This window comes from Phaethon aethereus (genome assembly GCF_964289735.1).
Source record: "Phaethon aethereus genome assembly, chromosome: 7".
NCBI classification, from domain to species: Eukaryota; Metazoa; Chordata; class Aves; order Phaethontiformes; family Phaethontidae; genus Phaethon; species Phaethon aethereus.
Window position 1 is genome coordinate 2,334,629 of NC_138583.1, and position 530,430 is coordinate 2,865,058.

General features: G+C 41.8%; 1 protein-coding gene across 4 annotated transcripts; it reads right to left on the reverse strand.

The window, feature by feature from the left end:
* Positions 1-106,975: 106,975 nt before the first annotated feature.
* PCDH15 (protocadherin related 15) lies at positions 106,976-487,101 on the reverse strand (the record flags this gene model as incomplete). 4 transcript variants are annotated; one of them, XM_082002565.1, is made up of 36 exons in its annotated part: positions 485,312-487,101; positions 453,213-453,278; positions 384,005-384,165; positions 379,592-379,747; positions 369,326-369,445; positions 363,777-363,887; positions 360,373-360,543; positions 333,927-334,035; positions 328,442-328,554; positions 308,943-309,149; positions 295,980-296,114; positions 294,956-295,105; positions 285,119-285,312; positions 277,682-277,814; positions 271,400-271,479; positions 265,152-265,245; positions 248,935-249,063; positions 233,636-233,941; positions 232,259-232,483; positions 215,538-215,654; positions 201,197-201,337; positions 198,742-198,854; positions 184,541-184,650; positions 183,625-183,765; positions 171,984-172,111; positions 155,640-155,855; positions 151,448-151,536; positions 139,405-139,581; positions 132,240-132,458; positions 128,316-128,426; positions 117,219-117,240; positions 115,625-115,663; positions 114,271-114,344; positions 113,288-113,420; positions 111,016-112,509; positions 106,976-107,840 (listed from the first exon to the last, which is right to left on the reverse strand). In XM_082002565.1, exons 1-36 carry the CDS (start codon positions 485,400-485,402, stop codon positions 107,286-107,288), a joined length of 6,630 nt encoding a protein of 2,209 aa, XP_081858691.1. In that variant the 5' UTR covers positions 485,403-487,101. The 4 variants fall into 4 exon arrangements, with proteins under 4 accessions (XP_081858691.1, XP_081858693.1, XP_081858694.1 ...); XM_082002567.1 differs by lacking the exon at positions 111,016-112,509 and adding an exon at positions 453,992-454,006; XM_082002566.1 differs by lacking the exon at positions 106,976-107,840 and adding an exon at positions 453,992-454,006 and having other exon boundaries at positions 110,923-112,509.
* Between the last annotated feature and the right edge of the window lie 43,329 nt (positions 487,102-530,430).

Below are 530,430 nucleotides of genomic sequence, written 5' to 3' on the forward strand. Positions count from 1 at the left end.
CTCATTAAAACATAAGCTCTCTCCCCTCGCTTCCAAACTAATCTCTTGCTCAGAGTGGTTCCCCGGGACCGTAACGAGCTTCTCTGAAATGTCTACCAGTTCTTCTGGATGGAGCTGGTGGGGTTTGGGGAAGCGTCCCTACCCTCGCCCGTGCCCGGCTGCCTGGCAGGCTCCACCGGGTCGACCTGGTGGTCAAGACCTGGGAGTGAAGTGGTGGGTCCACGCTCTCAATTCGCAAGCGGTCCCCGACCTTCTGGGACACCTCAATTTCAAAGACAGGACCCATCCCCTGAAGGACCAGGCGAGCACACAGCACCATTGCTAAAACCCTGGTCGAAGCTGTAAGACTTCACCTGGTTCCTGCTCCTCAATTTTCAAATCACCTTTTAGGACTTTTGGCACCCAATAGGTGTGCAAGGTCTGGGGGGTTGTTGTCCCTCCCCCCTGCCTTGTGCTTCTTGCAACCAGTCTGGAAATAAATTGGCTAAGATTGGGCTCATTGTGATTGTCCCAAAGCAAAGAAAAGTCATGTCTCCCGGTGTTGCAAAGCACATTTCTCAGAGGGTCATCCTCCCACCTCCATCCTTGCAGAAGCCAGCTATTACCACGGACCAATAACTATCTTGGCACACATACATACATACATATATATGGATTTCCTATACTTTTTTTAGACCATATCTGTTTGTACACACTCAATATATGAGATCAAGGAGAGAAAAAAAAAAAAAAACCAAAACACAAACCAAACCAAACACAGCCCTTCATGCTTTGTTTTCTCCCACAATCGTTAAGTGTTAAACCAACATCTGGATGCTCTATAAATGTGTTATTTAAGGAGAGAGAGTTCCCCAGAAGTGTTTATTTGCAATGTCTTCGTCCCTGTGGCAGAGTGGCTTTTTGACGTGAGGCTCATTGGCAGCTCATTGCATTGAAGTGACTCTTTTGTAGTCTCGGTGTCTGTACAATTGCCAGAGCCAGAAGATTACCACATTAAAAATACACGTCAGTCTCATTAAGGAGCGGTGTCTAGCAACATCCGGCGGGGAGCTCGCTGGTGGAAGCCTTGATTTAAAAGCAGGATTCACTCGCTGAGACGGGGAGGGAGTTTGTGGGATCACTAGCACCGTTATCCCTCTCCCTTTTTGTTCAGTGAGGAGGGAGGGATGCGTAAGGCATCTTCTACTCTGCCGCTTGCTCTGGACCTCGGGCTCTGGCACAACTCGTTCAGCACAGGCCCCCTTCTCCTGCGAGGTGACGGGGGGCGAAACGCCGTGGCTGCTCCGAAAGCAGTCAGCACGCTGCAGATTCTGGCTTCAGTCCCTTTGTCACGTTGAAAAAGTAACCGTGGTGGCATCTGTTTGGGGAGAGATGGGGAGCTGGGTACCACCATGCCTCACCACATTCATGACACCGAAGGGGGTGGATGTGGGGTGAAGCGGTGTAGGGCATGGCCCCGCAGGAGGGATGCAGGCAGGTTTTAGCTGCTTATGTCCAGTAAGAGGATATGGAAAAACCTGTGGAGTAGCTCTGGTTGGTTGCTAGTACTTGTCAGACCCCTCCCGGCATGGACATAATTCCCATGGCAGCCCTGAACGGTCTTGAAGGACCCCAAGCCGAAGGCTGACATAGGCTCCAGCTGAGAAACTACAGAAGTTGTAATCAAAGGGCAGAAAGAGCAGCCTGTCCTTCCACATCCTCCTCCACTTCACCATCTTACGGAGAAGGAGAAGAGTAATGATGTGCTCCACAAACCTGGGAAATGGCTTTGGGGTGCCAAAAGCATGGACAGAGTGTAGAGGTGAAGCATCAGCGACTTGCGAGGCAGTAATTCTCTCAGACATCATACAAAACAAATCAACAAGCTGAAGAAAATAGTGTAAATGCGTTGTACTTCTCCAGGCATGCTGGAGCAATATCGGACTTCAAGGAAGGGCAGGACAGACTACTGGGAAAAAAGGAAATGAGTTGCGTGGAAGAAACCAAACCAAACCCAATCACATTGCTGTGAACACGATTCCAGCTTGAATTTTACGTGTAACTTGAAATATATGGTTATATTTTCAAATACAGAGTTTAAAACTAATTGAAAACATGTCAGCTTCAATAAACTGAAGCTGGGTGGCAAGGGAAAATATGACATGCTGGATGGAAACACTGCTGTAAAGCGTGGCTGTTTACAGGATATGAGATGCCGCCGTCCTTGGTTGGTGACATTTTGCTGAAAACCCTACAGGGGAAGGAAGCAAGGTGATTAGCAAACTGCAAAGCTGAATAAAAGAGTTTTAAAATAATCTCAAGTGTCCTGTTTCCCCCAGCACTCAGATTTTGCATGTTGTGTGCTGTGTGCCAGGACGGGGCGAGGGCTGCTCCAGGCTTGTGGTGTTGCAGGAAGATCTACTCTCTGCCGTTCGCTGCCGCCAATACAAGAGGAGGAAACAGCTTTCAGGAAAAGGTGCCGTTTGTACAATAAGCGTGGTTTGTCCTGTAAATAACAACAACAACCACAATAACAACAACAACAACCACCACCCTTCCTTAATTAGCTTTAGGCCAAGGCAAGAAGTTGCACAGCGTCAGGGCTCATGCAAAGCATGCTTTTAATTATCTCCTGGGCAGACCATCTCCACGCTCTGAAGAGAAATTAAGAAAGGAAGGAATTTTGTGCAATTGGATTTTGTTTGTTTTCTCCCCCCCTCCAACATATGGGAAAGCACATCATTTTGCAATACCATTATCATATATTATAAAGCGGTCTAGCTATAACCAGATGTGCTGCAGGGAAAGGGTTTCTGTCATCTTCTTTTCTCCCTTGGCATTGACTCTAGAGGGAACCTGAGGAAGTCAGCCTCGGAGAGCAAATGCCGGCCTTTCTGAGTACCCATCACTCTCTCCCGACGGGCCACCTTCATAAAGCAACTTTCCCACAGCCTTTCAAGGGTGTTTGGTATGACCACACTCACCACGGATTGCGTTAGCTGTGCCGGATGCAGTGCCCAAAGTGTAGAGTTTATATAACAACTGTTGAGTATCTGAGCACACAAATATCCCATCTCAAGGGCTCCAGATGCAAAAGCTTTGCTTCTTTTTCTTCTTTTCTATTCCCAGTAGTGCCTTTGAAAAGCATTTGACTGTGAAGAGAGTCATACTAAGTTGTCAACAGATGGAGTTCCAGCCATAGATTTGGTGGCACTCTTTGCAGGTTTAATATGATTTTAACCTGGTTAAATCTGCCCAGTTCTCACAGGAGCAAAATGCTGTCCTTTCCGCTGAGAAAGCTGGAAGCTGGTGAGCTGAAAGCTGCCGATTTGATCAACGTCTTTCTTCTCTTGTGAGAATTAAGCAAAAGCAAATGAGAATTAATAGTATGCTTCTGCTTCTCCACTTTTTTGTTGTTTATAAATGCAATGCCATGTAAGTTGTGTTTGTGCAATTCTGAAAGGAAAGCCCTCGGCAAAATTTAGCAAAAGCATATTTTTTTTTAAATGGGAGACATTACTTTCCTTCAGGATTTCTAACCATCTCTAACAATCCCATTTAAGTACAGGAAGGAGAATTTCATTCTCCTAATGACTTACCGCTAAATATTGCTAGCATAGTTAGCTATCCAAACCCCCTGGATATCCCGGCATTTAATAAAACTGCATCCAGCTGTAGATGGAAAATCAGTCTGCTCTCCACCTCTCCTACAAAGTCATCTGATAAATTTTCTGATGTGCTCCCCATTTTGCTTTCCTACTCAACATTTCAACAGGATAATATGTGTATGTCAAAACTGCAGTAAATTACTTGGAAAAAATAATGCATTCCCCTGCTCTAGGTGTGATACCCCTATTGAATTCCTGAAAGCAGCATGTTTCTTTTTTCTCCTGGAAATAGCGATGAAAAAAAAAAAAAAATTCAACTCGGGCCACTGCTTTGCCTTTATTACTTGGTGATAAAAGAAGTCAATGAGCCTTTGCCTGTGGAATATTTATTTCACTGCTGCAAGGAATAACTTGCCAAAAAATGGAGTCACGTATATTAAACTTCTCCTCTGCTCATTCATGTTGACTGTTGTATCACACTTATTTTCCCTCAGCATTCCACAAAGATGTGAGCTGTCATTCTGCCAATTTACTCCCCAAACTGGCAAGTTACACTAATTCATGGCTGTTTGCACTCAGAAGGAGAAAGCTGGAGGGATAGAAGAAAAGTCCTCCAGGTGGTCCCTGATCCTCTGTCCTTTAGTGCTGCGGCATCAGTGAAACAGTCCCACATCTCTGAAGACCCTTTCTCTTACGCGCATCCTATATACCGTTTTGCATCACGGGCATAAGGGGTTTCAAGTGCTGGGATTTTCCAGCTCAGCAATCATCAAATGGCTTAAGTGGGGGACAACAAAATCCAACTACAGGTAACAGTTTAAAAAACACATAATTTGTGCGAGGGGACAAAACACACAATGCTGGCTTTTTTTGCTCTGATTTGTTTTCCATTACCTATCATGATTAAACAGTTATTGAGGTATACATTTTCTTAACGTTAACACTGGAACAAAGTTTTAAGCATCCACGGTCCACCATGCTTTGGAAAGAATTTGAAAGCAAACAGCTTTTTGGTAAAGTTACATCTGTATGCATGATGAGTGGTTTAAAAAACTATTGAAAGACTGGCCCAGCCCTTGTACCTCTTTGGGGCACCATTCCTTGAACTTCATGGCTTTGTTCCAGCAATTAATTTATTCTGAATTGTATCTTTGATCAAGTTTTAAATGAAGACCACAGATTAGCTGCTGCCAAAGTCTCAGACCTCTTCCACCTGCAGGTCTCCACTGCTGGGTCTCTTGTCCAGTGAACGTGTAGTGACTTTGTGAGGACGTTAAAAAGAGCACGTTTAAATAGCGAGGCCTGGGCTAGACTTCCACAGTGACAGTCAACATGTTTTCAAACAACCCAAAAGCAGCCTCTCATTTCTTCCAAACCATCGATTCAGCTCCTCCTAGTCAGACCTGTAGGAAAATCGGTCTGTGATTAACAAAAGTTTCCAGTCCTTTTTAATATTCTCCCAGTGAAATAAAGGGAGAAATAAAACTCTGTTGACTTCCACCAATGAATCTGCAGAATATCAAAAAGTGTATCACTGTACCATGTAAAAGCAAGAAAGCCTACGGGCAAAATGCCTGCTGAAGAGGGCACACCACATCCAGCTTGCAGCTGCGCCTACAAAAGCACGCAGCGGTTGCGTGCGCAGCGCAACGGCCCCCGTGCACCAAGCTGCGAGGCTCCCGGCCGAAAGTCTGATTTTATTCTCTCTTGCACCAAGTGTGACTGCACCGCCGTCAAGGAGGCAGTAACTTTATAGTTCTAACTATTTGCAGTGCCGTTAGTTTTCTATTGGCTTGGTTCATGGCTTGCTGGATTTTACAGGTGTACGGCTAAGGTGGTCATTTCCTTAAGCCTGAGCTAGCTGTTTATAGCACTAAACTTAAACTCCGTTCCCAAGGGGCTTCTAGGATTTTCACGCTTTCGGAGCCTGCAAACTCAGCCAAATCTCTGTCAACAGACCAACGCTCAGACAGCATTTCTTCTGGATTTCTTTTGAAACGTCATAGCTAATGGAGGGTACCAAAAGTTTCCACGGATTCTCTCTCTCACATATTCAGCAAATATTCATCTTTCTAATACCCTCCCCAGACCTCGGGCTGCCCCATTCAAAGAGCCCCTTCACACAGTCCTGGAGCTCAAGTTAGAGGTGGGCAAACTTTGCGGTGTTTGAGGTTTTGTGAATTTGGCGAAGTCTGTTTCAGGTTCACGGAGTTTGCTTGCTAATTTAGGGTAGAAAAGTGTATTTCACCACCATTTCAAATCATATTGTTTTCGTCCAAGGTACACAGATTACAAAAAAACAAACATATTTTTCTACCTCGGGGAGAGCAGAACACCTCTCAAAGTGCACAGCAGCACAAACAGGCGCTCTATTTATTGACCTATGTATATATAGTTCCCCCCCACACTTTCTAAAGTGCATGTTTTTCACTTCACCTGTTCCCTAGGTTTTTTCCTTACTTCCCCCCCCACCTTGTTTTTCAGAATTTAAGTGAAACATAAAGTGAACCGCATTTTGATTGCAGGGACTAGATAAAACTGAGAAAACTGTAGCTATGGTGCATCCACTATCCTAGTTTCATCCCCCAAATATTCCAATTAAATTAAATGAAGATGAGCTCAAGTGCCTGGGAGTTGCATCTCACAAAGAAAAATGGAGAAGAACAAGTATGCATGATAAGCCTTTAGGGGATATATTTTTTACACAACGTATCCACCAAAAAAGTAAAGCGTCTCAGGTTCCCTTGGTAGAGTCAGGGCTGCCTCAGTTAACCTCATGGTTTTTCCTTCAAGTATTTCTCCTGGATTGAGAGCCTGCACCACAAGCCCCGAAGGCAACCGGAGTGACTCTAAAACCTATCCCCAGTCACACCACCAGCGGCACTCGTATTCAGAGTCAACCATTAATCAAGGTAAATGTCACATGCCTTTTTTTTCTTCTTAGAAAATTATCAGTCATTTCAGGATCTGGAAGGCATCAGGACCAGTCCAAGGACCAGGATATTTTTTCACTTTAATTTGATGGTGGAGATGGTCCCACCCTGCACCACTGCCGGGGAGCCGGCACCCCAAGGGGGCTGGGGAGACACGCACCCACTTACCTACGGGCCGTCCTAAGAGTTGCCAGGATTGACATGTTTATTTGCATGTTTGCAATCAAAGGATTTGCCACATTTTTTCAGAAGGGAAACTACTCCAGTGGAAGTGGTGTGAGACGGGGGGATGATTCACAGCTTTATTTAGGCGCCGTTGTTTTCACAGTCAGCTCTGCAAGCAATATATCATCTCCTGGCTTAGATGGGGCTACGTTCTCCTCTCGCATGAAGCGTCTCCATTTGCCTCGCTTCATGTTTTGCCTGCCAAACCCCAGCGTGTCGATGGGAGCAGAAAGTAATTAAGCCAGAGGGTTGGAGCATTGCGTTCGTTTTCCTCTTCAAGCCAATTTGTCTTTCTGAACTGACCAGTTACATCATGCGCTGTGATCTCAGTGCTGATAGGAGCTCAAGTTGCTTGCAGAAACCTGTGCCCTTTCTTCAGAAGATAATAAGTACCAGACCTCCGAGCGCCTGCTTAAAAGAGGACAAAAAAGCTGCTGTCTGCTCCCCCGTCCCCTTGGGTGCCTCTGCGGTCATTGGAGAGCAGATGGACCGCGTGCAGCGGTCCGTGCCGCACGATGGCACACGCTGTGTCGAGAGACGCGACATCATGGCGGTTCCTGAAAGGCTGAAATCTCTGATAGAGCAAGGCACTGCCGCCCGAGGGGTAAGGGGAAAACAAGCAAATGCCTCAAATTTGCCATTTGGGTGATTAGTTAAACTAAAAGTGCAGCTATAACCTCTTTAATCATTTTAATTTCTGCTTTAGTGGGTATGGATATAACGAGCTTACACCTAAGCCTTACCAGCACTTTACCTAATGGCTCACGTTCCCATTGATTTCAGCGCTGGCTCTGCAGGTGCAGAGCAAAGAGCTGCTGTTGAAGGAGATGGAGGGGCAATGCTTGCCAGGCAAGATTATGGCTTGTCCTTGGAGCTGGCATCAGGTAGGAAAGTCCTTTTGGAACAAAAAAAGTGAAGCATTAAAAAAAATGTGAAAATGTGGGTGAACACTCCCATTATTCTGGCTTTTTCAATTGCCATAAATTGTTTTGATAAACTCAAAACCACATTTTGGATGGAAAGAAAAGGTTCTGAGCACAATACTTCTTTTTTTTAAGGTTTATAATGATGCTTTCACCAATATTCTACCATCCCAGCTTTTCTGAATGTTTTCGATTGAGCCACACTCTCTGAAAGCACAGAACGTTCTTTTTCCCATGTTCAAACCGAGCGGATTGGGCTACAGCTGTGAAGGAAAGGCAGGCCAAGGAATAATGTATTGTAGAAAACATGATGAGCCTACTGCTTGCAGACAATGTGACGAGCCTGTTGCTTAATGCCTCCACACCTCTCCCTGCATGCTGCCTCGCAGCCTACTGAGCCCTTCTCGTCTGCATGCAGCAGAGGGAAGGAGTTTGGCCTGTGGACATGACGTCTTCCCTAAGCCAGCCTTCAGGTGTACTGATAAAACATCAGTGGTGTCCTTGTACTGTTCTTTCAGACCATTGGGGAATGTTTACAAGTATCTAAAACCACATATATTCCTAGTTCCACACCTGCAGGAAAATGGAATTATCACTGTAGAGTTTCATAGAACCCATTTTAGCTTTGCGGTAAGAAAATGTGTTTTCTCCTTATAGAAATGCGCTGTGTATCTTCGACTATTACAGAAAAATTTCTCAGTAGAAAGAGATGAAAGGTTCGGTAAGTCTTTCTCACCTATTCTTAAACATAAACCTGAATTTTCTGCTATTTTCCATCAGTAACTTTCTTCTCCAGTGATTCCCTTACATCTGTGTTGGGAAACGGGGCCCTATCAACAGGACACTCTTTTGCCATTTCCCAAAAACTATGTTTCTGAAAATAGACAAGTTGTGGCTTTCCAGTGATGCCTCTTTGGACAGCAGCATTTAGTCAGACGAGAGTCGGTACTGTGGTAAATGTGTGCTGGAGAAGACGGGAAGAAGATGCCCTGCAGTTGAAGGCACACGAAATGCAAACCGACTTTAACGGGGATAAAACCAGACATTGATTTTGCTGCTCCAGTACAATTTGAACTATGTCTTATAATCCAGGGCTCCCTCTCCCGCAGCTATAATTACCTGAGTGGTGGTTCATTAATATCTCTGCCTGATACATGATGCAAGTAACGTTAATTACAGCTTGAGACCTCATCCTGTATCATTAGCAGGAGCTTTTGCATTTAATGCTGAGAATGATTCGAGTGAAGAATTGCTTTCTATGACCTGTCATAAATAAGGGACCATTATAATCAAAACCCCAGCCTTGATTTATACAGGCTGTTTGCTCAAGCTGCCAGGATTGAGCTTCTTAATACCTATTGTTGCCAAAGGATTTTTGTGGAAGTTGATCTAGTTTAATCAAAGACTTGCTGCTTCTAATAAGCTTTAGAAAGGCAGCAAGAAACAAAAACAATCCTGTCTGAATGGATTTCTCCTACTCTTCATGTTTTCTCCAGTCTTGGATTATTAATTGCTATGACTGTGATATGCTTTGATTTATTTAAATCAAAGCATGCTTCTTTGGCTTCGGTTGCTCTCAGTTTAACTTTAAATAGACATTGATACAAGACGTAGTGATATAAAGAACATCTGTTTTTGATAAATGACATCCGGAGATGCATGGGACTACTGAATGCAGAAACTCCCAAAATAGCTGCAGGTTACTTTTTGCATCATACTACGCACATTTATTTTGCTTACAATACCAATAGCAAAACAAAAGAATTTATGAAAATTTCCACATAAGCACCTGACATTGTAAGACACATAAAAGGTCTCTTATAAAAGTTTATTAAACAAAGACTGGAAGGCTGAGTCTCACACATATGAAGACCCCAGATACTACTCTGACCCTGCAAAGGACATTAAGGTACACATAATTATGGCTATATTGAAAAGGAACGTTAATTGCTGATACTTCCTCCTCAACTGGCTACAGTGAAATGCAAATTCCAAACCCACAAAGTTACCTAAAATACACTTAAAAATTGCTCTCTTCTTTAAGCAGGAATCCTGGGAAGTAGTTTTCTTCACTGTCTCTGCAGCCCTGGTGCAGCTCTAGAGGTAGGACATGTTCCCCGTAACATCTGCTAAACATAGCAAACTGGGCTGCTCTGAGTAACTGGGAGGACACATTTTTTATCTTTAAATATCAAAGAATGGCACCCTACTATTAAAATGGCTACAGACCGAGACAGAGGGCTCATGACCAGGTATCTCGCACACTTCAGTGATTCCTCACGTGTTATAGTCTGCCTTTGGCTTCTCCAACACACACCGGAGCGCTGCACTGGTAAAGCTAAGCCAAAAGAGGCTCAGGATATTTTGTCAGTTCCAGAGCTATGTCCACGTTTCTTGGGGTGTGAACTGTGACTCACAGTGGGATGTAGGATTTGCTAATGATATTGGAGTGGCGTCTGGGCTAAATGTGGTCTCATGGCCATACAACTGTGGCTTTGGCTCCACCTTTAACAATATTTTTCTCATATTTGTATGTTGCAAAATGCTAACCAGACACACAAAACTTTGGTGAAATAAAGATGAAAAAGATATATTTGATACACCTGATGTTCCTCTCAACTCTGTCAGTTATTGCCTTTGCTTTATACCAAGCAACTGGCTTAGAGGAAAATTTATCAAACAGCCTAAATGGTCAGCTTTTCCTTGATTTTAGAAGTCTGAGTACAAAGGGTGAAGTCATGAGAGGTTATTGGCATGGAATTTCTAATCTATTGCATTATTGCCTTGTTTCAGGGTCTCCTGGGTACCGTGGCTAGTCACCATGGATAACGTAACTCAAATACCTTCCTGCTGTCAAAGGCAGAGGAGAAATGCAGAAAGTGGGACACTTTGCAGAAGCACTCCCATATGGTGCTGGTCAAAAATGAATTTTTTTGCTAAACAGAAACAACTTCTCTAATCTGCAGGCCACAATCAATAAATGATAAGGATCCCAGCAGCAGGACAGGAAAGTCTCCTGAGATAACTCTGGCAGTTCACAAAGGCAAAGGCCATAAGAAGAATTAAAACGTGCCATAGGGTTCACTGCCCATCACCCGATCCTCTCTGAAGTCACGGAGCCTCAGTATAATCAGTTGACCAGATCATCTCCTGGAGAGCTATTCTCGTTTTGATGAAGGCATTGGTTTCTCTGCAAATTGTTTAGTCTCTGAACTAATTAGCCTGCTTTATGAAGTTAATGCTATAAGCAAGAGGAGCTAAATTAAGAGCTGGACAAGATAGAAAGAGTTTTGCTGAAACCCACGGCAATACATCATCTTCTTCCAGGTCTGAATGTGGTTTGTAATTTGCAGATAAGGTCTAGTCCAAAAAATACTGCTCGGCTGAGACACACGGATTAAAGAGGCAGAGAATTTGTCTTAACATGAGGCCCTGGGATGCAGAGAAGTACAGTACCCATGGTTTGCCAATACCCAAGATCTGCTGCTTAACTTAAACAGCTGTCAGCCGTCCTTGGTACAGAGCTGTGATCTTGACCAGGCTGTGATCTATTCCCTGTCATCCCGTGTCTGGAGTCTCCTCTCCGATACTGGAGCAACTTCAGAAGCACACCTGAGGACCTGAATTAAAAATGCGATTAATAAAGAAAAGGGAATCAGATAGTGAAAACACAGAATAATGTATTTCTGCTCAGATATTTTTACAGCATCTTTAACAGCATTACAAATGTAGATGACTACACTGTATAAGCACTTGAGCGCTTTTACCTACCCATACTCTAAACAAATTCAGCATCACTGGCTTAGTGCAAGATTTCATCATTTAAGAACAGACAAGGGACTGGAGTGCTTTATTGATTCTGTCCAGCTTACAGCACGTTCTCAAGTATTTGATACCTGTTGTTGTCACATAAAAATGTTTCAGGACATGAAAATGTGTCAAAAGTGTCAGGTCACGTGACATTACATATGTTTGGCCAGGAACGGTGCAAGGAGTAGGTTTTGTACTTTCAAATCATTTTTAAAAAGCCATCCCATGCAATTATTTTAGAAAATAAAGAGGGATGGATCCATCTTTATTGAAGAGTGATTGAAAGGGCTGCCAAGGTGAGGGACTCGGAAAAGGGTGCTGCAAAGGTGATGAGAACAGTGTTGGGTTATGGTCACAGTGGATGGATTGTGGTGGGATTGTCCTGAGACAAGGAGGCTTCAGGTCAGTAGGAAACACCATCTGTAAGACTCTGAAGCCCAGGAATTGCCCAGCAGAGGTGGAGGACTGCAGTCTTTGAGAACAGGCTGAGCTTGTGTGGGGGCAGCTCTAGATGGGGTAACTTTCTTGGGTACCGTGTAGCTTTATAAGTCTGGGACAGACAACATCCACCGACCTTGGGCAAAGGAGGGAGGATTCTCATCATCCTCCTTGTTGGGGGGAACAAAATCCCTCCCTGGCTTTGAAGACGTGCCTGTGATTGTGGCTACTCACACATTTTTCTAGACGTACATATTCAAGGGGTTTTATCCAAGCACAGATACTGAATCCCAAAGACTAAGACTAGCTTATCTCAAACCTTTCAACCCATTCCCATTATTTCATTGTTCAGAAGTATTTATAAGTCTGGGTACAGAGTCACACCAGCAAAAGCTTAAGTGAAATCACTTAAGACTCTTCCTGCAAATGGTAAAAGGAGGTTATATCCTGTGAACTCTGGCTTATTTCCTTTGCTAGGGGATTGTTTGGGTAGGTAAGGATTGTTCAGGAAAACCAAACTAGCTAAGTCCATGCTTACTTAAATGCTTTGCTCAGTCAGAGACTTAATGGACTCAACAGCCCTAATGCTATTTAACCCTTAGTATACTAAAACTAAGGTCGTGAACTGCACCAGCCAGGGATAAGATAGTGGCAGCAAATGACCGGATGTCACCACCTGCTGGGCTGAGGCCCCAAGAAATGGGCCACAGTCTGGATGAGTAACTTCTAACTGGGTTTGTGTGGCAGTCCCACAGATCATTAATTATCTGTGCAGTAGTCACCGAAGGGCACGCTCTGAATCAGAAACTGATGCTACCAATTTGCTTAGAGAGCTGGGAGATGCACTTTAAAAATACATTGCAATGCAACGCTATCCCTTTCCAAAAGATTTGCAGTTTTAAGTGGTCCTGAGAGTTTTATGTCTGATTCTGAACTAAGCTGTGAGGCGGTCCCATCACAGCCTCCTTGTGAAAGCACTCGCTGTCAGTGGTCTTCTCTCACCATCACCATGAGCTGTTTCTCTGTCAGTGCTTGGCTACCCCAATGCTCAACATTGCAACAGTATAATATTTAGGTACCTGGGTTCTGGTGTAGGGCTGCAATGAACCCATATATGCATTTTACCAAAATGTTAGGGCATGAAAATCTTTCCAACAGTAGCTGTAACCCAGGACTACTTCTGCTATTCTGGTGCACTCTTCAGCCCTGCTCCAGCATGCTTCTGAAGCCAGAAAATGTTTTATTCTTTTCAAGAGGAGGGAGAAAAGGAGGAAGAGATGGTGAAATTGCCTATACCTGTAAGTGGTGATGAGCAAAAAAGTGCCCATTGCAATCTGCTTAGGCAAAAAAGGCACCTTAACCTGTTTCCCCAGACCCGAGGAGGATGTTTGTCCATCAGGAGGACCACCTTGTCCAGTGGTCATCTTTTAAGGTGAAGCAGAGCTCAGGAGAGCATTTTCTGCCCACTGTAGTTGTTAGATGTCTCTGAGTACAGCACTGGACAGTTGCAGTTTAACCCTGGCTGTCAGCTAAGGCCCACACAGCTGCTCCCCTCCAGTGGGATGGGGGAGAAAATCAGAAAGGTGAAAGTAAGAAAAAACATGTGTTGAGATTAAGACAGTTTAATAGGTAAAGCAAAAGCTGTGTGTGCAAGCAAAGCAAAAGAAGGAATTCATGAACTACTTCCTACTGACATGTGTAGCTACCCCTGCAAAATGTCCATAAAATGTCCATTGAATTCATTTACTCCATGACTTTGGTGTTCTGGTGGTTACTCAGGACACGAGGGGTGGTGTGTTATGTGGTGTTATTGGGCACCAAAGCCAGCTCAGGCTGGGCCACTGCTGTATTTGCACAACTTCTTGTGACACTGGTTCCTCCACTGGTTCAAGTGGTTCCTGCTATAGTGCTTCCTATATGCCATGCAACTCTGATCATGAGTTACAACAATGTAATGCCATATCCACTGCAATTTCCACTCTTTGTCCCTTTGGACAAGGCCATAGGGTTTAACACAGCAATGAATTCCTCCCCTTGCCCCTGCTCCAGTATGGGCCTATCCATGGGCCACATTCCCTTTGGCGTGTAAGCACGGGCTTATCCATGGGCCACAGCCCCTTCAGGGAGTACCTGCTAATGTACGGACTTACCCAGACGTCACGTTCTCTGTGACTTGGGTTCACACCGGAGTTCCAGCCTGTCTAGTACAGCAGCACAGGAACACCAGCAATGTCCTGGCCCTGGTGCACGACCATTGCTGTTAAGAAAATGTTCTCAGGCACAGTAGAAACAAATGATAAGCAGCACAGCAAAACATGAAAGTAGCTACTAACAAGCACTGGACTAATATACAGTAAGGCAAGCAAGCCCCCTGGCAAGCGCAGGAACCTGCTGATTGGTAGCTAAACAGCTATCGATCAATCACAGCTATACATTTGATCTAGCACACTCCAATCAAATCTGTTGCTATATCTCAAACCTTTAAGCCTCACCATGGGTGCCAGAAAGACTGTTGTGGGTTAACCCTGGCTGGCAGCTAAGCTCCACATAGCCACTCACTCACTCCCTGCTCCAGTGGGATGGGGAGAGAATCAGATGGGTAAAGGTGAGAAAATGGGTTGAGATAAAGACAGTTTAATAGGTAAAGCAAAAGCTGCACGTGCAAGCAAAGCAAAATAAGGAATTCATTCACTGTTTCTATTGGCAGGGAGTTGTTTAGCCATTTCTAGAAAAGCAGGGCTCCATCATGCCTACTAGTTACTTGGGAAGACAAATGTCATAACTCTGAACTCCCCCCTGCCTCCTTTTCCCCAACTGTAATTGCTGATCCCAACATCATATGGTATGGAATATCCCTTTTCACCAGTTTGAGGCAGCTGTCCCAGCTGTGGCCCCTCTCAACTTCTTGTGCACTGCTCCCCGCCAGCCTACCTGCTGGCAGGGCAGCGTGAGATACGGAGGTGTTGATGCTGTGTAAGAACTGCTCAGCAACCACTGAAACAGTACGTTATCAACAGTGTTTTGGTCATAAATCCAAAATATAGCACCATATCACTGGCTATGAAGAACATTAACTCCTTCCCAGCAAAAAACAGTAAAATCACCTTCTGTGATGAAATGAATAGCTTGGTAGAAAAGAGTAGCGGATATTGTCCACCTTGACTTCAGTTAGGCTTTCAACACTATCTATCTCCCATAAGATCATCACAGAGAAGCTGTGAAAAAACATGGCCTGGATGAGCAGACAGTGGGGTGCATGGAAAACTGGCTGAATGTCTAGACCTGGAGGGTGGTGAACAGTGGCATGAAGCCTAGTTGGGGGCCAGTAATGAGTGGTGTACCCCACTGGTCAATACTCGGTAAAATCCTGTTTAACATCTTCACTGATGATCTGGATGATGGGGCAGAGTGTACCCTCTGCAAATTTGCTGATGACACCAAACTGGGAGGAGCGGCCGATACGCCAGAGAGTGGTGCTGCCATCCAGAGGGACCTCGACAGGCTGGAGAAATACACCCTTGTGGCAAAGGCCAATGGTATCCTGGCTGCACAAGGAGGAGTGTTGCTAGCAGGTTGGGGAAGGTGATCCTTCCTTGTACTCAGCACTGGTTAGGCCACACCCGCAGTACTGGATCCAGTTCTGAGCTCCTCAGTACAAGAAAGATACGGAACTACTGGAAAGAGTCCAGCAAAAGGCCACAAAGAAGACAAAGGGACTGGAGCATGTCTCCGATAAGGAAAGGCTGAGAGAGCTGGGACTGTTCAGCTGGGATCAGGGGGAATCAGGGGGATCTTATCACTGCAGATAAATACCTGAAGGGAGGGTGCAAAGAGGATGGAGCCAGGCTCTTCTCAGTGGTGCTCAGTGACAGGACAACAGGCAATGGGCACAAATTGAACCACAGGGAGGTTCCTCCTGAACATCAGGAAACCCTGTTTTACTGTGAGGGTGACCAAACACTGGCACAGGGCACCCAGGGAGATTGTGGTGTCTCCATCCTTGGATATATCCAAAAGCTTTCTGGATGTGGTCCTGGGCAACCTGTTCTAGGTGGCCCTGCTTGAGCAGGGGAGTAAGGCAAAGTGATTTCCAGATTGCTGAATTTGTGGGTGATGACAAAATATGCAGAGAAACTGAGGTGCTGGAGGGCAGGGCAGACATTCAGCAGGACCACAGCATGCTGCAGGAATGGGCCAGTGGGAGCTCCATGAACCTCACCAAAAAAATAGCAAAGTTTTACCCCAGGGAGGACCAGTTCCATGCACCACCAAAGGCTGGGAGTGACTGGCTGGGGAGCAGCTCTGCTAAGGATCTTAGTGTGTTCCTGGACAAGGATTTGGCCCTGCTTTGAGTCTACATTTGGACCTAAATTTTCCTATGAGTCTATGACCTCATGCAGTTTTAGCATGTATTCTACAAACCGTATTCTGAGTTCGTAATACAGTAGTAGATGATACATACTATAGACAAGTAATACAGTAAAGGACTAAAAATAGTCCTCACTATATAATGTTGAGCTGCTACTTGCTAAAGGAACTTTACAAGTCTCTAATGGCATAACATGCTTAATTCAGATTTACCTTGGTTTTGGCCAAGCTTTATGACCATACACAGTGTGACAGTGCTTATTTGCTAGCTTGGGCTAATTTCCCTTTTTTCCCCCTCCAGAGCTCTTCTTCCAGAGCATAGCTCTACGCAGCCCAATATCTAAGCCACAAACATGGAACTATAATAGATTTCTTCCCTAAGATAAACAGAAGAAAAGGGCAGCTGTCTTAAAGTAGAAGACACTAAAACATGTCATTCCAGGACGTGTGGGCACCATCCATGAGGGAGTCGGGGGAGAAGCAACTGGGTGATTAGTGGTTAGGAGCACCTGATCTGCAGGGTCACCAGTGCACAGGGAATAGTCACTGATTTCAGTGAAAAAGACAGACCTGTGAAATATATTTTCAGTATTACTGGGGGGAAAAATGAAAAAGCCAGTCTGGTTTTGCATGTGAGCGAGATAGATAGATTTGTTTTCTACAAGCTCAGTTCTAACTGAGGCTTTTACTCCACAGTCCTCTGCTCGGCAGCATTCCCACCACAGACACAGGCTGTGAAGGGTGGGAACTGACTGGAGCGACGAAAACTCTGTGAATTGCAGTGAAATTGCAAATTTACTTTTCACCCCCACTATTTAATAATTTCATCAATTATTTATTAATAATTAATAATCATTATTAATCTCACTATTAACTGGTGACTGCAGTGCGATTAACAGGTGATTCTTCAACATACTGTGCCTGATACATTATATTTGAACACGTCACATCTAATGATTATTTAGTAGCTCATCACAGCGGGATGACAGCACCTCCTGAAAAGCTCATAATTTCACTTTTCCATGTAACAACCCTATGACTTGGGCTGAGATTGTGTCCAGCTCAACTCACTAGTGAGTTTGCTTTGGTCAGTGTAAGGGTGGGGAGAGCTGCTCCCTTCCTTTGGTGACTGTGGAGAAAGGCTGAAGACGGGAACGCAATCAAATACAGCTGACCCAAACTGCCCAAAGGGATATGTCATACTGTACAACACTGTGCTCAGCAGTAAATGCTGGGATCACACCTCCCTCGTCTCCTCCGGGGCTGAGGTGGTTGGCTTTTTTGTACATGTTCTGGCACATCCTAACATAGTTTGATTCTGTTATCACCCAAACACCAACTAAAGTAACCACTCCTGCAGTCAAAAAGAAACACTGGATGCTGTGTTCGACAGGTCTGTGGCATCGACTATTAGGAGAGGAGGAGGAAAATCACCCAAGGGGTGGAAACTACCCAGTCCCTAACCCTGTGTGAAGTTGGAGTTATGCATAAAGATTACAGCCACCAGCCAGGGGAGCATGTTGTTGCCTGGTTCCTCCGATGCAGTGACAGTGGGGCCAGCAGTCAGGAATTAGAGGGTATGGAAGCCCGGCTTGCTGCAATCCCTTGCTAGGCATGGGGAGTTGACAAAGAAATTGCAAAACAGGCAACAAGCCACAGCCTCTGGAGGCAGCTCCTGTCAAATGTGAAGACAAGATATCCCCTCAAAGATGACCTTGTGAATTACTGAGGGAAGTAGACCATCATGAAGAAAAGTATCCAATAACTGAGAGAATTAGTGGTGCCAGAAGTCATCTACAGAGACCTGGATGACCAGCAGATCTCCAAAGATCTAGCTGACAGCCAGTATACATGGACCATGTGGATGAGGTTGGTCTGCAATGCACCAGCGTCATATTCCAACACCCTGGCAATGATGGACTGGCCAGACTTCGACACACTAACTGTGGGGAGACTGCCCCACTTGCTCTGACATTTTGAAAAGACTCCCTCTCCTTCCTTGTCCCCACAGGGCACTGTCTTGGCTGTCAGAGTGCCCCATGGAGACAGCCTGCTTCAGTTCCTGGGCACCTGCTGGTTCCTCTTGTGTGACCAAGAAGGGAAGTGGCCAAACACATCTGTATTTCTGGAGTGACATGGGCATCCCAATAGATGTCTGTGTTGGAAGCTGAGGTGAGCGCAACAGAGGACAAGAGGCAGAAGCATCCTATTGTGACCAGCCCAGAGACCCCATGTGTTCTTGGCCTAGACTACCTCACGCCAAGTGGGTACTTCAAGGACACAAAAGGGTACTGGTGAGGCTTTGGTGTAGCCGCCGTTGGATACAGAGAAGATGAAGCAGCTGCCTACCTTGCCCAGCCTCTCAGAGGATCCCTCTGTTGTGGAGTTCCTGCATGTTGAAGAACATCATGTGCCAATTGCTACCATGACAGAGCACCACAAAAACTGAGACTCCCTGGTTCCCATCCATGAGCTAATTCATTGACTCGAGAGCCGAGGACCAATCAGCAAGTGACTACCTGCTGGCTGGAAATACGTAAACCATACCACCGCCCGAAACATCATCCTAGGCCTTGAAAGGCAAGTCCTGTGGTGACACAGTACCCCAGAAAGAATTGAGGTGGATGATGCGTCTCGTTTCCAAAATAACCTCAGAGACTCCAGGGCCAAGAAACACAGCACTGATTGGGTGTATCACATCCCCTGGAAGTATCAGAGGATACTGAGATGTACAGCTAATGTGGGACCTAAGCACGATGCAAATGGTATGGGATAAGGAGTAGAGACTGTATTGGGTCAGAATGGGATGGGGTGATGACAATTTTTTTCACAGCAGCCCCTATGCTTTGCATTTGTGGCTAAAACAGTGTTGGTAACACAACAGTGTTTTGGCTACTGCTGAGTAGGGCTTTCACAGTGTCAAGACGTTCTCTCTCCTGCCACTCTGAAGTCAGTAGGCTGGGTGTGGGCAAGATCTAGGGAGGGGACATAGCTGGGACAGCTGACCCAAACTGACCAAAGGGATATCCCATACCATATGACATTGTACTGAGCAGTAGAAACTCATGGAAAGAAGGAGAAAGGAGGTGGGACACATTCATGGTTTATCGTATTTGTCTTCCCAAGCAATCACTACTACTTGCTTCCCAGCAAGTGGCTGAAAATCCACCTGCTGATGGGGAAGAGTGAATGAATTCCTCTTCTTGTTTTTCTTGCATGCATAGCTTTTGCTTTTCTTACTAAACTGTCATTATCTTGATCCATGAGTCTCTTCCCCTTCCATTTTCCTCCCCACACCCTGGGAGAGGGGAGCGAGTGAATGGTAGGGTTGTGTGTGGTTGCTGGCTGAGGTCAATCCACCACCCACTGATCTGCATCCGGACCGTGACTTGCCTGTGCCTGGCCTCAGCCCGTCCCCACAGAGGAGCCCGATGTCCCTGGGCTGGGGCTGCCCCTGACCACGCTGTCCCCGTTGGCCCTACTTCAGTGAGTGTCTGGGTTGGGTCAAAGGTTGGAATAGGGATGAGGAGTCTCCAGGCACAAGTAAGACCAGGCGGAGAAATGACAACTGCTTCAGTTACCACACATCAGCTCTGTTCAATATGTTTAGTTGCACAGATCCGTCTGCTTAGCCGTAAATATTTGGGGTAAGGCATCTGTGTTCACTCAATCTATATAATACCCAGCAGCGTTCAGTGACGGAGCTGCTGCCCAAAGCTGTATAGTTGTTAAACAAAACTACGGCAGCTGTATTTCCAACGTGAAAATTCACTTACGGCACTGCTAGAACAAAATAGGCTGAGATGGGTGGACCTTCACAGAGAGAGTATTTTGCTTTTACCTTTTTTTTGATCTTTCTCTTGATTTCCTTTTAGCATGACATCTTTCTAGGAGCTATTTTTTCTCCTACTAAACTTTAAGGCTCTGGTCTATCACTCTGACCAGGTGTCAAGCAGGTGCTCTTCAACTTCACAACAGGTTTGCAGTCGTGACACACTAGAGCTCAATCTTAGTACAGTATATATAGCCTATATAAATACATACAGTTCACAGACAAGGAAATTCAGGAAAAAGGTGGGGTCTAGCACCTGCGTCTGTATTGATTAGCCTAAGGCATTGTGTATTATCAGTCAAGCAAGTGTCTGAAAGATGCTAAGCAAGCTGAGAGAGTTTGACAGCTTCTGTAGCCTCATCTGCTCTTTTCAAGATGACATGAAAGCCATGTGATGGAAGGCGGATCTATGGCAGAGAAGACAGGCATGCGTGTAAGTAAGTCAACTCTGTCTACCCTTTGTTCTCAGCAATGCTGGCCTCAACAGCTTAGAGGTGCAACGTGTGCACAGGCATCATAAAATTGAGTCACCTCTTCAGCCTGTGATGCAAACCCAAGGTCACAGAGCCATTGACGTGAAGCTCTTGTTTGGCTGTACCTTTATTAAAAGACATTTAAAAACATATTTTTGCTTATCTCATGGCATCATCCATCTGGGACAAGTATTAGGATCCAGCAGACGTCAGGTGAATTTGACAGCTGGTGGGTGGATCATGAGACTCTTAAGTTTGTCTTAGTAGTGGTTCATGTTGCTCCCCAGCAGCTGCAGATAAAATATTGGCTGGGATGATGTGCAGGGAACGAATGAGGACGCTAGTGCCCCACCACGACTGCTCAGGAGCCTTACCCAGCAGCCAGGGAAAGGAAAGTGCACTAACAGGGGACCCAGTGTTTGAAATGGAAGAAGTTTTCCTAGACTGACTTCACAAGGACCACCACCACAGCGGCTTTTATGCTGGGCAGGCAGACAGATGCACAAGCAAATGAGTATCTAAGGGTAAAACAAGGGCCACCAAAGACAGGGTGCAGGCAAAGGAGCGCAGGAGACGACAGAGTTTTGCCCAGGAAAGGCAGGCAAGGGAAGAGGGCTGGCTCCTTCAGGTGCATAATGCTGGGAGCGTGGGGCCTGTGTGATCAGTGGGGGTGGCTGTGGCTATAGGCCAGGTGAGCGTGTGGGACTTTGCAAGGGGCAGCTGAATTTGCTGATCATTTAATCAGGGAGTGGAGGCTGGAGGCTGTGTCATGTGATGCCTTAATCCTGCCAAGAGACTGGGACTTTCTCCAACCCAGGAGAGAATAAAAGGGTGGTATCTCTGTAACCTGGGTCTCTTTGTATCAGTTTGCATTGAGGGGTTGTACTGGTGAGTATCTACACCTTGTAGGAAAGCAGGTGGGCTTCAGGTCAGCCCTATTTGTTCCCATGCACTTGCTTATGGGTTTGTTTCAGTCAAAGCCAGATCTTGTTTTGTTGCTAGTGTAATAAGGCTAGAGTGAGGGTCACCTCAAAGGGACATCTAAATTAATCTGAACCTTTAAAAATCAACAAATAATCAGAGCTTAGAACAGACATATCAGTCCAGCAATAGACTGAGAAGCCCCTGGGCTCTTACAGAGAGCTCAGTGTGGGTAGTCACCAGCTGAGGCTTGGGTGCCCCCTTCTCTGGGCCCTGAAGATGGGATTGCTTGCTTGGGACCAGGATGCTTGGGCAGCTGCAGACCAGTTGGTCTTTAAGCTCCCTTGCTGTGGCCTTGGTGGCTGATGTGGGGCAGTCGTGGCTCTGCATGGCCCCTGCTATGCTGAGAAGGGGGAGTCTGGGGCTAGGAGGTGGCTGTGCTGGTGAGGAGGGGGGGAACTATGGTTCTTCCTTGAAAGCAGCATCCTCCTCCTATACTGTAGGGACCTTTGGGGTCAGGATGGGGCACAAATGATGCAGGAGGGCCGGTGGTTGGCCCCAGGAGAGCCAGTGAGCGGGTGGTAATGGCTGCCAAAACAAGTGGACTGACACAGCAGAGGGTCGGGGGAGCCGTGGACCTCGTGGATACTGATGGCATGGTGGGGAGCAGGGATATGCTGGTGGCTCAGTGCTGGCTGCCAGGCAGGCACCCCGTGGCTGGCACTATCCCTCAATTGCTGTCTGTCCCTGCCATGAGGCCCCTGCAGGCACTGGACCTCAGTGCTTGGCTGAGGAGAGCTGAGAGCCCTTGGGGTAGGGGGACTCCGCATGGGGCAGGGCTGCACTGTAACTGCCCCAGGACTGGGTGCTGGCACTGGGGATGGCTGTGGAGGAGTATGTTGGTGAGAAGCCAGGGAAAAGCTGGCAGGCTCAGGGCAACTCCTCTTCTGGGCTGTCGAGGAAGATGTGGCTGATGTTCAGCATGCCCCAGAAAGTCCCGGGTAGGCAGGAGCAGCACAACTGCAATACACAGGGATGGCAAATCAGACTGCCTGCAGTGCCAGGGGAGTAGGACATGCAGCACTCAGGGAAGGGGTGAAGGCAGACCTTGCTGGTGCAAGGGACTTGACAGATAAGATGGGGGAACTGCAATATCTGGTGTGAGATGATAGCCCTTGGTACAGTGGGGCTCTTGCACCTGGTGGGGGGAGGATAATGAGTGGAAGAAGTTGTTGTCAGGCTGCTGAGTCTCTCCGGGAGTGCTAGTGCTCTCCCCTGTGTGGAAGAATGCGTGGCCACGGGTCTGAAGGGTACAAGGAGGCCTACAAGCAAAATGGAAGCTGCTTAGAATTTACTGTGTTACAAGCTCATGCAAAGCCTGTGCTGCAACTCAAGAAAAGTGTTCTGAGAAGGCCCTGTATGGTTTAGGAAGGAAGCAAAGGAAATGCTATAAGGAAAGCTCAGCATTCAACAATGGGAAGCAGAACAGGCACGTCCAAGTGGGGCAGGCCAGGTGCTAGCAAAACATGGGGAGGCCTGAAACAACTTGCAGACCACCTTGGAAAGGGTGATCAAGCTGGTAGTAAACACTCTTGCATTCCTCAAAAGCAGAAAGGCAGCCTGGGAATCAGTAGGACCACTCAGTGACGAAGGTGTCAAAGGGGCACTTGGGGATAATAAGGCTGTGCCAGACAAAACAGTAACTGCATCACTCTCTCCTCCTGGACGCACCAGAGACATTACGGGTGTGCTCTGCAGCAGAGACTGGTCAGAGGAACAGGGTGGGTTCGAGTTACACTAGACAGATGTGATTAAACCCCAAAATTGAATGGCATCACTTGCAAGCCCTGGAGGAATTTAGCTGTAAGACTCCTAGCCAGGGTGTGTAACCTGTTACTGCAAACTGCTGCTGTGCGAGGCAGCTAGAGGGAAGGGCTGAGTGGGTTCCCTGAAGCTGTGGCATAAAGCCAGTCCTATCATCTGAGCAGTTCTGGGTAGTCAAATGCTTTGCTGACAGTGAGAAACTCCATGAAGATCTCACCCCAGAGTGAAAGGAGGTAGAGGAGTGTCAGTGTTAGCTAAACAGAAGCAATGTATTTACGGACAAAACAAACCAGAGCCTACTTGCCTAATGCTGAGCTCTGAACTGGCAGTTACAGTCAGAAAACATCCCAGAGTTAACACTGATGGCTTTCAGAAACCACAGCTCAATTTACAGTGCCAGCCAGATGACAAACTTCTGGGACTTGCTGCCAGTGGATGCAGCACCAGTAGGTTCAAAAAGGGCGAGATGAATTTGTGATTGAGTGCATCTCCCCAGATACTGTGGATGGACTTAGCAGTGAGGCTCATGTGCTTGCCATAAAGAAGATATCCAGTGACAGCACCCTGATGGGCTGCTGATGTGAGCACAGCATTTTCTTATGTCTCAAATGGCACTCCTAAAGGCTCCCTCAGCTTTAATGAGGAAATCAGCAAAGTGTAGTGTTCTTGAGCACAGTTACCCCGTACCTTGTCAGGTTAAAGCAAAGCTCTGTCTGGATTAGTAGTAATTTCCAACAGCAGTTGACAGCAGACACTTTTATTTGTGTTTGGCAAACTCCTTTCAGTAAGTTTATGCATGACAAGTGTGATATCTGAACTCTGATTTGGGAACCCTGCTGTACTTGTGATGAGTTGCTGGGAGTGTGCCATCTTAGATCACTTACTTAGAGCTACATATTGCACTGGGAGCCTGCGAAAGCACAAGACAACTCAATGGAACTGAACGCAGATGATCTGCGTACAGTGAAATACAAGTTATTGCATAAACTGATCCTGCTAGATGGTTTCTGCAGATGCTAATCAAACCATATAAATCCAATTCTGCTATTACAAGAGCTGTATCACTGTATAAAGAATTAATTTCAAATGCATTAGCAGGCTTAGAGAAGGGTGCCTGTATAGGCATGTAGAAATCCATGAGCAGCACTGGTTTCAGTTTTTCTCTAAAAATGAGAAGCGTTGTCATAACCACTTTGTTCCCTGGGATGTGACCTTTATAGTGACATTAAATCAGTTAATTTTTTTCTTCTTCTACCAGTGAAAAGATAAACTAGGTAACACTCCTTATCAAACATGGGCAGTTTCCTTCTGTGTTGTAAGTTACCAGAGTTCTGGAGAAAGGCTTCCTTCTTAAATCCTCTAGTTTTTTGCTTATTCATAATATGTGCATAATAACATGACAACCATAATGGGGCATGGCAGTTTAGCATACAGCAACATTTAAGTCCATTATCAGCTACTTGGTTATATTAAATAATAAAAATGAATGGCAGCTATAATACCTATAATTGCTATAACTGCTGTGAATTAGCTCATGAACTATAATTATCAATTCTTAGGACAGCCTTGAGGAACACAGAAATAAAATGTGCAACATAGGAAATACTTGAACATGTCTCAGCAGTTCCTTGCAGATGTTATGGAATCTATATGTTTCTTTAATGCTAATTTGCATAAACATAACAAATATTTTCTTCCATATGAAAAAGCTCCTTGGGCTTCACCTGAGCCAGATTTCATCTTGTTTCTTGTGTAAGCTATATTCAGTGGAGACTACAATATATACAAGGATATCATTATATAAACTTTCACTTGCTGTTTTTGGTGATTGAGCTGACATTTCACGGTACAAGTGTTGCGCACGTACAAAAGCCATGTCTTCCCTCCGTACTGGTGCCCCCGCACACTAGCTGTGATGGTGTGGCGTAGCACGCGGGCTGATGCGCTGCCGGTCCCCCGGCCTACATGTAGTAAAGTACTCTGCAGGGCTGCTGAACTAGTTACGGCTCATTTTGCACTGGTACATTGCCCTGAATATCTGTGGAGTTGCAATGAACCCATCCTCCTTTGATTATCTTTGGGTCCACTTCTAAACAAGACTTCTGATGACACCTTTAATCTAGGTGACATTTAGGGACATATTGATGCTCTCCAGTGATAATGTCTCTGAAATGTCATGCTATTTTCATTGTTTAAAGTAGCTTAACTTTCACAATAAATTGAACTACAAATTGTAGAGCAGATGTAGCAAGGAAAGGGAGGGTGATGTCTGATCAATACAAGTACAAAAAACCTCTCAATCTTCCTCTCTGCTTTCACACATCATTGCTAAACTTTATCCTTCTTGTAATATACTTTTTTTGTGATAAGCCCCCAAACTAAATGGAGGGAAAGATTTTTTCAGGATTATTGCAATAAGAATGGACTGCTGGACAAGACATGCATCACTCACTTGCAGGATCCAAACCCTTTAAAAGGACAAAGTTGCATACAACAGCAGTATCAATTTCTTATTGTACATGGTTCTTAAGCATGTACGGTACAAGATACAGCCTAGGGCTTGGAGGATGTTCTAACTTGCAACAAACAAGTGAGGAATAATATAGAAAACATGCTAGTATCGGAGTCAAACTATCATGCAATGCTCTGCATGCTTGTGTATATATAAACAGAGGAGCAAGTCACTCACTCTGAGTAAAGTTTCTCAAACTTTACAGCTTTAGATTTCTATGCTTACAAACAAATACTAAGTAAAAATCAAACAGTTGGCACAGGAAGAATCTGTGCTTTTACTTAGTAGCTGAAAAACAGTGTATCATGCTGTCGAATCAACAAAATACGTTAACACCTCAAATACAAGTAAGGACTGATTTCTGCTTCCATTTGCATCAGGAGCAAAGTTTCTTCCAGCTTCAATGGAAGTGACATTGGTTGCTCAATCTTTAAATCACACCCAGGCAGTATGGCTGTTTCTTGCTTACTTTCTGGTGCTGGCATCATTGGCAACGGAAGCAACTTGAGAGCAGCCATATACCAATTCTTTCAGTGCCGCATGTAGTGGTAGTCAAAAAGTCCTCCAAAAGGCAATGAGCAGAGCTGCCAGAAAAAAAAAAAAATTATAGGAGTGGGAGGATGTGTGTTCTTTGTTTTATCAGATGAGGGGGGCAAGGGGGAACTTGCTTTCTAGACTAGTTGACCTGCAAGACATATAGTACTGGGTCAAATGTATTGGGTCTGTAAGGAATAAACATGCTGGTTTTTGCAGCGAGCAGGAGGGCTGGCCAGCGAGGGCAGCTGGACGGCAGGCAGGCACTTGGCATCTCTGGTGGCAGAAGGTGTGCTGTGCCCTTGCTGCAGCCCTGTCTGGAGCACTGAGGCCACCCTTCACCATCTGTGTCCTCTACCAACAACAGCCTATGTGAACAGCACCTTCCTCACTGCCCAGGCTAAATAACAGTCCAGTCTCTACTACTGTACAAAATTCCTGTGGTATTGATGGGGCAAAAATCTTGGCTACAAGTTATGTTTTTTGCAGTCTCTCTCTATAGCATTTTTCCTTCCCAAGGCTGCTTTTCTACTCCAGAACCCCAGTGCTGTTAGGGTGAGAGACACGATGTTGGGGAGAGCAAGGGAGGATTTATCCGAGTGACACTTGAGATTCTGCATATGGAAATGAATGTTAGAGAAGGAGATTAGATCTGTGAAATAGCATGACTTTCCTAGGCTGCTATTGTTAGTGCCTTCTTTTCTTGTAGCCTGCGGTGCAGACTTAGCGAGCAATTGGAAAGACTGACTGGCAGTGAGAATCGTAGGGATGAGAGGAGAAGGAGACAAGGAGCACTTAATGCTCCAACCCTCCTCCCCACCTCCAAGTTAATTCAGTGTGGGCTTTTCTTGATCAAAGTTGCTACCCCACAATATATTGTAATTTATGTGTGTTGGAGGCATACAATAATGCTGAGCTAATGTGGTTTTGTACTTAAGTAAACATGTTTTCAGAGTTACTAATGCATGACAGAAAGTGCTGGGTCGAAGTCTCTCCTGAATTAGCAGAAGAAAGAAAACCAGCTATACAAAAGGAGCAATGCGTCTCACTGAGTAATGTATCAGAAAGTCCGCAAATCAGTGTCTTAGTCTTTGATAAGAAACTATTTTTTGTAATTATGGGGCTGAGGACCAGGCATCCCATTATACCTGGGCTCTTCTACAGAGCACACAGCTACTGCCTTTGAAATGTCTAGCCTGTTTCTTAGAGCAGTAAAAGACATACTCCATCTCAAGTTAAGGATTGTAACACACAAACATCCCAAAGGGGTTTTCAGTGAGGAAAGAGCACATCAAGAAGCTTACCTTAGCTGACCATGAAAGAATAAACAGTGACATGTGCTGTCATGGGTAGGATGTAAATTAAATGCTACTACTTATTTCTCTATCTATCTAGTGGAGTCTCGGCATTTTTAAAATCTGACTATGCAACTGACTAATAGATCATTAAACTAAAAAGACATGTTATTTCTCAGTTTAAAAAATGTTTTTATAAGATTTCTTTGGAGACCTATTTGGGTAGGGGAGTTTATCTACTTACATGGCAACACAGACACAGAATCCAAGCCCTTATCACCGGTGGTGCTTTCCTACCATTCCCTTAAAATGAGACACTGAACTATAATAATGATTTTGTTTGATGTATTTTTAATGTATGTTCTAAAGGATCTCGTCTGATAAACTATCATGAGAAACGGACCTTCCACAGCATTTCCTAATACAGCACATGGTTTTGATCTATAAAGTAAACCACAATAAGAAAACCACGTGTTAACAGCGTGGGAACACCAAGAAGAGAGACCTTTCTTACTGTGTTTTGAACATGATGAGATTTCTAGATAGTTTTGCACCACTGACGTCTCTTTCATCAGTGAGACAGATCCCAGAGCTTGGTCAGAATAACAAAAGCAACTTGAACCAGGAAAATTAGAAAATGGAGGTGGGTGGGTGTGTGTATGTGGTGAACTGAGACAAGCTGGTAAACTTTACAGATATTTCATAGGTTTATGTGAGAGGATACTGCCATGATGGAGCTGTTTGAAACTGAAATGCATATGTATCCCACAAATCTCAGAGCAGAAACCCAAGTGGCAGGAGCTCTACTTCCACAGAGTTATGACAAACACTGGATTACATTAAGGATCCAGATATCCAGATGCTGACAGAAATGCTCACTACAGACAGTACCCACAATACCTAAATGAAGCACTGCTCTCTTGGTCTTGAGTAATGCTGTGATCCTGCCAGCACTTACCCCTGCAAGCATCTTTACTGGTGCCAAGGGAACTCGGAGAACGAGAACACTCAAGTGAGTTTCCTGCAGGAAGGTGGACTCTTAATAATGAAAATAAATACCTGGGAGGGCAGGAGATGACAGAGTGCTCTGTGACCGCTTGGGTGGCACAGAGAAGAGGAAAGGGGATCTGTAATCTGCTGTCTCATGCCACAAAAGCAGGGCAGCGTCACACAGAACCGGGAGACAGCAAGTTCAAAACAAGCCAAGGAGATGCTCTGTCATACAGCATTCTATTAAACTAGCACCGCATGCATACAAAAGCATTAGACTGTTTCACATAAAAGTCCCAGTGCAAAAATAACATTGCTGGCTTAAATTGTCTGTCAACCTCCAAACCACCGGGGAAAAGGGAACAGTATTTTGGAGAACTATTTCTGTATGCTCAATCTGATTTTATACTCTTCCCTAGGCACCCACTGCTGAAGGCAGGAGCAATGGACTTGACAGGCCTGTTTTCATCTTGCCTCCTAAATGTAATTGTGAAAACAAGTTATAGCTCAAAATTTGCAGATAGGGAAGAAAGGGGTGTAAAGAAATATATAGCAGGGGATGGCCAAGATAGAGTCAGCCAGCGCTTCCTCCTCAACCGCACTCCTGATGCCAGTGGTGACAGGTGACACACAATCACTCTTGTGACAACATAAAACTTCACAGCCATAGAAAAGGTAAAAGTACTTCCTAAATACACATAGAGAAAATAAAATCAAGTTATGCGAGTAGGCGGACCACAATATTTCCCACTGCTATTGAAGTGAATGAGTTCAAGTTTCCCTACAGCAAATAGAAGTATCTCAATATAAGCACAGGCTTACGTTTATTAAGGCACTTAACAGCTCTTGTGCACACACCTAGTTTTACTTGCACTGAGAAGTGGGTTTAAATCATTTTCCTGAGTTGGGACTTTACTGCATTGATAGTCAGCTATGCAACTGGAGAAAAGAGGAGTAAAACCTAAAATAGATGCATGCGCACACAAAAATGCAGAAAGAGCGTTTCTTTTTATGTCTGTCTGCTAAGCTTAGTGGGCTTTCTTGGCTAAGTCTGAGCTAAATATTACTGAAAATAGCATAGTACTGTAGTTATTTCAAAGCACTGTCTGTATTTGTTCTGTGCACTGGGTGGGCAGGAAGCTTCATTTCATAAATCACTTTCAACGAGACAGTAGGCTATAAAAAGGGAGGGTTTTTTTTCCCTTTAGTGTTTTTAGTTCTGAAAGTTCTGAAGTAGCACAGCCTACATACTGGGAAAAGTTCAAAAAATGCTTCTCACTGCTCCGCAGACCTTCTCTCACACACAAGAGACCCGGGGAGATGCGGGCCAGGCACCCCTATGCTTTGCAGGTCACCTGGGTCACGCTGCTTGGACTGGCCTAAAACATTTGTCAGCAAAACTGCTAAAGCATCTTCTCATTCCCAGCCCCATACAAAGCCCTCCGCAAGCAGTTTCACAGCACACTGCCAGTCTTGGGAATAACTGCCCGGCAAAGAAAATGGGTTAGTTTTGGGGGGAGTCTCCTGGTACTCTTCTGAGTACAGTCAGGCAGGGATGTGCTACAGGATGGAGCAGTAGGAGGAAAGGTGGGAGGAAGAGGGGACGAGTAAGCAGGTAGAAGAGCCTACTTAATCCAGTGATTCTGCTTAGAAGATACTTGTACCAACTTTGTTAGATTGAGATTTACACTCAAAAAGGAGCCAACTGCAGATTAGGTTGCTCCCTGTGGTAGTTATTAGGAACAACAAGATAGGAGAGAGAATAGAGATACAGGGAGTCCTCTGCCCTCAGCAAGGAAAAAGCTGTTGTCTGCTTCAACTCACTGAATCATGACTTTTCCCACTTACGTTACAAAAAATGGAGTTCTGCACACCAGTACTTAAAATGTGTCCTGTGATTTTGGCACTGGCTGGACCTGGGCTTCTAAAATACTACAGACGAGTAAATGTTACTGGGTGAGTGTTTTTTGTTTGGGTTGGTTGTTTCCCTCCAGTGTCAGTGAAACTTGCACAAACAGGGTTTAGGAAGCATGGGAAGTTCACACCTGCTAATTGTTATGCACTGAACATAATACAGGAACAGTTATACTGAGACAGCCCCCCTGAATCATCTGTTTCAGACTGTGCCTGGTACTGAAGGCCTGAATAAAACAGAACCAGCAATTTTAGCACCAGTCCGGTGCTGGGCTGCCCTCCCAGCTTTTGGCTCTCCACAGCTCAGCAGCTTCCTCAGAGAACAGTTGCACGCAAGTGGCTTGCAAACATGCTCCTTTGTAGACTAGCTCACATCTTCCACGTTTGCAATGAGCCCCTGTGCCAGGTCAGCTTGATCCACTGTCTGATGTGGGAGAGCCACTGCAGCCCTACTCGGCGTTCGAAGTCGCTAGCCTTGGAAACGCTTTTCTCAGCTACAGCGTATTGTCACAGCTTCTGTCTCTGCTCTTGTACTTCTGAGATGAAAATGGGTACAAAGGCTATACTCTGATCAGGGTTAACCTAATTTTTTCTTTTTTTTTGATAAAAGAACAGATTGTTCTGGTTTTGGTAGAAAAAAGTGTGCAAAGGGCTCTGGGAAAAATAGCAGCAAAGTAATGATTTGTTTTAAAAGCAGGAGTCACCATTCTTTTTACGTTACCAACCCAGCCTGTGAAAGCGTAAAATACGGTTTCTTAAAATAGTTGAAAATACTCCTCCAGCAGGAAGCAACCTGATGGTCTGAATACATATGCAGAGTGTTAGTTACGATAATACCCATATATGAAAAGGAAAACTAATTAAAATTTGTATCTGAGGCTATGTCCAATCTACTTTGTGAATAACATGTAGCATTGCCTTTTAAAACCGCTGCAAGGTTGAAAGATTTGTTTAATTCCAAGTACCAATTTTTAGCACAGTTTTAGACGGGAATTTTGGAACTGGTAAGCAAGACAATCCAAAATATTGTCTGCGGAAAAACATGTCTCTCCTGCACTTGAATTTGCAGGCAGCCATTTGTATATACCATTTGGGGGACATCGGAACAGAAGCAGTAGCCAAACATTTGACCTAAATTCTTTTCAGTTGTGCTGATGCAAGTATGCATTCTGCTGTTGCCAGTTGACACTACTCCAGCATGTAAGATAACTTGCAGAGAGTGTACGATGGTGGGGTTCGTGGCAGATTACGGCCCTTCAAGTTCAGATTAGTGCTCCACACTATGCATCAGAGGACCAATTCTTAAAAAAACAACTCCAACCAATACTAGCAACTCCAAAGCTTTTCCTAATGCATGGTGGTACTCCCTTGACCCGAGCCAGCATTTCACTGGTTCTCCACTGTGGTTCAGCTTTCACTCTGTTGTATTAATTGATATTGCCTTAGAAGAGAACATCAAATGCTGGGAAGGCACCTTTTATAGGCGGATTAAATCTTTTAATTTTCCATGGTAATTATTAAGATGAATCATTAAACTAAGGCTGCCAGCTGCGCTCTGTTAGACTGCAGTCTCCCATGTTCAACATTCTCTAGCTGCTTTTAGCTTGGCAAGTTTGTCATTGGATTTCCATGAATTTGCTGAGTGTTGAAGTTTGCTCTTAAATTCTCTTGCAATCATGCAAACCACACAATGAGACTAACCATTGTAATTTGATTTACAGAAAATGAAAATGGAAACTATCTGGAAACTAGTGCTAGTGGTGCTATATTGGCTAAGTTCATTGTGGCTCATTTTGTATCACTTTGATCGGAAATAAAATAAAATCTTTGAAAATTAAAGCCAGAAAAAGTTTGCCCCAAACCAAGACTCTGAAATGTAAAAGTATTGATTCAAGCCGAGTGATAAATGGCAGATGTTCTCTGTTTTCCACAACGGTGTAAACAGTTAGTTCAAGAGTGTTGTTGCTATTGTTACATATTCAAAGCTGAAATTTGCTATCTCTCTCTCTCAAACTTCAAAAAAAGAGAGCTCTGCATGTCAAACAACAACATTTCAGCTCTTCTATCTTTTAGACATGGATTTCAGGCCCCAAAGGAATTATCTGTAGGACTGTAGATAAATAATACGTTGCATAGTAAGTGTATGCCATAATCACAGAATCACTAAGGTTGGAAAGGACCTTCGAGATCATCAAGTCCAACCGTTAACCCAAGGCCACCATGCCCCCTAAACCATGTCCTGAAGTGCCACATCCACACGTTTTTTCAATACTTGATGAGTGGGGTGTATAGCTATTTTTTCACTTCGCTACTCTCCCCAAGATGCTAGAATAATGGATTTGCATTCTGAACTTCCATGCATCTGAAAAGTCAGACACCCATTGTACCCCACAAAGCGGATATGCTACACTGTATTCTGTTTGAACTCAGGTTGGCTGTAACCCTCCTCTTAAAACCACTGCTACCTGAAAAATGTTGCGGTCTAGAAAACCTACATGTTTTATCTTTGACAAGTTACATGGTGAGAATAGCACAAACCCTAATAAAGGCTTTTAAAACAGTACCAGTGAAAGATGTCTGCTGAGCCAGTCTCGCAAGGCACATCAATCTGAGATGGTGTTTCTCAAATGTTCTCGAGCAGCAGCTTTTGCTGGCCAAATTACCTGCATTGAAAAAATAAAAAAGTAAGTCAAGGAGCTGATGCTAAGATGTAAATCCCCCTTCCAGCTCACCAGCAGCAATAGTACCTGTAACACCTGTACTTTTAGTAAAAGAGTCTCTAGGTCAGGAATGCTGTTGAGAGCTACTGCAGTGCATCCCATGTTCAGGGAGAAAGATGCTGTTGGGGCTTAGTCCGGGCACCCGTTAGAGACATCAACTGAAGCTGGAAGACTGCAGACAGATTCAAGCCAAGCAAGTAAAGAAACTTGGTGCATGGTGACTGGGAATTAGGCCAAAGTCTTGCAAAGAACTAGTGTGTGAGGTGAAGCTGGGGACCCCAGCTGAAGGATGCTGTGGGATGGCAGGACAAGGTGCCAGGAGAGATCGGCTCTGAACACTGAAGCGTGCGGCATAGGCAAGTTTGACCCAGGAAACGTGATTTGAGTCCCTCAACAGGATAAAACATCTTCTGGCAGGGAAAGGTCAAGAAGATTACAGCTTCTCTTGCATGTTCTCTGTCCAGGAAGGCCGTAAGGAAGCCATCTTCTTTTTTACGAGGAACTATGAAATGATGCTACGGAAGCAATTTAAGGAGCGAAGTTCCTGGCATGTGGCTTCAGGAAAAACACCACCTCTCCTATGCAGACTCCAAAGGAATTGTGTTTACAAGCTGTGTGCTGAGCTCCCCTCTGGCTTAGCTGGGTGGAAGATGATAACCAGTCTGAGCACACAGTAAAAGGAGATGCAATGTGTTACAGTATGCAGCTTGTTTTAGGCAAGATTGATTAGATGAGGCAGGCAGAAAGGTGACGTGGCTGGCTGGAGTGGCTTGGTCATCTTTAGATCTGTATTTTACAGCTAGTTTTTCCAGTACCTTAGAATTTTTTGAAGTCTTTCTATGCCTGATATAATTTTTCCATAGAAAATGCTCAGGACCTAAAAAGGTAAAAGAAAGGGCCTCTTAAATCATCTACATAATTCATTCTCTAAATGCAGGACTGGTCTATAAACCTGCACCTTTCAAGTCTATTGACAATTTTCCTTCTTTTAGAGCCTGCCCAGCCACCATCCTGCTCTTGATGCTTAGCCCAGCATTTCATACATCTCAGGAAGACCTATGCACCCCAGAAAACTTCCATTTTAATTTCAATCCAGTCTAAGTTACTGAATAGCTAGCTATAATTTAACAAATAATACCTATCTCCCTAAAAAGATGACATCCTCTAGGCATCCCTAATCACCCACATATTCCTAACAAAAGGATCCTAGTTCAAGATACATATTTACATGTTAACACACGTCTCTGCTGTCAAAACCACCTCGGGGACTTGGGGCTTACTTCTAACTAACTTCTAGTGGCACTTGGGAGCCAAATCCTTCAGACAGCTTAAGGAAAAAAAAAAACCTCCATCTTCCTAAGTGTCCACTCCCTTTTTTTAATTTTTACTGAACTAAATGACCAACAAGCTTTAATGTGTTTCACAACTTAGCTTGGTCACACTGTTCATTTTCCGATGAGCTAGAGGATCTCCATTTCTTTCTTCCGTGGCGTAGCAGTATTTTAAGTAGAGCTAAGTGCTCATTAGGATGACTACATGATAAACCTAGCTGCCTGCTTACATTCTCTCATGATACAAAACAACACAGTAGCAACCCATCTATCTGTTGCATTTCCTGCTAAAACACATGGAGCCGTTTTGGAAAGAGTTAAAGTGAACTTTAAAGTTGCTGGTACTCCTGGAAGCTGCTCATTCTGCTCTGGGCTACAACAGCTTATGAAAGGAGGACGACAGAGACCAGAGCAGAAAAGAAAGGAAAAGGACAGGGAGGTGATGGAGAGATGGAAGAGCTGTGAGGCAACACATTCAGTAAACTGTTTCCTTCTGCGACTTGCTGGAAGGTATAATCAGTCATCTGCTGCTCGTTTTTGTGTGTATGGTGTGTGTGTTTTTTTAACTTCCATTGCAATCCCCAAAGACTACCCTCCTGGTTTTACTTTTTTTGGTGGTGAATAGTGTATGTTTGTGTAAGGGGTGTCAGGGGACTGAAATTGTGATACCAACTAGCAATTTGGGTGTGTGGGTGAAAATTAACTGTTGTAGTTGGTTATTTTATGGGCCCAAAATATGGCTGTTAAAAACCCCAACATTCACCATATGAGCTTTCTGTATCCAGACCGTAAAATGTCTGGGATACATAGACGGGATCCAAGCCGACTTCCTGCCATGAAATTGTGCTTCACTAATGATCACTCCAGCCTGTTTTCTAAACTTGGAGACCTCTTGTTTTCCCCAGAGGATATTATATTGTTTGTCTTTGGGGAAAAAAGTGTTTGTGTGCTACAATTATGAAGTTTATAGAACTTAAAAATTCACCTGAAATGGGACTACTACTTTACACACAGTTCAGCTTGGGTACAAAAAAGAAAAAAACCTACATTTGAAAGCTGCGAGAAAGTACAAAGGTAAGGGATCATTTAAAAAGCTAGTTGTCTATCAAAAACTATACTGAAGCTCAGTACTGGGTTCTCTCTTCTCCTCTCCACTGCCCCCACTTACTTACCTTCTCAAGTGCAGCATTTCCCTAGCATCCCCAAACACTGCTTTTCTAATCACGTTCTTAAATAAAATATATGCTATTTTTTTATATTAGAACAGGCTTTGATACTACTCTGAACTGTTCAGTGAGCACCTGTAGAGAGGCTTCTGAAAGTGTCTCCACTGTCTGATGATGCCTTGCAATACGAAGATCCCAGTTCAAAGTACTCATTCTATACGTAAAAAGACTTTAAAAAAAAAAAAAATTGAACTGAGATGTGATGGAAAGAACATGCACTTACAAAAGTTCTCTGAGAAAGGGGTTTTTATGTTTCATCATCACCCTGGTTAGGACTATTTTCTCTGAGCTGCCTTTGAAGAAAAAGGGTCATTTTTAGGTGCATATGCCCGGGTGACTGTGGAAGGATAATAAAGATGGACTTGAAAGAGGGCAGATTAGCTTCATCGTCAGGGAAATACACAGGTACCCCAAAGATGTCGTTATCAGTGGCTTAGGTGCTACCTAAAAGCTAAACAATCTATTAATCCTTTTGATTAATCTGAATATTTTTCTAGAAGGAGAAGTAAATATGATCATGTTTGGACTTCAGCTCAGTGAGGCTTTTGAGGATCAAAGCTGGGAGATTTGAATGGAAAGGCAGTGTGATTAGTGTCACACATGCCTGTGACCTACTGAAGATTGCAATGCAGAGCAGTAAGCACGGGTGACAGCAGCCATAGTGCCTGAACTGCAGAAAGGAAAAAACTCTTCTTAATCCTGCTCACATATTCGAATGTCACTATTTGAATCACATTGGCTCGCATGTGGGAGTGTGACTGTCAGCCTCACACATGAGGCTCTGTAAAACACAGTCCTGTTTAAGATAGTTCCCTGCTTCCCGGGGCACATACGCTTGAGGAATAAAAATGTTTATGAGCAACAGATAACTCAGAGGCAGTTTAGATGGGATTTTTAACTTGGTCACTCCCTCTACTGGAGGCTTTTTGTCTAGGTCTTATTCAGATGGTGATCTATTACCAATTCGTTAATCAATCCTCATAGTTCGGTTGGGTTTTTTTCGTAATTTCTTTTAAAAACACAAACAAAACTGCATTTAACTGTTGGGGGTTTTTTGTAGCTTCCAGAGTGCAAGCTGTGCAGGGCTGGCAGAGCTGTATGTGCAATGAAACACACAGCGTAATTGCCATGCAGCCTGTCCTGACTCTGCCCTAATACATACAGTCACACAGCGAGGCAGTGAAAGATGGTCCATGCGAGTTGAGTTAAGAGAAGCTTAAGGACATGCTTTCTCTAGACGAGTCTTTAAAACAGCACCTCATTTTTAGCTTCCCCATGTCTGCTTTGCGGCCACACACTGTCAGGATGCTACTCCAGTTTACTAAGGGGGTTTTTAAAGCTAGCTCACTCCCACATCCTTTAAGTATTGTTTCATAAGAACCTGAAAATTGAGAAAAGGGCATTGCAGGATACATCCCAATAGGTTTTAGCTTAAGGAGCAGAGGTGAGGGGATCACTATGAATTTCAGTAACCTATTCAACTTTCATTGCATCAACCCAGCAGATTAAGAGTACTGCTTTGAAGGCTTTACAGAGCATGCATAATATTTAGTTTGGAGACGGCTCTGTGTAAAAGCTAAAAGCCTAGGCAAACGGTAAGCAAATGTAATTCCAGCATATTTTGCTGAGGAAGATTAATAAAGCGCAGCAGTAACGAAAAGCTCAATGAATGGTCAAGGCGTACCTTAGCAAATATAACCAATTCCTAGCTTCACTCAACATAATCTCAGCAGCAGTGCAAGATTGAGGCAAGAATCTTCTTCTGCCTTAATCTGCTATTAAAATGGAAAGACTGGGGTAATTCATGAAAGGTTTTGATAGAAAATGATTTATTTCCATTAATTCAAATCCTTGCCGATAGCAGAACTACTCAATCAAAACATAGCATTTCTGCTGTTGTGAGGTATTTCAATTTTTGTTTCTTTGGTGGCTCTCACTACAACACTAACCAGCTCAGAAATTGCACGTCTCGAGCACCACAAGCTTTTCTTAGCTAGGTTTGGTTAAGCAAGGACTGTGTTTAAGCTGGGGGACAGCCTCTGTTTAACATGGGCATGCATTCCAAACTCTCTTGTTTTCAGATTGCTGGTGGAAATTTTAATCTCTCCTGTCTGGGTTTTCTTCTGAGCTGCCTGTTACTGTTCTTACTACAACATGGAGCAGTTTTCAGGTGGCTGGTGAAAGTCTCTTCTTTTTCCCTCTGCCTCGCTCCATTCCTTCTACTGCTATGCTGCCACTCACTCTTTGGTCTGGTGGCGTCATTACCTGGGAGAGGTATTACCAAAAGCCTGGGTCATCTAATCAGACAGCGACTTGCTCAGGCTCTGAGAGTGAAGAGACCTTCTCTTGGTGAAGACACCCTGGGATCAACCACTCAGCTCAGTCCATCTTGACTTTAGCATCATTTTGGAATGCCACCCTCTTGGAGGGATGAAGGTCTTGCATTAAATCAGCCCTTTATCTCCCCAGATGTGAAACTGAATGCAGATAGGCTGAAGTTTGACTGATTCAAGTAAAAAAACCTAGGCTTTGTTGTTCAATAACACCAGGGGCTGCTACAGAAACCTGTAATCTGTGAAGTTTACACTGTGTGTCACGAGCTTACATCTTGCCTGGGTCAGAGGACACTGCAAATATTAGAGTTTCGCAGAAGAAATAGGGGATGCTCACAAGCTCTGCATTTCTATTTAATGCAGCGTGTAACCTGGTGTAGAAAATCTGGGAAGAAAAGGTAAATCTGTGCCTGGCTATGCTCCCACTACCTTTGGCTGAGAAAAATCTCAGAAATCAGAGGAGTATAGCATAAGTGTTTCTGATCAACTAAGCAAGAACTACTAGACATCTGAAGTTAAAATGCAAACTCTCGAGCTGAACATTGAGGTGTTCACAATGTCATAAAGAGAGGGCTAGGGAAAAGAAAGACTGAAAATGTTGAAAAATAGGAAACTTTAGGACAGCACTGTTATTTTAAGTCACGTCTAGCAAAAAGGTGACGGTATTGTTAAAAGCTGTTGAATTGCTACTTTTGATTGTAGCATCCAATAACCCAAAAGTTCCAAAACTTTCTGAGAAAAAATTGGAACCTGCTCAATCCTTCTTGATAGCCATGGGAAACTGCATCCCTGGCATGCTGTCCTTGAAGATGTTTGCTTATATATAGCTACAAGAGTAGGTGGTTAAAGGTGATTGATCAGCGTAAGATTTTCCCATTACACCATGATTCCCGCGACATCCCAGCCAAATAACCTTCTGATGAATCAGTGTGAAAAATCATGAGGTCAAGTCCAGGCCTGCTGTGCAGGTGGAGTCCTGCCGCATGCTGACATTAAGCAAGAATTTGGCTACTTAACAGGCTGGTTTGTTGCATATTTAGTAGCTGCAAAACATACACAAGTTTTATGTTATGACACTTGAAAACACCACCTGTACTATTTCATGCTGCTGACTACTATAGCTTTAGAAAAAGTCATGCAAGCTTTGGATGAACAGAAGAAAAGCCCTGAGTAAAACATGACACAAGGCATAGGTGCATCGGCCTGCCTCAAAATGATGTGCTAAGTCAGAAAGACAAACGGCAGTAGGTGATAACCTCACGTAGCTGTCAGTCAAATTGACCAAGGTAATCCACAGAAGTGTCATTTGTATTCTTCAAATTTCTCTCTGGAGTCAAAAGTTGATTCCTCTACCAACAAGGGTGTCAAATGCTGCACACTGTTTCACTGCCCAGGCTGAAGAACATTACTTGACAGCACGCGGTGTGTTCAAACATAATTCCCCCTTCCTTGTCCCTGAAATCACAGTGGTCTTACGTACGAAGTAAAGCAGCAATCCATGGGCTCTGCCACGTAAACAAAAGCTCAAGAGAAGATTTCAAGGCTCCCATATAATGAAAATATAATTTCCTAAGACGCTTCTGTCTCCTGGTTATCTGCATTTATGCATTTTATCTGCATCCATGCTACAACCCCCCGCCCCGCCGCAGCATCCAGATCAGCCACAGACATGAAGTTCAGCTAACATAGGAGCCAATATTGCCAATCAATTACATGCAGCCTTTCAACTTCCAAAAAGTTACAGAATAAAGACATTTCAGGGCTGGGTTTTTGTTTGCCTCCTTGCCCCCACCCCCCCCCAATTGTTGAGAACCCCAAACAGAAAAAGTGGCAAAGAGGAGTTGTGAACTATCAGGCCTAAACCTGTCTGTAAATCCTAGTAAAATGAATTATGTAGACTTTTTATTTCCACCCCCCCAGTGAAATGAAGTCTCCAGGCTGCTGTGGATTTTCATATGTACTTCCTCAATTATAAGAGTTTTCAGGCTCCCTCATCTGTTCCCAGCTACATCCTGTAATTTCCAGCGCTGGTTGCTGCACTCTAAATCTGGTCAGCACAACTTACATGTACTTATCAGTGACTCATCCACATATTTGAAGATCTTAAGAATGAATCACATCTACATGTTTGCTGAATTCCTTCTGCTGCCTGTGAAGGAAGCCTCGCACTGACGGACTGTAGAACAGAGCTCAAGACAAGAGAGACTTTGATGTCTAGGGACTTTATACGAGTGTGCGCTCTCTGAAGAGAGGATTTAAATCAGTTTATTAAATCATGCTGACTTTGCTGTCAAGCTTAGGCAACGACACCTTAACAAAACGCATCCTTCCATTTTTCGGGCAGTTACCGAACATGAGGTATAATTAAAATGTTTGGGTTTGAATCTGGCATTTAAAATATGTTGTTGCTGCTGCTAGAATAGCTCTCTGTCAAATCACATCAGAGGAGGAAGTGTCACTCAGCACAACAGGCCACAGTCTGCACATATAAATTGTCTCAAATCTTCCCTTTCAAATGTCAGCTGACAAATCAAAACGAGAATAGGCTATGCAGCATAAATACCAGTTATACATTAAAGACTTAACACAGGGCTCCTGTCTACTAACGTCTGAGAGCTCCAAATGCAGAGAAACCACACAGAGTTAATGATAATTGATATCATATGGTCTTTATCAAAGCTTCCTCAAGAAAAGCAGCTTAAGGGAAAATCCGTAAATGTGTGTCTTGACCACAGTCTACCAATCTTCTTCCGCATTGGAGCCTTTAACTAATTTGTTATTTTAATTACTGAGGCACAGGAAAGTTTGCAAGAGTGATAATTGCATATTCTTTGATTGCTGATCATTACATCAAGTGGTCTTTATGAATTAAAAATAAACCTCGAGTGTAATATGTGAACCTGGGAAATCGGTCTGTGACTAAATCTGGATGTATAAGCCTACTACTCCCGACTGACAGCACAAGCCAAAAAAAGCTACAGCAAAGTTCCAAAAACCTGAAATTGCCGTGACAGACAGTTAGCTAACTGCAGCCTATGAAAACTTGGGATTCAAAGTGGGTCAGGCAAGATCAATGAGACTCCAGGCTCTCGTTTGAGAGCAGGGTTTAGAGGCTTGTTAGGTAACTTCTAATGTGCCACATACTTATATCTTTAATTGGAGGGGGTAGTATAGCCTACTGCACCGTTCTGAACTAGCGCCAGAGGAATTACCAGAAGGTCAAACGGAAGAGAGAAGCAGGGGGAGGAGGAAGTGGTAATTGAAGAGACAAGAGATGATTGTGAAAGTACTTGGAGGAGTCTGTGTGTCTGGCAAGATGCAACGGGCCAAGCTACAAACAGGAGGCAAGGCACTTACTGGAACAACCTCTTTCTTCACTTCCCTCCCAGCCTAGAGCACTGCCATCGCTAACTGTCCCCAGCGGCTGCCGAAGCAACAAAGCGCAGTAGTGGCTAATTAACTGCAGTATCTATCCCGGTGTAACAACAGAAGTATTGGCCATACATACACTCACGCAGCTATCAAACGTGCAACTACAGATGCCTCTGTTGAAACACCTTCGTTTTCCAGAGATTAACTAAAATAAGATGACAACAAAAACACGTAGTCAATAGTTGAATGGCCTTCCTTCTGTTCTGGATCAGTTTACAGTAGGTCTTCTCTGTCCTTTCTATTCTTTATAAAAGGGAATATCTTACAAAAGTCTGCATTTTTCTGCAATAAAACTTGGTCAGAGCTTACCTAGGAAACAGGCCAGGCCTTCAGTCATCTGCATAGCTTTTCACACCCATGAAAAACTAAACGCAGCTTGAAAGATAAATTCAGAGGAAATGTTCCAAGCAAACTGAAAAACTGACCTACTTTTTTTTTTTTTTTTTAAATATTCTATCAAGCAGGTAAGGTGACAAGTGGTCCTGGATGGCACTACGGACGTAACAGAGGACTCTGGAGCAGAACCCGAAACATATATTGGAAAGAGGGACTGGGAGTGCATGAATGGGGCCTCGTGTCACAGACAACTCAAAGTGCAAAAACCTCAAAGGCTAAACTAGATTGCCCTAGAAAACAAGGGCAAAAGAAGAATTTGAGCAGTAACATTACAGATGGAAGTATCTGAGGCACAGAGGTGGCAAGATAGCCCAAGAGACGTCAAGAGAGAAAACGGCAGCGTTTACAATGCTGTAGGATGACACAAGAAACTGCAATCAAAATAAAAGAAATCAAGAGCCTGATGATTACAGTTCACCAGAGCAAAGAATAATAAATCCAGAGCAGCACGGATCAAGGAAGCAGTCTGAATAAGGAGAAGCCACATGACTGAACACACGTGACACATGACTGAATCAGTTACGTGGAGAGACAGAGTCAGGTACTGATGGTGGCTTATGAAGATGCTGTTTTTATTTCAGATACTGAATATCCAGTCTGCCCGACTGGGAACAAAGTGTTTGCCTAAGAGGAAATCTGGCATGTTCTCACCATACTTTTACAGCAACCTTTATTATGCACTTATTGGATTTCAAAGGATTCCCTTGCAGATTAAATGGACTCAGTATTTTCAGCAGTTCTGCTAAACATTGTTTACTAGTGTTACCTTATACCTGAAAAAGGTTCTTTATAACCCCCCAAGACATATTTCTAAATTATCATAACCTCCAGACTGTGTAGTTAAAATACTTAATCTACTCTTGAGAATTTCTCCTTAGATCTCCATGCACTGCCTTGTTCTTATATATGTACACACACACTTCTGAAGAAGCTATTCTGACATGCAATAGGAAATTTGAGATGCAAAAGCTATATAGGGAGAGACAATACAGAGGTCCTTATGCAGCAAACCAAAATTTGATTTGCAACATTTAGTTTTTTGGAAATTTCAAGAAAATAGCAACAGCATTCTGGCTCGAACCCCTATACTGTTAGGACCCCCCCAAGCCCCCAGATAAGGAAGATGAAATACATAAGCAAAAAAAGCGTTCGTTACTTGAACTTTTTTGATAGGTGCTTTAAGAGCAATTTCAGTTTTCAAAAAGAACATACATTTATAATTAATATATCATCTGGTTTTAATGAGGATTTTTTTTGGTGTAACGTGTACCTTCAATACAGCTACAATATATCTTTATAACGCACACCATTTGCCAAGACAGACATCACAATCATAAGGAAAGTATCTTAAAGTGCTTGTGTAGTATTGTAAAATGCAAAGCCACAACAGTATATCATTATAATTCAAATTTAAAGGAAAGAAAATTCAATATTAAGTACTTTCTTCTGCAACTGCTCCAAGACCGACTCATTGATATTCTGCTGCGTAAAAGTATAGACAGTATTTCAGCTAATGGGTTTTTAAAGTATGCACTGAACCTTAAAAAAAAAAAAAATTTACAGACATGCTAGCTTTTTGCTTGTGATCCATTCCACTCTGCAGTGCCATCACTCACAGGCAAAAGATTTTGGCAGACTAAGACCAAACTTGGAGATCTTGATCAGAACTTGGAAACCTGGTTACAAAGGGAAAAGCAAAAAAAACCCCATAATTATACTGGCATGGAACAGTTGGTCTGCAGTCACCTTTTGCGACACTCCTTATTTCCTATAATTTTATTATATCCTCCTGAGTGTTTTTCTAGGTTGATGAGTCCTCCTACTTAGTCACTGCTCATACAGAAATCACGCCAGACCTCTGATGATCCCATCAGTCTTCTCTGGGCTTCTTCCAGTTGCCCACCTCCTTTTGGGAATGAGGGGACCAGAACCGTACAGACTGCTCTGCACCGACCTACAACAGATTCTTAGCGTTACGGTCATCTCTGCTCCCAACATTCGATTTCCTCCTTTGACTGCTACTGCACTCAGGCAGTATCTTCATGGCACTATTAGTTATAACTGAGGCGGAAGCAGTCCACTTTTAGAGCTGTAAGTGTAAAGATGAGAGCACTTCCCCCACCCTCTCGTGTACCACCGTTTTTGCTGCTTTTTATGTCTTGTCACACAAGTCATTTAGTCTCAATGTCCATTTGCAGCTCGCTGTAGTTGGTCCTCAACCGTATTCCTCTGAAAAGCTTGGTATCATCAACAAACTTTGTCACTGTATGGTTCTCCCACTCAGTTCTCCGTACATTGAACATTGAGCAAATCCTTGCACAACCTGCTGGTGATCTCTTTCCTTTCTGAAGGCTAGCTACTTACTCTGCTCAATTTTCCCTGTCTTTTAACTAATTACTCACCACATAAATACCTCCCCTCTCATCCTACAGTGCCTTTAATTGCTAAACATTTTTTCAAAATTGGTATTAACTGGGAGTCGGGACACACATAGCAATGGGGTTCCCCCAAAGGACTCAAAAAATGTGAGACCTAACTTGCCTTCGCAGACACCCCACCGGCTCCTCCCAGATACGTGATGGTTATCAAAGCATACGCTAAATCTGGTCTAGAGGACAGTCCCTCTGCCCAGTTCTTATGTCAGGCTTCCCTGCCTGTGGTTCCCTGTAGCACCAGTTTCCCTATTCTCAAGATTAGGTGCCCTTACATCAAGTCTTTGGCATTGACAGAAAGACAAAGCTACTTTTAAATGGCCATTTTGTAAACAATGTAGTTCCCCTTTTGAATTTGAGTGTGACAACAACAGGTAAGGGGATATTTGCTGCACGTACAAAAAAACCCGAATTAAGCTACATTATACTTGCTTGCTGGGTGGTTTGGTACTCCCCTGATATCATTCAAGGTTTCTAATACTGGAAAGGCTTCAAAATTTTGTGAGCAATTCCATTCTTCTCCTCACTCTCCTACTCTGCTGCTATTTGTGGGTCTCCAATAGGATGGAGTCCTTTTCTTGCTGGCCCCAGGACTTGCGCAAAACTGTAAGTATTATCTTTTCCCTTCCTTTCTTGCTATTTAAAGGCACCATTTTTCTTCTTCCTTCATCCTCCCTCCCCTCCTCCCCGCTGGCAATTTGTTAAAGATCCTGGTTAGACCTTTGTTGTTTTACTGTGGAACAGCCTATCAATACCATCTGTTGATAACAGGACACAGGGGCTGGAAGTATTTTGGTTTGGTATTTTTGATGTTCAAGTTGAGCCTCATCAGCTCCTGGCAAACAAAGATCTGGATGTTGGCTTCACATCTTGTCTATACACAGCCCAGAAGTCTACTGGAGGGAGACTATGCGACTGCTTCTCCCGAATCCATTCAAATCTGTTGCTCTCAACAGCTGGTGGAGAGATTTCTTAGGGCCTCACAATTTCATGCTGGGTCCAAATAACTCTTTCAAATGTAATGGTGGGTAATAATCCAAGTAGTGTTAAGGGAGCCAAACAGTACTCACACCCAATGGAAGAACTGTTTCAGACATAGTTTAAGTGCAAACTGACTTGCCCTGACTATATTTGAATGGTTAACCTTATTCAACATACTAACAAAATGATCTCAGCAGAGAGATGAGGAAGTCTGCTGATGACACTCAGCAATTTAAGATAATAAGGGCTAATAAGAATTGTTAAAGGACCACATGAGACTGAAAAGCTGGGCAATAAAATGTTAGATCAAGTTCCACATTGACACATAGAGTTTTTTTTCCCTTATGTATTGTTTTACAACTGCCTACCCGTAAGTACTGAGAGCTGAGCTGACTATTACCAAATCTTGATGTTATAGTCAAAGAAGTCCACAAAAACACCAGCTCAGCATTCATTAGAGGCCCAAGAGCAATTCAAATGTTAGGAAGTATTATGAAGGAAACAGCAAATGAAACCAAGAATACCATTATGCTGACAAATCCATGGTTTACCCACAACACGAACACGCTGGTCTCTTAGACAGGAAAAGACAGTGTAGACTGAGATTCTTCAGTTTGGAAAAGAAACTCTGCCAGTCATCCTGCAAGAGCCCATTGAGAGCACTACAACAAGAGGAAGCTGTGCTTGAAACCGTCTGGTAGGAAGCAAATCTGGAACATGAGCGTTCATCCGAGCTACAGTAAAACACGCACCATTATGCGTTGGTTTAAACCAGCTAACACTTCCATGTTTGGGTTTGGGTTTTTTAAACATGCTGCATAGTTGCTTCGCGACTTTGGTCATACTTGTTCTTTAGCAGAAACAGAGGAAGACCGGTTCATGATCCTCACACAACTGGTTTCTTTCTCTTTAGCTTCTATTGTGCAATGTAGGAATTCTTCTCCATTGTAATTCTCTGGCAGGACAAGCCAGACTCGGATGCCCTGAACCTTGGCAGAGCAAGAGGCAAGAAATGTGGAGGTAAGATGGGGACCACCTCAATCTCTCTTAATAAAAGTTTCTTACAGTTTGCAGAAGAAAACACAGAGCAGACTACATTTTATATCAGCCCTCAGCTTTTCCTCATTTCTTTGGCTTTAAATAGCTCTGCCACCTGCCTGCTTGTCTAAGACGGCCTGTCTCAGGAGGCAATCTCAGACCATCCCAGCCTGCTCTACATGAGTGGGCCCACTGCAGATCACAAGCTTTACTTCGGCCACTGAATGTCCGCAGCCCGTAATCTTTGCAGGGGCAGACACACCTAACCATGGGCCTGCTGGTTTAGGAGGCTGTACAAACTTAGCAGTGAAGAGAGCCCTCCAAAGGCAGAGGTTGATCACCCTGGCACTGCCAGCACAGCATAGAGAGGGCTTCACAAAGAGGCAGAATTTAAGCATGAGCATTCTCCAAGTGTTTCAAGCTTTTTCATCAGTAGTTGGCATGGCTCTACGTTCCTCTCCAACCGAACCACTAGTCACATGCAAAGCATGCTTCTGATGTTCCACAGTGGGTGTCCATAAAGACTTTTTGCCTGTGTTACCACAATCTTGTTTACCTCATCCTTAAATGAATTTGGTTATGTGAGCCTGCTAAGGGAGGTCTGAGTCTGAGGACTCTGTATTTGCACCATTCTAAATGAATGTTCTAAATGGACCTGATTTAAATTGATATTCAATGGAAGAAGTTAATCATTAATAATATCGCTACATCTAAAATCGAACACAGACTGATAGGCTCCCTATTTCAATAAGCTTATGCCATCATGAGATGGCAAACAGGGCTGTAAGTGGGTGTAAATGTAAGTTAAAAGAGAAAAGTAAATTATACGGTTCAGTTTATGTACCTAACTGGGGCAAAACTGAAATGCTTTTCATGCTGTCTAGCCTGCTCGGTGGAGGTGAACACCCTCATCCCTCATTTAAAACTATCTCTTGATACGACATATAATGGGATCCTAACACAAAAGAGGATCAGCTGAACATATAGTTCCCCCCTCCCTGTATTCCTGCAGATTAAGAAACAGACTGAAATCCTGATGACCTACTACCATAATCAAAGAGCAAACATTTTCCCAATATCTCCCACTGTTTTCCGCAAGGGACATGTGCTCTCTGTCACAGATAGGATAAACTTAGTGGGCTGCATGCCAAGCGCATGCAGCAAGATAAAGAATTAGCTCAGGCATAGCCAGCACTTGAATCTCCAAAGGTGTTTAAATTGAAACAATATGTAGCAGGAATCAGATTTTCTTAACAGTATTTAAAAAACCCACAAAAAACCAAAACTCAACCAAACCAAAACCCCACAGCAAAGGCATCATGTTTGATTTTTATCCTGCTGCCCCTCACAAAACTGCCATAAAAGTTCAGTCTTCCCCCTCCCCCAAGCCATTTTATATTGAACTAAATGAATGTGAATGAACTCCTGCTTCTTGTTTGTACCCAAATACTGATACGACATCGTTTCTGGAAAGAAACAGTCCCATCCGTCTTTTACATTAAATTGATTAATTGTTTTTCCATTTGTATTCTTTGTGATGTTCCTCCAAACACTCCACAAATTATCTAGCCCTTAGAAAGCCAGAAGTTGTTTGGCTCTTTTCCCCCCCTTCTCTTTAAACTTGAATGCAGCTTGAGAGACTTAAGATCTCACATTAGTTTTAACTGCTTCACTGTAGACCCGCTGGCACCATTGACAAAAAGGGAGGGCTCCTACACGCCACGAAGATGCGCTCATTTCAGTAGCCAACAAAGAGCCAAAGGCGACCCCTGTTATTAGTGCTAGTGAGACTAGATTTACCATATTATTAATCATTAAAGTCTGACTCAAAATTCAGACTGGCTTGTACTTACTCCATGGGTCAAGGAGCTTTACCAGAGCTCATTAACTGCGCTGGGCTACTCATTTACTCCGTCTGCAACAATCATTTTCCAAATGCATGAGGGAAAAAAATGAAATACAGGTGATTTTTCTGTTTGAGGGGTGTTTGCTGCTTGATCTCAACAAATAGAAGCAGCAGGAGTATTTTGCTTGTCAAGAGGACAGTAATTCTTCAAATACCTCCAAAGAGATAATGAGTGGCAGCGTAATGCTTTTGATCTGTCATAATTATAAAATAAAAGAGAACGGATGCAAAGCTCATGTGCCATGGGAAGGTCACTCACTTTTAAACATCTCGGATTCCCTCTGTGGCTAATATCAGCATGTCCCAAACGCAGGCTATTTTTAGGCACAATGGTGGGTCCGTTATACATCCTGTCCCCATAAAATGAGTGCCTTACTGGTGATTCTCCTGTAGGGCAGCTAATAAGTAGGTAGGAAAATGACGTCTCTGTACTTTTGACTTGCATGCTGTTGCAGGGAAGGACAGCAGGAACGTCTCCTCTCTGGCGTCAAACAGTCCCCCTGCAGCATACATGCAATTTAAATTATTACAAGGCAATGTTACAAGTATGAACCCTGGCACAAAATAAAGTAATTACATTTAATTAGGCAGCCAAAAAAGCGATGGCCTGAGACTCACTGCCTTAGATGTAGCCTTTTGTTGACTTAACACAGGACAGGTAATGAATGAAACTTCAAAGTGTAAGCAACTAAATTGCTACTTAATTAGTGGAGGCCTAGTCAAAAACACAGCAAAACAAAAAAACAAACCCTCAATTTTCTTTTGTCAAAGGAATTCAGACAAAGATCCCACGTCTCAGAGAGGCCCTGAAATTAAGGATTATTCTATTAAGTACGCGTTTGTGTTCAAAAGCAAGTTTCTGTTTTTGTTAATGCAGAGCTCCTGAAAGGTGCTAGATTGGCAGCCCTGGAGCCTGACATCTCCCAAAAGGGAACTCAGTGCGAACAAGTTACTAGCTCACAAATCTCACGTGCCTGCTAAGCATCAAGTAGAGATATTTAATGCTTTGAGTACTCTGATCTGCTGGTACACCCGCACCAAGCAACCTACCACAGTGAGACAGCTTTCCGAAGTCAGAAATGATGGAACATACAGAAAAAGGAAAGTAGGTATCATAACACCAGATTTTATGTACAACCTCTCTCATTTTTGCTATCTCATATCCAGGATTGCATAGTTTGCCAGAGCCCTCTCTGGTAGCCTCTTATGCTTCTGTAAGCATCCTGCTGCTTTATCGCACAATTAAACATGAAAAACAAAAGTGGGTCTGAATAGCATAATAAGTTACACTCGTCTGTCATCTCTGGGCCAGCATTTTATTCTAATTTCAATCAAAGATGAAAACAAGCTATTTAATGTTCTCATCCCACTCCTCACACACATTAGACTCCAAGTTTCCACTCCTGTGAGGTGCTCAGAATGGATTGGCAGGAGCCTCAGCAGCTGATGGAGCCTTTATTTCACCTGGCTGCCTACAACTGTGTATTTACTGGTGAGAACAGCTGGAAGGTAAAATAACACCTATCATAAAGATTTCTACCCTGCTCAGGTTTTCCCTCTCAGTTCTCTTCAGTGCAACAGACCCATCAGGCCCTGACAATGTTGCCCATTTTTAACTCCGCTTCCCACTCCCACTTGCCTGTCACTCACACCTTTTCATTTTATTTCTCCCCTCATGCTCATCTTTCCCTCCTGCTTGTTGTTCATCTCTCTAGAGCCAGTCTTTTCATCCCCATCCGACAGGCTTGTTTCTCACTCGCCACTGCAGACTTCGTGGCTGAGATTAGAAGCAGCACAGGAGAAGGGGGGTGGTAATCAAAATATAAAACTACATCCTCCTAAATCCTTTATTTCAGGAGTTTTAGAGGACTAAAACAGTACCTTTTTTTTTTTTTTTTGAGGAGGAGAGGAGCTGAGTTGTTGCATCATGTCATGTCCATGCCCCCATCAAACAACAAAAACTACAAACAAACAAAAAAACAAGGGCAAAGTTTTCTCATTACCTGTCTGATTCCACACCTCAAAACTCTGGGACCTGCTAGTTCTGGAGCAGTAGCTCCATATCCAGGAATTATTAAACACCAGCTTGTCCCATTTGCATGCCAGCACTTGCTTTTATTTTGTGGGGCATGATGATACTGCTCTGATGTACTAAAACTATTCACTCTTTAAGCGAGCAGATACATTTGCCTCAGTGCAAGCTACGCTTTCTATCTACAGATGGAACACACTCAGAAAACCTCGGCACTTGCATTTTTGTGCCCTGTTTTTCACAATGTTTCATACAGCTGCACATGTAGCAAAATTCAGGTGGTTCTGATCAATCCCTTCAGTGAACTGAGAGAGGTGGTTTCCACACAGTTGAATTTTGGTAGCGCATATTTTTTTAGGGGGTGTTTTCCTTCTCACCTGTCCGCTGGATGAAACACAGGGTTTTTTCTTCCCTGTTTTTCCCCTTTCTTGGCCTAAGATATGAAAACAACCAGCATATCAGCCCATATTCTTTGCAATTACTTGTCAGCAGCAGCATGCTGCTGGGCAGAACACATCACAAAATATGGGGCCTCATATATTGACTTTTTGAGATTTTATCCAGACAAGGAAACTATTTTCTCAACAGCCTGTGTAGCTCTGGAGTCTGAATCGTGTTTTGAAAAGTGACTTAGAGGCTCAGGGCAAGAACCAGATTTCTTACTTCAAAGCTCAAGTGCCTGTGTTAGCTGGGCTTGCTGGAGAGCAGTATGGCAAACACACAAGTTCTATGGGTGCACAATTGCTGTACAGAGTGGCTTGTGATGATGCAGGTCACCCACCTCCCTGGTCACAGCAGGCAGCTCCCACTGAGATGCTACTGCGGTCCAAAAAACCCAGTGGCATCCCCACCTGCATCATTTTACCAATATCATTCCCTTGTCACAATCTGACAGCTCTCAGGCGAAGACAGGCAGGGCAGCCCTGTCTACTCTCCAATCAGCAATATAGGAGGCTACAGCAAACAGCCTGACAACTAGCACCCAGAAAGCAGGATCTGACCTTCAGTTCCCCGTAGGTGATGGGATGTACCACAGCAGTTCCTGCTTGCAAGTGACAGGAAAGCAAAAAGTCTTAGAACCAGAGAACTAGAACTGCTAGTGACTCAGAAGTGTGTGTCCCATCATGTGCAACAGCCACCATGGGTGCCCCAAACAATACTCAGTGGCTCCCTGATGACAACAGCCAGTGAGGACTCAAGCCTACAAGTGACTTCAACCTTCACATCTATAATCCCGAGCCCATGCTTTACTAATTAAACTCCAGTATTAAGGGAGTTGCTGATCAATCCTCTGGCAGCTCTGCTCAAACTAGAGAGCTTTGCTTTCTTTAGCCATAGTCATTAGAGAATTGTGGGCTCTGATTCCCGCTATGTCCAATGTGCAACCTCAGAACAAGCACCCAAAAGCACCTGGGGTGGGGCAGAGCTCAGATCCACTCCGTTCCCCACAGCCAGCTTTAAACGGCTCCCCATGTTATCTCCGCTGGCTGTATTGGGCACCAAGACCTCACGCTTTGCCACCTAAAACCATCCCGCTGATGCTGGAGGCTTAATTCTGAACGTACAAAGCTTTCAACATGCCAAGAGTGGGTATTTCATCACTGAGTTTGGGGTCCTGCAAACAAAGTCCAATCAGAAAGATTTGGACATATTTAGAAAAAAGACCTCCTCACCGCCTCCACCTGAAATGTAGCTGCTTCATCAAGAAGCGCAGTGTGCTGGACGTGAGCTATGCAAGCTGGGATGAAGTTCCAGGAAAGATTTACTCGATTCATTGGTTCAAGCAGAGACACCAAAGGAAAGTGCACACTGCAAGACCTCGCAGATAATACGACGCGATTACAGGAACCCTCAAGTCGAGTTGGCACAGTTCTCTTTATTGTGCGAATCAAACTTAGACAGAAGAAATACTTCCAGCTAAGTATGAGGGTCTTGTCCATATTCAACTCTCAGCTGCCCAGCTAACCTCTTTCACTTTATTATTTATGCGAGTTCAATGATTTGCCAAGTTTTCAGTTATTTGACTGAAATATCTTGCACTATCTCCCCAATACCAACCACACCAATTGCTTTTGCTTTAGGCTGTATACAGTGTGCTACTGTCCCCCTCTCCACTCTTTCCTACACTAATATCCCTTGAGACAACAGCATTTTTGTCCAAAACCACATCACGCACACATCCACCGGTTTGCCTTTATACTGGAGAGAAAAACTTTTGAAGGAGGCACCTCCTTCCTTTTCCACCTCTCACCAAAACACAGAACAAGGACACTACCTTCGCAGGTGTGATGTAAAGATCAAAACCATGCACTTGACAGTCATGTGTGGTTTTCAGTAGACAGCGCAGCAGCACTGAATGTGCTCTACAGAAGTATAAAACTTGTATCTAGAGAAAGCAATACTGTGTGTTCAGTGGCCTTTTTCCTCATCACTAAGCACAGCACTATGGAGTACGCTAGACTTACAGCTTTATCTATTTAGTATATGCTTTTACCAATAAAAGCAGCAGTTCTGTGATAATTCAAGTGTTTCACTGAAATCAACAGGACTATCTTGTAGTCCTCTGCACTGTTCCTTTTTAGGACAGTGTCGGAAAAAGACCCAAGTGTAAAATAGAGAGAGGGGAAGGGAAGAAAAGAAGAAATTTAACAGAATTTCACCAACTTTTGGAACAGATAAGCAAGCACCAGAGGGACACTAAAAGGAAGCATGGGCCAGCTGAAATTTTATTTAAATTAGATTCCTCATGTCTTTCAACAATACACAGAAATTATTCCTTTAATTATTTAAGATAGACTGTGAAGTGTTATTTGAATGCAAATGGAGGGAGAGTGCGGGTACATTTCTGCTGCTACCAATCTGTGTTCACTGAGGAGCATTTTGCTTGCAAAAAGAAATAAAAGGTTGGAGAGGTCCAGTCCTTTTTCCCCCGGAGTCACTGGGATAGCAATAAAAATACATCTGCTTGGACAGTGCACACTAAGGCACAGGAAGAGTTGTGACATGTTAGAAATTAAGAAAAATTCAGAGAATGCAACAAAGAATATTTTTGATGACTTCTGCTTTTTAGTATCTAGCCATCTCGAGGAAATCAGTACGTCACCACCTCACTGCCTTTCCAATGGCATGCAGCCATAGGCTCTTCTCTAAGTTGTTGACTGATTGCATTTGCTATCACATTTACAAATAATTACAGACCAGCTGCCTAGCTATACCATTGTTTTGTCTAAAAATAGACTGAAATATTAATGGTAGCATATATCTTTAGTGAAAGAAATCATACACCCATAAATCAGAAATTCTCTTTCAAATCCATTAATAACCCTCTCCCAAGTCTGTGCGTAAAACTATAGAAGCATTTAACATATCTTATCTCTTCAGGCTACTGTTAGATCAAAATATTCCTGATGGTGTACCCATTATATTTCTATCAACTTTCTTGATAAAAAGTTTGTTTTGCAAGGCAATAACTCTCTAGAGCTAAATATATACAAATGTCAAGGTCCCAGGCTGGTGTCCCGAAGATGCAGAGAGTTTGGAGAGGTCCATAATGTCCCAGAATAGTCATCGTATCTCATTAGTGGCAGATGTATCTGAAGCCCTTTCAGCAGAACCAGTCCTGAGCTTTCCAACAACATGGGACAAAACTGACTTTTGCTGCTTTGGGGAGGAAGGCTCAGGGACATCCTTTCTGCCCGGGGAAGGGCAGTGGTGGGATAGAAATTTGAGAGAGGCCTGAAGAAACAGACACCCTTCATTATAGGACTTCCATGGCCCTAGCGCAGAGCCATTAGATTCCTTTCATATTAACTAATTTTCTCCTCCCGCAGTCAGCCCCTGTGGTTGTGACATCTTACCTGCTCGGAGGCATCTATCAGATTAAAGGAAATAGAGATGTTATTGCTCCTCGCTGAATAACCTGAAAAACACTAATCCCAAGACAAGACACAACAAACCCCCCCATTCGTGCTTCCCAGTTTCTGCTTCCTCCTCTCCCCAGGGCATTCATTATGCAGAGAAACCTCACCCCTACAGAAGTCCAGCCTTTTCTCCATAGTTCATAGCTCATTTTCTGAACAACAGCGATTTTACAACTCAGTTTCCCTTTTCCTAACCTTGCTCAGGCTGCTCATCATTTTCCATTTCTTGCTCAAGGCTTTCTGGCATCTATCTCACCTTTCCATGCAGCTCGCACTTTGATACCAGCCATATCAGCCTTGTGACCCTCTTCTCCCCTCCCAGAGGTGCCACTGCACATTACTTCTTCCCTATCAAGAAGCCAGTGGCCAGGCTCACTTTCACAGATTTCTGCTAATCCACTGCCTCAGGTGGTTTACTCTGACAGCCTCCCACCATCAGCTTCTCTTCCCGGTACACACAGAGCATTAAAAAAAAAGACTGCATGTGCACAAAAATCATTAAAGATACAGCAGTTTTGTGAATAGGACATAGCATGCACAGGTCATTTACAAGCCAAATCTTAAAAATACATAGGACAAATCAAAAGCTGTCTTCCTTTTGTAGTACCACGCCTTTGGCTTAAAAGCAGCTATGACTCGTGAGAAAAATATTCTAATATAACTGAACTTGTGGTTCCTGAAGGCCATCATAAACACAGTTATTCTAGAGCACACCAAGGTATTTCATTCACTGTCCCATAAATTTCATTATTAAGTTGAGCAATTATATGTACATTTTTACCAGCATTCATCTGTATGCATGCACACTCCCAGCAGTTAAGGCAGTAAAAGTTTCCACCTTGATGTTTGTAGATATTTTGATGAAAGCTTCTAACTTGCTTTATTTTTTATTCTTTAACAGAGGTAATAATGTTGTTGGTCTTAGCTATTTATAAAAGCATTAGAAGATGGGGAAAACTAATACTATTCTTTGAGTGCCACCATTATAAATGGGCATACAGATACAGTGTCTTATTTAATCACACATGGCACAGCTAGAGGAAAAAACAACTGGTTTTGGTGTTTACTGAAAGTGTCTGGGGGGAAATCCCATTTAATAAACTTCTGAGAAGAATGCATAAAATGGGACTGTCAGCAAGAGGTGGTTTCTGGACAGTATGTAAGCACTCCAGGGTGACAACAACAATCAGGTTTTGGTCCTTCATAGTATCCTCACACACCTCTGACATTGAGCCTTGTTGGTACAGTTGAAGTGAAGCATTTTGCATGTCAAAGAGTAGAGATGTGGCCCTTCTTATCATGTCTTTATGAACATTGTACAGCATGGGAGATTATAAGAAAATTGCATTCTTTCAAAAACTTTCATCAGTGTTGCCTTTTGTGGCTTTTTCAGGACTGTAACTGCCTCCTCACACACAGTTTATTAATTGCACCCTTAGGAGGTCCAAGGTGGCAGCCAGGCAAGGAATCGCCTGCAAGCCCCACTAGCCTTTGCTTTGCTTTTACCCAATCTGCACGCAGGCCAGAGGAACACCTAGCCTCACAGGAACGCTTAACTTCCAACAGAGCCTGACAATTGTAAACCGAGGAATTACTCAGATACTAATATAATAGGCACAGTATAAAACTCCAGGGGAAAAACCCCCAACAAGAAGGAACAGAAAAGGAATAGAAGCAGAAGTTTGCCTAGAAATAATGTATTCCTTTTGTATGGTAAGTTTTGCGGTATGTCAGGGTTAAAACGAAGGCTCCTTTCTGAGAGAACAAAGCTTTGCAATCCTATATGCAGCTTTAACGAACAGACCTGCAATTAAGCTAGGGTTATTTCAGTTGATCGAAATTTACTGCTCAGCACTTCAGGGTGGCAGTAAGAGAACCGCTTTGCTCATGTTCATTACAGCATTATAAAGAATGATTTTGTTTTCTACTACAAGATTTTTGCATGGCAAGAAGAGGTTCACAGCCAGGAAAGAGTTCAACTGCGTAAACAGCAACACCAGTTACAGCCTACACATTAATACACAAACAAAAACTAATTCCTTTCATGACTGTCAGCAAGACTTGTGCTTTGGAGAGAAGAAAGGCTTTGATCACGTCAAGGACAGGAGCACCCCGCCTTGAAACACCTCAAGGAGACATCCTGTCACCACCACAGAGCCATTACAGTGTCTGCCTCTCATCTGCCAATACATCCATGCTGCTGAAGTGGATCAATGCCATCAGAGATGGATCCCTATCTAGGAGGAGAAAAAAGATTTTCTGAGAGGCTGTCTTAAATAAAAATTAAAATAATGCTGTATCAGAGAAGTCTCTGCCAGAGAGCAGTATCCTGTATTGCACAACACCCTTCCTGTATGGTAAGAACCAGCTTAAACCTCCATCTGGAGTAACCAGACTCATCCATTCCTGGGTACTTGGAGAAGGGCTAGACAGAGGAGACACACAACAACCATCTTCAAACTGATAAAAAGCCACTGCAGGCCACAAGGAAACAGATCACCCATTCTCTGGAGCTGCACTGGATAGGGTAAGAAGTAACAGGTTAAGAGAGGATTTAAGAGAGGTAAATAGGGGGAGCGTGTCCAGGAAGCTTTCAAGTCTTCTGCAACCGAGATGATGCAAGAATCTCACAGGAATGGCTTAGCTGCGATCTTTCTTGGCTTTGGGCAAGGGGCTGGACTTACTGACCACTGGAGGTCTTTCTCAGGTCTCTTTCTTCTCTAATACTACATGCCCAGTGTTTAAAATTTCCCAGAACACAGGGAAATACCTATGATCACACAGAGTCATACCCCAAACAGAGGCTGTTATGTGGGACAGTGTCCTTGGCACACAAGGGAGACTTCAGCACTCAAGGCATCTCTGCCCCAGGGGCAGGGTTTGATTCTGCTTCCGCAGCAGCAGAATGTGTCCTGGAGGACACAGAGCAGGCAAGGAGAGGGCACTGGGGCTAAAAGCACGAGGGAGGAGGAAAGCCCCCTTACCATCACTTGCTCTCCTCTTCGAGGCCCACACCAACAGGCCTCCACAAGTCCCCAACCTACTCCTTCTACAAAGACTTTCTTCCCCCACTCCAATCCCTCTAGGATGAAGGGATGGGGCAGAAAGATGAGACCAGAGTCCTCTTCCTGCTCAAATTGTAAAAGATAAAGGACAGTACTGGGAGGAAAAGGCAGCAGAGGTCTTCAGCAGAATGGCATTCTCCTGCTGCTGCCCCTAAGATAGGAGGCAGCGGCTGCTGCGGGGAAGGCAGCAGGCCCTGCCTCCCCTCACACCTGAGCTCTTGCTCTACAGGTTGGATGGACGGTCTTGTGCAGGGATAGCCCAGGCAATAGCATCTCCCGCTGTGCCCTGTGCTCTAGAGGGGACAGCCTCGCCTCAGGCTTGGGTTTGCAAGCCCAGGGTGTTTGCAGTCAGCTTCTTTCTTGCGGGCTGCGAACAGGAGAGCTGGGGGGCGTGTTGTCAGAAGGTACATAACAGCAGATACCTTTCACTCCGCACTTGCTGACATTTTAGTGGATTCATACGACTACTACATTTTCAAGACAATTTATGACCTTGGTTTGAAAGACCTGAGAATGAGAAGGACAAATGTACAGAATTACAGGTAACCCTGAGCTATTTTTCCCTCCTGACGCTCCACTGCCCAGCTTTAGATGTGCAGCATGTGAGCAGTCAGGCACATGCATTAGGAGCTCTCCTTCTGATACTGTGATGCTTCGGTTTAACTCTCCCCCTTCTGAGTATTTCTACATACGTACAAAATATACAGACTCTCTTGTTGAAGTACTGAATCCTTTTGCGGATTAGCAAAGCCAACACTATGTCAGGGATGAGCAGATGTTTCCAAAATGATCTGGGCACTTGCCAGGAGAGGTGCAGACAGGGAGGGCACAGTCAAAGAAGCAGGGAGGTGGGGTGAGCAGCTTCCATAACAGAAGTACTGAGCAAGGGATGCTGTGAAGTTATGCTAAAAATACATCATCACAGAAGAACGTGCCCCCAGCTATGCCACATCCAGCTATGACTCTGTGGAGGTTATTCTTTGATTCTTCAGTCCACTGTAACGCTGGCTGTTTAACCTTCCTTTACTTCCTCCTAATCCAAATTTCTGAATGTGGCATACATCACAAAGGGATGGTTGCTTGGAAAGCAAGAACATGGGAGCAGATGTTTTCAGTGAATCAGTCCTCCTTCAAAGCCAGCCCAAAGGCATCTTAGCATAGGCCTGTACAAGCAGGAGGGAAGGATTAGCAGCTCAGCCTACCCTCAGAGCAGCCAGCTCATCTCTTCAACTGTAGGCGAACGTCACAGTTTACCTCGCTACCCTTCCTTGCTAAAGCCAACTCTGAGCCCGCTATCAAAAATTAACATTTTCTCTTTGCAAAGAATACAAAAGCATACGTAGCTCTGAAGTGCAGCCAAAGTCAGGATAGCTAGGAAGGAGCACACCGTAGGGGTATAGAGAAGCGTGGAGGTAAGAGGGTGCAGACAGACAGCCTAACATTCCCATGTAATTACTGATTACTTCCTTCTTCTAAAGCAGGCTGCAGTGAACATGCAGCAAGGCACCTCTGAGGAATGATTTCAGAAGGTGTTTTCCCAAGCTGCTTGTTCTAATCACACAAGTGTCCTTCCAATCACACTTGCTACAGTGAAGTTTGTTCTGAATCACTGACAGTTCTAACATGTTACCACATTGCACTTTCGGGAAGAAATACACCACTGCCAGAATGACCACTATTTACAGCTGTCATAACAGAACCAAGGTACTTTAATATTCTTATTGCACCGTCAAAGCACCAAGTTAGAGCATTCCTCTAAAAGCAAAAAACTGCATAAGGTCTCAAAAAGGTACAGGAGAAAACCAAGCAGTTAAGTGGAAAGCCAGACATCACAAACTCTTCTGCATTGCAGACAGGGTATGGCAATCACTTAAATACAATCCATGATGTCAGAACAACGGACTCGAAGAGACAAAGATAAAGAGGAGAGCGAGGTTTTTCAAGCTACAACACCCAGAATAGCTCCTGTTCTCCAGCATAAAATTTAGAGGGGGGCGAAAAGTTTAGTCTTTGTAGACCAAAGGCAATGAGCTCTCTGCTGCAAATCAGGGCACTCCTTTTTAATTTAATTTAATATTAGAATTAATTAATTGTTTCCTATCAAGCATTTCTGTGGATTATGCGGTTTCATAGGCTTAAAAGACCAGATTTGTTAAATTCTGAGTATTTCATAGCTGTCGTTGCACAGCTGGCCTACAGCTGTGAGCAAGCGTATTTTGAAGTAATTAGTCTGAAACACACCTGGGATTTGCCAACTGGAATGCAAAATAGTTGTTATTGAGAAAGATTTAGCTGTACTTTCCCACTCTTAACTTTGGCTTAAAAACTTACGCACACGCATCTGTTCTTTGAAATATCTATAGTTTTATGGCCACTTAATATTCCTGTTAAGAGACAGCTTACCATTGCTACAATAACAATGCAAATACACAAAATGCTGGTGGCATACCATGGGAAAGGGACCTTGCTTCATATTGACCAGAAACAGCCAAGCGAATAGCCCCCACTGAGATAAGACTTAACCAGACCGCCACACTATTATCCTACACAATTATCAATCAAACAGAAAAGGTGATCAGTCGTGTCAAAGAGCACTCCTGAGATCTACCAAAACAGACAGCCTGTCTCAGTTGGTCACAGGGGCATTAAAACCCTTGTAGAAACCAGTGCGTGTCAGCTGGCATGGCCTTCTTGGCCAAATGATAGCAATGGAAAGCAACGATAACAAAGAAACCAAACACCTGTTAACATCTATGGGGTTTTCTCCCCTGTATAGACATAGCTACAGAAACTTATGAAGTGTAGATTTGGCTTTTGCAAGACAGCATTGTGCTCGCATACGCTCACATTAAATATTCATTTTGACTTATCTTACCTGAGTCTAAAAAGCCACACTGGGGAAACATTAAGAACCAAAATGCTAAGGTCAAAATTCATCCTCTTCAGCCAGTATTTTCATACTGTGAGCCAGCACTCTCTGCAGTGCACAGTATTTGGTGCTTGCTGCTTCCATCCATTTTAACAGCATCCTTCATACCCAGCAATTTTTACCTAATCCTTTCCTCCTGCTCTCCTCATCAGGTAAGGGGTGGCCTTCCAGATTGAAGACAGGTGTTCTTACCCGACTCCCAGTCATTTGGGCAACCCAGGTGACTAATTATTGCTCATACAAGTCCACCAATACACACAGAACAGGGATACCTGAGTACCCGTAACTAACATCCACAGGCCACTGGTCAGAACTAGGCTGCCCTTGATAGAGAGGTGCTGGAGCTGCCTCCAGCTCTAACAAAATGGTGTCAGGGGCTGAGATGCAGCACTATGTACCCATGGGGGTATTTCAAGGGCCTGCTCGGACTTACCAGCAGAGTCTCAGCAGCTACGCCCACTCGGAGCAGCGCCAATGCCGCACTCCCAGGTCCAGGAGCACCAACAGCCCCAGCTCAGGCTCCACAGGGCCAGCACTGCAATCCAGGCTCCAAACAGCATCGTCACTGCAGGCAGGAAGTGAGGGAACTTTACGATACTTCTTCCTTCACTTACCATCTTACAGTGCAGGTGAAATGTTTTGCTGCTACAGGGATCTGAATGGGACTGACATTTTCATCCTGCAGACACTTCATTGTTACAGTCTCAGCTGGCCTACCCCGTCCTCTCAGACTAAAGGTCATGGTTAGAGCAGCCTGCCACCCTTCCTGATGGGACCTCAGAGCAGTGACTGCATCCAAGATGTGATCAGTCACATTCCGAGTGCTGTGTAGCTTGTGCGCTACAAGCTGGGTACAGCCCTCACAGAGCTAAGGTTCAGTCTTGCTGTCATAGCTTGTAGCAGTTTTATACCATAGAGTATGCAGTCCAGCCAGAAGACATGACCTCCTCCCTGGCAGATGGGACCACATCAGTGTTTTAGCTTCAGTGACATCTGGATGAGACTGAAGGCTCTCACTTGCTCTGTGTCCCAAAGTCCAGGCTAACAACAGTGTGCTCTCAGCGTTTGACTAAAGTATCTAACTGATACCCACCCAAACCAGAACAGACTGGGAAAATCCCAGGGGACCTCAGAGCCTCTTGCTACTTTCATGCACACCACAGCAATGGGCAGGAGGTTATGCATTCCCAGGGAGGATCTGGAACCTATGGTGGAGCTGCTCTTACCTTTAGTAAAAAGTACTTGTGCAACACCATTTTTTAGGCACCAAGAGGAACAAAACAGCCCCGGCCAGCCCAGGCGCCGAGCTAGAGACTAGGAACCGCAGGCATGCGCAAGCCATAAAAGGAGCACAGAAATGCAACCGAGGGGATATTGGTCAGCAAGGTAAATTGCTTCGCAGTGCCTGCCAAACCACTTGTTTTGCTGTTCGCATATTACATCAACAGCATTCATCACCTCTGCCAGCTTTACAGAAACACCTCAATTTTCTTTTCCCAGACTTCATTGATTTTTCTTCTCTTTCTCTCTCTCTGACTTACACGCTTTGCCTCATATTCAAACGACAAGGATAAATTATTACGTAGGATCTTCATGCACATCTTTAGACATCATGGCAACAGAGACACTATTGACAGTCTTAGTGATGGATGCGGCTAAACTTGAATTAGCTTCTAAACAGAAGAGCACACAGAAATCTTATCTGAGAAGCTGCAGCACCTCTGGAAATAATGAACTGATCCCACACAGCAGAAGTGGGTTAAGTTTCTTGTTTTCTTAGAAGCATTAATATTTCGGCCTTCCTGCCTGAAACATTTGGAAACCCTCATTAAACCTTGTTGGACAAACCAGGCTCCACAATGTCTGTTTGGAAATCCAACTCTTTCAGCACAGGAAAAATGGCACATGGGGCAGAAATGTAAAATCTACTTCAAAGGGAGCAAGTGACTTTTTCATCACCACCCCCCTTCCAAATTGAATCAGCAAGCACATGATGCACCATGATTTTCTTGCTAAAACAAGGACCAAGCCATGGCACCAATTAACAGCCCTGAAGAAGCAGCAGAGAGCATTCGTGCTAAGTTTACATCAGAGTCTGGTACAGCACCTAAGAAAGATGTAGCTTCAAGGCCTGCAGTTTAAACAAGATTTGGTGAAAGGACATGTCATAGTTTACAAGGGTTGGCAGAACACAGTAGTGGGTCAGTCCACCTTAATAATGATCCTTATTCAGAACAGCAAGCATTTTTGGCTTCATCACTGCACCATAACAGCCTCAGAGACACTTCTCAAAGGCTGATGTCTCACTATGATATATCACTGAGCATTAAAGTGGTGATTTATACTAAATTGGATCATCAAACCACTGAGTTTTTACTATGGCAGCTGGTAAGTATAAACATACACACCTCTGGATCCTATTTCAACCACAGGATCCTAAGCAGCTATTGAAACCTACAGTTCATCTGACGAATGGGGAGGGGAGAAATACCAGATTGGAGATTTATATATTACAGTGGGTCATCAGAACCAGGAAAACAGCTTCTTCGTAACAGGAGACCCGTTGCCATTGGTAACTGGTACTTGCATTTCACCCGCCGAAACAGCTGCCTCTTTGGCTCACCACTGCTCTCTATGGAAAGCAAAACACCAGTGTGCAGAGTAAAACCTCAAAGATTTTTTTTCTCCCCATCAGTATCTGAGCCAAGCATACAGCAAACACATTGCTTTTCTCTCAGCTCCTCTCCGTGTGCTATGCAGGAGGCACCCACAAGGCTGGCCATACTGGGCCTGGTGAGGTCTGTGTACCTTGCTCAGTACCTTGCCTCTGCTTCTTCCAGAAGAGGAAACAGCGAACCTCCATACAGCAGCACAGCAGCATCCACTGGGGTATTACTGTAGTGAAGGAAAAGTTCTGCCTCGTGATAAGCACAAGCTGTATAAACACACACATACTTTGGTCACACTCCTGTCAGCTCTATCAGCTCTCCTGCATGCCACGCATTGTCCAAACACTGCTTGAGTGAGGACTGATTTCTTACAGGATATGGCTTCCACAAGTTAAGTAAGGTCCCTGGGTGCATGCAGAAAGCACTGAGGCCCATCTCATGTGTCTACAGCGACCAAACAACTGGTTCTTTCTGATACAGTGCTTTGATAAGTTTCTTCATGTAATAGGTTTTTATAACAAACTTCCCAAGTGAAGCAATGGGATGCTTTATCTGTCATTTCATTTTCTGGGATCTCAGTCCTATACAATGGACTAAGCCTATGCAAAGAAAGCTTTGCAGTTTCTCTCCTCATTCTTTGCTGAACTGTTCTCACAAAACCCTGACATGACCATGGTAATGCTTCCCAAATCACCAGCAACTGAGCCCTGGTTCAGGAAAAGCCCCCCTCTACATTACAAGTTTACATGTCTTAGATTGTCTGCCTTCAAGATCATGCCCAATGAACTCTGCGTTAACCTTTGCTGTGGGTGACACTAGCTAGAAATCTGAGCAGAATTTCTATTCAGAAGATGCCAAAGAGAGAATAGAAGGGGCATGTGAATCCCACCTAATTTCTGGGACCTGGTTTTAGCTTCTTCACAGATTCAGATATCTGAGCTGGTTGCATTTACCTTATGTTTTTCAAGGCTGCTTTGGACCAAAGTTGTGGGGTTTTTTTGTTTGTTTGTTTGTTTGTTTGTTTTTTTAAAGGAATGAGAAAGCAAGCAAAACAACCTTCTGGAGAGCAACACAGATTTGAGAGACCTGTGAACAAACCTTGGAGTCCTATTTATTCTTCCTGCAGCAGGTCATCTCTATCTTGAGGGACCATTGACCTACATTAATGTCTACAGAAGACTAATTAAGAGGAAATTAAGATTGCATGTAAAAAGGATCCCATTTAAAAATAATTCAGTGTCAAATCCAGCCATCAACTCGTAGGAAGAATTAATTTGCAAAAAGGTGACGTTTGCTTTGTGTTATAACAGCAAGATCACAGTTCATGTTTTCTACCAGAAAAGTACAGTTCTATTGCTTCGCTTCCAGTAAGTTAATGATAGACTGACAGGGTGTTTGGTTGGGGTTTTTTTGTTTGTTTCAGCGATGCAAAAGCACCTTATTGCATAACTTTCCAGTAAGGGTAAAGGGACATTGCTGAAGACCAGTCTGAATAGCTGTGAAGACCACCAATTCACCCAGCCTCACTGCTCCTCTCTTGTAGTTGGTAAGCTAACTGCAGACATCCAGTCCGACAAGATGTCAGTATTTTTGCTGGGGCATGGTTGCAAGCACTATATCAGACAAGTCTCCAACATCTCTTCCTGGAAAAGCCTTGTTGTTAAGAGCTGTAATGTCATGTATGATGTTCTAACCACATCCTGCTATTATGATTTTACAAAGAATATGCAGTTGGAGACAAATGGACAAAATACATTCTTGCTGAGAATACGACCTAAAAGAACCTCAGTATCTCAGCATTAGACAAAATAGGTAGGTGTTAATGACTGCATTTTATCAAAGTTAGTGTTTAATACCATGTCAAGTATTTACATGAAAGATGACCAGTAGTTACCTATATGTGTTTTCAGAGGCTGACTACTCATCTCGTACCATAAAACTATTTTTATAAAGTTTATTAAAATTTATATTATTTTTCTTGCCAGCTAAGACAGTTGAATGACTTGAATAGAGTTACAGTTTTAGCTTCCCATTTTATAAAAGCTGGACTACACCAGTCAAAAAGCCTCATTGCTGCCTTTGAATAGTAGTGCAACAGAGTGCTACAGCAAATTACTTCATTGCACTACTGACTATCAAGATCAAATTTAATCTCAGAATAAGTAAAGTACACAATTCAAGTCAGGCAACGTAACAGCCCTGCTTCTTGCCTGTTTTCTTTTTTTTCCTGTGCTCCTTCAACTGCTATCGTTTTCTCTAAGAAAACATAGTATTTATTTATGAAAATATTGTAATATTGTCTTCACAGATAATCTTTTAAAATGTTTCTGCAGGCTGTTTGCAAGCAGAACAAATACACTTCTATTAAAATATCCAACTATCACAATTCTAGCCTATAATCTGGTCCTTTATGAGTTCTTAATTTTTATTTGTTATGCTTACAATAAGGGCCTTCCTAAATTTGCCATTCTCCTTGTGCTTCACGTATCAAGGACAAGCAGCATGCAGGCATTTTTTGAAACTTTTAAACAAGAAATATGTGGCTAAATCACCAATAAAGCATGAACTTCTGCATGTGGTGAAAGTAAGCAACTGGTTGTCCAAGTAGCTTTTTAACCAGAAATGAACACAACAGTCAGCCTAGAATAATCAACTTAAACATATAAACCTACTTATCAGCTAGAAAACTCCCCAAATCCAACTTAAACACTAGTATTACCAGCTGGGTGACAGTCAAATAGCTGAAGACTTCCTTGTCTCTGTCTAGTCTCTACAGCTGCGTGGTCAGACAAACCACTGCAGAAGCAATTCAGAGGTGTGGGCACAAAACCAAAGAAAATGGGAGGCTAAACCTTACCTCTCATTTCATTGTAAATGAAAATAATCTCAGTAGTTCTGCAAAGGAGAGCCTCATGGCTGAGAAACTTTACACTGGAGTTCAGAATCATGGAAACTCATTAGGCAGCAATCCTTTAAAGCGCACAGGTATTATGTCCTGATCCGAAGTAAATGAAGAAAAATCATCCATTGAAAATATGAAGACAGTGAAGAGGTAACATTGCAGATACTGACTCAGATGAGTTTGCAGAGATGGCAGACTCCAGCAACCAAGGTTCCTAACCTCTATACAGAAAAATAAGAAGACACAGTTGATGCTTAAAGTCTTGCATCCATGAACATGAGGTCTGCTCCTGCAGCCCTCCAGCTCACAATTATGTGCCAGTCATAGCCAGAAGCTTGACTTCCAGTGCTCAGTTTTGCACTTTTCAAGATGGTACTTCTGTATATCCTTGCAATATTTCTTCAACCCTCTCAGCTACATACTACCTGCTCCAAATCATCATGCCACACTTATTTGGCATCCCAGATACCCGATTTACTCAGCCTAACCACTTGGCTGTGGTCACAGCTTTTTAATCACTACAAGGTTGACCTGTTTCAAAATGCTCTTGAAATTTCCATCCTGCCATTTAACAGGACATGAATCCATGTGTTAGCCGCACAGCAATTTGGACAGCATGTTCTGGACCCAAACTACAATTAGTCCTCTTAAAAGCAGGTTTGTGGCTGTACGCAGCTATTGTTTTTGTTACCGAAGCTAGCTTGCGTACCTCTATGTATGCTTTACGCTGTCCAGCCATATCCAGTGTATGCACAGTATCCTGGGAAAGAAAGGGGGAATTTGTTGCGAGTCAAAGTGAGGACCAAGACCAAGGCACTGCTATTGCAGTGACTTGTGGTGGTGTGTTATTTCTCAGTGTAAAACAGCTGCATCAGGGACTTCCATGCACACACGTGTTGCTGTTAACCTCATTGAGACTGTTTGTGTAAGTGAAGTCTCATTAACATCAGGGTAGGCTCCAGCATCTGGCCACAAGAAAATCAATTAGTTGCCTACCAAGTTATCTAGCAGAAAACAAAGGCAGACTTCCAATGTTCAAACGAAATTGGTTTGTAAAAGAAATGGGCTACAAGTTCATGCATTTGGTGCCAAGTCTACTCTATGTTCACCAGGTTTGCTATCGGTTACAAGGAATAGAGGAAACAGAGGTTTGGCTTTCTAACAAAGAAACATCCTTTGGGACCTAAAGAAAAAAAAAAAAAAACATTTCCTGTCTGCCAGTTAAACGGAGAATACAGAGCTGGTCTTGAGAAATCTATATCCTTTCTCTAGGAAAAAAATGACACTGCTATACTTACTCTTCCTTGAAATATTACATCTTTCTGTATTCAATTTCCATAGTTTCTGATGGTAGACAGCTCTGTTGAAATTACTGTAATTGAAAACAACACGAAAGGAAACAGAGAAGAATTACATGAAAGTGGTACCGTCAATCAAAAGCATTTCAGCAGCTGCAAGCACCTCAGAGATGTTTAAGCCTCGTGGAACCCTTGTGAGTTAGATGCATCGAGACTGATTTTTCTTTACAATAGGGGAACTACCCAAGACAAAGAGCAATTGCAACAAAGAAATGAGCTGAACGTACTCCTACAGCCATTGAATTCTAAGATTTTATTCCTTCCTCTTCCCTGTCAGCAGAATGGAAATTCAATGGAAATTCACTTTTGCCATGGCCAAAGTCTTGGCTCCAGACAAGCTGCTGATATGACTGTCATGATTTAAACAGGTGTCGATTTCACTGCATGTCGCCCTTCCCTATTGTCCGATTCCTCTCACACGTACTGGCCAGTAGGATTTTTGGTGAAAGCGGAAAGGGATCCCAATGCCTGTTTTGGTAAAAACAAGTGTGAATTTTGGCCCTGGTTTCAATGGAGGAGAGATTAGTCCCAAGCTTTGAGATGCACCAGAAATGTAGCCATGGTGGCTATTTAAAAACTTTTATTGCTAAGCATATCCTGCATTATCCAGATTCATTGGGATACATCATCTTTTTCCAAAGGATGTTTCATCCATAGGCAGGTTGTGGGCTTGAGACATTCAGATGACCAAGATGATCAGCAATGCCCTCAGAGCAGCCAGCTGCACAGTTGTATCCACAGCATGTGTGCACGATGCATGCCCAGCACTGACCAGCCATACAACATCTGCTGCCCACGTGTTGCACAGATGGCCTGTGCCTGCAGAGCAAACCCAGGGCACTCAGGATGCATCAGCTCTGGGTGCCAACTCCTGCACATGGGAAGGCCCAGCTGTGCAGCACATGGGCAGAACAGCCAGATCATCCCAAGGCACCCTGGAGCCAGCCCTGACCCTGACCAACTGCTGTGCAGAGTTTCTGCGTGTGTGCGCATCTCTCTGCCTAGGGGATGTCAGACAAACGTTGCAGAACTACCTCTGCTTATGACAAAAAATAGCAGGAGAACAGCATATTCTTTAGGTTCTTCCTTGAAAACCCACTAATGGCCATTGCTGGGGAGGAGACATTGGGCTGGAAAGACCTGTGCCAAACTTTGTAGCTTTCCACCTTACGAACACCAATGCAGAATCAAACTTCTTTCCGATTTGTGTTTTTATTCTTCCAATTAAACTGAAGGAATTAAATTAGTTTTTTAAATAAACTTGTATTGGCAAAGTTAGGTTTCTGTAAGGTATCTTTGTGTATTTCACATAGAAAATATTAACAGAAAGCTATTTTGTATTCCACAGAAAATTGTTTCTAAGCAGAATTATGCAGGCAACTTCAATGACATTTTGCTTAATCATACATAAGCCTGAAGTGATAAAAGTAAGCCAGATCAAGGCCGGCTGGGCAAGCGCTGGTAGAAACATGCCAAACACTGTGATCAGAAGCTTACCCAAGCAGGTCCGCAGGAATTCATTCCAGACTGATTAAAAACCATGGAGACTGAAGTAGGAGAATTAGTAAAAACCAAAGAAAGCAGAAGCCAGTGGTGATCAGCTCTCTGCCAAGAAGCAGAGACAGGCTCCCTGTGTATGCAGTGCCTGGAAAGGTGGGACTGGAGGTTATGAGCAAGGAAACAAACTGCAGACCACCTGAGGGGATCCTGCAACAGCAGCCCCAGTCTCACTGCTGTTGGTAAGGTAGTGGGCCTGAGGCAATGGGCCCAAGATCCAAAATCAACAGTTATGACCTAGCAAACACACTCACAACATACTCCCATGTTTAAATCAGAATCAGTTCTATCATTCTTCAGCAGTTACGGTTTTTGTACCTCAAAACAACCAATGCATTTGGCTGCTTGGTGGTAACCACTAGGCACGCTGCAGTATATGTGGAAAGGTAGTCACAAACAGCATGGAAAAGAGGATGAATAGTAACTCACACAGTCTAGCAATTATGTTATTATAGTTACTAAAGAGAAGAGCAGATTGTGAAGAACTGCAGGAGAACCTACAGGACTGAGTAACAGAGTTAAAATGACAGATCAGCTTTGATGTAAAGTGATGTAGGTGGAAAACCAGCCCTAACTTCACAGTTACAATGACGGGGAACACCCTGCCTATTTCGATTCCAGAGCAACATATTAGGGTTAGGCAGGATATCTAATGAACTCACCAGCTCAGTGCATAGTCATCAAGACTCAGAAATCGTTCAGCATTCTTAAAAAAGCAAACAGAGAACATAGTTATGCTGCTGTCTAAATCCATGTTTTGTCGAGAGCTCGGATAATTTTTGCAGTTCTTGTCCTTCTCATCCATCCTCAGCCAGACTGGCCGATACTGGAAAAAAGTTCAAGGAGGCACAACAAGAATGGCCAGTGGTTTGAACAAGCCAATTCCTTCATACTAAGAATGACTGCGTAAACAAGGACTCTCACATCTAGGAATGATACAGGAGAGCAACAGATACCTGTAAAATCATGGCAAGGAGAAGCTAAACAGGGGCCAGCTACTCCTTGCCTCTTCCTGCGCAAGACTTGGAGGGGTTATCAAATGACACTAGCAGGTTCAAGAACACACACGAGAATGTATTCTTCTCACACAATAGTTAGTTAAACCATGTAATTCCTTGCCACAAGACGTCCTGGATGCACACAGTTCACATGTAGTTAGGGGGGAGATGCACGCAAACTTTGAAGAAAAGTTCACTGAGCTTCTTAGCGTTCAAAAACTATATGGGGCTTAGGACGTTCCTTGAGTTGAAAATGACTGGAAGCTGGGAGAGTACATTTTTTTCTCAGTACTGTCCTTGTTATATTATGTTCTTACAAAACAAACACCATGAGAACACAAAACCTGTATGTGAGAACCTGCATCCATGACACATAATTGAAGTTATTTCTTTGTAGAGCACTTATATGTCACTGCAAGTTCTAAGCCCTTCCACGGGTAACCGCCCCAAAACACGCTTTTAATTAATGCCACAAAATCTTGAAACTCTGTACTGGAAACACTATTTTTCTTTTGCCCTCCTCAGGGACCACCAAAATTAAACGACTATTTTTGTCCTTTCACCTAGAAAGTTATTTTACATGAGATCACAGCATATTTCCAGCCACTACATAATTAGTTCAGAATTTAAGACATTATATCAGAAAAAAACCCTATGTCTTTTAATAGATTTGAGTCCTCTAGCTTGTATATTGAAGGTGTTGTATGAGCAAAAGACCTCTCAGCATAAATCATGAATTAAGCTGCTATTCTGGAATATTACACCAAAATAGGAAGGTGGGCCGATTTCAAAGTGCCACTGTTTGGCAAGAAAATGACATTGCAATATAATTTTACATTGTCTGAAGGTATTAAACTGCTTCCGCAAGTCAAATTTATGAGATTTACTAAAATAATAATTGAATCACTCTTGGGGCTGGACTGCTTTGCCATATTTAAGCTGCTCATGGAATTGGACCTAGCAAGGTCCCACTTCTTTCTTTACCAGGGTCCCTTTTTGATTCTAATACTGGTAAGTAAACTCAGCCTATTAAAAGTTTTAAAAGTTTTCCACAGCTTCACAGAAGATCATGTGTTGCAAAACCCAGCACCACCAAAAATCCCAAGTCTACCGCCAGAAAATACAGGAGCCTCACAGGTTCTGTTACTAACTAGTACACATATATCAAGGGCAACCTAATAATTGCCATGGGGGCAATCTGTTTCATCATCCAGGCTGCTGCTGAAGATATTGAATAACATCAGCCTCAGAATCAATCCCTGGGGTACTTCACTCTTAACCAGCTGCTAGCTGGACATCTGGCCCTTCAAGCCTGGCAGCTCAGGCAACTTTCAGGCCATCTGGCTGGCTGTTCTTCGTGCCCATACCTTCCGCAGCTTCCAAACGAGAATGCTGTGATAGATCCTCTCAAAAGCCTTTCTAAACATCAATGTAGTTTGTGTCTGTTGCTCTTCCCTCAACCATATATCCAGTCATTTCACCAGAGAAGGCAATGCAGCTGCTCAAGAAAAATTCGCTCTCGACAAACGCATCCTTGATTATCCTCTTGCTCTTAAAATATTTGGAAATGGAATCCAAGAGGATCTGCTTTTCTAGGGACTGATATAAGGCTGAGCAACCTAACAGGTTGTTGTTACTGCACTACTGGCTGCCTCACCTTCGCAAACACACAGAGGTCTATGCTCCTGTGAACTGTATTACTCTAACGGGGAGGCAGCTTTTAAAAACATCCAGTTCTCATTTTGTTAACACAGCTAACTCTCTGCTGCATGGAAAGTAACAGGAAACCATTGCTGAGAACGTTACCCAGAGAATCTGTTGGAACGTCACACTTTTATTTATACGGTTTGAAGTAGTTTATGGATTATGTATTTTCAGCCCCAAGTGCAAAAACTAGTTGCTTGTGAAGTAGTCACATTGCCGACTTCTAGCCCATTCCCTGACCCACGTTCTGTTCTGTTGTCCACAGAGAAGCCAACCTACTGTATTAGTATGGGCTCCCATTTTTACCTTAGCAACAGCACATACCACTGGAAATGCACATTTCCTCAAATGGGAAATGATGGCATAGCCCACTGCGACATCAGACTTCTGAAGGAACCTCTGTGTAGATTTGACTGGATGCGTAAGTGAGGTTTTTACTGTGTTGCAAGAAAGCCTCAAAGTTGAAGGATTTGTAGGAAAGAGACTTGCATGTGTTCAGGTTGTGTATTTCCATTGCTTTCATGCTCCTGTTTTTCCTCTAGCATGAAGGAGTCAAGGTTTCTAAGACGAGCCTACACGTATCACACCCTGTATCACGGGATGAGAACATGGACTACAGCTCAGCTTTAACAAAGACAAGTGGCGGCGGAAGAGGGTTTCATGAGAGATCTATTAGGAGCCTGTCACCCATTTGGCTTTGGGCTGCCCTGGAGATGCACATCTAGAAGTGTGTTTTGCAGCTGATAAGCAATTTTGATTAATGTTAACTAAGGCCATTTACATAGTGGAAAACATGTAACATTTGCCGTCTTCACAGAAAAAAAGAAAGCATTTGCATTCCAACATCTGATTGTAGACCAGACAGCTAGAATATTAGTGTATTATTTACACATTGAAGTTTATGTGCCTGTTCCTTGCAGAGTTGTTTGATAAATCTAGGTGCTTTATTAATAACAATGCAAGCAGCCCTCATGTTAATCTTGGAAAATGAGCTATTCAGATATATGGAGATTAATTTCTACATAATTACATACAGAGGACAGATGCCAAGGACTTTGTTGGCTTATGTACAGCTATATCCTTCTAAGATGAGGGGAAATCTGAGACAACTCCTGAGGGAATGAGATGATGCAAAAGATGCACCAATTATGAGCCACTTAACTGGAAGTACCTCAACATGAAAGACTTATGTCAAGGACTGCAGGAGGCATTTCACCTCACCCAGTGATTCATATGAATGCTCCATGCAGTGTGGACCTCTGCGCCAATAAGCCCACCCCGCTTATTAATCCAGCTCCAGCTTGTCCAACCACTCAGCTGCTTCCAAGTAACTAAATTTGGCAAGACTTGGGCTAATGGTTTGGGGTTCTTTTTCATTTTTCATAGAAAGAAGAGGGGAGGGATTTTTTCCTTCTCATTACAAATATCCAGTTCAGTTCCTTTTTCATAGCTCTCCCTATAAATCATATTGATTCAGGGTAGAGGAAAGATTTCCATTCAGATATTGAAGCATTTAATTAGGTGAGACATTTAAGTTAGCAATATTGCCCAACTAAAACTGCAGTGGTATAGTCTTGAGAAGAGGCATTTCCTATCATCTCCTCCGGTCTCTGCTAGAACCTAAAATAGTACACCCAAAAGTTTAATTTTGCTGTGGTTATAACACTCTGGGCTGGCCAGTTTGATTTCTGTTGGAGGCCATGTGGTGGACATACTTCATAGTAATGTTCTGTATTTATCAGGAAAAAGAACAGTAATAGTTTAAAAACAAAATCACATAGATAAAAACACAGCTCAAGATCTATGGCAAAAATGAAGCATAGTCTTGTCTTTTCAGCAATAGCTACCTTTTTTTTCCCCCTCTCCTCCCCCCCCCCCCCCCCGCCTTAGATTTAACAGACTTTATAGACTTTAGACTCCTATAGACTGATCTCTGGTCCTGCAGGTAGCGTCTGTGGCTTGTAGCAGCTCAAAGACAGAAAGATTTGTGCTGGCACTAACCCTCACATAAAACAACTAGCCCAAGGAAAAAAAATAGCTTAGTATAAAAATACATCAATTTGTAAAGCTGCTGCAACAAATGCTGAGGTAATTAAATTTATTTTGCTCAAAGTTTTTTTTTTACATGGGAAAGCTTATGGTTTGCCATTAATACTTCTGCCTTTCATATACATTTTACTTAGGAAATAGCACAATATACATTTACTTTATTTCTTGCTTCCCCATATGCCAAATCAAGAGAATTTCTAACTCCTCTATGCTTGACACCGAAGACAAAAGTGACAGGGTTAAGCATTAGGGTTTGGGCTGAATCCTTTTCTTTCAAGAGGAAGTGACTGAATAATTGCTTGCTTCTTATTCAAAAAAAAAAAAAAAGGAAAAAAGAGAGAAAGGAAAGGTTTTGTTGTGTTCTATTCTACCTCTGATTGATATTTAAGATCTTAGAAGTCTTGAGAACTTGAAATTTTCTACAATTTAGGATCACGTCAGATTTGGCAGCTGTGCTCTTGTTCTGAATTTGCTTTGCCAGCTCGCAGAAGATTTTTGCCGCCTGTAAAACACCTCCTCCTAACCCAGCTACTTCACTCTTCAACATAGGCCACAAGATCAAAGTATGAGGAACAAAGGGAACAATTTTGTTACAACTTCATGGTAAACCTAATTTGCAGTAAAGCTGCAAAAAGCAATAAAGAGCTGTACACTTGGTTTCTGCACCAGGCACAGCTCAGGAGATGCAAGAATATTCCGTCATGTGTGCATGACCACACCAGAGCAACATGGGGCTGATAGAGCTGTAAAGCGGCAGAGCACCTTTCTAGCAAGCCTCGTGCCGGATTTCAGTACACAAGCTAGACTTCGATACTTGGGTGTTTGCACTTCTGGACTCCTAATCTCCAGCCACTACTGACAGAATGAAACTCAGGACGGAAGAACAAAAGATCCCTAATCTACCTAATTCCAGGTTTTTGCTCAGGGTCAGCCACAGGAGCAGACAGGTCTCAAGTCAGCCCCAATAATGCAGCTCCTGCAGTCAGTTCATATATTGACATGTTAAGGAAAGGTGGAAGAAGATTTACCGCATTTTTGGGACCTGCTATTCCACTAGAAAAACAAGTTACAGGTGAGGCTGTGGCTTGCAGGTGTACTAGACATACAGGACCTGGACTATGAGGAAACTGGATAAAATTGAAAGAAAATGGAAAAAAACCCCATGTACTTATTAAAATGACTAGACAATGGGAAGGCAGAGTGCATATGACAGGTGCTGGAGGTTGCTTTTCTTCAGCAGCCAATACATGGTCAGGATATCTGCTCCTGCCATCACCTCAGTTGCTCACAGTACCACTCTAGTGACCTCCTTCTGCCAATAACATACAAAACCCAACCCCAAACCAAATCATTCGCATGAACACCATGGCAGAAAATATTCCTGGGCCATTAAAGAAGAAGGGGAACAGCCATCAATAATACACCCTCAAGTCTAAGTCCAGGATCAGCAGACAACCCCTCATGCTGTTCAGGCTTATACAAGGCCTGCCAGAGATGCTGCATCTTTCTGCCATGATTGAGCCCTTCTATATACACACATTCCTATCTATTCTGCAATAAAAGAGCTCTCTTATTACAACATAATCTTTCTGTCAAGGATTTGTGAATAACATTTATATTTTACAGCACTTGGTCTGTGAAGGATTATGGGGAAGGCACTTTATACCTACCTGTTATTTTACCGACAAAGTACTTTGGACAAAATAAGTATTCAGAACAAGGTGCTTTTATTAACAAACAGGCTTGTCATGGGTTTTGATATTATTAACAAACAGGCTTGTCATGGGTTTTGATACATTTCCACAGTCCCCATACTACTCTGCATCAGACACACATATAAACAACAGGACTGTAGTCCTTTGCATGGAAAAAATTATTGGGAGGGTTTTGTTTTCAGATATCATCTAAATGCCATTAACAATGAACATTTGTAATACGCGTTCTAGGACACAACGTTTCAGCAAAAGCTCTATTCTGTAAAGGTCCACTTTCATTCCCTAGCTTTACAGGGGATTTTTCAGCACCTTGTACTTGTGGTTTCCTACAGGACATGAGGCCAAAATCCATATGAATTCAATTACCTGGGGGAAAAAATACGCTATCGTTCCAGTAGTCCATTGGTTACTATGTCATTGCTATTATGGAAGGGAAATGTGGAACTAAACACACCACACACCACTTATGACCATGTCTCTACAAGGGAATATTGACCAAGGTTCAGAAGCAAAATGAAGGTCACTCCCGTCAACAGTTAAGGAAGATGGCATATCAAAGAGCAAATGTGTCTCAGTTAGAAAAATCTCAAGTTAAAAGGAAATCTATTCACTTTTCTAATCTGTTCAACAGCACAGTAAACATCAAGAGAACAGTTAGGCACATATTTAACTGATGTTGTATTATGTCCTACTGCTTGCAATACTGTTCTGAGTCAATAGTATATTCATTCTGTTTACAGGTAACATGCTAATCCTGTGGTATCTTAGTGTCCTGGGCATGCTGGCAGACCAGGCACTGCAATAATGCAACTGGTAACTTTTAGAGCACTTCTTTTAAATGCTTAAAACATAGGTGGAAAAGAACAAAGTGCTGTCATATATACAACATTTAGAACAACACTGGTTTACTAGAGCAGGACTGTTCTTTGGTTCCTAGTATTTGTGATACTTTGTCTTACCAACAGCAAACATGCTGACACACAGAGCATAAAAAAAAACATTGAAGGAACAGCCCTAAAACACAGGAAAAATTTGCTTAAATAAGAAGTGACTTCTCACTCAAAGAAATTTCTTATGTGTGTGTATTATAGTCGCATCATGATATATACTACTAACTGGGTTATTTTACCCATACGTCTCTCGTTCATTGTTGATTCACCATTCCCTCCCCTTCTACATTTATGTCACATTGAAGCTTGGGTCATTATCATGAGAAATCTCCTATTTGGTCATATCGCTGTACAGAGGGATGTTGCCATAACTTGCAATTATTTGAAAATAGAATGAAATTTTTGCCAAGATGGTAAAATAGGAAAAGCCACTTCAAAGACCTTTTAAAAAACTCATTCTGTTGAATCTAGGACCACAAGCTGCACAGTGAAGGAACTGAGGTCACTCCATGCTCCATATATACTCCATACATTAAACCCCAAAAATAAACCCTAAAGTTAATGCCCTCAGGTGCCTTAGGCCTTTTCTCTCACTCGGCACCTCTGAAAATTATCCTCAGCTTCCAGTCTACCGTGGTGGTGCACTGTCTGCCTGAAAAACAATTTCAGCACCCTCCTCCATCCCCAGCAGCAGAAAAATGAAGAAATTCGGTATTTTACTGCAGAAACTACCAAAGCACGTGTATTTCATGAGCTCCCTCTACTGACTTTTTCTGGAAACACCACTATGGTTAAAACGGAGCTTTTGAAGAAACTTAGCCAGACCGTATAGGCTCATTCCTCTTTCACTAGTCTTTTAAAGAAATACGCTTTACAGAAAAAAAAAGACCATTTTTAAAAGCAAACTGAAATTATTTTCAATGCCTGGCACTATACTGGGAAAGAAAGAATTCCAGACCAAACCCCGGCTACCACCACTGTTGTGTCAAGCACGAGTCCATACTTAAAGCAGGTTTACCAAAAAAGTTCCCCAAAACCAGTAGTGAGATGGTTTCTAGGAGAAACCTAGGAGAGAGATTCACACAGTGGAAGGTTCACTACAGACAATTAAGAGCAGCTGATCCTAGATTAAGTTTTACACATCAGCAACTTGATTCTGAATTCCTGTTACTTTCCTTTTCTCGAACACATTTTTCCTTGGCTTCTACAAGTCAGCTTGTGGGCTCATGTAACTCAATGATACACTTATCCTGCCCTAATTTCTCACATAGCCTTCAAACTTCTTTTCCTGGGGGAAGGAGGAGTTTGTTCTGAGCAAACTAGCATGAGAATTAGACATGAAACTTCAAGCTATGGATTTACTCAGGACACAAAGCTTTACCCACTAGTCTTCATAGATATGCTAGCTTTATGTCCAGACTCCAAAAATAGTCTTAACACATACAAATTTGGATATAAACCTCAACACAGTCCGAATCACAGTTAATATCACAGTGTTTTGGAGAACAATTTTATTCTCTTCTTTCTGCTTAATTTCTTCTCGGGCTTTAAATTTACTAGGTGACTTTAAGCCTACCTATCACCTCAGTTTTAGCGAAGATGTCAACATTTCACACGAGAGACATGTACAATAACAAGTCCTAGTGCAAGAAAGGCTCTTAAGGGGTAGTATTTTCACAAGAAAACACCGAAGGTTTAGAAAAGCATCATTCCTTCATATTAAAAAGTTGCTTATGTGCATTTTATAGAGGTGATACCTGAGACCATGAGTCTACACATGATATTCCCAACTCCACACCAAGAAACTTAACAGCTGCATTCAAATCACTGTCAATCCAACTCTCATTGCAGAATTTAATTTTTCTTAAAAGCTAATATACTGCTTAGGTTATCCTGGTATCCAGGTCTGAATGAACAAAATCCCCCAAATTTCCAAAATACAGTATACAATTACAGTAGAATGCAGCAGCCATTATTTGTAATAATTTTCATGATGTTGTGGGTTAACTGACATTTCCAAGGCATGTCCTCTGGGACCCCTGCCTTTTCTGACCTGGCTAATTCCAGTTTACATTCCTTGGATCTGCTGCTGAATTTGAGTGCTGCTGGACTTGACTCCTGGCCCCAAAGTGTACTTTCTCCAGGCTTCTACTCCGTAGTGGGAATTTTGTGTCTGTTTTCGAGAGCCAGAAGTTATCGGCATACCAGCTTGCCTACACAACAGACAAATGTCTTGACACCCACAATATCTGGGCTGTAATAAAGAAATCAGAGAGCTCACAGTAAGCGTTTCTAGTGATGTTACCAAAGCAGGCCACACGAACTACATCACACTAATATCTATTTTGTAGAGGGATATTACACATAACAAGCAATTCAAAAAGTGTGCTTTTACCTAGTACAGCATGAATCCATAGAGCAATAACAGCACATAGATTGCCGCTTTATCTTGCATTCAATATATGCAGTAACAGGGAGCCATCTTTATTTACAGAGAACTGCAACATCTAAAAGCGTGGCCTTTCCTACCCTTTTGGCTCTGTATAGAATTGAAATTTTGTGACCCCACAGTTTTAGTTTCACCACATTAAGTCTCAGTACAAAAAGCTGCAACATGCAGCCTTTTCGACCTTTCAGTAGATTCCACTTGAAGACTGGCAACAGCTTTTGCAAACCATAACTTTCCATACGTAAGCCACAAGCCAGAAACTGTTCTCAGCTCTAACAGTATATGGCAAAGCAAACCTCGTGATTCAGTAATGTGGAGTGTTGTCCAATAACAGAAGCACAATGCAAATTACGATTACTTAAACCCAACTGTGTGTGTCTTACTAAGTACTTTCACCTGATGTACAGGCTTTCTGCCATGTTTTGGGGGCTGAATTGCAGTATAGACAGGGTGTCTGGTCTTGCATCCTGAGCTCTTTCCGTGCCCTCTTTATAACCTTCAGCACGGCAGTACAACCCAATCTGAACTCAGCATTGACGCCAATATCATGCAAATAGTTGTCAGCCAAGGATCTGCCCGTTTTTATGTCTATTAATGTAACTTTCAAAACATAGCAAGATCTCTACTTGTAGCCTGTATCTGATTTCACTCAGATTAAGCCAATATTCCAAACATAGCTCTTTTACAATAGTCAGAAATGTCCAGAAGAACTCATACTTAAATCAAGATTCAGAACAAAACCACTACCAACAAAAAAATCTGCTACTTACATGCCCTTGTATGCCAGCATCCAACCACCTGCACATCAATAACCTTACTACCATCCTTTAGTACAACTTTTCCCGCTACATCGTCAAACGAGGAGATGAAATTGCAGCACCAACAACTCCAGAAACAAAACCCCATGCTCTCTGACCTTCATGAAGGAGGTGAATAAAAATCAATAGCATTTCTGGCTGCTACCAGCTCTCACTCTAAAGTCTTCCCCACGGAAGTTTGCGATTCCCTGGTAGCATTCGGCTGCAGCCTTGGTGCCCCGCAGTTCTAGACTATGTGGAGGAACATCACTGTATGTCCCCAGCCCTCCTTGCAAGCAGCAGCACAGTGGTCAAATTCTTGGTACTCTTAGACACAGAGGGACATCATTTTTATTTGCCTCATGCTTGTTAGCGCTGACTAAGAACTGATGTTTGCTGGGGCCCAATAATGCTAAAAATCTGTATGTATAGGGGAACATAATCAATAGTAAGACAGGTGGGATAGAACAATAAATAAAACAAGTTTTACTCAGTTATCTTTCAGGTGACTCTTCCCTCCATCTCCCCATAAATCCAAGCATTTCCAGACTGACTTTCCTCAATCCAACTGTCTGTCCATAAAGCTGAAGCTGCAGGAGCATGCATAGACATTTTCAGCCAACACATGGCTCCCCTGCCTCGTAAGCAATTTGGAAATTGCAAAGACATCCAAAACTGGAATCAAAACGATCTCTTCTTACACAACTACACTGACCAGCACTGAACGTGCATGGAATATATTTCCAGGACTAAACAGCTTGCCACTTACTTAAGCGTCCAACAGCATAAACCTGACAGAGTTTTGCAAGCAAATTTCCATAACCCCTCCCCTAACCAAGCCCTCCTAGCAACAGGCTGACTCTGTTACTGTATTTAAATAAGGTGGCCAGGCTCAGGATAAGCTATCTAACCTTGGAAAAACGATTCACCTGTGCAGAGCTGGAAGACTCTGCAGATGACATTAATTTTACAAATTAATTCACCCTTGAGTACGTAGGAACAGAGGCAGAAGTAATGGGTGCTGCAGGTTAAATATGTCACTGCACAGACTCTTGTCCAGCCAGACCCAAGCTTTAAGACTGCATTGCCAGTTATTATTTCAACATTTTATCACTTTAGCTGCGCAGACTGGCACTTCGGGGGGGAAAAAAGGGTTACACCTGCATTAGCTCCCTATGGAGTAGGGAAGGGACCATTTAGGCACAACTGTGCGTCTCTCAAGCCAGGTTATGCCCAGAGAAACACGAGGCCTAACGCGCTATCCCCACAGCTGCCTCAGCGGGCCTAGCTTTCCCCAAACACCGCCCGCGACCCGAGCCGCCTCCCGCGGGCACCGCCCGCCGGTGTTCCCGCACCCAGCCTGCCTCGCACAGCCCGCTCACGGCGCCTGCCGCTGCCCCCGCTTCGCCTCAGCGGGCCGGCCCGACCCCGCGCCCTCCCCACGCGGCCCCGCGCGCGCTCGGCCCAACGGTCGCCCGCCGTTGCCTGGCAACGCTCGCGCGCCTCGCCCTCGTGCGCTTAACGCCCTCCGTTCCTGCCCGTCGTCAGTGTTCGGTGTCTCAGCCCCAAAAGGTGCGACAACAGCGATATCTGTCACCGCACTCGGGCCACGGACAAAGGCGTGAGGCGCAGCCGAGCCCGGCTAACGGCAGCTTGGAACGTCCGAGGACTCACGGCTCTGCGAGCGACGCGGTAAGGGGGGTGAAAAAGCTGTCCCATCCAAGTGTTGGCTGTACTGGCTCTCGGCTGCATCCGGGTGCCCCATTTTGGGGCGGAACTGAGGCAAAGAGGTGTAAGAGATGCACGCGGCCTTCTTTTCAAGCTAAAGAGATGCTAAAGTTGTCAGGCAGCTGGTAGCAAAACCCAGCAGTTGGTGAGGAAAATGCTCGGCGGGGGGTGGGGCGGGGGAGAGTATTTTCCCTCTCAAAATATGCCAGCTGTGGCACTGAAACAGCCCCCAAAAGCATGTCCTTCAGAGAAAAAGGTGTGAGGAAAAACTCCCAATACCCATTCGGTTACTCAACACCATTGCCTTTGCCCAGCCATTTCTTGGGAAATGAGAGGTAAAGAGGCAGAAGTAACTTAAAAAAAAATTTTTTTCCCCTTTAATCCAAGTTTTAGAGCCTCTCAGAAAGCAGCCCTCCATGGTCCCCCACAGGCTGCACCTCAGCGCAAACCGTTTTCACGTGCCCTGGCACCAGAAACAAATTGAATCTCTGCAGAGGGGGGGTGGGAAAGGGCTGTTGAAGCCTCTAGTCATTTTTCCAAACACTTTCCTACTACCCACCTTGGCATTGGTATGGTTTTATCCCATGCAAGTTGTTCCTCTTTGGTTTTTGCTAGTGTTTACAGACCTAAGTGACAGGACTGTTCAAGTTTTCCCTCACTTCTTTAATTTTCACTCTGCCTTTAACAGATTTATTCTAGTTCCCTCACACATGACATGGAAACAAGCTGTCTATCACTCAGGCCAGTTCAGCAGCATTTGAGGCACTCAGATATAGGCCATTCTGCAAAAACTTAATTACAACTGGTTCATTAAATCTGGCACAAAATACACTCTTTAAACAGATTAAATTTATTCAATACACTCCTGCAATCTATTTAGCCCTTGCTAAACCCTTTCTTCCCCCATCAGTGAAATCATTGTACTTTATAAATTATCAATTCCATCTAAGAAATGGCAAATTTACCTCATTTCTGATTTAAATAACTTCACAGGGGAACTGATGGAGTGACTATCTTCTGGGAATAAAAAGCAATTCTGAATTGTGTTAGCTCCTTGAAAATTTATTTTCAATGCTAATTTACTAGTTGGTTTGTATCATTTATACCTGTTATTCCATTCTTTTAATGGTATAAAGTATAACACAATCCCTTAGTTTATTGTAGGATTAGCTGCAATTTCAAAATAACCAAATCATGCCTTATATAAATTAGCACCAAAACTGAGAAGCGCTGGAGAAATAACCACCAATGAAATACAGTTAGACCACTGAATATCTTTGATGATTCCCTATAAAAATGACTTAAAATTCTGCCTCATCCGTTCCCTGCAGAGCAAACCAACATGCTGCCAGCCTGCACCTCTGGTAATGAAAGATGAATTCAGGAAAGTTCTCCTAAAACCAGTTATGAAGAAAGTTCAGACACAATTTTGCACCACACGTGCAAGAATACAATTAATAAAATCAAACCCATGGTTTCATGCCACAACAGAGGCCCTAGAAAGGGGGAAAAACATTTGTCTTCTCCCTCATACTCAAGATCTAGGTAGATTTCCAGATCGTAACAGCTGCCTTGCAGTGCCTTATGTTATCTGGAGTTAACTCTTTTAAAGGACTTTTTAAACAATTTGGATCAACACCCATTATGATCAAGCCAGGTAAAGGGCTTGTTATTGCCAGGTAAATAGGCAGAAAGGGGTGTTAGCCCAGGATTAAATAACATTATTTTATCTTAAGGCTGTGAATTTAATTCTAACTGTAGAATGGGGAACCACCTCTCTGGGAACCTTTAACCACCCTCAAGAGGCCTAAAACATTGCACTTGATCAAGGGCTGACTACATTTACAACACTGATAAGGAGCTGCAGTTATCAGCGAGTAGTTGCCACATTTTGCCTAAGATCAAGACTTATTCTCACTTTTGCGAAGGTCCTGTGAAAAGGGCGCCTCTGTACAAATGAGTAAGCCTGACGCTATTTCCCTGGCAGCAGAAACAGTGAATGCTGTCGTGCGAGAATGTGCTGCACCACCACACAGTTTGAGGCTGGACGCTTTATACCGTTCACAGCCCAGACATGTAGCTGATTTCATTTTATGGCGAGGCAGGTTCTTCTGAGCAAACCTGGACAGTAGGTTTCCTACAGAGCCCCGCTGACACTGGAAATAAACAGGATTATTTCCAGTGCAATTGGACCTGTGGGTTAGGATCACTGACTGAAAGCAGCTCCTATCTGCCCTGGGATTCCTGTGCACTCATGGGGTTTCTTCTCTGCTCCTCATCCACCGCGAAGCTACAAGGGGAGGTATCTTCTCCTTTATGCATTGCCTAGTTAGGATCCTCTGTCAGGTCTCCGATCCTGTTTTTTCCATATGTATGCTGCCCCGGAAAACAGCACCAAACAATTTAGCATCAGTATTTCTAACTCTGTATACTTTTCAATATACTTTTTACCACGAATGTACACGTTAATCAGCATAATTATGATGCAGTGCAGTTATACTCATTAACGTGTACATTTGTGGTAAAAAGCATACAGAAAAGTGTACCGAGGCTCCATATTTCATAGAAAATGTTAGTTTCAGTGCTGCCAACCCTCATTATTTTGTTGGGACCAGGGCAACGAGGTAATAACAAGGGTGTTAGGTTTTCACTGTTCTTTAAAAAACAAAAAGTAAACATCAGCCGTGTGAGCAGAGAGAAAAAAAAATAAACCCCAGTGTCACTGCAACCTTGAAGCATCCCAAACAGGCTATTGATAACCTATGATCTACAGTTCCTGCTGCTGGCAATGCTTTTGTTTTTCTGTGTCTACATGAATACCTGGAGGAGCTTTAGAGGAAATCTGCCCAGATCACCTCTGAGGTTTGAAGGGCAGAGAAGAATGTGGCTCACCAGGGCTGGCTGCTGCACGACTGCAGTCACCAACATCAGAGGCTGACTCTCATTTGAACTGTACCGTTCGCTTTCCTAAACAGCCTAGTCTCAATTTGATACCACACAATATGCTCTTTCCTGTGACTTTAATTAAGCGCTGCAAATGATTTCGCAGTCCCACTACTGAAAGTTAATTTTATTGATTAAATTATTGACCCCATCAGAATAGATTTCATATTTGCTTCGCAAGAATTATTTTTCACAAAATGCCCTTGATTGGTGTTAATTACGTTGTCTTAAATCTTTCACTGTTGCATCTGGCCGTATCTTTCCAATATCCAGCCTCAGACTCATTGTCAAGCCAACCAGCCTATATTGGCCTGTTCACCGTTTTAAATACTAATTTTTCTTTGCTCCTCCAAAACTTCTCCAACATGATGAAATTTAACAGAAATCAGTTCTAGTGATTTAAATTTCCTTTAAATTTGCAGGCAACTTTAAAACTGTAGGAAATACAGTTTAAATCTGTCACCTCTTTAAAATACTTTCTCCAAATAATACCAATATCTTCCTCCCAAAAACCTATTTATTGATGAAATTTTCCATGTAAAAAATGAATGGGTGCATTTACAGTCTATGAAGATGCTATATAAAAAGGGAAAACTAAAAAATATGTAGCCAGACTAGCTAATAACAGCACTGTAGCCAAGAGGCAAGAACAGGTCAGATTATATGGTAAACATTTACAGTGTAAACAAAATTCTGTTTGTATAGCTCCCAGTTCTATATATAACTTTTGAATTCCCATGTTAAGTGTAAGAAATGCCCTTAAGAAAGAAAATACAGTATAATTCATTGGCAGCAGAGAGTCCATTTGGAAGATTTGGGGCTGGTCTGTAATTCCTTGAAGTCAATAGAAAAGGTTCCACTGAATAAACATTGAAACATCATCCAAGATCTTGGAAAAAATAGCGAGATTTAGAGATAAAGCCTACTTACCTTTTCTGAGACTCTATATTTCCAAAACAAATGTCTAATTTCAAATGAACTGTAAAAACAAAATATTTAGACTTGGGCACATAGGCAATGTACTATGTCAGAATTTTGTTTTTTTGCTGTGGTGGAAGGACTAGAAAGCTGGCAGCATAACACAGGAAGCTCATTTCAGGAAGGAAAAGTCAATTATGTGAAAACACGAGGAACTCATTCCTGAAAAGTGTATTTTTTAAATACCTGGCAACATGAGGCCTCCGTGCGTGTACTTGCTTACTTTTGCAAAAGGCAGCTCGGCTCAGCAGCAGAGCCCCACCGAGCTGGGTCCCCTGTGGGCCGACAGCACGGCTGCACACACTGGAGCCAGCCAGGGAGACATGCAGTTGCCCTTCTTGAGGCAATAAACCCCTGAGCTTGACACTGGGGTCTGGTAACGGCCAAGCTTTTCCAGCTTTTCTTGCGAAATGTCATTGCTGTCTTACGGAACTGTCAGGGAAGAAAGTATACGGCAATCAGGAGAAGGTCCGTTCAACATTCGTATGGCAGACAAGGGAATTAACCAAGAGGCTGACAGGTGCTCTGCAGTGTGTACCTACAGCAAACCTTCACGTTACACTGAGCTCATGCAGGCTAAACTGGCTTATAAAAACTGTCTCTCTGTAGCCCATCAAGAGAGAACCAGAGAGCAGTGAGCTCTCAGTGCCAGGACCCACTTGCGCAAGTACAAACAGTCCACCCTCACCTACAGAGCTGCTTTGGCCTTCTAAACTGAGGTCACCTGCAGTAAGGAAGATTCCTTCATTGTGGGGGGATTTGATGAATCTTCAATCCCCCCTCTTGCTGGGCGCTAACTCCATGCTATCCCTTTTCTCACTTCCAGCACTTAGTAATGTGGCTGAGAGGGGCTTTCCCAGTAAGCACCAGCTGATAGCTCCAGCTGTAAGTGCTCCAGAGCTGATTTGCTGCAAGGGAAGAGAAAGAAGACAGAGGCTACACATACTACTGGAAAAAACAAGTGATTGCAAGGAGAATGCTCAAAAATTTCTCCAGGATAAAGCCTGAGAGAGGCAAATGAGTCTTCTGTGCTGGGCTGACCTGGGGAGGGGGACAATGTTTTTAAGTTTTACCTAAATCCAAACTGTGGGGTAATATAAATACATGTGTCTGTATATGCATCTATATATGAACATATATATGTACATTTATACGTGTGTGTGTGTACATGTGTAAAAAACCACAAGGGCGGATTGACATTTTGATCCTTTTTCCACCGAAAGCAACACATTGCAAAGTATGCAACGTTTCCAAGCAAATTTCTTTACTATGACATTGTTGCCCATAGGGACTCGACCATGCAAATGATCTGTAGATTTCTAACAGATAAAAGGCTTTCCCCCCCCTGTTTTTTTTCCTAAAATATTAATTTCTGGATTTACAGCTACGTGGTTCAGTTAAGAAAGAAAATGAAGGATGAAGCAGCACACGTCCAAGAAAAGGCTTGAAGGAGGATTATGGAAACAATGTGCTGAAAGGAAATTATATTGTAATTTCACTCGTCCACTGCAGAATTAGGTATTCAGTTTTCAAGGTATGGCTTTCCTTCGTTTCTCTGACACCGGAAGTGTTCAAAACATAACCATCCCTGGAAATTATAGCTGTGCTGTCCTCATACACACATTTCACCTACCCACCTTGGCAAGTTCTTTTATGTAAATCACTGTCACCTTATTTTTCAACCTTGATTTCACTAGTGAATAAAGTATTCCTTTTTAAATAAGAGGGGACGAAATGTCTCAAGTAACTCAGTTCCTTTGCAGACCTTGGTGCTGGAGTCTGTTTTCCTTCTCTCTGGACATCATTGCCATCTAGTGTGATGATATTGTGACTGCACTATTTTAGGTACAGAAAAAAGGGTAGAAATGCGGTTATTAGTTACACGGTAAGTCAGTAAAGATGCTGACAGCATCGACTGAAAGTACAGTATTGAAACATGAGAGCTAAAATTACAATGGCGCTTAACTGCAGCAGTTATCAGAGAACCATTTCAAAAGCCAGGCAAGTAAAACAGTTGATTTTGCAACCCAGTGTAGAAGACAGCTTTTAACTATGTGACTGAGTTACCGTACTTTTGACCTGCTACATTCAGCTTCTAATTCTGAACGTTAAGTTCATTCCTTTAGGACTGTTTTTACCTTTTGGGGTTTTTTTGTTTATGTTTAAAAGGCCAAAGTTTATGCTCGGTAGGTAAAAAATGTAAAAAAATCCCTAGGGAAAAAGAAGACAAGCATTTGCAAAGATGCAATGGTTCACTTAAAATGAAAAAGGAAAATATGTATTCTTTAAAGACAATTAATGCAACACATCACTTTTTGATAAGATATAGCCTTTACGATACAAACCCAAATTATTATTTGCATGTCAAGATGAATTTTGGAGCATCAGTTCTGAAGATTCTTTGTCAAATTTTCTGGAACAGTATTACAGTATGGAAAGGAAAAGCATCTAGAAATCCAGATGTATTCACCCCATTCTCCAACTTTTGGCTGGGTTTCATTTTGGCTAAGTTGTGTATTGGTCAGTGCTACCTACAGGCCACAGAAGGCCTCTTTCCTGCCTGCAGTAGGCAGCAGCATCAGTCAGGAAGCTCATTAGACACTTTATTTTGCCCTTATTATCCCATCCTGACTGCCACACACAGATGTGCTAGGATGGCTGCGAATTTCTGGAGGGCATGCCGGCACTGAGGGCAGGCAGACCTCATGCATGACCATCTGCACCTGACCAAGGAGAGAGGCACTCTTCATGGGAACTTGGTGAGATCAGAAGACGGGGTCTGAAATTTTCCTCTGTTGTCTCACAGTAAAGACCTCACTCATCAGGGTATAAAATGAGATAGCAAATACTTTCACCTAATCAGCAGCATATAGAAAAAGGGGAGATAATCCCCCAAAATTGGCCTATTTATATTCTTGCTCGTAACCAGACAAGGAGAAAAATTGTTTCGTCACGTTTTTGAGATGCTGCAAGTGTTTTCAGTGCATGAGAGAAGACTAGCTTGGTTTCCTATGCACTGGTACGTAGTTAACAGAAGAAATTGGTGCTATGATGAGTCCACCACGATGCGTGAGAACAATTACAGCTGATCAGGTAACTTCAGTTCTGAAGCTGAATCTTCAGCTTTGCAGCCCACCTGCTTCTTTTAACACAAGGTTTTTCAGTTTGGCTTGTCCTCCAAAATTATTTTAAGCGGGGGCATATATTTTGGGGTTTATATTAGGATGAAACTTTGCTGCACAAACTTTTCTTTGCTGATGTCTCTTACAAAAGCATTAGTTAGCAATAGGAAGAATTGTAGGAAGGACAACTGTGTAGGAACATTCACCCCCTCGGAGTCTCTTGCTGCTGCATTGCTAAGGCTTGCTGGAAGAAAATGTGACTTTGCTATGGCTTGAATATAAATAAATAGATAAATAAGTAACTTAAAAAACCGAACCTAAAGAAAAGCTCACAACTTCGTCCGTTTACAAAGCATGTGGTGTTAAATAACTGTCCCCGCACCTCATGTGTGTGACTTGAAGCCTAGGGGACAATCTGTTTGATGTTGGCAAGTTTTGCAACCGCCTGAAAAGTAATTTGTTTTGAGCTGCCCTATATTGAGTGGCTTCTCTTGAGATTTATTTGTATTCAAATAGCACCAGCAAAGGCACCGCATTTCAGAAATCAGGTCATGTTACAATGTGACCCAAAGGACTGTGGTGGCCCAGAGGAATGAGGTGGAGAAACAGGCAGCAGCTGGGAGTTGTCAGAGCCCAACTCATTGAGCATAAACGCAGATTGCTTTTCTTACGGCCTGCAAAGTGGGGATGTGCTACGTTGAAGGCAGCCAAGGGACCATGGCATGGATAAATCTAAATATTTCCTACCGTAACTAAAGTGTTGTGACAGTTTTGATGTGCAAACTCAAAAAAGGGTAGTCACAGGCATAGCGTTAGGAACAAAGTGCAACATACCCCTTTCAGCGTGTAACATAGCATATACATTTCTTCCATTACTATGTTCGAAGTCTTATTACTCCTGGCAAATAAGAAATGTAACTTGTTGGGAAATACTGTAGAAACTGGGGTTTTCTACAGAAACAAGCAGGCAAAGCGGTTTGAATCTGCTATGTATACACATGGAAATTTTTGCAAGGCTCTGGATAGGATGAATTTTACACTCTGATCTCCTGGTGGACTAGCCTGGAGACTCAAGAGTTAAGTAAGTGCAAGCAACTAAAATATATCTGAGCATGCAGCTGCAGATCTCATAAAGCTTTTATGGATGCCTGTGTCAGTCCCAAGTGGATTGCTTTGACACATCACGGATATACTTGTTTGCACCATTTTTTATACGCTGACTTTGCAAAAGAAAAAGTTGCTTTATTTATTTGTACATCATTGTAATGTTTAAAAAATGACCCTTTAGCTTTCTAGTAAAAATGAGAAACTTGTTGAACTTACGGCAGGGAAAAGGAAATGAGAGGAACAGCCCCAGAACAATGCAAAAACAAGAACAGGACACTGCTTGTTTTTAATAAGCCCACTCATTTGACCATCTGACCACTCCTTTTATGGAGAAAAAATGAGTTTTTTCCCATGAATGCTTTTGTGACTGTTCAAAAATAGTCTTCAGTTTTGTCTTGTAAGTCACTTACTTATAAATATCTATTCCAGAATGCAAATCTTTACCAAAAAACCCTCCTCGGAAAAAAGTGTTTTAACTTCTACCACTTTTTCGCTTTTCTTTTGTCATAATTGTGTTAATGTTAATCTGATTATTAAAAAAATAAACACCACCCCAAAATAGTTTTCTAAATATAAATCCAGCAACGCAAGCCCTAGAGATTGCCTGGGGTGGTTATTCCATAGATCTAGGGCTCTCTTCCTTGTTTTTAAGAGGACTTGAGGTTCTTGCCTGCTTTCCTACTGTCCTGTGCTGACATCTTCTGGGCCCTACTCAGACTGCACATTCAGCGACAGTGATGGAGGACAGCTCAGAAACCCTCCAGTTTCTGGCCATTAAAACTGGACCAAAAAACCTCACTCTTCTGTTTTCCCACAAGGATTATTATCCTCAGAGCTTTCTTGGCTGGCCAAAACCCCACCCAACAAACAAATGCCCACCCTGTTCCCAAGAAGTCACTTGCTTTACTGTTTTTATTCTGCACAATTATTAAGCTGTAGCAAAGGAGGGCTCAGAATTAGGGTCTGCAGTGTAAGTCAGTCACCCCCCAGCTTCCCAATACAATGCATCTTGAACCTTGCTGCTTTTTCCAAAGGCTACTTCAACTTCCAAAATTGGCTATATCCCAAATAAAGCCATTTTTTCAGGCAGAACAGGAATGCCCTCGCTATGCATTTTCATTGTGGAGCTGATTTGCGGGGGAATCTAAGACAATTATCCCGAGCTTTGGTCTGTACAGTTCTTTCAGGAAGTATGGAGGTCTTCTACTCCCAACGTCTTCACAACATACCTGAGAGCTGGTCTGACCAAGAGCTTAATGCCCCTGTCTCACCTGGTGTGGTGGTTTCATCTAAGGGTTTGCTTGGTCCTCACACGGACATGTGTTACAGCTGAATGTTGAACAACTGCTCCTCAGAACGAACAAACAGATTTGCCCCAAGACACATTAGCACCCTACCTAGGGAGGCGGATAGACAACAACTCTGCAGATGACCTCAGGACAGCCCCACAGGTCCCCCAGCTCCTCCCCGAATGCCTAAATGACTCTAGAAAAATTGCAGTTCTCCTCCCTCACCTTGAAAAACACTGCCCTCATAGTGTCACAGACTCCTCACAGGAGGCTGGGCCCTTCCAATTGTTACACATAGCCTGAAACAGCCACCTGATGGGGTCCTGGGCTGCCTTTGGGCTCAGCCTCTGGGCATGTGCCCCAAGACAAAGCTTTCTGCCCATACAAAGCGGTACTAAGGGAACTTTGCCAAAAGCCAAGGAAGCTGTTTACTGAGGCTACCTGCCTCCAGGGTCAAGCGGTTGCAGAGTAGGAGGTTTTGCAATATAATTTCAGAGTTTAGACCTCTTATTTCCACCATTTTAGTTTACCTGCATCTTTTTGAAAACAGGTGTCTCTGTGTCAGATGAGCTGATCAGTACCTATTCACCCAGCCCTCATCTGTGGTAGCCTCATGGATAATGAGCTGGAACAATGCAAACACAGAGGTGAGGAGTGCAGTGTATTTAACAAGTTAACACACACAACTCTTTCAGCACCTTCTCATTCAAGTAAATAAACCTGTAACATGGCAAATAGACTTGACGGTACATAGAAATGTCAACAATAATTTAAAAAGTAGTTCTAAGTGCTGCTGGCTTGAATACAAGTCTTGTCACACAAAAATGATGTGATGTAACCAAATGACAAATTAGTTGTTTCCTGGAGAAGGGAGCATTAGCACAGATAGTGCGGTATTCAGTTCTGTCACAGGGCACTCGTTTTATCCCTTTTCCCCCATATCAAGCCAAATAGCATGGGCTGTAAGAAAGGCTGTTGGTCACCTGGAGACTGTATCATCATGTGTGTCCTTGCACAGAGAAAAGGAGAGACCGAGCTGCTGCTCTGCACTGACCTGCAGCAAATACAGGGTGGTGGAAACAGGTGAAAAAGGCCCCATCCATTTTGCACCTCAGATCTGGCAATCAGTCAAATGTGCGCACCACCCCCCCACCCCCCCCCCCGCTTCAGTGCAGGCATACTTAAAATTATAAGCTTTCTATAGCATCACAGACAACTGTCTGGTGTCTCATCTCTGTCTCCCCCCTCCTCCCCCTTCTAAACCCTTTTGCCAGTTTTGCATCCAAGCAGATGTAAAATTTTCTGCACTCTGCAGATAAATGAACAAAGCCTTTGGCTGGTTTCTGAGTGCAACCCAACAACTACTTTTTTTTGGGTGGGTTGGTTGGTTTGTTTGTTTGTTTTGGGGTTTTGTTTTTTTTTTTTAAACAGGAGGTTGACAAGATGGACAAAGCAAGAAATACTAGTTATGGCACTCAAATCAGGGAGCCAGATAGGAGAAAGTTACGGCATTATTATATGCCCAACCCGAGCCATTCCATGAAAGGACTTTTACCCATAAAGGGGAAAACATTACTTGTTATAGACCTCCCTGTTTTAGCTGGCCAAGGCAAGCCATGTCTGATGCCCTCCCTGTTCCCACAGGAGATTAGGCTGGGCATCCATATGCTCTCCAGGGCCCCTGGGCACAACCTAGAAATCATCCAAACTGCATCTTTCTCCAGGTCGTCAGAGCACATCAGACAGAACATCCTCCCCACCCCATCCCAAGTGATAAGTTGTCCTTGGTCCCTGGTGAAGGGAGCGACCAGGGACCCTTATAAGAGTAAGGCGGAGGGGGAAGCCTCACAAACATGTTTGATGAGTTTGTAGGGTAAAGAGTTTATAGCCCTTAAATACTTCCAGAGGGTCTGTGTGGCCGACCCTTGGAGTGGGGTGGCTGACTATCCTCAGTTTAATAGAAAGGGCATCCTACTTAAAAGCCCAGAATTCTTTGGCCTCATTTTTTTGTTTTCTCCTACCCTGCAGGAAACAGCTACAGTCAAACTAGACTTTACCCAGAAATACTGCTGTATCAAAGTTGCAGGATATTGAGTCTCTAAGCTATGAATTCTTCCTTCACTATGCAGAGATAAGAAATGGACACAGGAACAGCATCTGCTGCAACTGGAAAAAAGAAGGAGGAAAAAAAGAAAAAAGAAAAAAAAAAAAGAATATGGTGTGAGCCCTCAAAGGAGAGGGGAAATTCTTCTCATCAACAGGTAAGATAGATAGCCTAAACACTAATACAGTCTTAAAAACATGCTACAAAAACTACAGTTCCTTCTCCTTACTGTCTGGAGCTGAATGCAATCTCTGGAGCTGAATGCAGTCACGCTTCTGCGGGGGACAGAGTGACCTACCAGAGCCAGAACCAGACGTATTGCCAAAAAAATCACCGTGTGCTCAAGAAAGCCCTCTGCTTTGCGAGGGAGATGGAGCAGCCCACAAAGTACAACTGCCCTGAACAGCTCATTAGTGGGTAAAGTTATTAACACACCCACAGTGGAAGAATAAAGCAGAAAACACATTATAAGATGAACAACATCCACATGATAATTCGCAGCTTCATGAGCCATCCCACACAGCGCTCAGACTTTTGTACACTTCAATAAAAACAACTTTGAATACATTAGAGAGGAGAAGGAAAGTGGCAGTGGCCAGAAGAAGAGATGTTGCATCTTTTCCCAAAAAACCAAGGGGTGAGTTCAGTGCTGACAGCCACAGTGAATAGTTCTGACCTTTTCTAGGACCAGTGGGATTTCTGCAAGCACGGACCCACTGAATTGTTTCCTCTCCTCCACTTCAGCTTTTCAGACTTGAGGAAAATCCTGCAAAATGCCACCTTCTCAACTTTCTCACCCTCCGCACTCACCCCTCCAGTGCTATGTTTTGCAGAAGCTGTGATGAACCCCCCTGTTGACAAGCTGTGAATAAGTGGAAGAAAATCAGTCTCAATGTATTTATTTTCTAGTATTCTAATACCAGTTGCAAAACTCCCCAAGAAGAAGTCAGGGCACACTTTGATTTGTTAATGCTTCTGATCTAATAGAGACCTATACATTTAACATGCAGACCAGAGGGGAAAATTGGACCAGATAAAATCAGTCCTGCCTGTTGCTTTTATGGCATATACCACAAGGGGGACTCTTCTACAACTTTATAGTTGTAGATAATAATTTCAAAGAGGAGGGGAAGGATGAATAAATCAGTTCTGTAGATGAATGTGCAAGAGACCATTTTAGGCTTTAAGTTTTTAAGCCTGCAGGAGCTGTTAATCTGCAAAATTTATTAACAGGTATCAGTTTATGTTTGTGTCCAGCTGCTGTTCTGGCTCCTTGCAGCTCCTGGTTTTATACTGCATGTTGTACATTGCAGCTACCCTTTATTAACAGAGGGGAATTTAAGGGACTTTTTTGATCCACTAGGTAGAAACTACAAACAAAAAACCTGACCACTCATAGAAACTTCTGATTATATTCCAGGGCTGGGAGAACCCGCTGGGCTGCGGGGGCGGTGCACGCAGTGCAGGAGAAGTCAGACGACGGCATAGGTGGAGCGTGGAGAGAAGTCATGAGACAGGTATGGGTGCGGGCTGTGGGTTGGGGTTTGGGCAGCAGAGCAGGAGAAGAGTGCCGAGAGGGAGGGAAGAGGTGTGCGGCCCAGTGCTGATCAGCTTGAGCCATCCAGGGAGTCATGCCTGCCTTAGAGTAACGCATCATAAACTGCCAGAAGAGCAAAAGCACGTTTTAAGGTTTCTGCTAGTATGCACATATTTAACTGTGGTTTGCTGTACTTCTTACTAATACTCACCTACCATGAAAGCTTGGTATTGCATAGCTGCATACATCACTTTCTACCGCAGATACAGCACACATTGTAAGGTTTAGCAGCATTTAGAGTTCACTTAAGATGATACACAGAAAATCAAGATTTAAGAACACAAGCTCTGTTCCCTTTAACTTTTAGAAGTGAATATAACGGGATCAATAAATATCACCCTGAATTGTCTGTACGGTGCCTTTCTTAGCTAAAATGCAAAAGAAACCTTGAGTATCTATCTCACTGAAACTCCGTTATTGTGAAACTACATTTAGTGTGAGGCTGTAGGTTTATGGTGAAAGTCACAGAAGATAGCGACTAAAATGAAACTGAGAAATAACTGCCTGTTCAAACAAATTTGTAGGTGACCTCGCAATTGCTTTAAAAGCTTCCCCAAAGAATAGATGTTATCATTCTAATTAGAACTTAATTTTAGTGGGAAAAAACTTGTATTACACAGCTGCCATAATTCTCATTATAAGTGAGCAAATAATTGTTCTTACTCAACTTACTAAATTCCTATTCTATCTTCAAAAAACAGAAGTGAAAGGTTTTTAAGTCTATGGTGAAGGATGGAGCTTGAAATGTTCTGCTAGTCACAGTGTTGCAGTGACGAGCACATTCACATCTCCTGGCAGATATAGATAGGCAATGATGACTGGCTCTTTAATGGTTTTTAAGATCTCAGCTGTGTATGACAGTAGGAAGAGAAAGTAACTTGCACCATGATGGAGGAAAGTATTTGGATTTCTCTCATCTGTCCCTCTGCCACCCACACAGTCACATCAGGCATCCCAAGGCCACCAGGACACCCCCAGCGGTCATGGGAAGAGCTGGGTGTGTCCTGGCTGGCCATCTGCTTGTGGCCAACCGAATGGGTAACGGGTGAATTCTGATCTTCCTCTGGGGGCCCAGAAGCATTAATTTGCTTCTCACTTTCCTGTACCCAGCTGTCAATTTTCCTGGAGCTTGTGGAAACCTAATTAATTTGGAGACTGCAAACCCTCCTTCAAATTTGGACTAAATTGGTCACTTGGTTCAGAAATTATTCAGAGCAGGAAGGACAGGTGGGTGGACACTGCAGTCACGTAAGTGTTGTTTCCCTAGGAAATCAAACGGAAAACAAAAGAGTAACAAGAACATTAGAAAAAAAGAGGTCTTCAAATCTTAGGAGAGCTAATTAGTACCTCACAACTGTTGGAGGACTAATTGTTGATGGACTAATTTTGACCAGGCATCTGGGAAAGTACTGGTTATACATGCACATTGCTGTAGTCATGCTGCAGTGTAGAGGGGGAGCACTTCCCACAAGATACAGGCATGACTACAGATAATAGGGCTTGCTCTTTGACAAATATAAAGAGCCCAGTCAAATCTGTAAAATACCCAATCACTGAGGAAAAAAAACCTTGAATTCCTGAAAGTAAGGGCAATCAGCAGCAGCTACTTGAAATACTTGGCCAGACTTCAGATGCCTGTGCCACGTCACAAAACCCAAAGCTTTTTAATGTAATCTGGCAAGTTTAAGGTCAGTGGAAAGCTGATGTGTAACGCAGAAGGCACCACAGAACCGCGTCTTAGAAGTGATGAAACAGGAAGTCAGTAGAAAAGATACTACAACCTAACTCTGAAGGTTTTTATGGGAGGAAATAAGAACGGGTTTGGGCACTGAAGGAGAAGCAACAGTAGTGATCGTGATACAAGAGTGTTTTTTCAGTCTGCCTTTGGAATTTAAAGTTAAGGAGAAGAGCTACTGTAAGAAATCTTTTTGTTCGGTTGGTTTTGGAGATTTCTATGATCCTATAAAATCAAAACTAACTCTCCTTTCTCTGAATTCAGCTAGAAAGGTTCTGGAAACGTGTTGTTGACTGTAAAACTTAAAAACTTTCTTTCCTATACTTTTTTCAAAAGATAAATCTGCAACATTTATTATAACATAGAGTAGGAAAGAGAACGAATCCACTCCGTCTGGTTTCCAAATCATTAAATTCACAGGCTACAACTAGCATTGTTAACGTAATAGTCTGTATGAGTAGGGTCATCAGCAGAATACTTGCTCAGGCTGAACTTTTAGCAAGAGTATGGTGCTTAAAAAGGAAAAAAAAAAAAAATCAAACTACATTATAGCGTATGTATTTTTACAAGAAATTCATTAGCCTACGTAAGCAAAGTCACTTGCAGGAGCACATGAGGCTTTTGCTTCCAATCTCGACAACTTTTGTTGCCTCAGTTTTTCCCGACTTGGTTTGAGGATTGTATTTTCCTCTTCAGTTCGGCCACACAGAGCTGTATTCAGCTGTTAATGAGACCTACCCAACACTGCCTACCTGACCAGACCTTTTATTTTATCATTTATGTATAAGTATAACCTTTCCTAGAAAGATGGAGAGGGATTAAAGACCAGCTAAACTCACACATTACTGCTGGACTGCTAGGAACGTCTCATGCGTATTGCATTGTTCAAATATAAGTCAATGCTACTGTCAATGCAACAACACAGAATACCTCTCCACTAAATGCTATTTCACTCCATATTATGGAATATATTGAAAAAAAACCCCACACACAAACCAACAAACCCAAAGCAAACAAAACCAAAGAAACCAGTAGTTGTGGATAGTCAAATGCCACAATGATACTAAAGTACTCCAGAGCAACCTCGCAGAACTGAATGAGTGGGCAAAAAAAGGGAGGTAGGTGACTTTCAGCAGAGATAAATGCAAGGAAATGCATACAGGGAAAGATTATCTAAACACTACCTGCAAGATGCTGAACCCTGAACTGATAAGGACAACTATAGGTGGAGCTCCTGGAGTCATCACTGACAGTTCTCAGAAATCAGGGCACAGCCCAACATGTATCAGTAACCAAAAATAGTCAAAATAATTGGGCATCATCAGACAGGTCATGGCAGAGATGGCATTTTGCTACTTCATATTTGCATGAAACAAGAAAGAAGCTAGGAAAAGACAAGCACTCCTTCCATGCAAATCCTGCTGCAGAAGTTGCTTGCAAAAAAACAGAAAACTGCCTTGGATGGTGAACCTTCCTTGTAAAGACACCTTTCACTGAAAAGGCAGCTTGTTTATCTAACGTGTGCTGTAGCCAGGCTGCTTTACTAGCACTAACCAATATTTCTGTGTCCCAGTTCTGGCATTCAACACAGATGATCTGCTTTTAAATCTACCTTTGTAGAAGCAGCACTGAATCAATGCCCAGAAACCAACCTGCCAAAAGGGAAATGTGGAAACAGGAGTGGGACCTACAGCGGGGAATCAAGTCTAAGGAGTTACATTTTTACGCTTAAAGGGAATATGGCCTTAAGCCCTGAATTCTGCAATACAGAACTAATATGGCTCAAGCTAGCTATGCATGAAAAAGACCAGATGTGAATAGCTTCCACAAGGAGCTTACTATAAAAAAAGCACTTCAAACCAAGTCCCATGTTACAGTGTTTCTTGCAGTTATTTCAGTGCATTCATAAAGATAGTCTCCTTTTATAAATCCACGTAGCATTTTGCTGCTTGAATAAAAGGAAGGGTCCATACTCCAGTAGTTATAAACCTTTTAATTTATTATTAAAGCTTGTAAAATTTGTATCAGTAATAAGAGCTGAGGCCACATTCTCATATGAAATGACCTCACAGAAGTCCCCTTTGCTAAGGCTATGAAAGAATTGGTTTGTCCCTGGGTGGTCTGTTGTTCTGTGCTTTCTTCAGGACACCCACTCCCTCATTTTTTAAATGCAACTAGAAACCCACATTTCAGCAGCAACAACAAGCATTGGAGGAATATTTTTGATTAGTCCCTAAAACATCCCTCTTTGTGGAGGACACAGTCCTGTAACACGCTTGCCATCAGATGGAATTCATGTTACTGCAGTGCAGAGGGGTTTCCGATATGGAGGCATGGTCATCATGCGTGTCCGCTGAGCATCCTTTGATTTTAACACCAGTCATCCTCAGAAACTGCAGTGCCACAGCAGCTACTGCATTTCAAAGACTTTATCATTTTAACAGCCTGCCCCTAATTGACTCAGCCAGAAAAGATCAAGTCTGAAGTATTGGTGATGTTTTCTTGTTAACCTCCAATAGCTAAATACTGCTTAAGCCAGCCTTTCATTTTCCTATACATCCATACATAGGTGTATAATGCAAACAATGCAGCTCAACAGCTATAAGAGATCTCTTGGATGTTGGACAAAAAAAAGAAAGAAAAATGAGCAGTTAGCAAGAGGCAAGAGAAGGTGGGTATGATGTTTGGAGAAGAAGATATGAAGGATGGGAATTGAAGGTGCCAAGGTCCTGGTAACCTATACCCCCTCTGCAAAAGGAATCACTACATTCCCAGTGATCTGTAGCGAAACCAAGACTAAGGCTCAGCAGGCAAGTTGTACTTGGGCACTTAACCTAGCTAGATGCCTGCAACAAGCTTGGCCCTTAACTGCTATAGTATACCACCAGAACACAATCCCAGCACATGCTAAACACATTCAGTGCAAGTTTATGTAATTCTTGGAGATGTTTGATTTTAATCAGCAAATGAACACCCTTTTTTTTTGGCCAAAGCAGGAATCTTTCTCAAGGAGGACTTAAGGTTGACACTATCCTTTCAGAGCCTATCATCTGCAACGTTATGTGACTAACCTACCCCAGGCCTTAAATATCAAGACCATAGTCCTTCCGCCCTTTTTAAAAAAAAAAAAATTCGCAAGCAGTCTACAGATCATCAAAAGAAGGTCTAAAATTTGGAAAAGGTACACCTGTCCAGCTGTAGCAGCCACAGTTTTGCACTTAACTTGTGCTCAGAGTATTGCCAACAGCGGGGTGGTGTACTTACATACCAGGAAAGTCCCTGCTCTTAAGTGGCCCTTAGGAGGACTGTAGTTCCAGCTGCTGTCTTGTATGATTTATTAGATTTTATTGACCCAAACTTGTAACAATAGAGTGCATTTTATTTCTCATGCAACATGTCAGGTGAATGGATGCTGGGAAGGAAGCACAAGAAATCAAGGTGACATGCTGCAGTAGCAGCAGATGGGGTGTTTCATTGTACTTGCAACCTGTTACCTTGTTTTTAAACCTCAGAAGCTTTCCTGTCTGTTTTTTTAATACTTTTTCCCTTTAGTTACTACATCTTCATTAGTTTGAGGATATGGAGGTCATCAGGAAGGCTGGAAAGCTGCATCATAAACAGAGCAGCTGCTGAAATCAATGTGACTTTTCTGCTTGCCTTTGTGGAGACTACAGCTGAGCACTTTGCCTCCTGCTAACCCAAACTCATTTGGCACAAGCAGCTTTTTAGCTGTGTTACCTTCACAGGGGCACAAGAAACGTGCTCCAGCTTCAATGGGAGCGATGCCTCACACCTGTGTGCACAGGGCAGCACGCAGGCAGCTCTGGGTCTCTGTTCCAGTCACGGCCACAGCATGTATCCAGCAAGTGGCACCAGGAGGGAGAGGTGCTGCACTGCCACGGAGTGCTTGCTGCTGCAGCGTCATCCTGGTGTGCACTCCAGTACTGCAGCAGCCACACTGGCCCTGATTTGTGAGCTGCCAGTGTCTGGCGGTCACGGTATTGCATAGTGATAATGAGTGCTGCACGTTTCATCATTTCGCTTTCTCCCTCTTCCTGGCCCCTTTAAGATATATTCAATTTTTTAATCAGAATTTCCATCTTTCATTTACAGTAGTCTCTCATTAGCCATTAGCTTATTTTAACAGGAAGATCTATTTCATCTAATAGTCTGTGTCATAGCTATACATTTATAGATGGAGACAGATGATGGACCGGTGGGTGCACGTGTGTGTACAGATACACACGCGTACGTGCGCAAAGAGAGCCAGTCCCCTCCAAGCAAACAAGGGCATGGCTATTCTGTAAGTCCAGAAAAAAAGGGACTGTAATTTGTCATCTTGGCAGGATAATTAAGCCGGGCACCACAACGCCCAGCATGGCTGTACTCTGGCACTCGTGCTAGACAGGGCCTCTCTCCATGCACTGTGCAGAGTGCCGTGTCTCCCGCCCTTGCTCACCTTTTATAAGGAAGTGAAGGAGCCAGTGGCTGAGCCAAGCGTGGCTTCCGAACGTGAGATCTGGGAGCATCGCTTCTGTTCCTTTCCTGTGCTTCTGATTCACTTGGCCTTAACAATCCTATCCACAACCAGTGTTCCACATAGTGAAGGTCTTTCAAGGTGCCTACAGGCCACTTTGTGCCCTGATGTCTACTCTGAATTCACATCCTCATACTTCATTTATTTATGCATATTGAGAGTGCAACTATGCAGATTTTTCATTCTGCAAGGGAGAAACATGTATCAGTAAATTAAACTAATGGGAGAGACAAATATTTACTATTCTTACTTGGCTCAATGATGGTATTAAGTTTTGTAGTTTACTGCATTCTTATACTTCATGTTCCTCATTTAAACAGTGGTGATTAATCAGCATTCACCATTTTGTTTACGCCCTCTTCCTAGGACTAGCATACTGTGGTAGCTTTTTGTAACACTAAATCACGGCAGACCCTGCTTAATATTTTATATATTTAAAAATCGCACTTTCCTTTTTTTCATTAAAACAGCCTCTTACCAGCATTTCTGAGATAACAAGTTAGAATAAAATAGCTTTTTGTGAATGCTGTTAGAGAGATGCCGTCTAGGTGTAATTTCTAAAGTGTAATACATTAAAAAATAATAAACTTTCTACCTGTGAAAAATTAATCAGATTAAATAATGACCTTAATGCAATTTCCCTTGATGACCTTAATTGAGGAAATAAGAAATTCTAGATACTAAAAATAATCATGGCAAAGTAGAGTTTCTCTAAACTCTCCTGTTGGCCTTCAACACAGGCATTGAGGAGAATCTAAAGCATTACCTTGGTGACTAGCAGCTAAACCACAGCAGTGCTGAACACGGGAGTTTTGCCATGTTTTCTCACAAAAACCAGTGACCCACTGTTAAATTGCAGCGGGGTGTGGCTGGGAACCACTAATTATATCCCATAGCATATAACTTGCCAGTAGCTCCACAGGAACAGCTTAGTCTGCCAAACGGGAGCATGTTACACAACACAGTGCTTCTGAGAGGTTAGGCTTGACTCTCACACCAGTGAAAGACCACCAGCTCCATCCCACATGACTGGTGGCAAATTACTGTGCTGCAGGGAGCACTTCTATGAGCCATCTGGCTGTTGAGTGCTAACTCTTACAAGACCACTGCCCTCCGAAATGGAAGCTTACCTCATTTATATGCCTCAAAAGCAAATAGATAATCGATGGGCAGCCAGGGAGATGATGCACGTGCATACTGCAAATCTAACTGCTGAGGAGAACCAACGATGGATTTCACCAATGAGCCCTTAACTGTCTGCCTCCGCAACACTGTCGTAAAACACGGCTTTGTGGTGTTCTCAATATAAAGGCTTATGTTCTCCCTAAACTCTTGAAACAAAACTAAACCTCCCTCCAGCATAACACAACATTCAGTTCTGCACCAAAGCTGCCCTTCTGTGTAAGCATCCTGTCCCTGGCTACCCGAAAATCTCCCAAAAAGCCTCTGACTGGACTTCTGTAGCATGCATAGGGGTGCCAGGAACCCCTCCCCTGGGAACAGGCACTCTGCAAAGTTTCTGATAACTGCTGCAATGAGGTAAGCCCCATACCTGCCCTCACCTTTGACTTTGCCAGGTACCATGTCCACAGTCTTCTGGGAGTAGAGAATGAAATCTTGAGTAGTATGCACTAAAAAAGGCTAATTTTACCTTTGTTGCCTTAAAAAGGCAGTGATGTTTTCTATCTTTAAGCATTTCAGCAGAGCTTGGAGGGTGAAGAGAAGGATTTTTAACAGCTTGACACAGGATCTTGTCCTTGCTCTTTCAAGAACTGCAAAAGAGCCACTTCTGTGGTACACACACTGTCCCTTCCCCAAACACACTTGAATACAGCGCAACCAACTTACCAGCTGTTATCCACTCCAAGCAAGGTCAGCCTGCCCAGAGGTAGAGTCTCAGTGGGACCTCCTGAAAGCCAATTACCAGTTAAAACCTAGCATGGCAACTCCAAGGGCCTCTACGCTTCTGCCCACAGCACCTTGGTGGATTTGCTGCCCAAGCAGCTCTACGTGGTTCCCCAGCTCTCTGTGGAAGCTGCTGCTCCTTGCCAGGTTAATTAAGCCTCCTCGTGCAAGAACCACTTACTACTTCCATGTAGCCCTCTCCACACAACCGGGATCGGAAGCTTGCATCCCCTTCTGCTGACTTCCAGCACGGGCTCCCCATGCTTGCTCACCCCATGCTGGCTGTTTAGACAGAGACAAGTGGCAGCAATTCCTGAATGCCACGGCCACCTATATGTTTGTATGGCATCCATATAGGGACAGGCAAGCACTCCTCGGAATGCTGCAACTCATTCTGGGTATGACGGCAGCATCGCGGATGGCTGTTGCTTAACAACATGAAAACAGTTTGCAGGGTTGGCGTTGCTTGCTAAAGGAACAGTATAATTTTACCGTGTATTGGTGAAGAGCAACAATCAGTGCCAGAAAGAGGAACTGCGCTCCAGCCATCCAGGCTGGTGGCACCCTGAAAGCTTCGGTTTTGTTACGCTATGAGTGAATTACCCGCTTCTGCTCATGTTGTTGCTACACTAGTGATCCAGGTCTGTGCTACAGCTTTATCATTTGATCAGGTGGGCTTAGTGCTCCTAGTTCGAACAGTGAAATTACTGAAACTTTCTTCTTCCAGTAACAAAGAAAAAAGGTAATATTCCTCAGTACTCATCTAATGGGCTTTTGAGAACTAGTTGCCTTCAAAATTCATTTGATAAACTGCACCGTTCTTTGGGCTTATCAAACCTTGTGGTTTATCAATACTTTGTAATGGATGCAAGTCCTTCTCAGGCTGTAACAATGAGACAAGTCAATGGTAATTTAAAGTTACCATTTCTGCATGCAGCATTTGAAAGGGCAGCAAGCAAGCGTGTGCTAAGCAGGGGAAAGCTGCTGCCCTTTTTATTTCTGGCTAGCTGTGTGTCTTTGCACAGCCAAGAACTAGGGCTTGATGAGAAAGCATTCAAATGTATACCCCCATTTGCAGCACAATTATAAATCTTACAAGGCAAGATGCATTTATCACCGTCCACCGGCTTTAAAATATACCTACTTGTAAAGCTTTGAGTTACAACTGACATTTGCTAAAGGCAAACATGTAAAAAGGAGAAGCCACTTCCCAACCACGGAGATCATCACACGTAAGCAACCTGGGGATGTCCACCACAAGAAGCCAGAAGCACCGTGGCTGTGACCCATCAGAGACTTTTAAATAATCAAGCTGTATTCCCTTAGGAGTGCGTGGCACCTTCCAGACAGCACTTTCGTGTTTGTGACTGGCCCAAAATACCGCGCTCCCGCTACCCGTTTTTCCACCATGTAAGCTGAAATTTGTGTCAGAGAGTGCTGCTGTTCTCCCATTCCTAAAAATGCAGTTTTTTTCCCCTATCTCTTTTCCATTTTGCTGACCGTGCAAGTTTTCCAGCCACATAACCAGATTCTGGAAGGATTCAACCCGGCATGGTGGGATGCTGCGTGACTGCGCCGTGACATCACTCCGCCATCAGAAAGCACACCAAGACAGACACGCACACACCACCCACGACGACCACGCTGTCCTTTCCCCAACACCAGCTCAGGCAAAATCCTGGGTGCAAAGACTACCTACCATTAATGCGTAAATATTTTAAACTTCCTAACAGGTCCCCAGTAGATCTGCAGGCTTGCTCATAGGACTATATACTTAAACAAAGGAGAAAACAAAAAAAGGTTTCTATTTTTCTCCTGACATTCCTTGCTCTGCCTCACAGCGGGTATTCCACTGCCCTTCTACAGCCATGCAGCTGGTCATTTGCACCTTGCTTGCACTGAAAATGCAGCAGATGCCATACTAAACCACAAAACTATCAGTGCCTGCTTGGAGGAGTGTACAAATTAAATCAATGTCAGGAGCAATGATTATCCCCTTGATCGGTCAGCCAGTGAGCAGTTCTGCCACCCAGAGGAAAATGCTCGTGCCTTGTATCAGCTTTACAGATTTCAGTGGTTAAGTAGCTGTAAATTATATCCCAAGACTCAGATATGTTATTCTACTTACTGTATCCACCAAAGCCATGCTAATACTTCACTTCCCAAAGGAAAAGTGACCTCTTTTTTACTGTATCAGACTGTATCCTGTTATTGCTGTTGGTTCTGGCACCCACTGCCTGCTCACAGTCTAAAATCTGTATTAATTTGCAGTATGGCATCCTCAGAAAACAAAGATTCAAATTCTGTATTGATTTACAGTATTATATCCACAGAAAATAAAAAAGAAAAAAAGTAACCCCCCCCATCTTCTGCACCTTTGAAAGATTTCATGAAGCCCTCTCTTTGCCAACAGTATTCAAAATTCTGAAAGTCACTACAAGTTTAGCTGAAATCGAGCTAAGTTTACATAAACCCCACCCATTGCTGAAAAAGTGACATTTCTTATGCTCTTTGCATTGAGGCAGCACAAAGGAGACAGCATGGACAGGTATTGCCTTTGGTAAGCATGCCCAGCTCTACTGACCACCAGTGTTAGGCCTGACAGTCCTTCACAGAGCTGGAGCTAAAGCTGGTATAGCTGTGAGTCTCCAGAAAAAGAATCAACTTTTTTTTCCCCCCTTAGAAAACTGAGAGAAACTGGGAGAAAATGTTTCTCAAAAAAGCGTGTGATCTTATCAAAGTATTTAGTAAGAACCGAACTGACAGATCTTGCAATAAAAATGATGTAGTGAAATAACAACAGTATCTTGAACAGGATTAAAAAATAACATTTTACTAGTTATTTCAAATAATAGATTTTTTCTTCCATCATTCTCATTTATATGTTCAGACTCTAGCTAAACTCCAAACAGCTAGTGTTTGTTAGGTACCAAGTGCAAATACGCCAAGATAAAAGAGTTAGGAGAAAGAAATACCTGGTCTTTTTTTTTTTTTTCCCCTTGCCTGGCAGGCTACATTGCATCTCTCATACCTAAAAACAAGTACCGTCTCTCAAAATATTTGGTCAGAAACCTCAGCTTGAAAAGGAGGTATTTGATAGAAATGTCACATTTACATCAGCGTAACATGCAAACAGCTTCTGAAGACAAACATGAAGAGGAATCTTGTGGAGGAGAACCTGTGCAAGGGGAAAACAAACGCAATCACAGTAGCAGAAGTCCATTTACTGCCAGAGCAAAACCAACAGCGGTTGTCATCCGGTAGTGTGGTGAAACTTCAACTATAGCAATGGGGAAAGAATGATGATGCCAGTCATTTCCTTACTAATTGCACGCCTTTATCTGTTGACTATTCCTATCTTTCGAGAGGTATCCAGATTGTTCTCACAACTAGTTTGATCTTATCCTGAAAAAGAAGTTTGCGTAATACAACAGGACACTTTTCTCATGTGAATATATATCTTTTTTTTTTTCTTTCCTATATCACATTGGAGAAGAACACCGTGCTCTGTATTGCTAATGTCTTTTAGGTATTGGTGACTATGAACAGTGGCAATTCTCAGCTCCTTATTCCAGTTGTAACACAACACACGCACTACTTTGAGGTACAAACAAATTATAAGCAGGTGCCAAAATTTACGTAGTGTGTTTTGCAAGTAATGCTTACTTAAAAAGTTTTTGAAATAATTCTGTGTGTGCGTTCTGACACCCTTTGCCCTTCACAGATCCGTTTATGCATATTAGCCTCGTAAAATATTCCCTTTTTATGCTCTTCACCATCATCCATTTGTCTTTTCAGCAGGTTTATGTTCAACACTATTGGAATGGAATAGCGATTGTACCGTTTAACCCAACAGCTAGCTGGGCTTGAAAATATATTCATCCCCTTCCTATAATTACTCTTTAATTCCTATTTCTGCTACACAGACTCGTGTATCATCCTGGTTTATTTTGGAGGAACATGGCCATAGGATGACAATTATTGATGGAGCATAAAAGAACTAAAGACCGTATAAAGAAGACGACAGAACTGATGTGGGAAGAGATGAAAAGATGAAAAATGGACTAGAGAAGAAAATTGGAATGAGCTAATTTACAAAAGAAAATGAACAAACTGCGGCCAGGTAACTCCAAATAAGATTAATTGCTACACATTTCCTGCCTCTTTGCAACTTTTATCTTATTTAATCTTCTATTCCACTTTTCCATGTAGCAGTGCTATACTCATAAACTCCGATTCCACTCTTCCGTAAGTTTGCTAGCTGGGTGTTGAGTGAGATCCTCCGTTCGCATTAACTGGTACATCACTATCGACCTTTGGTATTGTTACTCAAATTTAAGCCAGCCGAGGATTTGCTCCATTGACTTTCATGGATTTATTTTTAATTCATTACTCTGAGTTCAGAATAAAGAGCTCTGGATATAAATCTTGAACATAAATAGACAATTTCCAAATCTAAACAGTATAGCCACAAGTACCATACAGAAAAACAAGCTAGGCATGTATAGAAGTGTCTGAAAAGTTAACCAAATGTTGCTGTGCATTTATTAGTAGTTTACTGTTTATTAAACAATAAATCAAGATCCCGAAAACCTGATTAATTTAAATGAAGTATTGTTTAGTGAAATGGGAGCCTGTCAAAATAGTTGTTGGGGAGGACAATTAATTGGTACAAATGTGAGTGCAAATTTTGTTTTTAAACTTTAAAGCGTGTCGTTTGTAGTATACAACGTATGTGCACAATACAAATTTCATACATTTTCCTCAGTGACAATAAAAAGCGCAGTTTATTATAAACTGAAGTAAAAATTAAAATAAAAAATAAAATAAAATCACAGTTTTGTCATTGGTATGTGAAGGTTGTTCCAAGGGCCCATCCAGAGCTCCTCTTCATCTGACTGTGTGTGTTCACTGTGCGACTCCAAGGGCTCTTTGACATCCTCGTTATCAAGAACCGACTCTTGCTCTTCTGTGCTTTTCATTTTGGAGCCTCCTGGCTTCGTTACTATATTTTCGGCCCCTATAGTAGAGGAAGCAAATGAGACACTGCAAGGTCTTGTGTTCATTTTATCACTAGAAGACGGTCCCTTTGACAACGTGTTCAGTGGGACATTCTCCTCATGTGTCACTGCAAGCTTGTCCAGTTTCTTGAATTGTTTCCCCAGCCTCACTGGAGATGTGACTTTTAAATTATTACCAAGGCAAATGCGACGGGTTCTGACAACAGAGCCATTCTGTGCAATGTAGATGTTACCGTTGATGTTGTGTTGAATATTCGGGTTACTAATACGATTCCTCTGGCTGGAATCGGGAGCGCTGTCTTCTCCAGTGGAGCTGGTCTCATACTCTGGGTCGACTATCAGCTTGATCCTTTTCTTTCTGGCCCACTGTTTGACAATAAATAGAAATGTCGTTAAATCTCAGCACTATTTCTTACATTTTCCTGCCCTTTTTTCTACTTGTTATTTCTCGTCTTTTATCTAGACACCCATATGAATTTTTATTAACTTGGTCTTTTGTATCCTTCCTCTTAGGGTGTACACAGATATTTCTTAATTGTTTTGATTACCACTGTGTGCCCTGTCATATATACCCAATGCTTGAACAGGCAAACAATTCTTTGTACTAAGAAGTTGTAAGACAGATAAATTCCTTTTAGTTCATGAACTCGCAAAATGTGAGTCAGATGAGAGTGTATAAAACCTGTGATGTTTTTCTTCAGGTTTGGAACATAGTGACAAATTTGTTTTGTTTTGGGTTTTTTGGGGTTTTTTTTGTTTGGTTTTGGGTTTATTTGTTTTTGTTTTTTTCTAAAGAGTCACTCAGCTGTGCTCCTGTTAAGTCAAAGTGCACTTTCTTTGGTGAATCCTGAGAATGGAGACGTTACTTTCTGAAAGGAAACTTCTGTAAATCACGATATTGATAAGCCAATATTTTGACAAAGCAATGTCTCAGTCTGTCTAGCAAAGAGAGCTGAAAAACAACTAGAATAATAACCCCTTCTAACAAGAACAGGAAGGCACTGATAATGAAGCCATTGTGTAAGTGATACCTTCTCAGAAATTACTGTACTAATGGGTAAATGCTAGGAAGGCCTGAGGAGTTTTCTTCCAGAGTATTACTACATAGTAAATTCAGTGCAGAAATGGCGTTGAGCACGTCTGGTTTATATGTGCAACGCATCAAGCAGACAAAGATCTCGAGACCTACACAAGGGAAATTCTCAGGCACGACGCTGGCAAAATTGGCTGGTTAAAAAAAAAAAAAAAAAGCGCTTGAGATAAGGCTTTGTGCCAATTCCAATCTAGTGGAATCAATGGAGATGCTTTGCTATTAAATGGAAGATGGTGGAGAAATGAAACTTCGGATTTTTATATAATTTGTATTTTTTAAAGAGCTAATGTGAACAATTTCCATGTTGCTGTGACTTTGTACTAACAGTGATTACACAAAGCCCATTACTTATTTTAATTTATAATTGATCTTTTTAAAATAAATGCCTCCTTGCAGTACACTGAAACAAGCTACTATCATTCTTGAATTAATAATGAAAACGCCGTTAGTTCACTAAGGAAGCAGATACCATCACAATTAACTCCCACTGCAATACATACACATGCATGCAAGAAAAAACAGTTTTTAGAGAAAGAAAATCATGCAAGGTGCAAGCAGGTGATGATTACTCTCAAGCTTTTGAAAAGTTACACTTTGTACAAATTACTTAGATGTCTATTCTTTTCTTCCTGATAAAGACATACAATTTTCTTCACATAGATATATTCAGATGACTGAAAGGACTGACTAGTTTAAATGGGATTGACATTAAAACACTGTGTACAGCCACAACTTTGTGCTATATGGCAATACAAAATGTAGGCAAGCAATCATAAATCTAGTGTGCATTTCAACCGGAATTAAAGACAGTAGTTGAAAAGTTAGTATCACGCTTTGCAGCTCAACACCAATTGTCCTGTCAGTGTAACTCCACAGCAGGTTCAAGTATCTTAGAAATTCAAGCATTTTTCTCTCCCCATCTCACAGAGACTTCCTGGCAGAGCTTCGCTGCGTACGCCAGAATTTGTACTAGCTTTAAGGTACTCACTCACAAGACTAATCCAATACTGGCTCAAAGCTTTAATTTTATGTAGGCTGCTTATTACTTATCTGGATAAACCTAGTGGTTGAGCAACAGTTCTGTGGCTTTTGATACACAGTAAATAAAGCACAGATACAGATTGCATACTCTGTGTGCAGGCAGCACGGGTAAGAGCTCCATGAGGAGGTACGTCGTGTCACGCAGAGGTTGCTTCTTATAGCAAAGCACAAAGGCCACTTGTGCTGTCAATAACAGAAGTCCTTCCTAGGCAATCATGCTCATTCTGAGCAGAACTGTGCTAATGAAAGTGCTACAAGGTATCTCTACTGAATGACATCAGATATTACAGGTTGCTGAATTTTAAAAGGCAGATACGAAAACATAGAACATAGGTGATGGTTACCTTCAGCAATACTCTGCTGTTACGCATCTCAAACTTATAAACAGATGTTTGTAAAAAAATTAATAAAATCACTGTACTGCTAGGTGGGAAGGGCAGACGCTGGAAAATGTAATCCGCTTCCTTTTCTGACCAAGCTCACTTCGTACACCTACCCCTGCATCCCTGTCGTGTACATCACTGGTACGCGAAACCCAAGTCCCATGAATCACAAACATTTTAATCCCAGCTCTGCCAGTAATACTCTGCGGTTTTGGGAGTGTTGCTTTGCTGTAATTTCAGCTGTCCTCCCTGCAAACAGGGCTAACGTTTGCAGCAGAGAGCTCCTTTGAAGATTAGCAAATATCGTACGGTGGGGGAACATAAGGTAAAACCATGTATGACTTCTCAGTCTTTTCATCCTCATCATCATGCCTGTTCTTCACTGAATTCCATGTTTTGCCCTCTTGCCTTCCTCCAGTGTTCCATTTTGTGACAGACATAACCTGCATGTGTTGCGTTTTGTGACAGACATAACCTGCATGAACATAGGGCCCTTAACAGGTTGTGCCATGAGGTTCGTCCAGCTATCGATACCAGCTAATGCAAAATGCAGTGTTACTTTGCTTCACAATATGCATAATGCAAAAAGGATTAAATCTTAAGTTTCAACACAATACCTCTTTAACTACATTATTGAAACCAGCAGAGAAAAAGTAGTAGTCCTTCCTGTCATTGCACAATGAAAATTAATCTTTCTATATTCACCACTAAGTATACCTGAGTAGTCTCTCAGAGGAATTACATTAGTTTGGTTTTCTACAGTTTTATCTTTAAGACAGCACATAGGGTTCAAATGCTGAAGCAATAAGCTTTGACATTTCCTTTTTGGCTGTCTCTAGTCAAATGCATATTGCTTAGGAAAGACCACACAGAAGACACAGCAAACAAGATCACTCTTTACTGCAAAACGTCCACCTACTGTCGCTCCTTCTTAAAAGGACGTAGAATCACCCGTAGTTTCTGACTCAGTAACGGCAGTATCCAGGGTCTCATCTGACTGAGACTGACTGTTTTCCTGGGACACATTCTTTCTTATTTTCTTTCTTTTCATGTTGGTGTCAGAACTTTGATTCTCTGTATCAGGGGAAGTAGTAGTTTTACCAGAAGCGGTGCTAGCTGTGCTTTTTGTCCCTTCAGTACCTTTGGAAGTAACACTGATTTCACTTCCTAGGCAAGAAGATTCATTCTTACTGATAGTTTCCTCCCTGTCACTAGCATCTGTATCAACCTCTTCTGTGCTTTCATCCACGCTATCCTCACCACTAATAGGTGATTTTCCTCTCTTGTCTTCTTCAGTAGCAGCAGTTTTTGCATTGGCAGATGTTTCAGAAACTGCTTTGTTTGAGTTATCTGCTGTCTCATCGGGGCTTGCGCTGACTCGCTCCACATCTGGTCGCTCATCTTCTTCTGACACCTCTTCTATCGTGTCTTCTATTTCAAGGCTGGCAGAGGTGGTTTTGCTCTTATAGCTGGATCCTGAAGTTTTCCTGTAGCTCGTGTCCCTGTCACTACCTGATGCATTAGAGCTAATATTTGATTTCTGGCTGGATCGCCTCGCTCTGCCATGAGAGCTACCTCCCCTACTTGTTATACTGGACCTTTCAGTGCTTCTTCTACTGCTGGACTCACTAGTCCCCGATTTGCTGTATGAACTTTGCGTAGATGAGCTCTTTGACAGGCTACCATCTTCATTACTGTCAGAGTTTTCCTCATCATCGTCCTCTTCAGACGAGTCCTCCTCTGATTCACTGCTAGAGCTGGATCCAGAGTCATCATCAGAATCCCCAAAATCGTGCCCAGTTTCTTCATCTGAGTCCACAGTACTTTCAGTGGCTTCATCTTGGTCCAGAGTTACTTTCAAGTAGTCTTTATCTTCTGACTCCGAGCCCGAGCTACTACTCTTCACAGATGATTCATCTGAAGTGTATTTTCTTCTCTTCTTCTTCTTCTCATAATCACTATCCTCATGTTCACTCTCTGCTGTGATACTTATTGAAACTCCTGATTTTGCTTCATCTCTTTCATAGTCTTCCTCTCCTTTTCCTCTTGCATGCACTGAATCTTTGCTAATAGGCTCTTGAAATTTTCTGGAGACACTAATGCGTTTTAACACATGATTTAGTTTTCTCATCGAAGGTCTGTCATCTGTCGGTTTCTGGAAGTAACTTCCCCTGATAATCATGCTTTTCTCACCGTCCACTTGGCGAGCTGACATCAACTTGGCATAACTGGAATCTTTCCTACCAGCCTTCACTTTCTGCAGAATCATTGGGAATATCTTTGCCTTCTTCCACGGAGAATGAGCAGACTCAGTTCTTCCTACCGGTTTGTGAGAACTGACTGCTACGCGACTTAAATGCATCACTGCTTTTAGTTTCCTTTTTCCCTGGCTGGGCCTATATGCTCTTCCAGAACCATGTCTTAGGTCCATCCCACCACCTAAAGGTCTACCTTCTACTTGAGCCCCTGCTCTCTGGCTTATACCTCTGCTTGAAGGACCTCTGCCTTGACTCATCCCCTGCAAATCATGAAAATGGAACTTGATTACAATTTGGAAGGTAGTTATTGTGAAAACTTGTACCCTAAAATAACTCAGTAGGAACAAATGGAACATTTTTTCCCAGCATCAAAACTAACCTACCTGTTTTAGAATAGCTTTTGACCAAAGTTGTGGGGAAAGTTCTACTTGTAGAATAGGTTGCAAGTGCACAACTACCTTACTCTGCAACAAGGGAAAATACTGGCTCAGAAATGTTATCTCTTCTCATTTAATTAAAACCCATGTGATGGATTAAGAGTCTAGTATTTCTGAAAATCAGATTTAAAAAAACCAAACATTTATGTCAACTTTCTTCTGGCTACCACTGACATTTTAAAATTTCTTTACAATCAGCTGTGAACTTTAGGATAAATCAGCTTAGGTGACTGCTTTTCGCAGTGGAAAACCACCAGTTATAGGCTGAATATTAGTAATAACCCATTTGGTTAACAATATAAAATGGAATTACCAAAGGCTATGTGGATTTTTCATTGAGCTAGAAATCTACACTGAGGGAGAAATAAATGTGGCTATTAAAAGAAACTTTGCAATTCCTTTTTATTTCTAGAAGAAGGGGAAGAGGTGCTGACAAACTTCACCGGTCATCAGAAGGGCAAACAATGATTAGCATTGGAAGAGCTGCTTATTCGCTCTATACAGAACACAATACTCTAATCAATTACAGAGGACATTTGACAGGGTTTAATGGTCCTTCATCTTGTTGCAGAGACAGAATTAACACATCAGAGAGGCTTACCTCTTCTGCTGTCGATCCATGCGGACTATAGTAGTAGCCACCGTCATTCTCCACCACAACTTCCCCATACTCATCGTACATCCCTGAAGGAGACAGCAATCGGCGGCGACTCCCATACTGAGGCAGTTCATACCTGGCAAAAACACCATCGTCCCCTCATAACATGCACCAACGTGTTCACGTGTCTCTCCATACATAGCAACAAATGCACATGCTTACATCCCGAGAGGACAAGAGTTTCTTTGCTCTCTTTTCTCTCTACTTTTGAGAAGCTTACTATGCTTTTTTCCTTAGCGTCAACACAATCCAAACCCTCTTCCCATTGCAACTGGCTGTACAACTAGAGGGCGACCCGAATTGCGAAGTCTCTGGGATCAGTCAAGAACCCCCCAAGTGCACTGACCTTCTTTCCAGGTACCAGATTTTTTGGGGGATCTTTTTTTATAATTACGAAATGAAAGAGCAGGTTCCCTGGGATCAGTTCTGGAGAATCCCTGTGAGCTTCTAAGAATAATTGCTTGTAAGCAATAATCCCTGAAGTGCTTGCAGACAGATGGGCATTATCAGAACAAGGCAGGATGATGTTTTTCTAGGGACAAGGCCAGATGCTAGTTGGGAACTGTGAGCAGAAAGCATCAGTCACTGAACTCGGGCTGGTGAGCCACAAAAGGGGAGGAGATGGTGAAAATTAATTTCCAAGACAGCAGAACTATGCAAGTAAAAAAGTGAATATAAAAACAGAATGATAGATGAGGAATACACTCTGCAAGCATAATAACTGGATTCCTAAAGAAGCAGGAATTATACAACTCCCCCTTAACTTTTAAAAAGAGTTTTGTTGTTAGTGTGCACCTTTGTGGACACAAAGATTAAAGTAATCCTGAGGTTCAGCAAAGTCTCCAGATTAGATGCTGTAATAATAAACATCACCAACCTGGAAAAGCAGCATTTTCAGAAAATATATAAGAAAACCGAAAATATACCCATGCTCATAACTGTAGTAATCTTGCCCATAGTATTCCTGCCCTGGATCAATTCCAGACTCCATACTTAACTCCTGTCAAAAGAGAAACACTGACTGAATGCAAACAGTTACACACAGTAATAACTGATGAAAGAGGTGCAAAGAACGGTATCTTAAAGTGCAAACAAGCAAAATAAAAAAGGATAATAATTGGAGAAACATTGACAACTGTTAAGAACCACAATGAGAAGCCAACAGGGGCTTTAAATGACCCCTTCCCTGGTTGTACTCCCTGGGAGTGACCCTTCTAAGTCAGCTAAACGCAGACACTGTTCTGGCGTGGCACACTGTCTCACTTATCCTGTACAAAAACCTCATTCAGTAAACTGGACTCACAGCAAATACGCTGTCACTTCTTGCGCCTCTTCTCAAAGGAAAAAGCTGTGTTGAAAGATTAGGGCTATTTTACTTACAGTGTTTGTCAGGTCTCTTTTTTTTTTTTTTTTTAAAATGTTTCCTGAACCATCAACAATCTTGCGCAGCATTGGACTCAGCTAAGTACTTGTCTGTATCCTACAAAAGCACCAGCGTGTCCTTAAGCTCCTTTCACGCACTGTTTGGTATAGGCCTGCTCTGTGGAATACCTCTAAACTGCTGTATCGACACAGAACACCAGGGATTGGGTTTTGGCAAGGGACTGCATGTTGTCTCTCTCTCACAGCTTCCTAGGGGTTTTTTCTCCTGTACAATGAATTTAAAGTTGTGTCAGAGCATCTCATTGTAATTCCTTATAATGACTACAGAAACGATCACCGTTCTGTACCACAAATACAATATCATCAATAGCAACCTCTCACAAAAGCTACATTTGCTCTACTGCTTATTCTGCAAACGATATTGGGTCTGAAGGATGTGAAATAGAAAGTACTGAGTTTATAATCCAGAGCGGCCTTTGCACTTCGCAGCAGCGTGCTAATGCTTTCATTACCTTGGCAGGCCAACCGCTTTGTTCATGTTTAGGTACAATAATCAATTATCAGTTGACTGACATCTGAAAAAACAGACTGCGGTTGGACAGCGAGGAAATTACTCTGTCTCTGAGTCTGGACACGAAACTAGGAAAGCTTTCAGTCCCTGTGATGAGGTCCACGGGAGCAACTAAAAGATGCTCAAGGGGAAAATACCACAACATAGTAAATTTAAAGTATTTAATTACAGCAACGTAAATAGGGTAACAATGCCAGGACTCTTCTTTTCATCTAATACAGCCAGGTGGAAAAATATTACCAAAGACAGACAAGTTTTTATTAGGAAATTATGTAACAGCCATTCAAAAAGTTATAGAATAATTAAGAAATGCAAAATAGTGGTACCTCTGGTCTGAGAAGAGAAGGTCTCAGCAACTGCTGTTGCTACAAAAGAAAATTAGAAAGGGGTTAATTAGGCAGCAACAATTAAAGTGCAGGTCATTTGTGTTTGAGTTAAGATTGGAAAGAAAACCTAAAAACACAGGTCCTTCAGAGCCTGTTGTACGGCAGCCACCTGGATACTTCCATACTCAGTGGGAAGTAGAACACTGCTAAACACCTGATGTAGTAAAATCCCTTTACAGTCCACTATTTATTTTGCCTAATATAAAATGAAATTCCCAGTTTATGTGGTCACTCTCTAAATTATTTAACTCAAGAACTTCTGTCAGAGCCCAAGAGAACTGTTGCGTTGTGTATGTTGGAGACAGCAGAGAGACGATGGCAGACATAAAATTATCCGCAACAGGTAGAAAGCAAATCTGTGGGAATCTGCAGTAAAGTCTGTGATCCAACTGTTAAAAACCTGAAGTGATTCGATTTCTTCTACTGCAGTACCATCACTTTAATTCTCTATCTATATTTATGTACTTCTGTGGCTTTTAACCGAGTACTTCCCAACATAAATACACTTTAATTCACAATACCAATAAGACACTGAAGGATTATCTCACTTGTTTTCTCCACAGCTTATGTGTGATTTCTTTCTGTATGTGGCATGCAGTCAGAAAAGCATGCTGACGTGAGGGAAGAGACCCCAGGAGGCTGCACGGAGAGGAACGACGGGACCATATGGCTCCTCGCAGGTGTGTCACAGCTAAACATGGGTCATTTTTGGTACTCATGTTGTTAATTACTCCGCAGCTCCAGTTTTCTGCAAATGACAGACTGGTGCACTTCACTTGGTGTTTTGTAAATTAGGATCAGGTTTAATCAAGAAAATCAGAACCATTTGTCCCCACACTCCTCCCAAAACTTGGTGGCACTGTTTCAGCCAAGTTTCTTGGCCAAAACCAAACCCTGAGAGATGAGGAAGCTCTGTATCTGAATTAAGACACAAGTCAGCTCTGCAAAGTGAGAAAAAAATCACAGTATAACAACAGAAAGCTTGCAATTTGTAAAACACTACAGAATAAGGAGCAGTAAGCTCCAGATGCACACCTTAAGATTAGCAAAACTGATCCCGCTCTCGGCAGTAAATATCAGCCTTTATGATAGAAAAGTATTTTGGAGGACTTTCGATTGCTGGATGAGTTCGTTCATATTTCTGAAGGAAACGCTCCATGTTATCCATTGCTGGAGAAAAAAGATGCTGCAAGAACAGCAGACTACACCAAGTTGCAGAGGTCTGTGTAGCCCAGTACCAGGCCCATGATGGAGGGCAGTGGCAGACAATGAGGTGTGCCATCAGAAAACACGAAAGTGTGCAGGGGAACTGGTTTTGGGAGACTGTTGAGCAGCAGTCTCCTAGGCTGGAGGTTACGTCTGTGCCGTGACAGTTGCTAGCGCCCAGTAAATCTATGCCTCGTCAGCTTTTTGAACCACTTTACATTTCTGGCCTCCAAAACACCCAGTAGCAATGAGTTTCACAACATAGGCTGTATGGGTAAAGTATGCTGATGTAATTCATATTTTAAACATAACTGGGGAACAGCCTTACCTCTTGCTGTGCATATCCTCGCCTAGAAGTCAGAAAAAGAAAAAAAAAAATTAGTATACTTCTCTGAGACTATATAAAGATGCATATTGCCATTCTTTCTGGAGAGAGGTGAAAAGATAATGTGATTAGAAATATTACTAGCAAGAAAAGAAATGCATATCTACAAACCAAAATGTTTTTCTTTAGATTTGCTCTGCACACGCGAATTATTGCATGAGAAAGGCTAGTGAATCTTTGGTATCTTTTCTTGCTTTAAGATTGCAAATGAATGAGAAGAAATCCCCAATCCCCAACAGCCAGAGAGCCAGTGCACCCAGTGGAAGACAGCGAAGGGAAGGGCTGAATGCTCTGTTTGGTTTTCCTTGCGCTCCCGTAAGAGGGGGCCGGCCCGGACACCTTCTCTGTTTGTCTCAGAGACCGTCTACAAATCTGACTGCACGCATCTGCTTACGCAGTGAAACAGTTTCTCTTCTACTTCTGGACTTTCTGTATCCACTCGGGACTTGCTAGAAGTTGGCCTGGAGGTTCTATTACTAATTTCTTCTTGTAACAACATTATTATTAAAATTACACATTTCCTAACATTTCCTCTGCAGGGTGGGGAGGAGTTGAATTATTTTTGCTACCTATGATTATTTTGCCACAGGCTTTGTACTTTTGATCTGATTGGAAATTTTTTGTTGTTCTTTTAATTCATTTTCTTGGAGCCATTCATATGCATGACAAATGCACTTATGTGTATCAAGTTCCCTATTTTCACACTTTGTGCCAGAAAATTAAAATGGTTTAGACAAAACTAGGGAACAGCAGTTTAGGTCTTAGCATTATTATTAAGGATAAGCCTGCATTTTTTTAATTTCTTTTTTTAAGGAGGAAAGGGTAAATGCTCAAAATTATGTTGAGCTTAACCTAGTACACAGACAGCAGTCTAGGGAAATTCTTTAATTACATTTGAGTAAATAATAAAGAACAGAGTAGAAGTCCTTTTAAGTCTTTAATATCACCATCTGTAAAGTTTTCTATGAATGTTCAACACATGGAGTTGATTATCAGCATTAAATTAATGCTCTTGCCCATATAATACAAAACTAATGAACAACTGAAATGAAGCTTTGTCATCAAAAGATGCTCTGTGACTTTTCAAAGCCCACTTAAGGAACACTGTATTTAGTCTCCCTATTGTCTACAACAATCTTCACATAAAGCCGGTCTTTTGTTGCACAGAGGATAAGTAAGCCTATTAATCTTAATTGCTCTCGAGTAATCACTATATTGCAGATTAAAAGCATAATATAAGTAATTCTCATTCAATTTGGAATTCAACTTTCTTAAAAATAGCACCATGCTGTGCTTTGAGAGATGCTTACACTTCCCTCATAGTTTTGTGTGGCCATGATTCGAAGGAAAAAAAAGCCCCCAAAAGATGAAAAATACCCATTCACTCAATACAGCACAAGGATCTATTCTGACAAAAAGGCAAAGGTCAAAAAAATACCATTTGTTTCCCAGAAGGAATTAAAGCTCTCCACTGAGGGAGGAATTGCTTCTGGATAAACGTTATCAGCCAGACTTCACTGCAGTCAGTCAGAGAGAAATCTTCAATGCAAAATGGGAAGCAAGGACATAGTGCCTGTGATGATGTAGGATAACGTGACAGCTAGTATAACACTGCTGGTACTCAATGTGAAAGATAAAACAAGAATGAATTTACATGTACAACATGTGCCAACCTTCCACAGGTCTCTATTGCTAACATAGGTTAAAGGAACTGTGATTGGCCTAAAGCAACAATTTTCCCAATTACTGGCATCCCAGCAGGCATTTGCTATTTTGTAATTTATATCTGTTTTCATATTAAAAACAAAAGCACCACAAACCCCAAATACTACAGATACTCTTCAGAAGAGGCAACTGCCTATCAATTTGCCCTGACTCTTACAATGGAGGTTTCCTGCAGTTCATAGCTGGAACTGAGGAGAAAGAATCTGGAAGGGAGACGAGTAATGATACACTACAGCTCAATTTCAGCTTTGCAAACGGGTTTGCAAAGAAGTGCTCTCTGCTGAGAGCAGCAGCCTCTGCTCCTGCTCAGAACTCAGCCCAGTCCAGCTGATGATGAGAGGATGAGAGATATATGCAGGGTGACACCTGACCCTACTGAACCAAATCGGACAACTGAAGAGGGGTCAGTAAGCTTATACAGGCTCAACTTCTTACGAACTACTATATTGGTTACAATATGTCGCAGTGTTGCAGAACTGCAGCAGCATCCAGACATCTCAAGGGGCCAGAACTTCCTTGGGTTAGGTTAAAAGTACATCCTATTGGTAGGGTGTCTTTCCTACTAATGGAACGATTTTTTTTTTTATACAAAGGCTATTCAAAAAACCAGCAGGAGAACAAAGGTTGCATTAGTTCCAGAGAAAATGAAACTACGTTTTGTAAACTTGTCAACTTAATAAAGGTTTCCAGAATGGGAAAGTAGATGTTCCTCATTAGTGAAGAGGTCATTACCATGACCCCCCCAGACCCTTCCGAGACTGATGAAACTAAATATTTAAAAAGGAACGCCTGTGATGCCCATTCTTTCTGCTTAAGGAATGCCACGAATAATGGTAGCTGAACAAAACCTTTGGAGTTTATGCTGTGAATTACTAAAGACCTGCAGCTTTGCTGTGTCACACTAGGCATTGCAAAATTAGGTCATATTTGTCTAATATTTCACTAGTGATGTAACGAACGTCACAGAAGCATCTCTTACGGGTCTACAAGCTCTATAGTGGGATTTGGGTACTTAAACTCAAATGTCTGTCTTAGGCTTGGCCCACTCTGAACATGCTGAGCGCGGTAATTTTTCATGCTCATCTCTGCACACTTTCTACTGTCCCACTGCCTCCATACCTGGACCATCGCAGACACACAGAAGCAAGTACAGATGTAAGCCATCTTCCGATTCTGGCTCTCAAATCTTCAAAGTTTCTCTACCTAATAGCTGCTGAACTTCGACAATTTGCTGCTGGTGCTGCAGTAGTGGCACTCTTGCAGAATTTAGCATCATTGGCAGGTATTCTACATACGTGCATCTTGTACATTAGATAGATTCTGTTACAGCAAAAATGTGATGATCGATAATCATTCCCCTCACACATCTAGCTACTCTACATGTCTTGGAACTACAGTCTAGCCCAACAAGAGTTTTAAGCAAAGAAAAATTCTAATGTATCAGTGAAACTTATGCGATGAATTTCATGGAGTTTGGCTCTGGGACAAAGAACAAGAAGCTACTTTCAAGCAGTTTCTGACTGAAGCAGCCATACATGTCCTAACTGCAGATTTTTAAAAAAAAAAAAAGAGGAAAAAGCCAAGCACCATGGAAATGTTGCATATCTCTAGACAGTGTGATAAATAATGAATTACCTTTTTGCTCAGAATTGTCATATTAGACACAGATATTTTGAATTTTGGCAAAGGACTTGCAAGGAAACTTGCAAGCTGAACAAACTAACGTCTGTTTAAATGCTAAAACTGCTTTTACTTACCATTTTTTTCAAAGGACAGGCTAATTTGCTATAATAGACATATTTCATGTAAAGGTCTGATTCAGTTGACTGCAAGCAAGCCAGTAAGTAAATCCGTATTATGTGGATTTTTACAAATACTTGAAAAATCTTCACTTGGTGACACCTAGTCAGAGTGACTTTATTACAGTTTAAGATAAGCGAGATGTTTCAGCTGTAAAGCTCATGGCAAACTAGCATGAAAGTTAGAGAGATGCCAACGACATGCACATGCAAAAATGAAAAACAAACAAATGCTTTGTACATTAAAGACATTTACAAAATAAAAACTTTTAACATGCAGTTGCAATATAAAAAAAATGCAATGGAAGGCAGAATGTAGGTAACAGGAGGGAAGACAGCCAGGTTTACTGACAAATGAAGACAAAACCCTTCTTCTGACTTGAGGTGCAAACGTGAGCTGAAAGAAAGCACGCCAGCGTAGCAGAGCGCTGCGTCATCTCCCACCGAATACGAAGATGCATTATGGCAATAACTCTGGCTCACTATTGCTCAGCCCGCTTGCTACCAGTACTTGCTTTCTTTGACATCCATTATTTGACAGTAAGATTCCTCCCAGGTGGTACATTTTATGGGCAAAGCAAGAGATTCCAATTACAGCTGCAGAAAAATCACTCTGCTTACTGGTATTACCTACAGTGAAGGCTGCTTAACAGAAAGCAGTATCGAGCCCTCTGCCGTCTGTGACCGATCCTTGGGTAAAAACGGACAGTTTTTCCCAGGATTTTTTGGTAAACAGGCTAAGAACCAGCATCATAGAACAGTAAGATGTAGCTCTGAGAAAACAAGTTGTAGAATTATTATACATTACAAATTTCCAAGTGAACAGGAAAGACAATGTCTCTAAATTTGGGATTAGGACTGAATACGTAGTGATACACAGCAGAGAAAAGGAAAAAGTCTCAATTTCTGGAGAGTCTGAGGCAGATACCGTGTGCTGCATTAGAGTCATCTCTCTCAAAATGTGACATGCAGAAAACATCCAACCGTAAACATTACAGCGCTGTCGACTGAGAGGGGAAGCGTTTCTCAAGCTCCTCCACAACACAGCTCAAGTTGCCATTCTGCTGGTTGTGCTCAGCCACAGCTTCTGGAGTTGGCAGCTCTGGTGTAGCGACTGGTTTGAACTTAGAAACGTGCTTGGGCAGAACATGGTTTTTGTCTATTTGGCTGTACATGTTGGCCACAGACTTTTCGATCGCCGCTAAATTCTGAATGTTTTTAAGAATACCTTTCAGCTCCCTGTGGGGAGGAGGCTCTGGCACTGTGGCCGGTGGTGGTACAGCTGGCTGTTTGGCAGGGGATTTTGAATGCTTGGCAGGGGAGGGGTGCTGGGTGCTAAGAGGAGATGAAGAAGAAGGAAGAGAAACTGTGGGTGGAGGCGGAGGATGCGGTGGCAACAGAGGAGGGGATGGAGGTGGTGGTGGCAGTGGAGGTGGCAGCAGTGGAGGTGGGGGTGGGGGAATTTTAGGCGGATCTGGAATGCTTTCTGTAACGTCTTTGGTCCGAGGAGCTAGAAAACTTTGGCAAACTGATTTCTTTATCCTAAAAGACGGAGGAGTTGGTTTGCGAGTTGGTGGAGGAGAAAGTTCTTCAGGATAGTCGTGGTGAGTGATGATTACAGAGGGGACCACGGAGGCCTCAGGTTCAACTCCTTCAGCACAAGGTGTTGGAGAGGGCAGAGGAGAACAGCGAAGGCATGGAGAAGCAACCACACTTTTGGGACACTGCTCTAGCACGTTCTCTCCTTCTTGGAAACGGATGCTGTGTGTTGGCGATCGGATGGATTTCACATCAGGAGATTTCACTTGCTTCATTTCCTGCAAAGCCTGCTGCTCAAACTGTCTTGCCTTCTCTTTTACAGTTAACTTGGGGCCACTTATTTTTTGAAATAGCGGACTGCTAAGATCAACACTGCTACGCTGATTTTCAGTTCCTTCATTCTCTGCTTTGAGTCTCTCCTGTTGCCACTGAATGGGGTCCATGATAACTGGCCTACTCAGAGAACCAGGTGCGTGTCTCCTAGGAACGTGAGTTGGTACTGTCCACGCACGGTGACTGCCTCCCAAAGAGGCATCTCTCAAGAGTAGTCTTGAAGGAGAAAGAATATCAAGAGTATCATTTCTTTTCCGTAGAAACCCAGCAGCAGCGGGACTTTGAGTGACACCTTCCACGTATAAGGGGTTTTGAGTAGTTAATGGGTTCTCATCAGATAATAAAGTAATGTTACTTGAAGATTTGGGGAGATTATTGTTCAATGATCCATTGATATTAGATTGCTTGTGAGCCTCAATAGCACGGGAAGCAAAGCTGCTTATAACTCTCTGACGGTCTCCTTCTTCTAAGACTGACTTTTTTCCCCTGCTTTGTTGGAAATGGTAGAGAAGAAAAAGACTTGAAAGAAAAGAAGATAATCACATGTGAGGAAACATGCATGGACATAGATACTTATGAGAGAGCAAAAAAGAACGTATGATATGAATCAGAGCCATTAAACTACTTCTAGCAAACTACTACTATCCAACAGAAAGATCACATTTACTACTGGGCAAGACATTTACTTTGACATCTTCTTTAAGGGAGAAGGGCTTGAGAAGGAAGAAAAATTAAAAGAGTTTTCAGCTACTCAGCAAGTTCAAAAAGAAGTTAACCTCTTCTTAAAAAAAACCTTTAGATTTGAAAAGTATCAGTCAGTCAATACTGTACCCTGTCTTCCCAGTGACACAAAACATCAATGCTATGTAGTTATTCGATACAATTCCTCTGTGAGATAATATGGACTCATGGTATATATACTGTTTGTATGTATAGTTGTGTCTCCATAATTCAAATCACAGTGGCACTGTGCCGTACTGCACACAGCCACCACAGAATATTCACAAGGATTTTTAAGTTAAACCTATTCTGTAATAATTGCGCATCAAAACTCTGCTATTCTATAAAACGCACGTATGATTAGGCAGTCTTTAAACGCCCCTGCAGGGCCTTTTAAGGACTGGCCATAGGTCGGTCACACACAAAATTAGAATTGTGGTTGGAGCTGACAGTGAGCCTGAAACTGTGGCCCCAGGAGGAGGCAGTGGTGCACGCGGGCACACCTGAAGCGTAGACCTGTAGGGTCTTTGCGAGGTGGCCAACGGGAGCCGAAGCCAGTCAGCTGAGATGCATGTGAGACCCAGGCCATTCTCCCGATGCCAATTCTCACCACGCTGGGCATTTTTTCTTGCATTTACGCTACACATATTGACACAGAAGTATCAATATGTGGATGAATTTCATCTCTGCTCCGCCTTAAACCAAATGAAAAACCCATGCAGTTGGATTACATTGAATTTCCGCACCAAAAGTAGGAGGTGCCACCATTTTCTGGAATTCATCTAGCACCTCTGAGCACCTCATTAACCTACCTTCCTCAAATATTTTTAATACCACAAACTTCTGAGCGCATTTTAAGATAAGCGTATTTTAAAATTGATACCCCCAAACTGCCTGCTAGAAAAGTGTGCTCTTAGAGCCTGATTTTAAATAATGCTCACCTGAGGCTGAAAATAGATGTATTTCTCACCAACCTGTGACAAATTTAAGACACTGGCCAATGTCAGAGCTAAAAACAAACCCCTTATCCTTTCGAAGAGCAGATTACCCTCGTCAGCAATGAGACTGAATCAAGATGCCTTTCCATGGCTACCGTATAGAAATTTGTTGTAATTAAACAAACGTGCTATCTATCATGGGGCTGAAAAAAAAAACCCAAACCAAACAACAACCCAAAACAAAAAAAGTCTTAAAAAGGACACCTACTCTAAAAACCTCTCTGAAACATTAAATGTATCTGTAAGGCTATGATGAGAACATGATGGCATAAGGGAACATTATGGTAGAAACGGGGTATAAAGATTGAATTCCACTTTTGTACAATTTACTTATAACTTCAATACCTCTGCCTAATGCTGGTACTCCACATTCTGAATGCCGTCCTTAACACCTTCCCATTTTCTGCAGTTAAGCAACTGCAGCTAAAGTATAGGATGAATAACAATGACTTCTACACACACACACAAATCAAAATACCATATAAAACTATTTTTAGCAGCTTAAAGCTGTCCAATGTTTTCACCAAACCTTCCGAGTTAAAAATTCTAAGTCTTAACTCTACAAAAATTTGAGTCATATTCTTTAGAATTTAGATCAAAAAGGGTTAGGCAGGCTTTATTAACAAAGGAATAGGGGAAAAATTACATTTTCCCTGATTATGTGCATGTTGGAAGACGAAGTTTTAGACCTCCTGGTCAGATTGTTCCATTTTTTTTGGTGTTGCTTTTTCATATCTTAGAAAATATTACCAAATCTAAATGAATGGAAATTTAACCTCTGGTGGTTAAATATTCCCTAGCAAAACTGGAAGAGAAATTTAAATAACTAGATACTGGATAGGAGTTAATTAAGAGATATTAAATCTCCTCTAAGTTATTTAATATGTAAAAGTCCCCCGAAGGCCTGCATTTACTAATGAAACACATTTGCTTCTTAACTTTTGTTTCATGTTTTCACTGGGAGATGAGCCGCACAGAGAAACTACGGCTTCCTAATGGCCACAGGGACCCGAGAAGACCGACGACAGTACAGGGATCACGCTCCCATTTGCAGAGTCACGAAGGGTCGTACCAGTGAATACACCCTCCCCAAGCACTGTGGTTCTCCAAAAAACAGTATGTGTAAGGCTCGCCTTTGGGCAGAATGTAACTGTATGAAAAAATAATTGACTTTGCACTAATAATAAAGTAATTCTTCATTCTAAAGCAGCGTACTTTGAGGTTGGTCAAGCACCCCCAATCTGTTTAGAGGCGAGAGAAATAAATGATTCTGAACTTGAAAGAAACCCTCCAGTAGAAGGCCCATGCAAGATGACATAACCTTTCTGCTACTGGAACAGATTATTTCAAAAGCTTCTCAGTTCCTTCCTTGCTGCACATGACACCTCTCAAGGGTGAGGTTATCCTGCGACCTTTTTCTGTTTAGGTATCTTAACCAATGAGAAACATCAGCTCACCAGTTTGAAGTACATTTCTGTAAAGCAAAAGAAGTGTACGTGCCTTGGAAGGCATTGTAAATAGCAGACAAGAAAGATTTTGCTTGCATCCAATGGTGAGATTACCATCAAGTGCATGAACCGAAAGCAAACCTCTGTGCATGCACTCAGTCTTGGTTTTGTTGGGTTTTTTTAAGACTACTTTAGAAATAATACCATTCAAGTTCAGCAATCATACTTCATCTCTACTTCCAAGAAAAGGATAAAGAAGCACAGAAGTATTGAAACTTCATAGTAAATGTCTTTCCTGTACTTGATCAATGGACAAATAAAATATGAGTTTCAGATTGCAAGGTTTAATGGGGATTACTGAAAGGAGAATTAACTAGCGTTTCTACTAGCTACAAATATTAAGACAATGAAGTGAGATTACTTACTGATGCCTATGTATCCAAAGACAGAGAAAAATGAAAATTATGAGACAAGGCAGATTTAAAACTAAAGAGCTTAGTTCCATTTCATTTGCTATAAACATCAAATTAACAAAACAAGACACAAGGCAGCACCGCAAATGAAAGATGACTGTCTTAGGACAACTACAGACAGGAAATATTGTACTAAAATTCTAACTAAAATGACAAATGTTAACAAAGGGTATTTCCCAAATAATAATTTCCTAAGGTATACCAGTGCCTTGAAATCAAATATTTGATAGAAAAAAAAAGATTACTTGACATTATTTTTATTGAAGCATGTTATTTTCTTTAAAATCCTAAGGACTTTATTTTATCTTCTAAAGACTTTTACTACTTTATGTTTAATAGTTCCTGAGCATGATAGGTATGAGTATATCTTAGCTGCATGCAAACACATCCATGAGGAAAATATTCCAGATATGGCATCTCTTTTGGTGCAATGAAAACTGTTTTTAGTCAAAATGAACACAAATCTAAGCCTCAAAGTCAATACTGCAAATCTGTAAATTTGCACCTGTATGTTGCAGTACTAAAACATAAAAAGAATATCTTTGCAGGTAAAAACTCAGCACGACGAGGCTTGTTCTGGGCTTAGCATAAGGTATTCATCGGTACCAAACACAGATTCATTCATTGGGATATCCACTTCCCACAGGTAAATCAGCTTTGTAACCCTGCCACTAAAATTAGTAGAAGTGAATCATTAATTTCAGTAGAAATTTAGCTAAATGCAAAAGAAATGGGAATGTCATCCAGCAGGGCACCTCACTGTACGTGTACGTGTACAGAAGTGATCTCGTGGGGTTCACAAGCAGGAGTACTCACATTCAAAAACACGATTATATGCTACTGTCGAACTTACGTTTTTCCTCCCTTCCTGCCCAAGCAGTAACACTTCACAAAGGCAAAAGGCCTGGGAGGAAATTCAGCAGTTCGGAGAAGCTACTCTTGCTTCCAGTATGGCTCCTCTATTTACACAGAAAAGCTCAAGCTCTGGAATTATTTCAAAGGCAGAGACTTCACTCATGGCCAAGAGTTAAAGCGGCAGTGACACGCTCTGTCATGCCTCCTTAACATTTTATAAACTCAATCACAGCATCTGGAAAATTTCACCTTTCTGAGCAAAACAAATAGCGATTGAAAATAGAGCAGAAGTTGGGCAACCCTCAACAACGCCAGCAGCTCGCTCTCTACCTGCCTCCAGACATATTATTAATGCTATGCTCCCCTATACTTGCTTTGAAAATATAAACACAGATGAGTGCGGCAAGCTTATCTCCGCCCCCCCAGCATGACACAAATTATAATTGGCTGTTCTCCACTGTAATATTTTCATACTGAGAATTAAATTGTCGTTGGAGTCCATAAACTTCAGATTTACAGAAGCATGAAAAGGTAGGCACCTTTGCAATATTATTATTTTATGAGCATGTAATAGGTAAAAAATACATTCATTGAACTGCCAGTGGTTTCTCTATTTTGATAGTTCCTTTATTTTTAATTTCAATGTTCAAACAGTTCCAAATTCAGAACAAAACCCCCCACTTAACCCAATGGAATATTTCTTACTACAGCAAATGGGGACTTTTGGGGCAGCAATTTCATTGGATGCGTTTAGTCAGCAGCCTTGAAAAACATGGCATGCTGGCCTGGATTTGCAAAGGCACTAAAGGAGCCCAGTCCTGGCTCACCCTGGTAGCAATGGCCTGCTATAGGCTCTTGCTCTAGAAAAGAACATCTGGTTATACCTGCTTTTTGCCACCTTAAAAACCTGTTAAACATCCCCCCCATGCGCTACAAGAAATCCCCATTAGCAGGTTAAATTGTTTTTTCTCTCCTTACAGAGTTGCCCTATTTATTTTCTGGATGTCTGAGAACCCCAGCCCGCTGCGGGAAGACCCCTTCACGAAGAAAAGCCTTTTTGACAATAGACTGCATGAAGCGATCTCCCTGGAAAGTGAATCATGGCTTCAGTCACTAACACGTTTATCGATGTATCACAAGGAATACTTACATGGTGCTGTCGCCAAGCTCTTCATAGAGGTTATTGGCAGCGGTGCTTGCTGGTTTGCCTGCTGGTAAAGCCATCTGGATTCTCGCAGTCTTTGCGCATTCAGCCTGTCGCCTTTGGTAAGCCACGTAGGGAAGGAGAAGTACTCATTAGAAACACTCTATACCCTAATATAACCCAAGATAGAAACTTTTCTATGTTTTTTCCTGCAGTTTTCAAAAACATCCCTGTGTTTTGTCTTCAAAGAAAAGTAATAATGCAATAATCTTTTCCTGGCTTTTTCAGCTCCCACCTCCCTTGGTGGAATCCCAGAGCTCCCCCTGGACAGAAACCTCCCGGCCAGCAGCATGTCACTGACGCAGCAGGTACTTCCCAGGAAATACCGTACGTGCTAGCTTTGACACTGCTCTCGTTAGGGGGTTTACCTGTCCTGGCTGCCCAAGACTAACAGTGGAGCTTTTTGATTAAGTGCTTCACTCAAGTGCCAAGAAACTGTAATTTTAAACACAAAAAAAGGCTCTGGCAAAGTTTAAGTTATCACTTACAACTCCTTTCTCATTAGTGTTGGCTGGGAAATTTCTGTCTCCATGAACAGTTTTCCCCAAAAAATTACTTTTTTAATGGGTGAATTCACAATGAACCAGATTTCTGTTTTCTGTCTAGAAAACAAAGTCTGTGGTCCCTCATGTGCGTAACTGGGGGAGCGCCACTGAGGTGATACTACTGCTCTACCTCGCTTTAGTTTTGAGGGTGGTGGATACCTGATCGTTCCTGGGGAAGTCCCTCTATGCACTCTAGCGTAACATGCTCCTGCTTGCTTGAGAAATACCACACCATATTTACTTTGTTCTCTGCAGGAAATGGGCAATTATGGTCCTGAACCGTAGTATCTTTAACGCGTGCTAGCATGCAATGAAACACGCCGAGTAGCCTTAGAAGTAACTTTTAACCTCGCCATACAAGGTGTTCAGGAGCCAGCTGGAGTATAGGAAGTAACTCTTATTGAGCGTCTACTACCCCTTCTTCTTAAAAAGAAAGACTGGTAGGCTGTCAGTATTCCTAGACAAGTTGTCACAAACAAAGCTGAAAATAAGTACTTACTCTTTGAATCTGTTTTGTTATGCAAAAAAAGGTAAAGAAATAAAAAGAAAGGTTAAATGAATTCCACTTGCAACAATTGTCCTAAACAGTGAACCGAACAGGAGTAATAAACTAGATGCTACTTAATTATTCCACACATAAAATTACAGAATTAATGACATGTTTAAAGAATCATAATTTCCAGAGCTGAACAGGGTTTAGCTGCTATTTGTGATACTCTTGAAACAATTTTGCTGTCAGCAATGAATTACAGCAGGGAAAACTGCTTTGGGCTTACAGAAAACAACTCCCTGCCACCCACAAACACACACAGAGAAAAGAGTAAAGCATGAAAACATGACTATACCTTATGATATTTCTTTAGCAGGTGGACTACCAGGGATGCACTTTTGTAGCTGTTTTCTCTTTTTAACATGTTTCAATAAGGCTATAGAAAACAGCTTCGATAGCGAAGGTGTGTGATTTTTGGTTGCTATTTAGAAGATACTGACCTTTTATGATTAATAAATAATACATTAGTTACAGTTACCTTATGGTGTTGTACTGGAGAGTGTATTTCAAATACACTGTTTAATAGAAAAGAATAATGATAGTTTCTGGCTTGTTTGCCAGTCATAAATGCAGACACTGAGCTTTGCACTTTAACAGTGATAATTTTACAAAATTAATTGAGTTTTCTTTTCAGTAACTATTATTTTTACAAAGTTTAGTAAGCTGATCACTGTTCTGGAAAGCATGGAAAAATGAAGCTACTGCACATAAAAGTCTTAACAGTGAGAAAACCTTAACATTTCCATTATATGTGCTGCGAGTATGACAGTTACATTTATCCCTCTATAACCTCTACACTCAGTGGCAGACTGGAGGACCTACTTTGCCAGAGTGTTATCAGAAGAAATACCAAAACTCCTTTTGAAAAGGAGAAAAAAGGCTGCAATGTAAAAATGAACCATAAGGCTCAGGATAGCTTTTGGTGTTGATACTAACACCAAAATTACTTTTATTTTCTTTGGCACTCTTCAGTGACACATTTTTCATAAAAATACAGTTCATTCACATTGGTCTGCTATAAATCCAACTCCAAGTCATACTTCTAGACAACGAAAGTGGGATTTTTTGATGAAATGAAGTTAGGCAGATTCCTGAAAGCTCTTAAAGGAGATTGATAATCTCTTTATAATCTAACAGATTTCAAGGAAAAATAGTGCTATCAGATTTCTTAAAGAAACAGGCAATTCAGATAACAACAACCTAATCGTAGGCTGAACTGGTTCAGTAGTGTTTCACTAGAAGCGAATTTTATACAGCATTTTGGGAGAAGTAAAGCAGCTTTGAGATGCACTGCCATCCCAATGGCACAGCAGTCTGTCAAGCTCTTTCAAACAAAAGCACTTCTTTCCTTTGACCCAAATTGCTTGCAGAAACTGGGATGTAAATATAATCCAAAGAACGTGCAGTAACCATCAAGAAACTGCTATATGTGATTCTGTGATCTTCGGCTGTTTTTCTGGTGTCGCTAAAGAAAGTGCTCTCAGGCAGGCTGCTGTTTTTTCGCGTAGGATACGCTTTTTAAATGATGACTAACATAGCGCTTTGCTAACTCCTAACTGCAGTGCAGAATAATACACAGTTGAAACCTCACCTGGCGTATTGTACCACATCTATTGCAGCATTCAGGTTGTAATTGCTTTACTGCAATACATGTATATCAGCTCTTCCATGCCCTCTCTTCCCACAGACTGATGCAACACTGCAGCAGTCGTCCACGGAGGCACTTTATTGCCCTCAACACAACGAAGGGAGCAGATGCCAATGCATTTTTTGTAGAGACAAAACAAAAAAAAAACCCCAAACCAACCAACCAAACAATCCAGCAGGGCTCTGGGAACAACTTCCTACATGGTCCTGCGGAGCAGAGGTGTCCCATGATGAGGGCGTATTACATTCCAGCTAGTTCACTGATTTTAAAATGGAGATAGAAAGATACGGAACTACAGACCGATATATACAGAAGTTGAATACAGCCATTTCCTGGGGAAGATGCACAGACTTATTTGTATTTTGATTTTCTAATGATTGGGAATTCTTTGAGTGCCTGGAGCATGCATGTGGAATTAGAATCTTTCATGAGAAGAACTTAAAGAATAAATGTACAGCCTTTAAGTCCAAATGCATTGATTTTAAATATGAGTGGACCTGAAAAGGCTTAGTTGAGAGGAACTTGTTAGTGATGTTGATCCTTTAATTAGTCTATTAGCCCAATTACTTAAACCTCTTGAGTCTATGAGAGGTGAGTGGAAATATCAAGAAGGCACTCTCTGGTGTATGCTGCTTTAGATAGCCCTAAAATGGCACAAAATCAATTCTTCATGAAACATTTGCAATTAAGAAGCATACACTTCAGGACTTCAACAAAGAAAGTCGAGTCCTCTTATTTTGCCCCAACTACACAATTTGCTTTTTGATTCATTTATTGAAACAGCACCTTTTTCCTCTTTTTTTTTTTTTTTGGCGTGGAATACAGCTCTGAATCTATGCTTGCGTTTCAAACATCTGGCTTGTGATCTTGTGTTTTGGCACGTATTCTGAAACAGTTACTGCAACCACAACTTTAGAAAGTATAGCAAGATGCACTTCCCGTGCATTTTCTCTTTTCACGCACAGCCCACATCAGGCATTGACCAGCTCTTCTGCTCAGGGGGAAACTAACAATATTTCCCTGTATAATAATTTCCCTGCAATGAAGGGTAATTTTCAAGAAATTGCTAAGAAATGTAGCATCCCTATTACAATGTTGCTACCACAAAAAGGAGGAGGAGCACTTACTGTCTGTAGCTGACCATAACTATTAAAATAGCTGGCATACAGCAAAGGATGATTATGACGGCCAGAGCAAGTAACGCGCCTTCCGTGTAGCCGACGGCTTGCGCCTGCTTCTTGACGTTTGCTACCACGTCTGGGGTGCGGATCTCCAGGATGCGTCCCCCCTGCCCCAGGTACGGCTGAAACTCTTTATTGATATCCAGCAGTTTGCCATCCAGGAACCTTCAATGTCACAGAAGAAAACAATTACAGCTAAGTTCATTAACTGTGTTTGAATTACTGCATAGCTGGGTTAATAACTGCGGTTTGATAAAGCATATACCTCTTCTTTAAGTGCTTAAAAGTGTTAGTAATTCCCTGCAATCCCCGTGTCTGTAATAATGCCAATGTACTTAATACCAGAACACAGTTTAAATGCTGAAAAGGAGAGGTGAGCTGAAAATTATCCTAAGTTCTAGGGCCAAAAAGTTCTCCATGCCACTGAGAGCAGCATGGCAAACAGCTTGCTTTGCGTTTTTTCCTTCAGTGGTCCGTTGCAGAGCATTAGCTAATCCTCCTGCACACAACCCTGAAGACCGCTCTGGCCTGAAGATCAACTTGATGCTACTCTAAGCAGGTAATTTTCAGGGGACTTTCCTCAGCTTCTTAGGGAGGTTCTTTGGCTGGAAGTACAGCCTACAGTTTGTTCCCTTTTGACTTCCCTTTCAATATTACAAAGGAAAGGGATTTGGGAAAACTACGCTTTTGTTAATCCCCGCCCCCTTCCCCCCAGCTGCATCAATTCTGAACCTCGTTCCCAGATCTACTCTGTCTAGTTAGCCTCCATGTCTCTGCTATTAGACTGTAGTGCTGGTACTACGTATTGAATTATTTGAGTAAAACTTTCCCCTCATAGCGCAGCTGTTTCATGGCAAGAGGAAAACACAGAGGGACAATGACTGGATGAACTCATGTCCGGTGGGAGTGAACATCACAGTAGCTGAAGGATGTGCCCTCTCAGCCTTTGGCACAGTGCTGAGGGAGTTATGCACTGGCTTCAGGCTATCTGATGGTATCCTCTCCATCACGGCAATTTTTGGGTGGAATCTGTAGCAACATTCCTGAGAGGTGCAGGAGAATTGTAATGACGAAAACAATAACATTTTAGAAAATGCTACATCATCTGTACTGGTTTCCTTAACATCAAATTGGAGTCCACAAAAGATGACAGATGGAGATTACTGTAAACTGCCTCCTCTTATTCTTCTATTGAGAAGATGCAGGCCATTTCTTCTGGAGTTTCACACCTCTTCTAAAAGAAAAAGCATTAAATGCTTATAATAAACTGTAACTTAAACTTCTCCAAACACTGCCAGGTGCCAGAACAATCTTGACTAACCTTACTAATTACAGGATCAATAGGCTATCTGCACAGCTATCAGAAAAAACACTGGCTTCAAGTAGGCCTACAAGGCACACTGTTAAGACAGAGTTAGGTCCTAGGCAAAACTAGGGTATTGGGTAAGCAGGAACGACGTGCTGCTCTCACTGCTTGCAACCTCTAATAACGTCCATCTTCTGTTTGTGCATCACCTATGAGAGGGACTTGGAACAAAATAGTTACCAAGCAAAGGACTGGAAAGGTCTCTGAAAAAGCAAATGCAGTGGAAGAGGCTCAGTATCTGATCTGATAATTAGCAGTTTAAAGACAGCTAGCCAAATGTAAATCCTAATCAAATGACCTCATTTCCCGTATGACAGAAAATTTTCTATTGGGTGGCTTTTTGATAGCAAACAGTATTTTTGTTAAAGAAATTTACCTTGGGAGTTTCTAAAAATATTTTGGCCAAAGCTTTATTTGAAAACATATATTGGCCAAGGCTTTAACTTCCAAAGGAAAATAAAAGTTCTTGGGTCACTTTCGAAGTGAGGATTGACCGTCTCACCGGCTGCCAGGTAGGAGGCTCCAGCTATAAAGATCACAGTAGGAGGCACCCATTAGGATGGAGGAGGATCCTGCTGGCTCTTAGCTGTAGCAGAACGCTAGACCCTTACATGTACACTGGCTCGCTTGGAGAAAGACAGTCAAGTGAAAAACACCGAGATAAAAAAATACTAAAAAAATAACAGCTAAGAAAATATTCTGAAAGGATTTCTGCATATAAACTCTGAATGGCTAAAGAGACCTGAAATAGCTCTTATTTCCTTAGTCTGACCCTGAGACAGAAATTACGCTCCTAGAAGACTATTTCCTAAAGGGTGTTAATTTCTTACAATTGATTTCCTCTCAGATTTATTCACTGATAAACCCTCATAGCATTGTTTGTTCCTGGTTGTTCTGGAACTTTGAGGACAATGCCCTGTGCTCTGTGTATTAGCCGGATCTCCTAACATGCAGAACAACTCATCTCCTAACATGCAGAACAACTCATCCCGAATGATGAAGTGGTGCTGGTTTCATGATACTAACTTCAAAGGTGACCAGTGGTTGCTCACTCACAGACACACACGCCCTCGCCCCCCTAAAAAGCAACCCAAGGCCTTTTGAAGAATAATTTCCCTTTTTATTGGCATGCTCTGCTGATGTTCACACCTAATTCCTTGATTTCTTCCGCAAGGCATTTCTCTGTATTTGGGCAAAAATCCCTCTTCACAGCTTAAAGGACCTGCAATGAGGGTTCACAAGACATAAATTGAGTTTAAAGGGAGCTCCAATTTTTTTGTTGTACGCTAGATGTCACTGGTGCACATTACACGTCCTTGGAGTTGGCAAAAGCTTTCAAGTAAGATGGCATTAAATCTCTGGATGATTTTAACAATCTCTCAGTTAAACTTCTGTTAGCATTTTCTTGACAAACCCTATTTTAACAGGTTCTTAACTCTGCCGTGCACATTCACTCCATGATGAAACACGACACATTGTGCAAAAGATTCAGACAGGGTAAGCATTTTATTTTTAATGGTGGACATTTTCCACTTAATATATGCAGGAGAAATTTTCTGGATTCAACTGTTTTTTATGCTCCAATAAATCAAACCCTCTTTCATAGAAAAGATAAAAAAGGAAGCTGATCATTTCAGTCTGTAAAATTATCCAAGTGGCCCCAAAGCCTTTTAGGAGTTTGTGGTAGAGGGAGGAAATAACAAAGCACAGTTACTATTCAGACCCTTTTTTTGGTGTAACCAGACAGATTCCTGATTAGTAAGAATGTCAGGTAATCAGTCATAACAGTCTTAAGGGAAAGTATGAATCTCTCGTTGCGTATCAGTCTTATGAAGTACAGGAGAGGGAAAAATCAGCATGTCTTGAGAGATGCATAGGTTTTCCCCAGCTGGCAGTGACAGACACAGCTGCTAAGTCCATGACTTCTAAATCACATCTTTGTTTTCCAGCCAAACATTTTGCTTGAATGCAAGTCTGTGGGATTGGGCTACTCGTTTGGGACTTCTGGATGCGAGGCAGCCCATTCAGAACAGGCCTGGTAGCGAGCATGGCACAGCCTGTGCATGCGCTGTTGTTGCTCACATCGGCATTAATCCAGCACATCCAGAGCACGCTGCACCTCCTTGTATCCCTTCACTGCATAAATGACTGTTGGAGATGACCTGACGCACTGGAGCGATCTTTCCCAGCGGGGGTTATGGGAGCCTCAAACATTAGCTTTGCTTTAGCGGGGTTTACATCTTGTAGGGATGCAGCTCTGTAGCTGGTCACGGGCGTGACTTTGCTCGGCTGCTGATGGCCATTGGCTGTCCTGACTATCCTCTCCTCCCAGCTCCGGCACAAAGCCAAGCACCTTTGGGACCCCACACCACCCTGACTCGTGCCGGGCTGCCAGCACCAGGATGAGTCACCAGTGATATTTGCCTGTGTCCCAGGAGCGCTCCAGCTGCGAAGGGGAACGGGTCGCTCTGCTCCACTCTGTCCTCAACTCACCCCCACATTCCTTGAAAGACCTGTACAGGGAATTGTTTTCTAACAGGGACAGGTTTAACATAAACTCTGTTAAAGTCAGGGCCTCCACTACGTTTTATAAGCAGAAACACAGCAGGGTGTTCCCAGAAAGCCCAGTCAAGAAATGCCACAGATATCTTGCAATAGACAATAATTTTGTAAGTTGTATTAAAATCGCAAATGGCAGAACTAATGTGCTAAATCTGTGCTATTGGTACAGTTCTTTCCTCTCTATACATCGTGAAATTTTTGAACACTTGGAAAATACCTTGGCCAAATTAAATTCCTTATTGCTAAATAAATTTTTAAAACAGTGGGCTCCACCTCTTGCTGACTTTCCAACCTTTCTCCCATCATAACCAGTTTCTTAAATGATCCTTTCTCCTACTGTTCTCTCTTCTGCTAGGATCTGGAGCAGACTCCTGGCTGGCAGAAGGATGGTTGTGACTCTTGGCAATCTCTTCCCAGTGGGGGGACACCAGTTGCTACTGTGTCCCGTGACTGGGGCAGGAAGAACACTGAGCCATCCCGCTAAAGATCAAAACTCCAGAAAAGATTGTCACAGAAGGAATTTCTTTTTAGATTTGGGTAAGCACCCGAGCTGAGCCAAATCTCTTGAGGTTCATCCACTTGCTAGCGAAAACTTGTTAACTTCAGATGTTAAGCTACAAAACTCTCACTTCATTTTTCTCCTTACTTTAGTCAGCTGACACTCACCTCTACCCTAAAGCCGGGAAAGCATTCCCCAGGATTCTGCCGATTTAAATATTTTAAAGTTTTTGAAGAGAGAAAAGAGGGGAAAAAAAGGAGGGGGGAAAAAAAAAAAAAGAAAAGATGAGTATGCAGGCATATGGAGCATTTTAATGAGGTTGCTTCTAAGCTGACACCCCGTACGTTTGCAGACCAGGCAAATGAATAACCATCCCTTCACATTTGAAAAACTGCTTTTTAACCTATCTTAACTCTATTCTATTCTGTGTATTTCACTGGACACACAAACATCCCTAAGACGACATTCCTGTATTTCCAAAGGGCACCAAAATGAAGACGGACGCATTTTCTGACCACAGAGAAAGTCTGCCTCAGAAAAAGATTCTTTTTATGGATTTGAAAGAGCTAACTGCCTCCCTCCATGCATGGATACCAGCTCACTTTCATATACTAATAATGACAGATTTGCAGAGAGCTTTTTTTTTGCAGAGAGACACTTTGGAGTCAGGAGTAAAAGGCTGTCAGAATTTTCAGCTGCCATCAAGGTCATATAAATGTTCTCAATCTGGGCAGCACCAAATAATGTGCTTTTGACCTTGAGCATTTCTAATGGGATTCCACTTGGGCCGTACTCTCAGCTGGCTACAACTGGAAGAAAACACAGACCCCAATGAATTTACAGACTGTAAAAGCGGAAAAGTAATGATAAAGAGGGATCAGTAGGTAGGCTGGATGTAAGGCAGTAAGATACATTTTATTGAGACTAGTTTTGGGAGTGGGTTGGGGTACAACAGCCACTTAGAGGAGCACTGCAAGCAGATTTACTGACACTTTTCCTTAGAGAGAAAGGAAAATGGTTACCTATCAGGGATTCCTGCTGGCTTCCTGCCAGGCTTCCTTAACTTCCACAACTTCCACTTCCACTCTTGAATAAAATTGCGAACAAAATCACAGAGAACCCCATTCTGGGAAGAATCAGCAGCTCTGGCAGTGGACAAGTGAACACAAATTCCCAGGGCATCACCGAGACCTAAAAAGACTGTATGACCATGGAGATACCCACAAACAAAAAATGGCCACCAGAAGGAAGGAGGCTGTATTGCTACCGCTCTGAAAGCTCCCACTGCTAAACTGCATCTGATTTTTACATTTCTAGCTCCGAAAGTGATGCTGGAAGGCTGGAGAGGGTTCAGAGAAACCTGTAAGTGATTAAAAGAACTAAAACATAGCCCAGAGTGCATAGGTCAAGGAACTTAAGAAAAAAAATTAAGATGATGATGTGATCATAAGCCTAGACCTCGGTGGGAACCAGAAATTAAAAGCAGCAGTTGGGTGCTTCAGTCTAGCACCCAAAGTTACAATAAAACTCTACGACTGAATCTAGCCAAATTAAAAAAAGGCCTAATTTTTGACAGTAAAAATAATTCCCCTGCAATAACACCACAAAGGTTGTAGTTGACTGGATTTTCTTGAGCAGTTGCTTTGCTGAAAGACACGCTCAAAGCAGAATTCATTTTGGGAGTTCCTATGGTCATTATTATAACTAGGTCAGACTGATCACAGTGATCTTTTCCAACCTATAAACTCTGAATATATGCAGAGGTTTAGTATGCTATAGTTAATCTGTACTAAATTAACAGCTAGGGAGAACAAGCCCTTTTTCAATCACACTCCAGCGAGATGGCTCCACCGATATCCCACCGGAGCTCTGCTAGGTGCAAAAGCCCAGGCAGAGCGGCACCCTATCAGCCCGCTCTGCGGCAGTGACCAGAGCTGGTCCACTCGCTGGCAACATGCTGTGAATATCATCAGTCAGTAAGAAACCATCTCTTATGTGGGCTAATGTGGAAGTCCATTGAAAAGGCCAAACAACATCAAATTATGAATAGAAGAGGCCTGTCTACTGCTGTTCACCACCTCCTCTAGCAGCTGGTGGGACGGGCCCACGCAGATCTGTCGCTCAGCCCACTGGGCACCTGGGACGACTACGGATTTCCTGCCTGTAGATGTACGCCTGGGCCATGTTCTGATGTCTATGCTTCAGACTAGGTGCACAACACCTCTCTTCCTTCCCCTTCCCTTCCTTCTTCTGTTTCCACAAAAAAGAAAAGAGAAAGAGACATGCTCCAAATGGAAACTGCAGAAAGCCTGGAGGTCAATGACTGGCACGCCAAAGCCCTTGCTTGGAGGACACAGAGAAGTTTTGGTACATAGAAAGTAAATTTCTTCAGAGGCATTTAAACTGGAAGCTCCTCCACCAGGTGGACCAAATGTATTGCAAGCTCTCATGGCAACAATGTCTAAATCACAGGTACTGAGGCCACCCAGCTCAAGGGAATGGACTGAACCTAGTAAAGTTGTAAACTCCCAAGTTGCACATAGGAATCGTGTAGGGGCATGGGCCAACTGCTTCAATAGATTTTTCTGTTCCTGGTGTGTTGAACCACTTGCTAACAGAGACAGATCAACAGACTTCAGAACAGTCCGCAGAAATATCGGAAGAGCAACAAATAATATACTTACTTAAAAAGTTCATTCCTCATTATAGCTCTATTTGTTTGCGGGTCGATTGCGTAGACCATGAGGTCAGACTTGGTGTAATCCTCTTCAGAGTACCCATCCCCAAACCTCCGCGCACCGATAGATTCCACCACAACCGTCGCACCGGGAATCTGATCTTGGACATAGCGTTCCAAAATCCTACGGATGAGATGGAGCCAGAAAGCTGCAGTGATTTATTTGTTCTGATCAAGATTGACAACAGCCCAAATGAGATACTAGTTGACAAAAACCACAGGCCTAGAAGGACGGTAACCTTCAGAGCACTTTTAAAAAAATCTCTGCTCCAATACAACCTCTTAAATGCTGAACTCTTGGGACAAGCTTAGCAGTGTTAGGAGAGGTCACCAGAAATAGTGTCCTTAAGTCTAGCTCTTTGTATTTATGACATCAGTTGAGTTTTAAATGGCTCATGGGAAACACCATCTATATTTCACAAAAAGAACCCTGTCACCCCTTTATTAAGCTATATGATTTCAGAACTCTTCGATTCCAGCCTTACACAGGGTGCATACAATAAATTTTCACCCACAGAAACAACTACTTCAGCCATTTTTGGTGGGATATCTCATTTGGCCCTCCAATATAGCACAACATGTCAGGTGCCAGAACACCTGCTACTCCAAAAGGCATGAGCAAGTTTTACAGCCATCAGAGAGTTGGAGTATCGAGCTGACACATTTACCACAGGAAAAAAATAAAATAAACCGCAGACGTTCTACAGGCAGAAGAAAGATAGGTCGATGGAATTCAGCGGCAGCTATGCCCGAGATAACAAGGGCATAACAACAATAAACCAAAACAAATCTGTTCTTTTTCCAAAGAGAAGGATTCATTACAAGCCGCCAGAGCAGAGAATGGCACATGCTGCAGATATGTATATAAATCGCATGTGTCGATACATGACATAAAACGCAATTCTGGGGAATTAAAATTTATTAGAGAAGATGACATTTACTGATCATTTTATTAATTCTTGTCACGTGACCCATTTTCTTTATTACTGAATATTCATTAATTTAAAAAAAAAAAATTTTTTTGACAACCGACTGTCCGCAGACATCTTAGTATGTACTTTTGGAAGCCTTTGTTCTAAATTCAAAATCTCATATTTTCCTACAGTTTTCCATGCAGAACTGTTTATGGGAGAAGTGCTAACGTGTGAAGCTATTTGTAAAATATTCAAAAAGACAAAGGGAGGATGTCTTTTTGCAGAATGTCCCTCCAAACAAAGAAAAAGTACTCGTGCCTGTGCCAGGTTGAAATGCCTTCAGCGTGCCTGCAGAAGCACAGAACCGATAGGAAAAGGACCTGAAAAGTTTCTGCACAGATAGCAAGCACACTCGTACCTCTGATACGGAGAGTTTACGGGAAGTTATAAGCATAACTTACTACTGCTCTAATAAACTGCTCTAGAAAGGACAATACCTTAATAAAGTTTTAAAAAAAATTTATTCTTTTGCTTCCTCCTTGTCTGATCTGCTACTCCAGTGGGCCCCATGAAATTTGCTGTGTGCCTGTAGCAGACTGCTGCTCTGTATTGGCTGCACTGTGCACCCAACATTTAGAAGCGTTGCAGCGCAGCTGGATGACCTTCAAATTCTGTTTGCCACAGGGAGAAGTGGTACTCCCAGCAAGACCATAGCTGGGGCTGGCAGCCAAGATGGTAGAGACCCCAACTCTGGCAAGAATGGATGGAGCCAGAAGGAAAATGGAAAGCTGCTTAGAGAGTGCCGTCAGAAGAGCTTTAACCACGGCTGTTAGGCAGCGACAGAATATGTCTCGGAGAAAACAGGAGGAGCGTCTTTGCACAACAGACTTGCTAACGGCATGATGCGGTTTCCAGACTGGGACTGAGAAGGGTTCAGTTAAAGCCCACAGAGAGTTTTATAAACAAAGGCATAAAAGCAAATATCATCAATACTGGATACAAGGGCAAAGCAGCATGGAGAAACAAGCGAGAAGCTGGAAGTCTAAACACTTCATCAGAACCATGAGTTACGGGAAAACACCAGATTTTCTGAGCTAATTGATGTGATTGGAATATCGAATCAAAAAGCAACAGCTGAGTTAGGAGGCAAAAGCAAGGGAACGAGAGGGAACATGCTGCCTGATATATCAAGGATGCACTAGGGTGTGGACAAAGACAAGTCTCTCAAAACAGGACATCAATGACTTCTTAAAGTCAGTTGTTGTTTTGAACAAAATCCTTTGCTGTTGCTGAGGTTACATTTTGCTGTTGTTTTTTTCCTGACGCAAGATTTCCAAAGAAAGAGCAGTAATGCTGTCAAAGCAGTATCACTGTCTCATAATTTTTCAAGACCACTGACTCCACATTTATCCATCCAGTTTCTCTGCTCTTTGTGTGAAAGAAAACAGAAGCTTTTCTATAAGATTTTGAAAAATCCAGGTCTGTCAGACCCAGGTCCTAGCTTAGCAGTGAATATATACCCTTAGTGCAGAGCCATTTTTATAGGGAAAACAAAAATAGTAGATTGTCTGACACATTGCTACTTGACTAGCGTCCTCTAAACAAGCACTCCTGTTGTTCGCAGATACAGTAAACTCTACTCATCTCTGCTTCTGGCACGCGCTTCTCTGGCAGCTAGGGTGATAACCTGTCACAGGCACCTCAGCAACAATAATTCTCCCAGGCAAAACTTGACAGAACGGATCTGGGTTATGCAGATTACTATAACACCCCCCCCCCCCAATATTACGCGAATGTGAGTGACTAAAAGAAACCGTAACTGTCTTCAGAGCGGCGTTTTGCACAAGGATTCAGACAGACCAAGTATGTAAAAGATTCACCTGCCTCATTAGTATACAATCATCTTCTGTTGCTGCAGGGGGGGACGCTTTTGTTTCCTCGCACAGAACCCGAGGCAGAAACGCCCTGTAAGGTTGGAAGGCTGTAATGTAGGGTCGCTTTTAGCAGAACTGGTAACAACATTCCCTTTTCTCAGAAATTCCTGGCATGGCTTCTGCTGGAATTCATTGCCTTTGAGAATATCTTTGTCTAAAACTTGATTAAAATTGAAGAACAAATAGCATACTACTTTCTGACTATGAGAAATCAGAACATTGTAGCCGCTGGCTTTAACTGACATTGCAAGAAACACCACAGAGCATAGGGGAATGACAGTAATATTTCATCTGAAACACACAAATTGCATGTTTAGGTTGAAATACATAATAAAAATGCACTGAAGACCAAAAAGTAGCAATTAAAGAATGCACTGAAAAATAGGGCAGTTCCCCATAGAGTTATTTTTAAAGTCACTCAGCTGAACTCGTGATGCTGAAAACACTGTGGTGTTTTGAAACTCTACTGAAAGTGGCCACCTACTTGTACTACTCACAAGAGCCAATTTTTTAAATGCATACTTTAAGTAACGACAGCATCTGCAGTTCTGCTGCATTTATTGGCAAAAGTTAGCTTAAAATTAGTCTATCACTTGTTAATGCAAGGAGGGTTAATTACCATCCTCCCAACAGTGGTGTGGTGAGAGGCAGAACCAGCAACAGGCGACCAGACTTTCCTACTGCTCTAACCCCATGTAGCTCTGCAGACGTAACGAGCAGAAATGCCTCCCAGCGCAGCTTCATTGCCATCGCTTTCCCACTTCCCATCAGCGACACCAGTGAAATGAAATGAAGGACAAGAGGATTTTCACTGTCACTGAGGTCATAATGTGGCCCTGATATACGCTAAAAACTCAGAGGTGATTTTTCTTCACCTTAGATGCAAAAGAAATGGAAAGGCAAAAAAAAATACAGGTATGTTGGTTTGTTGAGCTGTCGCTCAGCTGGTGGCATTCTGCTTCCCAGAGCACTTCTGAAACCAGCAGACCAAAACCCACCATCTGGGATAAGGCACCACACTTCTGGGCCGCACTCGGCGCTACGTCCGTGAGCTGATACGCACCCCTGAGGCATCATGCCGCACGGCAGGGCTGAGGGTGCTGCACCCCCTTACAGGCCGAGAAGACCCTGCTGGGCACAGGCCTAAATTAAGGGGCATGCCCTGGCATCGCAGCATCGTGCTGCTTCTTCCCCACAGCTGCAGGCAACCGGCATGCCAGATGCACGCCCCAGCATGGGAGAGATCCTGCTACTGGGAAAGGTGCAAAGGACCACTCGGAAGCTTCTTTGGAAACTAATGTGAAAGTCCATACGAGTGAGAGAACTCGCCTCAAAATACGAGCTATGGAAGCAGCTGCATGGGAGCCCAGCAGCAACGGCAACTCAACTAGACTAGCGGTCATCGCGTAAGACTTGGTAAGTCAGCAGCAAGGTTTAATGACCCTCTGTTGTCCCTGGCGGAGATGCACGACATGGCCTGAAAGAGCACCACAATGTTCCAATAGTTTTATACCCTCAAGCCGAACTGCTACGTTGCGTGCATATCCTCTGAACCAGCACACAAACAAAAGAAACAACTCGATTTGCAGAACATTTTAGATGCTCACCAGTACCTGGATTTAATTACTGCACAATTTTCTTAGCAGGAAATTCTATGGGGAAAAAAATGTTTTGATTCTCTAGTAATTCGATAGCCTGCTGTGTTTCTGAAGCACATAAAAATATTTTAAGAAAAAAAAAAAAAAAAAAAAATCCATACTTTCTTTCAGGACTCTGAAATAACTGGTAGCATAGACTTGGAGCTACAGGTGTTGAAGACTAGATATCCTGCATAACTTTTGGCCCCTCCACTGAAAATCCTAGGTCCCCAAAATAACGTAGTAATAATAATGAATTTACATTCTAGGTATTTGAAAATGTAAGCAAATTTCACAACAAGGCATCCAGCTCTGCCAGTACACATCAATACAGACTTTTCAGATGTTTCATTTAACCCGAGTACATGCTCTCAAATTTTGCTCAACTTCAGCCGAATTCTGGCTGTGTTGCGTTTTTGCAAGGTTAATAATTGACAACTGAACTGCTGGATTTTCAACTGTACTTTCACAAATAGGTAAGGACCAATTCCGGCCCTTCCTGTGCACTTAGCGATAGCTTTGGGGGCGATGCATTTGGGCTGCAGCTGCCTGCTCCCAGATGCCTTATTACAACATACGTACAGCACAAGGAAGGTTAATGCTATTTTTGTGGCCTCTGGAGAGGCGCCGAGCTGCTTTGGAGCTGCCAGCACAACTCAAGAAACTCTTCCTCGTCAGCTAAGTCTGCCTGCTTTGTGCTGTAATGTAGAATAAAAAAGCCAGAAGTGGAGTCTAGTTCAAGCCTACGACCATTCCTTCTTTATAAAATAGCCTTTTGACAGAGGTTATTTCTCCTTTTATGTCACACACAAGGCATGTATCTAGCAAGAAGGAGCACCACGGAGCCCATTTACTCTGCATATAATAGCATCTAAATTATTTAGAAAACAACCCAGAGACAATGTGGTTATACATACTTACCCTAATCCTATAAAAGCATATTGGGATTGCACACCATAAAGGAAATTTGCTTTCTTACATATTGCTAAAGTTTCTTTTCTTCTTTTTGTGCTCATCATGTCCAATCCTGTCCTCCAGAAAACCTACACGCACTCCCAACTTTTTATTTCAGTATCATTTTTCCCCGTCGTAGAAGGAACATTACGCTACACTCACCCAAAGAGTAATGGACAGAGACATCTTGACTTTGACCCAGAAGACTATCTTCAGATCTCAGCACAAAAGGGTTTTTACTGCCATAGTAAGCAATTTCAGAATAAAGCAGAAGTTTACGGCTTTATCTGAGAAGCCACACACTGCATTATTGTCCTTCAGAGAAAATACATTAGCAGAACAACATTCGGTATTATTGAGAGGAGGGGGGAGGAGGAGATCGCTGAACCAGTGCTTCCCAGCTGGCAGTGGAAGTAGCCAGTGGAAAAGCTGGAGCTGAAAAAGCTTTGGTGTCTATTACCTAACTTAATAAAGGTAGTCTAATGTTATTAATCATCCTGATTACGGCAGAGGGAGGCTAAGACCAGCTAAGAAAGGGAATGGGCTCTGTTAAATACTGTGCAAAGCGAGAACTACAGGACATGCATTCTCCAAGCAAAGCCAAATGTAAGGTGGATATGAAATACGATGCGGCCAGTTGGTGGGAAATGTCCCTCTAATCTCATTCTTATTTATTTGCTAATCTTGCAATTGAATTTAGAATGAAACAACGCAGTGCTAAGAAGTGAAAGGGAAAGAGGCAGAGGGGAAGTGGACTGAAGGGCCAGGGGCAAAAGGGACCCATGTAACAGTGTCAGAGAGCACCGAGGCAAAGAACAAGGCAGCTACAGCAGTACCTGTGGCTAACGAACATTTAACAACGGGGAGGAAAGTAAGGGCTAGCTGTGGAGAGTGCTTAATGGCACGTTCAGTGCCACCACCCCAGTCACCTGTAATTAAGCTTAATTCAGTAATTACATGGCAGAAAATCATAAAGCAAGCAACGGAATGGTACTTCTGCTATGGGAGAACTAACGAGTCTTGAGTGATCTACGTACTGCAGCTACGTCCAGCAGAAGAGACACGCTCATTTTCATTCATTTTCATTTTCATTCATGGACTGAGGAGAGGAAAAAAGTACTGATGCACTAAGGTTGAATATTTTAATACAGTCAAGAGTGCTTTCAGAGGCACTGCATTTCCAAACAAGCACCTCTAAGGCAGCCCATCCGAGGGGGAGTTGTGTCTGGCTTTACTGAAGGTACCAGGAACGCTGGAAACCCAGTGACGTGCCTCATAACATCCGATTTCATTATACACAGCCATACACATTCCAGAGGCACCCACTCATCCTCTCAACTACCGAACGTACCGACATTCTAACAAAAACGAAAGCGGGAACTAAGAAATAAAATACAACAATATACACAAGTGCCACGTAAAGCACTCATGTCAGCTGTCCCTTTTCAATGCCACCGACTGGCTTCTGCACCCGAGATTAGAAAACACCATTTGCTATACTGTCAATGGCAAAACACAACTGAAGGGAAATCATCCATGCTCTGAAACATTTCTCTAAAAAGAGGACTCTGAGTTCCAGCTCCTGCATATAAAATATATTATCTCCTATACTATGATTATATATAAAAATACATATGATGTACAATGTGCATGTTATGTATGATATATAATTTATAGCAATATATATTGCTATAGTATATATGATGACATTTCTTTTAAGCCGACCACAGTCTCTATGCAGCAAAGCGGAGCAGTCACTCCTTTGAGAAACGATGGCAGTCAACTTTATATATGCAAACTATTAAGTTAGCAGGCTGAACGTTTGTATTCCGAGACATTCGCTTGGTACATCTCCAAGGTTCAGCACTTGATTTAACATTTGGATTTTCTGCTAAAAAAACTGCCTGGTCACTTCTGCATTGCATTCGAGGTTTGAGTGCAGAATTTCTTTAATTATAGAACTGCTCCTTTCTTTTATAAGCCTTAAGGTATTAAAGGATTGCAGACTACACAATCCAAAATACATATGAAGAGAAGTTCCCTGGAATTATCACAAGTGCTATTTCCAGTAATTTTGTCTTGAAAAGAAGGGAAATAATCTCTATTAAGATACACACAATACACATGAACATCCCCAAGACAGATATAGTTGCTACCCAGGAACATCTGCACCTGGATTCCGCTTCCAGAGGAGGGTCTGGCCGGGAGGCTGCACGCACCTAAATTCCTCAGCCCAGGAAAGCAAAAAAAGCTAGAGCAATGCAGAGAGAAGGCAGGCTCAAAAGCCCACGACGCACACCTAGTCAAAATATTAAAAAAGGAAATCACCACCAAGACCACACTGAAAATACAGGAGACTACAGAAAATTCTTGATGTGGGGAGTCAAGATTTCAGTGTTTAAAAATTTATACTTATTACATAATTTATTATTAAATAATAAAGCAATTTCCTAGTGTTGTATCTATGCACATTTAGTAGCAGTATGAGGTCATTCCATCAGACCCGCTCTTCCCATGAAAGATTCCTACACCACCACTAAGAGATTTTCTTTCTACGGACGGAAAAGAAACTCCGTCCTTTCCAGGCTCGCTCTTCGCTACAGGGAGGAAAGAAGAACATGGGACACCTCATATGATTTTTGAAAGCGAGGAGACAATCCTCATATCATAATTCAACAAATGCAGAGCAGTTCAAGTGCAGCTAAATGTGTTTTCTTTAATCACCTGATCGGCTCAGAAAGCACACACAATGCAGAAAAGGTTAATATTAACATTGAAAATAATGCCCAAATGGTTTTGGCTAGCTTTGTTCAGGAAAACAAAGAGTTCCCTGAGCATATTACCTCAATTTTGTAGGGTTTAAAACTGCCTTTTCAAGAGGACTGCCTATGGAGTATTTCATCGAAGCGCTCATTTTGAGCCACTCCATTATTCCGCTTCAGAGAAAATGACTTGCCATCTATAGAAGCGTGTTCAAAGGAATTTAATTCACAAGACATTTCTATTATCCATGGGATGAAACACAGGTCTCTCGTGGTAATGTGGAGTATCTGATTTTAGCTAGAGGTGTGAGCTGCAGTCACGTGAGAAGCAAAGAACTAGGTGCTCTGAGCATGACGTTGGCTAGCTGAAATGCTGCTCCTTGCCCAACAAGTAAGCACTCACAAGCACTGCCATATTTAAAGAACACTGTTGTCTGCCGTCACCAAGCTTTCTGAAGGAGAGGAACACACACTGAATTTTCCCTAGGCCTCACTCCATTTTCTCTGTCATCTTCTGTAGCAGACATAAATGGACCTATCAGAACAGACATAATTAAAGTGGGTGAGAGAAATGGCAAATCTGACGTTGATATGCAGTCCAGAGGATATGAAAAGCTTGTGGATGAAATTAAAGCAGCTGGACGAAACCCGAGGTGCTTACTGAACGACTGCAAAGGAACACGACACTAGCAGAAACGTCAGCTGAAGACATGCCCGTTGTATCCCTCAAAAAGCCCAAACGCCTAAGCCAAGTAGATAGCGAAATTTTAAGCCTTTTCTCCTGCGGTATGCTTCTTTTATTGGGACCATTAACCAACAGGCATCTCAGGGCTATGCTGAGTAAGCCCTTTCAGTGGGAAAGAACTGAATTATATATTTCTTAATACTTAATATCCACTCTCTAGTGAAAATTACAGGCAGCTGGGGAGAATCTGTCATAACTTGTTCTCCAGAGTTGTTTAAATCGCTATTTATTTTATTGTGAAAAATCACTGTGATTTCAAAAATGGCCCAACTACCCACTTCCTCGACATTCCCCATCACCGAGTATTGCAATTGGTGGTTAAATGTTGTATTTTCACAGATTAATATTTACTATCACTCCAGTGCCAAAAAAAGAGTAGAAAGAGCCGCATAACGTCTGCAGTGACTAATGTAGTTAATGATATAGTCTTTCTATCTGTTAATGAATTATACAAAGTGTTCTAATTTTATAAATTAGTGCATTATTCAAAGTGGCTCAGAAACCTCTTAGGGCAAAAATACTTCAGCCTGAAAAGGTCTCCAAATTACTTGGTTTCCCTTTGCCTGTGGTTATATCTTTCATACAGTGCATGAAAATTCACAAATTCCTATTATTTTAATGTCCTGCATGACTTACTAGAGCCTTTATAAAAACAGGGAGATAGCATTCCTTAAAACTTTAGGAAGAAAACACAAGAAATTTGAAGATGGCAATGAAATAAATACATTTCTAGGTGAATCAGAAAAGGACAAATATGTAAAATTTATTTCTGAGACTTTTACTCTCTGCAAATATATTCAATAAAGGATGTGACAATTTTAAAACAAGCTAATGCAATCTCTCCTTGGAAAGGTTGTCCTTGAAAGCCTATCCTTAGAAGTCAAATTCTTACGCTATACTCACTTTGCTGGCCTCAGGGTGTTCGTGAAGGTAAAAGTCTTCCCAAGCTCATTGTGAGAATTCAAAACCTGGCCATGTTTTTTTATTTCTATGCTCATTCAAAAGCTTCATTCGCTGTGAAACATTTACACATCTGTCAGAGGCTTCTATGCACAAGGGCCAGAACCGCGCAAAACAAGTTTTAAAAGACTCCAACCTGTCAGAAAAAAGAGTTTTTCTGGAGCACGGAGACCGAGGAACATGGCTCTGGGCCGTTTGCCAAGACTGCGGCAGGATATGCCAGCTATTCCTCTGGGCTCCCGAGGAGTGAGGGTATGGTTACAGTACAATCTATTGCTGAGGCCCTGAACGCTGCTGAGACCTGCTGGGAGCTGGGAACAAGCTGCTCCAGCGTTTGCAGAAGGGGATTTTTGCAGGGACGGTGAAAGCGCGAGACGCTATCTGCTCTTACTGTTCTTGCCATGCCACGCGCCGCAGCAGTCACGCTCGCAGTCCCACAACACGTGTGGCACGCGGTTGGCACTCTTCATTCAAGCCAGGCTTGTTCCACCCTGTTTTCAAACCCCTTTCTGCAAGAGCCCGTCTGTATTTTGCTGGTGGCTCCTTTGGCTCCAGGACAATCCAAAACCAGGAGGATCTCAAACACAGCCTAAGTCCAATTTAAGATGAGATCTACACCATGTCACATAGAAACACATGGTACAGAACACGTGTTCGTCTTCTCCACTGAAGAAAACAGAAGCTGAAGAAGGCTACATGTTACTGGGTGAAGAAAAGTTTGCACAGTCCAGCATGCTGAGGTGAACTTGAAGGCTTAGCAACGCAGAAGTAAACTTTCCTATTACTGTCACTAAAAGATATATTCTTCTTCGCCTCTCCAGCCAACACCAACACCTGACACTTTTGGAAAGCTAGATATTAAGTGTGAAGCAAGCAGACTCCTCTATTATTCTTAGCCCTAGGAAATGGCGTCCCTGCGAATACCGACTATTGCCTGAACAACTTTAATTAACGTTTCTGACATTAGAATCTATCAGAGCTAACTTACGCGCGGCTCAAAACGGAGAGAGAAAAGGGGAGCATGTCCTAAATCTCCAAAAGCAAATCCGTCGATATTTTTCCCTAGCCCAGTGAAGACATGAGCCATTTAAAGACAACACACTTCTGTTTCAATGAGTGATTATATCATCAACCCTAATGTATTTTGGCTGCCGTGGAGAAGTAAAGGTATGACAACAGTCAGGACAGAACAGAGCCGCTGAAATCTGAGAACTGCCATTCATCGCTGACTGAAGTGACAGAAGAGTACAAAGATTGTTTTTAAACTATTTCCTATAGTATTCCCATATTGTCTAATTCATGGTTATATGCCCAATGACACAAAATATCGAAAATTGCCTTTGTCTTACAAAAAGAAGCTAAAAGTGAAAACCTGACTCCTGGAAGCTGATGATGTTGTGGTATATGAGCGCTATTAAAACATATTTTATCAATAAGATTTTAACTGGCTTCTAGTATGATAAAATACTTCACTTTTATTGCAAAGCATTAATGTTTCCAATTACGCGTCCCCTCATCACAACATTTTATACCTGCGAGGCCTGAATAATGACACCCTGTTACCAATTTTTTTGCCATTAAAGTTTTATGTAGTGATGTTAGTGGTATTAATTGTACCAGTATAAATTTTCTAAATTCTGCTTTCCCTTACAGCTACATCACCCAAATAAAATCATAGTGAAGCAATACAGCTCACTGAGACACACTGCCTCAACCTTTTGGAGAGGCACTTTATTCGTTTTAGACCCCGGATTTTGACAGATGCAGGTTCTGCGCTCAGTGTTTGGAGGCTCCGCTATGGTCTGTATCAGGGGCAGCTCTGAACCTAGCTTGAGCCTGCAAAGTGGGCAAATGCGCAAGCAAAGAAGTGCTGTACCTCTGCCTTCTCCAGAGGAAGGGCAAAATGTGGATTTGGGGGGCTGTCACTCAGGCAGTTGCGCTCCCCGTCAAAACACCCGCTTGCTCATTTTCAAGTCTTTTGACAAAAAAGTAGATAATGGCATAAAGGGAGCACTCCCTTTAGCTGAATCTAAACACAAAACCAGTGAATTAACTGATATTTGTAGAGTAAATAAATTTATTACCTTATGAGTTGATCTTTGTTTTGTTCCACAAGGGTGGGAGGAACATTAGAGACGATGACTTGCATATCCAACTGATTGACCACAGACACCTGGAAACAAGAGAGTGACATTCAGTTGGCAGTCCCATGCGTCACATCCTCCCTATACAAAAAGAACGGGATAATTACTTCCCTGCCTTCATAGCCATGCCCTGATGTATGGATTTATCTTCTTTTTAATTCCAAGTAAGAGAGCTGGGAAATCTTGCTTTGCTCGGCAGCCAAAACCAATAAACAGCAGGCAAAGATTTAACTAGAACCGTAATTGCAGGACTGCATCACCATTACACATTTTTAAGGGAGGGACTACGAAACCTGTTCTTCGTAGTTTAGACTTTACTTACAGATTCATGGATCTCCCACGTGCCATATTCAAAATCACTTAAGAGCAGAAAATCCAACCTTGGAAATATGCAGTTTGCACCAAAGTAAATGCAAATACCAGATTAATTCAACTAAATCAATGACACTTTGTTTGAAAATCACAAAGGAAATCGTTCATCTATTTTGAAGTCATCAGTGTTAAAGTTATTTTAATTTCCAATGTTTTTTGGCTTCTCCTTCTATATGGCATAACTGGTGCATAACCGTATGCATTTGACAATTGCACTTTTACTTAAAAGGACAGGACATGAAAAATGCCTCATTAATACACTCAATACTTGTGTGCTTTGTTTAGAAAAAAAAAAACCTACAAAAAACAAACCCCAGGATTCCAGAAAAGAACCACCTGACCTCAGAACAAATCTCTCACATTAGCATTTTCTACTACCACAGCAACACAACTCTTCTGTTTCTCAGCCACAGGTTGGGTGGTCAGTGTGCAGAAGGGACTACACGCATGCATCAGATTCAGCAGAACTGGCAAACTCTGTTTCGCATCTCCTGATCTAGTCTCTTCGAGCTATTTTTATCTCAAGAAAAGGCTGCCTTCCAGTAAAATGATTGCACGCTTTTTCCTCCCTTTTAAATATTTCTGCATTTTGTGATAGTTCTCTTGACCCGCACACCCAACCTCCCCTATAGGTTGTGAAAGGAACAGTTACTTCCCATGCTGGTGGAGAAAATAAAACATTTCTTAAAACGTGACTCTTGTCCATATAGGCATGACAGCAAATGTTCTACTCCAGACCTATACTCCCTATAGAGGGTTCTGGAGGTAAATTTGGAAAAGTAGGACAACGTTAAACCCAGGAAATTTAAAAATCAAAGTTAGCTGATTCAGTTCTAAAAGAAAAAAAACCAACCCCTGATTTTCAAAAGAGAAGTCTGAGCCCTGTAAGCACTTCAGCAGACAAGCCATAATATACTTTCACATCAAACGCTGATTCACCACCTTTGAAGCTTAATTCAACTTTAAATATTTAAATGTTCTTGAAATGTCATCAGCTGCACTGATCAGCACGTACAGACTTCTGTGTAAGAAAAACAGAATTATTATGAACTCACAATAAATTTTAGACTAAGATCATTGAAGGGAACTCTTAAGGCAATGAACAGTTTAATAGAATTAACTACACCAGCCAATTGAAGCAACCACTGTGCACCTACGTACCGAGTATTGCATAAATGCAACACTTAAAAAAAGGAATAGTTCTTTTGATATTCAAGGAATCACAGTTACGACTACTGTTCATATACAAAAGTATAAACAAACACACATTCATGACCAGCTATAATAAAACAAGGGTGTTGAGCAAAAATCAAGAAACAGTTAAGGTTTCCACAGTAACATTAACTTGCTTGCTATGCAAGGCTTTGTAAAGGCTTTCAGTTTTCAATTATTAAAAATAGCATTAAGTTGAGGAACTAAGTCCAATTTAACTACATCGTAAGAAAAGCTGTGGGGAGAAACTGTTCCCTTCCACTCGAGGAGAGACGGAAGCATGCTGGGAGCAGAGGTGGAAGGTGTGGGAAAGCAAAGGCACTTCCTGAGGCACCACTGTCACCGCTCTCTAGAAGCTTTTTGGGGTACAGTCACCAGGGATCATCTGACCCACCGTTCCCTAGAAAGCTTTTGCTACTTCCAGTCTACTGAGCAGAAATACAGCCAGGTCCTATGATGCTAAATAGCAGGCACCAGCCTAAATTACAGGGCGGGAAGTCAGCATGTTCAGAAGTCTCATGTCCGTAAGTATCTGAAGAATACGTTGCAGAGAACTAGGAAAGTTCCAGGTTGAGTTAAATAAGCAGCACAACAAACTGGAAGTTTTCAGCAGAGGCAGGGAAAACATATAATTGTTGATAACCACTAGCCCGTGAGCGATATCCCCTTGATCCCATGCTTCATTCACGAGGCACATTCCAATTTTTAAATCAAGCAAGGCAGAGCCCACACTCGGTCTCGATCATTATACGGCATCAATGGATTCCTGGGAGTAGCTTATGCTGGGAGCTGAATGAGGAAGGGGCCTTGGGACCCCCCAAGCCCCAACAAACATTTGATGGTATCATAGTGAATATTCACTATCCACACTTACTTAGTACCTTTTAAGTGCTTACTTGCAGCGAACATATTTTAAAATGTAATTTCTTATTTCTTTCTTTTGCCTCAGAGAGGCTAAAAAGGGAAATTCCCTCAGATGGAACCAAACTGCAGATCCACAGATGTCACATGGACTGTCCCCTACATCTTCCCCCACACCACGCTCTTTTGCACGCCAGTAATTAAATTCATTTCCCTTGTCTCTGTGCACATCTTGAGCTTGTACTGGAAGGAATTAACACCTCCCAATCTGAGCACCTGACGCCGCAGTGAGAGCAGGATCAATTCTGTTCAAATCATGAAGCCCAGGAACAGCTTAGTCTAGTTAGAAAGGATCTTCACGTACGGATCATGCTCAGTGCAAACCCAAACCTTCATGGTGGGATGGCGTCAGTCTGTAATTGTATCTACAGCCGCCCTAAGCTTTCACGCCTTGCTCAAAAACACTGTACCAGAATGCTCATCGCTCACTCAGACAACCTAAAGATGCCTCTATAAATTAATGAGACATACTTCACTTTCTAATTTTAATGTCGATACCTTCTGGCTATATTTTAATATACTATTACAGCATAAATTGCATGAGAATGCCCTATCAGTTTGGGAGGTCAAGCGTGAGGACATCATACATTATGTTTATTTGCCGAATTCCTGCATAACTCAATATACCAAGTATTATGGCTATCATCTGTATCATTTGACAGTGTTCCCATGAACTAGATAATGCACTTCATCCCCACGACATTATGCTAATATTAATCCAATCCATCAAGTTATATGGGCTTTAAAGAAATTTAGCTTTGATGGTTTCTGTGACTGGACTAAGTCAGCGTCCTTTACTCAGCACAAAAACATGAGTTCAAGGCCTAAAGCTGGTGCCATTTTTGACACGTTGCTTCCCCGAAAACTTAGTGTCTCAGCCCAAAACTATTCCTCGCGTCTCCCTTACAGACACGAGCAACTAAGCCATGGCAGCCTTGGCTCTCCCCAGTAAGTCAACTGACTTCTAGCTTCCAGAGACTGTTTGCTCAGCTATTTGCCTGCACTGCAAGCCAGACACACCAGATCTAACCCCGACCCAGAAGCTACGCACTCACGTTAATACAGAGTACAGCCCGAGTTAGCAACCTTTCAGTATTAATGGGGGTTTAACGCCATGCTAACCCCGCTTCACCGCTTTGGTACGGGAGCTGCACCTTCCTGGCTTAGCGAATAGGTGGAGACGACCTGTAAATGCTTGTGTCCGACCACGCAGATGTGACCTGCTTTATACTTGTAATGCACAAAACCAGCACTTTTTTTGCTGCCACCTGAGCCCAGAAGACCCAGAACATAAGTTAGGTCCACGTTTAATGAAAACGATTAGAATCTAAATTGAACCATTAACAACGGCTCATTGAATAAGTAAAATACTGACCATCATGTCTAGAGTGGCAACTGAGATCAGTATCTCTGCCATGAAACATGAACACGTTTCAGATGTTCATAAATGGTTTTGGTTAAATAAAAAAAAAAAAACAAAAAAAGGCAGCTTTATTTCAGTGACTTAAAAAGATTAAGTACACATAGTTTATGGCCTTCCTATAGGTCTGCCTGGAATTAAACTTTACGTAGTGTGTGAATTTCCTCAGGAGTTATTCCATAAAGATAATGCCTGGCTCATACTTACAAGTACTTCTGCTTTGCTGCTCAGTCCTTTTCCATAATTGTCAGTTGCAATGACCTGAAACTTGAAATAGGATCTTCTCATGTTTTTGAACAGCATAGCAGTTTTTATTAGCCCTGTGTAAGCTTCAATCACAAAACCTTCTTTACCATCCTTGATTGGTGGAATGATGAGTCTGTACTGCATGGCACTGTAATTCCCAGTGTCTTTATCATCAGCCTAATAGGAAAAAGAAAACAAGCAAAGGCAAATAAAGTAAATATGCATGCAAAGAATCATTAACCTTGTCCTTTATAAATAAAGTTGCATATTGGTCCAGCCCATTCTTCCGCTCTGACATTTAAAACATTAGATCCCGGAGAGCAGATATTGCTATTACTTTAAATGGTTCATTTAACTTTGCTGCATACAGTTTTGCTTTTCCAGCAATTTCTTTCTCCTGTGTTGGCACTACTGCTCCAGAAAAAAAAAGGGAAAAAGAAAAAAAGAGAAGAAAAATACAAATGGACTTTACAAGTCTGCAACAAACTGAACAGGTAAGAACAGCTTAATTCTGAGAAACCTCCACTGCTAAATTCTTGTTGACAAATATTAAATACCAAAGAAAAAAAACTCCAGCAACGCATTCACAAACTTACACAACAAGAATGTCCTCCTCCTTCTTAGCGACATTCTGCACCCTCATTGATTGAGCACGCCTATTTTTGGAGTAATTATTAATGAAAAAATGGGAAAAAAAAAAAAAAAAAAAAGGACTGAGTGGCATTCCTGCAATGCTGCACAACGGACCTGATGTCCAGAGGCCGGGTAGGACACATGGCTGCCCTGGCGTGCTCCCACTGCTGAACTGCCGCAGAAGCAGGACGCAGCCCTGCTGTCCGTCAGGCAGCCCCGGGAGCTGTTATTTCACCTCCCTGTGCCCGACAACCCCGCATGGCCCCGTTCCGGCCTCTCCAGACCTACTCCTTCGTACAAACCATGCTCCTGTTCAAAAGGCAGTGCCCGCAGTCAGGCGGGAGTGTTTCTGAGGACCTTTAGAATGCTTTCACGTGCTGCGTCTAGGAAGGGGTCAGCAAGATGGTAGCTAATTACCACCTGTACGTTTGCCCACTCATTAGGCTTGGGCACTGCCTCAGCATCTGGGACACTTCGGCATCTATTAGCAGGCTTTTATCGAAATATTGGCACAACTTCTTAAGCCTGTGGCTTCACCTCATGTTGGAGAAAAAACACCCTTAACTTCAAAAAGGTGCAGGTCTGTGTAAAATCCATACTTTGCTATGACTTAAAACCAGTAAGGGTAACCACACTCTGGTCACGGTTTAATGGCAGTGTGAAGGCTTGTTTAGCATGATATGCCACTGCCATCTAAAAAAGCATTATCAGTGCAAGGTCGTTAAGCCTTCAATAGACGGCTGTTAATCATCATTAATTGTTTCCTCACCAGCAGTGAACGAGTTCTGTAAGGTGGAAACTTTTACTAACTCCTGTTTTGTCTTCATTTCCTGATAATTTTCAGGGAATACCAGTGAGGAGACACAGCAAGCGAGTCCACGCAGCACAGGGATTGCACTGGGCACCATCAAGAGATACCCGTGCCAGACAAATGATCCAGGTACTCAAAACTGGACATTCCTTCCATGCTACTCCGGCTGCTATAAGACCAGATGGAACAGATAGAACTATACAGCGCTTAAGAAATAATATCTGGGCCGGGTTAGCTAGAGGTAGCAAATGAGTTTCACATAGCACACCAATGTGCCCAAAAGATGAGCTCCCTCAATGACCCTGGCTGACACTCATCATGGAGATGGAATTGTTTAAAATGGTCCTTTGTAAATGTTTTGTTTTCCTCTAAATTGACAAAGCTTTATCTGGCTTGGCTGCGAAAAGCGTAAATAGAAAATGTGTTAAAGTGCTTTTGTTCTCTAGTTCTGTAGCTTTTTGTAAGGCTTTTAAAATCAAGATTACTGCCTCTTGGGTGATCTCAAACCCCTTTATTAGCATTTTTAGGAAAGATGGGGCACGTTAAAAGCTTTCTGGAATTCACCCCTTTCCATCCATCAGTAAAGGTAAAGCTATCGGTGAGCTTTTCCAGAGCACTCCTGCTACCCAACTGGCGTGGGTAACTACAGCCCCAAAACATCACGGAGCCAGCAGACAGGAGCTTGACAGGTGGATTTTCAGGACTAGGCTCATTTTTGACTTTCCTTTTGACAAGTAAATTGCTGAAGGAACAAATAAATCTGAAGGCATGCTACACGGCACAGGGAAGCGGCTGTACCTAAAAATCAGGTTGATACGCAAGTGCCAGCAGTCATCGCTATTTGAGAGACAAATGTCAGTGCTCAGCACCGCGCTCAAGTCAGCCCTTTTAAGAAGTGCATAAATGCCTGAATTACGGAACAGGTTACATTCATTGCTCCAGCAACCGCAGCGACTTCAGTGACCTTACCGGACTCTTACTCCCACCGCGGTTTCATCTGAGGTATTCTCAAATTAGTGCGTTGTGGTGGGTTGATCTTGGCCAGCCGCCCGAGGCCCACCCAGCTGCTCTCACCCCCCTCCTCAACACGGCAGGGGAGAAAATAAGACAAAAAAGCTCACAGCTTGAGGTGAGACAGGGAGCTTACTTATCAATCGCTGTCACAGGCAAAACAAGTGATTTTTTTGTTTTTGAGGAAAAAAACTTGAGGAAAATTGATTTCATTTACTGCCATATGAAACAGATTTGGATGATAAGAAACAAAGACAAAAATTAAAACATCGCCTCAGCTGCGCCTGGCCATGGGGCTGTTGGAACCACTTGTGCCCGGCCCACCCAGGACAGCACCAGCCTCACCTCAGAGACCCCTCAGCCCCTGCCTGGGCACATCTGAAAATCAAGTATTTCACTTCAAGTACCTGTTCTTAACCAAATGCAAAGGAAATCTTAAAATTACAACTAAACGATTCCACCTGATTACTATTACTACTGAAATTACTCTCACTAAAGAAACATTTAAAGCTGGCATGATAACAGAAATAAAACATCCTTGAAAATATGCAAACTGTAGGTTAGAGCAGCATTCAAAGTAGCTTCTCTCGGTGCTTTTCAGATGAATTTTGCCTATGTGTTCTAGGAGAGCTTTACATCCTCCATGTACTCAAAAAAGAGATCAGGAAGCCTCTGCCTGTAGTAGCAGGGGATAACATCTGGTGCCACCCATCCAGAAGACCACCTACACATTGCTCGAGAGACTAAAAGGAAACCTCTTCGGAAATGATTTCATGGTGATGCAGAGCAGGTAACTTTTAAAAATAATCGCTGCTTTGCCTCATACCTCACAAATCACTGTGTACGTGCATCTAAGAGCAGGCAAGTGCAGGCTGTACAACATAGCCCAGTTTAAAGCCATGAACAACATACAAGAGATCTATGTCGGCAAAAGCCACTGGCTTATCCAGACTCAGCTTTGCACGTTGGTAAATGGAGCTGGGGGAAAAACCCCACGCCCCGTAACCCCAACACAGCATGTGTTTTGGCACAAGGCACGTAGGCACAGGTAGCAGAGCACTATCTGATCTGGCTCCTTTGGGGTCTTCACCGTAGCGAGGATTTACAGCGACTGCCCGGCTAACTGCCAAAGGTTCCCTGGAGGTGCCCTGCGAGACGAGCACTGCAGCCGTTCGATAAAAAGCCAATTTCTTTGTTAAAATGGATTCATTAGACTTGTTCAGCTGGGCCATAAGCCTATCATTTTTTTAATATTAAGAAATTTTATTTCAATAGAAAGATACGACTTTTAATAGTAAGTTTATTTCAGTAACAACAGACATCAATCTCACCTTCAGTATTTCACACTTGTATCTGTGTGCAACTAAGGACAAACAAAATTTGGATCCAAATTTGGGTATCAATATTGCAGGCACAGACATTAAACAGAGTCAGCCTTTCTGAACAATCGTCGCCCTAGTGTAGTTGCTTAGACGTAACGGTACAATAAGTCTTGACGTTGAGTTTAATGCAAGAAACTCCAGTGGAAGAGGCATTTTGAAATTTTAAGCATGCAGCCTCTAAAATCCTGCCATTCAGATGCCCAAAGCTAGTTAATTTTCAGAACTTTTGAGAACTCGGTGGCACTCCAGAGAAATCAGTGGCCTCGATATCATTACAGTTCAGGCTATTTCCATCCCAGAAACCATCTACACGCGGATGAGCAAAGCCAGGTGCAAAACAGCCTGAGGAACTCGGAAAAATCATCAGATTTCAATTCAAGTATTTTACCTTTGTCGTCTCTATTTCCCCCCTTTTCACCACTATTTATGCTTTGATCAAACCTAACGACACAGTGCAACGTTCAGCTTTGCAGGACCGCCAGAGAGAGCTTGTGAGCTGCTGACATTAATGTAGCAACTTCTTTAATACAGAGTAAGGATGTTTGCTATTTTTTGTAATTTGTCCTGAAGGTAAATATTTTTGACACTTCATTAGGGAGAGATATATGACATCTCAAGAGTTGCGTTATGACTGTCAAAGAAGAGAAAGAGCTATACTTAATCTTAATATTACAGCAGTATATCTTCCTTTTGTCATGTGCAAGAAATACAGATGTCTCCTAAATTTTGCTATGATTGAGTACTGATGAATATGTAGGATTTAGGCATTGCCAGGCCAAATTCACCCCCCTGCAGCTGAGCGTAAGCGCGCCCACACGAATGGAGTTTCGTTGGCATCACCGGGCGCTGCCTCCAGCCCTCACCCATCCTCTCGCCCGGTGGAAGAGGTGCAGCTGCTGGGGTGCTCCCTAACCCCACCACAAAAGCACATTACACCAGCCAGGTATCAGCTGAAACATGCTGCTCGAGGCCCTAACATTGAGGATATTTACCACAAAGTCATTCCCAGTTACTTTTTATAACTTTATTGGCCGCTATCTCTCTTGGAGCAAAAAGACCAGTACGCCACGCGTTCTTGGTGACTACATCTCCTGTACACGGACTGCCAGCACGACTCGCAGCAAGTCATTGGAAACGTTAAAATTCCTGGCACTGCAGAGGCAGCAGAGACGGATGCTGTCGGCGCCGGGTTCGCTCTCCGATAAGCGATGTCTAATTCAGCCCAGCACTGCGGCAGCAGCAACGGGATCAAGGGTACAGCTGCTTTGCTGCCGACAAAAAGTGCTTTTAACACATCGGTTGCCTTAAAACAGAAAGGGAGCAGCAGGGTACTTTGGTTTTCAGCTTTAGGAGGACTGAGAGGGAATAGAGAGTTATCTCCACTATGGAAATATATAGGACTTACTAGAGCTGAGTCAGGCTGCATGTCTGGAAGGCAAGAGATGAAAATATATGAGCTGAAAACTAGGAGTGACAGAGATCCCTTGAGTGGTGCCTCTGTAGCCAGTTACGGTTTGTCCTAGCGTACGCATTTTTTCTGGTGTAACTAACACAAGACGTGGGTCGCATTTGAGCGCTTCACCCAGCAGTTGTCCCTGGAGGCCATCCAACTATCCCACAGCTAACAATTTGGTGGAAAGAGGTCTGTACAGGACGGTAACTTTGAGGAGCAGACGCCAGGAGAGGCAAAGCTGCAGAACTCTGAGGCAGTTCTGTGGCAACAGGAAGCTGATGAGCTTGAGTTCAAAAGTGCTAGAGGTGGGTAACGGCGTAAAAGAGCACAGTAGTGAAGAAATATGGCGGGAGGGGTAGAGAAAAAAAAAAAAAGAGGAAAACTGCAATAGCTACAACAAACTTCCTGGCTTAAGTGTCGGTAAATCACAAAGTAAAACTGCCTCTAAAACAGTAGAATGGCAGATGTGGCTTCAGAACTGAAAATATTCAACAATCTGTAAATTCCTACCGGCAAAAATGGTCTTGTTCTCAAAGCTATTTTATGTGCCAGCAACTGATTGGAAACAGTTGAACCTGCCATCTGCTTAGTGGTACTAAGCTAGGAAGAAGAAAAAAACCCAACAGCCCAGTCCCATTTATTTTACATGCCCTGGTAGCAACCTCAGGCTCATGATTAAGGGTGACCCTGCTAGGGAGACTGGAAAACATTTAAAATCAACAATTGCATTTAACTAGTTTGAATTTAGCTCACGCCGAGAATGATAAAAACTGTAATCGTCTGATGATTATGCAATAGCTTCAGGGGCTACGGTTAATGAAGATTTCGATGTTCATCCCAAACAAGCCACCAAACATGTGAGCCCACCGGCAAGTTTGGTGACAGTACCAGTGTTATCGCCACATGGCATTGCTTTTACAAGTCTCTCCGGGTGAGGGCATAAGTGCCCCGCCGCAACGCTGTGGCTGTGCAGCCACGTAGTTGCGCCTCACACTGCGATATTCCCTGCGGAAATGTGCAGATTTGAGAAATGTCAAATAATCACCTTTCATAAGGGCTGCATGGAGCCAAAGATTAATTAACACAGGTTTTAAATGCTTCGTTTGTTAGGTACGACAACGAAGGGGAAAAGAAGGGACTCTGCTAGGCATATTGCTGATCATTGCCCACCCACACCGAGTAAACCCCAGCTCCATGGAAACTTCTAAGAAATACAGGTAGTAAGAAAAAAAAGTGAATGAGAACTGTTCAATTTTTCCTCCAATGGTGTCAAAAAACCTGAGCTCTGGAAACACGGATCAATTTTGATAGGCTGTCTCATGGGAAAAAATGTTGAATAAGAGGTGTTTCCAAACTTGTATTTTGAAAAAAAATTAGGAACGTTGTTTTTCTAGCATTTTCCTGCTATGCCAATAGTGGTTAGCGCTCGATACAGCAGTTTACATGTATGGGCTGCGAGGGAATGCAGACCACGCTGCTGATCCTCCACGGGATGGGCATGATCCGGCACTGCGAATGCTCCAGGGGAACGCAGGAGGTATGCCTGCAGGAGGTACTTTGGAAGGCTTGTGCAGGACTCACAGAAACAACATAGTAATTGGCATAAACTAATACTACATTTGAAAAAAATCACAAAGGGTAGTAGTTTTCCTGAACGCTGCCAAAGGAAAACAACAGTACTGTTTTTAATAGTGAAAAGTAAAAAACTTAGCAAGCCAGCGTATGATTCTAGAGTTACGTTCTTTGAAAGACATTATCTGTGTGGTTGGAGTCACTGTAGTATCATTCGTAGCAAGGCAAGCAGCTTCCTGTCAGAGGCCAGATGTTACAGCAGATGTGCATGTTTGAGGGTGTGCTGCTGTCACTGCAGATAGGCTTCAAAGTAGATTTTTACTTCTGCCAAGTATGTTTTCTCCCTCTGGATTACTCTCTGTGATTCATCAATCACATTTTAACTAATAAAAGGTTGTGAATGGCAAAGCAGTTCATTTTTACAAGGAAGACGCTCTCCTGTGTACATGCAAAAGCAAAATTAGGGAAGGGGAAACTTTGTGTTTCACAGCAGAAAGCTGCCTCAAGGTGCCGAGGGTTGAATCTCACTCTTACAGAACTTGCCACTGTGAAGATCTACCTGTCACCCCAAGGAAGAAGGAAATACCAAGAGAAACCTAGCAGTTTAGGCGTGAATAGAAAATAACTGGAGATTTAACATGGATAAATGCATCTGGGCAAAAAAGTAACCCCAGTATTGTCTCTATATGTAACACATAATCATACCCAGGAATTTTAAACCTTTATTCTACCAGTCGCTTTAGTTCAGCATGCAACTGCTAAAGAGAGACTGCTTTCAAGGATTATGGCTAAGTAAAGAGTAATCCCTGTTGCCCTGTGTGTCATTAGGGTAAAGACCTGCAGCAGAAAATGGCTTTATTTTGCTGCTCTGTATATTAAGATATTCCAACAGTAACAAAGGATGAGGTTCCATTATGAAGCCTATCAGGAAGGAGCACAAAACACAGACAAGGTCTGAAGTGAAAATGTGATCAACCATATTGTAAGAATCAAGTTTCCTTCAGGTTGTAACTGCATTTCAGACTCCACTGGCTCCTATTAGCATCGTCAAACCCCTGCGCTGGCTTCATATTAGAGCCACTTCTATCAAATACAGGTCAGCCACTTCCAGAGACTTTGATTCACTGGCATTGATTTTGGGAAGCTTCCTTTTCTGCAAACATTTTCAGTTAGAAACCCCCCCTTTATAAACTTAGGAGTAATTCAGAAAAAAGCCTCTCGCTTTCTTTACTAGAATTAGCATCTCTGGTATTTCCTCATTTAAATGCACTTTAACAAATAAAACTAGAGTGATTAATGCTGTAACAGAAAATGTTCAAAAAGAAAGGGCTAATAACACACCATTATAGTGAAAAGTCAATTCCCGCTAGTAATTTCCCTAAGGATTGTGTTGATTTTGGTTTTGCTTTTATACAGCAGATTCAAAATACTGTGTATGTGGCTAAAGAAAGTCTGGTTCTAATTCCGAGGGGAAAAGCAGGAGTTATATGAAAATACCAGTGGCAAAGCAAAATAACTAAGTCTAATATAATGAAATGCAAAGCAAATCTCAAACCGCAAAATTAATAAATTAGTAGTTGTATTACATCTGTTTTTAATTAACATATTCATAAGAAAAAGCACGAAAAGGCCCTTAATCATGGAAATGGGCTCTTATATACGTTGAAAATTCTGGGGAAAAAAGGAGAATTGCAGAAAAGGGAAGAGAACATACAACGCCAGTCCCCATGAGGACTGCCCGACACCTGGAACCTTTTCTTGAGCACCACCAGAACCGTAACTAAAGCGATTATCCAGCCTGCTGTTCCAGCCGTCCCACCGCCACGGGTGCAGCACAAGGGCTGCAGAGTGAAAGGGAAACCCAAATACCAGCAACCGAGAGGTCCTGCAGCTGTCCTACCACCATGGCTTCCGACCACCCTCTGGTCTTGCACCAAACCACCAACCTGGACTCGAAAGATCTCATCTGTGCGTTGTTTATCTTTGCAGGCTTTGGGGGAAATGGGTAGGCTTAAGAAGACGGCTGTATGAAATTGCCTGTAGATTTGAGACGTGATAATCAGCCTCAGCTATCATTTCAAGAGAAATGATATTTAACACAGCTCCACGTTTCCTGCTGAGCTATTAGCTATATAAACATGGTCTTTAAGATGCAAGGACTAAAGCCTTGGTTAAAAGGTTCCATTTGAATAAATATATTCCTTTTATTTTTTGCTTAGAGACATTAGTACTTATCAGCTTTCAGAGGACACTAGCCTTAGAACAGTCATATTCGTACAGAATAATTCATATAGCGTATCATTAACCAACTTAATTCTAATTAAAAGTGACTTTTTAATAATGAGCTGTGGCATTCTTCTGAGCTCAAGCTTCCTTTTTATCTACTTACAGTAGATCTTTCTAAAAGTCTAGAGCGAGACAACACATTACCCTATTCTAAAAGGATTTTATATTCTAATGAATATACTTAAAAGAGCGGTTGCTGCTGCCAGCAAAACTGCTGCACCTTACAGAGCTCGGAGAAGCAATCTACAGTATTTGCCTTAGTCATATATGTAACTGTTTTGATGACGAGAGAAGTGTTTATCCAGTATTTTATTGGCCTATTTGACTCTAAATTCAGTTTGTGCATAAGATTATGTACTCAGTACAAGTTTTCTTCTCTCCCTGCCTTTTTTTTGGTGTGCTTGGCCCATGGCAGTTAGATTATTTCTTGCTCCCAGTGCTACTCACTAGGCTGCGTGGCATAACTAGTGCCAAGACTGGGGTGCCTTACAAAATATTTTTCAAGAGGGGAAGAGCTGTGCCTTGCAGGGAGGGGTGAAACTTTGTTCAAGCCACTGAGTACAGAATGATTTAAGAAACTGAAGTTAAACATACAAACGTTAAGCAGTATATTTGTGATTAATTTCTGCAAAACCAATTTACATTAAATTGCCATGTTAAAACTTAATGACTACAGCAAATCATTAAGTACTGTTAAAGAGGAACTAATTGTGTTTTGTTGTTGGGTTTTTTTTATTTGAAAGCTGTAGGTTTTGCGTAGGGCAATAAAGCTTGTCGCCTTACTTTTATATAAATTACACTCATCAAAAATGAGTCGTTCTTATGTGCCAGTAACATTGTACGAAGAAAGAGAATAGGTGGTTGAGAACCTCAACTTATTAAATGCCAAAATGAGACAGACCCGGAGACCTGCCTACAGCTTAGGGGCGAGTCAGCAGGACACCGACTGCCCAGGGCAAAGCCCGAGCAGAACCCGCCCTGCACTCACCTCCACAGGCCCTTCGGCCGGGCGATGCCGCTGCGCGTCTCGGTGGGATAAGGCTCGCCCGGCGGCGAGGGTCTGGGCATAACCGCAGCTGGCAGTGCCACCCTGCCACATCAGCGCCTCTGGGTATTAACACGCTGCCGTTCTGACACGTCAGACTATTTTTCCTCTTGAACGACTGCAAAACTAGATACATTTTTAAAAACTTAAAATATTGTTAACCTCTTGCTTAGCGTGACCCGTACACTCTCTAAAATACAGACACAGTGCATTTCAATCCAGATTATAAAATAATCTGTGAACTTGCTTAGTATCTATGCTGGTAAACACCTGTAATTTAGTACTTCCTAGCGAACATGTCTCAGCTCATCTTTTCCATTTCCTATTTCATAAAAAGGAAAAATTCTGTTAGCTTCGACTGCCACTAAACGATAACTGCTGGGAAGTGCCTGCCACTGTGATTATTATGCTTAACTGATTTAATTACAGCAACGGCAAATAACAGCAAGCATACCCCGTAAACCACACCTAAGTGCAGGAGCCATATCAATACCTAAATACCAGCCATTCCGGTTACTGACACTAACCCACCCACCCATTGATCTTTTCCCACGGTTTTCCACCAGACAGCAACGGGACAAAGCAAACCTGTTGCACAGGCCTGCTCCAACCTCTGGGCAGACCACAGGAGCTGGGTTGAAGCACCATGTTAGGGCTCCGTGAAGACCGGCCCACTAGTAAAGCTGCCCCAGAGCTCGGGCGGACCGAGCTCTCCATCGGGGCAGCCACGCTAGCGCGATCTCCCTCCCGGCCCCTGGTGCTCCGCTCAGGAACCTGTCACAAATGGCAGCAAGCCGAAACGGAAGATGCCTGAACATAATGAAGAACTGTGTGGCGTCCATTTAAACCCTCTGCTAAAGCCACAAACAGCTTTGACCTGGAGCTTTTAGGAGAAAGGAGAAGTTTCAAGATGAGTCTTGGTTTTCTGTCACAATACTTTCCTCAAAAATAGATGCATGGATGAATGGTAACAGAAACCCAACCACTATCTGGCACTTGGGCTTAACATGAAATTCCAGACCCTCATCTTTCGATCTAAAGGCGATGTAAAGTAGACACAATTACCCCGATGATGAGTTGTTACCTCAAGTACTATGTAGTTAACCTCCCCACCCCTTGCTTTCATACACCATCAACGACCAGCTTCTTGCAATAAAACTGACCCTTCTTTTCAACCAACGCCATCTCCTTCTGCCACTCCAGAAAAAGGCATTTCTTGCTGTCGGAGCCAGTGTTGGTGTTTCCAAAATTAGGGCTTCCAGAAGCAGCATCCTGCACCAGCCTGCCAGAAGGGCCTCGTCAGGGAATTTTTATTATACCCATTGAGGCAAATTAAACACACATTTGTGCTTAAAATGTAAAAATGTAATGAATGAATGTGATTTATTTTCTCTGACAGTCTGCTAAAATATGGTTAACTAGTAAATTATACTATAAAAGTTGTGTTATACAAAACTTTTTGCTACTATAGGGAGGCAATCAAATAAGAGTGCCAAATGGTTGCCTGCCCTTCATGCTTCCATCACTTGGGCAATTAGGTCATCTCAAAAAGGAGAACTTTGCTGTATTTTATCACTTTCACATAAGAAAGTAAATGTAGGTGCTCACAACGCCAATTATCTTCATTCATGACTTAAATATCCCTTTCCATGATCTATACCATCTTTATGGTACGTAACAGTTACACAAGTGATGAGAGAGTCTTGTGAAACGTATCACCATTACCTTCAGTTGCGTTTTTATGATAGAAAAGCCGAAGATGGATCCTATCTCAGCTCTGATCGAGTGCTGTTGTTTTCCTTCTGATTCTCTCTTCGCTGAATTGGGTTGTCCTCATTGCTCTTCTAATACACCCTACTGTTTTACACGCTTCAGTTCCTCCTCTCCCCTCTGCAATTTCTTAAGCACCCCACCTCACTTAGAGAACCAAACCTCAACAACCGCCTCTACGTATTGACAGGGACAGTAAATGCCTGGTACAAAACAACGATATGACTTACACTAGCCCCGTCCGCAGGCACAGGACCTGGCATAGGTCATTAGGAGCATGGATATTCGCGTGAAGGGATACAAAAATAAGGGCCTTGGAGAGTGAAGGGTAGGAGCTGGTATTAAACATACACACAAACACACAATGACTGACAAAGAAAAGGTGGGCTGGGAATTTTCAACTGACTTGACTATTCAAATCATCTACTACTAATAGAAGTCTTTGACTTCCAAGTTTTTAGGAAAAATCTGTCACACATAGATAAAAATCAAGTGGAAAAACCAAAGCAGCTAGGTCTTGGTCAACAAAGTCCCTGCTGTATCTCTAGAATGCCTAATTTTGTTTAATACAAGGAAAACACTGGCTCAATTCAGAGCCCATTCTTTTTTTGGTAACAACACTCTTACAATTTAAAATAAACACCTTCCCTTTCCCTCAGGATAATGGAATGTACATAAAAAAACAATTTAAAAGATAATGACACTTCTACACATTTAGTACCTATTTATTGCTGGTATCTCCTTGAAGTACAGGGGAAAAATTGGCAAGTTTGGGTCCTAGTGTGCAGGAAGTGTTGCATACTTTTCTACAACGGTGACTAGATGGCATTGCTGTGACAAACAATATGACACTATTCATAATTATATAATGCCCGTTCACTATGAGTCCCCCCCCCCCAATTATTTCAGCCACCTATAATATGCAGTTTTAGATCATTCAGCTGTAAAAATTTTTTCTGCTAGTCAATACCATGTTCAAGGATCACCAAAGTTGTTGTCAGTGACAGGGAGAATGAGAATATCCTGAGAATATCAGTTTCTTTTCAAAATTACTCAGACGCCATTAAAAAATTTACCAACTATTAATGAATGCAGAAGATGAAAGCAGATACATTTAAAACTCCTACCAAGGAGTTTTTTATTAGAATAAACATTTGAGTAATAATAAAAATATATATTCTAATAATTTTATTAGAATAAAAATTTGAACAGTTTCTCCAGTGCAAGCTATGTGTGTACTTATTAATGTTCTTAAAAATTTCAACTTGGAAAACTACTTATTTAGTTCTACTCACTTGAACTCTTTAAGAAAATACATTAATTTGATTAATTCTTCTTAATGCTAATTGGAATGGGTATTGTATTTAACTAACAGGGCAATTAAGTTTTTTTCTAAAGGACAGAAAATAAGCTAACTAGCACCAACTGCTGAAAATGCTTGCTGCTAGAACAATACATTACTGCCTGATCTTCTGTGACAAGCCCTTCTTAACTGTTTCTAACTTTACTTGAACTAAGCACACAGTCACGTTTGATGCCATCCACTAGTAACAACTTCTGTCTTACACCTTGTTCTACTTTGCCTGTCAGCAAGGTAAAAAGGGGGAATTCTGTCCTGTGTTTTAACAGAAGCAGGGTAGAGACAAAAAATTGTAATGGCTTTTTCCGTGATCCTCTTCTGTCCTCTGGTCGCCTTTCTTGAGTCAAATGTTTCTAGAGGGTAGAAAAAGATTCCCCTCCTCATCCCCAACGTCCCTTATCTCTGAGCCTGCTCTTTTTCACACGCTTCTTAGCCCCTTGACTGACACACACACGAACATCCGTGCCTAGGAAATCAGGAACGGCTCTCTAAAAACCAGGTAGAATTTCACAGCCTGTTCAAATTTGGTCTGCTAACTCAAAACGTAATTTTACGTTTGTGTCTATTGTTTCATTTACTTTCACAGACATAACACTCCTTCATCTAAGTAACTTTGCTATTCACTATTCCTTATCTACTCCAGTATCTTTGTGCAGTTCTGTATCTCCAGCATTTCTAAAGTTCATGGGTTTGACACCATTTTCTGTTTCCTATTTTTGAGTATGCTAGGGCTTCAGTTTAGGTTCATAGCCAGAAGCAGTAACTGGCAAAATGTCCGGAAAAAGAGACATTAACAAAAAGATTACCCCTACCTTCAAAACTCTGCTCAATTATGGTCTCAGGGCACCCTAAAAGCAACACTGCCACAATTTCTTTAATTTCTGCATCTACAATCTCCTTTTCATTGAATCAAGCAGACACATGGTTATGTATCACTATCTATTTTGTACGGAGTAGAAATCTGGTGTACCTTAAAACTTCAACACAGAAGATGGAGGAAAAGAAATTTATAAAAGGAAATTTTGCAATTCATTCTCTGATTGTACTGTTTCCAACACACGGTGGTGCTTTATTACTCACTTTGTAATTTCTTTATTCGCATGCAAGTAAATCTTTAAAGTAAACACAGGCATTGCGCTTGCTAGATGACTTTTTTTTTGCTTCATTTGCAAAGTCTGAACTCAGTCTTCGGAGTTGATAAAGCAGCAGAAAACAAACATGCCTTTTGAACAAGCATTCTGGGCTAATCGCTCTTTCCAATTACCAGTGTGTGTCTTTATTCACCTCTAGTCAGAATTCCTCCCTACGCCTTCCCTTTCATTCAGGATTGCTACTTCTTTTAACCACTCAGTGTTCTCCTCGTAACGCTATGAGAGAAGTTGCACTGACTTTGATCTGCCAAGTGATCTTACCTGGCTCCCCAAATTACCCTGTAGGTTGGGCACAGGTCTTTCCATCAGGCAACCTTTCATGCTGCCCGCTGAGCAGCATCCTTTGCTACGCCAGGAACGCGCTTGGGGCAAAGCGGCATTAAGGCTCCTTCACAGACCGTCCCAGGGCAGTGGGTAACGTGAAATTCCGGACCAGCCCCGCTCAGTAGGTCCGTCCCTACCTGCTGTGGGCTCAAACACACTCTGCCTGCAGACGAAGCTGGGAAGAAGTGGCGTAGGGCAGATTTATACATTACCATGTTCTCTTTCCAAGTTATCTTCAGTAAATTCCCCGCTGTTCACTGGGATTGGTGTAGGCGTTTCTAGAAAGACCAACTGGGATACTCTGGGGACAAAAAACTGCCTATGATAAACACCGTATAAAAAACCCCCAAAACCAAATACTCTGGACTAGCGCACAAAGTAAACAAATTTCATCTGCAGAGGCCTCTATCCAACAGCCAATGCTTAACAATTTCCCACTTTTCTGCCATTTCTGGGCTTCCTTTGGGAAGGACTGCCATGAAACCAAAAAGCAACGGACAACTTTAATAAGCTCTGATATTTCTATTTCATTTCTGGTGCTCTAAAGACATCACGAGGTCAAAGTAGAACTCTTAGCAGGTCATATTTCCGTGCCCTTTCATGCATAAGCTAGAATCAGCAACTTCAAAGCTATTCCACTAACGCTTAAGGTGAAAAAGATGCAGGAGGCCTGCTGAGGTAACAAAATAAAGGCAGAGGAAACAAGATGACTTGGAAAGTCCTGGCAACTCAAGCTGTCTCTAGCACAAAAGATTGCATCACAAAGCATCTTGTAGAAAACAAATAGCTTTTAGTCTAAACTATTTCTCTGTCTGACGCTAATTACATTCTATATTTTACACTTCCTTGAATTTTCTCTTAAAAAACCCAAACAAAAACCCAAACCCACAACACCGAACTACGGATAGACAATTTTCCTCACAGATTGCGTCACAGTGCACAGACCTGAAATTGCTTTGCTGACGTGAGACGGAAACTGTTCTTTCCTTTTTAAAGCATAAACATGCTGCTGCCAAAGAAGGAGTCAGAAGAACTTAAGGTAAAAACTAGTGTTAAGCATAAAAGAATTCTCTAAATATTAACTTATCTAAAATGATAGCTACAAATCTTGAAATGAAAAATGAGCAGACAAATTCAATAGAAATAAAACCTGTGAAACTCTTCTAAGCTCAAAAACAACCTCGTGTCAGTAATGGCTGGAATACTGGGCCGATGCTTGTCAATCATACATACACAAATGGAAACCACTGCACATACCCATACTCAAGCACTGATTTCATAAGAAGAATTACCCATTCTGTACTCACTATACTTGATTATAAACCAAAATAAAATGGAAATTACTGACAGTGTCTGAGGAGTTCGAGCAGTTTTAGGAGAGAGACATAACCTCCTGTGAAAAATCATGAGAGGTTACATAACACGTAACCTCCTGTGAAAAATCAAACAGTGAGTAAATACTTTCCTACTGCAAGCGAATGCTATTTAAAATAAATTTCAGTCTTACCTTAACCTTAAGCACAGAAGAAAACATTTTGGCATCTTCAGACACTCCGCCAATGTACATTTTTTTGGTGAAGACAGGCACATGGTCATTTTCATCCTTCACTTCAATAAATACCTTGGCTGTATTACCTAAGAGAAGGAATGAAAAGTCTACATAGAGCATTTGGCCAGAATTCTTTAAACACCTATTGCAGTTCAAATGTTTAGAGCCCAAATAGATCACGTAAAATAAATGTGCATGGATAGCACTGTAAAAATACATACATTAGAAATAATAGCACATTTGGTATGGAAAGTATGAACTTGAAGGACGTAAAGAGATTTCATGTATTTTTTGTTTTGTACTCTACCTTTATAGTTTCTGCATTTGCCATTTTTTCTGAATGAATCTTGAGCTGAAAGTTGTACCTTTACAGAAAATGATTCCCATTATCTGTACACCTGCACTTTGCTATTAGGGCTATCTGAATTTGCCCGTAAGCAAAAAGACGCCACGGCTTTCTTTAGAAAGCATGTTATTTGGGGAAAATATAAGAAAAGACCTGTAAGTAATTTTTCAAATAAATAGAAAAGCACATGTAAGAATACTGTACTTTAGTAACACGGATTTTGGTCACATTAAATTCTCACAAGTGTTATAAAAAGATAATGAACAGGTGATGTATATTAGGAGTTATGTTTCAAGCAGCAGCTTGTTTTTTCCACTTCACGTGCAGCTTGCTTTATGTATTTTAATTACTACTAGCTCCCATGCAAATGCCCAACAGGTGATTCTGCCATGGTGTCTCTAAACTCACACATGTTCATACAACAGTGCTGGCAGAAACATCCCTTGGATAACAACATGATACTTTACATTGCAGGTCAATGCAGCGTTTTCTATACCTGCTTGAGTCATAAAGCACAAACATCTGACGGGTTTGACCATTCGTGTGCTAAGCAACCTCAACATTTAACAAATTTACCGTGTTAACTGAGCGCGTGCCTAAGTCTGTCTTCATCACAAACCTGGCCCATGGGAACTCGAGAAGTATTACTTCCCCCCTAGAGGTTCAACACATCTTCAAGCAAAATACTGCCATTAATTTGTGTTTTATTAAACAGTTACTGATCCACCCCACTGAACAATAAACATCTTTCTCCTTCTGCAAGGAAAAAGCATCTAGCAAAAATTATGGACCTAGTGCAAAAAAGATTCAACTGCGCAGTAATCTATACCAACATCTGTTTGCCTCTTTCAGAATTGTATAATGCAGAAAGATTGCTGGAAATGATGATATCCAGTTCATTAAAACCGCATTTTCAAGTGATAAATTGCCTCATTTCAGAGTTGGTTTTCCCAACTTGTTTCAGTGCCAAGGTAATTTAAATGTTGCACAGGTGCCATGCTGATCTGAGTTAGCTTCAAAACAGTATCTCATTTAAAAAGAGCTTAGTAGCTTTATCTTTAGGGGACAAAAAAAATTAAAACCCAGACTGTTTCTTAGATTGCCGAAGTCACCAAAGGTATTCTGTCTATCTGATGGTCCAAGTGATGGGAAACAAACGAGGACTTCATAAATGTAACTGAAATCTGAGAAAAACATTTAAAATGCCATCCAATGCATTAGTACAGAGAGAAGGAAAAAAGAGAAAGGAAAGAAAAAAGAGAAATTACATTTCCTCAGAGGAATAATAAATTATTCACCTTCTACACTGATCTGTGCAGAGACGTTAAACAACTTGTAGGTGCTACTACCTCATGGAAAAATTACTTCATGACAAGCTCTCTTTTTATGGACATGAAAAAAAAAGCCACAATCCAGCATCTGAATGTGTGTAACATGGACATAATGGTCTATTTGTAATCATCTCTAGTTTGCTTATGTTCATTTTAAAAGAACGCTTCTTACCTTGACTACATTATTTATTACAGCGAAGGAACATTTCAGTCAAAGAGGTATTGTGAGGTCCTAATGAATAGTCAAATCTCTCTCCTGTTAAACTGGATCCTTAATGTTTCTCGCTGCAATACTAAGTTAAGAGTTAGAAACTGCAGCCCTGTTGAGAAAAATGAGATTCCCAGGAAGGCTGTTTCACTGCAGCTATACCCTTTAGGGAAGAAGGCAATTGGAGCAGGATTACAGGCAATGTGTCTAAGTGACCTTGCCCTGCTGAGCTAATAAACAGTTCTATCAATGGCTGGCACCAGTTTACTGCTGCAGGGAAGATCCTAATTGCATCACGTTCAGTGCTGGTAGGGCTAGGCATTTGCTAACCTGCACTAGCTCCCTCTAATGCGAATCAAACATTATTTGCATAGCGCTTGCTATCTTCACCGTTTCAAAGCCAGTTTTGGTGAGGTGGCTTAGCCTCGTGCAAATTTGCTCAAAAGCATTTGTTTCATTCGCTGGTAGTCCTCTGAGCTGCCAAAATGCTGATTTGTTTAGCAATGGTTGAATGCTCTGAAAATGAGAAATTAAAGTTATTGCATTAAGAACAAAGCAAATTAAATATCCTGCATATATACAGACTACCATTAGCACCATTAACGTTAAGTTACGTTAAGCATATACCTTCATTTTATCTTAGTGCCTGATTTTTGTATACAGCTTGTATCTCATTCGTTCTGGCAGGCAGAGGGGAAGGCGGCATCTGTGAACTCCCCACTACCGCGTGCTTTTTGTTTCTCACACGGGATAAGCCTTGAAGAAGCGCGCATTAAAACCCCTCATCGGAAACCGTGCCACGCGTGTGAAGGCTGCGCCAGACCCTTTGCCGTGGGGATTTTCCCAGCCGCTCTGCTCGACTCGGTCAGATACGCCCTGCACGCAGGGCTGTGGTGCCGGAGACACGGGGTACGGCGCTCCGACGTCCACCTCCAGTGCCCTGCCTGATTGAAACGGCCACCCAACCCGAGCGTGCTCTCACGGAGTCTGGTTACAGCATTAGACTCTTTTTTCCTTCATCTTCCAAATATTTAGTGCTTCTTCTGAATACTGCTCGCATGTGGCTCTTAGCCCTCTTTTCTGGTACCTGAAGGGAGGCAACAGCATCCCCTATACAACGTGCCCTGTTAGTTACTGGTACTCTTGCAGGGCACTGAACACTGAAAGACACCGATATTTACGCTCACCTTCCAGAGGGGAAATTTTGTATCCCCATGTATGTAAAACCTTGCTTCTCTGATATTCTAGATCTGGAATTTTCATGGATTCCAGGAGCTGAAGCCAGAATTTACCGGTACTTCTTGTGAGACCTCATGAAATCAACGTATAATTCTTATTACTGTGACTGAGCTACCTAAATAGCTGGCCAGGTGAAAGAAGAAAGGATCTTTCCCTGGACAAAGCGGCACAGGACTGCCAAGGCGGACGAAAAGAGCAGAGAAGAAAATCGAGTGCTACAACTGCCTTACTTCAGCCGTGAGGGAACTGCTTCTCTGCACGCAAAGGATGCAGATAATATTTGATAAGCGAACAGCTTCTTTAGTTTTGCTGCACATTTTTATGGCTAAGACATGTTTATTGGCTGGATTTTTCACACCAATTAGTTCAACAGCCATGAAGGCCAGGTCAGCCTCCCAGACAATGCACTGCAAGGGAAATTTCTGTACCACAATCTCCTGCAAGGTTTCCTGTGCCATACTTGCCTCCTCTCTTCCAGACTCCTCTGAGACGAGCTGCAGCATACAAAGTATACAGGACTGCAGCTGCTTGTAAGTCATCTTCAGCTTGTAAGAGCCAAACGTATTGCATCACTGCTCCAGGTAAATAATTGCTCCCAAGACTAGAAGACAAGGCATTTGGATCCTTCGACTCCTGTGGCTTGCTTAAGGAAAGTGAAAATATCCTGAAAGCTGCTCTAAAGGAAACCTGAGGATCCTCCGAAAGACATAAAACTAGTAGATCATGAATGACTAACATAGAAAACAAAAGCAACAACAAAAACTCCAAGGAGCTGGTCAGAACCAGTGTGTACGAGCATTTCCAGAAATTTTTCCCAAACAGGCTTGTTGAAAACTCTCTTCCAGTATCACTGCTTATCTAAGTAGTGCTACTAATGGGCCCGATCCATGGGAGCCCGCAGTTTCTCACCAGACTGCAGAAATTAAGCCGAACTAAAGCAATGCTTTTTGAACACTGGGACAGTGTCAACTATGCCTCGAGTGTTACCAGATTGGTTTTACGTTATGCTTTCACCAGTGATACTGCACTTGTCTTCTACAATACGCCCAACGAGCCATTGATAGAGCTGCTCTTCATGCATTGGTAATTTTAACATAAAAAACCCCACACCTATCTTAAGCAGCTCGGTAACAGCAGATTCTTGTCTTTTAAAAGTTCATTTTAATCCAGTTGGGAATGACAATTGTAATTCCACCGGCTTCAATAGCACTTTGCTTTACTGCTACCTTACAAGCCTGTCGGGCAGACTTCGTGCTTTGGCAGGTAAACTGAACTGCAGCTGCGCTCAATCTCGTCTTACTAAATTTGGCAGAACCAAATAGCAATCAACACCAAATATTTTTTCAGTTGCATTTTGATCTAAATCACCATGTGCTCATAAGGCCTAAAGAAGCTCATATGCCACAGCTGATCAAGAATAGTGCAAAAAGGAAGCTTCGACGAGACATAAACAGCAACGTATTTGGAACAGCGCTGATCCAAGGTCCGATTTAAATAAATACAAAAAATCTTTTTATACCAAATAATGAATTGAAAGGGAACTCACATTTTATGCAGTCTCTCTAAAATACATTGCTTTGTTGCCCAAAGGAATTTGAAGTTTGTCCCAGTGGTTTTCAGGGAAACTACCCCAGAGCCGTATGGCAGAGGCGGCAGATTCGCAGCTCTAGGCTCTGCAGCGGATTTTGTCCATCTGTCACGTCTCCCGGATTCAGGGACTGGCATGGCAGCCAACTTACAAAACACCGTCAGCACAAACTTTTGCGACATGTTTGAAACTAAAAACGTAAGGCTACTTGAAAAGTCAATAATCCAGGGACACAGAATTAATTTTAGTATTTAACTTAGTAAAACTATCGTTCCCAACTAGTATGGAGCAGTTGCACAATTTTGGTTGCAAAATTAGTTTTATCCCTTTTTGCTTTATGATTCCCAAAGGTTTATTTTGTGCTTAGAAAACGAAAACCATTACAGGAGAGAGAGAGCTGTTCTCCTTTTTCCCTCCAACACCCACAGAACAGACCTGCCTCACAGCTGGGATTACAGCAGCAACCTGACAACAGAAATGACCCTCCCCAGGGCAGCGCCTCTGCATCCGTCTGCGGAATCGGTATGCACCACTTCTTGCTTGGAGCTGTGCCAAAGGGGAAAAAGGGTGCTAACCGGATGAATAAAAGGTGTAAATAATAAATTGAAAGGTGCGTGTTTGCTTAAAAATCTTTCCATACCAAAATACAAAACATCTCTACCATGATCGCATATTCGCACCCGGCAATGGATGTAATATTTAGCACACCTGACTGAAACGAAAGAATGCAGAAAGTGTGTTTCCCTCCCAGCTGGTCTAACACCTTGCCTCTTGCTTGTTGAATTCCACTTCTAAGTTGATTTTTAATAAAAATTCATGCTACTTTGAATTCTGCAGCACCCGTAAGAGTTTGGAGGGATATCTTGTTTTAGCACTCACCCGTGCCAGCCCGTGTGCAGACACCAAGAGGGCACTTGCAGTTTCCACAAAGGAAATCTATTTATCAAGACGGTGCAAGCACAACTGCAAAAGATAATAAATTGTTTCCTGTGCTTTTCGTTTCTTTTTGAGACCTCTTTAAAGAGAGCAAAACCACCACGTGGTTCTGGCATTATTCTTGCACCTCTAGGAATGCGAGATACGTGCTTGCTGCTCTTCCTTTCCCTACTCTTTAACTGGAGCCAATCAAGTCAGCAAGAGTGCAAGCGAAAACCAGAAAGAGGTGTGGGAGACATGACAGTGGGATTATGAGTGACGCCAGAAGTTTCGTAATGAAGGTGCAGGTGACAAGATCAGGGATGTAGGGGAGAGTTCCACTGCATTTACAAGTCTGTGACACAAGAAACTGCCCTTTTCACACCTGCCACGAGAACATGACTGACTTGGGAGGCAGAGATGCCTCACAGTCAGTCTTAGAGACAATCAAAACAAGACAAAATCTACAGCAGAGCAACCTGCAGTCAAAAATATTCCCTCTGGCCTCCCTCTCAACAACTGATTGAGCAAGAAGCTGTTAACACAGGTAACTTCTAATCAAGACAAACCTTTCACGCGGCAGAGTGCCAACTGGTAACACCTTCACCTGTAAGGTTTAATTTTTGAACAATCTGTTTGCATCCATGTCCGTTTGCAGACAGACACCGAAGAGCCTAGAGGCTACCTTGCTGAGCAGCCACGGCGGACAGGCGAAGCTACGCACAGACGGCAACGGTAAGTCAAGATAAGACAGCAAACAACAACTGCCGTCGGCAGCAGTTCAGTGGGCGAGGGCGCGGTGGCAGGCTGAAAGGGTCATACGCATGGAGTTGGGGAATGAAAAGGTGCGCTCTTCTCAGATCCTGGAAACCGCCAACGCTGAAAAACAGGAGACTGACTCCTCTACTTCTGTACTCGGAGGAATTTGGAGGGCCCTTATGTCCGTGGTGTTCAAAAGCAAACATATTCTGGCTCTCTTGTAAATACACCCTTCTCTGCTGATCGAAGTGGGAAGCCCTGGTGTCTGCCACCACAGCACGCGTTTCATCTGTCTGGCACAGGGACCATGTGGCCACTAACGCTTTGATTCTTAAAACTGGGACCACGTTTACTTCGGTGGTAAACCCTGCTCTTCTCCCCTTCTTGTCTATACCGCTCCACTGTTCTTTCTCACTGTATTTAGGCAGCACTTTCTCTTCGCTGCTCCCACGGGTTCCCGTAAAGCCCTCTGCTTCCTCCTGCCCCTTCCTTCCTTGCCACAGGGTTATTGCTCTGATTGCATTTTCTTAGGTATCAAACTGCAAGACAGCGAGCTGCTGATGAAAACTTTGTGAAGAGCTGACAGCGTTCAAACAAGGTAAAAGATGATGTTTTTCCTGTTCTTGTGCAAGAAATACTTCTGGTTTAGTAAAAGATTAACTGTACTGATACGTTCCCTTCAGCTCACTAATTCACTCCTTTCTGGGAGGAAGGAGCTGCTCGCTCAGTGACAGATTACAGAGCAGCACCTTCCAATTGCAGAACACATCCTGCCACACACAAGTTTGTGATATATATCAGTTTTTCTTGGTTTTTTTTTACCTTATCCATTGAAGGAGAACTGAAAGCTGCTATTTGGAAGCTGATAATCACAATCCTAATTTGACCTACAGTATACCACTAGACTATGTTCTATTGTGATAGACAATTTAAGAAGCAAAAAGCAGGCAGAAAAAAACCCAGGCTGCTAAATTTAACGGAATTGGAGAAATCTATTAATACCAAAAGTTTTTCAGGGCTCAGCATCACCAGTTGCTGATACCTCAAGCCAGAATTCCAACCTTTTAAATTCACTATCGTCAGAAAACCTAACTCTTCTTTCACTCAAATGAAGTAAAAATGCACTGCAATTTCATATTATCAAGTTTCAGTTTAAGTAACTCACTCACAGAGTTCGATTCCGCTGCAAGTAAGAGTTTGATTTTGCATGATTTAACATCATACTTTAAAAACCCAGTTTAAGTCACCAATTTTATGTTCTCATACTCCAAAGAACATCTCAATTTACTTTCTCTCATTTATTTATTCAGTTATTAGCACGCTATCAGTTGGCACTATCACCGAATGCTAAGCTCAGTTACACTTAATGCAGTATGATCCACTTTTCCACTGCACAGATGAAAACTCAAACTCCTACTTCTATGTAATTATCTTCTATGATACCATCCAGTTAAAAACAATCTGGTACCTAGCGTCTGCATTTTGTTAAATTCAGCACTGTTCTGTGGCTGAGCAGTTCGTCAGTGCTGTGTTATCTAGCTCCAGAAGGGCTCATCATTGCAGCTCCACAGTAGGTCATCAATTTGCTGCCAACAAATTCTAGAACGGTTCACCGATTCAGTGGTATCTAACACCGGAACTGGCAGCAATTCATTGCCATTGAATGTCAGAGCGGTGTATTAATTCAGTGTCACATAATTCTAGAGAAGTGCATTCAAAGTCACCTATCTCCAAAGTGGTTCATCATTTCAATGTCATCAAAGTCCACAGTGGTGCATTAATTCCGTCTCATCTCCTTCCACTGTAGTTCATCAATTCAGTGCCCTGAAACTCTGAAGGAGTATTTAACCTGGTTAAAACTCATCAAGAAAGAAAAAGGTGCTGAGAAAATGGAAAGACACACAGCATACAAATGTAGGAATCAAACCTAGAGGTCAAGGAATCTCCATTACAAAGACATAAGTGATTTTGTTAGCCAGATACTTGTAAAGTATTTTAAAAATATACATCTACCAAACTCTTCAGCTATCCATCCAGCACATGCTGTATACGCCTCGATTTCCAAACACATACAGCAAGTGCATGTCTTCATTTAAACTGGACCAAATTCAAACTCCAGTCACTATCAAGTATCTCTGAATAAAATAATTCCGCTATCACTTTTTTAAAACGGCTGCCCAGTCGGCAGAACTGCTCTAGTGCAGACTATGAGGTGGAAGAGGGATACAGAGGCCACTGCTTCCCTGACCGCTGAAGTCTGCCCAAAGACCTCTGCTGGGACCTGCTGACTCCCTCGTCTGTCACCCGTGTCGAAGAAAGATTTGAAAAAAGCTGTACACAAGCCTTATGTCCTCACTGTGTATGGCCTGGCCGCATTTTACAGATTACAACCTTAACTGGACCTCTCCAAGACACAAAGAAATGCAGTCAGCTGGCACTAGCTCTCTCTTTCTCTCCCTCTCCAGATACATCATTGATGGTGGCTGTAACAGCACGCAGAACCTTACATTGCTGTTAATACAATTCCATTTCCGACCACTGAATAATCCCTGCGTGTGACACCACAAACACGCTCAATTCTTTCTTAAGGAAGAAGAAATATCCATGACAAAACATGCTCAGTTTCCAAAAATCTGCTGCTGATTACGTGGGTAGTGCTGCAAAGCCTGATGAATGTATTTTCACTACCACGCCCTGTACAATGTCTCAGGCTATAGTCTACCACCCCTTTTTAAGGCATGTTCCCAAATACTTAAGTCCATTACGCCTAATATCTTTAAGAACTTCAAAAATCTGTAAAAAAAATTTCATAAAGTACCAATTTCAGTATCGCATGCAGGTTCTACAGTAGTATGTATATATACAGTAGTGTGTATATATACACACACATACAAAAGAAACAGACTTGTACCTTGTTTAAATTACTATCCTGAAAAATCTCTAATCTACATACAATACTCTTCAGCATATGCACCAAACTGGCAGGGAAATAAATCAGAGATGGGTTTTGTAATATTCATGGCTATCATTGTATCCATCAGAATAATAAGTAGAAGAGTAATTATAGAAAAAGGACAGCAGAATCAGCCCAGTTAGTTAAGTGTGGCCCTTCCTTTGTAACCCTCAGACTATTAACTCTGTGGATCACAACCTGCATGGTGGGAAAGACTCTGTCTGTCATGGAACAACTTCGTCACCTTTGGCAATAAAGGGATGGCACTTCGGCTCTCTGTCTGCCAACACGCCAGCCAAAGAGCCCAGAGTAACTAGCAAAAGCAAAAAAGCTGACACAGATCACTTCTCCCTGCAGCGAGGGAAAAAAAGGGATCACACTGTGCTCCGAGTGCTAATTTCCCAGTGTTCCCCGTGCCTGGACAGAGGCACAATGAATTAGCTCTTACTCAGGGCAGGTGGAAAGGTGACAGTCTAACATTAGTGACAGATGAATGACCAGTGGGTGTTTCTTTACCCCTGGCTTGCCATGCAGACCTCCTTGGGAACAGAGATCAAAACAAAGTCCGTGGCGGCACAATCCCTACAGCACCATACTGCCAGTAATGCTTTAAAAGATGCAGCTGAGCTACAATTGCTCATTATATCACTGGGGGCTTCCAAAAATTGTAAGAAGGTTTTATTATGTACACACTTTGATTAAGTGCCCAAATCTCACTGATGTTTAGGAACAGTCTGGTACTAGCATTTTGTTTATGGTATCTCCCCCTGCTCATCTCCCTTGATTGACAAGAAACTGAATAATGGCTATCCGCATAAAACAGAAGTCTGAAGTAAATTTGAACACCATTTGTATTTCATGGTTTCAAACTACCAACGCGACGTCCCTTTTTGAACAAATTTTACACACACATAGTAAGCAGCAGGTACCCAAAGCCTGGCCTCCAAGGGGTCCCTCAGCTCACACGAGGGCAGACATTTATAAGTGAAAGAGGCTGAAGTTTTTCGCTCAACGTGTTCATTCATCGGGCTGTTTTTGGTCAAGATGAGCCTGCTTTTTTACAGTGCTGAAGATCTGCTCTGTGATTAACACTGGTGGAATTGCAGAGGAGAAAAATGTTCCAGCCACCTGCGACAGATCTGGCCTACAGCTCATACTGCAACAACTGTGACTGCCCAACAAGTAACTCGAAAGAATCTTACATTCAATTTGAAATGAAAAAAGGTAGTATTTTCATAGCCTTTAAACAAATGTACAATTCCTCACTGCCCTTTTCTCAGTGCAACAGTCCACCGCCCTGGGCTTACTTGCATTGCATCCATGATGCTCCCTAGCCACAGCAGGGAAAAACAGACTCACAGAGACCAAAAGTACAGGGAAAAAAAATTGAGACAACAAACACAGTCTGTGTAAAAACGTGTACTAAAACACTTTTTGGTACAAGATTTGTTTGTTTTGGCAAGGGCCCAGCTGTGTCTTAAACAGGAAGTTGTATAGGATGGGACAGGACACTAAGTGAGCCAGATGCTGGAAAGCCAGACTTGCCAGACCTTTTCCTTACAGGGAGGATAATACAAACCATAAAAGTGAAAAAGCACACCCTCACCATGAGACAGAGCCAAAGCAAATCCGTTTGTAAATGAACTCCTTCCTGCCTAGAGATGCTGCAAACAACCTTCTTGTCTTTGTCACAGCAGGTCCTTGCCTCCAGTTTGCTCTCAGTCAGGGTTGCAATGAACTCCTCGCAGACCCTCAGGCGTGCTGAAGGAGTCTTTTTCTCCCTGTCACCCTCGCTGTGTATCTGTTCCTCATTCCTCTCGGGAGCATCCCAACATTCGCTGCGATGTCACCAGCCCAGCAGGAAAGGAAGTCTGTATTTGGGCTGTGCAACGTGTTTTCAGAAAAGTAACTGTGACATTCCATCACAAAAAGCTCCAATTACAGTGGAAATGTTCGATTCGTGCCATCAACACTCTGATTATATATAAACATGACTTTTGTTGGTATCGGTGAGACCTACAAATGTGTAACATCGACATGATTTGTGAGGATTTAGCTCAAGACTGATCAGCTCCACGTATGCAAGGCAAGCATAGCGATCCACAAATGCACTCTCTGCTGCTCACATACCATCACCAGCATTGTATTTCTGGTCACAAAACGAGGTCGCTAGCTAGACTGCAGTTACCAATATCCTAAAAAAATAACAGTACATATGTATATTAAAGAGAGATTGAAACCTAAGGATTTTTAAACTTACTTTTGGAAGGGACACGCAGGTTGGATCGTACCACTTGTAAGGAGTCTGCTTGGACTCGAAGCTCGTAACTTTTCACGCTTTCATAATCCAGAGACTTTTTAACTGAGATCACGCCTGTTCTGTTGTTAATAGCAAACACATCTGAAATCCAGCAAAAACAGAAGTAACGACGATGCACAAACACTCTGTTTTAATGCTTAAATGCTTCTACTTTGGTGGATGACATTATTCTCTTACACTGCCTTCAGAAATTGGTTCCCATCCCTCCCTCAAGGCCTCTAAAATCCCATGTAACTCCTCCTTGAGGCTGCCTTCAGAGGAGCACAGCGGCTGAATCTGACCAGGTACTGGAATAACCAACTTGAGGACATGCTGGCAAGAGCTGACAAGACAAAGAACCCACTCTCACAGAGGAGGATGGGATGGGCAACATTTCCCCAAACAATTCAGCATAATTTTGCTTAGAGATTTCAAGGTGAATCATAGCGAGTATCCGATAAGGACACAAATGTAGGAACGACGTTTTGTTTAAATACAGGCTCTAACCTAATACTTGTGGCTATAGCATGGCAAAATCTATAATGTCTTAAAACGGACTTCTAAGCAAGAAGTACAAGGTGATCAAAGCTATATTTATATCCTTATTTCAGTATGCCATGGATTCACAGCATGTGGCACCAATGTGAATTTTCACACGAGTGCGAATGTCATTGTGTTTTAATTTTGATTGTAATTCTGCTAACTAATCTGATCTTTCGCTGATTTCTAAAGGCTTGATAATGGCGGTCCCTCCTGCTTGTACAGATCAGGTGGGATTTCACTTCAGCATCTTTATTTCTAATCACTGTTTCTTGAAGACTTCTGATGCACGCACTAGGCTCAGCATAACCACTAAGACCAAAATATTAGTACTTACCCTCTTCATTTCCTGAAACAATTGAATATACAATTGTCTGGTTCAAGGCGGCCGCCGTAACAACTGTGACCACAGTTCCTTTTGGTGCACTTTCACTCAGCGGCGGGGGTCTGCAGAATTGAACAGAAGTATTTCTGTTATCTTCCAATTGCCTGAAAGCACATTACTGAAACTCATTCCTCAGGTTAGTAGTTTCATCCATCTATTAGGCTGCCAAAGCAAGATGATCTGTTATTACAGAAAGACATATTAAAATGCAAAACCCCCTAATTAGTCTAACTGACAAGAGGTGACAATATAAAAAGATAACGGTTCTTTGATATGAGAAACGGAAAAGCAGGGAATAATGAGTAGAAAATAACAGAAACGCAAGAACCACCAGAGACTGATAAACTGCAACTAAAATTTAGAACATAATAGATCGTTTATAATACTCACCTCCGCTAAGAGCACTCAGTAATCTATCAGAAACGCAAGCAGGAAAACTGATTCATGGGTAAACCTCTATCATTTAAACAGTGAGCACTTCAAAGCCACCTCCACAGGAATTTCTACTCTTCAGAAAGATCCAAAAACTTTCCTGCCAACCCATTTTGGTACTAAAAGCCAAGATGCTTTTCAGGAAATCAACTGCGACCCGACTACACATACACATCTTTTAAGCATTCGGTAAATGCTTCTGAATCGCAGAGCACCAATTCATGTAAAGAACAAAACAAACATTACACCACTAACAAATCGGAATCTCATGTTCTTCATACCCTACAAGCGCTGAAAACCGAGCATCTTGTATTCAGCATAGGTTCCTCATGTATAAAGAATGAGCTTCCTCCTGAAATGCAACAAAGAATTATTTCACTCTTTCCTATTGTTCAAACGCTATCTCCTTGGAAAATGTGAGGAGTAACATTTCGAGATGCTGTTTCTCAAGGAAACAGTAACTACTTCAGAATTAACAAAGACTCTGTGCTAATGTATTTAAAACCTCAATCTAAACAATTTCAACACGGAGAAGTGAGACTCTTGAGCTACTCAAACCAAATGTTCAGATTTTCATCAGAGCAAGTAAAGGGTGAATTCATGCTTAAAACTATTCATGCTAGTGAACAAATAAATTTGAAAGGAAATGTTTGCACTCATCCCTAAATGCAGCTGCATCTTTATTAAAGATTATCCAGATATTTACTGTTTAAAAAAATTACACTCATTCGGTATATAACAAACTGAAAGACAGATAAGGATATGTTGAGACAGGCTCCTAAACCAGGAGTAGACTTTAAGGAGTATTTCAGTTGCGCACTGATCTTCAAAATTCTAGACAGAATCTACACCTGCGTTTGTTTCAGAGAATATTTTATGATTTTCCTCTTTCATCCTCTATGACTCTCCTCTTTCATCCTCTATGTATTTTTCAGATATTCTACCCCACACCATGTTTTCCCATTCCAAGCGCAGAAAGCTAGAACCCCGGGTTGCAATCCTATTGAACCCAAACCGTTGCCAACACGCACCAAGAGACCAACAATCTCCCCTTGATCTGTGTCTTACAAACATTTTCTTTGGAATGAATATTTGTTTGAACACCCTAGAAAAAGTTCTAGATAATGACACTGAATATACAGAACGAAGTTAAAAAATTTCAGCGGGTGAATTATTAATTATTGTTTAAAAACAAACAAAAAAAAGAGACCTGGGTAGTTTGGGTGACGATGCCTGTTACACGACCTCTCGCCCTGGAGATGGTGTGCTTGTCTTCCTGTTTTGCGGCTTTCTGCAGCAACCACCTTCTGCCTACTTGAACGTTGCTCAGAAGTTCACCTACACTTCTGCCTCTTCCCTCAAGTTGCTATTCAGGCTGCCTTCACCCCGATCCTAGATTCTCTGACTACTCCCTTACTTTGCCCTAGGGGTTATACTTCTCATGCTCTTCCCGAGTTCTTGTGCTCAGCTTAATCCAATTCATGGCACTGTGGTGCTGGCTTGAATGCTCAAGCTCCAGGTTACACCACCTGTAAAAAAGATGCCAAAGGCAAACCGTATCCATGGCCCATCGGGCAAAGATGCACTCTTCCTTCCCTTCTTGTAGCATCGTCCGTTGCTTTAGTTACTTGTTTTGCAATTTAAAATAATATTTTATTTAATATTTTTAAAAATATTTATAAAATAAAATTTTACTTGGTTCCTGTGGCAGGCCCAGTCTGCCTGAAACTAAAACACTGTATCTCACTTAGCTTGGTGAGGTATCAGTTCTTCTGAGCATCCTTAGCCCTTCCCACTGTTCAAATAATGGGGCGAAAATACTGTTCCAGGCTGAGCCACACTGGATCATGCACTAGTGACTGCACTGAAATGCTGACCTCCCGATTTTTTTGCAGAAAAAGATGATGGTAAGCTCACTTTTACTCAAACACACATGCACAGAGCAGATCACTCTGGCTCCCACCCTTCTGCCTCAAGCGTGCTATCAGCAGTAGAAATAAAATTCATTATTGCGACCTGATTTATTAAGCTGCAAAACTAGCGCTATAAAATGCTTATTAATGTGCATTTTACAAATGCCAAGGTTAATGCTGGAGATGGGAAAAAAAGTCTGTCAAATCTGCAAGCATTTCAAGCTGTAGCTCTTTTGATGAGGTCAGAGATGCAGGCCAGCAAGGAAAATAAAGATCCTTTTTACGTTGCATTATGTATTGCTTTGTTTTGTTTTTCTCCTGAAGGCACATAATTTGAACAAAAAACCTCATGCCTGCGTATACGCAAAACGCACATGTCACCTGAAGCACACTTTCGGTATAGTCTTTTAATGGCAATGGCCTCGTAACGTCCCCTCTGACACAGCTGAATTCAACGAATTGATAAATCAGTATCAATTAGCAAGCGGCTTTTGTGTTTGCTAGGAGGGGCTATAGAGGGAGCGGGCAGACAACCGCCACAGTAATTGTATTGATTTCCTTCCCCTGATTTAACTAAGGTGATCAGGTTCAGCGTGAGCAATGCATCAGCTGAATTAAAACATACAGCTGGTCTCTTAAGATCACTTTGCTGAGTTGTAGAGAAGTGAGCGGGCAAAAGACAAAGGTATTCAGCTGACGACACACTGTTCTTTATCCTGTGCTACAAGCTCTAATAAGCTTTCTTTAGGAATAAGTTCATTATTTTCCAATTTTGGGATGATTAAGATGTACAACAGTGGGCTTTTTGGGGTAAGTGGTAGACATACTATTTGAGGCCATTTTAGGGGACAGGCAAGGGCATTTTTATGCAATAGTTTTGCATTACTGGATGATAAAGGCCGGTTACTTTTGTGAGACGACGTGACACAAGCAAAGCAGTCCCAGCCACCCAGAGGCGGCTTAGAAAACGACAGCGTAGTGCCAGGGAAGGGTACTGCTGGGACTTCAACCCACAATTCGGATTCAGAGCGTCTGAAGGTATTTTTGTCTGACAACGTTTGCGACACCTTACCGAGCCTCCGAGGGCAGCTGCCAGTACAGTCACTACCCTGCCAGCCACAGGCTCCGACCGCACCCGCAGGACGTTTCTGCCACCGTCACCTGCGTGGGACTGGCACGCCACTGCCTTCCAGTCCAGCGCTGACTTATCTGAAAATACTTTAAATGAAATGCTTACTTTCGGAGCTTCTGAAGAAAATACCTTGTCAAATACGTGATTCCTAATATTCCCCCCCAATACTGGCACGCATGGGTACGCACATACGTACCGCCACCGAATGTGAGAAAGCCCCCTGCATTAACGTGATGATCCACTTGCACCCCATAAATATTAGGGTGAAATGGAATAAAGAGCCATTAACACGCGCTTTAGCCAGCTCAGCTGCAACTCAGGCTACCCATAATCTTAATCTTTCCCTCCGAACGCTGTCCTTTGCACAAGCACCTTTTTGACCACAGCAAAATAAATGTATTTCTATACCAATGTTTTGTTCATTCACATGGTGTCTTTCTGTAACCGTCACAGCGATGTGCAATTGAAGTTGGTTGGTGTTCAACGCTTTCACAGAAGTCGTAAATGGTATCTTGTTAGGATTCAGGATGGGATGGATACCAGGAGGGACCCCATCACCGCAGCACAGCAGAAACCCAGGAGGATCCCCAGGCTCTGCGTGACACCACCCAACCTGCCCAAACCTTTCCTGAAAAGCCGTGTGGGAAAAGAGGGCACGAAGGCAGCAAAGTGTAAAAAAGGAGAAGCCTCAATCGCTTTGTGCCATGCTGAGATAAGATTGGGATCTGATGGCCTCGGATTTGGGAAGAACAAAGTAATTTAAAATTGACAAAATAGATGTTCGGTAATGAGCCTTCTGTCCTGCTCTTCTGATTTAGGTATACCTGAACAAGTTTAAGAGTTGCCTGTATTTCTTTGAGGCCTCTATTGCATTGCTTACTGCTTCAGCATGAATCTGTGCCAAAAATTGCATTTGCCCCTCACAAAAAAAAGCAAACCCAAACTAGAAGAACAACAGCATTAATATAAAGTCATTATTTATATACAAAACCACTGAAAAAGGAAACAAATTGTAAAAGAATAGCAACTTTTAGTTAGCCATATCTCAATTCCCCATATCTTGATCAGAGGGGGAAATATATGCCAAATACATTGCAGGGCATAACTATCTTTAATGTCCAAAGTAAAATTTTAACTTTTCCCGTCTTCTTTTCTGCTACTTTTTTCCGTTTGCTAAACACATTGGACTCTCATTCGCTTTTCAAATGCCTGATATCCAATATGCTTTAAATTCATCATGAAACTTTTCTATCTCCAAAAGCATGAACAGGAGATTTAATCAAAAATTAAATTTAAAACCAGCAAACCCAATAATAAATTGGAAAATTGGTTTAGTACTGAAGTTTAATAATGTGATGTATATGTACTTCGTATTAGACACTTCAGTTGACTTTATTTTGTGGGTTATATTTTAGTTCATAAGCATACCTCTGAACTTAAATAGTTCTTTCTTTTTGCTTAATTACATTGCTAAGATTCTTGGCTCAATTTGATTAACATGCCATTTGGACCTCTCCTGGTAAAATCGTCTCCCTGCCTTCCCTCACATTACAGCTTTATAAAGTGTTTTGGCCTTAGCTACATTTAACTCTCAGGAGCATTTTTCCTGAAGTTATTACACCCTCTTCTACCTGAAACATGTTTCTGAGCAGCGCACCCATTCCTGCGCAGACTCTTTTCATCCAGCTCCTGGTGGGAAGTAAGTCCATTTGGCTTTTTGTCTGTCTGATGCTTTGCATTAAAGAGAAGCTATGTCAGCCATTAAAAACAACTGAATTTATGTATTTTTCTAGACTAAAGTCACGTGTAGACACAGCACTAGTGTCTAAAACGAGGTGAGCTAACAGTGAAGTTATATGATAACTAAAATGGCTAATAACAGCTCTACAAAGAGAAACACTTAAACTGATCTGGCTATTCAGCTGAGTTCTAAAAATTGTGAAAGAAATATACAAGTTTCTAACTCGTGTAGTGAAACAAAAAGTAAAGAAACAAGAAAGCAAGAAGTAAACATCATGACAGCAGCTCTTTTAAGCCTTTCACCAACCCATTGAGACTCTCTTGGCTTCCTGTCCTTGCTTAGAAAAAGAAGGACCTGGCCACAATTTTAGAACAAGAATTGATCCATTTCTCAAATTTTCACTTTCCAGTATGTGCACCTGTAACAATGTGAACAATTTCCCAGAGACAGTGATTTTTTTTTTTTTTTTCTGGAAAAGAGTATTTTCTTCTTAATTAGATGTATTTTTCAAGCAGTTTATCTTCAAAATGTCCTGAAAAGGATCAAGTATTCCTTACTGTACTTAATATCCTCACTTTCTGTCTCAATTCTCAAATCGGTTCAGGACATTCTGACCTTTTCATCGTATTTATCTCTAATACAGATGAGAAGGGAGTCTGGACATTGTTACAGTGAACCCCTGTCATAACCTATTATTTTTTAAACCAAATGTCTAATTTTGTTCCCGTGAACTATCTGTCATCAGGCATAATGCGTTTGTGTTATCCCACCAATCTTCCTAAATTAAAACTAAGGACATGAAGACATGAAAATTTCTGTCAGGACTACTATAGAAGCAAAAAAAGGAAAAAAAAAAATCCCATCAAGCACAATGTGGGACACACTCACATATTTGAATTGGTCAGACAGAAGGGTACCGATAGAATCAACTCTAAGACCAAGGATAACGCCGTGGCTTTGCGCTCTCATAGTACACCGCCAAAAGCCGATAGGGTTTAATACTAGAGGTGTGTATTATTTCTATTCCACATTCACATTCCCGGAGGGATTTAGTTCTACCTTTCATTAAACTGCAACACAGCATTGAAAGCTCTGATCCTCATCCTCACCAAGCACAGCAAGGCAGATTCCCTGCACGGACCTGGGCCCTGTGCTTACCTCTTCTGGCATAACCAGGTAACATGCAGCCAGATTCATTTCACCATAACATTTCATTAAAAAAAAAACAACCATAAAATTAGAGTTTCCTTTTCATTTGGTAAAAAAGTAGAAGATTTTAATAAAATGCAATGTAGCACTACTTAAACAAGGAAAACTGGAAAAAAAGGGTGATCCTTCTACACCGTGATCATCTGTTAACTTACTCGCCAATTTTTCAATGGCAAACCATGCTTCAGTATCTGCCGTAGAAATAATTTAAATTCATAACTTTTATAACCACAGTGTGCTTTCTTATTTTTTATTACAAAAAAATAAGTATCAGGAGAACACTGTCATGAAACATTGACTCCAAAGGCAAAATCACACATATTTTCCTCAAGCCAAGCTGTCACTGACATGTGTGGCAAATTAAACATGCACGCTGGACCCTATGCATCATTCCTCTAGTGACAGTTTGAGGAAAATGACTATCTCGGGCCCCCGAAATGCTGCGTCAAAGACGTTGCCAGTATTATTAAAGGTATGTCACTCTTTTTCATGTCTTTCATTCATAAAATGTAGATTCCATTATGGAAAGGGGGGCGAAGCAGCGGTAAGACCTGGGGAAAGAATGACTCTAAATCTACCATCATTAAACAAAATACTTTTGAGGGACAAAACTAAAACCCTGTGCACTCGTGTTACAAGAAGGGAGAAATGACCCTCTAACTGAGTGCTGAGCACTACTTAAAATGGCAGTGAGCTCTAATAGGAAGGAAAAACGAAAACGTAAGTAAACAGAGGCTTAAAGAAATACAGGTCATGAACAGTCTGATGAAAAACCAACTTCTAAGGCAGCAGCTTATATCCTGCTACTTCAGCACACGGTGTCATTTGGAAAGCATCTTGATTCCTTGAATAATGTCATTTTACTTACAGGAAACAAGCTATGACATCTCAAATTACTTCTCAAAGCAACATGTCAGAGACAAATAAGTACATCAGTAAGAAAAGAGCTTTGGAAACCTCGCTGTTGCCTACAATCCAAGAAATGTTCCCTTCCCCTCCAAATCCCTGGCGTACCTGGTTTGGGGTTTTTCCCATCCTGCTCTTGGTTTGAACAACGGGCATTCTCAGCTGCTGTCCTCATTTCTGAAGAGAACTTATCACTCCTGATTTTTTAAGACATGTATAGATTAACCTGTTTCCCTCCTGCAGTAACTCTTTTCTCTTAATAGTTATATTTTTCTCTCATGCGTTGTGAAGGAGTATGACTGAATTAGTAGGATACTCATGATAAGAAAAGCACAGTTGCTTCTACGAGACCTCAGATGTTGACAATATTGTGGATGCTGTTCTGTGCCAAACAGCACTTTTTTGAAGGCGGCACCAAATTAGAGAGACTTCAAACATCAAATGCTACCCATACCCTCAACGCCTCTGTGCAGGATTCCTCATTCCCTATTTCACAGTGAGAATTAACTGACTGAACAGCAGTAAACCAGGGAACTGGGAAAAGCCTCTTGGAATAACACTTCCAACTGACTCCAGATATGCCTCCATAATTTTGTTTTGTGAAATCCTATGACACATAGCTATTTGCTTAGATGATATCTGCCTACAGTATTGATGGATTTAATTAAGTGGAAAACATTAGATTGTATCTTCTACTGAGCGAGAGGTCCACATGTCGCAAAATCTCACTTTTTAACCAGAACATATTTTCACAGTAGAGTGTCATTGCTAGTACCGAAATAAAATGCCACACTGCATTTACAACACATAATAACCTCGAATTTGCAAACTTCACGTATTTCCTCATAAACTGGAACCAAACTTCAGATTACCAGATGACTGGACACATCTTTTCAAACAGGTTGGGGACCTATAATGCAATACTAACAGAAGCTAAAAGTTTGCATTATTTTCCTTTTTCTGCTATGGAATGGCAACACCTGTTTAATGTGCCCACAAGCAACAATTAGGAACCAAGGACGCTGCTTCTGGTTAACATTTCATTTCCTGCTACAGCAGCACATTGCTATTAGCAATGACCTTCTAGTTGCAGAGGATGTGGTATTTATTAATTAACAAAACAAGAAAAAGATCCCAAGTCCTGTTGAACTTTTTACTTTTTTAAAAATGAGAACGTACTCATAAAGAGGGCAGGCTTGCTAAAAAAAAAAAAACCAAAAAAACTCTTTATATTCATCTGAGGTTCACTTCACATCTGGTCTTCACTGTTCCATAGCGCTACTAATTATGTTCTGTTAATTAAGAAATGAAAGTGCTGCCATTACCTGTTTGGAAGAAATGGAAACTTCTGCATCAATTACTTGCTCTGGAGTTCAATCAAGAGGTGATCTGGGTGGAGCCGTCAGGACAAGAGAAATAATAACCTGGGAAAGGAGCACTCAAAACAGCCAATTTGATTTTCCCAGGCAAGTGATTTATTGCCAGAGACGTCGCTGTTTGTTTCGCCAGCACTAAGCAGAATGAGATCTAAGTCAGCATTAAAAACCTTAATAAACTGTGCAGCCACAGCCTGTTTTGAGCAGCGATGCAGAGTGTCTCACGTGCCGTGTGCCAGCATCCCTTCCTTCACCACCTTGCTGTGCCCAGCACCCCCAGGCCCTCGCAGCGGGTGGAAGTGGCAGCTCCGCACGCTGCTGACAACCGCCCCACGCGTCAGGTTTGGCGCTTGTGCCCCCCTCTGCTGACAAGTGCTTTGGACAACCAGCAAAATCCGACCGACTGCCAACCACCCCGAAGGGAGAAGCAGCAGCGTCCTTCCCTGGCAGCAAAAGGTCAAGTGGGCTCAGAGGTGGACTAGCCATCTGCAATTAAACGTCTGCATGTTATAGGACTTTGATTCTTTTTGATTTTTGCCTCTCCCCACTTTGCATTTTTGTGGAACACGCACATGCTCGGTTCGGAAAACCCTTTATTTAGCTGGCACTGGTGCTGTCGGCTCTCTCAAAGTCGTATCTAATATCCATGACAAGGACAGACAAGGATCCAAGTAGAGAAGGATCCACACTGCGCATGCAGTTAAACTCTGCGGCTTCAGAACGAAGATCCAGGCCAGGAGCGCAGGAGTACCTGCAGTACCAGCTCGAGTGTGGGGAAGGCAGTTAGGCTGGCACCCAAGGACGTGCTGGAGAGAGCTGTGGGAGTTGCAGTGTACTGGTGTTCCCAGAAGATGGCCTTGTGCAAGGAGGACTAGGCATGGATCACCTGGCCCTTATTAACTATGCTAATGGCCTGCAAGCCCCTGGGGTGGCATCTTCACAAGCTGCTGGACCAGATCATGCAGACCTGCAGGCTGACGCTGCTCTGCTTCTAACGGGGTGTGACTGCGTGGAGGAGGAACGTCCTAAAGCGCGCTGCACCCAGGCTGCTGTGATGCTTGGCCTGGACCGGCTAGTTCCCACCAGAAGAGTTGACTGGTTGCAGCAGATGTCTTTCCAATGTTTCTTAGCAATTGTTATTAGGAAGGAACTATATTTTAGTACTCACTTGTCATAAAGCAACTGCTCCATGTTGTATCTTACAGTTCTCAGAGCTCTTAACTTTCCGTGGCTGTTTTATATGTATAGCGCAGCAGCGTTTAGAAGTCTCCGGTTTAATTTACAATTCAAAACAAGAAGGTTGGGGAAAAAAGAGACTAATTAATTTGCCCCAAATTATGGAATAAGTCAGGAGGAGAGCCAGTGAATAAAATGCAAATCTCTGACTCTCATCTCCTTGACCGCTGCCTCCTGTGGAAGTCGCTTTAACACATGGATAATAATCAATCAAAGCCTCGCTCAGTATGAACAGGGCTCCAAGCAGAGACCCTCCTGCGCTGGGGTACTTTCTGACAGAGCAGAGAGCTGCCAGACCAACAGCTCAAGGCAGAGTTGCACTTTTTTCTCCCTATCTGCCTAACGCGGCTATGCCTTTTTGATCATGCCATCTGGTCCCCTCTCTATTTTTTGTATTTATTTCTGATTTGTAATACATGCTGCAACTGCACAGGCAGCTTTATTCTGTAAAACTGTTCAACTGTGACCTTTTTCTAAATACACAGAAACAAAGTTTGTAAAACAGCTAGAAAAAAATGCTGGAATCATCTAGATTATGATAATTATGCAAGCAAAGATCAATACAAATCCACTCTAAAGCCACTAATTCTCAATCCTTCAGAAATTCTAGTATCCACATCCAACACTCTATCGTTCTGAAAGCAGCACCATTACCCCGTGCTGACATTTACCCTAAAGATACACTATGTCAACTGAAACATAAGGTTATATGAAACCTGCCAGTTTCAGCTTGCATCACTGTCAAGAAACCAAACACGAAGTGCAAGCTGGCAGACCGTGACAACCCCTGAAAACCTTAGGAATCAAAAGTAGTCCTGCTCCAAAATGTTTGAGAGAGTCAGAGCTGAATCAGAAAGTTACGGCGTTGTTTTCATTTAGTTTCTGACATTGGAGAAAATGAGTAACTGCCTCTGCTGCCCCAAAAAGATTTTAAGAAGTTTTTTACAATGGTGGGCATCAAAGAATTTACCAAGAATGGAGTAGCGCTATTTCTTCAGAAAGAAAAACTAGGCTATTCAGCTTATCCTGAGGAGTTCGCAAGGAGGAGAGGGTAACACAGGTTATTCAGTTGTCATATAAGGGTATTAGGGGATACGAGCTGTGTCAGACTTTAAGCTTTCTTCATTGTAGTGAAATAAAGTTGCCATCTCCTGGGATAAAACTGGAGCCCGAGGTGGCCTCATGAAGTGTGAGCTCAGCTCATTTTTCAGAAGGCAATGCAAACTCTGCCTGTGCTCCTAAAGCTTAAAGATTCTTCTCACAATCCTGCAAACAAAGACGCTGTGTTGGTTAACGTGAGAACTGCAAAAATACCTCTTCTACATTGCAGAGGTAGACCACACCGTGCTCTGAGTGCTCCGGAGGCTGGACTTGCGCTGGATTTGGTCTGAGCAGTCTAGCACTATGGCTGCACTGAAGCCTCTCCCAAAACAACGGGCATCCCAGACCATGTCACACTGCTACGGCATCACATTTGTCAACAGATAAGATTCAAGGGCAAGCTCCTTAAAGGTGAAGGTTATTTGGAATAAAGTTCACAGAATCATTAAGGTTGGAAAAGACCTTTAAGATGATCAAGTCCAACCAATCAACCCAACACCACCATGCCCACTAAACCATGCCCAGTGCCACATCCACACTTTTTTTGAACACCTCCAGGGATGGTGATTCCACCACTTCCCTGGGCAGCCTGTTCCAGTGTTTGACAACCTTTTTGGTGAAGAAATTTCTCCTAATATCTAGCCTAACCTCCCCCTGGCACAACTTGAGGCCATTTCCTCTTGTCCTATCTTTGGTTACTTGGGAGAAGAGACCAACACCCACCTCACCACAACCCCCTTTCAGGTAGCTGTAGAGAGCGATGAGGGCTCCCCTCAGCCTCCTCTTCTCCAGACTGAACACCCCCAGTTCCCTCAGCTGCTCCTCACAAGACTTGTGCTCCAGCCCCCTCACCAGCTCCGTTGCCCTTCTCTGGACACGCTCCAGCACCTCAACATCCTTCTTCGAGTGAGGGGCCCAACACTGAACACAGCATTCGAGGTGCGGCCTCACCAGTGCCCAGTACAGGGGCACAATCCCTGCCCTGCTCCTGCTGACCACACTAGTGCTGATACAGGCCAGGACGCTGTTGGCCTTCTTGGCCACCTGGGCACACTGCCGGCTCGTGTTCAGCCGGCTGTCGACCAGCACCCCCAGGTCCCTTTCCGCCGGGCAACTCTCCAGCCACTCCTCCCCAAGCCTGTAGCGTTGCATGGGGTTGTTGTGGCCGAAGTGCAGGACCCGGCTCTTGGCCTTATTAAGCCTCGTACAGTTGACCTCTGCCCATCGATCCGGCCTGTTCAGATCCCTCTGCAGAGCCCTCCTAACCCAAGTTATAACAGAAAAGGGAAACCAAGTGCATTACTAAGTATGCCCCTAGCAGTGAAGATTCTCTTTAGCAGCTCCAGCCCCCTGTCTGGCTCCTGAGGCTAGGTAAATTAGCTTCTGTAATTTACCCAAAATGTGGAGTATCTTGCAAAGGTCTCATCCTATCATTTTTTCACATCCTCCTGTTAAACAGAGCTACACTTTTTTTTCCCCCTCATAGCTACGCATATAGGACCTGTTAACTGTTTTCTTGAAAATAGTAACACAGAAGGTTAAGTGTATTACAGAAAGGCTTTCAATACTATTCAGAAATTGGATGCACTGACATGATATATGAAATTACAGTTACAAATGGAAACATTTTTATTTAAAGGACTACCTTTTGGTACATTACCTAAATTACACTTCATACATTTGCAAATATGTAATAAAATATCGGGAGTAGCAAGAATAATCTCTCTCAAGAAAAATCCTTCAGCGAAGGATTAGCATTAAATGCAAAGTTTATAATTTTGCACTGTTCCCTCAGATTTCATATTTGTTTCAAGATTAAATACAAAATTATTAAAGGGTTGGCAGTATTTTGCTATTTTTCATTTATTTATGGTATTGCTTCAAAATGCTAATAGTCTAATCATGAGGAAAAATAGAATGCCCATAATGAATTTTTGTCTAAACTCCTTAAAATAGCTGAGCAAGCAACCCTCTCATTAGGGTCTACTGAAGCCAATAATATTACATTCAATTTCTGTTCTCACATTTCCTCCAGCACTTTGTTTTGAAAATATATGTACAAAACCCACTATCTTCTGATACAGATTATGTCACTACATTGGAATCAAGAGCACATATTGCAGCAAGGCTCTAACTTCTTGATATGGGGAGGCTGGCTGCATTGATCCTATCACTTCCTATTATTATACAGATGTCAAAATGTTTATGAACACGTTCTCTGTAACAAAATTTAAACTAGTCAGCCTGTGCACCACCTTTTTTTAAATTTAAGAAAATGGGGTTGATTTTGTTAAATTGTCAGAGGGAAAACTTTATCAAATCGTGACTCTGTAGTAATAATAACTATCATCTGGACTTCCCGTATCAAAGAGGTCAAGTCTGAATTCTCTCGTGTCCGACATGAATGGTGTACAGGATCCAACCATACTCAAACGGACTGAAGGAAACTTAACCTAGAGCCCTGGTGATCCCAGCTACAATTTCAATGCACAAGGTTTTTTGTTTATCCACACGACTGACATTTTCAACAGCTTCTGAGAGGATAATTTCAAACACACCTCTTCTCACTGTCATTGTTAGCTACAGCCCAGATCTCTTCAGTTGGAGACAACCTGTTAAGAGGGTAAAATTGCACCACTATCTGATACGGTTAGGGAATGGCTGGCTGCCAAGTAACTTGTAGCTAAGAGAAAGAAGCAACTCTAAAGTATTTTGCCACCCTCACTTTTTCAAATGGGAGTGCTGCAAAGAAGTCTTGCATGTAACTTCACATAGTTGTGCTTCTGGTAGACTTGAGCACTGACTGCTCTCTCCACAGAGCAGCATCCAATTCTATCTCCTAAGGAAGAGTTAACATCAGCAAATATGTTATCAGCTCTAAGTACTGAAGGCTTTTGGTGCTTTGGTCTGAGCCTTATTTTTGTGTCTTATTTCCTTCCATGAGCCAAAGTGAACAGGAGAAGGTACAACATTTGAGGTATATGTAGGTGAAACACTTCCATGTTGACAACAGAGTATTTTCGTAGCCCACGTTATCTCAGAGTAGCATTCAAACTAGAACTTTTTAACTTAAAAAACAACAGTTGTAATGTGAATAAATGCTTTACCTGTATTCATCCTGCGTAAAACGCGGAATTACCGAAGGCTGCAGTACAGCTATTTCTACGGTGGTGGTGTTGAACTTCACAGGATCCCCATTGTCATACGCAATGACCACTAGCTATGAGTAATAGAGAAAATCACTTTCAGTATAGGCAAGAATGTTTTTTATGTTGACTTGCAACAACACTTCTTGTATTTTCAGGGTCAATACTTCTTGTATTTTCAGGGTCTAATAAGTTGGACTAGATTTCTTTCGCTGCAAATCATACATTGTATAAGAACAAAACACAGAGGAAAATGGTGACAGCCATCCACAACTTGAACCATCTGCTAGAAAATTTACAGAAACACAGTAAACTGGAATTCAAATACAACAGTTTTCTACCAATACCTTTCCAAAACACATTGCCAGCTTCAAGTACATTTTTCAGGAGATTCCCTTCACGTCTAATCACAGACTGTCCTTACTCAGAGTTCCAGAAACAATTTCAACTTCTTTAACAGTATAGTTCAATTCTACATTTACACAGTGCAATAATTTTTATTGAAAAAAACCTACCTGTAACTCCCAATAAAACAAACAGAAGAAGTACCGGGTAAGAATTCTGCGTCGCTATCATTTATATTTAAAACTGAGGTCTGATATCAAAACAAAAAAAATTAACATTACCTCCCCTCCAAAAAAATCCTCTTAGAAAAGAGATCTTCTGTATGCTAAAACATGGACGAGACCCAAAGACCTTCTCCGAATGTGGCCTATTATAAATCTTTTGCTTATCTGATCTTTACTCATGTCTGTCTGTTTATTTAATCTGTGTTTGTCTGCCGGGACAAAAAAATTCACCTGCTTTCAGCTTGCAAATGAAGGTAAGCTATCTGCTAGCAAAAGGATGAGAGACCAGCCCACTGAAGATGGAGCAGTGGACTGTTTTCCAGTTTCCCCTCTCTCTAACTTTGTCCTTATTTCAAGAGCTTGCTAGATGGAGCAGGTCAGCACCTCATACTAGCAAACGGTTTTCAATTCCTTTCTGTGAGTCCGAGCTATTCTTAGAATATGTCAGTGAAGAGACAACTTAAAACAAAAGGAAGCATTTTTCCAGCCAATACATTAAGGAAACTCACCAGTGCAAGATTATCATAATTGCAAAAACTATGAGTATGTTAAAAATTGACTAGAAAAATTCACAGAAGGTGATAGGCAGATACAAGCCCAATGGTCTATATGCAAATACCAACTCAAAGTCCCCCATCACTGATTTCTGGAGTCTTTTCTGTGCTTTTTCCCTATATACCCATAATTTCTCAAAAGCAATACTCTGCTAAGTTTACCACTGGTCTGCCCGAATATAAAGCAGTTTTCATACAGAAATGTAGCTCCATGTCCACGTGCACATCACCTGCATGTTATGTCTCACAGCTTCAGAAAATAGGCACGCAAAATAATACCGAGAAGTAAAAATAAAAAGTGCAACAACAAAAAAAGCTGCACTCGATATTAACCAAGATAATTCTCTTTTCCTTTCAGTTTTACTATGTTAGTTAAAAACTGAAAACAACTCAAATTACTGCTGTCCTCGGTTCCTAAAACAGTGACAGCATTTCAACACTACCCAAGCTCATGGTAGCACTTGACAGGACTCTCAGAAGTGGAAAACAGTGAAGTGGATGATTTTATTTCTTTAAAATGGAAAGTAGGTGAATAAACCTCTCTTTAATCCTCATTTCATAAATAAATAACTGAAAGGCAAAAAAGAAACAAAACACACCATAATGACCACACAAAAGGTTGGTAGTTTCCAAGCAGTGAAATTATATGTAAGCCCCAAATATTCTGACACCTTTTTTTTCCCCCTTCTCTATTTTGCTTACTGACACATTTTAATTTTCATTTTCAACTACCCCCTCAAATACCCATGGATTTAAGAAGGGAGATCTGTCCCAATGATTTTGATTAAAATCCTAACTTATTCCACGCTAACTATGCTCGAGACTCTTCAGGAACAATAGCAACACAATGGTAATAAGTGTCCTTAAAGCCAACGTTTTTACATTATAGCACTTGTGAACAGAAGTCCCGAATTATCTAGCCGGGTAGTAACTTCCTCCACAAGGTATCTTGTCATTCTTACAAAGTTCTCATAAAATTGCTATGCTGACAGCCCTGTCGAAAACAAAGAAATCAGCAAGGTAATTTTTAAAAACTGAGGTTTCCTTCAGCTGCCTCGCCGTTTCTTCTGCCCTTGTAACAGTAGCAATCATCCACCCAAGATGTTTCTGAAATCAAAAAGGCACAAAATATGTGCCAGGAAGAAATTAAGGAAGTAAAGAAACAAACAGAATAAAAATTTCACATCTTTCTACGCAATATAAAGCGACACCGAGAAACAAGAGGGTAAAAGGAATTCCATCAAACGCAGGTAATATTTTTTACTGACAATATACAGCTATAGGACTTCATACCTTAAACACTGTACTTGGCTCTTCGTTTAGGTTTACTCGGGTTACTACACGTCCTGAGTTTTCGTCCACGTCAAAAATGCTGGCGCTGTAAGGAAACTGGACAACATCTACTTTGTATCGGACTCGACTTGCTGGCGTGCCCTGTAAGGCAAAAACAAAGCAACTTGCATATCTTTGTATTTTTACACGTCATGAAGTTAGTAAAGGATTAAAACGCCAGCATTGGTAAACAGACCATCACTAACAAAACTTGCAGTTTGCCTTCCTCAGTACTGGGTTTGTTACTGAGCACTCCCCTTGCCCCCCCCCAGAGTATCTTACAGTGATATCTGAGAGGTCCAGTAAGAAAAATGACCAGACATTTGGAAAGATTTCATTAAAAAGAGCTAAAAAACCTCCCTACATGAATACAGACAGAAGCAGTTGTCTGGTTTATAACTACTGCAATTTTTAAATAACAGAAAGTGGACACGGCAAAGGTTGCTTAACATACCTTTCAACAACATTTTAATGTATTACAAAAACTCCTTTCAAGTTCAAGACGCTTCTAATACTCTAAACCGCCAACATTTATTCCGCTCGTCCTAAAAGTTACAGCGTCTTGTTGGTGAAGATAGGAAGATATATGTTATATTATTTTCTGAAAGATCAGGCTATAGTTCTGAACACAGGACAGTACGTGACATCCACCCACTTCTCCTTTAGAGAGAACACAATGAAAACAGCACCGTGTTGCCTGGACCCAAAGCGGCTGTTTTGCATCCGAGTCAAACAGCAGCATCTGAAGGCTTTGCTTTTCATGAGAGTCGGGTGACAAAAGACTAGTACGTTTCAAAATCCTCATCCCCACGAAGTAAAACACAGAGATTACAGGGCCTGCAGCACTTCCAAACATATTCCACCACACGCTCGTCCTGTGCCTGAGCAGTTCTGGCACAACCCCCTAAAAGCTCACATCCACGCCTCCCCGACTGAAGAGGCGAGCCCGCCCCGCGCTGCGGGGCCGAGACGGTCACACGCGCCGGTGTGAAGCGACCGGGCGCCTGTGGCCCGCCCCACCCGTAACAGAGGGCTGCTGCCTTGCAATGCCACCTACTGCTTGACGTCAGAGCCGGCGCGAGGCACGGCGTCAGAAAACAAATGGAGAATACGTCTGTGTCAGTGGTAACCGTTTTGCGAACGGATTTTAATTAGCCCTGTAATGGACCCTCCCACGGTTCAAACCCTGTTTCAATGACAAGGAACAAGCACAGAGAGCCCATGCGTGTGTCACAAACTGCGGGCATATGCACCCAAGGATACCAAGTTAAAAGGGAAATCAGAAGAGGCATTGCCAGAGGGTAGAACAGATGAATTTTTCAGATCAGTAACTCAGCATTTTCTAATAGAAGGCTATTTACCCGATTGAACTGTTTTAACACTAACTGCCTAAAATAACATTTATATTGAAGAATTAAGTTTCTTGAAGGATCCGTTATATTCCAACGATGCCATTCCAGCAGTCACCCTCCAGGGACCTTCAGAGGACATATATTAACACCCTGCCTGTAAGCACAGCCCAAGGCAGCTGCTCCCCCGTCAGAGAGATGGGAGGGCTTGCGCTGGCTTGTGTGGTCTACCCAGTCCCCAAAAGCAAAATGGGTGGCAATGCTTGCCCCTGGGATCTCCACAGTCCTGGAGATCTGCCGCAGTCCCGTGCTGCAGTCCCGTGCAGCACCCCAGGCTCCATTCCAACAGCCACTTTCCCACGTGCGCCTGGAGGAGCGACTCCGGTAGCGGCGGGATGGTTCCCGGCGCCCACCTCGCTTCAAAGCGGCAGACGCTTCTGGCAGGGATCGCCCAGCCTCTGTCCGGATGAGATGAACTGCACCGTCTACTGGTTACAGAGGATGTCTGAGAGACGTTAAATTTTAACGGGTCACTTCCGCTCTCAGACAGTGCCCCTCCAATAGCATTGACAGTGACGCTTCGAAAACGAAGATTAAAAGGTGACGTAGCAGCAGGCGACTAAAGCAGTGGAGCCAGTATGAACATAAGCTGTGTACTAAAGAACTGTGAGGAAAAGAGGGATCAAAGAAGGGGTTTAAAGCAAGGAAAGGTGTTTTTTTGCACGTTGATGTCCGAATAACTATTTTTTAGCAGACCAAAGTCTATGTTACCAGACACTTGGGACATTTCACAGAATTCAAACTATTTGCTAAACATATTTAGGAGTAGATTCAGAGAAGCACTTAGAAACTCAGGTCCTATCATTGGTATGACTTCAATTTCTTAATGCCTCCGAGTCTAGACCTCAGATTCGGTTTTGACCTTTACATTGTACTTAGACAGACAAAATATGAGCGCCCACTGTTTCATTAATAGCGAATTGGTAATTTTCATCTGTATTCAGTAATGTGGTATAAAGCAGCTTTGCTGTTATTGAGAATATATTCAATGTACCATGTCACCTACTAACTACACGGAAACAGGGAATTTACTTTTGTAAACAGCAATAGAAACAGCTGCAAAAGTGGTTTAGGCTCACTAAATCATATGAACATTTTATTGATACAACAAAAGTGCACTGAAATGCTCAGTCAAAATACACAGTGTAAGCTAAAAGCTTTACTGGAATGGATTTCGCACAGCTATTTTGTATCATGCTAATACATGCATGCTGCAAAGCCTTATAACATGGAATCAGATTTTGCCATGTTAACTCCTGATGAGTAGTAGGACTATTTAATGAATAAAGCATACGTCAATGTGAGAAAGCGACCCTTCAGCAAAGAATATTTGTTTGAATTAAAAAATACGGGTAGCTTATAAGAATTTAATTGGTGGTATTAATTTTACAGCTGTTAAAAGAACAAGAATACTTAAGTCTAATGCTAACAGAATTAACAGAGGACAAGGCAGCCAAGGCCACCTCAGCCTTCCTCCCCATAAGACCTTGCACGTAAAGAGAAGTGAGACGGGGCTGGATGCAACCAAGACATTCACAGACTTCCTGGGGAGACTTGCACAGCTGCTCCTCCGGATGATTTTAGCTGCAGCAGTGATGAGGCCATTGCCTCTCTGAGCCCGCCACGGAAATCCAGCCCAGGAAGGGTTTCTTAGCCAGTACACCGCTCCAGCGCCGCCGGCCAGCCAGCACCTTTACTAATTAAGAATTGGGTCTGCCAGGTGTGTTTTGGTGTTTAGTTAAGCAACGTATGAAAGACCATAGTCACAAGTACTTTACGGGAGGATGTACACTGAAGAGTACAAATCCTTGAAAACATGAGAAATTTCAAAGATCATAGCATAACAGAGGTGATTATACAACATTTCCCCTGGCATTTTCTGATTAAGTCATTTTTCTTCAACATTATAATTAAGAGGAAATTACCTGCTGAAATCCATTCTGGTTTCAGAGTAATGGTCCTCACATTTGCTTGGAAGACTAAAAGCTATCATCATCATTAAACCTGTACACACTAGGTAATTTGTTATTAAATAAACAAAAATCTCATCAGGTTATTGTTCCTGATACGACTATCAAGTACACTTATCTTCTGTCATTTCTGAAAATAACAAAACAGGGACTTATTTTTTATTTACTGTATTTTGGCACCAATGTAATCAGAAAAAACTCCAGAGAGATTTCCCAGGGAAATCTACTTAGAAGCAAGTTTTAATTTTCTCAGATATTAATCATCTTTCGCCTCTGTTCTAAATTAATTTAGATGCATTCCTATGTCTACAGCAAAACTCAAATATAGCAGATGATATTCTCAGATAAATCATGGAGCAAGAACCATACTTGGCAGGAACCATGTTCATTCTCTCAAACCAAAGTTTTCCTGAGAGCTCAAGACTCTCATGAAACTTGGATCTAAAGCTCATCCGGCTTCAATTATTTCTTTTATTGCTGCATAATTCCTTAAGTTTCCTTTTGCTTTGGGGAAACAACATGCATTTGTGACACAGCTGACAGGTAGGAAAACGTCCCCAACATTTGATTATCAGGCTGCACACAGAGGCCCTGGGCGAAGAGGCCGTCGAGGCTGCACATGTGAACCATCGAGATAACTCTCAACTAGGCACAGATAGGTTGCAGAGAAATTGTAATGCAATAAAGCCAGGAAAAATGGTGAGAAGTGTAAGACAACAATAACTTCCATGTGTTTTCATGTATATTTCTGAAAGCAATTCAAAAGGAAGCAAGGACTCATTACTCCCCCAATCCAAATGGGTAACAGAGGTGTAAAACCAGAATGATCTGGCCCAAGAAAGAGCGGAAAAAAAATGCATTTCACTTTCATTCGCAGGCTACTTGTGAAGATCCCAGATACGCATCTGGTAAATGACCTGGATTTTACCCCTAAGTACAGAATAGTGGCATAACGAATACAGACTTATTTACCAAGACCTTTTGTACTCAATGCCACTTTCTGAAGTCAGAAAACGTCTGAGGGCATTATAGCTAAAACGTGAAACTGGTAAGGAGTTTAATAAATTATTTCCATCTGTAGATTTCAATGCAAATCTGAATGATTTCACTAAGGCAAATTTTGTAGAGTTAATTCTATGAAAAAAAATTGGAAAGTGATGCTAAACCCAAAATGTACAGGTGGCTGCACATGTTCTTTGTAACATGCTCGAAGTAACGTAAGCATTACTACCTGAAAGGGGGTTGTGGCGACGAGGGCGCTGGTCTCTTCTCCCAACTAGCTAGTGATAGGACGAGAGGAAATGGCCTCAAGTTGTGCCAGGGGAGGTTTACATTGGATATTAGGAAAAATTTCTTCACCGAGAGAGTGGTCAAGCATTGGCACAGGCTGCCCAGGGAGGTGGTGGAGTCGCTATCACTTGAAGTGTTCAGAAAAAGTGTGGATGTGGCGCTTCGGGGCATGGTTTAGGGGACATGGTGGCGTTGGGTTAATGGTTGGACTTGATGATCTTGAAGGTCCTTTCCAATCTTAGTGATTCTGTGATTAAAGACAGGGCAGACCACAGAGTAGGCAAATTATTTTGGTGGGTCTTATACCAGCTATGGGTTATGAATAGCACACTCATGTGTAGACACCCTAAATTCACTTACATAAATTCTAAAATTTGAAGGATTTTTTTTTTTTTTAGTATGTAACTCAACAGAGGACCTGAAATTCTGAATCACAACATCTGGAAATTCTGAATTATTAACTGTAACAAACTGAAGACAAAAAGAACATGACCTTTTAAAGCCATGATATAAAATTACCTTAAGAACTCATTGAATTTGCATCATGTTTCCCTTATACAAATCTCCAGCAGACACTATGAAATCCAACAATAATAGTTTTAAAAAGACCAAGCCCTGGACTGATTGCAAATGCTTTTATCTCCAATTAAGTATCTGTGAAACCTCTAATTAAATATCTGTTAGCATCTTACTTTTAGCGGGTGCCTGCACAACAATAAGGACAATTACTCTCAATTTGACAATAGGGCTCCACTGAACAAAAACCTTACAAGGTGTTAAGACTGGATAAACCATTAAATTGGATGTTCTGGAGCTCTGGAAGCTGGCTGCTCATTAAAATCAGTGTTCTGCATCTGCTTCTACTGACATTTCAAATCAACAAAATCAGAACATGCAGGGGAATCACCCACAGAAGAAATATATCAGCTTTTACAGCGATAAACCATACCAAAAAAGGCATATACAGGAAAAGCAAACACCTCAAGTTATATCAATTCTGGGAATATTCACCTTCTGATAAAGAAAGCAAGCAAACTAAGCATCTATCAAATAGGTCATGTTGCTCTCATTTCAAAATATTTGGAGAGTTAAGAGCTTTGAGAACATAGTCATAATCATCTGGCATCTTTCATCACCATGCCACTTCAATCAAGCGTAAACTGTTCACAATGAAGAAAACTCTTCTTCTCTCCAAGGATGATGTCAGGTGTCCTTGAGTAACTTAGCTACGTTGTACAGCTATCTGTACAGACCTGCTGAAGCCGATCACAGGTAGCCCCTTTGCCAAGCAAAAAACCAGCCACCATTCAAATCCTTCCACATGCAGTTGTCTCATTCAAAGTACAGATTCGTAAACTTTGGTACCTAAAAGCAAATGAACCAGGTTTAAAGCTCTTTGTTGTCATCAAAACCTTCCCAGTCTTGAGACTAATCAAGTTTGATCTCTGAAGTTCAAAGGCAAACCATCGCTCTGCTGTGCTTTGGGTTTGATCATTCCACAGAGACACGAGAGTCATTTTGCTTTCCTTTCTCTTGCTCCTGAAGTGACTGTCCCTGTCATTTCAGTTCAGACTATACATTTGTTTGTGTAGGAAACAGAGCTACCGTGCCTTTTTTCTGTGACTGTGTTACAATACGAGTTAGCATTTAGTTTAAGTCAAACCAAAACCCAAGACAGAGAAAGGAAGAGCAGCAAGTGGGAGACAATTTAAAAGCAGTTTCAGCTGTGTCTCCGTGCAGCTGCTGAGTGCAGAAGCAGTGCCTCACCCAGATGGCCCAAGTGGTGCCTAGACACTGGTTCCATGCACTTTCACTTGTCACTTTTGAACCGTTTTAAGAAGCTCTGCTTTTGGGCAGGCCACTTGGAATTACAGAATCATTTACGTTGGAAAAGACCTTTAAGACCATCGCGTCCAACCACTAACCCAACACTGCCAAGCCCACCACTAAACCATGTCCCTAGGCACCACATCTACACAGCTTTTAAAGACCAGACCTGATCACGGCATTGTCCTGTATGTGCCACGTGATGGCACTGAAGACGAACCGCTCCATAACCTTCCCCGGCACCGAGGTCTGACTGACAGGCCTGTAGTTCCCCAGATCCTCCTTCGGGCCCTTCTTGCAGATGGGCGCCACATTTGCTAACCTCCAGTCAACTGGGACCTTCCCAGTTAGCCAGGACTGCCGATAAATGATTATCATTCTTTGAGAGCTAAGCTCTCAAATGGAGTACTGAGAGGGGAAATACTATAAACAATCCTGAGGACCCTCTCAGCATCTTATCCGACGCCGAATTGAGGGATTTAAGCATTTGTACCAACCCTGATACAGGCTTCAGATTTCAGCTACAAAGGATCACCTACTTGCCCAAAGAGTAGATGGCAATAGATGCTGGCTAGGGATACTGAAGACTATTCTGGTAAAATCCAGAAGCATCAGTGAGAAAGTCAGACACTGACTTTGTCCAGGCTTTGGGGGCTCCAGGTATCTCTCCCTGTAAAGACCTGGAAAACAATCTGAGAAAAACCAAAGCTGCATACATTTGTGTTAGCTAAAACGAAGCAGCACTTAAAAATAAGTATTTTTCTATAGGATATTATCACATCTACTTTAGTTGCCAGAAGCATTTCTTTCGCACTGCCATCAGAGATGCGGCGTTTCTGTCGTTTCCCAGCTACACAAAAGCCTTGCAAAGTTATGCACCTAACACAGGATACCTGCTTGCACCTTTCACCACTGTTGACTTTGTCTTTTGGGCAGGTCACTGTCTGCAGCATGAAAGAGTTGGTGGAGAAACTGAACTCAAATAAGGTCAATGGAGTTCTCCCAAGAAACAAAGCAAGGAGTTTAACAGTGGAAAAAAACTGGGTTTCTCACTTAGATTTATCGTATTTCTGTCCGGGATTACTCAGACAGCCGTTTACACTGTGTAGACAGCAAGTCAAACCCATTTGGGACTCACTGAAGCAACTTCGGCAACACAAATACAGCGAAGGCTGTTGGAGTGACTCTCCACACCTGGTGCTGAGGAAGTCCAAGCACATTTTGGAGGCACAGATTCACTGTGTGGGGCTGCAGGCTTGCCCTGAATATAATGCTTAACCATGATGTCCAACAGCCTCAACTAATCCACTCCTGGATGTGAAGAAACCCCAGATAAATAGACAAAAGTCCTTAAGCTCCAGCTGCACAACACTTCTGGAAAGAAAACTCGAGATGATGTGTGAGGGAGACCCTCAACACGTAACTGTCTCTGCTGTTTGCTACTTACTCAGTGCAGCCTCCTAATGCAGTGTTACCACCCTTTTAGTTCAGCTTGCACAGTGGCTGTGATGCCTCAGCCATCTGCTTCTTCACAACTACCCCACAAACAAACTTTTCTTAACTGGCCTAAATGCTACCTCCCTCTTTTCTTTCAGATCTCTACACAACAAAACACTTTGAATTTGTGAGTACTTATACCTTAAAGGGATTATTCAAATGCTAAACAGAACGCATGCTCAACCCTCTCAACAATTTCAATTGCAATGTTTGTAAAACTGAAGATTTTGATTTTAGTAAGGCATACCAGTTACTTAAAGAGAACTGAAGATGTACTCAAGCTTGTCCTTGGCAGCCATATAACCATGGTTCTGTTCTATTACCATAATTCCCTCCATCCACCTTGGCCTGTTTTTCTTGCTTTCTGCTTAGTATTTTCTTACCCTTTACATGTCGTGTGTCTGGAATTAGATGTAAGCTCTTCTGGGAAAGGCAGGGTGAGCAACTACAGGAGCTACTAAGTAATTTGAAAAGTCAGATACCATATAACCATTTTTAAACTGTAGAAAAATATACTATGTATTGTTCCAATAAACCACAGGACAATACATCGATTTACCATATTCCATGAAACATATATAAACCAAAATTGCCATATTTCAATTACCAAAATGGTATTGCAAATTACAAGTCTTTTTAACAAATGTAAAAGTAACTTCTGAAGCATAACTTACATTCTCAGTCACCGCAAAAAAAGTGAATTCAGAAAGGATAAGGAGAAGGAAAAACTGGTAAGAAATTTAAATTGACATTTGCTCAAGAGAGCCCTTCAATTCCTGCTCTGGCCTTTAGTGAAAAGCACCAGCTTCTACGTTTTAATTGACGTTTCACTAAGGACCTGAAGGAATAACTATGAGAGATCTCTTCTGCCTTCAGGCCAAGACTTTTTGACCACTTTGAAATCCACAGGTCAAAATAAAAACATAACGAAATACCTACTTGGGAGCATTTGAATCTAGCACAGGTAATTTTTGTTTTGAATTAGTAACTGTTAACAGTAACCAGAAATCCATGGGTTTGTGCAACTAAACCAATCCTATTATTAACAGCTGCATTCTAATGACAATTTAATGTTTTGGGCATCGAGTTTGTACAGTTCCATTAAGAAAATTCCACATCTTCATCCTGACTCTGCCATTCATTCGTTCACACGTGTACACATTCATACATGTAAAATATACTGAGTTGCAAATAATTTACTGCATGGAGATTTGATGGGGGGAGTTTTTGAAATAAAACCAACATGATAACCTTTAATCTACATCTCCAATAACTTAATCAAACAGCACTTCATTTAAGAGCAAAAGCACACTCCTTGTGACTGTTTTTGGAAACGTGTTAGTCACTCATGGCACTTCCATATCTATGTGCTGTAAGTTTCTAAATCACTTAGGAAATACACTGCTAGTGTAAATCAGAAAACTCTACGCCACCAGTCTCTTCCAACCTCTCATCTTTCACCTATGTTACTTCTTGTACCCTCACTGACCATTTCATGTTTGCGTTTGTATTTGTGACTTGTCCTTTGGAAGTCAAAAGCCACAGATAAAACCATGATCTTGCCTCAGGAACATCACTGAATGAGCACTTCCACAGTCAAAAAGTAACACAGTAGGCAAAACACCTGCATAGCTTGCTACAGATGAGGATTTCTTAAGGTTGATTTCAGTGGCATGAAATTTTTTTCTACCATTTACATGCCCATCACTGCTGCTGTGGGACTGAAACAGGAAAGCAACACCACAACAGCCCCAGTCCAGCAGCTCAAAGGAGGAATGGGATGAGGATGGTGCCTACGGGGTGAAATGGAGAGCCAAACTCCACTGACACCATTCAACACCTCCTTCCTTCCTTCCCCAAGCCCACTCTTCTGCTGCAGAAAATTCAAATTTGCCTTATCTGCAAGAGAAATGACATGCAGGTGCTGAGCATTTCAATTTGGATTCTCATACCATTCATATTAATTTGACAATGCAAAGTTGGGATTTGCTGAAGACAGTGGGCAGTCTCTGAAGAGCTGATTAGATCTGAGAAGCTTTTATTGCAGATGATGAAAAAAATCTAGCTTGACTTTTATTCTGGACTGAGTTTGAAGTTGACAGGGGAATAGTTTGCCTAACTTGTAAAACAACAACAGAAAAATTCAGGCTTGCTTGCACACTTCACATTAGTTAGGCTCTTATTAGACCTGACCTGATAATCAGGCATATTTTAAAGCCACAATTATTTTCTTAATCAATATATACTTCTTTTCCTGAACTGATAAAATAGATGTATTAGTACTGTGCAAATAAGATTCCACCAGGTTAAAAAAAACAAAACGAACAACTAAAATATTGACGATGATAACGAAGAATATTCTTTTCCTTAAGGCAAGTTTAGAGGAGGGTACTCTTGCTGACCAGTGTATTTTTTAAAAAACATTTCTGGTGAATTTGTGTTGAATACTTTGTGACACCACATGTCAAAGCCAGCTCCAAATAAATACAGATTTGCCAGTAGCACAAAACATCTAAACAGGTTGGCTCAGTCGGAAAAAGAAACAAAGCCATTTATGCCTGATAGCAAAGTAAAAACTATCAGCCATTAGTTTGAAATAAATTACCAACTTTCAAAAGCTGTTTTAAAAGCTTTCCTCCATAGTTGGCTAACTTTTATGGCTACTGTATTCATTAAATGCCTACGGGTAGCTTCATTTTTAAGTCTTCATAAAAATCAAAGAAATGCAATGGTTGATTTCGAAGAACATTATCTTAACATTACCGTCCTATGCATTGATGCCCGTTATAATGGTAAACAGCATCCCACATTCAGTGACTTTGATCTCCCTCTCCTGCATGTGCATCGATTTCTCCACAGAAGTAGAAGTGATGCCCACATCTTTCAAATATAAAACACTCAAAACCATGTAAAAGAAATCTATGTAAACACATGAGGAAATCACAAGAAAGGAAACTGAGACATAAGCACTTCAGTCAGGTTTTCATTCTGCTCCTCATACCACCTAAGGATGGCCGTTATTACCCACTGTACAAGATGCACACAAGCGTATCCATGTCCAGTTTCTACATTTATCTGTTAGAAAAGGAGAGTGTTCAGAAGGGTTTAGGTTTTTTTAAATGAAAAAGTGAAATAGCTTTGCATTAGGAAATGCCAATTCCACAGGACTAAGAATTGTTACTAACAGACATTAATCAGTTTCTCAACTATTTTGTTTCTCCCAGTATCTCAGTGGTATCTAAGAGATGTTAAACCCAGAGATTATAAAATAGAACTTATATCAGAATGGGCAAATACTTTATTGAGACCAAAATATCTTGTTGTAGGGCAACAAATACTAAATATAAATATTAGCTGCACAAAAAACAAATTAAAGTGATTCTCTAGCACCAATGAATAATTACTTTTTTTCTATCCTCACTAACCCCTTTCTGTCAAATTTAGATGGACTAGAAATTCGTCTCCTTGCCCAGTTTCATTGATCCTTAACACCCTTTTCTGCAGACTTTTCTCAAAGGTCAGTATGATAAACCTGCTAGGAGCAAATACATACTGGTGCAAGGGGCAGAGACAGGTCCATAGGACTGTGACTAATGAACTTAGTATTTTAGATTACTATTGTGGCAATCAAAAAATTGCACAGTTTCAGCAGTCATGCACAGCCAGTTCTCCCCGCTCTCCACTGGCAGATCACTCTGAAGCGATTACACTTGTGATATGAGCAGAGTGCTTCCTTTTGAATTATTTTCTGCTACCTGCTGAGGATGAGAGCTCTCAAAAGGAAATGGTGTTTCCTACCTCCCTGGTTCCCAAGACATTCCTAAGCAGAGCAACAGAGAATCTTCTCCAGCTAAGCAGCATCCATTGAACTCCCTGAAATGCTGAATGCAATTCAGATGCCTTTATGTGAAGGCAAGGTTTACTTAATTTGGTGGTAGTACTACAGTAGCACAGCGTTTTATTCAGGAAGAAATGCTAGCAAAATGAGATAATACCTTTGTGCACTATATAGTGTAAACATAACCCTTTCAGGCTTCTAATGCCACCTGGAAACTTTGCCCACTTTGATCTCCATTTCCATTCTGTAACCGCCAGGTTATTGTGCCTAACATACAGAAGAGTAAGACATGCATGAAACCTGACAGTAAAAGTCATTCACAGAGTAGAACCAAACAGCATTAAATCCATTTCAAAATTGTTTTCCAGCAAGTAAGTATGAGATCTGAGCAATCAAGCCTACCTTCCCCTGCAAATCACCATTTTAAACAGTGACTAAGACGATGGTGGAAACCTAGGCCTGGTGTGCCCCAGTGAACAGTGAAGGAGGTCAGACAAAAAGCACTAGACTTCCACAGAGCAAAAAGGCAATGGGAGCAAGAGTGTAGGCAAGCCACAAAACTATGAACACTTACAAAGCCCTCTGAAGGACTCTAGCATGGAATTGTACATTTTAGGCTTCTACAGTGCTACTAGAGATACGTCCCTTTGCTTAGGCATAACGGTTCAAGTCCAGAAAAGGACCAGGTGATGTGGGTACAAGTCTGGCTAACCTTGCACGTCCCTGATCTACACCTGCGCTGCAGCTTGTTGCCTTACTAGCGACTTCCTGGCTTGGAAGGCTTCCACACACCTGTGGATGTGCCTCAAGTTTGTCAGGTACTCTGGCCAGTCTCCGTCCTGGTAGTTAAGGTACATTGAAATAGAGCCAAAAGTTTGAGTCCTTCAGTCAGTGGAGGGAAGGCAGCCTAGGTCTCTATCATCCCATGGAAAGGCTTTTCCTAGCAAGATTAATCTAACAAGATGCAAAAGGAGGAGAGCAGACACTACCACTAAATCATCTTTCCCTTGCTGCATGCTAAAAGCCATGAGTACACAAAGGTGTGTCTTTGAAGGAGAGTGTAGGTACCTGACACGAAGAGAACGGTCCTATGCATTTTTAAAAGTATCTCTAAAGCAAGACACCCGAAATTCCCACTTGCCTCTACTGATCAGTCTAATGCGTACATGTGCTGACTATTCTGCTTTTAATTAAGCAGATTTGCGATTAACATGTTGGCTGGTTGGGGCCCTATTCTCATGTGCCTGTGCTCTATGTAAGGAGCTTAACATGCACCTCGGGCTCCATTCTGCAAGCAGAGCACTCAAAATCAGGCACCAATGTCTCTTAATACTCCCCTTCAAATTGTCCAAGACCAGCCATTACAGCACACCTCTCTCCATTTCTTTTGTTTACTGCTCAAATAACGTCTATGTCCTCTGCTGCTACGTTCCTTAAATACTCTGTAGCACTAGTAAGTCATAACTACTGCTATTCATTACCTACCTGATGATATTACTGTCCTTCACGTGCTTTAAACAATAGCCCAGACCTTCAGCTGTTATAAACTACCTTAAATGCCTCCAAGTTCAGTCATACCCCACTGATACGTATGATCTGTAGGGAATTTACTTAACTTTGTGTGTTAGGACATTTTACAAGGGGATAGCAGGTCTGTCCTCACAGAAACACTGCTTTAGCATTTCTGTCCTTGGGTGGTAAATAAATTACTATGTACCATATTTAGCTAAGCTACAGTTGATTTGTGTCAAAGCACTGCCATCAGCTTTTAATGTGCAGGGCACATTCTCTCTGAACTCTTCTCCCCGAGGATTATTCTCCTTAATATGCCAAACACTAACAATTAAAAATTAAACCTGTCTGGCAGAACATCTTTGGCCTTTATTGTCCTCAGTGTATCATCTGGTTACCAATGTTCATCAACTTCTGATTACAAAAATTGCTATTACTCTTCAGAATAGTTAACAAGTCAAAAATATGTGCCCAGTTCTGTCAATCAAGTGCTTCACCAGGGAACAGCAATAAAAGCCAGTGGCAGAAATAAACTTTATCCCCAAAACAAGTGCACTTGCTTCAAATACTGCACATCCAGTAAGGCCGGCTGGTGAGCTGTACAGTTCCCCATGACCCTGTGATGTCTCAGACTGGAAATGCAGAATGACTGCAAAATCAAGATCTTACAGAGTTGTGTTTTGTTTCCTCCTTAAGCTGCAGAACCGTACCACAGACAGGCACGGCTTCCCTTTCTGACAATTCCTCTTATTCATTGATTTGTCATCTTCAGGAACAATCACTGTAAATGCAGTCTCTGTCCAGAAGGACAAAGGACAGGCTGGCATAAAAAATGTACGAGTTACTGCTCTGTGAAACTCATAATAATCACCTTTGTTGTTGAGAGAGTTAGGTCACTTACGAGGGTTAAAGATTTTTCCCTCTTGGGTGCAGAGTATTAATAGAACCTTTTTGCTTACCGGAGGATCTTGATCCTCAGCTGAAACGGTAGTGATAACGGTGCCCTTGACTGCATCAGGAGCAACCATTCCCCTGTAGAGCTTTTTGCTAAAGACTGGAGAGTAATCATTCATATCCTGCAAAACATAATTAAGAGTTTAGTTCTGAAGTTCAAATAAAATTATAGACGCATTCACAATTAGTTTTCTCAAACTCTGCCCCATCATTCCTTCCTCATTAGGAAGCCTATTTGCCATTCACAGTCTCTCTCAGCTCTCAGTTCCATTACCACTGCACAAAACTACCACACAAAGGGAAGGTGCCAAAGTTTCAAGGCAAAAAAAACCAACCAAACCCTCATGTGAGACAGATCAACAGAACAAAGCTCTGCAGAAAAACACACATTCTCACAAGTAAACAAAGCAGAGATTTCCATGACACCTGCTTTTCAAGCAGTGGGCCACAACACAGTTTTGCTAATTTTCTAAAATGAATGAGCTGCTGTTGCTTAACAGTGTTTGCTACCTCTAATATGCAATCAATGAAGGGAAAAAATAATATCAGATTAGTATCAACACCTCATGGGAGCACAGGATGGCATTCTTCGGGCTGATGTGTACGTTGTCAAAAAGAAGCTTCAAAGGCTTGATTTAAGCCCAGTTGCACTGATGTAGTAGTGTGTGCATACACGTCTGTATACTTTCACACCTATATATGCGTGCGCAGCTATACGTGTAATATATACCTTCACGGGTACCCCCTTGTGTGAAAGATGCAACTTCACCCAAACGGCAGGCTGTATGGGACTGCGCAAGCTGACACTAAGGCAGATGCAGCAGCCAGATGCATGTGGCTCTCGGTGACATGTTGCCCCACGCATCAGGAGCCGCGAACGTTTAGAAACTCAACCAGCATCACAGGTTATTAAAAGGTCATTCATTTGGACTGTCATAAATTGTCAGAAAATAATGTTTTGTCAAAGTTCTCTCACATAAAGTTCCAGAAAATTTATCTGTATGTTCCTTTAAAAAAATTAAACGCACGTCTCTATATCACAATCTTTGTTCTATTAATAAAACTCATTTTCACGTTTTTCTGTAGACACACCTTCCTAGCTTGAATTCCATTGAGAAAAGATTTATTCATTCTTGCATACTGCTCTTTCCGTTGTTTTGCACAGATGGATAATGTAGATTAAATTTTCTGGGTTTTTTTTCCAAAACAAATGAGAAACATCATATACCTTCAGCACACAAGAGTGACTTCACTGATCCACAAATGGAGAGCACACTTTTTCTCCCTTAAAGCAGAATGTGTGTCTGAGCTCTGGGTGTCTGAGCTCTGGGGGAATACAGGTGCCCTCCATCTTTTAGGTTTCCCACGAAAACATGGCTACTCAACATTTATACGATGATGTTGTCGCAGCTCTTCATGGTCTGGCTAGCACACTGTATTACATAATCATTTAAAACATTCATCCATACCTCACCAGAGGAAACAACAATATAATAAACTTATATATATAAAAAGACTGTTACATGTCCATATAGTAAATGTCTGAATAATTAATGTGTCGTGTTCTGCTGAAAGCTCTGCAATTCGAGTCTTCAAGGCACTGGAAATACTTTTTCTCTGATTTTCAGATTTTGAGAGAGACAACTAGATCATCAAAACCCGACTATTAGGCAATGCAAACTAGAAGAGCGTTCAAATGAAAACATTTTGGGAAAACATTCAAATTCAAGGAGATTAGTATTTTTGTATGGAATTACAGGCATTGATTCTTATCATTTCAATTTCTTGACTGTTTGCAAGAAAATAATTTACTTCATCTGAGAATTTAATAGCCAGGAGTATTTTACACAAACAATCTTGTTTCTCATGATTCAAAGTGACATTGTGCTTGTAAAATAAGCTAGCCCTTTCCCATTTTGCTCCGAGAAACTCCATTCCAGAGCAATATATTGCTGTGGCAAAGAAACCAACATCATACAGTGATCTCGCACTGTAAGACTCCATTCACAGTCATTCTACCTCAAAGAAAAGATGGGGAATTACTTTATTTGAAGCAGACACAAAGTAGCTATGAGTACAGAAATCCTAGGCATTTAGGGATGGACTATTAAAAACAATCTGCAGTATGATAGCACAAATGTGATACAACTCTACATGCATAGCCCTTACAGCTGTGTAAATCGGGAACTGTTTTGGTTCGTATACCCTGAAGGCTCTCCAGTGGGATACAACCTTTTACAAACTGCACACACACAGAGAAGACACCTTCTGTCCTATGAAGTCTCCCTCTGGGGTAACCACCCAATACTACACTTAAAATAACTTTTTTCTTGCAGCTTCTACTTCCCACGATCTGGATGCTTAGGTTCACATCACAAAGCAAGCGAAGCTTCTGGAATAACCCAGCCTTCTGTCTGTATTTATTCATTTATTTTGAATCCATCTCTGTGCACCTGCAAATCCACAGCCATATCTGGTCTTTTTTCTTCGGTGTAGCAGCAAGAGATCACACTGTGCCCTTTGCTCACTGGGGGTTGGGGAGAATCGCTGTGTGATGTTCTTATCTGTTGCATACCTTTACGTGACCTTAGCGCCTGAAAATCTGTGACTTAAGGTACTGGAAAGCGTAATCCTATTTAAAGATGATACACTACATCCTCTGCTATAGAAAAAGACTAAGTCATCCTACTTAACACACCTATTTTTCAAGATACATGGATCAGTACCAAATACACAGGAATACACAGCAAAGCATGAAGTAGGACAGAAAGCCTTCTGCCTCTCTAATTTATCTTTTCTCTAAGACAAGCTTTATGCACAATTGTGCCTCATAAACCTTAGCCGAGCCGACTGAATAGGCACCAAATGTCTCAGTCATAACTAAATGGAACAGCCCCACGTGCTTTTCTTCCTGGCTCATCTCTTCCTGAATCCTAAAGCAGCCACTAATTTTTTATAGCAGAGTTCAAGTTTAAATATTTCCACTTTTAGCAAAATAAAAGTTCCCATAAGAATCACCGCAGGTCTTCTCATTATGCAGCTGCAGTAAGCGCACCTCGGAGAGAGCAAGGCTGTCATCACAGACAGGTGATCAAGTCTCATACACTCATCGCAAACGTCTACAATGAATAACTGCTAGAAGCAGAATGGGGATTTTTGCAGGCAGAAGGTTTACATGCAAAACATGCAGATGACATGGAAATGAGCTTTTTTGGTTGAAATTACTCTTCTGGGCAATTCCCAATAGAGTAAGTGGAGATTTTCACAGAATCACAGAATCATTAAGGTTGGAAAAGACCTCCAAGGTCATCAAGTCCAACCACCAACCCAACACCACCATGCCCACTAAACCATGTCCCAAAGTGCCACGTCTACACATTGTTTGAACACCTCCAGGGATGGTGACTCCACCACCTCCCTGGGCAGCCTGTTCCAATACTTGACCACCCTCAGTAGTTTTTCATAATCTCCAGTCTAAACCTCCCCTGGCACAACTTGAGGCCATTTCCTCTCATCCTATTGCTGGTGACTTGGGAGAAGAGACCAACACCCACCTCGCCACAACCCCCTTTCAGGCAGTTATAGAGAGCGATTTTGTTAGAGATGTGTTGGAGAAATTAATATATTATTACCTCCTTCAACCAGTACAATTTCTCTTTACATATTATAGGCAATTAAAGATACCAAAGAAGTCACAAAAAGAAATTATTGATTTTCTGGCAAAAAGCACTACCACCAGCATGGAATACAGTCTAGATCTGATTCTGCTAGAGCAGAGAAAGAAAGCACACACTATTTTCTGTGAATAGCTCAAGAGATCATGGGCATGATCCGCTCCATCCAACCCCCAAAACCTGTGCCCCTGTAAGTGAAGGTCTCCAGTTCAATTTTCTTCACTGAAGTGGACTTAACAGTGAGTAGCATTCAGCGTTCCCCAGCAGATGCAGAGAAACACTTTCCAGGTTTCCATCACAGAGGGACTTTGAGCAAAGAGATAACATTTAGAGAAAGTACTGGGCTTCTGTCATTACTGGGGGCCAAAGACACAGACAGACATGTTTTTGCAGACCTAAATAATTGAAGATTACTCCATGCCTGATGGCTTCTGCTCAAAACACCCCTAAACAGGACTTTACATAGAAATGGATGCAGGACATGAGTGCAAGCCCTAACCACAGGTTAGGAACAGGGTGGTAACCTTCCACAAAGTGGCCTTAAGAAGCAGTGGAATCACCTCTTAAAACCAGGTCATAATCCTACGTGTGCTTTTGTGGCCAAACTGCAGCGTTTTACAATGGTTCACAGTTCATTGCTTCAGTCACATAAATCCAGGCTGCTATTAACTATCAGACACACAGAAAAATATGTAAATGGAAAGTATAGGTAATGAATTCTCTATATATCTCACTTTAAAATACCTGGGCTCTGGGTTTTGACAGTAAGGTAATAGCAGCCACATATTTATACAGAAATACAAAACAGCCTTTTTGTCACTGCTCATCTAGCTGCAGATTTATTGTCTTTTTATACACCTTTGTTTATAAAACAGAGTGAAAGTCAAAGCATAAAAACCCCAAAGCTTTATCCCTATCGTAGATGCTCTTTATCTAGCACTTTTGTTTGGTTTTGTTTCACATTGCTCACACTGTGCAGCACATAAAAGCAGAACAGGGCGCATCCTTATGTCTCTCCCTTGCACAAAGATTAAGAATCAAGCCTGAAGAAAGCACCATATGGAAGAGATGCTCGAATATTTTTGCTCTTGAGAATCCAAATTAGTACCTTCAAAAGCAATGAAGACTTATTAAGAGATTGCTTGATGCCAACTGGTTTGTTAACTCCGATGTCATCCTTTGCATGTGAATGATCGCACTTCCTGACCAACTTCCTTACCCTCTGAACAAGACACATCTCATTCACAAGATTTAAAGGGTTGTTATTTAGCAAAAGGTTTATAGGAAACAAATATTGACCTGTCTGCAAAAACTATGAAAATGCTGAACAAAAATGCTGGTGAACTAAGATAGTCTTCTTAGGAATGCCAATGAGGAGAAACAAAGCATGGGGGAGGAAAGGCATTAAGGAGCAAATCAATATGTAATTTAAAAATCATTAAGACAGTCACTAGCTGTAATGTACTAATACTAAACTAGGTGCTCCTAGACAGGTGGTGACTGCCGACGTGGGAGGGCAATACACAACTACAGCAGAAGAAAAATACCTGCAGTACAGTGTTCCCAGCATAACATTACCTTGTAAACTTGAATGGACTTCAGAGACATTAATATATTTTTGATTCATGGAGACACCAAGAGACCTTAAATGCTTGTACTTCACTAAGTTAAGAATATAAGCATTTAACATCTGGATGAAATAAAACGCCTTTCCTACTCCTTCACTGATGTGGGAAACACGCAAATTGGATTCAAATGTCTGCCTTCTTCCTTGCACCATCACTGCCCCTTAACTTCATCCGAAGTGCACACAGCTCAGGGTGTCCTGCGTGTGCAGCGCAGCACGGACAGCACAGATCCGCGTACCCGCAGGTAGCGAGCAGGGGCTACCCCAGCTCAGCCACTGCGGCAGCCCCTGGATGCTGGAGTCACCAGGATTTACAACAGCCTTTCTCACAAACTGGAGCAGTCTCAGCGTTCCTCTCTGACTTCGCAGCGGATCCTGCACACCCGCCTCCCAAAGGATCGCGAGCGCGTATGAAAATGAAATCCCACGCTTCAAAAACATAACCTGAGCAGTGACGCCTTTCAGGACATTTGGAAAATCCTGCCGGAAGGAAGGAGCTGGATACACCAGGATTACAGCTCCTTTCTGCTGTTTGCTGAGAGCAAGGCAGTTGTGAGGAGCTCAGGATGTGGCCCCTTCTCACTCCAGCGAACTACAGCTGCAGCTCATGACTGTTACCATGTTCCCATTACTACAATGCAACATTACAACGCGTGACAGCTTTGTCTGATTTGAGTATTACCACTAGCTTAAAGGCTTTCTACAGAATAATAGATTTTGTTGAAAATGTGCTTTGGTAGAAATCTTCTTTTGTAAGAGAAAAATAAAGAGTAAAAACTCTAGTTAATTTTTCATCAGCTATCTCCATACAAACACAAGCAACTCCAGATGACACTCCAACATATTTGATATGTATATGTTTCCATGCATATACATATATTTATGCACACATATCTATATCTACCTCAGGCATAATAATTTGTGCAAATGCCCTTTTATCCTCCAAAGGGAACCCTGCTACTACACCGCAAAACCCGCTGCCTTTAGCCCGCAGGGCACTAGAGGGCAGCCCTACCAAGGGGGAGTGAAGCCTCTCCTCCGCCCAACACCCATAAGCATCGACATGTTTTACCCTCTCCCGATTGCCTTCTGGTGAAAACAGGATTATACTTTTTCCACATCTAGCTGCCTAGGTTTTGGATCTTTTGGAGCTTATAAAAATCAGTCTGATTTTTTAATACCTGGTTTTTGTAGTATGTGACCTAATTATAATCAAGTATTGATTATTTATTAAAACAGCTGCAATTCCATCATAGCAAAATCTAATTACTAATCTGCTGAACAGTTCCAGAGGGACAAAGTCCTGTCAAAGAACACCGAAATCAGAGTCTGTTGATTTATCTGGACCACTAAGAGAACCGCCCCGTGCAGAAGATTTTCACCATTATCAACAGAGTAGGTGTGTAGCGGTGCTTACCTGGGGAGCCTGCATTACAAATACAATCTTGCATGAAGCTTCCTTTTCTTCTTGCCTATCTCCTGAACTGCTAAGCAAAAAGCATCTTACCATAAAGATTCTAAAAGTCTACGAGGAAATCTTTTACTCTGCTATTTCTGACCTGTTGGCAAAATCATTCATTTAAGTTTGCTAGCTTCTTAAATATTGCATTTCCTTGGTTAGCAAATAGTTTCATAGAGTGTTTGTAGGTACATCCATGTGTTTTTACTACCACTTCAGAACTGCGCTCTTTGATTATACCTGCTGGTACCAAGGTTTCTTGTTCACCGTCTCTAAGTGGAGGTCAACATTCCCTCGCTATAAAAAACAGCGTGACGGAACAGCATCTGAGCTAATAAATGCATATTAGGCATTTACAGCTCCTTTTGCAGTCTGTCAGCTTTTATCACAAGTGAAATAAATAGGGGGGAAAAAAGTATTGTAAAAGTGATTCCTCCTTCCAGTAACGTTAAATGTACATAATATAATCCCACAAAAGGAGAAAATAAAAAGGTTTAGTTCAAAGCATAGCATATGTCACACACTGAAATTTTCAAACCATCCCAATCTTTTTCTACAACTACAGATACGTATCTGTAATTTTCTGCTGTCATTTTGTTTTGAACATCTGCCACTTAAGTCTATGTGCACATTACCAGAGCTGGTGGCTTCTCATCTGAGCTGCCTCCAAGTGTTCAATAATCCCCTGCTGTCTGGGGACTTCCAAGGGCACATTTAATATTCCTCTACTATGTCTGCGCAACTCTCTTCTACAGAAAGGAAAGCGGTGTTTTGGTATCACTGTACTTGAAAATCATTATTCCGTGTGCATTCTTTAACCATAGAAAGATGTCACTCAATGCCTTATTTAAAAAAACCAAACCACCAAGGTATTTTATTACTAAGCCAAATGAAAAATCCCTACAGGCCACAAGATACTGCGGCCCTAAGGGCACCCACAGCCCGGCCCCACCTAGGCCCCCCCAACACCCTGCCCCTGGGCCCAGGACCCCGTTTCAGCCCAGTGGGGACCCTCGGTCCTGCTCCAGTGATGCCGCAGGATACGAGGCTCCAGCCCTGCTTCTGGCCCCATCCCCTTTTGCTCCTGGCCGACCTGGGCAGACCCCAGACGGGGTTTCATGCCCTCGCCACCCCTGGGGCTGTTGACGGGGCCTGTCAGCCTGGCTCTGTCCCCACAGGGACTGCGCCCAGGCCGGGAGGGCACTGCCCACACCGGGTCACGCTTGCACCCGGCTCATCCCTCCGCGTGGAGCAGCCTCGCTCACGCCGATCGCTCACAACGATTTTCCATTTCTTCATCTGTTACCTACCAGTTAATGAAAAACACAGGAAAGCGGGAAGTGAACCCTCTGTAACAAGGACCCACAGATCTTTGACCTCTGCCACAAGGCCTCACCTTGCACTTTAACAAAACATTTTTTGGGCCCAAGTGAGCGGGTGCTTTCATTTTGATGCAGCTATGCTTTGCAGCGGGGTCCTGAAGCTCCGCTTAGCTTTAAAGGGAACGCCAAGTGCAGGTTATGACTCTGCAGAAACCTCTCCAGCATGGTGCTCACTGACGTTTGCACTGATGAGATTTTTTCTACTGTCATTACACTTCAGCTACAACATCTCTAAGTGCCGTACTTTCTTACCATCCGTTCCTCTGGCCCATGCTAACCGGTAACAGCCATCTAGTGCCCTCCATTTTTTCTGCAACTTCTCCATTTCTGCAAATCCTCATTTGAATATATTTCTATTATTAAGCTCAGTAAGTTTCCAAAGCCTTTCAATACGATGCTCATCAACCTTATTCAGAACAGTACAAATGTACAAATTTAATATTAAAATGCAAATTTCATAAGCTTTCCTGTCATAGTGATCTTAAATTACATGATAGTATAAAAATAAGTTTTAAAGCTCTTCTGAAACAAGGTCTCTGGATTTGGAGTCACAGATTCAGCACTGAAACATCTGAAAATTTGAGCTGTGACTTCAGAAAACCCATTCTCTCACAGGTGAGTTTATTTTTCTGAAAGAAAACCAAAATGTTATTCAACTATAATCCCTTAACTCGAAGATTTTCTTTTCCTCTTCCCTTAAATGTCTACCATGCCATGTACACATCTACAGCAACATATAACCACAGATCTTTACTTTGAGCCAAGAGTTGATTGAGAGGGAGATAGATATTCATGCACATGTGTAAGCCGTACCTATTCTTTCACTAAGCAAACATGTATGCAAGCCAAGAGGATACAACATTATTCTCCAGGCCTTAATAACCATTAACAATCCCCTAAAGGACTACTGTAGGCAGTTAATAAACTATCTAGAACTGGGACAATAACCAGGCTCTCAAGATTTCAAGCAAGATCTCATCCTTCAGCTAAAAGACTGGTATTACTAACTTAAATAAGTGATAATTCTTCGGAGTGGTTCACAGCAACAGAGCATTACACATCCAGGTATATCCAGCCTTTCAAATTGATTGCAAAGGGATTAGAAATGAGTAACTGTACAATGGCTTGAAATCACTGAGGTAAAATAATTCTTTTAAGATGTTCTCAATTTTGTTTCCTCTGTAATTCGTACTTTCATTTCATCAGTCAGTTTCTGTAAGTTATAAGAAGAAGGTGAGCACAGAACAATTTATACTTCCTAGTGTACAAAAGTAATGGGAAAAAAAAATCTACTTATCACTCCTCTTACTGTTTCTTAGCTTTAAAACTGTTTCTTTTACAAATGCAATAACAAGGTAGTTTTATTATCAATAATCATATATGTGATGTAAAACTACTGTGATTATTTCCACTTCAAATGCCATATGTAAAAGAGTGCCTTCAAAGTTTTGACTTGTGAAAAATGCAGCTTTCTGGGGGCGGGGTGTGTGTGTGTGAACTAATCACATGCCATAATACAGAAATATCTAATTTCACCAGATGCTGGAGTATCAAGAACTTGAAGTCCCTTCCCATTCTTTATGTAATCACTTGGCCTCTTATAATAAACCACATATCACCCTTAAAGGTATTCTCCTTCAAGGTTCATGCATCTCACCAATACATCCATCCCCCAAGACATGTACCTACGTTTGCAAGCAAACCTTTATTTGTGATCCTACATTTTGATGTGATAAGGTATCATTTTCATTTTATATTTACATTAAGTCCACTGACGTGAGCCACTACTTGAAAACTACTCCCAGCCGTGCCACAAGTATTTGAAATATCTTTTAGATTTACGTATCAACCACAGCGACTAATTTAGAAGGACTGAGGTTAGAGAATCAATCAATGTTGAGTAACTCTGAGCAAGTTCAAAATCTTTGTGATGATGCTGAAAAGATAATATGACAAACTGTATGAAGTGGCACTTTGAATTTTGTCTTTAATTGGGTGCAGTGCTTCTTTACACAGGGTTCTTTGAAGCTATACAAAACACAGGTTGTTAACACAGTATAACTGCCTCTTTTTCATATTTAGTGCTCAGCAAGCCCTAAAGTAGCTCATAATATAAATTAAGGGATAATAGTCATAGTGGAATATATGAGGTAATAAATGACTAGCAGATGATTGAACAGATAAGTTGAGACTGAAAAAAAAATCTGTTTACTGGCACCATAGTCCAACTCCATGCCTGTTATTCCATTAGTGCCACTACAAAAGAGATAAATAAGCAGTTACATTTTGGAGGCAATACAACTCATTTTTTTAACCTTTGTATAAGTTATGTACTGCTGCTGTGCTGGACCGCCCTGTTATTCTTTAAAGGGGAAATGGTTTTCATCACATTTTAAAAGGAAGGATTAACTTCATGGATTGTAAATTTATCGAAAAAAAGTAACTTAATTTTTATTTCAGAAATATTAGAAATTGACGACATGTGTTACTGATTCACTACTGTATTTTATCATCCATGTATTTACATGTACATTACCTGTATAATTCCTGGCAGAAAATTTTCATTATTACTGTAATTAAATCTCACCATAACATGAAATCCGACCATAACGAAGCGATGATGTATTACTGCTCATCTGCTCATTAGAAACAAGACTTGAGTGAATTTCTAGTAAATACCTGCAGGAAAAGAAAGCAGTGGCAGCTACCCATACGCATGGTTATTTAAACAACTGGTGAAGCAGGGTTTGAACCAAAATGCCCCCGTCCCCCTTCCCTAATGACAACCTGTGGATCCTTTTTCTCCCATTGTCTCCTAGTAATAATTTAAGCATTTTATAGAGACCAAAGCCACTCGCAGCAGTACAGTAAATGTGCTCTGTGAGAGGAGAGGGTCCTGCTACAACATTTTATGCCACTGTCTCAAATGCTGGGTTCCTTCATACTTTCTCCAACACACCTGTATTTTCTTCGCTGTACTGTTGGCTCTGATTGGTTTGAGAGGGTGGTTCACCCCCAAACATGCAGCTTCTTCTAACCTTCTCACTCTATCTAGAAAAGCCAACAAATTATATTTTTCCTTGTTCTGATTCAAAGTTTAGGTTGTCAGAGGAACCAAGGGAGCATTCTTGTCTATGCAGGTTGGAGTTCTGCACTGCTATGGCATTGTTACAACCAAGATCATGCCATTTGCTTCCAACTTGAGTATGAAAGACCTCAAGAACAGTCATGTTGATGGAAGGACCATGCAGAGCAACCGTGTCAGAGATAATGATTTAACTGTTACATATTTTTGCATTGTTGGCTTGTTTCTTTTATGCAAAGTTCCCTATGAAGGGAAGACGTAGCATAATGATTATGAAAGATTCAAATGCACCCCCAAAATAAGTACCAATCAATGCACATGATGCATCATCTAAAGCATCCTATGCTGACTTCTAACGTCTCAATGGCATACTTCTCTTGAAAAAAATCGAGTGTTGCAGTTCATGTACTCTCCGAGGATAGCATTACGTTCATTAATGTTTATGGGTAAAGTCAGTTTTTGCTAAATCTGGAAATTCATTGTATAATGTTTAGCACAGTCCACTGGGATTAAAGCATGGTGGAAATTATATGAAATATTTGGTAGGCAGTCTTGTAATACAGCATTGCTAGGAACGTACAGGTCTGTTTCAGCCAGAGCTAATGGCTTCATTACACTACTTGAAAAACTGAAAACACATTCGAGAACACAGAAGGAGGAGAAAAAGCAGTTATAAAAAACAAAAAAGAGACGTAAAGTAATGCAAAAATAATGCTAATAATAAGGGGAGGTCACAGCATAAAATATGCAAGTACCTTATAGGCCCCATGATACAGAAATTCTCATAATACGTATTTAGGAACACATTACTCGTTTAACAGCAATATAAACTAGAAAAAAGTTAGTTCTGTTTCTGTTAAGAAGCTCTATTACCATAGTAATTGTTTCCAAATGCTAAACCTAATAATAAGCACACCATTTGAACAGTAATGATTTCACTTCTTCTAATACTGGGGAACGTTTATATTGCGAGGGGATGCTTGTGCAAACTGCAATATGCACTACAGGCACTCTTCGCAAACAATTCAGCTATCAAGACACCGAGCGAAGGCAACTCTCTGCCATTCTTGTGGTGAGGGAAATTATGCCTTGACAGTGGCAAACCGCTGAAAAATAGCACGCAAATTGTTCCTTGGAGTTGCTAATCTTTTTATCCCTTAAACTCTGTTTTCAAGACTGATAAAATTTGCTATGTCTAACCTGTATAATTATATACACATATAAAAAAAGAGATATAAAATAAAAAGTTATGTGTTCTTGATTACAGATCAGTTTACAATCACCGATTATTCTGGATGAACACTTGTGCAATCTCCCATGCCATCCCAAGTCAAGGTGACTCATTACTGCTTTCAGGTTAAGGTGAAAAGTTATGAAAGCAGAGAGAGGAATCTGAGAACTGGGGAAAAAAGAAAAATCTCAGTCTGAGGTGGTTTGCATCTTTCCGGCAAGAAGAAATCAATGCCCCTTATCCTACTCCTCCTCAGTAATACTAGAAAGGATGCAACAATTTACTAATTTACCTTGGACTTTCTTTGAAGAAAGAGTCAAGACACCCACACAACGTAAAGGGCCGTTTGGCTGCAGCAGTGGCCAATAATGTATTTCAGTACTGACACGCAGGTAACAGATTATTTTTTCTGCAGTGAGTATTCTGCTATGCAATCTGTGTTTTGATCAAGTTCAGGGAAGGTTCATACAAACTATTTGTAACTTGTTATGCCAAAGGCTGAAAGCCAGTCTAAAGAAAGTCCCTGTGTGTATCTCCACCTCCCCCAAGCCACAAAGACCAGTGTGATTATGGGTATACTGCACTGCTGCTCATTCAGTTTTATATCACATAAATGATAGATGAAAGCATCAGATGCTGTCCGTAGTCAGTTAACAGAATCCTATTACACAGTAAAAATTACAATGCTTTTGGTTAAGAGCTGGACTGTGAAAAATGACAAACGTTAACAGGGCAGCACAAGCCCAAAAGGACTTGGAGACCTGTGTAATACAAATAACGCTCTGAGGTTGTAGAGACTGAATCCCTAATGGTTACATCAATTCCCTGCTTGGACCCTCTATTGCCTTAATGCTTGCTTCTGGTTTTCTCTAGTTCAGTTTTGTTTTACTAAAGACTGCCATCAGCTCCTCTGTTACATTAGGGCCTACAGGGTACCTGCACTTGGTTTATTTCCTATGTGGAGTCACCAACACTGTATTAAAATAATTACACAAATACCATCTTCTACGTAAAGTAAAAGCACATTTACTGCTAAGAAGAATCAGACACATCCAGTTCCTGGTCCCAGAGCAGGAGCAAAAGACAGGCTGAAAGGGAACAACTCCTCCAGAGCCACGCAGAAGCAGCCTGTCTATCCCTGAACACAGGCTCTGGTTTGGCAGATGGTCTGGCGAAAATCGTGAGTTTCAGAACCCCTTCAATTCCCGGTGCAGACATCTTCATTGGTCAGCAAACCATTACAAATGACTCCAACGAAACAGTGAACGTGCTCATTAGGAGTTATCTACTTAGCTATGCCCTAAAGCAGCAGCTCAGACCGTGGTTAAGATTGCAGAGGAATAAAAGCCTGGACTGGAATCGGGCAATACGCTGCGCGTGAGGCTCTAGACAGCTACGTAACACATGTCATTTACACCATCATGCATTCAAGACCTAGGGCTGGATTCAGTGCCCTGTAAACACCCCCACTGAGCTGCTGGACAGAAATCGGTTCCCTCAGCCACCTTACCAGGATGTGCTGACCTTGGCCCTGTACAAGGCATACACCACCTCTATCACAGAATCATAGAACAGTTTGGGTTGGAAGGGACCTTTAAAGACCATCTGGTCTGACACCCCCCCACACACTGAGCAGGGGCATCTTCAGCTACATCAGGTTGCTCAGGCCCCGCTAAAATGTCTGCCCCTATCTTTCCTGTAGGCCCCCTTTCAGTACTGGGAGGCTGCAGTAAGGTCTCCCCAGAGCCTTCTCTCCTCCAGGCTGAACATCCCCAGCTCTCTCAGCGCGTCCCTGAAGGGAACTTCAGTGCCTTGCCCCCTCTGTGTAGATCAGGACTTTTCACCCCCAAAGGCACACCAGCTCTCCCCCTTCAGAACAAGGGGAAACATGAATCTTCTCCATTAAGAACAAACCCAAACTGCATTGCAATGCACTTTATTACTTCTGTATTTCCTTTCGCAACCAAGGCCTGCTCTTCTCCTTGTTCTCAATTGGCTTCCAAGACTCTCTACCCCTCTCCTGCTGCCCTGTCTCTTGACCTGACCGTTCAAGGCGTCCTCTTGTGGATCCTTCTCATCTCACACAGGGGTAGAACAAGGCTCTGATAGCAGTCTCCACCTCCACGCCCCCTTAAATTTTCTGTCCGCAAAGTTCATCTATGAGCTCAAATGAAAACATTCTATTTCAGACATCTCTTGTGACCAAGGTTTTAAATTTCTACCATGTGACATTAAGTGACATCTGTCCAACAAAATGAAACATTAAAAATGTTTTTTCCACAAGCCCTCCTCCATTCTCCCAACTGCTACTCAAAGACTACTGTGCCACCTGTCACTCAAGGCTGGAACCTAAGCATGATCTTAATCTCAACAATATATATAATACTTAATTATGTTCATTGATCTGTTGTAAAAGTCAGCCTGCCACCAAGTACGACACTTAATAATTTCTTCCATTTATTTTCTTTCTCATTTAAAATACAAGCTGCTTGTCCTCACTTTCAGGCCCTGTTCTGTCCCCAGCCTAAGACCTTTTACTGCAGAAATTGCTACTCCTGGCTCCAGCCCAGTATTCCAGCCTCTCACGTACTGCCTTTCCAAACAAGTATCATCAGTGCTCCCTTTTTGTTGCTCATGTGTGGGACGACTTTCCAGGAAAGCAAGAAACCTGTTTTTTGATCCTACTAACCCCCTTCTGAAGCTCCCTATTCCCACATCACCTCCTTTGACAGTACACTACCTGCTGTTACACTAAGGCCACCAAGTTAAACTGTATTGCTTCTCTGTACCCCGTCATTAAAGAACACAATACAAATGCACACTCACACAGCTGGGTCAGCCCTATGATGCAAACTACAGCTCTTCTCTGAATACAGCCCTATTTGAAAACAAGTACCTTTAAAAAACCCAACAAAAATCCCCAAACCCAAACACTTAAACTCTTTCAAAATTTCACTGTTCTGGAAAAGAGTTTCTTTTTAAAAAAAAAACAACCCAGGTTTGAGCAACTTCCTCCTTGAAAGTACAACATCAAAGGCTCAGGGAATGACGTCAAAAGCTACGTTTTCTTTGACTGACTTGGAAACTGCTGGGGAAGAGCGCAGACTATTAGGAAACAGGTAACCTGCATCTCAGTCTGAGAAATTTTGCAGAGACGGATAGCTTATTGTAGAAATCGTCTTATGTTGTCATCAAAGCTAATAATCAGAGACATTTACTGTCCCTAAAATAATTCTGAGCTCAGTAGAGACTGGTAAACAGAATTACTCAAAATCATGTGGCAGTTCATAGCATCTGCAGATACACAGTAAGCTGAACCCGAGACTGATTCATATATGCTAAATACTTTCCGCAGACTTACATTTAAAACGAAGTTGCCAGATATGAAGTTCACATTTGTGAGCTATGCTTTTGTTCCTGCTACAATTTTTGCTTCGTAGCTAAAATACAAGTAATTAAACTCTCTTCTCTCCCACAGCTCATGGCTCTCCACTGACAAAGTCAACAAAAATGAAGCAACTGCTGCAAAGGACTCAACTGACTGGCTCCAGAACTGCACCTTTGTAAATGCAAGGAAGCATGATTTAGAGCATCTAAAATATCCTCTCCTCTTGGACATGTGTACATCAACCAAATTAAGATGGGTAAGTGCTAATGTTTCAGCTACAAATGCTTTTCATTTGTGGATCATTACCAAACAGAGTATCATTATCTCCATATTACTGGTGAGATAACTGAAACCTGAGGTGACGCTGTAACTCACTGCATAAGACCGTTAAACAAGCCTGCTTCTTTGCAGCTCTGTATTTGCAAGCAGCACAATCTGAAATATAGGATGTGGTGTGCCACATCAGCACTCAATACACCCGAATGGTTCATAAAATTACAATTTATGAGAGCTTTAACTGAAACGTGATGGTGTCATTTTTGCAAACAATTCCATTAGGTACTTATTTCAACCTTTCAGGGATTCTAAAGGACTAAACATCTCGATATATGTCAGGCAGTCTTGTACTTCATAAATCTGCGATCCAAGATTTAACTATGTAATTGCATATAGTAAAGTAATTATAGCTGTTATAAAGTGTATCTTTAACCGAATGAGTTGCTGTCAGAAAAAGGCAGTAGCTTCCTACAAGTGAGAAAGCAGGAAAGCAGACATACTGCTAGCATGCTCTGGTGTTTCAGCAGGACACTTGTAAGGGCTGATGAAGTATTTCGTGACAAATAGGAGAGGATGCTATTGACTGACAAGTTAGTCCTCTTACCTTTACTCTCACTGTGACAGTAGCAAGACCAGGAGGCATAGTGCCCTTACTATCAAAGGCTTCCACAAGAAAGGTGAAGGTTGCTTCTGCGTCAGAGAATGATTCATAATCCAAGGACTTCAAAAGCGATAACTCGCCTGTATACTTGTTCAGTGCAAAATACTGTAGCGCTTCCTGTGTCCGTATTCGATAGTTAACATCAGAACCAAGATCAACATCCTTCGCCTAGAACATGCCATACAGGGAGGGAAAAAAAAAAAATACTTCAAACAAAAACAATTTTCACAAAAAATCCCTACTAAAGAATATAAAAAAGCAAACTACTGCAAAAAACTTTAGTTTCATTATATTATTCTTATAGTATTGGATGTACTTAATACTATTGCACAAACACGAGGAGACAAATCCGCTTAAGGTTATAAAAACCCAAAGATACCTGCCACAGGAGACGAGCACAGTATTCTGGGCAAAAGTCACTGGAAGCTCAGCCTGTTCTTGTTCGCTTCCTGGGCAGCTGCTATGGGCCACTGCCAGGGAGAGGATGCTGAGCTAAGCATACGTTTGATCTCACCCGCGTATGGCAACATGGATGTTTTTGTTTCATACCAGTATTTAGACAAAGAATATTAATTTCCCTCAGGACAAGGAGTATTATGAGATTGCTTTAGCTGTAATTTGACATTAGATTTATCTGCAATCAGGTTCAGAGAAAACCATTCTTGCTGAAATTGTCTCAGGACAGATTCTAGTTATTAAAGGATGCTGACCAAAACTTCAGGAGGATACACAGACTGCTTGTGCAAAGCGACTCTCAGCTGTCTTTAGAGATCTAGCTCATCCTCAAACAATTAACTCTCACTTGTCTGAGTAACTTTTATAGTCAGTGGACAGAAAACAACACCTACAGGTGTTAATTTCACTTTACTCCAGCTATCCTAGATGATGATCTTGGTACTGGATGATTTGCTTCTGGAAGCAACTATTTATCTCCGTGAGGTTAGACATCTAGGTTTGACTCAAATGTCTGAATCAGTTGACATAAAGCTCTCTTGCTACTAATGTAAACAGGTAAAAACAAGATGATGAGCTTTCAAGAACAAATCAAAAGCATTCTAAGTGTGTAAAACAATATCCCAAGAAATGACAACAGCAGTGTGGGTTTTGTCATTTCTTTGTTTTTTTAATAGCTCTTATTTCTAAAGGAACCTCAGCATCAAGGTATTTTTATGTACCTGTCATGCATTTTTCAGTGTCATAACTTCCCCCACACCAGTTTGCAATCTTTTACTGCCATCTCACTGACAAGTTCATGAAGAACATGCTTAGTATTGCGGAACATTTACAAAACACTGTCTTCGCTCCATAATGCTTTCTTACCTCTATTTGCAGGAAGACAGTCCCTGGTGGTAGATTTTCTGGCACGCAGACAGTGTAGGAAGCATTAGTAAAAACAGGGCTGTTGTCATCAATATCCAGCACCTTGATCGCTAAAGTTAGTGTTGAATGGCGGGGGTCCACAGCTCCATCTGTTGCTTCAACAATAAGTTCGTAATAGTCCCGTACTTCTCTGTTCAGTTTAACTGCTGTATAAATGCTACCATTTGACGTGATTCGGAAAAGATTGTTGAAGTTTGCCAAACTGTAATGAACTTGACCATTAACACCAGCATCTGGGTCAGTAGCCTAAAGAAACAGAAAAAAGAATGATGTTTTAATGCACATTTTAAATACAAGGAGTAACAAGGTAAGCTAGGGTGATATTCTACAGGGCTTGTGTGGCTACTCAGCATTTCTTGCTTACAGCAGCTTGCCTCTCTCTGGTATTTTGCTGAAGACAAAATATCACACAGAAACAATTCTCTTAATTTGCAGTGACAGAAGGTAGGTTTACTGGATCCCAATTGGACTTTGAGAGAAAATACACATTCACTTGTTCAGCCTTGGATAACGGGGCACGTAAGCAGAAGGCAAACTAGATGCTTTTAAAGTCAACCCCTCAGGTACTTCTAATGCTGAAGTATCTTCAGCGTTAGGTGGTGTCTGAGGGGAATTTTTATTTTACACTGTGTCGTGGTTAGCCCCAGCTGGTAACTAAGCACCACGCAGCCGTTCACTCACTCCCCCTCCCGCAGTGGGACGGGGGAGAGAAATCTTGTGGGTTGAGATAAACACAGTTTAATAGGACAGAAAGAGAGAAAGAAAGAACAAGAATAATACCAACAACGGAATGTACAAGAACAAGTGAGGCCCAATACAGCAGTTGCTCACCACCCCATGATCGACAGCCCATCCCTGAGCAGCGATTTCCGCCCCCCCGGCCAACTCCAGTTTATGTACTGGGCATGACGTCGGATGGTAGGGAATATCTCTTTGGCCAGTCTGGGTCAGCTGTCCCGGCTGTGTCCCCTCCCAGCTCCCCGTGCACCCCCAGCCTGCTCGCTGGCAGGCCAGCACGAGAAGCTGGACTGTCCTTGACTGCTCAGCAACAACCCAAAACATCAGCACGTTATCAACAGTTTCTCATCCCAAATCCAAAACACAGTCTCACACTAGCTTCTGTGAAGAAAACCATCTCTATCCTGGCTGAAACCAGGACACACTGTTTGATTTAGGTGTTTCATTGCTGCTCAAATCCTTACAGAGTACATGCTTAGATGAAAGACAGATGCAGTCAGCAAATAGCTAGAATGGAGACATTAGTCAGAAATTTTCATTTCACTTAACATGTTTGTCACATTCAGAGATTTTTTCATCATTGCTCTCTGAAAAACTACTTAACTTTCTATAGGTTGTTTATCGTGCTCTTCAAAACCAAATGTTATCACATTTCATCCTTATTCTGCACTCACAAGAGGCAGATAATTGCATTAGAAAACTGTTGAGATTTTGTTCAGTTCGTATCTTTGTTCTCACAAACTAAACTAAATCTTAAATTTCAGTACCAGCCAAATAATTTTTACTATTACGTAACTGCCCTTATAGGGATGGACAAACCTCCTACGTTTTCCCTAGAGCTACCAGGCCCTCAACACAGTCTGAATGCTGACCTCTTATTTTTTCTCCTCTTAATTAAATTATGGCTTGACAAACAACGTTATGTACATTAAACAAAGGGCATTCTGTAAACAAGGTATTTTCATTTATTTGACTTTATAAATGAGGCTACAGGCACCTGGGAAGATCGTAAGAGATTTTCATGTTTTGTCATCAGAACAACTGTCAGGAAGTTTCCATGAATGTTTAATTCCAGTGAAGGTATTCATCGTAAGGCTTTGTAATGAAAACATTTATCTTCCTAGAAATCAATTAAAAGTTAATTAAAATTGTTAATAAGAAAAATTTCACTGTGCTTTTCCCTGTGCTACAGCAATGCGCTAAGCAGTAATGGCTACAACTTCATAATGACCTGGTATGTCTATGGATAACACATCCTTTTCATTGACATCTTTCAATGTATGGTTGATTTCCTTGGTTTACGATCAATTCTATTTCCTCCATAGTAGTAACTGATTTGGGGGAGAAGGACCTAGCTGACATACTGGAAAACCATCAGAAAGCTACTCAAGGAGAAACGTTTAAAGTATACACTAACAGACACTTAGCCCTACTAAAGAAAAGCAAAGTATAGGGAATGCAGAGTAAGTTGCAGAGCTTCTGGGTAAGACACTAACAGCAAGATTCACCTTCATAAGACTTAATCTCCAACATGTGCATGAGGTCAGTCCTCATATTTAGCCTCTAATTTAAGACAAAGCCATATTATAGCAATTAAACTGATACTAAACACCCAGACTTAAAAACCAAACACCGCCGCCCCACTCTCTAAGAGTAATCTGAAATACTACTACCCTTGGAAACTATGAGAATAAACCAGGCAACACTTCTATTTAAGATTAATTTGGAAGTACATTTTTGAATAGACAAACTTATTTTTTAGGAAAGTAAATTAAAATTACTTTCAAATATATGGCAGGCTTTGCAATTTGGTTCCTAAGAACATGACTATGTATGCTGTAAACTCATTTGTGTACATCCTTGGGCATAAACATCTTTTCCACATTCTGCAGGACTGATTTGTTTACGCACTGAGTAGCAGGCAAATCATCACTATTAAATCCAATTAAAATAATTGTTATAGTACCACCGTAACCCTGGTGAGAAGTCAGCCAGCGACAAGTGAAGACAAACATTAGCTCTGTGCATTTTTACATATCTTAGTCCTGTGCTTCCACAGCACAGAGCAAATTCAAATTTCGGAAGAATGCTCTGACTGAATCCTCAAACAGAAGTTCGCTGCACTTTGTCCACTAAAATTTCTATCATATGGACTCTCTGATTATCTATTAGATTAAAAAAAGTCAGCTTTTCTCCAAGCTTCCTGCTTTATCTGTGGTGTTACACCAGTGATGACTACTGCCTATTTACAAAGCCACCATCCCATTGCTTGGGCAGCGCTTTGTGTTCCCCATCTTTAGAATCACAGAATCATTAAGGCTGGAAAAGACCTCCAAGATCATCAAGTCCAACCGTCAACCCAACACCACCATGCCCACTAAACCATGTCCCGAAGTGCCACGTCTACACGTTTTTTGAACACCTCCAGAGATGGCGACTCCACCACCTCCCTGGGCAGCCTGTTCCAATGCTTGACCACTCTCTCCGTAAAGAAATTTTTGCGAATCTCCAATCTAAACCTCCCCCTGGCACAACTTGAGGCCATTTCCTCTCGTCATATCGCTGGTTACTTGGGAGAAGAGACCAACCCCCACGTCACCACAACCCCCTTTCAGGTAGCTGTAGAGAGCGATGAGGGCTCCCCTCAGCCTCCTCTTCTCCAGACTGAACACCCCCAGTTCCCTCAGCCGCTCCTCACAGGACTTGTGCTCCAGACCCCTCACCAGCTCCGTGGCCCTTCTCTGGACACACTCCAGCACCTCAGCGTCCTTCTTGTAGTGAGGGGCCCAACACTGAACACAGGATTCGAGGTGCGGCCTCACCAGTGCCCAGTACAGGGGCACGAACACTGCCCTGCTCCTGCTGGCCACACTATTCCTGATACAGGCCAGGACGCTGTTGGCCGCCTTGGCCACCTGGGCACACTGCCGGCTCATGTCCAGGTGGCTGTCGACCAGCTCCCCCAGGTCCTTTTCCACTGGGCAGCTCTCCAGCCACTCCTCCCCAAGCCTGTATGTAGCACTGCGTGGGGTTGTTGTGACCCAAGTGCCGGACCCGGCATTGAGTCTTGTTGAATCTCATACACCAACCAGCTCCCTTGTCTGTCCTCAGCTATAACAATGAGATACAAATCACAGATATTATTTTTCTCTGGGCTACATCAACATTCTTAACAATTTCTTCTATTAGGTAAGGTCCGTTAGGAGTAAAAAAGATCAAGGCAAACGCTGAGCACAAAATTGGCCAGATTTCTTTCTATTCCCCATAGTGCTGTCTCTGTCTCACCGTAACTTCAAATCCCTACACATCTGATCTTGCGTGTATGCGTAGGATACATGCAAAACACATTTTTCTCCCCCTACGATAAGCCAAAGCCGTCAAAGTTGAGGGCAGCATAAGTGATAATCCATATTTATAGAGACGATCACTCACTCCTCCCCCGCCACAGTGGGATGTCAAGACCAGACAACAGAAGAAAGAACCTACTCGTTTCTGCCTTGTTTTCCTGCTGGAAGATTTTTTTTTTTTGGTCACATCCACCCCTAACCCAAGTCCTCCTTCCCCTCATCCCTACGGTCGTGAAAGGGAAGAAAAGCATCAGTTTGAGCTCCTGCAGAGGCAGAGCCAGGTAACAAGCAAGAGAGCGAAGGAGCCCGAGACATTCTCAACCTTCACACAAGCTCTACTGCAACGCCCGAGTTCCTATCCATGGTATTACCCCAAAATCTGCCAACACATTCTGGTGTTTGATCGCTTGCAATCACATGCAACACAGAGTTGGAAAATTTGGAGAGGAAACTAAGCTGATTTTGCTACTCTGGGTAAAAGAAAAATTGATCCCTCTACGTGCTTGCAGGTTTTCCACTTTCTTATTCAAACTGGTTCAAGCAGCCTGTTAGGCAGATTTACTACACCAGCGTTACACAACTGAAGAGTTCATAAATTCCCTTAAGTCACAGTGGCCTAACCAAAAGGGATCTTGTCAGGATAGAGGAGCCTGCCTTACATACATCTAAGGTAATTTATTTCCTTTAAACCAAGAGCATCTGCAGGAGAATAAATGAGACTTAAAAAAAGAAAAAAAACAAAACAATCCCTTGCTGACTGGCCCCTCTTGCCAATGCTGCAAGAGATGCAGAAAGATGAGATGCACTTTCCTACCTCTCCCATCTCATTATGTTTATTCAGAATTAGGAAGAGCATATTTCTAGCGGTAACTACTGCTGTTATTCCAGTAATTCCTCAGATCTACATGACTAGTGTCTCACAAGGATAAGTTATTAAGTACTCCATGATAAAACAAACCTGGAAACCTAGGAATATGAATAATTACTTTATTTCCTGGAAAATACATCCCACCTTTACTGGAGATAATCTACATAGTCTACCATAATCTATGAGGTGATGGGCTTTATCTCTTGTTGTAAGTTTAGATTTGTGTTGCCAACATTACTAACAAAGCCTCATGAATATAAACCAACAGTGTTCCAGAGTAACAAATTATCCTCCTTCATTTCCAACAGCTTGAAAATACAATTCTGGCAGATTTGAATTACCAAACTATCTCTTGAAGGATCATTAACTCTGAAATATAATGACAAGAGCTTAAATGTCAACAATATTAATTATATCATTATCTTTCTTTTCAAAAGAAATCTCCTATTAATATCCACAACTCTTGCTCACAAGGGGTAACAACAGGATTTAAGCAGGTTAATTGACGGTTTATGCTTGCACTGCTGGGGCTGGAAAAGAGCAGAATAAGGCAGTGTGTTGTTATTTGTATTTGTCTATAAAGCAGAAGCAAACATGACAGGTATCCCCTCATTAAAGCTGCAAGTTGAAACACTTCTCAGGGGCCACTTTGCCACTAATCCAACTTCCTGCAGACTAAATTTTCCTTCAGGTCTTCTCCAGGGACAGAAGTTCCCCATGAACCTTACCCATCCCAACAAAAGCTCCCGATCTCCAAAGGCCTCTCCGCTATTCCAGCAAACACTGCAGCTCGAGGCAGGGATGGAAATTGTGCTGGAGGATACAAAGGATGCTGCTGGTGGGAGCCGAGTTATTGTTTTCATGGATGATAACATGATATTTTATTATTATGGGTTGAAAAGATTCCGAAGCCCCTCAATTGTGTCAAATTGCAAATCAAGTGTAGGTGGCAGTGATAAATTGGATTTTGTACTTGTTTTTCAGGATTAACATCTCCTAGATGCAGTAAGAGGCCACAGATATTTGAAATGTTTCTGACCTCTTGGTGTTTATCTCAAAGTATTTTGAGGAGGGAAAAATCAGTCATCCATAAAAGTTTGGAATTTTTCTTCTTCCCTATATTTCAGAAGGGCTTTTCCTCTCTTTCATGTCTTTTTGCCTGCTTCTATAGAGCCTTTCATCTCCCTATTTCATTCATCACACGTGCTAAGCAAAGGAAAAGATTTCTGTCAGCTGGACTCAAAATAATGTCAAAAGAAGTAAGGAAACAAGGAAATACCCTGGTCCTTTTCCCACATCCTTTTCTCTTGCTTCATGCAGTTAAATTAATAAATCATGCTCCTAAACATCCACAGCATCGCTGTATGCCCATTACAGGTAGCTGCAATACTCCCTTGCAGCCCAAAAACCTACAAGAGTTCATTTCTGCAGAACTTCCGACAAACCTGACATTCAAATTACATTATTTATATAAAAGAAAAAAAAAAACTTTTACAGACTTGAGGATTAGAGAACTGCAGGTTTTGTACAAGTTTCAGATAAAAAAATTATATAGTGCTTTTATTCTGTGTTTATGCTCAACTGACAGAAGGCTTTTTAACTTACTTGATTCTGCTATATAATTTCTGACATGCCACAAAACTTAACGTTACACTGCAAGAAGAGACAGAGGCTTAGTTACAATGTGTGATAAACCTTAAATGTTCTGAATTATTGGGCTGCAAAAAAATGACCTGATGAAGAAAGATGATATAAAGAATATACAATAAAATTGGACACTGTAATATCAGGGGGCAAATTCAGTAATCTATCACTGGCTGGGGCTGTCCAATTGGGTGTAGCTAGTCTAAAAAAATTGGAGTGGCAAAAATGAAAGCCAGAGGCAGCAACCTCAAATTTTGTCTACCTTGAAATTTCAAGGGAACTCCTACTTGTTTAAGAGAACAAACTAATGCCCTGCACACACGTGATTTTGAAAATCACTACAGGTTTTGTGTATATCCTCCACGAACTTTTTTAAAAAAAAAGTATCTTATTGAACTACCAAGTTGTACCAGCTTATCATTTTTCTCCTAATTACACTTAGAGTAATTTGTTAGGGTAAAGGTAGCACATGGAATATTTTCAAATACTGACATATTTTAGCTGTTATACAAGCTGGGACAACCTTTCATAATTACTTTCATAGTCAATGCTAATTCCAGTGCATCTGGAGGGTTAGTTCAGAAACCAATTAAATGTGACTTTAAATAAAACCACACAGTAAGAACAGTTAAATGCTACAAGCAAATATAAATTAAAATAAATGAAAATTGGAAAGCTCATGGCTACAAAAATAGGATACAATGAACTGGTGAACTTCCTACAAAAGTTAATCACATTGTAACACGTAAAAATAGACAAGCTTTCTTTAATCTGGCATGCAACCAAATCCTAAATTATGAGACTTGCACTGCCTGTTTTTACTTGAAAGATGATTAGAAATTTTGCTTTTATGATGAGTATGTTCTTTGGCAGTGACATGATCAAGCAATTCAGAGATTAAACTGATGAGTATACATAATAGCAAAAAATAAACCCCAAAGCTTTCTAAATCACAGATGAAATATATTTATATTGTTTAAAATCTCCACATATAGCTGGGCTCCCAAACATTTCTCTAATACATTAACCCTTTTTAAAGTTATTTTTGTCATTTCCCTAGACTGCTGGCTCTCCTCATAAGCCCACCTAATTAGCGAACATTAGGATTAGAATCTGAGCTGGAACGTAACAGCCAACATTTGGCTTTGAAACTACTTATCTCACTGGTCAGACTCTTAAAATGCTCTCGGTTGTGTTCTGTTGTCTTCTCCTGTTCACAGAAGAATACTTAAAGGAAATTAGTTTTCTTATATTAACTACAGATACCAAGGCCACAACATCTGAATATTAGAAAAAGGCTAGACACCTGACATGTATCACAAGAAAACTCCCCAACTTCTCCTACTGGGCAGTCTTCAAAAAAAGAATCACTAATCCAGACACTGTTCAAGTCACAGAACAGCATCTATAATGAGAGGCTGCAGTCAAAAGTTAGTAGGCCCAATATAAAACATTCTCATTTGTAAGCTCCAGAAAACCGTAATTTCTTATCCCAGTGACACAAATCTGAACAAGCCAAATCTAAACAAACAGAATCAGCCATCAAAATACTAAATGGGCTTGGATTAGAGACATGAAACCACGGATCCAGGAGATCTAGTATGGCATCAGGCTGAAAAAGATGAAAGGGCTTAAAACCAGACTGGGATGCAAGGTGCCAGGCAGACAAAACCAAGAATGTCTTCCATTCGAAAGTCCCCGGACTCTCAGTGATCAACTGCCACGAAAGGGAAAGCGGTCAAAATGCTTCTCCAGTAACAAGTATCAAAATTCCGACTGCATTAAAGCACAAATGTTATTACTCCGAAGACAAACATTTACATTAATGCACAAATATAAGATCGGAAACAGGAAAGACAAGAGCATGGCTTTTGAAATCCATTTAGTTTAAAAAGTCACTTCATCTACCACGTTATGAGTGGCAAGGAGCTTTCTAAACCATTTGATCTGTGTCTTAAGCTCACCTAAGTTCAATAAAGCACTGTAAAGCTGAGGGAGTGTGGCTGCAGCTGCATGCTGCGAAATACCCTCCAGGAATTATACAACGCTTTAGGGGTGTCAGCAGAAAGAAGCTAATCCTGCATGGTCTAAGATGGGAAAAAAATGGCACAAATCTACGATTGCATCTGTATCTTCTCACGCCGCAGGTTTGGACTTGAAACCGTGACATCTATCTTCTTTTAACAGGCTAAAGAAATTTGTTTGTTACAAACAGGTGAAAATCCAACTAGAAGCACATGGGATGAGGACGTCGACTTCAGCTACGGCTGTCATTTCAGTTCTTCTCACAGTCTAAGTAGAGACGCAGCCTTTAATAACTATTATGACAGCTAATTATAAAATCTAAGAGACTAAGACTCTAATACTAACGGGAAAGAAAGAAAAAATTAAGTTAAAAAAATATAGTGAGCACTATTCATAGAAGTTATAATTTTCTGCATTTGTCATTCTTCTTACATATCCCCTTCCAGGTCTGAAAGAAGATAGTCTCCAAGGCTTATCATTTTGAGGAAAGCAAGGAGCATATCATTTAGCTTAAACCAAAAGCAAATCCCAACACCTCTTCTGTAAACAGCTTTAAGCAACGTTCAAGCCAAGCTGATGCGAGCATGCCCTGTCATGCACACGCAAAAGATTAAGGGCAGGCTCCATGGACGCAGTGATTCAGAGAAGCTACAATTCTTCCACCTTCATCAGGTATTAGGGGCTGACAAAACTTGATACGGGCTGGGCAAGAAGCTAGAAGTACTTGCAACAGGACTTGAGCACGTCCATGCCCTGCTGGCAACGCTCTCCCCTCTGCACGTCTTGTCTGACGTGAAATTGTGGAAGTCTTTACGTCACCAGCATCCCTATGAGCATCTGAAGGGAGACTGTGCTGAAAGCCTTGCTAAAGGCCTCTCTCACCTACCATGTAGACAACTTTCTTAATAAGCATGCAAGAAAATGATACCACAAAGGTCGTATCAAAAAGACCTTGTGATGATCCAATCAGTTGTAAGAAACTACACGGACGTTAAAGAAATGAGCACAAACAGGAGCTCAAGAGTAAGGGTTTATGAGCTATTTTGCACTGGAAAGCTGCACCTCATTCCCCCCGCCATGTACACAGTGCCAGTCATAGCACTAAACGGTAACACATATATTGGTGATAGATGCACACATTGCAACCAAATACAGAAGTCTAAATTCCCTCTAGTTGTGGTCCATCTGCCATGTTATGATTCTCTGGTTTTAGATTCTGATCAATTTTTCATCTATTCTAAAATCCTAGCCACTCATGTTGTTCTTACATATATTAGATGAATTTGAAAAACATTGTTAGGTAATGTATTAGGCAGTGAGCAGCAGTCATGGGCTCTGAGAATTTGAGATTTACTTCAGAGGCCGTGATTTCACTCCTCCCCAAAGGGTTAATTCCCTTCCCTCATAGACTGTCCTCTCCTGCCAATAAAGCTCCCTTTTTTCTGGTCATGTCCTTTCTCCTCCACCTCTAAGTTTCCTACAAGTTGTCTAAAGGTACAGGAGACCTGAGAATTTCATTTTAGAAGCTTGTATTTTTAATACAGGTAAGGTGTAATCTACCATGCAGGCTGTGGGAAATCATATCGTGTTCTATGAGTCTTCATGAAAAACACATGACCATGGTGATTTAGGTAACGGGAGATTCCTTTCTAGACTTTTTACAACAAGATCTTGTAATATAATACCTCAAAAGCATTTGAGGTGGTTTTCCTGCATACTTCTGTATACACAGAATCATGTAGTTGTAAGGCATCTCCAGTGGTCATTTAGTTCAACACAATAAGCCTTACTGACATCTATGAAATTTAAACTGGGCTTTAAATCATGAGACTTGCAGGGTTTACCACCTTATGAATTTAAATAAAAGCTTTTAAGAATTCACTGTTAGTCACAGACAGAAAGCTCTGTTAGGAAACTGGCATCATAATGACATTTTGTTAGCCTTCAAAAGTGACTGTTTGCTTCTTTACACAACACCTTTAAAACACTTCTATACCATCAAAATGTCTAGAAACAGTAGACTGGTGCCATATAGGCTGTCTCTGTCTCACTTGTCTTACAGTTTTGCCTTGCTTTGTTCTGTAGTGAACAGATGCTGTTGGATATATACCACAGGTATGAATTTACATCTATTACATAAATAGAAAAGCAAAATATTTCCACTGTACAGTACAATCAAAGAAAGTCCTCCAATCACTTTTCCAACAGGTAGAATAGCTACAGCCTAAAGAGCAACTTTCTTCCTTCAAGCATTTCTTATTTTAAAGAAGCAGCAGATGACAGAAGTATTACACACACTGTTTGCAAATTGCTTTCATTATTGGAACTTATTTATACTGTCTCCATTTTAGGGAAGACCTGAACATCTGATAGGGGTCGGCTTGTCCACTGCCATGTAATTCTTTATCCACATTTTCCTTCTCATTTCCTTTCACGTCCCTATCTCTCCTTGATACCAACATGTTCATGTTGGAGATGTTCATGTTCACAGTGCAGATCAGTGACACAAAAATACGCCTACAATAAACAAGCGATGTACGTGTGTGAAAGAATCTGGGTAAATATAAAAACCAGATGAATAAAAACTTCAGCCGAGTGATTTCCTTTCCAGGCCCCACCAGGTCAACAGTTTCTTATTTAACCACAGACTGCGTTTTTAAAGTCTGTAACAAACTACTCGGGCCTGTCTTTCGCTGAACAAGAATGCGCATCTGTGTGCGGATTTTGCAGTCGATACATCGATCCCCACCTAGATTTCATTCCACTTTTTTTTACCTCCTAGGCACCTGGTATTGATACACTGTACAATGCAAGACATTCAGATGCCCTATCTTCAGCAGGACCTCGGCTGTTTTAGACTGCAGTAGACAATGAGGTGCCTGAATTTCATTGTCAAGTTTCGCGTTTGAAGCTTTTGGTTTCCTCCTGGTCCTTTGTAAAGTATTTCATTCAGCATTTCTCCTCCCATCTTGCTGGGGGACCCCCGTGATCAGACATGAAAGAACAGCAGGGAATCTAATGCACCTCTGACTGCCCCAATTTAGACAACACTGTGTAGAATAAAAGGGATTTGAAATACATCTGCTACACTTTCAGCCTTATCCTTTCTAGCTTTTGTTCTTTTAATCTTCAGTATGCTCCTCAAATCCCCACAGGCAGCACTCCTATGCCGGTGCCTTCAGGAACTCCAGCTGGCAGACAAAGAGCCATCGGAGTGGCGGCGAGTGAGCGCACTCAGAGTGCAAATACTGCAAATACCCATACCAAGCCCTCCCCTCTTCGGCAGAAAATCTTCCATTGCCCTTGTTCTGCGCCTCCTTGGGAAACAAATTCCCAAACGCAACCTAAGCCCTTATGGGAATCCCTTTTCAAGGCCAGCTTTCCCAAAGTAGAGCACAGAAATCTCTTGTCTGTGGCAGGAGTTATTCATGGGAGTGTCTGACTAACTGTTTCATACCCCGAGTTGCTTATAACCTTGCCTGTGTTAGGGGAGAGGGAACAAAAGGAGGGTGTGAATGTGATTCATCACATGTGTTCCGCAGAGATGAGCAGACAAGAGACATGAAGTTTTGCAGTCTCAGGAGAGGAAAGAATGAGAAAGCCCATACAGAAAGTCAAGAATGGGAAAAACATTTCAACAGCTGTTCACATTATCTAGACTATATCTAACATTTTAATATAGGTACTGATAAAATTCGTTACAGCTTTACCTTTCTACTTATTGACTTCATAGAATATATCCCCAGACTTACCAGTATTACTATCATGTCAACTGGCAATTGTAAAAAAAAAAAAATTGTATATTAAAAAATAATAATAGTAGCTGCTGCTAATAATCAAACCATGTAAGAATTGATTTTGGTGGATCTTGCACAAATAAAACAACGGATTTCAATATAAAATACAGTCAAATCGGAAGCCGATTAGAAACAAAATAAATTCGGTTGGGAGGGACCCTCTGGGGGTTTGGTCACTCCTTCAGCAGCCAGGTCATTGCTTATGTTTTATTGCCTTAAGCAGCCCACAACTTCCTCTGCTGCTGCTGCTGCTTCCCCCGCAGACTGACACTGGGCTCAGGTGATCCTGATACCAAACCTCACCAGTAAAAACCCTGAGGCATCTAAATAGCTGTGCACCTTTTCCATACCCTTGGTCACTAAATCCTCTGCCTCAGTGAGCAGCAGGGCCTGTACCTTCTTGGGTCTTAAGATAAAAATCTCTTGCTATATTCTTCCCCATGCAAAACGGGCAGCCAACATTCAAGCAGGAAAGGGACACCACAAAACCCGTTTGTTTATTTTTTTCCCAGTCGTCTAGATCACTGCTTACTCTGGTGGCTTTCGGGTTTCTGTTTGCAATGAATATAGTAAAAGACATTCTGAAAAGCAGGTTTGCCAGTCAGCGGCTTAATTCTTGGTAGTGAAAACACGTGACACAATAAGGACTACCTTCTTTTACCAGGCTATTTTCATCTAAAACAGGCCTTTTATATTTTAACCACATTACAGCTGCTGTACAAAATGTATTCCCAAAGAAAACTCTCCCATACCTACAGTGGTTCTAATGTACTGTGAAACACACCACCACAACAAAAGCTATTTCAGTTTTTAAAGAAGAATAGACTCAAACAACGTAGCTACACCTAAATGCTCATCGTCCTTATTTCAATAATCTCACTGAAGCCAGAAAAAATTCCAAATGCCCAGATCATACTTTGCTATACTATCTATTTGTGTTGTCAGTATGAAACATTAGAAACTACGTACGTTATTACGTACGTTATTTGTGCTATAAAGAGAAAGCTTTTTCCATCCAGAGGCTGGGAATTAGGACTGGTGATAAACATGACAATAAATGATATAACCAGTTTCTGTCATTCCACAACTACGAATAAGCTATCAGAAGACTTCATTAAATATTTTCATTTCAACACAACTTAGAAATAATACTAATTTATAAGATAGAGAGGCTCTGTTGCAATAACTTCTTTTATTTTATAGGTCTATCCAAGCTAAAAATCAACCCAATCTAGTGTTCGAGAAGCTTATTGCACCTTGAAGGCACCCAGCAAAACACAAAATGGATTTTAAAGATATTTGGTACTGATGTGAAATATCATGTCTGTACACTTCAGGATGCAAAATGAAAAATGACCACATAAGATGAACACAATGACAAAAACCAAAGCAGTAACTTACCTATCTACGGAAACCGTTTTAATTGCAGGGATCCTAATGTCTATATGTACACAGGTTTGAAACAGCCTTTGACATTGCTAATATTTCAGTCTAGCATAGTAAAATTGAGCTTTAGGAAAACCGTAGATCTTCATCAATGCTGACAAAAGTTACTTCCACGTGAAAATTGCACCTGAGCTTGGGCAGCTTCAGAGCAGTACCCGCCTTTAATGATACCAGCTTGTACTGCAAGCGGAACATAGACATACATAGAACCACTTCAGTATAACTGCAATTGAAACTGTACTGAAGTAGCCTACAAAACCTAAAATATAACTTGAATGAAATCAAACTCCGTGAGTAAGTAATGAAATCAGAAGGAAACGCAAACCTATCCCAAAGAAGCACTTCTTTTTCCAGTTTATAACTACCAGAAAACAACTGAAGTTCCTTCAAAAAGAACATAAAGTTAAGAAGAAAGATGACAGACAAGGAACACTGATAGACACCTTACTGAATAACAGGAATTTGGAAAGAAACATGGCCATTATGGTTATATGCTACCCAATATGGTTCCCATGCTACCCAAAATGTCCTATTCTTTCTGAAGGTACTGCTAACACAGCAGTTAAGGAACTCCCATTTTCTATTGATACGGTTGCTACCAGAAAGGCAGATTTTTCGCCTAAATTCCTGAAAAAAACTTGCTTTCAAATTCATCTTTTACCTACAGCTCACACTGCATCCAACCTTTGTGCTAACCCATCACTGAAGGAAATATGAAACATTACATTCAACTACTAGTTAAAAAAAAAAAACAAACCTCATACTTCCTTCTTTCACCTGACGTTAGGGAACACTGACTTTGCATTCGGTAGTCCAGAAGACCCATATACCTTAAAAACATTTACACAGCTTCAAATCACTCAACCATACCCCAAGCACAATCTATTTTTATGACAGGTAATCAATTACTTCAGTCAACAGTTTAACTGTTTTTCCCCTTAGTGGCCTTAAAATATTTCTGATTGTGTGACAATTTTATATACATACGCATGACTTGTTCAGTATGTTAGAAAAACATTTTAAAAGAAATCAGTAACAGTATAAAAATGGGACGATAATGTAACATCGTAAATCTGTTATCAGCAAGCTTTTACTGTGGTGCCTGTCTTCAAAACCAGTTTTTGAATGTGTTATTTTTAAATGAAAAAGCCTTTTCAGCTATTAAACATAGAGAGAAGGAAATCAATTCTGTTTTTTGAAGTCCAAAAGGTGACTTTGTTAACGTAAATGTATCTGACAATAGCCTGCATTTAAACCTAGGCCATTTTGATGTGAGTTTGTCTAAGGTACAATTACTTTTGTGCTCTTTCTGAATAGTCTGGACAGTTTGGGTAATAAAATAAACAGTTTCACTCTGCACACTTAATAACTTACCCTTACTTGACCAACATAAGCATTGGCTTCCTCTTCCTGTACAGATAGGTTTTTAGGTAGAAACATATCAAAAACTGGTCCGTTGTCATTTACATCCGTCACCACTATATTAACAGTAGCAGTTGAGGTCTAGAGAGAAAGATATCATGATTAACAAATTACCTTTATTTTACAATTACACAGATGACAACTGGTCAGCAACCTTACTGCTATGTATCAGACCCCTCCAGTACAGAATCACAGTTAAATAATCGATTTTTTTCACATGCTTTTGTGAAACAGGAAGCATTATTAAAGAATTTATTTTTACATTCCTTTTCTTGTAAGACAAAACAGGCTCGTGCCTGAATAATGTATTAGAGATGCAGGAAAGACATCAGATCTCTTTTTTCTTATATGGTGTTTTAAGGATTTAAGGGTCTTTCATTCTGAGTGGGGGAAAAAAGCTAGAAAGATCAAAATTTGCCAGAACGATAACTTTGGAAAGAAATTACTCATTTTACTAATCAAAATACGCTACTGCGATGATTAGCTCAGATGATTAGTCAGCCTCTTAGCTGGCACAGTCACGCTACCACAGCTCCATGGCAAGCTCAGCTGGCCTTAGCTCAGAGATCTCTGTATCATCCTTCACCCACATCACGCCTGACGTGCTATTAAGCACTAGCGCATCAACTTTAACATACAGAGAAGCGCCTAGAGGGAACAGCATAATTGACTATATATAACACACAGAAAATGTCAACAAACCACGTCTGTGCTCCCTACTGAAATTTTCTACCCAAATCAAAGCAATCGGGGAGTGAAATACTTTGTTTGCAGATCTTCACAGCTTGAGTCAGATCCCTTTTCGCTGGTCCTATATACCGCGTGTTTCAGGCACAAAACACCACATTACTGTATTAAATACTTTATTGTATTTTAAATCAATTCAACAAATGCTAACAGAGATACTTGCACTCCATAAATTCAAATCCAGCATAGCAGCAAGTACCATTGCAAACTGGAGCTTCAGGTTTATTACAGCGTAAGATCGTAATGGAAACAGATACATCAGCTAACACTAGCTACTTCCCGCAGTTAGTTATTTCAGAATATGCCTAAGCATTGGCATCTCTGCACTGATGCTGTGGGGCAGCAGTGGATAGGGCAGGCTAACCTGGTATTGTGCCATTAATCTGTGAAGACTTCCTTCTGTGTTTTATTTAGTTCACATGCAAAGAAAATACAATTATCTGATTATATAAATACATCCTGTTAGACAAGTAGACTAAGGAGGATGGATGCTAGAAAGAAACACGTGTGAAGTTTAACACCGATGACTTATTGCTGCAGATTGCTAACGCTGGCTGTCCAGGCTCTGTTTTGTACCATTCCCCCAGTGACAAGAGTATTTGTAACGATGTCTATGCTGCCGCCATTACCACTGTGGAGTATAAAATCAAACACAGTGTATTAAATCAGCTTGCCTGTGCTGTATCTAGATGCCTTCTGATACCAAGCTACTCTGCATCAAGCTACATGGGGGGAAATCTATCCAACACTACAGTCACACCAATTACATGGTGCAGATGCGACTCCTGAAAAAGTCCTTTGCTTTAGGCGCAAGACTAACCAACCCATTAGAAAGTGGCACCTCACAGGTTTCATAAAGAAACCCGTAACCATCCTCCCTTAAAACACAGTAACAAAAAAATTCTGAATGTAAACCCGCATCTCCGTATGCCTTTTCCAAAACATCTTCCGGTGCAGTACCTCCCACGCTACCAACCTCAAGCAGTTTTACACCCTCATAGGTCCCTGTCGTAACTGCCCAAAATAAACGCAGAATATCGTCTAATTTTCATTAAGGGGTGAGCTCCCTGTATCTGCCGCATGGGAAAAGCACTTGCAAAGGACAACTCATGTCCTTAAAAGCTACTCGCTATCTTAATAGTATTTGGTCATGCTTTCATTGCTGTGTCTCCAGTTCAATCTGATAACTTACTCTCTGCAGGAGAGATCCTGTAACAGGTCAATCTCCTTCCCCTTCCAAATCCTGCGACTTGGCAAGTGGCCCAGTTGCCGGTGCTGGAGTCAGCTGCCTCTTTTCACAGCTGTAACTCCGGCTGGTGCGTTTGCGCAGCGTCCCACGTACTCACTGGGGTGCTACCTGTGCCAGCAGGCTTCGGCAGAATCCCTCTTCACACCAGCACGGCAGAGAGCAGACCCCAAACACACACAAGTGGCATAAAGAACACCCCTGCACAATATAGCTCTTGCAGGGTAGAGAGTTGTTCTACAGTTTTTGTATGGAGGCAAATGCAGAAAACACATCTGTTCCACAATAAGCACCATACAGTAACTAACAGTACTTCAAAAGTAAAGAATACAGAATATTTTGAAACAAAAAGATGCTTTCAGGCTATCTTCTTATATTTGCTTATGCTCAGTTATTTGCTAATTGTTTCTGAAACTGCCATTCCCACATTTAATTTATATGAGGAAAATGTACTTTACAATTTATGCATCATTGTCAACACCAAACACACTCCAGAACGTTTGCTCTGATGTGCAACACGCACTGAATGTAAATCAATCTTCTGAAGCTAACTTGATTCCGCAGAATACAGGGTAATAAAAACTCTTAGATTTAATAAACTGAGAGAAATATGGCATAAAAAACATTGGCTTAAGACAGGCAGTACTTCTTATTTTGAAAATATTTCTCTTCCATTCAAGAGAATTTTAGTGAGATGTGTCTTATAATCTGCGGCATGTTTGCTTCTGATGACGCTAAATCAATCCCCAGCAGCTCTTGGAAGAGCCGCCAAAACACGCCTTTGCATCTGCAGAATTCCGAATCAAGTGCTGAAAGCAAAACTACTGTTGTGAACTACTTACATGCCTAACTTCTGTACGGCAGTGCACACCAGTGAGGAGGGACTCACGTGCTTATTTTAGATAAACATAGCAACACGTTGGGAGGAACTCTTATGAGCACTGCTTCTAAATGGCAGCGTTTTTCTAAACCCAAGCAACTCTCTGCTCTGGAGGCGTGCTATTAACGTGACCCTGCAGAAATACTTTTCTGTCTTGAACAAAAAAGGGAACTTTTCTTCCCTTCAAGCCTTCTCGAAACCCAATCATTATCGTATTATTAGAAATACAGAGCTTACTGAAATACTGGAATAAGTCTAGAAGGGGTCATTTGAAGAAGTACCAAAGGAGACTCAGGTTTGACCTAAGAGGGGACAGTGGAGGCAGCAGGGCAGGCTGAGCTCTGCTTAATACAATCTGGATTTGAAGATGAACTTTAAGCTCCTTTTTAACATCTTCATCACTGATGTAGAGGAGGTACCGAAGCACGCTCTCCTCAAGCCTGCAGCCGACACCAAACCGAGGGGTTTGGGCTGCCATGCCCAAGGATCTCGGCCAGCTGAGAAATGGGCCAACAGGAAGCCTAGGGAATTCAGCACGGACAAACGGCCAGTCCTGCCCCCGGGAAGGACAAGCCCCTCGCAGGGGCCGGGGCCAGGGCCTGCCTCGGCGGGAGCCGCTCTGCGGGAAAGGCCCGTGCCCGTGGGCAGGCAGCGAGGGGAGCGGGAGCAGCTGCGTGCCCCGGCAGCAGCTCAGCGGCTGTATGCACAGGGGACCAGCCCGGAGATCCAAGGAGGGGATCATCCCCTCCACCCAGGCCTCTGAGGACCACACTGACATACTTGGATAGTGTCAGGAGAGAAAATGAGTGTGAACCGAAACAAGAGAGGTTGGGACTGGACGTAAGCAATAGCTTCTCCCCATGAGGACAAAAATGAGAGCATTTCAGCATGATGAAGCACAAGTGTTTTCTATACATTGTGCTCCAGCTTGTCTTCACGCTGCAGACAGGTACTGGGAACTTACTCTCAGCACTCCCTGGATAAGAACATGAAGAAACAAGTTTTTGATGCCTTTTCGTCATTAGATAGATATTACCTGAAAAAAAGCAATAAATCAACTACCAGCCTGAGTCGCGCATATGAAGAGCGAAAACTTTCTTGAGTTATTTTATGGGTTATTCTGTAATGTAATGTAGGAGTTGTCATTGGTGCTGAGGGATTCCAGGTCAGACTAAATCCTCAGACTAACAAGAACTGGAAAAATTGAAGAGATTTTCCTTAGCTTAGTTTTGCAATTAAAAAAAAAAAAAAAAAGAGTTGAGGGATTTTATAAGAAGGGAGAAAGGGAGGTAGGAGAAGAAACATTTGGAATTGTTTCTCAACTCTTCTGTTATCTAAGAATTTTAGTATTTTCCAAATTGATGGCAATACTTTTACTCACCTTAAGAATCCTATGTTACCTGCCAGCCAACACGGCCACAGATGATAGTGCTCCACTTGTTACAGAGTCTCAAGTCATACTTAAAGTTTCACTTATAAACTAAAAAAGCAGTATTTTTTCAGAGGAATAATATTTTATTGAGATGCCAAACAGGAAAATTACTTTATAAAATTAAGTTTTCTGTTCTTCCTAAGCTTCCAAGGGTACTAAATTAAGATCCTGTAATAAGACCAACACTTTAAATATATCCTCATTTTTATATTAGTCCCAATTTAGCAAACTATCAAAAGTGGATGCACTCAGGGGCAGGAGCACCAAGAAGAGCATTCATAACAATCTCCAGGTTAGCAGCAATGCCCCTGTGTTCTCTTCCTTTAAATCAGTAACAACAAACTCTAAAATTGAGAAAGAATATCCCACCGATGGAGCAACGCCAACCATTTACATGAAGTGGTAGTTAGTTGGCTACCTTTATTTCTTCGAGATGCATAGAGCAGCACTTCTGCCATTAACGTCAGAAACTGCTTATAATCAAAGATTTAAATAAAATCAACATTTTTATATCCCCATTAGATGGCTCCAAAGATTTGCTTAAGCTCTCTGCAAGCCACAGCTTAAGACCGATGTGCTGTTCTGAAATAGCCTTTATTAGACAACTAAGAATAAATTACAGTGGCTTATTCAGAACTGCAGCATGGAGCAGTGTTGGTAACATCATGATCATTCGTCCTGTGGATAATGTAAAAAGTCACCAGCAACACTAAAACCACATTGACTAAATAATCGTTGCTTGGAAGTTATGTTCAGGGCTAGCCATAACCTCTTTCCAGTCTGTCACTGGAACAGAAAATAAGAAAGTGAGTAGACTGTGGGTCACACCCTTTCTTACAGCAGCCAAGTAACTACCTCACAAGATCACTAAGGTTGGAAAGGACCTTCCAAGATCATCAAGTCCAACCATTAATCCAGCGCCACCATGTCCCCTAAACCATGTCCTGAAGCGCCACATGCACACGTTTTTTGAACACTTCCAGAGATGGCGACTCCACCACCTCCCTGGGCAGCCTGTGCCAATGCTTGACCACCCTCTCGGTAAAGAAATTTTTGGCACACTAGTCAACAGGCAAGAAGGACCACAGGGAGTGAATGCATGCTCTGAGGATAAAAAGTGCCCTGCGGAGGGGATGAAAGTAAACACACTGAGAAATGCTCGCTATATTTTGCACAAAGCCCAGTTTCTTGTACCGTGAGAGAAGCCTCTAATTTCCTATTACCATTTTCAACTGCAGGTAGCAGTGGCTGCCTGAAATCATGCCTACTGTCACAGAAACCGCACTTGTCATTACCTTCAATTCTTCCGCCGAGGAAACCTCCAGCACACAGACAGACAGGTGGTGATGCTTTTAACTCTGTCACAACTCATCACACCAAAATTTTTAAGTCAGTAATGACGAGCACGAGGAGCTATAAGAGCAATTCTCACCTTTGACCACCAAAGCAGCAAAAGTTGTATTTACTACTTAATTATACTTAAATTTATATATAAAATCACAATATATAATACTATATATTATATAATATACAGTATGTAATTATAATATATAATTATATCAAAATTATAATAATTTTTATATATTTAAGTATTTATTTATAGAAATACTTGAATTTAATATAATATTAATTCCGATTGGGTGCCCGTTTACTTCTGCAAAGCCAGCTCTCCTGTCTTGTTGGGGGTGGGGGGAAGATAGCTGTACTGCATATCTCGTAGCCTCAAGAGTTAAAAAAAAAAAAATTTCAATTCTCTTCGTTCATCAGTTCTCACACTTCAAGTGCTGTAACATATATCTGGAACCTGTGTCCCAGCTTCCTACAACGTTACTGTCCTCTGTGTTTGGCTCTAGTCTTGTACCACTGCAAGGTGACCTGAGTGTGACAGACTAAAATTAAGGCAACGCTTAGAACTATCAGCAGCAAAAAGCAAGCTTTTCCTTGCAAAGCCTGGGGAAAACAAATACAAGAAAAAGATGATGTTTGAAGAAAAGATATTTGAAGAAAATCAGTTGCAGATAGAATCTTTTAATTCTCCCACTTGATTGTATACATACTATTTTGTTCGTTACACACTCCAGAATGAAAGCAAATAGTATCAGGAATTTGTTAAGTAATTATGAAAAGTTGCAGTGTTTTGTAGAAAACCCTGCAAGAGACAGTAAAATAGCACTCTCTCATGAAACAGAGCTGCTGTTTTGCTAAAGCTCTTGACAGATGTTTAATTACCACTAAAAATCTTTAAACAAACTTGGGTGGTTCCACAAAGTAATGAGAGAGAGACCTAATTCACAATGGGTTTTGTGTATCAACTGAATGGACACTCCTCATGCAAATACCAAGGTAGTACAGTAAGGATGCCTAAAAAACTGCCTTGGCTGGTTTAAAACTAGGCATTTCTACAAAAGATTTGTCAAGTATGGTTCGGAAAGGTGTGCTGAAGTTATTACTGGAAATTCACACAAGGAAAAAAGTAGTACAGCCTCATATCAGGCATTTCCTATTTATTACTGAAGCAAAAAACTGTGTTTGCTTCTCTCTTATAATAAACATGAGTCAAAAAAAAAGATCAAGAGCTGCAATTTATAGCCTTCTTAGGGCCACTAAAATAGTTCTTACGTATATAATTCTCCCCTAAGCAATAAATGTAACGTTTACATCGCCTCCACAAATATGTTTTGTCCTAAGTATGCTAGGCCCTGATAAATGTTAGGGACGACAAACTTGAAGGAAATTTCACTTGTGCCTTATTTTATTTGTACCCTGCCATTTAAATTGAAGTTGGGAATAGATGAGAGCATTCTATGCCTTGGAGAGGAAACATTCTTAGCTCCGATGTCAAGCAAGCTCATTAATTTAGACAAACTCTAAGACAAACGCTATCATCTCTAGATATAACTAGTTTGCAAATAGTAAGATCTGAGGGAAAGCCCAAGGCCTTATTTCACCGAAAAAGAAACTGTAAATAATGCTTCTGATCTACATATCGGGACTTATCTATATTCAGAAAACTACACTTAAATTATGATATCCAATATATTGCTATTCTTTACCAAACAGGGGAAACAGCTGCTCAGATCTTAAGATACTGGGAGTGGTAAGTACCAGAATAAAATATACATGAACTGTGTAACAGGTAAATTGCCATGCTGTCCAAGTTCAGTGCTCCAGGAGAGTGACAGCCCCAAGAGGGATGTTGCTAACGGAAATCTAATAATGCCCGGTAACGGAGGATGACAATGAAGTGCCCGAGTCAGAAAAAGCGATGGATAAATACGCGCAACTGGTTATGGCCTTGTTCACTGACCTTTTTGAATGCACAGAAGCTGCACAACCACCACAAACAACGTCCACTGGGCCATGGGGAAGGGGGAGCATGTTATTCTTTTCTGGTCTGTTCCTATCAGCAAGGCTGCAAGCCTCAGGTATTTTCAGACCTTGTTTCCTTCCAGTGTAGGGCATGAGAACTTTAAAAGCGGTATCTACCAACCCTCTACACCTCTCCAAGTTATAAAGAAGAAATGGCCAGCTGGACTGCAAAGAAATTTAGGAGGGAAAAGAGGCTGAGGCGGAGGGAAAGACAAGGCTGGAGCTTGTCAATAATTACACTAATGAAAAAAAGATCACAAAAAGCCTGTGCAGAAGATGAAGAGAAAAGTTGTCAAACACACAAAAAACCACAAATCCCCAAAGGGTTTCCCCAAAGGAAACCTCCCAAAATTAAAACCTGACACATCCAAAGAGACGATACAAAAGATTAGAACGTCAGCAAGAAAGGAAGAAAAAAATCATGTACATTTGAGAAATGGCCTTGACAAACGCACGGGACTTGATGGGATAGGTCTCCGCCGATACGCCAGTCACCGGCCAGGTAACAGCCAGGACGCCAGCCCTGCGAGTCTGTTTGTGGAAGAGTATCGATCTGCTGTCCGAGCAGCTGAAAAGTATCTCAAGATCACAGAAGTGAAACATTACTGTTTCTACGAGATGAACCGGCAGTAGCTGCTAGCTTATATCCCAAGCTGTAGAGCTGAGGCTAAACCACCCAAAATCAGAGCACGCTGTGTGCTACACATCACCCAGCGCTGTTGGAGGCTAACGTACAAAGTAGGCTACATTTGTCATGCAGCCCGGCAGAGACAAAGCTGTGGAAAAATGGGTCTGCATCTAAACCAGAAGTTCAGGATTCAGTAATTTCATTACAAAGGGATAAAGCTGTGGCATCTCTACCAATGCCCTTATATCATGAACCAAACCTGAGAACTTCAAAACAGGTGAGGAACGGGGGCTGCCCTAGCCTTCAGTTGTTCTCCTCCCTTTCCTGCATGGGTTAGCTGTTTACTTGGAACTGGAGACTCCATGGCTGTAAGAACAGAGGTTTCTGCTAACCTACAAGGCCTGCCTGAAACACAGGCTCAGCTACAGAGGAGTCCAGGGCAAGGAGCTTTCAGAGGCATGTCTCCTCTTCAGCGCTCTAGCTTTGCACATACAGCGCTGCCTGAAAAAGTCAGCCCCACTCGGGTTTTCCAGCCTAAGCAGAATTCACATACATGGTATTTACTGTCATGACTGTGGTATTACCACATCTACGCAGCAGGAGTAACGCATACCCCGCATTTCTGTTGTTGTGAACTCTGCCGCAAGATCTATTTTAACATAGTCCTACTTGAACTTATTTATTTTGGCATACAAAATGCTTCAATAGTCCTTGGTGCAGAACTGTCTCTCACCTTAAAATAATTGAAGTCATTTTTCAAAATGGAATTGCAATCTGCTCAAAATCTTTGATTGAAAGCTGTATCCAATCTATTTCTTTATGAGGATTACTTAAATCATCCCTTCCCTGTCAGCATTTGAAATCAATGCCCTTACGGGGAATATTATCCATGCAATGCAAGCAAAGAAGTTTCACAAACACTGGAAGTTTGGGAAGTCTCCTAAAGCTCGCCCTAATAAAAGAGCTGATGCACGGAGAAAAGCTTTCTCTCACGGAAGACGAAATCTGGCCGGACAAATTCTTCTCGTGCAAACTGAAATTTACAGATCAGCTGAAATTTTTAAGGCTTTCTCAAACGAAGTACATAACTTGTCAGGAAAATAAGTAACAGGCAGTGTTTCTCTTCAGTTACGGTTTGTATTGCTGAAAAGAGGAGGAGTTCTTTAGAGGAGGCAGTAAAAAATCATTTATCTGTTGCTTTTCATATATTGAAGAACTATTCCTTCCCACTAGACCAAAAAATCAAAATGAATGTGCTACATTAAGGTAGTACTAAAGTTCCACAGTATGAACAGATTCCATTGATTATATTTTTTTTGGCAATCTTGTTTTACTGATTACAAAAAGGTCAGTTAAGCAGAAGCCTTTTTCAAGACAAGCCTTTTCGTACACCAAATCTCTGTTCAGTGAGTACTTACTGAAAGAGGCATGCATGCTTTATTCTTGATAGATAATGGAACTGATATGGAGCAGATACAGGTAATATTTACAGGAATAACAGAAAATTTACTGTAATTAATTACTTGTCTGGATGTTATTCAAGTAGTAAATCTTTGTCTAAGATTTACTACTGTTTGCTCCAAGGAATGTAATTAATTCAAGTGTCATGGGAGATAGATGCTCTAAATTATTAATGAACTTCTAAGATGACTGAAATACCCAAGTCTGACTTACATGATGAAACACAATGCACTAAATAAGGCTACTTAGGGTTCACTCAGTGGCTGAATACCCTCTTGAAACATCGGTCTGCTCTAACCAAGAACGAGACGGTAAGGAGGAATACGGCACGGTGTCTGTGCCTACACAAAGCACGCACCGGCCTGCCTCAAGGCCCCTGGGACAGAGGGACTATTAGGCTGCCCTGCTCCAACACGTCTTCGTCTAGGATCAAGAATACAACGGTACTTATTCTACTTTCATTTACAGCCTGTGGCAATTCTTTAGCGAGATCATAAGGTCAGCAAGCACTAGTTTTCAACTGTTGGTCCTTCTGAGGGCACTGTTGTGGCAGGCAGACTACCATGACCATGTACAAACACCATACTTCTGCATACTGTAGTCAGGAATACGGTTTTCAGAGTTTCTAAATTCTAAGCCCCACTGGTTTAAGCTCCTGTACCGAGTACCGTGCAAACCCATGAATGTTTTAGCCACACATAATAAAGGTTAAACATTGCAGTATCTCACTTTTATGCATCAGACATCAGAGTGGAATTTGGAATCCAGTGCTGGGTACCCAGAACCACATCCAGAAAGTACAAAAAAACCCAACCTTAATAGGTCTTCAAAAATGACAATTCAATCCCTGCATTTGGCACCCAGCTGCTCTGGGTCAGCCCAGACCACCAAGAAAACAGTTCTCTCTCAGGTGTCTTTCTGAGGGTCGCCTGATGGTGCCTCTGTCTCCTCAGGAAACATGGCCCCAAAGCTAAAATTATTCCCATTTGTTCATGAGGCGTTCAGTGCAGAAGAAATGGGCACAGTCTGAGATTAACAGGCAAGATCTTGGATTCAAGGCTTTTAGAGAAACCCTCCCAGAGCTAGGTCGCCTCTGATCTTTCCTATCCAGCGAACCTCTGAACAGCAGGACTTCAAAAGAGCAGATGGACAACAGCTATTTCTGGACTTACAAAGTAGTTCAGTGGCCTGGTGGTTAAGACACGCTCTGGGAAAACAAGTTAAGTAAATGCTGAGTCTTCTAAGACATACAAGAGAATGTTAATATCCAACAGTATTTTTCTAGGTACCACAAAGTGAGTGTGACAAGGGACATTGATGTTGTCGCTCTCCTCCAGCCCGATTAAAGAGCTGTAGCTGCCTGGGAAGTTGAGACCACCACCTGGATGGCTGGCAATTTTTAACCTAACTGCTAACTCCCAAAGGGCTTTGTAAACTAGGCACTGAGCTGCTCTGTTTTGCCAAGACTCGGGTGGAAACACATTTCTGAAGGGCTGGGTGAATATTTTCAGGACTAGACCTTTGTGTTTGGAGGTTTGAATTCTGCTTAAATCACACAAAACACAGTAACACAATACAACGGAGCTTCCTGGTTTATCTATATAAATGAACTGACAGACGCACAAGTTGCGCAAGCCAAAAATAAATAGCACAGAAGGCCTTTTCTTTCTTCTAACAAAAGTCATGCATATTTATTTCTAACTTCTCTCTCTGAAATGCAAAGACACGAATTCTTGCCTTGAAACCCCATCCAAACATACCACAATTTATGATAACAACCTGAGCTTATATAGTTTTTTATTTGCACATCATTCTTCTGCCCATCTACAACAAAGTCTCATTACTAGGGAAATAAAAATATTTTCCTGACTACTCAATTAAAGCATACTTAATTGTTTGTTGTGTCATATTGTTAACAGTGATGGGTGGTAGGTCATGTTATTCCAAGGTCAGAGAAAAACCACAAGCCCGTTAATGCTCCAGGTTATAAATCAGAATTAAATCACAACAATAAATTGGGAAGCACAGTTGAGCATTTTAAACAATCAAGAGCATTATAAGGCATGCAAAAGTGATGAAACAGTGTCAGCCAGGCCACACCGCTAAATGGAAAGCTGCATTGCTTGGTGAAGGCAGAAGTAGGTCTGTATTAATTTTGATGGAATAAGCATTCCTCAAAAGTCAAAAGGTGTCAACACGACTGTCACCACACAACATTAGGCAGTTAAATAAGCCTTGGGGCTTAAGATACAGAAACCTCAGCTACTCAGTGCCACAGCAACATTGTTAAAAGTCTCTTAGGACCTTTATTAATGACAAAGGAGGAGGAGCAGACGAGAAAAAAGCCATTAAACCACCACAAATTTAAGGTGTGCAGGACCACAGACTTTTTAAATGCAAAAATATATTCAACAGACCTGATTGACAACGATGGGGAACAGCTAGTTTCGTTTAGAGAACATCGGGGATAAAAAGGAGGTCTGATACCATATTGTACGCTGTGCGTTAGTCCAATACCCCATGGCCTTTACGGCAGAGTGGAGGCGGGGGCCAGTTTCAGCCCTAGAAGATCAGGAATCCAGCAACCTGCGGGCTTTGAGAGGTAATGGTGTGCTGACCTCCAAACTCCTGGAGATACCAGAAGTGGAAAGAAAGATCCATTTTGGCATGTCTCCAAAGAAGACCCTGTCAGGACTGGAGATGGCAACCAGCATGTGAACTGGACCAGTGTTAAAGGCAGGAAAGACTATGAACCTTTCTGGCCCTTTCTTTCTGTCTCCTTCAGGTGAGTCGACCCCAGAGACTGCTGACTCCACCTTCAAATGCAGGCTTCACCCACTTAACAAGCCTTACTTACCTCTATGGAGAAAAACATTCTCAGTTTGATGAGAACAATGTTGAACAGACGAGAGCATCGTCACCTTGAGACAGACAACTTTTAAAGCAGTGTGCAATGAGTTTCCCATGCAACCCGAATTATCCTGTGATCCTATGACTGTTGTTCATAAAACCTAACTACAAAAACGTGCAAATGCCAAATTTTCATGTTGTAACTGAAGAGGAAAGTTATAGTTAAAAAAACCAACATCAACAAAAACCCAACAAACCCAGAAGACACTAATAAGGTCTCTTCCCTTTAAAGTCCTTTCAAATTTTAAAGAACGAGCAAATACAGAAAAGGTTGTATAGAAAACAAAAGCTTACTCTAAGTATATTTGACACTAATGGGTAGTTTGAAACAGCCCACCGTTGGATGGGAGGAAATCAGTTTTTATATGTTACAAGCTAAAACATTTTAATGTAATTTAAATTAAGTTGCACCTGTCTGTGGAATTAACTTTGTGATTTTAGGGAAATTGAAACAAGTTCTTCAATCAGATAACCGGTTTGCTTGTAGGCACTAACAGAATTGTTCAAAAAAGAAAACCTTGACGACAAGCAGTAGGTGAATTAGTTTGGGAAGCAGCAGTTTTGTAATTGCGGGAATGATTTTTTTCCTAAAGAGACATCATTGCTTTCTGATATAAACTAGTTAAAAAGAAAAGGTCCTCCATGAAACTTCACTGACTTGTTGAAACAAGCACTCATGTCCTTAGAACAGTTTGCCATGTTACCGGCTGGCAACTTTCAGTGAGTCCCAGAGCTAGGGAGAGCCTGTCAAATAGCAGAGAGTAAGTTCAAAAGAGCTGCAAATCAAAGAAATAGTGCAAAGACACAAGAAAGCCTTGCAAATTAGTCAGAACCACTGCTTCCTGCCATGGAGATTTAACGGGCTGAGCTGCCCTGTTTCATCTATTAGTTTGAAAAATAATAGTCTCATTTGTGACACTGGCAATCCCAGCCAACTCCTAACCCTTTCGTTTCACGTACCGTCACCAGACGCGTAGGGTGCAAGAGCACTCAAGTCAATTTGTCAAGTGAGCCATACTGCTGGACAATTTTAAGCAGCAAGGTGCCACACCACTGGCAGGAAGTATCCTAACAGAAGAAAACAGCTACGGCCAGGTAAGAGAGAGTGGTGAAGACCCCAAACCCAGCAGCAGTAGGGAGAACACACACAAGCTAGAAAGCGTGACCTCATTTTACTGCACGAATAATTAATACGCACACCTGCGGATACAAAACTCCAGGAAAAAACCATACGGTATTGGGAGAGGAAAGCAGATAACGAGATAGCAGGGGAGTGTGTTTTTCAGTGTGTCATTGTTATAGCAACAACAACGTAACACCACCATCCATCAAGAGCATTCACGACCAAAGAGTCAAGTGGCCTGCTGCTGTTTTGCTTATCTTTCTGCTTGTCAAGTGACTGCTGTACTAGTAGAAACTGTTATGCTTATTGCAAAATGATGAGTTTTATGCCAGCATTGGGATATCCATCACAAACACCTTTCACTGATGTTACAATGGTTCTTTGGGCTCTAATTACTTGGTTTCCTTGTGCATACTCTTATATTTTCCCTAAAACAGAAAAACCCACTACACTAAAAAAATCCTTGAAATTTGCATTTCTTTCCAAATACTTCTGAGAATGCTACTGCTCTTATTTGTATTACTGCATCTCGAGGAACCTCTAGCCCTGTCTTCACTGGGCTAGGGAATACCTGAAGAATAAAAGGACAATCCATTCCCCCAACAGCATGGCTGCTACTTGCTCCAGCCTGGCTGCTGAGCTGCTCACAGACTGAAGTACCAATGGCTTCTGCTGCAACAGGTAGTCCACTCTACATCGGCATAGTTCACCGGCAATACTAATGAAGCTCTCCACAATTTTGTTTTGGTGGTTTTGAAGCTCAACTGTATAGTTGAGCTTCAAAAGCCATATCTCACCTTATGTACAGCTGTTTTATCTTAAGTAGCAATGCCACAATTAACTGGATTTCTATTAAAAAAGCAACCATTATCTTCCTCATGTTAAAATGGATCAGATGTCCAGTTCAGTTCCAAGACAAAGAAAATGAATCTCTAGAGGAATGGAAGAGGAAGTATCTTTTCAGTAGCTTCTATGCCCTGATAGTATTTCAGTAGCATAGCACAGTCTGAAACAGAATGCAAGTCTCTTATTTAAATCTTCAGATTTCACAGCTAGAAGTGAAGAGATGAAAATAATTGAACCCACAGCTACCAAGAATGGAGAGTAGTTCACAAGTAACAAAATTACAAATATTAAGATGAGTTACTGAAGATAACCGTAATCAGATTTTTAATGGAAAAGGTATAGGCTCTGTTATAGTTACTCCATATTGCCACAGAACTGTATAAAGGCTCTAGAACTTGCTCAATACTTTTGGTGAGAAAAAAAATTCTGAGTAATTACTGAGCAGTAAGGCAAACCTTATAAGCTGAAGAAGCTAAAATAGGGAAAAGAGCATGCCACAGAAATAATACATAAGATTTTCTTCTGCTGCGGTGAAGACAGGGTGAGCAAGGATGCAAGTTACTGAGCTTGCACGACCGCTCCTTAGTACACTGCCTAAGATTTCTCTGTTTCAGTCTCAAAGCTGAACACGGCCTCCTAGAATAGCCCAGATAACGTGGACATAATATTTTAGATCTGCCCTTACACACTGTAATTTTTCAGGCCAGATACATACAGACTTGTCCTCCATGGCACAAGTCCACAGCAGAACTGCTGCACTCCCACGTACCGTAAATCTCCCGTGTCAGGATTGCTGCAAACTTTTAGAAAAACTAATTCCATTGCCTCTGCTTGGTAAATAAACATATATCCTTAAATAGCCCTCCATTTTTTAATATGGAAATTGAAAATCACAATTTTGTTATACTACAGACAAATGTGAGCAGTAGTTTGTTGGTTTGATTGCAGAGTCACTGCATGCCTGATCAATGCAAGCACAGAAGACTTAGAAATAACTCCTGATAAAAAAAGTTTTCTTTTTTAAGAGAAGTGGCATGGGCACTTTCCCAGATTTTTCCTGAGACCTTAAAGAAAAGAAAATTGAACCTGGACACTGCTTTCATCTGTCAGTTCTGAAAAAAGTTCAGTGCATTTGACTAGATAAAGTACAAATGTAATACAGCTGCCCGCATAACTGATCTTTAAGAGAAGGTAAGGAAGAAGACTGGTTATTTAACAGCATGGAGAAGAAATAGTAAGAAGATGCACAAGTCTGAATAAGGCAAAACCTTGGCTGCATTGGTTCTTGCTGAAAAGTAACGAAAATGCACAAGTAGGCAGCAAAGTCACTTTGTTTCAAGATCCAAGGACATTATCCCAGCAATACATGGGCTTTATCTACACAAACCTTTCTGAGATCAAGGAAAATTGTTGCAGATTACGGATATTTGATCAAGACCCACATAAAAGCTACTACAGTTAGAATACTTCAAGTGCCTAAATACACACCATAACAGCCCATTTTCGTAACTTTCACAGGAAACTCACCCCATCTGGTCTGCCATCCGAGGCTGTAACAATCAGAATATAGCGATCAGTGCTTTCTCTGTCCAAGGGCTTTCCTAAGGCTAGCAGTCCAGAACTAGTAATAAAACAAAAACATAAAATGTTATGACAACAGTTTTAAGGTGTCTACAAGCACTTTTGTTCCACTACTTTGCATTACACAGATGTTTCCCTTTAAGCAAGTTAATAAGCTTTGAGGCTTTATTACAACTGAAAGCATGTTTTGCATAGGTAAAAGCTAACAAAAACGATGACCGATTTCTAATGCTTTCTGCTCCGATAGGTGTATAATTTAGGACTAAAGTAACAGCCTAGCGATCTACAAGATTATACAAAAGATGGACCCACACTGAACACAGGACCCTGATTTCTTAGAAAGCTGCACTGCTATAATAAATGAGAAGAGAGAATCACAGGCAGTCTACTAATCACAGAGGAGTCCTGGTATCCCTGACAGGATTGCAGCAGTAATCTCTGGGAAGACAACATGCACTGTCTCATAGCATGAGTCCCCTCAGAGTTTTACAGGGGAAGGCTACTACCTTGCATGTTGTGTTACTGCAGTAAAAGTGCTGCAATGAGCTAATGCCCTGTTTCAGTGCAAGCACAGATACATCATATTCCCTAGTAATAAAATATTAACATAGGCACAAATGTTGTGGAAAACAAATTGGGATATTGGGATTATTGATGCTCACTTAAGAAAGACGACAAATAAAGGGCTACTTGGAAGCCACAGACACACACAAAAAAAAAAAAAAATTTACAAAAATGTTATTTGAAAGCGTTGCAAATTCCTGTAACTGCTGACAAATAAAACAACCTAGATTTTGCCTCTAGGATGATCTCATTCCCTCGTGCAGAAGCCTAGAAGGCACCTGGAGCTGTGCTGTAGCAACACAGAGACAAGATCCCACCAGGTACTCATTACTTTTCTATTAGGAAGCATCAGAAAAGCACTGTTGAGTTGACAATCCCGTCTCAGCAAGCTAAACTCTGCTTAACTGAACTGGCAAAAGCGATATTTTCGTGACCAGCCCTAAAGATCTGCTTTTCATTTACAGGTTTTTGGTGACTACTGGAACATAGCCCAATACGTAACAAATTGAGATCTCAAATGCCGTCCAATGCACAGGCTATTTAATACATTTGTACCAGTAAACATGGACACAGCATGATATTTATCTCTTGTTGCATGGCTAAGCAGCTTCTCCCATGAAACTCCTCCAGAAGCATCACGGTCGGCTTCTAACGTTTTAAGGAAAGTGTAACAGCATGTGATTTTGCAGTGCAAAATGCACAGGGGCTGTGATCTTGGCACACTGTGACATTTGTCAGGCACAAACATAAACTTCACTGTCTGAGTTTATATTTTATGTTCATAACCTAAGAACGGACACAGCTATTTGCTCAGAAGAAGGTCTTATTAAAAAAAACAACCAAAGCCACAGCCAACGCAAACCAAACCGAAACATTCCACCAAACCATAAGGTCTCGTTAGCTGTACTTCTTCACAACACTTGGGTGTATATAATCTGTATTTAATGATGTTTTTTCCCTTTGAGGTAAAAAATTTCTGCAGAGTTTCTGCTGTAACTTCTTACTCTCAGAGAAGACCTCAACAAACTGGTTCGAGGCCAAGACCTTTTCCAACATTGTTTTCAGCAGAGACAAATACCAACACTTACTGGCAAGCCGTTTCTTCAAATAAATACCACAGAAATAGGTGGAAACAGTGAGTGGGAGCATAACTCTCCCCTAGGATGGAAAGGTTGGTAGGTAAAATAATATCCAAGCTCAGTAATCAAAGAAGAGAGTATTTCAGGAGATGCTACGTTCAGTCTGCCTCATTGCTACATAACTAAAACATAGGCACGTGTCACGCTTTGCTTCCTCAAAAAAGGAAAAGCTAGCAACATCATGGTACCTAACAGGCTTCCTGGAGGTTGGTAAAACCCAATGGGACACACCAATACTGTCTGCAGCTTTGTAGCCCAGTAAATATGGGTTACGCCAAGCTACAACGGGGCCTCAGGTCCTGCCATGCTTCTTTGCATGGACTTGCCTTGGCCTGCTCAGAGGTTGGTTTTAGCTTTAAACAGCAATTACCTAATTAGCAGGTACCTAATACTGGTGGTGGCGTAGCTTTTGCTTACTCTTCTACAATTGTGTGGCGTGATGCCTATTTTTACATATATGTTTTTGTAACCAATGGGCAGCGATAACGCGGTTATTGTTTCTGTAACTACGTACGGAGCGGTACAGGCATGGCCTGAGGGGTGAAAGTTCAGGCACAGGTTGACACCAGAGCCCCTGGGCTACAAACACCTCTCCAGTGGCCTGCTACTGATAAAGAAACACAAGCTTAGGAGGTGCCCAAAATCAATCTGGGGTCATGAAGAGCACAACAAACGAGTATCTACATCGGTAAAAGACACCACATGCAGTGAAAGTTCAGATGCAAGACAGACTTGCACACAGATGGGGGTAAAAAAAGCAAGGCATGGTACAGAGCCTGTCAACAAACATAAAAATAACTCGAAATGGCTCCTAGAGGCAGGAGGAGGAAACTGGCAGCATCATGCTCCTAGTCCCAGAGCAGGGCTTCAGATGCTGAAGACTCAGCATAGACCCTGGCTCCAGAGGAAATTAATGCCCCGAGGGCCCAAACGGAAAGTGGAAGGGTAAAGCGTAACACCAGAGTAAAGGACAGACCTTAGAAAGTCTGTGTGTTTGTACCTATATATTTTAATATATAGTAATAGATATAGTAATATAAATAAATAAAATTTAATATAAAATACTTTATATGTTTTAATATTAAAATAATATATAATATAATTATAAGAGATTCTATAAATTATATCGATATTAATATATTACTATTAGTTATTAAAATATATTTATATTATATAAATATGTTTATATACACAGTTATATAAATAAATAAATGTAGCTCTATGTATAGCTATATATCATTAAAATACAATGTGTTGTGAAGAAGTACGGCTAATATCATTAAAATCTATACATACATATGATTATAAAAATATAAATGTTAAAATTACATATATCCATACATTAGATTATACTTTTTATATTTACATATATACGCATCCTATAACATATATATACATGCAATTTTCGCTATTTGCATTAGTGTCATGATAGCTGGTCTACTAATAATTGCTTGATTGAAGACTTTAATTAGACTAACAGTTAATTCTTAGCTTTGCATACGTACATGGCACAGAAGGCGGCAATCAGTGTAAAAGGGGTGGGGTTTCCAGCAACCTGTCCTCTAATTTGTGTGCGACAAATTAATAACACTGCGCATCTCATTTTAGCTCCCAGTCTCATGTACTGTCTTCTGCCAAGGAATATTCAGCTGAGCTCAACTGCTATTATTGTTATATTACTAAAGACCATTTAACTTTTAAACTAAACTTTATATAAATTATAAATAGCAGATTTTGAAACAGTAGTGACAGTACTGAGGAAGACATTCACTCCCTTTGAGGGGTGCAGGAAAGTCAGATCTATTATTAACTGACACCAAATGCTAAACCATGCTCTGTATGTTAACACTTCTCCGATTTCCAGGCGTTTCTGCAAATCAGCTAGCTACCATAATAGAGCATAAATATTTTTCAGCATTTGTTAAAGACACTGCAATAAAATATGCACATAAGAATTTCCTAGGGAAGGAACAGTGAATAAAACATAAAACACTTAGGTGCTAAAGTATTAATTCACACACACACAAAAAAGTGGAACTAAGAATAAAATATTGACAACAAATACCACTTTACTAACACTGACCCTTAGCTGCACGTATTCATTTAAATTTCTCCAATACTTTTGCGCTGTCATACTGCCTTTTTTATCTCCTCCTCCCTACCGCTGGAACAATTGCAATCTATGGTCGCCATTTCAATAGATGAACACCATTCAAGGGACAGGCTAATTTATAAAAACTCCTGTGTTTTACTCAAGGATTCACATATACTCACATTCATTTAATACCCAAGCTTTTAGTCGTCACTTTCCCTGGGGAACATAAGGAGGTACGGAATTACTACAGATGGTGCACAGGTTGTATTGCCAAAGAAGAAAGAACAAAACCATCTCACAGTCCTCAGGCTGAGGATAAAAGAGATCTGGTAGGCAGACGTGAAAGTGGCAATATTCAGTGCTCATGCCACCAGTTAGGGAATTACACAGGGATTAACTGACATGCTCCAGGATGCAAGAAAAGAATCCAGATGAGAAAAAGGAAGAGAGAGAATCATGTTCGTTCTCTCTGCCTCAGCCTTAAAGTATCTAAAAATATATTTATGTAACATTTAGATAAATTCCTGTAGCCTTAATATGCCACTCGCATCAACTATATGCTTTGTTTAATAGTAATCCTACTTTAATCTCCTATCAAGACATTTCAGCATCTAGAGAAAACGTGCAAAAAGCTTAAGAGAACTTTGCACAAACAATTTCCGAGAAAACAGAGGCAAGGAGAGCAGGAGGAGAAAACACTTCAAAGAGCTCTCCTTTTTACCAAGAGGCAACAGATCAAAACGGCAAACGCACGCCTGAGTTTGTGCTGAAACCCGCAATGTGCTGTGACGCTCAGACACACGTCGGTGGGGTTGGTAGGTTGGGGGGGACGTACCCTGGGAGGTGACACCTGCAGACTGCTGTGACACTGCCCGTGGACACGCAGGGGTGTGCTGTGCCCGTGGCCTTCAGAGAGCACGCCCACGATGTCTTGCTTGTTTTCAGACTGAATGCACAGCTGTGACTTCTCACGTCAGCTTTAACAGCTTGACTGCTGGGTACCACCACACTGTTTAAGTCCAAAGCTGGGCAACACAGGAGCTGCCTAGGATCCAACTTCTAGAATACTCTCATGCCACGGGTTTGGCAGGCCCGAAGTTGACCCGAATTTGTATACATCTTTTAAGTCTCCCTGGTATGGAGAACTATTGGGATTTTTATGGCGCGATGGGAACAGCACTGTGATAAGCACAAGCTGTACAAAACAACTACCCACTGAGTGACTCCCCTGCTTCGGAGCACCTCTCCTGTAGCCAGGCACGCTCATTATTCAGGTCCTGAAGGTCACCGAGTAGGTGACCGACTTTCTCTCTGTTGAGGGGAGGAATGCTAGCATCGCTTGTGGGGAAAACCCTTCAAACGGGCGCTGTGCTGGAGCTCCGACTGCTCGCGCTGCCTCCGAGCTGAGGAACAAAGCACACCTTCCCTGACTCGCACTGAGAACGCCAGCCCTAGGCAAGGAATAAACCAGCAGCCCAACACTACTTCCTGCTCTTGCCACCTCAGCGAAACAGCCTCCTCTCTCTAAGCTGTCCCCTTCCTTGCCTGACAAGTCTCTATTATCAGAAGGCCCATCAACCCTGGCGGATAACAGCACCAGCATCTCTTGGGGTCTTCAAGGCTTATTTCAGGTTGTTTCGCAAGTGATTTGATTCTCTGTATACGGGAGATTTATCACAGCAAGTAACCTAGAGCTTACTCAGAACATACAGACCTGTTTCAGTACAGTCTCTCTCTCACACCGAATTAGAACAATTTTTTGCAACTATACCCGCACCATGAACAAAGAAGCCGCTAGCTACTTTTGTCCCATCCTCTACCATGGGAGGTCAGCTCACCACCCTCCCTTCTTCCTGCAAAGAAAAAAGATACTTTGGAATGTAAATAGCAGCTGCTTGGGTAAAATAAAGAAGGGAGCGATGGGACAGGCACAGACCTACCTGGAGGTTATTAATTCCTTAAGGTATCCTTTCTTCCTAACTCTATTTAAGTTGGTATTAAATTTAAGGAAAAGAGATTTTAAAACAAAACAATGCTCAAAAGACTTTCCACTACAGACTAAAATGCTTGAAGGCAGGAAACTAAAGCAAAAATTGTCCCTGTCATTATTCAAGGGCTGACAAGTATAAGGTTTTTAATTAATCCCTGGTCACTCTTTTAAATAGAATGTTTCCACCTCAGTGAGTTTTACCTACTAAAGTGTTTAAAATAAATAAATAGTCCCCTGTGAAAAATTGCAGAGTGCAGTATCATTCACAGAGCTCTCATTAACGTCTAAAAGCCAATCTACGGAACAACTTAATATGTCTGATCACAAGTCTTTTCTTTTGCTCTGAGCCCACATATTCACTTGACTGAAAAGTTACAAGTCTATTTTCTAGGGGTTTTCCACTTACCTTTCAGACAGATTAAAAACTTGTTGAGGATCTCCATTCTGAATGAGGTATCTTATAGGGTCACCCTCTCTATCAGAAGCCTTTAGGAAAAAAGAGGATAAAATGAAGTCAGTGACAAAGCTTTCTTTTCTTTCCTTCAATTATACACTGGAAAATTAACCCCTGAGGTTCTATTAAAGATATCTACAGGAATGACGCTATTCTCTCTATTTCTAAGGCAACAGTGGTAATTACAGATGGGCTACTTAAAATGAAGCCGTAGCACATCAGAATTCTTATTCTCCAGAGAAACGACAATATCCTGAATACGGACTTTCAAATTACTACCACACACAAACACACGGTATCGCAGGTATGAAATTCAGGCTTTATTCAATTACTTTTATTTTCGTGCAGCTACAGACTGATTAGACTAAACATTTTGTTTCCTTTGTTCCTATTCTTTATTTCCACTTCTTATCCAGATTCTTCTTTCTGTTAGTTTACCAGAATCTCAATCCTTTTCCCGATGCTCCACTGAGCACTGTACACATTGCAGCACTCACTCTCCACCGTAATTTGCTTTTGGGGGGATGAAGACCAGGATGAGACCTTCAAGAAGGACTATTAACAGCACCAAAACAACTATTTTCCACCTACTAGATGACAAAACAGCTTTTCAGCAGTTGAGTAAACTACTTTTGAAGTTAGGCTTTGGCTAATCTATTTCCAAAAAATGACCATGTAATTGTTACTTTTTTTGTCAAGTGGAGACACGCCTTTTCCCCAAAAAGACTATCGGGTGCTCTTCAGTGAAATACTGTTTGCTGAACTGTCTCACAGTTAAAACCATTTAGCATTCAAAATCAAAAGTGATTAAGCATGTTATCGCAGGAAAAACAAGAAAAACACTGGTATGAGAACTGCAAGGTGGCCAACCAACAAGTTCAAAGAGGGCAGATAGGGTTTAATAGGAGACAGGTCAAAATTAAAAAGAAGGTAAGGAGAGAGTATGTTTGTGTTTCTCACCTTTCAACAACCACCCTTTCTCTTATCTATTTTCTGTAAGCATTTGCTCTAGATCACAGTCGAGGACTGTGTATCTTTGAGCTGACCATCTAAAAAGCGTTTCTTAAGGGGAAAAAAAAAATTAAAAACAAGGGAAAAACCAACACACACACACACATCCACCCCCCAACATGAAGAACAGACGCACAAACTATTCCAGTGTGCAGGCAGAACAGGGAATCTAGTAAGAAACTTGCCTTAATCAAAGGAAGCATAGAGAAAATAGCGGCTAAGTCAGATGAAGGGGATCCATATAAAGAAAAAGCAAGCACAACTATACCGGGACAAAGTCAGAAAAACTCGAGGCAAAACTGTACTAAACCGAGAAAAGAATACAAAGGGTTACAAAGAGATGTTTAACTTGCAGAGGAAACTTGAGAAGCATGGTGCCTTGCCACAGTACAAACGCAGAAGGGACGATGTTGAGATGGTGAAAGAGCTAACACTTCGGGCGTTTCAGCTGTAATCAAGCAGCTAACAAAATTAAGTGTGGCAACAAAGGGGTAAAATCTCAGAAGAGGATAGGGAAAGAATAAGGCAGAGAATACGTACGTAAATAGAGCATCTTTAAATCATCTGCTGAAATTAAAGCCTGATGAAATTCATCCTAGTGTATAAAAACATGGGCTGAAGCAATCTCAAAGCCATTAGCAGTTTTCTTTTGAAAACTCACAGAGGACAAACGTGCTGAAGGGCAAACACAACATACATCTTTCACAGAGGAATGCGCCAGGATATCACAGACCAGGTAGAGCTCAATTCCCAGAAAACCACAAATAATCAAATTATTTGTAAGTACCTGCGATGACAATATGGAAATGGATAACACAAAGCTAAATTTCTCAAGAACAAAGTATGTCGAAGCAATCTAATCTTCTTTTACAACAGGTCTTATAGTAGGGATAAAGCTGTGGATGTAATAATGCATCTTAGCTACAGTAAGGCTTTTCGTACTGCCTTACGTGACATTTTCACAAACAAGTTCAGACAACGTGGTCTCCAAATGGAAGATGGGGTTAAGCAAGAATAAAACTGGGCATAAGATGGGTATTGACTAGGTACTTTAAAGGTGTGTGTATTTGTTCCAGTACCAACCCATGTTTTCATTAACAGTATCACAGTGACAGAAGAGAAAATTTGTTTCTGAAATCCATGGATGGCACCGAGTGACAGGAGGTACCAGCACGTTCAGGGTGGAATTCAGATGTTCTTATGCTGGAGATATGAACCGTCAGTAAAGACGAGTGGAAAATTGTTAACCGAGAACATAAAGTTATACAAATACTGGATGCAGAACATCTGACCAGTTGGCATCTCTGAGGACTATCGTAGATCCTAAATCACCAGAATCTATCTTTTGCGGACCTTTGCATGCTTTTTACCTTACCTCCACAGGATCCTGTCCTCACTTAACATTAAGCGTATCTTAGAGGCTTGTTCAACGTCTACATTCATCCATAACAAGTCAGGAGACTTTCAAAAAGACAGAAAATGAAAGGCTCGTTCTAGTTCATCTCATTTTCTCCTTACGTCCAAAGAAAGCGTACCTTTCAATCAGCACACTTTAAAAAACAGGGGCAAAACTTTATCGTTTTAAAAAACTTCTGTTTTCTTTAAAGCCAAAGAACAGCAAGTTATTATGTACCTAAGAAAAATACTGAAGACTTGCACATGAGCAAAGCGCAATCTATACCTACTGTTTTCCAGATCAATTGCACACAGTGACTTCATAAATTGTACACAACGATGTCACGTTGCTTCCTTGTTCAGCACATAACTGGACCGTGATAACGGTCCTATTTGTTTTGCAGACTCCCAGAAAAATTACACTATTTGCATATTTTAATTAATAATGGCTGGCAGAACATGAAGCAATAAACGCCTCCCAGGCATGCAATAAACTCTGAGGTTTATTTACAAATTCATACTGTGGAGATCATTTAATATTGCATTACTTAATCTCAAATGTTGTTAATTAAAAGTCACAATCAATTGTGTACATTATAAAATAAATAGTAGTGTAAGAAAAAATGTAACTTCCCATCATCAGCATGAAAAATTTTAACGGAAAAGGAGAAAGTAAATTTTATTTTTAGAACATGTATTTTAAAGTCTAATAGGCAAATTTATAACAGCTGCATTTGCATTGTTATTGACACTGACGTTTTGAAGTTCTTCAGATTTGCTAACTCAGGAATATTTAAAATAACTTGCTCGCGCCCTCCCAGTTCTTGTAATCCCCATGCCGCATGTGACACTGACAAAATACTGTTAAAAGAAAGTCATAAAAGAATAACCCTCTCTCTTAACCCTACTGCACCAACCAAAACACACCCTAAGTCCAAAACATTTAATGTATTGATAAGGCTATTCATGAAAGAAAAAGTCAGGTGTGAAAATTTACACAGGAAAACGCCTGTTAAATATTTGAGGTCTGGTAACATTCCATATTACCTATGGAACACAGGCAATACCTTAAGCTATTAAAATGCCACAAAAAACCACGATAACTAATTGGTAACTTTCTGTTTGCCCAGAAAAGACAGGACAAGATTTCATAAGCTTAAATACTCAGTTTATGAATGTTTAAAATGTCCTGGCCAATTTTTCACAGGGAATAAAAAAAGACGAAGACATAAATACACTCCATATAACAGAAGTCCTTTAATAGAGATGGGCGTATTAATGTGGAATGAGGCAGTTGAACTTGCACTATAAAGACAATGCATCTGCATCTCAGGTCCAGGACCACCAGCCCTACAAGAGATACCATCTTTGACAAATCCCCAAGAAATGAAGCCACACGTATTTGTGATTTAACAATTAAGTATTTTTCATAAATAGCAATTGTCTAGCTGAATTTAAGTCACGTATAGCATATGGGTAATGCGAAATAAATCTACACCGCAGTAACAATAAGTAGAAGACATTTTCTATGCATTTCCAAAGCTCTTAAAACGAACTGATGCATTTCACTCTTTCCCAAACACAGTAACTGGTCATTTCTGGGGATCTTGGGCCTGTAGCGAGAGAACACCCACTGCTGTATCACCAAAACGCTCCCCAGCGCCCTGGCTAGGAGGGGAGCTGCTCGCATGACCATTTTGCATCTCCCCTGCCTGGCACAGGGTCTTTCTCCCACATTTACTCAACATAGCTTCCCAAGGATCATTTGAAAAGGAAAACAAAATCTAGGTTAAGCGTTTGGGGTTTAGGAAACGGCAGACAGATTATTCCAACAACGAAGCTCGCTTTCTAACCACATTTAAATAGTGTAAAATCCTTAAATACTAAAACCTGCTAAGAGTTTTTCTGCCACCAAAGATGACCCAGGCTTCCAGCCATGTATTCCAGCACCTGTCAAGCAAACACACATGTTTCTGTTTCTTAGCATGCTCCTGGCTCCCATGACTCTCTGGGGTTCCCAAAACCAAGCATCTCCCCACCAGTGAGGAGAAGGCTCCTGAACAGCACGGCTCTTCAATTCTGATCTCACTGCAGGCATTAAAGACATGCCAGAAGTTAATTTTCAGCACTGAGCTAAATGAGTCATCCTCCCTCAGTGCAGGTGACTACATCAGCTTAACCATCCATCATAATCTTAATCTTTCATCAGCCAACGATTTTAATAGAATTTACCCATTCACCTGCGTCAGTGACTCAATTAGAGTTCCTTTATTTCACACACTTTGGTTTGGATTATTTTCTTTCTGTGCATTTACCGTACGTGCAAAACACACAGAGCCACACACTTCACCTGATACAAACTGACCCAATTCCACTGAGTTCAGCAGACTTCATTCAATAGAGCTACACTGAATTAAAGCAGATAAGGCTATTGCTCTCCACGGTTTCTGTTTGGCTCAGATATCTCCAGTTTTCATCCTCTGAATGCTTTTATACAAAGCCTGAATAATGCTATAATGTTGACAGGAACCATGCCCAGCAGAGCATGCTGTACTGAGTTTATTGCTCTAGACTTGAGGCCATAATTATTTCATAATAATTTTAAGTTCCTGATCCACCCAAAAAATCTGAAGAGTTGTAATTTATCTACCTATTTTGCACAACTGGCTTTCAAGCCATGTGGACAGAGCACAATGCCACAAAAGCTTAGAGAACAGCGAATAAGCTAGGAGAAAGCTGATATACTAACCATGCAGCAGCACGAGCCTGCAACCTGTGGCAATGCAGCATTATTTATAAGCAATTCTGGACTAATGCCCCTTCACTGCTTCCACTTGCACAGCTGTACTGGGTGGTCAGTTAGTATAGGGACCTCTGCTCTTTGTTAGCCTGTTAACAGCAATTGTTACATACACCAAGGGGAGTAAATATCTTCAGAAGCTGTGCAAAAACGACAGGCTAAAGAAGGCCGAGTCCCAAAAATCTTGCTGAAATTCCATGTGAATTAGGTGTGGAAGGTCCTAAGGTCCTCTGATTTGTTGGCAAACTTACATATATAGATTTTAACATAGGAAATCACAAGCCTTTCAAGTTTTGAGCCATTCATAGAATTGTTTTAGGGACTGGAACATCTCTCGTATGAGGAAAGGCTGGAAGACCTGGGACTGTTTAGCCTGGAGAAGAGAAGGCCGAGAGGGGACCTTACCAATGTCTATCAATATCTGCAGGGTGGCTGTCAGGAGGATGGAGCCAGTCTCTCTTCAGTAGTGCCCAGTGACAGGACGAGGGGCAATGGGCACAAACTGCAGCACGGGAAGTTCCACTTCAACGTGAGGAAAAACTTCTTTACTGTGAGGGTGACGGAGCACTGCAACAGGCCGCCCAGAGAGGCTGTGGAGTCTCCTCCCCTGGAGACCTTCCACACCCGACTGGACACGTTCCTGTGCAACCTGCCCTGGATGACCCTGCCTTGGCAGGGGGGGTTGGACCAGATGATCTTCAGAGGTCCCTTCCAACCCCTACCATTCTGTGATTCCGCGATTCTTTTCTCATATACCTCAGTCCCATATGCAGCCTATAGTAAACTTTAGCACATTTCACAGAAAAAAAAAAAAGTTACAGAAATATCCAAGCAAGCACTCTTCCTATATGGTCCACATATTTTAGGAACCATTTCCTATATAGCCCATGTAGGGGCTATTTATTACAATAAAATAATTTTCAGTCCCAATAAGCCATCCTTTCCCCCTGTATGCAAGGACTGGGTTCTGCATGGCACGGGCACAAACAGAAGGAATGTGGTAAAGGCTTACAGGGAAGCATCTGTACCTGCAGGTTTAACAAAATGGCTCCAATTCTCATGGCCTCGCTGACTTCAAGGCTATACATCAGCTGGGGAAAGCGGGGTGGGCTCTGGTTGTTGGGTGGAAGGACCTCAATGTAAACAGTAGTAATAGAGCTCCTGCAATGCAAGGGAAAAAAAAAATCAAAGGCAGTCAAAATCAGTAAAGCAACAAACATAAGGCAACCAACAATGTCTATTTTGTACACTGTGTGTTCTCCAGCTCGAACAACCTCCCCTTGCTCCTTTAAAAGCTTTGGGACATATTTTTTTCATTCTGCATCAAAAATAAAGCTGGCTGCCACATTAATGGATGAAAAGCTAAATAATATCTTTAAAAGTAGCCTAAGCATTCTTCGAAAAGCAAAGCAGTAAGATATCAGTGCACACTCTATGTACAAAGACAAGTCCTAAGCCCTGGGCAATGCTGTGTCCTCTAGAAGAAGATGACAAATTCTGAGACGGTACCTGGTCCTGCCATGTGCAGTATCCACCCCTGGAGCGTCCCTGCTGCCGTTCGGTTTCCTACCTTTCTTTGGAAGAGATGGAACAGAAAGTGTTGACAGAAAGGATAATGCTGGGAGAAGACTGATGTACACAAGTCTATAATAGGCTGCATCAATACTGTGGTTCACACACAAATAAACCGAAGCGCACTTCAGACTAGTGAGCCACAGCAATACAGGAGATGAGAAAACCCACCAAGAAAACCTGGCAAAGCCTTCAACTGCACTGAACCCCTAACCCGAATATAGTGCAAACAGCATTCCAGTTTGCAAGTTGAAGGCTCTTCTGGGAACACCGACACTCACTACAGACCCTGCAAAGACCCTGCTGTACACACACTTGCTAGTCAACTGCTCTGAACTGAGAAAGGGAGCCAAAAGTCTCCCTGAAGTTGAAAGAGAGATTTAAAATCTGGCTTAAAGGGACCCTTCTCTTGCATCTTCACTCAGTTATCCCATCTGCCTTCTCTCCTGCAGGTCAGAACAGTACCCCTAGCCCAGAACAAAATCCCGAGGAGAGCTGCGTATTTCCTTCGCATAAGCCCTTTGACAAAGTTGGGGAATCTCAGGCATTAGGGCTGCAGGAAAGAAACCGCTTCAGTTCAAAGGGATTTGTCCCATACTTGATCCCAATTTTTTGGGGGTGGGGGGTGGGGCAGGAGGGGCAGGAGGAGCAGGGGGATGGGGGGGAGAGGAAAACATGAATCCAGGATGAGCTGCTTCTGCATGGCTAGCAAACTCAAGAGCATTTTTAGAGACTCCTAACAGACATTACCAGGTATCTTAGAGTTGAAACAACTTCTGTGTTAACTGATAGAGTTCCATTAAATACCAAAATGACATGTCACTCATCGACACTTTTAATTAGCTGTACAGGATTCTGACCACGCACAGTCACCGCTGTGTTACAGATGCTTTCCACCACCCGTTGCCAGGAGGTTTTATACTCCACACCACTGATGGGAGCTGGGCAGACCATCGCAGCAACGCCAGGACAGATGGCTACGTTTTAGGGCCTGTGTCACGCAGCACGTTGACCATGCTAACGAACCAGGAACGCCCCGTCCAGAAAGACTGATCCCACCCGTAGGTGGGAGCTCCATCCCTGGGGGCACATGCAGCCCGTGCCCCACAGACCCCGAGGAAGGGATTAAACCCAGCCGGGTGCGTCCCACCTTTCACAGCTCAGCCTCACGTTCTGGCCAGCTCAGAGCACATACCGAGAGCTGCTTCGCTGCTGCCTGCCCCGAATCGGAGACAGACACGCTCGTCAGCTGTATTGCACGGGGTGCCCGTGCCCAGGGGCAGCTGCGGGGCTGAGGGGTCTCTGTGAGGAGTGGCCGGTTCTGGCCTTTTCGGGCAGCCCCACTGCCCGAAGTCACAGCTCACTGCTCAGTCACAGCTGAGCCCCTCAGCCCCGACAGTGGTGACTCTGGGGAAATGGATTTCAGAAAGGGGAAAAACACCCAACGGGAGAAGAATGAGGAAAAAAAAGTGTGAGGAACAGCCCTGTGAGCACTGAGGAGGAGGAGAGGTGCTCCAGGCGCCAGAGCAGAGGCTCCCTTGCAGCCTGTGGGGAGACCTCCGTGGGGCAGGGAAAGGTGGGGGGGGAAGGAGCAGCAGAGAGGGGCCGTGAGGGACTGACCGTAACCTCCATTCCCCATCCCCTGTGCCGCTCCCAGGAGTTGGGAACAAAGAAATGAAGTTGAGCCCGGGGAAAAAGGGGAGTGGTTTAGTTTTTGTCTTTATTTCGCACCGTCTGAACCCATTTTAATTGGCAATAAGTTAATTTAACTTTCCCCAGGTCGAGTCTGTTGTGCCTGTGATGGTAACTATAGGTGACCTCCCTGTCTTCATCTCGACCCACAAGCTTTCTCACCTTATTTTCTCCTTCTCCCCTGTGCTGTTGAGGAGGGAGAGAGCAGCTGGGAGGGTATCTAGCCACTGGCCAAGGTCAACCCACCACCTATATACATAAAAAATATATGCAAGTTGACTCTACCGAGCCTTAAATGTCCAACTGCTCCACCGCTAGCCATGTCACGACAGCCTGGCAAACATCCATCTGTGCCCCAAAACCCTGGCTACCAGCTAGTCCAGGGCAATCCTGAGCTTCCCACAGATAGCGATGCTGCAGACACTGCCTTGCCACAGCCGTGTCCCTCTGGAGCAAGTGCCGGATTCGTGTCCATCTACAAATACAGGAGATGAGGATCCTACTGCTTTGAACATCATAGCCAGGTCCTTACTTGATTTAATACAACTTTAAACAAGTGCATAACTCGCACTGAAATGCATCGGTGAATGATAAAGCCTTCCCACTTATCATATCCTTGGGCATTTAAGAAGCTGAATTTGCAGATTACTGACTCAACGGGTATAAACAAACCCAGTGTAATCAGGAAAAGATGGACAATTACAACTCAAGTTGATCATTCAGTGTGGATTACCTCCTTATAAACTACAGTCAGTTTCCTGCTTTCTTGTCTGTTCTACAATACTCCCCCATATCCCACCAATCTTTCTGAATTGATATTCCACACTTACGTTGTTGGGAGTAAAAAAAAAAAAAATACCATCACCACATGCTTAACAACAGAGACAATGAATTAGCAGACAAAATACCACTTCTGCAGTGGGGCTGCATATTTTCTCAGTATAGCTGCTGTCTCTGTATGATATACTCATCCAAATAGTTGCAGTTTAGTGTGCATTTTTCTTCTGCTGCTGAGCATTTAATAAAAATATATTGTTCTGTATCATTTTTTTCATGATCCTGCTACATCTTAATAATACTCAAGCTGATTTATTGTCTATCAAGCTATAAAGAAAAACGGTTTCTGTTCACCACAATAGTAAGCAAATTTCCTTCAAATCTTTAAGATAAGATCACAAAAGTAAAGCACTAGCAGTCTGCAAACTAAAAGCACAATAATATTAAACAACTACTTTTATTCATTTCCAGTCGATTTTGGATTAGAGCTTTGCAGTTGCTAGCCATTCATTTTGTGTGCTATATACAGCCTATTTAAGTGGCTGGTGAAATCTGCTTTGGCCTGGGAAAGGAAAGGAGCCAGAGCTGAGCCCTCCAACAACAGCAGCTGGTGTTTTAACACTGCAGGGACAGGTGAATATGCTGAGAACAGAACAGAGCTCAGGAACTGAGTCACAGAACAGTTTGGGTTGGAAGGGACCTTTAAAGGCCATCTAGTCCAACCCCCCTGCAGTGAGCAGGGACATCCCCAACTACAGCAGGGTGCTCAGAGCCCCGTCCAGCCTGACCTGGGATGTTCCCAGGGATGGGGCATCGACCACCTCCCTGGGCAACCTGGGACAAGGTTTCACCACCCTCATGGTGAAACATTTCTTCCTTCTATCTAGTCTAAATCTCCACTCTTATTAGTTTAAAACCGTTACCCCTTGTCCTATCACTACAGTCCCTGCTAAAAAGTCCATCCCCATCTTTCTTATCAGCCCCTCTCAGCCCTGGCAGCTGCAGGAAGGTCTCCCCAGAGCCTTCTCTGCTCCAGGCTGAACCCCCCCAGCTCTCCCAGCCTGTCCTCCCAGCAGAGCTGTTCCAGCCCTCGGAGCGTTGCTGGGGCCTCCTCTGGCCCTGCTCCAGCAGGTCCGTGTCTCTCCTGTGCCGAGGGCTCCGGAGCTGGACGCAGCACTGCAGGGGGGTCTCCCCGGAGCGGGGCAGAGGGGCAGAACCTCCCCCTCGCCCCGCTGGCCACGCGGCTTTGGGGGCAGCCCAGGACACGGGTGGCTTCTGGGCTGCGAGCGCACGTTGCCCGTTCATGTCCAGCTTTTCACCCACCAGGACCCACAAGTCCTTCTCCATGGGGCTGCTCTCCATCCCTTCACCCCCAGCCTGTGCTGATACCGGGGGTTGCCTTGAGCCAGGGGCTGGACCCTGCACTTGGCCTTGTTGAACCTCATGAGGTTCACATGGGCCCATTCCTCGAGCTTATCCAGGTCCCTGTGGGTGCTAATAGTGCTCCACAAACTCAGAGTCATGGAAATAGGGCTTTTACACTACTCCAGGTAAATGGTAATGCAAGGAAAGCACGGTCAACAAGCCACTGAGATTGCATCCCTGTCTCTGCTTTAATTTTATGTGCTCTCCAGATACAACTATACTATATAATGTATAATTAATATTTTTCTATTAATAAATGTGGACCAATACATCTTTGGCCAAACAATCTCTGCATATGCAAGTCAAAGAGAAAGCGTACTTTTCCACTATGTGGAATAATCATCTCATGATCAGGTAGTTTCTAGATTGGACTTGATCTGGCAGAGTGCTGTTACCACTAAGTGACACATTTCCACCACAGAGGAATCTGAGGTCAGCGGTGAAAAGGCTAAGGTCTGAAATGAACTTGTTTGGTTTTACAAATGTTGTTCTCATTTTTTTCAGCAATAAGAACTGCTAATCACTATATGTTTAACTATAACTTCAGTTCTAAAAAATTACACTTCATCTTTAAACTTTAATACTTCATATAAACTTAAATATACCTTAAGTACGTCAGTGTACTTAAACATACCTCAATAACTTACATTAATAATGCCTGCTATATCTAGAAACTTTAATACTAAAAAAAAAAAAAAATCTTATTTTATGTGTTGTACTATGCAAAAAAGCTACACAGAATGCATTCCAATTTAAATTTGTGCTCACAAAGGCTACTGAGCTACAGTTCCTGAGTCACGTTTAGTAGTTTGGTCTTGCTTTGTGCATAAGCAAGGCGACAGTTGAAACCCAGCCAGTTCACACATGGCTACAGTTAGCCTGGTATGTCCTGCAGCAGAATCCAGATTTGGGAAAAAATGCTTAATATTCAAAATTACATCAAATTCCTTTATTTATTTATTTATTTTACAGGGCATGCACCTTCCAGCCTGCACAGATATGTAACGGGTGGCGAGACCCAGGCCATTCCTAGGAGTCTCAAACGCTGGTTACTGCCTCCACCGAGGCAACGCAAACCACTTAACACAATGCGACAACTTTGCATTAGAAGGAGCAAGAAGTTTATACAACCCCGATCGCGAGACGCTAACCACCTGCAGCCAGAAGGAACAAACCAAGGCGATGCAAAAGGACAGTTTTAAGGAGCTCTGAGCTGTAGCTCACATGAGCTCTCCCTGGCTTTTCTCTGTGGTTGCTTCAGGCACCACCAGCTCATTTCTGGTTTTCCAGTCTTACAGAAGGCAGCAAAATCTTTTTAGCTGAACATACCTTACCAGACAGTTAAGAGTTGTCCGCGTTCTTTCTCCACGGCAGCCATGGAAGGTGCAGTGGCCCTCCCCCTGATTTTTTTAAAGCTTCGCAGGCACAGAAAAAACACCTCTGGGCCCCAAATACACCTCAGGCCAAGGGCCAGGCTGGCCCCAGGGAGACCCACCCCAACCATGGGAATACTGCCTCGATGGAGTGGTTTTCTGAGCACACATTAAAAGCTATGAAGCAAATTACATGCTGTAATTCCATAAAATGGGAGACACGCAGAAATGACAAGGAAGGACACCTTTTCCACTTTTGAAGACTATTACAATAAAGACATTTTCAGAGGAGGAAGCACATGGCTCCCTACGTACATCGTCACAAGCATATATTTTTAGACAGTATAAAGATTTATCAAATATAAAAGGAGCTGATGGCAATCAAAGCTGTATTGTAGGGGCTACTGTTGCTGGGGCCATGCCGCTGGATTCTGAAGCGGCATTATTGATTTTTGTCCTCCACTTTAAAATTATGCTAGTACCACACAAAAGTAAGTGTGTAATATTCCACAATCTTCTCAGCACTACTAACGGCCTACTATCAGCCACCCTAAGAGAGGGCTTATCAAGCAAGTAACAGAGGGAAGAGAAGAAAATTCAACCAGAAGACCTTGTGTTACCAGACACTAGTTTTATGAACAGTCTAACAATCTGAATACTTCGGTGATTGGAAAACGTAATTATAAAATACGTGCAGAACAGTATGAGTTGCTTTCTTGGAGACACGATAGAAGCAGCAGGTCCTAAAGAAAAGCCGATGACTGAAATCCCACATTTGTGTTGTCTTTCCTTCTTACACTCCCCATTTGAGGAAAAGAGAAAAAGTTGTGGAAGATCTAAATGCTGGAGGCTACTGTTCCTCTCTGTCATCCTCTTTGGACAACGAGGTGGTCACAGTAGCAATACATGACACCAGGCCCAAAACATGAAAGCCATTTTTATGTACCCCCAAAACCTTCATGAAATGATGACTTTTGTGCACAATTGTCATATGCGGAACACAAACTCAGACGAAGCAGGTAACTTTTATTTTTTTTGAACATGAGAGCATCCTATTCTAATCATACTAAATTTGCAGGCTGCTCTTCTTTATCAGCTGGTGGAGAACAGAAATAATTCTGCTGGTAAGAATTTAGGTCTTAGTGGGGGCACTGCTGTGTCCACAGCACGCCAAGTCTGGGTGACCTTGCACACCCTATACCTGGAGAGAAGGTCTCCAGCTCAGCCACCAGACTGTTTCTGATCCCTTCTGCACCACAGCGAGCTGCGTTCTGAAGCAAAAGCACGTCCCTACTCACTTGCTTTCCTCCTTACATCCCTTCAGTTTCTTGTAGCAAATGGGCATGGCACAATGACAGCACAACATGCGTACTTTTTAAAAATCGACCATTACAAGCAAATGAAATAATGAAAACTGTGTACTGTATGAAAAGTATAAATAAGGAACGAAAAGTGAAAGCATTACACTGATTTCCAATGCAACACTTTTCCAAAATGAGATCTTTACACCATGCAGAACACATTGAATCTATTCTGGTGCAGAGTTATAGACGTAAGGGTGTGGCAGACTTCTTACGCGCCGCTAAGCACTGATTAAAACGTTAGTTTCATTATAAGATGAATTACCTTCTCTGCGCAGGAGGAGCACTATCAGATGCTTTGACAGTGAGAGCATAGGATCGCCCCACTGACAATACAGCTCCTGGAGCAATGGTGATAAGGCCTGTTCGGTCATTGATGATGAAGTCTCCCTGATCCCCAGCCAAAATTTCATATACTATCTGTCCATTGGGTCCCTCGTCCGCATCTACAGCGGTGAGCTGCAATTCAAAACCAGAATGTCAGCATGGTTCAGTGTTGTAGTTTAGTAGTTTTTAATAAGGCAACTCAGTAGTAGGGGTAGAGGAAGCAGAGATGAGGGAAAACTTGGAACACCTGTAACATATGCCATAATTTCTAATTACTGTACAACAAGGATACAATTTAACTGAAGGACAATAGGCGTGAAAACATCATGAAGCAGAGAAAAACTGCTTACCTAAGATTGCAAGCAAATTATTTTAAGATACGAATTAAGAAAACTAATTAAGACCAAGTTTACTCTCTGTGGATTGGGATTTATAACATTTCCTATAAAAGGCGGAGTGGGGAGATACTTATTGTGTCGCAAATCTCACAAGAGAATTTAATTGCTGAAAGTTCCCATCCCTCTCTACACTCTTCAGAGTGACAGCCTTGTTACTGCCAGAAATTCTAATACCCAGGTCTTGCATTACAAGTCCTTGTGTGTGAACCTGAAGAACAACGTTTATATCCCTCACGTGCGCACGTACTGCAGAGGAAGCCGAGTGGAAGGGAAATGGCAGCTGTCCTCATATGGATATGCACGTAGGAAACGCAGCCACGCACATCACAGCCACGCAAGGCCCGTTTCACCAGGCAACACACCACCTACCTGAAAGGCTGTGCTTGTGGGGGTGATCTGAGCGCCGCGCGCTGAACGCAACTGAGAACGTCCTGCTGTACTTTGTTGCCTCTACACCACCTCTCTGCTGGGACTGTGATTACTCTTGCACGTAGCGTTTCTTCTATATAATCGTGCAATTTTGGTTCTCAGCATGAGAAAAATCTAAGGCCTAATATTTTAGACCCAAATTATAATGATGAATGTAATGAAATGACGGGGTTCTTATCTTGCCCCTAGGAAAGGCAATGGGTTTATCCCACTTCTGTAGCTTGCCATGCTCAATCAAACATTTACACACATGCCCAGAAAATACAGCTCAGTAATCATATTTGTTCGCTTTTAGCCAATATGAAGTACCAATGACTCTGACTACTGTGCCATAAAGCAAAGAACTAGAAATTGGAGATTTCAAATGAGACGCCTGCCTTAACACCGTCAGGAATAATGCATCCCCGCCTCAGTCACGCCAACTGACAGCCCCGTGTCCTAGCTAAGCCCTTTCGCTGGTCCTCTGCCCTTACGCATCTATAGAATAACACGTTATTCTATGTACGACGTGCAACCACTCAGCAAGCTGCTCACAGTGCCTATCGCTTGACCTGTATCACGACGATTAAAATTGCACCTTAAGTACCACCATATTCAGAAAACAAAAAGGAGCACAGCGTTCCGTTACATTTAGGGTTAAATCACCAAAGTACCACCCAATTACGCCAGTACCTCTGGACTTGCTTAGGTGAATGTCTTCTTCCCAGAGGGGTTATTTTGCTGATACACACATTGGTTCCTCACTTAGGTCTTAATTTTGTATGGCTATATGTTACCTCAAACAGCGCACGGGATGACATAAAGCGGTGTGAGCAGGACTTGAACATCTAGGAGGCCAGAGCCGCGGCAGGCGGTGGCAGCGCTGCCTGTGCGCCCAGCTGCCCAGTACCGACAGCGGCGGAGCGGAAATGACAGGGAACGATGGCACAACGGGCTCCTGCAGCTCAAGGTGGCAAATGGCAAGGGGCACCAGAGGTACAGTGGCAGAGATCCCACCCTGGGATGTACAAAGCAATAAGAAATCCCAGCCTCAGAAATTATTCCCTGCAGGGTTCCTAAAGTGAGGATTTAAAAAAAAAAAAGAAAGAATAGACATGTAGCTTCTTGAAAGGTCTCTGCTGGCCTATCTGCTTTGGCTTTCTTGACACAAACACTCATGCCAGTGGGCAGCATTGCACGTAGGACTGCAAGTCTGGGACCTCAGGGTAACACAGGATGACACAAAACCTCAGTGATGACTGTGGAGCCAACGGCAGGATCAACACGTTATCTCAGCCAGAGCCAGCCAACACAGCAGGCTAAAGGTCTGCCTGCCAGACACTCTGTTCTCACCTCTGTGACACTCTCAAAGTTGACAGCATCGCAGACATGTAGAGGAACTCATTGAAGTCTCTGCTACGTTAGGATATAATGTAATCTATTAATCAATATAGCATCACACTCGACCTCCAGCAGGTCACACAGCCTTTCAGAGCACTAACTACAACTTTCAATCCACCTTTGCCCAAGGATAACTAAAGAACTGGAAGAGCAGAAACCAAGCCTTGGAATTAGAACAAGATGGCAGATGGAGAATAAAACCCAAAGCTGTAACATTCAAGTTAATCACATTTTTATACAACATTAAGCACCAAGGGGACTATGTGAAAAACTCTAGCTGCTTTATAGGATGATCTTGATTCTTTATACACATAGGCTCGGTGAAATACAAAATGACACGTAAAAGGTCAAAAACTTGCTCAAAACCAAGAACTAAACCCACAATGGCTTAAACAGAATAAACTAACTGAATTGCTAGAAGTGATTTAGACGTACTGACAAAAGTGGGGTTTACCTTCTTTGTTAGGAGCGCAAGCTCTTACTGCTGTTAGGGACTCAGCTACTTTATGGAGGGCCAAACATTTTTAACATGGAATAGGGTGTACACAGTATTCATCAACCGAAAAGCGTCTTAGATATGTTACATTTCTCCTGAAGTAACCAGTGTTCTGCTGCGTTCACACACAGCACAGTGATCCAAAGCAAATTTCCAACACAGAAGTATTTAACTTTATCTAAACTGATTTTATCTGAATTCCTTTGCCAAAGATGCTTCCCTCCAACAATGCAAAGTGATCGCTGTAGCACGCGAATGAGCAAATCTAAATTCATCCTCCTACAGTACTTTGAGACATAGTGTATACTGAACACAGGATAAACACTTGAAATACCTCAAAAAATCATGAAACAGAGATCATTTCCTCTCAGAAGTTAAAAAACCAAATTAATATCCATGTGTTCTTTTTTCAGAACGTATCTATCTCATTCTATATTTTCTTTGGAAATTCTGGAAAAGTCATCCTACGAAGACTGCACTTCTGGAACATGCTTTGCATTCAACCCATATGATGTCTTGATATATCAATATATTAACTTGCAATAGTCAGCCTCAACACACCAAAACTCAGCTTATGAAACAGACTTTCTGCACCCTCCTAGGGCTTAGAGCTTAAACCCCTCTCAAACTCAAGTTTCTTTAATCACTTGTTCTATAGTTTCTTTGCACAACTGGGTGTGTTCATTAACCTCGCAAAGAGTAACTATCGAACAGAGTGAAATAGTTAAGAAAAGTGCTGTAATAACCTCTCCTACTGAACTTCAAAAGTAACACACACAAAAAGATAAATAAAAGCTTTATGCAAAATACAAGGTCCTAAGTATTTAACGACAGGATCTGGAACAAGGCCAGTTTTTGCTGTGACAACATGAAAAAGGAAATTAATTGACTACACAAGTATACAGATTAATAAGGTTAATTAAAGTTACAAATACTGAATGCTTGAAAAGATAAGTGATTTGAATAACATTTTGGGGGCAAAAACAGGAATCAAAAGCAGAATTAAGTAGAATTACAGTTTAACAGCTGCCATAATATATTATTCTATAAATTCTATCTCCAGCTGTCCCAGACCGATAGAGCTTCATAGTTAACAAGATTTTAAAAACACGGTCTGAAATGTGCAGGAAAAAGTATAAAACAAGATTTATCTTACTTTCCTAAGAAACTTTTTGCATCCAGCAGTATCGGCTTCATTACATCAACATGTAACATATTGACAGTTTTGTAAAACAGGTGCATATTCTGCTGCAGCAAGAAGTGGTTGTCTTGGAAGGAAAAGAAGAGGCACAATGGTGGCCTTACAGCTGACATACTCCTTGTCACTATATAAGCTCTGTTCAGACTCGCTTTACACTTGGAGAAAATCGGGCTTTGACATTTGACCTGCAACCTTCCTGCAGCAACATTTTTAGTGACCTTGCCCCGGACGGCCAAAATGACTACCAACCTTTCCAGCAGCCCTACGTTTTTCAACAAATTAAACGCTCAGCAAAGTTGGCCTGACATGTGCCGACCTGAAGGTGAATCCTGCAGAAACCGGGAGTTACGCTGGTTCACCTCCCAACGGCCGTCCTTGAAATGAGCATTCCAGTGAAGCGAGTGGAAGGCTCCAGAGCCACTTTCTGTAGACATTTATGTTGTATAACAGTGTCAAGGAAACAATACAGTTGCCCTCCAGAGCAGCATGCCAGTGAAAAACACTGGGCCGCCAGAACTCAGATGGCAACTACACACCCTCCTCGTCCTTCCAGGGCTCAGCAGTACAACTCAGCCGTAAGCTGCACTAGCATAAGCAGTAATGAGCTTCTGTGTGTCAGGGGCGAACAGGAATTGTGACGGAGATATTCCTAAACTCGAACTAACAAAGTGTAACACGAACATAGAGTAGGTCAAAATACTTTTGCAGTATCTTCCTTCAGACGTTTTGTTAAGTCTCTATCCGTTATATTTTTACTTGAGTATATAAGTGCGCTTACTGAGAAGTGCACGCATAACCCAGTTTTGTTTTCTGCTTCTGCTAATAATGTTTACTTTGTAGTTGGAAATTAATATGCTGATGGACTGAAGGCAGAGTGTTGCAAATAACCACATAAATGAAACCTTAAGTGTGGTTTGGAGATTACTTTTACAAAGATCTCCTCTAAATTGTCCTGTAGCTTTATAGCAAGATGCACGTTTAAGAGCTGTAAACCGTGAGCGTATGCCAAGCTGCAAATACCCAAACACATCTCTAGTACATTATCTAATATGTGGCCGCATGCAAGGATGGCTCGAGTCACACGTGCGTATGTGCAGGGAATGAAAAGAAACTGTTTAGAAGAGACAAAGTGATTCAGCACTGAGAAGCCGCATTCGAGGTAACGGCAAAACAGTCACAGAGGAGGCATTTATTTCACAGTTCTAAATAAAATTTGTCCCCGTGTACAACTGAAACTACTGTTACTGCTCGAGACTAATTCTACTGTGAGCAAGAGGTAAGTGAGAGAAACTTTACTGCCTGCAGTTTTACCACGTTTTACCCTTTTGCTTTCATTTCTGACCTTCATCACAACAGATGTTTATGCCGCGACGTGTGAAGTTAAGTGCTCTGCGTAACCAGGATCTGGGGGAGGAACTCCAAATTAACTGGTGATCTTAGGCAGAATTGTTTCAGATCACACAAGGTGAACAGGTAATGCTCTAATCCCCTGCATAGCTTATTTTCCATTTTCAATCACAGAGGTATTTAATTGTTCTTATAAGAGAGACCTTGAACACGGGTCATACCTCTGCAACAGGATATTAGGGAGAAATTAAGATACACAGATAAATTAAAATAGGTTTTTTTGGTTTCATCAATTTAAAACCAAGTAAGAACAGCATATACTTCTCAAGGTCGATTCAGGAGTTTTTCTGAAAAGAGAACATACAGAGTATCTCTTCACGGGCCAAGGATGTCTCTGACCTTCAGGAAAATTTACACAAAGATTTAGGCAGATAATGTTTTTTGTCATTCTCTGTCCCTTCTCAGCTCTCCTTTTCTTGCTCAATATTCTCTATGCCCTGCATAGTTTATGCTGTATATAGAAATGAGAGATGTCTAAAGAAATGGAAAGGATTTAAATCACTTATGTGAAATATTATCGCATTACGGCTGCATGCTCCAATCGTCTATGTGTAACTAGTTTAAATATCTGAATCACAGGAAGAAAGTACTAATAGAGAAGTGAAAAACAGGACAGCAAATTTATAATAATATAAAAGAGATGGAATTAAGTACTTTAATAGGTTTATTATTAATCAGTCTTTCTATTACTATTTACCACATATTTCAATGACGGATTTCTCAATCCGCTATTGTCTCTCTAAGGGAGCACAACAAAATATCTATCAAAGCAGAGGGAAAATTCAGCTAAGAAATACTCAAGCTGAAAGGGCCAGAATATACAGACATTTAAGCATGGCTGAGAAAATATCCTCCTCAGTCCGGGCCTCAAACAATCTTGCAAGTACTCAGAGTAAACAACCGAAATAAAAACTTGCCAAACCAATTCTGTTTTCAACACCCCAACGGTACTGCCACAGCCCCTGCCCAAGGAGTCAGGGAGCAGAGATGTCATGCTCCGCTCTGTATCCTCAGAAAGCGGAGGGAGGCCGTTCCTGTAAAGGGGACAAGCTCCTCCATTATGGTACTCACTGACTTTCTGAAAAATGCACGCGCAGCCATGCAAAGCTGCACTGAACAGCTACAACTGGAAGGAAAAAGGCAGATTACCCGCCACCACCAGGCTCCCAGATGAAACCAATGCAACTCAGTAGCACACAAATTTGTTTCCACTGTTTTGCCCATTTCTCTTAAAGGCAACAGGGAAAGGAAGGAAATGCTTTGCTCTAACTGCCGGGGGGGGGCTGGGGGGAAATCAGAAAAATAAAATTGAACTTCACTTGTAATGAATTTATTTTCCTGCTATTTGTGGTTATTTTCAAGCAGAGCCTAAGGATTTTTTAATTTACTTTTTTTTTAAGAGTGTAGCAGAGAGAAAACACAATCTAAACTATTAACTAATATGTTTGGTTTGTTTGTGGGTTTTTTTTCAGGAGTAAAATCAAAACAATTTCCCACAAAATGGAACAACAGCCAAGTACAAACTGGGGTTATTTGTACATTTTCATGCACTCAGGTTAAAAAAAAAAAAAAAAAAAAAAAAAAGAATTTAATGTCTTATTACCCTCCGGATAATAAAAGCAAAGTGGCAAGTGCATGAGAGCACTTACACTGCCATACCAGAAACTGGCATTTTTGTAGAAAGATGACATGCATCATAAAGAAATACTTTCCTGATCATCTCTGAAAAGAAGTCTGAGCAGAGAGTTAAGTGCAAGCCAGTGCTTATGTGTAAATGATTATGAATTATACAGATTCACTGAGGTCAGTGTTCTTTTTCTAACCTACCTTCTCTGATTAGAGAAAGTGGTTTTTACAGACTAATCATACCTGACCTTGGGTCATTTTCCTCTGGGAACTATCACAGCTGATCGTCGTCTCACAGCAGAGAATCTCAAAAGATTCTTAAATCAGGGATGAGAGAGGGTTACAACAGGAGTTTGTTCAGCATACAGAGAACAAGCTAAGTATATCATAAAAATCCCTATATTAGCAGTAAAAAAATGAAGAAAAAAAGAGAGAAGCCTGTTTTCTACTTGAGAAGGTATTTATGAAGCAGAACCAACCAGTGATCAGGCAGCACATACCCACCTTCCTGGGCTAAGGAAACCCATGGGTACTTGTGGCACCACAGACTTGGTGGCTACTCATGACTCCATGAGACAAATCCCATTTCTCACACGCCTGTAACACTGAATGAAAGACTCGGTGCCTGAAGCCTGGGCGGAATAACAAGGTTGAGCAACTTCCCAAATACCCCAGCAGCCTGAAATCATTATTACTGCCATTATCACAGTATGCAGAAATCTTAAGATGGCTCTCAGCTTTTTTAATGTCAGTTTGTTTATAAACGCAGATCATCTGTTAAGGTGAGATTAGTTGAAAAATAACCCCTCTCCCAAAACAGCCAGAATTATCTACCCTCTATCTCTGACCACCTTATAAACTCACATAGTCTGAAAGTAACCACGTGTTGACCTTGCAGACAGAAGTGGAAAAACCTCACTCTCAGAACTCTTACTTTTCCAAAATAATTTCAGTTTTTAGCAAAAGCAAATTTAAAGCCTGACTTCCCCACTACTCATTTCCAACTTCACAATGTCATTCTAGAAGGGACCTCTTTCAGATCTGCTTCAGCCATTAGCTAAGTTCAAATGATCTGCACAATATTTATATCTACTTTTCTTCTCACTATTTCTGCCCTTACACTTTTTCATCCTTGCAATGTTTCTACACTGCATAATTTCTTTGATCTGATTGATGCTTTTTATACAAGCACACAGCGTCAGAGGGGGAAGGCAAAGAGTAACTGCTGCGGTGGGCAGTGGAGGAGCAGGAACACAATTGCCGCTCGGACTGAACCGGTTCACGCAGAAGTAACGCGTGTCTTTGCTAAGCTAATTCTGGTGGCACAGGCTAGCTCAGAGGGCCTTGCAGAGCTGTCCTCTTGCTTTTTCCCAGAAGAAACGATTTACCAAGGAATTTGTACTCCGGCTCTTTGCACGCCTCCAGGGTCAGAACAGCACGTTCCCTTGGAACACATAAGTACTTCAGCGTTACCGCTGTTTTAGAAAAGCGCAGTAGCTGCTCTACTTCGTCCCAGGCATCACGAAGACAACTCAGGCAGCTCAGAGCATCCTCAAGGCCAACCTTGGATACTGAAACCGTTCTTTTCACACATGCGGCAGGCTCATTTAGCAACGCTTTCTGCCTCATGTTTCCTGACACAGGCACATTTAAAGGAAAAACCATTCAGACGCTCAGATACTTTAAAACCACAGCACACTGCGTTGCCTGATGCCCTGCACAACAAAGGCCATGTCATAACCCAATGGCCTTTCTTTTTGGAAGACGATTTCTTTTTGGGCTAGAATGCGTATGCTTTAGGAAAAAAAAAAAGCTGATTAAAACTTTTTCAGCACTGTATGTATCTCTGTACCATAAATATCAAGTGAATATATTGTACATATTTATACGTGGCAATAGGACTTTATGAGATGTTGCAAATACAGCTCCTGAGCTCTACCTGTCATTCAGGACAACAGTATTTGGACTCTTCCCCACACCCAGCCTTCAATTATGTTTAAAACTTTTATCTTTCCCTCAAATCTTGCTGAAAATGAACACTAATGAAGATCCAAAGGGCATATGCCAAAACGGACACTGAACTCGCTCCTAATACTGTTAAATCACTGCTCCCTTCAAATGCTTAATTGCTGATTATATTTCAGAAAATTCTATTACTTAAGTCAGTTGATTAATTTTCTCCCCTGCCCCATCCTTGAACACCGACCTCCACTAACAGCTTTTTGTCTTCTCACCCATCTACACAGGAAGCACTCAGGAGCATGGCTGAGAACTTTGAAGAATTATCACCCAAAAAAGCCTTTTCCATTAACTTCAGTGCAACCAGGATTCACCTCCAGTTTGCACTGAAACATAAATCAGTGCCGGCAAACTTTAATTAAAACTGCTTCCCTCTCTGGGCTTGCGTTCAACACGTTTTTCACTGCTCATTTGCTCTACAAACAAATGATGCTAGGCTTCTGTAAAAACCAAAAGGTTTTATGACATGGTAAAACACTTCTGTTTATATTCTACTAACTGTTTACCTGTTCTCCCAAAATATTTCATTCCAATATCCCGCTAGTACAGGAGAATATTTTTTTTTTCTTTTGAGATTTTTCAGATGAAGAGGTTTTGTAAAACTTCAGATGAAACAGCTGAACCACAGCTATACATCTAAGACATGCCTACCATTTAGTATTAGCAACTTTTAAATAGCTATACAACTAGTGAAGTAGACGGAGATACACAATCTTTATTTTCTAGCTGTTTTCAGTACATTTCCAATTTCTATTAACAAGACCACCTACTGCTAACGAAGAGTGAGTTAAAAAAGCTAATAAAAAGATCTGAAATTACCTTTATAACGCCTTCCCCAGGCCTCATATCTGTATAAATCTTGACATTGTATGATATGTTGGAGAAGGTTGGGGAATTATCATTTGCATCAATCACCAGGATATTGACTGTCACTGGGGCACTCTCCTGTACACCATCAGAAGCTGTCATCTTCAGGAAGGGGTGTGGGGAAGCAGAACAGGAACATATTTTAACGGTGTGTTCTTAATACAATTCCAACTATGAGAAAATACAGTATGACAACTAAAAATCAGCATTTAATTTTTGTCTGCACTTACAATTACAGGAGGCTTCAGCTGAGCTTGAGCCTGCAGTGTGCAAGAGTCAGGGCAAAAGCAAAATGAAACAATGCCTTTAAAACATGCTGTGTCAGATTAGCAGGAGAAATGAGAGGGAATAACTGTTCCCCAGGGTTGGGGCCAGTCCCAGGCCCGGATCTGAGCTGAAGTCCATGCCTGGAAGGGCAGAGCCTGTCCCCAGCTGTGCTGAACACTCTCAAGGAGCAAGGCCTGGCCACAGCTCACAAACCTGTCTGACACTGCAAGTCTCACCTGGGCACGGCCACCCAGAGGAGCCGCTATACATATGTTTAACCTCAAAGACAGCATTTTAAGGTGGGACTTAAAAAGCTAGAGGCCTTCTTACTCCATAAAAGAAATCTGAGCTCTCTCAAATGCTAGACAGACAGAAAATATGGTGGCATTGATCGGGAACCCCGGCAGAGGTACACGGTTTGCAAATTGCTTTAGGGCTGTTAAGATGTTTACTCACAGACTGGGAAATGCCTGGAGATGATGCTGGTAGGGAGATCTAAAATGTTGCTATTGAACCAAACATACATTTTTGGAAGAGCACGCTACCCCAATTATCAGCTCTCCCCCCGCCCCGGTATTGCTGCTGCTCATCCTTCACTGTTTTTCTTCTCCTGTGCCATTTTAATGATCTACAACGCTGTTAAAACTGATGATTTTTCAACACTTACTCGGAACAATGCCTGATGTGCCTTCAAGTGCATTTAGCTTACCGAGAAGGTGTAAAGTTGCTGGACTTCTCTGTCGACAGGCTGCAGCAGGGTGAGGTAGCGGGTGATGCCACTCTGAGTCACCGTGAAAAACGTATTGTAATCGTTCAGAAAGAGATGGAGCTGGGGATCCTTGGTCTTTAAATAAGATCAGAAAAAGAGCATTTTATTATAAATTATAAAAGATATAAACAATAAATAATATAAAAATAAAAGAATATAAAATATTATAAATTATAAAAGATAATCATATGTGTTGAAGCATATCACTAAATAGACGCTGTTCAGAGGCTCTCTTTATGTCTTGAAAAGAATCAGAATATATCGATGCAGAATTATGAATCTCAGTTGATCAGGTGAAAAACGGCTCCATGTACAACTGGGCGAGCACTGGGAGTGGAGCTCCAGTTCTAACGCTGCGTGCAGAACCAGGGGACAGCGTAAAGACAGGGCAGCGTCTCATCAGAGATCCCGAGCAAGCAGTCAGGAGCTCATTCTTCCACTTCCACCCTCTCCTAGCATGGTTGTCAGATGACAAGAGGATGGGGGAAAAGAATGAAATGTTCCCTGGGGAAAAGACTGAAGTCAATTTTGGGACAAATGGAATCTCAGCTAACAGAAAGATGGAGTAATGTTTCTGCCACGAACAAAATCAGAAATGATTATTGTATTTGCAGGGAATAGAACAGATTAATTAAGGTCCAGAACCTCAAGCTAGTTCCTTCCAGTGCAAACTTACCAGATGGATACAAAGCTGCAAAATGGACTTCCTACCCTTAGTCCTTACCCTGCAGTCTGGTGGATGTTGAAATGACAGAAACGCGAATCGTGACCAGGACGAAATATCTCAACATCTTTCCCCACCTCTTTAGAGATGCTATTGAGTTATTAAAATGATCAGACTGCAAGGGTCACTCTGTATTACAGTTACATTTTAAAATAAATTACATTACCTTTTACTGCCTACAGTATTCCAACAAACATTTCTGTGTCCTTGTATGAAATCTGGTTACTTCAACCTGATTTAATGTGCTACTCTCGGTCGTTAGTTATTTACTTTATTTCTGTTACATGAGGTGAGATTAGAAAGGAGGGATGCAAATGTGAGGGGGCAAAACACAAAAGACCGGCAGACGAGTCCTACAAAAACTGTTCTGAAATGCCCCAAATAACGTGGAGATAAGGCATCAGAGGATTAGTACCGTGAACAAAACAGAACAGAAAATCCCAGTGGCTGCACAAGGCATAACTTGAAATTATTTTTTACTGGCTACTTTCCAACATAATTCTACAGGACCTGCCCCATACAGAGTAGGACATGCAACAGTCAGAAAGAGCTGAACTCAATAAACTGTCCAAAAAGTAGCATGATGCTCCTCTTCCCTGAACATTTTCTCAAACTGAATCCAAAATGCTTCTAGAAGGTTAATGCCTACTCTGTCATTATTGTCATTCCTATGGAATTAGAAAAAGAAAACGGACCACTGGGAAGTTCACCAATCCCTACAGCATAGCAGGAATGAACACTTGAGCTAACTCAAACATGCACTAAGTGTCATAATGAACAACTACAAAGACAGATCAGTACACCAGAAGGAGAAAAAGAAACTTATTTTAGCAATCCAAAATACTCTAAAGCACATGTTTTGGAAGGCTAAGATTATGCTATTTAAATGAGGAACCATTTCAGTTGCTGAAAGCTACGTGAAAGAAATATCAAAGTGTTCCAAATGAGTGGTTTCCTACTGCCTAAAGCTTTGCTGCAACTATGCCAGCTTTCAGTAAAATTATAATTCCTTTTATAGCTAGAAATGCAAACGGAAATCTCTTTTTTCCATGGAAAATTACAGAAGATAATTGCCAATAATTGTTCACTCTGTAGACACTACAAAGTGGGTCAAAAATTTAATTTACAAAAACCCTGGTTAGTTGTTACAGTTCTTGCTGGTCATGCCGTTTTGAACAATAATAAACAGTACTTTTTTCCTAATTTGTTCTTGAGAAAAACCAATGATGGAGATCCCATATGCTCCCGAAGTAATCTATCCTATTCCTTTGCTATTCTGGTATTAGAAATTTTATCCTAATGCCTAAGTTAAACCACCTTTCCTGCGATCAATGCCTATTTCTACTACCTTCCATGCGTGTCAGACCTACAAAGCAATTTATTTCCTTAATCTTGGTGGTGTTACGCTTTCACATTTTTATCACATTTTATTCTGAAAGAAAGCCTGCTTGACTTAACTGTGAACTTTTTATGCGGCAGATACTGTGAGAGAACACAATTGTGGGAAACAATCCATCTATGTTGCCAACGCTATTGCTGATACTTAAGTTTTTTTAACTGTTACTTTTTTGGGGGGACTGGACTTAAGCATTGTGATTTCTGACTACATTACTGGGTCACATAGACTAGCCTGTCTCCGTGAAATTTTTACTGTATAATTTTAGAATCACAGAACAGTTTGGATTGGAAGGGACCTTTACAGGCCATCTAGTCCAACCCCCCTGCAGTGAGCAGGGACATCCCCAACTACAGCAGGGTGCTCAGAGCCCCGTCCAGCCTGACCTGGGGTGTTCCCAGGGATGAGGCATCGACCACCTCCCTGGGCAACCTGGGCCAGGGTTTCACCACCCTCATGGTGAAACATTTCTTCCTTCTATCTAGTCTAAATCTCCACTCTTTTAGTTTAAAACCGTTACCCCTTATCGCAACAGGCCCTGCTAAAAAGTCTGTCCCCATCTTTCTTATCAGCCCCTCTCAGCCCTGGCAGCTGCAGGAAGGTCTCCCCAGAGCCTTCTCTGCTCCAGGCTGAACCCCCCCAGCTCTCCCAGCCTGTCCTCCCAGCAGAGCTGTTCCAGCCCTCGGAGCGTTGCTGGGGCCTCCTCTGGCCCTGCTCCAGCAGGTAGAAAAGTATCAGAAGTAGAAAAAGTAGAAAACTATCAGAATCCACACAAAAGAGTATACACGCAACCTGCAAGGACCATTTCAAACCAGACATGGTTTACATACTTCAAATTGACAAGTAGGTACGTTTTAAATAAAATAAAAAAGCACCAAATTTTTTGTAATACTTGGGGTTTCTATAAACACATCTAACTATGTAATGAACATAAAGCAATCACAACGTAACCACAGTACAACTTTATGCCCTAAATGACTTTGGTCCCATGTGTTTAAGGGGCTCTTTGCAGGTTTCACAAAACAAGTGACAGACCCAGTCTCAAATTAACACCGACAGGGCAAACAGCAAAAAGTGGAGGAAGACAGGGAAATCAATGAATCAATCACACAGTTCAAACACAAAGTAGTTTTGCAAACATAACGCCCGATACCTACGGGAATGGCACCTGGTGCAAGCTACAAAGAAAAACATGTGATACAAAATGAATATGAGTAAGGAAACACAAAGCTGATACTGATAGACATCATAAAAGCAGTACATTTGGGGAAAAAATACAACAAAACGAGACACAGAAACTGCTCCGGTGCTCTCTTAACAAACAAAATCTGGGTTTGAATTTGTTCTGCTTGAAAATTTCTGGAGAACTTCTTGAAAGTTTGAAAGCCTGTGCGGATGTTAACGTGTTAATGTTACATTTCTGCTGCTCCCGTCCTCCCAGCACAAGGGCTTACAAGCTCTTCCTGAAGCAAACAGTTTTCTACAGTTTACTAAGATTATACCAAAATGACATGTTGTTGTCATAAACTAGCAGACAAGGACACATCCTCTACATGTTTCACCACCCCCAAGGACTTTTTAGAGGGAATATATTTGGCTGTTAAATTCTCCAGGGGAGCCAGAACAAGCATCAAGAACATCAGAACTGCTTAAGCTTCCTGATTGCTAGCGCAGGCTTGTCTCCAAAAAGCTGTAGTGATAACAAAGACAATTTAATGACACGTCTTGGTTTTTCAACATTATTCATGAGGAGGACAATCAGCACCAGAACGCCCATGGAAGAAGAGATGTTTTCAGCATTTGTCCTCCTCGTTTCTGGGTAAAAGCGGAAAGTCTTTTCCACTCATGTCTTTCATTAAAAAAAAAATCTGAGATTCACAGTCAGCAGAGGAGAAGCAAGTGACATTCTCAGTCCCACCAACAAGGAGTTGGCAATAGGGCTGTGTTGGCACTGGCCTCACTGCCTCTCTCTAACTCGTGCGAGATGAGTTCTGCATGGCCTGATGAGATGGTCCTCCAGGTTCACAATAGCTCGGATGGAACAGACAAGGCAGACACAGCATCTGGAGTGAATTGCCTGCATCTTTAATGTTGCCATTAGATACCAGAAAAATAACCTGAAGCACAGCCTCCTGAGAAGTCTTCATGATGGCTTTCACGATAAAACCACTTAGATCAACAGAACCCAAGGAAAAAAACCAAATCAAAGCCTAAATTCTGAGCGACTGAAAAACATGGGGAGGTGAACCAGTCTGAGATGACTTTGCCCAGGACATTTCTGTCTTTAAAATGAGTTCATTTAAATATTATTTAATTGTACAATTTAAAATAATAATAAAACTCTGCACCATTTACATAATCTCCACCTTGGTGGAAAAGAAGTCAAAAGACTAATGAGAGAACCAAGGTGGATGCTGAGTAGTGCTTTAATTCTGAATCCTTTCAAATCGCCACCAAAACCTCCCCAGTCCCTGCACGAAGCAAGGACTGAGGCAGAAGCACGACTATGAAGTCAGACACTTCATAGTGCTGCAACACTTCTTAGGCTTTTTTCAGTCAAGGTGCGAAGGGCCATGCCCCTCCCTGAATGAAAAGCCGACAGAAAAGTTTTGAAAAAAATCATCTTCTGTTCCTTCTACAAATGAGCCACTCCCAGGGGAGGGCAAGAAACAAACGTCAGCACCTTCAGCGCTTCTGCTAATTAGCAATAGCATTTGTTTAAACAGGGCAGATATACAAAAAAGAAATTCCGTGGGGATTCCAAGGAACTCAATGAGAGAAAGAATAGCTTCAGAAGGCAGAAAATATTAGCTATTCATCTGACACAAATAAAGGGAGAAATACAATGCTACAGTAGCGATTCAGTGTTAAGATTTTTATTTTTCCTTCTTAAGTGGAAAGATTCAGAAAAGAATGAAAATTGTATTTATAAATCCTGAAGAAAAGAAGCAGACTTTTGGCCCTCCTTTTCCCTTTTGTTTGTTTTAATAATGATATTACTGGGCTGTTATATTTGGGAAGAATATTTCCTGAATCATTATTTTGCAATGTGGCTATTAGAGTGCCACAGAAGTGCTATACAGGGAGAGCTGTATTATGAGATCTCTCCTCTCAAGAGAATACTGGCTGCAAAACATGTTCAAACAATAACAGCAAAAGATATAAGCAATAAGGAAAACATTAGATAAAACCACTTCAGTATTTAAAATGCTTCAGTACTCCTGGATAAGAAAAATCATTATTTTGCCTTATCTGGATATATCTCATTGAAAATCCATAACGTGCATTTGTAGTTACATTTAAAAGTTATTTTACCCATAATTTGCTCTGTCCTCTCAGGTTGCTACCGAGCTGCCTTTATGTAAAATAATCATTCTTTACAATTTCCCACAAGTTCTCTGGAAACAGGGATGTTGTGCAACCATCTACTTAGTTTGACTTCAACTTTGTACACAACGGAAGCATAAAACAAGAAACTGGTCTGGCAGAAAAGGATCTGCAGAGAAGCCTACGGTAATAACTGACCTGCATCATATTCCACTGCCCAGGGATGCTGCACTGGGCTATAGCAGCCGCAGAAGCACCAGGGTTACTGCACAGGTCCTTTTCGGAACGTGCGCTGGGATGTGTTAAATCCTTTCAAACACACACTGGCACACCTTATAAACGTGACGTCCATTTTGTGTTCTGGCGAGCAATGCACAAATTACCTTACACGTCCAGTTTATTCGTCAGGACACTGCATGTGGCATCAGTAAACACCTCGGTAGTCGAGCAGTACGTAATGGGTATGAATGCTGATCAGCTTCCTTCAGCTCCAAGGTTAAACCCTGAGGTTTATGTGTGTGTCTCTTTTTAAGAGAGATTCAGTAAGATTTGGTTACAAGGCAGTAAGGCGGTTACTGTGTAGCTGTTTCACCAACCTTAACCACCAGAGCAGAATAAATTAGTACTCTCCCATGGAAGCAAAAGAGTAAGGAAGCAAGTAGCTCAGGAAGCCTTATGTAAACAGCAACCAGATCACACTGTTTAAATTCCTCATCTCAGCTTCGGTTTACTCAGGTCTTAAGGTACTCATGTGGCTTAATTTAATGTATGCCATTTAAACAGACCACTTAATTATATCACTTGGCAGTGCTGCTCCAGTTAAAGGTCTGTTTGCAGTGTCACATCTATAAATTAATTTTTGGAAGATTTATAGCAGGACCCTATTATAATTCCCACAGAGTTTAAAATTAGAACGTGTTTTGTTTCTTCCTTAAGATACAGAGTTACGATGACTACTTTCTTCATGCATTTATCTGAGGACACAGAGTTATTTTAATATGAAATATAATCTCAACTGATTTGTCAATTAGAAGACTGAATACATTATGTTTAGCCAGTGTCACTATCGGAACCTAACAGGCACAAGCACGTAGATCTATGTCAGCTTCTCATCAGCAATCCCTACCTTACTAAATACATTAATCTACTAAGATACAATGAAGCCATCAGAACATTAAGACCTGCAGAAATTAATAAGCATTACCTGTGCTTACTAACTCACCCTGAGCTGCCATCTAGTCCCAGCAAAAAGGTACCTGTTGTTTTAGCTTATTTGGCTGGCTTTGTATGAGTTTCATGCAACTGCTGCACTCCCAGCCTCAGTCTGCTGGAAGTCTCGCACCCACAACAGCTTACAAGCACTGGATGAACCACCGATACCCGTATTAACACATAGGCAGCTAAATCTGCTTCTCTCCTCCCTCACATCTCTGTTACACCTACATCATTTCACGGAATTGGAAAGAGCTGTGTTGGCGTGAGCCAGGGCATGCCAAAGGAATTGGGAATTACAGAGAGCATTTCTACCCGACGACGAGGATGATCGTCGTCTCTGCGTTGTCCTGAGATAAGTCTACAGCATGCTGGAAAGAGAAACAACACATCCCTTCTGGCAGATCTGATGGATCAGACCTGGTTGGCCTTAAGCATCAACAAAACATGCAAGAGGGAAGACAGATACAGTCATGGAATCTGGCACCAGGTGCCTGGAGCAGCTCAAGTTGCCGGGACAGAGCAAGCCTTCCCTCCCCCTGTACCTCCCAGGCTTGGTCACGAGCACTCATGGCCGCGCCGCTGGCCCTTATGCTCCCATGCCTAAGGGAAGTGGCCTTGCGGTGACACAGCCATCCCAGCAGCAAGGGAAGGACAGAACATGAGGGCCACTGACCAGGCTGCAGCACAGCCCATCTCCTCAGCACATGGCACTACATCCCCCCAGGGCCAGAGATGTTCATTATTTTGTCCTCACTTTGTAGAGAGTGGTGTGGTGTGTCAAAACTAAGTCTTTATGCCACATCATTTCCCAGTCTAGAAATCCCTGGCAGTTAGTCATCATGCAACATTGAAATATTGAACTTTTTCAATAAGAAACAAAAATCATTCACTGGAAAACTTCCGGCTCTGTCAGAATGATTCTGTGTCACGTGACTGAACTAGATTTTTCACTAACTTAACCAAACTCCTGCTATTCATTATGCAATAAAAATAACAAAAACATGATGTAAAATAACCGAGTGTTAAGTTCACTAGGAAATAATTCTGGGTCCTTGAATGGTCATTTCCGATGGATATGAAAATTTCAGGTCTACTTGTACTGACAGTCAGAAATATTTAACAACTTCTAATTAGCTGCCTAACACCGCTTGTGTTCAAGAATGATAAACTTGTTTTTCGTCGTCTTTGGACGCAGATTTTTTTAGCTTATGTTAGTGCTCACAATTGAAGTATGTGCTGCAGACTGGAAAGATTTTTTTAGTATTAGTGACACAATTCAAAGTACAAATATTAGGGCCACATCTCCATTGTGAAATTTCTAGTGCAGACAAACACAAGTATATTAGTGAACCGCCCTATGCAATATTCAAATACCAAGGTAACTTCATGGGAACATGCTGGTGTACTACAGCACTGGAATAAAATGGGGATCTCTATGGTCAAACTACTTGTGATGAATTTCAAAGCACCGTCCAAAACTCGAGGTATTGAACTTGTACTCATAAAATCACTAACAGAAAGCACTTTCAGCGGAGAACATAAATTCCAGGATTACATTACAAACTTCCTAAAGTAGTTTATTAAAGGAACAAATTACTTTTCCACGCAGAAGTTTTTGAAATTAAGGATTTGCAGTTTGTGAGTGTATGAATATCATGTGCTATACTAACTACCTGGTAGTTACACACTTCACTCAAAGACTCAGCTCAAATTCAGGATTTAACAGTTCAAAGTAATCTTAATTTTCAGTCTCATATATGATCTAATACGTAATTACATCAAAGAACCTAGTATTATGAAATCTGCCTTTGACATCTCGCGGGTAGAGTTGTGCAACTGCCAGGGAAAGGTTAATCAGATCACTACTAACTACAACCTGAAAAACCTCTGGAAGTTAATGAAATCCAATGTCTTTCTGTCATTCCAACTAGGAAATTGGAGAGAGTCCCCAAAAAAACACCAGCATGGAAAACTGCCACGTAAATTTAAGCATCTGAACTAGGACACTGAATTGTCTTTAATTAAAACAGCTGGCTTGAATTATTTCAAATAATTGAAATAGAAGACAGTCCTTGGGAAACAGTCCGGAAGGGCAAAGGGGTTCAGGAAGGTTGGACATTCTTCAAGAAGTAAATCTTAAAGGTGCAAGAGCAGGCAGTCCTCATGTGCAGAAAGACAAGCTGGCAGGGAAGACGACCAGCCTGGCTGAACAGGGAGCTTTTGCTGGGACTCAGGGAAAAGAGAAGAGTTTATCACCGCTGGAAGAAAGGGAAGGCAACTCAAGAAGAGTACAAGCATCTCGTTAGGTCAACCAGGGACAAAATTAGAAAGGCAAAAGCCCAGCTTGAACTCAATCTGGCCATGGTCATAAGGGACAACAAAAAATGTTTTTACAAGTATATTAACAACAAAAAGAGAGGCAAGGAAAATCTCCCTTCCTTACTGGATGTGGGGGGGAACACTGTCACCAACGATGCGGAAAAGGCTGAGGAACTTAATGCCTTCTTTGCCTCAGTCTTTAATAGCCAGTCCAGGTATCCACAGGGTATTCAGCCCCCTGAGCTGGAAGATGGGGATGGAGAGCACAATAACCCCCCCATAACCCAGGAGGAAGCAGTTAAGGACCTGTTAAGCCACCTGGACACCCACAAGTCTATGGGGCCTGATGGGATCCACCCGAGAGTGCTGGCAGAGGAGCTTGCCAAACCACTCTCCATCATTTCTCAGCAGTCCTGGTTAACAGGGGAGGTCCCAGACGACTGGAGGCTTGCCAATGTGACACCCATCTACAAGAAAGGCCGGAAGAAGGATCTCGGGAACTACAGGCCTGTCAGCCTGACCGGGGAAGATTACGGAGAGGTTCCTCTCAAGGGCCCTCACGAGGCATATGCAGGACAACCAAGGGATCAGGCCCAGCCAGCACAGGTTCATGAAGGACAGGCCCTGCTTGACCAACCTGATCTCCTTCTATGACCAGGTGACCCGCCTAGTGGATGAGGGAAAGACTGTGGACGTGGTCTACCTGGACTGTAGTAAAGCCTTTGACAGCGTCTCCCACAGCATTCTCCTGGAGAAACTGGCGGCTCGTGGCTTGGACGGGTTTACTCTTCGCTGGGTGAGGAACTGGCTGGATGGCCGAGCCCAGAGAGTTGTGGTGAACAGCGTTAAATGCAGCTGGCGGCCGATCACAAGCGGTGTTCCCCAGGGCTCGGTTCTGGGGCCGGTCTTGTTCAGTACGTTTATAGATGATCTGGATGAGGGGATCGAGTGCTCCCTCAGTAAGTTTGCAGATGACACCAAGCTGGGTGGGAGTGTTGATCTGCTGGAGGGTAGGGAGGGCTCTGCAGAGGGATCTGGACAGGCTGGATCGATGGGCAGAGGCCAACTGTATGAGGTTTAATAAGGCCAAGTGCCAGGTCCTGCACTTCGGCCACAACAACCCCACGCAACGCTACAGGCTTGGGGACGAGTGGCTGGAGAGCAGCCCAGCGGAAAGGGACCTGGGGGTGCTGGTTGGCAGCCGGCTGAACACGAGCCGGCAGTGTGCCCAGGTGGCCAAGAAGGCCAACAGCGTCCTGGCCTGTATCAGCACTAGTATGGCCAGCAGTAGTAGGGAAGTGATCGTGCCCCTGTACTTGGCACTGGTGAGGCCGCACCTTGAATCCTGTGTTCAGTGTTGGGCCCCTCACTACAAGAAGGATGCTGAGGTGCTGGAGCGTGTCCAGAGAAGGGCAACGGAGCTGGTGAGGGGTCTGGAGCACAAGTCTGATGAGGAGCGGCTGAGGGAACTGGGGGTGTTCAGTCTGGAGAAGAGGAGGCTGAGGGGAGCCCTCATCGCTCTCTACAGCTACCTGAAAGGGGGTTGTGGCGACGAGGGTGTTGGCCTCTTCTCCCAAGTAACTAGCGATAGGACAAGAGGAAATGGCCTCAAGTTGTGCCACGGGAGGTTTAGATTGGATATTAGGAAAAATTTCTTCACTGAGAGGGTAGTCAGGCATTGGAACAGGCTGCCCAGGGAGGTGGTGGAGTCACCATCTCTGGAAGTGTTCAAAAAACGTGTGGATGTGGCGCTTCAGGACATGGTTAGGCGACATGGTGGCGCTGGATTAATGGTGGACTTGATGATCTTGAAGGTCCTTTCCAACCTAGTGATTCTGTGACATGGTTTAGTGGGCATGTTGGCGTTGGGTTGATGGTTGGACTTGATGATCTTAAAGGTCTTTTCCAATCTTAATGATTCTGTCATTTCAAGCACAACTGATTCATTCTCTCTCTCCCCAGCTGTGCTGCATGACTTCTTTTAACACTGTGGACTTCATATGCACAGTAGGATTTTCCTAGGTCACTGCAGCTACAAAGCCTCGAGGGCAAATATCTCAGACCCTGGAACATCAGTGGACCTGTAGATAAACAGCAACACACTGTGGATTGGCAGTGACAATTTTGTTCTATTTTTGGCCGTCCATCACCCAAACTGGCAGCGTAGCTACCCAGGCAGAAATGGTTGACAAATTCTCCAGCTTGCCAAAAAGTCTTTTCTGAGTTTCAGACCATACTTATTTAATGTGCAAGTCTGTCAGTCTCACAGGCAGACTTGCTGGGTTTCAGTCTTCAGGTAATTAATAGCCTCTCTTTCCATTTTTGTGAAGTTGATACGCAATCATGCATGTTGCAAGGTAGGCATAAACAGTGCCCTAAAATTCCAGGTTTCTGTAACAAACAGATATGCACCAAGGCATATTTGAACCATAGGGTTTTACCAGTACTTTCATGAAGGTGTGGATAAAACAAAACAGACTGCAATTTACTTAGGCTAAAAAAAAAAACAAAACCCTAAAAACATGTCCATATTTTTTGGTTTAATACACATAAGGGTCACAGAAATAAAAGCAGCTTGAAAAGCACTTAAAACTGTGGACACTAACTCATACGATTAGAGTTCTGTTGTGTTTGGGCACACATGACAGGAAGAGATTTTACACAACACACACAGACAATGTATTATAAATATAAACACATACCTGATGTCTGCATCCCTTTCTTATTCCTACATTAATAAACCTACAAGATCCCATTAATGTGACTGAGCAAGAAAATGGCTTTACTTCTAACAAAAGCAGTGCCGAACAAGAGTACTTCACAAGTAATACACATCATCAGCAAAGCCTGCTGACTGCCACATGCGCTTATTCCGTAGCTTTTATCCAGCCCCTAAGAAAGCCAGATCCACCAGCCATTTCCACTTTCCTTCCAGCTGTTTTTTATGAATGCCCGTAAATTGGCTGAGATATCTGAAGGGATAGAAAGGAGATATTCTACATGGGTTTAGGCTTTAAAATAGCTGCTTAGGATGATAAATCACTCTCACGCAGACAGTGGTGTGGAAAGCATCTTTCAGCGACAACAGCATCTCACGTTTCTCAAAAATAGTGAATTTGCCTATGTCAAAAGTGAAACTTTTAAAAATGAAAGATTGTTTTTCTAACAATAAAGAACAACTTTATTAAAGAGTTTTGGCATATGCTGTAAATATTACTACAAAACTTATGCCTACAACTTAGCTTTCCTTATGTATCTGAAAGTAACAAGAGAACAGAAGAGGAGAAACAAAAAAGAACAAAGGGGACAACTGGAGAGAGAACAGTAATTAGAGGGAAAAAAGTTATCAAAAAACACATAACAGCAACAGCCTTGGTAAGAGCAGAAGAAACATTAGCCCTCGAGGCATCACATTATTACTACTTGGTTACTATTCTTTTGAAGACGTTAAATTTTTACTGAGTAACGTTAGTATCAAAATCCGTGCAGAGCAAAGAATGGACGGAACTTTCAGACTCCTGCCCTCCTATTTCTCCTCTTCCTGGTTTGTTCAAACTACTACTTCCTTCCACTTCGAGCTTCTCTTTCCCATTTCCCCACTCTGTGCTGCAGATTCATCCTTCTCTCAAAATGCATTTTAAGCATTCATTGTCTCTAAGAGAACACGATCTTAATGAGAGCTGAGTAAAATTCAGATTAGTTTTTCAGTTCAGATGCACTTTCAAATCTGTTTTGAATTCTGAAAATTCAGAACGAAAACAATAAAAGAAACCATAACAACCACATTTTAAGATTCTTTTATTTATTTACCAAAACAGTTTTTGTCTCGATTAAAAAAAAAAAAAGGAAAAAAAAGAAAGAGCTCTGAAAACAATAAAAATGTAAACACAAGTATGACGCTATAAAAGACCGAGAAACGTACCTCCTCTACATCGTTGTCCAACACTACGATTTGTAGTGGAGAAGTCAGATTGTGGTTATCAGAGACGGTCGTTCCCACTGGGGAGGATTCGAGGATGAAGCCCTCATATGTAGATCTTGTGAAATAAGGCTTCTGATTGTTCTCATCAAGGACTTCAATATGCAGATTGGCAAAGGCAGGAAGCGGATGGCCATTGTCTTGTTCAGCCTAAGGAAAATATCTCATTTGTAAAAGGCTCTCAGCCAAGTAAAACTACAAAGTTCCTAACTGTTGTTGGCTTGCATTTAAGAATTACAATTCAGTTACAAAAATAAGTAACAACATTATGTATCACCCCATTATGAAACGTAGCATCAGGAGAAAAAGAAATACCAAACAAAAATTAGCTATGATACAAGAGCAAAAAGACTTTCAGTCACAATAACCTTCTAAACAGCCACAATGAAACTCAATGCTATACAGCACACATGTAAACACAGTTCCTTACACCATCAGTATTGAGAGTTTTGGAAAAATCTTTGAAGGATGAAAGAAAATGGGAAACTGATTGTACAACAGAACTTACACCTACACCAGCAGCAAGAGAGTTAAAACCAAAAGACCATCGCAGTACACACAGATATACTTGCTACAGATTACTGGAAGAATGTATTGTTCTGGATATGACCCTTTCTCCCTCTGCCCCCAAACCCACCTGTCTAGTGTTAAATTAGTGGACTTGAGTTTTGGTTTTGCCTAGTTTTGAATGTCAAGCAAAAGTCTTTACTTCAGTTAATAACCCCCACTTTTCAATGGCAACGCCTCACCTACCAAGGTTTACTCACCGATACAGTTTCAACTGATTTATTCTATTTATTTTCAAACTTCCTAAATGTAGAAGAACTAATTTCCCATTCCACTGTGCTAATCCAATATAAATGTATTGTGTTGCTTTCTATTTTGTTTTTTGGGTTTGGTTTTTTTTTTTAATTTACTACCTGTGACTAATTAAAAGTAAATTAAAGAAAGGAAGTAGAAGACAACAAGTAATTCATTCTTTTATTTGTGAAGAGCAAACCAGTTTTAATTATAGCCCTCCACATGTCCCTGTAGCAAGGCAACAGTAGGGTACTGCAAGACAGTCTCATATTCCTATGGCTTCACTGGGACCCTGGGATAGATCCCTACAGTTTCTGCTTTTCTAATGCAACCTGCCTACTTGTGGGACTGCAATTAAAACTCACTTTTAATCAGTTTTGCAGACTAGTGCTATCACTTTACATTGAAGCTGGTCTGACCAATACAAAGAATAAAATGCAATATCCGTAGAGAAAAGTATCTAGTCTCTGATCCTTACAGTACAGAGTTACATGTTAAAAAAAACCCAGCCCTAATATTTATAAGAGCAGAAAGACAAATATAAGCTCTTCCTCTCTTTGAAAAGATTTATCTGAAAGCTGGAAGGGAGAACAAATTGTTCATTTCCTTACAAGGGCTCTTCCAGAGTTGTTCTAAGCCACTGGAAAATACAAGTAACTGCTCTTTTTCCTTTTGACCTTCACACATAACGATAGGTCCAACAAAGCAAATGAAGAACTAGAGAAGAAATTAGTAAAATGCTAGTTACAAATATTCACTTTCAAACAACATCTTTTTAAAATAAATATTTTTCTCTAAAAGCCACTTCTTTTTTCTTGTTTGATACAAAGAATTTCATATCAAATATGAGAAATTGATTTGTTTTCATGTTACGTAAACATATTCCCAGAAGCAATGCTCGGCTAGGAGCAGTTCTTGTACCTTTGATGCATACCCTTCATAATTCTCAAAAAATATACACCACCTGTAACATTGTCAATTTTTGCTGCATTTCCTATTCCTTAACTTTTTTTGGGGGGTGGGGGGGTGGTTATTTTTATTGGTTTGTTTTGGGTTTTTTTGTGGGGGGTGTTGTGTGTTTTTTTTAAGAGACAAATTTATATCTAAGTTCTTCCAGATGTTCAGTGCAGCTAGTGAAAACAATTTTTCCTCATAGTGGCCTGCTAAACCTTTGCTTGGACTTACTGGCCACGGGCTGAGTACCTCTGCTTCCTAACACATATTTTGTAGCACAAAGAATAACCAATTTACATTTCTTTGAGAAAGAAAGCCACAAAGCATTCTGGTTCTAGTCGCCAAAAGAACATGTTTTGCTGTCAAAGGAGTAAGTGATCCTTCAATTCAACCGAAGGATATTATCTTAATTTAAATGGACTCCACAGTTCTTCAGTGGAAAGAGCAATCTGCAGTGAAGCTGGCTAGATGGTTTCGGTTGAAGATATACCATCATAAGGAGGAGCTAATAAAGCGAAAAAGAACAAGCATGCAATGAAGCCTTCATCGCAGCGACACACATGGCGATGAAGACTTTAGACCTTCACATTGTTATGAATACTACCTATGAGAACAGCCGGTACCTTCACACTACCCCCAAGATACACAAAGAAAGAAGCACAGAATTACACTCTGGCAACTACTGTTTTGGTTAAGTAGTTAAGTGCACCTAAGGAAAAAAAAAAGGATAACATAATGTGAAATGTGTTAATTAATGTTAGCTACATTTATTACGTAATCTGTTGCTTGAGCAGTTTAAATGCAGCATTGACCACTTACATGCAGTTTGCAGAATGCTTATATTTGTAGTGGCCAACACGTAATTTTATCCTTATGGAAGATGCCATGAAACCAGTCTCGCCAGAGTATTTGTACAAGGAGCAAAGAGCAACTGATGGGTTACCAACTTGAAGAAATGTTCTATACAGAAACAACGTGAAGTTCACTTATTCTAAGGGTCAGGCAAAACAGTTCCCCAAAAGGAGAAATGAAAGCAATGTGATAGACTTCCCTGAATCTTCAGGAAAGTAAACAATAATATGGAGTTTTCTTTCCTGTCAAGCTAGCAGGGATCCATTTGGTGTGATAAACCAACCTTTGACAAGAGAAAAACCTCCAGATGGACACTGATGCTTAGGCAAGACTCTTTGGTGCTTCCATGGCACCATCTCTACTTCCTGTGCTCATTGCCACTGGAGGAGGGCAAAGAACAGGAGAGCTGGACAGACCCATGGTGGGGATGCCCGGACAGTCTGAGGGACTACAGCTGCTGAGGATGCTGTGGGCAAAGAAGACTTGGCAGGTTATTGGTGTTATTCAGAGCTGGAAGCACCATTCTTCTCCATCCCACGTGCCCCAGGTTCACAGTGTCAACCTCCCTGAGGTTATACCCAAATATATACTCAAAGAGGTAGAGTCTTGTCTTGGCAAAACACAGTCACCTTTGCTTAAACTCAGGGTTCCTATTTCCCCACAGATTCGCAGAATGCAACTTTGGCACCGCACCCTTGTGTAACGCTTCAGGAATACTTAGTCCAGAAAATCTATCATAAGATGCATGAAAACTAAACAGTCCAAGACTATGGCTAAACCACAACACTGCCATACAGAAGATACATTTTTCTCTTTCCAGCTTTGATCCTGTTTTACCTCACCAGTGCCTTGCTTCTACTCTTGCATCCTCTCCAGCCACCGTCCGAAAGCAATGCGGCAGGTCCCTGCCTCTCTATTTCAGCTGTTATTTTTAAGCAGTGTTAATTCACAGCTTTGACCTCCTGGAAAGCTGGCCGTCAACTCTTCCAGCCCAGCTAAAACTTATCTCAGCACCATCCCTTCCATCACGCATTCAGCACCCACCCACAAAGACAGAAGCAGCATTGTGTAAATACTACCCTGTCTGTTCCCAGGCTCTGCCCATTACACTTCAAAGGTTTTGCTCAGCATCCAGTGAAGGCAATGGGGACCTATGTCAAATTCAAATTATCTTAATTCGAAACATTCAGTTCAAGATGCTTTAAATAGGATTTATGTCAGACTTTGCCAACTACGGCTACCATAATGCTGGGGTCAACAAATAATGGGACATCCGATCACTTTTGCATACAGGAAACTGTTGCCTACAGTGCAGTAACAGATTTGGCTGCATCAATAGATTCTCAAAAAACCTGGTTGCTACCATGGAAGGCAGCACAATTTTACTTTCACATCCTTAAGGTTACAGTAAGATACTATTACATTTGCATCTGTCAGCCCTACAATGAAATACCCTGGCTTCCTTTTCTGTTCTTTACAACTTCAGTACTCATACAGGCATCTTAACTCCACGTAGCTGGTAAAGAGGAAAGGCTATAAGGCAGTTCCACAAGAATAACTTCAGAGTACAAAGCTGAGTGTAGGTGAAACACAGGGACCTAAATCCAAAGCTGTAGCTCTCAGTCTCCCTGCTCAGCTGCTCCGTAGCACCGACCGAGTCTGGATTCCAGGATGCCCGTTTTCTTCATGTAAGGCCTTTCAGCATGTTTCTGCACATGTAGAGACGTGCTCCTCTGGGCAAAGCAACCTTTATCCCTCACCCAGGCCTGATGTGACTCCAGAGAAGTCCTGGAGTATATTTCTTTATGATACTTCTTCCCCTGTAACTATATTTCTTTATGATACTCTGTTTTATGATAAGAATTGCAAGGTACATACCTGCAAGCACCATCAGCTGGTGCATTTAAGGCAGTAGTAGCACCAGTAAAGGGCATGTTTCATGCCCGCTCTTCACAGGCAGTTCGAGCGTCAGTAAAAGAGAAAACCAGGCTTCCTTCTCTCCATGCTCCAATCCCAACAAGAGGGTGAGCAAGTAGCGGGCTGAGGGAGAAGTGGCACATGGGGATAAACATGAACTTGATGCATTTTAACAACAGCTGGGACATGAGTAACATTCTTCTCCTTCAGGTAACAGGCTACACGTACGCGCGGTGCGGGAGACTAGAAGTGGGACCTGCCAATCTACAAGAAGGCCTCAGAGAATTAGGGAAAGCAAAGGCGGGTGGATGTTTCCGCCGGAGGCAGCAGTTCCCCCCGGCTTGGACAAGAGCGCGGTGCTGATGAATAGTGCCGCAGGTGGCTGCCCAGCGTGAACCAGCCCTGGTAAACTGCAGGAGGGGTCTGAGCAAAGGGGCTCACACTGCAAGCAGATTTCTTTGTTAGCTATTTGACAACGCCCTTTCACATCGTCTGCAACTGTAGTGGCAACGAACCTGAGAAGAAACTGCGGAGAGCTTTTAAGTATTTCAACAGCAGCTATGATGAAGATGAGTTACTGGTTCACCCCCCTGCCCCCCCAAAAGATCTCATCTGGTCAAGATGACAAGATAACATTGGCCCATCACTAGCACTTGGACAGAACTGACATTGCTCAGAAGGGACAAGGTTTCTGTAGGGTGGAGGGGAGAAGTGAATGAATTTTACATGAAATCATGTTGGAATGAAATTTTGGATAAGTTATCTTGAAATATCTCCCCTAAAGACCATTATACAGCAGATGGACTTATACAGGCTTGCATTTAATTTATCCTTCTGGCTGAACCGATGTCTACATTGAATAGCTATTTGAGAAAATACAGAAATGCTCCTGGGAGCTGACTGGGATCTCATCTTTGCAGCTTTAAATATTTCCCCACAAGGATTATTCCTTCCTTGGTGGAAGAAGCTTCCTCAACTCAAGCTTCAAGGAACTCAGGTTCAGAAATCTTTCTTCTTCCTTTTGCATGCAACCTTTTATCAGGCCTGAAAGTCTCTAAAATTAGCTCCTGAAAATGCCCACTCTAGCACGTGTACACACATGCGATCTTCAGATCCAAGAAAAAATACCACACTGGCAAAAGGGAATACGAGCCTATTGTAAGCAGCAAGCACTAAATATTCCCATATTCCTTTGCTGTTCTGTGTTTTTCTTGATTTGCTGGTTCAAAAGCATGTTTCTGACAATTTTTAGAATTCATATACTGTCTTTCTGATCCAGTTAAAATAGACATGCTGTATTTGCCACAATGATGAAACAACTGGAAATAGTGCCTAAAATAACAACAGAACTTATCATAGACCTCCTGACCCAAAAAAATGAAGGTAGGTTATCACAATGTAGTAAATAATGGGACCAATAATGTCCTAAACCTAAAAAAAGTGTAAAACTCAGAGAATATATACTACTGGTGAAAATAGTCCAGTTTTACAGCAGTATCAGCCCTGAGAATTTTTCTTCGAACCCATGCAACCAATCTGCCCATTAAAATGCACTTTTTTATGCATGACTTGACCAAAGAGTCTGCTGAAATTAGTGCCATCAGTCTTTTCTTCTTTGCAACCAAAGTTTTTCCAATTGCAGTTAGGTCTTAGAGCAATTTGCTCTGTGCTATCACAATCCTTTTAATTCCCTGAGCAACTCAATACTTCTATTCAACAAAACAGATTTTAGACATGGTTCTTCTTGTGCTTCTGTAGCCTAAGCCTGTTATACCTAAATCAATCAGGTTAGCTTCTGGATATTGTTTCTTTAAAAATGTGATCAAATCATTACTTTTTCCCTGCAGGACACAGTATGCGAAATGCTCAAGTCACAACAATGTACCTAAGCTTCCTTTTGTTATCACTCATGAAATATCCAGAAGTAGATGAAAAATGTTAAATGTAACTTTGACTTTTTATTATATGGCTAGACTAATTTTTTAGTAACATTCAAAAATCACGGCGTACTTGGAAACAATTACATAAAATAATGCTGTCTTTTATTTCTTCCAATCCCATGATAATGATATCTATAGCCCAACACACAACTATTTAGCTTGAGATAAAATATCTGCACCATCATGCATACATAGACACCACGCAAAGCAAAAAAAACCCTGCCACTGCATCCTAGATATTTAAATCTTCGCGTACAGCAAACAAAAAATAGAATGCTACCTGAAGAAGATTCACAATCTATCTAAAAATTGATCTTTGACTTTTCTGAAAGGTAAATGAGCATATTCTTTTGCTATTGGAAGTTAATGTGGGGTTTAGAATTGATGCATCCATTTAAGCATGCTGTAAGACGAACTACACTAAGCTTTACCGCCAGAAAATATCAACCTAAGCAAAACAGAGAGAACCCCTAGTAGGCTACTACAGACTTCCTCACAGAGACCAAAGAGAGCGCCACTGCCTGCCTGACTACCATCTCTGTGCAAACTGTACGTTATGTCATTTTTTTCAGTCTGGTTACCTTTTCATAATCAACCTAGCGAGAAGCACGTATGTCACAAATTCAGTTGCCGTAACAGCTTCCTGTCTTGCACTCATCTCCTTTCCAAAGGCCACCAAAATCCCCTGTGCTTCCCCTGCCATTGATTATACTGCAACATTTCAGGAGACACAGTAAAAGTAGTAAGGAGAAGCCTCTGGCAAACACAGTTGATAGCTCCCTGAAGGAGATGTACTGGAGAACTGCTGGCAGGTCACTTCCCTTTTTCTATTTAATATAAGAACAAGGAAAGAGCCCAGGAACTTCAGACACTCAAACTTAAAACTTGACTTCAAGCTGCGAAGAAGATGGAAACATTATATAGTATTTAAACCAATGTAATTAAAAAAGGAGCAGTCAGCACAGATACAGAGAAGGAAGGTCAAGTCTGACAAAATTGCTTCTTTTAAGTGCGTAACTGAATTGGGAGATAAAGGTGAAACTAGGGACATAATTTATCTAGATTTAGGGTAAGCTTTAGGATTGTGTATCACACACTGGATTAATTTACAAGGTCAGAAAGTACAGCGTAAGGGAAGAACTACTGAAATGGATTAAAAATTGGCTTAAGGACAAGAAGCACAGGGTATCTTTAGAACATGGAAGAAATTTGACTTTACTGTCAGTGGAGCTTGTGATGTGGCAGTGAAATGAAATTGGCACGTAATGTGTCTAGACACTACGCTTAAAAAAAACCAACAAACCCAAAACATACAGTTCTTTCTTCATGTATCAAGGGTAAGTGACCTCGGTATCAATTAGGCTTATGATGCAGCAGTGCAGTGAGCAGTAATACTTACAACTGCCCACCTTTCCAAATAATGACATTCTTTCTTCTTCCCTTCAGTTAAAGAAAATGCCAGCTATGAAGTCATTATGCTAAGTTTTAAGTGATAGATGTTTTAAGTTTTAAAGGAAAAAAAAGTCTGTTTACTGCAGAAAGAAAATGCAGCTATTTCTGTAAATAGAAGACATTACAGAACTTATCATTTATGGGTTTTAATGTTTTTGTTGCTCTGTGAGTGATGACACCCAATTTAGGGTCAATCTTAACTCCCAATCACTGGTCTTTCTAGCGGCTAACTGTGACAATGCTCTAAGGCAAGGAAAAACATTTACCATGCTGAGACTCTGCTGAACACAGAAAAAACTTGCTATTTTCAATATGCATGTGATAACTTTAGAGAAAGATTGCTATGAAGAAAAACTTTATTGATGTATAGGGAAGCATTTGGTTTTCCTGCACCCTTTTTTTTTCCCCCGTCTCCTTAGTCACAAACACAAGATCCACCTCTGCATTCAGATTTTCAATTCTACATCAACTCACATCACTGTATTAAACAAGATAGAAAAAAAGGCCACCTGAAAGAGAACAGAAATTTCCAGACTATTTGGACTACATAGGCTTTTGTGACAGTGATAAACCAAGAGAAGTATTTGAATACTGAGTTCACATAAGGGATGAACATATGAAAAGACAATTTAAAAAGCATTTATTGTACCTAATACCTACAGGAGATGCACAGCAGTTCGACCAAACTAATGATTTTAAAGATTTCATCATTGTCAGGAAGTGGACTGAGCAACTATTTAATGAAAATCCATTTCTTCCACTCTTTTCCTAATCTGTCACCATGAGTATGAAAATACTCTCATTTTTTCAGTTCACGTTCTATTTTGAGGCAGAGCAATCACTCTGTTTCCCATGATAGTTGATACATCTCTACTGTGTGCAGGAACATCTGAGGAGACTATCTTCAGCTGCATTTCAAGAGACATACACAAAAACAATGCAGTTCCCGGACAAAGATGATAGATTTTTGGAAAACCGTACCTGTCATGTGGGCTATATTTTATTTCCCACTATGCGCTCAGAAGAATTTGAAAAAAACCAGCAGTATTCAGGAAGATGAGCTTTTTAACATATAGGTTACTTTCTAGAGGCCTATTCGATAGCGATCACTGTGAATTTTTCTTAAAGTTCGCAAAAGCTGCAGCCCAGACACGTACTTCAAACCACTAAGTCCTTATCACGTTGATTAAACAGAATAAACGGGGCATTACTCTTCGTGCTGAAATCCTACTGACCACCTGTATACGGAGGGGTTAAAAGATGGGATTTTGGTCCGTGGTTGGACACTGAGTGAGAAGTAGATAGCAGAGAAAACCGCAGCAGAGGGGTTAAAAGACGGACTTTCGGTCCGTGAGAACACTGCAGTTAGCACAGTGAGAGAACAGATAGCTGGGTGAGAAAGCAGGTAACAGGCTGGGTGAGAGAAACCAGGTGGTTGCCCACAGAGATAAGAAAGTTGAACAATAGTAGGGGAGGACGTGGAGGGTGGAATCCTTGCAATATCTTGCTATTGGCTTAAGCATGATTGATAATATGTGGTGTGTACAGAGCCTACGAACCAACAGACGGGATGGCTATGGTGTGTGCAGTGCGCCTGACCAGCGGGCGCGTACGCCATAGGCTCCTTATGCTGAGAGTCAGCAAGAGGCGTGTTTCGGCACTCACTGGTCATGTGTGTCGAAACCTGCTCCTCTGCAAATGTATAAATACCAGGATTTCCCAAAGAGCAGGGGGACCGGTATGCGGCGAGGCCACCGTTGCCTCCGTGGGGACGCCCACGTAAAGCTGGCACCTACCGACTGCTGGGCTGAGCGTGCGGTGCAGGATGACACAAGAATGTATGGGTGGGCCATCTTCCTCTCAGTCCTCAGGTCGGTAAGACAATTGCTTTGCAAGATACCCTTAGTGTAACACATGCTTGTAGGTAATAAACGCTTACTGCTTTTCCCCTTGTAGTCTGTGTATATGTGTCTACCCTTCCCGGGAATCCTTGAAACCACACTAAGACACCACCATATCAAAATTTAGAAGAGCAAAGAAGAGTAGGAACAAATCCTCTTAAATGCAGGGAAATACATTCTTTGAGATATGCTGGAAAAGAAGAAAATTAGAGCTACCCTGAACAAAGATAACAAATAAAGGTCAATAGATGCATGGAGCCAAGAGATCAAAACAGGATGACAGGAGTTGGAGGCTGACATTATTACAAAAACCTACCAAACACTGCAAATAGGAAGTTACTGAAATGGTGAAAAGAAGTCAGATAATTCAGGACTTAAAATTTAAGTCTCAAAAAACATGGACTTCAGACAATTTCTGTAACAGTGGTCCAGGAATTTTCAGTCTAGTGAGCCTCAACTGATGCACATCTTCTCATTGCCTGCTAGTACTGTGTTTTTCTGAAACTCATAGCAAAAGAGCATCCTAAGAAGAATTGTACTAGATCAGACCAATAATCCGTCCAGTGCAAAATCACGGTTGCAGCTGCAGCCAAAGACAGAAGACTGGAGAAGATAGTGAGCAGCTCAGACTTCCCTGGATTTCTCTTTATATCAATAGATTTTTTCTTTCACCAGCCAGTCCTGCCTCCCTTTGAGCCTCAACTTTCAGCCCCACACTGCTGCCTGTCAAAGCAGGCAAACTTAATCTTATTTTGTCTGTTTTAAACTTGCCACCGGCTTGTTTCATTTGATAACTCCTAGCTCTTGCATCACAGGAGACAGTGAACTATTGATTCCTCTTCGCTCTCAGAACTGTGACGCTATATTTTATGGGTGTCTATCATATCTTCTTCCTTCCTCACCTGATACGAGCCTGCTTCAGTTCTGCGCTCTCCTTTTTGTGATAAAAGACCAGAGCTGTGCACTGTGGTCAAGACACATGTGCAGCCTCGATCTGTATAAAACCACAGTGATTTTTTTTCTCTGCTCTGTTCTCTATTTTTCATAATGATTTCTAATGTTCAATTTGCCTTTTTTTTTTTGACAGCCACAGATCACTGAGCCGACCCTTCACACTCAGTTATCTGTTACAATGCCACAACCTCATTCCCAAATCAAGCCAGAACCCATCATTTTGTGTTTAAGACTAGGATGATCTTTTCTGACTTGTTTCACCTTATTTTTAAGCTATGCCTAATTCTACCAGCCATTTTATCACCGACTCCTTTGGTATTGCAAAATCCTTCTGCAATTCTACAGTCAATCCTCATATTCAATACAAGAATGGGGGTGGGGTGTGGGGGTGGAGCAAATGGCTAATCAACCTGGCAAGGAGATGAGAACCAACACCCAAGTGAGGAAGCGGTGGACCCAGGCTGGCTAGGGTGGTATGAGAAGGAGGGACCCCATAATCCTTAAAGAGGGCTGAAAGGGGCACCACCTTCATATGCACATAGATCAGGGAATGCCAACAGGACAGCATTGTAGGTAAAGCTCTCATAGCCCTTCTGGGAAGTCAGCATGACCATATGCCCCCCCACAAGCGTCTGTACAATAATGCCCATAGCACAGGAGCAGACCTTGGCCTAACTCGGGGATCTGCTTGGCAGGATCCCATTGGATATGGTCTTGGAGAGAAGCAGGGTATAGGAGCACTGGTTGACTTTCAGAAATCACCTTCTCCAGATCCAAACATGGTCTATCTTGACAAAAAGGAAATCAAGGGCAGCTGGCAGCAGGCCTGTGTGGACAGGCAAGGAGCTCCTGAGAAAACTCAAAACAGAAAAAGGAAACCTGCAAGAATTGGCACCAGGGACAGGGGACGCAGGAGGACTATAGGAACACTGTCTGAGCATGCAGTTTGGGGTTAACGTGTAGGTTTAGAAAAGCCAAAGCCCACCTGGAACTGAATGGCAATAAGAAAAGCTTCTACAGGTTCCACAGCAACAAATGGAAGACTAGGGAAAATGCAGGCCTGCTGCTGAGTGGGACAGGGGACATGAAAAAGGCTGCCATACTCAATGTCATCATCTTTTCAGACTCTCCAGATAAGACCTGCCTTCAGTAATCTCCATCCCCAAGACCCACAGAAAAGGCTGGAGCAAGGAAGACAGAGGAGGGTCAGGCTAAGGATATATGTGATCAAACTGGATGTACATGAATCCAGGAGACCTGATGGGATGCACTCACACACGCTGAGGGAGCTGGCCGATGTCACTGTAAGACCCCTCTCTACCACATTTGAAAGGCTCGTGGCAATTGAGAAGTTCCTGAGGTCTAGAAGAAAGCAAATGTAATTTCTGTCTTCAAGAAAGGCAAGAAGGAAGATCCAGGGAATTACAGACCAGTCAACCTCACCTCAATGCTCACAAAGGTCATGGTGGAGCAAATAATTCTGGGAAGCATTTCCAAACACATGAAGGACAAGGAGGAGGTTGGGAGTCGTCAGTGTGGGTTTGTGCAAGGTAATTCATGCTCGACCACCCTGACAGGCCTCTACAATGAGATGAATGGCTTGGTGGGTATGAGGAGAGCAGTAGATATTATTTATCTTGACATGAATAATGCTTTTGACACTATCTCTATGATCGCTGGTATCTGGATACCGGAGAACCAATCGGTGAAGTATTGACAAGATGGACAATGAGGTGGATTGGAAACTGAGTTGGGCGCACCAGGTTCTGATCCCACAGCACGAAGCCCAGCTGAAGGCCAGTTAATAGAGGCCTACCCAGGGGTTGATAGTGGTGCCACCACTGTTTAACAACCTTATTAATGATCCAGTTGATGGGACCAAGTGCACCCTTAGCAAGTTTGCAGGTGATACAAACCTGGGAGAAGTGGATGATTTACCAGATGGGTGTGCTGCCATTCACAGGGACCTTGACAGGCTGCAGAAATGGGCAGATGGAGTCTCATGAAGTTCAAAAAAAGGGAAATGTCAAGTCCTGCACCTGGGGAGAGATAACCCCAGGCACTACGACACGTTAGGAGCCAACCAACTTGAAAGCAGCTTTCCAGGGCAGGACACAGCGGTCCTGGTGGATGAATTGAGCAAAATGCCCTTGCAATAAACCTGTTCTGCATTAGGAAAAGCATTGCCAGTGGGTCAAGTGCCACTTAGCACTGGTGAGACATCTAGAGTGCTGGGATCAGGTGGGGTGTGAGGCGGGGAGGGGGAATGCAAGTTACTGCATTTAAACATAAGAAGAAACTCTTTTAATCCAAGAGTAGTGAAACACTGGACCAGGCTGCCCAGAGAGGCTGTGGTTTCCAGTCTTGGAGATACTCAACACCCACCCCATCCCCAACCTGAGCAGGAGGGTTAGACTGGACAATCTCCAGGGATGTCTGCCAAATCTCAGCAATTTTATGATTGTGTAATAGCTCAGAATCATAATAAGCTTCTTTATTTCAGCATTTCAACCTTTGAGATCATGCCCAACTTTCTTAAAAAGCAAAGGGCCCCAGCCCAGTGCTGTGTTTGATGACCTACCTGTTTTTTAAAACTGATCATTTAGCCTTGCCCTCTGCACCTGCTCGTGGCTGGCAAAGCATCCTCACTGAGTCTCCCTGTCCTTCCACTCTGAACAGAAAACAGTCTTTGTTCAATGAATAGACCATACAAAACATGGCATATATACACTTGACTTTCTCGCCTTCAAAGTGCACATTTGTCTACAGTTTGGTCCTGAGACTGTGGCTGAAGCTATGCCTTCTTTTCATGTAATGCAGTAAGCTTTCATCAGCCTCGAGATCAATGAAGCTCCCAACAGGAACACAGAAACCAATTAACCTCCAGAGTGAGCTGTAGGAGAGCATCGCTTTCTGTCACTTCCGCCGAGATCCGTATCAGGGAAAATCACGCACATTGCAAAGGGCTTAATTATACTGCAACGGCCAATACACATACTGGGAGGATCTCTTTGATCCAAATCACCTCCTCCAGAAAGTAAAAGCGGCCTTTCCAGCTCCCAGGCAGTTTCTTGGGATGAGTGGGGCAACAGGCACACAAATTCATGCCATGCCAGTACCACAACAGTATTCATGTAATCAAATGCATGCACCAGTGGAAAGTACTTTATATTGTAGCCAAGCTTCCCGCACAATCTTCATTCATTAATATGGAATTTGGTCCCGCTGATACTCAGGCTCAGTCTCTACATGCGCACTCAAAGCAAGTACAACTGATTCACTCAAACCTCCTGTGCCTAGCCACAGCCTATACAAATGCCACAGCCAGTTTGGCAGGGGAAAGCCTTCCAAAAATTGGAAATCACACTCCATTCAAAGATTCAAGCCCAAAGAGTAAACAGAGTAGCTATTACTGCTGAAAAGTTCAGTATACTTCTTGCAAAACAGGACCCCTAACCACTTTTCTTGTAACACTGGAAATTCAAACAGTCTGTTCAACTCTGACACACGGTGTTGACCTTCGGTTACCACTGAGACACGAAGGAAACGCAATCCCACTATAGAGTCGTTTCTATGGTATTATCGGTCATGAGGTTAATGCCAGTCTGACTGAAACACCATCTGAGAATAACAGATTTTTGAGATAGGTACATAAGATATAGGAAATACTCTGTAAGGATATTCATCAAAATATTCTGCACAGCTGTGGCATGGCGTTGAAGCACGCTTCTGTTACCAACACTGTTGGGAAGACACCAAAAAAACCCAAGCAACTGTGACACAAAGTAAGTCTTTTTGTAAGTGCCTATTCCCCAAGAGCCACAAAATTCTCAGATCCAAGAAGAGTCTTACTAAAAAGTCAGGCTATAAACGTTATTTGAAGCTGGGAAACTTATCCCCCCACCCCCACCCTGGGTTTTTTAAATCTAATTGGAGTTTTTATTGAGATGTCCAATTTACATGAATCCTTCCCAATTTTCCAATGGCACAAATACAGTCAAATAAAACAGACAATGGTTTAAGAATTAACCATACAGGTTGTATGAAAACCTACTCTAAAACTACATTATTAATTTAATTTCCCCAGTATACAGGTGGGGAACTACTTCCTTTACTCTGTATTACTATTTGTATTTTTAGTAGGACCACCTTGGGTCTTAACAGAGTTGACAAAATTTCTGTCATCATAGTAAATAACATGGCTATTTGTTTATTTAGAGAAGTATCACTCTTTGCTTTACAAGACACTGAAATAGTCTAAGAAGTCATGATAGTTCTAATTATTTCATAACGCAAACACTCCTTATGATTTGCTAGTGACAACTCCTCCCCCAAATCTCCACATACGCATTCTTTGGGCCAGACTGACAACCCTTGTGGTAGCTCCTCAGCCTACTCTGAAAACCACGTGAGTCCCCATGAACTAAATTACCACTCGGCACTGAGTAATTTTATCAAAATCTGGTCTCTTACAGGTGTGGTAAATTCCCCCACAGTGTAGCATTTTCATTTATTAGTATTTCGTTGGCTGTGTAAGCACATCTAGCCTTCAACAGTCCATCCACTTTGTAAATTGATTTTAATAGGACTGTCAGGTTAGATTTTGTCTGATTGATAAATAACTGATGTTCAAATAGATAAGGATCAAAGTGCATCAATTTGATTAATTTTCCTATTTGTTTCATGATATGCACGCTTCAAAAAAAACCAACAATCCTGCCCCCCCCCCCCCGCCCTTTTTAGAGCTAGTAACAAGAACAGTCTCATGTCTACAGTGCAATGGTCATGTTTTTTCCAGAAAGGTGATCAAAGCTGCTACCATTTCCTTCAACCACCTATATCCCCTTCTACAAGCAAAGAGGTATCAAAGGTGTGAAGTTAACTCTATTGTGGACTAAACTGATTACATGCCTTCCTGTTACAAATCATTCTCCTCCAGGAGAGAGACAGGTACCGTAGTGACAAATGATAAGGAAATGGAGTTTTAATATGTTTATTATTTTATTGAGAATCTCGGCAGGTGTTTCAGCAAGGCAGCCGATCAAAGATGTAATTATTTTTAGCCTTTGATGTTGCTGAAGGTATGCTCCCTCTCACTGTAGCTTTGGTTTGATTTCTCTAGCACCTACCTTCCGTAAAGCAGGAGTGTCTGCTCCAGAGAAGACTGTTCTCTCTCCAAATTGCTCTCCAAAAAGACATGCAAGTCCCTACCTTTACGGACATAAATGTTCAAATGACACACATGTATTAATAAATAAAACTTACTCCAAAAGCAGTAATTGATTTCAAAAAAGGAATTAGTAGTATGGGATGTGTTTTTGCATCTCGGGAACAATCTTTTGTAACAGAAGCAACAGTAAGTGAAGGGAAAGAAACACAATTCGTAATGTTCACAGCCTTACACATTTTGGGTCCCATACATGATATATTTTTAGTTACAGTATTAACAACACTGCAAAGCCCTTTCAGTTCAAAGGCTCTAAATCCACACACTTATTGTGACAGCCTTGCAGTTGCCACGTGGAAATTTCAATGGGACGCACACCAAGAACCCCCATGTTCTTTTGTAAAAGCCCCTGCTGCTTTGCAGGGAATGGAAGCAATAGGAGCTTCCCCAGGAGGGCCAACGAATTTGCCTCCCTGCTTATTATCAAATATCTTCTGGAGATAGCAGGGAGGCTGAAAACCAGCATTTCTTATTAAGAAGTTTAGCTTTTTCAATTGTTTTCCTATTTGAGAATTCAACATTTATCAGCAATGCAGTTCTAATGCCACAGATGAGCACACCAATTTCCTGTCTAACTTACTTTATGCATTCTAATATTCATGTATTGACTTAACCATCTTTTCCATTTCACTGTTTTCCATAATATTTTGGCAGAAAAAAAATTGATCCCTTGATAGCAGAGGGAATATCTTAGCAAGTCCTATAAAAATAGTGTTTTTTCTGTTTAAAGGGAAACATCACACACTGCACCCCTCCAGATAAAACAGGATCCGATTCAACAACTTCAACACAGTGAAAAATGCAAACTTGAGAATGTGCAAAAGAAAAATCTGAAGATTTGATCTGGCCTAAGACATTATACCAGTTCAAAAGGTCCCTGAACAACACAGCATTAAAACTTTTATTATTCTAGCAGGTGGCATATTATCATTCTTACAGACTGATAATTTTCCTTATTATCCCCTTGACTGCACATATAACACAGCAATATGAACCTAATAATGCCGATAAACATTTCCATTAACAACAGAGCTTGCTATTTAGGCACACAGAATGTGGTAACAGAGTAGCATAATTGATTTTTTAAATTGATGTATTGTGCTACTGCATATAGTTGCTGAATTTTGACAAGAACAACAACAACAAAACCAAAGTGCTACAGGGCTTTAACCCTAACTCCTTAGCATATTTATTTAGACATTAACCCACCTACATTTCTTCATCTGTCCCAGGGACAGCAAAACCCCACAACAGGAAGTAAGCTAGGAAATAGATGATTATCAAAGAATCCAATCACAAATTGTTTCACTCTAAGCATATACAAGCTTTATACTTTGATGCACACACAATCAACTGAGGTAGGAAATCAACACAAGTATTTAAAAAGGTGCCAAGTTATTAAAAATTCCTACAAAAGCTGCAGTTTTGTTTCATCTTCTGTCATACTATACTCGCAACTCTATTCCTCAGAAGAGGCAGAAAGGACCTGTATATTAATAAATTTGTTACCATCCTCCCAGAGAAACTGCTGCCCTCTCCGAAATGCACACAGGGAGCCTGCAAATCTGTCTCTGACTCTTGCTTAATAAATGCTCAGAGTTAGTACAAAAGAGAATTCCTACAAGTTACACAGGTACTAGCCACAGTCAGCTTTTGCATGGCCATGCACAGGCACAGCTGGAGACCTAGGTCGCTCTGTCACACCAGATTTGTAGACATTCCTTCATCCCCCCTTATTTCAAGAGCAGAAGTGTGTATCAGCGCTCCTCCCTCTCCCAAATGATTGTAAGACGGAGTTCTGCTTCTGCTCTGAAGAAAACCAAACCAAACCAAAAACCCACCACACACCACAAAACCCTACTCAGCTTTTTCCTGAGGAATGACAGCAAGCATTGGTCTGACTGGTCTGACTGCATGACAGGCCAAAAGCATCAAGGCTGGGAGCTAGCAAAACTACGGCACATGATTTCCAAGGCCGGTACAGAAGGAGCTGCTCTTGCCAAGGGGACAGCCTGCTGCCAGTGCTACCCAAAAAATTTGGGGGTGTCGTAGAGGCAAATAAATAATTCTTACTATATGAGTGCAACCCTTGTATTTAGAAATAGATTAAATAATAAATAGATTAAATAATGGCATCCCTGTGTTAAAAAACTCTACAGTTTGGAAAGCCCACTCTTTATTCTATATAAAATACACTGGTAAATACAGAAGTGATCTACTACTTTAAAATAGACCACTGTTGATTCATTTGATTGTTGATTTCATTTGCTCATCTGCTTACCAATACAGCGAATACAACACACACAATTTTCTGTGTCATTAGACAACAGCTTTAGACTGTCTCCAAAAGAACCAAATGTAATTCTGCTCTGTTCTCATCAGAGACCGTCTTTACTGAACTGACTTCTGCAGTCTGTTCGCGCAAACTTCACCTGCAGCAAAACTTACGGCTTTGTACAATTTTGCTCAAAGCATAATTAACAGCTTGCTACATGTAGTAAGTTTAGCAATTAAATATTGCTATCATCACCTCCTAGTCTTTTCCTCTTAATCCTCAAATTGGCAAGGAAAGTAGCAAATGCTGAAAATATTTTATACTTGCAAAACTGGGACTCAGTAACCAGATGAAGATACTTTTTTAGATCTGTAAAGCCACACTTTTCACAACGAACTGGTATGTGCTTTGATCACTTGGCTAAGTTAAGAACTGCAGACTGTTACCAAGTCGGACTGTAAAATTAAGGACAAAGCAGTATGTACAAAAGAGGAAGGAAACCAACTCTCCTCATCAATGGCAGGATTTGAAAAGACCAATCCCACAGAAGTGGTTTATGCTTTTCCCAGCAATGGGAGCTGAATGAGATCAGCACCGGTTATGTTCAGAAGCTTCCTTTTTACTCAGTAGCAGAGCTCTGGAATGAGCTTCCTTTTTTTCCCCACTCATTTCTTTAAAAAAAAAAACCACCAAAAAAAACCCCACCCAAAAAACCAAAAAAACTCAAACACAGTATCACCATCCCAATTGCTACAAGATAGGGCGATGATCTTTTGTTCTCCTTGCACCCAATATTTAGTACTCAGTCAATCATTTGGATCAATATGATTCTGTAGCATGGGCTGTGAACTGGAAAAAACATGAAACATAGAACAGATGCATCCTCAGGACAACTGAGGTCGTAAAAAGCAAATGCACAAGTGGTTTGTTCTTAGTTTGTTCACACCATATCAACATAAAATGAAATGTTAGAACTCTACCACAATTCATTCCCTTTTCAAAAATGCTTCACCCTTTTCTTCCCCATGATTGTGCTAAATGCCTGACAGCCTAAAAAAAAAAAAAAAAGGCAAGACAGACAAGCAAGCCCACCCCACATTTTCTCTAGAGTTTTCTGTTACTAAGTAGTTTTCAAAAGCGTATGGAAACACGAATTCAGACAAAATTACCTTAATAACCAAGTCAAACTTCTGGTGCAAATCCCTGTTTATGGGCTTTAGGAGTGTGAGTACAGCTGTTGTGAGATTCATATGGAAATAGTGTGGATAATCCTCAGGAGTACCTGTAAAAAAAGACATTGAGTTTTGAACAAATGCTGTTTCCGAAAGATTTAGTTAAACAATATATTTATTTTACTCATTAATCATTAAAAGGAACATAAACTAATCCTGCTATTACAAGGATAAAATACTGCATCATGTGTACATGGAGCTTAATGATACTACTAACACTACGTGTTTAATAATATCATTATTTCCTTACTTGCCCTAACCACGAAGATTCTTCTTGACCGGGAATCCCTAAGTACCTTACAACAACAGGAGCCCAAACACACCAGCAGCTGGTGGAAATTCTGCTTCTCAGCTTCCAGGAGATATTTATAAATCTAATCAGGTAAGTGGACATACAGAGAAATGAGCTTTCACTGCAAATCAGCTTCCACCTCTATCCACCACGTTCCTGAAACCCAACTTGCTAAACGCGTACAACCGTGATTTTCTCTCTCCAGCTTTGAAGCGCGTTTTCCCTGAGGTCTAGCTGGACATACCCTGACACAAGACACAAAGCAAAGAACACTGTGAACCGCTTTTGAGTGTGCATATTTAAACAAAGAAAATACACAATGACATGATGTGACAAAAGATGTTACCACTAAGTTCACGATAGCCATGTTATTGCTCACAGAAAATGCCCTGCCATTTGCAATTTAAAATGCACATTTTAAAAACCTTAGGTCTTGTAGCCCTCTGTTGCACCTATGGGCAAGCTCTTTAATGCATTATTAACAACATATATGTAAATAACAACAACAGATGCATTATTTTAGAAATCTTTTTAGGAAAAGTTTCTCATCAGGGAGGAAGCACCAGGTGAAACCTCACTTCTGTTCTAACAGCATTCCATTATCAGCAGTAAATAGCGTCTTCATGGCTGTGACTTTCCAGGATACTCTCCAGCCCCGTTAAGACAGAAGCAGTCAGAGCCTCAACAGATTTGCGCACCCATGGAGATGCAGCTATGCAAAGAATGGAGACAGCCATGACCTTGCTGTGCCTGGCTCCTAGGCTGGCCAGCGAGGCAGTTGCAGCCCAAAAACACCCATGGTACCGTGCTCAAGCCAAAAGGCTCTAGGAGCATAGCCTGGCACAGGAGGAGGTAAGAATTGTGTTTTTGAGCCACAAGATTCTCAAAGAAAGTATACAAAAAAAGTGCCATTAATTGCCAGGGCAGGATGAAGCAAGGAGCATATAGGATACTGTTCAGCAACAGTCTGTTGCCTATCAGGGAAGAGAGTCTATACTTCTTTTTTTTTTTTTCCTAAAAGACAAAGAGATGTCCTCTCCTAATTTGCATGGCAGAAACCTGTGTCTGCCTACACCAGTCTGTGTCTCATCTCTGTTTGTTTGGTTTGACTGTCTGACTTCCCCTGAGCCAGCCTGACTCTCGGCTGGGGAAGTGTGAGAGCCCGAATCTGAACGCAGCAGGGCTCAGAATGCCACAGTGTTTACAAACAGCATGAACTCTGGTATATCATAGCTTATTGATATTACTAAAAATATCTGAAGAAACCAAAATCCAGATTATGCATCTAAGATCTCAAGTCCTTTTAAGCCTAGGAATAGTCTTGTGTAGCAGCTGAGAGGCAGAAAGGACTCCTGGCGGATGGTATAAATGCCCCAGTAAGTCCTCTGAGCTTACGAGCTACGGTATCTTAAAGCAGCCACAAGAGCAGGACTACTATTGCTGTGCCAAATCCTCAATACAGTGTAACAGGGAGTAAGATTCAACACAAAGAGAGACCACTTTTCTGAAAAATGATGCTACTATTTGTTCACCTTACAAGTGGAATGATTAGAAACTGCTTTTAGAAAAAGTCAGTAGCTATTCCGGGAGACAGATTACTGTCCAAACTCACATGCAATATTTTAATTTGCAACTCATCATATGACAACCATTTGCTATACTGTGTGTATATTGTGTACATATTCTGTATCTCTGTATATATGTATGCCATACACCCAGATAGCAGTAACCAGAAGAATTTTTTCTGTTACACCACCAACATAAATGCAGCGTTTCTAGCTCCAAGTCCTCCCCCTCCTTCCCCCTTTTGAATTTCAACTCCTAATTAACTGATCTAATTTTTTAAGAGCACTAGGTATCCAGCAGGAGCTCCAAGCTTTTGGCAGATAACAGATAGCTGTAGTCTTAGGAGGCTGCACATCACAAGGGCTGATGCTGAAGCTAAGAAAAAACAAGAAATGAAGGATTAAATGCAAAAACACTGAGAAACTAGAAAACAAGAGGTTCCCTGAAGGAGAACAAATACATACGGGAGGATGGAGTGGGCTGTAAGAGGCACAAAGTGATCTACAGCAGGGAAGATGAAGTTAATACCATGTAAGGATGCCAGGAAATTAAAAACCAAAAACAAACAAACAAAACCAAACCCCAAACAAACCAACCCACAAAAAACAAACCACACACGCCCAACCCTGACACCCCCCCTTCCTCCCCCCCCAAGAAAAAAACATGTAAAGGAGGAAAAGACAGCACGGAGGATGATCACGAACATAAAGATTGGAGTCTAATAGAGCTGGAATGCCTGCATCCTAACTGATGATTGCCTGCTCAGCTGCTGTCTACCACAAGAAGAGTCCAAACTTCAGGATACCTCAAATTCTGAAAGTAAAGTTTTCCAGGAACAGAGATACCTGCTGCTGCATATGCAAAAATACCTGTATTTTCACACAGCACAGCAGCCCTCAGTCCATACTGTTACCTGATCTGCTTCCAGAAAGAAGAGATTTCCTACTGCAACTGTGACCATGTATCTTCAAAATATGTTGTCTGCATATACAGACAAGCACTACTGGCCAGAGAACTGTTCACAACACCTTTGCGCTGCTGGTTTTTCAGGAGTCCCACCCGCAGACAGATGTAACACAGGAAAAGCAGGGATGTCTGAAGCTCTATGGATGAGCTCTGAGTCTCCTGCCTCCAGAAATTCATCTGGTCTGGGTGTTTGGAGAGGTCTAAGGTATCAAAAAGGTGGTGGGCCAGCACACACCGGTGGGTTCATAAGGACTACGAGCACCCTTCAGAAAGAAGGGCAGCACACAGTTTCTTTTCCCTACTTCAGCAGATGGAGGTGAGGTTGCACCATCTGCACCAAACATGAGCGCTCAGGGCTCAAAAGACTTCTGGTTACACTCTTTTGGCCCAGGCAACAAACAGAAGCAGCAAGCTGACAGCCTAGGAGGGAACATGATCTCTTCTACCTTGATGATCTTATAGCAGAGGGGAATGTCCCCCAGGTGAAGAGCACTCTTAGTTTGCTCTTCTTGGAGCCAGAGGAGGGCTTCTGCCTGCCAGGCAAATACATCAGTGAGCTCACAGGACTGGAGAGAAACCCCTGAAAACGTTGTTGTGGGTTTTTTGGCTCTTCATTTCAGTATCAAACAAATAGAACACTTCATTGTCCAAAATTGGTAGCAGAAATCTGAGAAACAGTTCCATATTCGTTCATATTCGGTACGTAGCTTATTCTGTCATTCTATGGGCACAGCTCAGACCTTCTGGTATTTACAAAAAGACATATCCAAAGATATGAAGAACAACTACATTTAGATCTAAAGCAAGGGAAAAATTCATATGATGAGAAATATCTGCAAAGCCTCTTTCCTGGGAGACTAATATTTTCTGAGGTAAAGGCTAAAATATAAATAGCACTGCATACCAGCAAAGATAAAAACAGACCTAAAATTGAAAAGGAAATTCTTTTGAAGACCATGGGGGGGAAAAAAAAAAATAAAGAGAGTTATATAGAGATATAGCCTTTCCATTGAAAAATCCCCAAAACTGCCAAAACCAATCCAAATTACTATAATACATCTCCTGAATTATTTCTTCGAGGTCAAAACAATCAATCAAATATCAAAAATATCACAGATTAGTGTAACACAATTTTTAATAAGTTCATTCCTGAAGAGCTTTGCAAGTTATGCCAAGAACTTAAAGAAAAGTTGGACTAAATGTTGCGCTAGGGCATAACTGTAAATAGCAGAATTTATAATTAAGCCAAGTGAATTTATAAATAAACCAAGTCCATTTTCAAACACAAAACCAGCTAGTATATTTACTGCACAAGTATTTACAAATTTCATTACAAAACAGTTTTGATGGAAGAGGACTGGGCTGCCAGATGTGAATCCAGTTACAGCCTGAAGGAATCTAGCTTGATTCATGGCTATCCAAACCACATTTGATTACTTTTCTTAGAGGACGCTGAGGCTGATCTCCCATGGCCATGTCCCTTGCCATGGTCCTGGGAATAGAGCCCTGGAAATGCCTCAAGACCAGACTGTTGGCACCAAGCAGGTTCAGGCTCTGGCATTTTGCACACAGAGCTCAGGACTTGCACATTCAGTACGATGGTACGGTAGCGATTCACTTGTACTCTCTTAAGATGGTTCTTAAAATAACAGACATATCAAACTTACCATCCTTCCCCTTTCACAGCAGAACTATCATATACATAAGCAGCATGTTTTTTGTTTTTATGACAAGCAAAATGATGCAATTTGCTCATTAATATCTCTACTTCCACCTCTCCACAGGCGAGAAAACCATGTAGCTGCAGTATAACACAGCAAATAGGAAAAAGATGCAATTCCACAAAACACAGAATTTTCTACTGCCATGCTAGTCACTGGGCACAGAAGTCACTACACCCGTCTCTGTGCTTTGGGAAGAGCAGGGCAGGGAGAGGACTGCAACTGCAAACCACTGCCTCAGGCCTTGCCATTATGAAATCATACAAGCTAAGCAGTGGGAAACAAATCCCAAACACAGGAAAGTAGCAGGGAAAAAACAACAACACAGCAGAATATAAGACACCCCCCAGCAAAGTGGCTATTCTCTGAACTCTTTCTAGAACTGCCTTCCCCTCTGGCCAGAAAACAGCAGTGTCACCTAAATGCTAAATTATAAGGGAAAGCATGCAAGCTGACCGACAGCCACATTAAAGAGGGATACAGTAGGACCCTTTAAATTGCTCTGTGCCAGAAGACTTTTGGAAGGAAACGTGTTCTAACTGCCTGTTTTGAGCATCTTCTACTGCACCTTTGCACCTGCGAATGAAAAATGCATTGCAGCACAGCTATGAGCACAGACAAGTGTATCTCCTTTTGCTTGCTGAGTTGCTACATTGGCTAAACCAGACAATTCTGAATCTAACCTGAATAAATAATGCAGCCATCTGAAATAAGCTTCTGAATTGCAATTAAACGTGAATAGGTAGGACAATCTCAAACACCCCACTAACCACAATTTGAATTTTTATTAGGTTTCTATTCTCCCAGTCAATCTCTTTCTGGTTGGTCATAACAAAGTGACTGATTGTGAGTGATAGCAAGAGTAGCAGACACAAACCAACTAGGATGGAATAGAGGATGCCCGGTCGATCAGAAGGAGGCTGGATGTTTCGGTCCTGATCTATGGCTTGTATGGGTGGAGTGACACTGATGGGATTCACACGTGCCTGAAATGAAAAATCAGACAGATTTGAAACAGAAAAATTAGAAAGCCAGGAGGCAGGTCTTTAGGTTTAACACAAAAACATCCCACTGAAAAGGGTATTTGCTGAAATTGCAGGAGAAAAAGTACTGATATTTAACAATAGTTACAGCCCATGTCCCTTTTGAAAGCAAAATTAGGTAGGCAACATATATATTGCTAGAGCAATCGCCTTTCTTTTAGATACATTTCAAACTATTATAGTAGCTTCATGGAAAGGAAGCTCACAAACGTTCAAGCAAATGCCTGATTATGCTACTATAAATAGTCCCTGGAACCAGACATTTCAGACATCATCATAGGAGTGAAATACAGCAAATGCTTTAAAAAAGGAAATAAAAACAAAGTGAATTTGAGAATCATTAGGAGCAAGAGTGGCTGTGATATACAAATATATACTGCAAAAGAAATTCAAGCCAAGGTACAGACGTTTCAAGGGTAGGTACATTTGAAAAGTCTGGATGGACATTGCAGTAATTCACACCATTATTCAGAAGTGGAGTGATCTCGCATGCCGAACATGGGAACAGCAAGCCAGAAAAAGCATTCGCAGGCTTTCGTCTTGTTCAGTATTTGTATGCCCAATTCTTTACCTACCAACTTATGAGCATTCCTGGACCTACTAGTAGCACTGAGCCTTCACTGTTGCTTTGAATATTTTCTAACGTTTTCCTATGTGGTAACACCAGAGCTGCCATTCCCAACTCTAAAAGAACAGTTTCAGTAACCTTGGCTGCTTAATCAACTAGAAATGTAGCTACTCTGTGAATGCATGTGCACCAGTCTTTTCCCTTCCCTTGGTGCTTTTATTTGTGTGGCCAGAACATTTAACAACCTCTATGAAAAACCAGGCGCCTTTTTTCCACATATGACTACTTCTGGCAGCCTTTGCTTTGGAAAGCTCTAACATTCCGTGTTCTGCAAGAGGGAACTTCAAATTTAGCATAGCAATGGGAATGAGACAACTCCACACTTGGCCAAATTTTGGCACAGCCTTTAGAAATCCCCCTGCTGAGATCTGGAAGAAATCTGCAAGAGCTTCAGCGATGCCTGTCAACAAATCTAGCAGGAAGAGAGGTGAGCCAGGAGAGCACAGCAAGAACGGACACGAGGCAGTTTGCAAGAGGGGAGAATTAATATCTGCTCCCATAGTTTTGGATATGTAGCCACACATATCATCTGCAATTACGCAAGCTATTCTGCCTGTGGTTTGTCCACCCAGAAGTCATTTCCTACAGGTTACGGAGATCTGATGGTGCTTTTCTAGGCTCATGAGCCAGGGCTTGCAGCCATGCGTGGTCACACAGCTCTCAGCTTTGGGTGCAGAGCATCTGCCTACAAACACGGGCCTGGTACCTCCTTGCTCTGCCTCTCTGCTCATGGCTTTTTCCATAGTTCTCAACGAGCGGGCACAGTCCTTTGTCACACGCCTGTTCCCACGTTTGACTCTTTAAAAAATTAAATTCTTAAAAGTGTAATGAGGAAGACGAGCTCAAAATAGGCATATAGAGAAAGAGAAGAAGATATATTTGACATATGTTTGAATTTTTAAAAAGCTTTAGGACTGCATAAAAGTTACATGCTGAAAGATAAGGTTATGCATAAAACTGGCCAAGACTAAAATGCTATTTTTAAATTTACAGATCAACTGAAGCACTCTCAGACAAATCTACTTTATAATTAAAAACACACCCAACAACAAAAACAGTCTCATTTGCTAAGGCTGGCTAAGTTTTAAACTCACCATTACAATATTGCAGGCCAAGCTGAAACATCCGAATCTGTGCTACAGTAACAGCAATGGATCTAGCCTTCTAAATAACGAGCTGTCAGCTGCACCCGATCGTTCAAACTAGACTAAAATAATAACTGTTGGATATAAAACTCAGATAGCAAGGACATGCAGTCTACTTTCCAATTCAAGGAGAAGCTCGAGAGGAGCATTTAGAAAAACTAAAAAAACTGTATTTGAAATTAAACAGGTTCTACTAGGGACTGGAACATCTCTCGTATGAGGAAAGGCTGGGAGACCTGGGGCTGTTTAGCCTGGAGAAGAGAAGGCTGAGAGGGGACCTTACCAATGTCTATCAATATCTGCAGGGTGGCTGCCAGGAGGATGGAGCCAGTCTCTCTTCAGTAGTGCCCAGTGACAGGACGAGGGGCAATGGGCACAAACTGCAGCACGGGAAGTTCTACCTCAACGTGAGGAAAAACTTCTTTACTGTGAGGGTGACGGAGCACTGGAACAGGCCGCCCAGAGAGGCTGTGGAGTCTCCTCCCCTGGAGACCTTCCACACCCGACTGGACACGTTCCTGTGCAACCTGCCCTGGGTGACCCTGTCTTGGCAGGAGGGTTGGACCAGATGATCTTCAGAGGTCCCTTCCAACCCCTACCATTCTGTGATTCTGTCATACTTGAACAACAGAGATTTTAACCCACACTGCCACTATTACACTGACTCGTCAGAACCAAAGCTATCAGTTGAACAGAAGCAAGTTGCTAAGAAAGCTAAGAAGTGTACTTCTTACACAGAGGTATAAGAAAACTAAGAATGAAAGGTGGAACAAAAATTTAATGGATTTCATCCAAGTTGTTTTTCTGAGTACTGTATACACCCTGAAATGGGCTGCTCATAAACTAGAAGATATCATGCAACAAGATCAATCGCAATCTACTTAAATGTTTAGTGATAATTTAAAGCTGTTTTGAATTAAATAGGCCGATGTGCCTTGAAGCAAAGCTAAAGGTACTTTCATATTGTTTTAATAATCCGTAGATAATGCAAGTATCTTTTTCAGTGAAACTTAAATTAGAACTATGAAAACATAACTGCACAAAGAAGCGGCCATTAAGTATGTTAATGAATTTGTAAAGCACATGTAGGATCGTTTCAGAAGGTGTACATATACTTCTTATGAAAAATAATTATTTTAAAAAATTTATAGTCAAAACACACTTTGATCAATAGCAGTAATAACTATGATTATTACGTAGGGATTTTTCTTTCTTTCCTGAGCACTTTAAAATTCCCAAGGCACGAACAGGCGCTCACAACACCCTCAGCTCCCGTTGACGTCGTGCTGCTTGACAGCAAAGCCGCTGGGGCTCACGGGGCCCGAGGCAGCTCCCCGGAGCCCATCTCGCTGGGACGGGGCTCCAGGCCTGCTCCCAAAACTCTTCTGCGTATCCCAGTTAGCAGTTGTTGCTAGAGCCCGGCAGACCACAAAGATACAACACCCACCGCCGTCCTCACCAGGAAGTTCGGTGGAAAGGTGAAGCTTTGCTCAGCCCTTTGCGAGGGAGGACACAGTCACATACCGAGGGAAGGTGGCTCCTGCCTTAAGCAGAAGAGGTAGAGCCTCCTCGAAGCTGGGCAAACGTTACAAAACGGGGTCCGTAACAGCCACCTTTGTGTATTAGATCCAACATACTTGCAAAAGACAAAAAACCCCCTACCACTGTCGTTCTCAGCCTCAAGAGAGAGCTCCATAAGATGGAAGCTCATTAAAAGGAAGGGAAAACACATTACTGAAAGAGTGAAATGTTTGCAGGGCCCACCACTGCTTAAGGACACTCAGTTGGAGGCAAAGAAAAAGCACATGGGGTTTTTACTGAGACAGGCTTGAGCAAGGGCAAGGCAAATCAGCACAGCTATGCAGCAGTGCAGGGAAGGTTCCTCAGAATAAATAGAGGGCCTTCAAAAAACAGCCACTTCCAAGTGCAGAACGTAAAAGGGTTCAGCAAGCTCTGGCAGAGCAAGTGATTAAAAAACAAACAAACAAACAAACAAGGAGATCCTGTCAGTTCTAGGGTAAAATATATGGTAATAAATAACATCCCCATTAGGGAAGAGATGTCTCAGTTACTGGTTTTGGTATGAATAGACTTCCAGGTGCTTCAACATAGCAGAATATACTATCAGGCAGGCAAAAAAAAAAAACACCCCAAACCGAACTCAAACCCCAATTTGCAAACGTTATCAAAAGTACTAATAGATTTTAAAAAATAAATCCTTCTTCAAACAGAACTGTGACAGGAAGCCTGCCAGGGAGTCTGCAGTGCCAAGAGATGATCAAAGGCAGGTGGAGGGGGGAAATTACAAAAAGGCTTGGAGCAAATAAAGTAGTAGCACAAAACCTGTTTGTTTGTTTGTTTTTTTCCCCCTCCCTTCTTTTGTGTTCACCATGAAAGGACTTTGATGGGTTCCCATGCCAGCACCTTCTCCATGTGGGATTCCTAGCAGGTCCCGCAAAAAAGAGTGAATCGTATGAACTTACTGTGCCATGTAATTTCCTGCTTAAAAGTGCTTCGGTACCTGAGGAACAGCAGGTGGCAAACATGATACCAAAATTAAAAGGGTCCCAGGATGACTCACGGGAATACCACCATGAAGCATGAGGCTCGTACCAGGAAAAATTAGCAGATGATGTAACAGTCTGCGCAAACACATAAGTATATACAAGACACCCGGGAAAGTTCGGTTTTCCGCAAAGGGAAATTCAGCCTCTCAAACTTACTGTGGTTCCCTGCAGGAATCACCAGCACATGGATACCACAGAACCATCTGATACAGCACATGTAGGCTTCCAGCCAGCTTCTACAAGCTCCCTTACAAAATACTCTTAAGGAAACTTGTCCTCGACAGATCTGTGTATCCAGAAACAGAGACATGAGGCAGAGCAGGAGTAAGCTTTCAGTTCCCATAGGGAGAGAGGGGAGATCCATGGGTATCTGTGCTAGTACCAGAGCCGCTCGGCTCACTCCTACATGACCTCAGAAACACAGGGGAGAGCACAGTAAGAAGAATTCTAGATTATGCTCAATTATTCAGAGTACAGAGGATGAGGGTCACCTGCAGAAGACTGCCGTTTTAAGCAGCGAAGGCCGCATACTAAGTTAAGCATGTCAAGGTTTTTCATGTTTTCCTTGTACATACTCGGTTCTTTTACAAAGAATTGCCAACCGAGACTCTCAGAGAAATCTTCGCAGCTATGTTTGGGAGGGCAATGAGTCAAAATGATCCTCCTTTTCAATCTAATCAAACAAGACTTGATTACTTGGGCGCTGTGAAGGCAGAGCACTGGGAATCTTTCCCTCAGCTCCTTTCAACAGAAAGATCTCTCGTAATTCATTACAAAATGATCAGGGAATATGAAAATATTTATTCACAAATGTCATAAAACAGTGCCATTTGCCTACCCCCGTCACCAACCAATACACACTTCAAAAGGCAGCACCATCGAGTTTCTGTCATGGGAAAGATGACAGAAATTACCAGAAGTTACTGTTATAAAAAGGGCTAGAAAAGAAAAGAAGAAAGAAAAAAAAAAAACCACAACAGCAAATATTAATTCAAATGCTTTTTCTTAATTCATTTAGTGTAGCTGGAAAAAGCTTGTATTAATTTGCTATGTGCTTTTTATGTCTTGCTGTTTTGACCTGCGTGGTTAGCCAAAATTTGGCTGCAAATTGTTTCTGTTCAGAAGAGAAACCGATAATGGAGCCAGGCCTGTTTTAAACAATCCTGTTTATTCAGTAGAAAGGCAAAAGCCACATTTCCCTGGAGAGGAGAGAAACTGAGAAACAGTACTCCTGCTTACATCTTTGAACATACTACAACCACAAACCTCCTTTTGCTTTTATTCAGGAACTGACTACCAGCCACCACATCAGAGCCTGTCTCTATACCCATGCTGTATCACACACAGTGCTATGCTGAATTCCAGTTGCCATATGCTTGTTCAAGGCACTGATTCTATCAAGTACTAAGCATTAAATGAGAAAAAAAAAAAAAAAGCCCTAACTGGTGTTTGCTATGAGTTACAAGTTTAGAGAATCTTTTTTTAAATTTTTTTTTAAAGACAGGGGACCATAATAATTGTTGCAGAGCTGATACTGAGGATAGGTCTGCTTTAAAAATAAAAAGATTTTCTATCTTTTCCATGGTCTACCTGAGATGCAAACCTAAATCTGCCAATCATATCTGTTTATGGAGAACTTCTCCCTCTAAGGAAGATGAGAAGGAAGAGGGAGGAAATGCAACAATTTTAGAGTTAGAAAAACAACATAATTTTCTGCACAGAGTTGTTTTGGAGTTGGGTTTTTTTTTTGCTTATTATCACAAAAATGATTGTGTTCCAAGAAACTGAAACACCATAGCCTTACTGAACTAGGTCACTGCCTGTTTTTGAGCAGGTAACTTATTAATAAGAACTATCTTGTACATGATGTAAGATAACAGACCATGAACCAGCCACAAACCAGTTCACAAACTGGGGTGATGCTGCTTTGATGATTCACAACCACTTCAGCTCTCACTTGCCTGCCCCAAGATGCTCCTCTGGGAGCCAGTGGTCCGGGACGCTACTCAGGCAGAAGCAAGTATTACCAACCGCTGTAAAAGATAAAAGTGTATGAAGAGTTCCCAAACCTTTGTTGAGATTCACCAAGGTGAGCTTCTCACCCATAGCGCTCCTACATCTGTTAGCCTGCACGAATTCCACAAACAGAAGGGACAAAAACTACATCTTTAGAATTTATTATTGTATTCAAACACGGGGAGACATTTTCTACCCACTATTTCACATGGAAGACTAACAAAGACTACTAAAGAAAAAAAAAAAGGGAGGAACATCATGAAAATATGCATTACTCCAGGTTGACCAAAATAATATACTGCACGGTCCCTTGAGCAACAATCCACAAAAAAAGGCATGTTCACTTGCATTAATATTTCTATCTGCCAGTTTGCGGTGGCATTTCTTAGGCAGACACACAGTTAACTGACCTTTACCCAATATATCCATTACTAACATGGCTGTGAAAACCTGTCCTAAATCACAGTCTTAACAAATGAACTCGTATTCTTTTATTAAGTCATAGTAAACCCTGTGTTACCTATTCAACTGTCCTAGGAGCTCTAAGGCACTCGTATACATATGTACGATCTGTTCCACGGAGGTACGCAGACCATTTATCAGATGATTAATGCTGAGCAGTTAAGCGTTTTCTGTAAAGAGTTCAACAAATTGTCTAATATTAAAAAATATGAAATGTCTCCCCAGGCATTCTTCTCTGAGAACATAAGAACATACATGCGATTGTGAAAAGACAATACCTAATTCCTCAATACTAGCTTATTCTAATTTTTTCAGATTCAGCAGATTATAATAGTCATTAATTTGCCAGGGCAAATACTTATTTGTAAGTATTCAAATAAGTATTTTGATCTATCAAATAAGTATTTTGATCTGCACCAGCTCAACTGACAGCACTGCAACAGAGATTGCTTCCAACACTAGAAGACTGATGACATGATGCCACTCAATTGGCAACAGATTATAAAAAGTCATCCTTTGCCCGACATTTCCAAGGACTTCTCCCTTCTTCTTCTTCTCAGTCTTCACATTTAGTAAGCGTCACAGTGGCGACCCTCTCCCACCCCCCCTCCCCACTGGCACCCCCATCAATAACTGCGTCAAACCCAGCTGCCTTGCCTACCCTCTCATCTTCCCAGCTGCCAGCAATCCCTGCTTCCCTGACGCCGCTTCCAGACCATCCATCACCCCACAACATCTTGTGCGGCCTTCGTGTCAAGTGGCACGCACTGGCACCCCCAAGGAACACCACTACTTTTATTGACTGGTAGCTATAAAAAACAGAAAAATGGAGGCTGGGGACTTGTACGCCCGAGAACTCCCCTCCTTCCCCAAGCTGTGGGCCTGAGTCCGGACAGTCATCCAGATTTCTAGCCAAGGACGCAAGGAACTGAATTCTGTACCGATTAAGTGGCTCAATGATATTCAGGGAAATAAGACCAGAGTTCCCCGCCCTCTGTTGTCAGGTTAAAATATATAAAAAGAGTTTGGCCAACTGGATTAAATCACTGAAACACAGAGGCTATTTCTCGTGTTTGACAATTTATAGTCTCTACTGCTTTGAGCAAAACTGAGAAAGATGCACATAATGCTTTGCAACATCCAAATAGTATAATCATAGAGATGCAGCATGCTTTCTTCTTCCACATATTTGTGTGTGTATATCATGTTGTTTTCTATGAAGTGTTGAGAATTAGAGAGTATTTCAGAATTATAACTTTTACTGACAACACGAAATATTCCAAAAGAAAACAACGCATTGCATTTAACTATCAGTTTTTCTCATGTTTCTCTCACAGTATAAAGCAATATAGATAAATGTATTTTACCCGAACGGGGTGGTCAGTATTAATGCAATTAGTTAACACGAGACATTTCATGCTAGCGTATTAAACCCTGAAAAGTATTATTTTTTCAGCTTTCCCAGTTGGGAAGCTGTAACTGTGCGCAATGGACCTCCAATTAAGCCTGCAGGCCTTCAACGCACATCGCACTCATAACTTAGCTGATGAATTTACCGAAGACAACAGCAGAACTCTCACCTCTATGCAAACAAGGGTGAGAAGCTTTTTACCGGAGAGAAAATATTAGTAAAGCAACATACATTACCCCGTGCTGACATCCAGAACCCCTTCAAAGGGAGCCCTACAATATTAAACCAACAAAGTTTTTGACGAATTGATGAATCATTATGGTTACACGGGTTCTCCTTGTGCTCTCTTGAGAAGGACATGAGGTTAGAATACAAGCTGTAAGTCAGAAATCAGCTAAGTTATATCCATGCTGTGCGGAAATGCATGCGCTATTGCCAACACACAGTACTAAAACAGCAGGAAGAACTGCAAAATCATTCCAACAGCGTTACTTGCTGCTGCTTCAGATGCTTTGCCAGTACAACAAGGGCTGTGACAAAACACCAATGAACGCAAATCCATCATAAACCACTCACATGTCAGTAAAATGCAAAAAATATTTCAACGGAGTTAACCAACCACAAGTGAAGTAAAACCAAAAACCAAGAAACACCCTAGAAAAGTACCTTCAGCTGAAGATGCTACCAAAAACTTGTCATTAGCTAGACTGAACACGTCATGTCAAATGTATTTGCAGGATCTCGCTATTCTTCCTCTCTTCTTGCCTTCCTCTTGATAGCTACAAGTGCCTACAGACACTCCCTTTGATCAGTGAGCAAACACAGGGAGAGGCAGTGCCTCTGTCTGCAGAATCCTGTCTGCAGAATTTCCTGTGCTACTCTTTGAAGCCTGATGCGACACAAAGATGTACAGGAATACAAGGTGAATGGGATTTTCTGACCCTCCTCTTAGACACAATACAGAACGCCAAACTTTTGGGCTAAGATGTCAACTGAAAGCCAATTCAAAGAGAGAGGAAGAAAACCCCAAACACAGATTTAACATACACCGGGAAGCTGAAAGAGAATAGAGATTCAATCCTCTGCAGAAAATTGTTCTGATCAAATTGTCACAGGAGCTAGATTGGTTTATATAGCAAAAATTCTGTGCCTCAAAACTGCTCCCCGAGAAAGGACAAACCTACATGAGGAAAGCAACACCATCAAAATCTATGTTGCTCAACCCTAGAGATTTGCCATCGATTTACCTAATCTATACTTCTTGTTTGCAACACTGTATGTAGATGCACATGGTCCATGTAACACAGGTCCATGCTCTGTTAAAACAATACTTCTTACCACCAGATGATGTTGCAGAGCCCAACCATACCGTGCGAGACGTCCACACTTGATATGAAAATGAAGTCTATGCAGCATTGAGCAGCATTCCTGGAGATTAGCTTTGCTGTGTAGCACTTGGGTGAAAGAGCATTTTTATCAATACCACTAGTAAAACAGGAACCATGTTGTAATTGTCCACCCAGGGGGATCTAACTATTAACAGCAGAGAGTGAAACTAGTATTATGAAATCATTGTTAAAAACTGTTCCATTCAAACATACATATATGTAGAAAGTAATAATAATGGAGATTGATCTGAAAGTTTAAAACAGATCTAACTATTCTATTTATTTATTTTTAAGAAGTTCACCTTCATTTCTAAAAGCCACTGATAAAAAGCAATAGCGGATAATTTATGCAGTTGACACGCATGAACTAACCTCTCATGTCTTCTCTGGGCACACAAAAAGTGTTCTACTAACTGACAGGAAAAAATAAGATACAAGATTGATTGTTAATAAGGGACCTACTTTCTAAATTCAGCACCGTAATTGTCAAATAGCTTTTAGCACCTAATTTGGTTGTTCAATAGAATGCATGGTTGCTGTGTTCTTAGCTTGCTGTTGCGTCCAATGTTTATGCAGTTTACTAAACAGAAAACTGTAAAATTCAAATATCCTGACGGATCACATTGTTAACAGAGTAAGCTGTCAAAAAACACAATTCCTTTCATTTATTTGTAAAAACAAGCCACGTTTGAGGGGAAAAAAATATTTTGAAAGAGCAGCAAGATAGCATAATGAATCAGAGCAAAGAGGAAAATAGAGACTATTTTTATCAATGATGTCTTCCAGGAACAGCAGGTCCAAAAAAGAATTCAATTTCATCAGGATCTGATCACAGTGCTTACTAAATTGCTTTTTCTGTATCTGACATGCTGTATAAAGAAATGCCTCCAACAGAGTATCTGTGCTGGAGACTAAATGAAATGCATTATGGGCCTCCGGCCTTGGCATGCCAGTATAATCTCCTATGCAATTCAGGCAAAATTCAATCTGGAGGTTCTACTTGTTCCAATGTGATGACTGTGGTTAAAGAAAAACAAATATTTTACTTTTTTGCATACAAACTATGAAGTCTATTTCCTTGATTATCTTTCAAATTCTTGATGGTATGTTTCTTACTATCATTCAGAAGAAGGCAAGAGAACGCTTGCAGAAAAGCAAGTTGTAAAACCCAAGACCAACCCAAGCACCTACTTCTGCTTGACATAGATTCAGAAAAAATAGAAAATATTTAAAGACCAGTGTAACGCTACCGTAATGACTTAAAGATTTTTTTTTTAATTTCTAAAAGTAATTTCATTACAATACAAAAATCTGTGAAGTATTAACCCTATTTTGTTTTCTTTTAAATGCATATTTCTCTCAGAGGGGAAAAAGGAATACAGTTGTCAACTTGTGTCAACAGATGCTAATTTCAGCTGAGTTTGCAAACACTTAATCTTACTTGTTACTGTGAAGAAGAGCCTGACAGCTTCTCTATGGCTTTAGAAAAATTAGCCACAATAATAATATAAAAGAAAAGCCACAAGAAGTTATGATCAAAGGTATGATCAAAAGCAGGGCATAGCCTGAGTACATCCAGACTCCGGCTTGGAAAGTACCTTTCAGCCCAAAAATCACAACAAAGAAATATGCAGAAGGTCTATAAAACTGTGTATTACAGAGGACGTGCATAGGAACAACTGCTCGCTGCCTCTTGCAAACCAGCCGCTTGGGAACATCTAAACAAATTACCTGGTAGCAGGCTCAAAATGCACAGAATAACAAGGACCTTCACCCAAGTCCAGTCATGCTACGGTGCTCCTTGCTACAGGCACCATAGGTGCTAAAAGTTTACCTCGGCTCAAAAAATCAGATAGGTTCACAGAACAAAAAATTCTCTCTAGCACCAATTTTTTAAGACAGCACTTCTAATTGTGACACGGGAAAACCCTTTGGGGAAGTATAACCAGTATCACTGGTTGGACCTTTCTTATATTAACCTGTATGAAACTAGAGAAAAAAAAAGATCCCAGAACAAAACAGTAATTTATTTAAAATTTGAAAAAAGGAAACAGAGATTAATAGGTATTTCACCCAGATCCATTGTCTCTTGACTGAATCATTTTACACACAGATTTTATTAAGACGATTTTGTTGTTCTGTTAGTATCTTCCTTCAGGGAACTTCTCTTTGGTAGAGCCATTTTCTCACCTGGAGGAACAAGCAAGGTCAAAAGTCTGAAAGAGGAGGACATTTTGGAAGTACTGAATCTTCAGCCGAGCAGCGTTCCCATTGGTCAGGCTGATACAGGAGTTTAACATTTGGGGTTAGCAAAATACAACTAGAGACCACCATTCTTGGCTTCAAAAGATACATTTGCATTTTCTTTACTTTTTTTTTTTTTTTTTTTTTTTTTTTTTTTTTTTTTTGGTACTTGCAACTAAATGGGCACTTCCCTAGTTCAGACATGGGAACGTCCGCTGTAACTACCTAACACCCGACTTTTTCAAACTGTACCCACCACCACTGTCCTTTTCCCATTGAAGTTTGTCACCCTGTCCAGAGATAACTGTAGGTAGAGATTTTGTGCCTAGGGCTAGCTACAAATTCTATGTCACCATTATTATAATCACTTTATTACACTGCTTTAATGGTAACATTAACAGTGGCATTAATATCATTTTTAGATTGAAGGTTATAGGATAAAAAGATTTCTGAGGCGTTTCCTGGTTTTCCTTTTTTGGATGCTTTAATTTCCAACAAATTTGTGCAGTTCTGCAGATGTATCATATGTGTGCACATAAACACAACACCTGCAATGCTCACATACTTCATCCATAAGCTCATCCTCACACCTTTTTACGGTATAGTGAAGTTTTACATTTAATTTTCTCAAATCCCAATACTCTTCCAGAGCAAAAAGCAGGGATTATTTACAAAGCAAACTCCCACCTATCTAGCCACAGGAGCTGCTTTAAATTTGAGCGCTGCTGTAGCTATTGATGCAGAGCCAAATGTGGACTAACCACGTTTTCTTGTTTCAGAAGAGGGCGTTCCAGCTCACCGTGAATTTCCTCATGCTCCAGAGGAAAGACTGCTAGGATTTAAGCAAGCTTTTCTACAGAAGCACTATCAATAGTACAGAGCAGAGGCAAACGTAAACGTACTGGTGATGGTGGGCTGCCCCCTCCCTCCCCTACGCTGCATCGTGCGAGCCCACGGCTGGAGGCAAGGGAATGCTCTTTGATGTGGCACAACACATTCTCTCCGGGTTCCTCACATTTCAGACAGTGGGTCAGGGCACTGGGGAAAAACTGAGCTGCTGGGCTGGGATAGCAAGGCTCCTCTGGCTGCTCCCTCCCTGGTGTGATCCCGACATGGATGGCACAGCTGGGAAGGCTGCTGGCCCCTCAAGGGCAAACAGTGCCATGGGAATACAACAACAACAACAACTAGAACAAGGGCACATCTGTACCAGAGACTGCAGTGGACCAAGGAAACTCCCAAGTTAGCCTTAAAAGACCAGGGACAACTGAAAAAACAGGCAGAGCAGCCCAAGGTGAGCTCTGAGCTGCCATACCTACACTGCTATCAAGACCCGTACCATGAATGCCAAGCCTGGCGAGGAAGCCTGCGCCGAATCATGTACCCCCGGGTGTGTAGTATCACACAGTTGCTGACCAGCAGGGATCCTGCCCCATTTCTGCAAGAGGCCACAAGACTTTGCGGTGATCAAAAAGGAAGCAGCACTCAGAGTGCCTCCCACAGCCTCCGAGGGTTAACGCTTGCACCCCAGAGAAGAAACTCCCTCTGCTACTTGTCTCCCGTCACCTGCAAGCGTACTTGCACATATCTGCAAAGCCGTCACTGATGAATCGCTATTTGATTAACCGAAATACTAATGTAATCTGCAGCCTCTGCATTGTGACAATAAGCTGAAAAGAGAAGTCTTTCTTCCTGACCCTGAATGAAGGGCTAGTTTATAGTTTAACAGGATAGCCTAGCTACTGAAACGATAATTATCTCTACAAGGATCAGTGTTATGACATAGATGAGAATTTTTCTGAAGTGAAGTTTACTGATAAAGCATCACTGCAAAAGTATTTTGTCTAAATGTCAACACTTAAAACCTTTAAATGTTTCTAAATGACATTTAAGGATCAAACAAATTAATACATATGCTTCCTCTTTGACAATAGCTCCATTTCACGCCATAACAAACACAGTTTTATGAAAGAGAAAACAGAAGTACAGATTGTGAAAGTGGCTTTTTTGTCATAGCAAACATCCAAGACAACAATTAAATCACACCAGCAGTTGATTGTATATTCAAGATACAGACCGGAGCTCAGAATGGGACAGAGATGGTACTTTCTCAGGCACTCTTTCCTCTCCTGAAGCTTTAGTTTTTGAGGAGAGAAAGCCTCAATCGGTTCATATCTGAAATCCCTTGATGGCATCACAGACAGGAAGACAATTTAAAATCCCAGGTTGTGGGATATCTCACAAAAGGGAGAAGTCACAGATTTCCATTGTCCTCATGTAATTATTTTTTGTAAACTGTGTGATCTCACACATATGCTAAAGTCGTCTTTGTTATGAGGCAGGTGGGTTTTTTTTCTTCTTCTTTTCACAGTCTTTAAAGTGAAAACTGGAGAATGAACAAAGAATACAATAGGATGAAATAGCAAGATCCTTTCAACTGAGACTGGGCTGTCTAGCAGTTTTTGTACCTCATTAATGGAACAGATTTTTGGCATTGGTTCTGCCACAGAACAAAAAGGTGGTTTACGCTAGTGAACCTGTACTACTGCACGCATCAAACTCACCCAGGAACCCTGGATCTCTCAAACACTCATGTATTTGGTTTATGTGGCTGATGTGCCAGACCAAAGTCTGAATCAAAGCAGAACTTCTTTATTCCTGAAAAGAAATGACTTCTAATTACAGCTCCACAGTTACTTCTTCCAAGCAAAATCAGGAGCCTTTTTCTTCTGAGCTTCTGACAAAGCTGTAAGAATTGAACATTTTCCTATTAGTGTTCCCAGTAAGTTACTAACCATGATGATAAATATCAGGCAATTAATGGAACATTTCCACACTAGGAAAAAAGAAGAAAATTATGTGCATGATAAAATCAGTCATTTTTACCAGTTTATTCCCCCCTTACTCTTGATAATTAAGGGAATCAGATTTGAGATTAGCTCTTTAAAATCTGACTTTACAGCTTGATAAATACCTAGAAAATGGGCCTGTTTTCACCATCAGCCAAATATCCAGCCCAGACTGGGTCTCTGGTGAAGTATCAGAGTTCCTGCTCCTCCTGTGCCAGCAGGGGAGCCCCATAGCCACTGTGTATCACGGGTCACTCTAACCCAGTCCTAGCAATAAACAAAATGTGTTTCTCTCAGCCCAAACACGACTTCAAAGATGATCCACAATGACATTTCTCTTTTCATATTTCATTTTTCACTACATGTTGTCCAAAACTTCTCCGTTTTCAGTCAAGTTTGATCCTTTCCCTTAAGACCTCCACTTGTGCATGTTACAAAAGATTAGTATTAGTGAAAACCTAAAGCACGTAAATCATGTTCAACCAATTCTCTTTCCACATTATAAAAAAACTCCATGTGTCTTCCTGTTCTATCTTTCCATGAAATTCACTATTCTCCCCCCTTTTCCAGTATGTACCAAACACTTGAGACAAGATGTCAACCACAGTAATCCCACATTTAAAGCAACCTTCCTGTACTCAGAGCAAACTCTGACACATCACTTTATTTCCACCCACAGACTATTTCTGAATCGCAACCTGGTTAAAAATCACCAGCAGGCAAGTATCTTTCACACTATATTCACTTACTCTGCAGCCTTGCTATGATATTCTCAACCAGAAACAGTGTTTTCAGTAACTGAAACAGCTGGTTTCTTTAACCATTCATTACATTTTGTAAGTTAAAAGCACAGTTTTGTTTGTTCTTGAAGTGAAAAGCAGCCAACTTCTCCTCTATCTGAAATACATCTATATTTAAAATCACAAGCTAATCTTAGATACTGAATGGTGAGTGACTCTCCTCCCTGATCAATATATCAAGCAAGTGAAGTGCTTCCCTGCCTGCTAAGAGAGATTATAGAAAACAATTTTCAGGTTCCTGCAGTCACATATTAAAGTTACTGACAACCTTACTGACAATTCTTTTTAATTAGCCAGAGCATCTTGGTATACTCCCAAATACATAAAAATTAATTACCTGTAACATCATAGCTTTGTAATTTTAACCTTTTCATGCTTCACTACTTTTCAGTGACATTTCCTTGAATAAAAAGGCTCTACTTATCAAGAGACTGCATATGGGAGACAGACAATCAATCACAAAAACAGAAAGATAGGGAATATTCATAACAGAAGTCTTAAAACACCTTTTATGACTCATTATCATGCACTAGCAGGTAATCAATAGCTTATCAAAGCTGTCCATTTTGTCTTTGCTGAGTCATTTCCATAGAGTTAATTCAAAATCGCTGGTATCAAGTTACAAAAATGCCTATGCTAGCAAAATCTACTGTGCATGCTACTGCTTGTTTAACATTGTCCATTACCTTGAACTTACTATCAAGCTGGTAACCTCTGTATAGCTGCAATTAGAGTGAAAAGAGTGAAGAAAAGAACAAATGAAAAGTTGATCCATAAACTTAAGGTTTATGGAAACTGCACCCAAGAGAGGATTTTATCATTGCTTTTGAATTGCTTTCTGACTTCCAAAGCAATTCAAGATTGCCCATCAGTTCATCCTGCATCTATGCTTAAATTTAATTATAAAGAATTGCTACCTGCTGCTCAACTATACTGCAAACTTATCCATAACGATTTGCCTTTTTCAATTAAAAAAATACACCTGCATACGCATCATGCAAATCAATCTTCATCTTCCCTCTCCTAATCCAAGTTTCAGGTTTTACCTAAATAGCTAATGAAAAATTAATACCTGAAAAATGAGTCAATTTGCTCATCTTTCAGCCAGTGGCAAAGGGACTATTCAAAGCCTCAGACACTAGAGATTCTTTCCGAATTTACTGAACAAGCAACGCATAGATACAGCCCCAATTTTTAAAGCATTTCTCGGGTTAGTTCTTGTAGCATGGCTGAAGTGACACCAGTGGCCTGTCTACCAAGGAATCTTTGCCTAATAAACACAGAGGAACTCATTCATCTTACAGGTCAACAGTTGATAGCACCTGCTATCTTTCACCAAAGATTTTAGTCTAATTAACACCAATTGCCAGGCTTTTCCAAATAAATATTTGTGCTGGTTTTGGCTGGAGGAGAGTTCATTTTCTTCCTAGTAGCTGGTATGGGGCCATGTTTTGGATTTGTGCTGAAAGCAGCGTTGATAACACAGGGTCATGTTCGTTTTTGCTGAGCAGCGCTCAGTCAAGGCCTTTTCTGTCCCTCACCCCACCAGCGAGGAGCCGGGGGGGCACAAGAAGCTGGGAGGGGACACGGCCGGGACAGCTGACCCCCACTGCCCAAAGGGACATCCCGTCCCATACGGCGTCATGCTCAGCACATAAAGCTGGGGGAAGAAGGAGGAAGGGGAGGGACAACGACATTCGGGTGATGGCATTTGTCTTCTCAAGCCACTGTTACACACGACGGAGCCCGTCTTTCCTGGAGATGGCTGAACCCCCGCCTGCCCATGGGGAGCGGTGAATGGATTCCTTGTTTTGCTTTGCTTGTGTGCGTGGCTTCTGCTTTCCCTATTAAACTGTCTTTATCTCAACCCACGAGTTTTCTCACTTTCACTCTTCTGATTCTCTCCCTATCCCACTGGAGGGGAGTGAGTGAGTGGCCGTGTGGGGCTTTGTTGCCGGCTGGGGTTAAACCACAACAATATTCTAAGGCATATTATACAAACAAAAAAGGTACATAAACCTTTAGTAGCAAGTAACAATTTTCCAGTGCTATTTTGTCTCACAAACAGAAGCATTTGTGAAAAGGTAAAATGATTATAGCATACAGAAAGCTGGACAACACATTCATATATAAAACCAAAGAGTTAAGAGCCTAGACTATAAGTGTACGAGAGGTCTGATTTTCTGTGCTCTGGAGCTATTATGTTCATTAGAAAATGGCTGCAGGAACGGTAAATGAAAGTTTTTACCTTTAATCATTTGTTGTATAGAAACTGTTAGAAGGTGATCTTCTCAGCTAAACATTTATTTAAAATCAAAGCGTGCTTATGCTTATTTCTCTTTCCTATCAAGCCCTGAAACATGAGATACAAAGAACGCGTACGGTTGTTATTGGTAGACTTAAGAGAGATCCTCAGGCGACATGAAGGTAGTAGAAGTCAAAGATGAACACAGCACAGTTGATAATAAATTTGCTGCATTCCCATGTATTGATTACTGAGAAATGCAGTAATGGGAATTCACAGCTAAGATCAGTTTCTAACATAGGAAGAAACAGATGGAGAGGAAAAAAAACCCAAAAAACTTCTACGCAAGAAAGAGACAGAGCATATCTACCGGGCTAGGCAGCAAGACGTGTCTCTAAACAGCCAAGCTACTTGGCTAGAGCGCCTCGGCATACCTCCAATTTCAGCCTAAGTCTCCATGCCAGGTACCACTGCAGAGCTGGACATTGCCTATTCAAAATGCAAAGTCACTTCTTTCCTTACCAAAAATATTTGTATAAAGAGAAACATGCAGTTCTCCCAATGATGAAAGCTTTATTTTCTTGGGAAGCCGCAAACCCAAGCCACACTTTAAACATTCAATTATGGCAGCGGACATAATTGTGCTCAATCATGGTCTAATTGCAGGATGAAGTGTAAATACCATCCCTTACAAGAGCATTTAGCATCAGTCCCAAAAATTGGATAGCATCTATTTTGCTGAGAAAGGACTAATTAGAAACAAATTATATCTCAAATAATTTCCTGATGCTTGATGCAACTAAATCACAAGCGCAGTTCATAAGACTATACAGGCAGAGTAAGCCAAAGACAGGCAAACCTCTTCTACCACATTTCAATAAAAGATGCCAAAACTTAGTAAAAACAAGGCAAATGAAAAAAAGGCATATTGAAATACAAACGCTGCAGAAACTAACAACTTCCTAAATTAGCCATGAATATCTGCAGTGCTGAATGTACCGTATGTAACCAGGAAAAATTTATTTGCCAATAGAAATTGGCAATCTAACTCAATTTTTTTAGCTTTACGCAGTTTGACTGTTAGTAGGGGTAAACTCACCCCCATGCACATTTAACTTTAAGCAGACTTGGTTACAAGAAAAGGCAAGAAAGAAATCACCTCCATCAGGGGTAAGCATTCCTGCCTTTCTGTGAAATTGTATCCTTCAGGTAAAAAAAGGCACCTTCCTTACACATTGTAAGGTTTTTATTACAGTTGATTTAACCACAAGTGTTTATTTGAGCTCAGACTACATTTTTGATTTGCCAAATTCTGAAGACTGTGAATTTCAGTGCCACAAAAATCTTACAAAAAGCTCAGGCTGATCTAGCAAGTTACTCTCAAACCTCAAGGAAGGTTATTTGCTCTTAGTTTGCATAGTACCTACCCATACAAAATGTCTTCTGTGGGCAGGTATTTCCTGCAGCAAAAAGTAGGAATTGAAAAAATAATAAAAACAAAACCTAAACCCCCCCCCAAAAACAAACAAAAAACCCCAAACCAGAACATTTGATGAACTTTATTCTTTGACTAATGGCTGTCGCTGTAACTAAGATGGCGAGATGTTGTTTCTGAAAGTTTCAAATACTTTTCAGTAGAGAGTTAGCCAAGTTTCATTAACCTGGGATTTGTTTATTTGTTTTGCAGCAAGATTTATATTAACATGTCTGTAAGAAAATTTCTGGGAGGTTTTCTGTTTGGAGGGAATTACCATTAGTACAGTCAGATAGGAAGGAACTGAAATGAAATTACTTTAGAAAGAATTTTTAAGTGGTTGTCAAGCCCAGAGGTACTGAAAAAACAGCACATCCTCTGCAATGTTAATTAGCTATCAATATTAAGCATAGAACCGATTTGTACAGAGACGATTAAAGCTGGTTACTTGCAGAAGTGTCCTGTGTTCCCAACACCAGCCCCCCCACTGACTTCAGCACTCCACCAAACTCCCTTTTTCTTCACCGCTGCAAGAAAACTAGCTTGTCCTGTACTGCTGTAACCTTAGTTCCCTCCTACGGCATCTCCACTTCTCACACCCAAAGAATACCCCGTCTGCCTCCATATCCCATGGTCTCCCTACTGCAATAGGCCAAGGTGCCCAAAAGATCGTGATGGTGCCACCCAGGTTCCGTTCCCAATTCCCTGAACAATAAATGCAAGTAGCTGCCCAACAGCGATGCACCAGGGAAGGCAGTGTGAAGGTTATTTTATTGCAGCCGTTATAGTATGTCACTGTATGATGCTGAACTAGAACGCTGCAAGGGAATGGGAAACAGCTTGGAGAAAAACTATTGTGATTGCCCCTAGAGCTTCAGCAAGAAACAAAGATAAACGGCAAGTTTTAAAAAGCAGCTGTCATTTCTGACATAACTATCAGTCTGATGCAAAAACACATTTTTCACTGCTAACTGAGAACTTTTCAAGCAATTCTGAATTCCAAGTAAGAAGTACTTTCTGCCAAGATATAGTGAGGAATTGATGAAGTTATTGTATTGCCACAATGCTTAATATTATGATGGTTTATTATGCTTTGCATATATAAAATTCAATGAACTTTTTTGTCCCTTGCATGAAGTATTCAAAAAGTTCCGTTTTCTTCCCTTGAATCCAAACTAGTCTAACTAAAGAGTGATTCTTGCTCACAAAAGCTTGAGGGTTTCTAAGGGCACTTCTGGCTCTTTAGTGTCATTTTTTACCCCCCTCAACCACACTGTTCTTTGGAGAATTTTAGCTGTCATCTAGCAGTCCTCTGCTCAGACCCACCTCCTTGAGTCTCTGCTCAACAGGGCAGCTAAGCCTGCGGACTTTGCAAGTTCCCTGCTGACACAGCTCCTAAGGAAACTGAGGATAATTAGTACCAGAATACATTCCATGTAGAAAGATACATCAGTGGTGCATCAATAAGCAACGTCTCATAATGCAGCCAGGTGCAGCTTGAATCAGTACAAAGAAAGCCTCATAGGTGTCATGGAGTACGTAAGTGTTCATGTGGACTAATAATTACTCTGTGGAAGCTGATAATGAATCTGTTTGTTGCAAAACTAGCCCAGCAACTGATTAAATAAACCCAATCTAGATTTTACTCCTAATTGGCTTTTCTTCTTTGCATGATGATGGAAAAAAATTAATATAGAAATGGACAAAATCTTCACGGAGTGATCATAACAGGAACAGACTGAGGAGGAAAAAGGGAGGAGAAATTATCCTTCCAATGTTGTAAAACATTCATGAGGTTGTATTGTTTTTTATGAACTGCACATCCTGATAATAAATGCTAATTTACTGAAGTCTTCCTGAGACAACGGGGGAAAAAAAATACTTACAGATTCGGTCAGACAGAGAAACACTAAGGTAAATAAACTATGTAAAACCAACAAAAAACCCAATCAACCAAACAACAAACCACACAGGTTTTCTTGGAAAGTGAAATTTATCTGACAACAGTACACTCATTTCCAGAGAGAAAGTAGGATGGCTATAACTAGGCAACACACACGGAGGTATACGGAGCAATTAGCAGACACAGGAGGTTCATACATGCAACCTTTCCATCCAGCAAAGACATTGTTTTGCCTTTCGTTATAAGGCAATATATTTGGCTTGTGGAACTTGAATTTTTGAAAGGTTTTTGCTAGCGCATTTTAAGACAGCGCTGAAGCTGTACTTTGCATTCCCCTAAAGGAAATGAAGGGATTTGCACATGTATTAAGAGACAGAACTTCAAACAATGACTTTGAATACTGTCTTATTGTGGACTTTGGTGTCTTTTTTGCAAGATAATAATTTTTGCAATGATTATTTGAATACACAAAACTCAGTAGAAGTATTTCTTTTCCCTCCTGGTCTGGGAACTTGTAAAGCAGTTTACTCCATCACTGTCATGGGCACTGAATCAGACTCAACAGGTAGCACTTAACAAGCAAATTACTGCCCGGGAAAGCAATACATAATTTAAGGTGTGGGTTACAGGCTGTTAGTTTAGCTCTGTGTCCAGGCTTCAGCTGTGGTGAGGCACTTTAGCCTCCACTTACTACAGGATTAAGCATTCGAAATAGCTTACGTGCTATAAAAACACCCCAAGTTTGTTTACTCCAAACTGTGAGTTTCTGACTCTTCTACAATGGTGCAAAAGCACCTCACAGACATTTGGTATCAGTGACACTGATGTTTATATGACCTTAGCTGTGATCCTAGACCTACTAAGGCCATCATAGGTATTAATCACAGTAGCTCGTTGCTGGTACTGCATAAGTGACACTCACAAAACTAAGTAACCACTGGTGAAGAATGTCACACCTTGTGGCAAAGCTCGGATAGTTGCAAGCAGCCCCTGGCTGACCGAGAAGGTACTATGGTAACATTTCATTCTATATGCACACCCAGAGAGTACCATCGCGTAACCTTGGACTCTGCTTGGAAGAATCTGCAGCTTTGCGGGAATTTACGCCATCTGTGCAAATGGCAGAAATGCAAAACAGGTTTTTACAAGTGTACAGAACAGTAATTATACAGCACTCTGCTCAGCCTGGAGCAGATTTAATAATATTATTAATACTGCTGTGAGTCAGACCAACTCTCAGAAAGCATAGTGTAAACCTTGATGTTGTTCTTCAGGAAAATAAATTGCTTCTCTGGTAACAAAGAGTTCCATTAATTTTTCTGGCCTCTTCTCTCTCTGCCAGCCAAAGACCATAACCAAAACTCATGCTGTATGGATTCTTCATTGTCAATCAACCGAACTGCTTTACAGCATCTAACGGAAAGAAGCTTGGAAAGGAAATACTATTTTTACCTCAGTAAATTTGTGGATGGAGGATTTGTAAATAGGAGTAAATTTGAGGATTACTTACTAAAGATAAGTAATAGTGCAAGAATGAACAAAAATATTATTCTTACCAGTTGTCCTGGTTTCAGTCAGGATAGAGTTAATTTTCTTCCTAGAAGCTAGTGTGAGGCTGTATTTTGGATTTGGGATGAGAAAATGTTAATAACATGCTGATGTTTTGAGTTGTTACTAAGCAGTCAAGGACTGTCCAACTTTTCATGTGGGCCTGCCAGCAAGAAGGCTGGGGGTGCACGGGGAGCCGGGAGGGGACACAGCCGGGACAGCTGACCCAGACTGGCCAAAGAAATATTCCATACCATACAGCGTCATGCTCCGTATATAAAGCTGGGGTGAAAAAGAAGGAAGGGGTGGAGGGACATTTGGAGTGATGGCGTCTGTCCTCCCAAGAAACCATTACACGTGATGGAGCCCTGCTTCCCTGGAGATAGCTGAACCCCTGCCTGCCCATGGGGAGTGGTGAATGAATTTCTTGGTTTCCTCTGCTTGCGTGCGTGGCTTTTGCTCTACCTATTAGATTGTCTTTATCTCAAACCATGAGTTTCCTCACTTTTACTCTCCTGATTCTCTCCCCTGTCCCACTGTGGGAGAGTGAGCGAGTGGCTGCGTGGTGCTTAGTTGCTGGCTGGGCTTAAACCATGACACCAGTTACATTAAATTCTTTATTTTAGGGGTCAGCTGAGCAGGGATCTTGCCCTGTAAAGCAGGACTTCTTTTTCAAGCTACTGCTTCTGAATAATTCATACTTCAACACTCTTTGTTCTATATTCATTAATATTCCTTCTCATGTGCACTGAAAAATTAAAAAGCAAATTAAAAAAAATGACAATGTTGGACTGAAAATAGTCCTTTAGCCTATGCAGTGGCTACAATTAAAAAAACTTCAGCAAACAGCATTCTGTTCTACTTGCTACGTGCTCTGGAAGATTCAACACCTACAGTGCAGTAAAGTTTAATCTTTTAAAAAAATCAACTGGTGCAAGAAACTTCAGATAAATCGTTCTGAGCAATATATTGGTTACTATCAGCTTCTATATAACCTGACATCACAGTTACAGTCTTACAGCCTTACGGACACAGATGGGTCTCGTCCATATGGTGCAATGCAATGGTTTCACATCATGCAAAAAACCTCAACCTGTCTTTGAACGAGGTCCTCTGCCCAGGCTGCTTTGCCAGGTCGGAGCATCGCACGGGCCTGCTGTTGGCCCCTGGCTAGTCCAGACAGCTCAGGCTTCTCTGCACTTTACTGTACTGCAGGACAAACGTAATACGTATGTTTACTAGCTGCGTCTTTTTAGATACCATCCGTATCTTCTAAACGAAGTATAATTTACAAGTAAGTATTTGAGGCATCAAGGTAAAACTTTCAGTTCAAACATCCTTCTTCCACATCCAGTTTTTCAAAACTGCTGTAGCGCTACAAATAGATAAACAGCAAATAGTTGGTAGTTTATCAACAGAACCGCTTTCTCATTTCATAGATCAGATTCCTCAAGGTGCAGTTTGACGCAAAAAAAGCCAAAAAGCAAACAAAAAAAGCCGACACCTGAACAGATTATAGCTTATGAAGTTAAATGAATACATTCTGCAACTTAGCATCTAAATCACTAGTCAGATTTTTCCTAGCCAAGACACTCTCCTTGGCAGACACTACTTTGTCTTCCAGTGCAGCGTACGCACCTGACGACCAAGGGCAGGAACGGAGACAGGCCTGAATTTCTTTCATCTGTGAGAGCTGTTATCAGGAAAGTTGTATGATTTGCATTAGACCTTAAGATAACCAGATAAAAAACAAGGTAATGACCAAACACTCGTTATTAATAATTTCTGCCTCACCTGCCTCTGTACAGGGAACTCTATCAGATCTGTGCATATAAACATACTCAGCTGGAGTAATGTGTGGTTGCCCGGTTTTCTTAAAATAACAATTAGCCCAAACCAAATTAATGTAAAATTTTAAGTAAAAGCATTTATTCACAAAGTCCAAAATAGACAACACAGTTACAACAAAGGGTTACAACCCTTACAACAAAGGGTTATCAAATACCAAGGTCTAGAAGGGAGGGGGTGGGGGGGAGTGGGGGCCGCGAACCAACACACCCACCCCCAACCCAACAGAGATATGTGTAAATCAGTATAACAAAGTTAAATATGGAACATCTCTCCCCTTTCACAACTGATTTGCTGCTGCTACACGGTGAACATCAAAGGCTCCAATTTTGCCACACCTTACACATCAGGCTGTAAGACCCAATCTTCTCCCAGAAGTTTGCAAGGGGTTTGCAAGGCATGGACTAATACCACCTCCCTGAAACTTGTTCTAGCCCTCCCTTATCCAGAAGGCACACTAATCACACAGCTTGAATTACAATAAGCCCTGCCTTATGCCTCCTTGAGGCTGTACTGGTTATTAAACCAGAGCTTGTACTGTTAACCTGTGCAGAAGCAATTGATCAACAGCTGTATATTAGACACAATTTCAGCTGGTCCTAAAAGAGATAAAACAACTGTAAGAGAGTTGATACTTGCCAAGACTATCATCGAAACAACCAAGCAGGGTGGTGACAGTGCTTGTGACCCCGCTCAAGCATATTTGCAGCAGGACCCTGAGGCCAGACAAAGCAGGAAACTGTAACATGTGGGTTGGCAAAAGACTACGAGGCACAGGACGGCAAGGCGAGTAAGGCAGAGAATAGCAAGAACCTCCACACTTACAGCCTCAACCTCCCCCATCTCCTGGTCGGAGGAAGCAGGACAGACAGCATGTCCTGCAATGAACAAAGGGAGTCATGATCTTAATGTCGATACTCAACATTAACTTAATGTCATCTTCATGTCAATGTCAATCAGGTGGGGTAGTACCTAGTGATTCATTTGGTTCTTCCTTTTTATATTCTTAAATACATGAATCAAAGGTCATATATCAATATCCATTAAGAAATTCATTTTTCTGTTTCACCCACCACAGAGATGCACGTCGCTATTATACCAAGCAGCAGTTCTCCTGTAAGGAAAGGGAGTTGGCACCATCTTTCATGAAGAAATGATAAAGCTCTCAGCTCTCTCTGAATGCGATTCATTGTGCACGCTCCAGTGTGACATGAGCCTTACGCTGACCTTTATCCCTACCTTAACTGATGTATTAACCGATATACTTGGAACAAGCATTTACATGAGAAAAAACACACATTGCTCTTTAGTCCCTGACTGAAGCCAGGTAATAGCAACACACAGTCTTTTCAGGGACTAATGACTAATGCTTCCTCTTCCAAAAAATCTTTCTCCTAAGGTCTGCAACAATCCTGAACGGAATAACATGTTAACCCCTTCTCAAAAGTGCTGCTTGAGGCTATTTCCAGAGCAAAACATGGACAGATCAGGAAAAGCAATTCCACAATTTACTAAATTTCAGCGAGACTTAGCCCTTGTAGTGAATGAACAGTTTGCCTCTGTATCAAAGCTAGAATTTCACCATCTATTCCTACATGTATCTTACCTTGTTTTTCTTTTAACACATAAAACGTGGCATAAAGCATACGTGGCGTTTCTAATTACAGTTTTCAATTGTGTCCATAGAAAATGATGACAGTTGCTTGAAAAACAAACATATAAAACCCGCAAAAAAAAATCAAGAGGACTTACAGGATCAGTCAGTTCTGGCAAGCTTGCTTGGTAGGTGAGAGGTCTACAGTCACGAGTATTATTCACCAAGACACAAGGAAGGAACATTGGTCCCAAATCATCCCCATCGAGCACATCTACTGTCAGGGTGGTTGTACTTGTCCTTCGCTCATTCAGATTTTGGGCTCGGTCCTGTGGAGCAAATGAGTTCTATTTGGTGAGACTTTCTGAATACAGAATCTACAGAAAAGTTTAAAGCTAAAGCTAAGGGCAACACATATAAGCACTGTAATTATTCAGATTCTAGGAAAGAGCTAATTACAGAAACTCCAGCCTCAGAGCTCCAGCCTTTAATTTCATAAAGGCTCAGAAATACACTTAAGAGGTAAAAGTTTAGCTCTGGAATTAAGATATACTGCGTGACATCTATCACTCAGAAATAATACAGTTCTGAGAAATTAATTTTCAGGAAATGTGTGAAATGAAGATCCATGTCTTGTTAAGTCTATAAAAATGCAGCATATTTGTGCAAGATAAATAGTCCCTCGTGCCTGACTTATAATCCAAACTACACTCTTACGCTGCCTTGTGTAGCTCTATCAAATCCTCTCTGTAAGGAAAAGGACTTTCACGTATAGAAATGAAAAGTATAAGAGTCCCTGGACTGTAATACTCAATCCACCTCTGCGTGCCACAACTTAAGGAAGATTTAGCACTTCCCTTCCCACCTCCCCCGTCCCTGGCAAAAAAACCAAAATCAAACAGCCCCAGGACCGCAAAGACATTGATCTAGGATCTCCAAACTGTATTGCACATGGGAGGCGGGTTTGGCTAGAAAATGAGTTACACTGCTTGTGTTTTAAAGGTTGAGAAGAACACTTCTGTCCACAATAAAGCAGCTACAATGCTGCATGCCAGGAAAGTCTCCATGCTGCATGACAGCTTCTTTTCAATGCAGGGTGATTTGGTTTTGGGGTTTGGTTTTTTTTTTTAAATCTTTGGATACACAAGACACCATTGAGCATTCCAACTTCTTTATTGTTTGCTTTTTTCTTTTCCAGATGGTACAAAATAAAACTACACTTTCCTGAATTCTGGGAACCACCCAGATTCTTTTTAATCACTGAATAACGCACACACTAGCAACAGTTCACCTTTTCTTTCTTCTTTTTCTATCATAGTGAAGAAATAGCATCACTATCCAATGGGGTTTTTTTAAAGTAAAAAATATTTCCATTTTCAGGGAGGAAGTGCTGTGATAGCTTTTCTTTACAAAAACAAAATCTTGTGGAGGAACTATGGGCCATTAGCTAAGTCTTGCCCTCCTACCCTAGGATAACATTGACCGAAAAGAAAAAAAGCAATTTTTTAAAGTATTTCTGCTGTTTAATATCATCTGTATAAGAGGAATAGGTCATCGCTCTAAATCAGATTGGATAAATATTTTTTTTTTCTATTTTGCAGTCCACTCATTTCTTGGATCTGCCTTCCATTTACAGTTACTAAATATGGGAATTTCAGAATTCAACTTTCTTCATGGTCAATGGTGAAAAACAATACAAGCTACAAGGAACAGCCTTCAGCATCAACTAAACTTTTGTACATTCCCCCAACATGCAGATGTGGCGCTTCAGGACATGGTTTAGCGGGCGTGGTGGTGCTGGGTTCATGGTTGGACTTGATGATCTTAGAGGTCTTTTCCAACCTTAATGATTCTGTGAATACGTGCCTTTGAGTCATACTGGATCAAAGCAGATACAGGGTAATTAATTTCACATAGTACTGCCAGGATGCAAGAACAATAAATGATCACTGCTAATGTAATCAGCGGAACAGAAGTATGATTGCATAAGTACGTACAATAGAGAGAATTAAATGCAGCCTGCAATATTTTGTAAAATTAAAAACAAAAAATAAAAGGATGCATAATGTAAACTCCTAGAAAAGCCGGGCTGTAGGGCTTAATTAGAGTCTTTCTTTGAGATCTAGTTTCTCATCTGTGAGCCCTGAAAATTTCTGTGAGCTCAGCTACGTTTGAGAAAACACTTGGCCTCGCAAGACATTTCAGTCACGCAAGCTGTCCCGTTACATATACGCATGATACAGAAGCTATCGGCACAGCTCTAGTCCCAAACCCAGCACCACGAAGGGGAATGACTGACTGTGTAGGGTCGTATATTGAAAGGCATGAAAAAATTAATAGGAGATTGCTTTGTAGTACTGCCAGCGTACATCCCAAGCTGTGCCTTCACCAGTTGCTCCTACAGAGTGACAGGCTTCCCCCTTCACGCGAGGTGTTCGCACTGCCGCACGCCATGCCTTTCTCTTGAAAAACATGACCTGCTCAACTACCCCAGTTACTTTTCTAGGAACGCGGTGTCTCATGAAACTCCCAGCTCTGACATCAAAGGAAAAGAGCTGTGAATACGCAGTGGTGATCTGCGGAATAAATTATTGATAAAACAAGCTGAATCGGTTCTGAGCATTCCCACATTCCTGTTCAACAGATCAGCAAGTTACGTTACCCAGGTAACATGACCGGTTCGAACAGCCATAACACATCTTTAGATATATCCAAGTGCAAAAAGCATCGAAACACCCCCAGAGCCTATCTTCTATTGAGGGAATGCCAAACGTGCCACAAAATACATAGAAAAGTGGAGTGTAAAACGTATCGCACAATGTATCTACAGTTCTGTATCAGAAAGATGACAGTAATATAAAATGCGTGAATTCAGGAGCAAGCTACCCAAGGTTGCTTCAGAGCATTCTCATTTTCCTACAAATGAAGCACTATCACAACAGTAGACAACAGAGGAAAAGTTTTAATTTCCAGTATTATGAGAAAGACAAAAAGGGAAATAAGCTTTCACAGCCCTCAAGGACACCAAAAACTTCTCTGATGACAGACGTATTAGATGGAGTTTAAACATGACTTGTCTTTTCAGTATGCATTATCCACTACCAGCCACTTTGTAAAATTCTCTATATACGCTTGCCATATGACTTGAAAGAAAAATCATCTCTTTGTAGTAAAATGCATTTCGAACCTGAAGAATACAACTAAACTGTATCCATTAAACTCATCTGAGATCAAATTAGCATCGCTAGATTTGATAGAAAATGAATGCTTAGTGACACTAAAATGCACTTTTCTGCATGGGCTGCACATCAAATTTGCAATTTGTTCCTTGTGACAAAAAGGTTGCCTTGTTGCACACACTGAGCAAGCTTTTCTAACCAGTAGTAATATGTCTAAGCTTTCAAGGACCTAGGTAAATCTTAAATAAGACCTTCAGGAGAAGAGAATTATCAGACCTGGTATTTCAGTGAGACTTTTCCTCTCCTTTGAAAAATTTAAATCTGAAAACTAAAACTCCACCTAAATCAGCAGCGTAAATGGCCATTAAGAGATCCATACTTACATTTGCTTGAATAATGACAAAATAACGAGTCTTTTCTTCATAATTTAGTCTTTCCCGTAGAACTACTGCTCCGGACAAAGTGAGAGGAATATCAAAGGTCCTGTTGGAAGTCTGCAAAAGTTAGAACAGTAGAATCAAATTGACCATGCTTCAAAGTTAAAACATGTTTCAGGCCATGACGAGATGACTGACTGGATGGCATACCAAAATTGCATATGCTTCCCAGATCATGGATTTTAAAGCTTTCTGTGCTTTCTCCCCACCCAATTTCTCCATCAGAACCCCCACAATAAATAATCTGTACCTAACAGAACTCTCTCTGATTCTTTGCATATACATTATTACTTCCAATCACCAACTGAAGTCTAAGTATCCTGTTTCTTGCAGATTTGCCATGCTGAATTTGCAGTGGCATGTTCAGAAAAGCTTTCCCTATTTGTCAGCTGAGAACTCAGGTCTTCAGTTTCTACAGTTCGGTTTGCCTTCATCTATTTTTTCTCTCACTATTGTAGAAAGCATCAAGTATTAAAGATTAATTAAATCCACACCAGTGTACTTATATTTTCTTTACACTGGCTGTCATGAGGGCAATGAAGTAGTAAACACGCAGAGAACATCAACACTACACACTGAGGTGCCTGTTCACAGTGGCAGTTATGCACATGTTCATACACTAGTAAATTCAGATTTTAGGTAAATCAGGTGAAATTCCATTTGTCCTGCAGATTTGCTTAAACAGACTCAGACGGCAAAGGTGTGGCATCGAATGGTAGGAGGGTACCGCTGGGTTGCACACACCTTTAAAGGATTCACTTTGACTAATGATCCATTTTGGGAGGGGGATTACAGGCACAGACCCAGGTCTCAGATGTGAGATTTGGTCCTAGTATCAAATTAATCACATTAAAAAAAAAATAAAAAAATCTTCTCACGCTTCAATCTATGTACAATATAGTTAACATTCCAGTAGGTTGAACGTGTAATAGCAATACAACATTCAAAAATCTCTCCACAGAAAAACGCTGCAGAGGTACAGAGTGCTGGTCTTTCCTCAGATAACATAACAAGGCATTTTCTTTCTCCAGAAGTTGAAACATCTGCTTATGTTGTGGTTTGTTTTTCAGCAAATAAGTGATAATAATTGTTAAATTCTCCACGTTGCAGGTATTTGCGGTGTGCAGAAAAACAGGATTGGAAAGTACATCACAGACTCTGCTAAATAACTGGAGACACTGTTTGCTTATGTCTTGAGTATGGCACTCATCTTTTTGGACAAAAAAAAAAGGTAGTTCCCACAGGGAAAAGAATATCAATTGCAGTATTTATACTGAGGTGAAACAGGAAACTAGAACAGACTCTTACTGTTGGATGAAGGCAGAACCAAGCAGGGTTGGGTTCACGGCTTTTGTCCCCCCCTTTCTCTTAATGGTATTTGCACAAACAAGCAAGCAGGCTGTGAACTACGCAACTAATGGGTAACATCTTTGACTGCTCTACAAGATGATGCCGTGGGTGCGCGCATGCGCACATACGTGTGCCACTTCTAATTCACAAGGAAGATTCTCCTCACTGCTTCAGCCCATTTAGCTGTGATTTAAAAGGCCAGAACCAGCTGGAAAAAACTCTTGCAGTTGAGAATCAGCCAAAGCACTCTCAAAAGAACTGTCTTTTCCTTGGCAGATCTTGGCATGAGGATGCACTTAAGTGGAACTGTACAATCTAAACTGCTAGAAAAAGAATCAGCACAATTTCAGCAAAAAACTAACTTCTTCCCAAACTGCTTATATCTGGAGTCCCCTCCTGCTCCAACACAACACAGCACAGCACCGCAATCCTTCAGCGGTGATGTAAAGCTTAACTTCCAGACATAAGTTTGTGCCACAGCTCCTGGAGGCCTCAGATCAACCCTGTGATCCCTCTGCAAACCCCATTTATTTCTGCTGCAACCCAAACTGTAACGCTCCAAGGCAATTAAAAGATGTGCACAGCACCACCATATTTCAATTGCATTTCCATCCGACACTGAAATGAGCCAGCATACACCGGACGTCAGGAATATCAAGTCATTCCTTTGTCAACTGGCTACTCCAAGAGAACAAAACTGGTTCTCCTCTTAGTTCATGTAACAACGTGCATGACAACAAAATGCTTTTGTACAGCAGCCTTCATAATGTAGAACATTCACTGTCCCGTAGTCTTGAATACTGGCCAGCAACTTCAAAATGGGAAAAATCACCAGAATAACAATTCAATTTACTCCCCAAAGCGTTGGTACGTGAAAAATCAGTATAGCAAAAGCATTCTGCATATTCCCTAACTCCAGACAAATGGGAAATGTTTAATTTTGAATCCTCACCAAACACCATGCAATGAATCTCAGTAAAATTAGTTAGTAAGGAGGGCGTCCAGAACTTGTTTTGAGGACGCATTTGTCTTAATAACCTTCAGGTATAAAACAGAGCCCTCAGAGATCTAAACATCCACTCTGCATTAGAAGACAGAATCTTTTTGGCAAGTTAATTGACTTGATACTTAGCTTTTAACAGCTAAGAGAAGTTTTATAGCATTCCTTCACGTGATAGCTACAGCCCAGCCTTATGTCAAGTATGATTCACATTCATCTTTCTATTTGGTTTTATATATCTTCCCAATTAAACAACAAAAAAATTGAATTTCCAGAGTAACACCTCTTGTTTTTACATGGGTTTTTTCAAATGCCTAAATTACTCTCCAATGAAACCTATGAGCTATAATCAGTCCTTTTTCTAAGGCAGAAGACCATGTCATTGGTGCCAAACACTGCGGGCATCTGCATCACACAACACAGTGGGATTCCAGAAGTAGAAAAGTAGGGAGATTTCGCGCTAAACTGTACACATCATTTTTGAGTCTGGTACAATTGTTTCCCAAGTTAAGGAAGAAAATCCACTTGTCGCAGTTATTATGCAGTAACTTTCTGGGAAGTTGACAGCTGAGACAAAGCAGCTTACAATGACAAGAAGTCATCTCTGTCAAGCACACGCACAAAACACACCACTAGGTAAAGCAATGTTATGCACATAAAGGCCATCTACAGATTAAAGAATCGGATTAAATAAATCTGGAATACAAAAATAGTAAGGCAAAGATGCAATAAAGCAACTAGCTACTCCAAAGAAGTTGTTCACACCAGGGAAATCCCTTGCTGTTCTTCACAGCCACTGGGAGACCAAGAACAACTAAGTTTCACTGAGAAAGAGAAGAAAAGAAAGTTTTACAAAATGTTTTTTAACTCTTCCTGTGGCAAAACACCAGACCAAACCACTTAGGCATGCTATCATGTCCTTCCATTGTGCTGAGACGAACCTCTCTGTTGAATTTGAGGCTAAAGCAGTTGTGGAAGATGCTTTTATTTAGAGTGATTTCCCAGGATCCCTTTGAGCAATATAATGCTATGACTTAATAGTAAAATAAACACAAAGCAGCTCTTACATTTCACTGTGGTGCAATATAGTTTAACAGAAATAATATTTTAAGAAGTTTGAATTTTTTATTTGTTTTCAGTATACCAACATATTCAATGTATGCTAAAATGTTCAATTTTTCAAAACACTTTCAATTTTCTAAAGTTATCCGGAAGAAGTATTTTCTCTGTGCTGACATCTTTCATCGTCTTTGGTGAAACAGAAGACGTTATTTGAGCTGGTTTTGTTAAGTACTCTAAGTTAAGGGTACAAAAAAACAGTGGAGAGAAAAATTCAAAGCCTGGGTTTTTTTTTTTTTTGCGAATTTGGAACTGCTTGTCTGTTCCTGTCACTCCTTCCTGCCTTCTGTTTAGTTTTCAAGTATTTGTGGTAGCAGAACAGCATTTATTTATAACGCTTCCGTTATGCAGTTAGAAGATATCAGCATAACATTTTAGTACTCACTATTTCCATAGAAATTCCTTGCCTTTTTTAAGAAGTTTAGGAGAGAAACTCTTCAGTCATACATACTGCCAGCACAAAAAACAGCCCAGAATGTAACATGATGAACCCACACATCATGCACTAGTAATTTTACTCATTTAAGTAGTCTCACTGAAGTGTCATAACTCAAGAGACCGCTCAAGTCTGTGCAATTTAATCTCTAAAGAATGACTGCAAATGTTTAAAAAATTAAATCATTCCAAATATACATAACATATAAAGGCAGAAAATCCCCGACCTTCCAAAAAGCTAACCTCATAATTCCACTTAAAGACGTTGCCTCTCTGCAAAACAATGCTCCTCAAAAAAGATTGTGGCTTAAGGTGCTGCAAAGTCTCTCAGGAAACCATCTCTGTCCTAAAAATATGTAGCTCTAGTAAGTACATCTTATGCCTCAGCACGTAGCTATGCAAAAATGAACAATTACCCCAGTGAAAAGTAAAAAAGTAGGGCCTTGTATCATTAGTTCACACTGATTTCTTCCTTGATACTGTCACTATTCTACAAAATTGTACCTCCTAAAAAGTATAAGCCCTAAGTATAATTCAGTAGATACTTAAACTCTCATTGACTTAAATGGAAACAGGACCGAAGTCTTTATGAGGTGTACAGCTTAAATGGTGCAAACTGAATCAGAACTTGTGTGCCTACGCTTTTAATTAAACTGAAAATCAGATTGCTCTATTCCCACAAAACTATTTCTGCTCAAATTCCCCTTAAGTAGGGAGTTTCAGTAAGAGATTTTTTGTTTCCCCCCACTTGAACATCTATGTCATCTTTGGGATGAATACATAATCAGGTTACCCTGCTTAACAAATTACCACACCAGCTGATCCACAGTAACTGTGCTCTTAACCCATGGCAAAAGAGCTTAGTTCAAAAAAAGGATTGCTAAAATTACTTTGAATTTGCTACGAAAACGTGGATGAGCACTTCACACAAATCGCCCATGTGCAAAACCTTGTTATAATAGAGAAATTCACACCCTAAAAGAAAAGAAAAAAATCCCGAAAAAGAAAATCTGACCCTGAAGAGAATTTATTTTAATACTTTTAAGTTTTTTGTCTCTAAAACTATGTGTTTGCAAAGATAATACGTAGGGATCAGTAGTAGTTTATTTTAACAATATATATCCCTGTTTTTAAAATGGCGATCTTTATATGAGTGGCTCCATGAGAAAAGTCAGAATGTCCCTTGGGAAAGTAACTTGGCCTTGCCTATGAATACTTCTTAGCCATGAATCTATTAGGTATAAATGTGTAGGAGTAAATACAACTACCTATCATGGACTGAAAAGGCATGCCAAAAGCAAGATGAAGTGTGCAAACAACGCTGGAGAAGACAGGAGATTATTAACGACTGACACTGAAGTAATCCAGCTGCTAACAGCATGGCAATGGAAGGGAAGGTAAACTCAGCTGTGTTTACAGGGCAAGCAAGGCTCATAGGCAGAGAGGATACTCTACGTCATGAAGGAAAGCATTTTTTAATCAACTCCAATAGCAACCTCTTGTTCATTTGCTGCTTCAAGGGGGGGGTGGGGGGGGGTGATATACGCACGCCTCCCTGGAAAAAAAAAGCAAGCTAAATGCATTTATTTACCTTGTCATTAGGATTGTACTGGATGACATATTCTATCTGGCCGTTCGGACCATCATCAATGTCAGTAGCACCATTGTTTCCAGAAAATCCTGTAAAGATGGTTGTTCCAACTGGAGTTAACTGCAAGAACAGAGACAGACAGATAACCATTAAAACCTCAGGGTATACAGGAAACAAAGAACTCTGTGCAAAGTTTTTTGGTTCGCCCCCCCCCCGCCCCATAGCTCTGGTCTATAATGCAAGGTTGATGTTCTCTCCTCCACTTTGCTTGGCCTGGAACCTCACGTATGAGCAACTACTTAGACACAACGTGCTCAGACTCTACTTTAACTGATACCACGTGTGACAGAGAGAGGGAAACCAATTTCCATTTTTATCCCACAGATCAACTGCACCAGGACAGAACCCCATTTGTTTAAAAAAAACCAAACAAAACCCTACATTTAAAAAGTCTTAAAATGGAAAGAATTAATGAAATAAATATAAATAATTAAAACAAAAAACCAAACCACTTTTTCCAACTCGGGAAGGAAAATAAAGATGAGCTGCAAAAGTAAATACAACTTATTTAACACTGTCTTCATGACAACGTGAATAGCGCCAGATAAATATTATTACATGCAAATACAGGCGCCCAGAGAGCTTTATGGCTTTAAACAAATGCAAGAATGACATTGTGTCTCCAATATTTTGTTGGCAGTGATTGAATACCCATAAAATTATATTTTGAAAATGAATCAATTTATCATTATCCTAGCATAGATAAATAGCATGAAATCAAGACTCATTGAGACCAAGGACAGAAGTCCAACTGATTTCTTGGGAGTCATCATTTCTGAATTTTAATATTCAGAAAACTTTGAGAGTAATCAACCCAAAAGGGAAAAACAAACTGACAAACACTTCTGGATTCAACACAGACATTGCTCCTAGCCATGCTTCCTGCTGCTACTCTCATCACACCCAAATTTTTGGCCCTTTAATTCACAGAGCCTCACTGACCCCTCTTTCTTTCCTCCAAATTTTGCATTAAGTTGTTGCACATCTTTAAACCTGTAGGGTGTAAATAGGTTTGAAATGCTGTGAGAAGGTGGCAAAGGACAAAGACTCATTCAAGCATTTGTTGCAAATGTGGATGCTATTTCATTTTCGTATTTTGTACTTCATACCATAAAGGAAATGATTAACTGGCCTTTTCCTCCTATAGTCATAATTCCTGGTCTTGTTTTATTTATAAAGCTGCTAATTACTTGAAGAGTTTAATGGCTGACAGTTCTCAGAAATATTTTTCAGGGCTGAGAATACTGAATCTTTAAAAGGAAAGACACCAATTCAAAGCCTTTTTAATGATAAAATGGCTGGGGCTTAATTCACAATACTTAATGCCACGATAACAAAGTACGTTTGTGTTTTGCTACAAACTTGACTTGCTTACTACTGGTACAGATAGTAGCGGTGTCACATGCGGGTACAAGGAAGTTGACTGTTCCCTCCTGCCTACTAATTGCGAGATAATTACCCCACAGAGGGTGTCTGCCTTGTAGCTCTGGTACAGCACCAGCCTTTCAAGAATTCAGGGGAGCAAACATCTGAGAAAAATGAGCCTTGCCTGACAGTATGCCATCAGAGTCAACCGTCATAAAGCAACGACGATAACTTACTGGTTAACGACAGAGTGCATGTGTAGGGGAGAAGGGGCTTTCTCACGTTTTTGTAAGGGGACAGAAGACCAAAGCAACCTGGAAACCCACCTGGAAAATTTACAGGAGGGTTTGTAGTTTCCCCACACCCACCCAGGTGCCCTCACAGCCCCCTCCTCAACAGCACAGGGGAGGAAAATCAGGTGAACATGCTCGAGGGCCGAGACAGGGAGACCACTTACCCCTTCCCCTCCCGGGCAGAACACTCAACTAGGAGAAAATTAACGTACTACCAATTAAAAACACATTTGGATGGTGACAAACGAAGACAAACCAGCAACTTCCCCTATCCCACCCTTTTCCTCAAGGATCAGCTTCACTCCTGACTCCTCCTCACAACATTTTCCTCATCCCTCACTGCCGCACAGCATCTTCCCCTTTCTCAGCTCCGCTTCCCTGAGGCGCCGTGGGCGTGGCTGGGCTGTGCCCTGTGCTGGGGCCCTTGGAACCGGCCGGAACCGGCCAGAACCGGCCCAGGGCAGCCCCGGACTCTCCTCACAGATACCCCTCAGCCCCCCCTGCCAGGCACAGGCACCCAGTACAACACCGAATAAAAGCGTTTAACCAATTAATCATTGGTTAAATGATACAGTCTTGTTAGCGGAAAGAGCAAGGCCCCGCGCCAGCTTGTCAGGGGTCGGCACATGCTGGAAACCTCCCACACTTCTGGTGTCCAAACAGAAGCAAGCCGCAGTGCGCCCAGACGAAGCGGCGAGGAGCAGCTTTGAAGACGCCATGTGTGTAGCAGGCTGGGAAGCGGGGCGCAGAACACGCTGTCGAACACCAGGCTCCTCACCCAAGGCGCTCCGTTAGCCCACCGGCACGTTCCTCAGCGCTCGCTGCAAAGCAGCGCCCCCCACGCAGCACCTGCGGGCGGCTGTCACGCCAGCAGGCTCTCGGGAGAGAGGTTACCGCTGGAAATCAAACGACAGACCTCTCTCAAAAAAATCCCGTCAACAAGAGAACAGCTCACGAGCACAGACACACCCGAGGAGGTGTTTGTGCTGCTCCCGCCAGCTGGACGCTGTAACGCCGGGTCCTGCAAAGGGAGAGGCAGAGCTCCAGTGCAACGTCCCAGCCGATGAGACTGCCCTAACCGGGAACCGCCGCGGCCGCCAAGAGGCTGGACCTGCACAAGTGCAGACGCGGCACTTCGGGACATGGTTTACCGGGCATGGCAGTGTTGGGTTGACGGTTGGACTCTGCGATCTCGGAGGTCTTTTCCAACCTTAAAGAATCATAGAATCAAAGTGCTCACAGCTGAAGGATGCCGAGAGCTGCGTTGCTTTCAGAAGCACGTGAACGCTTGGCTTCCATTGAATTCAGCCAGCAGCTCTGCTTGGCAATAGTTATTTGCTCTGTTTCATGGAGAGCAGCTGTATGGGGTCCTGACAGGGTGCTGATAAATGACGAGTAACATAAAAAGGCTCCAGCACTCTAAAGCACATCATTAAGCGTTAACAAAGGAGACAGTTGTAAAAATGAAATAGCAGTAAATGCCAGAATTACAACTGCATGCTCTTACAGTAAAAGTCAAAAGCTAAAGTCTTGGATTTAGCGTACTACATCCAAAATAACTGGCTGCAGATGTGCAGACCTTGATGAACCTAATACACAGGTTTCCATTTTATCTACATTTTCTTTTATGCAATACAAATGATATTAGAAAGGACGCTGAAAAAAAGTCCCCCACCACTTTCTGAAAGTTAGGAAAAAATTAACTCAATTCACTCAACTTTCCAGCCTGCCCGAGATCTCACATCAGAGATTACTGCAGCCTTTGGAAAAATTCAGATGAGCTCTTAACCAAATGTCTCAAACTCCACTTCTAATCATTTGAGAGAAGCGCTCGGCTTTCAGAGCCACACAATATTTTTACGCCGAGATCTCAACATTGCGATGGTTTACCATTAGCCAGCAATATCACTTTTACCCACAATTTGTGAAGTTCTTCTAACAGATTGCTGTCAACATTGACTTTATTGTTGGAACAATAAGGATGAACTCAGTTCACCTTATAAAATATGACTACATATATATAGTGTTTGTATACACATATATATAGTGTTCTCTATCAACATAAATAATCCCACTGTTCTTGTTCAAATAAGAATTACTTATTATGTGAACAGCCCGTGAAGGACTGCACTCCTACAAAGACAGACCAGTAGCATGAGAATGAAAGGCATGTTTTTCTAGTGAATATTATGGAGGTATCTAAGACTCGTATCCAAAAGCTAAAAGAGGAGGCGGAAAGGCTGGGTTGGATCTCACACGGATATAAAATGGGTATGCCATTTCAATACACGGCATGTGCAAGCAGAACAAACCGGTTAATCAGATGTTTGGCACTGGTGAAAAGCAGAACATCAAGATGCTTTTGTATTATACGCTATACAATATACCTGAATTCTCAAAGCAGTGCTCAAATTCATTCTTTAGTAGATGCACATGCTCTCTGGACAGTAAAGACTTATCTAGAGCTCAGACCACCCCCCACCATTGCTATGTCAACCTATAGCAGAGAGATTCTGCACAGCACCCATTTTCCACAGTTTCCAATGCAGTTCATTCTCTGAAAAATCTTCTACCACGAAGTCTTCTGGGAGATGGGGGAGCTGGAAAGATGTCTACAGAGGGGTTTCCGGCCCCTTTGCTTTGCTGCCTTTCAGAAGGACCCAAAAATGGCTCCAGAAAGTGCTGCTTGAACTATCTCTACAGCTCCACTGGTCTCCTTCCCATTTGACATGCCTGCTTCACTTGGAGAGGAGTTTTGTTTCTCCATATTAAACTTTAGTACCTCCTACAGAAAGGGCCTGAAGTTCTGTAGTCACCTGTAGTAAACTGTTTGACCACGCTGAGTGTCTTACCTTACGCGAGATAAAATGTTAGTAATTGTAAAGAAAAAAAAATGGTATCAGTGTTAGTGACAGTGTGAGGATAATAATCTCTGTGGGAATTCAATGTGGTGAAAAAGAACCACGACGACAAGAAACAAGTAAGGGTTCAAAACAACACAATTAAACAAATAAAGAGGAAATGCACACAAATAAATCTTCTTCTTCCACAGTCAACAGCTGTAATGCTTAAAAATTTCCTTCAACATGATTTATGCCTGTTAGAAGTCTAGATGCAGACAGGAACATTCAACACTTCCATAAAACATTTTGAAAATAAATTTTCCTATTATTGCCTATTTACAAAGTTAAAAATGAATAATTTTTCACAGTGGCCCCAAGCAGCAAAGCAAAGTAAGAGTTACAGTTAATCATTCTGACCTAATATTCTTTTGATGATGCCTACCTGCAGAGATTAATTATTTCAATACCACATGGAAAAAGATATGAATAATTACACCAGAAGAAGTGATAATTCAGCACAAGTTATAATTCTCAACAGCCCAAAGCCAATGTTTTAAGACGACTGAAGTTAAAGCAGCACACTCATTTTGCAAAGGTTTCCCATTTCTGCCAACTTAAGGCGGAACCCCTCCCCCGTATCTAAAACCCAAAAAACAAACCAACTCTAAAATTTTCATTTACAAGCAGCTGTAAGGCTATGTATGTTCAATAAAGTAATACTGACTTCAAACAGTATTCTAGTAACTCTACTACCATTTCCAAACAAGACCTGCTATTAAATGCTCCTGAGCTTACCAACACCTCCATACGACTCGGGTAAGGCTCATGTGAAAAAATAACAGAAGAAAGTCAGTCTTATAAAACCCAGACAATGCAGAATTAGACTTGTATTTAGCTGAGAGAAAATTTAAGATAAGTTGTGTTTAACACAAAACACAGACAAGCACAACTGCGCCTCAGCAGTACAAGATTTTAGTTTCCAGCCCCTGTATTAGGTTATACGCATGTAAAATCCTTGTGGCAATACTACAGATTTGCCTGTAGAGCGTTAACTGAGTTGCATGATTTTCTGAATTTCAACTTAACTATAGAACTTTGTTTTAATATACTGCAATAACTCGTATCTTTAAGTCACTAATATGCATGGTCAAATTTAGCCTCAGGCTAATGTCATTTTGTCAGGATTTTTTTCTAAATGAATAACGATGTGACATTTTCATATAAATAAAAAAATATGACACACAAAGGAAATAACCCTGCAGAGTATTTCTAATTATCATGAAAATGCTAACATCAACCTTAGCACATTTTTACTTTTATGAGGAGATTCATAATGCTGTGGATAGCAGCTGGATTTGCTTTTGGCTGAGACACTCACGTTCTCTGTCTTGAAAAAGCATTAGAAAGGGAAAAGGGAAACTTGCTCCTAAATGGTAGCAGCCTTCTAAAGGGCTTCTGCACTTGTGCTGCACTAAGGTCTCGGTGATGCCGGAGCCTGCTACGGATTGAGACAGCGGTCCCAGCCTTGCAAGCACAGATACCCAAGCAGCAAGGGAGAAAGAAGGAGGAAAAAAAAAAAAAAAAAAGGACAAAAATACAGACAAAACCCCAAAACCACACACTCTTTACAGGGCACTGGGCCACCTGCGACATGAAGAGCCCATTTCTGCCCTAGTGCTCGCTCAGACTCTGTGGTGTGCTATGCACTGCAGCAGCAGCCCAAGAGTGATGATCAGCTTAGTTACTCCACATGTCGGAACAGCACTACTCAAGAGTTGTCTGAATTACGCCCATCCACAAGAAGGGCCGGAAGGAGGATCCTGGGAATTACAGGCCTGTCAGCCTGACCTCTGTACCAGGAAAGATTATGGAGAGGTTCCTTTCGATGGCCCTCACGGGGCATGTGCAGGACAACCAAGAGATCAGGCCCAGCCAGCATGGGTTCATGACAGGCAGGTCCTGCTTGACCAACCTGATCTCCTTCTACAACCAGGTGACCTGCCTAGTGGATGAGGGAAAGGCTGTGGATGTTGTCTACCTGGATTTTAGTAAGGCCAACAGCGTCCTGGCCTGTATCAGCACTAGTGTGGCCAGCAGGAGCAGGGCAGTGATCGTGTCCCTGTACGCGGCACTGGTGAGGCCGCACCTTGAATCCTGTGTTCAGTGTTGGGCCCCTCACTCCAAGAAGGACGTTGAGGTGCTGGAGCGTGTCCAGAGAAGGGCAAGGAAGCTGGTGAGGGGTCTGGAGCACAAGTCTGATGAGGAGCGGCTGAGGGAACTGGGGTTGTTCAGTCTGGAGAAGAGGAGGCTGAGGGGAGCCCTCATCGCTCTCTACAACTACCTGAAAGGGGGTTGTGGTGAGGTGGGGGTTGGTCTCTTCTCCCAAGTAACCAGCGATAGAATGAGAGAAAATGGCCTCAAGTTGATCCCGGGGAGGTAGGAAAAATTTCTTTATGGAGAGAGTGGTCAAGCATTGGAACAGGCTGCCCAGGGAGGTGGTGGAGTCACCATCCCTGGAGGTGTTCAAAAAACGTGTGGATGTGGCACCTGGGGACGTGGTTTAGTGGGCATGGTGGTGTTGGGTTGATGGTTGGACTTGATGATCTTGGAGGTCTTTTCCAACCTTAGTGATTCTGTGATTCTCTTAAATACATTTTATAACCCAGACAATTATAAGCAGTCAATAGTTTAATTCCAATCTCACTTTCTTGACAATAGCTTATGCACAAAATGCCAGTTAATCTTAAGGAGACGGCTATTTTGTGTCCGCATTAGCCCGCTGCTATGACTATTGAGGACCAGAGAGACTGGAGACTATTTATACATATACATGCAAGCGTGCACATAAACATGTATGTGCACACATACACATGTAGGGCATTTCCTTTGCTCGTTCCTCCTCCCACCCCCCCCACCCCCAACCAAGCAGGGTGGGTTTTTTCCTATTAACCAGTTAGCTATTTCATTTATAAATGCTCATATAATAACACTTTGCATAAAGAGCACATAGTTATTTTAGGGAAACATTCCATTTTACACTTTATCCTAAGAAGCTAAAACTTAAAACCAATTTTTAACTGTAACTTAATACAAACACCAGCACTGCCCGTCAAAGCTAAGCCATCAAATCAAACAGACTTTGCTCCAAAAACAAAACAAAACAAAAAGATTATTGCAATTTTTGCCCAGGATTTCCTTACAGTAGACGTATACAGGAAGCATGATGCCTTTGGGAGAGAGTACACCTACAAAGCGCAAACACTGTCAAGCTGGTTAGCACAGGAGTTGTAAATCCAACGCTTACTGTGTACGTGCAGCTGGATTAAGTATTACGTGTGGAAAGTCCACCTAATGTTTTGCGCGAGGACCAGTGACCAGAGCACGGTTATAAAGCCACGGCGCGTGTGTTCTTCACCCCACGTAGGACAGCCAGAGGGAGGCACGGCAGCTGGCAGGAGAAACTGCCAAGTACAACCCTGTAAAGCGCCTGAACAAAGTCCTCAAATGGACACCGATGAAATTTCTTGGCTAGAAAAACCAGGAGGTATTTGTGATGCTCACGTGTACAGTAGCTGCAAATCATAAAATCTACTTGTCCGTTGATTTGCTTTATATAACTTATGTACGAGATATTTTGGTACTTTTTAGTTTACAAGCAAACTGAAGCCAGAAGACCAGAGGCAATCAAAAACCTAACCACAAAACCCTCATACCAGTGCATTCCTTAAGTTAAATTCACTAGAGGCAGTGCCAATTACTAGCAGAATAAACTATCATTAAAAAACGCAATCACTCACTAAAACCTTTGAGAGAGTCAGATGCTTTGTGAACCTTTTTTTGGTTAATTAATGAGACCATTAACCCACTGGGTACTGCTGAAGGGCACAAGTGGTGCCATGTCAGAAGCTGTAAGTCTAACAGTGACAAAATGAAACAAAGCAGCTAATTAAATCAGGACTGGAACTGGTGGAAAGAGCAACATTGCATCTTGCCCAATAGTAATGCAAATAAATGACTGCACATACTTGCAACATCGCTAGATTTCTTAAAATAAGTGATTTTAAATGGTGCATTTTTCACTCAGTCTTTTGGACTTCTTTCTAATTATGGAAAATCCTTGCTTCCCTAATATTACAGCACTGACATACTACCTGCTTTCAGCTTTACTGCAATAATTATGCAGGTCTTGGAAGTCATCTGGGACCAGCATCACAGCCTCTACAGGCGCTTGAGACTATGTTTACGCTGCCTTTACTCAGGACCAAAAGCACTTCTGCAACAGGTCTGCAAAAACATAGGAATTACAATTACCAAGTAAAGGCCAACTTGAAAACAATTTGAAGGCATAAGGAGGACTTTGCTGGTGCTCATACAGATGGTATTTTGTGACCTGCAAGTTCTGGTCATAAGAAACGTCGGCAGATGGGATGGCTGAAAATTCGTCTGCAGAGAAACGACATCAATGTAAAAGTCGTCGCCAGTCAAGAGACCAGTAAGTTTGAACAACCTGTATATCCTTATCTCAACGTCAGCTCTCGACTCAAAAATAACGCGTGGGCTTTGGGTTTTCTCCTCCATACTTCTGGCTTAATTAGGCCTAAACTCATCAACCGACTCTCCCATTCCTCTCCTGGGACCTAAGAGATCTCCTGCACATCACTGCACGCTTGGTCCCTTGCGCAATGTAGCGATGGTAACGATATGCAGATGCACTGAAAGGCTGAATCTCCCAAACACACAAAACACGACAGTTTTTCTGGAGCAGCAGATCAATTCTACTAAAATCAAACAACATGAAAGCAGTCACGCTCCTTCACAGAAAAAATCCACCCAAAACCAAACCCCAACAGGGACGCAACGCACACTACATATTCAACCGCTTTGTTTTCTTAAATGCAACTATAACTCTTCTAACCTTTACCTGCAGAAGACTGACCCATCTTTCCATTCTCCTCTTAGTTTCAAGTCCGGACATTTCCACTTCTGCATGTAACATCCCACTTCCACTTCTCATCACTAAAGCCCCAGGATACTAACTTACTGAAAACACAGATCCTTTGTACTGCTTATTCGCAGATTATTCAACGCCTAGCAAAAATAAAAAACTTAACTGTAAAGTGAAATGAAGTTGTATCAGCTCAAGAAAGAAATCAAATTTTTCCTTCAAATAATATGGAGAAGTCCAGCCCACAGCTCTCTATTTCATAAAAAGATCAAGCAAAAGAACTCCTTTCACAGACATAGTTTAATAAAGAGAAACAAAAAACCAAAACTGCACTTTGCCAAGCTTCAATATTGGTAATAAAACCTTTTGAACTATTTGTTTTTCAGAAATACATTTTTTTTTACTTCCAGGTTTCTTGACACGACTGCATAATGCAGTAAAACATTTTGTAAATTTAACAGACTTCAGTGCTTCACTCACTGAGACATAGCTTTAGATTCCAGTGTCTTCTGCCATACTACAAGCATCCTGATGAGAAGCGTGCTTGTCATCTTACTCAGTAAGAAAAAAAACGAAGAACAGCTTACATGCTAAAAGCTCAGGTATACTGTCTATGCTGCATTTTTCCAAAGCGACACAAAGGGAGGAGAGTTCCAGACAGCTGAATTTACAGGGTTTTCAAACGAGAAGTGAAAGAACTGAAACGTGACATTTAGCAACGATACCACACAAAAGAGAAAAAAAGGTAAGCGGTTCTGACCTCATTTACTGCCACATAGTACCGCTGCTGCTGGAACCGAGGCGAGTTATCGTTCCTGTCTCTCACCACAATCCGTACTTCATGGTTGATAACGGTGCCAACCTTTTTGTTAACACACTGGACTTGCACCACAATGGACTGAATAGACATCGGTGGCTGTAAGTGAAAATACATTTTTGTAATACATACTCAAAATCTGAACTAACAGTTAAATTTCCCGCTGATGTTAATACGGCTCAGGTTCACTGATAGCCCATCAGCCTGCATGTGCTGTGTTTAATGCTCTATGTCTGGATTAAAAAGCTTCTCTGAGAGCGTCCTGGCTACAACTCATGCTGGCAATATTTCACGTAGACTTACATGTCTCAAAGCTGTATTTTGCAGCCCGAGCTTTGCCAGCTGTATGTGCTAACACAGAAATAAAAATCCCCAGCACGATTAGCCCTTCACGCTTCCCTTGAGAACAACAACAAGAAAAAAAGCACATCTTTTGAACATCATCTGATTATTAAAAGATACCTAGAAAACATGAAACATTTTAACGTTTGGTTTATTAATGTTGGAATTGAAAGGTCAAGTCAAAAATAAATTCAGTATGCTATCGCTTACATTTACCAAGGAATTTAGAAACAACTTGGTTACCTTCAAGTGTAGACAATCCAAAGTCCTGTTGTTTTTACTCCAGTGAACATCATAATATTCAAATAAAATAACTCCCAAACTTGATGAACGGGTAAAGACATTCAAGCTGGAAAGGCTATTGCTACTTACCTGAGTTAATAAAACAATTCTAAGAAGAACAAAGGAAGAGGCACCTTTGGTTGAAATGGGACTTCAGAAAGACTGCTACGGAAATACAGCATTCCTGCACGACTTCTATTCACAACGTTCCTACCACGGCAAGTGCTGGTTTGCATAGCTGAAGCAACAGTCGGGCACGTGTAAACTACTGACAGCAAGTCCATTTTGATTTTGTATCTAACACTCAGCAGAGAGCGAGCAAGTATGGGAAGGGACAAAATGAAAACATTCTATAGTCATTAACCTCAAAGTCTTCAAGAGAATAAACAACTAAAAATGTAGCATAAAGATGCCTGTGCCATACTATTCTATACAGTGAATGCAAACAGGTTTTTGTACTGAAATTCTGAGACTTACAATGCTACCATAATTATATATCTAAGTAATTATGCTTTCACTCATTCTGAATGCTACAGTTTCTTCAATTCATGATTGATTTTTTTCCACTTCTGCTATAATGGATTTTAGAACCATATGGCTTTCTTTACCCTTCAGACTTTGGCACTGGCCAGTTTTTAGAGAGTCAGCGTGCTTGGGGAAAGAAGGGAGCTTTACGGTGGTGTGGAGGTGTTACAGGAAATACCTGTTCTTTTTTTTACATTTACCCTCAACTTTCTCTGTGATGAAATACAGCATGAGCTTTTAACTACAAGTCCATTCTCTTTGCTGTAAAAACCTGCAGCCAGCTATGATGTGGTTCTACTTTTACCCGTGGAACTTCTAACACAGGTAGGAACATACCAAGTATCATCTGTAACTTAACTTAAGCCTCTAACACATCATAATCTCCATTTATTTTTCAAGCTGGCATTCTTTACAAAAGATCCAAGAATTTTTAGGCCACCTTTAATCAACTTGAAACGCCACTGAGTTTATCTGGATATATTAGCAATGCCCAAGAAAAACAGAATTAGTTGTAACAATACCTGCGTAAATACATGATATTCTGGATTTGGTCTTTTTCACAAGAACATTTGAAAAAAAAGTTTGTTGCGTTTGGTAAAACATGACAAGAGCACAGGACCAATGTTATTTTCAGACACATACAATTTTTGCTGGGTCAGTGCTCGGATTTAAAAAAAGCCTTTAAACAAACAGTCAGCAGTCTAGGCATTTATAGACAATAAACATAAATACATAATGGCACAGTGTAACAAACTGATTATGATGCTGGGGACAAATTATCCCAACAGCTTTTAGCAGTTCCTTCCACCTTCAGTTCTGGTTTACCGCTGCTCATCCTTCCCAAGTACTTAAAGGTTTGGAAGAAAAGTCTGGAATTTTCTTTTATCTGATTTTGTTTGGAAAACATACTGTCATTCTTTTTAAAATCAATCAGTGGCATCTAATAAGATTTTCCTTCAAGAAAAGTAATAAAAAAGAACAGGATCAGGCTAACTGAATCAGCAGGGAGTTGACAAGCGGGCACATCGGAGAGAAAAATGGGAAGAATATCCAAATATATTGAATGCAATCATACATGCACCATTTGTGAATCAGAGAGTACAATTTCTGCTCCACAATAAAAAAATTGAATTTTAAGGTTCAACTTAATAAAACCCCAAATTCTATTGGTACTACTAGGTTTCACATGGTTTTAACTTGAAAGATGAGAAAAATAGTTTACTTTTTTGTTTGAAAAGAAAAAAAGGAACTGCACACACTCTTGAATGTATTTGCATTTTAGGGGGTTTGTACAGCTCTGGTTCTGAAGGCTGGAAAGAGCCTTTAAGTAAGAGCCATATTAATCAAGTCCCTGACATAAATTTCACATTTTGACTCCGTCAGTGGGGGTTTTGTGGGTTGCTTTCATTTTCTTTGGCTTGTGAGTTAGAGCAATTCATTGAGACCACGCCAGACAGCTACAGTGGGGCTCACACCCAAAATCTCAATTACCTTAAATCTCAGATTTGCTTTTCCTATCCCGGTAAACATAAACAAACACAAATGAGTAATTCTACCCAGCACTACATTACTAGGGATAAGAAGTGTTACAGTTCATAGCAAAAAATAAGGAAATAACCCCTTCAGTACCAATGTAAAAACACCAATATTACCTATATATAATTAAGAAAATGTATCCCCTCCACTTGTTTCCTCACGACTTCAGTCTACTTCTTGCAAAGAACGTCACTGTAAAGTGTCCGTATGTATTCATAATAACGTAAGATATTTGTGAGTTTAGTTAGACTGTTACTAACACTGGAAATCAAATAATTTGACACGGTTGCTTTGGTAAAGCATCTAGTTAGATTCAGGTAAAGCAGCTCAGGTGAATGACCCTGTAGATAGAAAAGTATCACCAAAATGGGAATGGAAAAACAGAATTAGCACTAAGTAACAGGACACAATTTTGTTTCCTAATGCCATATGGATATGCAGACTCGTGTGGGCTGAAGAATTGACCCTATGTTTCCTAGGGTGGCTCTTAAGCCTCACCTCCTGGTAGGGGCTCTTCCTTTTTGCTCTGACTTCAAATGAAACTGAAAAGGCAAACATATTCCAGCACCTGCTTGTCTCCTCAAAGGGCAGTTTGCTGCTTGGCACTTGAGGGAATGCTGAGTCTTTGCCGACGCACAGAGCACTCTTTTGCCACCGCGTCCCTTCTGCCATGTTTTGTGCTGCATACCCTTTTGCTTCACACATGAGAAGAGTTTGTGAGTTTAAATTAAATTAAGAATGGCTGAATTCAATTAGCTCTTTTACACTAAAAATGGAAATGAAGAAAAATTCACATGTTGTTTCTGGTACTTCTGAATATAGTTCAGAACACATGGAGAAGACAATCAATCAATCAAGCTAATACAAAACAAACTTTCATGCACTCCAAGGAGAACTCCTGATCTTTAAAGCACTCCTTCCATGATGCTTACGGTCACTTTTGAGTCAATTTTCCTTTCGGATTCTGATGAACTGCAGCAATGCTGTAACGCTGTGAGAACATATCTCTATTGTAGAAGTGTTTCTCTTCAATGAAATTAGCACAGATGAGAACACTATTTTGTGCTTTTAATCTTTCTTTTTATAAAAATCTAACTTAACCTGACAATATTTCTTTAATGCTGTTAGGAACGAGCATACCACACGACTTTTATGCTGCCTTGAAAAAAGAATCTAAATGAACACATTCTCAGTTGAACACGTCAGGCTTCGTAAGAGAACTGCAATATTCACAATTCCTTTGCTCTCTCTCACATCTTGTAAGTCAACTCAAACGACCAGACCAGGCTTTTAATACATGTTACGGGACATGAGGTAAGCAGCGCTTCTTCCAGACAAAAGCAGCAAACCAGAATATGTTTTTAATTCAGTAAACAAGTCAAGTTTGGCTCATTATCTATTTCTGCCAACCCAAACAACTATTTGTTCGGTCTTTATTGTTGTGTTCACCCACATATGATAATTGTACACGTGGTCAAGTTTCTGCGAGCTCCAAATAAGTCCCAGTAAAGAATCAAATTAACTCTGTTCACAGCCATCTGGGGCCAAAATATAGACGCAGCGATTATATTCTAGCAGCTCTTGGTTTACGGTCTTTCTGTGAGCATACACGGATTTACAAATTAATGTCTATGAGGAGAAAAGAAAACAAACGGCAAACCCCAAACTTACGTCTCTGTCCAGAATTCGGCCAGTGCTATTTAGGTATAACATCTGGCTGATAGGATCGAGGATCACCCAGTAATCTACGTTGTCCTTTAAGGAGAGTTCAATGGTGGGGTCCGGCCCTCCTGCTGTCCCTTTGATCAGCATATTGTCAACCAGGATAGTGCCTGCAAAAACACGAGGCAGAAATTTGCATGTGCATCTCCATTTTTATATATTTTCATAACAACTGCAACACTAGAAGTACTGTTTTCTAACTAGGGTTTCTGGTATTTTATGTTTCGGGTGACGTTTGAAAAGTCTGAACCTTATTATCTGTAATGAAAAACTGCCTCTGACGCTTGAAGCTATTTCAGACAAATACCACAAGATGCACTTGCAACGCACAATAATTTAAGTTGACGATGAGACCCATCATATACAGAGATCTATTTAACATTATGAGTTTTTTCTCCATTGAACAATCATCACCCAATCTCACCTTAAACAAATGAAAGCACTGAAATAACAACCAAAACCGGAATAAATCTTCTACAGCAAGAGTGACACATCGAGGGGCAGGGGGGAGAGAAAGAACAGTTACATAAAGCTCTCCAGGAAAAAAGAGTTTTTATACCTTGAGTTGCTCTGCAACCGAAAACTACATTGCAGCATAAAGACGTGAAAACTATGTCTACCAAGCCACAGGTAGCACTTAATTAGGACCAGCAATCTATTCAACATATATAACACGCCTTTTTTTTTTTTTCTTTTCTTGTCCCATCCTGTCAAAGTCTTGCCTAACAGCTCTATTAGTCAGTTCACAGTACCCACGATGTACCTAATTTCCTGCGTAAGACACTCCAACTTACTTTCCAAATGTCAAGCATTACCAACAACCCTAGACGTTGCACTCCGATGCCTCAGATTTGCACACAGAGTATTTATACACACTTCTCTAAGACCTCATTTCTCTGAAAAATTAACACTACCCAGTTTTCTTCACACTGAAATATTAAAGAAAATGATCTCTGTTGAAGTTCATCAACAGATACGAAGAAAATCTGTGAACGTCACTAGCTGCAGAACATTTAAATTAATTAAAAATATTTATCACATAGCATTCTGTATTAAGGGCCCAAATAAATTATTCCAAGTGCAGAGTAAAGTTTCCTTACACCTTCACTTTATAACAGCAGCGACACTGTATAAATCTATTGATCTGGGGGGAGCCATTCAGAGTTGGGCCAATGCTTTTTCTGGATAAAACAGTAGAACTAATTACTGGTCTTAAGCCCACCAAACGGGTTTGCAGTGCTAGTGAAGAAAACACCACAATAAGGTTGTTTTTTTTCAAACGTTTATTTTGAAACTACTTTTTATAACACAAAAGAGATGACGGGAAGAAATACTGCCAAACATCCCTAAACTTTGCACTGAAGACTTGTCTCAAGTTAAAGGAGCAATACCCTTTTAGGCCCGTGAGAAACACAGCTACTACCCATGTGTTTTATGGCTATCAACACAATTTCTTGTGCAATACCATCTGTATGATTACACTCTGACCCAATAACATGAACTGGCATACAGCTGTCAGGAGACCACTACTAATTTTAATGGAAAGAGGATTTCACCAGGGAAAACAAGCTGATTACAACCCCGTGGCAGTTCAAAAGCTTTATGTTTAGTTACCAATTTCTCTAAAATCCATAAAAACCACCAGCTTCTGTGTATTGTCCTCATTATTGTGCCTCGATGATGCAAAGAAAGGTCAGCAATCCAGATGTGAGGACACCTGAACAAAAGGTCCCCCGAGAAAAGCCTCCCTCAAAAAACCTGCCCAAGATAACCATCACCACAATCACCCTAACGGCTTCGGTTGTTTTGATATTTTCCAGTCATCTTGTTCAGACCTGAAGGCAAAGCCTAAGTTCCGGCTACATCTTCACCAGCATTAATCCCAACAGAAGGCTCTACACCTCCATTCGAACGGCTCTCGAGGGAAATAAAAATCTGCCATTTCCATACAGCACTGGGCGTTTCGGCAAGGACTACCTGTGCAGAGCAAACTTGTAAGGTGGTGGTTTACAGAAAATACTATATGTACAAATTCTTGCTGGGAAAAGGAGGAGCTTAAGGGATGGAAGAATTAGGGTAACCAAATGACAGAGAAAAAGTAGTGAAAGTAGCAGAAAAATATACTGCAAGGGATAATTAGGAAATAGCGGAGGGAAAAAGCAGCAGCACCTTCTGTCTTCTCTCGCATGTTGAAGATTAGTAAATCCATGAGGAGCCAAGGGGCATCACAGCACAAGTTCCAAGAACGCAGAGCTACCACAGCTGCCCACCAATGCAACATTTTCAGATGCTTAAGCAATCATGACACATAAAGAGGGTTTATCTGTCTCCTCAGAAAAGTGTTTACAAAAATATTGTCCTACAATAAAAACTAGTCCCTGGTTTCTAAAAAACTCCAGATTATGAAGATTATCTAACTTGAATGAAGAGACAGTAGCAAGAGACATTACTTTTGGTCTTCGCAGTCATGCTGCCCATAGAGAAATGCAGCATGCACAACGCTCCAGGACTTAGACCGATAACCGTGGCAGAGCTCTGATCGCCAACAGAATAGTCTGCGGGACCATGACCCTGTGAAGGTAGCGATCACCCTTCCATGAACTGCATGCAAGTAATCAGAGAAGAAAATATATACCTCAAAGGCATATATAAATTCATCATGGCACAGTGTGCATTTGGAAGTGACAAGGTACAAGGGCCTTAATAGCAGAAGCACTTTACGCATGTTAAGGATGGGGAAAAAAAAAAAAAAAAGGAGAGTATAATTTTAGACTGCAACATTTACATACAGAGGAAAATGCTGCACAAGTCAACATCAACAGTGGTTCTAACTGTGTCCTTAACAGTGACATACACCAAATATTTTACTACCTGGCATTTACAGGCAGCTTTGGTTCGGCATGGGCTACGTTTGTTGCTCTTTGTCCAAGGAGGCTTCGTCCTCCCTCGTCTGTTTCTAGAAGATTGACTTCTGCCAAACACAGCCTTCTGCAAGGGCTAAAGAGCTCAAACAACTTCAATTTTTAATGAACCTGAGAATAAATGACTGCAATTACATACCTAAAAAAAAATAAATGTAATCAACTTAAAATCTTGATGACACATTTCGTACAGTCTCTAGTAAACCACTGCTACTTAACTAGACCTCACTGCTTTGAATTCTGCATCTCATTTGACTTTCCTCTGTTGCACTCTGTAACCGCTATGTGCTTGATTTAACAAAGCACTTGCGTTTGTTTAGATACAGTGATTCTTTTGGTCTTAAAAATGGACTGTTTTTTCTTCAGATATTCATGAGGCACTTGCACCCTCGAATCTTCAAGAGGCAGCAGTTCGCAAATAAGCCTTTTAACAGCCATCCTTAAAGTACCCTTCTAATTTACAAATAATCTAACGTTGTGGTTTGGGGTTTTTTTCCCCCCCCTTTAGATATCTATCATTTTGTTCCTTATACCCTGCCTCTGTCCTTGGCCTAAAATGCCAGGGAGGTAAGCTACTAACAATAAATCTCAACAGACCCAGTTCGATGTGACTGCATCAACAGTTTGCCCATTAACTCTCTGTACATGCGAGCACAAAAGCAAACACATCCCTTGATATTTGCAACGTGTTAGTACGGTAAAAGTTTAGGCAATTTGCTTTACGTAATTTTTTGCACAAACAGAAGCTCAAACAACTTTCTGCTCTAGCAGAAGTGAAATCTTTTACCTTGTTATAAAAGTTACATTCCTTCTTCTGTAATTACATTGCAAGTTCTACTTTAGAGTACTGGGGACAACGACAGGTTGGCCAAAGTCCGCTGAGGGCACCTGAACAGGATGCTGCCACTCACAGCGAGGAGAGAAGCAGTCCATGTAGATGCACGTTTCCTGTAACCAACTTCTGGGAAGTGACACTCAAATGCCCAAATGTTCGACAGCATTTCAGCACTGCTCCCTGCACTTCTGTCCTGTGCGCACAAGCCATTGAAAAGGGCACCAGGGACTATCATTAGTGATATTTTTCCCAGCTAACTAAAAAAAGACTGACCTGAAAGTTAGATTGCATATCAACACAAGTGGATTTTAAGAACATCTTGTATGGACACCACAGTTTGGCTGCTTTTCCACCTTCACTGAAGCCTGACTGATGACCGAGACGTCTTGTGGAAAGACCACATAGATTTTTCAAGGCATTAGTACAGAGTAAGCCTCAAGGAATCGGTGTCAAGCAAGTTGTTGGCTAAAAAACAACAAAAAAGCCAGAAACCAACAGACTGTACAAGAGAGGAAAGATCTATTATTTTCAGGTGTATTACTAATTTTCTGAAAGGAATGACATTTACTCGAAAATGTTATCTGAGCTTGCTGGGAATTATTCGACAAGTAGCTACAAAACAAGACAACAAAAATGAAAATTATAAGGCACTGTAAACATTGTAACACTAGTTCTACACTAGACTATTCCTTTGTGAGGAATCCAGAAGCTGAAAATCTTCATTAGACTGAAATAACAAGGAAGGGTTTGCTTCTACAGGTCAGTCTCCGCAGAAGGTGATCTTTCTGTGGGAAAGGGCTCAGGTGCAAAAGCCATGAAATACGGAATTTGCAGTTTAAGCTTTACTAAAGACAGCAGACCCGCAGCGCTCAGTGAGGCCTCACTTATTAAATGACTTAACATATCTTGGGATTTAGCTGAATGTTTCAGTGGAACCCTTTTTAAAAGAGTCAGTGAATTATGACTGGTCTGGGAATAACCCTCACGCTGGCACACGCATCAGAAAACAGGATCTAGCAGAATGAAACCCGCGGCAATTTACTTTTGGGAGTTAAAAGGCATTTGCATCAGTCGCCTAAATGCAAGAATTACAAAACAACGGGGTTGTTTACTTCCACGAGTAATATTTCAAATTTAAAAATTGAACTCATAGCTGGAGGAAAGCATCATATTCTTCCTACTTGAGGGAATAACTAAAAGGACGAAAGAGAGCCAGGAGCGGGCTTTCTCTTCCTGCAGTCGCTGAGCTCAAGGCATGTGGAGCACATCCCACATCCCCACTGATGCTACCAAAGGGGTGCCCCAGGCACAGGCTCACCTTCACCCCTGATAGCGGGACCAAGGACTTGACACATCATGGATGGACAGTCCCAGGGACGCTGAAGAGGTACACCTAACTGCAACCAATTCAGCTGTGTTTCTGCAGAAACACAAAATCCAAATTGGACAGATCTTACCCTCAGCGAAGCTCTCGTACACAACAACAGCATGTAGCCTCCCACATGCGCGGTACTGGATGGGCTGTGTTCAGAACCGAAAATTGTGAGAGATCCCAGAAGCACCTGAGTGCTCACAAGCTACAGGACTGAAGCCGAAGCGTGTGTGCAGTCAAGGCAGAAGTATAGCCCTGAAGTTTATCATCCAAATGTACATATCCTTCCTTTGAAAACAGGCTAAAACCTGTTATTCTTACTTTCAAAGTTGATGAAAAAACAAAACCACCTGCAACAGCATGATTACCTCCAATACTGCAAAATTACATTAGCAGCTACTTCACCTGTATAATGTACAAAAAGGCTAAATATAATTAAAAAAATCATATTCTGCTGTTCACACAGAACATATTTTTTAATTCAGCATATTAATCAAGTCTGTATAACAACTCCAAATACCATACCAGTGAATTTACATTATACATACATGGTGTTTCCTACTCTGGAACACCAACTACGAATTTTTCCGCCAGTGCTATTTAGCGTGGGAGAATTATGCGTGGCACGCGTCTGGAAGAAGTGACTTTAGGAAAGAATCAGGTATCTGACGCACTGTATCCACAGAGGCACGGCATGTTACGCAAGCAACATGACATACTCACTTGTCCACAAGACAAGTGGTAAGAAAAAATGGTACTTAAAAGGCGTATATACACATACACACACACACAGTCTCTAACTCTTCGAGCTGCAGTAAGGGCAAATACCCATAGCTGTCAATAGACGGAAGAAAACTCATCGCTACTGTGCTCTGAAGTGATGGGGTTTTTGCACACCTCGTGTATTAAGAAATGAAAACCAACCGAGCAAGGATAGTGACAATAGAAAGCCTAATGAAATGAGAAATTCCCGCTTTGTAAAGAGCCGTTGAAGTTAGCACCTCCGGACAGCAGCAAGCTGGCAAGCTGAGACTTGGTGGTAGCGGTGGTGGCGAGTGGCCACCGGGCTGATATCCAGGTAGAGGCATTCGCTGGAGCTGGGAAACCCGACATCAGACAGAGCAAGTGGTCAAAAACCTTCTGCCAAAGGGCAAACGTTTCCATTGGTGCTCTGCACACGTTGTCTTCTGTTGGTCAAGTTGAAGAAACCAAAGCTGGCAGAGGGAGGTCAGAGATTCAGGAAGGTCTCCATATGCCAGTCCCACCTCTATCTGCTCAGGACCACCGAGGAACTGCTGCGGAACCCGAGGTTCCATCTGCATGCACCCAATAGCTTCTCCTCTGCTCGGTGTCTCCTGAACATTTGCAATACACCAGGTTTCTTTCAAACAGAGCGAACGTGCATTAAAAAAAACCACTCCTCTATCTCCGTACTGCTTTCCTCTGTCTCACTGATCATAAAGCAATTTGAAAATGAGGATTATTTTCTTATGGAAAAGCATTAGATGGATCAGTTGAAACGGTGGTTGCTTTTTTTGATAGTCTACAGAGTTTTCATTGTTAAACCTGGATCGTAAACTTCTTTTTCTACATTTCAAGGTGTATGCCTATAGCATAGGATGGATTAAATAGCGATAAATTAGAAGTTAATGGAAAATGAAAACTTTACTGCAGAAGTAAATTCTTGCCATTATCATGAACTTAGACGCGTGCTGCAGGTTCATACACAAATATATCTTCTACAAAGCCACCTCCTGGATTACATTTTTCCTATTCTCTGTCCTCCCATCATCAGTAGGGGTCTCTGAGGAATTTCCAAGGTTGTTTCAAGATTGTTTTCCTGCCGTCCTGCCCGTCTTCTCCCGTCATGCTCTGCGTGCAGCCACAGCCTCCAAGTGATGACAGAGCATAGCTAAAACCAGCCCATTATTGTGGCCAAACCAGGAGTTACAAATTCAGATTTGAGGCTTTTATTCCTAGTCCTCCCACATGGGAGGACTTATGCCTTCCCACCTTGAGCCGCTCTAAGAATTTACGTATTGTGAGGAAAAGGTCTGTCCTTAAGGTGTCATACAGTACCAGTCTGGGTCCACTGTAAGTGAAGGTGACCCATTTTCTTGTCTTCGTGCTTCCCAGGCAGCATGAAGACAGAGACCTAGCACTAACGACTCCTGGCCCAGGCTGAAAGGACGCAGCAAGATGATGGAAGATATTTCAGAGGCAGCTCCCGACCGGGGAAAGGCAGCAGCACTGGGATTGCCGTCAGTTCAGAGCCTGTCCTGTGGGACATGAAGAATCATGGTCCTTCCTCCCCACCTTCCCTCCAGTCACAAAGAATCGGACCAGAGTCCCATTACGCCGTAGAAGCACCACCTCAGTACCTCACACGCACGACTCGTACGTGACTGAAAAATTTGACCCACGGCATTTACACCACATCAAAACAACTAAGGATGAAAAGAAACCAGAGAGGAAAGCACGATGGTCAAATGCTAACTACTAAATTCACTACGTATTCGGTACTTACCTTCCTAGGTGTATAAACCCAGATTAATTCTTTTTGTTAACACCCCCCCTACCCACCATTTTAAGAGGACGAGCAAGAGGCAAACAGATAAAGAGTGACTGTGGAAAGACAGAGATGGATGCCCAGGAGAAAGCAGAGGGCAAAGAGGAAGCAGTGAAGCAGAGAGTTTGAGTCACAGAGCAGCACCGAGAGGAGCAGAGATTTTAAAAAACCCAGAGGACAGAGCAGGGACACAGGAAAAAAGAATTCAGGCTGTAGAGACTATGCTGTCCTAACACCAATACTGCTAAGGACTTGGGAGGCCAGGGGCCTGGCTGGGGACAAAGTTTACAAGTTGCAAATGTTCTCTAAGTCCCAGGTCATACATTATTCTGCACAAAGCCCCATCCCATAAAATTCTGACAGCAAAGGAGCACCTCAGACAAAAACAAGCACCCCATCCTTCCTTGCATAGTTAAGAGAAAAAACTCAAAACAATGCATTCTGAGGGCTTAAACAGGAAAACATGAAAACAAGCTTTTCAGAAATCCTTTTTCAAAAACAGCGGGTTTTTTTAATGCTCAAGGTTGCAGCAGCGGGATAATTGCTGGGTTCACAGAAGGGTCTTCTTATTCCTCCTTTCACGTTTCACGGGGGGGGAAGGTCACCACCAGGCCCCATGCTAAAACCACTGACACATTGCTCTTGTATTCTCTTTCTGCAGGTGTTTCTAACAAAAAGCCTCTTAGTGCTGCGAAACCTAAATTAAGCAGGGAAAGCATGCAGCGTCCAAGGACGGACTCGAGTTCGTCGATTTTTAACATACCATTATTTTATTTCTCCATGCCTCAACAAAACCCAGTCCTTCTACCAAAAGATTAACTGTATTTCTTGGCTCTCAAGAGACAACATTTCTCCACCACACTGTGACAGACTACACAGAGCAAAATCCAGAGTCCTGCTCCCAATTATTATAGCAGTGATCTAAGGTAAATGGGAAAGGGGTGTAGCTCCCTCCCCCAGAGTACCAGAGCCACAGCTACACCGGCTGCTTCCTACCCCCCTCCTCCCGTGGCCACATACATGAGGCCTTTAACCAAAAGAGGAGTTAGCAGAAGGACCCTTCTTTCCAACATTTCATTTCTCTTCCTGTACCCAGCTGACGAGACGCACTCTGCTGGGCCTGCCCACCCACATCACCGGCAGCGGCACATCCCCATCACCTCCCTTCCCTCCAAAGCTTTCCGCTTCTCACGTTTTGCCCTCCCTTTCACTCAGCACGGGGGTCGGGAGCCAACATCATTCAACAGAGCCTCTAAACAGCACAGGCACCTTTTCGCTACGTTTAGCAGTATTTTTACAACATGGGACCAGAGGAATGCCTTTATGGGATCAGACTAAGTCCTTTCCGAGATGCCCAACGATACTCCGCATTGGAAGCGGCAAAGCGAAACAAGTCTGCAAGAGGTGGGTGAGAACTGCATGTCCTTCTCCTACAGGGATCATTTTTTCCTATTTCAGCCTTCAAAAACTTCTCCTCCTGGGAGAATGCGCTAAGTTCCTTAACATTTGCCGACTCTTTTGAACCCACTAACTCTGAATGGTACAGAAGGCAAATGCAACCACTCTCTTCAAAATGTACCTAAAAGGTTTAAACTGAATTGCTACTAAAAATGCAACCCCTATAAAACATAACTTACAACGCATGTTTTTTAAAGATGAAAACATTTCAGTTACACTTCATCAGACTATTATTTTCTTTTTCAATGTATAATTGCATATGCAAACACCTGTACAAGGTCAGACCAATGACCCATCTAGCCTGGTATCCTGCTTGCAGCAGAGGCCAACAGGCAATGCTCAGGACAGATCTAGATCTCACAGTGACTTATCGCTCCCCTCCTCCACATGCTCCTCGGCTCCAGATCTCCCTTGTCCATGGGCTTACTGGCTTCACAGGTAAAAAAAGACATTGGAGGTATTTACAAACCACTCAGGCTTTTCTTCAAAAGCTTCTAAAAGCTTACAACTGCATACACTGAGACGGTATCAATCATATTTTCCTCAAGGGACTATTTCTAAATAGCTAACTACGCATACGTTCAAACCATATCGACCTGCTAACTGAGGAAAAACTAATATTCTGACATCTCTCCAAGTCAGCAGATGTGGATATGCAGAGCACAGAAATTCTCCAGACGGCTGCAGGGGAGGTCAGTGTTGCTGGCTGTGGGGCAGCCAGGAGGACCCCCCCGAGCCCAGGGGCTTTTAGCAGCCTCCCCGGCCCACCGACCGCCTGCTCATCTGCCAACTAGGCTGTTGAGTCTCTGACAACCCCACGAGGACAAAATGTCTACCAAAATAAAATTCTGAAAGAAACTGAATTGTGGGATTCCTCTATTATTTATTTTAGCAAATGGGACCAGAAACAGGATTGCTAAGGTTGACATAAGATCCTCTATTAACTATACAAAAAGCTGCCAATTCTTGAAAAAAAAAATATTCCCAGATCAGTGCTCTCGTGCCAGACAACATGTACAGACATCAAGAAAATGATCATTAAGAAAAATGTTACCTTATCAAGTACCCCCACACACAACAGAAAGGCTATCAGACACACACAAAAAACCAACCCCCCCCCCAACAAACCACAGGCTAAAATTTCTGGGAACATTTAAAAAAGACAACATTCCTCTTCTTACCAGGCAGCGCAGAAGTAATAAAAATGCACACACTACAGCCAGCGGCAAGATAAAAAGTCTTCAGGCTATTCCAGCAAACATTGTTTCTTGACTTGCTTCCCAAAAGACCCTGGCAACAGCAATCCTTAAAGGTGATTTAGATTTAAGGTGCAGCACACGGTAACAAGAAGGGATATGTATAAACAGGCAGAACGCAACCACTTTGAGTTAGGCTTTCCAGGGGTGAAACTATCTGGAATTAGAGAACTTACTCAAGTTACACACCCTTTGAGGAAGGAAGAGCATTAGTGCCATTAACCTTCCATGTAAGCTTTTACCGAACTTCGACAAACTCTTTTGTGAGCAATAAAAATCCAGTGTGGGAATTATCCCTGCAGTTCACCGGGGCAGATGATGAGGGAAAACGCTTTCAGCATGACTAAAGGTGATGTAAAGAGAGCAATGCCACAGAGCAGAAACAAGCACAAACACAATGCCCTCGCCTAAAAGCAAAGCAAATGAACACAGGAACTAGTCAGAGATTGGGAAGAGAAGCGAGACAGTGAAAACGGAGGGCTGGTAGTTGGTAGCCCCGGATTCAGGAACTGGAGTAAGAGTCAGACATACGAGCTCCTCACCTAAACCCAGGAAAGATCATGAGGCTTCTAAGACAAGACCACCTTCAGTGCTGGATGTCTCTAGGAAGACGTCAGACAAACTTTCATCAGCAAAAACCTAACTCACTCTTGGAGCCAGAAGAATGGACTGACAGTTCTTTATTCCATGATCCTGTTATTTTGAGAGACAGAGCAGAAACATCAGCAAGTTTTACTTCATTCACACACTGGACCTCTTCCTGAATTTGGCCCAGTTTATGAAAGTCACAACTAGAAAGTTCTTCTTCGCCTTACTAAACACTCCGAGATGAGGGAGAACCAGTACAGGGAAGCCTTGGAGCACGAGCGGGCACGGGAACGTGAAACTTTACGCAATTTCAGGTTATGGAACGGCAACGTTCTACCACGATTCGCAAGGTAGAAGTTACCCCAAAGGAACAGACCTTTCTTGCCACAGTGCTTAATTCTACAAACTAGCTTTTAGCTTTTTTAGCACTTCTGAGAATAAGCTTATTACACCTTGCCACGTTGAAAACTCTTGGTTTTATTTTAGTACTTTGGGGAAAAAAAAAATATATAAAAACAAAGTTTGTGTATATTCCCAGCCAGAACTGAGCTCCTGGGAACAAAAATTCTCTGATTATGTGCATTGATTATTAAGTTAGGTACCTGCAAACAAAATGATTTGCATTTAAAAGGAGTCATGTTCCCAGGGATATCCAAGCCTTCCCATTTAAATGTATTATCACAAAACCAATCTCATTTCTATTTCAGAGCTGCTCTATTTTATTGAAACCATATTATTAAATATTAATAAACGTTGTATTTACTCTTCATCTGACAAGTAGGTAGCAAGCCAGGACAAAGCAAAAACAATTTTAGCTGCGTGACTACACAGACATCGGTGGAAGCCCAGGACACACATACCAGCTATTTTCTAGCACAACACATTTCAGATTTATTACATCTGTGCAATATGGACAAGCGTTTCATAATTAAGACAGACCCACACATCCCAGACACAGCAAAGTCACCATGAGCACCCAACTAAGTCCCAGTTTTATGCCATGTGCCTGGGAAGTCCCAGCACTAAGGAGTCCAGTCCCAGTTTCCACCTGCTAAACGTTTCTGGGAGGAAACGTGTTCCATACAGCGAACGGGATCAGTGGCTTCCTCGGTCCGCAGCAAGACACGGTATTTTCTCATGACCTTTGCACAGGTCTGCAAAGATCACCTGCAAAACCCTCCCCTCCAGCACCTTCCTTCACAGGACGTCCTCACCTGCAAGCACACCACAGCTTCCATCACCCATTTTTTTTTTCTTCATCCAACCCAAATCTGTGACACTACATTCATCCCAAAAGATCCAAGCACTTTCCTTTAAATTTATGTTCATCTTCTTTAGCTTCAAGCTTTCTCTTCCCAAACTCTTCCTCAAGTTCACAGTTCTATCTCTTTCTTTGAACGCACTCAAACTACATCTGCAACCCATCACAACGAGTGCGAACGTGCCAGATTTTAAAACCAGAAACTGAAACCACCAGCACTTATATAGTGTACCTTGACCAGTCCTTAAACTAGACAGAAATCTGCACGTATAGGTTGAAAGAAATGCAACTTTGAAAAACATTCCTGCTGAGAACTGGAAATGTTACTTAGTGCCGACTGCAATGACTTTTTTTTGAGGCAACTACAGACTGCGTGTGATAACGTTTGTATTTGCAGTCCTGTTTCCTCTCGAGATCCCCGATGGATAATTTTCTGATAACACTGGTTTTAAGTTCCTGGAAATATCCTCTATCTGTCAGGTTTGACAAATGCTGCTACAATACAAACAGGTTTTCATCAGAGATCTGCCTCATTTTTTCCTTTCTTTGTTGCTGGCAACACAAGACAAGGCTCTGGGTGCACCAAGAACAGCAAGGAGCCTGAGCTGACACCTGTGGTGCCACCTTGGACCACCTCAAATGCCAAACTTGACCCCAAAATCCCCCCAGGAGCACAGCAATCTCCAGGGTGAGCCTGTGGCTCCTGACCTTCGGGGCAGGGTGACCAGTGGGAAGGGCTGCAGCTCTTCAGGCTTTTAGGTTCCTCCTGCCAAATGGAGGCACTAGAGAACCTGCAAGTCCCCAAAACTCAACATAGGACGAAACAGCCAAGCTGGAGCAACTGTGGTTTCCTGGCTCCTTCCCTACAGACAAGCCTCAGGATTTTGGGAGATAGATGAGAAGCAAAGGTCCTCTGGTTCATCCCCCTTGACCGATACTTGCTACCTACCTGGGCATCAGCTCCTTTATGCACAAGATACATCTGAAGTGGAGAGTCTGCTTGTTCCGTTTCATTTACATTCTTCTGAGAGGATACCTTATTTCTATTTCCGTTCTACAAAGAACTGAAAAATATCTAATTTTCATTCTGATCCTAGAAAAATTACTTACTTGGAAATACAGATCTTTGTCACTCAGGAAATGCCAAGCTTTGGCTAGGCTTGCCTCTCAGAACAGAAACCCGTATTTCACAATTAACCTAAAACAAATCTCCGGGGCTGTGCAAATAGGGTGAGACTTGAGCTCGCAATACAGGCAAGCAAGATTGATAATGAAGAGGCAGGCGTGTGTGCGGGGGGATGTCTCTGACCAGTGACATTCTAATGCAAACTATTTTATCAAAATGAGTGTTTCAGCATGCAATCCACAGGGACGGAGTGCAGGGCAGCTAGCCATTCATCACACTTTCTCAGAAAGTCCACATATTCAGGTAATCTGTTTTAGAGTTCTTGGGCACATTTCAGAGTGTGTCAGATCACAAATATATATTAAAAGCTAGTTTTGTAAATCCTGTTTGCTTTCCAACTCCTTTAGCCATTACTCAAGCAAGTCAACATAGGGTTTTATTGGTTCTCTGTTTAGAAAAGTCTAATTGAACTTTAAACACTCAAAGACTTATAAATAATGAACCAGATCAATCATTTATTTGGGAACACCATGACCAGGCAATGGTCACTTAAGCTGTGAATTAAATCACTGGAATGTTTTCACCTTTATCTGGAGCCATCCTAGGGCTTGTTTGCATACGCTTCTGAGAGGAGCAGCAGGAGCCTGTAACGCTCTGCTCTATAGTTGAATTACTAAAATTATGAAAGACCTACCTAAACTTTGCTTATGGCTATCTGCGTAATTTTTTTAATATTTCCTAGGCAGCTGCTGTGTGCTGCAATAACCACACGTATCTGTTTTCTCCTTATAAAGAAGGCAAAAAAGGACAACTGACTCATGCTTATACATCCTCTTTATCGGCTCGTGCTACTTTCTGCAGGGAAGTATCCCAAAGAAAAAGAATGAGCACTGCCAGCAAACCTGCATTTTCTTGGTGCACCCTGTTCAGTAACAAAGGCAGAGCGACTGCATCCACTTTTTCCAAAATCTCACCCCACCGCGACTGCTCAGCCCAAGTTTGGCTCTCTTCTCCCAGCTGCAGACGGTGGAAAAGCACTGACAACTGCAGCCTGCGCTTTGAGAAAGGGGAGTAAAAAGGCGAGCGTGTGGGAAACACAGGGAAGAGCCACCTTTGAACATCCTCTAGGCAGAAAAAATTATCACAGACCTGGATTTTTATCTTCAACTAGATTTGGATACAAGCCTTGTTAAACAATCATTCAAACCATACTCTACTCTCGCTACAATATCTGTCCTATTTTTGGAGGCAAAAAGAATCCCTGAGGTACGGAGCGCTACAGAACACGTGTACTGGGCTTTACAAGAGGTAGAGGAAGATGCACCATTTCTTAGAAAACTCCTTATCTATTTAGAAAAGCGGGAGATACAAATTTTTAGAGCACGAAAGAATTTCTTGTGATGCCTCAGCAGTGGCAAATGAAGGAGGAACTACTTGAAATGACAAATGCCAGGAGAGCCTGATAGCAGGACAGAGGAAAAGGAGCTTCTGCCTTTGAAGTTCATGCTTTACTGATAGATAATTGTCTGGTTTTGGAGCAAAGGTGCACTGCTTTCTTTTTTAAATCACATAAGCTTTGTATGTATTACTGCCAAGCATTCCCCTTCTATGAGGGCAGGGAAAGCATTCTCCTTTGTGGAGAGAGAGAAACCCTTTCTTTTCCTGTGAATTGCTTTATTACAGAAATAAAAAGTGTAAGAAAAGGACTTTATTATTCACACAAATCTACAAGGCCATTTGTAACCTACAACTGTGCACAAGCCTTCATGAATTGGGTTGATGTCAGGGAATCAGAATTCTAAATAACTGACAAGAAAGCAGTTAAGAAAAAGAGTTGCACCACCAATTTTGGAGTAGAAAACACACTCGGGAAATTTCGATAGCAAGCAGAAAGAGAGATGGATTATAACGGACAGACCAATACAAGTATCAGTCTAACACCCTTCCACACTATTTCATTCTCGCTACGTTGCAACACGAAAAATCTAGCGAATTTATGTCACTGGTACCAACTCATGGTTACGTTCGCAGACGTACCAATAGAAACCTTAGAAAGCCAGAAATACTTGGCACGACATCCTGCCTAGAAGGATGTCTTTTTTTTTCCCCTCTTTGAGGACATTCAAAAGCAAGTTCTAAGCAGTTCTGCTGCCTCTGCAACCAAGCACTGGCTCCTTCATAACTCAAATCCCAAGTCCTTAATGCCACTAAAATGTCAAATAAAAAAAACCCCCAAACATTTTAAGCAGCAGCACTGCAGTTATCAGAGAGGGGGGAAGCCAAACCTGTGAAAGCCACAATATTCCCCAGAGACAGTCAATTATTTCAGATGTCCCTGACTTGGGTATCAGGGAAGCAGCAAGCACGTATCCAGCTTACGAGTGTAACACAAGGATCAGGTTTTAACCTTTTCGGCACTTACCTTGCAAATGATAATTGATTTTTTTTCCCCTTCAGATAGACCTGTTCCTTTTCCAGAGGGAAATCACATTCGCTAAAAGGCTGTCTGAACAGGTCTTAGCATAAAAAAAGTCAGAGTGAACTGAAAACAAACATTTGGAGGAGGCTGTCTAGAGAGCTAGTGGCATTTCGTTTTGCTTGTTATCTGATAAGTCTCTTAAAAAAGAAAAGCCAAGTTAGAATAAAATATTAGACTTGTGATTAACTAAGTTTTTGCTGTTCTATGGCATGCCCTATGGAAATGAAAACCTCAGGCATTTGCTTTATCGAACAGTTGCAGCAAATCCTAAAAGGAAAAGAAAAAGCCTCGGCATGTAATGAAGTAAAAAACATTCACTGAAATGATAAAACATATTAATGATTACATGCATGCGCAATCGGTACCACGCGACTTGAGCAACAGCCAAACTTCTTGCTATAATACTGCCGAGAACCTCGCAATATTTAACCATCTGAGCTTACTTCTTAATAAAACAAGAGTGTTGTCTTAAGATGGTAATTTTTCAACGACAAAACCCGCTGAAAATAAATCTCTTGCTCCTTTTGAAGATTCTTGCACCTTTTAATAGCTCTAGATTACCTTCTTCAGAGCAGGAAGTTGAAATGAAGCAAAGTGTTGAAGCCCGTGAGGGATGTGCCTTTTGTCACCCTGCGTGAATTTGCCCACGTGCAAGCTGCTGAATAAAGCACAATCCACACACGTTCAGAACAGGACTTGGGAATTCAGAAACTAGAGTATGAGAAAAGGCCATCATCTCTGAGCACGCCGGTACCTCGTCCCGCGCCCCAGGGCAGCTTGCTCACGCACCAGCCCCCAACTCGGTGGCACATCATCCACCATCTCCCTGCATCGTCCGCTTGGGATCGCAGCGGGAAACCTCCAGGAGAACAGAGCTTCTCTAGGAACAAAAACTAGACAGGATTGGGACACCATTCCAGAGACCAAGTCCAGGAAGGAAGCCAGAAGAAAAATCTGAACCTGGTCGCGTACAAAATCCTTCTACTAGAAGGCCGAGAGCAGGATTCCCGTGTCTCCCCGTTTCCCTGCCGCCAGGATGCTCCTGTGACACCGATCCACAAAAACATCCACCTCATTCCTCCGCTCCCACCGGCCCACACCGAGGCGGCGCCAGCCACGCGATTGCTGGCTCCTGCGCAGCCGATCTAGACGTTCCACGTGGATGACAAGCAACCACGCTGTGCAAACGCTGCCTCGTGATGCAACGTCCAATAGCTTTCCCAGAACACACACACAAAAAGCATTATGGAAGTCACACCTAATAAAACCCTTTTTGTTGTTTGTTTTGGGGTTTTTTGTGGGTTTTTGTTTGTTTTGGTTTGTTGGGGTTTTTTTAAGCATAATTTTTTGGACAATTCATGTCTGAGGCACTCAAGCTGACCGATGGATTCAGCTATCAAGACAGCTGAAGCACCCGACTTCACTCAACTTAACTGGGGCCATTTAACAAACAAATGCTCAAGGTCACAGTGTTACTCAAGCTTTGGTGGTAGCTTAAAATGGCACGATGGAAGCTAAAAACTGACTTTTCAGGATGCCGATTTATTTTTAAAATGAAATAAAGCACAATATGATCCAGTCTTTTCCCATGAAAACTTTTACTACGTGATTTTTGTTTTAATTCTATGCTAATCTGGAGGCTACGGTAGCCAGTAAGTGCTTGGGATGAGGGGGATTTCAACTAATTCTTTGCCGTAGCGTACAACACAGAAAACTACAGCAGTTTGAACTGCGTAATTTTACGCCCTATTTCTACCACTAAAAGTTTGAATGGGGAGTACCTTAAAGTTGCTTTGACAGTTTTGTCAACTTATTTACCTATTTTTTTCGCTTATGCAGCCACAAGCTTGTGAGGCAAGACCACCACCTGAATGCCTCTGATTTCCAGGAGGTGCTTCCAGTCAGCTTTTCAGCCACCGGGACCGCGCAAGCTGCCCTTTCTACAGAAGGGAATTAAGAGGCAATGGAAGAGTGAATGGCATTCAGCACTCGCTCCCAAATGCTGATCCTTCACAATTATTCAAAAACTTCCATGTTTTCTTACTTCTTTTCTTTACATCATTTTTTTTCTCCGTGTCTCAAGGTACAGTGGAATAGTGTTTCTGGGCTATCTCATCTGGTAATTTCCCAGAATCGTTCCTTTTGCAAAAGCCAGGTATTTAATACATGTGAAAGACGTTTTATTGATGGTTTTGCCATACAGTTGGTTGCTGCACTAATCAGAGGAGCAATCTGTGCCTCTGGATAGGAACAGAACCTGAGCCCTATGACTGCAAATAAACGCAACGTTCTAAAAGACAAACTGTTTGTAAAGAAGGGCCACAGGACTGCGTAAAAACCCTTTGAACATCTTTCACACTTGTTAAAAAGGAAGCAAGAGGAGTATCAAAATAACAAAAAGCTGTTTTAACAATTCCAGAAAGAAAGTTTCAACAACGAGAAATATTTCCTATTGCTTCTCCAAACAAAATTTAGAAACCAGAGGGGTTATTTGTCATTAACACGAGAAGCCGCACCACAGCAGCAGAGGAAGGCAAAGCTCCCTCAAGGAGAGGCAAAAAAGCAGCTTAACCGAGCACATGATCACACGTAATAAACTTAATGCAGTTAAAACCCAACACACCTGCCCTAAGGTGCATGACCTTATGCATTGGAAAGCACTGGTTCCTGCCTTGCAGCCAAGGGACAGCTATCACCGGATGGCAAGGGCTATATTCTTAAAACAAATTATCTTGACGGCTCGCCAGCCTGCATGCATACTTTAATCCTGCGTGTGCCAGTGTGGCTTGGAGGCTCGGGCACTGCCTAAGTTCTTAAAATTGCACCTCAGGGCAGGAAAAGCCCCCTGTGCACCCTAAATCCTCCAAGTACCCATTTTCTTAAATGAATCCACATGGGCTGCATAATTCAGGATTATGTGCACATTATAACTAAATGTATGGTAACTGCCACACGCTCCCACGCAGATAGAGGCTATTTTCCGTCGCAAAACCCTTATAGCGACCAACTCATTTCTCTGATGTTACTCTTTATATGCGCCTCTGAGACAGTTCTGTGATTATGGCAATTATCTTCTCAGGTGAGAGAAGCGAGCAGCTCTCTAGCCTCCCCACTTTGCGCCGATAACGTACCACTGCAGCGCAAAATGACCATCTCTTCCAGACCCTGTCACCACTTTGCCAGCTCTAAAACTACAGCTCTCCAGGGGCTCATAGTCACAAGAAATCCTTTATTGAAAATGTCACCGATACATTAACGATCGGGAGCAAAACAGTCCTCTTATGGCAAAGTTTAAGAGAATTTCTAATTACGCTGATATTGAAAGAAATAATTGTTCTTGAAGACTAAATAAATATGCAAGTAAAGCAGCTGACAGCCTTCAGGAAGCCGTGCGCCGTTAGCTTTCAATACCGCGTTCGCCATCTTCTGCAAGTTGCCTAAAAAGGCACCTGACGATAAAGTTACGCACAAGCAAGTTTGCTGGGGGGAGAGAGAGGCTTCTGACCCCCAACTGCAAGAAACCTACAGCATCGTTTTTGCCCACCACAAACCTGTTGTGCTTGCAAAAATGGGTGTTGTGAGAGTACAATAGAGAAAACCCATCTTCACACACCTGACTGCTGTAAGACGACGACCGTCATAGTTCCACTCACATCCCTGTACAGGTGCTGGGCAAAGCACCAAAACAAAGCCGGGAAGAAAAAAAGCCCAGAAAGCAAATTGAGTGAAAATGTAGGAAAAGTGAAGCTAGTGGTTTTGGATGATCTACTTAGACCTGTACACAAGTGGTTTAAACACCTCCGGGTCTCATCCCAGCTGCTTCCATTTCACTTGAGTCGTATCTGCCTAATGTAGAAGAACAAAGAATGGCAAAAACACCTCTTCAAGATGAAGCCTTTTGATGATGATGAGAGGCACAGTGGAGAAGTACCTCTAACTGAATATGAGAAGATCCCTGCTTCTGGATGGAAGATACATGGATACACCAATTAAAGGCTCTAGTGAAACAGAAATGTGAAAAAAGTACTCTAATGTTTCATTTTCAAATAAAAAGCAGTTTTCAGAGTTATCCCATGCCCACCATCGGAGAGCGTTATTTTCATCACTAATTCTACAGTGCAAAACATAAAATTCTACTACTGAAGTGTAAAAAAAAAAAAAAGTATTGAATAACTTGTCTGGCTTGTTTGGTCACTGCAGGGGGAAAAAAGCTGAAATCCATGGGTAAGAGAGAAATAAAAATGGACTTTCAGAAAACTGGAAACGATGCATTGTTTCAGCCTGCACAGGTAAGGGCTGACAGTATGTGTTATTACCGCTGACTAGGCAGCTAGCTTGTCTTCCAACTTTGTAAAGTGCTTTTCTGGAGTGACATACATAATAGCTAGCCTCATATAACTTAATTGTATTACTCAAAGTAATTATATTTGGCATCCCACACTTGGCAAGTGTGGCAAAGAATACCCCTTTCAGAGGACGGAGTTCTAAGCATGACAATGAAAACTAAATTTCTATATGAAAAGATAATCATGTGTATGTTTTTCAGGATAAATAAATACATAAGAGTAATTCTATAGTAAGTTGACTCTTACAGCCCCCAAGTCTCATAGGAGAAGGCTGTTGCATATCAGGACTTCACGCTGAGACGGTATCTGGATTTCAACGTCTTTTCTGGGAAGCAGGCTGCAGAACACCAACAAATGCTCCGTTGCCGAAAGGCCTGGAGGGAGGAAACCAGCCGGATGCTTTGACGCTCTCTCACCCCAGCAGAGCTATTCCATGCAGAGTTCCTAGCGCTCAACCTTTTTTCTCCTACTGCAAAATTTCCTCTATTTTAATAGCAGCCCAGAACAAGTAGTGTTTCAACAGATTTATACAGTTACTGCACCCATTTCAAGGAAGAGCACGTGAATCTTTGTGAGGATAATTTCACTCGTGGTTTCAACATGAACAACATTTTATTGCTGTCAAGAAGATATGTCTGAGACACTACCAAATAATACTAGCAAAAGTTTAATTCTACTTCTGAGAGATTAACACTGTAGGAGCGTAATTATGTTTACACATAGTGCCACAGCAGTATCCTGCCCAAACAAGTGGAAGTGAACAATTCAGTCTCCTTGCTCAGCATTTTCCCAGCCCTTACTGCTCTATGTCCCTTTCCTAGGTTCCCACCTCAGATGCACACATTTCCCATAGAATAAATAAATACAGCAAGAGAGAAATGGGAAAAAGAAAAAGAATCCCTTTCTATTCTGTAAATCAGCAAACTTTTCTTTATACTAACTCGCAGCTTGGTTTTTCGCCAGATCTTAAATGGACGTCAGCCACGAGATCCACGTCCATCCGCTCTCAGACTCCCCCATGAGAACTTCAAAACTCCTCGATCTCTTTCAACCAAGTGTAAAACATGGCTGGAAATCTCCAACTGTGTTCCTAGGGGTGCGGTGAGAAACGAGGGATTTGGGTTGAGGAGACCGTCTCCTCCGCAGAGGCAAAGCCTTGGCTGTGGCAACTAGAGCACACAGCTTGGGAGCCCGTCTCACACCTTGCCTTCCTACGCAGGGTAAAGGAAGAGATAAAATAAGCGACAAAGGGCAAATATGTACAGAACGACCTGTGCTTGTGGCAGACCTCATGCCAGAAAATAACCTTTCAAAAGAAGGTACCTACACAGCATGTATTCCCAAATACTTTGGGCCAAACGGGCAATAGACTTAATGTGACTTTTTGCAGCAAACCTACAAAAGAAAAGACACTGGCTACAGAATGAACGCTTCTCGAAAGCAGAACCCACCTAAGTGTGGAAGCATCCACACAGGCAGCCATCAAGCTTGCACGATACCAGCAGTAATTGGTCAATGCTACAGCTCTTATACGATTCTAGTTTTGCATCCAACCTAATTATGATCTTGCGGTTTATTGCCAGAGTTTGCTGATAAAAGTTGGTTTATCTGTTAATACTTCAAGCCTGAGGACATCGGGACTTTCAGTGAGGTTGTCTCCACACACTCATTTTCTTCATGTACTCACAGCATTTGTTCTGAACCATGAAACGAAAGCATCTACATTTTGGGACTTCTGTTTTTAAACACCACCACCACAAGCCAAAATAAGAGCTTCCGATGGAAGGGAAAAAAAGCCTTGAGAAACCTAATGATATTTTCTGATGCTTTCTCAAACACAGCACGCTTTCATATTTACACCAAGCAATTCCAGCAACGCACTGTGGGAGCAAATGATTTGCGCAGTTCAGTGTTTCTTTCAGCGGTATTTCTCGGTTTGTGTCTTTCCTGAACACATGCTGCAATCTCTTCCTTTCTTTTGACAGAAATACTAATCAGCAGAGTATGTAAGCAGATTTCAAAGCTAATTGAAAATAGAAACATAGAGCCTAATAATATTAAATCAGAAAACCTGTCAAGTTTAGCAACAGATCATTTGCATCTCCTTTATTGTATTGTACACATTCTTTGTTTGCATTGGAAAAACCAAAATAGATGTCAACTTGATTTGTAAATGGCTGATATCCACTGAGGATGCAAACAAGTATCTCAAATGCCAAGGAAGCATCAACAATGTTTATCTGCCAAGCAAATTACTGAACGGCAAGTCACTCTGACACTAGCAAGACGGAGGAAAAGCAGTAAGAACTGACTCGATTTCCAACCTTCCCACATAAGCTTAGTAATTTTTTTTACTCTATTAAACAGTGCCATAGCACAGACCTGAGCACTGGAGACCAATCGCCAGTGCTGCTAAACGGTTACTACGGTCTCCAGGACATTTTTGGCCCTGGCCAGCAAGTCCTTGCCCAAGCAACGGCCGCGCACAGCTTGGGAGGTGCCACTACTCAGGCTTGGAGGCAGGCACTGGCTTTGGAGGCCAAGGGAGTGTAATTGTATAGACATGGTCAGGCCATGCCAGTTGGCTTCAGCGCCACAGAGAAGGCCCTGGCGCTGCTTACCTTACCGGTGTAGATGAGGCTCACCACGAGTGTTTTGTAACGAGCGTAAGCAACTAAGTAAAACTTCAGCTTCATGACTCAAATTGCTTCCAGGTCTCATCACTCTGTCACTGATGACCAAAGTGAACAGCGGGCATCATAGGCTGCAATTATTATCTATATAACTCTCCTCCCTGTTTTCTCCAGCTTTCAAAGGCAAGGCTTGAAGCAACACAGGAGAAAAGCTTAAGGTTTTAAATTAAGTTTAACTTTAGTCCCAGACCTGAACCCAACCATAGTTGTGTTAGTGTAGAGATCTCCAACCCACGAGAGATGCAGAGAAGGTAAGTGGCCACACAATAGGACACGTCTGTCTTACCTATCTTCTGAGCAGCACTTTTATGGTCCAAACCAACCTGGCAATCTACTAACTAGTGCAGAATCGGCTCCAAAATCAGTTCTTCCTCCAAGATGCTGTGCTGCACAAGGAGCTGCAACCAGCACTGCAGAATCAGTCCCTCCCTCATCTATGTACTTTACCTGCAATTGCAACTGCCCTTCATCGTAAAGTTTTCTAGACAAATCCTTTCATAATTGCTGATATTTTATGCATGACATTGACAAAGTCAGTTTTTCTGGCATTTTGTATTTCTAGCTCAAAGAAGTGAAGAGAGCAACTTAAGAAGCACTAATGCTTGCCAACAGTTGCATTTTAGTTTGGACTGCTCTTTACCTTTTCACTGGGGCAGAAGAGTCACTGTCCAACCAGTGTTTGGTTTCTGTTCTGCTCCCAACGTGGAGCAATAATGTGGACATGGTTGGGTCTGACTAAAGAGGCCAAGCAAAATAAATCCTTTCAGATGTTCAAACCTAACTCAAGCAAAACTTGTAAACAAGGGGAAATTACCAGTCTACTCAGAAATTTTAGGAATTACTTTGAATTCCCACTTCAACATTGTATCAACATTTCAAAACAAAATGATTAATAAGCTTTTACAAAGAAAACAGCTCAGATGGTGTTAAATCCACTTCCTTACAAGAAAGTATTTCTTATCTAAAAATATGCCTCTGCTCATCTACAATATCTGAACCTATTAAATATCCAGCCTATTAAGCCACACACATATTCAATAACACATTTTTATTGCTTTCTCACATGTGATGAACAACTGTTTAATTTTAAATTGAAGAGGTGTTTTTAGAGTAACTTCTCTAAGCAGCTACTAAAAAACATGTGGAATCTGTAGTGACTCCAAAACTTAAGCTTGCAGATTTTTCACAGGAACCAGACTCAAAGCATTCAAAGGCTTTTTGATACAAATGATAAGTATCTAAAGAACAGGAGATAGAGTCCACAGTTACAAAATGAGACGCTCCTTGGAGTACATTGCTTCAGAAAAATCTTCACAAATCTTTGTGGACAAGCTACTCTGCCCTCTTAAATAGTAAACCAAAACTTTTCTATCCTTGGACCCATTGCCAAGAGAAAAGACAGAAGAAACAGGGATGTCAGCTTAACTCCGTGCACAGCACTGGTTAGCCTCAAACTGCAGAAGTGACTGTAGTTCCTACATCCACTTGTTGAGAAACTGATGAATGGGAAAGCATCCGGTGAAGAAAAAAAAAAAATGTTAGCGCGTCAGTAACACTGGACAGGAATGCACCAAAAGATCTGAACCACTCTGGCTATGGCAAGGAAGAACAAGAATTTATCTGATCCCTCTGTATGAGCATTGCCAGTAGGTGGGAGTATCAGTTATGAAAGGTAGAGGCAGTGGGGAACAGTACGAGAGCCATGCCCAAACCCCAAAAAGACAGCATGAAGGAACCAAAAAAGAGAAAGAGCAACTAAAACACTGCAATTAATTACAAAGATTAGCCAAATATAAGTGTAATAGTATAATGCCATTAAATGCAATGTAATAAATAGGTATTACCCCTTAAAGTATTTTTCAGATGATATACTCATTACTGTGCTATAATATTACCCCTACAATAGAGAGGTAAATGTTAATTTAATAGCCTATAGTGCGTAGGTCACGAGAGACACTTCTAAGGTCTGTTTTGACCCTGAACTCCAGGAACTTGCAGGAAAAAATACACAGCTTACTACCTAAATATGTGAGAGCACTGGCAGAAAGATCCCTTCTTTCATTGCAGCCATTGAAGTGTCTCTGTTACTCACTTGTTGAAACAAGTCCCAGAATACCAGAATAATTTTTTTGCTACTACATTTTCTTAGGAGTTACCAAGACCTTTGACAACTATAGTGGTCTGTTACTTAGGTAAATCAAAAAAAAACCGGATCAGATGTTACAGCGAAGAACTGTGAAAAACACTGCGCTAGGGTCAAAGGCGGATGAACTCCGCATGAACGTTCCTATAATCAGAGGATGAGTCTGTTTACCTCATTTACCTCGTGGGGGTTTTTTTTGTTTTGGTTTTTTATGTTTAAATAAAGCCAAGTCACTTCCTATAACATACTGGTACAGCCAACTCACACTGTTAATAAGAGCAACCTTTATAGGCCATCCAGCAACATTTTGAGCAACTTCATTCAAACCACAATTTGGTAACCACAGAAGGACCAGGAGCTACGAGACAGCATGCACAGGAGCGAATGGGGGGGGGATGACGACATTGAAGGCTCCGCGTATTTTCTTTACAGCTCCACCCCCTCATAACTTGTAAACCAGAAACAAATGTAGAGACCCGTTTGGAGTAATGAGGTACCTGACATAGCATCATTACTATATTCTGCTTTCCAAAATTTGTTTTTTAAACCAAGCACACATCTACTAGCTTTGACACAAACAAAAATCCAGAGCTTTAAAATACCAGAGTCTGCAAGTTATGTATACCTATCCAATGCAGGGAAAGCACTTCTCTCTCCTGTCCCTTCTTGTCTTAGAGCTACTTGCAAATTGCATCTTTTGAGTTATTCTAGTCTGATTCCAAACAAACAAAAACGAGGAATGAAGTCGAACAGCAGCATTCACAGTGGCACCGGCTTGCTCCGTTTGACAGCCACACGCAACTCCCAGAGACGCGCATCAGGTCTTCGGGGAGCGTATCTTGAGCCAACGCACCAACCCCTCCCCTGAATTGCAAGGAAACCATTCGTCCTTTTGGAGGCACGGGGGGAAGTTTTGACAAGGCGCTGGGAGACCGAAGCAGAGCCTGGGGCAGCGACGCCCAGACCGCACCGTCACCCCAAGCCCAGCGCAGGGGAGCCTGGGGCTTCTGCCCACAGAAGACCCTGGGCAAGGAGCTGGCGGCAACCCCGGCTAGCTCCTCGGTTAGAAACGATACGCCGATCGAGCACTGCGTTGATGACATTTACTACAGTAACAGTATCATAAATCTATAATCCTTTTTCTCCATAAGCCCTATTGTTGTACAGTATATTAAACTATCTCCTAATGAACTGTACTGCTTCCCCTCTTGTGTACCTCCCAGGCACATAAACTAAACATCTACGAATGGAAATAATTTGTAAAATGAAGCGCGCTATTTTTTTCCGAGAGGAAAGGATAACAATATACTTGGCCATAAATTTTATTCTTACGAGACTGCCCCCTTCCCCCCAATTTTTCTGTCCCGCAGCATCATTACCACGTCATCTAAATGAATCTGCCCACCCCTGAACAGCCAGCATTAAATATTCAGTGCCGGTCTCCCTTTTGAAATGCTGGTATAAAAGATACTCTAATTTTTTCTCAGCCTGCGTAAGACTACCCTTGAAGAAGTCAGAGCACCCCAAGGGAAAGCCAGTGCCAGTTGAGAAGCACAGTAACAGCCGACTACATAGGCAAATAAACAACATTAGAAATAATTCCGCATGGACATTCAAACCTTTTAGCTTTTTTTTTCCTTTTTCCTTTTCATTATAAAGAATATTGTAATTTCCAGTACATTCTTGGAATAAAATAGAGGCTTAAAAAACTAAATGTCATCTTGTTCAGACGAGTATGACTGTAGGAAAACCCATTCCATTCTAGGACATTAAGAACTGACTCGGGGACTAGGCAGAGCCGCACTCAGTATGAAGCGTTAACTTTGTTCCAACCCTTCTTGGTCAGCGTTTAAAACAAATTGTAACTTGAAATCTTGCTTTAACCTCACAAGCATCTCTGGTCCGTGGTCCCAGAACAGTAAGAGGAAAATCTGACTTAGGACAAACACTCCTACCGTTTTCCTCCATCGGTGTGCGGCTGTCTAAGGTCCGCATTGCCGCGCACGTTCCTCTTCAGGTATCTTCGATGGCCACCAGCCACACTGTTCGGTTTCTGTTCCAGTTGAGCTGCTCCAGGCACCAGTGACGGCCCGCACATACGGAGAGGAGAAGGAGCTGCCTTCCTACAGAATCCGTCGGGCCGGACAACCCATTTTCTGCTGCATCAGCTGCAGCACTGGGACCTGGCAGCCGCTTGGAGTGCAAGTCTGGAGAAGAAATCGTTTCCTCTACACACACACATCTAGCAGGAGCTAGAAACAGAAAATTTGCTCAGGCTCATAGGTTTGCCTCTTCTGTCTCCATGCTGACATTACAAACACTACTTGATTGTGATGCCCTGAGCTTTGTTGCTGCCCACCCTAATGCCAGCACTTACAGTCACTTACATAGACATTATGGAGCTCTCGTGCCTGAATTTTAAACTGTCGTCCTCATCATTCCCGGTTATGGCCACAGCAGTGGGACTTGGGGGTTGAACACCCGCTAGATTTGAGGGAGCGGTAAGCAGGAGGGAGTCTCCGCGGGGAACAAGGCTGAGCTGCCAACACAGACGTGCACAGCACCTGGCTGGGATTTACAGGTCTCCAGCAGCAGGGCCCTGGTGTCCCTGGCCTCTTCGTGGGCTCCCACCACGGCTGTCAACCGTGGACCTCTTGGTCAAAACTACTGCTAATGCTCTGCCGCGCTCCACCTCATCTTCTCCATCGCTGGCTATTCTGGCGAATTACAGTATTCACGATCCGCATTCAGCTATGGACCCCTGCATTTACAATGCAAATGTAATGCTGAAAGCCGTTTTAATGGAAGTGCAAATGAAACCAAACCACAATATTCAAATCGAGTATTTAATGCCACCCTGACAATTCAGCTGTGTGCCTTTAACGAAGACCTAACGGCAGCATTTCCAGTTCAGATCGCAAGTGAACAACTGAATAGTAGCAGCTGCAAATAAAAAAAAAGTGCTTCAGTTTTAACGTTCCTAAGCTCTGTTGCTGGTGACAGATAACTGTCATATTCCAAACGGGGCTAGAAGAGATTTTATTTTATTTTATTTTATTTATTAAGATAAATCAACATCTTGACTACAAAACATTTTAGTAGTAATGGAAGGTAATCATGCTTCCAGCTAGGAAAGACACCGATAAAGGCATCATTTAGAACACCACAGTCAACTTGATTTTCAGGAGAGCGCGTGGTGGGACATGATAAAAAATTGCCAAAAAGAACCAAGCAGACTTTTCAGTGCACTGGATGCAATACTTAAATACTTTACAAAAACAATTCAAATAAATATTGAATAATGAAAACATCTTGGTAGTTGAGCAGAACTTGTAACATGCCATAAAAAGCTATTTACCTAATGGACATTTGGGGATTTGGGCAGAAAATTGATCTCTCAGTCACAGCTCTGGCAGAAAAGCTCTCCATCAGCCCTGCATAGCTCAAAGAACTTCCGCAACTTGGAACCAACTTGGAACCGACCTGAAAAGCATGTTCAGGAAGGAGATGAGAATAATCGACGTTTATGCAAATAAATTTAGATGACCTGATTTGACTGAATAGCACATGGAGGAAGTAAGACTATAGTTTATTACTGACAATCGCATTATCTGAGAACTCTGATAGAGTAAACTGAAGGAAGGAGTATACCTAAATACGTTAATTTAGATGATGAACAGAATCACCGACATGATGTTACCTCATGCAGGCATAAACCATAAAAATTGCACACATACTATTAAGGCTGAAGGACACCCACTCAAATGACTGCTGGGTCGTTCATCAGAAAGAATGAGAAGAAAGACACGGTAAAGGAAAGGAGGAGCTTTGGTGATGGTAGCACTCGGAAGCCTCTTTGAGTGGCCAACTCTGCTATCTGGGGGAGTTCCGCTGGCCTTGGTGCGAGACCCTCTATGTAAGGGGCAATTTGGTTTTTGCAATCGTTAAGAAAACAGGAAAAGTGAGAAGTGTTAATGAGACACTCTTTCAGCGGTTTACCTAGATCCAAAGGCATCAATTGCTGTTGTCGAGAACAAAGCAAAACATTATTTCCTGTTTCTACTGAAAAAGACAGGATTTTTAACATCCGTACAGGTGCAAAACAAACTGATTGAAATTCTAACCTAGATGACACACAAATCAACCAAAAGCACTTCTACTGAGCCATTCCTTAAGCCAAGAAATAGCTCATCGCAAACTCTCATCAGGTGGTTTTACCAGTCGTAAAGGGGTGTTTTCCAGTCACTGCCACATGTCAGAGGTGCCAATTCATCAGCATGAACAGTTTCAGTGTTAAACTATATAGGCAGAATTAAAACTGTGGAGGTTTTTTTGTTTTGTTTTGTCAGGGTTTTATTTGTTTGGTTTTGTTTTAAAAACAAAGCCAACAAAAAAACCCAGCCTCCACAGTAATCCTGGTCAGCCTAAAAAGAATGTCTGTACTAAGGTGGGAGGGAAAGGTGGGGTGCTTGCTTTTGAATCTCAAAATAAAAACATTTCATTCTGGCTGTTGAAAGTTTGCTTTGGTTTCCAGTTTCTTTGTTTTTCTTCAGTGCAAGGGCAAAAGAAACAAACAGAAGTTCCTTCAGGTTTCGCATCACATGCAATTGAAAAGTTAGAAAATTCTTTCAATACTGTATGAAAAGTTCAGTTGGTGTTTCTTTGGACTAAACAGTTGTCAAATTCTACCCACACTGTGGAGTAATCGCTGAGGATAATCGCTTATCCTCTAAGAACAGCATTGAGACTGGGTGGAACGTAGCTAATGTTCAATGAGCTTGTACCATGATAATTCCCTAGGCAGCCCTAGACGTTGGCAACATCAGGGGAACTTGATGTGCTGATCCTGGGAGAAATTGCATGGAGGGTGGAGCGGAGTGGAGACATCGCGGCCACGCTCTGTGAACAAGGGAGTTTAAAGGTACACCGGGTGTACATTAATAAGCTGCACGTGCGATGCCCTGGGTCAGTGACCTGCCAACTTTGATGAAATGCTGTACTTGGAGTGAACTTTGCTCATTATAATATCATTATAACACTAAAACACACAACCCTCTCAAAAGTTACCCACCTCCCAAGGTGCGACCACTCCTCAATGAGCTTGCGCTCTTAATTTTTCCTAGTCTGGACCTTTAAACGCGAAGTGAGAGAATTCTGAACCAATTCTGATAAATGTATGTATGACTAGAGTCACTCAAGCTCCACCTGCAAAGTAAAACACTATAAAATAGTTTGAAAAGAGCTGGATGTCAGGGAAGACACCATCACTCCTGACTTTTAGGATCCACCGACAGGCTGATTCTCTCTTCCCTCCGCATTGGGACGCCTTTGGGTAAGACTCGAACACTCGGCTATACCGAGTGGATCTCCGGGAATTTTAGGAATCTCTATAGAGTTGTTTCATCACCCCACGTGTGTGTACCCTGACTGTAATTAATTGCACGTGCTTTGCAGACAGTGAATTTATCACCGGTGATCCAAAGAACTTGTGCATCTGTCGCTTCAATAAATGGCACTATTGACTGACTCAGCCGCGTGTGTCCTGTTCCTGAACGCAACCGTACCTTTGAGTGTGGCCGTGTGAGTTCAGGAGGTGTCCGGCCGAGCAGGTCGCGTGATGTTAGTAGTGCATCCGGACCCGTGATAGTCCAACGAAAGGGGTTGGGCGCGACCGGACTACTAACGCTGACTTTGGACATCTGCCTCTTAAGGCAACACACGCATATAAAAAAATTATTATTCACAGGAAAATCATGTAATTCTCCCTGTCACTCTTAATCTCACTATGTCTGCGAAAGCAGCGCTTGCAAAGAGATCTTTGCTACTGCCTGCCACAGACTCCCCAGGGCAACTTTCCCCCCAACTGCTTTATGCAGCTCTGGGCCTTTTGCTCAGGTAAAAACACTTACAATCATCTCTACGGGGAATAATTTATCCCGCCTATTTTGAAATCTTCTGTCTTATTTGCTGTAAAGTTAACTGGCCTGTTTAATTAAAGCTGCTAAATCAGATAGAGACAATCCATGGGTTAAAGAATTTCCCATGTCAACAACTGCTGTAAGTACCCAACAAAATGCTCCACAAGAAACTGGAGAAGATTTGGCTCCAGGCTCAGCTGTAGGGAAAGCGAGTAGAAAATGAGATTGCAGAGAGCAGCTTTTTCAGTGAAGACTCGGTCCAACCCAAAGCAAGCAATTCCACCAGCAATCGAACAAAGGAAGTCTGCTTTCTCTGCAGATGGCTTCTCCTTTGAGTCATTTCAACCGAGTTAAACCAAAAATGCAATAATAAGCCTACAGAGGTGCTCTTCTTCCACAAAGCCTTTTGGCAGCTGCAGGCTGGCATGCAGTTGTGGTTATCCATACGTCCTTCTCCATAGGATGAAGCAATCTTACTATGGGAATTACTGAAACGTACCACAGCTTTTCAAGTCAGTATTATAAACCACAGCAGCTGTGCTCTTCAGTTTGTAGATGAGCAATATACCAGCCAGCTGCTCTTCTATCCTAATTGAGACTTCTTCATTAAGGTAAAAAAAAATAATCTTCCTCACTTGTGTCTCTGTCCAGCTCACCAGATGCCCCTTGTTCATTGTGAATGGCCTTCACTAACATCCAGATGAAATCTCGCTCTCCTAGAGGCCTGACTTTTTAGTATGAGATCAATAGTTCAAAGAGGATAACTTACTTGATGTCCTTTAACAGTGTCTCTTTACGGTATTTCCCTCAAAGCATATGGTTCCCCTATTTGAAATTTTTTTTTTTTCTGCAGTCTGCTCTCCCTGTCCCCAACTACATTTACCTGAAACTTACCCCTTTGTCTTATGAAAAACGCACCTAACTTTTTTGGTTTGCAAACACAAAAACAGAGACACGGCACATCTCTTTCTTTCCTTGTCTCTACCCATTCTTCATAAACACAAAGGCTCAGCAGCAATCCTTCTCATCCATCAGATACCTACCTCAAAGAGAAGTTATGAAAGCCAACGTCACTAACAGCCTTTTATATCCACAGAGAAGCAAACAGGGATGGTTAACATGTTCCAAATTCAGAAAGCATATTACTAGACGACGACCCTTTGCGTGGCCATCAGTTGGCACACACCACTGCCCGCCAGGCCATGCCATGCCCACGGCCAGTTAAACCCTTGGCATGTTTGTAGGCATGGAGCGAGGGGGCCACGGCCCGGCAGTCCTATTGCCGCTCCTAACAGACCCAAGTTCACTCTCCTAACCCAGCCATATGTGATTTTCTTTAATCGAGCTATCTCAGGCGAGTCAGTCTTTGCTTAGACACCTTTCATGTGTTTATTATGAATCAAAGCTTAACCTCGATAATACAGTGCCACAGATTAACTTGGACACATGGAAGAGATCCATAGTGAAGAGTGAAAAAATCCATACTTACAGCTGTGAAGCAATACGCTATTTTCACAACCTTATTTTTGTTGAAGTGCACAGGACTCACACTCACCTTGTAAAAGGCAAAATATATACTGATAGGAATTACCTCAGGACTTGTATGGCACTAGAACATCGTGGCCAGAGCTTACTGCATGCAAATGCCTGGCAGTAAGCAGCTATCAGGTACAAAGCACCTTTTCTGTCCTATTAGGGAATGCACCAATGCCCAATAAATGCAGTTATTTTATCCACTGTAAGACTCCTAGACAGTAAAGAAAGTTAAAAGTTCACATAAATTACATTATTTCGCCAGAGTGGTTAAGCTAATGATTTCAACTACTCACTCTCTGTGAAGTTAAAATATACTATACATACTTACATATTTTATACATTTAACAAGCAACTCACAGCCAATTGCTCATTGTCTATTCAGAGCTTAATTTTAAGTGCCCAGCTGTGGCCGTTATCCACATTTTCCATTAAGATAGAAGGGTGGTTGTTTTTAGTCAACAAACAGTTCATTTTCATCCTAAGTAGAAAGGAAAAAGGAAGTTTGCTAGAAGCATGAATTTTACCATAGTGTAAAGAAGTCACTAGCAGGTGGTTCTGTGGCACAATCATGCTAGATTTATACATTCGTCTTGGAGTACGCCCCAGTCCTGGCTATGGCAGCTAGGATTATTTGCCTTCATCTCGTTATTGCTAGAAACTTGCTGCGACATACCCGTTACCATACCTACTTTGATGCACTACAACTGCTCCTACTTACTGCTTTATTTTAGTGTATTTTCATCTTCTGAGAGTTTGCATTTATGTCCCCTCTTGAAAATATTAAAAAAAAAACAAACATCCTGGCAGTGTCAAACTTAAACGGTTTTCCTTTTTAAATTTATTTTTCTAGCTGAGTAGAGCGTGCCCTCTATTTCCTCCCGCTTTCTTCTTTCTCCAACTCTTTCTACAGAAGCTGCAGAGTTTTTTGTTGGTCCATTCAACAAATATAACCGGGCAGTCAGCTTCTACTCATCTCCAAGCTTCCCCCCTTGCCAGCAAGGTCCCGCAGCCGGCCCAGGGCAAGGTCAGACACGCATACAGCCAGCTCACGAGAATCCAGATTACAGCCTGGTCAGACATACCTGTCCATAGCCTCCCTAGCGTGCCTACTAGGAGAGTGTCTGACTCATTCACCAGGTGCCGAGGGATGCTCTTTGCCGTACTTACGATGCTCCTACAACCATCAGTTTAGAAAAATCCAGAGCCAGCAAGTGTAGCCGGGCCGTCGTATTACAGGGATCTTAAGAAGGGCCTGGATATACATTTTTCCATGACTCTGGTTCCTTTTCTGAGCTTGCTCACATTCCAAACACTTTGGGGCAGCAGGTGTGCCGGTTTGATGGGGCACCGCAGGAACGTTTTGCTTGCTTAATCGTGCAACCCAGTACTTGCACACAATAGCTCCTAGTTCTCCTGCTAGGAAAAACAGTTAAAGCTTTCCCCACCATTTCTTACCTTACAGACCTAAGTGACTATTTGCTTCTATAAGGATACCATTAAAGAGTTCATTACAGTCACTATGAAAATGGGGCACACTGACAATGGCCCCCTGAATGGGGCACCGGGCTTTTCTCAGGCGGCCACCGGGACGGCTCCTCCATCTCGCTGCCACAGGACACGGGCTCTCGCAGCGCCCACGCCTCCGCTCGCCGCGTTGCGCAGCACTGCCACGTACCAGCTCTACGCGGGCTCACCACAGCCTGGCCCCGCTTACTGCCTCTTCTGTCTTCTCAGCCGCCCAGGTGGTTGGTGGGGCACAAATATTAACCTCTTCCTATTCCGGCATGACACGGCAGCCTTTGGAGACGCTGCTGCATTTGTTGCCTTTTTGCCCTTTTATAAATCTGTGCTTTCTTTAGGGCTCCACTGGAAACAACCCACCTTGTTACTCTTGTCTCATGTGCTCTTGCTGTAAGAATCCCATCAATTCTTTATCTTCCAGCAAAGTCTCCGATACATCTGTTACAACAGTGACTTCGGATGTCCAAGGCACACAGATTTCAGTATGCTGCTATAATGTTAAGACTTCAAGCGTTAGTATAAAAATCTGCGTATTTGGTCTTGGTCTCGTTGCTCGGCTGGTCTAATCGGAATAAAATCTTACTTCCCAAGGCACTTCATTGTTTTCTACCTCACGTTAATCAAATTCCACCCTATCCCTAAGTAAGAAAGCTGAGTTTCAATGATTTCCTCCACAGAAGATGAATTCCCTCAAACTGCTCATTTGTCAAAACCATTCATTCCTCAAGTTCCCTACGGAGTTCTAACTTTAAATGGCATTTTGGTTTAAATGAAATCCATCTTAAACGGCAACTAGTAAAAGGAGCCATGAAAGTCCATGAAAACCTGGTGGCACTGCTAAGCACGTTATTTACCTCCTGGTTACTTCCCTTGCTTTTTTAAGAAAAATAGACTTAAATGAGAACACACCATGTTTAGTCTTTAAGTAGTATCAACTCACCACGAAATACACGCTGGCCAATGAATGCACATGGCCATTTTACATGGCTGCGAAAAAAAAAGGCAGTTTTACCCTACTCTCTGGAAGTATCTGAAATGCATGACTACCAGCCTGCTCAATTTTATCACCTGCTTTTCAGACTTTTTCCACTAGAGCGAGGGCAGAGAAATGCAGAGCCTGGAGTCGTTCCTGCTATTTCAGGCCCCTCATTCCCTTTTTCTCAGGATAGTACTTGGATCGAGGAGCTCAAACAGAGTGCACAAAGGAGTATTACACACAGCTTTTCCCATCTTTTCTAATTCCACTATCTTTTACTACGCCACAAAGCCCAAGTCTTATCACTGAATATACTTTGTCAATGTGGCTCTTCCCACAGCAGCCTCCTTGCTGATTTTTTTGAGAGTTCCTTTTGACAGCAATTTTGAAGATCGCGCAGGTAATGGCTCATTCCGGTGTGCTCTGCACCCAACGATAATAACACACCTCTCAATTTGCTGGAAGCATATTTACCAGACGAATCTTGGACAATGCATCATGGCTTCAAAGAAATAACTCCTAGTTCTTGCTCTGCCGGTAATGATGGGTAGGTCACACAAGGGTAGCGCTCTCAAATTTGAGCCTAAATCCTCTGTGCCGCAACCAGCCCGCTCCATTTTCTCTAACAACAGCGGGTTAGGAAAGCAGCTTGTAAATCAAAAAGTAATAATGAAATGGAGCCAGCTTTTAGAACAACATTAAGTGGCAGGCATTCTTCCGCATGACATGAGGACCGAGCTCCGTGTGCCCTTTCCCCTTGCAATCCCATAATCCTCTGGCTAAGTACTAGCACTTAAGGAAGTTTGCTCGCTGCCCTGAGCAGTACAGAGAGCAACTCCAAAGCCATCGTTCTCAAAACCAAAACTTCAAGTGGTATTTAAATACTGCTACAGAGAACATTCTCTATCTTCTCTCCTTCTAACACTCCCATGCTCCTACCAGGAAAAAAAAATTTCATACTGGATCCAATTAAGATGCAATGAATTTTAACTGGATGTGTCCAGAGGAAGCGTAAATATTTCTCATTAAGGAAGTTAGTAAATTTGATTGATACAGATTAATATGAAGAAGATGAGTTATATTGTGAACAGCTGGAAATTAACTTTGTCCTTGCAAGCAGGAGAGAATACCAAAGGTCTCCTCATTTTCAAGTACATACCAATCAAAGAGGAAGAGGAGTTTTTCAAACAGGGCAAAAAGATCCACTTGGCACAGCAGGAATTTAGACTCTGGTATGCTAACGGCTTGCTACATTTCTGTACTAATGACCTGTCAACTTCAAGTTTCAAAATACAGCTCTTGAATTAAGTTGGAAAGTGTCCCATTCTGTATTTGTGCCTTTGCTTCACATTTAAAATCCAAGTTCTCTTTCTTGTTTGCTTCCCCCATTATTATTACCGTTATTTCCATTTAACATCAACTGTGCTATGTACATTGTTTTCTTTACCAGTACTGGTACTCCCATGCTGCTCATGAAATGCCCTTTCCTTCTGTTCTGGCTATTCAACTGGTGCTCCTTCGGCCACTGAGCGAGGCCACAATCGCGAGTTTGCGAACCCAAAGCCGGAGTTTTTACTTGTCTCCAGCCAGAAATTAACAAAAGAAAAGGGAGAAGAGTCTTCTGCAGGGTGTATGGTCAGCACACGCAAATGTAGATACACACAAACGGGGGTGCGAACTTTAACTCAATACAAACACGCTGGGCTCCAAGCCAGCCACTTCCACTCAAGCGTCACACCTCGGAATTGCAAGCAGATTCTATGAAAGCACCAGACCAGCATTTAACAGGGGTCAAATAAAGAAAAAAAACAGTAGAAACCATTCGAAAATTAAAAAAAACCCACAACAAACCCACACCTCACACACTTTACCATTTTATACGCTCTCCAGCGGCCCCTCAGCCGCGACACTGTAGTTCGACCCATCAGAGAGCGACGGGCTGTTCTGCACGCTTCCTCGGGGCAGAACGGGGTCTGCCCGCTCCTGGAGACAGGATACCCCGGCAGGTGGCCCCTGGCATCAGGCACTGTGGCTGTTTGGTTCTCTCTCCTTCCCACCAGCTACAACATCTCTGTAGATAACTACTTGCCGTCAGTAGTTTGTGTCGGTAAGCGAGATGAAGCAAGGCCTCACCACTGGGGAATGATGCCAATCACAACTACGTTTTCGCCCTTCTGACTGGGCAGCCTTAGCTGCCCCTTCCACTGAGATACACTTGCAGTGTAACGTGCAAGGGGACATGTCTCACTTGGATTTATTCGGGCAGCAATAATCTGGGTATCTGTACCGGAGCAGGCTGCCCCAGGCTGCTTCTGCAGTCATCCATACGGACGGCGGTGTCCGTGGCACACGACGTTTGTTTATTTACCTTTCCCGTACCTTCAGCACGTCATCTTCTCTCTGTACTTGAAGAACCTGAAGATTTTTAATATAGGTTGCTATTGATTTTCTCCCACACTTCTAACAATCTCCATTAGTTACTTCTAATTCAGCTGTATCTGTCACTGACAAGGGATGACCAGAAGGAGGGCAGGGCTGTCACACTTGGTTAGCTGCCTTTGTCTTCTTTGGCTTTCCATCCCTTTTGGTGTCAGACTTGTGTTTTCACCTCGCTTGAGAGAAGAGCGCAACTCTCTAAACCGTTTGTCAAACTGCTGCCAAGGTTCTCCTAGCTTAGTCATGATGCTGTACACAAAGTAGTCTTATAAGGGCATATTTAAGTTACTTAAGAAGATAGGTATAAGACTGTTTACATTGACTGGCACAGAATTCTAATGCCACACATCTCTATATGACCATAACCTTAAAATTTACTTCACCTTAATCTTTAAAGGGAAAGGTAGCAATGTGGGGAAGTATCCGCTCTAGCAGAAGACACTGATCATACATCTCAACTATTGTCCGGCAAGGGAGAGCTTGGAAATTTGAAGAAACTGTCCCTTTGTGGCAATATGAGGGCGTCAACATCCTGCCATGCTTTTGCATGGTTTTGCTTAGCTAAAACACGTTTGGTCTAAGTTAACTTTGACTTGTGAACTTGTGCCAACGCACAACATCTGCAAGCCTTTAACAACTTTTGGTAGCAAAGCAAGCACGAGCCTCCCTCGGGTACCTGTAATCAGCAGCAGGATAACAGACACCTTTCATCAAAACAGTAAGATGTATTTTCTACTTAGTTTTAAGAGCTTACACAGGAACATAACCCTTAAGGGTTAATGCTCCATACCCACAAGGTAGCAATACACACAAAAACCCCCAAAAAACCAAAAACCACCACCACAAACCAAAAAATCACAACAACAAACCACCATAAATCAACTCGATCAGGCAAAGCAGACAAACACTCCAGCAAATGGAAGCCACTGAACACTAACAGAGATGAAGAAACTAATGCAAGACAGAGAGAATGCTTCACACACCAACAAGAGGAAAAAAAGACCCAGGAGGAATCAGTGACAAACCAAGCTAAGCCCTTGAATGCAGCTTTGAGATCTTGCTTTGTTATGTGAAAGCAAAAAATCTAAACCCTGGTGTTACTTGAACATCTCCGTCCACTGGACAGAAAGGCCAGAAGCACTTATTGAATAGACGTCCCTTTTTTAGCAGAAAAACATGATTTAGTCACAAGATGCTGATGAAACACGTACTATTTACATTGTAAGATAGGACGTCAAACAAGTGTTGGCACTTTTGTGCCTCTGGTCCCAGCACGCGGATGTAGAGGTGTTTTGGAAGAGCTGGCCGAGTGCTCACCTCACTTGGCAGTAGTACTGAAACACAGGGAAAGGAAACATTGTACCATTCTTTAAACCCAGTAAATACACATCAGTTGAACATTGATCCCAGGAAAAACAAGGCAAGCACACACATGAGAACACAAGCTACAGATATATAATTATGCCTATAACATGGGCTTATGGAAAATACCAATAACCAATTTTGTATTATTTTTCAATGAAATTACAAGCCTGGACAGCAAAAAAAGTGCAACTTCCCAAGTTTAAATTTCCATGGCCTCGTATCACATAACCTGATTAAGAAACTATGAAAATAAATTGGATGAGAGTTAAATGGATTGAGAGCTGGTTAGCTGAAAAGCCTCACAACACGGTCAGGAGGCAACCATTGGGTTAGCCACAGGTGAACACACAGGTCCAGGTCCGGAAACGTGCTGGAACTGCAGAGTGTCATGACCGGGAAGGAGGCTGGCCACCACCAAGATGCTACAGAGCCCCTCAGGTACCTCTTCCCTTTTGAGATAAAAACAGTTGCAGACTTTGAGCGTACTCAGGGCGAATATCACATAGGCTCATGCCGTGCCCACTCCTCCTCCAGCACCCGCCTGCAATCACTGCAGGAGACAGGACACCGTCCATGAGCGCCGACGCTGTCCGTACTTGTGTAACCAAGAGGACAACGAGGATGCCAGCAGGGTTCTGTTACTGCTGCATCTGGCGTTAGCACAGCCAAGATCGTCCAGAACTCACAAAACGAAATTAATCCAAGTCCTTCATGAGAAGTCAGAGAAAACAAAACAGACCAACAACCAAAGCAGAGAACCTTTACTATCGTAAGAAATGCTTTAAAACTCCCTCTTTCTATTTCATCAAGCAGAGACTGAGGAATGACCTGATCAGACCTGCACTGCCAGGCCAGAAACCGCTTTCACTGCAGAGAGCAACAGTCCAGCAAGACTGGATTCTCACCATGGGAAGAAGGAAAGTGTACTTTCTTTTAGAAATAGCGTGTTTCACTTTTCAAAAAGGTGTACTTTCTTTTAGAAATAGAGTGTTTTACTTTTCAAGAAGGTGTATTTGCTTTTACGAGTAGAGTATTTTAGTTTTCAAGCAGTTTATCAACAATGCGAATGGATTAATGAACACATGAACAGAATGCTGTTGGAAGACGACAGGAAAATAAAACTCGCGCTGTGAGGACATTCACGTACCTTGAGAAACGAGAAGGCTACAGCAACTTTATAATTTATGCAGACAGCTACAGCACTTCTTGATTTGCCAGTTCTCGCTCTCACCCTTGCACTCCTCTAGGAGTAAGGTTTGTCTTCTGACTTGAGCTGGAAGAGCGTCCTCCTTTGCTAATACCCTGACGTCTTTGATGGGATGAAGCAGGAAAGGGCAAGAGGCTTATCTCGACTCATAGTTTTTTCTTTCTTCTCCATTTCTGTGGGTTTAACCTAACCAATAGCAGCCACGTACAAAAAATTGGACCAACATTTAGAACTCATAAAATACATGGAACTGTTCCACAGTTGTCACACTGCTCAGCCTGCTTAAATGCTTATTACAGCCAATAGAAATGGTACAAAAAGTTTCAGGGCTATGCCCAGCTGCTGAATAAAAAGGACAGTGCCAATCGGTACTGAAGGGAGAGTAAATGTGTGTCGTTCAATGTATTTTAACATTTACCAATCCAGCATACACTAGGTTTGTGACACTTAACAAGGCATAAGACAAAAGAACTAGCACCTAAAAGGAAGATTTGAAATAACAGACTGGACCGCTCTGACTTTTGCTTAAATTGGTTGCATGGAGAATATTCTTTACCAGGGAATGAACAGGTCTTTTAAGTACCATTTGCAAGCCGCAGAAACAGCACTCACTTCTATTCTTTCTTCGACAAATAGATAATTATTCCATAAATACACTAAAAAAAAAATGTAGTCCTTGGTTATATGAAATTAAGTCATAAACTACAGTTGACCCAGAACAAGCAGGTTCCCCATTTCTGATTTACACATTTCTCCACAATCCCAGCAGCCAAAGTGAGCCTCAGCTCAGTCCAAGCCCAGGACAGAACCTCCATCGGCATCAGGGGAAGCACAGCCGCTACCAGTCACAATCGTTGTTCCGACCTACAACTGGCACACAAACGTTACCTTTTAATTTGACATATTTACATCTGACACCTACCAGTATCAGCACTAGTGTGGCCAGCAGGAGCAGGGCAGGGATTGTGCCCCTGTACTCGGCACTGGTGAGGCCGCACCTCGAATCCCGTGTTCAGTGTTGGGCCCCTCACTACAAGAAGGATGTTGAGGTGCTGGAGCGTGTCCAGAGAAGGGCAACGGAGCTGGTGAGGGGTCTGGAGCACAAGTCTGATGAGGAGCGGCTGAGGGAACTGGGGTTGTTCAGTCTGGAGAAGAGGAGGCTGAGGGGAGCCCTCATCGCTCTCTACAGCTACCTGAAAGGGGGTTGTGGTGAGGTGGGGGTTGGTCTCTTCTCCCAACTAACTAGCAAAAGGACGAGAAGAAATGGCCTCAAGTTGCGCCAGGGGAGGTTTAGATTGGATATTAGGAAAAAATTCTTTACTGAGAGGGTAGTCAGGCATTGGAACAGGCTGCCCAGGGAGGTGGTGGAGTCACCATCAGTGGAAGTGTTCAAAAAATGTGTAGGCATGGCACTTCGGGACATGGTTTAGTGGGCATGGTGGTGTTGGGTTGACAGTTGGACTTGATGATCATCTTGGAGGTCTTTTCCGACCTTAATGAATGATTCTGTGATTCTACCAGGCATGTTTTCAGATATAGAACTATGCAAGCTGAAAAGTAACATAGATCTTGCCACAAATGATTAAGAAGTGAAACAGAAACAAGACAGCACATTTTTCAAACTAAGGTATCTCTTTCTCCCCAACCCCCCCCACCTCTTCCACACCATATTTCAATAGTTAAAAAACCCCTAACTTTCAATATACTGCCAGTTGGGTGAAACTGCCTTTGAGAAAAAGCAACTACCATTTCCCATCTTTCTACAGAATTAAGGATTAATGAAAGAAAACCCTTATTCAATTTAAAAATAATGAGGCATCAATAGGTAGCTGCTTCAGCTCTATCAAACTGAATTAACAGCTCACGAGTATAAAGTTGTTTTTTTTCCTCAGTCTCCTCCAATGTTTGTCTTTTTTTCAATAGTTGATATTAAAAAATGAAAAATTTAACACCTCATAACCACACAATCCCTTATCTGTTTACAATCAGCTAAAATTTACTAACTAACTTCAGTTGTACTTAACTTTACTGAACTGATAACACAACTTACTGGCTACGTTTTTTTGAAGTCTCAACTCCAAGCAGGTATCAACTACAGTGGTGGTGCACCTCCCCCCATCTTGCCTTGTACCTGGACCCCTCTAAGTTGCCTGGCAAGCCTTGGCCTCCAAACAAAGGGTTTGGTGGTTGAGAACCCCTCGACCATACCAAGCACTCTTGTGTACCCGAGGAGGAGAATGGCACTGAGTGTATCAGGGATGCAATCGCCTAAGCATGGTACAGAACAAGAACAGAACTAATCAATTATCTCCAGACAATCCTGGCAGTGGTACCGTTAAAAGTTGAGAAACCACCTGCCTTGACTGTGGGGAAACTTACTGATGCCTAAAGTCAATCATCTCCCAGTCCTATAAATAATGGTCCCAAGTAAGACCCTTCGAGCTCTGCTGGACAGCAGCAGATGGCCACCAGCACCTCCCTCCGAGTGGGACGCCTCTCAGAGCTCGTGAACCCTCAAGTTAGTGATCAGCTCAGAGTCTCGACTGTGCACTCACCGAGTGGTGCGAAGCATCCGATGCATTTGACCGAATTTGAGGGGGATATTTAATAGGTACCTTGGTACATACTTATCTCTTTTCTCTACATCTCTTTATGTGACCCTAGCTCTACACCTATGTGTGTGTGTGATTAAGGAATCTTAGTAACTTTAGGTTGATTATGGTGCTAAGTCTTATATGATTCAACACTGTGATTTATCTCAGTATCGTTACTTATTTGATTACTGCTGTGTTATATTAGGTTGTTGCCATCCTGAAGCTACACCAAGCACAAAATGTATCACCACACCAGAATCCTCGATACCCTGTCCCTTTAGTCATAAACCAAGTCTGGGACTAGGAGTGGATTCAGCTGCACCCAGACGCCTCTCTGAGAAGGAGTTTGGAAAGCAGGGGGATCCACTCTGAACTTCACAACACAATGGGAGGGCATTCCTTTACTTTCCTTACCTAGCCTTAGTCACAAACCGTTGACCAAGTCTGGGACTAAGGGTGCATTTCGGTCCACTCTGAACCTCCTGACTCAACGGGAGGGTCTCCCCTACTTTCTCTCCTCAATGTACACATTAATTTGATTCAATACGCGAGTACATCATTCCAATTTAATTGTAATGTGGTTTCTCTCTGTATACCTTTTCCATGTTGAGTAAGTAATAGAGTAGACCTTGCCATCGAATTCTGTTAAGTCACACTTTTTACAAATTTACATTAAAATCATTCGCTTTCTTATATCTTTGGTGGTGATTCTTTAAGCGGTCTAAATTACTTATTTGCAACAATTGCGCCCAAATACGAGAAGGACTCGGGGCGTTTGTAGCAGAAACCTGGCATAAGCAACGGAAGCGCCAAGAGCCGCGATGCAGCAGCTCACGCACAGATTAGCGCTGCGCACTGGGTCCTAAGAGGTGCTTTTCGTGTCCAGGTCTGTAGACTCACCTGCGAGCTCAAGTCGCTCCCGTGGCAGCACTGCTCTTCTTGACCATAACGGATTCAACTAATGAACTAATTCTAATTGCACACAATGTTAAAACTGCTTATAATCCCCAGGTGATACAGAGAAAATGTTGCATAAAGATTGGGGATTTCAAGGAAGCACGGCAGTCATACCGAACAGGTTGTAAAACCCACAGACGGTATCTTCAATCTTATTACCTTACACTGAAAGAGCTACAGTTCACGTAGTTTGAACAAGTGCTGTAAAACACAAGGCAGCAAAACCCCACGCAACGCTATTGAGATACAGTCTTATCATCTATCTCCTCTCTACACCTCCATGTTGACTGAGGCCCAATAAAGCACATATATTTTTAATTAATTATGAAAAACATGTCCTGATAATACAACCTCCCATGCTGGCATTTACTGGTGCTCAGGAACCGTTTGTAATCTTGTATTCTAACCACTATCAATTATCATAAAAAGGTTGAAGTCTTCACCTACTGTTTGATAAATAATGCATGAGCACGCTTTGGACAACAGGCAAGATAATACCATTTTCCAGATCTTTAACACTTAATGTGTAACAAGCAGTTGTCTATATGGACCTGAACAAAGTGCGTTCTCCAGTTGCAGAGTCCGGTCAAAGAAAGGCTCTTTACATTCCTTTTACAGAGCTTGCCATAATCCTAAAGGCAGCTGAAAACCTACAGTTTACCATGAGATACTGTTAATAAAAAAACAAAAATAGGAGAAAGTAGTTAGAACTAGTATCATATGATATTTCAGTGGGGGGTGGAGGTGGGGGTGTGTGGAAATCTCAGTAAGCTGAAAGCACTGTAAGGATGGCTACTCTGTGTTGTTTAAACAGACATTCTTCTCATGGACATACATATTGCAGTCCACTGTTACCAGGCTTTTTTCTTGGGGTTTTTTGTTGTTTGGTTTTTGTTTTTTTGTTTTAATAACCACAGCAGTATTCCCCAGGCCCACCTTCAAGCTACACTACAAAAGAGGATCGCATCCTTCTCTTTCAGCTCCTCTCAGCCACAGACACTTAAAAGCGGGGGCACTCCGTGGGAGAGGCAGGGGTACCGAACGCAAACGTCGATAACACGTCTTGAAGATAAATAGTTCCTCAACGCTGAGACGAGTTACACGCCTGGAGGGGTGTCTCAGAGCCCCTGTTGACTGAGGGACTACACATCCAAAATCAGCGTGGCTTTGTGATGCTTCAACGGGAGCATTAATACTTAATAAAAGCATGAAACAAACTTCATACGGTAGCTTTGCAAATCTAACATGTTATTAACATTACGAGCTGATGATACTGATGTTGATTGAGCTGTTGTCCTGGTTTCAGCCAGGATAGAGCTGGTTTTCTTCACAGAAGCTAGTGTGAGACTGTGTTTTGGATTTGGGATGAGGAACTGTTGATAATGTGCTGATGTTTTGGGTTGTTGCTGAGCAGTCAAGGACAGTCCAGCTTCTCGTGCTGGGCTGCCAGCGAGCAGGCTGGGGGTGCACGGGGAGCTGGGAGGGGACACAGCCGGGACAGCTGACCCAGGCTGGCCAAAGAGATACTCCCTACCATCCGACGTCATGCCCAGTACATAAACTGGAGTTGGCCGGGGGGCGGAAATCGCTGCTCAGGGATGGGCTGTCGATCACGGGGTGGTGAGCAATTTCTGTATTGGGCCTCACTTGTTCTTGTACATTCCTTTGTTGGTATTATCATTGTTGTTCCCTTCTTTCTTTCTGTCCTATTAAACCGTGTTTATCTCAACCCACGACTTTTTTTTTCCCAATTCTCTCCCCGTCCCACTGCGGGAGGGGGAGTGAGTGAGCAGCTGCGTGGTGCTTAGTTGCCGGCTGGGGCTAAACCATGACAGCTGTACTTGAAAGGGTTTTAATAACCCGGGGCAGACGTGCCTAAGCACCTCATGCCGAATGCATGGGCAGCGCTGAAGCAGGGAACCCTTCCAGCGGTCTGCAGCAGGCGCAGACACGTGAGGGGTCCTGCTAGAACACACAGCCTGTGCTGCCCAGCCGAAAATCCACCCAAGGTCTGACAGCTTTTGCTGCATGTGCAGGTGTACAGAAAAATGCAAATGCCTTTGCATTCATAGTGTAGCAAAATATCCAATGTAAGGTTAGTTAAATGTTGTGGAAAAGACACAGATTTTCTTCTTCCAAGGCCTTTCTGCAAGGGCCTGGCTCTACATAGGGCAAGGAAAACCAAAAAACCCAGAAATTCCCTTTATTAAAGTATGCAAAGGCAAACCTCCTGACAAAGGGGCTTTTACTTATCCGATTTAGGATACAACAACAACAAAACCCCAAACTTTCTCCATTTCTTTCACAGAAAAGTGCAAGTGGGAGCACATGAGTGTGTAGAACATCACATCCATAAACACCAACCATTTGGTCACTTTTGTCTTCTGTCAGGGGGCAAGTATAGTTAACAACAAAATCATTTAGTTCTAACCCTAAAAGATAAGTATTTCAAGTTTTGCCTCAAGATCTGCTAAAAGATCTGGAAACAGATTCAGGGTTCTTGTTCTCAAACACAGCTGCAGGAGGTCTGACACCAGTGATTCATGGCTTACCTGGCATTAGCAAGGCCCAATCCTGTTTTACTTGGAAGACCTCTTCAGCCAAAACCAAAGATGGAACAAATACATACATCAGTGCATACACCACCCTGAACAGTCCAAGCTATTCAGCAGCCGCGCCAGACAATGATGAGCTCTGGAGTAAAAGATTTTGTACCTCTTGCAGGCCATTCAATCAATCACAGTTTATTCCCAGTCCCGAAGTACATTGCTCACGTTACCTTATTCCACTCAATCTAGAAAAAGTAAATTGCATGAATCATCTACCAAAGTGTTTAAATAATCACAGAATTATTAAGGTTGGAAAGGACCTTCAAGATCATCAAGTCCAACCATCAACCCAACACCACCATGCCCACTAAACCGTGTCCCGAAGTGCCACATCCACAAGTTTTTTGAACACTTCCAGTGATGGTGACTCCACCACCTCCCTGGGCAGCCTGTTCCAATGCTTGACCACTCTATCCATAAGAAATTTTTTCCTGATATCCAGTCTAAAGCTCCCCTGGTGCAACTTGAGGCCATCCTGCAGAGCACACTGCCAGGGAACCAACCCATTCCCTTTGATTGCTCCTCTGTGTAGATAAAACTTGACATCTATTTGCTTCTTGCTGTAAAGCGTGCCTGTCATCACCCAAAGAAATTGCCCTGCAATACTGAGCAGAAATACATAACAAGAGCAACTGTCTGTCTTTGTAAAAATATACTGATACAGTGACTTGGTGCTTCTGGAGATAAACAAGCTTCAGCTTTCAAACTGCAGAGCAGGGAAAACTGTTTGGAATTACGTAATGCCATGTTCCAAAAACCCGAAACATCTCCCCAGCAACACCATTCAGATCCCAGCCAACGCACAATGGTCTGAATAGCGTCTGAAACCTATGCAACGTAATTCACACAGGTAAGGAACATAAATCCCACAGTGGTAAGTCTTCCTCTTCTTGTTTAGCATAACATGACACCATGTGGACAAGCAGACCCAAGTCGTTACTGTCCCAGTAAGCTCCAGCGAAAAGTTCACTGTGCTGCATATTGACCTTCCTCGCAAAAACACTTCAACTGTAGTGATAAAAATCGCTCCGATAGACTTGAGAGATTGCGCAGGAATCGGAGGAGACTTCTTTCATTGTCATTAACAAAAAGGAATATGCTCACTAAAGGAGTTTGTACCCACTGACGATAAAAGGCTGATGTCTTCTGCAAAGCAACCTTGAAGACAGCAGCAAGACAGTCCGGGTTGTAGTGGCCTGATTGGGAGGATCAAGGTTTGCCCAAAAGCTGTTGCAGCCAGATGATTTCCAGCCACCCACAGTTGCAATTATTATTTTATATTAAAAGACCAAAGAAGGTTAAGTTCTGACACATTAATATATCTTCTTAATAAAGCTGTTTGATATCCTAAGTTGCAAAGGAGCAGTTGAGCATCTGCCGAGTTCCCCCATGCACAGGTGATGTAAACTAGATGCTCTTTCAACCAATAATTCCAGGTTTCTTAGAGAAACCCCCAGATGAAATTGCGTCTCACACTAAGCAGGAGAGCAGGCTAGACATGTGGGTTTTGCTGCCACGGATGGCATGACTAAAAATGACCGGCCCCAAACCAGATCTCCGACAAACCGGTCTGTCTGACCCTTCTCCCTTAAACAACAGTGGTGGCTGCTGATTCTGCAACAGTTTTCTCGCTCATCCACAGCACGTAACCTGACTTTTTTTATACTATAATTTCTGCTCTAGAACGTCATAGACTGATGTCACACCTGGTATGGAGCGGTACATTCATTTTACTGAGATTGTATTTACTGGCATGCTTATACTTTTTCTCACGTACTACTGAAATCAAGTCCTGAATAATTTCTGTTCCTTAAAATAGCATGTTATATTTGTTATTGTTCAGGCAAAACCTATGCCAATATATTTTCCAATCATAATTACTTGAAAGATTTATGAACATCCTCATCGTCTCATCTGCAGTTTCGTGCATCAGCTCTTTCACTACTGCGGGATGAAGATTATCTACCTGCCTTCCTTCTCCCTCCACGCTGAGAACAGACAACTCACTGACTCTCATCCAGCTTAAATGCAGGCACTTCCATTGCTTCCATACCTTTCCATCAGTTGTCCTTCCCTCGCCCTCAGTTTCAGCATGATCCTCCTTAATTACAACCCCGACAATGTGCATATTTAGACTTGAGGCAGTAACCAAAACTATCTTTAACCTTTACTCTCTTCCTAAAGCACAGCCATTCCACGTCATTTATACTTTTTCTTCACTTTGCTGAAAAATATTTTTCTTTTTAATAAATATTTCAATGTCTGAGTCAACTATATTTTTATAGTTCTCCCTTCCTGATGTCTTGGTCAAAGGCTTCTTTCTTGACTGACCCTTTTTTCCTCCATTTCCCATGTACATCCCAAGCGTTTTTCAAGAACCTCATTTACCTAGCTAGTTCATTTTTAGCATCTTGAGTTAATAAAACAACATCTTATTTCTTTCCTAAAATAGCACTACTTAAACTAGATGAAAAAATATCAAAAATCAAAGTGATTAAATATTGACCTATGAATTTATATTAAATTGAAGTGCTATACTGACATTCATAATCCTGAACCCTTTCAAATATCAGCTCTCCTGCACTGTGATAAAGAACATCCCAGACACCAAATTCTGCTTGTCCCATCCCTTTGGATATTGTAGTTTACTATCCAGTTCAAATAAAACAAAACGCCCTGAATTTATAGTGCTTTTTGCCTGGAGGCTGCTGATCCCAGATCCCTACAGCATGTATCATTCTGAATCTCGTGTGAATGTGCCACATTAATAGAGCAACATCCCAAATCCGTAGAAAAATCCGTATATAGAGGACTCAGGTTCTCGACTAATTCCCCAAAGCTTCTCTGAGCATCCTTAAATGAATAAATAAGAACATGAAAAGTATATTACAGAAAATGGTTTTGAGTTAGGGCTAAAAGGAAGAGTACCATCTTGCCTATGTTGACCGTAATTTGCAACTTGCAGTCGATCAGAATTTGCCTCCAGTCGATCAGAATTGCCTTTATTAAAGAACCTCCCTCAACTATGCTTTAAATGAGAAAACAGCATGTATGTTCAAAGTGATTTAAGAATAACTGCACGTGGTAATTTTTTGGATTACCTAGAAAACTCATCACCCAACAAGGAGGCTGTTACTGAAATTCCTTGACATTTCTGAGGGAGTGCTGGCAGTCCTCTTTTGGCAACTTTTCCTCCCATTTTCTTTTCTAAAGCTGTAATTTATGTCTATTTAAGAATAATCAGCGATAAATCAGAAGTTGAGAGCGTTTTTCAAATCAAATCAGCAGTAGCTGATCCCATGCATGATGCTATATAAAGTCAACCTCACCTTTTTTATTCCAATCTAAGTGTCAAACTGACGGTCCCACAGGCCATGACAAAAGCCTCGGTGACCCCCAAGCAAGTGCTTAATCTCATACACAAAATCCTCCCCCCGCCCTGGGAAGGGAGCTGCACGCAGTGTCATCACAGAAAATCGGTCCTAGAACTGCCGTGATCTTTAATGAGAATTATTTCCACAGTCATTATCTTGCTCTTTTTCTTTTCGATTCAGTACTTCGGGTCTCACCTACCTCAGGAGTAAAAAAGGATTTGCTGATTTGTAATGAGAGGCGAAGATAGACTAATTCCATTTGTCCTCTACAAGCCAGAGCATAACGTTTCGGGGACATCCAGAGAAGTTTAACAGCCATAAGGTGTGTATCACTCAAAGTTACTGCAGAAACCACTCAAAAGTTCCCCAGTCATTTAACATATCAGAAGCTTGTCTCTCTAAATAAGGTCTTGATCCAGAGATTTCCAAGACAGCTTAAAAAAACAGGAGCTACTGCATCCAGAGATATTTACAGAAACTAAAGTTTCATGTTTCTCAATCTTAAGAAATCAGGAACAATCAGGAGGAAAAAAATGAAGATGACTTCCTTATAGCTGTTGGTAAAAGAGGAAAGTAAATAGCAGTCTGACAATGAGCACACCATCTCATTTGCTTTTCTTTTCCTTAATGATCAACATCACAGACTGCAGAACATTACGCCCCCAAAAGATGCAAAAAATTCTAATAAATTGTCATTACAAAAAAAACCATCCTGCTCGCTAATAACGCGCTTTTTAGCATATACCCAGAATCAGAGAGTAAGTTAGTTTTGAAGGCATCGCCACAGGCCACCTAGGCCAAACCCCTCCCCAAAAGACGGCCAACTTTAGAAAGCAGGAGTAACCTTAATAATTTCAGCTTCAGCATGTCATAGTTTTCTCTGACGTTTGCTTTAACTCTCAGTCTAACAGAAATAACATGCCCATAGGTTATTGGAGGGGAAAAAAACCCACCACCACAACACCAAACCCCAAAAGCCATCTGGTCCAAAAAGCTAATTCCTAGCAGCATCTACACAAGGTTCACTTCCTAGCAAGAGCAAATATTACCACACAAGTTTCCAAATCTCATAGTCAAGAAAAGCTCCAGTGATAAAAGGATAATAAATATTCTTCAGAAGATGAAGCACCAACAAAAGCAGCCACTGAATTGCCTAGGAAAAGGGACAAAACCCTTTTTCGGTGTTTCCTCTCTCAAGGATTAACCTTTCTAGAAAGAGGATGCGTGTCTCCATAAGCTATACAGCCTTTAAATGGTAAACACAATTACATCGATTACACATTCGCATCATCACATAGCCGCAAATATTTTGGCTCCACAAATCAAGACACTTCTCAGAAAACCCACACAGCTGGTGAACAGCCTTGGTTTATACCAGCTAGAGACTTGCTACCAGTATTTTTCACAGCCCGAAGGCAACTTTATATATGAACTGACAACTGTCCATCTGGCTTACGAGCCTAACGCTCGCGAAAAGTTAACGAAACCCAGGTACCGTCACAGCCTGTAAGGCGTGCCCGCTGTGAGCACAGCGACTCATCTTTCATGCTTTCAGAGCCATGACGGTTTCACTATGAACCGAGAGTTGTGGCGTAACTACAGCATCGCACTAAGCTGCACTGAAAAACAATCCCATAAAGAAAAAAAAATGTAGTAGTAGTGGAACGCAAAGAGAAACCAGAGTACTAGTACCCATTCAGGTTTTTTTCCTTACGTGTATTTTAAAAAGAATAAACTATGTTTAATTTTTTGTAGAAATTTGCATACTTATTTCTTATTTACTATAGAACAGCAATCCTGAGCTTCAAAAGAATTGCCACCTGTAAGGCACCCAACTGTACCCAAGGATGCATTTCACAGACATATGACTTCAGCTGCCCTTCTCTAAATTTCTCCATTTTAACACACATGAGTAGCACCTCTGAAGTAGAGTGCAATATTATAAGGAAGAGCACAGCGATATAAAACGTTAGCGTGTAGCATTTTGGGAAAAGAAAAAAGGAAACAAAACCGAATGAATGCATTAAAAGTAACAGCTCAGAACAAGGAAAATAAAGCTGACGGGGAGGATAAAAGGAGAATAGATCTCCACTGATTTAAAGTTTGCTTCATTTGTTTTTAAAGAAGCGGCAAAGAATCAGTAAAGTCAGGTAAAACACACTAAACATTTCCTTAAGAAAGGCAAATTTAATCTTTGAATTTCTTCTTTGAAATTTCTATCACTTCAAAGAAATAGAATTACAGCACAGAATGATTAGCGGGAAAAAAAGAAAAACACAACTCTGGAAACTATATCAACACAATACAAAAAGGGAATCAAAGGAAGGGATGAATAACCATCTCTGGTAAACTGAGTAGAGAGGAGACTAAGGCGAAGCCAGAACGGAGTTCCCCAGGGGTCTCTGCTCGGCAGGGTAAGCAGAGTCAGTTCTGGAAACAAACTGATAAAAAGGGACCTCTGACAGACAGATATGGGGAGCAACCCACAAACTCCAAAACTTAGAAAGGAATTAGGACATCCAACAGTTAACTGCAGAGAGAAAGCATAAGTCACAAAAGGATTCCCAAAGGGACCTAGTGAGATTTTTTTTTTTTTTTTTGCTTGGAAAAGGAGAGACACAGAAGGGCCATTAACAAGGTTCAGCGAACAGGTGAAAATGCAATGAGGAGGGAGGAAGAGAAGGACTGAGGATTACCTACCCGAAACAACTGGAGAGGGGATGGAGCAGCACACGACCTAGGTCTCGGGCTGCCGCGGCTGCCAGCGCTGCGCCCTCTCACCCCACCCCTTCGTATGCTAGATGGAACTATGGAAAGGCTTGGATCTATAGAACAGAGGGTGGGGAGCTGCATGTGAAGGGTAACATCACCAGGAATTAAAAAAAAAAAAAAAACCCACACACAAGAAAAACTCTCAGAACACACAGACACACTGGAACAGTTAGGTGGTTCTCTCAGCGGCTGGTTTCCTCAGGGACGCCCTTTTCAAAAACTATTAATTCCTTGTGTGGAAGATAATTTATTACAGAATTGCTCTTTTAAACTTCACCTTGCTGTGACAGTGACAAAATAATAGGCCCAACACAAATGCTCAGTAGTGCATTTCAGAAGCAGTATTTGCCAGATTTTTCATTGGTCTCATAAACCATCCTGAAAAATAAAACTTCATGCCTGGCAGCAGCCACGTATAATTATTCTTCTGCAAAGAACTAATATGCATCCGGGCTGATTTAGAACTTGGCATCAAATAATTACGCAAAGAAAAAAAGTTTATGCCCTACAAGCCTCACACTCTGTAGAAGTTCGGTGTCATTTTTATTCTGAACACATGCAGTATCACAACCACAGTCCCTCTGCTACGGTACCACAAACAATAATAAAACACCTGGTTTATACATAAAAAACGAGCTCTGTCCCAAGGGGCAGTGAATCAAGGCAGGTCTTAAAACAGCACAGGCTCATGATGAAAAAGAGCACAAAAGCATTCGAGTTCTCAGCTGACGGCAGCCTTACTCCCTCAGCAAATACTTGATCAAAAAAAATCTCACCCCTTCAGACCGTGCAGTTGACCGCTGCCTCCTCAAAATGGCCACAGAAGAACAGACGGGCTCATCAAAGGAAGAAAATCATCACTAGGAACCAGCTAATGGCATAAATTAGAGGCAGGTAAATGTTGAGACTTTGATGACTTATTTTAATCAGGCTGTATTTTGCTAAACAGTTGTGTCTGTAGAATAAAATGTAGAACACCATGGTAACGATGAAAAATGGTAAGGGAATAAAGGAGAAAAAATATCAGACCCATGGAGGATAACACGTGGCTTGATTAACACAACTTTGAAAATCTAAAAGGATTCAGGGAGCTTTCACATGAGACTATGTAACAATAAACCAACAAATGTAATTTATGTTTGAGCCAGGCAAAGCTTTGAAATCCATCTTTTATTGAATTACTTCACTGTTACAAGCACTCTGCTGTTCAAAACAAGCAATAACTTAAGTATTATTCTTATTAGTTTTTTCTAAGTTAGAATAAAGCTAAGATTACTGATGTTTTCAGAGCAACCTCCTTAAAAACACAGGGAATATGAGGGAGAAAAATAAACCCCGAGTTGCTGTACAGTTGTCTGTCTTTTCCAGATCAAAGTGAAGTAAATGTAATTAAAGAAGCTGGGGCCTGACCTTTTACAAGGCTCTTCCCCCCGCCAGCTTTAAGTTATTAATGCTTATGAAAGCACTGAGAACAGCTTGTTACTCACCTGGCCCAGTTCCATGCTATCAAGTGCCTGAAAGGGCTGGTGTTGAAGAACGAGAGCTGCGAAGCCATACCTTCTCATTCCGGTGTGAAAAAGTATTGGGGTTTTATTATCACTTTAAAGGAAAATTTAGCTGGGGTTTCCTCAGAAGCAGACAAATTTTCTAAAGCGTGCTTCGCTTGTAGGAAGTCTCGCAGAAAAGTAATGGGAGGTTTGTTCTGGGGTACAGACTAAGGCACCTCCTGAAGGAGACATGACTCCTCCATTTCTCACTTACTGGATTTTCTACGGATTCTGTATATTCTGTTGTGCTGAAAAGAGAAGCAAGAAGGGTACCTGTACCTGGATGCTATTCTCGAGTTCCTGCCGAGCTGTTTGGACAGCAAGCGGAGAGGGTTACGTCCACCTTGCTAAGGGCAACTGAACACGCTGAGCTTTCCACAGGGCAGGTGGCAAGAAGAAACCATGTAAATTGGGCTCCTCAGGAGGAGCTCTGCAACAGCCAGATCATTTTCTCATTCAAGTAAGTTATCTGGAGTCCATGGGAGAAGTTAAGTTAGAATAAAATCACATTTTAAAAATAATGAACAACGCTAATTAAACTATGATGGTTATTTAAAAAAAAAAAAAATCAAAATCCTCAGACACAAGTTGCACTCAGAAAAAAAAAATTAAAAAAAAATCGCTAAAACAGACATTTTACTAAATTACTTTTTCCACACAGGTGTAAATTACTGGCTTTCCACAAGCATTCGAATACAAATATTGTCTGTATAAACTCTATATAATACTCGCAATTGGCTGTCTAACAATCTTGAAACTCTAAGTCTTTTACATACAAAAACCTTACATCACCAACATGTGTCGTGAACTTCTTTAAAGCTTGACAGGAACTTACTAAGACTTAATCATAGCACTCCTTTCTTTCTATCAAGACATTTAAGGCAAGATGAGGACTTCAGCTTCGTCATAGTACAAGCGTGCCATACTGAATTACATCCTCTACCTGGCAGTCATTTCGCTTCATCAAAGTATTACAGTTTATTACCATTTGTACTATGGTATGGCCAACGTGTTCTACCACAGATGCACACCCAATGTTTGTACGCCAGAAACATTCTCATCTCCAGTTCCATCCTCTGCTATTCCTGCCTGGACTCCCCACATGGACCCGGACCTGCTCCATCACCTCCCTGTGCCTGTTGGTTGACCCTGTTACCACCACCCTGCACAGGTCCTGTAGGACTGCGCCCTAGTCAGTGGGGAGACTGCACCACCAGTGTTGGGATCGCCCCAGCGCAGCACCATCACACTGCTCCCCGATACAAACACCAATAATAGCTAACACTTTCACGACACCTAACAAGACGCCTAATGGGATGCAGTAACTTAAGAGCATCACTGACAGACGTGATGCGGAAAGAGAACAGAGGAACTTGCTGAAAAGCAAACTGCTACCATCAGAGCAGACCTCCCTCTCAAGGGTTTCCCTCTGGTCATCATCTTTCTTCAGTGTTTGCAATCAATGGCATGTCCCAAGCTGTCAGAATTTGAGCGCACGTATCATTCCAACTCAATGAAGTGAACACGTCCAGCATAGCGAAAGTATTTCTTGACAGAATTAGCAAAAAGATAACATAATAGCCACAGCTTCTGACAAGTCCAAATTCATCTTAGTTCACATGGATATTAAAAAAAAAAAATCAACTTATGTTTTACATTGGATTAGTTGTAAATACTGCAATTCAAAAGTCTACATATATGAGTAACATGCAACTACCGTACACAGGAGTGAGTTGAACAAGAGGTGAATTTGGTGTGAGCTGAGTCGGTTCAGCTCAACAGAGCCCGAGTGGGTAAGAACAGATGATTCTGGGATGGAGTAGCTCAAGCACACAGGAACCAGCAGAGCCCAGGCTTTTAGAAACAAGAACATTTGCCCAATATGTTGCTCAAAGGAGCTAAATGAAGAAAGAAGAATGGATTCTGAGCTGCAGGGCAGGAACCCTATCGTTCGATGCCGTACACACATAAATGGCCATTCCACAAAAGGTAAGAGAAGATCCATTCACTCTGACATAGAATGACAGAACCACAAAATCATAGAATCTTTGTGTTGGAAGGGACTTTTTAAGGCTATCTAGTCCAACCCCTTTGTCGTGGTTTAGCCCCAGCCGACAACTAAGCACCACGCAGCCGCTCGCTCTCTCTCCCTCCTGCAGTGGGACGGGGAAGAGAATTAGGAAAAAGAAACTCGTGGGTTGAGATAAACACGGTTTAATAGGACAGAAAGAAAGAAGGGAACAACAATGATAATACCAACAAAGGAATGTACAAGAACAAGTGAGGCCCAATACAGAAATTGCTCACCACCCCGTGATCGACAGCCCGTCCCCGAGCAGCGAATTCCGCCCCCCGGCCAGCTCCAGTTTATGTACTGGGCATGACGTCGGATGGTAGGGAATATCTCTTTGGCCAGTCTGGGTCAGCTGTCCCGGCTGTGTCCCCTCCCAGCTCCCCGTGCACACCCAGCCTGCTCGCTGGCAGGCCAGCACAAGAAGCTGGACTGTCCTTGACTGCTCAGCAACAACCCAAAACATCAGCACATTATCAACAATTTCTCATCCCAAATCCAAAACACAGTCTCACACTAGCTTCTGTGAAGAAAACCAGCTCTATCCTGGCTGAAACCAGGACACCCTTGCACTGAGCAGGGACATCTTCATCTAGATCAGGGTGCTCAGAGCCCTGTCCAGCCTGACCTGGGATGTTTCATGTTTCCAGGGATGGGGCACTGACCTCTCTGGGCAACCTGGGCCAGTGGTTCACCACCCTCACGGTGAAAAATTTCTGTCCCAGTAGCGTAAGACGAGACCCGAGCTCTCAACACTGCGAGATCTCCATGGCAGCCACTGTAGTGACACTGCCTAGAGCAGGGCCAGCTGGGACATTCAGAACAGACCCAGGTTTGATCTGTCATAGAGGGTGGCTGAGGCAGGCTCACCCATACCTATGAACCCTATATTCCTGCTCTGGACTCTGTTTCATACTTTTGTGAAACTCAGCAAAAATACTTGTCCCCCACCCCTTGCTACCAGATGCTTATATCTATTCCTGGCTCTGCCACTCGTTTGTCTCGACGTTCACATAAATGCCACCAATTCCCAAGTGAGGGTAAGAGAGTCACTTACAGGAACAGGCTGCGGAGAATATAAAACAAGAACGGCTGACTTTGTGGTGGGTAGTGTAACAGTAATAGATATCCATTACGATGACAGCGACATGCTCCGGGGAAGAGATTTTCTTCCAGATGAGCAGCGTACCAGATGTAAATCACGTTTCCACAACAGCAAAGGTTTCACAAAAGGCAAACTTGGCAAGAATTAATTTTAAGCCACGCCAGTAAAAGCAGTATCACTTGGTGAAAATAAGGCAAATAAATACTTAAATGCATCATCTAACTTATTAGGCCAACCTATACATGCTACTCTTGCTTCTGAAAGGATTTTCATGGTACCCACTTTTAGCCGTGACAAAAGGAAGAGAAATACGAAGCTAGACACGTAGTTCGGGAAAAACAAGATTCTGTACTCAAAACCACGCCACAGAAAGAAATTCTGCTTATGTTTTGAATGCACTGTGAGCGAAGATTTCAAAACAAGTTTCTTCCAAAGTTCACCGGTGCCCCCTCTTTGCTTGCAAGGAATGGAAAAATAGAGCTCTCCATGCTCATCTCCTGCGGACATACATGTTAGTTAGTAAACAGTAACTCCGAAAATAAAGCAGTACCAAAACACTTACAAAGCACAACACAACACAGTTCTGGCAATTACCACCAGAGGAGTCGTCACAACCGTCACCTCCCACTCCCCAGAGGAAAACAGATTTTAAATAGGCTTAAAACATATTAAATACTCCTATACTTGCTCTGCTTTACTGGCACTGTTAAGGGGAAGCCAGTCAAAGAATATTGCTAATAAAACGACAGTCAATGTTTCAAAATTGTATGAAAGAAATAAATTGTTGGAATATGCAGTTCTTCATTTGCAAAGGTAAACTGGCAACCTGGGAATATGAATGGATTGAGTATCATAATTCAAATTATTTATTCTCAACATTCAAACTGTAAAGATGAACTGTTTCAGAAAATTTTAAATCACTGATGAGAATTTCCACTAAAAAAAGCAACTCTCAAATACATTTTGAAAAGGCCTCGGCATTAGAGAGCATAATCATTATTCACAAAAACTATACGTGCCACAAAATGGAGTTTATTTCCCAGTTTTTGTCATTTTAAACATCCATAGCAGGGAAAACCTGTGGTCTTGCCTGATCTGCTAATTACTCCTACAGTTATTCAATGTGTAGCGAACAGAACTCAAGAGCCCGCAGTTGCACTAGTGCCCGTGGGTACACCGAGATAGCTACGAGCTGTCAGCAGATACATCTTGGGTCAAGATATGACACCCGAACGCGTGCACAGAGAAGGCAACGGAGAAAAAAAAAATCTCTGACGCCTACATACAAGTCCCAGGAACCTACAGAGGTGGGTGAGACAGTTAAAGGTGATAATAATGGGAAAATACCTCTCACCCCTAAAGGTAATTTATGGACATCTATTTCACTGCCCGCCAAGAGCACCAATACCGGGTTAGAATATTTTTCTAGACAGCTGACAACACAAACATTTTAAATAATTCCAACTCTATCACATACTAAACCGTATTTTCTATCCTTAAAAATAAATTAATCCACTCCTAAAAGGATGACTTCTTTTCTCCCCTACTTCCACCCCAAGTTATCTCCTGCTTTTTGGCACTTGGATTTTTTTTTTTTTTTGAAGACATAATTTTAAAAAAATATACTGAAAAATGAAAATTGTAGACATCTTTAACAAAAGCTCTGCTTAAACACTGCGCACTGCTGATACTTATGCTCATGAATAAAAAGTGGAATAATACACTCATCCATTGTACAGCTTCTATCAGTCTTTACACATTTGTCCTCCATGAAAATTCTGTGTGTGAATTTACATCTGTGGTATAAAAATAGCATTAGACACCAAATTGATTCATGACTTTTCAATGAATTCATTAATACCAAAATCCCAAGAAGCTATGATTTCAGAATGGAAATGAACAAACCGGCTTGAATGAAACAAAAGTAATTTCCATAAGTTTAAGCCTCTTTTCCCATCTCATGAATTTATAAACTAAATTAAATTGTCAGCTAAGAAGTGACACTGTCTTGCACTAGTTTACATTTTGATTTAAACAACTGCTCAGCGAGGTGAGCACCAACATGTATGAGCCAGCTGCTAACATGACAAACGGGAGGAAAATCACAAATACAAGTTATTTAAAAAAGAAAAAAAAAAATCCATATTCCATCTTATTGAAGACATTTATTAGCTGAGTATAAGACAATTTTCTAACTTCTAGTTCTTACACTTATGCTTTATCTGCTCGAGTCTGAGCCTTCTTACCTGACAAGAAGAGCAGCTACACTCATCCAGGCAATTTACGCTTTCTTGAAATAGAAATTTGTTATGCTCTGATAATATTCCTATTGTTGCATTTGATAATGATCCTTGGGACAGCTGATTAAGACCAAATAAACCTTAGTCTTAATTGGCTGCGTCTCTGAATACAAAAGAAGGAAATTTCCATCTCTGGCACCCAAGTATGCAAGTCATGACAGAAAGAGAGGAATAGTCTAAAAGTACATTATTGAGCTGTGGCGTATTAGCCAGTTTTCGTCCATTATGGAGGAATTTGAGGACAGTACTTGGACCAGAGCATTCAGAAGATCCTCGAGTGCGAAGTCAAGTTCTGCCACAAGGATAAACCAAGTCAGCTACAACTGAGTCTCTCTAGATACTCTTGCACCGTCACTGCGCTGCACACTTCCCACCTCCAAGCCACGGAGTCCAGCCACAGAACCACAGAATCATTAACGTTGGAAAAAACCTTTAAGACCATCAAGTCCAACTGTCAACCCAACACCACCATGCCCCAAAGTGCCACATCTACACATTTTTTGAACACATCCAGTGATGGTGACTCCATCACTTCCCTGGGCAGCCTGTTCCAACGCCTGGCCACTTTCTCCGTAAAGAAACGTTCCTGGATTGTACGCTGTTGCCAGGGCATTTCTACAGCCCAAACTAACCTCTTTCTCCAAGTCTAACCAAGGCACTCCTAAAGGGCACAGCAATGTTGTGAATGATCCAGAACTAGAGCCAGTACTTGCCAGGGCTGTGAACATCAACTGTGGGCTTTCTTTTCGCTTGGCCTCAGCATCTGACCATATCTTCAGAGCCACACCTAGACTCTACCTAAACCAGCCCACGGAACAGTTTTTCATCTGGATGGCTTGGAGAAGTGTCAAGAGGAAACACCTGGGCTCCCAAATCAGTCTGGGAATCAGCTCCCAAACCAGTCTGGGTGTGGGAAGGCAGGCTTGAACCAGACAGTGCTCCGCAATGTAGTAAATTCAGTCTTCAGCCCTTAGGAGCAGCCGCCTGGCATGCACACATCAATACAAATCCACTGCTCTTGTTAAAATCTGTCCAAAACATTCTGAAAGGATAACTTCTTCTGATCTAAGTTACTTAATCCAGCAGATATCAGATCTAATGTATCACCTTTCTTCCTATATATGTTACATAAAAACATGAAGCCAGTATAAACGCTGTACTGCGTGCCCCAATTTGACCAAACGTTATTATGTGCCTGGGCCTGAAGCAGATCAGATTTGTATTGCTGGCTACTCTAATGTTATACAGGCTCACTATGAATGTTCACAGAATAGCAGCAGCGCAGACATATTCACCAAAAGGCTACTGATGCTCAACGCTACAATTGTATCAGCCACCTAGATCGCATCGGTAGCTAACCGATACCGCTAGACAAGTATCTAGACCTATTTAAGCATTCTCAGATGTACACATGGGACCTGAGAAAGCAGTAATATCTGTACAATAAAAGCATTTAATTTAACAGTTGAAGAAAAGGTGGTGGTTTAGAAGCAAAGTTGACTGAACTACTTCCCTTTCATTCAGAGATTTCTTTCTTGCTTGCAGTACCTTAACTTCCACTCTATCGCACATAGAAAGAACATATCACAACTCCGTGGCTACAGAAACCAGATTCCAGTTGGGTGAACTATGAATGTTTGAAAAGGAATACTTTCCACAGCTAGTGAAAAACATCCACAAACACTTCGGGAAGCTGTAAGACTGTCTAAAAATACTAGAGAAATCTTTGTTTGGACACATAGGCATGTAGGTAATTGCATAACTTAGGTTGGAAATCAGTTGGATTGGTTTGGAAGCAGTTTCTTCCTGGAAACAGGAATGATAACAACATACAAGATGATTTTTTTTTTTCCATTATAGAAATGTAATTGTTAACTGCCTCAAAAGAAATAGAGCACCTAGTGAAAGTTAAGTGCAAGGAGTCTGCAAACTATTCCTGTGGGGAAACTAAAAAATCAACACAGAATTACAGTACAGTACAGAGGTTGGTCTCTTTTCCATTTCCACAACTATACAAACATCCCAGACTTGATAGACGTTTTTCTCAAAATCACTTGAAATAGTAAAACTAAGATTACTCTTCTTTCTTTATGCTATCTAAAGCTGATTTTTCAATGACAGGAAGTAATAAGTGAAAATACATTGTTTTAAGATTAAAGATTGAGAGGCTTATAAAACCAGTAAACTATAACTTACAAGAAGATGTAACTTGATAAATCATAACACCTCTATGCAAATGCTAGCATCTGTAAGGCTTAGAAGATAATCAGAGTCCTCCCCTCCTGCAGCTAGAAACCCAGAGCTAAGGTTTAAAGCTCTGCTCTATTTTCAGTCCTGATAATCCCCATGGAATAGCTTTAAGTCTTGTTCAGGTGCTGAGCACGTAAGGCTGTCTTCAGCTCATCTTATTTATAACGTTTTTTTCCCTCCCGTTGAGCGTCAACTGACTCACCTCGGAGAGTTACGGGAACATACAGGACACTAGCAAGTTGGAACTCCTTCACGCGTTTGACACATCGCATCTCAGCCAGCTCTCCCTCCTAAAGCTTTACAGAGCCAAACGCCAAAATTAACTGCAGCAGGTTTTAGTTCTACTAATTAGAGCTCAGTAAATCTCTAGGATATAAAATAACAGAAATATTCAACAAATACTCACATTTAATTGTGAGAAAACACACACTGGGTTTCAGTAACCCAAACACCTTAGGCAGACTTTTGAATGTTTAAAAACCTGTTAAATGGTACTTTAAACCAATTATATAGACTTGGAGGCACGTTCAAAAGTCAACTGCAAAACCAAAAATTTTCAGATAGAAGAATTTCAAAAAAGCAATAATATCAGAGACATCATTTCTGTAGTAAAGATGTACTTGAAGAAATTAAGATGCTCAAGCACCTTCTCACCCTTCAAGACATTAATTCATCCTTTTTCTGAAACAGAAGGAAAAATAAGGAAAACACCATAGGGCCGCAACTCTTAAGAAATGCTATTCTCAATACACCTGTGTTCAACCACAGCAACTTTCCAAATTATAGTGTTTTACTAAATCCACTTTCCTCCTTAGTCAAAATGTCTTAAGGCAGCCAGACTGGAATCCACACACGATCCGTGCAGGAGATGAATAGCAGGACCCTTGATCTTTAAGGCTCATTAGTTCAATTCCAGCCCACTCCAGTAGTCACTGAAAATTTTATTAGATAATGGCTGTTCGGAAGCCATCACGCACAGTCCATAGGAAATGCATTAGACACTTAAGTCCATCTCAAAAGAGAGGCCACAGAGATTGTGCCTCTAGAGACATTTTCTTCAATCCCTGTCAACTGCCCTGAAAAACAAGTTAAAATAGTTTGATACAGCATGGAAATTTGCAGTGACATTGTCAATGTGCTTTAGTAATCGGGTCCATCCTTCCAGCATTACACACAATTAAACTGCCAATAAATTGGTCCAACAGTAGCAGGGGAAGAGAACCACAGCCTCGTTTCCTGTGTTATTTAGCCCTACTTCCCATTAATCACTCGCAGCAGGGAGTAATCGGTGGGGTCTGCAGAGTGACCATGCATCCTCTGCCTGCCCAGGAACCAAGGCTGCCAAGAGGCCGCTGCCAAGATGCCAGGAAGATGAAAAAATACAAAACTAATATCAAATCCACATACAGCCATGAAAGCTCATTCCCACACTTACCTGTGTTTGCATAAATACCAAACATCCCCAGTAAGGATTACAGAGATTTATGCAGGGAGAAGAGAGAAAGATCATGTAATTGATGGAGATGGTCCAATTATTCATTAGCACTCTATACCACCGTAAGGGCAGCGGGGGGGATTTTTTTTTTTTTTATATTTAGAATAGTCCGAATTCTATTTTAATCAGTCATATTTAGCAGATCTCAATTTTGCCTCTTTTAGAAGTCTTTTCCCAATAGTCTACTTTCCATTAAAAGCCCTTTTTAAAGATTCAAAGCCTTTTAGCATTTCAGTATGCTCATCGTAAGGAAAAAAGTACAGGCAGCTCTTCATGAAGGCCCCCAAAAACTTGGGGTGCAGTTGCAGTGAAAAAGTCTCAAGTATGAAAAAGTCTCATTTAGTCAGTCTTTAAAACAAGTTAAAGCCAGGTCTCATATTCAGTAATGAAAAAGAATTCCATAGGTGAAAATAATATTTCTCTGCCTATAAAAATAAACCCATACACCTAGAACAACTACATTTCGCCATTAATACTACCTCAAGTACTATCACTCATTCAGTTAAATGTAGGAAAAATAAAAAAAGAATTTATTTTTACCTTTACAAATGTAAAGGTCACCCCATCTAGGATTCCTTACAGGAACACAACTATAATCTAACTTACTATTTTTCCTAAATTACTGGATATAAAGATGTATTAATCCAATGGTGGGAAACTGCCAAATCCTAACATCTATGCTGACCTCTCAAGGAGATCTTTAAAGGTCAGACATGGTAACTGTGTGTCTTGACCATGAAAAGTTATTTTGTAAAATGGTTTTATTCCCTAAGATTTGCTGGTCTCCAGACTTTTTGTGAATTAGACATGAGTGAAGCTCAGTATGCTAAGAAGCAACATTCAACAGAAGTGAAACTGAAGATAAACTTCCAAGGGCAGGATTTTCTGTTTATTCAGTTGCCAGAACTGGATGAATATGTGCACTGGATGAAGTATCACGTAGAGGGGTTAACTCAGTTACGGTTTTCAGATCTTCACTCTAAAACCTTAGAAGAGACAGTCCAACATCAACAACAGACCTTTGAAAGCTGCACAGCAAGGAATTAAAGCATGAAATCACAGAATCACAAGGTTGGAAAGGACCTTTAAGATCATCAAGTCCAACCATTAATCCAGCACCACCATGTCCCCTAAACCATGTCCTGAAGCGCCACACCCACGCGTTTTTTTGAACACTTCCAGAGATGGTGACTCCACCACCTCCCTGGGCAGCCTGTTCCAATGCCTGACCACCCTCTCAGTGAAGAAATTTTTCCTAATATCCAATCTAAGCCTCCCCTGGCGCAACTTGAGGCTATTTCCTCTTGTCCTATCACTAGTTACTTGGGAGAAGAGACCAACACCCTCGTCGCCACAACCCCCTTTCAGGTAGTTGTAGAGAGCGATAAGGTCTCCCCTCAGCCTCCTCTTCTCCAGACTAAACAACCCCAGTTCCCTCAGCCGCTCCTCATCAGACTTGTGCTCCAGACCCCTCACCAGCTTCCTTGCCCTTCTCTGGACACGCTCCAGCACCTCAACATCCTTCTTGTAGTGAGGGGCCCAAAACTGAACACAGTATTCAAGGTGCGGCCTCACCAGTGCCAAGTACAGGGGCACGATCACTTCCCTACTCCTGCTGGCCACACTATTCCTGATACAGGCCAGGACGCTGTTGGCCTTCTTGGCCACCTGGGCACACTGCTGGCTCATGTTCAGCCGGCTGTCAACCAGCACCCCCAGGTCCTTTTCCGCTGGGCAGCTCTCCAGCCACTCCTCCCCAAGCCTGTAGCATTGCATGGGGTTGTTGTGGCCAAAGTGCAGGACCCTGCACTTGGCCTTATTAAACCTCATACAGTTGGCCTCTGCCCATCGATCCAGCCTGTCCAGATCCCTCTGCAGAGCCCCCCTACCCTCCAGCAGATCAACACTCCCACTCAACTTGGTGTCATCTGCAAACTTACTGAGGGAGCACTCAATTCCCTCATCCAGATCATCAATAAAGATATTGAATAAGACCAGCCCCAGAACCGAGCCCTGGGGAACACCGCTTGTGACCGGCCGCCAGCCGGATTTAACGCCGTTCACCACAACTCTCTGGGCTCGGCCATCCAGCCAGTTCCTCACCCAGCGAAGAGTAAACCCGTCCAAGCCACGAGCCGCCAGTTTCTCCAGGAGAATGCTGTGGGAGACGCTGTCAAAGGCTTTACTAAAGTCCAGGTAGACAACATCCACAGTCTTTCCCTCATCCACTAGGCAGGTCACCTGGTCATAGAAGGAGATCAGGTTGGTCAAGCAGGACCTGCCTTTCATGAACCCATGCTGGCTGGGCCTGATCCTTTGGTTGTCCTGCAGGTGCCCTGTGAGCACTCTCAAGACCAACCGCTCCATGATCTTCCCTGGTACAGAGGTCAGGCTGACAGGCCTGTAGTTCCCAGGATCCTCCTTCCGGCCTTTCTTGTAGACGGGCGTCACAAGAAATCTAATCAGGTTAAGTGATCTAGAGACATATTTCTATATATTAGAACAAAAACAGGCAGATTGTTTCTGTGCCTCTATCGGCAATTCCAAGACAAAGTTTGTTTGGCCATTAGAAATGTTGTATAAGATATAGTCTGCGTATCATCCAAATCTCTACCACTACAGCTTCACTATTACTTTTAACAACTACATACTGCCAATTTGGAGACTCAATGGAAAGTGATTTGAAATCATTTTTGATAAGCTATTCTAGTGAATTCACACGCACAGTAAATACACTCACCTCGTTGATCCTGGCATCGATAACCACGATTTTTACTTTCAGGCTGCATGCTCTGTAACACAGCTATGTCCAATCCTTGTACCAAAGCTCCCAACGTATCGAAAACTGCTCTTAAAACATTTTCTTACCATGACACACTGCTTCAGTTGACCATCCTTATTACCCTTTATATCCTCTGTTTTCACTAAGGTTTTTTGGTAACGGAGCTGCTTTAACTTATTTATAACCCCTTACACCATTCCTACAGATTCATCTTTTAATGCATAGGAAGGATGAAAGGCTACAAAGAGATGAGCTCTGGTAATCAAACCACTTCTGTTGACTGTAACGGGGGTCATTCTGTAAATCTAATTGAGGCCCATCATCTACCAGTAACGAGTCAGCTCTCAGTCTGCTTCTTTCACTAGTCATTTCAAGCTGTAGCTGTAGTGTAAAATATGTAAGGAAATCAGCCGAGGGCAGTGCTGACTGAAGAGCACAAATTGATAATGTAGTCAAAACAAAAAGTGTCTCACAAATTGAAGCGTACCCATCAGGATACAATAGCGGCTTGCCTGGAACCGAAACATCAGCTTATTACAAGAGCATAACTAACAACAGTATATTAATATTTTGCAACACCGACTGCATAGCCAGACACTACTTATGCACATCTTGCATAAGCATGTGAACGTGACCACAAAAAGAGGCTAAAAAAGAGGTGCAGTTGCACGCAGGAAGCATCCAAGCAACCAAGGTGTACCAGACCAGCGAGTCTTCCAATTCCCCGAAATTCCTCGGTACATATGTGTGCGTGCACATCCGCACACAGGCGTGTACTCATCCACATTCAGTTGCAAAAATGCCCGTCATTCGGCACGGATCCAGATTTGACTCTAATCGAGCTAAAGCATTTGCCCTGAACCTGAAAACCTCTGGAAGGGCGCACAGACAGAACTGGAAAACTAAACGTGCTGGTAGCTGCTCCACATCCTTTGCTGTGACTGTTTTTCTATTTTAAAATATCTACATTCCATTTAGAGCAAGAGTCAGGGAAAAACAATTATTTAGTGTGAAGTACGTGAGTAGTAGCATCGGCTCAACCGCTGAGCCTCTACACTGCACTGGAATTTCACCTTCTTTAATTTCAGTCATGTGTGGCTGTGGGGAAGATACGACTTATCATTTCAAAGACAGCAAAAGATTTAAGGACATTTCAACTCAAGAACTGGCTTCCCAGGAGATCCATTTACTTAATACATATTTTGACTTACAGATGAGGTGTGTCGCTTCCATTAACTACAATGCGAACTGCAGTTTCTACTTCCAGTTTGACTTCTTTAATGGCAAGTTAATGGTTCATACAAATTCATAGCAAAATAGATAAATTAAAATCATTGCAGACACATGCAAAGCTTTCAGCAAATTCACACCTCTCCCCACCATACTCCACTTAACCATTTTTCTTGCAGGACCAGTTACATTTCAACAGAAATTTTAACTTTCTAGTTCTTAGCAAACACTGAATCAAGCATTGAAAAGCAGAGAAATAAAGTTTATTATGTCATTCAACTCTGCTGCAAAAATTTTTATTTCGCTAAATTTTTGGTTTTACTTCAAATGGCTCTACTCTCGGCGTCTAGCCTTAGTTTTGGCTGTTGTTCTCATCATGTTCCCCAGGTAAGTAACTCAAGCGCTCCTAGCACGGAAGAATAAAGTGCTATAAAACATGCCGGTACTACCTATGCAGTAGAACTAAGAATACTTGATGCCCTCCCAACAAGGTGATACAGCCACAATTCTTTCATAAGCATCAAATCCCAAGACTCCTTCTATAGTACACACGTTGAAAAAACATCATGAAAAAACCCACCATTCTGGACCCCAGAGCTACTTGGGTACTATATATACCAAACTGTTTTAACAATAGTTGACTAATAGTGCAGCACAGATTACACACACAAGTTCTGCTATTGAAGAGTAAGACCTATTATGGATGTTGTGATCACACACCATTTAAACACTCTGAAAGGGAAAAAAAGACACCTTTTTTTCACTTGATACAAGCGTGATACAAACATGATACAGCTTTCTACTTAAATTAATATTGCAATGTATATGTTGCTTTTATGGCACTTGGGCTACATGACAAAAAGAAAACAAACAGAAAAAACACTCCTGCTCAGCACATGGACATGATGACGAGGGGAATTTCCTTTTGCTGAGACTAATCATTTTTTTTTCATTTCAGCAGACATGGCTGTAAGAAAAATCAGCACAGGAGGAAGAAAACAGCTGGTTTTTAAAAGTTACTCCAGTACCAAGTTCTCCAGCACACAGGTGTATTAACAACCGGTTTTTTGGTTCTCTTACCAGTAAAACCTGCATACTCTTGTCTGATTGACCTTGAGCAATTCCAACAGCAAGCAGTTCTCCCAATAACAGCAGAGAGGTTTCGCCAGTTCACCAGCATGACTTGGACTTTCTTCATCGTTCCAAGCACCCACATATGAAATCATAACCACATGCAGCACACAACTGTGCCGAGCTTTCAAGGTTTAAAAAAATATTTTAAAAATCACAGAATAACAACCAGGAAAGAGTAGTAACCACCAGGAGTAACAGCCACCCATACAAAGCGCTGACCGTAAATGGGGTAAGGCACTTCACCACGTTATAGTATGCCGCATAAGCGCAATGCTGAGACTACAGATCAACAGTTGGAGAGCTGCACGATTTGACAGGAGAACAACAAAAAAGCCATTGATTTTCTTTTGAAGTTTCCATGACTACATGCAAGCAAGTCCTGCCATTTCAGGTGTTCATAAACTCATGTTATCAAGCTTAGAGCATGTGAAATCCAGAAGACAGCAATGTTAATAATAGTCTCATCAGACTTCAGAGAAAGAAGGTTTCAGCTTTACCTAACCACCTGGCTTGAACTTTGTCCTCTGGTAACATCAATACTGACATAAGAAGTTAGACAGTAAAAATCAGCTGGCATATTAGCAACGAGAGAGCTCAACTACTCTCATGCTACAGGTAATTGTGGTCTAAATACTCGTCAAAACGAAAAGCATATTCACAAGAGCTATCTGGAGTCAAAAAACAAAGCCATCAAAACGTAAAATTTTCAGGAAGAAATAAAACCTCTCAGCATTTAGGATCAGTGTCACCTTTCCACCCGCAATCCCCATTTCACAGCTTTTCAGAGAAGAGGCCTCAAAGCCCGCGCACAGGGGTCCTCACTGCCGAGCCAGACACGGACACGCCACTCCCCCACGTGCGCCTCTCGACACCCTGATCAGCTAACGTGGGGTAACCGAAGGGGTGGCGCGGAAAACCGGGGTGCACTCACCGTTCCGACTTTCTTCATCAATAGGAACTATTGTGGCTGGAGGACCTGTTCTGGCCAATTTGCAATCTATAAAGATGAAAAGAGAAGTTATTTCCAATTCCAGAAGAATAATCTTAGGAGTTTTGTTGCTGTTTTTAAAACAAGTCAGCAAAATCAGCAGACTGAAGACAAGTATTCACTTAAATACGATGTACGCACGAGCTACAACTGGTAGCTAAGTTACACTCACAGAGGATCAAAAGCTGAGCTGTTTGCTTATCCCTTACTCAGATAAACTTTACGAAGCAAGGGAGAATCTGTTGACAAAGGATTTAACATCTCAGATGCTGATCCGTATTTAAAACAAACACTTAAACAGCAAAAACTTAGCAAGGTTTGTTCTGTTATCTCTTATGTGCACCTTCCTTTCCACATCACAAACACACACACGCTGAACCGTCGCCACGTACCACCACGATACAGTTCAACGGCTACGCTATAAAAGCTCTACAAACAGGTTTTTATCTCGCTCTAGAGATACCACCAGGGATCTCGGTGAAGCAGAAGTCCTTCCGGACAGAAATAATACGATGGTAATTTAACCCAAAGAAATAAGAAAGTAATGACTAAAGAGTATAAATTGTAATTAAAGCTTCACAACAGAAACAAGCATAATTTGAATTTAATTGCAACAAAAGGATTAATTAAAGAGAGTGAACAGAATTTTAATAACGCTCTAAGGAAAATAAAAATTAAAAACAGACGAGCAATGTTCAGGAAGTTACGTTTCACCATCTTACCCTCATATTGCCAGTCTGGAGTCAAAAGTTTAGAGTCATCAATGGAAGCACAGCAGAATAACGAAAGAAAATAAGTAAGATTTTGTTGGTTTACTCAAAAGATAGATTCAAAGACATAAAGCAGTACATGCAGAGCTAGCAAATGCATAGGTGTAGTCTTAAAATATATAAAAGCATGTATACGACATGTGATGACTGTACTTAGTGAACAATCTGTTTTTCTACATTAAATAGAAGAAAAATATTACCTCTTTAAAGCATACAGAAATGAAAGTTTACAAGCGCTTTTCATTTTCAGAGCGCCACACAGTACCATTAAAACAGCGTGATAGAAGACAAGCGTTCTCCTTCCCATTTCACCAGGGAGAACTGTATACGAGATTGCAGTCCACACTTTTAAAGACATTTAGACGTTCCTCCGATCCTCCTGACACGGCCCCGGCTGTGTCAGCAACGTGGATGGCTACACCCCATTTTCTAAGAATCAGAGAACGGTCTGGGTTGGAAGGAGCCTTACAGATCGTCCAGCCCAACCGCCCTGCCATGGGCAGGGACACCTTCCACTAGACCAGGCTGCTCAGAGCCCCATCCAGCCTGATCTTGAACTCTGCCAGGGATGGGGCATCCACACCTTCTCTGCTCCAGTGCCTCACCACCCTCGTAGGGCAGAATTTCTTCCTTAGACCTAATCTAAATCTGCCCTTTTTCCATTTAAAGCCATTGCCCCTTGTCCTGTCTCTACAGGCCCTTATAAAAAGTCCTTGTAAAAAGAAATGACAGCTTGAACGGGCTTCTAGCCAAGGAAAGAAACGCTGGAGGATCACTGTTCGTTGTTTGGGGGTTTTTGTTTGGTTTTTTGGTGTTTTTTGTTTGGTTGGGTTTTGGGGGGTTTGGTTTTTTTTTTGAGAGGTCTAAAAACTTTACACAAAAATCCCAACAGAAAATCATCTGCAAAATAAACACAGGAGTAAGCCGAAGTAAAAAGCTATTTCCCAGTTTATGGTAAAAATTACACATCCATCGACTTCAGAAGAACTGTGCAGCAGCTAATTACAGACTGTCATTACTCCAGCACAGACCAGACCAATGCAGGAAAAACAAAATAGTGAAGCATTTATTCAGATCTCCATTTAGGTGAAGCCTCTAAAGGACACCTCCGTGGCACAGTGATTTCCTCTAGCAACAGCTCTGCTATTCAGCTGACAACTTCAACTGCAAGACCAAACCTCTGAACACCAGGGTAAGGACTGATAGCACAGCGTTCCGTGAGACTGTTAATATTTACAAACAGCCTGAACAGCACCCAAATTAATACTAATGATGACAAATTCTCAGTACTTATTCCTTTTTTTCTTATATGCTCCAGTTTGATACATAAAAATTGCGTATTTGCTGTTGATAATTTTCAAGTTTTTTGTTTTGAAGGCATTAACAGAGCCAAGAGACCATCTGAAAAACTTCACCTTTCATTTCATTGTGGTTTCCTATGAGCATAACCCACGAGAAGATAAGCAACGTTTGCGTATCTACATGAAATAAGGATCATCTTTGCTCACTGGGTGCTATAAAAGTAACAGGGCCATAACATATACAACTCTAGCCTTTTCCAGAGACACGTGGCATGATTTTCTAGGCCTTTAGGATTTGGCTAACTGAACAACCCTTCAACAAACTCTTTGTCAGGGCAACGAAGCTCACCGATACAAACTCTTACAGAGAATTTGTTTTCATGAATGGTCCTGCTATTCACCACTGAACAGCGATCACTGCTCACACAAGCAAAAAGAAAGCCAAAGCAGGGACAATTTTTAATTCTAAAAATCGCCTATGCCTTACCAAAAGAGTAATTGTGATTTTTTTTTGAAAACTTAATGAGTTTTTTCCCTATCATCTATATTTCCATGATGACATTTTCCAAGCATCTCAATGCTAGCTGTCTCAATGAAAAGTTCAGCCAAATCAGAGCAACCTCTAGTTTTATTCTTCAATAAGCAAATTATCAAAATTACAGGTCAATCGCATGTTATCAGCCTCTCACAGGATTGGTTTTCCATCAAACACATCAGGATTTCCAGAATTATAATCAAAGCAGTTATACGGTATGTTTAAAAATCAACATTCAGCGCTGAAACCTGGATATAGTGTCAGAGAAAAGGCACACTATGCAGTTCAGCAATTTGCAGAGGATTTATTGCAAGTGTGAGCAGGTGATCCAATAAAATTTATCATGAGATAAACTTCAATGAATAGAAGAGCAATAGCCAAAACTATTTCTATAGCTAGGGGAGAAAAAAAATAAACAAGATGTCTAGTAGAAATGTTGTGGGTTACCCTCACGGCATCAACATTTCTGAGAAAACTTGGGAGTTTTATTGCATAGATAAGAGTTTACAGATTATTTCATATAATTTCAACCATGTCACTACTAGCCAAGTATCAGACCGCTTTTTGAAATGCCTTAAAAAGCAGTCCTCCCTCCCCTTTGCAAAGGCCGAACCTAATAATGCCACAGCCTCATTGACTCACACATCCATCACCCTACACTGAGCAGATAAATGTTAAATTGTAGTTTTATACAAATTCCCAATCCAAAGGGAGACAATAATTTTAATTAAAAACCTTAAAGACAAGTTACACGTTGTAAATGCATGGGTAGTACTTCTTTTCCTTGCAAAATACAATCAACGAACAGCAGCAATAAGCCCTCAAGACACAATAAGCTCAAGCACCGTGTTGTATCACCAGGCTCCAGCCAGCCCTGGTAGGAAATACTGCACACATGACGAAGAACATGTTTAGACCGTTAGGTGCAAAGAAATGTTATTCCCTTCATCAGGAGGATGGAGAGTCCATCCTATAAAGATGACAGAGGCTTGAATTATTCAGTCTAGGAGAATGAAAGCTCTCTATAAATACACTTGGGTAAATATCAAGGAGGAAAAACGAGTTACTTAACTAAAGAGCAATACTGGCACAGTGAACAATGAGCGCAAAGGAGAAATGGCTTCATGCTGCCCACAAATTTAAAAAGTACGTTTCCAGCCCAAACTTTTGGATTGTGTTTTTTCTGACTGGCAGGGAAGGTAGATCCTGGGACACTATTCCACAGCAGGAACAGCACAGAAACGTAATTTCAGCATTTTTGAAACATACCTTTATTTGCTTATGAGGGTTTACAGGAAATGCTCCTCAGCGATATTACAAGACAGGGCTCAGTTTGTCCTCAAGTTTTACTTACACATTCCTCAACAGACATTATTTCAGCAGTAACAGATTCCTTTATTTAATATAAACAGGCATAGATAATTGCAGCACCAAAGGTGACTTACACACAAAGTATTTACATGAGGCCTCGCTTTCCTGTTTCTTTTGCTTTGAAGTGCCCCATGTCCGATGGCGGGCCTCAGCATAGATCTGTTAGGTATTTTAACTATTCCAATTTCACGCTGCAGATTATTACCAGAATACTGACACGCGCCTAACTAACAATACAAATTTTTATTAAAATGACTGCAGTTGCTAAGACAGGCTGGTTTCTTTCCATCACACAGTTTCTTTGATAAGGGGCCCTGCGCCCCACGAGACCGCAGCCGGAGAGCAGCTGCAGGAACACCGCGCAGACACAGGCCGTCTCTCTTGCCTTACCGATGGAAGGAACCTCCGCTCCGCGGGAAGCGCAGGGACAAGCGACACGCCCAACCATGGTCTGTTTGCTCTATGCCTATTTGCTCTAACTTTCTCAACAAAAAGCAAGTTGTTCTTGAAGTTCCTGGGCACATCGGAGTAGTCATGGAAGTCCAACCATGCCAAACTGAACACCCTTTAGGGAAGGCAGAAAAGGCACTACATTTTTCACAATAAGTTTTACGTCTAAGCAGCAGCACTGGTAAATGTAATCACGATGTAGCCGTGCCCTCCCCGCAGGCACCTTACAGAAAAGGCAGCAGGCATCAGGCAAATAAAACTTAGTAAATAAAACAACAAGCTATGAAGGCTTTCCTAAAAGCTTCCAGAAAAGCATTTTTGTTCCTGTCATTAACTTCACTGTTTCATCTAACTAGTGTGGTTGCGTTACAATTATATGACCAAGGCAAAGGCAGACAAATAAAGGGCCCGTCTCCTTGGAAGCAAAGTGAAAATCTATTTAACAATCTCTTCATGGAACAGTTACATGGCTCAGATCCATTTGGTTTCTGATAGCTAATTTTATTATTTTAATTTCTAATTATTTTTAATGAGACGGCTCAGACAAAACCCTCAATCACCGTTCTAGGTAAGATGCTCAGCAAGGTCAAGCAAACAGCCCGAGCCAAAACAAACATAACAACTTGAGTAATCCCATACTCTGCCAACAGAGAGCTGCCTCACCACCTTCCCTTCACCTCGTCCTCGCCCTCTCAAAGCCACTTCCCATCCAAGGGGACTTCTCTCAACTTCAGCTGTGAAGCTGAAACAAACAGAAACATCTACAAAAATGAAACCAAATGGTACTGAATTAGCTAATAAGGAGCTTCAAGTGTGGGGAACTGAACATGTAACATGAAGAGCTCTGGAGACACCCGAGTGGAGACAGACCTGCGACGAGCTGGGGGTTAGACCGCCTGACAGCCAAAGGCCGCTTCCGACCACCGTTCCCCCACAAGCGTGGGGGTTTGCGATTAACAGCAGCACGCCTTCCCCACCCAAACTCTTCTCCTCATTCCCACCACCCCAAAGGCCAGCGGCATCCTCACAGCCCCTCCCTGCCAGGGGGCTCTTTCCCCTGCCATCTCCTGAGAGACCAGTTCCTCCGCAAAGGTGTTTCCAAAGACCTCACAAACTGGTCTCCTGCTCCGAATCACTTGGGGGATGCGCCTCTTCGCCACTAACTGCAGATGGAGCTTACGAGGCTACGGGAGCCTTTGCAAATACCTCCTTAATAACACTTCCTTCCTATAAGCCCCACATTCATATGCTTGCAAAGATGGCGGTAACCTCACCCACGTTGGGAAGCCATCTGACAATGAAGACACACAGTTAGAGGCAGTCGCAGAGATCAAGAGTTGCCTATAACATCCCTCTACCAAATGCAACTACTTGGAAACCCAAAATACCCATTCATACTTCATATATCCCTACATTCCAGCCAAATAAAACATTTGAATTCGTTGGGAGTAGTGTCTGCAGTTGGCTGGTCTGACCATTAAATCATATGACTGCAAGGCATACGATCGCATTGATTGCTTGAAAGGTTAGTAATGAAAACCGCTCGCCCCACAAAGCCTTATAAATTTCAGTGACTATAACCAAAGAAAGGTCTCTCTCAACATTTGAGAGGATTTGCGTTGCTAGTAACAGAGCACAGCTTTAAGAAAAGTTCAATAACTTAGTCCTACCATGTCAAAGACAAAAAGTTTTACCCTAACAATATTAAAAAAAAAAAAAAAGAAAAAGAAAGGTGGGCTGCCTTGCAGGACATACAGCACGCTCATCTGGAAAACAAAACAGCCAGCCTGAACCTTTCCAGGGACATTATTCTGTGAAAGAACTGTCATCGCCTCCTAAGTGCTCCTGAAATTAAAACCGAGTAAAATCATTCCAATATGGTAATCATCAACTCTCCTTCCAGCTGCTTCAGAAACACCCAATTATTACTCTAATTTATTTTACATTTTATCTTATATCCAGTTTTGCTTTTATGTAAGTAGTTGTTTGTTTTTATTTAAACAGCCACAAGAAGTACAGCAGGCAATCGCAAAAAAACCATTCAGTTCCTAGCAAATATGCAGCCTGATTGAAAAAACCCTTTACTTAATAAAATTCTACTCATTAATTACTGAAGGAAATTATTACATTTGTTGGCAGAATAAAATTTCATTCTTTAATTTGTAACTGGAACAAAGATCAGACTCTGAACTTTATCAGTAATTGTAGAGGGCTCTATTACTCTTCAGCATCAGTCCCTTACTTACCGAGGACTCGTCTTCAAGCACAGCCTACAATGGCAATATTCTAGCAACATAGTATTAACTCTAAAGTGATGTTTTTTCCCCTGTTGATTTGTCTAAACTCTTCCTGAATCCATAGAAGTATGTAGCACCTACATCATATTAGAGCAAGCGTATTCTGAACCTAGTCACGCCTTGTTGACACAGTACTGCTTCACTATGGTGGAGGCAGAAACAGTATCCAACCACTCCCTAACGACCCTCTACAGCCTCTATGACTTCAACAAACCATTTTATGTTATCCCTAAATATTGCAGCAAACAATCATTCAAACAGAGTTCAGAATTCCAATCCGCTTCAACGACTAAGTGCTATGATATGATAATATGGAAAATTTAATATAAAAATTGGTTGCCAGTTTTAAACAAAGTCATTTGTGGCCAACTGCAACTCTGGAGCCTCTAGGCAAAGAGCCCTGCTGATGCCTCAGAATCACCATCAATTGCACCGAGATAAGTTTTAAGCCGCACCTGCAAATATAACAATAAGGCACGTTAACAGCATACAGGACCAGTCAGTTTAACCCCTCTTTAAAACTAATGCAGACGATCACAAGTAATAGTTTTCAGGCTAACACCGCATACACTACACTGTACTTTATCAGAATTCCTGCGGCAGTTTAAGATGTCATTGTCTCCTGGCTGGAGGAAAAGTCATCTCTGCTGCTGACCCGGCAAAACAGAGCACATGGGCATTCGAACTAAGCCAGCTCGTTTTGTCCTGAAGTCCATGGGGTGACCATGAATTCAATTTGGCTCAAGCATTTGAGTAAGAGCAGCTGACATCAAAGCGGTTACAACTGATGGCAAGTGAGATGGGAGGCTTTGACACCTTGATCCAACCCTGCAGGTTCTGAAGCAACTGCCCAACCATACCCTAACCCACCAATTACTTCTGTGAACATCGGAATCACAGGCCCAGCTGTCTGCCTGTGCTCCGCACCAAAGGAGACGCTTAAAGCCACTTTATTTGATATACATGCAGTGATAGAGAAAACGCTGGATAGTTCAATACCAGCTGCGGGGAAGTCAGCCTCTGTAAGAATGCTGCACCGACAAGTCATTTGGTACTACAAAACACCTGACACAGCAAGCAAGCCAAAGCTATTTTCCAGAGCCAGAAGAGTGGCAGCAGTTAGAGAAAAGCCTAAATGAACAGAGGGAGGTTTTCTAGTACCCAAAGTGGAGCTAATTTTTAAAGTTTTGTTTGTTCCCCTCTGCATTTATATGCATTTTAATTTTGCTCTGCTGAGAATAAAACAAAGCAAAACACTCAACCCTGAGCAGCGCTCCTTGATTCAGTGAGAGCAGTGGGCATTAAGCGGTAGCCTTAATTTCAAGCATACTCTTTTCTTCAGCTCTGACCCTTCCCACCTATGTTGAGAAAAAGAAAAGAGAGCTTGCGAGAGAGGGTTGAGGAAGGCAAAGTATTTAAATCCTTTTCTCCCCGTTTCTTCTGCACTGTTAAGCACATAGAACACTTGCATAGAAGTCTTAGAGACATACAGCAAGAACCACTAAGCCCAGTGCTCGAGCCCGAGTCACTCTCTGTGGACATTTTAAATAAGAAATTAATGAGAAGACAGTAATAAAAAAATAGGTACATGATTTCCGCCTGATCATTGACTGCAATTTTGAGAGTTTGTCCATGCGCCACGCCAAAGACGTCCGATGGAACAAAGCCAAAACACCTGCACTAACTGATTTACTAAGATGTTGCCAGAACAGCAAGTGCCACAAGGGTAGATTCTGAATCGCTGGGGTGGCTGGAGCGGGTACAAACTACTGAGAAAGCCTGTTCAAGGCAACGGTGTTGTTCACAAAACAGAGCATCAGTGAACACAGTACATCCTCAAGCCCGTGGCTTTTATCGATTGAAATTCCCAGAAAAGCTCTCGGGAGCTTGCGATGTGCAGGGAAAACAATAGCGTGTTCTCCGCTTTACTTAAATTTGGAGATGCCAAATTGGAATTCTAACGGTCTGTGGCATTGGCTGAGGTTAAAGCACCTCACATTTAAATCTGCTGGAAAATGTATTTCTGTTTTCAGATGCACTATTCTCACAAACGCCCCAACTGCTCATTAAGTAAACAAGCCTTTGAAAGACCTTATACTTACCTCCATGTTTTGTACTTCCATGCTCATTCAGCAGGGAACACTCACAGAAAAACCCCATGAAAGAGTCTCTCTAAACATCTCAATTTACAGAAGGAGGTTCCTAATAAAGAGCTACATAGAACCATACATTTAAATTGAGTAACTAAGCAACCCAATTTAAGCGGAAAATGCCCTGCCTCGTTTCCTGTGTGACTGAATTCAAAACTACAGCTGTGCAATTTAGGGTAAGCTTGGCATAACCTTTACATTAGCGGGCTTGTACTGCAATTGCTCTGTATTGAAAATAGCATAAGAAGGGCTTTCACAGACTATTTTGAGCTCTTCCTGACAGACATCTCTAATTGTAGAAACTGGGAAGGAACAACAGCGAATTTGAGTTTAACTCAAACACATGTGTGGTATTTCTTAAAATTCGTAGCTGAGAAACTCAAAGACGCAAGTGAAAGATGGTTTACACGTTAGCACCTGACTGCAGCTGAATTTGGGTTCGGTTTTGGTTTTAACCCGACAAAAAACAGGCTGACGGATAATCAAGTCCAAAAAGGACATAAACCAAGTAAAGACTATTATTGTAAGCTCTTGTTCCCACAGCCTCAGAAAACGTGCTTTTATACAGAATACGCAACCTGAACAGATTATTTATTTTGTAGCTTTAGCTCCCCATTCTTGCAGCTATTTTTGTACAGATATAACAACTGTAAAGGGTTTGGTATGTGAACATTGCCCTGCAAGTGCTGTGGTTTGCTATTTTACTTTTACAGCTTTAAAAAAATGCACTACCATGTGTCTTTCGGGCAATATTCTCTTAGATTGAAACAACTTTCCATTTTACAAGCAGCTTTGGAGTTGACAGAGTCTTTAAAATCATACCGGTGCCTGAAAATACTGTAAAACACATAAAAATATGATACTAGGCCAAGTAGCACCTAAAATCGCTATTACCAAAAGTAATTTTTAAGGCCGTTAAAATGCACTGGATGACTCAGGAATAGCTGCAATATCTCTCTAGAAGTGCTTAAACTTCAAAAGTTGACTAAACCTACTTTTAACCATTACTATGCACAGAGCATTAAAATTTCATGCTGTTTTCCATATTTTTGAAATTGCATTTTCCTTATTACCTATGTGATGCATTAAAGACAAAGATTTCATACAGCAGGATAAAAAAAAAAAAAAATTTGGAATTAAACTGAATCCAGGTACTGTAAGCAAATTTTAAAGTCACAGCAATTTTAACTGCTGTATAAAAGCAGACATTTAAAGGGATTAGCATTCATTAACTGAAACACAGGAGAGGAGACAGCTAAACTGCCTATAGATGAGCTAATAATATTTAGCCTTCCCCTGCTCCTAAACGGTAAAATTGTGACTTTTAGACTTTAGGCTCAATATTAATGTTCATTGCCATTTAGATCACATTTAACGATCAGGCTTCTCATCTTCTCCCGAACAGTTTCTCTTATTTCACTCCAAGATTCTTTTTGTATGCAAAAAAACACAGAAAACATAAGTTTGTCTTCCTGATTGAGATTAGCTGAGACACATGAAAGCAGCATTAAAAGGAAGTTTAAGATTAAAAAAACAAACAAACAAAACACAAAAAACCCACTTAATGAAATTTTGCTATATACACAGGAATATTTTTCGTTTTAAAGCAGATGTAACATTTTAGAATATTACATTACCGTATGCGAATACCACTGAATTGTAGTCTTGAGCTCATGGTTTTGGCAATTTTCTTTAAAAAGAAGCGCTTCAGAGACTACAAGAGAGTTATATTGATGCATTTAAGAGTTATAACCTCTAACTCTCTGGATTTTTAAGGTTATAATCCCCCTCATCCATCAGCAGCATTCACATGTTTTTAAGCAAAAAACAAGAGTCAAGGTTGTCAGAGTCTACCTTCTACCTTCGGTGGTAGGACAGCTGTTTTGCACCTCTCCCACGCTGAGCACTAGCTGCTCTAAATATTTAAATAGTTCAAGAAAATTCCACTTGGTACCAGATGTGCAAAATCTATAGCAGGTAGCCCACGCCTACGTCCACCTAAACCAGGCTGCGCTAATTAACCTGCCAGTTCTAGAGTTGTTTATGGTTCAGGTAATTAACTAGCAATTTTGTGAACATTTACATATTGCGCCTATAAATAACTTCCTCATGACATCTCTTAATGAAGTCAATGTTGATCAACATCTTCCTGTAATTTAATCAAGACATCAAGCTGCAGTGACAGAAGGCGAGGAAGTCGCGTTGCTGCTGGGTGAAGCGATACCCTGCTGCGCCCTTCACGGGAATGACGGGAAGCAAGACAACACCTTGCCTTACAAGAAACCCCGCTCGCTCTCAGCTCCCTGAGTACTAACTCAAACGCTGCTAAAATTAGCCAGTCAAAATAAGACTTCCACAATTGCGTCTTAACTATAACGGCGCAGTACAAATACTCTCCCTCTTCTCCACAGCAAACGCGATCCTGTGCGGGAGGACAAGCTGCCATGTCCTACGGTCAGGGGACCCCACTGGGCTATTTAGCGCACACCAGCGTATCCCCTACTCCATCCCTGCAGAAACAACCACTGTCCTGGAGAGGTTTTCACACTTAAAATACGGATGCTGATAATGTCTCTTGACTAAATCATGATTTAATTACCATTGAATACTGTCTTGAAGTAAGACAGACACCGTGCTTTGGTTTTGAAAGCAGAAAGGTTTAGCTATTTCAAGTAGAAGACATTGTATCCAACATTAGAGACCAAAAAAAGCCCAAGAAGGCCATAAAAGCAGCCAAAATCTGTTTTTAAAGCATATTTCCAAGCAGACATTTAGTAGCAGAACACAGGAAATAGCAAGTAATGAACTTACTACTTAGAATCAAGTTCCTGTGGCTTCCTACAGTTAATTTATTTTGCATATAAAATGTGCATGTTGACACACATTCACAGATGCACAAATTAATTAGTCAAGGATCTGGAAACTGCTGCCCCAACAGCCTGGGTGAAAATGCACAGAGTTGTGAGCGGAAAGTAGGTTCCCAAGACACAGATAGAAGGTCCTTTGCCCAAAAAAAAAAAAAAAAAAAAAAAAGGTTAAGCCTTCTAAGACATCACGCAACTCTTGCGTGCCACCTGAGTCATATCCATTTGCACGTTCCTCATCCACGAAAAATGCAAAGTAATAAGACTTCGCAGAAAGTGTCATCCTTTGAAGTATCTGTTCAATAAATGATGGTCCAATGGATTCAATAATTGAAGACTGAACTGCTTTCAACCCATCACAGACCTAGCCTGTGTCTAAACAGCCTGAACCCGAGTTAATTATGAAAGCAATAAGGAATTTAACATTGAATAGCTACAAAGAGTTATTTGTTTTTCTTCTAGTTAGATGTACAACTTTTGATACCTATTTTGTTGAGCAAAAGATGACACATTCAGTTTTGTAATTAAAACTGTTCCCATCTACAGTGACAATCATACCCGTTCTTATACAAGCTCTACTTGGTCTTCCTGGTCCCAGAATTTATTATTTACATTTTCAGGTAAATCCACAGAACGTCTCCCAGTTCTAAACACAATTTGACTGAAAAAACAGAGAACAGGGGGAAATACAAAGCTTATGTGCAAAGTCAGTACTTTCATCAATGTTTCTTCAGAATGTATTTTAGAAAGACCCTTTCTGTGAAAAATACAAAGGTGTAATTTATGCCTCTTTTTTTGAAGCATCTATTTAATGAGGAAACTACAATCTGAGATGAAAGAACTTACCTAGGGCATCATCTCTTGCTCCTGGCCAGAATTTCCTTATACCTGTGTTTGGAAAGCCTGGGCACTACTAACTCAAAAATGGTCTGGTAAATGCAAAATAGGTACAGCCTTTGTTTGCCTTTGAACCAATTTAAGATTTATTTTAATAAATTTAAGGTTTCGGGTATCTCCCCTGTAAAGCAACTACGTGAGGAAAGAAGTATGGGATGAGACAAAGTACCGTTTGACTCAGCACCCTTCAGCAGACAGTGGTCGCTAGCACCCATCTGGAGAGGATTCCCAAAATGTGCCAAGCACCCCCAAACACAGTGTTAACACCAAGCAAAGCAGCCAACGCCGGTGCATGCGCTCTCCAAGCTCTAAACACTAAAAGACTTTTTCCAGAAACATATACGCTTTAGACAGGACAATTTTTTTGTGTGTGGTTTTTTTTAATAACACTAGTAAAAATCAAGTCAAAGCATGGTACATCTGCTGTCTGAAACCTTTATCTTCAAACAACAGATAAACTGCAAAAAGAGAGTTGATACGTTTCTGCTACATTGAAAAAGACATTTCATATCCCTTACAACATAACTCCAAACCCTCAAAATATTTACTTCTCAGTTTTTACCTACTTAGAAACAGTTTCAAAAATAAACACCTTGCAGGACATACTGACTACCATCAAGATCTCTCTCACTAATGTCTGGGAGAGTTCCAGACATGGGAAAAAAAATCTCTTTTCCTAAAACAGACATGGTGCTGGTACCTTTGTGCTTCCCAAGATATCAAATAGCAAAGAAATATAAAAACAGATAACAAATCTACTGCTCCTGGTACTAATAATGAGTATACTTAAATTAACATAAAATGCAAATTTAACTTCTTATTGCAAAGATTATAAAATTTCAAACAAAGAAGAGGATATTTGATGGCAGAAATCACGATTGATCATCCATTCTTCTAAAGATAGAGCTCTCCCCGGTGTTTTGGCACCTATGAAAAACTACAGGTGCCAAAGCAGTATCAGTTTCTGCCCATCAGTGATCCTTCCTTCCCCTCCAAATACACATGTACACACCGACACTTCTCAAAACAGCATTTGTCTAGAAAAGACAAATATTAGTATGTGTACTTTTTAAGTTAGTCCAATCCAAATGTATATTCAAGGTAAGTTGTACATCAGCAAGGACAGGCAGCAAAGAGAATGTTTTTTCTGAAACTACAAGTTTCAGTATTCAGAAACTATAGTAATAATTTGCACCCACAGGCAGACAGAGGGCCATTAGCAGGAGGGCAGAAGTGATGCCTCCAAACTGAATTTGGTTTTGTCTCTATAGCTGGAAATACAAGGATATATGGGAGCTTTCAAATTCTTCCCATAAGGTTTCCACCAATGAGATAGCATTGAAAATAATCCTGAAGATGAAACAGGAATTGTAGAGGTATTTCTGGGGGTTTTAAATGCATTCTTACCATTTGGTAGCACCAAAAACCTATACCCCCCACAGCCCGTTCAACCCTACGCTTTAATTTTATCTAGCACGCAGGCACTGATAAAGCAGCATACCTGACACAAAAGTACTCGGCTTCTATTCCATATCCAGGCTGACTGTAATGGAGAGGTTCATTAATTTTATATTTAGCCAGATGCACAACCAAAAATAAATCCCAAGCCATCGATTACACTAGAAGAACAAGCAGATAAGGCATTTTCTTTTCATATCTCTAGTACTTCATTATACAAAGGCTCTAATTCAAAACAACTGTAAGAAAACAGTTGAGCACAGGTATGGGTCTTTGTAATTACTATCATCTATGTACGATTGTTTATGTTCTTTAAGTATAAAACAACTTCTTATTTTTTAAAGACTTTGGTTCATTACGGGTTTATTTCTGAATAATGAAGAAAACCATCTTTTATCTGAAGCCATTAGCCCAGTTTATTTTTCCCTGTCAGTATGTTCATAGCTATTTTAATTATCAGGCAACAACAAGTTCACCGATTATACGGCACTGTGCGAAAACCATGCCTGTAAATGTCCAGCTTCATCTCCAGTTTCTATACCGAGCAATTCAAAGACATTTCAAATACAGTAGTCTCCATCACGTTTCTCTGAGCACCCAGAACGTTATTAATAGTCACGCAGAAACTCTCATCACCTGTTAATCACTACCTCCTTAGCAGAATAAAAAGACTAAGGCTTGAAGACAAAACAAAGCAAACCTGCTAAGCCCTTGGAGCTGTGAAACCACCAGCCTGTGCCACTATACCCACTGGTGTTATTAACTAAACAGATAAAATTGTAGATACGAGAAGCAATTGACTTGAGCAGCATCCCAGAGGCAAGCTTCTGTGTCTTCCCGATTAGCTTCATTCAATTATGTCTTCTTAATAGCTCATGTGCTAAAGCCCATTAAACGAAAAATAATATTGCTTCCTGCAGGTTGTGCACTTCAGATCTGAAAGACGGACACCACCAGTGTACCTTTGAGTTACTGCCAGAGAGATTTTGAAGAGCAGTACAGCCCCTCGAACGCGAAGCAGACTGCTATTTTTTGCAGCTGTGGGATCCTCAATCTCCCCGTGAGCTCAGCAACAGAGTATTTCTCATTTTCTTCTAACCTGCTGGTAAACTTTCACTTGAAAACCATTCAAATTCCCCCACCCGCAAATAACCAAAATTTTAGAGTTAAGGTTCACACAGCAGCTCATGACTTGAAGAGCACCAGAAAACAAAACTAATTGTCAGGCTTGTCTTTAGCTTTATGGTCTAAACCTGTAACTAATGCAGCCCAGAAAGTTGAAATACCACCACTTCAGAGAGCTACACTTCATGAATTTTTCAGTTCTCTTCAGTGAACTCAAGTTTCTCCCTCATCATCTGTTCATCTAGGAATTAGTCCAGGGCATTTCCGAACAAAAACTCTCCAATGATCCCAAAGCACATTGCACATGTAGAAGCAGCTGATTTTTGCAGAAGATACTATGCTGTTATGTAGACCATCAAAAAAAGAGTCAGGTTTTGCAGTGGGGTTATTGGAGGGTTTTGGTTGGTTTTCCCTAGAAAGCATACAACTAACTCCAAGCTGATGCTCCTAACCCTATCTCTATCGAGTGAAAGCATCTTCTTCACATACTGTAGCATTACGCTTGGCAGGAATTGCGGATGCCCCCTTTCACTGAAGGGGAATAGATTTCCTACCAGGACAAACATACTCTGTGGGCATCTCATAAGGAACGTATCTTACAGACGTGGCTGTTTAGCGAAGAAGAAACAGTCAACAAAATCTCTATCAACTAAGGCCGCAAAATAATATCTTTGACTCATTCAGCAGTGTCTGCTACTGAAATATATTTAAGGCTATGAAAATTTGCTACAGTTGCATATCTTATATCAGATACATGGCACGTTCAAGTACAAATGATGAAATGATGTACAAGTGCATTTTTTTCTCTCCCTTCTGCCCCGCCCCAAACCAACTAGTAATGGGTCAACGGAACAGACAGCTCACAAAATGTACCCACACACACGAAAAACTTCAAACTTCCTCCTCTCAATTACAAAACAGTACTTACCAAATGAGATGGCATTTACAATACTTAAAAAGAAAATTCATAATATTTTTTCTACTGTAGTGACTCCTGTACTGTAGCCAAACAGGAAAAAGGGCTCACATAAACCTTAAAATGCTTCTCAAAAGGGAAGCATTGCAAATATCTCTCCAGAGCCTCTTAGAAAAAAGGCTCAAATAAACCTTAAAATGCTTCTCAAAAGGGAACAATCGCAAATCTCTCTCCAGAGCCTCTTAACAGAAAATTCCTGACCTGCATTGACGAATACTTCTTCTATTTTTAGCATGAAACACTTTATAAAAAAACTTCAAATTGTTAGGAAGCTAATAAAGAACTGTGCCCAGATGTTTTCAATTAATTTTGCAATAAAAACCGGTAAAGAAGAATTTGGAAGGACCAAAAAAAAAAAACCAACACTGAAGAAAGGGAAACAAAGCTGAAGTTTCTGACTTATGCATCTGAAACTTTGCATACTAAAGAAAACGGACTATAGCAATGGCTCAAAAAGCCCTTTAGCCCCTCTTAGTACAATTCTGAAGCCCAACTTTGGTGAAAATCATAACACAAGCTTGAAGAGACTGTTTTTCACCTTTATATGTCTATAAACCTTGAGATAAAACACCAGATAACATGGAATTACAGGTAATAATATTGATACAAATCTAGTTCTTAATTCTAAAGCAGCCATACTAACGAACATCAGCTACATGGAGCTACTCCCCCAGCTTCTGGTAAGCGGGACTCATTTCATTTTAGAGGGGATTCATTTCTCCGCACTTACTACTGAGTGCCGACAATGCAAGGGCATCAACCGCGCTCAGCACACAACCGCTGATGTCGTGTGAGGCTGTTCACAGAACAGACCAAGACTGCAAGTGAGATTTATCTGGAGCTCCCCAATTTACAGTCAGGGATCCTGCTGTTCATCAATATTATTGCCAAATAAACAGAGAAACAATTTACGGATATTTTTGAAAGGTCTCATTTCCTGCAACTTCATCTAATACTAGTCATTATGGCAGAATCACGTTAAGTATTATAATGATTCACGTGGCAGAATCCCAATCATTTTACAGCGAGGCGGGGAAGTCTGCTGAATCACGAGTTATTTTCAAAGCTGAGTAAAACCTATTGTTTCTATGAAAGGAGACGGGAGAGAACAATATATGATCACTGTAAACTCCTAACAATGTAACACATCAACTGCTCCGTCATCCAGTATCATTATCACCTATACCATGTGGAAGAAAAATAGTCCGCTGTTTTCCTTTGATGTTTCTTCTGAAAGCTTTCAAAAACTTGCTATGTTTTTGGTTGGGGTTTGAGTAATTAGTTTTTGTGCTGTATTATCCATTTGCTACCAAAAAAACCCCAAAAAAGCCCAACTGTTTCTCACAAAACATGACCAGTGTGCGTTGGCCAACTAGTCGCAAACTACCATCTCCAGCAGCATCAGGCAACAACAGAGGCCTTCTCTTAAGCTTGGGCCACGCAGAGGTTTGGATGAAACTTCTAACAAGGGAGGCCCCTAATGGCTTACAACTGCGTGTTCCTCTTCAGGGGCCAACAAATAAGCCTGTTCAAAAAACTCTGTCTAGAAATAAGCCATGAAACTAGTCTCGTGCAAGACTTGCACAGCTGGTCAAGTAATTAAGTCCCGTCCCATTACATATCCTTTAAGTCAGGGAATAACTTGGCAGTAACAGAATTCTGCATAGCTGCTCAAACCAATGACATTCCAAACCAAGCTGGTACCACTAACAGAAAACCCTCCCTGTCAGTATAACTGAGTGAATACAAACAGCTCATTCTAGCAAATGAAGAGGAAAGGTAATCATTTTGGCGATAACTTATTTTTCTCAGCAGATAGTACCACAGAGCAGGACTTGACCTATTTTAAGGGACAAATAAATCAAGTGTTTAACATTGCATCATATTGAAGGCAAAATAATCAGTAGCTTAAAAATCAGTGACTAAAAAAATGGTATTATGGTACAGGATCAAGCAAAACAAACAAAACAAGTAAACTATTTACTGCTCTGCAGTAATATGTTTAAAAATGCCTAACAGTTTGCAACACGTTCAATAGAAACCCCTCTTAGATGTTTCTAAAATTAGAAGCGATAGTATTTGTCGCCACTGAATTCAAAAAAGGAAATGGAAATAGCATTGCAGGTAAACACACTCAAAATCATACCACAACATCCATCCTTCTGCGAAAATCAGCTCTCTAGGGTAATTCGGCCTAGGTCTGTTCAGCCTTCAATTGCAGAGAAATACCATTTATCTATAAAACCAGTTTGAAGTCATAATTTCCCTCCCTTGCTTCTTTTTTCACCTCCTCAGCCCTCCACTTGGCAATCAGGCTTAACTAGGTGCATCACGGTAATTTGACATTATTTAAATATTTGATTTCTGATCATTGTAGCCTACATATAGAAACTATTCGTCTCCACACTAAAGGCTTGCCATGCCTCAGTACACTAATAATTATTGCAATAAAGGACAAACTTTTTCTATTTTTTTTTTAAGCCTAACTCAGTAAGACCCTCAGACTTGTTTTGTTTTTTTACATCCACCTATTGCTTTCTTCTGTTTACTCAAAAGTCTTCCTTTTGCCATCTACAAAGGAACTCTTATTTTTCAACAGAAATTCCCTAGAAGAGATGAGAGAGAGCGTATTTGCCTGGGAGGAAACGCAATGATCATGTCTGTGTGTAAGGGCAAAAATCTTCAAGACAAAAATGTTTCCGAGTCCATTCTGTTTGCTCTATGAAGTTCACATTAAATATTAACATCATAGTCTTCCCTGTTGCAAAAGTCAAAGGCATTTCTTTACCTGACACTACAGGCCAGAGTTACAAACTGCAGTTACTTCAAAAACTACAGCAATATTTGTGGAAAAGGAGGGGAGGGTATTTGGCTTGGGGGTTTTTTGATGGTTGTTTTGGTTTTAGGTTCAAAACCCCAGATGTTTCCTCGCCACAGGCATGTGATGTAAATCCCTAGCAACTGACTGAGTTTACACGAGCTTTAGTCAAGAAAAACACCGTCTATATTTAATGATAGACAACAGCTGAACAGTAATGATCCCCTAATCTGAAAATGATTACTGTAAAATGAGTGCATTAAAATGAGCTGTGAGAGCTCATCCTTTACAATTATTGCCCAAACACATGACTCTGCTCCCACTACAGCAGAGATACTGTCGTCTGGGGCATGAACTCAGACCCTGCAGAAGTTCAGACCTTCTGGAAGTGCTGAAAGACCCAGACCCCTATTTAAAGCCTCCCTAAGTAGGAGTCCATATTTACCAAGTAATCAACAAGAAAGTCAAGATCTCCTCTGAAAAAAGATTACATCCCCCCCAACTTAGTTACAGTACTACATTCCTTTTTCTATACTCACTACCTAAAACTTTGTATTTATTGCTATTGTAATTGGAGGTGTCCTTGCAATAACCCACTGTTCAAGCACATCTTTGCCACATAACAAAACAGAAAACTTACGCTCATTATTGATGCAGTTAAGAGTGCCAGTCCTGATATATAAATTAATTGAACGGAAGCAAAACTGGGCATTTGAAGTGATTCAGAACCAAATCTGTAATTCGTAATGCACAGAACCTGTGCTGTAAAGGACACAGTTTATCAGTCAGTTCTTGTTATGTGAAAATCAAATCATAATAGAATCAAGCCTTGATCAAGCTGAAGTTCCTGAGCCTTGTTTGAAACAGATACTTCCTATCACAGTGTATTTGTCAATATATGACAGTCTCATATAAGCATTCAGAAAATAATTCTTACTGCTGGACTGAGATGAGGAAAAATGAGATGAGAGTTTGGAAAATAATATGACAGGAGAGGGACAGGGATGCATAGGAACAAAAGAAACACGCGGCTTGCCAAGCTAGTGACAAAGTTCAGTGGTAGAACAGGGAACCCCAAAGATAAGGGAAAGGTTATCGTAATGCACAAAAATGGGTATTCACAGAAGACTGAGCATGAAAGAGGATACGCACCAGAAGTCCTAGCCAGCAGGAAGAAAGGAAGTCTGGAGCAAGAGGAAGGAGCAAGTTTCTCCTCATCCCCTGACTTTAAAGGGGCAAATTCAGGGATTCTGGAAACTTACGTTTCTGCTCAGAAAATATCTCTGTGTGTCAATTCATATCTCATCCCATTCCTCACATGTCCTGTGGCTGCAATGAAGTCTACAGCAGAGAGCACTGCAACTCTGGAGTTTCCCAACAGCTCAGACTCCTTGCCCCAGACCTATTGCTGCATCTTAAGAAAACACTTTTAGAAAGGGTTAGTTTCAAAATGAGCTTCGGTAAAGAAAAAAAATACTTGTGCTATGAATACTGTGTTTCTAAGCCAAAATTCCTGGAACCCGTCTATGTCTGCAGGCTACCTATAACCAATCTCAACCCTGAGCAGCTAGAAGCTTCTGTGTTTACCCAAATAGTCTGCTGCAGTCATACTTCTTACTGTACAAAAAGATTACTAGCCTCCCCATCACCACGACACACCCGGGAACTCTCAGTTTCCAAACTATTGCTACATATACAGTATGTCAGTACAAACAAGTCAGCACCACATTTCCAATAAAAACAAAAACCGAGTAGGCAATGCAAATAAATGGTGGACCATGATATGGATAATCTGGCCACTAAATGACATAGGCAGATTTTAAATGCTGTCATTTGTAGTATATCTCTGGTACCCCTTTTTTAAAGTCAGGCTAGTCTAGTTTGATCTAGTTACTACTAGCTCTTCAAAACCAATTTCAAAGTCCGATTTCCTCCAAAGTTACTTTGATAAATAGCCAAGTGAAAATATGTACATTCGTTCTTGTTAAGGGCCTCCTAATAAAGAAATCTGGTCAATTAGTACGAGCTATCTTACTGCTAGATCTAGAGGCCTACTGATCTGCAAACGTGCTTGTGCTTGAGAGAAACCTGCAATAAAATGAAACAAGCAGGATCTGCGGATCCAGCTGGAAGTGTCACAGCAATTCAGCAGGTAATTGAGAGAAAGGTTTACTGGATTAGTGCAGATGGAGTTTATCTTATGGGGAACAGTGTCAGAATACATGGAACTACACACACACAAAAAAAAAATAGAACCAAGGATTGCTTGGAATAGCAGTCCGAAGAATTAAATTGGCAGGTCCTATCTACAGCAAGTAGATTCCGTTTAGATTGAAATTAAGAATGTACATGTATGCAGAAGGGGGACCTTGGCAGATAATTCAAGTCCAGAGGAAGAGATGTCAGTAGAACTAAACCCAGCAGTGCACAGGAAAGGTTGTTGTCTCTATGCTACTTAGAAGAGAGTTGCACATGTGCAAACACGCTTTAGATCAATGCATTGTGCTGGTTTTGGCTGGGGTAGAGTTGATTTTCTTCCTAGTAGCTGGTATGGGGCCATGTTTTGGATTTGTGCTGAAAGCAGCGTTGATAACACAGGGTCGTGTTCGTTATCACTGAGCAGCGCTCAGTCAAGGCCTTTTCTGCCCCTCACCCCACCAGCGAGGAGCCGGGGGGGCACAAGAAGCTGGGAGGGGACACGGCCGGGACAGCTGACCCCCACTGCCCAAAGGGACATCCCGTCCCATACGGCGTCATGCTCAGCACATAAAGCTGGGGGAAGGAGGAAGGGGGGTACATCTGGAGCGATGGCATTTGTCTTCCCAAGTCACTGTTACACACGACGGAGCCCGGCTTTCCTGGAGATGGCTGAACCCCTGCCTGCCCACGGGAAGTGCTGAATGAACTCCTTGTTTTGCCTTGCTTGTGTGCGCCGCTTTTGCTTTCCCTGTTAAACTGTCTTTATCTCAACCCACCAGTTTCCTCATTTTACCCTTCCGATTCTCTCCCCCATCCCACTGGGGCGGGGGAGTGAGCGAGCGGCTGCGTGGGGCTTAGCTGTGAGCTGGGGTTGAACCATGACATGCATGCATGTGTGCAATTATATTCAGAATATTCATGACTGAAGAACTTTACTGCAGAATAAGCACACAGAGCAGTTACAGTATCATCCTCTACACCCAGCAATACACACAAATCCTACCTCATCCCCCTAAAATTAAGGGATAAATCTACCACATCTGAGAAAGCACTGTCCTATTCACACTACATCAGTGCACCGTCTCTCTTGGCTAAAAGGAATTCGTCTCAATGGAAATGGTAAATTTGCTCCTTGAAATCCGGACACGAGACAGAGATCACAAACAGATGCAGTGTTCTAGAAAATCGGACTTCCTTACTCTAATTCTATGTCAAAACACTGACTGAATTGTCAAATGAAGTTACACAAATACATCTCTGCACTCAAGGGTCTTTCAAACGTTACCATTAAAGCACAACAATGACCAGTACAGGGGTTAGCTCTGCTCAGCACACACGCTCTGTGACTATAAACCCACATATGAACGCAGGCACACAACCATCGCTGATTTTTAGGAGCTCAGCCCAGTATCATCAGAGTTATAGTTTATTCTATTCAAGTCCCAAACCCCAAACCACTTTTAGCAAGGGGACACAAGCTGTGCCAGTGCACTTACACAAGGGTTTCTGCTTTCCCTGCACCAGACCTTCCCTTCCCAGATGTGAATCTCACCTTAAGAAAGGGGACCTATCCCTTGGAGAAGCACCAGCTCAGTTTTCACAGCTTTCCCACACCAAGGGATGGCTCAGGTCAGTCACGCCCTAGGTGGCCCAAAGAACATCAATGCTTGCAACCATATAATCCAGGTAATCCAACACACAACCCCTTGTGCGCTGAAGAACAAAGCTGAGCAGAAAGAACTTGGTAGGCCAGTGCCTATAAGAAGAGGCTTTTTCCTAGCTAGATCCCACAATCTGGTTGTTCCAAGGATGCTGGGATCTGGGGTTTGTTCCTTCTCAAAAAGCAGCTTCCTGCCTCATCCATCCCAGCACCATCACAGGGAGCATGCGGGGTACTCAGTCACTTCTGCCAGGAGACTGAGGGCTGAATTTGCACATGAACCTTGTTTCCAATGTCCGTACTTCATAAATTTAACTCATCTCGTGCCAAAGGGAAACTGATCTTCTGCAGACTCAAAGCACTGCTAGTGGCACTCCAAGACATCCCATCAGCTACACTCTGAAGAACTAAACCCATCAGAGGAAGTAATGGCTGAACGACAATTCAAAGCCGCCAAGGACAGCTCTTTTCCCTCTAGGGTCACTGCAGAGCCAGGTACCAGAGCTCCCAACTGAAAGCAGTGACTTTTCATAAAGCAAGCAAGCAAGCAAGCAAGCAAATTACTTGTGTTCTGAAGAACAGAGGCTTTCGCAGGCAGCCCTTAGGCACGCACCTGTTTGCATTTCTCTTTCTTCACTGAACATGTACAATACTGGGCGCAGGGAATGATAAATGGGCTACATGTATTCGAATATGCATTTTCCTGAGTTAATTTCCTGCCCAACAGTAATACATCAAGATCTGAAACTATTTTATTTTTGAAGTAGCATCTTGAAGTGATTTGTGAGGCCCTTTATTTATTCAATTTTTGTAGCATAAGACTCTGTTAGACTAAATAAAAGACAGTAACTAATAGAGAGGGGACCATGCGGCAGAAAAACAGATGAAGGAAATTGTGCCTGAACAATCCTGAGTTGCACAGTGTGTTTTTCACAGGAAAACCCTTATTTAAAATGCAATCTCCCATTCAGGGTAAAGATAAAGACTATTTAAATGGCCATTCTTAAACACCCTAAAAAAAAAAAAATCTGCTTAACCCTTATGAAGTGAAATACATATTTGAGTAAGAAAACCTTCCGATTAGCCTCCATTTTATTTCATTTCAGATGCCAGCTCTAACTAGAAATGGACTTAATCTCAAGTAGTTCAACACTTTTTAGGTGTTCAAGTTGGCAAGAGATGTTTCTTCCTGCCTGGCCCACATACCTTGCAAAGTCTGAGTTTCAATTTAAGAATCCTGCCAGGATACAGTTTTACATTATGCCCAACCTGGAAGCTGCTGTTAAGCCCTTCCAGACCTGGTAGCGCCGTCCCCTGCTACAGATCTAGCAAGTTACGCAGCTGTAGGGTGAGTCGCCTCAGCTTACTGAGCCAATGGAAAATAAACCCAGCAAGCTCTAGTTGCTCATGTAGTTGTTTGGTTTTGGAGGGGTATTTTATGCGCAAAAGGAGTCAGGAGTACAAGTTTCTGTTCTTTCAATACAGAGACCAAAGTCCTTGATGTTAATCTAAACAAGGCCTGCCTTTAGTCTACTTTTAAACTAACCATCCCCACGTATCCTTCTCTCAGTTGCAGTGGGAAAGACAGCAGCAGGGTGGTGCAGGAGGAGGTAACTCTCAAGCAGCTCCTTTAGCACAGCCAGGCAGATGGTGGGGCTCACCTGGCAATCTGCTACCTTGGGCAGCTGCCCACACAGCCAACTTGGCATCCAAGGTAAAGAAAAGGAAGCAAGTGCTTAACATTCAACATAACCCTAATGCATATGCCATGAGGTGGGGTATTTTCAATACCTAGCAATGACAGTTTTCCACCAAACCCCACTGAAGGATTCAGTGATTCCCACTGCCGGATAACGAAAATTGCTTCTACAAATACATTAACAACAAAAAGAGAGGCAAGGAGAATCTCCATTCCTTACTGGATATGGCAGGGAACATTGTCTCCAAGGATGAGGAAGAGGCTGAAGAACTTAATGCCTTCTTTGCCTCAGTCTTTAATACCCAGTCCAGGTATCCACAGGGTATTCAGCCCCCTGAGCTGGAAGATGGGGATGGAGAGCACAATAACCCCCCCCATAACCCAGGAGGAAGCAGTTAAGGACCTGTTAAGCTACCTGGACACCTACAAGTCTATGGGGCCTGATGGGATCCACCTGAGAGTATTGAGGGAGCTGGCAGAGGAGCTTGCCAAGCCACTCTCCATCATTTATCAGCAGTCCTGGTTAACAGGGGAGGTCCCAGACGACTGGAGGCTTGCCAGTGTGACACCCATCTACAAGAAAGGCCGGAAGGAGGATCCTGGGAACTGCAGGCCTGTCAGCCTGACCTCTGTACCGGGGAAGATCATGGAGCGGTTCATCTTGAGAGCGCTCACAGGGCATGTGCAGGACAACCAAGGGATCAGGCCCAGCCAGCATGGGTTCATGAAAGGCAGGTCCTGCTTGACCAACCTGATCTCCTTCTATGACCAGGTGACCCGCCTAGTGGATGAGGGAAAGGCTGTGGATGTTGTCTACCTGGACTGTAGTAAAGCCTTTGACAGCGTCTCCCACAGCATTCTCCTGGAGAAACTGGCGGCTCGTGGCTTAGACTGGTGCACTCTTTGCTGGGTAAAGAACTGGCTGGACGGCCGAGCCCAAGAGTTGTGGTGAATGGCATTAAATCCGGCTGGCGGCCGCTCACAAGCAGTGTTCCCCAGGGCTCGGTTCTGGGGCCGGTCTTGTTCAGTGTCTTTATGGATGATCTGGATGAGGGAATCAAGTGCTCCCTCAGTAAGTTTGCAGATGACATCAAGTTGGGTGGGAGTGTTGATCTGCTGGAGGGCAGGAGGGCTCTGCAGAGGGATCTGGACAGGCTGGATCGATGGGCAGAGGTCAACTGTATGAGGTTTAATAAGGCCAAGTGCAGGGTCCTGCACTTGGGTCACAACAACCCCACGCAACGCTACAGGCTTGGGGACGAGTGGCTGGAGAGCTGCCCGGCGGAAAAGGCTGAACATGAGCCAGCAGTGTGCCCAGGTGGCCAAGAAGGTGTTGGGTCTCTTCTCCCAACTAACTAGTGATAGGACGAGAGGAAATGTACTCAAGTTGCTCCAGGGGAGGTTTAGATTGGAGATTAGGAAGAAATTCTTCACCAAGAGAGTGGTCAAGCATTGGAACAGGCTGCCCAGGGAGGTGGTGGAGTCACCATCACTGGAGGTGTTCAAAAAACGTGTGGACATGGAGCTTCAGGACATGGTTTAGTGGGCATGGTGGTGTTGGGTTAACAGTTGGACTTGATGATCTTGAAGGTCCTTTACAACCTTAGTGATTCTGTGAAGTCAGTCATTTCCTCAGTTTCTCCGAGACAGATGTTTTTTCTCAGTTTCTCCCAGATATGTTCTATGCCAGACAAGTCTATAGTACCCCCACAAAACCAGTCCATGTTGATTCAGCCCTTTGAGGGCCTTCATTAGCTTGAGGACAAAAAGCAATATTTACTCTCTTACATTTCAACCAAAATGAAAGTATGTTTGTTTTTTTCCTCCATCTACATGGTAAGTTAGACTGCAATGAAAACGCTAACATACATTCCTTCAAGCTTCTCAACCATAAAATCTTCATCTGGCAGAGGTACTCCTGCTAGCAAGTCCTACACTACGAGAAATGATCCAACTACTAGGTTAGAATTAAACAAAAGCCACTGACCTGTCAGTGACAGATCCATACTGCACAGTGCAGGTGCTAATGGCACACCTCCTGTTCAACAGGCTAGAGTAGTCAAAAGTAAAGAAATGAGTCTGAAACTAGAAAATTAGAAAACAACATCATACTACTTAGCTGCCAAGTCCAAATTCACCCATACATTTGGAAAAAAAAAACAAAACAAAACCTCATTCCTACTTCACCATGTATTACAACGTAAGTACTGGTTCTATACCAAATGCAAGTGGAATTCAAGCACTGACGTTTTCAGATGTTACATGATAGGGTGGTGTAACAAGCCCCTCCTGCCTCTCAAGAACTCCCCAAAACAAAATACAAATTTGTAGCTGCATTACAAGATAACGTAAGGACCAAGACTGTCTCATCTCCAAGTGTATTGAAGATTGTTGTCAGTATTCTTGTTTTACAACTAAAAATCTTCAAGTGAAACATAAGGGACTTCTCAAACCTTCCACTCATTTGTGTATAAAAAAAGGCAAACCAAGTCAACTCAGACTAAAAGCAGTCCCAAGAAATTACTATCTTCAAAAATCCTTCAAAGATGCCATTATATTAAACAGATCACCACAACTAACAATCCCGTTAAACACTTCTGAAAATCCTAGCAACAGAATCATCGCAACTTTTGTCAGTGGAATTTCAGGTTCGCTTTTGGTTTTCAAACAGCTATCAGGATTATTTTTGCCTTTTGTCTTTTAAAAGTGAAGAATAAATTACTGATACCCCCAAGTTCACAGCTACATCCTTCATGACAGGTATATACTAAGTCTAAATGCTGAAGACTATGAAATCTGTTAATCGTCAAATGATCGATTTTGCTGGATTGGTTTGGTGTGGCATGGAAGTGCACACAGACAGCTTTTAAATTCAGCAGCCTTCCCTACTGACCAAAAGATTGCTGCTGAACTGTTTATCCTAGTCACATACATTGAAATAAAAAGAAGAGAGAGCGCACGTGCAAAAGGAAGAAGAAACAAGAGCATGCTGGAAAGAGCGCAAAAGAAGAGCAAGGGAAAGGAGGAAGAAAAAAGAAGGGAAAAAAGGAAGAAATTGGATCCTGGGTTTCCACCTTCCTCCTCACTGCTGCTTTTAGCTTGACAGTTTGCCTCTGAGTTTAATAGAGCGGGACTGTAACAGAGACTGTAGCTGAGCTAATTTCACATATTGCAAGGCTGTAATTGACGTTTCTACTTTTACTTAAGCTAAAATATTTCAGGGGGCTGGGGGGGGGGGGAATCTTTGAAGCATTTCTCCTGCTTGGAAAAGAGCCAACTAGGGGCAGCAGAAATTGAAACACCGTATTTCTTTCTTTAAAAAGCTACAAGAAAACAAACAAAAGTACATAAACACACACATTACCATCCAGCCCCAGTCTTACATTTATTCTGACGTACACCACATGATTGAGCAAAAGAATAATACAAAGAAGTCACTGGAAGAAAGCATGGAATGGGTTCATCAACAGTACACTGAGACTAATGTGATAACTCGCTGACAAAAGAATTTGAGTTTTAATATTTGGGGGGGGGGGGGGATGGGGGGGGAGGTTGTTTTTTAATGCAAGTAGATGTAAAGTATTTGCAATTCATCAGTAGATTTTACATACTCCCCACAGGAAATGAGTAAGCTGGAAAGGATGGATTAATGCGAAAACTTTAAGTACCACCTGAAGTGAGCTGGCCAAAATGGGATAACAAGGAAACTTAGTTCAGATGGGTGCGTTATCCCAAAAGGTGATAAGAGTTCTCTGCAAATAAGTAGTAACATATGGCTGAAATTTCAGCTCACTGAGAACCTGGAACCAGAAATGCAGAACAGATTTATTAGTGGCACAAATGGAAACAAAACTGGACCAGAAATTTGAGGTTCCTTTGCATGTCACTTAAACACCACTGACAAAAACATTGGTACAAAAAATAAACAACCCCTTAAGGCCCGTGCTTATTAGTTAAAGAGCACAACCACCAGCCACCAACGCACAAAATATGCTTTACTGAGTGAAATGGCTCCAACAGAGACAGCAAAGCATGGCTGGCGGCATAAAGAACTGTCAGGATGTCACCTGGGCACAACACAGAAATGCCAGCAACGACGTCCAAGAATTCAGCCAGAAGAGGGACACAGCGGCAGTATTGGGATCGATCACGAGGGGAAGGAGAACATGCTTGGCAAGGGCAGTCTACAGAGACGTGTTTGTTTAATTTAGGGAGCAAAAATCGGAAGGGAGAATTATTGCTCTCTAAACGTTTCCTTGCATGCAACTAATATGCACAGCTACAACCATGAAAACAGATTTTTTGCATGCTAGATGCAAAGAAATAGGTTACGATTTCTGCAGTAATTGATTTTTCCTGTTTGTATTCATGATTGTTCTGCTGTTAAAATAACTACACCATTTTTAAATTGCAACTGCTAAAAGAGTGGATCTTTTGTGTGTTATATGTTACTTGACAAATTTTGTTATTGAAAATTAGAACAACTCTACCGGTCCCAAGCATGCCAAAGTACTTCTCTGTAACGTTGTAAGTACAAAACACAATTTCCTATTTAGCTGCAAGAAATATATTTCCAAGTAATCATTTTTATAAGCATCTCCTCAGCAGCTGGATGGCATTTGGTGAGTAACCAGTACCCCACACCCTGGCTCAAATTAACTTCCATATAATTTTTTCTCTACTATAACATTGTTATTTATATAAAGTAACTTAAAAGATATTAGAAGTACTTTTTGCTGAATTTCCCCTTTCCTGAATATGGGGCAGGGGGGGAAATCAATTCATTCTCAAGTTTGTATCAGGGTGCTTCATGTTCCTCAAGTAACAGCATTTCTGATCCTTCCTCCCAGTAAAGTACCGATACTCTAGGCTATATGTGTTAAATTCACATTCACTGAAAAGCAAAGCCCCCTTTCTTCAGACTATGTAAGAAATCATCATCATTAAGGATAAAAGCAATTTTGGGTTCTGTGCTAAAAAAAATGGCATGAGCCAGGACAAAACAAACAACCAAACAACCCAACCAAAATCCAAAACAAAATAAAAACGAATTAAAAAACCCAAATACAAAACAAAACAAACAAAAGCCACAAAAAACCCCAGGAGAATATCATGATGTGGCCACACTAGCAGGAATCACTGTAAACTCGTCTGAAACACTGGCTTAGATAGAAAACAAAGAATTTCAAGAATCTAAGTTAACGCACTAAAAGAAAGTCTGTAAAACCCCGATACTATCTGAATACTGTCTCCAAACTTGTGGCTATTTGGAGTGGATATATTGCTAAGTCATCCACAAGATTTTGACCTGACTTAAAAATACTTTGTGTTTTCAGGTCTTCTTCATTTCCTAGTGACACAAATAAAACTTTTATTGGCAAGTTTTCATAGAATTATTGCAAGCATTCTATATAAGAAGCAAATAAAAAGTCAAACTGGTGCCAGGCAATTTAAAAACCAAAAATCAATCTAGTTAGCCGAGTTTGTGCTGCCATTGCTGTCTGTCAGTGATGCAATTTTCACCTGCTCGCAAGAACTCCTGACAGAGTTGCACAGACTCCCTCCTACCACACCAGGCAATACACAGTTGGATGAACAACAGATCACTAACCTATGTCTTTACAGCCTTTTTAAGTAAGGAAGTTGCTGTATGTTTTCAGTCACATAGTCATTAACGAACAATAGATTTATACAGGACTGTGGACAATATCTTCCCCTTCCTCTAAATCACCTGTAACAAAAAGGTACGACCTGCATACTTTTTGAGATAGGCACATTAATGAACATAGAAAAAATTGTCAAATAAAAAGTAGAAAGGAACAAAAATTGAAACCTGAGGAATCTGTTTTCCTGTTCTGAAATATCAAACTGCCTACTACTATACTTTCTGGAGCGTCTGTGCCATGTGTTTCGCATGCTTCAGCATCGTTCAAGCCTAACTAGAAATCGATATTCAACTGAAATTCACAATATTATTTTGATCAAAGATGCCTTTTCGATGACTGTTATGACGTTGCCTATGTGAGTACAAACAAGATCACAGTAAAAAGTATGGCTTTGTATTTTCAGCCTACCATGAATGCTCTTTTGTTTCATGACGCCAGAACAGATATAGCCCAGCGCAGTCCCTGTCGTCCTGCTTCCCTCCCCTCCCATCACCTTACTCCCACCACTCTTCAGCGTCCACCGCCTCCCGTGCTGCTGAACGTGCCAGGGAAGATCCCGCTGCCACGGGGCCTCTCCTCCCTCAAATCTAGCATTTTGCTGCCCAAAGAGCACTTGACAACCATCACCAAGTTCAACGTTGCAGAACGTAACGGCCCCACTCCTCCGCTATAATAAATGATTAAAAAGCAAGCTAATTGCATCCAAGCATAGATCAAACATCTGAAATATGAGCAGCTCATACACTTCATTTCAGTGTCAAGAATGACAGCTATAATGACAGTGTGTAAAAACGGATAAAATGAAATTAGTTCTCTTGTATATCGTGGACATCAAATACAATGTAGGGTTGGGCTGGGGGATGGAAGGGAATAAAAGGACATTTGGGGAACAATTAATAGAGCAAGAAAAGTGTACTTTCTACTTAGTAACAAAAAAAACTAAGCAAAATTCAAGGAGGATCAAATACCTCTCACAAAAGCAAAACTACTGTACTTTGTAACTGCCAAAATAGAGTTATCTAAAAGAAAATCCAGTTGCAAGAGTAAGTCATAAGTATGTACTATTACAGCTTACCTACACGGAAGGCATAAGTGCCACTTATAATAAGCAACTTCATTACAGACATTCTGAAACACTGATCAGTTTTAACTTATCCCCCTCAATAGAGTATTTAAGAAAAACAAGTCTGTCAAACTCAATTCTTCAACTTTTTTAAATTGTTCAACAGAATAAATCGTAATCTTTTACCTAAGTCTGTAATTTTTTACTACTATAGATAATTAGCAGAACCCATTTCTGGCATCTCTTAATTAAAATTCGACAAAGATGCGGCAAGGATGAACGTGAGCTACTAGTGCCACGTGTCAGGATTTCTGAACTATTGTTTCTCTAGAAGACCCTCATTGTGGATCTTTTCTCAAATTCTGTGTTATGTGTACGGCCCATTAACAATTCTCTCTCACAGTCGTGTTCCGAGAGCTGTTAACTGTCAATTTACAAATAAAGCAAGGTAAGGTATTTGTTCAGTGAATAAGAGGAAACAGATTTTAATGCTAGAGTCCAATACTGAATAATCGTAACTTAAGAATTTTATCTTGCCTGGTAAATCAACAGCCTTGTAAAACAATCACTGGCAGATGCTTAAAATCATGAAACATACCCACATCTATCTATATTTAACCCCTCCTTCCTACCATGCATCAAACTACTTTTTCAAGTAATAATTTTAGGGGGGAGAAATTAAAATGAAGTCACAGAATCATCCCACCCCTCCCACAGCTACGCCCCCACGGCAAAAACCTTACCTTCATCATTCTGGGCCAAACAACCTGCTAAGATAGTAGCAACTGCAATCCCTACAGCTAACCATTTCCAGAGACAAAACCGCTGTAACATTTTTGTCAAACTTCACTCAAGGCAGATCTGAAAAAGAAAGATTTGATACATGCATTAGTCAATCAACCTACACAAAGGTGCGTGGTCAAAAACTATTTCATGGGTAACTACATCCGTGTAACTACATGGGGTATATAGAGACTGTAAGAGTGCAACGCTGTTTCTCTTAAAGCAAGCAAAATTAATCCCATTGGCATCAATACATACATATGTACTCATTCATTTGATAATCATGTACGCACAGGCCTCCAAGTAAAGAAAATGCACGTTTCTTGCTTAAGTCAAGTCTAATTTACGTAACTCCATACAATAAAGTATTTATATTATCCTTCCTCCTTCAGCCTTATACTTTAAACCACTTCGGAGAAGCGACCGCACCAGAGAAATAAGTTTGGCTTATTACAACTGCAAAAGTCAGCAGGGACCCAGCAGTTAAAGCCACCACCCAGCAGAACCTCCCCCAGGAATAACATGACCCAACCCCATAGACGGCCTTCTTTAATGAGACAGACTGTTGCTTCATGCCCAGCAAAGGAGAAAAAGCAAACAAAAACCTCCACATGTACAAAAAATAAAAAATAAACACGAGAATAAACTGGCCAAGATACATCTGGATGAACTCCAGAGCATATTTAGAGTGAGGAACGTTAGGAAGTTATCTCAAACTCTGTTTTATGGCTCCAATAAAGAGAATTAGCATATTTCTGGAGCCCAGAGCTGAATTATTTAAAAATATTCCTTCACATTTAAAAACATTGTGACAAATACAATGGACTTCCTAGCAACAGAAGCATGAAAGGGAGAGAGACTTACAGCAGTATAAAAACAAGCTATTGTATAAAAAGGGTTTAAGTGCTGTCGATTTTCCCAGGCAAAGCACTTGACTCAGATTTCATTGCCACTTTCTGCTTGTAACCCCATCGCGGTTACAAAACTGCCGCACTTCATTCCCAGTCAGACAGACTATTACCCCCCACCTAACAGCCTCAGCATTACCCCCACCCGATCCTCTGTCAGCCAGACCTTCGTGAAGATACGCCATCATCTTCCTTCCACAAACCGAGCTTACAGAAAACACAAAGGCACAGACTGCATCTAATTCACACAACGCACAAAAGATAAACGTATCTACTTAGGGCATAAAAACCTCTTTTCAGATCACTCTCAAGAGTTATCTGAGCCACAAGGAAGCAGGGTTTCCACTAACAAGAAACAGGCAATAGTTTCATTAAGTACTGCACAAGCCAAGAATCTCACCAAGATCTGAACTTATTCCAAATAGTACCATCTTGCAAAAATTTTGGTTAATATGAAGGGGGGGGAAAAAAAAAAAAGAAAGAGCGAGAGACCAAAATGAGTGTCAAGAATTTCGGAGGAAAAACTGTTGGCTTTTTTTTTCAAATGCATAAAGAAAGCAAGCAGTGAAATTTAATAAACTAGATTAAGTGGCCCATATTCACTTAAATATTTAAAGTTCCTAGGTGGTTGGCAGTGTATATAGTTAGCCTGCTTCCAGGGCAACTCACACTGGTGGGACCTATTAGCCCCCCTTACACAGCAAGCAGAGCTCCTTTTTTTCTTTGCAAAGACATGGACCACAGTTGCCTTTTTGCCTTTCAGTGGATTTTAGTACCAACATTCACTATTCCAAACAACGCTGTAAAAATAAAGGGGACTAGCAGAACCGTTTAAAATCCTATGCCACACGTACCACTCCACTTCTCGTTTGGGGGGTTAGAGATAGAGAGAGGCTTTTCCAATCTCCACCTTCATTCCGGTACGACTCTTCCCGCCCCATCCAGCAGCAGGAGGTCACTGCAGGCAGTTAGTTGCAATAAGCAGAAATTTCAGAAAGAACTTAGATATTATGCATCAAACAAGGAGGCAGCCTCTGTCTATTTGAAACAGCAGTACAAACCTCGTGGGACTGTTCATTTTCCTTCCAGCTAGACAAACGTCACTCTTGACAAAACAGCTCAAGGTTACAGGGATTAATGAATTCAAGCCGTGCAATAGCATTTGTGAACCATACAAAAGCACCCACCTTCCTTCTCTCACCTTCTTCTCTTCCACTGGCACTTCTACAACAGTTTCTGCCCCTACCTCCAGCAGAGACAGCTCACATGAGAATTTCAGACCCTTCCTAAAGGGCCTATTATTCCTATACATGTGAGGAGACCAGAACTATCAGCAAAGATCCCACTACCCGTAAGAAAAAACTATTTAAGAACTTGCTATGCAGCTACAGAAAGGAAGCTTCATGCTCATCAGGTATATTACCAGTAACTTGACAAGCATGTTACCCATAAAGAAAAAGGGGGCTATTCTTGGGGGGGGAGGAGGGGGGGAATAAATCCCTTCCTTGAGGAACCCACCAGTTTGCCAGTGTTGCTCAGAAGCGGCTTTTTCCTCCCTTCTACTTACCAAAATGCCCATTTGATTACTGCCACCTAAACTTCCACTTAGCCAATTCAGAAGTCATTCTGGATTTTGCAACGGTGCCTTCAAAGAAATTGCCTCCACCATAATCATATTCTGGGTGACCGCTTCTACATAAAGGCTGAGTGTCTCCACATTGCCCAAATGGATTCAAATGAGCCCAATGTCATTGTCAGACTTTGTGAGAACTTCTGAGGATATCAACTTCTCATATTTCACCATTTTTTCCTCCCACATTAAGAGGGGATCCTACAAGAATTGAGCCCCATCACTTTTTCATTTTAAGCAGACAGTGCTATTACATTAAGTGGCATTTGCTGTGAAGTGCCTCCAACCTGTCACACCTCAAAACCAGAAACAGCAAGTGGTTCAGGAGACTACCTTAGTTTCTTCAGGTCAGTCTAAGAAAGATCACATCCATATGTAGATTACACGTGTTGCAAGACCTAGAAAGAAATGCACATACACACCTCAGAGGCCTCTGATATTTCATTTTATAACCTTGGGGGAAAAAAAAAAAAATCCAGATTTCCCATCATGATGTTCTATTTTGAAGTTATTCAGAGCTCAGCTGACATACTTGAGTTGAGCCTACTCTGGAGAGTTTTTAGGACAGAATCTTGGCAGATTTATTTTTGATTTTGATGAAATGTCAAGTAAACCACAAGGAGAGCAACACTGCTGCTCTAAGAATAAGCATCTCTCTATGAAACTGTAATACAACAGAACAGAAATTGGTCCCCCTTTTTCCTCCAATTTGTACCAGAACAACTGGTATGAAGTGTAGAAAGCAAGAATATCCTAACAAACCACAAGTTACTACAAAGTCCCCAAGGGTAGACAATCTGTGGGAAGTATTCTGTGGAACTCTAGATGCACAGTCTGACAGGGCAAAGGACAATTATGAATTGATGATAGAAGGAAGATCTGTAAAGCAAGAACATACGTCTACAAGATTCAGTATTTTCCTGGAAGTTGCTACAGCAGAATTTTAAAGCTTGATGTTACCATGGGCAACAAGAAGTTACACACTCACGCACAAAAAATTTAATAAAAAAGAATTATCGTTCAGGGGAATTTCACTTCCCGGCATGTCTGTACTTAAAAGAAGAAAAAAGTTGTAATAATGTTCTCTCCAGTGTGTTCCCTCTTCGACTATACAGCCGTACCAAGAAACAAAAATACGCACAGATTTTCCCAGAGGAGTGGCGACAGCAGCCGCCGATCACTGGAGACGTTTGCAGCCCGACTGCAGCAAACTGGCGTAATCACACCCCAAGGAGCCATCACGACTCCTCATCTCACTTTGGCCTTTTTTTTTTTTTTTTCCTTCCCCGCTCACCGGTGTCACTACTGAATCAAGCCAAAACGCCTACTAATTATCAAGACATATATGTAAGAGGCACTCAACAAACTTTAAGAGGGCATAAGTGTTAATAAAAACACCCTCAAAATACCAAGTATGAGTTATCACATCCAAGCACCTTGAATGTATTTAAGGCCAAATGATATTACAGTAACCTTAAATACTTATTTAAGATCAAGTGTTATTGTAGTACTTAAAACACTGCATTCGTTTGAAGCTGAGGGGGAAACATGGACTGAGACAAAATAAATAGCTGTACATGGCTGGGGTAAAGAAGTCCTTTCGAGTACCGATTCAGTACTTTTTTTCAGTGTGGAAATAAAAACTGAAGTGCTAAGAAGTTTTTTGAAATTGGGTATGTGCTAACACAGTCTAATGCCACATGTGGAATGGAACTGATGCTTTATAAAAGTTAACCTCTCAGAGAAAGACAGGAAAGGGGCGGGGGGGGGGGGGGGGAAGTCATTGACATAGCTAGGAAATTATAATAGAGAATGAAAAACTAGCGTACAAACGCCCAAACCCTTGCACACATTGTCCACATCAGTCTCTGATAAGCTCGAGCTTAAATTGCAGCAGAACATGGTATTTCAGTAAACACTTGAAACAATTCTGTTTGAACTGGGGGGAGGGGGTGGGGAAAAAAAAAAAAAAAAAATCTAAATTTTGTACTGAGTTTGCAGCAAGCCAGAGGCCACTGGCTTATTCAGAACTGACCTATACACATGTGATGTCCTACGAAACATCGAGTACAGTAGTGCCACGCCACAAAAACAGTCAGATAGCAACAACTTCTTTTAGTGTTTTCTTACCATTAGCAGCAAATCTTAAAAAAAAACCAAACAACTTTGAGACAAACAGTCTATCAGAGCTTCTAACCCATGGTAAGAGCAGAAAGTGTGTACTTCAAAAGAAATCATTAAGTACACATTAGTTCAGTAGACACATGAACAAATATTTGCCATTTAATATATACGTCAAAACCAATAGCTCCTGTGAAACTGCCATGGTTGGATGAATAATACAGTGTGTTAAAAAACCCTATTAAATACCCATTTATATGTATGCTATTAACTGACACAACCAGCCAGAACTCCTTCAAGCATCAGAAGTTACATATTTCGCTTAGTGGTCTTGCTCTTTGTGTATTAGAATGGTGATAATCTTTAAAAGTACACATATCTTTAAAAGTATATGTAACCAAATTGTTTAAACACAGGAAAAATTCTAGTGGACAGTTTTATTACAAAACTCATCTATGTTATTACTGATCAGACAAACTCTCTTAAAGATTGTAAGCAGAAAAACAGGGAGTCTCTGAAGTGCAACTGCTTATTCTAGAGAACTGGTGCCATAATAAATCAGAAATGTTAGTAGGAATGGGGAGGGGAAGTCTCTTACAGAAGCCAAAAAGGAGATGAATTTGCTTTGCAGTCTGACAGTGTTTCTGGCTTGGTTAAAGCTACGGTCCATTAAACCATGCGTCCCAAATGTTTTATTTTTGTTGCTGAAACAATTATGTTGAAATGACAACATAAAAAAAATAAATCTAAAATATTATTTAAACACAAGAACAGACAAAAACCCACTACGGTCTGTCTGAACGCCATTCTTAACTAATGTCACTTCATACGGTAGGCAGCTACATCTGGCTTAACATATGTCCTAATCCAGTTAGGCACAGCAGAGCGCCTACCCGTCTACAGTTTTAGCTGCTCCCAGTGCCACACAAACCCAACGCGGCACGGCAGTGCAGCACTTACACTAGCAGGCAGATGGGACACATACAGCAGAAGTCGGTGGTGGGACCTGACATCCAAACTAAGTATCTCAGAGGGTTTTTCCTTCTGGTAAGTTTGGGTCCCAAGGCCAAATCACTGGTGGAGCACATCTGGAGCACAACAGCTGCAAAACTGCAGTGCTGGAAAACACTCTCACTTTAGGCTTAAGGAGGGGGGAAAAAAAAACCCCACAAACCAACCAAACCACAAAAAAAAACAGCTCGTGAGCTCAGGGACCGCTCAAGCTAGCTTGGGGCATCCTGGAAGGCTAAATCTCAACCCACAAACTGCTATGCCCAATTGCTACGCTCCCAGGTGTCTGCTGAGCCCATCTCACAGCACCCACTTATGACCAAGAGAAGAGCCAGTGAAGAAAGACTTGACTTTTGAATTAAAGCCATGGAAGATATTTATGGCTCTAATTCAGCAGCAAGTATGAATAACTCAGTTTACTGAAGTCAAATCTCTGTTTAAATGTTTTCCTGAAGAAGAATTCAAGTATAAGCAAATATTTGGCTGAACTGGAGTTACAGTGAGTAATTTACAATACAAATACAACCCTCTCTCCAATTTTGGATGTTCAAAAAACCCAGAACACTACTACAGGTTTTATTTCACTAACACTGCTTGAACACTTCATACGTAACTATTTCAGCCTATGGACTCTTGGATTCACTCAGCCCCTCTTACATCAGCTATAGGGCTTTCATGCTATAGAATTAGCACAATCTGTATGGATTTTGTTACTCTCCTCAGACAACACCTCTCAGTAACATGAAGATTTTTAAGATCAAGTTTCAAGATCCAACATGCTCACAACTCCATTCTTATTTCACAGTTGCTGGATCCGTTCTTATGGATCTATTCCACATAAACAAACATATTAAAAATAGAGTAGTATCAATGCTGTATTTGTGGCTTTCCTCTTGTTCCGTGCTTACCAAGGTCTTGAGTTTTTAGCCTTACTTGGAGAGAGCATTTTTAGAAAGCAAATACACAAGAACTTTAGAAAAATCTGATGGCAGCTTATAGGAAGATCTGAAAATATTTGCATCTGCAAGTTAAAATTCCTCATCATATTCTCTGGATCTACATTCATATAATTCATCCATTCCTCCTTGCCGATATTCTTCTATGGACTACTAGTTTTAATTATTTCCTTGCCCCACCCTTTAGACCTAATTTTTTCTGTGCCTTTCTTACAGAAATGACCACTTCTCCATGAGAAAAACAGCCACTGCCACAGGAAGTATTTCAAAGCCAAAATAGAGCATCAGCGACAGCGAGTTACTTGTGTCAGCGTCAGCTCAAAATGCAGAGCTGACCCTGTACCTAGATGTGATAAACGCAATTCAAAAAAGTTAACAATTGAAGAGTCACTTGTACTTCAATGCAGAAATTCTTAAGTTTGTTTCAATACTTTGTTCCCCAAAACAAAGTAACTGGTATTTTCCTATACTCCATCAGTAATAAAGTTCTTTATTTTCCATCTCTATGTAGCAATGCTAGCCAACATGCAATATAGCCTGATTCACAGTAGCTGGCATCTTAAGAGCACTTTTCCAATCCCCCTGCCAGCAGATGCTCTATATTAACACTCAATGTAGCATACTGCTCATTTCCACAAAAAAAGAGGAGATTGCTAAGTGTATGTAGGTTTGCACAGAGAAATGTCAACCATACTATCAAAACTAGAGAAGAACTTGTATAGAATAATTGAGATAGGGATGAAGAAGGATTTTGGTTTCTTGCTTACATTGCTAGTTGTGATTGCTTGACTTATTTTCTGTATTTTTAAAACGTAATCCAGCTTCTCAATGGATTAACAGTATTACAACCTCTTAATCATGGGTGAGTAAACAGGGGTAAACAGATACTCAGTTTCCCAACCCTCTGCATGGACTTAACCTATAAAACACTGTTTTCAGAGAAGCCTTCAAGTGCTTACTCCAAAGAAGCTTGTAAATTTGGCCTGCGTTACACTGTACCTGTGAAACTCCTACTTTACAGATAGTGGCTCTAGAAACAGGAGATGGGAAAGATAATCCTAACCCCCCCCCCCCCCTTGTATCAGTGCCAGAATACTTCATTTAAAAAGTAACATTAACTGCTTAACACAAAAACATTAAAAGAATATAATCTATATTAGCCATAAGTAGTTAAGTTAGTTCTTCAATAACCTTTGTCTTTACAACATATGCACACAAAGCTTAAATTACACATTCAAGTGGAGGCTATTTTTCCGGTTAATAATGAAAATATATTTTGATATAAAAGAACAAAGTGAAAGACTGGTTTCACTGCTTTTCCTACAAGACAAGTGTTGGATGATATCCCAGAAACCTCTCAATTTGTCCCTTGCCAGAGCCATTTCTCTCCAAGGATTACTCATTTGGCTTACTTAATACAGAGGAGCAAAAGTGAGAACTAAGAAAGATCCAGGTACCACTGCAGTAGAAAGAATACTGGATTTTTGAAATCTCAAATACTTTGAGAGTTCAGGTTTTTTCCAGCTCCCATCCAAATTCTCAACCAGATAAAAGATTCTCAGAGAAGTGAAACGCATGAATTGCAAGGAGGAAGAGAAAGCACGCTCAGACTCACAACCCTTTTGGCTTGTGCTCCTGGGAAGCAAAATGCATGTTACTGCCCTCAGGTTATGGAATCGGGCTCCAGCCAGGAGAGAGCTGCTGTCATGAATGGCAGCAAATAGCAAAAATAGCTAAAAGCAGTGAGGCTGGAAAGCAGCCACCTCACTGCTCTGCCACCAGCTGGGGTGCAGGAGGGACACACTGCTGCCCAGCTCCAAAAAGGACCTTCAGTCTCAAGCTGCAGCTACATTCACGCACATACCAAGCCTTTGTCAGGAGCACACAACACGTAGTTGTGCTACCTAGCTCCCTTAAAAAAAAAAACCACAAAACAAAAAAAACACCTTGTTAAAAAATCGTTTACACCGAGCACCATCAGAGGAACTGAATTTCTGGGTCTAGACACCTGTTTAACTTTCCCAAGATGACCGATTGTTTAAAGATGATCCTACCTTTAAATACCCATGTTAAAGTCACAACATCCAAACCTACCCAGCTCTAGCCTTAACCTTCCTATCCCTGCTCCCTGCTAGACCAGGCAGATGCCAGCATCGGCGTGAGTGTCTCTCTGCTGTCAGGAACTATTCTATCAAGAGTCCCTCAGAGTGGGAAGAAAACCAGTACCTGTCTGAATATCTTAAGGCTTAAAAACTCACTTCCATTACAGCAATGGAAATGTCCAAAACTATGTTAAGTGAATTTATTTTATTCAAGAAGATTACTTTTTCCTCAGGTAGAATTTATAAGCTGCAGCTTTGCCCAAGAGAATTTTTATTTAAATTCTGTAAAATAAATATATCAAACTTGTCAAAGCAAAGTCTACTTTTCTAGAAAAGGACTGTTTTTACCTGTCTGTTAGCCATCACATGTCAAAAGTGGTGTTAAACACATCCTGGAGTAATTACAGGTTTTTAATTAGCCCTGTTAAAATAGTTCAATGTAACAACATTTCAGAATTAACATACATACACATCAATACACCCACACTTAGCAAACATCACATTCAGCTACTTCATTGTCAAGTTAAAGACTATGTTATTATGCATTACTAGGCCAGAAGCTTTAAACACAGTCCCAGCTTTTGAAGTTATGACAGCTTACAAATAGTAAGGCTGATTAAGCAAGACAGTTACAGAGTTTTCTATGTCCGCGCTCAAAGTTACAGACCAAATAAAAGTAAAGAAAGTGTAGAAGGTTTAGAGGTGTTTTCTGTTGTAATTTGTTTTTCCTGGAAAAATTAATTTTCCACTTAACACTCTTCAGCAGTTTGTTCTTAAACTACATGTAATCACTGTTCATAACAAATCTTGAGAAAGAAACCCACCAAGAAGAGCCCTTGAGAGTTATCTGCAGTCCCATTTCTAACACTGCTTCCAACAACCTTGACAGATCCCTGTGGGGACAGCACCGCTCAACAGGCTGCCTCACACTACAAGTTTGGTTTTACTCTCTGTGATCCGAACAAAAGTCCTTGAACTGCTGCTGCTTGTTGGTGTAACTCCATCCCATTTCCAGCTGCTGAGCAAGTCATCAAGCTACACGCTCCTCTGCCCAAGACATCAATAAGCAGTTGCTGGTAAGCAGTAGGACAACAGCATTACAAAGTCCTCCAAAAGCTAATGTGCATCCCATTATTGTACAGATGAAGGACTCTGTTCCCTCACAGCCTTGGGATACTCAGCACCTGCTTCTCCTCATTTGTCAGTACTCCTCAGACACCTCTTCTCCCACCAGTGCCTACCTGCTATTAACCTCCAACAAACCGGTGACCTTCCCAAGTACAGCTTTTACCATCCAGCCACAGCTGACTACGGGAGAGTCTCTTTCTATACTCTCCAGAGACCCGACTCCTCAGCACAACTCATCATAAAAGCAAGCTATTTTAGAAAGAATTTAGGCTTCTTTTCTAGAAAAGTGCAGTAAATAGCAAGTTTCAGGTTTATCAGTTCCCTGTTTACCAGGTCACTCAATGCATTATCAGTTACCATATCCTGTTATGCCTGTATCAGCACTGCAGTCACTGAATTATTTAACCCCTAAGCCAAGTACACAAGGAGGCTTCAAGACATTACACAACCTCATATATTCAATTACACAACTTTAGGTCTACGTTTAGATCTCTCTTCTACGTCACCACAGTTTCGTTGGGAAGCTTCATCAGTCTGGACAGCTAGATTTGAGCGCCTGCTCATCAAGTCACATGCAGGACCTCCTTTATTCTAACCACATACCTGCTGTTAGCTACCCACCCTGTATTTCAAGCCCTACATAGCATTATTTTTGCTCGCTTAGGCCGGCCCTTGAGTTTCCTTCTGCTCCCATCAAACAGCCATCCAAAACCAGAGGATGTCCATCTTGCTTCCTCCACCTCCTTCGCTCTGTCAGGTGCTAGTTCTGCACATCAAACTTGTTCTTCATCACCATTACTACGCAGCCTCTTCCAAACCTCCAGCTCTGCTCCATGTTCTCTCATATGCCCTCTACTCTCCAAGCTTTCCCATACCTGACATCATGTCTATCAATCCTCAAGTACTCTTTCACTCCTCCGCTCCATGATTTTCCTTCCCAGTATTTTTGGGGGATCTTACCTTTAAAAACCCCACTTATCGCTTCTTAACAGGCAATAAGATCATAATTAGGTGTGATTACTTGTTTTGATTATGCTTTGATTGCTTTCTCTGCTTGTTGGCCATGAGGGAAAGGAGGCAGTTAAGCATTTGCCCATGTTTTCACATATTTATTCTTTCCCTTTTTAAAGTCTTCACAGAAGCTGCCATCTCTTCCCTCCCTACATTTGCCCATCCCTATTTAACCGTATCGCCCTCCAAACCTCATCACTCCAACTGCCTTTTAGCCCTTTGCAAGCATGTATATACCCATCTCCAGATGCATATATAATACCCTCTATTTCTCCAGATACCTGTACACCTCAGTGCTCCATCATCAAGCCCCAACACTCAGCGTTTTACTTTCTAGGTTTCCTGGATTTTGCATATTCCTGCTTTCCTTAAACCAAAGAACAGACAGCGCTCTCACACGCCCAGGTTTCTTCGGCTATTCTGAGACACAGTCTCCGCATCTTTCAAGCGAATCGTTCCCTTCCAACCTTCAAGAATTTGAGAAGTGCTTACGCGCGCTAATGAATAGAGGAATCGATCTTGGGTTCATCAGCTTCTTTGTTCAACTGCATCTGTCGGCGATTCACACATTGCAGAGTTGGGGAGTATGTGCCCATGTATTGTGACATTTCAATGTGCACAGGGCCCTCATTCAGGGACAGCTGGCGATCGAGCGCCTACCAAAGTTGCTGTGTGCCTTCAGTGGGGAAAGAGGAAAGATGCTTGCATTTCTTTAATAAACACAACGTCGTCCATTGAAGAGCACTGTACCTTGCCACAACGTTGTGCATCAGAGGCAATAACATACCGTCACAAGCAAGCTTTGAGGTGGACAGAAAAACACGCAGCCGTGTGGGAAGTGATGAAAAATGAGGTCCTCGCTGCAACATTTAAAATGACTCCAGAAAATTTCTTTAGTGTAAATGCAGCACGTACCTTCGAATAGGTTAAGCAGTTCTGTTGAACACAAGACATCTAATACTTTATTTAGATACTTAACTCATAGTTACTGTATTAGTAATTATTTCCAAAAGACAAAGAAATTCAGATACAATGGGTTTACGGGTATTTATTTTTAACTATTGAAATATTAAAGTAAAAATAAGATATTTACAAGAAATCCAAAAACACTACATACTACCAACAAAAGGGCTTTCACAGCTTCTGTTTTAACAACACAGCAATAATGCATCAATTAGAGTAATACTTCAAAACAGGCCTATGTTATTCTCAAATTTCAAGAGATGTCAAAGTAAGAAAGATTGTTGAAACCATTTCCTGTAACATCTCATAAAGGAAAAGACAACCTTGTTTGACAGTCTTTAACAGTATCCTTCCACCCACACAGGGTCATCTAGCCCTACCATTTGGTCTCTGACTGAGGTCAGCTGTGCGAGAACAGGCAAAAGTAAACAAGTAAATGCATTCTGAGATGCAGACAGCCCATACATGTCAACAGGCGCGTGCTAACGTTCCCTTCCTCTCCTACTCACTCCCAGCATCCTACTTGATATACTCATTGTTACTGAGCTGCCATTTCCAAGAATTCCATAAAAACCGGCATTTAGAAGTCATTAAAGTGAGCTGGAAAAGTTGAACAGAGTCTGGAAGCAGCGAGCGCAACTTTGACGCTCACTGACCTCCACAGAGCACATGAATGAGTCAACACATACCTACGATGTGTTGACGATCCTACCTACCCTAGGATGTTCACGACAGACTAGGCAATGGCTTTCCTTATTGAAAGAAGAGTAAGTAATGCCGAGCCATCTTGGAAGCTGCTCTGACCACACCACTTTAAAGAAGTAATTTTACTACCTGGAATCTGACAACGGCGAACCCGAAAGACGCCAGTGCAACTGTTAACATTGCCAAACAGCAGATGGCTCAGAATTGGAAACACACAAAGCAGAGAATCCTACTCACTGCTGAGGTCAGATGACAATGAGAAAAAGGGAATGGACTCAAGACTCATGATTTTTGGTACAGGCAAGAGAGTGGGGTTCTGGTCATGGTCCTGAGACAGTTACTCTGAAGCAAGGGGAAGATGCATCCATATAGTTTGCATCACAAAGATGACCTGTACAGGAATTATGGCTAAATAGTGCCAAATTAAGTGATACGCCCACTCCTGGTGCCTCGTTCCTCCTTGCAACATTATCCTGAGGCTGTCAGGATGATAAGGTACAAAAAAGGGCCCAGCAGCAAGAACATCAAAACAAAATTACAGAACACATTTGTCCTAAAGATGAAATTAGAGCACAGCCTTCATTTTGTATCAGAAAAGAGATACCTTTCAGTGCAGGCAGATATTTGATGGGATCAGCAGCACTCCTGGGATAGAGGGATACTTCCATGCTTCTCCCTCAGCTGTTTGGGGTTTTTTTTTAGGATGGTATTGTATCGAAGTGTATAAAGAGAGACATGGCTCCGGCGTGCTTTAGAAGGGAAAGAGATAGCGTATGAGATTAGCTATCCAAAATGAAAGGCTGAACAGCAGAGAACAGAATTTTTATCAGAAAAATAATTAGTTGTGAACACAATAGAAAACTAAGAGACAACAGACTAGATGAGCTGGCCCACATTGTTTACTACTGTTGGGTGAAGGAGGTGTAGGTGTCGGTACTGGAGTCAGCAGAGTAGTGTGGAATAAAGAAGTGCCACCTGTGAAAGTCTGCAGGCTCCACAGAGTTCAGCTATGGTTATTACCAACCACAGAGGATTGTGAGCGGCTCTGTGAGGATATAAATGCATTTAGTACCCGAGCAATAGCTTAGGAAATGAATTTTCATTTGGATAAAAATGCACATCAGGACAAATAAGATATTCATGTATGCAAATAGGGATTCTGAATTTGTCAGCTTTTTAGCTATTTTCGCCTCAGAGAAGGCAGTATAGATAGCTGTAGCGTAACAGGTACTGAGCTAAAGTAAACAAAATGCTTGGGAGCATTAGAAGAGATAGAAATAGAACCTAAATTACAATGAAATTATAGAGGACAATAGAAAACCCCTACGGCATTAAACACTGGTTTTGCTGCCGTAATTTCAGAGAGAGACACCAGAGAAGGAAAAGGTCTCGGGAAGGACAGCTCAACTGTCTTTAAAACACTGCAGGGCCTAACCCTCTTTCTCAAACAGAACAAGAAACCCAAAAAACAACTCCCACCTCTGAGAAAGAAACCCAAGGATTACTTATCACAAGAAACAGACATCACAGATATTGACTGAAATCTTGGTTACTAACTGCTGTAGTAACCGATTCTTCACTTAACTCTGCTAATGTTTGTACACTACAGGAATACAAACAGAAATAAAAGCAAGAATAAAAAAATATATCTTTTTTTACACAAACTAAACATTTGAGCTCCTTCAGGAAGTCATCAGGACAGAGAGAACAACGGATTCTACTCCCAGCTACTTTCCAAACAGTAAGATTTTATCTATTCAGGTCAAGGCAAGGATATTCTATGCGTCAGGGCTTTTGCAAACTGCCTGCAGGAGCCAAGAGAGAATACCCACATCGTGGCCTATAGCTCACCTCAGGTGCATGGTTCAGGGGTGCTTTATACTGTCTCCAAAACACACAACAACAGTCAGAGGAATACATGCTGAACCTAACAGATTCATGGCTTAATCAGTTGCTAATTCGTATGTTTGAGCTCCTTTTTTTCCCCAGCTATGCATTAGAAATTTAGGAAAGCATATAAAACCCATAAAAGAAGCATGACTTTCCTCACGCTTCTCTACACTTGTTCCAAGCTAATGAAACTGCCTGGAGTAAGGAATTTTCTTCACCTTACCTCTTTTGCTTTACTCGCATCACTTTGGCCCTCAGCACACAACAGAGAAGAGAGAAGGTACCCATACCCGGGCATAAAGCTGTCAGCTTTTGGGGAAACTTGGGCTTAAATGCAGCTGTTTCAACAGTACTGTGATCCAGACCAGCTGTAGTTGGTAACGTGACTGCAAGTGATAACCCATCCCATAGAGGCTCTCCGATACCTCTTTCTCCCTCACAGAGTCTTTCAAAGAAAGGTGGTCTCAAAATATAGGTTTTATTCTACAAAACAAATATATTATGAAATTATATGATCTGACCAATCTCTTCTGTTTCCATTCAAGGAGAAAATACGGTTTTCATATTTGAGTCTCTTACTGTAGTATGATGCTGCAAAGCTGGAGAAGAAATGGGTTCCCAGACTAAGAGAAGAAGAGTTAAAATCCACTAAATGAAATACAGCAGAGCAAGTAAAAAGAAATAACCCACACTTGGACTTTGTTTTCAACAAGGCAACACTGTGAGCAACAAGACTATTTTCTCTTTTGAAATTTATAGTTCAGTGTTATGCAGTTTCCTGCTGGCAAATTATACGTGCTTTTTGCAGTCCACACTGACGACAGAAATCCAATACCTCAAGATGCCAAAATTAGGGCTTATGTCATGTTCCTGCAGAAAGCTGCAGCTACTGAAGCCCCTGAACTCACACAATTCCATAATCACACAGTAATGAGAGATTAGAGAGACAGAATGTCCCAGGTAGCACTACCGTCTTGCAGGCACAAACCATCCTACCACACTGATGTATACCTGCTCCCCAGGCAGCATTTCTGACTTTGTGTAGTAGGTGGCTCCAATTCCACGGAGATCACATTGTCATTTTCTCCCCAAATCAGGCATTGGAGTAAGAAGATGACCTTTTTGTCTGCTCTCCTTCTCCACAGTAGACTTCCTATTTTTCTACTGTATGGTGGTTTTTCCAAAGGTGATCCCCCAGCAGGGTTGAGCAGGAGGTCTCTTTTCATGGTAGACTTCTGAAGGCAAGAGCATTGCTGTCTGCCTGAAGAGCAGAGCGTGCCTGGAGGGTAGGACTATCACCACTGCCCATTCTCCTCTAGCCTCCAGTGCCGAGCCTAACCGCATCCATCAAAGCAGGCCTCGCAATATTTTAATAGCAACGCTTCTGAAGTTGGAACTGTTCAGGTATTTCTTTCTCCAGTATATAGGTATGTACAATTTCAAGATCAAGTCAGCAGGTACTAGAATGCCATTTATAGCATTACTACACCATAGTCCAGCACTTCTCCTTGACACACAATTTAAGGATAGACTTCAAAGTAATTCCGAATACCTTTTCTTGGCTAGCAGGTGGCTACACAGATTAGCCACAACATTAGTGCCCCAAGACCCAAACTGCCTTCATATAAGACAAGAGATTTTTGCCAGGGCTCATTTCGTTAGAAATCTGTGTTTCTTGCTCTGAACACTCAGATATATTACATTGCAGTGACATGAACTCTTTCCTAGAGCCAACTCCTAATTTGCACAACAACTGTGATGCAAGGTATTCATCCCTAAGAGCAAAAATTGGAAGTATCTCCTTCAAGACAAAATATCATTACAGTAACATGGAATTTTGTCTTAGAGGCAAGCCATCAAAATCAAGATGAAATCTATATGGATGTAGTACCAACAGAGACAGTCAAGAAATCATACAAAATAGGATCCATGACAGAAGCACTGAAACTTGTCCCGAGGATACAGTCAACCTTAGGTGGCACAGCTAAGTAAAGGACATCCCAGTAATGACATGAATGCTGCTGTACAGCCTTACCCCATCATTCCTGAAGTTTAAATTATCAGTGCTCTCACAAAATTGCATCTTGAAGGCATTAGATGGTTTAAAACTTGCTGAGATGGGATTTTTTTTAAAGAAACAGTTTCAATAATGTAATTAGACTGATGGTGTTAAATCACTATGCTGCTATATGCCAGGATGCCATTTTTTGCCATTCCCCTACGAAAGGAAAAGGGAAAAGAAAGAAATCAAAACAGGAACGAGAGCCAAAATGCTTGGACTGTAATGCTGAAAAAAAGGTCATGGAGACCCAGCTTTAGCTAAACCTCCTCACAGGCCACTTACACAGGGAACCTATGTGGATCAGAAGGCAGCAACTCTTCAAAAGACCCACCAATAAGCAGATTTATCCTAAAAACAACTTACCTATACGGTTACCTCCGGTAGCTGTAAATCACTTTAGAGCTGTCAATCTCTATCATGACTCTAAAACATAGTATCCTTTTATTGAAATTTATCTCTCGAGACATCTTTATAGAGAGTGTTCTATAGTCTACAGAGTTGGAGTGTTTTTTAAAGTTCTGTTGAATTTCTTCCCAAATCTTTTACTTATGCACCATTTACCCAATGCTACCCAATAATAATCATTTATACCTTTCTCAAAGCAAATGCAGAGAAACAAAAATGCAAATATAGGTAATTTTTTCAGGTATCACTTAGTGTGCAATCATAAATACTACATATAAAACACATTTGATGCAGGCAGATTGCAAAATCTGGTTCAGCAGCAGCAGATATCCCATCAGGAAAACCTCAGGGGACTGAAGAGTTATGCAAGTGTATGTTGGTTTACTGTTCTACAGTCCTCTTGCAGGATCTTTTAGAAATAAAATCCTATCACTTCTGTTTTATGCCCTTCACTATAGATCTCTCTTTTATGCAAACTCTCACAGGGAAAGGTCTTTCTCCAACTGAAAGACAATGTAGTGTTGCAATTTTTACTACATTTGAATATAAAGTGGACTATTATTCACAAGACATCCTAGACTTCCACTTTTATATACAGGTGGTGTTAGAATAATCCCTGTTCCAAACCACTCAGTTTTATAACGCAAAGACATAGGAAATTCAGCTATGCAATGCAGCTGCTCTTTGGAACTGTGCTGTACTTTCAGTGTCATTATAATTGCTTAGAAAAATAATTTGTGATGGAACTGACTTTTGAAATACACATTTAAAATTTGTCTTTTTCTTCCTGGTTCCCCGCCCAAGCCTAAGTATTCCTCGAAGTCTGCTGAAGAATAGACTTTCCAGTATGAAAAATATTGGCAAAAATATTAACCATTATTTGAATAGAAGGTTTTCAGAAGTACTCTGTTCATGAGATTTTTTACAAGCAAATTGGAAATTTAATGAGGTATTTTTCAAATTTGTTAGGAACACAAAATGACCCAACAATGGACTATTCTGTATTTTTCCTTCCAACTCAAATTAGTAATTATACTTCTAAACTCTTTAAAGAGGGAAGGAGGGCATCAGTGCTCAAAGAGTAGGCATTGCATTTGGGGGGAGATACCTTGCATTCTTTATAGGGAAACCAGGCTTTCAATAGCTTCAAATTCAGAATTGGGCTCAGGTAAGGAACTACCAGAATCATTCCACAAGAAGACTATTTACAGAGTACAAAATTCAGAGACTTAACCTGCTTTACATAGCCGAACGAGTTCAAGAACACAAAAGCTTCCCAATGCTATTTGCTGATCTCATTGCATCTTCCCTCACTTGTCACACACACAAAAAAAATCCTGGTCCCATCTGTTTCAACTGTAATCAATTAATATTCATTTCTCCCTTTCCTTTCTGTTCCCTCAACCTGAATTTCAGATAAACGGGTCCTTATTAGAAGATTATTTTTCCTCTTTGAGGATCACTAACACAGAAGGCCTCCAATTACCTAAAGTTATGGAGACCTGCCACTGTACTAACCAGACAGGTCCAGGGGAGGTCACTCTGTTGTTAGGGAAAAGAAACCAGAGCACAGAAAACCATTTTTAAAGGTAAAGGAAACAGCAGCTCAGACAAGCTCAGGAAGCTGGGCTTGTCACTGGAGTGAACGTGCAAGATATTAAAGGAGACAAGGCTACGCTGCAACCAAACGATCAGTTGACAGCATACTTAGGATATAAACAGAAAAGGTCTTCTCTAAATAGATCAGATCTTTAATGCTTTGGAAGGCATTGTTTGCAGGCTCTGCCATGCAATAAATTGATTTAGCAAAATGTCAAGTTGGAGGGAGGAGGCAAGAAACAGGAGTTGAATTCCTCCCAGAACAACATAAACTATATAACTGTACTGAAAAAGGCAGCTGAGGGATTTACTGATCTGCTGGACTATTTAATGAAATTATTCTCATGAGCATAGTCTTTATGAGCTGCATCATTACTCTCTCTCCCTCAATAACTCGCTCTCTTCTCATTATGCAAAAAAACTTCACATAAATACCTTCATACTCATCATTTCAGTCACTAGTGCAACTGGAAGACTACTGTTAAAAAATCATCTTGTGCTTCTGCTTAGCCAGCATAACTCGGTTTGAAATCTCTAAATTCCAAATCTGAGCATCCCAAAATACAGACAGAGTAATTTTGTTTTGTGGAACGACATGAAGTCCACTCTTATTACCCAAGTAAGTTTCGTATAATCTTTGAAGTTAATGAAATGTCCAATCCGACCATAACTTTTGCATTATGTACTAAATTCAGTTCACCATTAACAAACGTAACCATAACAAACAGCTGAACTGTAAAACACTGAATAAAAAGGTAAGATTGCAGAAAAACAGTTCAAACTGAATTCTTACTTCAGAAGTGGTAAAGAACAAGACGTATTTTAGCATGAACGGCTATTACAAATTTGCTTCTAGAGGTAGAAGCCTCTTACGTTTGAAGAAGTTCATAATAAAGCAAAATTGTTGTCTTATTTTTGAAAATGGTCCACTTCACCTGTGTTTGAATCATCATTTCAACATACCTCAAAACATGATCACTGCAGATTTTTATCTTGCCTATCTGCAAGTTCACCGAGGTCAGAAGAGACTGGAATAAGCAGTTAGCAGGGGTCAGGCTTGATTGAAAATTCCTGAACTTCACCATTTACCACCCAGTGCACACTGACGAACCCTCAAAATATGCATTTAAAAGGTTTTGTTTTGTTTTTCAAAGTTTCTTTGGAACACAGGTAGTATCTCATAACACAGATGCACCACATACCCACAATCCGGGAGGAAGGAAAGAGGCAGTATCTATCTGGAAGGGAACCGCAAATCATACACGACAGCTTTCTGCGCTGCTGAAGTGGTACACTCCCCACATCTGACCTACTGGGTACAGACTCAGGTCTGGCACCTCCTCACAGCACGCTGTCTCACCATGTGCCTTTAAGTCTCCATGGCCCTTCTGAAGATAAGATTTTGAAGTAATTAAAAGGAAATTATTCCCTGAAGTGCTCCTTTGATACGGGCTAAATAAAAGCTACCAGTGTGTACCGTAGACGGACACTGTACTTCGATGTCTGTGGGTGCTCCTTCACCCAGCATCTGACATACACCCCTGCATTACGCTGGTCAGATGTCCAGCAAGACATACTGTCCCTGTTCCATCCCTGATTTCTGGCCCTAACTGTCTCTCAGTACCATTAGGGCAATACTTGAAAGGAAACAGCAAGCTGCAAGTGAACGCAGGGAAGATTCACCAACTATGCCCAGGAAGCAGAGGCTGCCTCAGCCTCTGCTAGCTCACTTGTCAGCAGGTACAGAACCAACACGGGCTTCACGGACACGTTATAAAAGGCTCAAGTAAAAGAAGGGGTAAAACATGATTGTAATGAGTATCCTTCCCCTGCTTCCACTGAAAAAGGCAACACAAAAAGCACACTTATTTAATACAGCAAATCCTCTTAGTATGAGTATGGAACTACTAGAAATGGTTCAGGGATTACAAACAGAAGAGGCAAAGGAGTCGTAAGAGTATACGTAGGAAGAAAGCCAGGCTTATCCAGTATTTGACAAAATGCAGACTGCACTGAAGAGAAGTTATTGGTCCTGTTTAAAAATTAACTCCCTCTGTTACCATCTTTCCTTTGCCTTCTTTATTCTTTTCCCAGTTACATGACCTCAAAAGAAGAGGATGCTACCCACACTTTTACTCTTCTAACACATAAAAATATAATAAAAATATTATTCAAGAGCATGAAAAGCACTTCAGCACATCTTACTTTTCATGTCAGAATTAAAAACACCTGAACAAACAACTGTTCAGCGTAACACCAAGAAACACGGCAAATTTAAACAGTTCAATATTACGTAATTGCAAAAATCTGTGAAATTATGTTTTGTGATGGAGTACGCTTTCACAGTATCTTGCCAATGTGAACACTTTGTATTGCTCTAAGTCAGGCGCCCGGTTTGGTTTCCAGTAGAGAATGGCTACATCTTAAAAGGCATTACAAGTGGATACTCTAGAACATAAACCAGTTTTGCGCAAACACAGAGATGATGTATATCGATGCACTGATATAAGCAATTCTGGCCTCAAGTACAAGGTTATTAAGTTTGAGGACAATAGACAGTTCTCCCTGAGTACAGGTTTCATAACCTTTCCACTAAGGGAGCTGACAAATACATAAACACAATGCCAAGAATCCCGATTTTTGGAAGACAGGACAGATGAGGTCCATGGAAAAAAAACATACTATCTCAGCTACAGTAAAGAATTTCACTCATAGCCTTCATGTTATCATTCTGTTCGTATTAAAATATGTTTTAACGTATCAAGATGATAAACCCTACAAATCAGCTTTCTTAGGCAATCTCACAAAGCAAAGATTTAGATCGAAAGAAATTTCACCTGGGAAGAAATGATGGGCCTACAGCAACCTTCTCAAGAATCTGTGAACCTCAAGATAGCTTTTGAAGTAACTAAAAGGAATTTATTCCTTAAAGTGCTCCTGCTATACAAGCTGAATAAAAGCTATCAGTGCAGCTTGTATAGGACATGGCCATCAAGGAATTCCCGACAGAGAAATACTTACTGACAAGGATGCTCTGGCCCAGCTACTGCTCCATGCCTTCCTGAAGGGCAACTACCTGCAGGGGGGAACTAATATTTGCAGGTAAGACATAGAATCGACACACTGATTACTTGTGACCTGAAAACGTAGTATGGTACTTTCCATATTAAAAAAAAAAAATTAAAAAAATTTCCGTCTGTTCAGTTTGGCGTCATATTTCAGTTTTCCACCTTCCTATTTGAGAACACCTACTTGTGTTGGTAAAATTGATCATGTGTCGGCGGCAGCAAGAACGGGCCTTGACACTTAATTCAGTAGTTTAAGGGAAAGGGTTTTGGCTTTTCCCTGTTTTAAGAACACAATCCTTCATTGTATTCACAACATACAGGCAGAGTACTGCTACAGAAGAGCAGATGAAGGAAATATATCAATTTGTAACATGTCAAAAATTGCTAGCCTTCAAAACTATTTTAACAAGTTCCTGTAGATGTCTTCAATTTAAGTATTTCTTTGTAGAAGAATTAGATAATCCCTGATAGAGCGTAACTACTTTGAGCATATATATGATTAAGAAGCAACTTGTAGTTCACTACATATCCGTACTGAAAACATGGGAGGGTAGACCCAGGTGTTTTGAGGGTCTTTCTGCATTGACATATTTTTCCTTATACACGGAAGTTCCCCAAGTTAAATCCATGGTCTTAGACTTGAACAGCATTAATAGAAAAAAATTTACCAACGTTAATTTTTCAGAAAATAAAATCAGAACAGAATCCACCCTGCACCTTTCCCTTCCGTGTTCTCCTTCCTCCCCCCAAATACATCTGTGTGGGGGTGAATGCTAAACCAGCATCTACCAGGCAGTCAAATGGAACACAGTAAATAAACAGAGGTAGACAACTATCACTCAATTTTTAGAGTAGCTAAAACACACCACTACCAATCCTACAATAGGATAAGCAGCAGTAACCTTTCTCTTACATTCATAAGAGAACAAGCTTTCATACTGCCTATGTAAATATTACACCCAAAAAAATAGAAACCGCCTTTGAAGAATTAAAGTACCTATAATTTTTTTTTTTTTTTCACCCTGATGAAGACAAAAAGTTATCAGTCTAGACAAACCTATGGCTTATCAGGCATAGCTGCTTTATCTCCAAAGAAAAAGATCAATGGGAAGGTCATTAGGAAGACAAAACAAAGCTGTAAAAAAAAAAAAAAAAAAAAATCACAGGAAAAGCCCATAACTACTTTCATGCGATGCTTCTTCAGCGGTTGCATTAGAAGACATAGAGCAATCTACCCATACGCCCCTTCCCCTTCAGTCATGATTATACACCTCCATCACATCCTTGTCCTGTCATTCCTCCTGCAGGCTGAGAGTCCTAAGCCTACACTGTTACTCTTCACAGAGAAATTATTTATATGTCTGAAATTAGATCTCTGCTGAATTTGGCCAGGATTTCATGAAATCTTAACAATGGGGGAAAAAATGGTGAATAATTGTTGAATAATTCCAACGGAAACATTAACAAAATGTTTCTCTACCTCCTATTTTCCAGTAGAGAAAGTGAAAAGTCTTTTTATAAAACCCAGTCAGGAAAGAGAGACACTATCAACGTATCATCATCACTGCACAGGGGAAAAGGCACATCCCAGCCATCCTGTGAACTATGGGGCACCACAGCTGTAGGTCAGAAGCAGGACTAGCCTCAGACCTTCCACCTCAGCAAACGCTGTGCCTCCAAGGAGAGAGAAAAAAAAAAAACAAAACACCACCACACACACACAACCCCCCCCAAACCAAAACTGACCACAAACCCCAAACCCCAATTTCCAGGAGTTGTCTGCTATTAGTTGAACATTCCTAGTTTAGTTCAATCAGCTCTGTGGTCTTTCCTGCTACACTGCACACACAGCAGTGTGTCAAAGGGTAGTCAGGAAAGAAGCGATCCATCACATCTTAAAAATCTCTACTCAGCTATGGAAAAAGCAGCAGTGTTTTTTGCTAGTTGTAGCTTTTCTGTGATGATACAAATGTGACTTTAACTCAGGTCAGGAGTCAGTTATTACATTCTTTTCTGCTCCATGACCCAGCCCTGTTTAAACACCAGCTCATTTCTCCCGTCTTCTACCCTTTCATCTCTTCCATTAACTCACCTCTCTAACCTTTCCCTGATAAATCATTTCTCAATTTACTTTCATTCAAGCAGCATAGACACTACCCTAACTTTCAGAGACAGAGATGGGACAATATACCCATCTTTTCCGTACCTACTAGGAGAGGTCATTAACAGCAACGGAAATGCAGAGAAAAAAACAACTACGTGTTATGTCTATGTCTAATAGTTCCAAACAGCTGTTGAGCTAAATCTCCGTATCAGGCTTTTATATATATATATATACACACACACACATATCTATCTCACTGGATGCAATGATAGGAAAAGTTTTTGTGTAGAAAGAAGACTTGTATGTCACCTTATAACACTGAAAGACTCGTTAAGATATTCCTCAATGGAAACCAGTCACTGGCTCTCTACAGAGGAGTCATTTTAATATCCATGCTCCCAAACAAGAGCAAGAATCCCTTGATATCCGGCTTATACAAAGCACGTAGTCAAGGTTGCGTGCAAATGCAATCGAGACTGGCTTCTGTAGAACAACCACTAAAGAAAAAATGGCAGAGAGCATGAAGGAGAAATAAACTACTGTGTCAGATTTGTACATGGATTTGCAGAAGCAGCTGATGATTATAACTTACTCATATGCCAACCTGAAGGCAGGCAATCAAGGTACCTTCAAAACGATGCTGAAGCTAAGCTGTTGCCAGCACTGTTACTCCTCACATCTGATATTTTTAAAAAAAAACTTGCCCTTAGGGAACAATATACAAAAATAGAGTGACCATGGTCTTTTACCATATCCCTCCTCGCCTTCAAAAACAATTTGCTTTAACAAGAGATGGTGAAAGCAAAAGCCACGCAGAAGGTTAGGTGAGAGAGCAACACACTTGGGAGGCAAAGAAGTGTATTTATATAAACTGCTGAGGAAAAAAGGTACTTCTAAAATCAACATTTAATAAAGCAGAACAACTGCATTTGATAAAGCAAATCCAAAGTTCTGCTGCACAGACATATGGCACATAATAAAATGGAAATTGGTCAGAGCTGCTGAAATATCATAGCATAAATGAAATTATTTTCTAGCAGAATAGTTAGCTACTGGGAACATTTCCTGCCTTTGTATACCAATTACTGCCCGATTACTGTCAGGCCACCACACTTCCCAAAGTAACACCAGAAGGTAATTTATAACACCGGTAAATGAAACGTCTGTTACGTCAATAACAAGAAGCGTAACTGTTTGTTAGAAACTTGGTTTTAATTCAATAGATACCAGCCAGGAAAACAGCATGATTGATACTGTTAGTTACTGAATTAATCATCTAGCATAACCTAATAATATTTAATAACAGAAAGATTATTTAATTCTTATGGATGAGCAAAGTACTGGAAGAAAGATTCTTCTCCTTGATTACAGAGCTCTAGAAGGGCAATGTATCACGGCATTAGTACCTGCTTCGTTACCCATTTGCTGCCGGGCAGGTACACAACCAACTGACAGAGGCAGAGATCTGCCAGCTGTAAGAGCACAGGCCTCCCAAATACTGGGGGGGGGGGGTGTGTGTGTCATTTCACTGCAATCACACAAACACACAGAAGAAACCAAATGCGTGTTTCTACAAGCCAGTGGTTTCCAATGGTTTGGATCCCCTCTCCCTGACAGTCTGAAGTCCCCTGCATAAATCAGGTTTCCCATTAATTTCCACCTCAGGAAAATTTTGCAATACGCAAGTTTATTCCCTAGGGACAACAAAAGCTAGCACAACTTCAGGATTCCAGCCTTTACAGGAGCAAACTTGCTTTCGAAAAGACCACAGTGTTTGGAATACTTGAGTCATCAATAATTGTTCACTGATCCTCAAATGCTTTTCAGAACTATTATCTCTGGTTCCGCTACTCTCTTCTACCTCATAGTCGGATACACCCCATTTCTTATCTGAAGTGAAAGAAAACTAAAATTTGCTGAAAGCTAGAGCAGAACCAGAAAAAAACTCATCTGTTTCTACTCAGAGGTGTCTACTGCAAAGCCCCAGGCTTCAAGAACAGCCTAGCATTTAAGGAAAAAAGTCTTAATTTTGTTCCCCAGATAGTTTTAAGCGCATGTGATAAATCTGGAGAACAGCTTGCCAGCTACATTTTCTAAGAAGGAAGAAAATCACAGCATAAAAGGAATAAACTTCAGTAAACAGATTAATTATCGTCAAATTAGGGACTCTGAAACAACAGGACAGGGTCCTCCTCCCTACAGACCGAATCATTGCTAACTATGATCCATAAAGCCAAATGTTGTGAAAGTAACCTGACATAAAGCTCCATTAGTATTTTACCCATACATTTTAATGAGATGGAGTAAGCTCCCCCCAAAAATAATAATAAAACACAAGTCTGCAACTGTCAGCAAAACATGTTCAGTATAGTTCTGGCCACATCTGTACTATACGTATTTATATATAAAAAAGGTACACACACACACGTCCTCAGCAAAATGTGCACCATCAGCATACGCAGTAGAGTCCCTCAATGCTCACTTGCAAGATCACTCAGCATCTTGAAAACTGTTTAATAGTCTCTCTTGATAGTCTGATCTGTATGACTTGAAATTTTAAAATTAGGACATCCAAACTCCTCTAACATAATGGATAATAGCCCAGAACAACTTTGAACAGGACATTTTTGATCTAGACAATAAGACAGACAATGAAGTACTGCGGCAATTTGTGAACTCCAATTCTCTAAAAGCAAGTACAAGCATTTCCAAAACACATTCCTCCGTATAATTTTACCGGTTAAGTCGTCAGAATTCCTTCAAAGTCTCATTCAGGATGCTTCTTTCCTCTTTAAAAGAACTTTCACAGTAGTGCAAAACAGAAGGTATTTATCATAAGCGCTGTCTCTTGTAATTCTATCTGACCAGTACCTAAACTTCACTCTTTAATTCTCATTGTTCATGTACAGGCATGTTCAGCTGAAAGAGTTTAAGCCTTGCAGTTTCATCTGATCATATGGGAAGGCACTGGAGTACCGAAAGCGGAAGGTGTTATAGGCAATTTAGCTTTTAATTAATCTAAACTTGGGACTAAAATTATGATATGCAATTTAACTTTATGTTTTAATCAGTCTCTTAATATAACGTTTTAATCTCCAGAAGCACGCACTCACATTTGGAAGGGTACAATATAACGCTCATCTAAGCTCTCCGCATCACTGGAAAACAGGACCTGAATTTTAATTAACCCCAGAAAAACAGGTTAAACTAAGCTCTACACTGGTGAGAACTGAGGTAAAATCCCAAAATTTTTCCTCACTTAAATAAACTTAATTTTCTCAAAAATCATATGAAACAACATTATAAATTAAAATCTTCATTATAGACAGCACTTCCCCATTTTCAGTGGGAAGGTCCACATCAGATGCTCCATGTGGGAACAAGCCCTGACAAACTGTTCTGCCACAGGTCAGCATGCAATCTAAACAGAAAAATTAGCTGAAAACATCTGTACAGACACAGACAGTATAAATAGTGAACACTGGAAAGCATAATACCCTGGCCTCACTATTGGGCTACATTTGTTACCTGACCTCAAGCGAGATGTCTGCCGCCGAGACTTCTTTTCACTCATCACATTCGCTCCACTTGGGTGACAGAACAGTCATCGTTAACACATCGAGAGCGAGAAGATAGACTAACGGTCAAAGCACTGGAGAACAGAGTCTTTACTCAGAATTGTAGAGAAGCAGTAGGTCTACTTGCATCTCCACCTGCCCCCAACAATTACCAGCTTCCTCTGCGCCACAAGTACGTTCTTGTGTCTCTCATTTAAGCACATAGTTGCACACTACTGAAAGTATGCCACACAGTATCAAGTAATATCTTTGTCCTGGGAGAAATTTTAGATGTGCAAAACAAATTAAGAAATCCTTCCACAAAGTTTTATATGCAGTTCAACGATATATACCAGTACAAACAAGAAACATTTGGAATTCCATGTGTCCAACATGCAGCAAGTTTTTCTACTGAAATTAATATCAGAAAATAAAAGAAAAATCTATGGAGTTTTTAATCATCAAGACTTTTAATCATCAGGATGATTAAAAAGGACTTATTTCAGAGTCAGCTTGCCTAGGTTTGCAACTGATGGGCACCAAGCAACACAAACAGAACCTGGAACACATTACAGCTCAAAAGGTACGAAAGCTCCTCTCCCTGAAAACTCAGGGTAAGTTCAGATCTACAATGTTTGTTGCCAATCAGCTTTCAGGGGGACAGGGACACCAGCAACATCTTCCAATTTAAGTAAATCCAAAAGCAAACGGTCCATCCATACACACTTTTATACAAAGCCCTTGTCAACCAGGTGCTGCCTTCAGGCTCTTGACAGGATGCCAAGTGCTCCATGGTGGCAGACCTTTTGGGCATAGAGTAAATAAAACTGTCAGAACAAGAAAAATGAATATATGGAGTCAGAAAAAAATATTTTAATTGAACTTGATCTGTACATCTATTTAGCCTCTGGGGCAAACTAAAATTACTTGGCTCTTACTACCCTAGAAACATCCAAATCACTGTCCAGTGTGATTCGTGTTCCAGGCTGAATCATCTGAAGCAATTAAGAAAAATGTAACTCACTGACTTTGTTCTGAACCACCACCACCCTGGCCCACTTGATGCAGCGACGCTGCCTTGAATCTCTGTGGACACAATGATCGAGGACGAGGGAAGCGTTCAGACGGCCTGCTCAAAAACTAGGTAGCTTTTTCCTTGCCTCACAAAAAGCAAGGAGGTAAAGGATCTGATGGTGCTCTCTGATACCACGTGCTGGTAAAATATTGCAAGCTTACAACAGTAGAATCACCTTGTTCAACCAAAGTAGGGGTAAACAGAAAAGAGAACTTACTGGATTCTGAAAAAAAATCCAGAGCAGCAGCAACAAACAATTCAGAGCAATATTACTCAATCCAAGTTGCAAACACACATTTCTACAGTTTTGAATTGCTAGGAGTTTAAAAGGTGACTTTCAGGCTCAAGTGATGACACCAGAACTACCATTCAGGCATTCCCCAAGCAACACGTGTGTTCACCTTCCAGCTGTACCATTCAACTTCTTTACTTGCAAATCTGTCTCGGAGGTAAGTAGACACTGAATGACAGACTCAAAAGAAACTGTGAAACAAATATCCCTCTTCTGCATTCACGGTTATTTCCCACTAGACATTTACCAATAATTTCTACAAACTAGTCATAAGCAATAAGGATTCAAAGCTCCCATTAGTCAACCGCAATTGATCTCAATCAATAGTCAGCAGTTCTTAAAGAACTATCTTGCCTTTACACAAATTGTAGTTTCAACCCTGTCCTTCTCAAGGTCAGATTCCTTTTACCTTTCCCATACAATGCTTATTCCATAGTTACAGTCACCACTTCACCTTTCTAAGCATATTAAATTTTGCCTTTTATCTGCCTCCCCTCCTATTTACCCCACACCAGCCACTGTAGAACCAAGTACACTGAAACACTTACCTTTGATACAGTGAACTTCACTCGTCTTCCTGTCTAGCTCATGGATAGCACACTAAAAATTCACAGTTAAAAAAAATACAAATCAAGTTTTTGCACTGCAAGACAGGAACCTAATGTTAATTTGACAAGTAACAAATACGGTCTTACAGGATAGCCACAAAACTGTTTATAAAATCTTAGCCAGCGACAACGTTGGAGACAGAGAGACTGGACAGATTTCCTTTGAGCAACTATTGAATGTTATGTTGTCCAATGCAGAAAGGTGCTTTAACAAACGTCACGAGAGAGTCTACATTTAGAACAGGTTTCACTGCTCAGCAGGTAGTGAAAACATGAGAGGTTTTCCTCTCCCAGTGATGCAGGAGTGCGTGGAAGAACCACGTTGAGATGATCCGTCAAACATTTGACACCCAAGAAGCAACAGTTGGGTACAATTACACAGTGCAGGTTGCTCTGACATCTTCCCGAGGAGCAACCTACCAGCCAAAGGCCAAGAAGCTGTCTAAAGTAATATCACTCCCCCAAAAAATTACTCGCAAAACTAAATACTTCTAACCATTTTGTTTTGAATTCTGGCAATGACTCATTCCAAGAGCAGAGGAAAAGTCAACAATTTAGACACATCTCTATCTAGCTTCAAAGATAAGGGAATAGAGATGACAACTGTCACACTTGAAGATGATTATCTGTGAATGTTAGATCTTGGCACAATTTTTATTGCTCTTTTCAGAAGTTGATGATTTGGAAAGAACTGACAAGAAAGACTGGATGCTCAGCAAATGTGGCTTCATTTATTTTCATCATAAAGATTGATGGTAATCACAGCTGTAACAGTGTGACCAGCTCCTTTCCCAGGATCGGACCACAGCACCCTTCCAGGCCATGCTCTGTAATGTTTAATATATATTCAACTGTCCAGCAGTGAGAAAAACTGCAGAACAGGGTGTCAGAAGGCAGCCAGATCCATCCATGCTCCTTATATTGCTGATGGTACTTCATGCATAAGTACACAAGCGAAAACAGCCAAGTAAAGCTCAAACAAAAATAAAGCATGGGCAAAGGAAAAAACCAGAGTAGCTTCATTTGAGACATTATCTGCCCTCTGTGGTCTCTCTTCAGTGGGGGAGAACTGTCCTCTTCCCACCAGCAGCAGTGACCACAGGGACACAACCTCCAGCCAGTTAACCCAGTCCCATCTAGGTCTGATTACGGTGATCTGCACAGCCTTCACACTTGATTTCTGTAGCAAACTGCAGTTGTGAATTAAGATGAAGGCCATGAAGCCCAACAAGCCTCAGGTGAGTTACTAAGCAAGGCTGATACTCGTAAATACATTACTCGGCCGCTCTGTGCAGAAGAACACCTATTTCATTCTGAATTCATTCACTTAATGATAATTACCTCAAACTTCAGCAGGTTGCACACAGTCCCTGCCTCAGGCCACCGACTGCCAGAAAACAGCAGTAAGTGTCTAAACTAAAAGGGGCTGTAGTGGAAAACACTGGATTTGGCTTGCTTGTAAGGTTTTATGTGTGGAACGTTGCTTCAGTGGAGAAAAAGGAAGACTTATAGCCAATAAGAGGAAAAACACAGATCTCTCTATCCTCTGCCAGAATCACTGACCATGTGATTCATGTTACACTGGATTAGCTTTAGGCCGAATGACTCTTTTACTCTCTCCCACAAAAAGCTTGTTCTATAGGTTCTGCAACGATTCAGAGAGATGTGCAGAACTGAGCGCTTGCAGCACGACATGCACCAGTCCACAATCTTCTTTCGGTTTGTTAATATTGTAAAAAGAGGCCTTTCAACCTTTTTATATTCACTGGTAACCTCCCGAATACTAAGGAGGTTCCCGTTACAAATTTCATGGTTTGTAAGCAGTGATTACCTGCAGATGTCAAAGAGAATTGTTGTGGCTTTGCATGAGAACATGGACGCAGCAAGGCTGGTGTCAGCGTGGGCTTTCCACCATCTTTCAAAACTAGAGGTACATTAACATAAATTCCACAAGGAAAATAACATTCTGCATTGTTTTTCAAGTTGTGACTTAGTTACACCAAAACGGCCCAATTCTTCTACTGAAGATTCAGATGAATTCTACAATCTTTTTTTTTTTTTTAAATAAACCAACATGCAAGAGGAACAATCCACTTGTAGGTGATGACTGTATGACTTTAGACAGGTATCTGTAATAACATATTTCAAGAATATGATGAACATCCTTCAGTAATTTAGTCAACAAAATTCTTCCATTTGATATCCCTTTTGAGAAATTACGAAACAAATAGTAAACTGACCTTGGCAAGCTGTTCATAATCTACTCCTAAACATGTATGCAACACCATTAAAAAAAAAAATACTTAACTAATCAACGTTTAAAAGTAAAAACACTGCTAGTGACATGTGTTAGCATCCCAACTGCATGTTATTTTTTGCCCTCTAAATGAAGACTCAGTTTGCAATTCAATATGGTATTTATCAATTCCCTACTGCCCCACGTAAAGAACAGAACAGAAGCAAGCCAACACAGGCCACACAACCTTTTCCAAAACAAATCTCTTCGTAAAACTCTTCTTACATACACTGCGCTTTGCCATTGCAGAGAAAGACAACCCCTCTTAAAACGAAAGCACGAGGAGAACTTGTTTGCAGCATGGCTAAGAACGCAGTTACTATTTCTCCTGAACATGGCCTGTGCAGATCAGCCAAGTGGGGGTCGCATGGAAACACTGTACCTGTGTTTTTTTTCCCAGAAGCAAATCCTTTTATAAGTCACTAGGAATAAAACAGCAGCAGTATATGACATTTCTAAAGACACAAACATGATTTTAGCCACATACGTTTAAAGGCGCATCCTCACCGCATTTCTGCCAGGGCCCAGAGGGCACTAATGGGCCTCACCATCCCTAACCGGGCTTCCCCACCACCCCTGGCCCCCAGTCCTGCCCCTGCAAGGCTGTAGGAAGCCAGTCTCCAGCCCTGTGACAGGCGCTGGGCCCACCCGACCCAGGAAGCGCCCCGTCCCCACAGAGCTGCCCCGTTCCCTGGCTGGCAAGGCTCTGCCAGCCCTGGCAGCCTCCTGGCTCCGCAGCTCCAGCCAGCTGCTGGCCTTCACGGCATCCTGACAATTCCATTGCTCATCTAAATCTTTTTTCATCTCATAGAAGTATATCCCACTCCCCAACACACAAAAAAAATAGAATTAAACAAACAAACAAACCAAACCCAAAACCTATTGCTACTAAGATTTAACCTCTAACATCACACACATGGTATTAAATCAGCTTCCTTATCCCATACTTCCAGGCACAGCAACACAAGCACCCCTGACTGCACAGCCAGAAGCACCTTCCTGACCCCACCAAAAACCAGTAAGCAAATTTTGTTTATTTTCCACTGGGCCCACTCCCCTGACTCTCACATTTTAATGCCACGCAGAACTTTTCACTCCCATCACGCACAACATAGGCAATTTTATTTAACTAAGGAATGCCCACAGCAACTCCAACTAGCTGTGGCTCAAGCCTGAGATCTTTTAAAAACACTTCTAGTTATGAATAGTTTCAAAGCAACAGGAAATTTGTAACATCCCTTGCTAATTCGTTTCAATGGTTGATTACCTTCAGTAAAATATTTACAGCTTGTTTACAATTTGAACTTTAACAGTTTCGACTTCCAGCCATTATATTTTGCTACATGTTTGACTGCAAGAACAAAGGCCCTCTAGCACTAAAAACTGCTTCCAAATAAAAAGAATTAATTTTTAATAGATCTCTCTTTATTAGAAGTATTAGCATCAAAAGAGAATTTACTGGAGTCTAGGAAAGACATTTGCACTTCTTGTTTTGGTATTCTGGTTCACAATCTGCAATGGAAGCCGGCTCTGGTTCCCCTCCCCCTCACAGTTTACATGCTGCTACACACAGAGCTTCGTTATGTAAATGCTTCAGTGCAGCTTCATTACAAAATGGTGTCTGGGCAAAAGCCCCTCAGCAGGTACGGGGCACGTGGGCACCCAGCGGCTGAGCCATCTCGACCCAGGGGCAGCAAAGGGAAACAGAAATCAGCCTGGATCAAAATTGTTACCCTACAGGTTACCGATTTCCTCTTTTTTTCTTACTGATTTTCTTTCTTTTTGTGTGAAGTGCATTGGTGTTACATAGCACTTATCTTCAAAACTTTGGTATTAAAACATACTTTTCTCATCTCAGTTTTAAACTTCAAAGGCTCTATAGAAGGACTACAATACTGTGAACGTTACAGGTATACAAACAGGGAGCTTCCAGTATGCAATCTGACTGCTCCATCTGGTTCTGTACCCTTTTCATATGCACAAACCATCCAATTCAGATGGCCCAATTTCCAGTTTCTCCTCATCGCAGACTGATGATGAGTTTGGCTAACAAGGGTTGCAGCAAAACCACTCAATCTTCCTAATTATTTGAATTTTACAATGTACTTCACCTGGAGGACATTTAACAAATCCTGAAATAGTTCAGAAATTGCCACCAGAGCAGCTTGAAACCGGCCCAAGCAGATAAATTATAGGCAATCAGTGCTTATAACCAGGCACTTTGCACTTCCAGCGATAACAGCTAGGTTCCCCTGACTTCGTTAGAGGTTACCAAGAGAGACCATAACAGCCACCAGAATTCAGCTCTTCAGTATTTACGGTCCAGGAATTAACAGAAATAATATGGTTAAGGTTAATTCGTGGGAGGTGCAAAGGGTAGAAAACCAACGCATAGTTCTCAGCAGTACCCGTGTCTCTTAGGAATACAAGCCACATTGCTGGCTCTGCTGTACATTGATGCAGGAGTCCACAGTGAAGCCATAGAATGATGTTACTATCTCCTCCAGCATCAAAGCTACCAACCTTCAGATCATCAAAATGAATTGTTAGTTTATCTCCCTCCAGTGCTTTGAAGGAACACAAGAGATTCCCCTCCATTTGGAAACACAGAACTTACATTCTGACCAGCTAAAGCAAATGTGAGCAAAGAACAACGCACAGAACAGGGGGTCCCCCAGGCTCCTCCTTGTTCCTTTTGGGGACACCAGATAAAGAACCAAAACTCCATCCAGCCTCTATCTTGCCCCACAAGAGCCACCGAGGTATGGCTGAAGACACACGGTGCTGCAGAGAGAGCTGCCCAATGCAGAAAGTATCATGAACGCTGCAGCAAGGAAGGAATTCTAGCAGGGGGAACCCAAAAAACAAAACCCACATGAACCTTTAACACAGATAAAGAGAAAAGAAAGGGGAATTGTCCTCTCAGCAGTTCTAATCCACTGCTCAGACTCCTAGATTTCTTTAATCTCTGTATTTCACCTAATACACTGTTACTGTGTACTTAGTAACTGTCGACGTGCATGAGTTGCTTCATATACAAACATCAGGCTACAGGTACAAATATTTCATCACAAAACGTTCATGACCAGGAGCATTTTCACTGAAACTGGTTCAGCCTATGTCACTAAATTAGTCATATAGATTGTGGATATCTGCTACTATGATCCAGTTTTGCCCAAACATACACAGAATAGCAAAATACATCCAAAGAAGCTCCCAAGAGAGGGAGAACATCCCACATGTTTTAACTCTGCATCTCAAAGCATAACACTAGAGGAAAAAGATGGAAAACTTAACTCCCCCAGTGACATTCAGTACAAACACAGAAGCTGGATGGTTGATGGAAGAACCAAAAAAGCTTTCTTTTCAAAAAGAGGGAACAATTTGGAGTATCCAGGAGCCTGTAGTGCAAGCGAGCCGTTTTCTGGGTTCCCACAGACAGAACACAACACTAAGAAATCCAAAGTGATAGGTGTAAGACAACAGACATGAAGGTCAGGCATGTCATAAGGTTGTGTCCTCTCAATTTGTTTTTTGTGGCTTTGCAGTCCATTATATAACTCCTCACCTTGGGAGTACACAGAATTTTTCTTGTTAAACCTTCTAGTCGAGCAGATGAATCTGGATTCCCTTGCCCTGGAGATACAGAAATCAAACAAACTGTTGCACAAGTATCCTGCAATCTAGGCTCCTACTACAGGGCTGTAGTCTCCACCAAAGTTCAGGAGTCCTGAGGAAGGGAAGGAGTATCAGGAAAAGGTAAGACAACTCTCACGGGAAACATTAACTAGTGAGGACAGCAAGGAGATAGGTCACAACTTTAGAGAAACCGCCACCATCACACAACGCTCAGGGACTTCCAAGATAATTCGGGCCGTCTGAATGCATTTCCAGTTAAGCAGCTTATGAATATAAACAACCAAACACTGTCACAAAACCACCAAATCAAACCTAAAGGCTGCAAGGAAAGTAAACCCACTGAAATTAATGAATGCATTTGTTGCCAGGAATCTTGTCTCTCCCTCACAAAGAGTCACATGTATATATTAGTTGTAAACAGTATATTTTGCACTTCAAAGCTGTGACAATGACACTGTTTTTCAGGTCATGGATGTTCTTGTATCTTCACTGGGGAAAACACTCTTCAGGGCAACTACACAGAAATACTCCCCTCGCCCCAAGTTCTCAACTGCAATGCAAGCAGGTGTACACATTCAAAACACCAAGAACCAGAGACACACAAACACCCTGTAAAAGGATATTCGCTTTCATTCAGTCTCCAGTTTCAACCATTTCCCCCTTACCACGCCATCTTCTAGGTCCCTCCACTTTGCTACCATAACAGTCATTGAGAGATGAGAGAGACTGTTCAGATGGCATTTTCAACCAGCAAAATTAAATGAAAATAGCTTTCTCTTGGCAACAAATGTTTGTGGCTTTTAGATGTTTGGATGATAGTCTGTGTTTGAAGAGCTCTTTTAACTAAACAATCATAGCTCTAAAACTTTCTGTGTTTCGGTTAGCTCAGTTTTCCCCATCTGCAAAAAAAAGCAGCTTCAAAAGCATGAATTCTTCCTTGCTTTATTTGCGAGTAGCTCTACCTGTAATATATCACAACTCGTTAACTGAAAACGTGATCTATAAAGCAGCTGATGTTTTAGGTTTTCTAATTAAATATGAAGTACACACTCATAACTGCTCTGTACACTCACAACAAGCCAAGAACAGAGATGTAAAAGAGGAAGAGATCTTATCCTCTTCCACAAGCAATAATCCATTTCATATGCAAACTGTTGTCCTTCTGGAAAGGATGTGCTTTTGATGAACAAGAAAAAGGACCGCTTCCTGGCCAAGGTCTCGTAAGCTGTTAACTTCAACCATTATCACCAGTTAATCTGTGAATTATCTACAGAAACAGCAAACAAGCCCTCAGAAACATCTCTTAAGAGCGTGGGTTATACATTTTCTTTTACAAAAATGAACAAAAGTTTGGAGTCCTCTCTCTACCTCTGCTCTTTCCTTTGGGCAGTGAAGAAAATCAGACGTGCTCAAAAATACAATCGTTCCTCTTGTCACACACGCATAACATAGTAAATGAACATCGATTAATCTGAGGTTAATGCACATACTACCACACTGGTGGACAGCTGCTTTTTCAAGGGATGCTATGAGCCTAAAAATAATCCCCATACATTTTCTTCCCCTCCCCTTTTTTACCTTTTCCTCAAGAATCACCTTACTGGGAAAGTTCACAAGAGCCAGGAGCCTTAAAGCGAGACAGTCTTAAGCTTTTTGGATCAGGGAAGACAGACACACATTACGAAGGACAGCAATGGCATGAGATCTATAAAACATCTTCAGTCAAGATCTGAAGCAGGAAGCATCTACGTGGCTGAGAGCTCACAGAAGCACAGGAACCTTCATAAGAGGTAAGCGAAGTAACACAAACGCGTACTTAGGCAGCTACTCTCCACAAGGAAATCGGGGCTAGAATTTCAGCAGAGATACAACTCAAGGAAAAGAAGAAATATTTATAGTAAAATTAAGATAGCTGGAAAAATACTGTAAGAGAACAGCAACTGGGTATGACATAATTACAAAAAAAAAAAACCCCACCAAACCCTGCGAACAACTGTATTGAAAATACAGAAAGATCAATGCTGTAGAAGCAGCGCAGCAAAAATCCCAAAAAGCAGCCAAATGAATCTGCGATAAGAAGGAAGCGTTACATCCATTTCTACAGGTAGAAGGAATAGCCGCTTCAAAGGTTTGCCAAATACTAGAGACTTAGGAAATACAATGATCTGTACCTTCATCACGTAACACTTCCTAAATACCCCCAGCTAAACGCGGAACCTACCTAAAACCAGATAACCAGAAACACTAGTTTTCCACCATTCTTATACTTCATATTGCAGCTACAAGGTGATGCTTGAAACAGTACGTCATTAAAACAGTGTTATAAAAAACAACACAGATGTAAGCTGAAGAAAAAAAAAGGTATTTTAGTTCTGCCTTTTCTAGAGCAGTACCTTATTTTCACAGGAAAGAAGATCGAAACAACAAATCCTAGCTGGTAATGCTATACAGTTTGCAAGATTACTATTATTACCCTCAGCCTAGTTACATGAGATTTAAATTAGCAAATCCAATTAGGTTTACGCAACATAAAATCAAAGGCAACTACCGTATGGGTATTTCCTTTTCACAATGTGTTATTCTCAGTAAAACCAAAAAACCCAACCCACTGATTGAAGTAACAGGCCATTTGAAGAGTTGTTTCTGTGTTTTTTTTAAGGCAAATTATGTTACTTCTCAAAGATACTAATAAGGTTTTTTCTGAGAATGCTGGAGGGGGAAGAGTGAACCCATACACATGTCCTATCTATACACTTCTGGTTTTCACATTTCATTTACAGCCTTACACAATTTATCTCATTGGAGACCAGTCTTTCAATGCACATTTTTTGTCATAAACCTAAAGGCGGCATATTTGACACTCCATTTCCAAATCCATGGCAAGTAGTTGGTGGGGAAAACAGAGAAATCGTAAGTTGTAGAGATGCCCAAGAGAGTGACTATTGTAAGCAAAACAAAAAGGCATAAACCAACTCGACTGAAGTATTAGTGACTGAACCTGTGTTGCTGCAGATATGATAGCACTGAAGTAGGCAGCTCGGAACTTAACTGAACGTTCACAGACAGTGAAAGAAGACCCTTGAAAGTCTTCCCCATCTTGTCACCAAAAGTCAGATGTAAACAGCCATCACCCCACACACCTGCAAGGCTCTAAGGCGCATCCTGGCTTCAGAAAATTCAACAGAAGAGTGGTAGCACACAACCTTGATCTATGTAGAGAAAGAACCTCATGCACAGCAGAGTCCCGGGAGTGCCCAGGGAACACCAGGTATTTAAAAGTACCACAATTTCCAGGTTGTCCAGCCCACAACACAGCTCACCACATGATGTACCATATGCAGGAAGCAGAAGTGACAATTGTCAGAGCTGCCTGCTCTTCCTTGGGCCCCTTTGGAGAAGTCGTCATCTGGGCTGCAAACAAAGAAGCCTCATGACCAAGAGCCAACAGTGTCTTTTCCATGAAAGAAAGAAAAATAAAACCAACCCTGAGCTGAGCAGCTCTCCACCTTCATCATTCTGCCCCATTTGCCTGAAGCTGACGTGATGAGACCTAAGCTCTGGCTTTCCCACTCTTGTCTCAACACAGGTCTGGCCCAGCCAGCTCCCTGCTCCTTCTGCAGCTGCGGTGCCCTGCAGTTCTACAGCCACTGCCTGAAGGCAACGGAGCAATTAACAGTGGAGAAAACACACAGACACCTGGGGAAATATTAGGCAATGAGAAAGGTCTGAAGAAACTCAAGAGCCAAGCACACACGCATGTTGAGGCCATGATAACACAGCAGCTCTTCAGCTACAGATGCCTCCTTACTTCTCTGAAAAGGCAGTAGTTGAGCTCCAACGAGTTCTGCGAACACAAACTGCACTCTGCACCATCCAGAATGGGATGAAAGATGACCTCCTGAGGTCATCTAACAAAATGTTATTACTGGTATCACTCAACCCAGCTACTGCATTTCAGTGAGCTACTAAAAAAACGCTCAGAAGGAAAAGACCACCAAGGGTTTGGGTTTTTCATCTTTAAAGAACAGTACACAAGGACACTAACAAAGCAAAAACCCCACCTACTTGAAGTCAAGGGTTACATACATCAGCCCATCTACTGAATTTGACACTATTGATCCTAATGCAAAAATACTGAGTGAAAAGCAAACGAATAAAAATGCATGATAACTGGAAGACAATAGCTTAAAATACAGTCTAAAAGAACAGAACAAACAAATCAGTTCAATAAATTTTGTGTCCTTCTCAAAACTGTTTTCTTATTGAGTTTGGCTAGAGCAAAGCAATAATTAGTGCATGAAAAATGGAAAATATAAACACAGTTATTGGTTGGAGAAATAAGGGCAAATATATAGACACTTAAGAAGCCCACAAGAGCAAAATAAAGCTCTGTTGACAATATGAATATTAATTCTCAATTAATTTATTGATTTTTTTTTAATATGCATGACAGCTTTAGGCTAACATTTATGGTATCTGAAGATAAAACCAGGCATATCAACTACTCAAGACTATGTATTGAGAGTCTGCTTAGAACACAGACTAAACCTTTGGTAAATGATGATAAACCAGCAAATGATACAATGTAAAAGCAGCCAAGTATTTTTTCCCACTTTCAAACCAAAGTAGTCATGTACAAAACCAGCCCAACTTCAGCTGCCCATGACCTTCTCACACAAGGTACTTCCAGGGCTCTCGGACCGAGCTGGGAACAAACACTGCCATGATGCACTCTGCTTAGAGGTATGGCCCTGTGCTTCCACCACAACATTGTGGTAAGTTTATAAATGTACATATGCATATGTTATAGAGTACTTCCTTCAGAGCATAAAACAGTATTTTAGACAAAGTGTGTGTATATATATACACACACACAGAGATTTTTCTGCTATTACCTTGTCATCTCTTGCTAGTCCTATTGATAGTGGCAGGTTTGAAAACGACTTACAGGAAACATTTTGATGCGAGTTCACACATATATTGTCCAAGACTCACCTAATTACCTATACAAAGTCTTGCAACTCTCCCCTTTAACAAATCCATGTTTCTAACAGTCTCCTATGATGTCCTTTGAGAAGACTTCAAAACTATATTGCTGAATTACATTGCCATACTTTTGGGTAATTTATCCACATGCAGGTTGCACAGAGGCGTATGTGCTACTAGTTCATTTCTGACGAGTTTGGCATTTCTAAGACTTAAAATACGTTAACACTACCACAGGTGTCAAAATTAAAAGCCTTTAAGAAGGTTTTAATACAGAAACTACTAAATTATCACATTTCATACCAGTATCAGGTTTAGTTAAGCCAACAAATTATTAACCACCGGTCAACGGCTTGCCAGCTTGCCTTTCTTCCTGCATCTCCCTCCCCCCCCGCCATGGCGGTGGGGGGCAAAACATAACAAAAGTGAGAGAACTCGTGGGTTGAGAGGAAGATGTTTCATCAGGTGAAGGAAAGCGATGGGAGAAAACCAACCAGACCCCGCCAAGCGAAGCAGAGCGACTCCCCAAGCGGCGGTGGCGGCCGCCCCAAGAGCCGCCTCAGCCGCAGCCCCCTTCCCGCCCTTTTCACCTGCTGCGCATGACCTCGCGCGGAAGGGACAGCGCCATGGGCCGGCTCTCGCCGGCTGGCCCGCCCACTAACGGCCGCTCGGGCGCGAGGCGCTGTGAGGGGCCGCGGCGCAGGCGGTTCCGGCCCGGCCCACGAACATCGCCGCAGCACTCGTACCGCTGGCACGCCTGCGGACGCCGAGCGCTCTTCCGTTACACGCAACAGGCTTAAACACTGGGATATTGCGGGTGCCTGTGAGGAACGTCCGAGCCGAAAACGGCCATTTTAAATGTGCCTCTCTCACCACTCCTCCTGGCCCACCTCAGGCTTTGTGTCACTTGTTCAAAGCAGCAGAGACAGCTTCAAGGTTTAAGAAAAACAGGATGGAGGCACTGTCAGCTGAGGTGTGTCTTCTTGCATGTCACACCCACTACCTCAGCATGCTCAATTTTCAGTTCAAGTGAAGTTGCTCTACCCCTTCAAGGAGCTGAAGTAACCATGTCGCCACCTGAAGGCTTCGAAACTCCTGAAAACCTCTACAAGCAGCTACTCATACACCTGGGAGCACTGTGAGGCCAAAGGAGGTTACATGCATAAAATCAGAGGACTGGTAACAAGCAACACCTGGCCCTGGGTGTGCACACCTGCACCCCTGTGGGCTTAAAATACGTGTGTGAGAGTGTGTCCAGAGGGAATAGTCACTGCAGTCGGCAAGGTCCCTGCTCTTGGTTCAATTTGTAATTGAACGATATCCCGGTAATCTCTGGACTTCCCTTCACCAGTACATCAAACACAAGTAGAAATGCCCATGAAACTTGCACGCACACCGATGTTTTCAGCAAGGCCCGTCTCCACAGCACTCCCCTCTACAAAGGTGTACCCTGAGGACCAGAGGCTTCTCCAGCCCCGACACAACTCAGGCAGAGGAAAGTTTCACCAATGCCGAACACACAAGTTCCAGCCATTATCACCATGTAAGAACCCTCCAAAATGCATCTTTCTCCATCAAATACTGGGAAAAAACCCTAAGTTAAATAGGAGCTAAGACTAGAGAAAATACTTTTCATAGGATGCAGTGATTTGGCTTCAAACCAATTTTTTTATTAACTGTAAGCAGAAAAAACAGTAGTCAGAGACCCACTTTATCTCTTAATTTTTCTACATTGTCTGTACAGCACTCTGTTAAGTAACATCCCCAAACCTGCTCTGAAACCCAAATTTTGCAATAGCTACACAAGATAGGCACATCAAGGACTGAAGAAAAGGTATCTTCTAATTGCTCCTGCAGTTCTCCAAGAAAGAAAAAAAAATTAAAACGTGCTTGCAATTGAAGTAAAAAGAAGTTTGGAAACAATCTCATTTTGTCCATTAAAAGTTTAATCCATATACTGCTTTGAAGTCTGTGCTATACCATTTCAAGCTGGGAGGGGAGAGACAGAAAAAGCTTTGGTTAAAAAAAGGAAACAGCAGTTTCTTAAGCAACATTAATAAATTCTTTATGTCAATTAATTTAGGCTGCTATATTAACTTTAGATTTCTATAGGAAAGTGTGACTACTCAATACTTGAATAACAAATAATATAGCAGATCTTAAAAGCTCAAGAAAGAAAACAAATAATGCATACCTACGTTCCGAGGAGTCTGCAGCCAGAAATCTTACTCTTCCCTTAATGCAAGTCTGAGCAATTCCAATTCAGGTAAACATAGCAGTGTTTAAAAAAAATCACTTTAAAAAAATCTGCATTCCCCAACTTTCTCATACACAAATACAAAATCAAAAGCCAAAATCTCTTTTTAAAAAGGCTACCACTTTTTTCTCCTACCCATTACAGCCACTAGCAAACACCACACTTCACCAAAAACCAAACCTTCCAGCGTTAAAAAAACTTTTTCCATTTCTTCATAGCAGCAGGACCTCAGGTTTCACAGTCTCCGACTTTAAGAAGCTTTCTTGCAATGTTAAGGAAATAAGACTTTCTCTTCCCTTCTACAGTGCCAAACAGCAGCTCTGTCAAGCCTTACCCACCACACATGAGGGGGCTTGGGGTTTTTTGCAGGGAGGAGAAGAGTGTAGCTGTCACAGATGCTTATCATTCCCCCATTTCAGGTATTTAGATCACACTCAATCGCAGGTGCAGGTGTCTTCTCACAGGGCTCAGCAGGTTCATCTCCAAGGGATACAAATTCACCCTTCAGGTTTGCTTATTTTATTGCCTGGTCAGTCCCTTCCTAAGGGCAGACTGAGATTTGGTACTGCATTCGCTACAAGCTGATTACAAAACTACTGCATACATTCAAGTGGCTCTGTATTTTAGGTGGCTGAGAAGCAACTATGCTTGTAGTACGAAATACAGATTTTTTTTTTCTTTAGTAAACTGTGTGAGTTCAAAAAAAAAAACAAACCTACAGAAACTGATGAAGAAAGTTTGATTAGGAACCAGAAGAATCAACAATCAGCAGACAAAAACAGACAGAGAAGTCATCTGCCCAAAAAATGGTGGGATATCTGTGAAACACTAAACTTTAATGCTGCTTTGGCAGCATTAAAAGCCATGGAGGAGGGGAACTCTACCTTTAAATTCACCCTCTGGCTTCTCCCAGAAGATGGTCTTTTAAAGCATCCTGTTGGTTTTGCATCGAGAAGACAAGATAATTGCTATGACAAATGGCAAAATTTAAATTTTCAAGATTAATTCGCTCATAAGCACATCAACCTGTCTGCCACTTCACTCCCACAGGAAGTCTGAGACCTTGAGGTGCCTGAATTTAAGTGAAGCCTTGTTACACCTTTGTGCACGGCTTCTATTTCACTCTGAAACACGCTGTGGCAAAAGGCTGAGGGAAAAGGTGAAACTTGTTCCCTCAGCCACGCTTACTATATAAAAAAACACAAGTATTGCCTGTTTGGCTCTGTTGTGTATTTCTGGCCTAATCCATGCTGGAAAACACTGCCGGAGTTCAATAGATGAATTCTTCTGCCAGTAAGCTCATGCATTTATTCCAGTGGAAAGCGTGCACACAGCAGTTTATCTGGATTTCTGAAATCCACGCAGCAGTCTCTAATTTTCATAGCTAACTGCTGCTCAGGTTTTTACGGGAACCAGGGGCATTCTCTAAAAGCAATCAGTTCTAGAACTTTTAGACTTTCATGATAATGCTGATATTTGCTTTATTGGTGTTTATCCGTAACCAAGTATTAGAAATGCTTAGAAGTAGCTGGTGGACCTTAAGAGCTCAGAAACCAAAGAGCACCGAAAGAGTCCTTACCAGAATCCCAGCAGCAATTTGGGTTTTAGTTTGAATTTGTCAGTGCATGATTAAGAATTGTTAGGTTTCCCAGAGGTTAAAAATTCTGCAAAAAATACAAGAATACAAAGCAGGATTTATTTTACAGACTGTAAAAGCCAAAACTATACATCTTGAAAACCTGTAATTTGTTTCTTTCTAGCCTTTGAGAATTAATGGGATTACTAAATGCAATATATGAAGAATGAGCAAAGTTTAAGCTTTCATTCATTTATGGAACAACTGATTAAGCAATATTGCCCGTGCGACTCTACAGACTAGAACTGCCTGTGCAGTCTTGCTAGAAAGAGTCATAAATCGAGGTCGCTGTCATTCACACAGCACGGCTTACGTTTTAGGATACCTTCCACATCAGTGCCCAAGACCAAGACAATAGCAGCCCATTAAATGACTGTAGTTGAAAAAACCCTCCCGAATGGCAACGTTTTAAAAACTTACGATTAACCTGGCATGCTTGTAAAGAATCCAAAGCTAAATGCAACAGTATCACCACCTACTGGGCAAGATCAACAGGGGCTTAGGGCTGGATCAGTCAAGAAAAATTGAAGGTGACATTTTGTGATGAAGGCTGTGACAGTCTCTAAGACGATGGATTATGATGGGCAATTTATATAAGCATCAACCAGTCATGATATGGGAATGCCGTCCAAAAAACCTGGTATTTTCTGAAGGCAGTATCAGGAGTGAAATTAATGGCACTACAATGATTTGGCTCATGGCTCCACAGCACTTTGCAGCAACAATTCCAAGGGTGGAACTGGAAACAACTGAGTAGCACCTGAAGCTCAGCCCTGCGCCATCAGACTGCGCCTAAGGAAGCTTCAAGACTTGCCTATCTTCAGGCCTTTGCAAACTTGTTTTCAGAGAGAATGTAAAGAATTACATGCCGAAATAGCCCCAGGCGAAGGAAACACTGAGTGACCTCAGGGAGGCATCCCCAGGGCACTGCAGCTGGTGTCACTCTCAGCAGCTAGAAAGGACTGGAACAGGAAGGGAGCTCACCCCCTTAGCCAGTTTTCCAAGTCTTGTATTAATGACAGGCTACAACGGGATCTTGTGGACAAGAGAACTCTGAATTCACAAATTGC